The 576,716-nt window shown below is 36.8% G+C and overlaps 1 protein-coding gene and 2 long non-coding RNA genes across 4 annotated transcripts; 2 read left to right on the plus strand and 1 right to left on the minus strand.

Moving 5' to 3' along the window:
* Positions 1-35,134: 35,134 nt before the first annotated feature.
* Positions 35,135-278,719, plus strand: CNTNAP4 (contactin associated protein family member 4). Of its 2 annotated transcripts, none has more exons than XM_034410059.3 (24): positions 35,135-35,633; positions 95,127-95,237; positions 121,269-121,462; positions 199,981-200,128; positions 202,520-202,723; positions 202,851-203,035; positions 204,849-204,992; positions 206,951-207,212; positions 210,651-210,800; positions 213,085-213,256; positions 217,834-217,940; positions 220,538-220,657; positions 224,850-225,047; positions 232,339-232,495; positions 237,903-238,030; positions 240,199-240,369; positions 246,886-247,104; positions 261,122-261,361; positions 262,647-262,871; positions 264,392-264,525; positions 266,300-266,387; positions 274,248-274,469; positions 274,859-274,930; positions 278,381-278,719. In XM_034410059.3, exons 1-24 carry the CDS (start codon positions 35,549-35,551, stop codon positions 278,572-278,574), a joined length of 3,930 nt encoding a protein of 1,309 aa, XP_034265950.2. In that variant the 5' UTR covers positions 35,135-35,548; the 3' UTR covers positions 278,575-278,719. The 2 variants fall into 2 exon arrangements, with proteins under 2 accessions (XP_034265950.2, XP_034265951.2); XM_034410060.3 differs by having other exon boundaries at positions 274,251-274,469.
* Positions 278,720-452,720: 174,001 nt separating this feature from the next.
* LOC117661954 (uncharacterized) lies at positions 452,721-453,390 on the plus strand. The gene is made up of 2 exons (XR_004590180.1): positions 452,721-452,933; positions 453,200-453,390. It is a non-coding gene; the product is annotated as an uncharacterized LOC117661954 (long non-coding RNA).
* A 38,795-nt stretch (positions 453,391-492,185) lies between these two features.
* On the minus strand, positions 492,186-500,779 carry LOC117661955 (uncharacterized). Its single transcript, XR_004590181.3, has 2 exons — positions 500,685-500,779; positions 492,186-492,405 (listed from the first exon to the last, which is right to left on the minus strand). It is a non-coding gene; the product is annotated as an uncharacterized LOC117661955 (long non-coding RNA).
* Positions 500,780-576,716: the final 75,937 nt, after the last annotated feature.

Genomic DNA, 576,716 nt, shown 5'->3' on the forward strand with positions numbered 1-576,716 from the left:
CATAGATGGGGGTGGGGCCAGTCAGAGGTGGTATTTGCCGGTTTTCCAAACTACTCAAAATTTCCACTACCAATTCTCCAGAACTGGTCAAAACCTGCTGAATATCACCTCTGATATGGGGAATATTGCTTAATTTTATTCCCTCAACGACTGATATAGGTATGAATTAATGACTAGCCATACCCAACCTCTGAGTTCCATTATTGAATGGGGACTTGAACAGGTGTCTCTTGAGTCATTTTGTATGACAAAAAAAGTGATTCAGAACACACATAAACATTACTATAATGTCTCTTTAATGTAGTCTGGTATTTTTAATGCTTTCCTATTTGGAAAAAACTGCTATTGTATTTATGAGTTGACTTAATAAGACTCATTAAGACAGCCCGGTCTTTTTTCAGGCTTATGTGAAATTTTGAAAAATATCTAACTGCTATAAAGAGATGTTGCCCTTGGACTCCCATGCATTGTGGATCACCTCTTTCAAATAATTTTTGAAGCATGCACAATCTTGTTAATTGCTATGCTGTAAAGTTGCCATAGGTAACTTCCCTGTCAGTGTAACTTATCTTGCTGTACATTGTCCATAGTTACCTGGATAAATGTCCCTTGGCTTTTAATATAGGAAAGGTACTGCTAAATTTTCATTGTTTTTCTTTCATTCTACTAACTATGGTAGGCTGCCTATTCTAATCCAAATCAACAAATTTTCTCTCAAGTGATGGAAAAGAGATTGTAGACTGCTGAAGAATCATTCTATGAATCAACAAGATTAGTCTAGAGAAACATTATGATCCTAAATGACACGGTTTTAGTGTGCCTGTGAGTTTAATGTGTAAAGTCTTTGTGCAATGTCCTTAAGAGATTTTATCTAAATTGTACATCTCTTCCATATCACCAGAATCTAAACGAAAATGTTATTCCTGACACATCTAATTTAAAAATCATTTAAACATTCCTTCTTAAAATGAACAATAGATGTTCTAGCAAATCGTGAACAATTTTAACATTTAACTGTACCGTGCTAAAATGTGGAACAGATAATTCTATATAATTTAATTAACCTCTTCCTCATTTTCTTAAAGCAACCAGTATTATTGTTCTCTTTCTTAAACAAAAGAAACCCTAATTTGACTTAACTCAAATATGATCACTACAATTAAACTTTTTTTTATCATGACTCTGCAGCTTTGTTTTCTTTAGATATGTCTATTTAACTCTAATTAATGTTAATTGGAGTTACAGGCATGCAATCGGATATAACCATTAACAATTTTTGCCTTGCCAATGCACATTAAATAACTCAGGTAGAAAAGTTCCCTTTGTCTAAAATAACATTTTAGTCAGTGACTTTAAAGAAAAAAAGAGTTTTCAGGAAAGGGAGATAATCCATTGATTCATTGGTTAGTCATTCACTACAGTAGCGATGGGTGCCCCATTAGAAGACCAGAAAGGCCAGTTAGGAACAGATTGTCAAGGAAGAAATCTACCCTGTTTTCCCCAAAATAAGACATCCCCTGATAATAAGCCCAATCAGGCTTTTGACCACATTGCTGTTCTGTCCCCGTCTCACACACGCACACCAGCAGTCGACCAAGAGTTAAAATAAACCAGCAGACAAGAATTTCCTTTGATAACAGAATTGGCAGCAACCCAGTGGCTGCTTGCCAAAAGTTTTTACTTACAAAGGGAGGTTTATCTCCTCCGAAAACATCAAAGTAAGTCCACAAAAGCCAAAGAATAGTCAAGTCCAGTCCAAGAATCAATCCAAGCAGAGCATATAACAAAGTTCCAGAAATGCAGAATGACTTACTAGCTTTCAGTTTTGTCCATCACAAAGCCTGAATGGCCACCACACCCCCTTTTATCCCCTGTGGGGTGTGGTCCAGTGACTCAGCTTAATCTCTGGCATGCCTCCTTCTCTGCTATGCGCGCTTGTCTTTCCGATGCTGTCGGGGATCCAGCCAAGACTTATCTCTGTCACTGTCTAACTGCAGCTGCTCGGAAGTGCCTGGCTCCTGGCCTATCTATTCTCCTTCGGAAGACACCTGAGGCATTGCCAGAGAGGAGGGTCCTGGAGAGGGAGGCCTTGCCAACTCCTCTCCTTCACTTTCGGAGTCTTCTCCTTCCGATAAGACGGGCTCAGGGGTTGGAGTCACAACAATTGCAATAAGGTCAAGCGCTTATTTCAGGGTTCAAAAAAATATAAAACAGGGTCTTATTTTCGGGGGGAAACGGTAGCCGGTCTCTAAAAGCTAACACTGACTTTATGGCAAACAATTAATCACATCAATTTCTACTTATATATGTGTAATGGGTATGCGTGCATGTATGTAGATAGAGAAAGAGAGATAATTAAATTCTAGGCTTACCATAATTAGTAGGAAAGATGTATAAATGCGCTTGCTAGAATTTAATATCATATGGCTTGCTCTATTCTGCAATTTTCTTTGTATTAAAAAAGGATTTTTATGCTAATATGTCTCTGAGGTTTCTAGGAAAGCCACTCTCTATACATCAATATGTATGCACCCTTCTGGCTTTTGCAACAATGCTGGAAATCTGAGGATGCACACTAATACGTGTCGCCTCCACTTTTGCACCAACCTAATCTATACACATGCTTTTTTTTGTGTGGAAATGTTCTGAAATTCACATAACTGAAGAATCAAGCAGAACTTGACAGAGAAACCTAGAGAGGATTTTTCTCTCCTGAGAGAAAGAAAAGAGAGAGAGAAAGGGAGGGAGGGAGAGAGAGAGAAAAAGAGAGAGAAATACACAGTTTAATTGTAGACAAACTATTTAAGCAGGTTGACGTTTGTGAGGTTACTATGGTAAGATAGAAGTACAACTGGCACATATTTCTTTTCTTAAGACTTTTTGACAAGCTCTCCATTTGTTCACCTTTTGTATTAGTACTTAAGCCCATTCTTCAGGCACCAAAACTGGAAGCTGAATCATGGAAGACAATCACAACTACAATGTTTTAAAGCTACCGGTAGTTTTGCTCCATTGTGATTGCAGTAAGAAGAACTACACTTCTTTGTCCCAAGCTCTCTTCCATGTGGAGTTACACCCAGGGTGATACAACATACTGTGCTTACAGTAGCCTGTAGCTTAGTTAAAACTTTATGCTATCATAACGAGGTTGTTAGTTTATAACATTGCTTCTTCTGCAAGAGACTAATTTAGTTACCACCTGGAATATTAATTTATGTATGAATATGAATGGGAAAAAGTATTCTGTAGTCTTGATATGCAAAGCCCAGGAATCAAAAGCAATGTAATGTCATTTGTTCAGTACATATCATAAGTGGCCATGCGGTTAGCACTTTTACCTGTTGAGAAAAATAGTAATAGTGGCTTATTGCAGAGATCAAATCTATATGACCTTCTTTTCCTTCAAGTAGCTTCTACTTTTAGGCACCATTTGCTACCATTTTGTGCCTTTTGGCCTGTCCACTTTTCCAGTATGAAACCTTCTTCCTGTTTTCTGGTCTCAGACTTATTCTAAGCTTTCTTTTCAGTTTTGTGATGGATATTACTTCATATCCTCTAACTAGGCTGTGCCTGACCTTTTATTTCCTTCAGCCAACACTCCATCTAATCACAAATTACATCCGAGCAGATCAATAATCCATTCACCTATTGTTAAAGACTAATGTCTGGAGATAAGATTTCATTCCTGGACCTCTCAGTAATTGACCTTTGCTAACTTCCTTTTTATTTTCTCATCCAAGATAAAAACAGAAGGGTATGTAGGTACATTAATATGTTTAATTCCTTTCTTAATACTAATTTTCAGTCAGAAAAGATCCCAGAGTGGCTTACAATATTGAGTAATGATTATTCAGTCCAGATTTACCATTTACATGTTGTGACAGAAAAGGAAAGTGATTTGAGGGAGGAGGAACCAAGAAACCCAGACAACTCATTCTAAGCTATAAAGTACCCAAGGCAAGTTGAAACAAATAATTCAGACCTTTTAGAAAGAAGTAGCATTGGTTAAGATTAAAGTAGCATTGGTACCCAGCATTTCCTCTGAATGGTTGATGGTATTGCTTCTATTAGATGAGAGCTAATGGAGAAATATAGGGACGCTCTAGCTCAGTGGCTATGACACTGAGCTTGTCAATCGAAAGGTTGGCAGTTCAGCGGTTTGAATCCCTAGTGCCACGTAACGGGGTGAGCTCCTGTTACTTGTCCCAGCTTCTGGCAACCTAGCAGTTCGAAAGCACGTAAAAAATGAAAGTAGAAAAAATATGGACCACCTTTGGTGGGAAGATAACAGTGTTCTGTGCGCCTTTGACATTTAGTCATGCCGGCCACATGACCACGGAGATGTCTTCGGACAGTGCTGGCTCTTCGGCTTTGAAACAGAGATGAGCACCACCCCCTAGAGTCGGAAACGACTAGCACATATGTGCGAGTGGAACCTTTACCTTTACCTTAATGGAGAAAGATGACTTCTCAGCACTTCATGACTTGATTTGTTATCAGTCTTATATTATCTGTCTGCCCAGCCTGATGAAAAGAATAAAATAATAAACTACAATCTGTATTGCCTTCTATAAAATTCTGTTTTGTATCAGACTGACATTCATAAAACAACAATCTATCATAACTGAAAATCTCAATTTAAAATGAGCTATCAACCTTTTATCCTCATCATTTATGTATTTATTTAAATGTATTGGCTGTCTAACCCCAGTGGACTCCATACCTTAATTGATTCTCCATCACAGAAAATATTTCTTTTTATACATGGAAGATATTCTACATTTACCTCAAGGTTATCCTGATTATTGAGAGAATTTCTGGAACAATGTGAAATGGAATGTGATTCTTTGTCCAATAATTCAAAACTGGACAAAGATCAATCCATCAGGAAAAGGGACTTTTCTTACCTCCCTAGTCTGTAAACCTGTCTTTGATAGTTTTGTATCTGTTGAAGGAGATAAATCAAAACATCCTTTTCATGAATTTCATTCAATTCATCTGCTTTTTGAAGTATATATATTGAAATTAATGGGACTTAAAACTTTAAGAACGAAATAGAACTCATTTGTAAGGGATTCTTCATTGCCTGATTTAAATAAGTATGTCTCATGTAAAACTATTGGAATTGTAATAGATGTTGAAAAAAAATCTAAAGGAAGTAAAGAAAATTGTCTGTGGTACAACACATTGGGTGATCATTCTATTGAAGGATATATGGAATGTTTTATCCAGTTGTTGATAACTTGCTCCTTTAAAATTATATGGCTAAAAGCAAGGGTGAAATGCTTCCAGTTCGGACCAGATCCCCCGACCGGTAGCGATGGAGGCGGGTGGTTCAGAGAACCGGTAGCAAAAATCCCTGCCCTACCCCCATGCCCAGCTGAGCTGCGCAATCATCAGAGGCTTTTTTTTTTTATTTTTAAAAGCATTTTTTCTACAACCTCTTCGGCCAAAAAAATGCTTTTAAAAGTTAAAAAAAAAAGCCTCTGATGATAGCCAGCTCAGCTGGGATGGTCAGAGGCTTTTAAAAGCATTTTTTCTACAACCTCTTTGGCTGAAGAGGTTGTAGAAAAAATGCTTTTAAAAGCCTCTGACCATCCCAGCTGAGTTGCCTGATCGACAGAGGCTTTTTTTCTTTTAAAAGCCTCTGATGATCCCTGCTGAGTTGCCTGATCAGCAGAGGCTTTTAAAAGCATTATTTTTTACAACCTCTTCGGCTGAAGAGGTTGTAGAAAAAATGTTTTTAAAAGGAAAAAAAAGCCTCAGCTGGGATCATCAGAGGCTTTTAAAAGAAAAAAAGCCTCTGGTGATCAGACAACTCAGCTGGGATCATCAGAGGCTTTTAAAAGAATTTTTTTACAACCTCTTCAGTGAAAGAAGTTGTAAAAAAAATGCTTTTAAAAGTAAAAAAAAAAACAAAAAAAACTTGGCCATACCCACCCCGTCTCATTAGGCCCTCACCAAGCCACTCCCACAGAACCAGTAGTAACAAATTTTACATTTCACCACTGGCTAAAAGGCTTTATGATTTGGGAAAGCTCTAGTGATTTCATTTTCAGAGATGGCCTGTATCCTATGTAACTTTTGGGAACTTTTCTTCTTTTACTTGACATCTTTGTTTCTTAAGGAAGATCATACATTTAACCATGTAGAATTGGGTAGAGGTGGACAGCCTTATGAGATATTAATTAGAGACTGTAATAAGATTATATAATATTGAAATAAATTGTATCTTCAACTTCTTCATGCTCACCTTGGACGTGTTCTGAGTCCACATTCTTCTATTACATTCAAGAGGACAGATGTTTCCTTGGTGTAGCTTTTTTTTTGGCTTATTGTGCACTTTTTCAGGAGACAATCCTAGGTAAGCAATGAAGCTCTAAAAGAAAGACACATTCAACATCCAATAATTGGAAGTCCAGTCCAGGATTTACAGAATGTGTCCTTATTGATATTGATATTGATATTGAATTACTAATTCTTGATTGGTAGCTTCCTAGAGTTTTGTACAACATGGGTGACTATATAAATGTTAAATAAATAAAATCGAAATAATAAATGGGAGGTGAAGTGTTAGAGCACATTGCAGGATTTTAAAGGGCTTCACCAAAGAATCATCTCTTGCCAATGTTGCAATCTGGATGGGTTATATATGATAAGGATGAGTAAAATTTTATTAATGGTACATAACATGTTCTGAAGACACTAATGTTGTTGTTGTTGTCAGGAGTTGTATTTTCCAATCTCTCTCTCCCATCCTCGTACTGGGAAAAATGGAACAGTTGAATTTTGTTGGAACTCTTTTGGGTGTTATTCATGAAAAAGTTTCTTGTGCATGATCATCCTTACAGTAACTATAGCAGATAACTGCATTTAGGGTGAGAGTTGCTTTCTTTCTGGTACACATCTTTAGGATTTCAGCAAAACGCAAATTCACTTAGCTGTGCTCTAACAGAGCACAACTCACAGCCATCATGAAAACCACACTTTGCTCAGTTTTTATCCCTTGTCTTCAGCATGGACTCCCTTGACTGCTAGCTTAGAAAAGAGAAGAGGGAGCAGAAAACAAAAGGCTCATTGCCTGGCACCTTCTAGTTTTGTTGGTTTGGGAACATTAATCTCACAGTCTAGTACTTAAAGCGCTGCTGCTCCCAACACATCTGCTGCTGTTGGACTTAGCGCCACAAAGGTACAGTAAAAGTGAGCATAAATGGTATTCCTAAGGAAAGAAGCAAAGTGTCAGCACTGAGATGAATGTGTGAATATGTATAGGTGGGGAGGGAGAAGGAAGGAGAGGTTAAAACTTCCCAAAGCAGCACATTTTGACTCTATCAAACCCATTCCTACTTGTAGCAAGTTGTCAAATTATTTAATAAGCCAACAATACATGACTGAATCATTTGCATTTCTTACATATAGAGAGGTCTATACAGAAAGTTCGATTCAGATCTTATATCAAACAAGAGTACAGTAATCTTTTTAGGAAGCACAGATAGTGCTGTTTTCCATATCCATGTTCTGAGGTGAGCCGATCCTGCCTGTAAATTCCAGATTTGTTGAAAGAGGGGACTAAAGAAACCATTCTCTCATATTTGTGTGAATTCATGAAACATCCAGACAACCAGCAATCCTGCTTTACTAAGGTCTCTGATTATCCTGATAATCCTTATCAGGTAAGGATTACACCTGGAAGCTTCTGGGAACATCCACTGGCATGAATATGATGTTCTGAACATATGAATTACGGGATGGAAAAATATGTTCTCAGGTAGGGTTCTTTTAAAAAATACATTTCATCTTCTAAATTGTTCAGAAACCAGATGTAACAAAACTCATGCTTTTCACAATTTTTCAAGGGATCTTGAAATTCAAAAGTCTTCACAAAATGCCTTACTGTATACAGAAAGTGCAGTATAGAAAAAGAACATATTAAAAGTTGAATATTAATAAAAATGGGTCAACAAAGGCATATAAAAAAGAAAAAATAGTATTCACTGCTAAATGTTCTAAATGATGAAAATCTGAATAAAACCAAAAACTCACCCATCTCTATGGACTTTATAAACATATTAAGGTTATTACTTTTCAAGAAACTCAGGTAATGTGGCATGTCACAGTTATATCACTGACTTATTTGATGTTAATTTCATATAATTTGATTCACTAATTTTTGATACATTCTAAACAATTACACTCAGTAAAACTTATCCTGAAACAAGGCACATAGACTTTCCATTGCGAATAAGTCTGATTTATAAATATGGTATTTTGTTTGTCTAAAATAGTTTAAATGTATTTGTAAATCCATTTGTAAAATACTAAGTACTTAGCTGGACAATGGAGGAAGCGAAAGATTTCCATGCATAACAAAGTCTCAAAAGAATGAGCAGAATGATTTTTCAATATTAACTGTTTTGTTTTATAATGTCTACTTTTGTTCATCTGGGTATTCCTAAGAGTTGCACCAAAGGGAAAAAAAAGTGTTTTCTTCCTGTTTTTTTTCTATTTAAAACACTATTTTAAAAAGCTCTCTAATTCTGTTTGGTTAGTTGACTGGTGGTTGAAAATGTAATCAGCTTTGTTTTAATAACCTTATACCTCCCTAGAAACCTCCAATCACTGAGAAATTTAGCAGAATACAAATTCCACAAAAGATTACAGATACTGCCAAGCTGAAATGTGTTATTAAAATGTTGCAAACAAACAAACAAACAATTTAGGTAAAAATCCCTAAAAAAAACCTATACCACAAATCTAGATGATACTAAGAAACCCTTAGAATGGATAGTTAAATACTAAAACAGCTAAATTAAGGCTGCAGTTATGGAGTCACACATTTCTGAATGTTCACATTTTCATCTTCAATCAATGTCAAGCTTCTTTCAAAACATATGTTCAAATTAGCATTTTTAAGGTCCAGGGAAACATATGCTAATATTCATGTCCGTTTTATCTAACATACACATTGCAAACTTGTTTTCCCTGATATTACATAGTTTTGCACAGTATTTTATGAAGATATTATTTTTGTGTGTGTGCTTTTATCAAATGTATGTTTATTGCTTTTTTAAAAAATGAACAATTGCAAAATCTGATCAAAAACACTACCGGCGTCATTCTTTTGTATTAGTTTTAAGAAGTGTAATTTGATACACTTCTGAATTAACCAAATTTCCATCCCTAATAGTGATCCTATTAAATGTATTTCATAATGAATGAAATTTCACAGCTATGATGAAAGTCACATTATATATTCCAGTTTGAAATGCTGCTTATTATTTCTAGAGCCTTAAAATTTAAGCTTTACCCATATCAACATGTTTGACTCTGAATGATCTGGATCAGAAGTCTTCCTTCCTTGCCTTCTTCTGAAGGAAGTTTTCTAACCTGGATCCACATTTGGAATGCCTTTTAATCTCAGTGCCATTGCTGGCAAGTTTTAAAGATCAATTAATTAATTCAAGCATCAGTCATTCTTTCTGAAGCCACAGTTAGAACTGGAATTGTTTTTACTATGATGGAAAGTTGGCTTAACTTTTGTGTGAATTCTCTTTTACAGATGTCTATGGAGATTCTGGATCATCCAGATCATGGTTGTCCCAAAGGGTCTTTGTCAAAAGGCAAGTGGACTTTGTTTTTCCTTGAACATGTTTTGCTTCTTATCCAAGGAACTTCTTCAGTTCTACTGAATGGTGGAGGATGAAAGGATAATGACTGAAAGGATGACTGAAAGGAATATAAATCCTTCCATCTTCCAAACATTTAGTCAGAACTGAAAAAGTTCCTTCGGTGAGAAGCGAAATGTTTTCAAGGAAAAACAAAGTACAGTTGCCTTTTGAAAAACCACATTTAGGACAATTTCTTTTACAGAGATACATCTCCTGGTCAAACTGTCCCTTTGAACGTGTTTATTGCAGAGAATAACTGCAATAATAGTAGCAACAAAACTGGGTTTTTATAAAGTAACGTTATGATCTGAATTCTACGATCTGATTCAAATGATCTTGTTTTCATTCTGAATCAGTGTAGGCATTTTTATAGAAAGCTGAGTGAACATTAGAGCATGAAGCCATATTTTATATGGATGAAATTCCTTCTATCAGCACAATGATCACCATTTCCTTTACAGCCTCATGTGTATCTCACAAGAAATACCAAAGAAGGCAAAACGATTGAACAAGAGGAAAATCCACCATAAAAACAAAGTTGCTAATTTCACCCAGTTATTATTCAAATGATCATTTGAATGCATTAGATTAGTCAAGTCAAATAAAAAAAACTTTACTATGGCCAAAGACCATAGTGAAATGGAAACAACACATGAATACAAAAAAGTTAGGCAAATAATTAATATAGGAGGTATTGAATTGATTGATTGATTTATATGTCCACCCATCTTTCAGATATGACTCTCAGTGTCTAGTAACACATTAAAAAAAGAGAGCAATCAGTATCAGTACAACCAGAAACCCTACAATGGTTGTTGATAATCAGTCCAAGAAACATTTAGCAAAAAAATATCTCATCTCATCTAATCTCTCAATTTAGACTTCAGAATCTGCCACATTCTGGAAGCTAGGTGATAGAAGTTTGTGTTGTTATAAGTCAGGGGTGTCAAACTTGTGGCCTGCAGGCCAGATGTGTCATGTGCTGGCTCTGCCCCTGCCCGGTTTAGCCAAGGGGGGAAAAGTCCCGATATGTCACATGATGCCACCGTGATGACGCGAGTTTGACATCCCTGTTATAAGTGAAGGTTCTTGTTGTTAGACAGAATAACCCTCTGACTGCAGCAACTGACTGCAGTTTTGTGATATCATCCCTGAAATAGTAGACATAATGCTACATTTACATCTTCACTTCGTAAGATAATGCTGTACTTTTTAAATGCACATTTACAGAATTTCAGTGTTTGCTGCAGAAAAGGGGAAAGAACATTTAGTTTATAAAGAACACCTGATACTTAAAAAGTCTGAAGTGAATACAAATTCAGAAATTAGTTGGCACCCAAATGAGATTTTGAGCTCCAATGCTGATTGGCTCTGCCATAAACATCCAGTGTAATTTTTGTGTGCATTCACTAAGAGCAAATATTTTCATTTATCTACATGGAATTAAAAACAGTGTGGGTTTACAACCACATTTTTGAACAAAGTCACATATTTTAATTATCCCTATTCTTCTTGTAGATTAAATAAGAAATAAAATACACTGTAATTATTTTTATTTATGTGTTATATGATGAAAGTGCATTTCAACATGATGCAAAATGTTTTGAAATGACCTCCCAATTATTAAGGCTAAAGATGCATATAAAAATACAAAAGTTAAGGCAAAATTGTTGAATGCATTGGGCAATAGGTCCTTGAATTAATTGTCACAAAAGTTATGATGTAATACAATATTATTGGCAAATATTTGTTTTGTTTTATTTTGTTTTATATATATATAACAAAATGTAGGGTATTGTACGTTCTAAAATAGAGAGTGCTTATTTGCTCATTTAGCTGGGTGTTGTGCCTTGTGATTCTTGATGAGTGTATCTTGTCTTTTTATGTACACTGAGAGCATTTGCACCAAAGACAAATTCCTTGTGTGTCCAATCACACTTTGCCAATAAAGAATTCTATTCTATTCTATTTATGAATTTATAAACCACTTGAATTAAGGTGACTCTAAAAAGTGTACAGATACAATACATATGGTGTGTGTAATTCTAGCAATAAAGTGTAATAATATATAATAAAATACAGTATAAAACAATATTTAAAAAATAAAAATAGGATTAATATGATATTCCTGGTAACAGAGCATTTCAGTTATTATCAATTTCTTCTAGATAGCCATGAAATAGGCTCTTGCTCTGAGAAACAAGGAATGCCAGCTCCTGTTGCATCTCTCAGTAGGTAGGGACCTTCAGAAAGCATTCCCTGTGTTGTTAGATTAGTTAGGCATAATATATGGGTAAATGGTCTCAGAGTTACCGATTCCATAAACTATATAAATCTGTACAGATGATAATCATTAGCATGATTTGCACTCCCAACCATACTGGTAGTCAGTACAGTTCACACAACAGTGGAGTTACAGGTAATAATAAGACAATGCAATTAGCAAACAATCTGTCAAATTTTGTACTTAGTGAAATTTCTGGTTTTTTTGAAGGATGTCCCCATATAAAATAAATTAGTCATCTGCACAGATGTTGCAAGGGTGGAACTGGCCATCTTCAGAATCACTGTTTTTAAACAAAGTCACCCACAACTGGCTCAATACTAAAGCTGGGCAAAGGCCCTCCTTGTCATGCTTCCATCCGCAGTTCTAGCATATGCCAAAAGAGTGCCAGATTCCTGGCCATTGGGAGGTCTCCATGGGGAAGCACCATCCACGAAGGAGTGCCATCTTTAAGAGTCAAAAATGGTAGAATCTCAGAATCAATGGGGTTCAAAAGGAATAGCCACTCTGCCTTTTTTGTATTGAATCTGAGCCTATTCTTTCGCATCCAAACCTAATAGTCTTCAAATACTGGGACAGGGCTTCTACTGTGTCTCCTATTAGGTTCAGGATAGATACAACCATCCATGTGTAGTTTACACACTGGTACACATTGATGATCTACTCTCTTATTTTGATCATCTCTAAGATATGTGGAAACCTTTACAGATGCGGAGCCACAGTATATGTGTGTGTGTGAAGAAATAATCTTAAACCCACCCACCCCCATGACCCATTTCTACCATTATAGATTCTCAGAAGGCCATATATTAAACTTCAGGGGAAAAAAACTAAGCACAAGCCATTCAAGCCTCGCCCACCTACTGCAAACAGGTCAAACCAAGCAAACCACCTCAGGATCTCCTGTGATTATATAACTCAGACATGTAAGCAACTCTTTGCATATTCTTTGGCTTCTTTCCTTGAATGATGCCCATAGATACTGATCCCTGGCTGTCTTTCAATCAGCATATATCTCTAAACCCTTCCCTTATCTTTGTTTACATTGATGTTCGACTAGGCTCTGTAGCTAGTCTGTGATTTGTCTGTCTGTCTTTGTCTCTCTGTCTCTCTCTGTCTCTGTCTCTCTCATCTATCTATCTATCTATCTATCTATCTATCTATCTATCTATCTATTTATCTATCTATCTATCTATCTATCTATCTATCAATCATCATCATCTATCTAATTTATTGTCATTCTAAGTCTTGCCTACCATCACTTACTGCTGAATCCCTAGCTCAGAACTAAGAAAGAGCCCAATAATGCAGGCATGTTAATATACCTTTACGGCAATGATAGAAAGAAGGACTCTGCCACTTGACCTTCCCCTGATTGCTGATCCCAGTCTGTGACCTTGGTTAGTTCATTTGAGATGCACTCATGCTGATATTGCCAGCAGCCTAAATTTTCCGATTAAGCACTATGAAAGGATAGAATAACCACCATGAAAATGAATAATCCCTAGTGCATTTCCTCAGGCTATGGCCATAATTTCTAAATACACCGGTAGACCTGCTACATAATTCTGAACAAAATGTTACATCAATAATATAATCGATAGAAGTCGAATGATGAAATTCAATACTGCACTAGTCTGTTGCCCAGAGGATAGCATTTTAACAGGAACTGAATGTACAAATGTTGTCTGGAAGCAAAAGTGTCCTGCAGGATAAATAAGGTTATGAAATGGCACGCTCCCTTTAGGTCCACCAAAAGTATGTTTTCAAGAAAAAAGGCAAGAAACGGTCCTGTCTAGAGTAATATTTATTTTAACCTGACAGAGTAAGAAACATTTTCCACTGTATTTACTTTGTAGACTGCGGGAACAGATTTACCTGGCAAAATTAATGTAAAATCAATGGAAAGCTGGTTGCCTTTTCATATATCCCCGTATATAGAATGCTGGTCATGGACATTTACCCTTCAAATTGCAGATGGTGACATGGTATGCTTTTTCTATTCATACTTGGCTTTTCCTACGCCCTGACACACATAAATTACCTCTTTCCTTCTACGCTTCTGGTGGTCACCATCTTCATAAGGCAAGCTGTAACTATACCTATAATATGCTACTATTATAATACAGTTGGTGGGCTTTTGGATTTTCATACGTTATTCATCTTTCATTTGAATATTCAACTATGGAGGTGAGAGCAATCTGACTGCCAGATCTGTCACCTCATTAATTGGCAGGATGTATTCTGCTGATCTGGATGATGTGGTTGATTTCTTTTCTTTCTTCACTGCTTCTGTGTGTGTTCTCCTGAAGCTGCATCCCCAATGGAAGAGAACTATCAAAACAGATGGAAGGAATGTACAGATCTTCAGTATTAGACACTAGTTACCTCTGCTCGAACTTCCAAACAACAAATACCTTCTTCTTTGGGTCAGTACTTTCTTTCACCAGTTTACAGAAAGATTTAATACTCTACAACCATATAATTTTTGCATTAGATATGGATTTTCCCAACATACAGAACCCCTCCTGTTTGCACTGTGGGCCACATTGTGTGTGTGAGTGTGTGTGTGTCCTGATTTCTACTTCTAGAAGAGGGTCACCATATATCAATCTAATAACTCATCCATTTTTTTTAGACCTGTGATTTTTTTAAAAAAAGACGAGAACAGACACAAATCTTGATTACCTTCTACGATATATGCTATTAGACGTAGGTCAATTCTATGTAAACATTGTAAAGCATTTATACTGAAATAAAAGCAGAATACAGAATTTTACTTGGAAGTGGATTTTATGATTTTCCTATTCATGTCATGTCCTGCTTTTTAATTTACTTTTTTTAAAAAATCTCCATCTGAAGATACAGAACTGAAACATTCTGAGACAAAACACTTGGTTTAACTGTTTGCTAAGCAATTAGAAGTAAATGATAACAGAAAATGCAGCTCATCCATTTTCTTAATGTGATCCCTCATCTCACTTTGAGCCTTGTCAAGCACTTAATGAAACTGATGTTTCAACTGCAGACCAGTATGCTCAACATTAGTGGTTGATATACTCAGCTAAAATATCTGATATGGCTATTATTTATTTATAAGTAATTCATCCATCACTTTTAATTATCCAAAATGATTAGTTATTGACCTTGACAATAACTGGAGGTAGACAATCCTGTGGGGCTTGGTTATTTTGGTTCCCAACTGAGAGACAGAGAAGCTGATCAAAACTGATCAGAGAGATGTACCTTCTGCTATAATTTCTGCTTTTACGTCTTTCTCCTTGACTTCAGAATCATTGACCTCTGCATGATTAAAGCTTCTTAGCATTTTCATTGTGGGGATAGGTAGTAAAATGTGGTTTTTAGATGTAGAACATAGGACAATAGGGTTCAAAGGGATGTTGGAAGCCTTCTAATCCAACCCCTTGTTTAAGCAAGGAGACCCCATAGTATTTCAGACAAATGGCTGCCAGTCTCCTCTTGAAAACCTCCAGAGATGAAGCACCCACAACTTCTGCAGATAAGACATTCCACTGATTAACAGTTCTTACTGTCAGTAATTTCTCATTGGCTCTAGATTGTCTGCCCTCAGCTTGTCTCTGTGACAGCCCCTCAAGTACTTGGACTGCTATTATATCACCCCTAGTACCGTATTTTTTGGAGTATAAGATGCATCAGAGTATAAGACATTGCTTAGTGTCTTATGGAGGAAAATAAGACCAAAAAAATCTGCCTACCAGGTATTCATCTGGCTAGCGTCCTTAGTTTGGTCAGCTTCAGTGCATTAGTTTGCTGGTTTTTTATCCCCTGCTTGGGGATAAAAAACAGCTTCTAAGGCACAGCTGAGAAGAAGCAGCAATGAGAAAAGCAGGCAAAGCACAGGGCTGGGGGAGATAGCTTCACTTGGCTTGTGCCTAGTTAGGTCTGGAAAAAAGCTTCTAAAGAACAGCTGAGAGTCAGAGCAAAGCATGGAGATCGCTTCACTCGCTAGCGCCTCGTTAAAGCACAGCGGAGAGTCGAGGGAGCAGGCAAAGCTGGGAAGATTGCTTCACTCGCTAGTGCCTCATTAGGGCTGAAAAAAAAGCTTAGGAAAAGCTACATTCGAGTATAAGACGCACCCAAATTTTCAGCCTCTTTTAGGGGGAAAAAAGTATGTTTTATACTCCCAAAAATATGGTACTTCCCTTTGTTAGCCTGGACATAACTAGTTCTCTGTTATATTAAGCTGTTTAGCCCTAGCTAGTACAGTTAATTGCAAGAAATGATTCATGCTGCAGATCAACAACATTTAGATGGCTAAATGTTACTAAATCTTTATAGTTTTCAGTAATCTGATCTTTTACAGTTTCTTTACTACTTCTTAGCCCTCTTTCTGAATTCCCTTATTGTATTTCACCCCACAAATCATTTCTGGAATCTCGTTAATTCCTTTGGTGTATAAACTGGAGCGTTTGCGCTCCCTGGTTAAGGCTTTCCATTTTTTTCAATGTAAGTTATTTTTCTTGAAAATTATTTTATTCTATACTGAAGACTTCCAACTTTAATCATTTTTTTTCCCTTTAAGGACTTTAAAGGCTGTAAGAGATGCTTTTTCTGGATAATATAACCTATGTAGTAATCCTAAAACAAATGTAGCATATATTACAACATTTGCCAATTTAAATATTCTTTCATACAATAACTGATACTTCTTTTTTTATCGGCATACTGATTTACTTTGCATTGTGACTGGGAAAGATGAGGGTTGGAAGTTAAATGCATTATTTCAATATCACGTAAGCTCTTCCAGGGAGATGGCAAAAATAATGGAATTGAAACAATCTTGTCTTGCCCTGTAATATTTTTATGTTAAATATGAATTGTGTTGCTTGCAATAAGCCAGCTTATTCACTGGTAGATACTATCCTTCAAGGATTTGCAGATCTTTAGAAAGTCAATCTGTGTTTTGTTCCAAGCTTTGAGACCAAGATAAGTGTTCTGAGAAGCAATACATTTTCAATTGTGTGGTCTGAAGATATGTTCCTGCAGAATGAGATATATGCTGAAACCACAGAAAATTTACATGGACAAATCCATTTTTTAAATAAATAATATTTTCTAAAATATCTCCCTATCCACAAATATATAACCTGGGTTAAAAAAATGTGCTTGGTATATTGTTTTGTTTCTAATAAGGAAAATACTTTCCCCCTCTGTAAATTGCATTCAGTGATGTATTTCTTCTGAACATACAGGCAGGATATTACTCTTACGATCAATAGCCATTGGCAAGACAACGTAGGGCTGTTGTTGGCAGAGACCAAAGTTTCTTGCAGTTCTGCTACTTTAGAATGGAAGATAGGAAATAGGAAGAAACCACATTTGCTCTCTTCTCAATAGTTAATCAGATAATGAGTTATTTATTTATTCTTTCATTCATTGCATTTCTATAATGGCAATCTCACCTAAATGACTATTTTGTTTAGTTTAGTTGTTTAGCTTAATGAACATTCATGTGAATGATCAGCTCTCACACTCTTTTCCCCTAACCTACATCGTGAATCCATTTAGAGCTTTCTGAGATCAGGACTTTTCAGTCTAGGAGATACTTGGGGGGAAAGATGGGTTCACAATGCAGTAGTGGGTTTCACTTACCTTTGCTACTGGTTCAGAACTGTGAGTGCGTGCTTGGGCATGGTGCTTCTGCACATGCGCAAAACCTTCTGTGCATGCACAGAGCATCCGTGATGACGTCCGGGCAGGTGGGCAGAGCCTCCCACCGCCGCCGCTGCTACCGGTTCATGGATGAACCAGTAGAAACCAACCCCTGGCACAATGTCAAATTTCTCCAGCAACATCACAACCCAAGTTCCTACAAAAAGCCTGAATGGATTCTATCTTTGGATAAATCTGTATATGTATTGTTACATTCCACTGAGATTTTTGAGATATTTAATTCTTTTGAAAGCCATTATTGGTCACACTTCTTACCAGTGAGAATAATATCAATGTGTATTTTGTCAAAATACACATACACAAAAGTGTAAATTAACTTTTGCCTATTTTCTGCCTGCATATATTGTTAATCAATTTCATCCGAAAGGCGGGCACCACCAATAACACAGCCACCTTGGAGAATAAAATTTGCCAGAAATGTGACATTGGAGAATATCTCTCTATGGGGAAGGTAGTCAGGAGTTGAAAAGTTATTTAACTGACAGGGTGTTCATTTCTGCATCTAAATTGCAAATGAAGCTGTGCTCAATCATATTTCTCTCTCTCTCTCTCTCTCTCTCTCTCTTTTTTTTTTTTTTAGAAGTCATGTTCCCTGCTTGGCTTCTAAACAAGCTATCACATTTAACATTTTCTTGCAGATGAAGTCCAGCTCTTTGATAAGCTTGATTGTGCTTTCCTTCTTGGCTTCTAAGATGTCAAGAGCACACATTGATAATCTGTTAATGGCAGCATAATTGTACCATCTGAAGCGATTGGGCAAACATTCTGGTTGATCTTTGTGAAATAGATCAAGAACTGAATAATAAGAATAGCAATAGCACTTAGACTTATATACCGCTTTACAGTCAGTGGTGCCATTCAAATTTTTTCCCTACCAATTCTGTGGGTATGGCTTCATGTGTGGGGGTGTCCTGTGACTGAGTAGACATGGCCAATTCGATGTCACTCAGGCCATGCCCACTCAACCACATGATCCTTCACCAAAACACGCCCACAGAACCCAGTAGGAAAAAATGTGTGTATGAGCATGAGAAGGGCTCATAGTGAACGCTATGGCAGAGAAAAGCTGAACTTTTCTCCCTCCATTCACAGCAGAGCTGCTGCTCCATTTATGGTCTCTCCCTGGCCCCCTCTCTCCTGAGGACTACCATAAAGGGACAGGCTGCAGCAGCTCTGCTGTGAATGGAGGAAGAAAAGTTCAGATTCTCTCTGCTGCGTTTAACATTGAATTCTGTGGAATATCGAGCAGCTGGAAAGGCTGAGTGAGCAGCCAGAAGAAATGAGCAGCAACCGGGTGACTGGGCAACTGGGTGGGCATGGGCGGGGCCAACCAGGGGTGTTTTTTATCGGTTTGGTGAATTGATTCAAATTGTCCCTACCGGTTCGCCTGAGCCGGTCCGATCCGGTCGAATTTCATCTCGTTTACAGTGTTTTACAGCCCTCTCTAAGTGGTTTACAGAGTCAGCATATTGCCCCCAACAATTTGGGCCCTCATTTTATCCACCTCGGAAGGATGGATGGCTGAGTCAACCTTGAGCCTGGTGCGATTTGAAGTACCAAATTGCAGGCAGCCGGTAGGCAGCAGAAGTAGCTTGTAGTACTACACTTTAACCACTGTCCAACTGTGGCTCATAATAATGATTCTAAAAGACCCTCCATATCTTGAAATAAGGACAGATCTTCTGAAATAAGACACAAGTTTTAAACTGAATAAATAATATGGGAAGAGTGTGACACATTCAGCTTCAGGAGACTCCAATTACAGAAAACCTGCTTGCAACAGACAAGAATAAAATTTGATATTAATTAAATTTTATGATTAGAATGATATTAATAACATGAAAATAGATTCCTAATACTTTCTAACAGCAAGTATGTGCTTTCTTATCTTCTCTGATGTGAAGCATTAATTATGCTAGCAGATGAACAACTGAACAACTCTGCCCCTGCTGGCCAAAACTCTATCATATTACTTTTATTACTGTTTTTAAACAAAGTGGTCAGCATCCTACATTTTGTAAGTTTTACAGTCTGTTGTATGTCTGCAGAATAAGCCTTGTGAACCTACCAGACCAGAGCCATAATTTTATTTTGCCTAGGGCAATTCTGTGGCAATTCTTTGGTCAATAGAATGTCTTATTACTTCCTACAACTAAGCACTGCTTTAAAGTGGCTTTTAAAAAAGAAAATCCAGGTTTCTTTCTACTTTCAGTGACAGTGATTTCCTGGTATTTCAGAGCTGAAACAAATCCATTTTCAGGGAAACATATAAATGAATTCAGCATGCACTTTCAGACTAATATGCTTTAAAGAAGAATCTGTAAGAGAACAAAAGTAGTTATAAGCATCGGCAGCTGAAAAACAACAACACCTTGCAGAGAAAGAAAAACCAGACAATAATATGATAGCAACATAAAATTTCATTCTATGAAAAAAAAAAAAAAGGAGAGGGGATATATCTATCTCTCAAGTTAATTGCTGGAAGATTACAGGATTGGGCATGTGGTGCCTCTTTACTGGATCCCTGTATACCCAAGTAGGGAGAAAGCTGTAATTGGGGATATTCGTGCCACACGAAACCCAAAATGTAACATGGTATTTGAAGTGAAGAGTAGGAACAAAGATGAAGTACCTATCGGCTAGGCCAGGGGTCAGCAACCTGTGGCTCTGGAGCTGCATGTGGCTCTTTCATCCCTCTACTGCAGCTCCCTGTCGCTAGTCAGCTCCACAATTGATAGGGCTTTCGGTTAGGATAAGTAGATGAAAAAGGACACTGTGCTAGGAGGAAACTCTATGGTGGGGGAACTGGACTTCCAGCTGGCTACAGAATTGAATGGGGGGCTTCTGGTTAGGGCCTTTGTGGCTCTTTGAGTGTTTAAATTTGCCAACCCCAGGGCTAGGCAATCTTCTGCTAGGGAGCCAGTTTGATGTCGTGGTTAATGCACAGAGCTAGAAACCTGGAGACCATGAGTGACTGGGCTTGGGTCACTCTCTCTGAGCCCTAGGAAGGAAGCTATGGTAAGCTGCTTCTGAAAGTTTGCCAAGAAAATTGTAGGGCCAGGAGTCAAAAACTGATTCAAAGGCAAAACAAACGAAGAAACAAACAAAACCCACTCTTCTTGCTAGCTAGTGAATATGGAAAAGGAGATTATGAAGGTTGCAGTGTGAATGGCAGTGATGCCTTGTAACTTTGGGGAAAGCTCTGCTTTTTAAAACTAGCTAAGCCTATACTATTTTATGAGTGCTACTGTTTTCATGTGCTTCCTGCATTGGCATTCCTGTAGAAGAACCTCTCTCTGGTACACAAAGTTTTACAGTTTATGCGCTTTGTTGTTTTTTTCCCAAAACCTACCTCTTTACATTTGCTTTTCCTACCTATTAACTTAGTAATAAGTTTCAATTTATTGAAGGTTTAAATAAGATACCTCTCAGGAAGGGAGATTGATTTAGGAGATACAAAGCTATTTCAGTTCACTTCAAAGTAGATAGTAAGAGCATCTTGGTCACAGATTTACAGCCACAGAGCTTTCAACATGTGTTCACTGATCCTTTGGACAGTATTTCTCTAATTACTAGAATAAAATGTCTTCCCCATCCTGATGTCTTGTGATCAATTCTCTATTTTGTGCTTGTTTTTCCTGTTAAGTATTTTTAAATCCAATAACACTTTGCAAAGATGAAGATCTCCTTTCACCACACAGCTGTATGAATTTACTGAAGTCTGTTTCAAATGCCACATTTTTTTGATGCGCTTCTCTAAAATGTTGGCAGAGACTTTATGTTAAAACAGTTTAATTTGTGCATTAACTTTCTTGTAGGAGGAAAACTGCTCTATCCCATGGTGGCAAAAAACCAGGAGTCTGGTAGGACATTTTGGGGTGGGGGGAAGGGGGTAACACATGTTATCAAAAGGCACCAAGTCTTATGCCATTTAATAACATATGTTAGTAAGAAAACTTGCTACCAGACTCCTGATTTTTACATTAACCTTATTTAGAAGCTTACAAAGAAAATGATGTAGCACTGAGATATGCCAATGGGTCAAGCTTATTTAGCAAGAGAGGATCAGTGGAATGATGTGCTGGGATTTGTGCTAATTAAAATGTGGCATATTAAGAGAAGCAAATGAATACATTGCCATTCTCTATGGTACATGAAAAAGGAAATACTAGGAGCAAAGTTGCAAAACTGGTCTGCACATTATAGCACTTCCCATTCTTCACTACAGGGAATGGAAGTGAATAATGATGCCTATATTTAGAGTATCTTCATTTAAAATATATATATTGCTTTAATTCTAGTTGCATTAAAAGGATTTCTTCTTTGGCTAATAGCTGTCACTACGTATGTCATGTTAAGGATTGTATATCTGTTCAGGAAGCGAACAAAACCCATTCAGTTGAAGTAGTGGCAATTCATTTGTTATGCTATTCCAATGGCTTGGAAGGAATTTATGGTCAAAGGACATTTTTGAAAGAGGAATAAATGACCTGTCAGATGTAAATGCCTTATTCCCTAATGTGTAAATAATGTATATATGGGATATCAGGGGTTAACTTATTCTTTGTTTCCTAATGTATTCATAATTCACCACTCCTACTCTTGGCTCCACCCTTTGTATATATAAGGAGCCACCTTCGCCATTTTCCTTGCTTCTATCTGTGAATATTCAGTGAATATAGAATGCCTACTATAATTAAAGAGAAATATATTTGAATCTCTAACTCAAAATATTATTATTGAGTCTGATCCTAAAAATATTGCAACAAACTGGTAGCAGAGGATGGTTAATTGACTCAATAAATAACTAAAAATGTCTAAGAAAGACAGGCCCAACACCAGGGCCTACAGCAAAGAAATAGAAACTGAACAAGAAATAATCAACGAATTCACAAACGCGATTTCGAGAGAATCCGAAGAATATACCACTGAAGAAGAAGAACTAATAAATGAAAATGATGGCCAGGAAGAAATCGAAATAGAAAACAACGAACTCAGGTCAGAGATACTAAAGATTTTAAAAAGCCAGAAGAATGATGAAAGCCTCATCGCGAACCTCCAAGAAATGCTGAAGAACAGCGGAGCAGCGAGAGAGAAAAACATCGCTAAAGAGAAACCCAAAGACCAAAAAACTGTGAGTGATGTGACTACAGAGAAAGTCGTTATGAAAAAGAAAAGATGTGATCCCGCGCGAAATTTTGAATGGCAGCCATCTTGGTTTCAACAAGCCTCCAAAGTGAGCGAAGCAGAGCCAATCAAAATGATCAGTTCAAAATTTCTGGCGCCAAAAACGTTATCAGACAACGAAAGTGAAAAGGAGGATTCAAATTCCTCGGAAGAGCCAGAATCAGAAAATGAGAACGACTTAACGAAATCCCAAGTAAAGTCAGCAATGAAGACGCTTTTTGCCGCATTCGGACCAAAATTAAAAATTTCCAAAGCGCCAACAAAGAAGCAAGCGAACAAGCCGATGCTTCAAGACCTGCACGCTCCCATCCTGACTTCAAGAACGACGACGCCCGAGCCCAGAGAGCCATGTCGATTCCGCCCTACACCGCAGACCGAAGCAAGTGCCAACGCACCCAAAAGAAAGAAAAGAACAGCCGCCGCCATCAGAACTCCTAAGACCGAGCCAGAGACCGACTCGTCTGAAGAGGAACGAAGCGAGCGAGCTGCAATGGAGAGAACCTTCCACGACGACGTCAAAGAAGAAATGAACAACGCGCATGTGCGAAACTACGTAGACGGTCCGGAAAGACTTGAACTGGCCAGAGAACCGCGCAGACTCGTTGCGAGCATTCCCATGCCGTTTTGCAATTTTCTACACTTGCGAGACCACGGACTGCCTCAGGTTGTAAGTAATGGACAAAATAATGTGGGTAACTTACCCAATGACTTCCCAAAACTTAGAGTTGATGGCATTAATTTACAAGAATGGTATCAACAGCTTCAGGTTGTCTTTATGAAAGAAAATTTACTATTCTTTATCACTAGTCCCCCAAGAAGACCTTGGACTTTAAAAATAGATTGTTTACACCATAAGGCATTTTTCTTAATAATATCTAGCGTGTCTCCTGCAATGTATCATAGCATCAAACCAAACCTAACTGTCTCAGAAATAATTCAATGCATGTTTAATTTGTTTCACAGCGATAGTGTAGCAACCACCACAAGAATGTCTAAGGACTTCTTTTCTTCCAGAGTAAAACCAGGGGTTTCCATAAGTGAGCATTTAATATCTTTAAACAAAATAAGAGCTGAGCTGCATTTGAGGGGGGAAGTGATTTCAGATCAAACAATGAAAAGTGTTATTATCAACTCACTTGATTCATCATGGGATAGTTTTATGTCACACTTAGACACCATCAATCTAGGATATTTGTCAATAGAAAGTCTATCTAACAAATTGATAGCAGAAGACAATTCAAGAAAAAATCGTTATAGCAATCACACAGAACACAAACCTTTTAGGAAGGTAGCTTTTCAAGAAAAATATAATGAAAACTTTAAATGCCACAATTGTGGATCCAGAGAACATAATAGAAGAGATTGCCCCAAAGTCTCAAAAGAAAGACATAGGTCAGAATATAGGAATAAATACAATTATAAACAGTCTTCCACAGACAGACATAAATATAGAAGCCCACCAAATTACAGAGAAAATAGAGGGGGCAGAGAAAATTCAAAAGAGAGAAAATCTGGTTCACTGAATGGACTAAATAAACAAGATAGCACCAAAACGCAACCAAATGAGAACAATAATTGGCTTATTGATTCTGGAGCAACTAATCACACCACTAATAACAAAAATATATTGTCTTCATTTACAGAAGATAGGTTTGTAATAAAAGTAGCTAACCAAGAAAAAGTTCAAGTACTAGGCAGAGGGAATGTGACCTTGCCTGGTCTAGGAAAAATAGAGGGGGTATTGTTAATACCAGAAATACCTCATAACATACTAAGTGTCATAAAATTAAGCAGAGATTCTGACATCAATATAGTTTTCTCAAAGGGAAAAGCAACTTTAGAGAAGAATAAAACTAATGTAGGCACTGTGATGATTAAAGGAGGCCTACCCTATCTGATAACAAAAGAAAGATGGTTACATAATATTGATTCAAATATGGAAGATTGTATTGAGGCAGATGATGAAAATATTAGTAACAGTGACAATGATGAATGCAAAATATCTCATGATCACACAGATACACACAATGAGAAAAAACCAAAAATAGGTAAACCAATACATGACGAGTGTGCTCATATCTTACATAGGAAGTTAGGACATGCAAGTTTTCCTGTAGTACAAAAAATGATTGAACACGCAGAAGGTGTCAAAATAAAAAATTGTGAAAATTATTTGGAATGCTCAGTATGTAAATCTACTAAATTAAAAACTAGTCCCAGGCCGAAAAAATCCACCAGATCTACTAACAAAATTTTTGACTTAGTACACATGGACTTAGTTGGTCCATTAACTCCATCAGTCACTTATAGAAAACGTTACTTCCTAACAATAGTAGACGATTATAGTCGCTATGGTTTTGTTTACACATTAAAACACAAGGATGAAACCTTTCAAAAATTTAAGGAATTTTATAAACGCATAGAAACACAACATAATATCAGAATAAAACAAATCATGACAGATAGGGGATGTGAATTCATGTCTAAGGAATTCTCCCAATGGCTAAAGGATAGAGGGATGTTACATTACACATCTAGTCCATTTTCTGCGTTCCAAAACGGGATTGCAGAGAGAAAAAATTCCACACTACAAACCATGATTAGATGCACATTAGAGGATGCTGGTTTAGGCAAACAATTTTGGTCAGAAGCTCTACATTATTCAAATTACACTCAAAATAGAACCTGGTCCAGTATTGTGAATAAGACACCATATGAGGTGATGTATAATAGGAAACCAAAATTAGCACACATGCACATATTTGGGGTCACTGCAGACGTACACATACCCAAACAATTGAGGAGAAAGGGAGAAAACGTATCCAGAAGATTAAGATTTATGGGATATGAAACTGGCACCAAAGGGTACAGATTCATTGATAATAATAATAAATTTATAGTTTCCAGAACAGCTGTGTTCCATGAACAGGCCAACTGGTCTAAATTACATCTTAATGAAATATTTCCGAACAAATGCAAGGATATCAAATCTAGTGAGGAAGGGACGATAAAAAATCAAAATATTAACAGGAGCAAAACCAAAACCAAAACATGGACAAATAGTAAACACAAAATAAAGACAGACACATTAACAAAAAAGGAAGCAAGATATTTGCATGACTACCATAGCAAACCAGAAAGAACTATTAGGAACAACAGAAATCAAATACCAAATAAATACAAAGATTACATAATGCATATGGATGGTGAACAAATAACACCTAATACATATGAGGAAGTATTAAAACTACCTCGTGAGGAAAAAGAAAAATGGGAACTAGCTATGAAAAAGGAGATGGAGAGCTTACAAGGATTAAATGTATTCACACCTGCGATTGCACCCAAAGATAAAACAATTATTGGTACCAGGTGGATTTATAAAATTAAGAATCTAGAAGGAGGCAATACCTTATACAAAGCTAGATTGGTTGCACAAGGTTATGCACAAAAATATCCGGAGGACTATACTGACACATATTCCCCCACAGTAAGAACAGAGAGTGTTAAAACAGCTCTAGTAGTAGCATCCACACTCAATCTTGATGTATTCCAATATGACATACAGACTGCGTACCTACACGCAAAACTAGATAAGGAGATATACGTAAGAGCACCTCACAGTCAATACACTAATAAAAATGAAATTTGGCTATTGAACAAGAGCTTATACGGATTAAAGCAATCTGGCAAAAGATGGTACGATTGCTTGGTAAAAGTACTTAAAACCATGGATTTCAAAGCTACCACTGCTGATAACTGTTTCTTTGTCAAAAAGAGTGATGATCACGTTGAGTTTGTATTGATTTACGTAGATGATATTTTATATATAGGAAAACACAGAGAGAGAAGAGAAATCTTTGTAAACAAGTTAAATGAACATTTCTCGTTGAAATCTCTAGGTAAAATAAACAAATACCTTGGTGTACAAATTAACAAAACTAGAAAGGGTTTCAAACTTACTCAGAAAGATAAGATTATTGAACTTCTAAACAAATGTAATTTAAACAATGCCAAACCCTGCGACACTCCTATGCAAACTGATTTCCTTAGAAATACTATTGAATCTTCCCCTGAATTCAAGGATAATACATTCTATAGATCAGTAATAGGTTCACTTCTTTATATATCTAATTGGACCAGACCAGATATTGCATTACCACTCAATTTATTATCAAGGCACGTTAGTAAACCAACAATGTATCACTGGGAAGCTGTCAAAAGAATTTTAAGATATCTGAAAAGTACATTGGACTTTTGTCTAGTATTAGAACCTAGTGATAACAAAGAACCAAGACTTACATGTTACGCAGATGCGGATTGGGCTGGAGATACATCATGCAGAAAAAGTACCTCTGGTTATATTTTTCTGTTAAATGACTGTCCAGTTTACTGGTACACTGGTAAACAAGAATTGGTAGCCACTTCAACCACAGAAGCGGAGTATGTCTGTTTATCTAAGACTGCAAATAACCTTGTATGGTTTAATGATTTAATTTCAGATGTTTGGAAAAAACCTGCTTTGCCTTTTGTTATGCATGAAGATAATAAAGCGGCCATTGAAATATCTAGATCCGATGCCATTGGACAAAGATCCAGGCATATAGATATAAAATTTAAGCATGTGAGACAACTGTCCCAAGATGGATTTATCAAAGCAGTACATTGCGATACCTCTGAACAATTGGCTGACATATTGACGAAGCCTTTACCTTCTAAACAGCACAAATATTTAACTTCCAGATTGTATGTATTATATTGTCCTGAATCTGAATGTAATTGGTGTTGTATAGCGAACCGGCATTTAGAGGGGGATTTGTCAGATGTAAATGCCTTATTCCCTAATGTGTAAATAATGTATATATGGGATATCAGGGGTTAACTTATTCTTTGTTTCCTAATGTATTCATAATTCACCACTCCTACTCTTGGCTCCACCCTTTGTATATATAAGGAGCCACCTTCGCCATTTTCCTTGCTTCTATCTGTGAATATTCAGTGAATATAGAATGCCTACTATAATTAAAGAGAAATATATTTGAATCTCTAACTCAAAATATTATTATTGAGTCTGATCCTAAAAATATTGCAACATGACCCCTGTCATATTGTGTGTGTATGTGTGTGTGTGCTGTGTGTATGTGTATGTGTATGTGTGTGTGTGTGTGTGTGTTTTGTTTAATCCCTGCTGCTCTGCTATTGTTGTCCTACCCTCAGTCTCTAAAACTACATTCTGAACTGCTTGAAAATATTTTCGGAATTGTACACTTTCTATTTTACAAGTGAGAATGCAGCCTTTTTTCAATAATTGCCAGTCATTAATCTGAATTTAGATAATGATGGAGGTGGACATTTAGCAGAAAGTGTGATTCTATTTTATAAATGACTGTGCATCCATTGTCATGTTCTGTTTCCTTTGATTCCAAAGAAAGAATACAGGAGAAAGAAATTATAATACCTGAGTACTCACCTGATGGTATGAAGTGCTCAAACGAGAGAGAGAAAGAGGCAAATGTCAATGTACCGGTAATCAATGTATAAAAGATAAAAGAATAAAGGAAAGATATGAAAACATACTATATATGCGAAAAATAACAAATAACAAATAAAAAGGTCAAACAAGACATAGGTTCAGAGCTGTTTATTCATGCTATCCTAGCTTTATCCCAAAGAGGTAAATTATTCCACCTTTCCATGCCTCTCTCCAGCTTCTAAGCCTTCAAGCTTCAATATGAGCATGGCTGTAGTGATCTGGAACTCTGTTTGGATTAGATGAACAATCAGAATCACTTAAATACAACTTCTCTTCAGACCTTCTGACTGCATGCATGGAGTTTAGAAAAAGGGCTCTGTGTACAATACAATTCTTATCACAGTTTCCCCTGATTCCACATTAAGTCAATGTATTCTTAATAAATAGGTTCTTCTCTAGCAGGGATGCATGGATCACCTCATGAGCAATGGCTGTTCAGCGTGTCTGTGAAGAGGTGTGAAGTGGTGGCTTAGTGGAAGCTGGAAGCTATTAATGAAGCTGGAAATAGTTTCAACTCTGGCAGTTCGACCCCAGGGACAGTGTGGCAGGGTGAGCTCCTATGATTCACCTCTGCTTCTGTCCACCTAACATGGAAAGCATGTTCTATGCAAGTAGATAGATACCACTTTGGTGAGGAGATGAACCATGCTCTGTGCAGGCAGTCAGATTCCTGATGGCTCTGAAACTTCCCAATTGCGGCAACCACTTGTGAAGCAGCTCCAGAAAGGGGCATTGAGTGATGCTGCAGGAAGAGCCGCTCATCTATCTCTTTGGTGCAAAGCAGGTTCCGGTAGCGGAAATTTTGAGTAGTTTGGAGAACCGGTAGTAAAAATTCTGACTGGCCCAATTTATTCTCTGTCAGCTGATTGGGGGAAATGGAGATTTTGCAGTGTCCTTCCCCCCGGAGTGGGGTGGGAATGGAGATTTTACAATATCCTTCCCTTGGAGTGGGGTGGAAATGGAGATTTTACAGTATCCTTCCCTGCCACGCCCACCAAGCCATATTCACCAAGTCATGCCACACCCACCAAGCCACATCCACAGAACCGGTAGTAAAAATTCTGACTGGCCCAATTTATTCTCTGTCAGCTGATTGGGGGAAATGGAGATTTTGCAGTGTCCTTCCCCCTGGGAGTGGGGTGGGAATGGAGATTTTACAATATCCTTCCCTTGGAGTGGGGTGGAAATGGAGATTTTACAGTATCCTTCCCTGCCACGCCCACCAAGCCATATTCACCAAGTCATGCCACACCCACCAAGCCACATCCACAGAACCGGTAGTAAAAATTCTGACTGGCCCAATTTATTCTCTGTCAGCTGATTGGGGGAAATGGAGATTTTGCAGTGTCCTTCCCCCTGGAGTGGGGTGGGAATGGAGATTTTACAATATCCTTCCCTTGGAGTGGGGTGGAAATGGAGATTTTACAGTATCCTTCCCTGCCACGCCCACCAAGCCATATTCACCAAGTCATGCCACACCCACCAAGCCACATCCACAGAACCAGTAGTAAAAATTTTTGAAACCCACCACTGGTGCAAAGCCAGACTATCCTCCTGTGGTATACCTTGGGAAGTGCGCAAGCATGTCCTATTGGTACCTTGGCAAACCAAACTATCATGCTGCACTAGCATTGTGGTCTAACTACTGTAACAGTGCCATAAGTTAATAATAATCACATCTGCAGACTCAGAATTGGATTTTCCCATTATTTTGTCTGCAGGATACCGAAGAAATTTTTGCCTTTGTTAAAGAGAGACACACAGACACATATAGATAGAGAAGTTTATAGAGAGAGGCTACATAAAGAACTTCTGATGTTTATATTGTCCCTGGAAGTCATTGATTAACATTGGAAATTTAGAAGCTGAAAGTGATATTGAAGAAAGGGATTATTTGCTTTTTCCTGTAAAATAGGTCAACACAAGTTCCATGCTTGGAATTTCCTGTAGAATAGGATGAATCAGCAAGGTCAGCCAATCCTTATAATATGAAGCATTGTGTGACTAAGCATTTCTACAGGACATGAGCCATAAACGATGTCTTCTTGATTGCTTTGTCATAAGCCATGACATTTCTTTGATATATGGTGAGAAAACAGTATTATATACCACAATTGCAAAAAAACACATACTGTAAGTAGATTTCTGTGGTAGCAGTACCTACAATAACAATGATGACGACATCACCAAAATGGTACATGTGACTAACAGCAACCCAGCAGGATTTATTTCTCTATAGTTTCCAATCATGTTACTCTGGTAATGTGTCAACAAGACCCGATTATAGTCCTTCCAAATAGAAATGTTACCAGGAAATACACATTGACATGGAAAGGCAATTGATTCAGGAGGCAGCCTTTTCTGTCATGGTTCCTGCCCTCTGGAACTTCATTTCCACAGAGATCGGACTTATTGTACCCTGCTGGCCTGTTGTAAGGCCTTAAAAAGCTAGTTTTGTTGTTGAGCCTGGGGCTTGGGGTGTGTGGGTGAGCCTGTATCAAGGCTGTATTAATTGTTGTTTGGGATTTCTTTAGCCTTGGCTGCTGTATATTATTTAGGATTTAGTTGTCTTGTTTTTATCTTGTTATTAAGTATTACTAACATGAGCCAAGAGTTATGTATTTGAGGTAGGCAGCCATGTAAATTAAATAAATACTCGTGCTTCTCTATTAACAACCCTAATTGGGATCAGTAAATCCATTGCTAAGTGAAATAGTCATGAAGCAAATCATCACATGACCACACTGTCTTATGATGGCAGTTCAGGCAGTCCCATAAGAGCTTGTAAAGTGAACCCCTCTGGGTCATTAAGCATGATATCAAATGACCACGACTTGTGGTCAACTATTACTACAGATGTACTGCCTGCAAATCCTTTAAAGTTTTTGGAACTTGTTTAAGTAATACCAAATGTTATTATCACACAAGTTAAGAAAGGTCTCGATATTATTTTTCTTGAGTGCCATTAGGATGGTTGCAAATTCCTCTTGTTTTTGTTTATTTATTTATTTATTTATTTTTGATAATACCACCGGAAAGGGGAAAAAAAAAAACACTGCAAAATTCTTTGAAGGAAGATTGTTTCCTTGCCTTTCCTCCCCTGCTTTCTTTCTCTTACTATAGAAGAATCTCGTGAGGGGAAAGGCCATAGTAATGAAATGAAATGAAATGACATAATTATCAATGTCCATGATTCAGGGGAAAAAAAAGCTGTAGGAAGAACTTTTAATAAGGGAAGAAAAGAAACAGGATTTTTGCAGAGCTGTAGAGGGGAATGATGAGACCTTCATGAGAACACATTTAATTTAAAAAAGATCTTTGAAAGGGAAAGATAAATAGTTTTTGAGCAATGACCACGGGGGCATGTTTTAAGTGTTTTTATTTCTCTCTTGTTCTGTCTGTAGCTTGCAAATCGAAGTTTACGATGGTCAAGGTGGGTCAAATATTATTTGCCATTATCAGCTAGCCTTCATTTTATGGGCCACAGCGTATGTGAAAGAGAATTATAATGGTGCACCACAGAGTGCCAGATATACCTGTGTTTTCATATCTATGGCTGAGACTCTGTGGATAAAATAGTTCTGTTTCCCATTGTACTAAAAAGAAATGATTTCTGGCAGCCATAAAAGAAAGACAGATGACTGTATTGATTGGTTGTTCATCCAGATGGAAATCTGGGATTTCTTTCTTTCGAACATTTGTTTGGATTGATCTCTGTCATTTTACAAGAAAAATATTTGCTTACAGTGTCACTCACAATCACTATTTCCATGGAATAATAATGCATATAATATTGGAATCCATTCAGTTCCTTAGGTGAAATATTAAAAAATATAATTCCCTAGTGAATGCTTGCCATGGATTTTCAACTTTACCTATTTTTCGATTTGAGATGACTAATGTACCCTGGATATTCTTGGGAAAGTGAAGATAACGACTACCGTAACTTGTAAAAAAATGGAAATCATTGCTTTCTGGTGGCTGATTCAGAACAGCTGATTCTTGGGTAAACATTGTTTCCAAGACTTAACATTGAATTTTGGAACGTCAGTTAAAGTTCCATATTTGTTAAGAATGTTGACCAGGGAACTTTGTTAAGAAGGAACAATAATGGGTGGCAATAATGTTTGGCATAAGATAATGGGAAAATGCAGGCCGTTTTCCAGTTAAAGAAATTGCTCAGCGTGATGACTTTTAACAAGCCTATTTATTGGTTGGGGATGACTGTTGAAGTCAACCGAATTTGAAGTCTATCCTATTTAGGATTTAAAACAGTGATGCTTCTATGCATATTAATCTGCTTCCATCTGGTGATAGATTTTTGCTTCTTTTGCTGATGATCCAATCTCTCTAACAAGCACTGAATGGTGGTCTTCCGGGTGCGATTCAAGGTGTTGGTTGCCACCTTTAAAGCGCTCCATGGTATGGGCCCTGGGTATCTACGAGACTGCCTTCTGCCACCAATAGCCTTCCATCGACTGGTACGCTCCCACAGAGAGGGGCTCCTCCAGGTGCCATCAGCTAGACAATGTCGGCTGACGACCCCCAGGGGGAGAGCATTCTCTGTGGGGGCCCCCACCCTCTGGAATGAGCTGCCCCCGGAGATTCGTAGGATTCCAGACTTGCGTACCCTTCGTCGCGCCCTAAAAACATTACAACAAGCAGGGCTGGCCTAAATAATAATAATATTTTTACTATTTTAATGGATTGTTTTATTAGAATTTTCGGCCAATTGATTTAATTGTTTTAAATTGTTTTTAATTTTTATACTGTCATGGTTTTATTTCTGGCTGTACACCGCCCTGAGTCCTTCGGGAGAAGGGCGGTATAGAAATTTAATAAAATAAAATAAATAAAAATAAAACGAATACAGACAATTCTACCTTTAATCTCCCCTCAAATTTGGATATAGGTTCAGCTGAGAGAATGATTGCTTCAAGGTCAGTTACTCAGTGAATACCTGTATAGCTGACTTAATGGGGCACTGATTCTTTGAATAAGCCCTGAACATAATATATTTGCCATTGTTAGAATCTTTGAATCTAAAATAACAACAAGCAGATTTATGGCCTTTGAATAGCAACTATAAATTTTGGGGACATATGGGAGACACTCAGTTATTGTTGTCTACTGTTTTATAAGGAAAACAGTTAAAAGAACATTCCAGTTGATGCAGGGTCATCATATTCTCTTAAGTTTATCCATATAAATCAAGTTTAACTTTAGTTAGTGAAGCAGGATGGATCCCAGATTCCCAGTGTGTGCTTTCTTTAAATAGTGCATTTTATGAGACTGGCCAGTTACACACATACTCATTCCCATAGTATTACAGTTTTTTAAGGCTAAAGAATTATGAACATTATGCATGCACATACATAAATCCATTTTGTGGCATAATTCATATGCATACACATTTGCACAGATATTACATGAAATGGACTCATATCTAGCAGGCTCTCACTTGGCTTACTTGATATTTGACCTTGTAAAGTTTTCTTTCTTAGAATCAATTAAATCTTGAGAATATTCTACAAATTATATTTGTAAAAAGTTAGATACCATATTTTCATCTGGCAACAGTTCTTGAATAACAGCAACTGTACACATAAAAACTTTTTCAGTCTTTGAAGACTTATGGATGAAATTTACTTAATATTCTTCTTTCTAGAATGTTTAATTTGTTGTTGATAATAATAATAATAATAATAATAATAATAATAATAATAATAATAATAATAATAATAATAATAATATAAACTTCATAAACCACTGGCATAAAGTGATTTACTTTGAAATTATCCTATTAAATGTCCAAGTTAGAAACTGCTCTATGGATTCAGAAGGCATATTATATCTGGAACAGACTTCATTGAAATTTGCCAAACATTGTTGAATACAAATCACAATTTAAAGGTGGGCATTTAAACTCTGCAATGTTTATTTCTTTATTATTCTACTTTATTATCTTTTTAAATGTAAAGCTGTTTTACATATTGGAGTAAGAGATGCAACCTGATCTACCTTATCCAACAGAATATTTTGATGATTGATTGCAAGATGTTATGGTTCCCGATTAATGGGTTTAATAACCAACTTTGTGTTATATGTTGTTGTATTTATCAGATAGTTATGGTTAAGTTTTATTTGGGAAAACTTTCTTTCAAAATGAAGACCAGAAAACCTATGCCATTTCTTTTCAGCACGTTGGCATTTTATCATTCATTATTCCAGTTTAAGGCCTTCCAGCTTCCTCTTTTATACTTGGGATTATTTTCTGAATGTGACAAATAAATGTCAACCTTAAGGTTCTTTGAATGTCTAAAGTAGCACATTACATGTTTGTAGGATTTCAGTTTCTTAGAACTTTAGCCATTCTGTGTCTCATTAAAGATACTGTCTCAAGGGAACCTCCTGAAGTATCTATTCAAAATCAAAGGTCTTGCACCGAATGAAAAATTTAATGCATGTATGGAGTAAATATTGGATTTCATGGCAACCATTCCTGGTATAAAATTGGAATGTTCTCTTCTCTTCTTGCAAATTATGTAGCTGCTGAAAGTTACCTTTAAATGCAGAATGAGGGAGAGGAAGCTTCCGATAGCAACAAATATACAGCTTTGTTCTGCCTTCTGCCCTTTTTCTCACTCGTTTCCCTTTGTATGGCATTGCCCATAAAGAATTGGGTACAGTCACCATCCAACAGGAAGACTGCTCTTGGCACACATGTGCAGGCTGTTCTCTTTATTGTCTGGCTTTCATCATAGAGTCACATTTCCTACCTGTCACCACAAGGGGTATCCGGGACACATCATGAACGGGAAGCTTCAGTAACCAAACTGTACAGGGCAGCCTGGCAGTTTAGCTCTGAGTGATTCTGTGAAATTAGAGATCCGTGCAGTAGAATCCTCTCTGGGGATTGCTGCTGTTAGGAGAAAAAAAGCAGATCTTGTGAGCTGCGTGTGTGGCTGCCTGTGTATGAAAGAGAGAAAAGACGCAGAGTGCATCTGACTGAACCATTTGGCTACTGGGAAGCCCTAAAACACAGAGAGAGAGAGAGAAGGAAGAAAGGAAAACAGAAGAAGCCGGAGCACAACTGAAGTGCAGAGCAGCTGTGTTTGTCTCCTGATACTCTTGACACTTTGGGGTGCCTCATTCAAGGAGACCATGGATTCTTCTATGGAAATCTTCTTCAGGCTGTTATTTCTGGTCCCTCTTCATCCTTGGAATATATTAGCAGCTGGAGAGATCTGTGAGTATCACCAATGGATATTAAACTTAGACCAGACTGTTCTGCAAAACTTAGGACTTATTGTAATGAAATCAGGACTTTAGAAAGGGAGTTTTCCGAATAAATCAAGGCAGCTGCAATCGGAACTACAAATAGATGGGATGAAAAGATTTCAGATGCTGAAAGTGTGTCACGTCCTTGTGTTTTTCATTTACTGATTTGACCAGACTCTGATCAGAGCAGTTTAGGGTACAATAGCCTCTGGGGAATTCACATTTCGCTATTAACTGCATGCTCTGCTATATTACTTTCCCTCCTCGCCCCCCCCCAACCTGTCTTTTATTCTCTCCCCCTCCCCTCATGCCCTTTTAAATGTTTACTATAGAGCAGCACAATATTTAGCAAGGAGTTAAGTCTTTCCTGGGAGACTGCTGGCATGCTGATACTCTCTGCTGCATCAGCTTTGCATTTAGCAATGTGCAGTTTTATGGACAAGGATGCTTTGCTTGAGTGAAGGCAGTGTAGCTCTCTCTATCGTAACACAGCACAGCCAACGCAAAGGACAAGATTTTAGGGTATGTTCATTGATTAGGAGGAGAGTAATGTTCATGTGTGACCAGGCAGTAGAAGGTTAGTGGCAGTGTGAAAATGGTGTTCCTCTTTTCATTTTTGAAAAGACAATAATTTGTAAAGGAAAGCTCCGTGTAACTCTCGAACTTAAGAGAGTCACTAACTTAGTAATCGGTATTTCTTGTAGATATGGGATAAATAAGTCCCAAAGCTGACTCAGACCAAATTTTATGTACAAAGTATATTATAGGCAAATATATGAGAGCAACTCATTTTTCTATTCATGATGACTGATCTTATTAAATGCCTCGGTTAATAAAAAGCTTAAGTTTGCATTAAACATCTTAACTGGGGTTCCTGTCCATGTATTCTGATTTTCAGTTCATTGATGGAAGTTTATATGATGAGGAGATGGGGGGAAGGAAGGAAGCAAGGAATAGGGACTTGAGTTAGAGGAACTGGGAGTAGAAAAGATCCATAAATAACACAGTCACACCATTGAAAAGAAAGCTGCCAAGAACAGTGAAGAAATAGATCAGGAAAGTGGAATAATTTCCCTGGATCCCATGCTTTAAAGAATGAAATACAATCATTAAGAAGCCCATTCTCTGCAGTGGAGAACTGCCTGTGTGTGTGTTTCTCTCTCTCTCTCTCTCTCTTTCTCTCTCTCTCTCTCTCTCTCTCTCTCTCTCTCTCTCTCTCTCTCTCTCTCTCTCTCTGTGTGTGTGTCTGTGTGTGTGTCTGTGTGTCTGTGTGTCTGTGTGTCATTCATTCATGTTACTTCATTTGACATTCAAGTGCACGGAATAAGTTTTCTCTGTCAACTCCCTGCTGCAATGTATTTAGATGCAGTTTCTAAATTCATCATTGTTCCATTTTTTTCATTTCATGATTTCATCCCTTTGTCAGAAGAATATTGAAACTGAATTGCACTATTTAGTAGATGCCTCTTCAATCTATAGCAAAATAGGACTTCAGGAACTATATCAGAGCAGCAAAGCACTAGAGGTCACTCTTACAATTTAGGAAGCAAGGCTGGGAGTAAATTATAGCAAACATCTTTTTGTTCTCCACAGAATTATGATGAATAAAAACATCAAATATCACTGCAGTGATTCTTGCCTTTAATGTATGACACATTTTTGAATTATACATCTCTTAGGGGATATAAAGGCATTCTTTTTTTGGTTCCGTAGTTAATTTGGTGAGAACCAATAATTAAAATACCTTGGCAATCTAATGAATTCTGTAGCCATTTTGAGATGTTACAGATGATGAATATAAAATCCAAAGATCTTGCAGAATTTAAAATAGTTTTCAATATTGATATAAACCAATTTATGTATGCTTCCATCTCTATCCAACGTAGCATAGCATAGCATTACTTTGATTTCTGTCTTATTTTTAATGGCATTAGTTTTTTATTCAGATTTAGTCACTCTTACCCACTGATATTGATGGGACTTAAGATACCAGTTGCTAACTTATCCAATTGACTTTGGTGAGACTGATGCCTATTTAAATTAAACTGGATCCATCCAAATTTTTCCTAAAATTTCAATTATGCATTCATCTTTCATATTTAATGTCATATCATATGATTAAAAGTGGGTTCATCCCATTGATCAAATTTGTCAGGAAATTTTGTTTTTTATTAGTGTATCACTATTTTTATCATTTTGCCTTGAGTGTCTGTATACGTTCATCTACTGCCTATACAGTGACATCAGTAGACACTAACAGTATCATTCCAAATGTTTTCATATTTTTATACTCCTATTTCAATCATCTTATGCAAATATAATCTTCACTATACACAGTAATGTTTCCTACAGAGTCAATAGGCATAGGATCTCATAAAATTAGGATATAGTTCTTCTTACCGGTTCTTACAATTCTTACTTATCTTTTCACATAAATGCATATGTGAAAGTATGTAAATGGTGACAACTAAATCCTAAAGCTCTCAAGTTCAATCTATTTCCTTAGTTCTTCTAATTTTTTTTTTTCATTGGGGATTCTAATGCTAGATCTTCAAGTCCTATTTAACCTTTTCCATAATCTCAATCCTTGCTTGGGACAATATGTGTGAGAAATTAGAGCTCTCTCAAGAGTTGATTTATACATTACTCCATCTATGTTTTGCTACTTACTCTGAGCAACTTATTTACAGAGTTGACTACATGAGCCAGAGATAAGAACTTCTAAAGTTCTTATTCAAGTTATTTGAAACAAGCAAGCCTTATCAGGTGAACAATTTAGCGGAATTCATACATTATTACTGTTCGTTCTAAATGAGTATTGCTACATGTTTTCCATAGATGCAATTGGTTTCCCTTGGAAAATTTTCATTCTGAACAGTGCAGACAATTCAAAGCTGACTCTTCCTAAAGAATTAAAACTTCTGAAGCAATTGGAAGATCTATGCAGCCATAGATATAAAACAATGAAACATCATCACAAAGCCTTAAAGGACAACTGAAATCTTTAAAAGTATACAGATACGTTTTAAATGTAGGTTTTGTGGTTTAAACTTCTTGACTATTTTGAAGATAGTTCCGTGACTAGTAATGTTTTCCTAGTCAACTGTCAGGAATGGAGATTTGACAATGTTGTCTATACGACACTACCTTTCAAACTTTGTGGGAAAGAGATGCTGCAGAAATCATAATTAAACTTCGTATACATTTCACTGCTTTAAAGTAGTAACAATAATTAATCAAGGTGTAGGATAAAGTCCTGCAAATTAGTTCTCAAAACATTTTGTTTGTTCGTTTCAGCAAAAGAAAACTTAGAGTTAAGCACATTTTCAAACTTTAAATCTTCACATCAACAAATCTAATTGAAGATAGCTAATCAGCCATCACTAGTACCATTTCGTAGGATAGGTATTTGGGCTGGCTGTTAATTGTGGCATGGAGATTTTGAAAAAGAAAATTAATTTAGTAGAGGTAAAATGTAATGTAATCCTGTATATAGGTGCTCAGAAGTAATCCCTCTTAAATTCAATGGGACTGATTCAAATGGATTTAAGCTTACTCCTGGACTTTTTGTTGTTTCAGTACAACATAAAAGGTCTTAAAACATTTTAGAAGATGATAACAGATATGTTAGCATAGTTTTATATTCATCTACCTAGAAGAAAGTTTAGTGACTGTCGAGAAACTGAGTATAGAGTTCCAGTTATATCATAGGAGCAAATCCTATTAAGGTCACTAAGAGTTTAGATTGTATGCTGAAAAGTTTTGTATGTTCAATTGCCTTTAATCCTATCAATATCTACAGAGCTGCAGCAATGAAATTACATGTGTATCATTCCAAGATCTGACAAAGACTAGTATTAAAATATATGACGACTAATCATAATCTTTCCAGGAAGTTAGCTTCTGTTGGAAGGGAAAGGTCATATAATATTTTCTATACCTTGACAGCTGGTATTTTAAAAATAGAATTATCAGTTTACAAACTACTTTCACTACTCTCACTTCATCTGACCTGAAATAATTCTATTTGTGAAAATAAAATCAACTCAATTTATTACTGATTAAGCAATTATTATGACAGCTTTATTATTAATAGATGATATGTATGCTTCAGAACATATCATAATTAGAATCAAACAAAAAAGCAGAAATTAAAAAAAAACACTCCAATCTAAATTCGCAAGTCTAAGAGACACTCTATGGAAGAAGGGAGAGGTAACCAATACAGGAAAAGAATGGAGAAGGTAAGGAATTAACCTAAATTAATATGAACTTTAAATTTGTTTGAAGAAAGAGGTAACAAATCATTGTCGTTCTTATGATGTATTGGAACTACAGTACCCAGTATTCACTGCTAGTGATTTCAGTTGCACCATATTAGTGGAGTATGTCAGATTGCAGAAGGGAATTTAGAAAATGCTTCACGGAAAGAAATGAAAAAAATAATATCATTACTATTGTCCCAAAGATGCTTTTTCAAAAGGCAACTTGGCTTTCTCTGTTTTTTTCTCTTGAAGATATTTTGCTTCTCATCCAAAAAGCATCTTCAGTTCAGAAGATGCTTCTTGGATGAGAAATGAAACATCTTCAAGAGAAAAAACACAAAAAGTCCAGTTGCCTTTTGAAAAAATACCTTGGGTCAACCATGACCTGGATGACTGAGAATACCCATAGACAAGTGTTACTATCACTAATCAAACATAGGGCAAGAAAATACCCTGTTTCCCCGAAAATAAGATATCCTCTGCTAATAAACCCAATCAGGCTTTTGAGTGCATAAACTAAAATAATCCTCCACTTGAAAATAAGCCCTCTCTGAAAATATTTAAACACAGAGCTGGAAATCAGATAAGACAGCAAGAGGAGCCCCATCTTGCTCCATGCACCCCAAAATAATAAGACCTCCCCGAAAATAAAGCCAAACGCTTATTTCAGGGTTCAAAAAAATATAAGACAGGGTCTTATTTTTGGGGAAACACTGTAACATGGAAAAAATGGTGTTATTAAAGGTTAGCAATCATAGAATTAAAAAGAAGGAATAAAGGCTTAGTTTCAGTGGTGAGTTTCAAATTTTTTCACTACCAGTTCTGTGGGTGTGGCTTGGTGGGCATGGCTCGGTGGGCATGGCAGGGGAAGGATACTGCAAAATCCCCATTTCCTCCCAATCAGCTGGGACTGGGGAGGCAGAGAATAGAAGGGGTGGGGCCTGTCAGAGGTGGTTTTTATCGGTTCTTCGAACTACTCAAAATTTCTGCTACCGGTTCTCCAGAACTGATCAGAACCTGCTGAAATCCACCTCTGCTTAGTGTAATATAAAATGGATTGACTGTTCTTGTCTAACCTATAAATCAAGGAAGGAATTTACAACTAATGATCCTGCCTATAGAATTATTTATTTAGAATTTGCCTTTAATACTTGTAATTTAGAACCTTATTCCACTTTTAATTACTATTATTAATATTCTCACTTCATGTATTATACTCAAGAGGCAGAAGTTATGATATTAGAGGTGAAACTTTTAAAGGAATCTCATGATCCTAATTGTCATGTCCATATCACTTCTCTGTGTGTTTGTGTGTGTGCATCTAAGCCTGCTGAAAATGTGAAAACATATTGTTAGCCATGATCTATCTATCTATCTATCTATCTATCTATCTATCTATCTATCTATCTATCTATCTATCTTCTATCTATTCTATATCATATATATCTCTCTCCCCCTCCCCCGTCTCACTCTTCTTTGGAATTATCATTATTTCTTCATAAATTTACATTTTTAGAATAATCTGGGATTTTAAAGACACAAAATATTTTTACTTATTTATATTTCCTATTTCTAAACCACCCATCTCCCTCAGATATCTACAATAATAATAAGAAATTGTTTCTGTTACTGCTGTTGTTGTCATTAATGCATCCGTTGCTCAATCAGTAATAAATTAGCTATTAGATAATTACACAATATTATCGATGCTTCAGAGTATAGCAGCAAGCAATTCTGAAAGAAAAGCAATCTCTGAATAAATAAACAAATTAAGAAGAATATTTTTGGGTCTCCTATATCTTGTTTCTGTCTACTAATGTGTTGCTTTATATGTTATGGGTATGAATGCATTAACTTCTGTTTGCAAGCATCCCACACATTGTAGCCAATCTTTTTAATTTGGGAAATATAGTATTTGTCATAGATTTTAACAGCCTGTTTCTGATCTTGCATATATGGCTATCTTGGAGTCACTATTTGTGCTGACCAAATTAATACTCATATGTATAAGAACATAAGAAAAACCCAGCTATAAGGCCAAGGACCCACAGAGTCTAGAACAGGAATATCCAACTTAGCAACTTTAAGACCTGTAGACTTCAACTCCCAGAATTCCCCAGCCAGCAGTCCGCAGGCTTTGAAGTTGCCAAGGCCGAACACTCCTGGTCCAGAATTCTTTATTACACTGTAGCCAAAATAGACAAGTAGAAAATTTTTTATGATAACTTATACTACCCATTTCCAAACTTTTTAAATGTTCTGTAGTATTAAAAAATGAGAAATGTGTTTCTGAAAAAGTCTTTTTTGAAATGTGTTTTGAGAGGAAAATGGGTTTTAATATACATATTCAAAATCACAAATTATTGTTAGAATGGGGTGGATTACAATTATGAATGAACATATGTGAGTGAATTAAAAAAACCACATTCCATATCGGAAAATTGATATATCTAACAAAGAAAGAAGGAGAGTGAATTTGCAAATTACCAAGAAAATGTGTTCTATAAATAATAATTCTATAGACTCCACTGGAGTCTGATTTACATAGAAGCAGGAGGAGGTTCAAAGGACTACATATTGCTGCTAGTGAATTTTCTTTCTCTTCACTAATAAAAAAGAAACATAGACTAAAGTGTAAAAATGATATTGTTGATATTCCAGTTAATGAATACCTTCAGTGCAATAATTCGAAAGGTGACTGAAACTTATATAATATGACATTTTAAGTAATGTTATATTAATAACTACAGAATTATGAATTAAATGCCATATCTATAACAGTCCATCATGGTTTAAATGATGGTCCTGAAAGGTTTAAATCATAAGAGATTAAAAAGAAGTAGTAGTTTATCCATCTGGTAAGTGGATCTAATAATTACTTTTTTAAATTAATCATATCTTATTACTTTGTATAGTTCAGGAATAAGATATGGTGCATTTCTAACTGCTTAACAGCTTGTTAACATATAAACATATTCAACGAATATTTTTGTAATTAAAACATTAACATATGTGGTTTTGAGAAATAATTACAATAGATATGATAGGTGAACAGATACGAAAGGTTAGATTTAGTAATTAGTATTTGTTCTGAGTACAGTATATCCTTTACTTTTGGACATGACAATAGACACAGAATTAAGAGAATGATAATTTTTATAAGCCTTTAATTATTATAATTGTTTTAGATTTTAGTTGGCTTGTAATTGCCTTGAAAAATTTGCTAAAACTGCACCAAAAGACTGCTGCTTGCAACCATTGTAAACATCATAACTTTCTAAGAGTCCTAAGTTATTGCTCAGGCTGATCTCTTCAATCATTCTACAACACAGTATTTTTGAAAAACAGACCCATCTTCTTCCAAACCACATCTCATGTTATACAAAACTAGCAAGAAGAAGATTAGCAAATTAAATGCACAGATCTGAACAGATTGAACAGATCTCATTCTGGCAAGGTAAAAATAATTGTTTTCAAAAACATTTGAAAAATAGTAATAGTTTCTTTAAAATTAAACATCAGTTCAAGCTGTCATTCATATTGTCATTTACATTGGATTTTGGATTGACCATTGTTTTGAAGTCAGTGGCCATCCCCACAGACTTCCCTGCTCTGTAGTTAGCCTACCAGCCATGCTTATAGCTCCAGCTAGTCTCTTTCAGTGAGTATAATAAATAAGACTGAGAACAGTATAGGTGTAAGAAAGTGAGAACTGAGTATTTCCTTCCACTACTTCCATTCTACTGATGACAACAGTTGAATTTTTTCTGAGCCATCAAAGGAAGGCAGCACCACCATTTTAGCAAAGCAAAGAGCCTATTTGAACTTTCCTAATTATCCTATCATCATCTCAACAGCCTTTTAATGTCCCTTTTACTCTCTCTTAGAAAATTAAAATAATTGCAATCACTTGTTTATACATAAGTCTAACCCTTCTTTACTATTTAGTCTGCATTATATAAATTCAGTTTTTGTTTAAGAGCTTAATCAATGCAAAATTGTTTAACAGCAACTTTAAAACGCTGGGGGTTCATTTGGTCTGAAGTGGCAAGACTTCTTATAAGTTTATGAATAATTTAAAATCTTGCCATCAAGCCCCACCCTCCAATGATACTTAGAGGTACTGGGGTTACCAGTATCTTAATTGTAGGAGTAGGTGTACCATAGTACCTTAATTGTAGGAGTAGGTGTTATATTGCATGTGTCCTCTTCTGGGGTGGGTGGGTGCTAGATTAACAATATTTTATTTAACAATAACATTGTATAAACAAATATAGGATACAAGTGGGTTTTCTTTAATAAGATACATTCTTTCTTTAACAAAATATTATTTCTGCATGATCTTTAATAGGATCAATTTGTTACAAAGTTGAGCTTTCCTTTCCTTCCTCTTCCCCTTCCCCTTTCCAGTGTCACCAGCTACCTTTTTTCCCCCTCATACTCTTCTCATCCCTCCATCCCGCCATTTATAAAGAAATGGCCAAATAGCCCTTAATTGTAATTCTAATACAGTAGCAGACTCTTATTTAATCACCATTGCCATAAGATTTCACTTGTTTCATATCACAGGACACCTGATGATAAAAGCCATTATAAAATAATGAGCAATACTGGAAAAAAAAAAATTCTGTAATTTTCTCTGTCTCTGTTTATATAACAATTTCAATGTGAGTGTCAAGAAATGGTCAGTTTGTAATTATGGTAGCATTCCACAGATATTTATGGGAAAATGAGCTCCTGCGTATTGTTAACATTGTCCACCAAATAAAGGAACGGTTACATTGGACAATTTCTCTAAATTTCTTCATTATGGAAGGGGAAAAATATTAAACATGTTCTTGAAAGCTGCATTTACTCTGAGCAGTGGCAATAAGCCCAAGTACTGACAAAGCCCATTGAGATGATTGATTTTTAATATATTTTTCTTAGAATTTTATGGAAATTTTGGGATCTAGGAAGAATGCAGAATGCTGAGAGGAGATCATGCAATAAAGACAGAATAAAGACAAGACATATCCCTTAGATTCGTATTGGTTAAAACCTGCAAAACCGCATTCCATCCACAATATTTTGAATCATCCCTTTTGAAAGAATGTTTAAACCAAAAGTTCTTCCATCAGATTGAATGAACAAATTGGTAGGGGGAGGGAGGGTTAGATTTTCCATATCTGGTATTAATACCCTGTTTCCCCCAAAATAAGACATCCCCTGATAATAAGCCCAATCGGGCTTTTGAGTGCATGGCAATAAGGCCAAGCACTTATTTCAGGGTTCAAAAAAATATAAGACAGGTTTTTATTTTTGGGAAAACAAGGTACTTAACCTATTGTAAACTTGTAATTCTTTCTTTTTTTTCTCTGTTTCATATGTTATACCTATGCTTTTAGGCTGAGTAACATGGCAGCATTAATCAATACTTTCTTTTTTCCCTCCAGCTGTCTATCTGGAATCAAATGTTTAAGAAGGACAGGATGAAAATGGCCATCTGTGAATTGAAGCATTCTATTCTGAATGTCTGATAAAGCAGAGATTATCTTGATGCAATTAGGGTTTTTTTTCTCCCTAAGCCTTCTCTATATTCAGTGCTTAATGGCAGTGTAATAGCAAATGTGTCATATGGGTTGAAATCCTGACATTTTTCCAGCTAGCAAATTGTTACAATCACTAGAGCTTTCTTCAGTTATCTATGGAGGGATTTCTATCTAATTTTTAAAGAGGAAAGATTTTAAAGAGCAGCTGCCTTCTCTTTGATGATCCTCTTGTGTTTTATAGAAATTGTATGATAGTTACCTTCTTCATAAAACTCACATTCCACCACAACCATGTCAGAAGTGATCACATTTCAGTATTCTAACAGATAAAGATGATGGCCAATCTGAAGAAGACTGAGATGTTTCAATTTGCTCACTCTAAATATTGTGTCCATATTTTTGAGGAGAATCATGTAATCACTATTGCTTCAGAGAATAGATTATGGACATTTTGTGTTGTCAAAGAAAATGAAGAAAAGTAGATTGTACTCAACTGGTTATGGCATGATAAAATTTAATAAATCGTCATAGGAAGTTTTTTTAAAGAGTTTGTTCTTATTAGTTGGTACACTCTTTTCTTGAAAACAGCCAATTAGGTCAAGCATTCCTTTAACTTACATTGTGAATATAATAAATGACTTTAAAAAACTTTTTTAGAGAATAAGAAAGGAAATGTTTGTATGGGAACATTATAATTTTGTTATACAAAATAACAGAATAGCAAATTTGGAAGGAATCTTGGAGGTCTTCTAGTCCAACCCCCTGCTCAGGCAGGAAACCCTATCCCAGACGTGTCAAACATGCAGCCATGGGTTGGATCCATCCCGCAATAGACCCAGAGTTGTCTCACAGAGCCATCCCAGAGACAGCAAGGGATCTGTCCATGCCACCCCAGCCCATCCCAGCCATGCCCACCCAGTTGTCTGCAATGACCAGGCCATCCCCACCCCAGCCAGATAAATTGAAAAAAATAAAATAAAGGCAGGTCCATCATTTCACTGAAAACACCATTTACTACACAACAACAGACAAATTGGGGATACAGGCAAGAGATTGTGCATTCCTGACCTTAAGAAATGTCCAGGGACCCATACCTATGCTGGGCTAAGTTATATGGATCAATTGTCTTATCTCCTAAACTCCTAAAACCTAGATTTTGACTATGGTTAAGAGAGTAGAGCATGGTATATTAGGGATTGATTGGACACACCAAATCAGTTCTTCCAGAAATGGAATAACTGCCTTAGCCACTTCACATTCTTTAAGGTAGTTTGAATTTTATCCTCTTTTCGGGGGGGGGGGGATATTTTCAATACTTTCAATAGTTTGAAATATTCAGTTTGAATTTTGTGAAAAATCTCAAAGTCAGAATTAAGTGTCATCAAAATTATGCTGTTTATTTAGAGTACGGATGCTGGATCAGAAGATGAATTATATATGCAAAAATGTAGAAGTGCATTATTTATTAACTACATAAATAAAGTGTGGATGATACCTTTGTCATCTTATGTTTGTAAAATGGCATTTTGGGAAGAATTCCTATGTGTGGGTAAATTCTGCAGAAGGAATTAATCAGCCACATTTTTGAAAGCCATTTTCTGACTATAGGAAGGTGGTAGTCACTCTGCTACACCTTATAAATGTTCCCTGTTAAAAAAATAAAAGAAAGAAAAGTTATTTTTGCTTTTTCCTGCTGATGCTAGATGAGATGTTAATTGCATAAAGTAAGCATGCTATTTTAAAGACTTAGCAGCTGTAGGGAAGAATGACTAAATTCATTTTCCTTTTATAACACAGCTGATAACATTGTCTTGTGGTGCTCCTCCTTTAATTTTTTTGAAAAGGCATCATTAGTACCACAGGTTTATGTGTTATATGCTGGGTTTGTGCAAAGATTTGAATTGGAGATACAATTACAAGGTGATTTGATTGAATCTCTGAATCAAATTGATTTTCCAAGCCTAATCAATTATTTAGAAAGGCTTTTCAGCATATGCAAAAGCTGTTTTTTTTTCTCTCTCTCTTGAATCAGTTCAGCAACTTGAATTGAATTAATCTGATTCAATGATTCAAAATCAAACTGATCTCTGAACCAAATTGAATTAAGATTCAATCAACAGTTAAAATTAGATTAGCACCCACCATCCATCACTATTTACATTAATAAAACTCTTGGCATTAATGTGGACTTTACCAGCATACAAGGCTTAAACCGTCTTGCGAGAACAGACTAAGAGTGCTAATACATGATAGTTACTATATGTCTGTTGCATAGATTTTGTAGCAGATTCTCAAGATGTAATACCATGAAATCAGCAGCCACTTCTCTTTCTATAAAGACTATCTCTTTTGTTTGCAATAGATATGTAGGAGTGCTGCTTATGTCAATGAAAGCTCAGAGAAATTGGATTCAATAGTGTGCTTGCTAGTTTGGATGCCTCTTGGCTAATTTATTCATTCTTATGTAGTAAATACTGCAACAAAAAAATAAAAGAAAAAGCATGTATTTTTTTTTCTTTTTCCATATTTGGAACATTATTTAGAAGGTATGGTCACTGCTGAGTTGAATTTTTCAGTTGTTATTATGTATTGTATTCGTGTTAAGCTCAGTGAAGGAAAATCAAAAGTCTAGTGAGAATATTAAGTAATTTTGTTAGCAAGCAGATATTTAATTTTGTGTACTTCATGTGCAATAGCCAGTAGATGTCCGAATGTATATCGTTCCTGACAAGTCTGCAGAGGTTTTTTTTAGTAAAATCAATTTGCTGTGTTATCAAGCATTATGGCAGTGGAAGATCTGTGATTTAGAAACTATAGCCTAGAGATATATATGACAATGAAAAAGCTTTTAAAACAGTAATCAAACATGTCCGGATTATAGCATCTGTGGGATATTTTAATACTGCCCCAAACCATTTATTCTTCCAAAGCAATTCTATTTATAATTCCAAGATTCTGCCTAGAATTAGGGTTGCAAATTCTGTGAAAGTTAAAGAAAACTTTTTTAAAATATCTATTTATAAAAGTCCACTGCATATTTAATTAGGAAAGTTCATATAAGCTTATTTATATTATTATGATTAGATGTTTAGAGTGGAGTTCACATTTTTATTCTCCTATCGAGTCCCCCTTCCCAAGGACCTGGGATAGGCAGATGTTTGGTGATGTTAAAGCAGGGGTGAAATGCTCCCGGTTCGGACCAGCTCGGGCGAGTAGGTAGCAATGGTGGCGGGCAGTTCAGAGAACCAGTAGCAAAAATCCCTGTTCCCGCCCCCATGCCCACCTGAGCTGCACAATCATCAGAGGCTTTTTTTCTTTTAAATGCCTCTGCCGAGCCAAGCTCTGACTATCCAAGCTCTGACGATCCCAGCTGAGTTGCCTGATTGGCAGAGGGTTTTTTAAAAACCCTCTGACGATCAGGCAACTCAGCTGGGATCGTCAGAGCCTTTTGAAATCATTTTTTTTTACATGGTTTTACATGTAAAAAATGGTTTTAAAAGTAAAAAATAATTGGCCATGCCCACCCAGTCACATTACCCCCCCCCCACCAAGCCACACTCACAAGAAGCAGTAGTAACAAATTTTAGATTTCACCACCGTGTTAAAGGTATTGTTTGTAGGATGTGAGCTGTTCCAAGTAAAGCTGCCCTTTACAATTGGCTGATGGTGATTTTGTCAATGCCGATGGTGTTCAAGTGTTCACTATCCAGATTTTTTTTTTTTTGGTCTCTCTTATAGACAGTTGTTGAATCTGGGATGTAGCAAGTGCTTATCTGTTTGAATTCCCAGAGCATTTTAACATCTTCATTTTTTTTTATCACTTTGACTATTTTGTAGTACCCTCAGCTCTTGCTTGCAGGCAAATGGTATTTCCTGAAAATCTTCCAATGCACTATTGTTGCTACTTTGTCATTCCGTTGTTTGTGGTCAGTCCGTACAATCTTGTTGCAGGTACTAACTAGGTGGCCCACTTGCTGTCTTTTCATTTCTGGCTTTCTTTCTTTCTTTCTTTCATTTCTGGCTTCTTAAAAGTTGCTGTTGTACAGCTAGAATTAACCTTCTCTTTCTTCAATTTTCTTGATCTCAATCATTGCCACATCTTTTTATCTGTTTGGTTTGCTAGGTTTTTTTTTTTTTTTTAAGTATACTTACTGGCCATTTAATATTTCATGGTATACTAGCTTCCGTCTTCTTCATCTTTATCTTCTTCACTATCCTTCAAATATTCTTCCAATGCCTCCCCCTTTTTTTTTAACTCTTCAGCTGTCTGGCATACATGTAACATTCCAAATCCCACCTATTTTCTTTAGTAATTAGAATTTGTCTATGTTGCTGCATGGATGAAGGACAGGATTCATTGTCATTATTTTTCTGGTCTCCCTATTCAAGGTTTTTAGTTATGCTTGAGAGCAGTCCAGTATTCCAGGTGTTCATTGTCTTGATGGCTGTCTCCACTGAGTTTGGACTTTAAGATCTTCACTCTCATGATGTATTCATCCTTCTTTTTGACTTCAGTGTACTTGATGTTGTCAGTTTGAAGGATGTCCAGGTATTTTTAATGATCGTCATCATCCAGATGCTGGATATCTATTTCAGATAGTGTTTTTCCACATAGCTTCATCAGTTCATTTGTGTAAAGGTGGTGAGTTAGCCTGGCAGATGTTTCTGATGTTTGATAGTCATGAGCTCACTTGTTCAGTAATGTCACAGGAATCAGTGCAATGATAAACAGTAATGGTGACAGTGAGTCTCCTTGAAAGCCTCCTCTCTTGGTTCTATTATTATTTCCTGAATCACACAGAAAGCCCCTCCCAAAGATGTATACTTTATGAAGCATCTGTTTTGGTGTATTTATATATATTGATTTATAGACCTACAGCAAAATGTTTTATAATAGATTGTAAATGTTTGCTTATGATCAGCTTAAACGTTGGCATTCCCAGTGCTCCCCAGAGTAGACAATTTAACTTCAAAGATTTGATCTTAGAATATTTACAGGAAAAGCAACTGTGGGTGACATGCCATTTAATAGTATGATGTGTCCAATTAATTTTGTGCGATAATTAGTGTTCATATGGTCACCAAAACATGGATAAGACTAACAGAAGCAAGTCAATTGAATTGACTTCAATTGTGACTATAGAAATTAAAGAGACTATAGAAATTAAATAAATTTGGAAACCTAGAAAATGTAAATGTATTATACCAGCAGCTGTAGAATAAAATTATTCCAAAATATTTTGAACATAGCTACTGATAATTATCAGGCCATTCCTGCAAAAGAATTCAAATTTTAAAATATGTAATTTGTAAAATTATATTAATATTAAACTATAACTATTATTTTAGTCTTTCCAGAAACTTATTTCATACTCCTTGCATGTGAAGCAATTGATGATTTCAAACTTCACAGTAAAAACTTTTAAATTGTCTATTCAGAAAAAAATAGCATTGTTTTCATTAGAGTTCACCCATAGAAAAATATGGTAAAGTAAAATACAGTAAAGATAACTGCAGCTTTAATCATTTGGGGGTCCAAACAGTGAACTCAAAATTTGATGTCAAGTTTATAATTATTGTTTTGATTTTTAAAGATATTAAAATGACTCCATATGCCACGTTTTACAGTTGAATATGCTAGTTCATTTTTAAAAATTTAAAAATTATTTATACTTAACAGCTATAAACTGGTGCAGGCCACCTTATGGGTCACAAACTGCACTGAACGTCAGCCATTTTCTTATTACATTTTAATATTTAATTATGGTAGTTGTGGACTAATGTTGAGTTTTTAAGGGTAGTACAAACTGCTCGCTTTCATACCTACCTTTACAAAAAAAACAAAATCTGTACCAAAACTCAACCAAAACCTTCTTGTGACATCACCATGCTTCTGGGGATGTGACTTGTGACCTATCAAAAAAAAAAAAAACTTTTGTACAAGCTTCCAAAACAACATGTTTGTTTATTCAGATTTTGCCTTTGACTCTGATTTACAAAAATCATGTTGGAGCATGGGAATAGCAATATTAATCTCTATTCTCATCTAGAAAATTCAATCAAGTATATGCCTTGTCACATGTATCATTCTTGGTGGTCTGGTCTGGATCAGTTAAATGAAGAAAATGCTTCTTGCCGGTGCTTTTTTCTTCTCAAATAACTAGGAAATTTGCTCAATAGCAATAGCTGTAAGGAGGGTTGGATCTTATGCTGAACTGTTAACTTATAATTTCTATTTCTGCCTGATCAGGTATTGTTATATAGGCTACAATAATGTTAGTGTTGCTTGATGTTTATCCTAACCATGTAATGAAGGAGGAAGGAAGGAAGGAATCCATGCTTTCCATGACACACATATCAAACATGGAATTTAAAGCAGCTCTTGTTTAAACATGTTCATAACACAAATATTGATCAAAATGCTTATTTGCCTTATCTATGCTTCTCTTGAGTTGTAGTTGTTACACAACAATCATTACTGGGAATTGAGATAGCTGTAATTCTTGTTCAATAAAGGTAAAAGGTAAAGGAGTCCCTGCAGACTCTGCTAATCATTGCCAATTATAGAGAGTGGTGCTGATATCCATTTTAAGGCCATTGAGCAGTGGTGGGTTGTCCCCGGTTCTGTCCGGTCTTGCGAACCGGTAGTAAAAGCAGCGGGAGGCTCCGCCCACCCACCCGGATGTCATAATGGATGATCTGCGCATGCACGCGCTCCTCTTATGAACTGGTAGTAAAGGTAAGTAGAACCCATCCCTGCCATTGAGCTAGCACTTTCCAAAGACATTTCCATGATCAAGTACCCAGCATGATGTCACAGAGCACTGTTAACTTCCCACCAAAGTGGTACCTATTTATCTACTCACATTTGCATGCTTTCGAACTGCTAGATTGACAGGAGCTGGGGCAAGGACGGGAGGTCACCCCATCAAGTAGCACTTGAGTCTTGAGCCTGGGCTGCTGGCTTTCCAGCTGACCAGAGTTAGCACCTTAACTGCTGAGCAATTACATTGCCTTGTTCAATTTTTAAATGAACAAAATTGTGTTATCCTTCACCTTTCAATTCCAGTATATCCAATCCATTCTTAGCCCTTGAGATATATAAAAACATGAATTTGTAACTGCACATCTAGAAATGTATATTTTGAGATGTGCAATTACGAATGTACATATTGTGAGAAATAGCTTTGAAAAACGAAGTGAATAAATTTGTCCAGTGCAAGTGCAAGTTTTCCATTTTTTTTTCAATCTTAAATTTAGTTTCTACTATTTCTTCATCTTTTGAGGTGATACTTTATTTAAATATCATAAAAGTTGACTTAAACATTTTGTTCATTTTTGGTCTGGTTGTTTGATTTTTCACTAGATAAAGTTGGCATGCAAATGTAATATGTATACTTATATACTATATTATTTGTATAGTATTTCCACTAATTTCTTATTTTCTTTAGGTTTCCTTAATATTTAGTAAGCAATTCTTCTTATTTTCATCCTGTTCTGGTCCAAAATGAACTTATTGCAGGTTTCTAACTGAATCTTCCCACCTCTAAATTTTAAATCTGAATCTAGGCTGAATTATAGTTATGTAGAGAATGACTGCATTTCTTTTAACCCTCTCTCAAAATTCATGAGCATACAAAACTAAGATGGAAACATCTTATTAAAATATGAAAATTTACATAACCTGAAATAGGCTGAATATCCTATCTCCATGAGAGAATACGAATCTGCAATCTAGCAATCTGAAAAACATTTTTCAAAGATATGTTTATGCTCAATGCATTAATAAAAGCAATTACATAGTTTTTTTAAAAAAGAAATGATGCTTAACAGCTTTGCAAATTGTATAATTGGTTTTATCTTTCAGCTATTTCAGAACTGAAATTCTTTTATATTTGATGATTATCTTGCATCAGAAGCATGAGAACCTTCTGATGGACAGTTCCAACATTATGGACCACAAGACACCGAGGATGGATGGATAAATTGAAGGATGGGAGGGCAGGGGAGGTGAGAGGGAAGAGAAGGGGTTTTGTGATGTGATGCATTGGGATAGGACAGGATGGATATGGTGGATGGGTGGAGATGATGGATGGATGGATGGATGGATGGATGGATGGATGGATGAATGGATGGAGAAAGAAGCTATATATGGAAGCTAAATTCATTCTCTTCTACCCAAATCCAGCTCTGAGACAGGGACGCTGCCATAAAATTTAGCAAAGAATTACCATATTGTAATGGGAAAGTTTTCACATTATTCAGACCTATAGTAATACTATGACTGTTTACTGAATGTGCTTGGTAATTACATCAAATAATACTGATTTGATTAATAGCTAATGGATCCAAATATATGAAAGGAAAAAAATGGTAATGTTGTTTAAATGGAATGAAATTAAGGCTAAATTGCCTTCACTTGTTATATTTAATGCCTATAAAATGCAGGTGTGACAGCAAGGTGCAGTATTAAATGTGAGATCTGGTTCAAGTGAGTGCACTAATCTCCTTGTGTCCTTAGCTATTATCTGTGTTAATGCATCAGTTCTGAAAGAAAAGCATCAACCTGATAAATGAACACATTAATTAAGATACTTGAAGGTAGCAAAAAAGGCAAGATTCCAAACACAGCTATATTATCACAATTTATCTATTCTTCATGGGACATTACAACTCCTGCAATTAAATAGAGGAGTTATGCTCTACTTGGATTTTACTATCTTATTTACAGCCTTATAGACTGTCATAGCATTTTGAGGCTATGTCATACATTGTGACTATCCAGAATAATAGCAAGGGATCTCTCTATTTATTAAATTTTAGAATATTCCAGTTTGTTGCTAAGTGATACAAAATATTCTAGAACTGCACATAAATTGTCCTTCAAAATTCCTCACCAAATTTGCCGGCAAAGGAATCGAGTGATTTCTGCAAAAGTTTTCAACAGAAAGGAAAATTCACAAGCTGTTCTTAAGCATGACTTCTCCATGCGTGATCACTGTTGCAATTTTATTGAGAAAGCCTAATGAGCAGAGGCTCACAATATAGAGTCCCTTGCCATAGCATCAGGGAAGTTGGAGAGGCTGCAATTCACCAGACAGATAATTGTAATTGTACAGTATTTTTTTAAGTGAGGCATTCTGTACCCTGTACTTTAGTAATCTAAGAATATCACAGTCCATCTGAAATTTTCATCTCCTGTGGAAGAATATTTAAAGCAAATACTCTTCAATTAAACTGAACAAGTCCTAGTAACAGAAAATATAGGATGATTTTTCTTCTAACTACCTGAAAAGTGACAAAAGTTAACATTTTTGTGTGTGTGATAAGTTTCATAATCAAGAATGGAAAATCTAGAGATAAAAGTATGGATGAAGTATGATGAAATTTCAAGAATACCCTAGAAAAAACCAATGGCAAACCACTTCAATTCGATTGCCCACAAAATAATACAGAGATGCCCATGAAATCATAAGGAACCAGGCTCAAACTTGGTGAAAGTTAATGTTTATTTTACAGTTGTGAAGTGGTCACTCAGAATTGGTTGTATTGTTAAATGATACTTAAATGGATGGAAACTAATCAAGGAGAGAAGCAACCAAGAACTAAGGAGAAATTTCCTGACAGTTAGAATAATTAGCCAGTGGAACAACTTGCCTACAAAAGATGTGAATTCTCCAAAACTGGAGGTTTTTAAGAAGAGATTGGATAACCATTTGTCTGAAATTATATAGGGTTTCCTGCCTGAGCAGGGGGTTGGACTAGAAGACTTCTAAGGTACCTTCCAACTATGTTATTCTATTCCAAATTTATCTGGTAATTATAGGAGACCAATTAATTCTCTCTCTCTCTCTCTCTCTCCCTCCCTCCCTCCCTCCCTCATCATTTATTCCATTCTGATGATTTCAAAATTTTAGACCTAAAGTAAACTTTGGATGGGTTTATTATGGACAGTTAAATTTGTATTTTGAACATTGGCCCCCATTATTGTATCATACCCAGAATAAACAACAATATTTTTTCATGTTTAACCAGTTTGCATCTGTCTTTATGCTCAGCCAGCCATAAGGTGGCTTATGGTATAAAGCAAAACAAAAACATTAAGATCCAATAAAACTGAAAGGGCTTAGCTAGACAGACAAGCCTTGACTCCTTTCCTAAAAGCATCAGTGATTGCTGATCATAATTCAAAAGGAACATCTTTCTATAGCTTAGAAAACAGAAGGCTAATTTTATTTCTCTTTATTTTTGTGCAGTAAAATATCATTGGCAATCAAAGTTGTTTTGATCTGTTCCATGTTACGAGGCTTCAAATAGTTTTAGAAGAAAAGGTGAGACATGAAAAAAATGGCACATTATCATCTGTAATCAAAGCTACAATAAATAAATTGATTGTTGACCTATTCATGGAAGGATTCTATAATCAGGAGTATCTTCTACTCTGGCTACTCTTTAAAAATATTGGTATATGAAGGTTATAAACATTTCAGTGGCATTCCTTTTGTCAGAAAAATATTTTGTTATAGACTATATAATATGGCAAACTTTTTTTATTTCTTCTAACATGAAAGAGTTGTCCAATTTCATAAGGGGGAAGCTGTCTTGATTTACTTTAATATTTGTAGTTGACTTTACCCTTCCCTGTTAGAGTTTTACAAATAAATAATTCCTAGGGAAAGGAAGCTACTTTAGGCTGAAGCTAAATTATTTAATGACACACAACTGTCAAGTTTTACTAACTTCAGCAGTTTGGATCTGTTTGATGGGCTGTTTGATTTTCTAGGCCCCTTGCCAAGCAAAAGGCCAAGTGAACATACTTTCATTTTTGACTAGCGCAGTGATTCCACTAGAACCTGAGACCCCAGGCAAGGGAACCATTTGAGGCTCTATAAAAGAATGAAGGATTTCAGGATTAAAAAAAAAAGGAAGAAAAGATCACAGCTTTTCACACAAAGCTGCAAAGGAAATATGGATGAATGTGTGGAAAAACATTATTATGGCTAATTTGTAATGTGACTCAGATGGAAAGTGCTATATTATGTTAACTAGAATAGAATAGAATAGAATAGAATAGAATAGAATAGAATAGAATAGAATAGAATAGAATAGAATAGAATTTTTTATTGGCCAAGTGTGATTGGACACACAAGGAATTTGTCTTGGTGCATATGCTCTCAGTGTACATAAAGGAAAAGATACGTTCATCAAGAATCATAAGGTACAACACTTAGTGATAGGGTACAAATAAGCAATCAGGAAACAATATCAATATAAATCTTAAGGATACAAGCAACAAAGTTACAGTCATACAGTCATAAGTGGAAGGAGATGGGTGATGGGAATGAGAAGATTAATAGTAATGCAGACTTAGTAAATAGTTTGACAGTGTTGAGGGAATTATTTGTTTAGCAGAGTGATGGCATTCGGGAAAAAACTGTTCTTGTGTCTAGTTGTTCTGGTGAGCAGTGCTCTATAGCATCGTTTTGAGGGTAGGAGTTGAAACAATTTATGTCCAGAATGCGAGGGATCTGTAAATATTTTCACAGCCCTCTTTTTGACTTGTGCAGTATATAGGTCCTCAATGGAAGGCAGGTTGGTAGCAATTGTTTTTTCTGCAGTTCTAATTATCCTCAATTAAACTAAATTCTCAATGTTTGGTGCCTTCAAAGCGGCAGTCTCAAAAGAACCACCTGTGTTGTCTAGTGGTGAAGATGTTGGATTAGGACTGGGGAGATCTTGGCTCTATTCGACATTCAGTCACCACGGCTCATTGTTTGACTTTGAGTCAGTCAGTCAGTCCTTCTCTACTAACCTACCTCACAAAGTTGATTGCTGTGAAAAAAACATAGCAGAAGGCAGTGCTATGGACATCACCTTCAGTACCTATTTCAAACATAGATAATAAGGACAAGCATAGTAATAAAACAAATAATTACATGCAAATGAGATGCACCCCCTATATAATATTTTTATATTCAAGATGTATTCATTCAGCACCTACTCATTTTCCCCCCTATCTCTTTTAGATTTACTACATATTCTTTTTATATAACCTATTCAGCTGTATAAAACTTTTATGTTTTTCCTAACTATCTAGCTCTCATATTATACAATAAAGGACAAAGAAGCATGCTTTTATACATAACCACTTTTGCTTCTTTCAACAAATGTTCATTCTTTGCAAGAAATCACATGTTATCCATTACATTTCACCAGCCTTTCTGTAGCTTCCTCTATCCTTTATTTCCTTACTTTACTAAGCTTTGTAGCAATGTGTACAGATTCATTATCTTGTTCCAGTTTTTTGCCCTTTATATATACATGTATAAATGAATGCAACAGTTCATTATATTTTCACCTTCAAATGCAACTACTGCCAGGGGGAGGAGGGCGCTATGACAGTGTCCCTTCACAATAGTACCAATTTCTCATGTGGCTCTTGGGTAATTGCCACCCGTTCTACTGTAAATTTCTTTTTCACCCATTTCCAAAACAATGTTTGTTTTTATTAAAATCACTTTCTTTTTTCTCTATCTTTTTAAATCTTAACTGGTCCTTGGACTCTTTGATGACATTCATTCCCTCTGTCTCCCTCCCTCCCTCCCTCCCTCTCTCTTTCTCTCTCCATACATTACATATATTTACCTATAACCATTGAATAAAAAATAATATTTCCAATGTTATATAAGATCAACAGAATGCACTAATACACACAAAAAAAGTTTGATATGTCATTTCAGTTTTCAAAAAGCTGCTGCAAGAAAAAGTTCTGTTGCTATTGTTTGTGAAATGGAAGTCTGTAGTATTTGCCAGGGTGCCTTTGGCAGTGTGCTCTGATTGTATTTCGACTCCTGAAGAAATCCCGCCCCCAAAGGAAAGACACTGTCAAATAGAAGTTGTTTATAGGGATTGTGTTGACACATGTTTTTCTGGGCTGTGTGTGTGTGTCAGTGGTGGGTTGCCCCCGGTTCAGACCAGTGTGAGGCCCTGCCCAATGCCCCGGATGTTGTCATCAGCGATCTGCTCATGTGATCCCATTGTGAACCGGTAGTACAGGTAAGTAGAACCCACCCCTGATATGTGTGTGTGTGTGTATAAAGATGATGAATTAGGAAGAATTGGTTGTGTGATCAAGCACAAAATTGAGGGCCAGTGACACAACCAAGTTTTACATGAGAAAGGTCAATGAACTGATTAAAGATAATTGACAGATCTTCTAAAAGAAATAGTTGCCATGTTTCATATTTCATAGAAAGGTGAGGATCACACTATTGATATTGTCAATATGTGAAATTTTGAGCAAGATTACTTCCTTGCATGCTGACAGAAGAGGTGAATGCTTCAAAAGTTGAAGTTTGCCAGCAGCAGTTGACATGCTATGAGAATATTGGACGAATTTCTTGACAGTATCATGGGAAACATGATTTAAACATAATATTTGCTTATTTAATTAATTAAATTTATATGCCACTGATCTCACTATCCAGAGTGATAATATCGCAGAAATGCATAAAGATTCCCTGCTTAAGAGGGAATCCATGAAAACTCATGGTTACAATTTTAGGAGGGTCAGGTGTCATTACTCATATGAATTTCCTTGAACCCAGTACTGCTTTCAACTTAGACCACTTCAGTGCAACCCTCAATATTTTGAAACAACAATGAAGCTGAATTTGGAAACACAAACAATATTTGTTTTCTGCAACTGAAAATGCACCCAAGAAGAACACATGAAACTAGATTTCACCATCTTACCCCATCCAACAGACAGTACAGATAGACTTGGCAACATGGACTTTGGAGTACTCATTTCTAAAGGTCTAAGTTTCAAAGCCCACTGTAATAACATTGCCAAAAAGGCATTAAGAATTGTTAACCTAATCTTGCATAGCTTCTTGTCTGGTAATATTGTACTACTAACTAGAGCATACAAAACATTTCCTAGACCAATTCTTGAATACAGCTCATCTATCTGGAACCCGCACTGCATATCGGACATAAAAACAATTGAGAGAGTCCAGAGATATTTTACGAGAAGAGTCCTCCATTCCTCTACCCGCAATAAAATACCTTATGCCACCAGACTTCAAATTTTGGGCTTAGACAACTTAGAATTACGCCGACTTTGGTCCGACCTAAGTGTAATACATAAAATTATCCACCACAATGTCCTTCTTGTCAATGACTACTTCAGCTTCAACCACAACAATACACAAGCAAATAATAGATACAAACTCAAGGTAAACCGCTCCAAACCCGATTGCAGAAAATATGACTTCAGTAACAAGAGTGGTCAATGCCTGGAATGCACTATCTGACTCTGTGGTTTCTTCCCCAAACCCCCAAAACTTTAATCTTAAATTGTCTGCTGTTAACCTCACTCCATTCCTAAGAGGTCTGTACAGGGCATGTATAAGTGCACCAGCGTGCTTACCGTCCCCATCCTAATATTCCTTTTTACCCTTACTCTTTTCATGTATTCAAACTATGTTTATACTTTTACCTGTTATCTTATATATGCTTGACAAATAAATAACTAAAAATAAAATAAATAAATAAATGTGTCTTCCACCTTTCTACAAAATTGAGGGAAAGCATACCCTGTTTCCCCCAAAATAAGACATCCCCTGATAATAAGCCCAATCGAGCTTTTGAGCGCATGGCAATAAGGCCAAGTGTTTATTTCAGGGTTCAAAAAAAATATAAGATAGGGTCTTATTTTCGGGGAAAAACTGTATATTAAACTCAGATGAAAAGGTGGAAAAGATGATCAAGATATGGTTGAAAAGACAAAGTAGGAAGCTCTTTCATTTGCATAATTATTTTCCTGTTTCTTGATAGGACAGGAAAAAAAGAGATAGAAAGAGATGAGCAACTCTTTTTTTGCAAAATTGGCAAAATATATTAAAATATTTGATACATCACAGTGTATCACAAAGTCAAATTAGTCTGATATGAATGCAAGGGACACTGGAATACTGCTAATCATGATTTTCTGTTTTAAATTGGTTATGGGTGAGTTTTATAAATTTGTATTTTGTATTTAACTAATTTTTATTGGATTTCTTTTACCTTTTGTGAGCTACCCAGAGTACCTTGGATGACATGGGTGGGCATACAAACTGAAAAATGAAGAATCAAATGTTTCAAACACATTACTAATCTGTAAAGCTGAAAAGTTAAATAATGAGCCAAGATTTATTGTATCTGCAATAGGTACATGGAATTGATTTTTTTAAAAAAAGAAAATAATTAGTTTTTACACTGTATATATGTATGTATCAGTGGTGGGTTGCCCCCGGTTCAGACCGGTTCACAAGAACCGGTAGTAAAACCAGCGGGAGACCCCGCTCACTACCCCAGTTGTTGTCATGGGCACGCGCAGATCCCGTTGCGAACCAGTAGTAAAGGTAAGTAGAACCCACCCCTGGTATGTATGTGTGTGTGTGTATTGTTTGTTTGTTTGTTTGTTTGTTTTCAGATTTGTAATGTTGCATTACTAAACTATTTTGACAGTTGGAGAAAGAAAGCAATGTGTTTTTGACCCTATGTTAGCTAGAGACAAAGTAGAGATGCTAAAACTACAGAGGTAAATATTAACCTCCACCAAAGTTTGAATATAGATGCAAGTATTCTAAAATCAGTTTGGATATGGCATATTGGCTATGAATGAAACCAATTCTATTTATTGCAGCAGGAATTTTAATGAAGTCAAAATAAAAATATATTGTAATTCCAGTTTTGCAAAGTCGACAGCGGTGAATGTTTTGCTGAAAATTATTACTAGATTAACTACATTCTCCAATGCATAAATACAATATATATTTTCTTTGGATGAAATAGTGAGAAGGAAACGGAAGTCCCACTTGTCCTTGTGTTGAGTAGAACTGATTTAGGATTTGATTGCTTTTTTTGTTATGCGGCATAGTATATGGGCGTTGAGTTCAGCTAATTCCACTTTGAGTTCCTGCAGGTAATTTTTCATATAAAATCTCATCAACTTTTAAATTCTGAATGTTGACATGTCATCAGCACTGAAAAAAGTAACCAGCTGGAATTATTTAGCTAGTTTATAGTCATTTATTTACTGAGAGACCTGTGAAAACCTTGTTTTACTTGGATGCAATCTAATTTTGCATTTCCCTTGTTATATATAAACCTTCTTTAAATGATTAAATTTTCCAGCATTGTAACAGTAATGGCCTCTAATTTTGAATAAACATGAGCAGTTAAATGGAATGATTGTTTTATGGAAATTATTTTGGCTCACATCCATCTTTTAAGGCACTTTATCATTTAAATTAAATAACTTTTAGCAAACAATTATATTAAACAACATAAATACTGCAAAAAGAATTTTATTGAATTAAAGTAGAACTCATTGCCAGTGAATTTCTTTTTAAAAAAACTTGGAATCATCTCATTCTTGGTCTCATAAGATGATGTTATCCTAATTTAGAATGCATATTGATCAATATATTGATCTGTCATCAATATACACCATTATTATGATATAAGGGCCATTCTTAAGTTAAATGAAGACAGATAACCTAAAGAAAAAGAGCAACATTTCTTGTCTACAGCAACAAATCAAGGGATATATGAGGGAAATGTATGTCTATTTGGGTAGTTTTACACTATTACAAAGAAGGCAGTAGAAACTGGAAGCAGAAGAAGATATGATAACGAGCTGTGCAGGCTATGTAGGAGAAGGGGAATTTGGTGCAGACTCCCATTTCTGTTCCATTTTCTGCTCAGGACTCTGGAGTTGCTGGAGAACTAGGTCTCACATAGCTAATGATAAATGCCAGACTTGGAATAAATCGTTTCTATGCAAGATAGGTGGACTGACAAGTGTTATTCAACTTGAATGTAGCTTTGCTGAAGATCTGATCTCCCAGGTTCAAAGTCAGAGGTGAAATCCAGCAGGTTCTGACAGTTCTGGACAACCAGTAGCGGAAATTTTGAGCAGTTTGGAGAACTGGCAGCAGAAATTTTGAGTAGTTCGGAGAACCAGCAAATACCACCTCTGGCTGGCCCCAGAGTGGGGTGGGATTGGAGATTTTGCAATATCCTTCCCCCAGGAGTGGGGAGGGAATGGGGATTTTGCGGTATCTTTCCCCTAGAGTGGGAATAGAGATTTTGCAGTATCCTTCCCCTGCCACGCCCATCAAGCCATGCTCACAAGCCACGGGCACAGAATCGGTAGTAAAAAAAATTGGATTTCACCACTGTTCTAAGTCCTACAGCAGCCTAGATACCAAGATTGTGAGATGATTGACTTTGATCATTTATGACCTTTTGTATGACAATGCACCCATAACTATTTTTCCAATGGTTTCGAAAACCTATGGTTACAAATACATGTTTCAAATCAAATATTGCTCCAGTGGTACCTATGTCTTTATATGAGATGATCAATACCAGGGGTGTCAAGCTTGCGGCCTATGGGCCAAATGTGTCATGCACTGGCCACGCCCATGCCCAGTTTAGCAAAGGGGAAAAAAACTCGATACTTCACGTGATGATACCATGATGACACGAGTTTGACACCCCTGTTCTATAGCGACAAGCTAGGATGACTGATAGTATATTGTTTAATCTATTGTGCAGCAGTAGGTTAGAAACCAGGATACAATTCTGCCTTAGGCATGAAAGCCAGCTGGATGACTTTAGTCACTCTATTTCAGACTAACTCACCTACCAGGGTTGTTGTGGAGGAAAGAATGAAATATTAGGTGTGTTTGACTCCTTGAGTGATTTATAAAAATAATAAAGGCAGAATAAAAAGAAAACCTTTTAAAAAGCATAAACTAACTTCTTTTTGGTATTCTTTGGCTTTTTTTCAATTTAGCATGCATCAACAATGTCTTTTCTCTTTTCATATTCATCTTTAAATTCGTTCCCTAATCCCTTGGTTCTTTTATCAGTGAAGTTCAGGATTTCAAATCTATTCCTGATGTCCTCCTTGAAACGGTTAGGTATATGTTTAAGATGCTATCATGGACTGGGCTTTCTTCTTTTTTTGCTTAATTTGGAGCTTGTACTTGAGTAGGTTGTGATCTATGCTACAGTTAGCAGCTGGTTATTTCTTTGATGTTATAATTGAGCTCCTTGGCCTCTTTTTAGCAGCAATATAGTCAATTTGATTTCTATATACTCCATTTGGTTATTTCCATGTATAGAGGAGTTATTTTGGTTGTTTGAAAACAATGCTAGCTATAAAGAAATCATTGGAATGGCAAAAAAATTGGTAAATTGGTCTCCTGCTTAATTTCAATTTATAAACCGTATAATCCAACTACATCCCCCTCTTTCATGTTTCATTGTTGGCATTCCAGTCTCCGATATTGAGCAATACATCTTGTTTTCATGTTCTGCTGATTTCAAATAGAACTTGTTCATAAAACTCACAACATCCTTTTCATCATTGGTAGTTGAAGCATAGCTTGAATGCTCATCATTCAAAATTGCTGACCACAAAGTCTAGCTATATTATTCTCTCATTGATTGCACTTTAGTCATGAACTGTTAGCTGAGGATGGATAGGAACCAAATGAACACCATCGTGGCTGCTGTAAGCTCCAGGATGAGCATCTCCTATGCTTTGCCATAGTGGGTAGTTCAGAATTTGGTCATGGGCTAAATAGATGGGTTTATGGAATGGTGTTAGACCATGGCCTATCCTTAGCAGTAACTCAGCTCCCCTATTTGTCCTGGTTTGGCAATTAAAACAAGACACATATATCAGTGGTGGGTTTCAAAAATTTTTCCTACTGGTTTTGTGGGTGTGGCTTGGTGGGCGTGGCAGGGGAAGGATACTGTAAAATCTCCATTCCCATCCCACTCCAGGGGAAGGTTATTGCAAAATTCCCGTTTCCTCCCTATCAGCTGGGACTCAGGAGGCAGAGAATAGATGGGGGGGGGGCAGTCAGAGGTGGTATTTACCAGTTCTCCGAACTACTCAAAATTTCCGCTACCGGTTCTCCAGAACTGGTCAGAACCTGCTAAAACCCACCTCTGACATATATGCAGTGCATTATATATGATAGGATGTTTCAAACCAGAAGCACTGTCACACAAAGGGTGGCAGAAAAAATGTTTTTCACTTCATAAGAAGACAATACAAGATCAAATCATCTCAAATTACTGTAAAGTATATTTAGGCTGAATATTAAGCGATAACATTAAGAGGATTTTGACATAATAAACCTATCAACCCCTTCCTTCCTTCCTTCCTTCCTTCCTTCCTTCCTTCCTTCCTTCCTTCCTTCCTTCCTTCCTTCCTTTCCTTATAGAAGAAACATTGTATCAAAAACAAAAGACTTCTTAGTTGGAGAGGTGACATAGAATTATAGGTCTTCCATGAGATAATTAGCGCTGTGGCAAAAACAAACAGATCGTGGCTGACAAGTCTTCTTTGTGTAAGTGAGAGGAGCTCATTTGCAGCTCAAGCCTGAATGAATGCAGAGAGCAATGCCTGATGACTTGATACAAAAGAAGGCCTGTCCTCGGTACACTTAAATGAGTCAGTGGAAACTGGAAAGATCACTGCCTTTTCTGACGCATCACCAGCAATCTTCCTAGAGTGTCCTATATTGTTTGAATGTCAGTCTTGATGTCAGGAGAAGGGTGAACAACTAAAGATAATGTTAGGGTCCATCAGCAGGGAGTTAAAATAAACTTTTGAGGTACCTTCAGGTTGGGGTAAACAGAAAACAAGGATGAGCTGTAAGCCATTCTGTAATATAAGGAGACTTTCTGGACTTTGCAAAATCAATAATCCAAAGTGGTCAAAGAAAAAAAAAACTTTACTTTTGTTCTCACACCCCTCTAACATCCCAAAAGAAGGTTATTCTCTTGCTATCACATTATGACTGCTTTGGAAATGAAGTTAGATTCTGTTGACAGCTTTTAATTTTTTGGGGAGGTAGTTAAATGTATTACATTTAACCCATCAAAAGTTGCACTAGGGATGTACAACGGGGGTGTGTGTGGGGGGGTGAGCAAATGTTTCCCTTATTGCCATAATTATATATGAATATGTAAGGGGAATGTCTCAATAAGCCTTTGATCTGTTGCTTTATGCAAATGGGCTATCCTTTTTTTAGACATCCATGCTCAAAATGTTGACATTGGGAAGCAAGTGATGTGAAGTTCAGGCTCCTTTAGCTCAAAGAAAACCTGACTGTGTATAAAAGATGAAAGAAGGCCGTGCTAGGTGGTTGGAAGAATCGCTCCTGGACAAAAAAGAAACACTTGGTGGCTAGTCTCTGGCCTTTAGATGCTGTTACACCACAGCTCATAGCAACCACAATCCGCACGGCCAATTGTGAAGGATATCAAGAGGATATTAAAATTCATCAAAAGCTGCAGGGCCGCAAGCACCTCAATTCTGACAGTGGCTTCATAGGGATAGAACTCAATCAGCAGGAGGCCTCTTCAGCATTGCATAATCTTTCTAAAATTGAGAACTAGTTCAAAGTTTATGGCCCTTTTGTGCATGTTGATGAAAAACTCTTCTACATGATGGCACTTATGTGAAAGCCGGAATAAAAGGCAAGGGCCTTTCAAAGGCACAGAAAAGTTATTGCTCTGCACATTGCAGCTGATTTTTCCTCCCCTTGTGGCTGATTGTTTAGGCTTTTCTTTGAAAGAACAGAATCTTCTTTTCCTCCTCGTCTTCCAGTTAATTTTATTTTGATATGGTGTGAAAGATAGTTCTTCTTTCCTTTTTCAAAAAGCAACACAGAGTTACTCCTGAGGAAATATTTTAATGCAGCGAGCACTGGAAAATAAATTATTCTGCGTGTACTGGTAAGATCCCCTGTGCCATCCATTTCTGAATTTAATGTCTTGTGGGTTTCTCTCCCCTTGAATTCAGTCCATGGCTTTGTAAATCATCTATCGTGTAAAATGGTGTCCATGGCACCATTTCACAAATGAAATAGTAACAACAATTATAGTGACATAACAGAGCTTTAGGTGAATGAGTCAAGAAGTGGTATCTCTATTTTGGTCCCCAAGAACAACTCAATTCTTATCACACAGAGGTACAATCTGTATTAACAAGTAGCTGTCGATGGTAACTACACAAATGCAACTCTGCAGTTTGCATAATTATAATGCCCCCTGCCTTTTTCTGAATTATAATTCTTCTAATTTGTAATTGAGAAGCAGTGTGAGTAACAGAGTGACAAGATAAGACTGTGGGAATCCAGGATCAAATAATTTTTCAGCCCTGGAGCTCCCTTGTGAACTTGGTTAAAAACTGGAGAGAGGAAAATCACAATGAACATCTTGCTGGAAATAGGTTTTAAATATGCAAAAGAAGGCATGTGCTCAGCATTTTCACAGTATACCAGCCAAATGATCGTCGCATAGAAGCTTGAAACTGATTTCATGGGAGTGATGAGTTTATGGACTGGCTCTTTTGCAGAGGCCCATTATTGCATCAAAATGAATTTACAGAAATCTAATAAAATTTCTTAATGTGTGAAATTATAGTAGATATGTAGATATCCATTGCTTTAAAAAAAACCTGGATGGCTATGTATTCTTCTGTGTTGGGTTCAGTTTCCAACTGACACCATTTGCCATTGTTACACACTTCTGTAAATTTTTGTAAAAGACATGGATCAAATCTATATAATTTTGATTGACATTTCTTCATTAGTAGTTATTGAAATGGAACTGTTTTCGCTTCCTTTAAGCACTGTATATAATGTTGGTATGTATTAAAATGCTTGTATGCACATGTATGCAACATGCACACACATACACATATTTAGAGTATTTCTGCTTTCCTGGTTTCGCAGCTATTTAAAACACATGATTCCAGCCCAATGATTTATTTATATCTTTGGCTGTTTGGTCAATTAATTATATTAGAAAATTGCAGTACCCAGGGGACATGGAAAAAATTGATTTGCATTTGTTCCTTTACACTTGGTTCATATAGATGTTTGATTTTTTTTAAAAATAAAAGCTTATCTGATTTTTAGTTGAAAGCAGTATGCTATTGTGAATAAGTTGGGAAGACCTTTTCCCCCACATTTTTTCCCCTCCTAGAGCAGCCTGCCATATAGCATAAAATGCTGACAAGAATACCACCACATTTTTTCTTTTCAGGTTCAGTATCAGCAGAAAAGAGGGTTGGGAAAATGCCGGAGACTATCTAAGGGGCAAATCATTTCGCATTTACCAAGTGGATTCTTGTTTTATTTATTTATTTATTCCTTCTAGCATTAGGAAAAATTCTAAGTAGCTGGAGGAATAATAAGAGGAACCTCAGTACTCAGTTCTGTTTCATACTGCGCATGTATTTGTGGGAAAAGAATTCTTGGCATCGCCATTACAGTGTGAATCCCATTCTAGGAGAGTGGGGCATATTACTGTAGTCTGACAAGGGTTCTTCTTCTTTCTTTGTGGCCAATTCCAGTCAGTGTTGATGTAGTGGAAGAGGTCATGCCCACTACCCATTATTTAAAGAGTGTCTCAGGCTTGCTGAGTGATCAAAGAGTGAGTAGGGCTTGCGGCAATTGTGGAAGGTCGTATGTCAGTTTGGGGCAAGATGTCATAGTACACTAATGTGTACTATGTGACATCTTGCCCCACTAATCAACACATAGAGGATTAACTCTAGTAAGACCAAGTGACCATGGCATTTCGGTCCTTCCAATTCTGGAGACTTTCTACCCTGTATGGCCGTGTATACATAGTATGGCCCAGTATACATAGTCCTGTTCAGACCTTGTGCACAATCTGAGGGTCTTCCTAGGGGTGTCAAACTGGATTTCTTTGAGGGCCAGATCAGCACTGTTGTTCTCCACTGGAGGTGGGAGAGAAGGAACGAATGGCTCCTGCAGCACTCTGCCAGCCAAAATGGGCTGCGGGGACCACGCACAGCCCCCTGTGTCCCGTTTTGGCTGCCAGAGGCAACACAGGCTGATCCTTTGCTATTTCCAGGTTGGCCCCATGGGCCAGATTTAAGCACCCGTTTGCTATTATCATCCCAGATCTGGTTCATGGGCCTTGAGTTTGACACCCCTGTCCTAGACCATCAATTCCTGCTTGAGGAGCAGGTAGCAGTTTATGCCCAGGAAGGCTTTTGTTACAGGTTCAGTTTTTGCACCCATTGTCCTCACTCCTGGATTAAGAGCTCCTCCTCACGATCACTCACTAGTGGACTATTGCAATGTATTGTATAGAGTAGAGTCCATGATGACAATCTGGAAACTGTAGCTGATCTACAGTATGAATAGAAGTATGAATAGTAATGGGCAAGCCTCACTATGCCCATATAAAACTGTTTTATGAGATGCACTAGTTGCCAGTTGGATTCTAGGTACAATTCAGGGAGTTAATCATCACCTATAAAGTCATATTTTTGCAATCACCTGTTGCTTAAACAGCCTGTCTAACCTGTTCACTTCACCGGAGCCAGTTTGCTTTGGGTCAGATGACTGCAGTGATTTTACATCAGGGGTGGGTTCTACTTACCTTTACTACCAGTGTGCATGCTTGCTTTGCTTATGAGCACATGCGCTCTTCTGCGCCTGCGCAGAAGCATTTTGGTGACATCGGGGTCGGTGGGTGGAGCCTCCCGCCGGTTTTACTACCAGTTCTATAGAACCGGTGCGAACCGGGGGGCAAACCACCACTGTTTTACATAATATAATGTGTTCATGTTTTACATATTGCAGCCTGGAGTTGCTGTGGAAATGAGTGTCTGAGAAATTTGGCAAATAAATGTATAAAATTGGGAAGCCAATTCAAAGTCATAAAAATGCTTCAGAGGACATGAGAACATGCCTACAGCATGTTTGTGTCTCCATGCCCAAATGGGTCTTGGGATCATATTGTGCCTGCAGAGGATAACCGTATGATGTTTAAGAAGTTTTAGACAATTATTACAATCTTTAGCCGTGGAGGCACACTGGCTAGAATGCAGTAATGCAGGCTAATTCTGCAAACTGCCAGAAGTTTGATAATGACCAGCTCAAAGTTGACTCAACCTGCCATCTTTCCAACATCGGTAAAATGAGCACCCAGATTGTTGGGAGCAATATGCTGACTCGCTTTAAAACACTGTGACATAGTATATAAGTCTAAGTGGTAAGCCGTGGTGGCACAGTGGTTAGAGTGCAGTATTGCAGAGTAATCTGCTCACTGCTGACTGTCAACAGTTTGGCAGTTCAATTCTCACCGGTTCATGGTTGACTCAGCTTTCCATCCTTTTGAAGTTGTAAAATGAGAATCCAAATTGTTGGGGGCAATATGCTGACTCTGTAAAGTGTTTAGAGAGGGCTGTAAAGTACAGTATATAAGTCTAAGTGCTATTGCTATTGCTATCAAAAAATCATACGGGATGGGCCTACGTACATCTAGAGTGGCTTTCTGCCTTTGAATTTGATAGTGCTGCATTATATAAACAGTCTGTGTGATTATGCAAAAGATATGGACAATGGGGAATAAGAGGTCTAGGAGACCTCCTAGAAAATCAGGACTCACAAAGTTATGTAGCAAAATTAATAAGCAACAACACAAAACTGTACCAGATGAGAAAAATGACTTTTATCCCCTCTATTATTTTGAAATGCAGATTGGCAACAACCACCCCATCCCATTCCATGCATTGAATACAAAAATAAAAAGATTTATAGAAAGATGACACAACTTATGCATAGACATCAGTCCTTTGAGGTAGACAAGGTCAAGAGACATGCATGGTAGAGTTAGAGGAATGCTTTTTATTTTTGCAAATTAGACCTTGAAAGCCTATCAAGGTTTCTCTCTGCCTCATCTTCTACTCAACAAAATCAAGGCAGAGTTACTTTAAGCTGCTTTGTCATGCTTTCCACTTTCTCAGAACTGTATAATATTTTTCCCTGAATATCCCTTCTTAATGGTGTGCTTATTCTTTCCTCATGCCAAAATCTAAATTCCTTTAAAAAAAATGGACAGAAGGTCTGAATTCTTACACAGCTCTTTTTATAAATTGAACACTTCTGCTCTGCATTTTTTTGTAGTTGGTTACTGTACGTAAGTCTATAAAATCTGGATTGTAAAACTCTAGACAGTAGGAATGACAGACAGAAAATTGAATTCTTGTAGCGAAGATGTGTAAATCTAAATATATGGGTTTTTGTTTTGTTTTTTTTAAAAAAAGTCCTTTTCAAGAAAAACAAACAAGGATGGACATGGGAAGAAATCTTGCCAGTTCCCAGTATCTCTAGTAAAAAAAAATTGTCAAAGATTCTTCTGTAATAACTTTTAAACCACTTGCAAAAGACAATAATATTTTAGAAATGTATACACACAGAGTCCACTGGGTGTAGAGATTTTTTTTACATGCCCTCATATTTTGTTTCTTAAATTTATTTATTTATTTATGAAATCAATTTATATGGCTGCCCATCTTGCAGTTGCAACTGAGTGTCTCACAATGCATCAGAATCAATAAAAATTAAACTTCAAGACTTTACATTGCATGCAGGAAAATAATCCCAAAACAGTAAACAGAATTTCCTCTTTACCTCATGCTCTGGAGCACATCTGGCACTCCACTGCTTTGCGAAATGTTCTGCTAGAATTTTTTTCCATAAGGCAATATGGATTAGCTGGTTGTATGTGATCCAGATGTGGGCAAATAAGAACAGCAACTTATCTGTACAGGAAAACTCTCATCAATCAAGAGGGATGATGCATTTAAACCATATTTTTGTTGTGTTTTGGGTATTGTAGACATGAATCAGTATTATAGACAATCAGTACTGTAGACAATAATCAACATTATTGATCTGTGTTTAATTCAAAATATTCAAGGTGGGGAAAAGGAAATCAAATACAGAAAGAAATCAACAGTCAATTTTATATGTATGAAGTAGACATGATCAGGATTGTCTGCACAGATGTTCATCAAAATGACAAAAGCAGCAATCCATTGTGTTACCTCAATGAACTCCACCACTATTATGTTTGTGTGTAATGCCATACTGTCTGCAGAAAAAGGGGAGCGTTTGTGTTGTGGCAGTGTGATGGCATGGTTGTTGTTTGTTCACCTGACAGCCCCAATGGACACCACTGGATGACCACTGTCTCTGTGTCACCCTTTGCATTTGCTCTGGTCTGCAAAGAATCTAGGGAAACCTATCAGCCTGATCAACAAACTCATGATAAAGGAATAGGTAAAGGTAAAGGCTAAAGGAAGAGGTCACTCTCTTTGTCATTCTGCTTTCAGGAGATAGCTTGAATGAAACAGTGGTTTTGAATGGATTTTGCATTCTTATAGATGTCCCTGTAGCTCAGAGGTCTTCAAACTTGGCAGCTTTAAGGCTTGTGGACTTCAACTCCCATAATTCTCCAGCCAGCATAGCTGGCTGGAGAATTCTGGGAGTTGAAGTCCACAAGTCTTAAAGCTGCCAAGTTTGAAGACCTCTGCTGTAGCTTGTAGGAAAAAAAAATCAAACCCATGCTTTGTTTATGTGTCTTAACAAGAAAGATTTTTTTTTATTAGAAGGCACTTGCTGGGAGAGGGGGGTGGCAAATAAACATGCCAACTCCCCAAATTTAATAATGTACAAATATTCAACAAATTCAATGCAGTAGTTATAAGGGTTAAAATTTAGGTAGCCAGCGACAAACCCTGAACTTTTGATCTTTTGTAAGCATCCACCCTCCCTCTTCATCAGTTCACAAAGAAGTTTTGATTTCTTTCCATGTTTTTCATAACTTGCCAATGTCATCCACATTACATTATACAAGAAATTCAGACAACTGAAAATGTCTTAAGAAGACAAAAAAACAAACAAACAAACAAAAAAACAGATAGTCTGGGGTTGGGTGTTTTTTTTACAAATTATTTCTACCACTCTTTTCCACAGGGTTTAAATGACCTCGCTGCAGACTTAGGTAAGATAGCAAATGCAAGTGGTGTTGAGTGTTAAAGTCAGAAATACCTGAAAATCTACAGGTTGTGCAATGTATATATTTCAATGTGAAGATATATTTATTATTTTTTGTAACAAGAGAAACTAAAAGCAAAATGTCTTGATATGTCTTCTCAGTAAACAAACTGAGATCCCAGTTTGAGGGATAGAGACCTTGTTTTATTGTTTTTCTACTGAACTATTTGATTTATATTATTAAAAGTCAAAACCTGTTCTTGAACAATACCATTACTTCCCGATGGTAAGAAATTTAGAACTATCTCAAAATTATATTTGTAGTTCCCTTCAAAACTTTGGAAAAGGTGAAAACAATTCTGATCTTTTGTCTTTTCTCCCAGGCCTCCGTCATTCATTTTTTAAACATGAGGAAAATCAATAGAAAGAATGAGAAAATAGTTTTATAGAATTAGAGATTTAATTATAGATGGCAATCCTACAATGCCTGAATATATTTAGCTAAAGGAATGAATAAAGTATCAGCCTAGTTTTCGATAAGTCAAATTAAGTAATTCCTTAGGTGATATTAATACTACTTTGAGAATATCTAATTTACTGAATAGGAAAACCATCTCATTAGTAATATAGAAAGCTGTTTGAGTGAATATAGCAGTTTTTCTTGAAAGTTTTAAAAACTTTGAGAAGATTCTTTAGCTTTTGAATAGAACTGTAAAAGAATGACTTGATTTGTTGAAGTTTCAATCTAATGACCCATTGGAAGTGGATTGTGCAAACTGAAGTAAGGAGCTTCTTCTTCCAAAAAAAAATCAGATCAACTTTGAAATATTTCGTAGCCTTTGTAAGTGCTTGGCAGATTCAGTGGTTTTGCCCTTGCTATAGGAATTGTTAGAAAACAAACCATGTTGTAATGCCATTTCCATATATACAGATTGGTGTGTAGGACTACACACTCTTATGAACAGCTCAAGGAGTTAACCAACTCATTAAACCTTTCTGTTGATCAGAGAGTTTTTTTAAAAACGAAGGTTAATATTGACTGATTTATTATGTGCCATCAAATTGCTGTTGACTCTTAGTAAATACAAAAATAGGCATCTGCAGGATGATCTGACCAGTGGTGGGTTTCTACTGGTTCTCCCTGGTTCGGGTAAACTGGTAGTGGCGGCTGTGGGAGGCTCCACCTACCTGTCTAGACATCATCATGGACGCTCTGTGCATGTGCAGAAGTGCTGCATGCAAGCGAAGTGAGAGCACATGTGCGCTCACAGTTCCAAACTGGTAGCGAAGGTAAGTGGAACCCGCTACTGGATCTGACCCTACTTGGCCCATCAGGTTTCCCAACAGTGCACCTATTGCTATTCTAATGAAATATATCCATATATGCTGCTGGTCACCCTCTTATCTTTCACCTTTCCCAAGCACTTCCCAAGGGAATTAAATCTTTGTACAATGTGACCAAACTATGATTAGAAGGTTGACAGTTTGAGACCCAAGTACCACATGATGGAATGATCTTCCGTTCCTGCCCCAGCTCCTGCCAACCTAGCAGTTCAAAAGCATGCAAATGTCAATAGATAAATAGGTACACTTCAGTGAGAAAGTAACAGCATTCCATGCACTTTGGCATATAGTCATGCTGGCCACATGACTATGGAGGTGTCTTCAAACAATGCTGACTTCCTTCAGCTAGGAAATGGAGATAAGCACTGCCTCCTAGGGCCAGACACAACTGGACAGAGGAAACCTTTGCCTTTATTTGTATCTTGAATGATATTTCTTGATTAATATGTTCTATGACATATTTGCTTGTCGTCTTGGCTAACAGTGGTATTTGCAAGACCCTTCTTGTATACCAAAATTCAAAATGCCAACATTTTGTAAATATACAGCAGTATATTTCTATACTGCTTCTCCAAAGTTCAACTTTCACTTTCATAGAGTTTCATTGGGGGAAAAAAATGGCTGCACAATTCCAATTAATATTGGATTATATAAATATTGTTTTAATGTAACTTTTGGCATACAGGTAAATCCTGGCATCCTAATATCTTTTCCAAAGCCTTTATTGCTACTCTAGCAAAATTTAGTCTATGGCATATTTCTAGACTGCTGCTAGTCGTTGGTCTTAAAAGTCAGAAGCTATCCATCATTTCTGTGTCTTCATTGTCAGTTCTAACGCTGGCTGCTGTACCTATTGTCATTAGTTTAGTTTCCTTTATATTTAATCATAGTCCTATTTTGTCACCTTGCTGCTTGACTTTCATTACTACAACTTGCAGATCATTTGCATTTCATATATCAGGCTTGTGTTATCAGCATAGCACAGGTTACTGGCTTTTCTTCCTGCAATTTTAAAGCCACATTCATTTTTTTAAATCCAACCTCCTTAGGTCGAAGTGAAAAGGAAATACTGCTAGGTTTTCAAGATAATAGCCTATATCAATTAAGCAGAGTATTAGTTTTTCTGATGCTGGTGTAGTCCTGCCTTAGACATAAAGCCATCAGGTGACTAAGAAGTGCTGAGCTCTGCCCTAGGAAGAAGGCAATGGAAAACCACTTCCAAAAATGCTACAAAGATAACCATGGTCAGAAGTCATAAAGTTAGGATCTTCAGAGCACGACGGAATGCACGGATGTTGGGGATTCTTCGTATGTCCGGGGGCAGTTCATTCCATAGGGCCGGGGCCCCCACAGAGAAGGCTCTCCCCCTGGGGTCACCAGCCTATACTGTTTGGCTGATGGCACCCTAAGGAGGCCCTCTCTGTGAGAGCGTATTGGTCGGTGGGACGCAATCGGTGGCAGAATGTGGTTGTTTTAAAATCCAGAATTATGTTTCTGAGATGTAATTATTACATCTATTGTAATTATTATCAAGTAATAAATACATGCAGTGGCTAGGAATGAATAACATGGAATAAGAGAATAACAGAGTTGAAAGGGACCTTGAAGCAATGATGAAATCCAATTATTTTACTAAAGGTTTTGTGGGCGTGGCTTGGTGGGCTTGGCTTGGTGGGCATGGCAGGGGAAGAATACTGCAAAATCCCCATTCCCATTCCACTCTGGGGTCAGCCAGAGGTGGTATTTGCCGGTTCTCCAAGCTACTCAAAATTTCCACTACCAGTTCTCCAGAACCTGTCAGAACCTGCTGGATTTCACCCCTGCCTTGAAGGTCGTCTAGTCCAGTCCCCCTGCTAATACCATTTCAAACAACTGGTTGTCCAATCTCTTCTTAAACACTTCCAGCGTTGGAGCACTCACAACTTCTGGAAGCAAGTTGTTCCACTGATTAATTGTTCTAACTGTGAGGGAATTTTCCCTTACAGTTACAATAAGTAAATAAATCAATAAAACAGCAGAACATTTAGCATCATATAGAGCATGAATAAATGTGAATCGTTTATTTTATTGGCTAATCGGTTTTTAAATTAATTGCATATATCTTTCTTTGAAGTAAGGAAAATGATTGTAAAGAACAATAGTACTATGCATTTCACAGCAGGACCACTTTAGAAGATGGAAGGTTTAGTATAAGAGTAGACACCCCTTCCAAGATAATGCTGGGCACTGGAATTTTTAATGTTATATTATATAAAAAATCATCTTGCTTTATTACCCTTGAGCAGCGTTTCCCAATCTCAGCATCTTTAAGATGTGTGGACTTCAACTCTCAGAATTCTGCAGCCAGCATTCTGACTGGGTAATTCTAGGAATTAAAATCCACTTATCTTAAAGTTGTTAAGGTGTGGAAACACTGCTCTTAACTGTCTTTTTGATATCCGATAATGTTTTTGTTTCATTAATCTAACAAATGAATTGTTCCATTTTGCAGACTTAATTAATTCATTTGCTTACAGTGAATGATTTTACCCTCAATCACGACATCTGTTTATTGCAGAAATGTATAAACACTGCAAGTGAGAGAAGAAACTGTCATTAACTTGAAATGGAGAATGTCCCTGTGCAAAGAGACAAGCAGGAATTTTGAAAGCATTCAAATGGCTATTCCTACTTGATTGAAAGTGGGGGGGAAATCCATTATTCTGAACAGAGTTTACAATAAATATATCTACAAGTTAGAGCTACATCAATTCATCCTAACTCTATTATTATGCACATTCCTATCCAAGACTTTGGGCAGTTCACTGAGTCCTATTTGGAGAAGGGCGGTATAGAAATGGAAACAAATAAATAAATAAAATAAATAAAATCCTTATGATTGCTACCGGTATAATTAGCAGTACCTCTGCAATTAGTTTATGAATTAGTTATGAAAATTTAGGATTTCCATCACAAACACATCAAAATTTTATATAAAATAAATTGGTATATTTTCATTTATTATTTAATTTAGACTAACGTTTTGCCCAATTTTTCTAATCTAGTTGTATCCTGCAGGATGGCTTTTTGAGTGCATTTTCATAAATCTCTTTATATTCTTTGCTTAAAGACAGATTAGGATTATGCAGGTGAATTCATTCCAAATGTTTCTAACTTTTCCAAGAAGCATAGCCAATGCCTACCTATCCTTAGAAGAGATTCATGATTTATGATAAAGAATAGATGTATTAAAAAAAAAGCTTCGCAGTTCCATTATCTTTCGTTTTTCTGTTAGATATTCTGTAATTACTTTTCAGTTGCATTGTGCAGGGTTTTTTTTAACAGCATCTAACCCAGTGGCAAAATGTATAATATATAAATCATAAACGGTTGTGGATTCCCCACAATTCATTTAAGCATATTATAATGAGCCAAAACACTGTTTTTCCATCTCAAGGCTATAGTTATTTGGAGTTTTTCTTAACTTTAGAGGGCTTCTCTGCAGGGGATATAATATTGATAAATTTAATATGAAATGCTCATAAATTTTAGAAACATATTATTGAACTGTATGGTTTTCTTAAAATGAAAAACAGCAATGAAAAATTAGTGTAGCCAATGAAATCTATGCCATTCTCTCACAGCCTCCAAAAGATATTGAATTCAATTCTGTTCATGTAGCTCAAGTTTCATTTAAATAGACAATTTTTTTTCCCAAGTGAAAGTAAAATCTAATGGTGCTTGCCAGGTTTATATGCTGAAGTATGATTGTCCTTATTACCTTGAAGAAACATTTAAAATTTTAATCTGTAATGTGCCTCAAGTACCAATCTATGAAAAAGTTAAAGTATGCTTTACATTACATTATATTAGCAGAAGTGAAATATAATTTGACAAAATTGCTGGAGCATATTCATAACAAGAAATAAATTTTCAATATTGGTTCTAATCTGGTTGCCTAGGGATACTAAGAGAAAAAAAAATATTGAAATGGTTTCAGATTTGCTTTGGAAGCATAAGCAAAAGATTAAAATAATTTTCATAAGGATGCTGCAACTTCTTCAAAAAAAATTTAAATTGTTATTCTGAACATGTCCAAGCCCAGATACTACTGTATACACATCTTTACATGATAGCGTGTTTGAAATGTTAACTTGAAAATCTCTTTTCCACCAGAAAAAGGAAGAATAATGACTCTTAAAAGCTCATGCATCATGATTTAACTTCCCATCATCTTATGTTCTCAGTGCCATTCACATTGCATCTCATGCTCTGTCACTTCCTAACTATGTTCTGGAGAAGAGAGTAGCCATATTTCAGCTTATAAGAAGAAGTGAAGGTTTATCAGATCAAATAACTGAAGCATTACAAATGAAGCTGACAGGTCTCTCAAGACTACTAGCAGTTATTCCTTCCTATTCATTTACATGGATTGTGATGCTAAAAGCAGCTACAGTAATGTCACCATGAACTAAGCAAGAATTTCAGGATTGAGTGAATGTTCCCATCTATTGTTCTTGTCTATGTCATAGATGCAAATGACTAATTGCCTTTACATCAAGGAAGCTGTTTGGTGTCTGCGAACATTGGTTGAGTCATCAAAATGCTAGAATAAGATGGGCTGCACCTCTCAAGGATTGAATCAAATGCTTTTGGTGGTTCTTTCTCTTTCTTGCACTTCTCTCTCTCTCGCTCTCATTTTTTTATTTCAATTTTTTTCTTCCTTCCTGTATGTTAGTTTTATATTAGCTTTATCTTTCACATTTTAATAAAATTATATTGTTTAAAAACATGTCTTTAGCAGCAAAGATGCATGAAGGAACTGAAAAAGTTTACACAGGTAATCCGCAAGTTACAACAGTTTAGTGAAAGTTCAAAGTTACAACGGCATTGAAAAAAGTGACTTATGACAGTTTTTCAGACTTATGACGGTTGCAGCATCCTTATGGAGATGTGATCAAAATTCGGATGCTTGGCAACTGGTTCATATTTAGGATGGTTGCAGTATTCTGGAGTCATGTGATCACCTTTTGTGACCTTCTGACAAAGTCAATGAAGAAGCCAGATTCATTTAACAACATGTTATTAACTTAACAACTGCAGTGATTCACTTAACAACTGTGACAAGAAATATCGTAAAATGGGGCAAAACTCACTTAACAAAGGTTTCATTTAGCAAAATAGGTTTTGGGCTTAATTGTGGTCATAAGTCTAGGATTACCTGTATATCCAATTATTTTTGGAAAATTCTACCAGGCTTGGCTCTTCCAGGAAATTCCAGACTTCCTTGCTGATAGCTATACAGAAGCAGAAAAAAAATTGATTTATTATTGTAAGCTACCCAGAGTCAACCTATCAGTGAGATGGGTAGAATATAAATTTAATAAATAAATAAATAAATAAAAATAAAGCAGCCAATTTGGATTTGTTATTAACCAATAGGAAAGACATAGTTAAGGAAATAGTGGAAGTGGGGGAATATGGAATCTATGAAATAACACTGGAATATTTGATTTTAAGGAAAATTAAACCTAAGCTAAATCAAATATGGGCCTTTGATTTTAAGAAATACTATCTTAATCATTCAAATGAATAATAAAAGAACTTAGTAGCAGGAGAAGCTAATGAGCAAAAAGCTCAAGATGGACTGGAATTAAAAGCACAGTTGCAAACAATTCTAATGAGGAAAAAAGTATTTAGCAGCCGGAAAAAAACAATGTATCTGCACGAGAAATCTCAGTGAATATTTGAAAAAGACAAATAAAGAAAATGAATATACATGAGATGGAAAGAGAGCCAAGTCACCAAAGAATTGATCAGACAGCTAGACAGGAAATGGTACTGTAAAAGGACCATCAATAACATGAGGTTAGTGTGGGATGCTAAGAACAAAACGAAGAGTTAGATACATTCAAAATTTATTTATTTATCAATGTTATTTGCTGCCCATCTCACAGTTCAGGCAATTAACTCGCTATCTTCCATCATTTAGAATGCAGTTTCAGTGGCAAGCCAGGATAAATGACAGATGGTGGAAATCAGCAAAAGAGCAGAAAAGGGAGGAAGCCATTGATAGCATGCTGACTGGGACACAGCTAGTTGTAGGAAGTAGGTTCAACATCAGGAGTACCAATACAGAGAGTTGCAGTTTTTCAGGTGTATGAGTTCCAGAGAGGAGTCTACATGCAGTCATGAATAAAATAGTAACTAAGTAACATCTTGGAATCCTGACAAAAACAAGCATGGGACATAGATATGCATACAGGTAGTCCTCAACTTACAACCGTTCATTTAGTGATGGTTCAAAGTTACAATGGCACTGAAAAAAGTGACTTATGACATTTTTTCACAATTGCAACTTTTGTACCATCTCCATGATCATGTGATCAAAATTCAGATGCTTGGCAACTGGTTCATACTTATGACCGTTGCAGTATCCCAGGGTCATGTGATCCCTTTTGCAACCTTCTGACAAGCAAAGTCAATGGGGAAGCCAGATTCACTTAACAACCAGTGATTCTAACTTATCAACTGCAGTGATTCACTTAACAACTGTGGCAAGAAATGTTGTAAAAGGGGGCAAAACTCACTGAACAAATTCTCACTTAACAACAGAAATGTTGGGCTCAATTGTGGCTGTATGTACTATAATAACTACCTGCATTATTTGTGGGAAATATGTAGTATTTTGTTTTTATCTTATCTGGAAGATGATATCTCATCTTTATGTCTGGAAGATGAAAGGTAAAAATTGCTAGGTCTTTTCTAGCATTTTAATAAAAAAGGAAGGTTACAAATAATGAAAAACAATCTATAAATAGGAGGATAAGCAGGTCACCAAAAAAGCTGTCACACGGCAGCCATCTTGCCTCCCCAACAATCAATTTAAAGTGTCCCCATACACTCTAGAAAGAGTACAGATAAGAGCAAGAAAGATGATTAGGGGATTGGAGGCTAGAACATACAGTATGAAGAACGGTTGCAGGAACTGGTATGTCTAGTTTGATGAAAAGAAGGACTAGGGGTGACATGATAGCAGTGTCCCAATATTTGTGGGATTGCCACAGAGAAGAGCGGAGTCAACCAATTTTCCTATTTTCCAAAGTACCAGAAGGCAGGAAAAGAAGCAATGAATGGAAACTAATCAAGGAGAAAAGTGATCTAAAACTAAAGAAATATTTCCTGACATTAATCAGTGAACACCCTGCCTCCAAAAGTTGTGGATGCTCCAACATGGAGCTTTTTAAAGAAGAGATTGGACAATAATTTGTTTGAAATAGTATAGCGTTTCCTGCCTGAGCAGGGGGTTGGACTGGAAGACCTCCAATGTCCCTTCCAACTCTATTATTCTGTTATTCTGAATTCAAAGTTACCCATATTTACAGCAGAATGATTGAAACCAATTGTTGTTTTAAACAAAATATTGGAATCTTAAATTATTCCTTACATTGGCAGATTTTTAAAAAATTATTTTCTTGATATGGGTTTTTCTAGGAAAAGAAAAATAACTCTGTTTTGTTGGCCCACTTAAACTTTTCATTTCTAAAGGAGGCACGTTCAATAGACTTTTTTTTTTAATCTTCCAGTTTTCTTTATAGGGGAAAAATCTTTTTCTCAGCATTTCATGTATATCTAATTTTCAAATGTATTTTCAATACACAGTTGAAGACTAGAAAATGTAAGAGCCAGAGCTTGCTTAAACACACATACACATACACATATAGGGAGACACCACATAGAGTCACAGACCCTCTTCAACTGCATAATTATTACAGCAAATTCTTTCCCTAAAGACAAGAAGAGCCTCAAACCACTAGGAAGGTTTTCTATATAAGGATAATTTCAATGAATTTATCAATGAATCTATCTAGTATTTTTGAATGAGCCCTATTCCATTCAGTAGCGATTCCTGGGAAACAGGGGCAATCATCATTAGCCATTTGTAAAATAAGACTTCTTGCTGTAATTATAAAGGATGAGTTAATTTCAAAACTGGAAAATGAATAGCTGCAAAAAACATATCACAGTTTGTCATAGAATCTGAGAAGGTGGAGTCACTAATCAGAAATTAGATATAAAGTCACAGAGTTCTTGGAGAAGCGAATGATTTTCTTATAGTTAATTCCTTGCCTGATATTACCATTATCATTATTGACCACTAGTTTTTTTCCATGGACATTTACAGGATAGGCATTGGAGGATGGAAATAGTTCTGGCTGAAAGTATATTCATCCGAGGCAGGGATGTTCACGAAGGTCATGACTGAAGTCAAGAACATTGCCCATTCGTATGATGTGATCAAAATGACCTTCATCACAAATACCTATGGAACTTTCTTCTTGAGTTTATCTATTTATTTACTTTTCCTTTAAATGCAAATTGGTACCATGAAATGCCATAATTTTATGTCGCTTTCCACAAATTTCAGGGCCATAATGTACCATACCGTGTGGTGGCACAGTGGTTAGAATACAGTATTGCCGAGTAATTCTACCCACTGTCAGAAGTTTGATTCTCACTGGCTCAAGGTTGACTCAGACCTCTTCTGAGGTCTGTAAAATGAGGACCCAGATTGTTGGGGGCAATATGCTGATGCTGAAAACCACTTAGAGGGGGCTCTAATGCATTGTGAAGTGGTATATAAGTCTAAGTCCTATTGCTATTTCTATAATTAGTACCATAATGTCATTGCTGTAAAATTTTCCAATATATATGTATCTCAGTACAAATACAGATATTTCATATTTAATTTTAATAACAGACTAGAAAGAGAGAGAACCTGTGATGTTCTTTAGCTCTGCTATATATAGTAGGAGACATAAAGCAAGTAATATTCATAAGTGGAAAGAATAAGGGACAAGTTCATTCTATCCTTCACTGTTGCACAACTTATGTTTATGTGCTACAATCTACAGTATATATTCAGAATAATTCAAACAGAATAGTCCTGCAAGGTAGGTCAATATTATTATTTAACCAAATAAATAAATGAAACATTCTAAACTAGATATAGAACACTGTGTCCTAATAATCTTACTGCTGGTGTGGCCAGCATTTCTTTAGCAGCCAGTAAGATTTCCCCATGCAGATTCTTATATGTGATATGTTGTAAAAAGCTTTAGAAACCTCTGCCTTTTTTCTCCAGAATGCATGGAGCATGTGCTGAGGCTATACAGATGTCCATGGACAGCCATGTCCCCATCCCTGTCCCCCGAATGACAGCTTCAGCCACTTTATCCCCTTTTTATTTTTTTATTTTTTTTATATGTACCGTGTTTCCCTGAAAATAAGACCCTATCCTATATTTTTTTGAACCCTGAAATAAGTGCTTGGCCTTATTGCCATGTGCTCAAAACTCTGATTAGGTTTATTATCAGGGGATGTCTTATTTTGGGGGAAACAGGGTATGTAAAAAAAAAAAAGGAGCACAGATTTGATTTGTGCAATCATGGTCAGCATTTCCACATTTTTGACCTGCCCTGTAGAAGAGATGTTTATGCTGAATAATTCTTTACATGCCAAAACACCTTCATCCTAAAATAATTTGAGATTAGGAGAGGTTTTGATCAGAGCAACATAATCTCCCCATATCTAAGTAGAAGTCATGCTACCTTGTTTTGGGTTGTTTCAAGACTCTTCCACCTCATCAGCTACCGGAAGTGGAGGAGGAAGAAGTATGGAGAAAGGAAAAATGCTTTAGCAAAATATAGTGCTACCTCTAAGCCTTGATGAGCAAATGACCTTCGTTCATACATCCCACTAAATCTAAAGCACAGAGAGAGACAGGAGGGTAAAGATTTGCTATCAATAATGTATTTGTTTTATTTGGGGAATGGTACAAATAGAGTTTGCTTGAATTCTGGACAGTTGTAGAAAACAATTGATGGGAAATGTATATGATTGAATTTACACAGATGATGGATGAATAAAATATGATCTTGTGTGTGGATGGATGGCTGGATGGATGGCTGGATGAATAGAATGCTACAAGCTGTACAGAATTCTGTCACTGATGATTCATTGGATTTGGGAAGAAGCTTGAAAGCCCATGAAATACATTCTGTGTCTCCACCATCAGCAGTTCAATATGACATTGAGCGTATAAAGAGCATTTCCAGACTCTTTCCACTGTCAAAGTTAGCTAATAGCTGAGCATTGAAACTGCTCGCTGCAAATCACTATTTACTCCCCTGCCAGAACTTCACCAAGGGACCACTTTAGCAAGCTTTGTGAGCTGTTTTAGCCAGCAAATCTTGTAAACAACACACTGATCCATTTCCCCCCCCCCATCAAGCTGAAACGTGAAACGGAGGTGGGGAGTGGACGTAGCTCAGCAGATACCCATAAACACAGGATGACTTCACTTTTCTGCTTCTGAAACGGGAGAGGAAAATCATTCTAACTGTAGAAAGAGAACAAGGGAGCAGATTTTTTTTTACAGACTCTTGTCATTAGAATACGTTAGAAAATATTAGAAACATTAGAAAATATTACAAATCTGAGAATGAAAAAAAAGACAATGAATGTGGCAATACCATGACTGAGATAAAAATTTAGAAAAAGAATAAATTAAAATGTTGAAAATGGATGATTTATTAGCTGTTTCTAGCCTGTAGTGAATATGAGTAATTCAAAGAAGGTAGCAGAAAGTTTGTTCAGTTTTGTTTTGATGAGGTGAATTTGCATGCAGTGCAGTAGAAGGAGCGACCTTGAAAGCCACAAGAGAGCAATGAGATATATTCTTTTCTTCTTAACATTTTACGGTGGTCCTTCTGCCTTGAAGTATTGTAGTTCTATGCATGTTTAGCCAAATCTTCAGACTGAATTTGGCATTATCTGTCTGCCTATTGAGTCCTTTCCAAAGACCTGGGATAGGCAAATATGGATGTTTGATGGTGTTAGAGGTATTGATGCAGGATGTAAGCTATTCCAAATAAAGCTACCTTTTGCAATTGACGGATGATGAACTTGTCAATAGTGTTCAAGTGGTGCTCCCTTTGTTCTGTGATGGCACCCAAGATGCCTATGACAATTGCTTTCTGTTATTATTATTATTTTAATTAATATTTTTATAGCGTTTTTACAAGTAAACAAATCTTATGCCTCAGGGTCATCTGAATCAAAGGTGTAGAATCTTCTTGGAACAGCTAACGTATATGGCCTCTTTTACCCCTCTTTCGAACCAATGGTCTTCTCTATCTAAAATATGAACTTTGCAGTCTTCAAAAGAGAGACCCTTATCTTTCAAATGCCAACGAACCACTGAATCCTGGCCTAGGTTTAGCCAAATTCTCCACAAATATTAGTCCATATTTTGTTTGTCACTTCTTTAAGAGTCGTTTATTTATGTAACTTTTTTTAGTTTATAAACCACTTCATAAAATTCTGGGAAGTATGGCCTTCTGTTACCGCTAGCATGTTGCTATGTTTGCAAACCCTGATATTCATATCTTTGTATTGTATTTTTTAAAAAAACAGACCTAATGGATTGAATTTCTCATTTCAAAAGAATGAAAGTGATTTTGTGTGCCAACCTCAATCTAAATCTCAGCTGAAATGGGTCCAGAGAAGCCTTTTCATCTATTCACTTTGTTTGTAAGTGATTGATAGCACTGATAGTAAAATAGGCAGTGGATAAAATCCCATTTTGAGCATCTGTAATTATGTCTTTACAATGATTTGAAATTTCAGATGAAAGGGCTGATTCAAATTTCAGGAACAGTTTAATCATTTAGCCTGCTCTGTTTACCAGATGGAAATAATAATAATAAAATGGCTAAGAGCTGGAAAATTTAAAAAAGAGACAGAGCAGCTCATTCAAGCTTCATAGGACCAAAGAAAGCCAGAATTAAAATAGGAATAGACAGCAACTGCCCTCTCTGCAAAGAAGCTGAAGAAACAGTGGACCACCTACTTAGCTGCTGCAAGAAGATTGCACATAATGACTACAAATAATGGTATGACAAAGTAGCAACAATGGTGCATTGGAATAGCTGCAAGAAATACCATTTGCCCATGAGCAAGAACTGATGGGACCACCAAATAGAGAATATAATAGAAAATGAAGAAGCCAAAGTGCTACGGGATTTTAGAATTCAGAATTTTAGGAACTGGGAGAAAGGTGCTAGAAATAAAATGGAGGCTGATTTGAAAGAAGGACTCTGTTTATTGATGGGCATAACCAACAACAGCATGTAGTTCTGGGACAGCTGACAAAATGGGGTTGGGATAGGGGGGCTTTTATGCATTCTTTGGGGTTTTGTGTTTGAAATGCTCCAGGGGGTTGTGCAATGCAGTGAGCTTTTGCTATTCTAATGGTGGTGGGTTAATCCTATTATGTCCTAAAAGTCCTGTCCTGTCCTGTCTTTCTTAAGCCCATCAACTGGAGTTGAAGGTGTTTTGTTTGGGAATAGATTGGCCCAATCTTTCTTAATAGGCACAAAATATCCATCTCTAAAGACTTCAAGTATCTGCTGGAGGCTGTTGGGTGTGCTTTCTGCCTTTGTTAAGATTTTTCCTCCATTTCTCCTTTGGGAAAATATAATATTCTACCTCTTTTAATTTTCCCCAAAATACTTCATTCTCTGGGTGGGGGATGACTTCCTACAGTACCAATAATAATAGTGCAATCCCAGTACAAATGGAGCACCACTTGACCACTTGAACACTATCAAGCATTGACAAAATCACCATCAGTCAATGGCAAAAAGCATCTTTATATTCTGCAGTGACACCTTTAACTCTATGAAACAACAACAGCTGTCTACTCTAGAGCATGGATATCATGCTCGCGGCCTGTGTGCTGGATGTGTCATGCACTGGCCATGCCCATGCCCAGTTTAACAAAGGGAAAAAAAGTCACAATAAGTCACATGACGACGATGTGATGATGTGAGCTTGACACCCCTGTTCTAAAGGTACTTGGGAAGAACTTGATAGGTGGATAAAAATGGCAAATCCAGTCTAAATATCTGGCTGACGGTGCAATGAGCTATAATTGAATTTATCAGACTTGAACACTCTAATTTTAACCAAAAGGCACCCTGCTTGGAATTGCCTATGTTTTTAGATGCTACTTTAATCATTCTTAGGTCCTTTGTTACAACTTGAATTATTAAGTTTCCAGACTTCAACTATGAATCTAACTGTAGTTTATCCACACATAAAGCAATTTGGTGCAAGAAAACCAGTGGTGAAATGCAGCTGGCTCTATCCAGATTGCATGATCCAGTAGTGCCAGCTGTGGGAGGCTCTGCCCATCCACCCAGATGTCATCATTTTTGACCCTCTGTGTATGTGCAGAAGGCTCCATGCATGTGTGGAGGAGGCGCGCACGCTCACATTCACGAACTGGTAGCGAAGGTAAGTGAATACCACCCCTGAAGCAAAGTATTTTGAAGCAGTCACTTTCTCCAGAAGATTTGGTATAGATGCTTTGAGTGATTCCCAAACCTACAAAAATTAGGAGGAAATTTTAATAGCCAGGAAAGAATAGAATAGAATAGAATAGAATAGAATAGAATAGAATAGAATAGAATAGAATAGAATAGAATAGAATAGAATAGAATAGAATTCTTTATTGGCCAAGTGTGATTGGATACACAAGGAATTTGTCTTGGTGCATACACTCTCATATACATAAAAGAAAAAATACATTCGTCAAGAATCATAAGGTACAACACTTAATGATAGTCATAGGGAAACAGTCAATGTAAATCTTAAGGATACCAGCAACAAGGTTACAATCATACAGTCATAAGTGGGAGGAGATGGGTGATAGGAATGATGAGAAAATTAATAGTAATGGAGACTTAGTAACTAGCTTGACAGTGTTGAGGGAATTATTTGTTTAGTAAAGTGATTAACAAACTATTCTTAGGCAGCATTTACCATTGCGATTAAACTGCAGTTTAACATTGTGTCTTTAAATAACTGCTTAAACAGGTCTTAACTTGCCATTTTTGCTCAGCATTACAGGGAACTGAACGCTGAGAAAATTGTTTCCTTTTGGAATGTGTGGGAAGATAAACCCTTCTGACACTTTGCCAATAGATATCATGCTATAAAGTTGGCCTTGCAACAAATTTTTACACTTATCTACAAATAAATATTGCATTGTAACCTTTTGCTCAGCGGTGCATTTTCTCTTATGAATCACTGATTAAGCCAGAGACTTCGGGTGTTCTTTTTGAATAAAACAGGATTAGTTGGCTAAAAGAATTTAAATGGTGGCAATAGAAAAATAAAATAAAATGACAGAGACCTTTTGGCTATGGGGGGAAAAGGATTGAATATTCTCATGAGGATCAGAAAAAGGTAACATCAAATTATTTTCTTCATGAATTTTGAGGTAGTGTTGCTTATTAACTTAGATTAATAATGATTTCTGTAGTCTATGTTGTTCTCTAAGTTATTCATTTTACGTTCCTGAAATGCATATTTGATCCAATGTAAAAAAGAGTTTGTAAATAAACCTGGATTTCTATAATTCAGTTCATATGCTTGACCTTTTTTTAGAGAAACTGCTTTGCAGTAGCATCACATAAAAGTGTCTCAGATGAAACACTTTGGATGTTTTATTACCTCTCCATCTGTACATATTTCTCTTCTTCCTTTTAAAATGGAGAGGGAGTATCTTATTAGCAGGCTCAGGGGAAGGAAGAGGAGTAATCTCTAATAGTTTGCACCCGGCCATTATGGTTATAAACTGTGATGTATGACTTAAATATGATATGTGAAAGTAGTAAATCATGGCTTAATCAATAGACCATGATTAAGCAATCCATGTCTGTGCAATCCAGATCAGGGTGAAACTATAAATATAGAGGCTGCCAAACAATAAGGCAAGATATTTCCACTGTTGATTTGCCATTTATGTACAGCTTTAAAATCATAAATCAGGTCTCTTCTGGGAAATGACACTGCTTGAGCCATGGCATCACATCTGATCCAACAAACCATTTGATGGATAATCAAATCGTTTGATTAGGCCATCTTGAAATCCAAGAGCAATTGTTTCAAATTCTTCTCACATTGTAATACTCATTCTGGAGGCTATTGAGTTCCTTTAAAACCAATGACATTTTGTCATTAGCTTTTAGGCAAAAGAACCTGCACTCTGTAGATCATGGGTGTCGAACTTGCAATGTCATGTTGTTGTCATGTAACTTATGACTTTCCCCCCCTTCGCTAAACTGGGGGTGGGGGTGGCCAGGTGTGATGCATCCGATCCATGGGCCAGGAGTTTTACAACCCTGCTGTAGGTATTCCTATTACTTGCATGTGAATTGATTTCATATTTTCATTTAAGACTAAAAATTAAAAAAAAAAATTTAGGGATGCGGTGGCTAAGACGCTGAGCTTGTTGATTGAAAGGTTGGCAGTTTAGTGGTTTGAATCCCTAGTGCAGCATAATGGGGTGAGCTCCCGTTACTTGTCCCAGCTTCTGCTAACCTAGCAGTTTGAAAGCATGTAAAAAATGCAAGTAGAAAAATAGGGGCCACCTTTGGTGGGAAGGTAACAGCATTCCGTGCGCCTTTGGCATTTAGTCATGCAGGCCACATGACCACGGAGATGTCTTCAGACAGCACTGGCTCTTCGGCTTTGAAACAGAGTGAGCACTGCCCCCTAGAGTCGGGAATGACTAGCACATATGTGCGAGGGGACCCTTTACCTTTACCTTATCCCAAAGAATAAATGTTATTCATACTTTATCTAAATTAGTTGGTGGGACCTCCCCTGCATGTTTTAATGCAGTGCTTCTCAACCTTAACAACTTTTAAGATGTGTGGACTTCAGTTACCAGAATTTTCCAGCCAGCAGGCTGACTGAAGAATTCTGGAACTTGAAGTCCACTTATCTTAAAGTTGCCAAGTTTAAGAACCACTGATTTAGTGCGATAATGAATATCTGATGAGAATTGCTTTGCGCTAATCAACAATCAGTTGATTGTTGATTAACAACAATCAACTGTTTATTTAATTTGTCATACTATATTCTTTGTTCATTGACAGCATATCACAAAACTTCCATCTAAAAAACAGCAACAACAATCTTGTTCTTTTTCTGTGAGCATCCAAATCCATAACAAGAGGAAGGAAAAATTAATTAACTAATTAATTATTAATTGTTAACATTCCTTTGCTGTGCTTTTTTTTTTTAAGAAAAAGAGAAGGATACCATGAGCTTTGCCATTATAAACTTTATGATTCTGCTGTATTCACTACTTCCTGAATGCAGTAATTTGCATTTGAGAAGGACTTCAGATGTTAAAAGTAAAATTCTTCCAAGTTAAGCGTGCATAGGATTGCTGGCTGAATGGCTTGCTCTGCAGAGATGAATGGGATTATTCTGGAGTACATGAAGTGCTAAGAATGTGCTTATGATTGAAGCTTTATAGCATGGTTCAGAATCCACCATTTGGAAAAGAATGGAATTCTGGGTGTAAATAGACTTCATTTTATCTGAAAGCTACAGATGTCAAATCTCTCAAGAATCATCATCCTTTTGTATTCCAAAAGGGGAAAAGAACTAAACCTCTTTCATTTTCTCATATGCATCCTTTGCTACCATGCTGCTGGGAAAATATATTCTTTCTCTTTTTAAATCGGCACTACAAGATATTGTAGAATATGGCTTTAGGTAAATTCTGTAGGGCTCGAATGTGATGATGGGCCAATATTTATGGATAGGTTGATCCACTCCTTCCTGCGTTTTGTATTTTATCTCTCCCTGACCTTTCATTTTAATTGCATTTCTGCCTCCCCTGCTTCTCATCCCCTGCTAGACAATGTTCTCTCTCCATTTTTCTATTTTGGCTTACTCTGCTCATTTTCAGACATATGGTTTTTAAGCTGCTACTATTATAAGTAACGTCAATATACATCAGCCTCTGGCTCCACTGGTACCGCTAGTAAATGCCTCTCTCTCTCTCGCGCGCCTGCATTTTTCCTTCCTTCCTTCTTTTTTTCTCCTTCTCCCTGAAGACTGCTTGACTTAACCCTCCAACCTGTTCAGACTTTCGGCCTGCAGTCTAAAAATCGGAAAATCTGCTTTACTTTTCCCACTAGCTCTTGCAGATTAACGTCCTAGTAATTTTGTGAAATACATATAGGCCCTTTCTCTGAATCTTATTGAGTGCTGTTATGTGCTTGCTGACAATGCTAGTGCTATCTTTAGAAGTAACTGACAAAGAAAACTGAAGTGCAGCAAGGAATTCAACTGGTTGGTACTGATCAATTATTGGTCAATCTTGCTTACCTATCCTGCCCTCACCAATAAGCAACTGTCCTCTTAACCTACCTTTTCACCTCCTGCCTTGCCTGAATACTCAATGGCCTGAAAAAGCAACAGGTGATTGCAATAATGAGCTTTGAAGTAATAAAATTGCAGTTGAGAATTATAACATTTGTCTACGTACGCATGAATCTATGAACACAGTGTAACTTCTGAACTGCTCCAAGTGTGGGGTGATATTCAGCAGGTTCTGACAGGTTCTGGAGAACCGGTAGCGGAAATTTTGAGTAGTTCGGGGAACCGGCAAATACCACCTATGACTGGCTCCAGAGTGGAGTGGGAATGGAGATTTTGCAGTATCCTCCCCCCTGCCATGCCCACCAAGCCACACCCACCAAGCCACGCCCACAGAACTCATAGCAAAAAAAATTGAATTTCACCACTGCCCAAGTGCATGACTCTGATCAGGGAACAACAAGATCAATAAAACAATAAAAAAAATGGCTATCCTCCTTCTCCACTAGTTCTTAAAAGCATCAAAGGCCTGTATAAAGGCATAGTTTTTCAAAACCTTAAAAGCTGGATGGGGAAGCCCAACCATACAGTATATATATAGGGTTAGCATGTTTCAGGGTGTTGGGGCACAGATTCTGATTCATGCCTCTAACTCCTGGGGAGTACCCAAATCAAAGTCTAATAAGTGTTTGCTTCTGTTCTATTAGTGACTTTGCTAGTTTTCCTATTACTTAAAATGAATTTTGCCCAGGGAACCATTGTAAAATAATGTTCCCTTGCTGAAATACTAAGCATAATGCAACTTATTATTTTCTCCTTTTTTATCTTAAAACCGGTGTTTCCATTTCAAAAATATCCAGAGATGCATTTTGCAAATTATACAAATGGTTATATGTGTTTTGCTTAATTTTTATATAGGCAATCAATCTCGCTTTATATCATACCTTTTAATTTTATTTTCAGGAACCTGGATTTAATTTCTAACAGAAAGGATAATATTAATAAACAATTAAAAAAAAAAGGCTGATAGTAATTATAAGAGTAACAAATTCACTACTATAGAAGCTTTTGTGGATCATAGCCCACCTCCTCAAATCCATGGAATATAATCATATGGAGAGAATATTGCACAGAATTTGTAGGGAGGTGAATAGCAAAGCATAAAAGTCGATCTTCCTAATTGAAAAACTGCATAGTAAAATTTGCACCTTACAAAGGACAACCATTGATATTGGTTTAGATAATGTCACATTAGAATGTGAATTTTAGAGATCAATCTCCATCTCTAGATACTGTATTATGCATTCTAAAGTGGGATGTTTGTATCCAAATATCTCTTTCATTTGTTAAAAATGGCTTATTTTCAGCAGAAGAAACCTGAAATGGTTAAGCTGCATCTCTTCAGACATATGAGTTACTTCATCATTCATCTCTAGATATTATGCATTCTAAAGTGGTACAACATTCCTTCATTTATACCCAAACATCTCTTGCTTGGTGTACTAAAAGCTTATTGCTGGTTAGAATTAGAACAGAATTAGAATAATAAAGTTGAAAGGGACTTTAGAGGTCTTCTAGTCCAACCCCCTGCTCAGGCAGGAAACCCTATACCATTTTAGACAAATGGTTGTCCAATCTCTTTTTAAAAACTTCCAGTGTTGGAGCACCCACAACTTCTGGAATCAAGTTGTTCCACTGATTAATTGTTTTAACTGTCATCTAGTATCTAGGCTTTCTGTGTTACTACGGTACTGCCTTTACAACTACAACTATTCTAGAAGTCATAGCATGGGTAAAATCCAGTAGGTTCTGACAGGTTCTGGAGAACCGGTAGCGGAAATTTTGAGCAGTTCAGAGAACCGGCAAATACCACCTCTGGCTGGCCCCAGAGTGGAGTGGGAATGGAGATTTTGCAATATCCTTCCCTCAGGAGTGGGGAGGGAATGGGGATTTTGCAGTTTCCTTCCCTGGAATGGGATGGGAATGGAGATTTTGCAGTATCCTTTCCCTGCCATGCCCATCAAGCCATGCCCACCAAGCCACACCCCGCCTACCAAGCCATACCCACAGAACCGGTAGTAAAAAAAATTTGGATTTCACCACTGAGTCATACATATTACTTATCAATACTGCTCATTCTAATCTGAAAATTATTGGCTAATAGTGGAGGCTATTCCAGGGTCTATGGCTATTAATCACCAATTCTTATATTCATGCTTCCTGTACATAGAAGAATATGTCCATAGTCTCTGTATTCTTGGCAAAATAATCCTAAAGTAAAATTTGGATATTAGTCAGTTTCTATGAACATAACCTTCTTAGAGATCAGGTAATATTTTAAACTTCATACAGGTATTGACACTAATGCTTCTGGTTATACTATAATTATGATTTCTATAAATGGTACGGTGACCCAATGATTAATTCATTTAAAAATAGGTGTAATATTGCAATTACTTCTAGCTTCTTGTAATTTAACTGTGTAAAAGGAAATATAGTCTTCCGTTCATCATTGTTGGACTATCTACTGCTCTTGAATCTACTGGTAATTTTTATAAATGATAATGTTTTCACATATCTGTCTTTATTAAACAAAACAAAAATATGTGCAATGTTTTCATTTCCTCCCCTTTTTGTTAATTTGTTATTTCATTCAATCTTTTTTTTCACCCCAAACTGCAGTAGGTATTGATTTGCCAGGTTTTTTGTTGTTGTTGTTGTTGTTTTGTTGTTGTAAATATATATACAGAAGGAAGTTGGAGAAGGATTTAATATCACGTATTGATTGAAATCTGTTTACAAATGTTTCTTTGATTGTGAAGTATTGCAAAATCCACTTTTGTGAAATACCATGGCTTCTTTGTATTTAAACAAATCTGGAATTTACCTATTAGTAATTATTCAGTAATGATTTCATGTCTGTTTTATATTTCAAGCAAGCAAAAACATGGGCAGAACAAAAAAGCCCCACTTAAAGAATTATTGTGTCTGTTCTTAATGTGGGCATCTTTTTATCAAAACAATTACCTAGAACAACACCAAATGCACTCACATGCATATAATGTGTGTGCAGTGATTGAAGGTAGTGTTGACTCTTAGCAGCCATATAGATAGATTTTCTTCATGTCAAACTGTTCCTAGCCTGACTTAACAGATCTTTTAACAGCACACCCATTGCTACTGTAACTGAGTCCATCTGCCTTGTTGCTGGTCATCTTGTTCTTTTTCCTTTTGTCTTTCCCAGGAGTAAAGTCTTCTACAGAGAACTAAGTCTTCAAATAATATGTCTAAAGTAGAGTAATTTGACCCTGATCATTTGTAGTTCAAGTGACAGCTCATGGTTGATTTGTTCAACGATTTTACAGTATCTGTTTTGCAGGATCCAATCTCTTTTGGTCACCCAAATCCAAGGTTTAGTCTTTCAAGCTTTTGGACTCAGGATGGAGCCCATTCTCAGGGAACTTCTCTCCAGAATGTGTTCTGGTGAGAGAGAATTTCTATGAGGATGGGCTCCAGCCTGAGTCTGACAGTTCAAAAGACTAAACCTCTGTTCCAGGGGTGGTTGCCCCCGGTTTGGACTGGTTCACAAGAACCAGTAGTAAAACCAGCGGGCGGCTCCGCCCACTGACCTGGACATCATTATAGGTGATCTGCACATGCGCAGAAGTGGGCACAATGTGAACCGGTAGTAAAGGTGAGTAGAACCCACTCCTGCTCTGATCCCAGTGACAACCAGGATTGGATCCTGCAACTTTATTGTCGGGCACGTATATTTGCCTTCATTCATGAATATTTGTTTTCTTGGATGATTCTGTGTGTATGTGTATGCATGTTGTTGGTTAAAGTTAAAACTTTATGGGAAGATAACTGTTGTTCTTGCCATAAACAGTAGCTAGTAACCTCTCAGACATGTATGAAATCTTTCTTCAAAGTTAGTTTAGAAAAAGGAGCATAGGAAGAGTCAGAAAATCCAATAAATTGCACCATGGTAATCTAATGTAACTGACAAATCGAAAAATCCAGCTCAGTAAAGGCAATTGTAATAGACTCAAAACAAACAATGTGAGACGTGATCAGAGAAAGATAAATTCAATTCTAGTGTTTGCAATGTTCTGTTTTAGTTATTGTTTTTAGAAGTCCTTCTTTTAAATGTAGAAGCCTGAAGCGTGATGTTTTTTCCCAACAGATAATTGTGATGATCAGCTAGTGTCAGCCTTGTCTCAGTCATCATTCAGCAGCTCATCAGAACTGTCCAGTAGTCACAGTCCAGGATTTGCAAGGCTTAATCGAAGAGATGGTAAGTGTTCCCTTGGTTATTCTTCTTAATTTCAGAAAGTTTACAAAAGAGATTTATGAAATCAAGTGAATTGCATGTTAAATTAAAATGCCAAAATAGAAGCAAGCCTTTATCAATACTGTGATATATTAGGTGGAATTTAAAAGCCCTCAGAAGCCATAACCAACTCGCCTAAACTCAGATGGGGGATAATCTGCATTCTCTATTTCAAATTTTACTGGAAATACTTCATTATCACAGATTTAGAGTCTCAGTTTGCAGTCAACGTTATCTAATCTGGTTCACTGAGCTGTGTGCAATGAGAAGCAGTGGTAAAAGGCAAAATGTTTTCGCTCTGACAAGTGAGCACCAGAAAAGGGAAATCAAGGGAAACCAAGGGTTATGAAGGACACAGAGTGAGAAAAGGCAGGCTGTTTGAGTCTCTCTTAGATTATTTCAAGGAGATATCCCTGCAAGGCATCTTCTTTTCTATCAAGTACGAGGATTTCCTGACCACTCAACCTTTTAAGATGTTTGTTAATACATGTAATTTGTTATGCACACAAATTAAATTGCAATGAAGTCTGGTAAATATCAGTAGCTGACTATCCCTCGTAGTTCTCTAGCCAATCAGAATGGAAAAATCATGCAGTCAGCAGTCATCCCTCCTTCGGGGGGTGGGGGTGGGGGCTTTGGCGATATTTACAATATGTAAATTTTGCACCTTTTGCTTCAGATCTTGCTTTTCTTTCATTGCTATCATTTCAAACTCAGTAAAAGGACCTCTTCTCTACAAACATGGAGTCGGGGGTTTTCTTTCTTGGGTTTTGAACGGAGGCACACCTGACAGCTGCCCTTGAAGCTGAGTTGGAAGCTACCAGTGGTTCAAAATGCAGCACCTGCTTGCTGATGGATGAGAGTTGTTATAGCAGGATAACAGCGTGCTGAGGAGGCATGTTGGCTGTGGAACCACCTAGCAGATATGCCTTCCAGCCTATTTGCCACATTCATTAGAATAACATGGAGTACTTTGTGAAATGCTTTGCCGAAGTTAAGTTCCCATAATCTATTCAGAAAATTATTCAGTCAAAAAAAAAGGAAAGAAAATGAGGTTAGTCTGAGAAATTTTTCTCAGGTTTCAATTTGGCTCCTTCATTCTGCTCTTGACAACTGTTGGTGGAATACCTATCCTCTTCTCAGAGAAGACTTGAGCCGATAAGAGCTTTGCTGATATTTTATGTAAGTGTCGCTCTCAGCAAAAAAAGATTGATTTCATTTAAAACAGGAGTTTTGCTATTCAGATGGCTGGTCAACAACAGGCTTAGATTTAATAGGCTTTTAAATTAATCTGTGAGATATGAAAAAATCTTGAACCAGCAAAAATTGATGCTTTTTTTTTTTTTTAACAAATCAAAGACCTTTGCAAATTCTCTCATGTACTATGACAGGTATCACATACTTTTGAGAATTGAGAAATGCTAAGAAGATTTATAACGTATCTGGCTAGTTAGACTAGTGGGGGGGGAAGCTGATAAGGTAAAGCAGAGGCAGACTGATGACAAAATATGGCACTGTGACTGCAGGTACTGAATTTCAAAGCCTCTCAAAAGAGAGAGAAAGGATTTCAAAAAAAGACTGAGAACTGGGGGACCATGAAATGAAAGCAACTCATCCTAATTTCTAACTCATTAGAAAAGTGTCCAATTTTATACATCAATTAAAGTATTGTTTCCAAATTATGGAAAGCAATTGTTCTACGTTATTCTAAATTAAACAGGCCCCACTTTGAGTTCTATGTTTAGGGAGTTCCAGTTTGGGAATAAGTCAATGTAGGTGATCCAGGAAGAGAAATGAGGGCTAGGAAGAGAGGTTAAAATTGTTGGATAGGTTTTGTTTTCAGAAAAGATGACTAAGCCAATTGTGGGAGAATTGTTCATATTTCTGGAAAGATGTCACACTGAAGAAAATCAAGGTCTTTGTCTATTATCCCTGAGTACAGAATACATTAAAAATGGTCGTACATCTCAGAAAGGAAGGTTCTCATTGAATGTTTGTGGGTGAAGGCGGTGAACTTCCTTAAAGCAGAAGCAGTTACCAAGGAAAGTGCTGATTTCCCTTTCAGGGTTGGATGTGAAGACTGGGGCACTTTTCTGTTAAGGATCTTTGAATTTGGATTCCTGAGCAGTGGTTTGGATCCAAGGGCTCCTTCCGGTCATATGATGATGATTCAATTCTTTTACATAAACAAGAATTATGGAAATGGATCCTTATAGTTTGTTTCCAAGATAAGCCCATTCACCAAGGGAAAAACCATACAGTTCAACACAAATCTTTATTAGGGACTGGTTGTTTTTTGTTGTTGTTGTTGTTTTTTAATATCCTGACATGACTCTCTCTCCTGACATGGATAATCAGTCATTCTTGTGCACAATGCTTATTGATTATTAATATTTATAAATATGTTTGCATATTCTATATTTAAGTTTATGTTTTATATTGATTAAATTTTACTAGAATTGTGTATTTGTGACTGGATAGTTTCTGACAGTTCTAATTATTCCTATTTATTCACATCCTGTTCTATGTGTACTGAGCAGGTAAATAGCATAATTATCTGAGGATCCTTCCCAACTTGCATTGAATCATAGTACAAATATACCCTGGTACCCACCTTTTCCTGCCATATCCCAATGCCATTATCTTTATCTTGTTCTAATCCTGTACAGGCAATTAAACTTGTCCTTCGTAGTTGTCGCATTAACACCCTCATCAGTCATCAAACTGATCATGTATGCAATCTGACATTTTCCACTGACCATTCTGATAGTAGTTATATCAGGAGACTGTCCACTTTATAATGGTCTGATTCTGCCCCCCAATCTTCTGGTTCCTGAACAATGTCTTCCAATGTAAGAGCTAGTTCCAGACAGATGCAAGATTCACGAGAGCTGAACCATACACAGACCTCCCTGTCATCAGTTAAAAGACCTGTCTCCTGTTCAGTGCATAATAAAACTCAGGAGATATCTGTCCTTAGCTAGATTGAGATGTATTGGGTTTAAAGGGAAAACAATTTTCTTGTTAGAATTTTTTATATCATACCTATTTAGTCTTAATTAAGAGATTGCTAAAGAGAACTCTGCTTAGGAAGTCATGATTGGAGAAAGAATAACTTTGGGTTCAGGCAGATTCAAAAGATTTGGTAGTTATTCTGGTTGAGCAGTAGGAAAGTCTGGTTCTTTCAAATTAGGGTCTACTCCTATACTCAAAATCAAGATATAAGAATAATTCCAATTCTGCTTGGAACTACAGTAATATTTGTAATCAGTGGCAGAAACTACTAATGGGTGAAGCCATGGCTTAGTTTGCCCAAATTTTACATGTTCTCTCAAAACTAGAGTATTTCACTAGTGTATCAGCACACAAACCCAGAATCTCCACCCAGAACTGAATATTGTTGGACATATCAAGGTGTCGGTATTAATCATGAAATTGTTTTTCATACTATTCCAGATGACATGCTAATATTCCTATCAATTGTGAAGAACAGGTTTTGGAGGGTGATTTTACAAAGGGACCATACTGAACCCATAGATTAACAAAATAGGATTGATGTGAAGAGAAAAAAAAAATATTTTATCAAGCATTCATAATCAAGATGCTTGTGATATTATTCCATAAAGATGGTTTCATTTAAGATATAGTAGTTGTTAAAACTTGACTCAGGGAAGAATAGAAGCTTATGTCAATAGATCAAAAAACAGGTGCTGGTATGCCAGTTAATTTAAGTCTAGACAAATCTATACATTTTATTGCAAATGTTACTGGCTATCCAGATAATCTATTGTGGTAACATAAAATAAAATAAATGAAAGGATTATAGAAAGATGGAACATACTATCTTGCATACAAATTGATTTAGGTGAGTTGCTTAGGACAAAGCAATTTGTCATGTTAACATAAGATTTAAAACCATGATCAAATTGCAGATTTTTTCTTTATTATTAGTTGTAGTTTAACAATTGAAATATTTGGTTTTAATTTTGTACATTTTGAATGAATGAGAAAAATCACAATAAAGCAGTTCTTTAATTTTCATAGCAATCTTTATGGAAGTGATCATAAAATATATGTAATTTGTAATTATTCTAGATAGTACATTAAGATGAGAAATATGAAAATTGGTAGCTCCTTTTTCCATAACAATATTACATCTGCTAAGGCCTCCCCTCAATAAAGTTTGTTTTCTTTGTTAATTCATCATATTACTTTTCATACTGTACTCTGTGGTCAATTCTCACAAAACAGTTTCATCCTCAATTTTGGAAGAAAATATCTGAGAAAACATTCAAGCAATTTAAGCATTCCCATGAAAAAAAGTAAAAACTACAAAGTAGAAAATCATAGACTGGATCTAGACTCAGTCATTTAAAGTAGGTCTTCTTGGATGTAAGAAAATTGCTACTGAGCCTTTAAGTACTACCTACAAAAACTACCCTGTATTTACTGTAACTTATTGATTCTTTCACTTCTTCACAGTTTCAAGTAGGAAACAAACAACTTTCATTTCTGACCAACTTTTCAAGCAGGTGAGAAGTGCAAACTTAAGCTTTAAACATAAAACAAAGTGAAGGGGCCATAAAGAAAAAAAAATATGTGCTGTTAAGTGAAAATTGGATCTATTTTCTCTATACCCAAGTCAAGAACTGTCAGTTTAACTTTGTTCAGGAAAAAGCAATATTAAAAAATAAGACTGAGAAGTCCCAGAAAGAGAGTTCTGCAAGATGCAATTAATTTATTGGATAAAGTTTGCTGGACCACAAACTTATCCCAAAAGTTTGTCTCAATCAAACTTTCAGACAAGTTTCACAAGTCCTAGAGTTATATTTAGCATACAACAGGAAATTGAATTGTTTTCATTGAAAGACTTCAAAGTACAAATGAAATAATACAAGGTGGCCAATAAATTTAAATCAAGGAAATAAATAAATAAACCCAAAGTTTAATGACATAAAATTGCAGACTTAACAGAAACCTCGGAACTGTGCAATCCCTGTTGTAAATCAGTTCAAACCTCAATTTAGTACATAGGTATACAGAGAAAGCAATGTGCAATATCTCAGTTAAAAATGTCTAGACTGCCAAAGTCACAAAATTCTGTCTGACATTCAAATGTAATTTTAAACAGAAATAGCTAATGTAAAATTGAATTTGGATCAGTCACTGGGACTAGAGATTTACTCTTCCAAGCTTTCAGACTTATGTTGGAGCCCATCTTAAGCAAATTTCTCTACTAGCATATATGGGCTGTTCTGTGAGTTGTGTTTATGTGGTAGCTTCCCATTGGCTGTTTGGTGCGTTGATGGCTAGCAATTGGCAGTTGTTTCCTTGTGCTTCCAAGCCCTCAGCTCTTAAGTATTTGATCGGCTGATGGTAATTCAGCGCTCCTGATAACTGATAATCCATTTCCCAGATTTCAATCACTTCCTGGCTATCTTTGTGCCTGCATGGCCAATGATCTTAATTGCTGTGAAATTAAATGTGTGTCCTTGTTCATAGCAATGTGAGGTTACCAATGAATTTGGGTCTCCTCTATTTTTTACTTTGTTTAATGTGCATATTTATATTTTCATTTTTCTCTTTAAAGTTATATCAGGATTTCTTTTTTCTATCAGCTACCCTTTCTAACCTTCAAACCTATAAATCACAAATTCATGTTTCTCTTTTTCTCAGCAAAAAGTCCATAAGGGGTTTCCAGTCACTAAAAACTGTAATTGTCGACCTTTCTCTAATCAAACAATTTAATTCTTCCATCTCTGCTACTCCTGTCATCATTACCAACCAATCCTCCACTGTGGGTATTTCAGAGTCTTTCCATTTTTTTAGTCATATAATAGTCCAATGTTTTTCAACCTTGGCAACTTGAAGATTAGCTGGCTGGCTGGGGAATTCTGAGAGTTAAAGTCTGGACATCTTCAAGTTGCCAAGGTTAAGAAACACTGTAATAGTCTGTTAATAGTAATCTTCCATGTCACTTTTCTGGAATCATATACCAACAGTTCATTGTTTTCTAAAAAAAATATCTTTTAAGTTATAATGTAATATAAATTTCAATCCTTTTAATCATATATTTTTCCATTGTTCCATCAATGTATTATGTCCAAAGTTCTTAGCTCATTTTATAGTCTTTCAATTGTTCTTCCATTTCAAGTCTCAGTGAAATTGTATTGCAAGATAGGTTCATCATTTCTACATACTTTAACTTTGAAGTTATGTCTTCTACCATTCAATTCCAATTCTAAATGTTCTATTATCCACATTAAATCTTTCTCTTAATTGTGCATATGAAAACCTTTGAAAACTAAATCTCTTTGCAGCCTGTTGCTCTCTTGATTTCATCTTACATTCCCCATGTTCCTGTTGCATCAACTCACAGTAATTTAACCATTTTTCCTTACAGTTTCTTTCCTGTAAAATATTTCTTGTGATGAGATCCATAAAAGCATTTTGAGCACAGTTTGGGTTTATATCTATTCCATAGTCTCAATATCTCACTTTTAATATAATGATTCTTAAAATCTATATTAATTTAATAGAAGACCATGCCACCCAAGCCTCAGATCATGCCCTTCTAATTCTAAAATTCTTTTCCAGCAATCATTTAGTTTAATAATGAAAGATTATATGTTAAAGAAACAGAAGGATCATAGAGAAAAAAGAAGCTGGAACATCTGAAAGAATTGTTAAAAATACAGTACTTGCTTGTAGTTATGATTTTAACATAAAGCCTCTGAGATCTCTTCTGCATTGAAAAGTTATTTTTCCATTAGGGTCTTTGCTTCTTAAAGCAAGCAAAAAGTATTTGATTCCCAAATTGTAGTAAAGAAAAGAATGGAGAAAACCAAAGGAACCACCTGCCACAGCCTTGCATAGCATTGTAATCTTTATTTATTTGTTTATTTATTTATTTATTTATTGGTTTGATTTATATGCCGCCCTTCTCCAGAGACTAAGGGTGGCTTACAATGCGTTAAGCAATAGCCTTCATACTTTTGTATATACCTGCTTAGTAGGGCTTTTGGCCCCTCCTAAGCGGTGTTCTTTTTTATACAAAGTCAGCTTATTGCCCCCACAATCCGGATCCTCATTTTACCTACCTCAGAAGGATGGAAGGCTGAGTCAACCTTGAGCCTGGTGAGATTTGAACTTGCAGTAATTGCAGGCAGCTGGCATCTAAGTGCTACTTTAACAGCACTTTAGTCCGCTGCACCACCAAGGCTCTTATCTAATATCTTTATGCAGAGTTTCTACATTTGTGTTCTTAGCTAATTCAGCTGGTAAAAATATCACTGATATAAAAAGTCCCCCTGAAATGTTATGAAGAGATCCATGGCTAGGTCTCATGGTTATGTTTTTCATTTTTCAACTGTTAATAGCTGTCAAGAAACTAGCGATTCAGGATTAGGAAAAGGGTGGATTCAGCAACCTATTTGGGGCTTAGTCATACTGAAACCTCTACAATCCCATGTAAGTGTATTTTCCTTCAAAATATGGAGTTTCAAACATGGGCAACTGGAAGAGTTTAGAATGTCAGTGAGATATTTCTGTGACTTTAATTTGCCACAGGTTCTAATTTTTCAAAAACCACACATAGAGCTAATCAAGGACTACCCCATTTTCATAGCTCAATAGAGAATTTAAGCATATTTCAATGGAAAAGAGTTCAAAAAGCTTATTTCTATAAAAATATAGTATAAGGAGATTAATTATATTTATACAGAGAGTTTTTCCTCCTTCTGTACATAAGAATAGAATTTTACATATTTATGTGTGAGTAAGGTAGAGACTGAGTTGCATGCAATGTTCTTTAGTTTAATTGTCTCTGTGGAATGAATAGTTGTTTTGAATGTTTTTGTAGTAAACAAATCTCACATTAAAATTAGGTAAAAATTTATGGGAAAAAAGGATTTTCAGAGACGTACAGGCAGTTTGTAACCTGTTGAACTTCTGTGGAATGAGAACATTTCAGAATTTGACCATATTTTCTGGTAAGGTTTCAGATTGGTCAGTTTATGTTAATTTTGTGAGTGGCTTCTGTTTGGTAAAAATGGTAATCAGGAAAACATTTACCTATTATCTAGGCACTGCATAGTTTGTTCGTTCCCAAAACAAAGACCAATTTATTTCATTTGAAACAAGGTAAAGAAGAACATATTATGAATTTTAAGTACAGGGTATCTGAGGAGGTGCCTCTCCCCAATGGGACAAGCCCATCTCACTTGTTCCAGTGGCAGAGGCCTGCTACAGATCCCATCTGTATGAGCCAAGGTGGCATAGTGGTTAGAGTGCAGTACTGCAGCTACTTCAGCTGACTGTTAGTTCAGCAGATCAGCAGATCAAATCTCCCAGGCTCAAGATTGACTCAGCCTTCCATCCTTCTGAGGTGGGTAAATGAGGACCCAGATTGTTGTGGGGCAATATGCTAATGCTAAAGCAATATGCTAATATGCAATATGTTATATGCTAACTTTGTAAACCACTTAGAGATGGCTGTAAAACACTATGAAGCAGTATAGAAGTCTAAATAAAATAAAATAAAATAAAAAATAAAATCTGCTAAGATATTGAAGGAGGCAGGATCAAGGAGAAGAGCCTTTTCTGCTGTGGCCCCATCCCTGTGGAATATCCTTCCATCCAAGGTGAGAACTGTCCCCTCCATTTGGCTTTCTGAAAGGTATCAGACCTGGCTTTCCAGGTGGCCTGGGGCCTTAAGGGAGGCACTCACCACTGGAGGTGGGGAGAAGATCTCATCTGCATCCCATCCACTCTTGGCACTTGAAGGCATGGTTTTAGCACAGTTTTTAATAATATTTTAATGTGGACTCATTTTAATCTTTGAATTATTTTTCACTTTTCTATAATTTGTAGGCCACCAGAGTCACCTTGTAGGGCAATGGGCAGCATAGAAAATTAATAAATAAATTTAGTGCTGTTTGGATCCTTTTCCTTTAGTGTATGTATTATTTTAAGAACAAAGATATATTGGATAATAAACAAAGATCACTACAAAATATCATCATGACCAAGCTTTGACAGGCTCAAAACCCTGTCATCTTCAGGCTCTTGTTTCATTTAAAAGCAATGGGATCTCTGTTGAGAGGTCGGAGCTGTCGCTTATCTATATTTGCTATATTTTATCTTCGGGTGCATGTTTCTAGCACACTTGAATAACATGCGCCCGAAGATAAAGTTCACTATGGAAATGGAGAATGAAAATCAACTCCCATTCCTAGATGTACTAATATATAAGAGAACTGATGGCACCCTAGGACACAGTGTTTACCAAAAGAAGACACATACAAATCGTTACCTGAACGCACACTCACACCATCATCCCTCACAAATAAGTTCAGTGGCAAAAACTTTAATCACTAGAACTAAACATCTAGCAGATGAGGCACATGTACAAACAGAGCTTAAGACCCTCACAGAAGTATTAATGGAAAATGGGTTCCACAAAAATAGAATTAGAACTATAGTCCAGCAAGGGACAGTAGGACAGAGCAAAACCCAAGGTGAAGAACAGAATATGGGAACTGCCATCTTCCCCTATATAAAAGGGACCACCGACAAAATTAGTAAGATATTACAGAAATAAAAAATAAAAACAGTGTTCCATACAGATAGAAAAATATTGATGATGGTGAGAAACCCTAAGGATAAAATTGAGTTGGAAAACCAGGGGATATACCAAGTGACATGTGCCTCCTGTCAGTCATCTTATATTGGACAGACAAATAGACAAATAAGTGTGCATCTAGAAGAACACAAAAATGCATTAAGGAAAGAAGAGCAAACTTCTTCTTTGGTACAACACATGAAAGCCACGGGACACAATATTGATTTTAATAAAACCAGAACAGTGGCGAAAGAGGAACATCTCAACAAAAGAATAATCAGGGAGGCCATCGAAATTGAAAAGAGGCCACAGAATATGAACAGACGAGATGACGCCTCTAGGTTATCAAGTATTTGGGGACCTGCACTGAGAGAAACTCGAGTGTTAACATCAGAAGAGAGGCAGAGATTCCAACAAGCAACCAGTGGTGTTGCAAGGCCTGCCAGAATTCTTCCCGCTCTGCAGAGGGTAGCTAGAAATAAGGAGACAGAGAGGATCGAGCCAGAAGACAGGCTGAGATCTCAACTAACAATCAAGGGTGCTGTGATGCCTACCAGAATCCTTTCCCCTCTACAGCAGACAGATAATAATAGAGAATCTGAGAAAGCTGGGCCGGTAACATTTAGCCAAACACCCAAGATTTTAATTTTTTGCATATATATATATATATATACGTTTATATGCCGCCCTTCTCCGGAGACTTAGGGCGGCTTACAATGCGTTAAGCAATTTCTTCTTGTTATAGATAAAATTGTTGTGATAATTTTCTCTTAGTTAGACTCAGAATTTTTATTATTAATAATAATAAAGTTTGCCCTTTCTAAGGTACTGAGGGACATGAACACTGAACCTTTAATAATATAAGCCCTATGCCAGTTGACTGATCAACTCTGGGATGATTTATTATACTGTCTCATTAAGAGAAAGCAGCTGCTCCTATTGCTTTGATATTAAGCCTTAAGGAAATATTAGGTGGTGGCAATTTCATAAACTTGAAGTGCACGTTGTACTTCTGAGATGAAATGGTCAGAAGCCTTAGGAACACTTCAACACTGCTCTCTAAATTCGACCTTGAAAAAAGAGGCAGTTTTTTGAAGATAAATGTGTAAAAGAAATTTAAAAATATCTGAGAAAATAAATGGTACAGGGATTCCTTCTTTTCATGGCCCTGTTTACTATTCTTCTTAAAATGATTGACTTGCTTACATAAAGGACAGTTTTGTTTCTAGGAGGACAGTATCTGTGTGCTAGACAGATTCCCTCAAGCAACTTGACAGAGAATCATGGAAGGAATAGTTGGAACCATGAATGCTCCTAGATTAGGAAGGGCTGACAAAATAAATGTTCGTGTTTATTTGTTTTTGAACTACATAATTGCCACTTCCTTTAGAAAATAATATGGTTGACCTTGAGTTTTTCAGTTCAGTTGTCTGCCACATGATTTCAACTATTACTCTGTACTTCCCAGGCACTGATTTTAATTATTCTCTCAAAAACTATGCAAGTGTATAGTAGTACTATTGCAACTGATATTGAACATATTTTGAACATATTATACACCTCATGACCCGGTCTCGTCCATCAGATGACTTTTTGATGTTGTCAAGCTGTAACATAGATTCAAGTTAAAACAAAAAGATTCAATAATAAAGAGCAGGACACTGAATCTTTTTATGATTTTTTTTTTGTAGAAGTCTTTTACCTAAAACTTCATTTTTAAAAACTTGACCATGATGACTCTCTACGTTTGAAATGGTAGGTGGGAATGACCTTGGAGACAGGAAGAAGAGCCAGGCCTAGACAATATCTGACAAATAAAATCTAGATCCAAAGGAGGGATGGTGATGAGGGTGATGAAAATATCTCAGAAGAATCCCTAATTTTGAGTGAGTAAAATTAAGGGACCAGAAGATACTTTCAGATTTGTAAGATTCTGTCACTGTAACCTTACAATAAAGGTAGCATTAGTACTCACGGTTGATGCTTCTTTTCTGGATTGTCTTGAAGGGCTGACAGTGTCAGATCAGAACTGCATGATATGCCTTTGGATAGTAACATTAATTTTTACAATTTTTCATTTTTACATAACATCAGGAATTGATAGCATTCCATTTTTATTTTTATTTTTTGCTTTTTGGTAAATAAGATCTGCAGAAATATGAATTTGCAGTAAATGATTTTTTAACAGTATGTTTTGCAATTTCAGTCATGCTAAATGCTGTCCATTAAAAGAATCTCCTTAAACTAAGGGGCTATAATGATCTGTGAAAAATTACTTACATATACAGTACATAAGCTTATATGGTTTTCAAATGTAAAACAGTGAAACATAGTTTGATTGTTAGCATTAAAACTAATGATACATAACACAGATATAGATCCTAAAAAAAAAAAATCATTTGGTTTTTAAGTTGGCGGATTTAACTTTATATACATAATACGTTGGGAAATTTTTAAATAGGAGGTTGTACAAGTAACCTGCAATATGAGAAAGCAATTTATTGGGGCTAGGAGGTGGGAAAGGTGGTTTACTATGCAAGAAGCAATGTCATTTTATTTTCTGGTGGTTTTTGGTTTGTTTTTTTACTACTTCTGGAAAGTTCAGTGAAATAGTGGGGAATTAAGAAAAAACATTTCTCTTTTTTTCTCCAGTATGTACATATATGAAAAATGTAACTCCTAAAAATAGAAACCTTCCTGACTGGGAAAATCAAGATAATTATGACCGTGCTTACAAGCACCAATCTTACATAAGTTTGGCACAATTGCATTTTCTGTTATACTTTTAATATGATCCATCAATACAGTGACTCCAACAAAATTCACATTATTGCCAGTGGCCATCTAAAATTGGTTGCCCAGAAGTACATTCTATTTATCCCATTTCTCATCTCTTGGGCTTCTTGCTTTAATGCCTTTCCTTAGCCAGGAGGGTTCCTTTATTAATACCATTGTAATGTGCTATATCAACTAGAATCCATGAATTCTGATCCATGGGGCATCCAACAAGGTTGCAGTAGTTCCTCTGGGTTTGAAGGGAAATTTATGATCTATGTTAAAACTTGGTGGCATAATGGGAATTTTGAAATATGTCATTGCTCATGCCCAAAATATACAATGTAAAGTCAGAGATACCTTCATTTAACTGGAAGCTTTTCACATTTATAAGATGATTCCAAATGATTGTATAGGAATATAGCCTAAAATGAAATAAAGTCTAAATAGTTTGATAATTTTAGAGGCAAGATGACAAATCAGTGGAATTAAACACAAGTAGTTCCTTATTATGAGTTGATATATTTGATTTTCCTGACAGAACAAGAGGAGTTGTGTACAGGTATTACAACAGTTCATTTAGTGATTGTACAACATACGAAGGCACTGGATTTATGACCATTTTGCACAGGTCATAGCCTTCTGCACATGCTCATATGGTCAAAACTGGGATGTGATGACGTCCCAGTTTGGGAGGGGTGGAGCCTTTGTCCACCAGTGCTACCGGTTGTCTGAACTACCCGCCACCGGCACTAAAGGCTCCTGCGAGCCGGATAGAGCCAGCAGTATTTCACCCCTGATTTTGCACACTTATGACCATTGTAGCATGCCCCCATCATGGTCACATGATCAAAATTCAAACACTTGGCAATTGACTCATATTTATGGAAATTGCAATGTCTCAGGATCATGTGATCACCTTTTCTGACCTTCTGCTAAGAAAATCAATGGGAAAACCAGATTCACTTAATGACTGTGGCACGAAAGGTCATAAAATGGGGCAAAATTCATTTAATAACTGTCTCACTTAGCAACAGAAGCACAGGTTCATTTGTGGTCATAAGATGAGGACTACCTATAATTATCATGTAGTTGTCATATTTATCAATGTGTTTTAGGTGATTTAGATCTAGCTGTGTTATGAGCTCATAGTAGCCAAAAGAATCTTATATTTGACCCTTTTTTGCTATTGTTATTCGTTTGAGCAAATAAATACATATTTTCAGCTATTAAATTCCAACAAAGTTTCTGTTTTGAAATTATCCTTCAAATGGGAAATGTTCAGTTTGCAATAAAAATAATAAAATAGCAGAATATAGTGGCTTTGGTGTGGTTCCTAACTCCCACCCAACTCAATATTGAACAAGGCAAACATACATATTGTCAGAATGTAAAGGATTGGGAATGGTAGCATTTCATAGCGTTTATGTTTAAACAAATAGGAGCTGTCATTATGTTCCATGTAACACTCCATTACAATAATAGCTGTTTCATGGTAATGTTATCATCTGGAAATATTAGTCAATTCCATCTGTGAAATTGGCATCCACAGAGCTTTGATACAGACAGCCAAACACCAAAATAGTAGACAAAAATGACTGGATTCTACCAGAATAATACCCAGAATTTGGAAAGATTATTATTCTCTTTTTAATCTTTTTCTAGATTTGGGATGAAATGTGTAATATAGTATAGTATATATATTTCATACTCACCATCCTGAAAAGGTTATAAAGAAGGAAAAATAAAAGACAGGTTTAAAAAAAGGGCAGATAAAAATAACATCAAGAGTACAGTAAATATGGGGTCTAAAATATAATGGGGATTACAGTTTTATAAAACATTAATTACTTATGAATTATATTGTATTGCTTTTTTTAAAAGAAAAACTGAGAATTGCTATTGAGGTCTAGACAAAAAATACATATTAGCAATCATGGTTAACATTGTATTAATCACTGTCAAAATTTATAATGTATAATAAATTGAATCAATACTTTGAATCTATTCTTGGTAGAATATCCCAGAAGTTAAAATAGACTGCAGTCAGAAAAAATTCGAAGTTTGGATGATATATAAATCCATATTAAATTATAATGAAGACATTGTTTCTAGCTGGAATTGAATTCTACACCAGATTTGCTTTTGAGATGAAAAGTTTGGATATTAAAAACGATATTCCTACAACCTGGTTAATCAACTCTACCAAAGAAGGAGCAAAACAGCCTGTCTAGTAAACAATAAAATCCTTGCTGCAGTTAATTTATGCAAACCTAATTCAGTATATACTTTGAAAGGAGATGTGGTTTGGTTTATTAAAAAAAAATATGTTCTCTTGTAAATTTTAATCCATGTAAAAATTCTTTTGAAAAATGTAATAAGTACATTTGTTAGTGATTGGAAACCCTTTATGGACTTTTGCTGAAAACAGGGAAAAGTTGAACTTGGATTTATGGGATTGATTATTAGAAAGGAATAAATTGAAAGAACGGAGCCAGGATGTAATTTTAGAAAGAGAAGATAAATGGCAAATTCATTGATGACTGTTATAAAGAAGTTTGGAAGCTACTTCTTTGAATCTTTTTTTTCTTTTTCTTTTTCTTTTTCTTTTTCTTTTTCTTTTTCTTTTTCTTTTTCTTTTTTCCTTTTCCTTTTTCTTATTCTTATTCTCTCTCCCCCCCTCCTCTCTCTCTCTTGCAGTTTTGATTTTTTTACATTTACTCTTCACCTGAACTGGCTGAATACCACTTCTGGATAGCATGTAAAGATATTTGCATTCAGTTATTTTTTTTTTTTCAAAAAAGGTGATTTCCAAGATCTTTGAAGTATAGTATGTAGCCAGTTTATCTAGACGTCAAGCTAGACAGTGGGAGACTGTGAGTTCTAGTCCCAGTTTAGCCATGAAAGTCAGCTGTGTAAAACCTTGGGCCAGTTACTCTCTCTCAGTCTCATAGGATTGCTGTTGTGGAGAAAATAGTAGGAGAAAGGTATATTGGATATGTTTGCTGCTTTGAGTTGTTTGTAAAAGAAATAAAGGTGGGAAATAATAAACAAACAAACAAACAATTCTGGATTTGATGAATTGAGGTGTTATCTCCAAGCTTCAAATATGCTAGAGGGAAAATAGTATTGCATCACTATGCTATGAACCAAGTTTAGATTCAAACATTTGGCCAGAGAAATTCTACATAGAACTCATGTCAGTGTTCCAACCTTGAGATAATAGATTATGGTAGTCAGATCCTTTTCTTAATGAAAAAGGATTACAGTCTTCTCACCAGATGGTACATGTTGTTGCCAAAGCCATGTTTAAGCCATCCATTCTGCAGCAGAAGACAATTTCAGTAGTGGAGTGAAATATGAATAGGGTTCATTCAGCTCTTTCTAAATCAGAACGCTTAGCTCCTAATTCATTCTACTTTATTGTGCTCTTCTGATAGAAAACCTGCCCAATTCACAATAGTTTTTATTGCTCTTTGTAATGTTTCCGGAGTTCTGCTCTTTTTATGTACTCTGTCAGCCATTGTTTCATATAGATCCGATTACAATATAGTTACACAATTCTTGTTTGAGTGGGAAAGTCTTTAGGAGTAAAAAGAAAAAGAAAAAAAAGATGGTTTATTACTGTCTCAATTATTCTGTGCACACAAGTAGGACAAGTGTTCGCGTACTGGATCAGGCATGTATAGGTTACATTTTTATTACTTTGACTATTAAGATGAAGCAAATAGTGTGGTGTTTTTCAATTGAATGAAGGTTATTCAATAATGCTCTTCTAGATATGGAAATATGATATTTAAAGAAGGTTAGATCTGACTTTGTGATATATTGTCTGCAAATTATGACACCAAATCTGGATATAACAAGATTGCACTGTTTGATATATTAAATATACTCGTAAGGACAATTGGAATCTTTATGCAAAAAAAAAAAAAAAACCCACCCAAAAATCTTGAAATAACATGAAGCTACGGTTCTCCAAACTTTGGGCAAACTTCAATAACCAATACAGGTAGTCCTCAATTTACGACCACAATTGAGCCCCAAATTGATGTTACTAAATGGGACATTTGTTAAGTGAATTTTGCCCCCATTTTATGACCTTTATTGCCACAGTTGTTAAATGAATCATTGAAGTTGTTAAGTGAATCTGGCTTCCCCATTGACTTTGCTTGTTAGAAGGTCACAAAAGGTGATCACATGATGCCAGGACACTGTAACTGTCACTGCAACTGTCAATATGAATCAGTTGCCAACTGTCTGAATTTCAATCACATCACCATAGGGATGCTGCAGTGGTTATAAGTGTGAAAAATGGTTGTAAGTCACTTTCTTCAGTGATGTTGTATCTTCGAACAATCACTAGATGAGGACTAGTAAGCTGAGGACTACCTGTAGTGTAATAAGAAATAATTTAACCAATATTTTTAAAATCCTTGTAATATTACTCTTCTAACAAAGTAGACATACAAAGAATTTTCAACACATCAGCAACCCACTCAGCTTAGTACTATCAAATAATCACATAATCAGTGGAACTTTGACTACTACTATTTATTCAGGATGGCAATATTGAAAGCACACACAGATTCAACATGTAATCCATGGTTGTTACTTTTCCTGATCAACTAGCTCCTTTTCAGCTCTTGCATTCTGTTTAGATTTGTGCAACCAACTCAAGTCAATTACAACTAGAAATACTTGTATGAACAATGCTAACAATTGCAACTAATATTCTCAGCATTAGTCACAATAGTCAGTGATCAAGTAGTTATTTTGTGTAAATGTTTTGATTTTAGCCGATCAAATGGCTAGTTAAAGAACAAGACATCCCAGTTGGGAAAGTCCTGTGATTAAGATCAGAGTGAGATTCTGGTAGATACAGGAAATGAAAAATAATCATAGTCATGTTAGTCTATGGAACTATCTAGGGAATATGACCAGTGCAAGCAATAGAAAAGCATGCAGAATGTCAAATTTACCAGAATTTTAAATCAAGTAAGTGTCCGCCAGCAGCCTGAGGAACTGGCAGAAGAGTCGAACAGTGAGGAGGCTGGGGACAGTGAGGCGGCTGACATGGGCCAGTCCTGGAGTCTGGGGAAGGCCCAGACAAGGGCTCTGCGTCGGAGGCAGAAATGGGGCCAGGGCCATCTGGGAGTGAACCCACAGAGTCAGACAGCAGAGAGGCAGAGGAACAGGAGGAGCCTGTTCCTAGTGCACGCATGCGCAGAACTGCCAGAAGACAAGAGCAGCTAAAGCAAAAGGAATGACTCGGGAGTAAGGCCAGGAGATGATTGGCCCGTCCCATAAGGCTTAAAAGAGAAACAAAGGCACTTGGGCCTTTTTGCAGGAAAATAACATTGCTAACTCAGTTTCCAGTCGGCATCTCTTGTTTGTTTCTGAACTTTGTGGGGTTTCGCCAAGTAAGGCCTTTGGCAGGGTGTCAAAGAAGATAAAAGTTGATGATTATCCGGAAGGACGTTTTCTGAAGAACTTGTTTTGCAACTAATTGAGACTCAGCTGGGAATGAACGTAATTCTCAGCTGTTACAATAAAATAGGTTTATTTGGGAGTAATTGTGTCTTGTAATGACTCAGCAAGCGTAGGTCACAACAGTAATGCAGTGTTTCTCAAACTTGGCAAACTGAAGATGAGTGGACTCAGGGGTGGGCTGCTGCCGGTTGTAACAACCAGTTTGGCCGGAACCGAAAAAGTGAGTGCAAGCCTTCCATGCATGTGCGTGGCATTGAAAAACCAGTGATTATATATGGCATGATAGCACCAGGGCGGGTGGGCAGGGCCAGCCCTGGTTGGAACTACCAGTTTGCCGAAACTGGTCTGAACCGGCAGCAGCCCACCACTGAGTGGACTCCTAGAATTCCTCAGGAGTACATCTGGGAATTAGAACCAGAGTTCAACAGTTTAAAGAATCTTGAGACAGAATTAGTGGACTCAATGTAAAATCAATATTAACTATTGTTGATATGGGATTATATTTAATCTTTAGAGACAACATAAATGATTATTTCCTCCAACTTTGGAAATGTAGAAACTTAGCCTGTGCAGGATTTTGGATTTAATTCAGAAGTGCTTTGGAATATATGGGAATGCAACTGCAGTCTTAAAGCAATCATACCAATTAAAATGGACTGTTCAAATGAGTCAAAGCTAGATGCTTCATTTGTGCTTCCACACATTTTTGAAACATTTGATTCAGCCTCATTGAAACAAAACTGAAATAATGTACCCCCTTTAGTTAGCCTGATTAATGTTTTGACAAGATATTATTGGCAGGAATAAAACTTTGTATATTAGGTATGGATGCACACAATTTAGCCAAGTGGCAAACATATAACTGATCTTCTCATTGGATTTCTTTAAATTCTGAGTGGTAAAAATTTTAACACTGGAAGGTAAGAAATTAAGACCACTGAAGTAAAATATACCGTGTTTTTCCCAAAATAAGATCCTGTTTTATATTTTTTTTTTGAATTTTTTTTAAAAATTTTTTTGAATTTTTTAAAACATAAACATAAAATACATTTTTTCAAAATGAAGCATTGATCCGCTCATAAATTGGTACAATTACTAACAAATCTTAATTTTCAAATAACACAATTTAATCTTTAACTCAATTTCCCTAAATTCTATCTATTTAACAATGCTTTTATCCCAAAAACCCGTTACTTAAATCTTTAAATCCTAACCAAATATCATTTTATTTTTATTTTTATTTTTGCTTAGATGAATATATTTTGAAAATAGAAATCATTACAATTATTATAAGCATTTAAACAATATTTTAGCTATTGCTCCCGATATAATAATCTTCATTGCTGATCTTATTTTAACCGCTAATCCCAGCACAAACATCTTTAACTATTTATCCCAGCACATCATCTTCATTTTAATCATCATCTTTTACTGTTAATCCCAGCATAATCATCTTTGTTTTTACTGTTAAACCCAGCATAATCATTTCATTTTTACTGTTAATCCCAGCATAATCCTCCTTGTTTTTGCTGTCATACTCAGCATAATCATTTTTGTTTTTTGCTGTTAATCCCAGCATAATCATCTTAATTTTACTGTTAATACCAGCATAATCATTTTATTTTTACTGTTGATCCCAGCATAATCATCTTTGTTTTTACTGTTAAACCCAGCATAATCATTTTTTGCTGATACTCCCAGCATAATCATCTTAATTTTGCTGTTAATCCCAGCATAATCATCTTTCTGTTGTTACCATCCATCTATACTTTATTTATTCACATTTAATCATATTATCATTATCTTTTTATGACAATTTAACATTGAGACATAGTTCTTATTTCAAACACATCTTTATTTGCATTTATAAATTCCTTTTAACATAATATATTTCTCTTATATTCTAATTTCCATCGTATTTCAGTTTTATATATCTTCTTCTCATATATTATTATTATTCTCATATATTTATATTACTCTTCTCATATTGCTATTCATCCATATTTATCTATAAAAATCTCCTTTTTATTATTACTATCCATTTATACATTGTTTTTTCATTTTTAATCACATTGTTTTAATCTTATTTTTCTTTTTCCAGCCGTGTATACCTTATTTCTTCATATTCTCGCCTGCTGACATATATTTCATTTCATTTTCAATATCTTCAAATTCTGTCCTCCATGTATCATTTTAAATATTTTTCTTATTTCTATGCCAAATAAAATGCATCAAGTTCCCTTCTCTTGTTCCTGCGCCATTTCTTTCTCTTGTTCCTGCGCCAGTTTTTAACTTATTATTATACCAATTATAAGAGTTCCGTTATAGTTTCCCTTTCTTTTCACCAAAGTCAGGCTGTCTGCAGACAAGAAGAAAAAAAAACCTCCTCCACAAAGTCCCACAGCTATTATCTGTAGAATTCACAATTCTCCAAAACAAAAAGCAAGTTACAATGTTCCTTTTTAACTGTCTTATATTTTTTTGAGCCCTGAAATAAGCGCTTGGCCTTATTTTTGGGGAGATTTTATTATTTTGTGGCGTGTGGAGGAAACCAGAGAAAATGGCTGGGACCGGCTGTGCATGCATTTAAATATTTTCAGGAAGGCTTATTTTCGGGGGGGGGGGGGGTTATTTTAGTGCGTTTGCTCAAAACCCGATTGGGTTTATTATCAGGAGATGTCTTATTTTAGGGAAACAGGGTATCTGTCTGATACAATCAATGGTAGGACTTTATCTCTTTCACATGATGTATGAGACATAATATTGTACTTAAATAGTAATCGGTTTAGGTATAGTAAACAAAGTGGCTGTTGAGGATCTGATACATAATTGTGATAATGTAATATTATTGTGTATTGGGTAAGATTTAACTCCTTTATAATACCTATTTATGTTTTCTTTTATTTACCCATATTATTTATCAGTTTCTTGTCTTAGTTGCAAGATTATTTGATTTTATAGTTAATTTAATTGATTTTATAGGTGAAAAAAAAATCTGGAAAACCAATATAGATAATCAAATATTTTTGAAAAGATTTGCATAAAAATATATCAATGATATTGAAACAGTTAAAAGAAAATCCAATGATGGCCATTGCAATGAAGTTAGCAAGTCTTCTATAGATATCCAGTGACCTGCCAGCAAAAAGGACTGGGACAATGTTTTTAGATCATTCTCATTATCTAGTTTGCCATTGATTGATTTTGTTTTTGATAAAATTTGTGGAATACTTTGGATTTAGAAAAACTAAGTACAGAGATATACAATATGTATAATGCAGTAGGGGAAGATTTAGTACATTTTACAGTGGGAAAGAAAGTTCCCTTATGTATTCTGCATCTTTTATTTAAGCACCTGCATATTGATTTTAATCTATTTGCACATTGGCAAAAATTTTAGTCTTCGGGGAAAACAAATAAACAACTCCAAGATTTTTAATAGCTGATTCACATAATATTTCAAACATTGGATGAACACAAAACTGTATGCTATCCCTAAGGGTGTATTTTTATTTTTTTTAGTTTCAAAAGTTTTCAAAAACTTTTGAAGCATTTATATTTTCTGGATTGGAATGAAATCATTTTATTGTGAGTTGTTCTAAATTTAAAGATTGCCATTTATAGTGAAATATAAAAAAACTGAAATAATTATTGATTTTGCTGTCATCTGACTTTGCAAGACTACTTTTAATCTTTCCTGTAATCCATGGATATATTTCAGTGGTGATGAAGTGCAAAAAAAAAAAAAAATCTGTTTTAATTTTCTGACATTTTTATTAAAATATATATTTGGATGGGAAACTTGATTGAGGTATGGCGAACTGAACTATAAATGAAAGGCTGAGAAAATGGTTTAGAAATGGATCCATTTACAAAAGAAACTGGATGAAGTTTTAAAAATTAAAGAAGAAATATAAATGACAAACCAGGTGAATGACTTGGGAGGAGGGGCTTTAAGGCTATTAAAGCTTTGAAGAAATCTGTGTGATGGGTTAAAAGAATTGAAGAGAAATAAAGTTCTATTAAAATATTGGATTTCAATATGTATTAAAACCCCATCAAAGCTGGCAACAGCCAGAGCATTGTGCAAGATTGGACTATGTGGAAAGACCTGGCCCATAGAATTGCTAAAGTCAGACAGGACTGAATGGATAACATTATCACCATCACATATTAAGAAGTAAAAGGAAGGAATATAAATTTAGTTTATTTAATCATGGTTAAAATAAGACAATTTGTTGCAGCATTCTGGCAAACTTTTACAGACTTCTTCAATCTGAAAAGGATTGAAAAGTTGAGGTTTTATGGATTTTCTTACAGATAAAGGATAGGATATGGGATGAATATCTCTTTTATCTTATAAGGGTTAGGAGTTATTAAATTTGTTTACGCTTGTTCTAATCAAGGTTAAAAGTTACTTCTTTATTTTTTTATTATATTCTCTCTTCTTTCTCTAATGAATATAACATGACAAGCCAGATTCCCCACTGTATCTTTCCTTCTACATTCTCTTTCCCCCCCCTTCTGTAGTGTTTTTCTTGTTCATAAAAACGTATGTTTTTATGAACAAATATTTTCCTATGTAGAAATTGGTTTGTTTGTTTTTTTACTGCCTAATCTTGTCTAAAAAGCTCAGCCATGATAACTTTGTATCAGTCTTTCATTTTCAGTCTTTGTATCAGTCTTTCATTTTCAAACTAAAACATAGGTTGTTTGGAGGGGTGGGTGGTAGAGAGAATGAATCTGTGATTCCTGAACTTAACCTCCCAGTGGCTCCCAGTGGTCTTCTGGGTGCGCTTCAAGGTATTGGTCACCACCTTTAGAGCGCTGCATGGCTTAGGACCTGGGTATTTATGAGACCACCTTCTGCCATCGATAGCCTCCCACCGACCAGTATGCTCCCACAGAGAGGGGCTCCTCAGAGTGCCGTCGGTCAAACAATGTCAACTGGCAGATCCTGGATCTTTGCACCTTTCGCCGTTCCCTAAAGAAGTTTTTATTCCAGCAAGCCGGGCTGGCCTAACTCTTTTAAATTGTTTTAATTTTCAAATTGTTTAATTATGGGTTTTAATACAAGGGTGTTTTTAATTAATTTAATTGGATTTTAATACTGTTTTTAAATTTTGTATTTCTTGTGTTTTATCTGTTGGCTGTTCACTGCCCCAAGTCCTTCGGGAGAAGGGCGGTATAAAAATAAATAAATAAACCTGGGGAAGGAAGAATAAGATAAAGATATTGCGAATATTTAAATTGCATAGTGTGATTTCATTTTTCCAAGTTGCTTATTGAAGCTAAATAACTTTAAGAAGTAAATTATGGGCATGTCATTTATAAACATCTGGCTTGGAGGTATATTGATTGTTATATGAAGGCTATTCATTGTTTAGACTGTGTTTATTGACTAAACAATTATTTAAGTATCCACACATCTTTTATTAATTTTTGTACAGCTGAATCACTGATTCTGCCACTGTTGTCTGAAATGTGATTGCCTGCTATGAATGGTGAATGAACATCTGGTATTATTTCAGCCTGTCTGCTTAGGAGTTTTTGAGTTATTTCCATAAAATCTGACACTTGAAAGACACTGTTTATGCCATGTTTCCAATGCCTTTATTCATGCAAGAATCCAAATTAAAATATACGCAATACTGTTAATGCGTATTTTCCTGGTCCAATATTTTCAGCAAAGGTGATCTCACCTCTGAGTAACTGATTCTGCTGTAAAACTAGAGTCAGTGTTTTTTTTCCTCCAAACATTCAACCAGAATTTCCATTACACTCTTCCATTAATTTAAATCTATAATTTCAGGTCATGTGTCAATTTGTAGACTACCAAATGTATAATATATTTATTTTTGATAAATGTACAATGTACACAGCAGTGCAAATGATACATACAAATATATAAGTATTTGTGAACATAAGAAACTTTCCAGGCATCCCCCTACCCCCACTCCCCTCACACAGGGACAGGGAAAGGGAGAGGAAAGGGGGAGAAAGGGAGAGGGGGAGGGAGAGAGGCAGACTGGGGAAGAGGGAGAGGAAGGGAGAGGGAGGTGAGAGGGAGAGGGGGAGGGAGAGAGAGGGAGGGAGAGAGAGAGGGAGAGAGATTTCAAGGAGCCACAATCTTTTTGTTGATTTTACTGCAGCAGTCTGACAATTTTGTGTAAATCCTAGAAATTGTGTGGTTCTATGCATTATGTCAAACAGAAATAAGGCACTACATGCATCCTATTCAAATATCCTTTTTAATGCTTATTCGGTTCCTCTGTGTTCTCATTCTATCATGTAAGTCAGGGGTGTCAAACTCAATTTTATTGAGGGCCGCATCAGGGTTGTGTTTGATCTCGGATGTGGGGGGGCTGGGAAGGACGTGTCCAGCTCGACATCACTCATGTCGGGGGCACTTGTGGTGGCCAAGTGATAAGGCAGACTTCCCCCAGACCCTCCCTCACTCTCATTATAATCTCTTTGTCCTTCCTTCCTTCCTTCCTTCCTTCCTTCCTTCCTTCCTTCCTTCCTTCCTTCCTTCCTTCCTTCCTTTTTTCTTTTTCCTTCCCTCTTCTCCTTTCTTCTTCCTTCCCCTTTCCTTATTTTTCCTTCCTTGCTCTCTTCCCATCTTTCCTTCTTTTTCTTTTTCTTTTTCTTTTTCTTTGTCTTCCTCTTTCCCTTTCTCCTTTCCTGTCCCTTCTTGGATGCTCAAATGGAAAAGGGGAAACATTTCTCCTTTTGTTTTGTTTTTAGTTTGTTTTGATAGCGCTCTGCCAGTGAAAACGGAGCGGGGGGGAGCATGTGCGGTCCCACCAGGCCCTGTTTTCAGCCACGATGGCCTTCTGCAGCCCTCTGCCAGCGAAAATGGGACCCATTTTCGCTAGCAGAGGCACTGTGGGCTGGTTGTTTGCTGTTTCCAGGGCAGCCCCATGGGCCAGATCTAAGCACCCTATGCACCAGATCGGGCCTGTGGGCCTTGAGTTTGACACCCGTGATGTAAGTGATTCCAACATATAATTCTAAAAGTTTAGTGCTAAGAGTTTCAAAAACATAATATTCTTGGAGACAGAGTATCATCAGTTACCTTCAGTTTAAAGAATAATTATTTTGAATCAATTTGTCATGTTTCTTCATTTTTAAGTAGCCATCTCTCTTTTAAACTGGTTTTTGTCCTTAGACAAAGTATCACATAGGAAATTTGTTATATGGATAAAATTAAGTAAGATTGCTTAATATCAGGGCTAAATCAGGCCAAGGAAACAATTCATTGGTGATATTCTGCTTCAAAATGAACTGAGCTAAACCATAGTGAATCAACCATTTCAAGAACCCAAAAATTCATTCTGGCAATATAACTCTTTTCTCCTGCATAATATATCTTTTGAGAGACCTTCTCTAGAGCTTGTTTTAATGCTTTCTCCCTAGCAATTCTGGAAGGCAGGTTTAACAGCATTCCATTGTCACAGAAGTTAAGCATACATAAGCCAGGTGAAACTGATTTTCAAGGGAACATTTTTTTTTTCAGTCTGACACAAATGTTTTCTCATTTCTCATTTTGCAAATGTGTGCAATAGAGGAGAGAATTTTATGTAAATTAGCAGCTATGGATGTCAGTGACACCTATTTAATTGCCAAATTTTGTTACTTTGCCACAAGGACACATCCTTAAAAATATTACTATTATAGGACAAGGTAATTAAACTGTACATTTGATTGTTTTTGAGGTATACATAAGAAAATAATACGTCATGCTTTGTCTGTATTTTTATTTGATTCTGGTTCATGATGAAGTTTGAACCTAGAAAGAACTTCCTCATACACTTTGAGCTCCAGAGAAAAGTTAGACTAAAAACAAAATAACAGATAGTTTCAATGATTCTTACTGGCCTAATGGAGACACAAATTTTCTGTTCACTACTAATCTATTGCCTAATCTATTTCCTTCTTAGTTAACATTTTCAGATTTCTGTAGAAGTGAGTGATATGCATTTTCCAGGAATTTATGCATGGTTCAGCTACAATGTCAATTTAATATCGTTGCTCACATCTCCATGCTTTTGCTGCAAACTGATTCTTCTTTTCATTTTCTCTTCTTATTTTTACCACTAAAGGCGCTGGTGGTTGGACTCCACTTGCATCAAATAAGTACCAATGGCTCCAGATTGATCTTGGTGAAAGGACTGAAATTACTGCTGTTGCTACGCAAGGTGGATATGGGAGCTCAAACTGGGTAACCAGTTACCTCCTAATGTTTAGTGATAGTGGAAGGAACTGGAAGCAGTATCGTCAGGAGGAAAGCATTTGGGTATGTTTATTTAATGGTCATTTTTTCAGTCAACCAAAATTACAGTTGGATGCATTTCTGTAATATATTTGATCAAGAAAGAAAATGATCCAGTGGGGTCAGTTTTAAGTTTAGACACAAATTAGATACCAATATGGACATTTTTAAACACAAGCCAACATTATATAAAACCTGATGCATGTAACATTCAGTGCTGATGGAAATCATTATGGTACTAGTGCAGGAGAGTCAAACTGGTGGCTCGCTGGCTGGATGCGTCACATGTAGACCACTCCCATCCAAGCTCTGCAAAGGCAAAAAACATTGTAATACGTCACGATACGTCACATGACGTGATCAAGTTTGACACCCGTGTGAAACAATGTGAAACCTGTGTGAAACTAGTGAAACAGAGACCTAAAACATAATAATATAGACATTTTATAAAAATAAAGAGGAAAAGTCTTATTTTTTCTGTGAATTTGAATTATCCGAATATTTACAATATCACTCTAATTCTAAATATTAGGATCCTTAACATACCTAGATATTTTTCTCTGTTATATTATTATTATATTATTATTATTATTATAATTTTATTTCTATACCGCCCTTCTCCCGGAGGACTCAGAGCAGTGTACAGCCTATTAAAAGCACAAAGACAAACATCAATTAAAAATAATTAAAATTATTTAAATAGTTTCAGCTCAAATTTAAAGCCCCCAAAATTTTAAACACCTAATTTAAAATCATTACATTGATACCCCAGCCTGGCGGAGCAGCAGGGTCTTGAGGGCACAGCGAAATACACGGAGGTCAGAGATCTTATGCATTTCCGGGGGCAGTTCATTCCACAGGGCAGGGGCTCCCACAGAGAAGGCCCTCCCCCTGGGTGTCTCCAGCGGACATAACTTGGCTGATGGCACCCTGAGGAGACTCTCTCTGTGGGAACGGACTGGCCGGTGGGAGGCTATTGGTAGCAGAAGTCGGTCTCGAAGGTTGTTGTATATGCAATACTACTCATCTTAGTAGTTTTTATCTGTGTTTGTTCACCATATATTTTAAAATGCCTTGCTGCAGTAGAAAGTCTACCATATCATTTGAGAGATATTGTGTGTATTTGTTTTCCTGCTTGCTCTTTTTAGGAACCATCCGATTAGTTTCATCTTATTGGAAGATTTTCAGTTATAGTTCACACATTGACTTTGTTGTAGCAGTTTTAATTGTCTATGTGAAAGTAGGGAACTTTTAAATAGTCTGGGTTGAATCCAGACACAACTGGATTTGTCACAACTACCTTGCCCCATTAGTTTCAAATGACTACGTCTGAATTCACTGGAATGTATTAGTGTATAATTTCATTTTTTAAAAAAAAATCTGTAAAGTTCAATGATTGAATAATTTAGCTTAACAATTTACTACTGTGATATTTTTCAATTAGTTTCATTTGGAATTCTGAACAAAATACATCAGCCCCGAGGCCTAGAATAAGCTAACTATTTCTTCTATAAGCTCTTGTGCGTAATTAATAGCTGATAATGTAATGTATAAACGCCTTAAAGATGTATACATTCACTCACTGAATACAACAATTTATAATTGAATAAGTTATTACATAATTTAAGTATGGAAATTGCAACCAATTTTTAGAAGAAGCTTCAGAGTAACCTTTTCTTATTTGGATAATGGATCCAAAATGTTAAAAGAATTACTGTATAAAACAGCAAATTAAAGTTATTACAATGAAAACTTTGTTGCAATATTTTCAGGATCAGACTCAATAAAGATAATAGGAGTTAGAGCTTTAAATATATTTCTTTTTAATTATGATAGGCATTCTATATTCACTGAATATTCAAGGTAGAAGCGACGAGAATGGTGAGGGTGGCTCCTTATATATACAAGGGGTGGAGCTATGAATGGGAGTGGTAAGTTATGAATACATTAAAGTCCAAAGAATAAGTTAACCTCTGATGTTCCATATATACATTATTTACACATTGGAGAATAAGGCATTTACATCTGACAAATCCCCCTCTAAATGCCGGTTCGTTACACAACACCAATTACATTCTGATTCAGGACAATATAATACATATAATTTAGAAGTTAAATATTTGTGTTGTTTAGAAGGTAAGGGTTTTGTTAATATGTCAGCTAATTGTTCAGAAGTATCGCAATGTATTGCTTTAATGAATCCGTCTTGAGACAGTTGTCTCACATGCTTAAACTTTATATCAATATGCCTGGACCTTTGTCCAATTGCATCGGATCTGGATATTTCAATGGCCGCTTTATTGTCTTCATGCATAATAAATGGTAAGGTGGGTTTCTTCCAAACATCAGTGATCAGATCATTGAACCATACAAGGTTATTTGCAGCTTTGGACAAACAAACATATTCCGCTTCTGTAGTAGAAGTGGCTACTAGTTCTTGTTTACCAGTATACCAGTAAACTGGACAATCATTCAATAGAAAAACATAACCAGAAGTACTCTTTCTGCATGATGTATCACCAGCCCAATCTGCATCAGCATAACAAGTAATTTTTGGTTCTCTGTCATTATTGGGTTCCAACATTAAACAAAAATCTAATGTACCCTTCAGATATCTTAGAATTCTTTTGACAGCTTCCCAATGATACAAGGTTGGTTTACTAACATATCTTGACAATAGATTGAGAGGTAATGCAATATCTGGCCTAGTCCAATTAGATATATAAAGGAGTGAACCTATAACTGATCTGTAAAATGTGTTGTCTTTAAACTCAGGGGAAGATTCATCAGTGTTTCTAAGAAAATCAGTTTGCATAGGGGTGTCACAGGTTTTAGCATTATTTAAGTTACATTTGTTTAGGAGTTCGATGATTTTATCTTTCTGTGTAAGTTTGAATCCCCTTTTAGTTTTGTTAATTTGCACACCAAGGTATTTATTCACTTTACCCAGAGATTTCAGTGAGAAGTGTTCATTTAACTTATTTACAAAGATTTCCCTGCTCTCTTTATGCTTTCCAATGTATAAAATATCGTCCACGTAAATTAATACAAATTCAATATGATCATTACTCTTTTTTACAAAGAAACAGTTATCAGCAGTGGTGGCGTTGAAATCCATGGTCTTAAGTACTTTTACCAAGCAATCGTACCATCTTTTGCCGGATTGCTTTAATCCGTACAGACTCTTATTTAATAACCAAATTTCGTTCTTATTAGTGTATTGACTGTGTGGTGCTCTTACATATATTTCCTTATCTAATTTTGCATGTAAGTATGCGGTCTGTATGTCATATTGGAATACGTCCAGATTGAGTGCAGATGCTACTACAAGGGCTGTTTTGACACTCTCTGTTCTCACTGTGGGTGAATATGTATCAGTATAGTCTTCTGGATATTTTTGTGCATAGCCTTGTGCAACTAGTCTAGCCTTGTATAAGGTATTGCCTCCTTCTAAGTTCTTAATTTTATAAATCCACCTGGTACCTATAATTGTTTTATCCTTAGGTGCGATCGCAGGTGTGAATACATTTAATCCTTGTAAACTTTCCATCTCTCTTTCCATAGCTAGTTCCCATTTTTCTCTTTCTTCATGTGGAAGTTTCAATACTTCTTCATATGTATTAGGTGTTATTTGTTCTCCATTCATATGCATTATGTAATCTTTGTATTTATTTGGTATTTGGTTTCTATTGTTTCTAATAGTTCTTTCAGGCTTGCTATGGTTATCATGCAAATATCTAGCTTCCTTTTTTGTTAATGTGTCTGTCTTTATTTTATGCTGACTATTAGTCCAAGTTTTGGTTTTGTTCTTACTTTTGTTAATATTTTGATTTTCTGTTGTTCCTTCCTCGCAAGATATCGTATCTTTACATTTATTAGGAAATATTTCATTAAGGTGCAATTTTGACCAATTGGCCTGTTCATGGAACACAGCTGTTCTGGATACTATAAATTTGTTATTACTATCAATAAATCTGTACCCTTTGGTTCCAGTTTCGTATCCCATGAATCTTAATCTCCTGGATACGTTTTCTCCCTTTCTCCTCAATTGTTTAGGTATGTGTACGTCTGCAGTGACTCCAAATATGTGCATGTGTGATAATTTGGGTTTTCTATTGTACATCACCTCATATGGTGTCTTATTCACAATACTGGACCAGGTTCTATTTTGAGTGTAATTCGAATAATGTAATGCCTCTGACCAAAATTGTTTGCCTAAACCAGCATCCTCTAATGTGCACCTAATCATGGTTTGTAGTGTGGAATTTTTCCTCTCTGCAACTCCATTTTGAAATGCGGAAAAAGGATTGGACGTGAAATGTAACATTCCTCTATCCTTTAACCATTGGGAGAATTCTTTAGACATGAACTCACATCCCCTATCTGTCATAATTTGCTTTATTCTGATATTATGTTGTGTTTCTATACGTTTGTAGAATTCCTTAAATTTCTGAAATGTTTCATCCTTGTGCTTTAATGTGTAAACAAAACCATATCGGCTGTAGTCATCCACTATTGTTAGGAAGTAACGTTTTCTATAGGTAATTGAGGGACTTAATGGACCAACTAAGTCCATATGTACCAAATCAAAAATATTGTTAGTTGATCTGTTAGATTTTTTTGGTCTGGGACTGGTTTTTAGTTTGGTGGACTTACATACTGAGCATTCCAAATAATTTTCACAATTTTTTATTTTGACACCTTCTGCGTGTTCAGTCATTTTTTGTACTACAGGAAAGCTTGCATGTCCTAACTTCCTGTGTAAGATGTGAGCACACTCATCATGAATTGGTTTACCTATTTTTGGTTTCTTTTCCTTGTATGTATTTTTGTGATCATGAGTTATTCTACACTCATCATTGTCACTGTTACTGACATTTTCATCATCTGCTTCAATACAATCTTCCATATTTGAATCAATGTTATGTAAACATCTTTCTTTAGTTATCAGATAGGGTAGACCTCCTTTTATCATTACAGTACCTACATTTGTTTTGTTCTTTTCTATAGTTGCTTTCCCCTTTGAGAAAACTATATTGATATCAGATTCTCTGCTTAATTTTATGGCACTTAGTATGTTGTGAGGTATTTCTGGGATTAATAATACCCCCTCTATTTTCCCTAGACCAGGCAAGGTCACATTTCCTTTGCCTAGTACTTGAACCTTTTCTTGATTAGCTACCTTTATCACAAACTTATCTTCTATAAATGAAGATAATATACTTTTGTTGTTGGTGGTGTGATTTGTTGCACCAGAATCAATAAGCCAATTGTTATCTTCATCCTGCTGTGTTCTGGTGCTGTCTTGTTTATTTAGCCCATTCAGTGACCCAGATTTCCTCTCTTTTGAATTTTCTCTACTCCCTCTACCTTCTTTGTAATTTGGTGGGCTTCTATATTTGTGTCTATCTGTGGAAGATTGTCTATAATTATATTTGCTCCTATATTCTGGTCTATGTCTCTCTCTTGAGACTTTGGGGTAGTCTCTTCTACTATGTTCCCTGGATCCACAATTGTAGCATCTAAAGGCCTCATTATGTTTATCTTGAAAGACTACTTTCCTAAAAGGTTTGTGGTCTGTTTGGTTACTGGATCGATTTTTTCTTGAATTGTCTTCTGCTATCAATTTGTTAGATAGACTTTCTATGGATAAATATCCCAAATTAATGGTATCTAAGTGTGACATAAAGCTATCCCATGATGGATCAAGTGAATTGATAATAACACTTTTCATTGTTTGATCTGAAATCACTTCCCCCCTCAATTGTAGCTCAGCTCTTATTTTGTTTAGATTTATCAAATGCTCACTTATAGAAACCCCTGGTTTTACTCTAGAGGAAAAGAAATCCTTAGACATTCTTGTGGTTGTAGCTACGCTATCGCTGTGAAATAGATTAAACATGCATTGAATTATTTCTGATACAGTTAGGTTTGGTTTGATGCTATGATACATTGCAGAAGACACGCTAGATATTATTATGAAAAATGCTCTATGATGTAAACAATCTATTTTTAAAGTCCAAGGTCTTCTTGGAGGGCTAGTTATAAAGAATAGTAAATTTTCTTTCATGAAAATAACCTGAAGCTGTTGATACCACTCTTGTAAATTAATGCCATCAATTCTAAGTTTTGGGAAGTCACTGGGTAAGTTACCTATATTATTCTGTCCATTACTTACAACCTGGGGCAGTCCGTGATCTCTCAAGTGCAGGAAATTACAGAACGGCATTGGGATGCTTGCAATGAGTCTGCGCGGTTCTCTGGCCAGTTCAAGTCCTTCTGGGTCGTCTACGTAGTTTCGCACATGCGCGTTGCTCATTTCTTCTTTGGTGGCGTCGTGGAAGGTTCTCTCCCTTTCAGCTCTCTCGATCCGCTCCTCCTCAGATGAGTCGGTCTCTGGCTCGGTTTTTGGGGTTCTGGTGGTGGTGACGGTTCTTTTCTTCTTTTTGTGTGCGTTGGTATTCGATTTTGTCTGTGGTGTAGGGCGAAATCGGCATGGCTCTCTGGGCTCGGGCGTCGTCGCTTTCGAAGTCAGGATGGGAGCGTGCAGGTCTTGAGTCGCCGGTTTGATTTCTTGCTTCTTCGTAGATGTCTTGGTAATTTTCAGTCTTGGCCCAAAAGCAGCAAAAAGCGTTTTCATTGCTGATTTTACTTGAGATTTTGTTAAATCGTCTTCACTTTCTGATTTTGGATCATCTGAAGAGTTTGAGACTTCTTTCTCACTTTCTTCGTCTGATAGTGTTTTTCGCGCCAGAAATTTTGAACTGAGCGTTTTGATTGGCTCTGCTCCATTCTCTTTTGAAGTTCGTTGAAACCAAGATGGCTGCCATTCAAAATTTCACGCGGGATCACATCTTTTCTTTTTAACAACTATTTTCTCAGTAGTCATCTCACTTACGATTTTTTGATCTTTGGGTTTTTCTTTAATGACGTTTTTCTCTCTCGCTGCTCCGCTGTTCTTCAGCATCTCCTGGAGGTCCGCGATGAGACTTTCATCATTCTTTTGGCTTTTTAGTATCTTTAATATCTCTGACCTGAGTTCGTTATTTTCTATTTCGATTTCTTTCTGGTCATTATTTTCACTCATTAGTTCTTCTTCTTCAGTGGTGTATTCTTCGGATTCTCTCGAAATCGCATTGGTGGATTCGTTGATCATCTCTTGATCAGTTTCTATTTCTTTGCTGTAGGCCCTGGTGTTGGGCCTATCTTTCTTGGACATTTTTAATTACTTATTGAGTCAATTAACCATCCTCTGCTACCAGCTTGTTGCAATATTTTCAGGATCAGACTCAATAAAGATAATAGGAGTTAGAGCTTTAAATATATTTCTTTTTAATTATGATAGGCATTCTATATTCACTGAATATTCAAGGTAGAAGCGACGAGAATGGTGAGGGTGGCTCCTTATATATACAAGGGGTGGAGCTATGAATGGGAGTGGTAAGTTATGAATACATTAAAGTCCAAAGAATAAGTTAACCTCTGATGTTCCATATATACATTATTTACACATTGGAGAATAAGGCATTTACATCTGACAAACTTAAATGCAACTAAATGGTATTGCAGAAATAGAAGAATATGAATGGTTAGAAAAGGATTAGCAAATCAATTATTTTAATCTCTTTTCATGGCCAAAACAGGATACCTGTAGATAAGAGAGAGATTGTGTTTTTTATTGGGAAGATACATCTACAACTGTTGACTGTTTTCTCCTGTATGTATAGTTTCTCCCCAGTGAAACATTGGGGATAATGAAAGCAATGAAGCTGCTTCTGATCTCTGTTCCAAAAGCTATATATATAGTCATTTTTCATTAATCCCTTCTTCTTTCTACAGCTCCCCAAAACAAGAAGAATAAAGGGGGTGGGAGAGAGAGCAAATGTCATCCTGAGTTCCTTCAACAGGAGTTTTCTCTGAAGATGAGGCTTGTCACAAACTCAAACACTTTGTTAACAGATGACCCAAACCAGCATTAATACATTAATAACATGCATTAATTAATAATTATGCATTAATAACAAATACCAACACTTTGCAGAGAACTTGTAGCTGATAGTTAAAAGGGATCTGAGATTATTTCAACCAATCCCTTTCCTTAATGCAGGAATCTATTAAACTATCATATCCAGAGTTCATTTTAAAATCCTTAGTAAGAAGGTGGCATCATTTTAATATTCTCCTTCTAATTTCAAGCTGTCTTGCCCCTTGTTTCAACACAAGCACAGAATTACTCCCTTTTGTGTGTGATTTCCTTTAGATGTTCTTAGATTGTGACACAGAGAATTTTGTAATTTGGGGCAGGATCATTTCTACATGTTATTGATGTGTGAACAAGGTGAAGGCATGGTTGTGTGAACTCATTTTTTATTGGTTGCTGTCATGTAGGAAAAGGAGCTTAAAATTTTATGTGAATTATGTGAGTTATGTGAATCAGATTACACAAGTAACTAACAGGAATACTTTGTCATATTCTGTATGGACACTGCATGAAGATAATTTATATTCATCTGGGCATTATTAACATGAAATTATTATTCTTCGTGTGGACTTTATTAAAAAAGGAAATATTTGTACCCGATATTGGATTAAATCTAATAAATTCTAGGCTTCACTACCTTTTGTTAATCAATTTTCTGAGATACTCAGAGGCAAAAAATAAACAATTCTAAGTGCATACTTGATTGTTTTTATTAATATAAATCCCAAAGTCAATATATACTTTTCTCTTTACTATGTTTCACTAACTTCAATGGGGACATTTAAAACAGTTTTATTCTTAGTTTTATTTTGTTAATCATCCTAGACTGGATTCACTATCATCTAAACTGTCTAGAGCAATACACGTCCCTTGAAGTATTATTAACAAAAATGGGAAATAATTTGCCGGTGTAAAATTATTGGGACTTTCTCTGTAACTTTTTATTTTTAGAACACTTTTGACTATGCTACAGTTTTCTGATGAAGCAGCTGTGATTACTGATAAAATACACTTTTCGAGGAAACATCTTGGCCTTTCTAAAGATAATTGCTTTTATATTTGATTAAATTCAGTTCAAATTAATTGCATATATTCTCTCACTTAATTTCTTTCAAGTGGCATTGGCTTAAAAGTTGAGATTAATATCACTTGGAATTCAAGGCTCTGTGATATTAGCACTTATGGTCTGGTAGCATCTTGAGAGTTTCAGAATGAGAGAAACATTTCTTGATCCCCTCTACTGTTCCTTGGGTTGAGCACTAATATATGAGTAGCTATACTCATACTTCTTGGTAGCATGCCCTATTCTGAAGCTTTGTATAAAGCATACCCAAAATTGAGGAGGGAAGCAGCATTAACCATGGAGTCTCTTGCTCCCCTCAAAACAAGTAGGGACCCTACTGACAGATGTCAGATTCTTTACAATTAATTAGAAATAGTTCATCCATGGAATACAAACTCAGGAGAGTATTGTTAAGTATATGTTAAGTATAAGTATTTATAGAGAATATGGTTAAGTATACATAGCTCAGATTGATGATATTTATTAGAAGGACAGATAAAGCTGTCACACTAATATTCTACTAAGTGTCATCTTTCAAATGAGACACCTATGAAGTTTTAGGAAGGCAAAACTCTTGGCTAGTTCTATGCAGCGTATGAACACTCCCTCTTTGGGGATGGAAAACCACTTTACATATTGTCATTTTTGATGACACTTGATAATAATACCCCTTTTAGCAGTGTAAGAAATAACTCTCACAATAGAAAGTGTGATGCCTGATGGAATCATCATCCTTCCATCACTCTCTTTACTCTACTAGGAGGATGTGATAGGCTGGCTTTTTGAAAATCTGCACAACTGCCTGCTTTTCTACCTTATCACAGAAGAGTGTAATTGCTGATTAGTAGGCAAATTGAACTGGTTTGCTCCTCTCTGGCAGCTATTAGATGGTATTTCTGCTTGAAATGCTTTTAATAAAAGTATCATTATTATAAAGAGGAGAACTTCCTTTATTCCTCTAAATGAATTTGGCCTTTATTTCCCCTTGTTTATGTATCTCATATTGAGAGTCTGTTCATTCATATGACACTGTTTCTCTAATCTAGTATGTTTATGTGCGTGTGTGTGTGTGTGTGTGTGTGTGTGTGTGTGTGAGAGAGAGAGAGAGAGAGAGAGAGAGAGAGAGAGAGAGAGAGAGAGAGAGAGAGATGGAGAAAGAGAGAGAGAGCACTTAACACATTTTTTAAAAAAATATTATTTTATTCGTTATATGATATCCATTACTTTGCTTACAAATTATTCAATGGAATTTAGATCTTCAAGTAGAGCTATTAAGGGTTACAAATGAGTATAGACTTTCTTCTTTCAGAGAAACATCTACTTCCAGAAGTAAGTTAACTGGAAAAGTTCACTTTTTTGTAGCAATTGAAATGTCTACTATAGTAAGGACAAAAAGTTGTTAAGAATCAGTCAGGGAAATATTTGATTCTATTTTGTCAAAGCATCTTCTTTCCACTCAGGTTTTAATAGAATTTCTTTTCCCATTTGAGTCAACTAATCTTATGTGGAGTAGAGAGGAGAAAAGTATAATTGATAATAAATATGAGTGAGGAATAAACCATCTATCACTGAAATGGAATCACCCCACTTCAATAGGAATGTTTTATTATTTATTACCTATAAAAGCTGCTATTCTTACAAAAGTAGCTTAAAGAGAAAGACCAAAACTTAAGGGAAAAGTTTACATTTTCATTATAAGAAATGTAATTGAGTACAATGATTTCAGATAGTACTTCTGCAACCAGTTCCTTTGTTTTATAATTATTTTTCTTTTTCAAAAAATGCAGTAGTAAGTCAGTCTGAACAATGCTGTATGACTAATTGTGTATTTTTAGAAAAATCTAGTAATTTTAGTAGCTTCAAAAAAGTTGATATGGATCATTTTTCAAACAATGTCTTCTCCATTCATTTTATAACAGAATATAGATTGTTATCATTTATAGTTATGGAATTATAATTTTAACAACAAAGATTATAATATGAATTTAAATCTATCTTGTTCCAGAGTTTATGGAGCCACATGCTTTACAGGAATTAAAAGTTCACAGATCAAATATATCAGTAATTTCTTTCCTGGACACAATTGCATAACTGTCAAGCTGATAAAGAGTATTGGAAATGAAATCCACTTCTTGATGAATGGCAAGATCAGTGATATAGTTGACAATATTGTCTATTTTGGAAATAAGCTTAAAGGTTGTGATCCAAAGCTATATGGGAGATGACTCTACAAGGATCTATTTTCTTGCTCATTAAATCACGATTTTGCTGGTAATTTATCATTATCCATAGGAATAACTGTAATATGCAAGTATGTTCCAGAGGTGTTTTTTTTTTTTCAAGAGGCAACTGGACTTTCTTTGTTTTCCCTTGAAGATGTTTCACTTCTTATCCAAGAAGCTTCTTCAAAACTTGGATGAGAAGCAAAATGTCTTCAAGGAAAAACAAAGAAAGCCCAATTGACTCTTTAAAAAAGTACCTTTGGGACAACCATGATCTGGATGACTGAGAATCTCCACAGACATGCAATCATATTGCTTATGGTCCTACCACCCAAATATTTGCTAATATTCTTTTCGTGTTCTGAAACATCTGAAACCCACTAACAATAACCTTTCTCTAAGTATATTACAGCAAATTAGGGGGTCTAGCATTTTTAATCTGAGACAGATTCCTCTATGAAGGCCTGGAGAATCATTGCAAGCCAGAGTACTGAACTAAACAGATTAGTGGGCAGAGGTGAGTCAGCCACTCATTGATGCACAGGGAGTTTCAAACTGGGCACAGCAGAACTGGCCAACGTTGTAATCTCATAAACTATTTATCTTGTGAGATTTTACCCATCTCCCAGTTATTGCTCTGTTTATTTTTGGCAGATATGTTACCATAAAAACTTCATGGTGCCTAGCACCTGAAAACAGTCACCCATGTAGCTGAACATCTTAAAACATTTAGAGAACTTCCCTCAAGTTAACAGAAATACTACTTTACTTAAAACCGCTGGCTAAATGCATGGAGATCGCGGATCAAGCAGCAGCCAGCAAGGCATATGTGTATCTGGTTTTCATCCAGTTTAAAGCTGTCCACATATTGAACTAAGTGCCTGAGGAGATCTCCTTTAGAAAGTAATTTATATCTATATTTCCCTATAGGTGAAACCATTTATCTTTGAGTAGTAGTAAAAGAATATCAATAGATATATTGATATTGGCATTTCACATAAATTGTCTCAGTACCCCAAACAGCAGTATAAAGAGAGTTGAATCCATATCTGTTTTTCCCAGTTATATTCATTGATGTGAGAATTCCTTCTTTCTTATACTATATACTAAGCTGGCTGTTTATCTCTAAAAAGCAGAACCTTGAGCTGTGAGGACTTCTGCCTGAGAATCTTCCTCGGTCATCAATTAGCAACAAAGTAGTTAAAATTTTCTAATCTGACAGCTCAGAATCTTAGCTTGTCAATTGCTATGCTTTCTCTTCTTAGAAGTTGCTGCTGGTAGTTTAGAAGATTGGCCATTCTTCATAATTGCATTTATAAGCACACATTAAAAGAATCTATGACTGTCACTGATAAACTGATCAAAAGAAGTTGATAACTTCAGAACATTCTGAAGTTCAAGGCTGGAGAAATTGTAGCCTTCCAGATCTTGCAGTATAACACAGCCAGCATGTTGAGAGGGATTTTTGAACAGTATCTGAAGTGGCATGAATTTCTCACTGCTGGGCAAAGGAAAAATTTAAATCTTAATCCTCACAAGTATAAATTTCTTATTGATCTTAGATCATTATCCTTTACCATCATTATCAAGTATTGCCATAATAATTATTTTCAGGCATAAACCAGGAAGTGGGTAGAATAGAATAGAATAGAATAGAATAGAATAGAATAGAATAGAATAGAATAGAATAGAATAGAATAGAATTCTTTATTGGCCAAGTGTGATTGGACACACAAGGAATTTGTCTTTGGTGCATACGCTATCAGTGTACATAAAAGGAGAAAAAAGAAAAAAAGAAAGAATATATTCATCAATAATCATAATTGATGTTGTGGCGAGAACAGCTTGGAAAATAGTGGGCTCTGCCAAGCCCTGTGAAATCCAGCTGGTAACTGCTGTTGGGAGGCCCTATGGGGTCAAAGCCACTTTGTAGGGGTGGTGAAAAAAGGAGAGGCACTTCGTGGCTCACAATTTTCTCATTAGGTTCGAAGCAAGCTTTCCCGAATGGCAGCAGGGACAACAGCCATTTTTGGTAGTCACAAGTTGGGACAACTGGGACCATAAGATTTGTGCTGGAACGGTCCATGGACAGAGCATTGAAACTGAGTGAGATAACTTCCAACTCTTACTCCAAAGATTTAATTTAAGTACAAGAATTTTAAAGGATAATCTCCAAGTGTTAAGGAAGCAGCGATTAGAAACATGGAGAAGATTAAAGACTGAACATTAAGAGGCAAAAGAATAGCCCAAGGGAAGCTTTAAAATACAGAAAGCCTGGAAAAAAGCTTAAACAATTTGAAAGCTGATTTTTGGGAGAAACTGTCTTGCTTATTTGTATTTTCAAACCCTGAGGACTTATTGGATAATCAGCTGTTTTTGACACCCTGTTTAATGTTGGACTTGGGAGCAGGAGAGCCATCTACTGGAAGAAGAGGAGCACTACAGCACTACAATGTCAATACTCTTAGTGAAAGTGAGGTCCAATACACATAAATTCTAATACACAAAATAGAAGAAAGTAAATAACACCTGGAAGGCAGCCTAACCTTGACTCTATTCTAGAAGACAGTTTGGATGTTTTGAAAATACCTACTAAGTTTCTTTTTCCTCTTGAAGATTTCTAAGATGAACTAAATTGCAATAACTGAACTTTATTGAAACTAACTATTGGATTATGGATTTGAAAGATTGGAGAAACCTAGTGGATTAATTTGGATTTGGATTATTAAGGCTATTTGACAGAACATTCTATGAGGCAAAAGAAGAAAGGTGATAGAAGAAAAGAGAAAAGAAGAAAAGTTAAATAAGACTTTAAAATTTGGACAATTGGGGAAATATGTAATTGGAAAATCACAAGGCTGTAAACCACTAAAGAATTTTTAAGGTTATAAATTTAGGAGATTTGGAAGCATAACTATGGGATTGAATTTTATTAAGTTGGAGTTTTTAAATATTGAGATGTTGGAACCAAAGAAGTATACTGAGTAATTTTTATTAAATTGTTACAAAATGGATCTACAGGGGATAATAGAGGCAAATGAAGAAATAATTTTGATGTATACATCTTGGGGATAGATAGAACTATGGATAATACATTGATATAAGTATCAATGAATCCAACACTTAATTGACCATATTTTGACACAGAAAAAGTCTGAGTTCTCATTTCTAGTTATATATTTTTAAAAAAACAAATATGGCAAACATGTTGCCATTAATACACTGTTGAAAATACCAACTCACTTCTACTCAGCAAGATGAATAGGATTTCAGCCTTCATAAATTGATTATCCCTGTTCTCTAGCAAATTGAATTAAAACTTTTTGGATTTCTAGTATCTGCTGGTGCATGGGTTATTTTGTGGGTATGCTAGGGAAACAGTACTTTGAAATGTATTACTTTAGGACATGAGTATTATTAACCGTAGGTGTGGGAGATCATCATTAGAATGTGTAACACACAGCAGACTCTGAGTGCTCCCACCAGTTTGGAAAGATTACCATATTTTTTGGAGTATAAAACAAACTTCCCCCCCTAAAAGAGGGTGAAAATTTGGGTACGTCTTATACACCGAATGTAGCCCCGCTCAACCACTGCTCCCCACCCTTTGGCCTCTGCCTCCCAGCAATTTACCTCCTTGCAGCAAACAGCAAACAGCCCATTTCAGCTTTAGCACAGCCTGATTAGCACAAGCAGCTGATTGTCATTTGGATCAGCCTCCTGACCCTCAGCTGTTTCATGCTGCAGGGATTGCCATTGCCTATTGCCACAAGGGCCTACACTGTTTACTGCAAGGAGGCAAATTGCTGGGAGGCAGATTTTTTTTTCTTGTGTTAATCAGGATGTGCTGAAAATGAAAATTAAACTAAAGCAGGCTATTTGCTGTTTGCTGCAATGAGGCAAATTGCTGGGAGGCAGAGGCAGATTTTTTTTCTTGTTTTCCTCCCCCAAAAAGGTAGGTGTGTCTTATAGCCTGGAGCATCTTATACTCCAAAAAATATGGTACCTAACAATGAATAGGGAGGCTCCCACTCTTTTGTCCTTATGGGAGAGCCTCAAAATCTGGCTCTGCCAGTTGGCCTGGAGCCCTGATAGGGGAGCCCTGGTTGGTGGGATAAGACAAAAGATCCCATTCCTGTGCTGCATGACCTCTTGGCTTTTGGTTTCTATTTAATCCATGTTAATTTTAATTGTTTCCATATTTCACTTTTTTATCATTTTGTAAGCCACTCAAAATCATTTCAATAGTGAGTTGGTTAGCATATGAATTTAATAAATAAATAAAGACATGTTTCCCTCTAAGATGGTTGTACCATGTAAAATATATTAGAAGTATTATGATTTGTATAAGGTTATATAATATATTCTGGGTTCACGATTTCCTTAAATATTCAATTTGTAACTCAGACCATGGGAATCCCAAAATAATCTGACATCTTTTAAGTATATGTTGTTTGAAGTTAATAGTACAGCTTGACCAAATATCTTTTAGACATGGCTTAGTTCTGCTATATTTCAACTTTTGCATAGTAATTAGCAGCATTTTAATTAATGGAATAAAGTAATTTTATTTCCTTTCAACATTTACCATAGTTTGCCTTAAAGCCTGTGACCTTGAGATTATGCATATTGCATATAGAGCAATTCTCATTATCTTCTACAAAATATGCAACAAGAATGATATTTTCTTTGCAGTTCTAATGCTCACAAGTGATGGCTCTGTATTTACTACAGTAGCCTGGAATGGAGCAGTCAAGTCGTGTTGCTTCTCTGTGGCTTTTATTTTCAATTTTTGAAAATAAAAATTTCAATTGCGTTCTTCAATTGCCGTCTCCAATTTCTGAAAATCCTAAACTGATTGTCTCTCTGCTTGTGCAGAATGGATCTTCTGTATCTTCCATTTGATATCCTGCAGATAATCCAGGATTGGCATCATGCCTCAATACACAGGTTTAATATCCATCAATAATATTTTCAGGTGGTATTGATCTGTTTACAATCCATCCTAAAACTAGACCCTGTGTGCTGCACTTCATTTGATTTATAGTTTGGGGGGAAATAAGATACTTGCAACTTCAGCATTCTAGATCAGATTCAACTAATGTTGACGACTGATTTAATTGACAGTCATTCTTTTAAAGTCTGTGAATCCCCATGAAACATTCAGCATGCAGCATAATTAGTTACACCTATCATTTTTTAGCCCTATAATTTTTTGTGGTTTTGTCCTCTTTAAGGTTCAATGGAAGTGCAAAAGCTAATTTAGTACTTCTATCTGTACAGAGAAATGAATTGACATTCAGACCAAGTCCAGCATTCTAGCTTAATTGAAGGGGTAGAACTTGAGGTTTATTGTAGTTAGTGCTATTTTCAAATGTATAATTCTAATGTATCAGAACTATGCAATTTTGATATAATTAAAATTGTAAAACTGTCCTTAATAAATAAGGATTCAGAGGTGCTTTTTTTTTTAAAAAAAAGGCTGCTCTTATTACCTATGATTATCATTCAGTAAGAAGAGAAAAAAAGTGAAATTCTCAAGAATAGAGCATAGGGATCATTTCCTTACCCTAGATACAAAATGACAAAATAGATGTGAGAAAATAGATAATCACCTCTCCAGTGGGCTGCAGGCTTTCTGGCTTCTCATCTTATAATTAGAGAAATATACCAGAAAGGAACTCTTCCCTTGTTGTTGTTGTTGTTGTAAGCATTGAAGGATACTTCAAAATGATGGAAAGATGTTCAACAGAAAAACAGCAGCAGCACATTGCAGAACTTCACAACCAACAAATATAGTCCAGGACAGCACTAACACAATTTCAGATACATCCTGAGATTTAGTACCTTTAGCAAAAAAAGCTTACAGGAATTGTATAACCAGAAAAACTTGGTATCTAGCTAGCTACATCCAATCAGGAAGGGGTTCCAAGGGAGACTAGCAGTGGTGGTATTCAGCTGGTTTCGGGAGAACCGGTAGCAGAGATCGCGGGTGGGCCCGGCCACTTGCCCAGGCATAAAAACATCCTATTTAGCCATGTTTTCAAGACCTGGTGCATGCGGGGAAGGCACACGTGCGCATGAAGTGAGCATGTGTGCGTGGGGCAAACCGGTGGTAAGAATATGTGAAACCCATTGCTGGGGGCTAGAAAGGAAGGTTGTGAAATCAGCAATTGTATAAACAAAGAGCAGGCAGAATAAGAGTTCAGTAAGGTATAGAGAAGAAATCTCTAGTTCTCTTTGTATACTTTTTTGCACCTTATGATGAATAGGTCATGAGGTGCTGAGGTCACTGAGAAAGTTCTCTTTACAAGAGGAAGGAGTAGACTAGGAAATGTGGACACAGGTTCATAACATATACCCTGTTTCCACAAAAATAAGACATCCCCTAATAATAAGGTCAATTGGGCTTTTGAACGCATGCCCCCCACCTCCCCCCACCGAAAATAAGCCATCCCCCAAAATATTTAAACGCAGAGCTGGAAATCAGATAAGATGGCAAGAGAAGACCCATCTTGCTCCACACACCCCAAAATAATAAGACCTTCTCAAAAATAAGGCGAAGCGCTTATTTTGGGCTTCAAAAAAATATAAGACAGGGTCTTATTTTGGGGGAAACACAGTACCTATGTTTAAAATACATAGAGGCAGTCCTTGACTTACAACCATTCATTAGTACCGTTTGAAGTTACAATGGCACTGAAAAAAGTGGCTTATGACCATTTTTCACACTTACCACTATTGCAGCATTCCCATGATCATGTGATCAAAATTTGGATGCTTGGCATCTGGTTCATATTTATGATAGTTGCAATGTCCTGAGGTCATGTGATCGATCATCTTTTGTGACCTTCTGACAAGCAAAGTCAATGGGGAAGCCAGATTCACTTAATAACAGTGTTACTAATTTAACAACAGTAATATTCACTTAACAACTGTGGGAAGAAAGCAGTGGTGGAATTCAATTTTTTATACTACTAGTTCTGTGGGTGTGGCTTGGTGGGCATGGTGTGGCTTGGTGGGCGTGGCATGGAAAGGATACTGCAAAATCTCCATTCCCTCCCCACTCCAGGAGATGGATACTGCAAAATCTTCATTCCCTCCCCACTCCTGGGTGAAGGATACTGCAAAATCCTCATTCTCTCCCCACTCCTGGGACCAGCCAGAGGTGGTATTTGCTGGTTCTCCAAACTACTCAAAATTTCCACTACCGGTTCTCCAGAACCTGTCAGAACCTGCTGAATTTCACCCCTTGAAGAAAGGTCATGAAATGGGACAAAACCCACTTAACAACTGTTTCACTTAGCCATAGAAATTTTGGGTTCAATTCTGGTCATAAATCAAGAACTACCTGTATTTTTCATATCATGAGCAATTCCGTAAGCGGTGTTTCTTCAATGTAATGCTTTTTAGGGATTTTGTTTTTGTCAAATATATATACCTTTTATGCACTTTACTTACTGTGCATATTTTTGAGTTTTAAATCAGCAAACCCAAATCCCAAGTTTTACCTCTTTTAGAAAATAGTTTTCTTTTGTAAATAGGCTCAGGGTGTTCAATTATCTTTCATTTAGATCAATGAGATTTATTTCTAGTAAGAAAGCATAATGTAAGAAAATACAGGATTATGGCCTAAACTTGCAATTATAATCACACATGCCTTGGCATTAGTTATATTGAACACAAATAGTATTTATGTCAGGGAATACATGTATATTATTATAATTCATGTGCTATATAAATCTAGTTTAAAGATGACTGAGAAAGACAGAGAACTAGCATATTAATGATTTTTCTCTTCTTGGTATTCATCAAGTGATATCAGAAAACAGTTTCCTGTAATCCAATAGAAAACAGATTTGAAAGTGGTCCCTTTTTCTCTTGCTCTTTCTCTGTTAATATGAGATTCTACAGATGATTTTTGGAGGGCATAAATGTTGCTGAGGAAGCAGAATTTAATAACAAAACTCAGGAGAATTTAAGAATGAGCAAGTGAAAGAATGAACAAACAAATGAACAAACAGATGAATGAATACTGTGCACACACAAAAAAATAACCATAGAAAAATGCAAATATTAGTTGAGTTCTGACTTGCTATAGATTTGATTTGCACTGAAGCATGTTTCTATTTTTTATATGTCATAGTTATTTCAAGTGATTTTTGAGGTCCAATACTTTCCGTTTTCCTTAGCTTGTGTCTATATAAAGTAATTGGCAGTTCCTACGCTCAGGGAAATCTTTTTGTCATTTGATTTTCCCCCCATTTTTAAAATGTTTATTAAAAAAAGAATAGAATGGAAACCAATGGATAGTTATGAATAAATGTTATTATAGCCTGTTGGTTCAACTGAAAAAATGACTGTTTTCTGGAACATATCCCACATTTATTTTTCCTAATAACACTAAATGTTAATATCTGAAACTCAGTTTACACATTCTCACTAAAGCATAGACTCATTACTTCTTAATAATCAAATAGAACTCCCAGATGTTTTTGAAGCTTACCATAAATGCTTGCATGTAAATTTAACTGTGGATAAGCTGACATGCAAATCTTTAACCAAGAAAAATATGCCACCCACAGATAAGCCAATCCTCAAAAATGTCTTGTGTTTTAATTTTCATAGTTGGGCTCATCCATGGCTTATCCATTTTTCACAGCGTTTTTGTTAAAAATGCAAGAGTCAGCTTATCTCTGGATGGGTTTATATGCATGTATATATGGGATATATGGGACTTTTAAAAAGGACTACCATATCTACTCATGGATGCATCCATTTGTAGACAGGCTGAACCCATTTTGGGTGCATTTTAACACATTCACAACAGTGGTGGGATTCTGCCGGTTCTAGGCGGTTCGGCCGAACCGTTTGTTAAATTGCTGGCTCGCCCCGCCCCTCGCCCCGCCCCTCTGCACCACTATTTATTGCCAATAAATAGTGGTGGGCGAGGGGCGGGCAAGCCATCAATTTAACAAATGGTTCGGTATATTTTTGTAATTTTATTGGCTCGCGGAGCTTCAGCATAGGCTAATTAGCCCGTTGATTAGATCGGCCTCCCGACTCTCAGCTGATTTGCTCTCAGCTGTTTTGCTGAGGGCTCTGCTGCTTGCTTGCAAAGAGTACTGAAGCAGATATTTTTCCCCCTAGCTATGCTGAAAAACGAAACTGAAAGTAAAGCAGGCTGTTGGCTTTGCTGTTTGCTGCAATATTGGAAAATTAGGCAGGCAGATTTCTTTTCTTTTTCCTCACCAAAAAAGGTAGGTGCAAACAATGGGAAATTTAGGGAAAAAGAGGGGAGTTCAAGATTTTAAAACACAAAAGAAAAAAAGCTCTATTTAACTAGGGAATTATAATAATTGAGATACTATTAATTGTATATTGTGTTGAAAGCAGAAATGGTTAAGTTGTGGTTTGGAGGAATATATGGGGGAAATTTTTGGTTTATTATTATTGGTAAATATAATTAATTGATTTGTAAGAAATTGGATTGCATGGAAATAATTGGAATATTCATGTTCATATTGATTAATATACAAAAAAGATAGTTATATAACTAATTGATTTATATTAAAATGTTGAATTTATATTAAACAACTATAATATTACATAATTAACCAATGTGAGGATGGATATAAAAATAGATGACAATGGAAAGGGGTATAATATAGAATAGAAGGGAAAAATTGAATTTGATAAAGATTAGTGATGAGGATGAAGGGTAATATTGGTTTTTTTTTAAAAAAATAGATAAAGAATAAATATGGCAAAAAGGAAATATAGAAATTGTAAATTTAATTGAAATGACTAAACACTGTTTAAATTTATGAACTGGCCAAATACTCTGTTCAAAGAAAATAAATTGTATGTTTGTATGTGTGTTTCTAATTATTGCTATTTATTCATATTTGTTCTCTTTTATTCTTTAAAGTTTAACAATTGATTCTTTATCTTAATATCTTTATATTTGTTTGGGGTTGCCTTTCTTCCATTTCATCTTTTTTACTGTACAGCAATCTTTCTCCTCAAACCTACCATCTCTCTCTTTTCTTTCCTTCTTACTTTCTTCCCCCCACCGCTTCTTCTCCTCCCTACTTCCTCTTCCTTTCTCCTTCTCCTCCTCTCTTCCTCCCTCTTTAACCCTCACTCCTACTCTAATTTCCCTTCCCTTCCTTCCTCCCTTCTCTTCCTTCCCTCTCTCTCCTTCTTTCTTCCATCTCTCTTATCCTTCCTTCATCCCTCTCTATTGCTGTATCCTTTTGTGCATATGGATTACTCAGAGAGCTGAAAAGTTCTCTGTTATTTTTGACTCGCACTTTTGACCATTCCTCGAACTTACGACTGTCCTCACATTTTACGTTTTGCGCCCTATCTTGTCGCCGTGGTGAAGACAAGTAGTGGTGAAATGACTGACACAGTTGTTAAGAACGCCATAATGGGCATAAATGTGAGGAAGGTCATAAGTGCGAGGACCAGTCAAAAATGTGAGGACTAGTGGGAAATGACTTTTTTCAGCCCTCTGAATAGTCCCTATGTGCATATGGACTAGTCAGAAGGCTGAAAAAGTTATTTTTGACCGGTCGCACTTTTGACCAGTCCTTGAACTTACGACTGTCCTCACATTTTACATTTTGTGCCCTATCTTGTCATTGTGGTGAAGAGAAGTAGTGGTGAAATGACTGACACAGTTGTTAAGAATGCCGCAATGGGCATAAATGTGAGGATGGTCGTAAGTGCAAGGACCAGTCAGAAATGACTTTTTTCAGCCCTCTGAGTAGTCCCTATGCACATAGCCATGTCCACCCAGTCACATGACCAGCTAGCCACACCCACCCAGTCACATGACCACCAAGCCACACCCCCAACTAAGCACACCAACAGAACCGGTTGTTAAAAAAATTGAATCCCACCACTGATTCACAAGTATATATATAGTAATAAGAGACTCATTTTCCCCCATGGCCTACTTTGCAGGTATAATGTCATTGTCTACCAGTTACAGCCCTACCCGGAAGCCCTTTGGATTGTCACCCATGCTTTTTGCTCACTTCATGTGTGAGTTTTTGAAATGCATACTATATGGAGCTTTTCTTCAAAACCACTTGGAAAGTGGAAATGGTCTATATTGCAGCAACAGTTAATATTTCAGTTGAACATCTATTCACATATACACCATCTATTATTTAGAATAGAATAACAGAGTTGGAAAGGACCTTGGAGGTCTTCTAGTACAACTCCCTGCTAAGGCAGGAAACCCTACCATTTCAGATATCCCCCTACCTCTTATTTCCAATTACTTCCAAGAAATCTAAGTTGGCACAGATATATTTTCAGGAGTGCAAATGAAAGATGGACTGAGACTCATTTAAAAATCATTAACAAATCAAACTGTTAATTAAAATAAACTAAAATTTTGCACTCAACTTTTTGTTACTGAGCAGACTAAAATAATCAGCTTATTTGAAACCTTCTGCATTTCTTATCCTCTTCTCAGGATGTAGCAGGGGCGGGTTTCAAAACCCATCACTACTGGTTTGCTCGTGGGTGCATGGGCACTTGTGTGTGCGCTTGTGGTCAATGCTTCTGTGCATGCATAGAAGCGTCCGGGCAGGTGGGCGGAGCCTCCCTGCCCAGTGATTAGTTTCAAAATTTTTTACTACAGTTTCTGTGGGTGTGGCTTGGTGGGCTTGGCTTGGTGGGTGTGGCAGGGAAAGGATACTGTAAAATTTCTATTCCTCCCCAATCCAGGGGAAGGTTACTGCAAAATCCCCATTTCCTCCCGATCAGCTGGTACTTGGGAGGCAAAGAATAGATGGGGGCATGGCCAGTCAGAATTTTTACTACCGGTTCTCCGAACTACTCAAAATTTCCGCTACTAATTCTCCAGAACTGGTCAGAACCTGCTGAAATCTACCTCTGCTCCCACTGCCACTGCTACCAGTTCACATGATCCAGGGTGAACCGGTAGCAATCCACCACTGGGATGTAGCCAGGGTCAGAATAATTGCCTTTGGTTGACAGCTATGTGGATAGAGGCCTGAGCCGAGAATGAACAAACCAGGACATGAAGTCTATGCAAATGGTGAAGGGGCTTCATTGTTAAGTGTATGAAGGGCAAATTGCATCCAACACATTAGGCCTTTCAATCTATAAATGGTTCATCAAATAGGAAGTTATCACCAAGTATTTCTTCCTTCAGTTGCTGGTAGTAGATCTTCATTCAGGCAAAATGGTGAAGTGGATTCTTCCAAAAGACAGACTGATTAGCCCCTTGTTTTATGGCAGATGGCAGTATGTCACAATGGGGAAAAAAAATCTTCAAACAACTCTAATCCTGGTAAATGTCTTCTGCAAGTGAGAGTCAAAGTGACTTGGGATGTGATTCAGGTTCCACTGCTCCCCAATCTCATTTTGAAGTGTTTGATGGCAATGCATTTTTCCTTTGTATTAAATATAAATTGGCATTAAAAAGACATGGACTTTTTAAGTGTGTTTGCTGTATTTCTATCCCTGATGCTGGATGTCTGAAGTGGAACACAAGTGTCTCCCCATGGAGACATGTGCAAGTCATCTGCACATCTGGAGCTCATGTTTCTTATACCATGGGAAAATGCAGTTCTGCTTCAGTGATACATGAAATGGAAGAGATTTGTACTACTTTTAAGACGAACCTAAACTATTTGTCCTGAACTTCTAATCTAAAATTGCTTTAAAATGAGATAAAATAAATTCCTAAATTATATGTCTAATTCCTATTGGTCACAATGTTTATGGATTAGAAATATATCTCTACCAATTTATAAAATATTTAATATATATTTAATATAGTGTTAATATTTAATCTATGAACCACTAAAACTAAATGTGTTTTAATTCTAAAACTAAATTCCAGGACCCATTATTTCTGTGAAATTCAGATTTCCACAATGTTTAGAATTAAACATTGGAATTAAACATAAACATGGGAATTAAAACAGCTGAGACACAGCAATCCGCTCTGCCACGCTAATCAGCTGCGAAGATAAAGGTGAGTAAAGTGCAGGGGCGGGCGGGTGGACAGGCCCCAGCTGATCATCAGAGCAAATCGGTTTGCTCCCAGCTGATCGTCAGAGCTACCGGTTCACCCAAACTGGTCTGAACCGGTAGAATCCCACCCCTTTTCGAGATGCTTCCTGCCAGTTTCTCACCAAAAAATTCATTGGGGAAGCCAGCAGGCAGTTCTAAATCACTCCTACATCCACTGCTTTTTTTGCCTGTCCTTGATCTTTCAGTGGATGTTTAGGTAAGTGAATAATGGCTTATTATTGAGGTTCATTTGCCATGATAGTTATTTTTCTATTTATAATATATAATTCTTTTTTTTAAAAAAATATTTTAAAATATTTTTTAAATTTAATTTAATTTTTAATTAAAAAACAAACAAAAACAGATATTTACATATTATAATATATAATTTATAATTCTTTTTAAATGATCACAGAACTGTCTAGCACTGAAATAAAAAAAAAATGTGATCAGCCTAAAATTTAGTATTCATTCTGGTCACATCAGACTGTACTACCTTTCTCTCAGAGGATGACTCAGCAGGCCAAAGGATTGTCTAGTATACTATAAAATAATAATAATAATAATAATAATAATAATAATAATAATAATAATAATAATAATAATAATAATATATAAACAATACAAAAAGAGAGTATAGAATAAGTAAGCGCACATCCAAACCTATTTTATGTTTACTCAGAAGCATAGTGAAGTGATGTTGGCTGTTTTACACCACAGTCTCCAGCTCTGTGTCTCCTATGTGTAAATCAGCCTAAAAGTTCTATTTCCATATTTTAACTCCCTCCATGACTTTGATCGCAGAGACCCCCAGGTGACAGCAGCAAAGCAAATGTCTTGGGGACTGGTATTGGGGAAAAGACAATTTTACAAGTGTTTCTGTCCTTGGGACTGAAAGGGAAAACTGGCAGAACTCTAGTCAATTCTCTTAGATGAAAAAAATAATAAAAATAAAAAATAAAAATGGCCAGTGTTTTGGCCTCTCATTGTTAACTGTCCAGAAGCCTAGTACAAAATGGCTGCTGAAGACAGAGACTGTTAACTGAGGGTGAAACCCCACCAGAGCACACATGCCTTGTGTATGTGCAAAATAAAATGTAGCAGATAGTTCAGACTGATCCCCTTTTTTTCCAGTAAGTGTGGGGATTCATTTTTGATGGAAAACCCAAAAAACTAGGATAAGAAATGCTTTTCCAGAAGACTGTAATTGGAATGAGGACATTATCCATTCCTGCTTAACTGAAGTGTTACATAGCCTCTTTCCATGCTGAGTGAAGCAGACAATATGGATTAGCCCTTAATCTATACCATCCACTACTGCTTGATTCAGACAAAGTATTGCCTCATTCCACAAATCAAAATGAACTCTGACAGATCCTTTTGAGTAGACAATTTTCTTGAGCATTTTTACACTTTCATTTTATTGCTTTAATATGCAAAAAGTAAAAAGGAGGGAAAAACAAAGAGAAGGGAAAACAAAAAAATATGTATTACTTAAATCATAATCCTTCAGCCTAATTGTTAAACACATCATTAATCCTTGGCAACAGGGAACAATATTGATCCATATTTCCTGGTGTATTGAAAAGCCCTTAAGACTTGGCTTTGCTCTACTTGTAATGGTATTCTTTTATCATAACTTAAATTGTTTAAAAACTGGTTTGACTTTACCATGGTTTTTCCTTATTATTAGGCTCCTTATCTGAGACCACAATAGCATGCCTTCCTATAAGTAGAAAGTAAGTGTCTCTCTAATGCAGTAATGGCTTACCTTTTCGCCATCGTGTGCCAAAAGCATGGGGAGCATGGGGGGATCACACCCATGTGTGCCTACACCTATAATTCTATGTGCCCTGCTCCTGCACATGCGTGCGTGACCCCCTCCCCGCGTTCACCCTCTGCTTTTGGCACGTGATGGCACAGTGGGCCCAGTAGTCCTGTTTTTTGCTCTCCCCAGGAGAAAGCCTGGGGAAAGGCTTTCTCCCCTAGGAGAAAGGCTCTCCTAGAAAGAGCCTTTCTAGGCGCCTGGGGAGATTGAAAACAGCCTTCCCCACTCCCCCGGAGGCCCTTCAGAGGCCAGAAATGGTGGGACCGGAAGTTGGCAAACAGGCTGTTTCCAGCCTCTGAAGGGCCTCCGGGGGGGAGGCTGTTTTCACCCTCCCCAGGCTCCTAGAAAGGCTCTGGAGCCTGGGGAGAGCAAAAAACAGGTCTTCTGGTCCCACCAGAAGTCAGCAAATGGGCTGTTTCTGGCCTCCGGAGGGCATCCAGGGGGTGGGAAAGGCCGTTTTTGCCCTCCCCAGTTTCCTAGAAAAGCTCTGGAGCCTGGCGATAGAGAAAAACAGGCCTCCCCCCACTCAAGACCCTGTTTCCCTACTTCTGGTGGGCCCAGAAGGCCCCAAAATCAGCTGGCTGGCATGTGCATACGTGCCATGGGTTCACCATCACAGCTCTAGTGTGTCTAATAACAGACTGGGATGAATAAGTGTTTTGAAAGGATGAAAAAGCAAGCAAGACTCATCAGTCAGATGCTGCTACAAGATGCTCCTATTAGATGTTTGGCGTGTTGAGTAGGTGTCAGAAGAGTTGCCATATTGCTGGCTCCCTGGGGCTTTTGACTTTTATATGCTGTAATTTAGGAAGTCAATTATATTTGACATTTGAGTCAATGCTGCCAGGTTTTGGCCATATCAGCACAGGGAAAGTTAATATATCTGGTTGTGAAGCATCAGGGAGATATAGGGGGAGGGTATTGAGTTGATCTTCTAGGGCAGGGTTCCCCAAAATTTTCTATACCATGTACCCTTGGAATGCTTCTGATATATTCTCTCACTCCTTACAAAAGTAAATAATTCTATGCATATAATTATGCATATACACTATAATTTTGAAACTTCTAAATCCAAGTTTTTGTACCCCCTGGAATATTGTCTCACACCCCCGGGAGGTGCGAGCATCCCTGGTTGGGAACCCCTGTTCAAGGGGAAGAGAGACATCTTGTAGAAAGTTGCTTCTTACAGCAACTTTATCATTGCTGGAATGCTAGTGACAGATGTTGATGAATTATCTGATTAATATCAGATAATTCATGAGCTAAAAGTTGAGCCTAAACTGTGGTAATCAGGGTGGCAAAGTGCACTATTTTCTTCCTTGGGAGGTGGAAACAGGCTGTGACCAATTAGAATAACATTTTGCTGATAAGATTGCTCAAATTTATCAAAGTTTTGGTTTTTCATGGGCTGGTCCATTGTGATACTAGGACCAATGTAATAGGGGTCCTAAAAAGTAATAGGATGCCTCGTGTTTGTGGCACAGTGGTTAGAATGCAGTACTGCAGGCTCTGCTGACTGCTGGCTGACAGCAATTTGGCAGTTCGATTCTCACTGCTCAAAGTTGACTCAACTTTCCATCCTTCTGAGTCGGTAAAATGAGGACCCAGATTGTTGAGGGCATTATGCTGACACTGTAAACCACTTAGAGAGGGTTGTAAAGCACTGTGAAATGGTATATAAGTCTAACTGTTATTACTACTACTATTGGCTACTACTATTTGGCTTCTTAAAAAGGCTGGCGAGGCATGACAAACAAAGTGATCAGTGTTTTTCTTGGAAGGGAGCAGTGTTGGGATCTTGGATCCATCTGTTTTTAACAACTATAACATTGTTGTAAGGAATTTCATATATTGGCTATGGAGATTTTCAGTCTTCCAGGTCATGGTTTTCCCAAAGGTGCTTTTTTCAAAAGGCAATAGGACTTTGTTTGCAAAACAAGCACCTCTGGGACTTCATATTTGGGCTCTCCAGATTTCAATAGAGCAATAGTGAGATTTTATGTATATGTTTTGTTCCATGTATTCTAATAATTCTAAGTGTGAATTGTCTTACAATATTTATAGTCTGTGAGCTTGAGGTGGGGTAAAAACTGGAGATTTTCTGAATCAATTAATTAGTGGTTGCAAAAGCATCTCTATTTTGATCGATCTTTCTTGTATGCCTGCTGTGTGGTAGATCATATCCAGCTCCATTGATCAGTTGATGGCTCATTTATTTGAATATAGGCTCCTAAAAGTAGTTTGGCATTGTTGCTATTTATGTGATCTCTTGTTTCTGTGTTCTCCTAATCAAGTCCAAGCTTTGCATTGAGAGTATAGATGGTTGGCAAGTATTTGTAATCTGTGTCCTTTATTGAAATTAAATATGGCTCAGTTCTTTGATATTGATGTTCTGTTTGTCCTATACTGTATAATACAAGTTGCAGTGTCAACTTTTAGTTTTGTAGACACTGTTAGTTCTGTCGTGGGATGTGTGCAGTCTTTTGGTTTACCAAAATTATTTATAGAGTTTTTGTAGGTTTTCAAGCAACTATAACGCCTAGCGGTTGGAGTAGTCTGATCGTGTATTTGAACAGATTTCTTTCTTACATATGGGAGTGATATTGTAGTGGTTCTTGGAGTGTCTTTCTCTCCTTTTTTTAAAAAAATGTAATCTCATAACACAATCCAGATACAGCCAGCAGCTATTGCCCTGTAGAAGTCTCGCTGTGATCTGGATAAAAATGTCTACATAAACCCTTATTAATATACTTCCTAAAGCTCAAATAATGTGACTTCCACATATTTACAATAAATCTGGGCTACATCTATTCCAAGAAATCCATGTTAAACTTGCCAAATTTGAAAACTATGGATCTATATCTATTTATCACTATATCAAAAGACACAGAATTTTCCAGAGCCACTGCAAACAATCATCATCATCATTTAATGATCCCATAATCCCTTGTGGGGTGGAGTCTGGGCAACTGGACCAGGCAATGGAGCTAGCAGAGTATTTAATGGCCGTATACCCTTCCTGCCACCGATGCATAGCTTTGTTCAGCAGATATATTCTCATTGTGCCCAGAGAAAGCCACTGCAAACAATACTGTGCATAATTAGCAAAGACAGTCCCGTAGGCAGTAGTTATTGGTTGTTCTAGCTTTAACCCTTTTATGTATATAACAGCCACAGAATAGGGCACTAGGTGATCCCTCCTGTAGTCTCCACCATGAAGAAAGCCATTTGGTGGACAGAAATGATGCCTCCATATTGGCTAGAAAAGCCACATTACAATTGATTACTGATTTTCTGCAAGCGATGTAGCCTCACAGCACAGAGTAGCCCATACATCCTGATAATTTTTGCAATCAGAACAGGCCACTGTAACCAGAGGTAGTATTCAGCCGGTTTAGACCGGTTCGCCCGAACTTGTAGCTGAAATCACCCACCCACCCACCCCAGCTCCAAGTCATGCTATTTAGGCCCATTTTTGAGGCAAGGCACATTCATGGAAGGTGTGCATGACAGCAAAGCTCATGCATGGAAGGCTGGGTGCATGCATGGATGGGGCGCTCTCACATTTGAGAAAGTAAGTGAATACCTCCCCTGACTGTAACCCTGTTTCAAAGTGCAGAAAAGAATGCAGAGAAGAGCAACAAGAATAGGTAGGGGCTGGAAGCTAAGACTGATGAAAAACAGTTGTAGGAATTGGGTATGTCTAGTCTAGTGAAAAGAAGGATTAGGGGAGATATGACAGCAGTGTTCCAATATTTGAGAGGCTGCCACAAAGATGAGGGGGTCAAATTATTTTTCAAATCACCAGAAGGCAAGATAATAAAGAATGGATGAAAACTAATCAAGGAGAAAAGCAACCTAGAACTAAGGGGAAATTTCCTAACAGTGAGAACAATTAACCAGTGGAATGCCTTGCTTCAGAGATTGTGGGAATCCCAACATTGGAGGCTTTTAAGAAGAGGTTGGACATCCACTTGTCTGAAATGGTGTAAGGTTTCCTGCTCAAGTAGGGGGTTGGACTAGAAGTCCTCCAAGGTCTTTCCAACTCTCTTACTCTACGTTCTATGTTCTTCTATGTTCAAATGTCTCAGATTATTCAAGTGGTACAAAATTACCATTTGAATAATCACTTGTTTTGAAATGCCTTCAGTTCACATTTTTATACAAAAGGGCAAATGCATTAAATGCGTTAAAAATGTAAAATTTATCTCCTATCCCTAAGAGAGAACAGTATACTTTGGCAAAAGATGTGCAGGCTCTCAAGGCCAGATCCTCCAGCTCAGCTACATTTTAATGCTGAAATGCCAGATATTAAATCTGGGAGCTGTTGTATGCTTCTGAACTATGATCCTTCCCTTCTCATGATTCCCATTCAGTTTAAAATTAACTGCAGTCACTTTTTAATTAAAAGAAAAGTTTGGCAAGCAGTTGGGTTAAAGCCATTTACTATATTTTCCACTTTTGAAACAATTCATTTACTTGATATTCACTGTGACAACTGGGAGCTGTATTTTAATTTCATGTTAGCAATTTTGAGAATAAAATTAACTGCCTCCAGATTAATTAATCCCTCTTCCCTCAAAATTAAAGAATACAACCCAACTAGATAACCTGATATATACAGATGTTTGGAGCACAATCTCCATAATCTGTTGCTGTTTTCCATGTCCTGTTATATTTATGAAAATTGCAGTTCAAAACATCTGTCCTATCCTGAACTAGGGTTAGGGTTATTGCAAGCTACTTCTGTAAACCAGCTTTTATAACTAAAACAACCAGTTTGAAAATCCAGTCAATCTGTACATGACACTTTGATTAATTCTATTGAATTTGGTGACAATATTTTTACTTTACAGAATCAGTTGCTCATGCTGATTAAATAAATACATTAGGATTAAGCTTATAATTCACACTGATTAAATAAACAAATTAGGATATTAAGAAAGAAGAGGAGCAGTTCTCATGATTAATACTACCTGAGGACCAATTTTATAGGTGGTAGGAAAATGACTCTTAACTCTTGGTTACTTATTTATAATGATATGCGATATGTTGTTTAAGTGGCTAGCAATATTTTTAAGGTAAAATTCAAATAAGAATCATGCCAAATTAATGTGTTTTGCTGAGAATCAGATGTTCTCAGTCAGGCATAAGTCTAATTAAGTTGAATGGGACTTATTCTACGACAAGTGAACATAAAATTGCACTTAAAATTCTGCTTTCTGGTTGGAAGATAATCCTGAGAATAAATTATGCTTGCATTAAAATTCATGAGCAAAAACTAGAAAATATATATAACATCTAGCTTCCAATCTAACATTATTATGTCTGAATTATATAGTTCAGGTATTTGAGATTCAGACAAAGTGTAACAGTTTCTTTGCTAAAAGTTCTGCTTCAAATTAATTGTGATATAAGAAATCCCAAGTGTAAGCTTCAAATGAGAAGTCATTTTAGAAGAAGAAAATTGTGAACTGCATTTGGGTCCTAGAATGCCTATCTCTGCCTATTCCAACATGATCTGAACATTGAGTTGGCCTTGAAATCTACATTGTTGAAATCCATTACTCAATTATAGCAAAACAGAAGAGAAATTGCTAAAAATAAGGCATAACTGTAATAAACTCACATCTTGAGACATGATGATCATTTTATGTCTTACATTTAATTGTTTATCCAGCTGTAGATGACTATGAAAGATAAATTATTGAAACTTAAAAATAAGAAGAAAAACAAAATTCATTTATTGCTACAATCAACATGGAGCTACTGAGTACAGTAACTTTTGGGAAATATGTTATTCTACTCAAGTAGACTTTCTAAAAGAAAAAGAAAAACATGGCAACATTACATCTAGCAATTTATACAATATTAAATCAACATTAACCATTAGGAGAAACCCCCTCCCCCCCACACACACTATGGATTGGCAGCATAAATTATTCTTAAGGCTACATTGATTAAATTACAAATAAAAATCACTTTGGTTCATTATTAATTCTATATTTTATCATGTTTTGATTTTTATTTATTTATTTTTTAAGTTTGTATGCCACCCATCTTACCATAGACAACTGTAGGCAGTTTACAGACACTCAGTTAAAACTAACCAGGATAGAGATGGAAGAAGCAAAGTGAACACAGGAAAGAGGTGGGATATTATCTACTCCGTTTTCTACCTCCAAAGTACCCCACTCAATTTGGGGCACCAGGGTAGGTGGCACAGCCATCTCAAAGGCCTTTTTGAAGGCCAAAAAGATGGATGCAGATCTCATCTTGGAGGGTGTGATGTACTTTGGAGTGTATGTGTACATGGATATCATCTTATACATGTATGCATACAAAAATTATATATTTTTTTGCTTTTATTGTTATTTTTTAATGTGATGCAATTAACTCTTATTTCAATGATGAAATATGGTTTATTATAATAGTTATCTTTGAGTGAAATAAGCATTATTCATTATTCATTCTAAGTGAGTCTTCAATTCACACAAGAAAGATTGATATTCACCAAACCTACCTTCAGTAGAGCGTTGTTTTTCAAATGCATGCAACCTGGGGAATTTTAGGACCTTAAGTTCAGACATCATAAAGCTGCCAAGTTTGAAAAACACTGAATTAAAAGATATCCTATCTTCCAATGTATAATTTCAACTACATAGTGCAGAATGTAAAAATGTCTGCTGTATCCTGTATTCGAACAATGAAATTCGAATTTATAACTCATTCTTGTAATGAGTTGAAAAAAGCTGAAAATCTGAAAAATGAGATACATTTTTCTCTTTCAGATATTGCCATGTAGCATTGTCAAAAAAACCAAAAACCCAACACAATATTAAAATTCAGTTCCCCATAATGACTGCAGTGTTTCTAGAAATGCCAAAAATGCTTTTTGTAAAGTACAGAGTCAGGATTAAAATTGGTCCAAGTGTACACTTTTTTGCAGAAGACAAAAAAGAATTGAAATTCTTTGGAAGAAAAGTTCTTACACTTAAACTTTCTATAAATAAATGTAAAATTGGAGATTAGGATGTGTTTTTGATTCAATGCTACAGGAACAAAGAGGTATACTTAAAGGTAGCTGCTTTTATTACACAATAGAACTAGGATTGTTGTTGTTGATAGAGTCCCACTATTTATTTTACTAGTTTCCACCTCCATTGTAACATTAGAAATGGTGCTTCCAAGCAGTTTTATAAGTATGCTAAAACTGAAAGATTATTCAAAAGAGCACCCAAGAACAAGAACAAATTTACTTATCTGTCTCTCTGCAGAAGCAATATTAAAAACTCATTAGATAAATATTGTCTTTAGAACAAATCGTACAGTTTTTTTTTCCCATCGGTACGGAGAAATTGGAAAGCAAATTGCAGATTCGAAATGAAAGGTTTAGTTCAAAATATCCCATGAATAAACGGAAAATTATTTTTACTTGGGAATATGTGTGAGAAAGAGAAAGCAAGGCCCCTTTTCTAACTTTAATGCAAGGGTGAAATCCAGCAGGTTCTGACCGGTTCTGGAGAACTGGTAGCAGAAATTTTGAATAGTTTGGAGAACCGGCAAATACCACCTCTGGCTGGCCTCAGAGTGGGGTGGGAATGGAGATTTTGCAGTATCCTTCCCTGCCATGCCCACCAAGTCATGCCCACCAAGCCATGCCCACAGAACTGGTAGTAAAAAAAATAGATTTCACCACTGCTTTAATGTGATACCTAATTATTAATATCTGAAAGATAGCTTCCCTAGCCAAATTCTCAAGAACCTTTTGTGCTAAAAAATGCAAATGAAAATATAAAATCCACCTGACTTCTTCAACACTACAGGCTGGAAAAATAATAGATTAGTCATAATAATGGATTTGCTAACTGCAAATATCTTGCCAGGTGGAAAGTTCTCCATAAAGCAACCATCTGTGGTTTGGTTATTATTCCATTAGGTTCAATATGGTTACTTGATCTAAGATAAATTTCATTAGGAATGAAAGGGAAGGAAACAATTAGCCATGCTCTGGTCACATCATGGCTTGAGTACTGTAATGTATTCTTTATCAGGCTGCCCTTGATGACTACCCAGAAGTGTCAGCTGGTCCAGAATGCAGCAGTACAAGTAGTGATGGACATGTCTCAATATGCCCATGTATCACCTCTGCTTCACAAACTGCACTGGCTACCAGTTTACCTACATGACTTAAGGCCTGGTTACTTGATGCCTGTCTCTAGGTTTAGTTTTGGCAGGCTTGCCATGCATAAACCAAGATTTTATATGTTTAAATTTTGAAATCTCACAATATTTTAAGCAGTTCATTCTTAACTATTATTTTCAATTACATGTTGCCACCAGTTCTTCATTACTGGTACAATCTTTCTGCATCAATTTATATAATATCTGCTGTTTCTTCTGCTTCTTTGTGCAATATGCACTTTGAATCATTTGATTATTATTTTTTTCCCAATTCTGGCCTTGATTGCATTAGTCCAAATCACTCATGCTTGAGCAGCCAAAATCAAGACTTTAGTTTCTTTTTTAAAATGTTGTAGTTGTAAGCCATTGTCAGGTTTTATTTTTATCTACTTTCCCTTGATCTTTTGTAGAAATTGACTACATAATGCTTTTCCTTGCCAGCATTCTTTTGTTGTTTTTATACATTATTTCAATGTACATGTTTTGTTTCTGGTAGATTTAGTAAGTTTTTAACTTGCATCAATGCTCCTTCTTGGCAGTCTTTTACTTAATCAACCTAATACTTTTCTTCTTTGACAGTTTGTTTGACTTGAAGTAAAACTCTGCCTCCATTTCTGTGGGGCAGCCATAATATGTCACTATCACTACAGGGATGTAATGCATAGTGAATAGTCATGAGCTTTCTTGGTTTTTTTTTGATTCAGTTCAGCTTATGTCCAGGTAATAATTCCAGCATATATTATATCAAAGGTATGCCTCAGGTATTGAGGGCTTTGGTAGCGTTTCCATTGTTCAATTTGTATGTAGCCATTTTCTCACTCTTATTATTATCATGGTTGGTCACACAGTCATCCAGATGTTTAGACTGCATTTGGCATTTTTATCCACCTATCACATCATTTTCAAGGAGCTGAGATAGGCAAATGTTGTTGTCTGGTGGTGTTAAAGATATGGTTACAGGATGTAAACTGTTTCAAATAAAGCTGCCATTTGCAATTGACTGATTTTATTAATGCTGATGTGCAAGTGGAATGTCAGATTAATTGATTTATGTATTTGCTAGAATATTACAGTAAGAAATGTTATTTACCCAACCTGTGTGATTTAACATAAGAGCTAAATTATACAATTTTCGTTTATGTATTATTTGGGGAAAAAACCCTATTCTATTTATGGCCTAAGTATTGTTTTTAATTCAGTATCGCCTTTTACTTAAGAGTTCTACCGGCTTAAAGAGAACTATATCGAAATAGGGATTATGGTTTTTTTGCAGATGTTTTACCTTGCATTCCAACATGTCTTCCTTAGCACAATGATTCAGAAGTGGGGATTATTTTCACAGTCTATGTGGAATGTTATTTTTGTGAGGTTGGCTGGTAATTGAATGCTTCTAGAGAATATCAATTGCCTGGTGGTTGGGAAAGGTGTTAATTTTGATCCTGATTGGTCCACACTGTCAATTTGTTCTGTATGGCTTGAATTAAGAGTTCAGCTGAGTAATAGATTGATGACACTATGTTCTTCAGTAGCGATCAGTCTAAGCTTGGAAAACCTCAACTAAAAGTATGTATGCAATTCATTTTATTTATATTTTACATTTTTGAATCACCCTGACCCACCCTCAGAGAGAAACTTTGGGTGGTGAACAAAAATGTATAATGAACCCAGATTACCATTGTCCCAAGTAATCCTTATTTTCCTTCATTTTAAATGTGTTAGTACTTATACACATTGACAACTACTTGACAGTAAGCTTAAGTGATAAAGGGACTTTTCAATCAAGCTCAATTCCTAATGACTTTATGACATATCCCTGCAATTGTCCTGATAGTAATACAAACATGATTGGCCATTGCTTTTGTCTTAGTTCCCAAGTCTAGCTCATAAATTTGGTAGTCTCCCATTTAAATACTAATCAGGCATAACTGCTTTGCCTTTCAAGAACCACAAAAGTTGACTAGGTCTGCCACTCATCTAGATGAGTATAATCTGGAAGCAAAGTAGAATTTTCATGTTGACCGTCTCAAGTTGTTACATTTCATTGATTGCAAATGCAGTAAGACAAATGACTTTACTTCATTTGATATTAATAGCTTTCAGAAATAATTGGTAATGGAAAGGAAAGTTGTAATACTTTACATGATACTTGTAGAGTTTAACTTTATATTGTTCCTTAATTCTCTTTGGGGAAAAATTACACAGTAAAAACTATGTTTTTCAAGTATTTTGAAAAAGAAAGTTTCCCATTTATATGATAATGTGACTTATTAATACTGAGCTTTCATCTCTCTTTTTATATTATTAATTAATGATATAGATGTCATTCAAAGCTCTGTAATCATTGAGCAGCACACATTTTTAGACAAAAAAAAAAAAAAAGCAACATTCTGTACTTATAGCTGGTAACATTTTAAGCATGTTTAAAATGTGAATGCCACTATTTGCTTTCTATTGTATTGTAACATAGTCATTGCATTGTAACATAGTACTAATGAAAGGCTCCAGCATAGAAACGGAGAGATTTTGAGTTTAGGTCCTGCTTTAAATACAAAAGCAGAAGGATGACCATAAGCAATAATGCTCTCTCAGCCCAGCAAAGAAGGCAAAGGCAAAGAACTTCCAAAAAATCTTGCCAAGAAAATCTGATATAGTGACTACATAGATATATTTTATCCATGACACACACTATCCTTAACCTCATATTTCAGTGGTGTGCTCATTACTATAGTAATTGAGGCATCTCTAGAAACCCATGTCTTTATAATGTGTCCAAAATAGGATAATTTGAGCTTGGTCATTTATGGCTTCAATTAGAACTCTGGGTTCAGGGGTGAAATCCAGCAGGTTCTGACAGATTCTGGAGAACTGGCAGTGGAAATTTTGAGTAGTTTGGAAAACTGGCAAATACCACCTCTGGCTGGCATCAGAGTGGGGTGGGAATGGAGATTTTGCAATATCTTTCCCCCAGGAGTGGGGAGGGAATGGGGATTTTGCAGTATTCTTCCCCTGGAGTGGGGTGGGAATGGAGATTTTGCAGTATCTTTCCCCTGCCACACCCACCAAGCCAGGCCCACAGAACCAGTAGTAAAAAAAAAAATTGCATTTCACCACTGTCTGGGTTCATTTGTTTTATCAGCCATTCATTTGTTTTACTGGTGTCTCATGGTACTCTGATGAGTCTTCCCAACACCAAAGTTCAAAAGCATCATATCTTCATCATACTCTTCATATCCTGTGTTTTCAAAGTCCAACTTCCACTTCCATGGAGAATCACGGAGTACCAGATGCTGGTCTGCAGTGCATTTCTTGACTGCTGGTTCTTTTACTACTTGATGCTAAAGGCAGAATCTATCCACCACTTCAATATCTTATGTATATCACCTTATCATATCTTCATTCATTAACTCATTACAATGAATATTGTCTATAAATTCTGGAACAGTGAGTCATATTTAAGCCAGTTTTGCATCTATTCTTGATATTCTCCATTTCCAACTTCCAAAACAAAATTTTAGGACAAGAAGGAAACTGTAACAAGGAATTAACCCAGTATATAAACTGACAACCAGAAATTATCCAATATACATGAGGAATCTCTAATTCCTTTATTCTTTCTTCAACTCATTCCCAAAACTTTTCAGTTAAGTAACATTTGATGAAATTTATTTTCTCATTGTTGTCTAGTTTGGCATTTTCACTTTGATGGCAATATTAATTCTTATTTAGCAATTTGTTTAAATTCAATAGGTGGTATGATGGCTCAGTGATTAAAGACACTGAGCTTTTCAGCTGAAAAGCTGGAAACCCAGGTTTAAGACTTGAGCACTGCGCAACCAAGTGAGCTCCTGTTCCTGCCCCAGCTCCTGCCCACCTATCAGTTCAAAAGCATGCAAATGCAAATAGATAAATAGGTACCACTTCAGTGGGAAGGTAATATAGCAATGCTGACCACATGACCATGGAAAACGTCTTCAAACAATGCTGGCTCTCTCAGCCAAGGAATAGAGATGAGCACTGTGCCCTGGAGTTGGACATGACTGGACAAGGAAACTTTTACCTTCACCTTATAAAATTTAATAATTCAATAATTGCCATGAGGGCATTTACTATTTTGCAAGTCTTAAATATGTCAGCCGGTCTATTTATTTTAGCTAATGCCTGAAAATATTTCAAAACATTGCCATTATTCATGGAGGTTTTCAAAACCATTTATCTTGAAATGATTAAAGGATGGGAGGACTTGAATAAAATATGTTTACAATTCACTTGTAACCTAGAAAAGGAATGTCCAGGAGTATGCAGACTAATCAATTTGGTTTAAATCCAAACTAAACTTCTTGAAGTCTTGGAATGATGGGTTTTCTGTAGTGGTTCTATAGTGGTTGGAATTAGTGGTTCTATTTAATTTCATGCCTAGATCTAGAGAAGCATTTGGGGGGGAAAGTCTAGTCTACCTAAGAAATTGACTAACATTTTCACAGGAGAAAAGTGTGATTGAGACATACTAATCATACGGTTTATGTAACACCATCTTGCTAGTATTTCAGAATTGTTTAAAATTTTGGGGTGGTTTTAGGGATACCAGTATGGATATTGTCTCCTTCCTTCCTTTCCTTCTTTCCCATTCCCCCTCAACCTACCTTGATTTCAAATGTATGTCACCCAGAATCACTCTGGAGTCAGTAGCCTCTAACGTGACTAATTAAATGATACATTCTGTTGTAACACTTTTTCTCCATTTTTGAGAAAGTTTTGTTTCTCAGCTTTTAAATTACAAGTAATGACTATTATGGCTTTAAAAAGAATGTTTTGTTGTTGCTTCAGTTCATCTGTTTGCCAGCAAGGGCATTAGATTCCTGCAGTGTTATTGGTTTCATAATTATTATTTTTTTTTGCCATGCCTTTTCTCAAAAATATTCGGGTTATATGGTTTTCCCCTTATTCTTTGCCTTTTCTGTTTATTTCTCCCAGACACAGAGAAATGCACACAATTTTATTGTCTCCTAGAATTAGATTCTCCTTTGCATTTGCAAGGAGAAAGGTTTGCTTTCTTCATGAAAAGGTTTGCTAATCAAAGGGGAATCATGCTGGTAGAAAAATAAGGACAACTTTTAACAAATCCCCTGAACCTTTATACCCTACCCTAATCCAGATTAAATGTTAACAAGCCATATGAACCTGCAGGAAAAAAAAGAAGCTGATGAAAGTTGGCCCACACATAGTAACTTGGCAATGTGTTAAGCCACTAACATTAAAGCCAGTTTGGACTAGTGAACTACTGGTTAAGGTACCAGGTTATAATGCAGGGTAACATGAGTTTAAGATCCACCTTAGCTATGAAAGCCAGATGGGTAACTTTGGGCCAGCCACACTCTCTCAGTCCAACCCACCTCACAGGGTTGTTATGGGAAAAACTGGAGAAAAAAAGTGGGTTGGATATGTTAATTGCCTTGCATTTATTTATAAAACTAATAAAGGAAGGATATAAATAAAATAATAAAAAGTCCAAAAAAAGGACATAGAGAAATCTAATCAAGTCCAATCCTTTAGTTCCTTATTCCTAATAGACAGAATTTTGCTAAAACTTTAGGTATAACCTAGTAGGTATTCCCTGAGAGATTCTAAGGTGTGGGTAGCCTTAACCTCTTCCTCCCTTCCCCATCTAGCTCAGTCTCCACAATCTGGGCCTCCCTGATGAGATTTAGTGCCTCCCCCCTGGGAAAAATCTGTGTTGTCAAAACCCCTCTCCATGGATTCTCCAAGTGCACCTTCCATCACGCAATGATAATGAGTATGTGGCACTCATGTGTACCACGTATACCACGTGTACCTTCCAGTCAGTGTTGACTCCTGGTAATTTTTTGGATGAGTCCATGCAGTTTCCCCGGCAAGGTTTGTTGGGAATAGTTTCCTTCTTCCTAGGCTGATGGAGAGAAATTGGCCCAAGGTCACCGAGCTGGCTTCATGCCAAAGGTGGAATTAGAACTTCCAGCTTATCAGTTTCTAGTTCAGTGCTTTGACCTCTACACCATATTGATTATCTGGGATAAACATGATTGAGGAGTAAAAACTTAATGCTTTCCTATCCTAGCTACCATGGCCCTACTAAATTTTAAACCCTGTGCTTATTTCTAAGTAAAAAAAAAAACAGAAAGGGAACATTTGTATTAGTAAGATCAGAAACAGTGGTGAAATTCAATTTTTTTTACTACTAGTTCTGTAGGCATGGCTTGATGGGTGTGGTGTGCTTGGTGGGCGTGGAAGGGGAAGGATACTGCAAAATCTCCATTCCCTCCCCACTCTGGGGCTATCCAGAGCTGGTATTTGCCAGTTCTCCGAACTACTCAAAATTTCCACTACCAGTTTTCCAGAACCTGTCAGAACCTGCTGGATTTCACCCCTGATCAGAAAGATCTTTTTCCTGGTTATAAGGTGTGCTTACACCTGGAAGACCTGTCAAGAAAGATAATCTCTTTGCAAATATGCATTAAAAACCAGGTAAGAAGCAAAACGCACATTGTATGTATGGACGTTTTCAAGAGCATATTTCAATACATTTTGAGATTTGTTAAAAACATTATCAGATTAATGCAAATACCGGGATGCAACAGAATTCTTAAGTGAGTCATATTTTTGTTCTTCACAGTTCCATTGCAATTCTTACAATAAAAAGAACACAATTCTATTGGAGCTCTCCCCTCCCCCCTTTCTTTTATGGCGGACTAATGACAGAATAGGCTGGCTCATTAGGCAGAGATTGGTTTGGACTAAAAGATTAAACTGTTTATCTGGTGGCAGAGGTGCTGTTAGGATTTCTTCCAAAAGTTATAATTTTGAATGAATTCTAACAAAGTTAAGACAAGGAAGCTAATTAAGACTAATAGAGCAGCCTAATCTACTGCCTAATGGTAATATAGTGGAGTCCTTCTAAAATCTATAAGCTATCCAGTCAATTTATAAAAACTAAAATAAAATATGTGGTGTAGAAAAGATAATTTATTTTCTCAGGAAAATAAAAAAATATAATATGTCAGCTTTCCTGCAATTTCCAGAATTCCTATTGGGAACATATCTTTGAGAATTTTGAGAGTTGAAGCCCCTGAATCTAAACATAATGCCAATTTGGGGATGCTGTTCAATATACTGTAAATAGGTAGTCTGGAGCAGGGGTCACCAACCTTTTGGACCTCAGGGACCTCTAAATTCATAATTTTAAATCCCCCGGACCACTAATATGACCTGCCTAATGACTGGCTAGGTGGGCATGTGACTGGGTGGGCATGGCCAACTCAATGTCACTCATGTTGTGGGGTGCCTCCCTGGCCTCTACTTGCCCCTCCCCTCCCAGCCATTCCTCACCTGCCCCTTAGGGCCCCAACAGGAAGCAGTTGTTGGAGCTAAGCAGCCACCATGAGAAAGAGTTGGCAAAACAGCTGACTCAGTTCAAATTGGATCTGGCCGAGAAGGAGGCTCAGCAGAAGCAGCTCACTGAGGATTACGAGCATAGGCTTTCCAAAAAAGGGAAGTCCCTTAGGAGTGCAAGGCCAGGTACCGGTGCCTGGAGGCTCAGCAGGCTGAGATGGTCAGCCAGTTCCAGGCCATGATGCAGTCCCAGTGGAACAAGGTCCTCTGGCTCTTTGCCACCAGTGGCACTTCCCTCCAGCCTCCAGCCTCCAGCCTTTGCCCAAAGCCAGGAGGCTGAAGCAGACCCCAAGTCAGAATTTCTGCCCCCCTCTGACCCACACAAAAAGAACCCAAAGGGGGAGACTCTCTGCAGCACATAAATGTTCATTGCACATATACGGCCTAGGGGCTGTAGTTTGAGGACCCCTGATTTAGTGCAATATATAAAAATAATTTTTCTATGGACCACCAAAATGTTCTCGTGGACCACCAGTGGTCCACGGACAACCAGTTGGTGACCACTGGTCTGGAATATTGTTTATCAACCTTGGAAATTTTAAGATGTCTAGATTTCAGTCCCTAGAATTCGCCAGCCAACATGTTGGGGACCTGGTCTGGAGGTAGAAAGAGTGCATAATTGTTACAGTTAAAATATAGATAGATGTCAGTATCAAAGAGCATGATAGTTCTGAACTGAAACAGTTGTCTCCATTTTTGTCATATCTTGAATATGACAAAAGAGATCATTCAATTCAATGGAATGGCCTTTAAAAAAATCAATTAACACAAATATATGTCTGACCTGTCTTTAGAAATATAACAAGAGATTTACAATGTTTTTTTTTAAATACAAAATAATGGAAAAAAATCTATATTAAGTAAAATAAATATTAAATCAATACCATCAACACCACATTTATTTTGAAGAGTGCTTTCCTTAACATAAAAATATGAACTCCTCCCTGTCCTTTATACATGAAATAAATTAATTTCTTTTGTTTCCTACTGAAAGAACAATATTTGCTTCAATTCAATGCATATGATAATCTGTGAGCTACCATAACAGAAACAACACTATAATTTATGGCAGAGAGAATATGGCATAAATAATAATTTATTTTTTCATCTGACACACTTACCAATATTTATTACCACTGGCATTGTTCACTGTCGTAATTGCATTAATTAAAATAAATATAAACCATTTCCACCTCAAATAGTTGCTTTCTGTACTGCTAAAACTAAAAAAACAATGATATGTTATCAATCTGATTAAGTACATCATGATATAACAATAATTCCACTTCTGACATTAGTTCCTCCAGAAAAATCAAGTTCTAAAGAAGGCATGGACCAGGAAGTATTCTCCAGCTTCTGAAAAGCCCTGACGATGGGAGCTATTCACTCTTTTCAGATTTAAACCTTATAACACGGACATCTGATCCTTACATTAGAGACACTTTAATGGAAACTGTAAATTATTAAATTAAATTATTTATGCTGTGTTACAAAAAAGGGAGAAATTTCAGTATTAATACATATGGCATTCTATTGAAAATGATCTGCAAAGGCTCAGTTCTGTGAAACCATTTCAGCCCTCAAAAGATATTCATTATAAGTGAATGGCACTGAAATAAGAAAGGCATATGGAAGTTTTGCCATAAGCAAGTTTTCACTCCTCCGGAGTATTATGAGCTACTAAAATTTCTTTTTGATCAGATTAACTTTTAAGTTGTATTTATTACTTTTATTACAGCCCCAAGTCAAGCAGACCAGAGAATGCCGTATTTCTACACTTACATCCTCACATAAACCAAGTCCAATATTATTAAATTCTGAAACTCACCAATGGAGGGGAAAAAAAGAAAAAGAAAACTAGAACAGCAGATATTTCAAAATAAAGAATGTGAGCAAGTATTGCAAGTGGTGAATTACACTACTGCATCGCATCCACCGATCAGTTTCTGCCAGTGGCTGTCTCTGCTAAGAAACAGCACCTGATTTATTTATATGACCCAAGATGCTGAGCGAGTATTCATGTTTGGTTTTGTGATCCATTTTTCCATCTGCCCTCCGCACTTCTCCTCACTGCATATAAACATAAGAAGTTACCTTATGCTGAGTCAGACATTTGTCTTTTCTAGTGTAATACTGTCTGGCTGGTGCTGAGTGGCAGCTGCTATACAAGATGTTCCATACATTTATACCTTACTTGGAGATGCCAGAATTTGCAAAAACAAAATGTGCATTGTTACAAAAATCCCCCAAATTAGAACAGCTGAATTCGGATGTCACACCGCTAGAACAATTGGAAGACAATATTACTGCTGCTATCCAGGACTTCATCATCTTTTGGTGCACTGACATATTTAATGACATTTTTTTTAAAAAAATCCCATCACTAAATAAAATATTCATGTTTAATAGTAGGCATTTTATGCAATGTGTTTTAGAAATTTTAGGAAAAGAGTATAAGAAAGTTTTGCATATCTAGGATTTTCATTATTTTTGTGCTAAAAATAATCCCACCTAGCTTTAGAGACACAGGTGTAGCCTCTGGCTGGGAAACTCGCATTTCTGTTCATAAATTGTGCATCTTCATATAGAACTTAGAGAGTGCCAGCGTTTAGCCAGGCCAAAATAATGTGGCTTACATATTGTACAGGTAGCCTTCGAGTTACGACCACAACTGATCACAAAATTTATGTTGCTAAATGAGACATTTATTTAGTGAGTTTTTGTCCCATTTTATAGTCCTTCTTGCCCCAGTTGTTAATTCAATTCAAATATTTATTGTCAGTGCACAACATATGTACAATGGGATTGGTTGAGCTCCCTCAGTGCACCCCCCCAACACAATACAACTCACAGTGAAGACAGAAAATCCCTAACCCAATAAATCATATTAACAAAACACCCAGTCCTATTGCACCAGTGTGAACATGTTACACATTGCGCCGGCCCTGCAGTCCATCATACTATGTAGTTATGATGTTATTTCTCATTCAGGAGTCTGACAGCCCACGGATAAAAACTGTTCTTCAGCTGTTTGTGTGGCTATACTTCTATATCTCCTTCCCAATGGTAGGAAGGTAAAGAAGTGATAACCAGGGTGATAGTTGTGTTAAGTGAATCATCCCAATTGTTAAGTTAATAACATGGTTGTTAAGTGAAACTGGCTTCCCCATTGACTTTGCTTGTCAGAAGGTTGCAAAAGGGGATCAAATTACCCCGGGACACTGCAACCGTCATAAATATGAATCAACTGCCGAACATTCGAATTTTGATCAAGTGACCGTGGGGATACTGCAATGCTCGTAAACGTGAAAAATAATCACAAGTTCCTTTTTTTAGTGCTGTTGTAACTTTGAATGGTCACTAAACGAACTGTTATAAGTCAAAGACTGCCTGTACAAAGATGAAGGAACTGAAAAGTTTTCTGCTATTTCAACAGAGTACAATTTTCTTTCCTTAAACCTAATGTGATACTGGGGATAGACAGCAGGGGTCGCTGAATAAATAAGGGTGAAATTGGGAGGTAGGGAGAAATATTTTGGGATTGGGGGGGGGGGTTAAGAAATCAAGAGCCTTGGTAGTACTAGGGTTTAAGGCACCCTGTTATTAAGCTGCTTAAGACCAGCTGCCTGCAATTACTGCAGGGTTCGAATCTCGCCAAGGCTCAAGGTTGACTCAGCCTTCCATCCTTTCTAAGGTAGGTGAAATGAGGACCCAGTTTGTGGGGGCAATAAGCTGACTTTGTATAAATATACAAAAGGATGAAGGCTATTGCTGAGCACATTGTAAGCCGCCCTGAGTCTTCGGAGAAGGGCGGCATATAAATCAAATTAAAAAAAAAAAAAAAAAAAGATGGCAATCATGGATCAATACAAAACATTTACATATTTTACAAGCAAAAGTCTATAAGCATGCTATTTCTCTCTTATCCTTTATCTCTGATGACATAAAGTTTCAGATTAAAGATTAAAAAAGGAAAACAAAATAACATGGAAATAAGACTAATAAAAATATTCATCAAATACCCAACTTTCAGAATCATCCAGTGTTTGGTCATTATTATAACCAAAATTTATGATGAAATTCCTTCATCACCTAAATGCTGCTATTTAACTATAGGGGTCTCCCTTACATGGATTTAGAGATGACTTAATATACTTGTCTTGTGTTTATTATTGTAAGATTTACATGAGGTTAATGAGATTACACTGTAGCAGCTGTCAACCCTTGTAACCAGGCTCAGCTGTGCATCAGCACTGAGGTATGCTGCAAGGATAATTTGAATATATCCAGCCCATCTTCACAGTTTTTGTATGTGTCGTTGAAGGCAAAGGATTAGTTTCAGTATGAAAGGGGTTTCCCACTGTTATTGGGATTTTTAAATATATATATTTTGTCCCTTTCCAATGATTTGATGGCTCCCATAATTATTGGGAGACATTTTATTAAAGGCATTCTGGAATAGTTACTGTTCTTAAGCATTTTGTCTGTGAACCATCTAACAGGGCTGAAAAGAGTTGTGGAGAAATTGAGTAATTATAATATGATTTATTATTTATTTATTTATTTATCAAGAACATCTTAGGTAATAAGTATAAACATGGATTGTCTATATAAAATAGATACAAATAGAGGAAATATTAGAACAGGGACGGTAGGCACGCTGGTGCTCTTATGCATGCCCCTTACAGACCTCTTAGGGATGGGGTGAGATCAACAGTAGGTTAAAATTTTGGGGGTTTTGGGATGAAACCACAGAGCCAGGTATTGCATTCCAGGCATTGACCACTCTGTTGCTGAAGTCGTATTTTCTTCAATTGAGTTTGGAGTGGTTTACCTTGAGTGTGTATCTATTATTTGCTCATGTATTGTTGTGGTTGAAGCTGAAGTAGTCATTGACAGGTAGGACATTGTAGCAGATAATTTTATGAGCTACGCTTAGGTCATACTGAAGGCGGTATAACCTAATGCAGTATGACCTAATGTGGTATTGTCTAGCTGACTTTCTCTGTGCTTAGAAATATGACTGTTTATATTGCTGGAATTAAATAGGAATGCTATCACCTATAATGTATAAATGCATTATTTTTCTCATCACCTCAGACCCTTGCAAGACAGAATAAGATCTATGATAATTTGCTATTGCTTCTGTTTAATAAAAACAGAACAAAACCTTGAAGCTGTTTTATCCTTGCATTGCCAGTTGTTTTATTTAAAGTCATAGCCCACAGTAATTTGAGTAATAAACCAACTCGGCCAATTACCATTCTTCTTATGATTTACAATTCATTATAATCAGGGGTGGGTTCTACTTACCTTTACTACTGGTTCGCAATGGGATCGCTGATGATGACATCCAGGGCGGTGGGTGGGGCCTCCCACCGGTTTTACTATCGGATCTTGCGAACTGGTCTGAACCGGGGGCAACTCACCACTGATTATAATTTATTTCATAAACATACAGTTGATTTTCACTTTGAAGTTGATGACATCATTGTGAAACCTAAATACAGCTCAGCTAAGCTCCTCCCAACTTAATACTTCCTTTCTGTATGTTGAGATTGCATTGACCAATATTCCAAGCTAGGATGGCATTCTACTAGCTGAGAAAAAGTTGTATATCAAGGAGTTTGGGAAAGTTGGATTAGCATATTTAGGTAATCATCTTGCCTATTCATCTGTCTCTTGCAAAGATGCAGTTCCATGGCTGAGATAAGTGAATAAAGATTTAAATGTAGATCTCTTTGGCTGACAGTGAATATATACTGGTGAGACTTAACTGACCATTAACTACAGTATACATATGAAAATTATCTTATATCTCTGGATTGTTTCCAAGAACCTCTTGTGATTTTACTTATTTTATACTTTAGATTTTATTTACTCTTTTTATGATTCTCATTCCCTTAATTGTTTCTCTTGAAATCAGTACAACTGCTGAGCACTACTTCACTAATTTTCAGCAGTTGCACTACAGGTGGAATGTGAATATTACAAGATGTCACAGCAGTGGCTCTAGTTTGGGTGATGATTTTATTATAGTCCTCCATTCAATAATCACAATATTTTTGTAAGGAGTTCTGTTAGAGTAACTCAGTGAATACTGAAAGAAAAAAAAATCATAGACAAAAACTTCACATTAGCTAAAGAAAGGAATCTGGCACATTTATTATCATCTTTACAAAAGAATAACCTTGAAAGTGTTTGACTTTCCACAGAAAATGTTGTGATTTTAATTTTGAAATCATTTGCATACTTAAATAAAGAAAATGTATCAAATTTAGATATTACAAATATGCAACATATTTAGACATTTACTAAAGATTTTGATTGCCCAGCTTAACAGAAATGTCCAGTGGTGGGATACAGCCAGTTCTCTCCAGACCGTGCAAACCGATAGTGGTGACTGTAGGAGGCTCCGTCCACCCACCTGGACATAATGCGCGACTAATGCGCATGCACAGAAGGCCGTGTGAATGTGTAGATCGCGCATCAGAGGTGGTATTTAGCAGGTTCTGATCAGTTCTGGAGAACTGGTAGGGGAAATTTTGAGTACTTTGGAGAACTGGCAAATACCACCTCTGACTGGCCCCATCCCCATCTATTCTCTGCCTCCTGAGTCCCAGCTGATCAGGAGGAAATGGGGATTTTGCAGTAACCTTCCCCTGGAGTGGGGAGGGAATGGGGATTTTACCGTATCCTTCCCCTGGAGTAGGATGGAAATGGAGATTTTACAGTATCGTTTCCCTGCCACACCCACCAAGCCACGCCCACCAAGGCATGCCATGCCCAGCAAGCCACGCCCACAGAACCGGTAGCAAAAAAATTTGAAACCCACCAGTGCCACACGCACGCTCACATTTGTGAACCGGTAGGGAAAGTAAATGAATCCGATATCTATGTCCATAGTGGGAATGGGAATTGAAAAAGTCAACATAGTGTCTATGTCTGTGGAAAGGAACTTTTTTTATCTGTAAGCTTGAATGTGTGTGTGCCATGACCATCTTAATAATAATAATAAACATTTATTTAAATTTGTAATATCAACGAGGCTTCTGGGAAAGAAATAGTGAGCTGAAGATTACTGCTGTGGAATGAAGAGCCAGTAAGTACTGGATCTTTATAATTTCTCTTTGCACTAGGAGAGGACCTATAATTGCTCACAAATATTCCATATAGTTTCTCCTCATGAGGAAACTGCAAGACAGTGGACCCCAGCAGATTTAAAGTTGTTGGAGACTGATTTGCATATATCCTTTTTTAATCACTTTTGAAAACTGCTTTTTAACTATTAGGAACCTTTTGGTTTGACAAATTTTTCAGCACTGCATGAATTTCTTTCAATCCTTAGCAAAAAAAAGCTTTAAATAAGATTTTTTTTTTCCTGAAAATTTTCCAATTCAGATGGATTTAAAATAAAATTTTGGAATTAAGCATAAGAATTTTTCTTGTGCTTTTCTTTGTGCTTTTTCAAATGCTTTTTTTTTTGAATTCCTTTTTAAAGAATGATACTGAGTTTGAAGAAACCAGAAGGAGTTAAAGATTACAATTAAAGGATAATTTGATTTAATAATACAAAAGTAGCAAGATATTTTAACGTTGCACATATGGCGGATTATTTTTGAACAAACAGTTAATTTTAAAAGTGTTAGCTTCTATAGTTAAACTGTGTTTAAAAGATGTTATTAAGGAGGTTCAAGTTTTACTTGACAATATTGAAACTGATCTGAAAGTGGATTTAAAAATGATAGGCTACAAGGGACAAGGGGAAAAAATGAAAACAAGTAAAGTCCTAGGACATTATTTGAAGGAATTAAAGATTGAGAGTATTAAAATAAAAGGAAGGAATAAAAAGTTGTTTTATTTGATCAGGTTTAAAACAGATATGCTATCTCTGATATTCTTTTCTGGACTTCTCTGATCAGATTTAAAATAATGAGGCTTTAATGGGTTTAAAATTAGACATGGGATATGGGAAGAAGAAATCATTTGTTATATTTTAACAGAAGATAAATTATTAAATTAATATTATGAAGTACAATTTTAATAATTTATCACCCCTTAAAGTTTGTTACCATGTAGGGGGAGGTTATTTTTTAAATATTTCTTATATTTTCCTTTACTATATTCTTATTCCTTAGATAATAACTTTTTCTATTTTTTTTCTTTCTATTTTTGTTTTCTGCTTTTTCTTTAGTTTATTAGCATTTGTCTTTTTAATTGTAAGTTTTAATAAAATCACTATGAACAAATAAATTTGCAACATCAATATATTTAAACTCGCTCTGCATTACTTTCTTATGTATAAACCGGAATCTGAAAAAGCCTCTGAATAAAGATATGGGTTCCAGTGAGGAGCCTGAAAATTTTTAAGTCAGAAGAAACATAGATAAAAAACAAAGTAATATTAGCATTTTTTCCAAATACTCTTCAAGTAGTAGAGAAGCAGTACATAAATAAAATAGAAAAGTCCAGCTCAAACATCAAACTGTCTCTTCCTGCTTTCTATGCAACATCAATACAGAATTCTACATTAAGTAGGTCAGCCACTTTGGTGACTCTTGCTATTATGTACTTTTAAGCCTTCGAGGAAAAAGTTCTTAGCTCACCTCCTTCAGATTTGATTTTCTGCCATCGTTATCCAGACAGCTACCAATGCTGGAAATCCAGATTCTGATGCTGTTCAGTTCTTACATTAAGTGATTATAGTTCATTGAGTTAAAAAAAAAAAGAACAGGTGAACTTTATTCCATTTATAACATGATAATGGACTTGATTGCACTTTTTTTAAAAAAAAAATTAAGAATTATCTTTCATTTTCTCTGACATTGCTTCATCAGAATATGATCGTTAATACTTTTTTTTTTTTTACCATATTCTCTATGCTTTGGTGTTTCTATGGACAGGACATCCGTTTTCTTTTAAAAATTGAAATTAAAATAGGCAGTAATTCAGTCATTAAATAAACATTTTCTGGAATAATTTGCCTAACAGAATCCTGAATTCAATTAGTTCTTAAGTTAGCGTTTAAATATTATGCTACAGTAGTGAAATCAATTTGACCTGGTGAGTCTTGAATTAAAGGACAGATTATAAATTGTTTTTTTTTCTATATTATTTAGCATATTCTGATATTTATATATATAAATGAAATGGATTTTTAGTTGGATTTCACATTTTTTCCTATTTTCTGCCTATTTATGGGGAGAAATGGATTGGGCAAAACTTTCTTTGCACTTTGGGAGAAAGGAGATAAGAGCAACAAATGTGCTGCTTATGGACTGCATGTTTTTGGATATATATATATATATATATATATATATATATATATATATATATATATATATATATATATATATATATATATATATATATATAAGAGAAACACTCTCAAGGATGGCCTAATGGAGTTTTTTTTTGCCTGAGCAAAGGATACAGTATCTCTTTTCCACCTTGTCATTGGAGATTTGTGAGATGCATGATGGAGCAGTAAATAGTCACAGGACAGTTCTCAAATACTTCATGGCTACACACTCTACCACAACCTGAGGTAACTACATTAGTCTCTCTGCTGGCATATCTGACCATTAAGAAAAGAATGGCATGAATCATTTGTATTGTTGTCAGGGGAATCAAAAAAATCAAAACCTTTATTATGGCCTTTGTAGTACAATGATATTACAATAAAAATACATAACCTACAATTATTAATATTTTTTTTTAAAAATAGATAAAATGCAATAAAATTACACAAACTCACTAAAGTAGTAACAACAATACAGATAATGGCACAATCACATTCATTTGTACAAATCTTCAGATGTAGGTAGGGTGAATAGAAAAAAATGCCCCCAAATCGGGTGTCAGGGGATTCAAAATAATTCAAGATGGTGGCTGTGTTCATGAATAGGTAGCCCTCAGTTAGCAGCAACTATCACTGTGATAGTTGTAAATATGAAGACTGGGTGCAGAACTGGGTTTTTTTTTTACCAGTGGTGGGATTCAAATATTTTTACTACCGGTTCTGTGGGCGTGGCAGGAGAAGGATACTGTAAAATCTCCATTCCCACCCCACTCCAAGGGAAGGTTACTGCAAAATCCCCATTTCCTCCTGATCAGCTGGGACTCAGGAGGCAGAGAATAGATATGGGTGGGACCAGTCAGAAGTGGTATTTACCGGTTCTCTTAACTACTCAAAATTTCTGCTACCGATTCTCCAGAACCAGTCAGAACCTGCTAAATACCACCTCTGTTTTTTCCACTGTTGTAAAAATGGTCACTAAATGAGACTATTGATAAATGTGGACTAGTTGTAATTAAAACGTTTTCTTTTTATAAGTGTCATGTGGTCCACAGAAAAAGATTTGGGGCTTTAATTGTTTGATTACTATTGCCATCTTGGCTTTTTTTGACCATCCTTCTCTACAGGCTCCATAACTGTTGCCAAGCAATTGACTTGGATGTGTTACCAGGAAGTTACCAGGAGCTCAGCTTGATTCAAATGAGTTTTGAACTTTATCATAAAACTTCCCTACAGTTCAATTCCAGTGAGCCTAACATTTGTGCAACTGAAAAACACAGAAATAGGACTATGTAATTTTAGAAGCGGTATTTCTAAACTATAAACAGAAAAAAAAGTGAGAATGGCATGCTGTTTTCTTCCTTCTGTTGTTATTATTTTCCCCCTGAGTTTGGATACTTTCCTTCAACTTACAGCTTTAGCTATCACATCTGATAGATCCCTATGAATATAACATGGAAATGATGATGAATATTGTAATTGAAAAAATATTTATGTAACAGAGTATATGAAAATTGTAAACCCTATATTTCTTTCTTAAGGCTATATTTTTAAATCTTATATTAAACAATAAGTCCTATTTTTTTTTTTAAAAAAATCTGAATCACATGTTTGTTTTTTCTGGATCAATGGTTTGTTCAATAGTTTACCAAGCACTGTATTAATGTAGTTATATATTCATCAATCACATGAAGACTCCCCTGTAATTAGTTCCCACATTATTTGTATTTTTATTGTTATCAAAGGCTGTCTAAGAATGCAAGTACACAGCAGTATGCACACTTGAATACACTTCATGTCATGTAAAATCATATAAAAATGTTTTGCAAAATATCCACTTCTGGGATATATCCCAATATGGATTCATTTTCTTCATACAAAATGTATTTATTTATTTATTTGATCAATTTATATCCTTACTCTTCTCACATAAGTGACTGTGAAGTCTTTTCTTCGCCAACCTGCTTATTCTGTTAGTCTGCTCATATCAGCATTAGTCCTTCCTTCCTTCCTTCCTTCCTTCCTTCTTTCCTTCCTTCCTTCCTTCCTTCCTTCCTTCCTTCCTTCCTTCTGTCCTTCCTTCCTTCCTTCCTTCCTTCCTTCCTTCCTTCCATCCATCCATTAAAATCTGTCTAATAGAACTGGCACTGTTTGTGGCAGATACATTGCCATTGCTATATTCCTATTACAATTGCCATTTAAAATAAAAACAAGTTAATTTAAGAATCTATTACTGATCTTTACACCTTTCCGTATAATAGCACTGAAATGTTGGTTTAATATTCTTCTTCTGCTAGCATAGATAAAGATATCACATGGGTGGCATAAAACATTTCAAATGCATGATATATTTTGTCCCATACAACATAGTAGGGGAGTAGAAAAATTTGGTTGTCTTCTGGATCCAAAGGGAAAAATATTCTTCCCTTCACTAATTATCATTCCCTTAAGTCTTTCATTGCCACACTTACCTTTTCAGTGCTTTTTGAGCTGGGGGAATTCTCTTTAATCTCGCAAATTTAAAACTATTTGCATGTCTGAAAGTATTTTTCTTTCCCCATCCTGCACCACCCTATTCTCAGAGATTTTCCAGATGGTTTTCCAGACATTAAAAAGAGAGGAGGTAAAGGAAGAAAAATACTTCCAAACTTGCACAATTATCTTAAATATAACCTTACAATAAAGCTTGTGCTGATGTTCCTTCTTTGTGCTTCTTCTGAAATACTTATCAGACCATTGCCTAAGTTGTGGATCTTCCTCCTGTCTCCTAAGGTCATTTTCACATACCATCACAGCAGGGGTAGGTTCTACTTACCTTTACTACCGGTTCTCAATGGGATCACACAGCTTCTGCGCATGCGCAGATCACCGATGATGACATCTGGGGTGGTGGGCGGGGCCTCCCACTAGTTTTACTACCAGTTCTTGAGAACCAGTCCGAACCAGGGGCAACCGACCACTGCATCACAGGCAGGAGAGGCATGATTCAGGTATTGTTAATTAAAGAATGTCACTTTGCAAGATCCAGAAAGTGGCCCTTTTTCTATTATAATGCCTGCCCTTTTGCACATCACAGATATTCCCCAACCTTACTGGACTTTCATAAAAAGCCACTGAAGACTGGATGTCCTCCCAGGTCAGGGTTTTTTGATTGGGTAGCTAGAGACTATGGGGCAGTTTTTATTTATTAGATCTGTTTTATATTTGCAGTTGTGATATGTTTTATATGTTGGTGTTTTCTGATTTTTGTTTAGTCTTAGGGTGTTCCTTATCTGTTACCAGGTACCCAGAGCTTCTGTTGTGAGATGGCATTCATATAACTCTTAATATATGAATAAAATTCCAAGAAAACTCTTAATATACCCTTTTTCTTAATCTTCATAATGGGGTTGGATACTCGAGAACAAGATGGAATTCCATCCAGACCAAATGGAGATGCAATGGGCAAAGTAAAAGCTAGGCTCTGGGTTGAATTTCAGTTTGCTTAAGATGGACTTGGAGAAGGAATTGTTTGCAGTTTGGAAGGACCTCTTGAGCACCAGCTGTCACAGGATTTACAAGTAGCATCTGTAGGGTATTTGCATAATTATAGATAATGCGTTAATTGCACCCCTTCTTAAAATAACCAGAGCTAGCATCAATCCTCCATCCCTTGGTTTTAGTGATTATTACAATATGCTGTAATGTAGAACCACTCTTGGAAACATCAGGAGATCAAAATGGGTGCAAAATAGGGTAGGTAGGTGATTGCTGCAAGACCCAGAAATTATATGTGTATGGTGACAGATTTTCACTTGCTTCAGTTGCATGGCAGGTATAATTCAAAGTGGTGCTATTGATCTTGAAGTCTGCTGTACCAGCTCACTGCCTATGGTTCTCTTCCAATTATTTAGATCCCCCTTTCTGATGGGTTCTGACCATCTGGTATGTTGGGAAGGGCATTCAAAGGTATGGGACATGCTTTGGTCTCCTATTTCCAGATTTCAAGAATATGATAGTGAATTAATTTCCTTATTTGATTTTAATTTATATTTTAACTGTTTTTTTAAATCATTATTAGCCATCTTGACTATTAAAGGGAAAAAAAGGCAAGCTGTAAATCAAATAAGTAAACCTAACATCTACGGTAAAGATATTTTTTAAAAAAATCTTCTGTATTGATCATGCAAAATGTGTGTGATATTTTGGATTTAGCATTAAGAGTAAACAGAGGCAAAAGTTACAGTATACAAACAGAGATAAAGCACAAGAAAAGCTTTAACCTATTACAGAGTTAATAAAAATTACATTCCAAGTCAACCTACTAGCTTTGTTCAAGAACAGTTTTACTTGAGAAAGTTGTTTATCCTTGATATAAACAAATTATCTCCTGTCTCATGCACTCAGTTGCTACCTTTTACAACAAATTAAAACTATAGACTCACTATGAGCTTTAAGGAATAACTTTTCAGTTATTCTATATTCAGTTATTCAGATATTCAACTATTATGATTTAACTGAAAAAAATCTGGATGTCCAGGAGTTATCGCATCCCAATTTTTATTTTGGTAATAAAGGAATGTATCAATATGGAGTCATATATTATCCAGCAAGCTATGTTGATAAATGTGTCACACAAAAGAGATGCTGAAAGCTACAGAAGATAGAAACATTTATGTTATGGCCAATTTATGTGGCTTTCATTTTCCTTCATAAAGACTATTGCTGTAATAAAAGCCTACCCACAGAAAGTCCAGGCTGAGTAAATAAACATGTGAGAATTTGCAGTTTTATTACAAACAACTTTCAGAAGGCTTTGTCTATGAGGAGTTCATTTTAAGGGAGTGAAGAGAAGCTTTTTAGAACTTCATGTTTTTGTGTTTCAAGACTATCTTCCCCTCAGTTCATTGATTGGTTTTATAAAATAATGGTTACATTTGATTGAGGCGAGTTTGATTTCAGAGTAATTATATTTTTCAGCGTCATGGAATCGTAGCACTGGCAATGATATAGCCACAACTACAAGGTGCAGATTGTTGTAATCATATTTAAAAGCTATGCATGCCAGAGTCAAAATGGACTTTGAAAATGATGACCAAAGACTCCTCAGAGGCCAGGAATTGAATTTTACTGAGAGAGAACACAAAGAAGCAGAAGAAATGGCATTGAGGGGAGAGCAGCAATCTCTGGGGAAATAGCATTTGGTGGAGGAAAAAGCCTTTAAAAGGATAAACAGTTTTGAGGGAATAGCAATGAAGACATGGAAAGCATTCACAAAGCTCTCACTTGGGGAAGTAACCATCAGTGAGAAATAGCAATGAAGGGGAAAGTAGCATTTGTTGGCGAAATGGCATTTAAAACAATAAGCAGAGTTAAGGGAACAATAGGGAGCCATTCCTAATGTTGGAACACAATATACAATGTAGAAAGGTTTTTGTACAGCTTTTTTTGCCTTATTGGATTGGGGAGAACACAGAGGGCATACAGCATATGTAAGTTTTGAAGAAGCAGGAAAATGGAGAGGTGCCTTAGCACTGGGGTCAGGAATTAAGAATGACAAAAGGGTAGAGTGAGAAGATCTAATATAGATAGATAAGGAGGAGGGAAAAAGCAAAAGAAAAATTATGATGAGTTGTTGTTTAAAAAATGTCAGTATAATATGGAAGCTGTGGCAGTGTGAACAAAGCTCCACCTGTTTTTGGGGTGTGTAGGAAGAATTTTGATTGCAGTTTGACCCATTGACCCATTGTTAATGTTGCTTCATCATGAAGTATTCAGATTTTCTCGAAAAGAACACCACAGAGCAGGAATCATTGCTCGTTAAATGTTAAGTGAAAAAACTGGTGCGAGCAGGAATGTCCCGTCACATATAACATTGATGTCAATGTGTAAGCTGTATGTCAGTTGAATCTTTAAATATCTTGGTACTTTTTCAAAGAGATAATAAAGAATGACTTTGTTGATGTTCTTTTTAATCAAGGCTGTCAAACTCGCAGCCCGTAGGGAAGATGTGTTACGCACTGCCCACAAGCACGCCCATGCCCAGTTTAGCGAAGGGGAAAAATTCATGATATATTACGTGACATCACCATGATGATGTGAGTTTGAAAGCCTGCTTTAAAAGGTTATGTTTTTCTCCAAAAATTAGACAAAACCACTTTGGAATATGGTTTTGCAATGTGTGAACATTGGTTGCAATGGTGAATTTATGTCACAACTCTATTTGCTTGCAATGAAGCAATGACATCACTGCTTCATTGTATTCACTTCCAAAGATACGTCAATAAAAACAACAACACCTTCCACTATTCTGATCATTATGTTCTGATATTGAGGATCTCCTTCACTGACAGAGACACTTTATTTTATAACCTGACATAGTTCTTCATACCTTAGTGGGACTGTATAATCAGTAGCTCTTCATCATTTTTGTAATGGATTTATAGCTTATCATTATGCAAATGAATATAAGTCTGTGATACAGAAGAGATTTAGAAAAGCAAGCCCCATTCCTCCTATAGCTTTACACTTGGGGGAGGGGGTCCTCTTAATCATAGCTTAATCATTAAGCCTTCAAAGGAGGAGACCAACAGCTTGTGGGCATCTTTCCTTTACCAGGGTTACCAACTATATTAGTATCAAATCTCCTTGGTGAATTTGTTGTTTAAGAAATGCACATCTTAGCAGCATCTGGATTATGCTACTAAAATGCATTTAAGACTCAGAAATTATTTGTCAGGAATTTGTTCCTATTTGTGTCTATGAACTTTGAAACTCTAAAGTCGTTTGATTGAGATTACAAGCTAAAATTGAGGTGCAATGCCAGGTCCCCCCATAAACGTCAGTCTCTCCACTTTTCTGCTTTTTGATATTTTGATATAGGCCACCCTACATGCTTTAGTTTTTCAGGCTTTTGCATCTTGGCAGGGTTCTCAATGTACACCTTTGACAGACATCTTGACTTTTATAAACCTATCAAGGAAATTCCTGCAACTTTGCATGTCTGCAGGTGATTGAAAATAGATACAAGAATCTTTTTAAAAACTTTCTATGTCTATGTGTAGCTATGTTACTACTTGGTATATTTTACTCCTGGGGGGGAGCATTGAATTTTGAAGCATGAGAAATAACACTGAGAAGGATGAAAGCAATGAACTTTTTGAGCTTTTTCATTTTATGTAATTTCTCAGCTGAAGTGGGGCAGACTTGGGAAAACTAATCCATTTCTAATCAAAACTCATTATCTTTTGGTGGCACTTAAACACTGCAATCATTTGTACTCTTATTTGGGAATAAAACTCATTGACTGCTGTAGAGTGTAATGACTCTTAATTGTAATTGAATGTCTTTTCTATACATTCCATGAGTCTGTATCTTAAAAATATATGATGCGGTGATAATATTGAATTATTAATTATGTAATTATATATTATTAATAATAATAATACAGTATACATAAATGAAACCAGAAGGCTATATTTCTATATCTCTTTTCATACAGTCTTTACAACTGTGAATTAAAACTACCTATAGTTATATTAATAACTATATTCATTTTAATATGAATATTGTTAATAAAGTTAATAGTAATGTTAATTTATATTTTTAGCATTTAATAATAACACCAAATATACCTAGTTAGCCTTCTAATAAACGTGGTTCCATGTTGCTTACTATTTAGTTACTTTAAATGTTCTTCAGATCACTTTCTTTTTCCTCGAACAAAATTCAGTAGCATGGTTCGAATTTATTTTGGATAGTTAGTGCCAATGTTCAGATGTAAAGTGTTCCTCGAAGGAAGAATTAACTTTTCACAAGTTTGAAGCCATTTGCTTTTTGTAGATCCATTAATTTTACAGAAGTTTCCTTCTTTCATACCACAAATAATATGCAATTCTTAATTTTTTCAAGGAAGCCTGTTTTCTGAGGAGCTAAGAATGAAATATTATGCGATAGTATATTTGGTTAGAATTCCCTTATTCTATGCTGTTTGGGGATGATTGGAGCCACATAACACAGAGCTGAAGAGCGCTGATTGACGGAAGTTTTCTCTCTTCTGGTTGATTATCATGTCATGGAATCTGTGTTCTTTCTTCCTTTACTTTGTGAATTATGCATCTTCTGAAGAGGTTATGGCAGGTTGCCATATCCTTCTTGATATACAGCCAGTGGTGCCTTGACATTATTGAATATAATGTGCTGAGTGACTTAGTTTCCTGACCCTGGGCAGAGTGTTAAGTATGCTTCTTCCTCTACCACGCTTTCAACTTTAATATGTGTTGTCCCCCAGCACATATATACTAGGTATACATGTATTTTTAATGATCTGGGGACATTCTGAAGTTAACTGGATTGCTGCATGTGAAGGTTTTCCAATTATTCCACTTCATTTGTTTCGTCTGTTCTCAAGAAAATAAAATTCCAGGAGAGAAATAGCAGGGATTTTAGTAAACCCAAGGGGTGTTATTATTTTTTCCCCCATTGGACTTAATCTCATGTGCCGGGCAGAAGGGAGAAAACAAGGCTTCTGCTTATCTATTAGAATGACTTGCAATGTCTTTACCTCCTTCTTTCCATTTCTAATGTGATATTTTCTGTGTATAATGGGGAAGAGGAAAAGATTAATCCAGCTGTGTGATTCAAGGATATAAGGTAAATCAAATAGGGCTCTGCTATCAGGAGGTTAAACCACCACAATTCTGATCTAAAAAAAAAAAAAATCAAGCAGAGTGTTTATTTCATTAATCACTCTGTTTCAGTTGTTTAATGCACTTCTACTTTAGGAGCACAATTAGAGTTGGAGGTTGCTTAGAGTTCATCTGGTATATCTCTTTGCCCAGATTTGAAGTGTAGAATGCTGCTGCAGAATTAAGCCGGCTCTACTTAAAGATCTCCATCTCACCATTTCCATAGATAGTTTGTTCCATTCCTTAGCAGTATTCAAACTTTTTAGTTAAATGCTTAGCTATATTTGCTTATGCCCTGAATCAAATTTGGTACAAATTCTTATAACCAAGGAAACAAAAAGAAATAGAATTCTTTATTGGTCAAGTGTGATTGGACACACACAACTGCAAAAAACTGTTCTACTCGGAACATCGTACATTTTAAGAAAATACTTGGTTGATACCTAGGATGCTGGCAGCAACCCATATCAACCATCAATGCCAGTCAATGATATTTGTGATACATTTTTAAATGTTCAGTTACTGAGTTTCATGTTTAATGAAATAATAATAATAATAACAACAACAACAACAACAACAACAATATAATATCACAATAACAATAACAAAATACAGATCATCATTTGGAACACAACTTGCCAGATATCACGGTTGTCGAGGGCCGAAGCATACAGTTTATTGATATCGCTGTACCAGGAGATGCCAGAGTCAAAGAAAAAGAACTGGAAAAATCACAAAATATCGCGACCTGGCCATCAAAACTACACGGTTATGGATGAAACATGTCACAGTGATACCCATTGTCATTTGGGCACTTGGTACCATGTCCAAGAATTTTACAAAACACATCAAGAAATTGCAGCTTCCTGCAATAACACCAGCGGAATTGCAAAAAAACTGTGCTACTCGGAACATCATATATTTTAAGAAGATACTTGGTTGATACCTAGGACACTGGCAGCAACCCATATCAACCATTAGCACCAGTATTTGTGACATATTTTTAAATGTTCAGTTGACTGAGTCTCATGTTTAATGAATAAAAGAGATAATAATGAATAATGAATAAATAAAAGAATTTAGCATTCTGGAAAGCAAACTGGCAGCCATCAGAATCCTCTTTCATTCTAAGAATGTACCTCTGCCCAACATTGGCTCCATAAGCATGGTGATCGCAAAATGGTGTTCTGTTTAGAATTGTGTACAGCTACTTTTTTTTTTTTTAAATGAAGCTAAACAGAACCAGTAGGGATGCTCCTGAAGAAGAAGCAATTACAATCAGGGAGCACTTTTGAAAATAGCTGCTTTGTCTTTTCATGTCATCTGTGGCATCTATTTTATGACAGGGCAAGCAATTCTTCAAGAATGTCCTCAAAATGCTTTCAAATTTCTGAATAAGCCCATCAACTCAAGAGACTGGACAATCTGCCCTAGATAAATTTAAAATTTAAACTTCATTCAAGATGGTATCTAATTAAAGACGTGCGTGGGCTATTTGATCATTAAACTAATTAGCAGATCCATTACAATGTGGGGGTTTACAAGTCCCAAGATCAAAGCAGGCACTGTAGCATTTAAAAAAACTCAAATGTGTAGCACCTTTTTTCTCGCAATATTTTCTATAAGTTGTTATGTAAATGTTTAATTATAATAGAATTAGTCCTAAAGTGAACTCAGTTTATCCAAACTCAGTTCATGTTTTCTTAGTTGTCATTCCAACTGCTTTATTTAGCCCAGCTTTCTAGGGAATCAAAGCATAAATTGGCTTTTATTCACTAGAAGATGAGGCTTAGAAGTAATTATGCCTGCAACCTGAGGCATCTCCATGTTCCAAAGAGTAACTAGAGCATCAAGACCATATTAAGTCATGGCAACCTAAGTGTGCAATTGGATGAGAGCTACTTTCATCTGCACTTGCTTTAGTGATATGAACATATCAAAGAAATTAATACTAAATCTCTATTCTTTCCTCTTTTCCTGCTTAAGCATTCCAGACTTGGCATTTGATCTGTCAGGCACATTGAATCAATACTATTATGAATATTAGCCTGGTTGCCATGATATTTATAAAATGTTGAGCAATTCATATCAAAATAACCTTGTCATACATGTTAAATTTTGTAAAAATCACCAGCCTTGCAATTTCCAAGCCAACTCCATGATTTTATCTGTTGTTGTTTGTCAAATGAGTTTTGCAGTTTATGAAAACTAAATAGGCAATTCTTATAGACTACATACCAGTTCCTTCCAAATTATCTAAGGGAATTGTTAAACAGAAAAAGCTGGGACAAGTTAACTTTTGCATTGTGTGCCTTTTATGCAAGTATGTTTAGAATCCGATTTTTGCTACATCAGTATATTGACCCAAACATAGTTGTAGTACATATTGAGAACATAGTTTAGGAGGTTGATACTGCCTACAAAGACACTTGCATACAAAGCAAATGCAATAGAGAAACAAAATCAATTTTTGAAGAAGGAAGTGAAGGCTATTGTTCAAAAAGACTGCTCTCCAAAGTTTAAGATTCTGCATTAGAGAGACCACTGCTTGTAGGGTTCAAACACACAGACAAATCTTTTTTATAGCCAATTAATTCACTATGCATCCTTGCCCAATTCTTAAACCTACTGCAAATGCAAAATACAGTTATGATTACTATTAATATTCTGAGTACTACAACATTGCAGGTTCAGCATAATGAATTAATTACAAAAAGATTCACACACTGCTGTTTGTAGGGAAGCTGAAGGTTTACATTTATGAATGCTAGGCTAGAGCTATAAATTGAATATGAAACCTTTTTATTGCACTATTTTATTGCCTGTGACCCTCTGGATGTAAGAGTTACAAACCATTTCCATCACAATTTTTTGTGTTGCAGTTAATGAGTTTCTTTCTCTCTGGTCATTTAATTCCATTTTCAAATGAAGAGTGAAACTTACTGCATAACAAATGTATTCCTGTAATTTCCACTAATTCCTTTATATTCTTATCAAGAAATAAACATCCTAGTCATTATTTGCTGATGTGATAGGCATTTTGTTAGCCTTACATCATTTAAAAAAAAGGTATTTGTAACTTTCTTAAATGAATGCATTAGTTCTTTTTGTCTGCAGTGCGTGAAGTATACTACAGAAGAAGAAACACCACAAATAGATCAAATATATTATTTCCTGAATTATGAAAAAATCACCGTCCTCATTAAAAAAAAGACAAAACAAGAAGGAAGGTTATAATAGCATAAAATAAAGTGTTTCTCAGAAACATCAAGAAAACAGAATTCATACGCTACAGCTAGAAACAATACAATTCTCTTCAGATCATGAATCATAATTTATTGAAAGAGGAAATGCCATGCATATAAGATATATGTTTCCAGTAGGACTTATTTGCCTGTAAATATTTCCCTTGCCATCCATCCAAATTTCTGCCATTGGACCACAACTATTCCTTGCTCTTAGTATACATGGTTATTTTAAAGTTTATATCTAGAGAGAAAATATTCTTATCTTGGGAAAAAGTGTTTGAAAGCCATTCATAATGGGGACGAAATATTGAGAGGATATCGAACACACTGCTGTAGCTTGGGAAAAACTGATAATGTGAGCAGTTGTAAGCTAGATGAAATAGTTCAACTCAGAATAATGAAGTTTGTTACATTTATATAAGGTATCACAATAATTTCATTAAATATTAGTATGTCAAATGTATTAGTATGTCTTACACAAAGCTGTTTATCTTATCCTACGATATAGAAGACTGCAGTTCAGTTTACATTAACTGAATTAGAGAATCATTTAAATATTTATAACTCCTTAAATATTCTCACTTAAAATAAAACACAGAAAGTACAGTTTAATGCACTAGCCTCAAACTAAAGTGGTCCTCTTGATTTACTTACAGGGATGTATTTGAGTCAGTGTTTGTTTTTTGCAACACAGACCTGAAATACTTAGATGCAGAAAAAGTAAAAGAACCAGGGTTCCTCTAGCCCACTCCTGTCCTGATCCCACTGGCCACTCCTCACTAGCTTTATGGGTAATCTGGGATGGATTTGAAGTAAGGGAGCCATCAAAATCAGAATAAAGCCGGAAGGGACCTTGGAGATCTTCTAGTCCAGCCACCAGCTCAAGCAGGAGATCCTATATCATTTCAGACAAGTGACTATCTATCTTAAAAACCTCCAGTGATAGAATAGAATAACAGAGTTGGAAGGGACCTTGGAGGTCTTCTAGTCCAACCCCTACTTAGGCAGGAAACCCCAAGGAAACCATTTCAGATAAATGGCTATCCAATCTCTTTTTAAAAACTTCCAGTGTTGGAGCATTTACAACTTTGGAAGGCAAGTTGTTCCACTGATTAATTGTTCTAACTGTCAGGAAATTTCTCCTTAGTTCTAGGTTGCTTCTCTCCTTGACTAGTTTCCATCCATTGCTTCTTGTCCTGTCTTCAGATGTTACTGGAGAATAGCTTGACTTCCTCTTCTTTGTGGCTGCCCCTGAGATATTGGAACACTGCTATCATGTCACTCCAAGTCCTTCTTTTCATCAAACTAGACATACCCAGTTCCAGCAACCATTCTTTATATCAATCATGTTAAGAGGGGAAAAACAAGCTGGGGAGAGAACAAGACAGAATCTTTATGTTTATTTTCAAAACTCCTTTCCACTACTTCTGAATAGAAAATGGCTGTTGGGTGTTTTAATTAATAGAACTGGGTAATCTCAGAAGAAAGGCTGTGAAATCCATGGTTATGAAATGGTTAAGGTGTTGAATTAGGATGGGGATATACAAACTCAAGTCTACACTTAGCCATGAAACTCACTGGGTGATGTTGGGTTAGCCACTCTCTCTCTGCTCAACCTACAGCACAGGGTGTTGTTGGAATAAATATTTAATTCTCATTTAAGCCTTCCTGAGATAGAGAGGGAAAGTGTGATGGAAATCTAACTGAGAAACAACAATTAATTAAATGGAGATAAGGAGGGCTCTTCATCTTTAGTCCTCTGATTTCTTGTTCATTCTGACAAAAGGTTAACACCTGCATGATATCTTCTCAAAAATATTCCTTATAAAAATACTAAAAAGTTTTGTTTGTTCTCTTCTTCAAGAGGCCCACCTCAAAGAGCAGAAGATCTTATGCTTTTTGCCTTGGAAACCAAAATATTGTTATATCCCAAATTCATATAGCTCATCTTTGGAAGTGAGCCTTCTTAAAATAATCTGCCCCAGTCTAGTACCTTCACAATTTCCATCACTGGACTAGTGGTAAATCCAATGTGGAATGGTGTATATGGAGGGAAAAATATCATAATTTGTGAAGAAAAAGCATGCATCAATACCAGAATAACCTCTAATAGTTGTAAATCATCTTATTTTACCCTACTTTCTTGATTTGGTAAGGGTGCGGAATGAATATTTTCAATAAATGTTCATATCATTTGACTCAAGTATTGTAATTTCTTACACTTTCTTTTTTAAAAAATGCAGTCCTTATAGGAGTGTAGGAACTGAGAACTTCAAGAGTAGGAACTGAGGGCTCTAAGTTTCCAAACTCCAAGTTCTGGAAATAGAATTGGAACTGGAATTGGTTTCTACTGAGTCTCATCAAATTTGGAGTTCAATAGGATATCACTTTATCTGCTAATTTTTTAACCTGTGTATAAAGCTTCAGATAATTAGTTGATACCACCCTATTTACAAAATTCTCTCTCCAGAGACACTCAGTTGGCATCATTTTAGTGCCAGGTGAAAGTCTTTTATTTTCCCATGCTGTTTAATTGTATTTCGATTCTTTGTTTTGAATGACTGGCATACTGCTACTTATCTTATATGGTCTTTTTTTATTTTATATGATTTTACAATATCCATTTTTACCCAGTTTAGTATGCTTTACTATAAGTTTACCCAAAGAGCTTTGGCTATTGGGCAGTTCAAAAGTTTGAATGGATAAGTGGATAGATACAAATGAAATGTCACTAATTTGCGATTTATATCAACTTTTTTCTCTGTGAAATCAGAATTAGATGAGGATGGGAATGTGTCAACTAGATGGTAATTGTCTGGAAAGACCAGCCATTCAACTGAACAGAATCCTGATAATCTGGAAAAAGCATAGGTAGCTGTTTCTCAGGACCGAAGCATTTTCTCACTCTTTAAAACGGGCAAATTTCATACATATTGTGAAGATTCAGACTTGTCACTAAAAGCCCAGATGGCCTTGCTGTCATGGAAAACATTTGCCAACTTCAGCTACTTTGGCAACCTCAATCATTTCCAGAGAGTCTGTCAACAATTATTCTCATTATGGAAAACTCCTAACTATATTATTACAACACAACCGTATTTGGGATTGTGTTTTTAACACAAGTTTCACGTTTCAATTCATGCAGGAGAAAGCTTCAAACCATGTACATATAGGGAGAAATATGTGCATTTTAGGTGAAGTTTGAAATAATTGCATTGACTCCTAATTCTTGAAGTTTCCAATTCACATTTGGCATTTAAATGTTAGCACTCTGAATAACTTATAAATCAAATAAGACAAATAATATCTCTCCCTACATTAATTTACCTTAGTGTTAAGATCTTCTATCAAGTTCGTTTTCCAAATGCATTTTGGGGGTGATATTATCAAACATTAAACCTGTTTTATTGAACATACTTCAATAAAAACTAAAGCAAAGGAAAAATGAATAAAAAGATAAAATAGAAAGTGAAGAAAAGAAAAAAGGAGGAAAAATACAAAAGAAGGAAAAAAGAATATAGAAAAAGAAAAGAGCTAGATAAAGAAATTACTTTCCCTTTATCACATTATTTTGTGAAAGTCTTGAAATTTATATTTAAAATGATTTTCAAGAATTAAAAGAAACCCTCTTGGTAGTGTAAAACCTGTCAATCTAACGATTCCCAATAGTTGAAAAGCAGTTAACAAATAATTTCTAAATATAATTAGGAAAAAAAATATGCAACTTAATGTCCTTTCAAAGATACCTACCGGGTTTTCAGCAAGATGGTTCTTCTGTCATCTCCAAGAGCTCTAAACCCTCTGGTCAATGCTGGAAAATTTTGAGACAGCCATTGGTCTGGTAGCTAAATACGCCAGACTAGTAACTAGAAAACTGAACTTTCTAGCCTAATTTTAGCACAAAGGATTTATTTCCTTTTCTTTGGAATGGGTGAGGTCGACATCCTTATAAATATTTCCTATAAAGCAAAGGTCAGAATTCATAAATGTCCTTAAGATGTAATTAAATTCATCTCAGCGAAATGATTACTTGAATCAGAAATTATATCAATAAGATAATAATAAAGCACGAAGTCACAAAGAATAAACTTTATACTGTGTTTTCCCGAAAATAAGACCCTGTCTTATATTTTTTTTGAACCTTGAAATAAGTGCTTGGCCTTATTGACAGGTGCTCAAAAGCCCAATTGGGCTTATTATCAGGGAATGTCTTATTTTGGGGAAACAGGGTAGATGAAAGTGGCCATACAGTCACATGGAGTCTGTCTACATTTTTCATCTTTCTACAGTTTAAAATTGGATACCCAAACTGACTGGGAATAGTATGATATCAAAATTAATCACTTTTTCAGGATAAGCATGTCTTTAGCTTATTGACTGTGAAGTAATGAATTATCTTGGCATACAGTGCAAAGTTCTATAGGTAAAAAATTATTCCTACCAGTTTCCTCTTCTCTTCTGCAACATGTTTTGATGGATGCATGTCATAAAAATCAGAACTTGCAGATGTCTCCTGAGAAATATTGCCGGTCTAACCAAAGGTTTAGTGTTCTACAGAAATATGTCTGTTAATATCTTGAAAATTTCACATGAAAAGTAAAAGAGGATTCCATTTTCTGTCTAATTCTCAAAGCCACAGATTAGTAAGAGCTTTGTTCAGCTTGTTATTATTTTCGGAAGAACATACCAAGATGATTTTGCAAGATGATTGCAAATATCACACAATATTTACAACGAGCAAAAGAAACTACTAAAACACAAAAATGTATTCACAAACCAAATAGAAAAAAGTTTTAAAATTATTATTTGAAGCAAATTAAATTAAAATATCTAGGTGAAAGACTTGAAGTGCTTAAAAATCTGGTTTTGCTCTCTTATATGATGGTGCTGAATTATGATTACTACCTTTTTCATCATAGGCTTATAGCAAGCTACTCTAATATAAAATTTTTCACACTGCCAAACAGTACTGATGTATCCAGCAAAAGCAAATTGGTCAGAATGTAGATGATAAACAAACCTGAAAAATATTTTTCCACAACCTGTGCAAAAGCATCCCTACCTTTTTACCCGTAATGGACCTTTAAAGTTATTTTTCCAAACATCATGTAAATTACTGATTTATATTTCACCAAACTCCTATTAAAGAAAAGTTACTGGTGAAGGAACAACTGATAATTCCTCTAGAACCTGTACTCACTATGGAGCATTAGAAGTATCAAATGCTGCTGGATCAAAAGTGCATTTGTTGAACATACTGCCAAGAAGCAGTCTAAGAAAAAAAAAAAAAGATATATTTTGCCAAACATTTTTAAAAAATTTCCTCAGAAGTGAGTGGTTTCAAAATACAGGCAGTCCTTGACTTACAACAGTAGTGACCATTCAAAGTTACAAAGGCACTGAAGAAAATGACTTATAACCATTTTGTCACAGTTACAACTGTTACAGCATCTCCATGGTCATGTGATTTACATTCAGATGCTTGACAACTGACTCATATTTATGACAGTTGTAGTGTCCCGGGGTCATGTGATCATCTTTTATGACCTTCTGACAAGCAAAGTGAATGGGGAAGCAGATTTGCTTAACAACTGCGTTACTAATTTAACAACTGTGGTGATTCACTTAACAAATGTAGCAAGAAAAGTCGTAAAATGGGCAAACTCACTTAACAAATTTCTCATTTAGCAACATATATTCTGGTTATGTTGTGGTCATAATATGAGTTGCGGTCATAAGTTAAGGACTACCTCTAATAATATTATTTGAGAGGCTCAGGTTAATCAAAAGAGATGTTGCTATTTTTAAAAAATTGAGATTTTTCTTAATGTAAAGCTTTTCAAGTTAGATTTGCCACCCAATGTTTTCTCTATTTATCTTCCAGCTTACCAAGATTTCAATGCTATGACATAATAAATTTAAAGGCTAGAACAAAGCAGAGCTAAATTTTAATATTCCTTATTAATAACCAAGCTAGGATAAATGTTCAATGATAAATCTAAAAGCGTGGAAGGTTAGACTAACTTTTATGAGTTCACACAATAGAAATCTAGCAGGATTTCCTTGCCAAAGAAAGGTAATCCATATTTATAAATTGTATAAAACAATGTGATGGAATAAATATAACCTGCCTACAAAGGAATCATCATAAGGGACCTAAATGCTCATATCGAGACAAGGCAAGTGAACATGAAAAAAAATTCACATAAGCGAAATGAAAATGGTAAATAACTAGGAAATTTTGCCAATTTACAAAAAAAAAGAGTATGTGATGAACATCTGCTTTGAAAAGCTAGCAAGGAAGTTCTGCTCTTGGGAAACCAAGACTGAGATCAATCACACATTGTGTAATAAGGAGCAATTCATCACAAATATTGAAGTTTTGCATGAGTCAACATTAGCAGTGACCACAGGATAATCCAAACAAACTTCAAACCCCCTCTCATTAACAAGTCTCAAACAATATGGCAACAATAAATATATTTCTGCTTGAAAGATATACAGGTAATCCTCAAGTTATGACAGTTTACTTAGTGACCATTTGAAGTTATGTAATAACTCCCCCCAGGTATTTACGACATAGTCCTGAAATTATTATATTGCAACACCACGGCAGTCATTCACTCTTATGAACGACTGCAGAGTCACTGCAAAATTCACCCTGCCTATTTCCCCCCTCCCCACAATTGCTTCCCTCCTCCCATCTTGCTGTGCCAGACTCACTTTCCTTGTGAAGATTTGTCTTCTCTCTGCCACAGTTTCTTTGACAGTGGGACGATTTCACTTCCAGAATTCTATCGGCTTGCAGATGCTTTTCGCATGCCGAGGATGAAAAGTTCTGGGCATTGTGACCTCGTGGGACTTCAGGCCACAAGATCAAAGTACCCAGAACATTTCATTCTTGACGCAAAACATTTGCCAGCCAACAGGACACTTTGATGTAGTGATATCGCAATTAGTGAAGGTGTGGGTGAAAGCAGGGAGTTTTCACATTCATTTCACATTCACATTCACTAAACAAATAATTAACTTAACGCTGTCAAACTAGTTACTAAGTCTGCATTACTATTAATCTTCTCATCGTTCCTATCACCCATCTCCTCCCATTTATGAATGTATAACTGTAACCTTGTTGCTGGTATCCTTACGATTTATATTGACTGTTTCCCTATGACTATCGTTAAGTGTTGTACCTTATGTTTCTTGACAAATGCATCTTTTCTTTTATGTACTCCAAGAGCATATGAACCAAGACAAATTCCTTGTGTGTCCAATCACACTTGGCCAATAAAGAATTCTATTCTATTCTATTCTATTCTATTCTATTCTATTCTATTCTATTCTATTCTATTCTATTCTACTCTACTCTACTCTACTCTACTCTACTCTACTCTACTCTACTCTACGTGACTCACTCCAATGAATCCTCAGGTTACGAATGTAATTGGCAGGCTCCATTACATTCGTAACCCAAGGACTATCTGTATCTTGAAACAAGGTTGGGCTTGTAACAAAGACATCATTCATTCAACAATCTGAACAGCTCATAAAAAAATGTAAAAAAAGGAGTCACAACAGCAAAAGTTTGAAAAAAAAATAATTGAACAAAGCTGTCACATTAGCAAAAACAACTCTTAGTAAAGAGCTCAAAGCAGAAATTATGTTCAACAGCATTGCTCTGCAACATAAAGTGGCGGCCAAAAGTTGACGATAAACTTACTAAACTCTTGAAAACAACAGAGGTATAAAGTGCTGGAAAGAAATTAAACAGAAAATGGGGCTTTTTGAAAACTTTTTCGAGAAGAATGAGAACATCGCTACATCTGACTAATAGGAAGTTGAAGAATCATGTCAGTGTTTTCATATTGATCTTTTCGCCTCAAAATAGCCATGAAAAACTTCATCATTCACATGAGTTTTCAGTGATATCCAAAACTGAACTAGAAGAGATTCTCCATGCAATTTAACAGCCAAAATCAAGAAGAGTCCTAGGGCCAGATGGTATTGCCGTAAAAGTCCACAAAGCAGTCATGGTAAAACAGGATTGCAATTGGTGCTTTATTTAGATAATATTCCTAAAACCTGAAAAACAGAGTTCTAGTATTCAAAACAGATAAACCAAAAAAAGCTATCAGGTCTGCCTTTTTTCTCTTCTGTCTACAAGCTTTTCACTTAATTTTTAGTGAACAGAATAGAGAAACATTTAAAAAAACACCACTCACCAGATCTAGCTGGCTTTGTCACCAGCAACCACTGACCGCTCCACATTGTCAGCCATCTGGTGGAACAAGCAGAAGTCCATATGACATTATGAGTTTGTTGACAATGAAAATAATTTCTGAACACAGAAATGAGCTCGGTAGTGAACATCTTAAGAAATCAAAGCATTAATAAGAAATATATTTGCTTGATTAAATTAATAAATGAGTGTTGCTCAACTGACAATATTCTCTTTTACTGCCTAATCAATATACCAGTATGTCGTAATGTCCAGGATGGTAACATAATCTTTTCCAAGTTCTTTATAGTGCCTTTGAAATATTTTTCAGAAGTGCAGCTACTACAATACACTCAATTCAAGCTGCATTTATTCAGGGTCATTAAACTTGTGTCAGTGTCAGATTATTAACTTCTGTTGTTGCTCTAACTCTAAAGAGATAAGAGGTTGCAGTTATAATTTCTTGAATACTGATATGACTTCTCACTTCTTTTTGAAGTGGATCTTAAGTTAAATGGGATTTCTTGTGCTACTAAACTTCTTTTTAGTGCTGTTGGATTTCCTGAGAAAAATCGGGGATAAATACTTCTTCTTTGCCACCCACACACAAAGAACATATGATATTTAAACTTTCAGACCTTACAGCACAATTGGTATGTCCAGAATTTATCAAGATACACGAAAAAAAGAAGTTGAAACATTTGTAGACTTCCAGCTAACACTTCCCAAATCATGAAGTAAATAAATCAAGCTGGATGTTCCTTCTCAGCTCCTTTTGGAAATCCAGTGAACATAATCACAGTTAGATAAGGATGAAATTACAGAAACACTGTTATATCCTTAGCCATCTTTAGTTGATCAAGTATAGATGTTTCCAGTTACTTCCCATAATGTACAAGCTGAGATATCCCATTCTCAGCCAGTACTATTCTAGAACTACTAAAATTGCCTTTAACGATTTTTACATATTCTCTAAACATGACTATAATAGACATCTTTCTCAGTAGCAGGTAATCCTCCAGATTTGGTAGTGAAAAGGAATGGTAGAATTATCTTGAGTGCCATCTAAGGAGAAAATGAACTAACATAATAATAATAATAATAATCAGAAAACTGAATTTGAAAGATTATAGCATTAGCCAACCATGGTTGTCCTAGTGGTTACTGGCACACTGGTGCAATACCAAAAATCTTGGATGGCACATAGAAAATCTATGCATTGAAAACATCTGTCAATTACAAAAGCCCACAATGCATAGGTCTGCATACAGTATATGTATACTACACCAATACAGCACAATATCCTAGGTTCTTGTGAAAAACCTGATGTATATGAAGGCCAACATGAGCTAAAGAACTGGCAACTGTGCTTTCACATTTTTGTGTATATAACATTTGCCTGTCCCAGGTCCTTAGAAAGGACTTGATAAATGGACAAAAATGCCAAATCCAGTCAAGCATAAGACAGACTATGTAACCAACCATAGTAATATACTGTGACTATCTATTTTTTATTCTAAAGATAGCTGTTAATATAACAAAACAAATTATGATCAAAATTTACATTGTAGTGGGGACAACAGAGATTATTCATACTCATGTAATTAGAGTTCTACTTTGACAGGATCCAACAAATTTGAGATTCAAAAACTCAAGGTAAATAGTTAAAAATTATGAAATGGATGGGGGTAAAATTTCTTTAGAACATCCTTTGATGATTGTAGCCACTATGTTTTAGTCTTCCTATATGATGTTCACTTACTTTCCAGACTATCAAGGACTTTATTTGTCCTTCAGATTTAAGGCTATTGCTTAACACATTGTAAGCCGCCCTGAGTCTTCGGAGAAGGGTGGCATATAAATCAAATTAAAAAAAAAAAAAGGCAGCCTTACACAACCAAAATTTCTCCAGATTTGCCTTAAATCATCTAGGTTTTAAAAAAAACATTTATGTCATGATTCTAGTAATGAATCATATAGTGTGTCTTGTAGTAATGAGTCATATACTGTGCCAAAGTGATATATTTAACTTTTAATGGTCTTGTAATAAATCTATAAATATGGTATTTCTAAATGGAAATGTTGAATAGATTGTTGGCTTTACAAATTAATAGCATTAGAGATATGTCTTGAAATAGAACAAATTATTTTAAAATTAGTTAGGAGAGAATATTCATTATGATTTCCCACTTAACATTTAACTATCTGTGCATTCATATATAATCTAAATGACTACAAGAAAAGAAAACGAATCAAAACATTAACAGAACATTTCAACATATCCGCCATTACTTCTGAATACCTGAATATCTATCTTCTGATTTAGTTGACAAATTAATGTCAACTAATGTTGATGATATAAGTAGCATATATGTGTGCAGTAAGCTATATATGTGTGTGTTTTGGTCTGTCTTATAGCAATAACATGATCAATCTTGGCATTTAACATGTCATTCTACCTTTGAAAATCTAAAATTGTGGGACCTAGCAACTTTATTATTGTGACTGACAGATTGTAAGTTAATTATGATTTTCAATACATTGAAAGAAGTATGGATTGCATGTGGTCTTATCAGGCTTTTACAGCATTTTCTATATAGATGCTTAGCTGTTCGTGTTAGCATAATGTAATTCAGTTCTCTGCATAATAAAGATTGAATGAAGAAGAAAATGCAAGCATTCTAGTCATTAGCTAAATATATCTTTGCTTTCCCCAAGCACACCAAATCCATCGTGTGCTGTCTACTTGACCTTGATTTCATATAAAATCATGTACTCTATATTGTCTTTCAATTATGTTTTTCAATTTATTTCAGAAAAAAAGATGCATTCTAAATATGTAAAGCAACTGCAGCTGGAATGTAATGTCAGAATATTGAACTGTTCTTTGTTATGATGATCTTGATGGATAGATGGCAAAATTGGAATATTTTGCTGCCACTGTTATTGAAAGTGTATTAATGTCAGAGAGACCCAATTTATTTTTTAATACTGAAAAGGAACACATTGAAAAATAGAAATTGTTTGTATGGGAAAGGTGGGGATGCTTTGGAACTAGAGTTTCCCAGGGCAAGGAAGTCAATTACGTCAATAAGCAACCGCCTTCAAGCACTAAGCTTCAAAAATACAAAATAAAGGAAAAAGATAAGGAAAAGTGCCTGATCTAAATTGCAATGAAAGAACTATACCTCCATAGCGACAGAGTAAAAGCAGGTGCTTTGAGTTGTTTTATTAAGTTGCAGTAGTTTCTTATTTGACCATGCTATAGCAAGGATCTGGGTAGCTGTTGCCGAATTCAATGTAGAATGCCTGATGGCAGGGATAGGATAGAATAACAATATAGCAAAACTTACAGTCAACTTTATAGAGACATCACAATTACGAAACAGGCTTTCGAAAAGAAGTGAATTTAGCACCAACCTCTGTAACATTTCTGGTGCCAGATGGAGAAGCTCCCCTTCATTCTACGCTTTTAAATAGGGGTCTAAATTTTAAAATACAGTAGAAGGGAGGAAATACAGTTTTAAAAACTGCTTTAAATTGATACAGGGTTGCCGAGAGCTGATCTGACTTTTGAATTTATGTATATTTTACAAAAGTATTTTTTTTAAAAAAATATTTCTCCTTGTAATAGGTTATTTGACATTACTTTTTTCTGAATTTATGATAAGAAGGGAATATAAGCCTCTTGGAATCCTGAAGAATTAGAATGACATGTAAATCCCAGTGAAAAAAAATAAAAAGAAAGACTAAATACTGTATGCCCCAAATCTGGGCCAAGATATATAGACAATTTCAGCACACAATGTTTTATTCCATAGGTATTCCTATGAAAAGCCAAAATAACATATCCCATTGAGGTGACTGTGCATTCCAAAGCTCCCATGCTTTGAAGATCTTCAAAGGATTGTGACACTTTAATTAAATATTGAAGGAGCACTCTCCTGAAAGTGCTTTGCAAAGCAACATACTCCATCCCATTACTACCAGCAAAGTAGTCACATCGCTTATTTTGATGACAAAAGGTGCCCTTTCAATCAGCTACCAGAAGTTAATAGAAGACACTTTTGCGAATCTGCAACACGTGCTCCGAAATAGAACTGCTGCACGAATCATTTTATTTATTTTATGTGCAATGTTTTTATTTCTGGAATTCACAGAACGATATTTTTAACATTACCGTGATTTACAACATGGCCACAGTTAACCGTATCTTCAACAGTTTCAGTGTAATGGAATGTGGAATGACCTTGGGAGACAGGAGGGGGAGCCACAGACTGGACAACCAGTATGTACATTTGTGTCTTAGATCACAAATGGGTGTATGTGTGAGACATGGTACCTTCCTGGTTTTCCAGAGAGTAAAAGGAAAGTGAAAGAAAAATACTTTCAGTCTTGCAAGATTCTTTTCAAGAAATATTACAATAAACTAGAGCTATCACTCCCGGTTATGCTTCTTATCTGCACTGTTTTACAATTGCACTATAGATGCAATTAAATCATTCTTCTCCCCGCCCCCTTCCTTAATGCAATTATGTGTTCACATCTAATTCTGTCTGCAGAGAAATATGATCCCCTTAAATGCCTTTTCTCTGTGCATCTATTGTTCAGCTAATCCCTCCATGCATAGCTACTCCTCTTTTCCCTTATCCTCTGTGAACAATTAACGCTAAAGGAAAAATAGGCATAGAGACAAAAATGGAGGAAAGTTTGTGTCATTCTCAGTATTTAATTCTAATTAACATTTTTTCCCCCCATTTTCTAGGGGAGTTTTAGTATTTACAATATTCCATGCCTGGTTTGTAGTGCATGGCTTATTTGACCTGATGCATATAACAGGATGCTCAGCTAGAATCTGAAAGTACATTTCAGTGCATTATTTTAACCTCTGACATTTAGGCAGCATATAGGCATCCATGTTATCTCTACCTGTAATTGATACTTTACAATGAACATGTAAATAACACGTCAACTGCTATTATCTGAGGCCCTAATTATTATAACTATCTATTGTAAACTGGCAGAAGTAACAATATATGTACATAAATGTTTATATTTAAGCAAGAATGGTTGCCATGTAAGCATGACAAAGATAATCACTTACAGTTTGGCTTCTAAGGGAGCCAATGTCATTAATGTCTATAATTTGACAAATTAGCAGGTGTACAAAAAGGGGAAAGTAAAAACTTGTTTCTTGTTAGCTTGTTTCTTTATTATTTTATTTTTGTTAAACTGGTTTTGGTTATCTTACATATTTTTCCTTTCATTATCCAACGGACACTTCAGTACTAAATAAGTAGCTCAAGATTGAAAACTTAATTGTACAACAAATACTTTGATGTAATCTGAAGCAGTTTCTTTTTTTCTAATGTGACAGTTTCATAGGAAAACGTCAAACTGTTTGCAATGTTGATATTCCAAATTGTAATTATTAAACCGATGAAGAGCCAGTTAGGGTGGTAGTTAAACTAGAAACTGGGATACTGTGAATTCTAGTCCCTCATTTGGCACAGAACCAGTAGATGACCTTCAGCCAGCCACTCTCTCTCAGACCTCAGAAGGAGGCAATGGCAAACCACGCCAGTGGTGACTTGCCCCCGGTTTGCACCAGTTCTATAGAACCGGTAGTAAAACCGGCGGGAGACTCTACCCACCAACCCCAACATCATTAAAATGCTTCTGCGCATGCGCAGAAGAGCCTGTGGCTCTGCTGCGAACTGGTAGTAAAGGTAAGTAGAACTCACCCCTGAACCACGCCCATGAAATCTTGCAAAGAAAGCTACAGGGAGGCAGTAATCAAAAATCAATACTGAGGCAACCAATAATAATACTGATTGAATATTTATTTTTTTGCTTTTAATACTCTTAAATTATATAAAACATAAAAATATCAATAATTTTAACTAATACTCTGCAAATATTGTATCAAAACAATATAATGTATTAAAATCTACAACATAATAAAATGGAATCCAAACTTTTCATAATTTCCCATTCATATAGTTTAGCATTGCAGCCTTAGGCTGAACTCATGTTCAGAAGTAACATGATGGGCTCATGACTCTTAAAGAAAAATAAATAATTTACTAAGAATTAGAAAGATAATAATTTGACATCCATTAAGATTAATATTTTTTTAAAAAAAAATAATGCAGTGAACATAGTCAGAATAAAACTATGTCAAAATCTGTTTTAGTTATGTAAGCTGTGATGTGGTTTCCAGGCTTGTATGCACTTTATTTCATTCATAGGCTTCTGCGTTGAGAAGAACAAATTGCAATTATCATTATATCTAAAAAAAGAAACAGTGGAATCTTTAAATCAGTTTAATCCAGAAGCAAATTGTGCTCTCTGGTCCCAGTTTCTTGAACACTGGCTGGTATAAGTCCACTAATTTAATTTAATTTAATTTAATTTAATTTAATTTAATTAATTCAATTTATATGCCGTTCCTCTCCGAAGACTCAGGGCGGCTCACAATACATTTTAAAAAATCATTATAAAAAACATTTAAAAATTAAAAACATTAAAACATTAAAATTCACGCCATTCATGGCTGGATCTCACCAGACCACAAGAGCGAGATCAATGGCCCCAGGCCTGCGGGAAAAGCCAGGTCTTCATCGCTTTTCGGAAGGCCAATAGGGTGAGGATGGTCCAGACCTCAGGAGGTAACTGGTTCCAGAGAGCTGGGGCAGCCACAGAGAAGGTCCTCCCCCGCAGGCCCACCAGCCAGCATTGTTTAGCTGATGGGACCCGGAGGAGATCAACTCTGTGGGATCTTACCAGTTGCTGGGAGCTATGCGGCAGAAGGCGGTCTCGTAGATAACCTGGCCCTAAGCAATGTAGGGCTTTAAAGGTAATAACCAACACCTTGAATTGTGACCGGAGACCAATAGAGAGCCAGTGCAGCTCGTGGAGAATTGGTGTAATATGGGTGTACTTAGGTGCTCCCACGACAGCTCACGCAGCTGCATTCTGGACCAACTGTAGTCTCTGAATACTTTTCAAGGGTAGCCCCATGTAGAGCGCGTTGCAATAATCTAACCATGAGGTGACAAGGGCATGAATGACTAAGTTGAGATGGCACGTGGAACAAAACATTAACATTTTTATTTCTCATCAACTCATATGAAAAGAATGCAAAATTGCTGAAGTCTGAGGTTCTAATTGCATACTAACTGTATATGATTGCATGGTCATGCTTATTAGGAATTAAAGGAGCTGAAATCCAACACTGATTTGTACCTTCATGCCAATCAAGTTTAAATCTAAAATTATATGTGCTCCGTGAAACATATTACAAGAATGCAGATCAAAAGCTCATTTTCATGTTGTTATTCACAGGCTTTTTCAGGAAACACCAATGCAGACAGTGTGGTATATTACAAGCTTGAGCATTCCATCAAAGCAAGGTTTCTACGATTTGTCCCTTTAGATTGGAACCAGAATGGCAGGATTGGGATGCGGATTGAAGTCTATGGATGTGCTTATAGTAAGTTATGTCTTTTCCTTTAATGAGAAGAATGACACAAATCTGCAATATATTTCAAAACTGCAAATGAAATACCGCTTAATTAGGCTTTGCTATAGTAAAGGCTTTTGGGGTAGGGATATCAATATTGCATGTTAATCAGAGGAGGGTTTCAGCAGGTTCTGACCAGTTCTGGAGAACCAGTAGCAGAAATTTTGAGTAGTTCGGAAAACCGGTAAATACCACCTCTGACTGGCCCCACCCCCATCTATTTTCTGCCTCACGAGTCTCAGCTGATTGGGAGGAAATGGGAATTTTGCACTACCCTTGCCCTGGATTGGGGATGGAATGGAGATTTTACAGTATCCTACCCCTGGAGTGGAGTGGGAATGGAGATTTTACAGTATCCTTCCCCTGCCACACCCACCAAGCCATGCCATGCCCACCAAGCCACACCCACAGAACCGGTAGTAAAAAAAATTGAAATTCACCACTGATGTTAACACTTTATTATCCTTTTTTTAATCTTGACTTTTTGCATACTGAGATCAATAACATGTAAAGTTGGAATTTATCTACATAATTCTGAATTCCATTTGTAGAAAGTTTTTTTCCCCTTTATGGAGATTGCTTTAAGCAAACTAGGATGGCAAATACTATGTTTTTCATGAGTCATTGGACATTATGTGCCTGAATGTTTCAATTTATTGATCTGTCCACTTTTTGGAGATTGGAAAAGAAAGGGAAAAAAAATCAATAAACCCCATGTTCAGAAATACAGATGCACCATTAAAGTGCATCATTAAGGTTCAATGTTAAAGGATAGTAAAAATAAAACCAGAAAGAGCATAGGGATTATGTCCAACTATTACATCTGATGGATTTGTTGACTGATAGTTGTAGTTGATAGATTACAACATATTGAAAAGACTGAACATTTAGCATGTTGTTCACTGGGTTCCCTGGTTTTAATGGACTTATCTTTCCCAGTGGAAAGGCAGTGATTAAAAATAAAACAAAAGGGAAAGACAGTCTCAGACAGTTGAGTATGTTTCAGTGAAGTTTATTTACAGAGAGGTTGTATAGAGTTGCAAGCAGATTTATTAATTTTACAGGAAAGATATAGAAAACTGAAAAAAAAAAACAATTGGGGGAACTCAAAAGAAGTCAAAGGTATTAACAGGATCTTTTAAAATACTGCAGCTACCCCTTCAGCAGAGATAATGGATTCTTTAATGGGGCTCACAAGGATGAATTTTCAAAAGCTTATGCCCAAAATAAAGCCTAATATAGCAAGTGTTTTGTCAAGTGACATAATATGAAATAGGAGCTTTCCATTGATTTGGAAGACGACAGTCAATTGAAAAATAACCTACGGGAAGTCTGATATATCTTCATTTACTTCACAAAAGTAGCTTTCAAGAACTATTGCCTCTTTTGTCTTCTTTACTTAGGCTGTGTGAATGTTGTTTGTGACTTATTAAATCACCCTTACTTACAGATTATGATAAATACTGGGTTATGTTAATGTCTAATATCCTATTGAAAGTGCACATCCATGAAAATGGCAAATTCAAATGCAAGGCCATAAGCAGAAGGGACAAAATCGCAAAGCATGTTTTGTGGTGTCGCAACACAAGCTTTCCCCTTTACATATTCATACCATTAGCAAGATTTTCAAAGGGTAGAGATTTCCCTGTGATGTTGCAACTCAGGTTTCATTTATTTTGGTATCATCATAGTTAGCTACAGATGCCTCTGCTAACATATAATGAGACAAAAGTGTGTTATCAATGGCGAAATGTGTATAACTTTGGGGAAAGAATGCCTATTATATATGAAAATTGTGCCGTGTTTTCCCAAAAATAAGACCCTGTCTTATATTTTTTTGAACCCCAAAATAAGTTCTTGGCCTTATCTTCAGGGAGATCTTATTATTTTCAAGTGTGTGGTGCAAGATGGAGCTCCCTTTGCTGTCTTACCTGATTTCCAACTCTGTCTCCCTAACCCTAACCAGAGGAAATGGCAGGGACCAGCTGCGCATGCGTTTAAATATTTTTGGGGAGGGCTTATTTTCAGGAGTGGTGGTGGCTTATTTTAGAGCATGCGCTCAAAAGACCGATTAGGCTTATTATCAGGGGATGTCTTATTTTAGAAGAAACGGGTAGAAAATGGAAAATTGTTCTATTTCTCTCTTATATTTCAGAATTTGTCAAATGCTCTTGTAATATTTTTGTAACTTAGAACAACACAAATCCTCCTTAAATCTCCTCTTAAATCTCCATTGTTTCCCCACGTTATTCATGACAACATTTCTCACATTTGTGTTTTAGGTATCGTGTGAGCAATATATTATCATATTCTTATGACTGTTTTATAAGAAAACTGTTTGTTTGGTTTTTTTAATTCCAGGATCTGATGTAGCAGATTTTGATGGAAGGAGTTTCCTGCTTTACAGATTTAAACCCAAATCCACAACAGCCCTAAAAGATGTAATTTCTCTGAAGTTTAAAACCAGCCAAAGGGATGGGATTTTGCTACACAGAGAAGGACAGAATGGCGATCACATCACATTGGTTTTAGCTAATGGGAAGCTTTCCTTATTCATCAATATAGGTACCAAATACACAGTCATATTGTCCCTCTTTTAATAACATAACAAAAGAAATCTGAACTCTCATATCTTTGCCATCTCTGTTGTTTATTATAGCAGACTTAACAATTTGTTTTTCTCCTCTTGAAGGTGATGCTAAAATGTATTCTGCTGATGCCCAGATTAATATCACTCTGGGTAGCCTTTTGGATGATCAGCATTGGCATTCAGTCCTCATTGAACATTTCAATAATCAAGTGAACTTTACAGTTGATAAACACACTCACCATTTTCATGCAAAGGGAGAATTCAATTATTTGGACCTTGATTATGAGGTGTGAAAATTATCTTTCATTTATTAGAGTTATTATCGTTGTGCTGTAAATGAGATTATGCGATTCAAGGATACTGTGAGATGCATAGTTGAGACTTCTCTGCTTCTCTGCTTTCTGTAGAATTAACCAAATTTGATTTTGTTATGAAACATGGTTCAGAAATCATTGCTATGCAGGATTTAAAGCATGGACAATGAGAAAGTACAACATTAGCAGGGAATTCAGCTTTATATTGGTGTTCAGTTGGGGATGCTAATTTCTCCCCTGTTGAGTAAATTTGAAGGTGTTTACTCCTTCAAATGGAGGAGTTGGTGGCAATGCAACTTCACCAGCCAGCTCTTATATCCCTTCATTATTTGCTAATAAATGTGCAGTGTTAATCATTCAAGCAGGCATGGAAAGCATAAGAAAAGCTAAGGAAGGAATGGTCAAGAAATATTTTGCTGTGTTTTTTTTAAAAAAAAACTTATTTTAGGTGAAGTTGCAGTGACCAGGGAAATAAACTTTGAATCTAGGTCTCTATTTATTAAAATCATCCTAATATCAAAACCCTTATTGCAAGAAATCAGTTCAAGCCTCTAGTAAGAAAAATATTGGCTGTTTCCTGCTGCAATAGCCTAAAAGAGAAGAAGACAATCATCAGAGTAAAAAAGAAAGTTCCACTTACTATGTGCTTCAATCGAGCCTACTAAGTAGCCACAAACATATTACTCCAGTATCCTATAGAAAAAGTTGCCCAATCTTTCTCTAGACCAGTGGAAGAAGGTAACTGATCACTTTGTCATTGCTCTAAGACATTTATCCTTTATCTTATCATCTCTCATCTCTGTGTAATGGTTTATAGAATCATATAGGAAATAAAACAAATGTATTTGAGCATGAGGTAGTGATAAGTATGCAGAGTTCATGTGAATTATTCAAAAGACTGAGCAGCTTTCTATGTAAAATAAAACTACTCATTGCTCAGGAACGTTCATGGCTATAACATCTGTGTGTACAGCACAGTGCAGGAATTGCAACTCTATAAATCTTCAAATATTGCTGAAATATAACTCCCAACAGCCATTATGTATCATGGCCAAGAGTACTACAGCAACAGTATGGCAACATCTGGAAGATCACAAGTTCTTCATCATTGGTTCAGAGCATGAATTATAACATGAAGAACAGGATGCCATGTATATCTTTAGTAAAAAAAAAAATAACAATAACAATACACATATTTGTAAAACATACATAGGGGTAGTTTCATTGGACTGAAACATCACAGTACAATTTCAGGTAGGCAGTTACAATGACCACATGAAAACAGAATCTTTGCACAGTACAAAACATTGATAAAAATTAGGTCATCACTATATACATGTAGATGTATAATATATTTGCATGTATGCTGAATGTATCTATATCTTTATAGTGTGTGTATATGTGTGTTTGTGTTTGTTCTGAATTGATATTTATCAGTAGGCATTGTTCAGTTAGAAATGAGAAACACATTTTATTCTCTTAAAATTACCATTGAATAAATCTTCCCCATTTCAAGAATGAGAACATGTTTATTTAGAGTATTTTTCATTGTCTTATTACCTATGGAACTATACTTAAGGTCTGCATTTTAACCTGCAATTTATGTTAATGCATTTGCTAATTTGGAAAGAGCTTTCAAATAAATAAAAAAATAAATTGATGCTTAATTTGTCTAAAATGGAAAGTGGTGTTTTTATTCTACTGTTAGTGTTTTTGTCATCATAGTTGCAAGCAGATTGTCAGAAAATAATTTAATACTGTTATTGATTTTTATTCTCTTTCTAAGCTCAGCTTTGGAGGGATTCCAATGCCTGGAAAATCAGGGATATTACCATGGAAAAACTTTCATGGATGTTTTGAAAATATTTATTACAATGGTGTGAATATTATTGATTTGGCCAAGAGATATAAACCTCAGATCAACATAATGGTAAGAAATATTTATATGTGTTCTCTCTCTCTCTCTCTCCCCCCTCCCCCCCTTTCCTTCCCCCTCCCCCCCCTCTTCACATACACATACATTCTTTTTCCCTTTGGGCCTTACTTAATAGTAATATTCAAATTGCAATCTAAGGTTGTAATGTATTTAATTCTAAAAAGATAATTTAAGTACACTATTGGAAATAGTTTTCTCTTCCCTGCTTCCTTCCATTTAACTGTGCCCATGAAAAATCTTTCTGGTTGACATAACATAATAACAGAATACGGTGCCATGGGGGAATGAAAAGGAATATCTTTAGTGTGATTAAATTAAGACACTATGGTACAAGCCTAATGTCTCCTTCTAACAGCTACCTCTATTCATCTCATATTGTTCAGAAGGCCCCTTAGTTCTTGGTTTATTTTTTTCTGAGGTTATAGAGGCTTGTGTGGCAAAGGAAATAATACAGCACTGATGATGTCACCTAGTTTGATAATAAAACGTATGCAAAAAAAAAAAAAACCCAACAAAACCCCAAAGCACCAAAAATCCCATAATTTCAACATTGAGCTACAAATATTCTCTTCTATCAGAAACAATACATTTCAATCAATTTTTAAAAGTGAAGTTACCATAGGATGCATTGTATACCTTAACATTTTGGCTTGATTAATTTCAGTTCATTGTAACTGGCTTAAATTGACAATATCACTTAATATATTTGTAAAAACTGCAGTTCCAATTGTTAAATGTGTGAACACAGGACCAGATTAAGGCCAAGAGCCTAAGCATAGCCCCAAAATTTTTAGAGGAGAATATGGAATAGGTAATAAGTGTCAAAATATTGAAAAATACTTGTTTCCATGTTACACAGTTATATATTTTCGTCATGTATGTAAAACAGTATGTTCATGTGCATGGTCAATAAACTACCAAAAAGAATAACAAATAGAGAAAGAATGAAAAGAAATGCCATTGGAAAATCTAGTTATGCATATTTAAAGTTTAAACTGAAAAATAAAGAATCATTTGAAACTTTTTTTTTAATTTCTAGGAATGGGAGATAAACAGAATATATCCAGTTCTCATTTTAACATGACTTTATGCAATTAAACTTTCCTGAACTTTTCTGCAAACTAGAACAGTTATATGCCAAAACCAGCACTTTTCCTGAGACTGTGATGCAATTTACAACATATGATATATACAAAAATGTACATATTAAATTAAAGGGAGTACAGCTATTCATATATACATGGAAAGGGTGATAAAATTGCTTGGGGGGGAAGTATGTTTAATGAGAAAAATACAAACTTAGAGATGTATATTGGGAAAATGATACCTAAACATATAGCTACAATTATCTCTGTACCTATATGTAGTTCAAAAGTTCAGTCCTCTGTTTTTGTAAAGAATATAGGTTATCAACATCATCTTCACATACCTAATATACACACAGGGGACTCTCCACATTATTTAAACTAATCATGTATTGACTAGCAACCTTGGGTAGATGCTTCTAGTTCTGTATTTTTATCAGTACAGACCAGTGGTTAAATTCAGGCAGATTTATCCAGCTTGCGCGATCCGGTAGGCCTGGCGGCGGGAGGCTCCTCCCACCCACCCAGACATCATCACATCCCATTTTTGACCCTCTGCACATGCAGAGGCTCTGTGCATGTGTGGAGGCAGTGTGTGCTTGCTATGCTTGCGCACGCATGCACTCACATTTGCGATCCGGTAGCGAAGATAAGTGCATTTCACTCCTGGTACAGACTGACAGCTCTCAAATGGATGACATTATCTATTTAAAATGCTACTTTTCATCACCATCTTTTCCTGAAGCAGCTGAACAATATAAAACTGCTATCCATAATTTCTGACCATAGTAACAGACAAACTAATCTTGGCTAATCCTCTCCATTTCTACATTGGCCTAATGTTTATCTTGTTTCCTTTGTTTCCAGGGCAATATATCATTTTCCTGTTCTGAGCCTCCAATTATTCCTGTCACCTTTTTGAACCCCAACAGCTATTTAGCATTGCCTGGAACAGCAGGACTAGATGAGATTTCAGTCAGTTTTCATTTCCGCACCTGGAACAACGAAGGACTGTTGCTATCAAATAAACTATATCAGACTTCAGGTGGCCTCCTTATGTATCTAAGTGATGGGAAAGTTAAGCTGAGCTTCTATAAACCCGGAAAGGCACAGAGTGACATCACTGCAGGTGAAGCAAAAAGAAGCAATTTCTAAAATAAATGCCTGGACTTAAGCATCAGAATTCTGATGACAGCATTTTGTGTGTTTATTTTTGAAGTGAGAAAAATATGCTTTATTCATACCAGTGTTCTCCATTGGGGATACAAATACCAGAATTTCCCAGTTAGCATGGCAGTAGATGAGAATCCTGGCACTCTGACCTTAAACATCTGAAATTGGAAGAACACCAAAGTTGCCTAACATGGGAAATATTTGTTACAGGGCCTCCTACAGAGCTCAACTTCATATGTTGTTCAGCTGAAATAATTTGAATAAATGAATATATGATATACTGAGCAGAGGTGGGTTGCAGCAGGTTCCAACCAGTTCTGGAGAACCGGTAGCAGAAATTTTGAATAGTTCGGAGAACTGGTAGTAAAAATTCTGACTGGCCACGCCCCCATCTATTTTCTGCCTCCCAAGTCCCAGCTGATAATGGGGATTTTGCAGTAACCTTCCCCTGGATTGGGGAGGCAATGGAGTTTTTACAGTATCCTTCCCCTGACACCCCCACCAAGCCACCCCCATCAAGCCATGCCATGCCCATCAAGCCACACCCACAGAACCGTTAGTAAAAATTTTTGAAACCCACCACTGATACTGAGTACATGGAGAGTTTACTGCCCAATACAGAATATTTATTACAAAGTGCTTGTCTGGTTCTCTGGAAGATAGAATTCTGGACCCGATAAAAACTTACATAAGGAAAGACTGTATAGACATCCTTTCTTTTATCGCAAATATAAACCTCTGTGCCTAAATATATGAATTACAGAATCTGTATGATAGCAGAGATTGATAGCAGTAATTTGGGTATAGTTCTAAGTAATTCTTAGAGGTGCCTTAAGATTATATTTGGGATCGGGTTATGGTTTGCTTTCCAGATAAAATGGTACAAGTTGCATCACTGTTAACTTTCATGGCCATTGAAGGTCATTCCAATAAAAAAAAAATCAGATTAATTTACACATGGCACTGGATAGAAATATTCCTTGAACTTGCATAATGAATATCCATTTGTGAGGTCATTAGACTATAACACAGGAACAGCCACACTCATTTAGTCCAGCATTCTGCGTCCACAATGGCACAGTTTACAATCCAATGTTTTGTTTCCAATAGTGGACAACCAGAAGTACTGGGAAAAATAAAAATACCTTATGTCATATACGTATAAAAGTCCAGTCTTGTATATGAAATGTCAGCAAGGTTAATTACCTGAGAGCTACCAGATCTGGCCTTTAAAAATCTGGATGACCAATACATTGAAACAGATACATTAAAAAAAAAAAAAACCCTTCCAACTATTTTAGCATTTACTTGGATTTACTGGGTCATTTCCGGTAGTTCTATTATTCACAAGCCATATATTTAGAGCCAGATATTTAAACCCTAAAGCAAATACCCTAAGCATTATTCTAATATTGCTTTTAAATTGAATGTTGTGGTCTTTATCACATATCTGGTTTATAGAAGCGTTGATAAAACAGGAGTTTAACAGGTTTTCCCCTTGCAGCATTTATTTGCATCTCTCCCTTTGAGTGAGTGGTAAGGTAACTGAAATATAACAGCTGGGATAATTGAATGATTGCCAGTAGCAATTCAGTATCATGGTGGTGATTTATACAAAGCATTCATCCTAGAAATGAAGTTCTGACATTGGGTTTAGTAGCAGCACAACCAATTGCAATGTCCGCTAACACTCCCCAATTCAGATTAAATAACGCAGAAAGTGTGTCAATTTGTGGCTTTCTGATGGGCTCACCCTCAGAAAATGTTAATTCTACAGCAAGAATGTCACTGATGTGCCGTTTACTGTGATATATCTGGCTTCCCTAAAGCAGTTTAAATCACCCAATTACATGCATGTTAATGACACAATCGTAGTTGACTGCCTGTTTTAAGTGATTTCTGCCATGCCCTGTAATGTCTAACTGACTTCCTGACATGCGTTTCTGACAGACTACTAAACGGCAGGCACAAATCAAACTCTCTATAAAATATTTGTCCACAACCTGAAACTTCGCACAATGAAAAGTCAAAAACTATGTTAGAATAGAATTTATCTCACTGTACAATGCGACTAAGACAAAATTCCTGAGGAGTTATAAATGAAAGTTTTCGTTTGCTTATGCAGCTATAAAATACCATGTGTCTTTTTTTTTTTAAAAAAAGGTCCTTGCTTCCTCAGCAGAAAGTTATCTAACAACAGCACACTGTGAACTTTTTTTTTCCTCTTGCTAGTAAGTTTGAAATGTTTATTGTAGCCATTGGAGCAAATCAAGTCTGCAAGTAGAGATTGAGTAATTAAATTATGAATGGTTGGACAGGTTTCTTCCCCTACAGGCAGACTTATGACCTGGCTTTCACACAGACAATATGTGATAATTAAATTGGAGCATATTACTTTGAGCACAGCTCTGAGACTTCATTACCAGAGATATATAAAGATTTTTTTTTTGTTTCCCACATAAAACAGAGAACAATGGCACATATTAATTTATGAATGATTAACTGACAATAAACCAAGACTTCCTATTGCAGAATGGTCTTTATATAATGCTCCCGATGCAATTTCTTTTGCTAGTTGTTCAGCATCTATTTAGGAAGATGGAAGTTTTGAAATAAGAAATTAGGATATTTTTACTGCTAGGGTTGATATTATGCAGACTATTGCATCACTTTGTGAGCTAGCTTCAAGCCATAATTCAACTGAGTCACCATCAAATTACTCCATCAAACCTTGTTTAGTGACTGTTCAAAGTTACAACAGCACTGAAAAAGGTGATTTATGACCGTTTTTCACACGACTATTGCAACATTCCCAGTCACATCATCAAAATTTGGATGCTTGGCAACTGACTCAATTTATGATGGTTAGAGTGTCTTATGATCACTTTTTTCGACCTTCTGATGAGCAAAGTCAATGGGGAAGCCAGATTCACTGAACAACTGTGTTACTAATTTAACACCTGCAGTGATTCACTTAACAACTTTGGCAAGAGAGGTTGTAAAATGGGGCAAAACTCACTTAACAAATGTCTTGCTTAACGACATAAATTTTGGGCTCAATACAACTCTAATTTTATCACACACACAAACCTGAATAGGCATTTGACTGGAGGTCATGATAAAAGACATTACAAATTACACCAAAGTATTAGAAATATTTACTTGTGATAATTGGGATCTTGCATTTAAATACTATAGTCTATCTCTTGGTATTATAAGGGCAGGAAGTCAGTAAAGAGAGAAAGAAAGCAAATATACAGCAATTCACAGAAGCTGGAATTAAAGTGTCATTTTCATTTTTTCAGAAGTACTAAAGATTATGAAGTGCTTATCAGATATTATATGAATAAGTTCTCTTGATCTCAACGTTTCTTGCCATTTTTTTCCCTTTTAGGTGCTGGATTACATAATGGGCAGTGGCATTCTATATATTTGTCAACTAAAAAGAATCGTGTAACCTTAATGGTAGATAATGAAGCAATGTCAACATCTCATATGTTAGTACCTATGCATATATTTTCAGGAGACACCTATTATTTTGGAGGTGAGATACATTTTATTTTCTTGTTAAAGCATAGAAATCTGAGTTTTAAAAAAACAGGAATGAAACTTAGTTTCATATGGAGCACAATATTTATTGTAGATTTCAGTTGAACATCTCTGGATTTAGCACCAAACTAAGAAAATTACTCTATTTTCAAAGTTGACTTTGATGAGATATACAGATTCTTCATGCTTGTTTGTTGTTGTTGTTTTTTGAAGAGGATTCATCTGATTTTAACATATAAAGCAATTTCTTAATATAGTGCTGTAAAAACTAATATTAAATCTTGCTCACTGTCTTTCCTTGAATATGATCTTAACTAAAGTATGATTGTAAAATTATCAAAGCTATCAGGCTAAATACACATAAAACTAGTGTACTATTCCCCTAAAAATTACAATATTGGCAAAACTGTATACCACAAATATACATGTACAACAATAGTAATCTCTAAAAGGACTTTCAACATTCTAAAACAGAATTTAAAACTGCAGGAGAGTTGAACAAGGAAGTTTTCCCTGCTTATACTACAAATGTTTGGGAATATCTGAAATTAAGTCCCATTTTCGTTGATAAAAGATACATATACACAATGATGCCTCATCACACATTTTTTTTTCCCTGAAGGCAGAGGAGTACATTCAGCTCTGAAATGAAAAAAAAGCAGATTTCATTCAGTATGTGTGTATGTGTGTTAACACGTGCTCTCAAGATTCATTTGTTCTCAATTATTTTATTTTATTATTTTTCTGCTACTCCTTTTGGGTATTTATTGGGGGAATGAAGAGTGATTAAGAGAGAGATTTAAGAGAGAAAGAACTTAAACTTCTTTCATATCTCTACATGTGCCTTTTGCCCTAACTTGACATAGTCCTCAAGCTAATGTAAACATATGTTCTGTGTATGTTTTGTTGATAATCTTTACAGGCATAACTGAAACCTAAATTTGCTCACTGGATAATTTTGAACATCTGAGCAATTATATATAGTATATCACCACAGAACTATAGCACTATAATATCATATTAAACCGATGGTTTCAGTCCTATACATGTTTACCTAATGGCAAAGCCATTTTGTGCAGAAAATATGCATACATAGGTCATATGAATGAGAGATGGTATTCAGCAGGTTCTGACCAGTTGTGGACAACTGGTAGCGGAAATTTTGAGTAGTTCGGAAAACAGGTAAATACCATCTCTGACTGGCCCCTCCCCCATCTATTCTCTGCCAGCTGATTGGGAGGAAATGGGGATTTTGCAGTAACCTTCCCCTGGCGTGGTGGGGGGAAATGGAGATTTTCCTTCCCCTGCCATGCCCACCAAGTCACACCCACAGAACTGGTAGTAAAAAAAATTGAATCCCACCACTGATATAACTCCATATATAATTTAAAAGAACATTTTCCTATTCCTAATTTTTATATAAAATTTCTTCCAACAAAATGTCTGAATGTTCAGCTCCCAGAGTTATAGCAGACTGTCTGGATAAAGCAAAGTTTGCTTCTCTATTGCTACTATTGCTTCTCATAATTTAACTTTAAATCAGCATTTTCTTTCTTAAGATATAAACAGGCTTCATTATGAACTCTGTTAGTTATTGAATATTATTAGTCAAGAAGGACTAATAAGACTTAGAAGGTAATATATTTGGATTAATATCAATGAAGGGTTTGGGTGCATTAATCGTAAGGCACCACTGCCACACTAGAAAAACAAGTCACTAATGGAAATGGTGTCATTTGTCATGTTCCGTAGCCTGTTGGCATTCAAATTTTAAACTGATGACTATTCAAAGGACTTTTGTCACTGGAAGGGGAATTACTGAGAATATGAAAACTTACAAATTTGCATATCCTTCTCTTTATGATGTCATTGATGTATTTTCTTTTCGGCTAGCATCGTGGTAGCATTACATTTCTCTCTGCTTATTTCCATTTTTACTTTTGTTGATAGATTGACAGTGTGCTAATCTTAAAAATAAGGAGCACCCTTCCTATTTTTTTATAATAATTTTAATTATTTTAAAAATAAATGTATTCATTGTAGCTTTCATCTATGGGTAAAGCTAATCAGGTATTTCTTAGAACTTTGCATAAATCACATAAAAGAACTGCATTTTTTCAAGTCATTGTTTATTGTGTTCTGGAATTATAGAAATATGTATGAATTAAGTTGGAATCTTGGATTATACTTACCAGTACATGGTACATCTATCAGTAGGACATTACATTGTAAATTTAATTATTTTCCCCAATTAATCACTTTCATATTTTAACTTCCAGGATGCCCGATTAATGTCAACAACTCAGAATGTAAGAACCCCTACAGTAGCTTCCTTGGATGTATGAAACAAATTTCTATTGATGGCAAACCTATAGATTTAATTTCAGTTCAACAAAATTCAATGGGACATTTCAGTGACCTTCAGATAGATTTGTGTGGCATCATAGATAGGTAAGAGATTATATTTCAGTGAAAAATACTGATTTTTGATTGCTGCTGAGGTTAAAACATTTAATTATTTTAACCAATGCTTTTCTTTCTGGTCCTTATATAACTTGGAGATATTTAAAGACAAAATGACAACTGTTTTCCCCTAACCTTTTAGTTATTTGAAGAAGGGATGGCAAATTTCTTTTCTTTTTTCTTTTTTTACCAATACTGTTACTACTTGTGTCCTAGAATTTCAATTGCCCTGCAATTCAAAGTTTCTCGATCTATATTTATGGCTGTTTTCTCTGGCTTGGTGGCACTTAGCAAACTATCCTCAACATTATTTTAAGGCCACATTGGCAATAAAATGCCTTGTGAAAATGTATCTGAGTCATAGATAATAAATGCACTTGCTATAATTTGCTTGGTTTGATGTGTATAGATTAACTATATCTATTTAATGTTTTATCAGACCAGATCACACAATTTATTCAGGGAAGGCACAGGGACAGTCAGATGAAAAGATTATAATGAATATTAAAATTCAGCATTGTTGCACACATTTGCCAAACCCAATAAGCAGATCTGTTGTCTTCCTTTCCTAAGGCATAAACAAAATAATTCTATATATATTCTTATATAACAACAATAGTAAAATATTGGCCATAATAAATGTAGCAGTTTTAGGATCTAAAGGATCTTTTTTCCTTCAAAAGAATTTTTCATGTAACCCACACTTTTCTATAGACTAGAATTGTATGTCCAACAATTTGTGTTGTTTCTTTTTACCAACTGCTTCTTGGTACATGAAAACTGTATGACACAAAATTTTACACACTGTCTTTGAGCCCTTGAAAAAGAACAGCATAATCAAAAGTACTCTATGCAAATAGAAAGATAGATATTTGTAACAGAACATATTTTCCAGAGCTAGATTGCTTGTTGTTTTGCCTCCCTTAAGAAGTATTCATGTGGCAATATGAATTAATAATAAAATATTTCGGAGTATGGAGTTATGGTTAGGATGAGGGTGAGGATCTACTGAAATAACGTAGTGTAGAAAATGCTGTTTCTCATTATGGCTACAATGGGTCAATAACATTCTCACATTCATGAGGGAATGCAATGCTTTCATGTGAGCCTGAAAAAAGTTGTGTCTTCTTTAAAGTTAATGTGACTCTTAACAGCAGCCACAACATCTCTCGAGACTCATCCAGAAGCTGTTTTAATGAATAGTAGAAAGGCTGTTGTGCAAAAGGACTTGTTCAGAATAAATTTCAGAGAGTGCCCAGTTACAGCCATGATTCTGAAAGATGCAAATGAGACTCAGCAGACACTGCTCTGTGGCCATTAATAACTGATCAAAAATTTGTATTTTATTTTTATTGCTTTTAAAATAATATCAGAAAAAAGGAACCAAACAAAAATACAGTACCTTTTTGCTGCTGTAACAAGATATTATTCATTACATTCTTGGCTTTTCTTTTCTTTTATGTCATTCAGACCTAGAGATTTTTAAAATATTTTCCATGGTGTTTTTGATTACGTCTACAAAACTCTCAGTGCCTATTTTTTCTTTCTGATCTATGGTAACCATGAGCATGTCTGCCCTCTGAAGAATTATTAGAATGATCCTACTTCTTACAAAATACAAAAAGTCTTTGATCTTTTTTTCCTATATAGGCTATAACTACAGCTTATTTAGGGATAAGTCTTACTTTCCATTAACCTTCTTTATCCTACATCAGAAGATTTTTGTAAACAATTTCCTGAATGCTTTAGGACTTCAAATGTCCTTTGCTTTGAATATGATAAAGATATAAAGGCTGCAAAAACTATGTCTTTGCACAGCTGTTTTGTCAGTTGCGCCTGTGTGGTTCTGCCCATATCCCAGAATGGCTGAGATGTACATGAATGTGGAAAAATTACACAATGGAGCATCTCTTTCCCATCTTTGGTCCTACTTCCACATGTTGCAAAGCATCTATTTCACAGATGTAAATGCAACCAGTGCTCTACATCAGGGGTCTCCAACCTTGGCAACTTTACGACTTTATGACTCCGAGAATTCTCGGAGTTGAAGTCCACAAGTCGTAAAGTTGCCAAGGTTGGAGACCCCTACTCTATATAATGCCAACTGGTCTCTGCAGCTATTACAAAGTAATAGCTGCAGAGACCAGCTATTTGGATTGTATGGCAGAGGGCAGAGGGACTGCTTTGAACTGAGGGTCATTTTTTCTAGGCTAGCACATTCAGGAGAGACCACCCCAGTGCTATCCCATGTCTCAAGTAACCTATGATGTTTTTGCCTGGAGACAACCACAAAGCATTCACAAACACAAACTCCAGAAAGTTTCTTTCTCCAACTCAGCAGGTTAATTTAGCTGTTAATCTACAACAGTTTATAAAGGATCAACAACTATTTCTTAATCTCATCTCATCTCATCAGGAGATGATTTTTTAAAGAAAAGCATTTGAAATAGCATAGTCCTTTCCTGTCTAATAACCTTTCCTTCCATCCCAACTCCTCAAAGCAGATTCTTCCATTGGCTTGTATTAATATTAATATTTTTAACGTGATTGCAGAGTGAGTCTGAATTTGCAAATACAGGCACCATACTGGGGACCAGTGAATAAATTTTGTATTTTCCTTCCTTTTCCACCCACTATAGGGCTTTAAATATTGTTTTAATGGCAGGTGGTTTAAAGTCTTGTAATAGAAAAAAAAAATCTGTCTAGTCAGAAGCTAACAGAGCATTAATTTTCTTTGGCTGGAGAAAAGAAGACCAGTGTTGAAAATACATGGATCTCATCCTTGTAAAATCAGCATTCTATTCATTTGCGGAAATGATATGCAGCATCTAGAGGTTTTCTTGAGTAAATGGATGCTGTCTGATCAGTGAGGCCCATTATTGTGGCTATTTTAGGAAGAGACAGATCCCCTGTGGCAGCCATTTTGTGGTTCTGGCCACCCCAGGCACTCCCAGATGTATCTCTAGTCCAAAACTCATTTGTATAAATTTTCAGTGAGGAATCAGTAATTGATGGATTGTTTTTTAAAACAGAAAAAAAGTATAACTTTTTGGTTTCCTTTAATCCATTAGATCTTTTTTCTAAAATAAAACTAAAGAATACATTCAATGGCTCTCTAAACTGAAATATTATGAAACTGAATAAAACTAATATCAGAAAAAAAATCTATCCATAGTTCTCACTTCATTTGTTATAAGGTCTACTAAACAGTTATTAACTTATAACAGAATAGCTGGCCTCAACAAGGTATTGACATGACAATGTTGCTCTTTTAAACCAAGTCCATTTCATGTCATCCCAGAAAGGTCTATATTATGAAACTAATCAGTATCTGTAATCCAGTAGCAGGATAATAGACATTTCTTCCTTTGATTTAAGAGTTCAGGATTTTTTTTCTTTTACTTCCTTTTTTGGGGGGGAAACTTGACTGTCTTACTCATGTTCTTCTTTCTTCATTTGCACAGCCAACGGAGCCATATATTACTAAATATTTATTTTTAATTTATGATATTTTAAATCTGTGCAATCAGGGCATTCAGTTCCATGGGGCAATGTGAGTTCAGACAACCAAACACAGACTGTTAAAGGATGGATAGATAGATAGATAGATAGATAGATAGATAGATAGATAGATAGATAGACAGACCAACAGACAGATGGACTGATGAATGGACAGACAGATAATAGATGATAGATAGATAGACAGACAGATAGATGAAGACAGACATAAATTGGATACATTAATACTCCATTCTCTTAACACATTCTAGCATTTGAATTCCAGAAGAGAGTTTATCTGGTCATTTTAACCAGCATCTCTGGAAAAATTGATTCAGATAAAATTAATGGTTTTCCATGCATTATATAATTTACTTTATTTTATGTTCACTAATTCTAAGTGCCTAGCAGATAAGAGGATTATAAAATAGAATTTCAGACTTTTTAAAATGATAATATTTCAATTATTTATTTCTTATGCTTCCAATAAAAATTGGTCAGTTTGCAACTGGAGCATGTATTTGACATATTTTAGACAGCTAAAATGGATCAGATCTAAGACACCAAGAAATGTATGTTGGTAGGCTAAACTATCAAGTTAAAATAAAAATCTCAGAAGGTAGCAGTAGGAAACCCCTTCCATGTTACTGCTAAGAAAATTACATATAGGTGCTCATTAAATCTCCGGGAATTGAGCTCAACTTGAAGAAATGTCTATCTTTTTATTGGGTAGGATAAAAGATGATGGCTGTTTTGATTAGGGTATAAATTAAGATAACATTTGCTAAAAAGAACCCACATTATTAATGTCATATATTATTATAAGAATACAATATTCCAGAGTGCTGATGACTCTCACCAGTATGTGAGTTTTCACTCAGTTCACAAACACCTGAATTCATATTGAATCCTTTTCACTTATTTTTATATAATTATTTTCTCATTTCTTTAATATATTGATGAAATGATTATTCGCAACTCATGTTACAAATAAATAGATGCAATAAAATCAATAGTGTACCTGAATGCTATTCTAAAATATTGTTATATTTATTTTGACTGTGTAGATGCCTGCCCAATTATTGTGAACATGGTGGTGAATGCTCACAGTCCTGGAACAGTTTTTATTGCAATTGTGCAAACACAGGCTATTCGGGTGCTACATGTCATTATTGTAAGTCTTAATCTACTTAATAATAATTTAAACATTGAATTTCAGACCACAGTAGTATTTGTTTATTGAATGATTTTTTTCAGTTTTTTTTTTAAATGCATAGTGCTCTTCTATTTTATGCAATCATCAGAATTATCGATGTAGCACTTTCCTGATTTTTCATTCAAAGCTGAATATTATACTTGCAAGATTGCCAGCATTCAACCCTATAAATATTAAGCTTTTACAAGAGTCCTCACATTACAAGTGGGAACGGGAACTCTGTCACTGTGCTGTCCTGCTTACACACAGAGAGACACGTTTAGTGGGTTTATTAATATTCCCCCACAATTTCCTTCACCAAAAATCCAGAATTGTCACAATTAAGTCCAGTCACAAGCAGACCAATGCTAGTCCACAAAGCAATGACCAATGAGTCCACAAGGCACTTGAAAGTTTCTCAATCAAAATAAACCCACCAGGCAAAATTAAATCCATAATACAAGAGTTCTTGTACACAGTTCACGAGGCAAGAAAAATTCAGAGTTCACAAGGCACAATCCAAGTCAAGGCATAGTGTCAACCCAAAGAAGGCAAGAATCACAATCACACAGCTAGATAATGAACACATTGTTCCCAGCATCACTTCTATCTGTGTGCTATGCTAAATAGCCAGCTTCTGATGCAGCCCATCAATAAGGGTGAGGAGTAACCTGGCTGACCTTCTGTGCTCCTGCCTTTTCTCTGTCCTACATGTTCTTGGATTAGGAGCAGAAGACAATTCCTGTTCCACATCACTGACTGGCTGCAGCTGCATGCTTTCCCTATCTTAAATTTCAGAGGGCTGTCCTGCTGGAGCTCTGCGTCAACCAAATCCCTCTCAGATGACTGCTTGGAGCTATTGACCAACCCCTCCAGATATGCCTGGAACTGGTTCATCCTCCTCCAAGCTGACATCTGGAGAGGTATCTGACGAAGCATCCAGGAGAGTCATCACAGTCACTATGCAACACAGTTGTAAAACACAATGTCACTTAGCAATGACAACTCTGACAGTATCAATTGCCATCATTACATGAGGATGCTGCAAGAACCTCACTTGATCATGATTTCTTGCTAGCTTCCCCACTGATTTTTTTTTTTTTTTTTGTGGGAAGCTGGCAGAGAACATCAGATATTGCTATCACATGATGTTGTGGATACTACCAAAAATTCCACAAAGGTATCATAAGTGTGTCTCATTCAGCACTGTAAGAACTTTGAACAAATGGTCATAACCCAAGAACTACTTGTAATATTATACTGCAAGCAGCTCATCCACACAGCCTGCTTCCTGAATTGTATTTACTTTTTCTGTGGACATGTCTTGATCTTGTAGACATGGCCTTAGAAGGCAATCTAAGGTGTTTAAGTGTGGAACTCATGCTTTTCCTGGAAAACAAAAGGCAGCTTCTCATCTGAACAAGCCAAAGCATTTTGAGGAGGTTATATGAGGAGATATAAGCAGTGGTGTGTTTGCCTGCAATTTGTTCAGTGAGGTATTCTGAGGACTTCTTCCTACCACCCAGGCCCTGGGCTTGGTGTTCTTGCTATTTCAATGCAAGAGAGAACCTCAGCTTTAGGAGGACTTCCTGCCCATCCCCAACACTTTGATACAAATGTTTCTCAACTATAGAAACTTTAAGATGTGTGCACTGATCTAGGCAATGCATAGCCCTGAAATTGACAAAACTGTCATTGAATAAATGCATAGAATTGAAAACATAATTTAAAGGACTCTATTCTAGAATTTCTGGAGCCTTCTAGGTTATTCCCTTCCCAATGGCCCCTGCTATCAAGAAAGTCTGTTTTCTTTGTTTCTCTCTTCACCAAACATTCTTTGAAAAGCTCTTTCATTCATAGGAAGTAACCAGTTGCGGGTATGGCTTGAACATACAGTAATTTCTGTCTGTCTGTCCTACCTTATTAAAGGTCAGATCATTAATAATATTTAACATTTTATATATGGATAAGTCTTTACCCTTCTGCCAACCTAGCAGTTCGAAAGCATGTAAAAAAAATGCAAATAGAAAAATAGGGAACACCTTTGGTGGGAAGGTAATAGTGTTCCGTGCGCCTTTGGCATTCAGTCATGCCGGCCACATGACCATGGAGACGTCTTCAGACAGCGCTGGCTCTTTGGCTTTGAAATGGAGAAGAGCACCACCCCCCGGAGTCGGGAATGATTAGCACAAGGGGAACCTTTACCTTTAAGTCTTTACAATATAGGTAACTTACAATGTTAGCTCTCCATGTCAGTGTTTTCTTCATAATTGCATCTTTGATTTGGCTTTCTCTGACTGAGTTGTCAGCCACTAACTCCTACCATTTCTCATCTGAATGCTACTGCTTAGAAAGTAAAGAGAAACACCTTCCCAGCTATTTTTCTTTTGATAGGTATAAATGTTGTTTACTGATGCCAAATGTTGAGGGAACTCTTATTGCATTATTTTCTCCTTATTTGCTCGAGCATTGAAGGTCTGCTGAAGATTTCAGCTCCGTCTTCTCAATTGCTCATTCGTTCAAGTAAAGTTCAAAATGATGCTCTTACATTTGTAATGGGAGATGTTCTTTTGCAGCTATATATGAGCAATCATGTGAAGCTTATAAGCACAGAGGGAACATTTCAGCCTTTTACTACATTGATTCAGATGGGAGTGGTCCCCTAGGGCCATTTCTTGTATACTGCAATATGACAGGTAAGGTGATGCATTCTTTTTACTCACAGTTATATACTCATTATATTGAAATCTAACAAACATGAAGTGTTCCTATTTTAAAGCGTGTGAGTTGAAAATGCAAAGAGAGTGAAGGTGACTTCTCAGTTCAGAATATTGGAAACGAATTAGACAGGAAATTACAATAACAATAGGTTCAGACTAAGGATGCAGAAACCTGCCTGGGTTGCTTTTTGTAACACTGCCTTTTTTTTTCAAGCATGAGTTTTTTCCACCTATTTCTATAACAATTTGCATTTTAATTTTTTTTTTATGCCAAGTAAATCTGTGTGGGAATGCTTGCCTAGACATTTTTGTGCATCAGAGCTGACATACATTTTTATACATATTTTCTCTTATTTTGTACATTTTTCTCACTGACGTATGCATTTGTGTAGGCAATTTTCCATAAAATATGCATTCTGATGATGCATTATATATACTCTATTTATTGTAGGAGTAGCAACATATAATTCAAAAAAGTGAAAAAGCTGAAAGACAATTAAAATGTAGTGTATATATTAGATTAGGAAATTCGGGTAGTTCACTTGATAATAACAAGTCAACCAAATAAATGTCCTCTCATTGTTAGATCCATCTGTGAAGTTTTTATATTTTGTAATGTTAGAAAACCATTTTTAAGGTTGATTTAGAAACTGGTTTAACATTTGGAGAATAAAATATGTATATTGGCCACTCCTTTTTGCAGGGTATGGGCAGTAGATTATTTTACTTTTTGTTAAATTGATTGCTTTTTGTGTACTTCTCTTTCTGCCCCCCCCTCTCCATTTTGCTATACGACTTGTTAAGATAAATAAATATGACAAAAGATTTAATATTGCTGGATGGTAACTCAGAGACAGGGGTGAAATCTACTTACTTTCCCTACCAGTTCGGAAGTGTGCATGCCGTGTGTGTGCGCCACGTGCAATTTTGGACTCTGCACATGCGCAAAGCCTTCTGTGCATGCACAGATGGTAAAAAACAGGCACATCTGGGTGGGTGGGTGGAGCCTTGTGCTGCCGCCACTACCGGTTCTCCGAACCACCCACCATCACCGATACCGGTTCGCCCGAACCAGTGTGAACCAGTAGCATTCCACCCCTGCTCAGAGACCTTAACGCTGATTTAACAGAGGCTGTTTCTTATTTTTCTTTCTCTTGCCAAAATTATATTATTGCATTCCTTAATTATAAGAAAACTGGGTTTTGATTATAATGTAAAGGTGTGAAATAGCATATAGGAACAGTGCAGAAACTTTTAGATTGCTATGGTATACGTATTGTGCATGTACCAAGGATAAAAGAGAGAACTGTATCATTTACTTGTTTTATTTCTGAAAAGCTTTGCTCTATCATTTCCTTCATTTAAATATGATAGGCAAACAAGTTATAGTATCTCATTAACTTAGTACAGAATTGAAAAAATAAATCTTCCAAAACACATATAAAGAATTAATCAAGGGTTTTCTTTTCTTGTGGTCTTTATTCAGGCAGAAAGCTATGAAGCAATCCTCCAATGCGAGTACCAGATAAAGGATCAACAGCTCTCTTATTTGCTTTGCTTCTCATTCTTTCCTAAGCACCTTAATTCACTCCATTAGAGTACCGCAGAAGTAGACCATAGCAGTGCAGTCAAGGACAATATCATAATAACAATGCACATTTTTTACAGCATGCATTTACTGAGCAGTAAAGTTGTCAGAATGAATAGCTTATACTACAATCCTTCAAAATTATGTCATGCTTTTTTCCCTCTTGATGTAGGCTCAGGGTGACACCATATTTGGTGAATGCCCAATATCTCCACGTTGGCCAATTAGATGCCACTAAGAGTCCCTGAACAGCCCTCTTTCCAATCCAAATATAATTGTAAATTCTTTCCAGATAGTGTCAGCCTTCCTCCCTGCATTACTATTGAAGCAATTGGTGCAGTCATATCAACATGGCCTTTAGATAAACTTCAAGAACAGAGATTGTAAGTGGTAGTTGATAATATGAATTGGAAGAAGCATAATGTTGGAGGGCATCAAGAGCTGCACCTCATCTTCCTCTACTTACACAAAAAGCATGATGTAGATAATAAGGATTGAACACAAATTGCTTTCTGATTTTGCTGATTTGATGCTGGCATTATATAGAGTTTGGAATAGGATGCAACATCTCAAATCACCACGTACTGTCAATATACAATTACATAATTTTTCAATTTGCTTTGCTCTCTTGCAGAATTTCAGTCAACCTGTGAAATACAAATTCTTGTGTTGCTTCTTGGCTTCCATTTCTTAGGATTCCTTATTTGGAGTAATGCAGCAATAATAAAAAGCACAGTTGGCAAATATTTCCCACACTATGACTAGGAGTAAAAGGAAGGGGGGCAACTTGGTGGTGACCATAAAGTTCAGATTAAAATAGTGAAACATGCATTGCTTTTCTGGGGATTTTTAAAAACAGGTTACATATACAATTTATATAGAAAACTTTTTATTATGTAATGGCCATCTGCAAGTTTTAAGTTACCATTCCCAACTAGGATAGGTTGATGCCTATGCAATTTTAGGAATTCTGAAAAATACCTTTCAACAAATCTAGAAAGAACTTGACCAAGTAATGTTGTTGGCAAGGAAAATACAGCTCACCATGTTCAGAATCCAGGCATATTAATGCAATGCTAATATTGAAAGCCATTCATTCAATTGTAATGAATGATTGGAACTATTGGCATACCTCTTATAGGGAAATAGAAGCCCAACTGCTCATTAATTTTTTGGTCAAATCAAAGACCGGAAAAGGTTTTAATTTAAACACTTCAAGGATCAAACAGCTGAAGTGAAGTGCAATTTGAGTCATCTGTGTATAGGAACAGCTGCCACTGTTCTCTTCAGTCACTCCTTATTCAATATGTTAAACAAATCCCATTGATCAGTTCCCCACCAAGAAATGCTATCTGACAGGATGAATCTTCCGTTTTTGTTTTCTTCCTGTTTCCTCACAGCCCTCCTTCCCTTTTCCCATTGGGGCAATGCAGACAGATGTCCATATTTTTTTGACGCTGCTCCCTTGTCATAGATATTCATGTAGCTTTTCTTCTCAGGCAGTTGCAAGGGGAGGTCTCATTATCCTCTGGTATTCAGAGAAATCATTTTCAATATCATAAGCCTCAGGCCCAAAGCTTCCAATCCAATGTCAACCCTTGCATGGAAAGCATTGTTCTTATGCCCCAGTTTGCTTGTGGATAGAATCATAAAAGCTTCTCCGTTTTCGATCTCATTCTTTAAAAGAGCCGAACCTTTATGTAAAGAATAATGTAATTTTAAACATGTTTATATAACTTTCCCAGCTATCTTCAGCTGAGCTGACTTTTAGAATAAACTTAAATGTGCCAAATGATTATCAGGCTTCTTTGGGGTTATAGGGGTTACTTAAGTTGTATGTACATAATCAGCTTTAGAATATTGACCCAATGTATAAACTACCAGATAACCAAATAAAGCACTGTTTATTATTGATATGAATCACCTCATCATATATTCTTGCTGATTAACATGTCTTTAATAATGTTTATTTGCTGCCAAACATTCCTAAATTTTCATAAATGAAAAAGCTGAAGCCAAGGTGCCCCTCTTAAAAACAGTAAAAGACTTAATTGTAGGATATCAATTTGAATTCCTTCAGAAAAACAACACCTATACATAAATGGGCTGATCTAGTTGATAGTACCAAGTTGGAAGCCACAATGGACAAAAAAGGATCAACAACAACAACAAAAAATTGGATACAACACATCCTAAAACTAAAGGACATTTTGTATTTTCTACAATGCATTGTGCTGCTGCATTGTGTGTAGGTAACATGTCGAAATCACCTTCGGCTACCAATTCTTGACTAAGATGGCAGCAAAGAGATGCAGAAAATGTAAGCCTGCTGCCAACAAGTGGCTGTCTGGCTTTTCACAGGCTAGATATGGCAATCCTAAAATATATTTATGAATAAGAGAGAAAGAAAAAACAGGAAGCAGCTATCTCAAACAGTACAGAAGATGGTTGATACATTTTTACAAAATGCTTCTTCCCCCCCCCCTACAAGATGGGATTAGGGTTTTTTACATAACTATTGGCTCACTTCCATTGAGTGTATGCCTGATTTACAATGTGCTTCTTCATTTGTCTTTCAAGATACCACTTGGACAATTATACAGCACAACAACACGGAGTTAACCAGAGTCAAAACTGCTAATCGAGAGAACCCTCACAGTGTGTTTTTCAAATATGCTGCCAGCCTAGAACAGCTCCAGGCTACAATTAACCATGCAGAACAATGTGAACAGGAGGTTGCTTACCACTGCAAAAAGTCACGTCTTTCTAACAAGCAAAGTAAGTAATAGAGATAAATCTTATTATGCTACATAATGCATTGTCCTTAACAAAAAAAATCACAATCCTAGATGTTGAATAGTGTCAAGGTTAGGGCATCTTGCCATTATATCTTTCATTTATTTATTTAAATGTTTTGGAAGATTTATTGAGAAGGTCCCTAACCAAAAAGTTTTTCAATAGCACCAAGGTCAGTGTGTAATTATGCTCAAAAACATTAACTAATTTCTAACTCAATTTCTTGCCTAATCCTACTGTTTAGCAAAACTTACACAAACTGTCCTTCTTGGTCTACACCTGAAAGACATACAATAAATAGCAAGAACTAAAGAATAAATCTAAATACTAAATCAGGTAAAGCAGTATTTCTCAACGTTGGAAGCTTTCAGTTGGGTGGACTGCAACTCCCAATAATCCTCCAGCCATTATGCTGGCTGAGGAATCATCGGAGTTGAAATCTTAAAGCAGCCAAGGTTGCAAAAGCAGTGAGGTAAAGGATTCCATGACAGATTAAAACCATACCTACTTCATATACTGTAACATTTTTTTTAATCTAGTACAGAAAGTAATTTAGGAAAACAAAATCATACATGCACAAAATTTAAAGAAATTTGAAAAATATATCCAGAGAGAAATAGCCATTATGGAAATACAATTGCATGATGTAGGAATTTAGTCCTTCTGCAGCTGAAGCTTTTTTGTTTTGGGCTCCATCAATTATGTTAAAAAACACACAGAGAGATTTGCTTTGTGAAAATCTGTGTTTGTTTTTCCACATATGCAAGTAGGCACGCACACATACCCTTAGGTGCTGGTACTGTTTGTATTCAGCAGTTACTCTTGTAAATAAGCAATTATCTAGTTTTCTCTACTATAACAGGCATTTATTCTGCAAACCTGACCTCCCCAATGTGCATACCATTCACTAAATGTATTGACAGATGCAATATTCAATTACTGTAATAACTATAAGTCTATAGCGTTAAACTTCATTCTGTTTCTACAGAAAAAAGAATTCATTGCACTCGACTCCTATATGAAAAGTATGTAAACAAGCATTCAGACTTCACAAGGTCATGTTTTGCATCCGTCTGATTAGGAACATTCATAGATAAAGTACCACCCTTCACTAATTGTTGCTTAGCGACAATCCTTTAATAGCATTACCAAACTCAATCAATACACAGCTTTATGAATTCAGCTAAACTATGCCAAGATCATTTGTGCAGAACTACCATATACAAATATGTTACCACCCACCTGCCACAGGTCTCTTAATTGATGTCCATATAAAGAAGAGGTGAAGGAGCCTTGGTGGTGCAGCGGACTAAGTGCTGTTATGTAGCACTTAGTTGCCAGCTGCCTGCAACTACTGCGAGTTCAAATCTCACCAGGCTCAAGGTTGACTCAGCCTTCCATCCTTCTGAGGTAGGTAAATTGAGGACCCGGATTGTGGGGGCAATAAGCTGACTTTGTAGAAACACTGCTTATGGAGGGCCAAAAGCCCTAATAAGCAGGTATATACAAAAGAATGAAGGCTATTGCTATAAGTGCATTGTAAGCCACCCTGAGTCTTCAGAGAAGGGCGGCATATAAATTGAAATAATAATAATAATAATAATCATCATCATCATCATCATCATCATCATCATCATCATCATCATCATCTCTGAGAATGCTCAGGTTTGTCATGCCACCTTTCTTGACTGCTTTATATTTAACCTAATATGGTTATAGACCAAACAACACATAGAGTTTATAGGATAGTTAAAACTAGCATCCCACAACTTACAATATTATGGTGTCTGTCTTAGATGAGTGTAGACTTTTTTTTTTCTTCTTCAATTCAATCATGTCGAATTCTGGACAAGTCCCTGCAGTTTTCTTGGAAAAGGTTCCCCCCCCACACTAAAAAGTAGTGCCTTAACAACTACACCAAACTGGCTGTCATGTAGACTTACTTGATGTTAAATCCAGGATGCCAGATTACAAAACTTCAGTTAGCCACAATATAGAACAGGGGTGTCAAACTCGATTTCATTGAAGGCTGCATCAGGGTTGTTTTTGATCTGGAGTGCTGGAGTGCATGTGGCCACAATGGGCATGGACAGCTCAATATCACTCATGTCAGGGAGGCCTGTGGTGACCCGAGCACTCTGCCAGCGAAAACAGGCTCCCGAGCTCCGTTTTCGGCTGCAATGGCCTCCTGCAACCCTCTGCCAGCAAAAACAGAGCTCAGGAAGGCTGCATGTGGCCCTCCTGAGCTCCATTTTTGCTGGCAGAAGTACTGCAGGCCAGTCCTTTGTTGTTTCCAGGGCAGCCCTGTGGGCCAGATCTAAGCACCCCATGGGCCACACCCAGCCCCTGGACCTTGAGTTTGATACCCCTGATATAGAAGAAAACATTAGACCTACACACAAACACACCACAAGGTTTTGAAGTCTTTATTGAAGATTCACCAACTCTGAATAGTATTCCCCAGGATTCACCTCACATAGGAACCAGCACAAAACCCAATGAGTCCAATCTTCAAGTCCGAAAACACATTGCAAGTCCATAAAGTCACCCACCAGGTTCAGAGTTCCAAGACATGTCCATGGTCTGACCACAAATCATGAAACTAAAATCCAGTCCAAAGTCCAAGAAGAAAAGTCCAAATTCCAGAGTCAAAGAGTCAAGAGTCAAGATGACAACAGATGCATGGCAAGAAACGGATGAGTTGTTTCTAGTGTTGCTTTACTCCACATGCTGGGCAAATAGCTGCTGGCTAATGCAGCTCATTAGGAACAGTGAGGCTACCTCTTCATGATTTGACTCACTGACCTCCATTGCACCTCTCTCCTCTTGGTCCTGCATGCCCTGGGATAAGCAAAGGAGTCAGTTCCTCCTCATCTGGCTGCAACTATTGGCTGCCCACTGTTTCTGGATGGTTTTCTGAGCCTCCTGGCTGCATCTACATCTCTATCCTGTGTTTATTAGCCAGATGCTTATCCAGTCACTCCTTCAGCCCTTTCTGAGGGGATTCTCCTCCTCCTCTTAACCAACCCTGCCTGGTTCAGGATCCTTTGCATCTTCAAGATGCTCCTCCATGCCCTCCTCCAAAGCTCCTGAAGCTGACTCTTCCTTATGATCTGAGCCAGCTTCTGGGGCATCCACTACAATATGCTACTTTATTCCTGTTTCTGTTTGATTGTAGCTTTAAATCTGGTGAAATGGTTCATGATAGAGAAACAACTAATGAACAAATGAGCTAAGGAATAGAAAGCATCTAAACTCAAGGAACCATTACTCCTGTGGGATTGAAATTTGTGGCCACTTCAGTGATTCTGTGTCACATTGCTGTGACTGGCTGAGGTCACACGATTATGACATTTTTCTGCCTATCTCTGGCCTCTGCAGCCGGTTGGCGGTCAACAAAGCTTGATGGGTGAGCAGCAATTGGCTGCTTTGGAACTGAGGCTGAAGTTTGAAACCTTTTAATGGTGGTAGAGAGTGAAGGAAGGATGAGGGAGTGACTCAGATACCTGCTGGACAGGTAGGACTGGCTGAGGGTTGCCACAATAAGAGCCCTCTTTCTCCCTAAAAGGAGGTGGCCCCTGGGAATATGCCAGAATGGAGAGTGGCAGTGCAATTTTCTTCAGTGTGTAGCTTCCTTGGTTCCTCCTCCTCCCAAAAAGTGGCAGGCCCTTTTGTGGATCAGCCAAGGAAGAGGAGGAGGCTTCACTGGGGTTCACCTGAGGGTCATGAGAGGAGGGGAAATGGCACCAGTTTATATGTGGAAAAAAAGAATATTCCGTGCCAGCTTCCCACAAGTCAATGGGGAAACCAACAAGAAGTGTGAACTCTTCTGAGGTGATGATGGCATGGTATACCTTAGGGTTTGAAATTTGGCAGAGATGTGACCAGGATCCATAACTTCAATGGGATTAAAATTTCACAAACTCATTTCAAATGTTCCCTGCCCACTTCCCATAGACAAAGTCAATGGGCAAGCCATCAAAAAGTTGTAAGTTGCTCCTGCATCTACTGCTTTTTTGCCAGCCTGTGGACATTCTGTTTCTCTGTTTAGGTAAGGAAATACCTCTGTAATAGTGACCCAATAGGTCATGGGTTCTCTAGTCAAAAAATTAAAGCTGGTTAAAAAAAATCATAGCAGACTTGCATTACTTCACAATGTGAGTAGCTCAGTTTTAAGCTAGGGAATTTAGTATATTTGCCTTGTTTATTCCAAGCAGTCTATGAACATGCAAACTGAATTGTATTTTGGAGATTTGGCTAATTTATTCTCTAACAGCCTTCTTTGTTTGTTGTTATTTGCACCATCACTTGTTGCTTTTTATTTTCATTTTGCTGAATGAAATGTGTCACAAAATGCAAAGCTCCATAGCTTTTTTAAATTACATGCAAGAAACAAATGTATGAAGAGTTGGGTTTATATTCTTTTTCTGCTCAGACTGTTCAGGTGTATGAAAATAAAAAGAAAATGCTTCAGGATACTTATATGTTCCATTATCTTTAGCACACCTGCCATATATGGAAGGCATGAAAACATGTCATAAATCTCACTTTGCCATTAGTGCAGAGTTGATTTTAAAGGGACTTGAAATTCAAAGTTATAGGATCGGGTAAATATATTAAGCACTTGTTCTAGTTCTTCAAAACTTTCTCCCAGCACAAACAAGAAAAGTTAGATGAGAAATACTAGTTTGTGATGGACAGACTGATAGGCAAGCAAAATGTTCCATAATCTGGTTATCTTTCTAGGATGAATAGCAAAGTCTGCCAAATTTACACAACATTCATATAATTACATGTTTTCTTTCCTTTTCTGGATCTATGAGTCCTTTTTTAAAGCCTTGCAGGCCAGGTTGTTGCACAGCATGGGAACAAATAAATGAATTAGAGACTAGGAGATCATAGAGAACCTGAAAACCATGAGCTTCAGTCACAGTTTTCTGCATCCCCTAGTTAGTTAGTTTTTGTTTTTTTTTAAACAAAGTGGGAAGAAACAAATTCCATATTTTCAAAATGCAGCCGGAGCTCTTATGGATAATTGACTATTCTTAAATCAGGATCCACATACACAGCATCATGTATTTTAATATTACTACACACTGCTTTCTTCCGTCTTTTGCATTCATCATAAAGTTCACCTTTCTTTCTTCTTTACAATGGATTATCTTCATGCTTCAGATCCATTAGTAATTACCCTTTTCTGTATATTTTGTGCATTTACTGCTCTATTTAGCCAGCAGCAACTCTTCTTTAATGTACCATATTGGAGAATTAAAACTGGAGATTTTTTTTTATTCTTGTTGTAAATTGTGCTGAGGAAAGAGTTGTATGTGAACAATTCTTTTGTGGTATTGGATACATTAAACCAGATTATACTAATAAAATTACATAAAAGATTTCTATTTTTTTAAAAAAACTTTGATTCAAAATAAATTTCTTGAGGTAATTCTTTCCTTAACAAAAGGGAAAAACTACATTAACAGAATTATAAAATGCCCAAGAATATATGTCTCTATCATGGCCATAGAATCATGGTCATCCTGGAAGGAGGGTCCTAACTCAAAGCAGAGGTCAAACATCTCATGAACCAGGGACTCACAGTACAGATACAACAGTACTTGATTCAGTATGTAAGACTTGTCAAACCAAGAGCAGTCAGCTGAGGATCCAGAAGGTAGAGAAAGAAAGATACGGGGGCAGTGGTGAAATCCAATTGTTTTACTACCGGTTCTGTGGGCGTGGCTTGGTGGACATAGTGTGGCTTGGTGGGTGTAGCTTGGTGGACGTAGCAGGGGAAGGATACTGCAAAAACTCCATTCCCACCCCACTCCAGGGGAAGGATACTGCAAAATCCCCATTCCCTCCCCACTCCTGGGGGAAGGATATTGCAAAATCTCCACTCCCACTCCACTCTGGGGCCAGCCAGAGGTGGTATTTGCCGGTTCTTCGAACTGCTCAAAATTTCTGCTACCGGTTCTCCAGAACCTGTCAGAACCTGCTGGATTTAGCCCTGTACAGGGGATTAATAAGTTTTTTCTGACTACCCTCCATTAGTAAGCAGCAACTGGACCTGGGTGTCAGCTCTGCAGGAATCATCACAAAGCCTTCAGTTACAACAAAATTAGCTTTGCAATAATGTCTTTATCTTCACTGCTATTCTATTGTTCTATCGTGCTTGCTCAGTTCCTGACCTAAATCCTTGGGTTTTTAAAAAAACTATTCTTCTTCTGCCAAGGCCTAAAACCACTCACTTAATCATTGTGCTTTTTTTCACTGAGTATCAGGCTATCTCTTTGGACTTCTGTATGTAACACAAGATGAGGTTGCTATTACAATAATCCAGTTTCTAACTGATCTTTATTAGATCTGCTAAAGCTTAGAACAGGATGCTTCTATAATTGTTCCAGCAGTATTCCATGTCCCTAGCTTCCCACACAGCATTGAAATCCCATAACAAAGCTTTTCCCATCAGATTTTGTCAGACTAGGAGGTATAAACATTCAGATGGTGATGGGGAGATTTGTAAAAGAAAAGAAAATAGCCATAGCACTTTCCTGAAGGAAAAGAAAACAGGAACAACTGAAAAACATCATCTTAATAAATTCTAAAACATTGTTGGGTATGGAAAAATAGAAGTATGGTTTTGCAGGAAAATAAGATTTTGGAGAAATTGGAAGATAGATTTTGGCACAATGTTACTTGTAATATATGACAATCATTAACACATCTTCAATGATAGTTAAGTAGTTTGTCGTATGATCAATAACATTCCCAGTTGATCCTACATAAAACTATTCCAGCTGTTTAGTACATGATTAGTACTTTTGTAATTCTTATCACAACTTTTTTTTAACCAAGTTGAAGCTTTTTAGATAATGTTTACTCTTCTAATCTTCTCACAGTAGTGTATCGATCTTTTATTGATCTCCACAAAATGAATTACCTGAATGTTTTGGGAAGGAGGACTTCCTTCTTTTCATAAAGAAAATTTCTGAAGTGTCCTGTTAAAGATAAATGTTTCTAATATCATGCCTGACCGATTCAGGGATTACCGGTTCCCTGTTTCAAGTCATGTTGTAAGCAGAAACCTTCACAGTATGTTACTCATGGTAATGAAACATTAAAATGAAAAATCTTTTAGTGTTTTATCATAGTGGGATAATTTTATTTCTTTTTTTTTTAAATGCTTAAGTTATTTGGTTTCCTTGAGCTGAAGCTATCACTGACAGCATTGTCACACTCCAAAAACACTAACTTGTTCTAACTTGCCTTATAGATGGCATTCCATTCAGCTGGTGGATTGGAAAAATCAATGAGACACAGACATACTGGGGTGGTTCCACTCCTGATGTGCAGAAATGTGCTTGTGGAATAGAAGGAAGTTGCATTGACTCCCAACATGACTGTAACTGTGATGCTGACAGAAATGAATGGTAATTGTTTTCCCTCTCATTTCTTTTGTTGTCAAGGCTGAATGTTTTTGTATGTTTCTGACTCTCTTCTCTAATAGACTCTAATAGAGCCGCCCTTAGTGTTCCTCCACTATAATTTCTTAAAATGCTTCATCCCTGCATGCTCGCTCAAATCCAAAATTGTCCAATATTTTCTTAGGTCTGATCCAAATGTTCCTTAGCAGGCATTTTCAGGACATTCCTAGATGAGACAGAATGGGCAAAAGGTTTGGATAAAACATAGTTTTGAAGAAAGTTTGAACCTTTCCTTTCCTTTCCTTTCCTTTCCTTTCCTCTCCTCTCCTCTCCTCTCCTCTCCTCTCCTCTCCCCTTTCCCTTTCCCTTTCCCTTTCCCTTTCCCTTTCCTTGTTGTAATTCAACAGTCAAACATAGGGACTTGTACATGCTTATTAAATACCAGTTTTCTTCTAAGCAAAAGCATATTGTTCTGGTAATCAGTTGCTAGAGTAACAAACAGCATGCTGTTGATAATTTGAGAAAACCTGAAGGAATACAAACCTAATTCCTTTATAATTGACAGACCAAGAAGATATGGATAAGAAATGAAAGGGTTTTGACCAAGATTTTTGATTTTTGTGATAATGGAAATGATGGGTTCATATTGGTCATAATCATATTTTGATATTTCATTATGCCAGTAATATTCTATGTATGGCCAAAGAAATATCATTTTAGGACAGTGAAAGATGTTCAAAAAGCAGGAATTTATGTAACCTTGTGCTTGAACAATTGGTCTATAGTTTCATGGAATGAGATATTCTTGCCTACACAGCTTCTGGGCCACTAATATAATAGCATAGAGGTATTACTGTATATATGCTGTATGTATATATTTTGCATGAGAAAATAAAGGAATCTAGATGCAAAACTATCAGCAAACCAGTATTATAAATTTGGAAGACCACAGATTATTGTCAACATAAAAAGCTCATAAACTTGGATAAATGTTAGCAAATTATCTTTTTTTATTCTCACAAAAGGATTACTTCTCTGGGGAGCAAATAATCACTGATTGGCTGGCAGGATTCTGTGCTCAGGTATTCAACAAAAAAGGGAAAACTTTGCTTGCTAGTTCCCTGTGAGTTCTAGATTCACAAACAAGTAGACCTGCTGTGCCCACAGCATTCTGAGTAGATCTCTATTTATCTTAAGGCTATTTTAAGATGGATTGTAAAAGCTCAGGAAACAAAAGAACGGTCCTTAGAAAGAGTTCCTTCAAGAATAGAAAAACCTTTGTAAATGACACATGATCTTTTGTGTGTTGGAAAAAATATCACATACTCTGGATATGGGGTGGGAAAGATGTTAATAATATGAAAACAAAATCTACTTTCAAAATTGCAGGGAATGTTTATCGTAGAATCTGTCATATTTCTTCATTCTATTTAGTATAGTAGATTAGTTTCTCTGTAAAATGGTAGGATAGTGTGGAATAGAGGAAGAGGAAATATTGGAGACTTACAGGTTTGTTTTTAAGAAACAGAAAAGAAGGTAACACTTTTCATTATGCAGAGAACAGTTTGCCTGGGATACACTAAAGAGAAGATCGCTAAATGGCTGCTGTCATACATTCATGCAAGAATATAATAAAGATGAAAGATTTTATAAAGCATTACCAAGTCAAAACATTTGTCATAAACATTCAGTTTAGGAATCAAATCCAAATCCAAATACTTGCTTAAAATAATGATGCTTTGATTAAAACATTAATGTAGTTTAATATTACATATGAAGTTTTCATCAATGCTGCCTGTCAAAATGCAAGGAAGGAATGTTATTATTTTTAACCATCTTTTAATTTTTAAAGCCTAATATGGCTGTGTGTGTGTGTGTGGCTCAGTGGCTAAGACACTGAACTTGTCGATCAGAAGGTTGGCAGTTTAGCGGTTTGAATCCCTAGTGCTGCATAATGGGGTGAGCTCCTGTTACTTGTCCCAGCTTCTGCCAACCTAGCAATTTGAAAGCACATAAAAAATGCAAGTAGAAAAATAGGGACCACCTTTAGTGGGAAGGTAACAGCGTTCTGTGCGCCTTTGGCATTTAGCCATACTGGTTACATGACCACGGAGATGTCTTCGGACATGGGTCTTTGGCTTTGAAACAGAGATGAGCACTGTCCCCTAGAGTCAGGGAACGACTAGCACATATGTGCGAGGGGAACCTTTATCTTATCTTTATGGCTGTAATATGCCATCTAATTTTATCACAATACTGATAAATGCCAATTGCTTTAATTGGGAAAAAATCTCTTCATTTGTTCTTCTGTAATTGTGACAACTTTATCCCTTCATAATCATCTAATATTTTTGCAAAGTTCTGCTAAAAAACCCAATCAATTTGCATTTTCCTCAGAAATAAATCTGATTTTTACTTGTTAAAAGTAAAATTTTAAAGCTAAATATATAGTTTGGAAATATACAGCAAATATACAGTTTGGAAAGCAAGCATATTTGGTGCTGGACTGCTGAACTTTGTTAAATTTCTAAAACACACCTATGAAACATTGCATCATTACTTCAATATTTAAAAATAGGAAAACTTTAATTTGAAAACTTTACTTTGAAATCCTGAAAATGTGGCTGAGAAAGGGTGTATCCCTGATTTTTTATTCCCTGCCCAGAAAAAGAAAGACTTCTAGACATTTTGCATTGGATATTTTCCTTCTGTCTCACCCCATAGATTCAAGGTGTTGTAGAATATGTTTTTTTTTAAAAAAAAATCATCTCACTGATCTACTTTGCTACTAATGATAATCTCTGAACAAAGTCTTATTTTTGGCTCGTCATTGATATTACACAACCTCCACTCCGTGCACTGCTTCTCTTTTTTTATTTTCTGAAATATCCAGGACTCTTGAAACACCTTTTCTAACTAACAAAAATTATTAAAGGCCATAAACTTTTGTGACCTTCAGTTCACTTCATCAGATCAAATCTTATGTCAGCCCCCAGGGATGAGTGGGATTCTCTTGTTAGGCAGCGGTGGCTTCAAAGCAGCATTAATGTTCTGGGAAAGGTGGCAGGAAAGATTGCAAATGGCAATCACAGGATCAGTAGTGGGTTTCAATTTAGTTTGCTACTGCATGAGCTCACGCACGCGATGCTTCTGATCATGCACAGAGGTGTCTGGGTGGGTGGGCGGAGCCTCCCACCACTGCTGGTTCACCCAATCTGGGGCAAACCGGTAACAACCCACCACTGCACAGGATCCCGGAGCTCTTGACAACCTGTTGTAAGTTGCCAAGCACTAAGATTGTAATCATGTCCCCATGGGGCTGCTGCAGTGGCTGTAACATCAGGGACTAGTCTTAAATCCTTTCATTCAGCACAATCATGACTTTGAATGGTCGCTGAATGAATCACAGTAATCAAGAATTATCTGTAATTTAACTCAAGGCCTAAGTTTTAAAAAAATGGTATCCCATTGATTGTTGTAAGAAAGTTAAATTTTAACTTTTTTTAGAAAATGGAAAAACAGTTATAACACCGTGGGCAATTCTCACGAGATTAAGTTTGCCAAATGTGAAAAGAAGCACAGGAACTTTGAAACTGGATCTCTCTGAAAACCTCTAATTATCACACCCTATGAATATTTAATAAATATTGAAAATAAATATTAAATATACTAAATTGATTTGGAGCATTTTCATAAATTGCTTTGAACCAATTTGATAAATTGAATCAATAGTTTAGTTTATCATATCCAGGAAATACATCCAGATCAATTTTGATGGATTCATTTAAATGAACTTAATGCATCCTAACTGATTTCATTGGATTCAGATGCTGTCTAGATATGCATGTATGAATTTTAATAGTGCAAATCTAAATCAATTTGGATTTAGATCAGTCCAACTCATATCTACTTTTAATGCACTTTGAATGTTCAGATGAAAACCGTTACATTTTCTCAATTAATTGGAATGTTTACACAATCCTAGTAACTTGATTTTCAACATACTTTTTTAAGATTTACAAGGAATTGTTGCCTGTTCTGTGGACATAGAATATCTAACTTTGGAGGTAATTGACTAATAAAATAAGTCTTTGCAAATTTTGATTAGCAAAACAAAAAACAAAACCAAAAAAACACATTAATCCTGTTACTTTTTTTTTTATAAATTCCACAGATTTTCTTCAAAAAATATGTCCTCAAACACCCAGAAAAAGTTAAGATTCTCCCATCCTTACTGTAGTGAAAGAAACCTAAACATTGGATATTCTTTGTTGGAAAACATGAACAAAGTAAGAGTTACATGTTACCCTGCAGCAATTAGACTTCAAAAACCATGATAACCATTTGGTCCCAAATCATTGATTTGCCACAGAAACAGATCATGGTTCAGGTTTGTAGCTCCCTGTCAGAACATGTGCTTTGTATTGGCACCCTTCCATATTCAGTGCCTTGGAAGTGTCCGCCAATCAGAGTCAGAAAATGTCTGCCAATAGGTGATAACATTGCTGAGCTGACCAATATTCTGACTCAGTACAGGTGGTCCTTGTTTAAGAACCATTTTTTTCCACAGACCACTCAAATTTAGGGCACCAAATTAATAATGCTTACAACCAGTTCTCATACAGTGGTTGCAGCATCCCTAAAGTCATGTGATCACAATTCGGCTATTTTAATGATTGGCTTGCAATTATCACACTGCGATATCTCACAGTCATATTTGTAACTTTCACTACCTGCTTCTGACAAGCCAAGGCAATGGGGAAGCAAGCATGATGTTGCAAGTAGCAACCACAGGATGTCATACTTACTGACTGCGTGGGATTCACTTAAATATAGCAGTTTTCCACCATGGTGTTTAGCAATGGAAAGTCCAGTCCTAATTACCCTAATTAAATGAGGACTACTAATAAACAATTAGTCCAAAAAAACATAATTAGTTCAAAATTCCCTCTGTATAAGAATATGTGTGTTTTTCAGCACTTATGCTGTATTTAATAAGTTCAGTGCTGAGTCTAAGGAATTAAAACCATTCAATAAGATGAAATATTTTCTGCTGTTTATCTTTATTTTCTTTCTTGCTAAGCTACATAGGGCTCTGTTTCTTAAAGACGTGGACATGTTATGAATAGATTGCCTATTTAAGAGGTCAATTAGTTTCTTAATAGAGCAGGAAAAGTTGTGGCTGCATAAAGTTAGGCTCTGTGTAGCTGTAATGGTTTCATTCTACATACATGGCATATCAGTTTTTACTGCTAAAAACGCTGTAATGTTCCATGATGTCATGACTATCTTATCCATGTATCCAAGCAGTTGTTGTTTGTTCACACATTTATAAATGTAGTAGTATTTTTCCATAGGTCTGAGGATAGTCATGAACATTTGTTCTGAAACTGTATTTCTTTATTTGTGGCAGGACAAATGACACAGGACTTCTGTCCTACAAAGACCATTTGCCAGTAACAGAACTTGTCATCACAGATACAGGCCGTCCAAATTCTGAAGCAGCTTATAAACTTGGACCTTTACTCTGCCAGGGTGATAGTAAGTAAATAAATTGTGTGATTATATATAAAATAATCTCTCTCTCTCTGTCTCTCTGTCTCTCTCTCTCTGTGTCTCTCTCTGTCTCTCTCCCCACTCCCTCATTCCCTCTCCCTCCCTTCCTCCCTGTCTCCCCCTCTCTCCTTCCCTCTCTCTCTCTCTCCCCCTCTCTCCCTCTCCCTCCCTCTCTCTCCCTCTCTCCCTCCCTCCCTTTCTCTCTCTTCATGCATACAGTTCATAGGACTTTCAGGTTAAATTTGAATCCATTTTTTTTTTTTGCACAGTAGCTGATCATTGAACAGGGAAGGAGCTGCATTCTTCTTATCAATGTTGTGAATATAAAATTCAAATTGACTAACTGTTTATAGTGTACATTTGATTTAGAAATCTAGAGTAAGTCTTAACCTTCTGAAAATGACAAAGGCTACTTTTGCATCTAAGTCTATGCACGTTTGCGGAGACACTGAGTGATACTTATTTGAAAATAAAAGTGCAGATTGAATATCATGCTAATACTTGAACTATAAACTTAAAGCGGCAAGATAATAAAGCAAATGCAGCTCTTGTATCTGTAAAAGCTGATGAAATGTAATTTAGATTAGAACATTCAGGACTGCAATAAAATGGTTTTGAGTAAGCTCTTACATTAAGTTTGCTTTCAATAACTTTGGAAGCATTTGAAGCTCACATCTGCTCTATCTATTTTCTGCATCACTATGAAACATTTTGGGCATACAATTTTTTTATATTTCTCCTACGGAATTTTTTTTTTTTTTTGCCTTAAAGAAAAATGCATAAAGCAAAGATAAAAGTACAAACAATATACATTTTAGAAACATTTCCCCATGGTATATTGTATGGCATTTATTTGTCCTAATGTATTTGAGAATAAATGAGTGGTGTGGGGGGGGGTTGTGGGGGTGTATAAAATAACACTGCAGAATTTGAAAAAGATCAGCCATTAATAAATCAACACATGCTGAAACACTGTGAAATTAGACAGAAAGTGCTATATATTTATATCCTGCCTATCTGACCAGAAAATTCCCTCAAGGTGGTTTATAAAATTAAAACTTTTAAGCAAGAAGTTTAAAAACTAATATAAAGTAAGGGGGGGGAGAATGTATTGAGTATAACTGAAACATGAGGTTTAAAACTCATTTATAATTTATCTATCATATTTTTTTGAAAATGACATTTCTAAAAAAGAAAAAAGATCATGAAACTAACCAGAGAAAATATATTTAGCTTTCACGGGCTGATAGTGCCTGATTTAATTCACCAAGTAGTATACAGCTTATGAAATAAATAAATACATAGACAAGGATATAGCAGAATGGTATGAAGAGATTTAAATATGTGGTATAGTGGCAAACAAAGTAACTTTAGAATGTAACTTCCTTGAAAATTGATAAAGATCAGTGTTCCCTTACATGCTCATGGACGGCATAGTAACTGGTTATTTCATGTAAGATTGCTAAAAACTCTTAGAATTAGTACAATAGATTTGTTCTAATCTTTGGATTAGAAGCAATGCAAATGAAACTGTAGTATAATTTTCATTAACTAAGATTTAACTATTAACTAGAAAACATGCATATGCAAATACGTGCATTTTAACTTTCCTTCCTTCCTTTCATCTAATATTGATAATCTAGTGGTTGATCTTGAAACAGAACCCCAAAGTGGCTAACAGCCAAAGATGAAAATAAGAAGTCTGTTGGTAGAGTAGACAACAAGACAAGAACAATGAAAAGTTCATAAGAAAACAAGTAGCAACAGAAATAAACATTAGGGAGGTGTCATTCAGATTCATGATGATGGGATTGCTTTCATCAGCCTCAAAGGCCATCTAAGAGGGCCCAGCATGAGTCATTTCCTAGTTGCCAAAATATCATATCATTAAGAAAGCAACTGAGAAGGTTCTTTGGTATCACCAATTTGATTTTTTAGATAATATGATTTGGAATTAAACCTTTGTAGATTATATGGAAAAATGCAGGCTTTTCCATATAAGTGAATTAAGTGGCACTTACGAATTGAGCTTTTGTTTCAAAGAAAGGCATTTAGTGAAATCTTTGGGGATAATTAATATATTAATTACCAATTCATTAGCTACAGCTGTGTATGTAATAGATTTTTTTCCACCGTCTTTGTTCTATATTTAGGAGAGTTTTGGAATGCAGCCTCCTTCAACACTGAGGCCTCCTACCTCCATTTCCCCACTTTTCATGGAGAACTAAGTGCAGACATGTCCTTTTTCTTCAAAACTACAGCTTCTTCTGGTGTGTTTTTAGAGAATCTGGGAATCAGAGACTTCATAAGGATAGAACTGCACTGTGAGTCATATTTATTTAAATATGGATTATTTCCATGCTCTTCTTTTGGATATTTATCTTACATATTTTGACCATGCCTTGATTGCTAAAGCTGTCTGAAAATTTGAGAGGTGGCTTTACTAAAAGCTAAAGATGGAGTTATAGATTAGTGCTTATAAGCATTGTATTATTATACGTAGCTGCTCTTTTAATTTCAAGATTTCAGTAAAATCCTGCTTGTTCTCATGGTTCTTATGGGAACATAGGGCAAATGACTGTTATTCAGATAGTACAGGTAGTCCTTGACTTACAACCACAATTGAGCCCAACATTTCTGTTGCTAAATGAAACATTTGTTAAGTGAATTTTGCTCCATTTTATGATCTTTCTTGTCACTGTTGCTAAGTGAATCACTGCAACTGTTAAGTTTCTAACATGGTTGTTAAGTGAATCTGGATTCCCCATTGACTTTGCTTGTCAGAAGGTCACAAAAGGGGATCTCATCACCCTGGGACAACTACAACTGTCATAAATATGAGGCAGTCGCCAAGTGTCTGAATTTTGTTCACATGAACATGGGGATGCTGCAACGGTCGTAAGTGCAAAAAACAGTCATATTTTTTCCAGTTGTCACTAAATGAACTGTTGTTAAGTCGAGGACTACCTGTAGTATATCGTATTTGTAATATTATGCAGTTTGCATGAATAACATTTTGTGTTAAATGAAGTCATCTCTTCCTAGAACTGATATAATCAGTTCAAATGATGCCTGTGGCCAACCATGTGTCTTAACTAGGGAGGAAAAAAACCCATGCATAATAATTTCATTTTTTAAGTATAAAGATTCCTACATTGTATGAAAACTATATTATTATTTTAAGAGTAGTTGGAAAAGAATTTATTCTCTACATTTATTTTTGTTTGTTTTTAAAAAACAGAATAATATGAAATATCCAAGTGAGCCCTGCTTTGGAGCTCTTTCTTCATATTATAGGCTTCAGAGGCCAAACTCTTAACAGTCACTTCGCATTGTGCAACTGTTTTCTTTCTTTTTCATGTTTTGAAATACATTCATATATAACATTTATTCTGCTTTTCTGATAAGATGTAGTTTCAGACCATACCAGGGAAATATTTGAAAAGTTGAAGAGAAAGACAGCACATCAACTTAGAAAACAGACTTCATTATTGAAATTTGCTGACTGGCAGGGACTAGCATTGGGTATCTGTTCCACATAGTTACTGTCAAGGCTTTGAAAATGGAAAGCAGTCTGCCAATGCCACAGATTCAAGGTGTGTTTTTTTAGCTTCCAAACAGTAAAAGAAAGCAAAGATGGAGAATTTGCATAGATCAGAGCAGCTGAATTAGTCTAATGTATGGTTAAAGTGTTTAACTAGAACCAGGGTGATCCAGATATGATTGCACCTTCACTAACCTTAGATGTTGTTATACAGATACTTTTGAAAAGAGTGTGTTGCATGCCAATTTGAGATGGAATATATGCAGGAGTGGGCTTCAAAAATTTTAGCAAGGGGTTCTCTGCCCAGTTGTTGGGTGGGCATGGCCATGGTGGGCATGGCCTAGTTTAGGCCTCCTGCACCATGGAGGGGGGACTCCTGCACCATGGAGGGGGGGCCTCCTGCACCATGGAGGGGGGGGCTCCATGTTCGAGCCTCCAGGAGGGCGAAAACAGCCTCCCCAAGCTCCAGGGGGCCTCCAGAGGCTGGAAATGGCTCATTTCCTGAACTTCCTGTAGGCCTGTTTTTTGCCCTCCCCAAGCCTCTGCATGCATCCTGTGCTTACCTGCATCCAAAACAAGCCACGTGGGGACTCCTGGGGCAGGGTGAGGTGGGTGGGACGGGGCCAGCCAAGAGTGGGATTTGGGGGTTTTCCGAACTGCACAGAATCTTAACTAGAGATTCTCCTGAACCCCTGCGAACCCACTCCTGAATATATGATCTAGAGAGAAACCAGATAGAACCCATGAAGGAACAAATGTATTCTCTATACTTTACAATAGAAGTTTTGGTTTTCGGGGGAGTGGGGAGATGGAGAAGATTTGACAAAATATAATAATTTTACTTCAAAAAGAGCTTCTATTCAATTATTCAGATACTTACTGTGGAATATGATAGCTGACGGACTTTAGATCAAAGTGTCCTCACAATGTAGTAGGATAGAGGACACAAATTTGCTCTTTTTCTGATGTTTTGTTATATTAAATAACAATATAATTGCCTTGCCATCTACTACACTGATGGAAAGTGCTATAATATACAGTGATGCAGTAGCCTCAGCGAATCATTAAACCAGGATATACAGTAACAGTGTATTGAGTTTCACACAGTCGAGCTGGAATCTTAAGAATTATGTATGGACCATTGGTGGACCAAACTGAAGATGACCACATAGCACAGAAATGGTGGTATTTCTTTCATCAAGTGCTAGAATGCACACAGTGCACAATGCATGACCTGTCTGATGCTTTATTAACTTAGCCAACAAGTACAGTAGTTCACTTATATTCCTGCACACACCAAAACGTAACAATGTTCCTTCTCCTGTTCTGGTGGCATCTCAAATCAGACTGCATCTGCAGAAGTTTTGAGTGCATTTTTGTTAGGATTCCTGTTTTGTTGCAACGGACAAAAAAAAATCGGCTATTTTTTTTTTTTTTAAAAAAAAGAAGATTCCTTTTCTAATAATGCCTGTTAAAATGTTTTGGTATTCAGAGGCATGGATCTTAAGGATCTATAAATCAGCCAAGATCTAATTTGAATTATGCTTCAGTTTAAATGCATAATTCAAGGAGTTAAATTCAATATGATTTTGACTCAATTTCATGATTATATTCAAAGATATATTTTGTGGGGTAATCTGCTTGCCTTTGAATTTTGTCTTTGAATTAACACATATTCTGCCAGTGATTATGAATCTTCTTAAAGTAAATAGCCTGATGGTAGAATTTCCTCTCTGCTAAGATATGAAGGGTGTAGAGGATTGTAAACTTCCAATGTCAAGGTAAAGAAAACTATTTCTTCAGGTTTGTAGTTGAATTTTATGTTGCTACTCTCTTTACCCATAATATCTATCAATTAACTCCTCATTTGAATCACAATTAGTACCTAAAGGAGCTTGACCTGTTTTTAACCTTTCTGATTGGCTTTCATTATTTTGATATGTTGAGCCACACTGCCATTTTCAGTTGTATTCATAAAGGATACATACAAAATAATAATAATAATAGGGGCGATTCCTATGCAGTGTTCAAAGTTATAGTTACAGTATCTTCTCCAAATACTGAGCCAAGAAAAAAGAAAAGGAAGCAGAAGAGAGCAATAGATATCAGCAGTAGGTTCAGACAGTTGCTAAAAGTGCCAGAAAGCTTATAGGAAATTGCAAGCCTTACTGTACATTGTTCAGGTATATTTACATATTGATATATTTTATCTTCCAGGCATTTTAAAATCATTACTTTACTGGATGTTTTCAGAGAGTGTTCAATTTTAGAAAAGGTTTTAAAAAATGCTAATTATCTGGGGTTTTTTTTTTCTTTCATTCTTTAATTTAAGAAATGGATTATTTCATTGAGCCAGGAATATATATTAGATATGTAATTGACTATTTCCATGAGAATCTTGTCTGAAGGTTTGTATGCTTGTAGTCTCTTGCTAATTTATCAAACCTCCCATATAGATCCTTGCTCATTGGGAGTCCTGTCTTCAGTTATTGATGGCCCAACGTATTTAATTTTATTATTTTGTTATCCCAAAGCTGTTTTGTTTGAAGCACCAAACAGCCCACTGATTTTTATGCAGAGTCAATAACTGATTTCAGGAAAGAACTCTGCTTCCAAAATGATTGGAAAATAGGTTCCCTTAATTGTGACACAGGAGCAAAATTCAATTGACTGGTTCTCATCAATGTAGTAAAATTTGAATATAAATGACTTTACTACTCCGTGCTAATTATTCATTTCAATTATATTCGTCAGGTATATGTGCAGCACTTGAAATATATAAAATCTTCTACTTAACATCATTCATTCATTCATTCGTTCATTCATTCATTTTAGAAGTATATTTTCACAAAACCTATTATTTAAAAACAAATGTATTTTGATTACCTCTTAGGAGTATCTTTTTCAGTATAATACCACTCAAAAATGAGAAGAATTAACACTCTACACAGTGAGTGGTTCCATTGAGTAGAAAAGTATATTTGTGTTGAGAAAGTCAACTATGTGACTAAATCTGATTATATTTAAACTCATGTCCTGTCTTCCTAACTGGAAGCCCTTGAGGCAACTAACATCTTTTGCCTCAAAAGCAATACAGCAGATTCAAATATGTAGCTGGCATCCAAATGTTAGACTGTCATAGTTTTAATGTCTATAATAGCCAATAAATGGTCTGGAGAGAGTCCATTTACAAATGTATGTTTAATTAAACAAATGATTTTTCACATAAATTTACACTAGAATTTAACTTTCAGTTAACTCCTGTTTCAGACAATATTTGCACAATTTCTTTTAGCTGAGAGATAAATCACTGGGTTTTTTTTAGCATAAACTTACATGTTTGCCAGCCAAAAAATTGTAATCAATAAACCTGCATTTTTTAGGTTGTATTATTGAGGTTCAGCTTCAACATATCAGAACTGACATTTTTTCAAACTTTTGCCTAATGTGGACAAAATATGAAAGAGGCTGAATTTAATGGTCGCACAGTTCCTAGGCGACTGAACTACTACAACGGCAGAACATAATATTACATAACAGGGGTATAATTCCCTTATCACTTTGCCTGCTATGGGTACTGATTCCATGACCTTCGTTAGAGTGTTTCTGATGGCACCACTAGTGGTGAGAGGGTGAAAAGGGAGAAATTCCAGCACATAGAGATACAAAATGGATTCTTTGAGATCCAAGTAAAGTTATGACTCTGATGATAAACATTTCCAAAACAACCTATTATAAGGCTAGGGGTGAAATGCTCCCGGTTCGGACCAGATCGCCCGATCTGGTAGCAATGGTGGCGGGTGTTTTGGAGAACCGGTAGCAAAAATCCCTGCGCACCTGCACCCCTCATGCGCAGCTGAGCTGCGCGATCTTCAGAGGCTGTTTTTTTAATTTTTAAAAGCATTTTTTCTACAACCTCTTCAGCCAAAAAAATGGTTTTAAAAGAAAAAAAAAGCCTCTGATGATCGCGCAGCTCAGCTGGGATCATCAGAGGCTTTTAAAAGCATTCCTTTTTTGTGGCCGAAGAGGTTGTAGGAAAAAAAATGCTTTTAAAAGTCTCTGGCAATCCCAGCTGAGTTGCCTGATCATCAGAGGCTTTTAAAAGTAAAGGGAAAAAATGTTGGCCACACCCACCCAGTCACATTACCCCTCACCACCAAGCCACGCCCACAGAACCGGTAGTAACAAATTTTATTTCATCACTGTATAAGACATTTGTATGGGAGAGAAAAACATATCCAAACATCACACACACACACACACACACACACACACACACACACACACACACACACACACTTTCTGATAGAAGAGAATATTTGTAGCTCAGGGATGAACCTTGGGTTCCTTGGTGCTCTCTAAACTTGGTGGTGTTCTTTCAGACATTTCATCACCAAACTAGGTAGCATCATCAGTGCACCAAATATATAAGAAGTCCCTGCCCTTCTTGTAAATAGATGTATTTCTTCTAAAAAATAGGATTGTATTGACAAGACTTCCAAGAGACATGGGAGTGATGTAGTGATTTTCCCAGCCATATCTAATTTTAAAAATGGTTGTAATTGAATATGAAATATTTGCTGAGTTATAGAAATTTTGTATGACAACATCTACAGTGAGTTTGTAGATGTGACAAGTTGTTGGATTGTCTGTTTTAAGTGATGTGAAATTTCATTTTTGGTTTAGTTCAGATCTATTTGGGGAATTGAAAAAGTTCAGGTTTTACGGGTAGATAAGAACCTTTTCCAAAACAATATTGAACTAGATAATTTATGGCAATTGTTATTTTTAAATTGGAAGCATTTATGACCAAATATGAAAATATTTGGCATCTATAGTTAATATTTAAATTATACTCCATGTTCTTGAAATAATTACAGATGGGTTGAAATTGTTATTAAAACTATGAAGCAGAAAGTAAGTTTAATGCCAGTCCAATATAATATTTCAGCTAAATATACTATTCTATTTGCAGCAAGTCAAATCACTGTACATATTTGTACTTCAGAAAACAAATTATAGTTAGCTGATAAATATTCATGTGCATTATTTCTTCTGTAATTTTACACCTAAATGATTTCTTCAGTTTTAACGAAGTATTATTTTTAGCATCTATCCAATAAGAACATAAAAATAGATGTTTAAAGTCACCTTTCCAACAAACTACATTGATCTTGTCTTTCATTTATAATAAAAAAGAGGGATATTTTCAGTATTATTTTTAAACTTTTGTGATTTTTTGGGGGGGATGTGCTTGCCATTCTAAAGTGTCTTAGTTATTTTTTAACTTTCATAGCACCCCTTGAAGTGACATTTTCATTTGATGTGGGAAATGGGCCTAATGAAATCACAGTGCAGTCACCTATTTCCTTAAATGACAACCAGTGGCACTATGTGAAGGCTGAAAGAAACATCAAAGAGGCGTCTCTGCAAGTAGACCAGCTTCCACAAAGGACTTACTCAGCTCCATCGGATGGGCATATCCGTTTGCAGCTCAACAGCCAGCTCTTTGTTGGTAAGTCTATCTTTACAGAATAATTTTAGGTGTTCACATGGATATAATCCATAGCTATTGACTTTTTAAAGGAAAAAATAGATTAATGTGTTTTTAGGCCATATAAGACAACTTACATAAAGCATGCAGATATGTCATAATTGAAAGTGGTTTCTATTATAAGATGAAATGAATGGAATGGAAAGTAGTTCCATAAACAGGTGAAATGTCAATTATACTTCATGGATTTAATTCATATTTTAGTAGCTATATGGAAATATGCCATTCCAAAACAGTAGAGGTTTAATAAAGGAGAATACTTGTAGCTCAGAGTTGATATGAAGGGTCCTTGATGCCCTCTGAGCTTGCTTGTTTTCTTGCAGATGTTTCATTACTCAAACTGATGATGTTACCTAGTTTGGGTAATGAAATGTCTGTAAGAAAACAAGCAAGCTCAGAGAGTACCAAGGACCCCTCATTTCAACCCTGAACTACTAATATTCTTCTTTATTACAGAAATCTGATTTAGCTGAATTTTGGAAGTAGACAAGGTACTACTGCCTGTTTAGACAAAAATGATCCCAAATGAAAGGCACAAGAGTCCTTTTCTCTGAAAATGAGACTTTATTTTGTAACCAATGTATAAGGAAATAAGTATAAAATGATTTTATTGAAATATTTCTGAGGACACCCATTGTGTGCAAAATGTATTACCCAAACAAATGGTGTTAATTCTGTAAGGAATAAATGAACTATGTAAAGTAATACAAACATTTATCAACCAAACTGACAAAATTCCCTTTATGATATAATGCAATATTTGGTCCAAGATCTTTAGTTCAATCTGACAATAAAGGCAGCTTTTTGATATGTAGTATTTTTCACTTCTTGCTTTTAACAGAAGGTCCTGCTCCTTTGTCGCATTCTCTACTGTTTGGAAAGAATTGAAACATTAGTCTGTTGGCAGTTCCTCAAATATCTTCAAATGTCCATGCAATTATTCTTTGAGAAGCTTGATGAGAAGCCTTGGTGAGGCAGAAAAAAAGAGCCTCTGTTGTAATTATAAAAGCTCTGTGCTTATACAGATAGGGCTTCGTGGGTCATAAAATACACCTTGAACTGGGAACTGTTAACCAATGAAAATGTAACAAACTTGCACTCACCTATAACCAGCTTTAATTAATATTTTGCTGCAGTATTTTGGCTTAGATGAAACTGATAAATATATTTCAAGAACAAACCCAAATCTTTAGGAATTGTACATTTGCTTTATTTGCATAAGGAAAATTGACAATACACTAAAGGCAATGCCCTTGCATTTAGAACAAAACTTAAAAATGTACCAATGGTGCATTTGGAACTTGAACCATGAAAGGTAAAGTTATTATCCAAAAGATTTGAACATCCATTTTCTGAAATCCCTTTTGATTTTAAAGAATACCTTTGCCTTTGGATTAATCTTCTAATTTTTCTCTTTGTATACTTGCTAAAATTACAAAAATAGCCTACCCTGTCAATTTGGGTTGGTGAGATCTTTGGTGCATAATTTATGGATTTCTTAAAGAATGAGAGATACACAAGTGCAATAAAGAAGCAAGTTTGCAAGTTCTTAACAACTACCCGTCCGTCAATATACATCCCACCTTTCAATATGAGAACAGAAATAATAGATCACACAAACAGCAGGAAAATCAAACATTCAAAATTCTGAGCCATCAACAGATCAGATTAGTGGAAGTAGATATGATCTACTACCCAATCAGGCCATGCATAGCAAGCAAGAGAAATCAAAATAAAGGCAATTTCATTTCTAGCCACCAATTAAGCGATACTTTTCAATAAATTTCCAATCCTCTCTAACTTAAAATCCTAGACTATAAATGTTGCGAGCCAATCATCATTTTTGAACTGTTGTGCTGAGGAAGCCTGACTCCAATATAGCGTTAAGACTCTATAGAAAAATCTATTAATATTCAGTATTGATCTCCCAAAGTCCAATCCCCATCCCTGACTATGATGTAGAAGAACTTGTTAACCCACAGAAATTAGTATTAAATAAGTGCACTGGGTTTTTGAGTGTGGTACCAAGTAGAAAATGGCAAACTGTATTGGTGTTGGTATTATGGTGTGAAGCTTTCATCACACTGAAAGCTTTGAGAAAAGAAGTGTTTTGTCACAATAAAAAAAAATAAACAATAAAAAAAATGGAAGCAGAAAAAATAAGTAAAGAAGAAAGTCAATGTTCCAAACCTAGGGAAAGCAGGTTTTTCTCCCGCATCAAGGAGTCTGCTGTCATTTGAAGGGCATGTCAAGACCCCTTTCTGGCAAGATTACCTAATGCATACAGTACCTTATACCAGGGGTCCCCAAACTTGGCAGCTTTAAGACTGGTGGACTTCAACTCACAGAATTCTCCAGCATAGCTGGCTGGAGAATTTTGTGAGTTGAAGTCCACCAGTCTTAAAGCTGCCAAGTTTGAAGACCTCTACCTTATACCCTTTTGCTATACCTGTCTCTTTTTCTTTTACCAAAACCCAGCTGTCAGAATGTTAATGGGAAGAGTTGAAGGGAATGTCAATATAATCTTAGTTTGAAAAGATACCTTGACTCTTTTAAATATTTTTATTTTATTTATTTTTTATTCCGTATTACTGCACACAGGGGAATCCTGGAAAGTATTATTGAAGGCATATTTTTTTTTCAGTTGGGTATGCCAGCCAGGCTGTTTTTAATATATGAGGACACGAAGTTCATTTTTTAATAATTCCCATTTTTTAATGGGAATTATTCCCTTCAATCAACCTGTTGATCTGTTTGCTTAACCACAGTATTGATCTAACTTTGAAGCAAATTGGGTGTAAGTTTAGAAGGGAAGAGCAAATCATATAATATCACTTTCAGCAAACTGATTTCTCATTTTTTGCAATACACAAATTGCAAAACAGAACCATTCAGAAGCATAATCCACTCCAGAGATCTCAATGTCTTTCCTAGTGATCATGATCCTGGCAGGTACAGGATCATGATTTCCCATTTACCCATTGAAAGAAAGGAGCATACACAAAATAAATGTTGAGAGAGAGAGAGATGTGTGACCACTTGGCAAAGAGGAAATATTTCTCTGTTGCTGCCCATCTATTCAAAATGAGAAAGTGGAAAAGAATTGACAAGATGGGCAAGGAAAATAGTATCACTTTCTGCAAATATTGAATTGAAAATCTGAATTTTAATTAAGACCATTTACACAGGGTGGCAGAAGTAGTCACCCTGGTCTTCCCTGTTTCAATCAGGCCTCACTTGGAGTATTGTGTTCTGTTATGCATACCACTGTTTAAGAAGGGCATTGATAAACTGAAGCAGGTTGCTGAAAGGATGCAAAACTCCTGCAAGGAACAGTTAACAGACCTACTGTAGGTATTTTGGTTTTCAGAAAAGAAGGTTGAATTGTGGGGGGGGGACTGAGAGTGGTCTTCAAATCTCTGAAGGGCTGTTACATTGTAGATAGTTCAGATTTATTCTCACTAACTCCAGAGGGTGAGACTAGAAATAATGGGATGAAACTTCAAAAATGTAGATACAGATAAAACATTATGAAGACCTTCTTGACAGTAAGAGCTGTCAATCAGTGGAATAGGTTATTGCATGAAGTAGTTTCTTTCCCTTTACTGAAGTTTTTGAAACAAGATAGTCATCTATCAAGGATGATATAGAGAACGGGGTTGGATCTGATGATTTCTTAGGTCCCTTCCAACTTATAATGTAAAGAATAAAGGGGTAGAGACTGGAATAGGTCTATTGTTGACTTAGGAAATGGCTTTCGCAGAGTGAATGAGCCTCTCCTATGCATACATATGTATGCATAGTATAAGATAGCTATACATAGAGGTGGATCTCCCACATTGTTTATCATAAGCACACATGGCAGAACAAGTACATATTCTTCTGTTTGGGTATGCATGTAATTTTTCTGAGTGAAAGTGCTTGGGAGAAAGATAAATGGCAAGAGGGAAACATAAATCACAAGTAAGATGGGTACATGATTTGGAATGCAGGCTGTGTTCTTGCTGGCTATACTATGATCTTCAGTGAGAATGTTGTCTCTGTGTTTGATGATCAATAAGAGTCAGAAAAATAACTAACTAAATAAATAGCTGTAGAAGGAAAACCAGGCAATGAGTTTACAAGGAAAACTATTTTTGTCCTGAAAGTTAGAAATGTTTCCTATATTTTGTAATTTTTTTTCTGTTTCAACCACTAAGTCACTGAAATGTAGTAGAAACTTTCAAAGATCCCTGAGGACATCATTCTTTGGAAAAGCTCAGGAAACTTGTACCTAGCAGACTACTGTGTTTCCCTGAAAATAAGACTCAACCGGAAAATATGTATGCTTGTAATATAAGCCCTACCCCAAAATAAGGCCCAGTTAAGATTGTCAGCCAGACAGTTGCATTTAGTACCGCACTTCCCTGAAAAAAAAGACCTAACTGGAAAATAAGCCATAATATGTCTTTTGGAGCAAAAATTAATATAAGACCCAGTCTTATTTTTGAGGAAACACGGTATTGAACCAATGCTGTAAGAAGTTCTGTTTGCATCTAGTCAAGTCCTCATTTTTATGATTTTGTATAGTGCTACCATAATGAAATAGACAAGTCTGGTTTATTCCGAAATATTAGTTTTAATGTCTTGACTGATTACCATTGAGGCAAAGCCTAATTTAGCAACATCATACATGGAGTAATTTGGGAATATGGTTTAATCATAATCAAATCAAAAGGAAAAGAGCTTTTGTGTTTATGGTGTCCTCTAAAAACAGCTGGGTATATATTTCTGTGTGCTCTTAATTACAGAAATAACTATTACTATAGGAATATGATTTTGATAATAAGAACATCTAGATATTAAATGGACTATTTTGGGTGACATTCAACTTTGTGTTTTCATGTGATTTTTTTAATAAGTTCAGCATTGAGAAATAAGTCTAGTTTTCTTTCATAGGCCAAACTGCTATCAAGAAAATGCTTTGTTCATGTTTTTTCCTTGAATTTTACTATTTTTGGTAACTCTTCAAACCTTAATTCATTTTTTAAAAATTCCACTGAAGTTTCTTGCCTATGAGTGAAGAGTGATAGTAATACTGCACTGGAATGTAAGTTTATTAAGTAGTAACACAAAATGAATGCAGTGCGGTCTCTACATGGGCATAAGGCTTACATCAATGCATAATGTAAAAGTAATTGAAAAATTAGAAATGTTATGTAATAATTACAACTGCAATTATTTGTGGATGTATTAATTATTTGTAACTGAATGGAAGCAAATATTAATGGTTATTTACCAGGTACATACCTTGTTCATGTACATTGATTTTTTAAAAATCAATGATTTCCTGTTGCTAATCTTTCCCAATCCGAGACGATTATTTAGGGTTCGATAGTTAGCTTCCAGTAACTTAAATTAATAATTAGACTTTTTCTGATCTTGACAACTAGGTAGAAGGATCTCTTTGTTTATTTATTTATTGTCTTACCTTTCACCTCTTGTAGCCAGCTTCCTGAAACTGGATTTTGAAACTGCTGTTTCCTGGAAGAGCCAGAATAGTATAAATATTTATTTTCTTGAAGCTCATGAGAGCATCAATTGTTTCAAAGAAGTGATGTAAAGCAAGCAGGAGATATGATAAACATTAAGGTGAATGTGTCAATATAATGAATTAGAAAGTCCATCATGTTTCCCATGGGTGAACCAGGTGTCATGATGATGGGTCTAAAATGCTTGTGCATAGTCAAAATATATTTCCTTGGGTGTTTTTTTTCCCCCCTCACTGCACAGTTTACTCCTTAGCATGTTTATAAAAAGTAAGATTGGAAAGCCGTCTGGGTGACCTTGGGCTACTCATTCTCTCTTAGCTCAAGTCAACTGATAGGATTGTTTTTGTGAGGAAAATTGGAGGAGGAAGGAGTGTTAAGCATGTTTGTCATCTTGAATTATTTATAAAAAGAATAAAGGCAAGATAAAAATCTTTAAAATGAGGGTGATATCAAGGTAATTGTCCTGATAAAATTTGGTCGAAACTTGAAATATAGTTATTCCTTTTTGCTATCATCAGTTATGTTGTATCATCATTTTTTTTTCACTCCTTTCTAATCTATTTTGTATTACCAATTCTTAGGTAACAATATTGCTTATTAGCATTTTCCATTCCATTTTATTTTTATACATGCTTAATTATTTCAGTGGTGATGTTTTTTTACATTGGAATAAAAATGTTTGTTTTCTTTTTTGATACTTTCCATAAAATACTGAATATGTCATTGATCTGTATTACTTATCTATTGAGGATGTCCCGAGGGACTGGTGGAATTTTGTGAAACTGATTTCTGGAAAATATAGGAAGGTCAGGAAACAGTAGTAAGACTCAAGCTTCCATTGAATGAACATAGATACCATTAAATAAAGCCCACTGTATTCTTTTATTTTGAGAAATATTATTTGTTTCTTTCTATGCCATTTTCTTAATGCTTTGTTAAGAGGTATGGTGGCTCAGTGGCTTAATCAGGTCCGGCAGTTCAAATCCAAGCACTATGTAGCAGGGTGAGCTCCTGTTACTTACCTCAGCTTCTGTGCACTTCACAGTTCGAAAGAATGATCTATGCAAGTAGATAGATAGGTACCACTTTGGTAGGGAAATGAGCTGATGCTTTTTGAAATAAGTCAGATTCCTGACAGCTTTGAACCTTCCCAGTTGCCCTGCCTGTTTGTGGGGCAGCTCTGGGAAGGGAGGAGGCCTTGGGTGTAGGAAGAGCCACTTATCTTTCTCTCTGATGAAAAGTCAGCTCGTCCTCCTGTGGGACGAAGTACACAAGTGTATCCTAAGGTAATTTGGCAAGCCAAACTGCTATTCTGCAATAGCATTGTGGTCTCCTGGTTACTGTAACCATGCAATACAATTATAACAATAACAATAACAACAATAATTTATATTGCAATATCAGGTGATGCACAAATTAAAGAGAAACAGCTAGGAAAAATAACAAAATATTGTGATTTGCAAATTGAAGTTGGGCAATTGTGGAGGAAGAAATCAATGATTGTATCAATAGTAATAGGGGCCCTTGGAGCAATGCCCAGAGCTGTGGTGGCACGGTGGTTAAAATGCAGTATTGCAGGTTAATTCTGCTGATCGCCAGAGGTTCGGTCCTCACTGGTTCAAGGTTGAGTCAGCCTTCCATCCTTCCAAGGTTGGTAAAATGAGGACCCAGATTGTTGGAGGCAATATGCTGAATCTGAAAACCACTTAGAGAGAGATGTAAAGCACTGTGAAGCGGTACATAAGTCCATGTGCAATTACTATTGGAGCAATACCCAAAGGACTGCCCAGATACATGGAAATTTTGAACCTATTAGACATGAGTTTGAAAAAAGCCCCACCTAACTCAGAACTGCCTTTATACTCAGATGTTATCTTAACAGCTCTTAGGTCCTTGGTTAGGACATGAACAATCAAGTTTTTACCAGCCACAGACTGTGAATCGAATTGAAGATTAAATCAACAACAACAACAACAACAACAACAACAACAACAACAACAACAATAATAATTGTCAGATGTAAATGCCTTATTCCCTAATGTGTAAATAATGTATATATGGGATATCAGGGGTTAACTTATTCTTTGACTCTTAATGTATTCATAATTCACCACTCCCACTCTTGGCTCCACCCTTTGTATATATAAGGAGCCACCTTCACCATTTTCTTTGCTTCTATCTGTGAATATTCAGTGAATATAGAATGCCTATTATAATTAAAGAGAAATATATTTAAACCTCTAACTCTTATTATTATTATTGAGTCTGATCCTGAAAATATTGCAACAAGCTGGTAGCAGAGGATGGTTAATTGACTCAATAAATACCTAAAAATGTCTAAGAAAGATAGGCCCAACACCAGGGCCTACAGCAAAGAAATAGAAACTGAACAAGAAATAATCAACGAATCCACAAACGCGATTTCGAGAGAATCCGAAGAATACACCACTGAAGAAGAAGAATTAATAAATGAAAATGATGGCCAGGAGGAAATCGAAATAGAAAATAACGAACTCAGGTCAGAGATATTGAAGTTATTAAAAAGCCAGAAGAATGATGAAAGCCTCATCGCGAACCTCCAAGAAATGCTGAAGAACAGCGGAGCAGCGAGAGAGAAAAACATCGCTAAAGAGAAACCCAAAGACCAAAAAACTGTGAGTGATATGACTACAGAGAAAGTCGTTATGAAAAAGAAAAAATGTGATCCCGCGCGAAATTTTGAATGGCAGCCATCTTGGTTTCAACAAGCCTCCAAAGTGAGCGAAGCAGAGCCAATCAAAATGCTCAGTTCAAAATTTCTGGCGCGAAAAACGTTATCAGACTACGAAAGTAAAAAGGAGGATTCAAACTCTTCGGAAGAGCCAGAATCAGAAAGTGAAGACGACTTAACGAAATCCCAAGTAAAGTCAGCAATGAAGACGCTTTTTGCTGCATTTGGGCCAAAATTAAAAATTTCCAAAGCGCCAACGAAGAAGCAAGCGAACAAGCCGATACTTCAAGACCTGCACGCTCCCATCCTGACTTCGAGAGCGACGATGCCCGAGCCCAGAGAGCCATGTCGATTCCGCCCTACACCGCAGACCGAAACAAGTGCCAACGCACCCAAAAGAAAGAGAAGAACAGTCGCCGCCATCAGAACTCCTAAGACCGAGCCAGAGACCGACTCGTCTGAAGAGGAGCGGAGCGAGCGAGCTACAATGGAGAGAACCTTCCACGACGACGCCAAAGAAGAAATGAACAACGCGCATGTGCGAAACTACGTAGACGGTCCGGAAAGACTTGAACTGGCCAGAGAACCGCGCAGACTCGTTGCGAGCATCCCTATGCCGTTTTGCAATTTCCTACACTTGCGAGACCACGGACTACCTCAGGTTGTAAGTAATGGACAAAATAATGTGGGTAACTTACCCAGTGACTTCCCAAAACTTAGGGTTGATGGCATTAATTTGCAAGAATGGTATCAACAGCTCCAGGTTGTCTTTATGAAAGAAAATTTACTATTTTTTATCACTAGTCCCCCAAGAAGACCTTGGACTTTAAAAATAGATTGTTTACACCATAAGGCATTTTTCTTAATAATATCTAGCGTGTCTCCTGCAATGTATCATAGCATCAAACCAAATCTAACTGTTTCAGAAATAATTCAATGCATGTTTAATTTGTTTCACAGCGATAGTGTAGCTACCACCACAAGAATGTCTAAGGACTTCTTTTCTTCCAGAGTAAAACCAGGGGTTTCCATAAGTGAGCATTTAATATCTTTAAACAAAATAAGAGCTGAGCTGCATTTGAGGGGGGAAGTGATTTCAGATCAAACAATGAAAAGTGTTATTATCAACTCACTTGATTCATCATGGGATAGTTTTATGTCACACTTAGACACCATCAATCTAGGATATTTATCAATAGAAAGTCTATCTAACAAATTGATAGCAGAAGACAATTCAAGAAAAAATCGTTATAGCAATCACACAGAACACAAATCTTTTAGGAAGATAGCTTTCCAAGAAAAATATAATGAAACTTTTAAATGCCACAATTGTGGGTCCAGGGAACACAATAGAAGAGATTGTCCCAAAATTTCAAAGGAAAGACATAGGTCAGAATATAGGAATAAATACAATTATAGACAGTCTTCAACAGATAGACATAAATATAGAAGCCCACCAAATTACAGAGAAAGTAGAGGGGGCAGAGAAAATTCAAAAGAGAGAAAATCTGGTTCACTGAATGGACTAAATAAACAAGACAGCACTAAAACGCAACAAAATGAGAACAATAATTGGCTTATTGATTCTGGGGCAACTAATCACACCACTAATAACAAAAATATATTGTCTTCATTTACAGAAGATAAGTTTGTAATAAAGGTAGCTAATCAAGAAAAAGTTCAAGTATTAGGCAGAGGGAATGTGACCTTGCCTGGTCTAGGAAAAATAGAGGGGGTATTGTTAATACCAGAAATACCTCATAACATACTAAGTGCCATAAAACTAAGCAGAGATTCTGACATCAATATAGTTTTCTCAAAGGGAAAAGCAACTTTAGAGAAGAATAAAACAAATGTAGGCACTGTGATGATTAAAGGAGGCCTACCCTATCTGATAACAAAAGAAAGATGGTTACATAACATTGATTCAAATATGGAAGATTGTATTGAGGCAGATGATGAAAATATTAGTAACAGTGACAATGATGAATGTAAAATATCTCATGATCACACAGATACACACAATGAGAAGAAACCAAAAATAGGTAAACCAATTCATGACGAGTGTGCTCACATCTTACATAGGAAGTTAGGACATGCAAGTTTTCCTGTAGTACAAAAAATGACTGAACACGCAGAAGGTGTCAAAATTAAAAATTGTGAAAATTATTTGGAATGCTCAGTATGTAAATCTACTAAACTAAAAACTAGTCCCAGGCCAAAAAAATCCACCAGATCAACTAACAAAATTTTTGACTTAGTACACATGGACTTAGTTGGCCCATTAACTCCATCAATCACTTATAGAAAACGTTACTTCCTAACAATAGTAGACGATTACAGTCGCTATGGTTTTGTTTACACATTAAAACACAAGGATGAAACCTTTCAAAAATTTAAGGAATTTTACAAACGCATAGAAACACAACATAATATCAGAATAAAACAAATTATGACAGATAGGGGATGTGAATTCATGTCTAAAGAATTCTCCCAATGGTTAAAGGATAGAGGAATGCTACATTACACGTCTAGTCCATTTTCTGCGTTCCAGAACGGGATTGTAGAGAGAAAGAATTCCACATTACAAACCATGATTAGGTGCACATTAGAGGATGCTGGTTTAGGCAAACAATTTTGGTCAGAAGCCTTACATTATTCAAATTACACTCAAAATAGAACCTGGTCCAGTATTGTGAATAAGACACCATATGAGGTGATGTATAATAGGAAACCAAAATTAGCACACATGCACATATTTGGGGTCACTGCAGACGTACACATACCTAAACAGTTGAGAAGAAAGGGAGAAAACGTATCCAGAAGACTAAGATTTATGGGATATGAAACTGGCACCAAAGGGTACAGATTCATTGATAATAATAACAAATTTATAGTTTCCAGAACAGCTGTGTTCCATGAACAGGCCAACTGGTCTAAATTACATCTTAATGAAATATTTCCAAATAAATGCAAAGATACAAAATCTCGTGAGGAAGGGACAATAGAAAATCAAAATATCAACAAAAATAAAAACAAAACCAAAACATGGACAAATAGTCAACACAAAATAAAGACAGACACATTAACAAAAAAGGAAGCAAGATATTTGCATGACTACCATAGCAAACCTGAAAGAGCTATTAGGAACAACAGAAATCAAATACCAAATAAATACAGAGATTACATAATGCATATGGATGGTGAACAAATAACACCTAATACATATGAGGAAGTATTAAAACTCCCTCGTGAAGAAAAGGAAAAATGGGAACTAGCTATGAAAAAAGAGATGGAAAGTTTGCAAGGATTAAATGTATTCACACCTGCGATTGCACCTAAAGATAAAACAATTATTGGTACCAGGTGGATTTATAAAATTAAGAACCTAGAAGGAGGCAATACCCTATACAAAGCTAGATTGGTTGCACAAGGTTATGCACAAAAATATCCGGAGGACTATACTGACACGTACTCCCCCACAGTAAGAACAGAGAGTGTTAAAACAGCTCTAGTAGTAGCATCCGCACTCAATCTTGATGTATTTCAATATGACATACAGACTGCGTATCTACACGCAAAACTAGATAAGGAAATATATGTAAGAGCACCTCACAGTCAATACACTAATAAAAATGAAATTTGGCTATTGAACAAGAGTCTATACGGATTAAAGCAATCTGGCAAAAGATGGTACGATTGCTTGGTAAAAGTACTTAAGACCATGGATTTCAACGCTACCACTGCTGATAACTGTTTCTTTGTCAAAAAGAGTGATGATTACATTGAATTTGTATTGATTTATGTAGATGATATTTTATATATAGGAAAACACAAAGAGAGAAGAGAAATCTTTGTAAACAAGCTAAATGAACATTTCTCGTTGAAATCTCTAGGTAAAGTAAACAAATACCTTGGTGTACAAATTAACAAAACTAGAAGGGGATTCAAACTTACTCAGAAAGATAAGATTATTGAACTTCTAAACAAATGCAATTTAAACAATGCCAAACCCTGTGACACTCCTATGCAAACTGATTTCCTTAGAAATACTGATGAATCTTCCCCTGAATTCAAGGATAATACATTTTATAGATCAGTCATAGGTTCACTTCTTTATATATCTAATTGGACCAGGCCAGATATTGCATTACCACTCAATTTATTATCAAGGCACGTTAGCAAACCAACAATGTATCACTGGGAAGCTGTCAAAAGAATTTTAAGATATCTGAAAAGTACATTAGACTTTTGCCTAGTATTAGAACCTAGTGATAATAAAGAACCAAAACTTACATGTTACGCAGATGCGGATTGGGCTGGAGATATATCATGCAGAAAAAGTACTTCTGGTTATATTTTTCTGTTAAATGACTGTCCAGTTTACTGGTACACTGGTAAACAAGAACTGGTAGCCACTTCAACCACAGAAGCGGAATATGTTTGTTTATCCAAAGCTGCAAATAACCTTGTATGGTTTAATGATTTAATTTCAGATGTTTGGAAAAAACCTGCTTTGCCTTTTGTTATGCATGAAGACAATAAAGCAGCCATTGAAATATCTAGATCCGATGCCATTGGACAAAGATCCAGGCATATAGATATAAAATTTAAGCATGTGAGACAATTGTCTCAAGATGGATTTATCAAAGCAGTGCATTGTGATACCTCTGAACAATTAGCTGACATATTGACGAAGCCTTTACCTTCTAAACAGCACAAATACTTAACTTCCAAATTGTATGTCTTATATTGTCCTGAATCTGAATGTAATTGGTGTTGTATAGCGAACCGGCATTTAGAGGGGGATTTGTCAGATGTAAATGCCTTATTCCCTAATGTGTAAATAATGTATATATGGGATATCAGGGGTTAACTTATTCTTTGACTCTTAATGTATTCATAATTCACCACTCCCACTCTTGGCTCCACCCTTTGTATATATAAGGAGCCACCTTCACCATTTTCTTTGCTTCTATCTGTGAATATTCAGTGAATATAGAATGCCTATTATAATTAAAGAGAAATATATTTAAACCTCTAACTCTTATTATTATTATTGAGTCTGATCCTGAAAATATTGCAACAACAACAACAACAACAACAATAATAATAATAATAATAATAATAATAATAATAATAATAATAATAAAAAGGACTACCCCGCTATTTAGAAATCCTAAATTTGCCGGACTTGAACATTTTGACTCTACAAAAAAACCACCTTACTCGGAACAGCTTACATCCTCCGACGATACCTTAACAGTTCCTAGGTCCTTGGTTAGGACTCGAGCTGCTGAGCTATTAACCAGCCTCAAAGGCTGTGAATCTCACTAAAGATTAAATAATAATAATAATAATAATAATAATAATAATAATAATAATAATAATAATAATAAATACTTTGCTCAATTCAGGTGTGTGATCATTTATGTTTTTGTCAAAATGTTAATGTATAAAGGCTAATGACAAAAATACAGAACAACCATAAATAAAATGTTCTTGTTTTTTGTTGCTATATTTTCCTTTATCCTGATATAATATAAATATATGTTTTATATTCCTTCCTGCTGCTTTATAAAAATCTTGCCTGTCATAAATAACATACTGTAATTATTTATAAGACAAAAAGGGTCAACATTTGTACGTATTTTGTGACTTGTGAAAATTTCCAGGTGTTCTTACATGCAAAGGTATTGTGGTTCTTAAAATTTATATACATTTATATTTATTGCAGGTGGGACAGCATCAAGACAGAAAGGATTTTTGGGATGCATTCGTTTTTTACAGTTAAATGGAAGAGCTATTGATTTGGAAGAAAGAGCCAAAGTAACCCCTGGTGTAAAGCCAGGTTGTCCTGGACATTGTAGCAGCTATGGTAACTTATGTCACAATGGAGGAAAATGCAAAGAAAAATATAATGGATTCTCTTGTGATTGCACTTTTTCTGCATACGCAGGGCCATTCTGTAAGAAAGGCAAGCATAAACTGTAAATTTATTTTATATACAATATCAAAGGAAAACATTGTTTATGTGTTACATTTTTTTTAAGGATGTCCACTTGGGATTTTACAGTTCTGTCTCTCTGACATTATATTTGGAAAGCCAGATGTTGATAAAAAATTTTTCTCCTTATGTGACAGGCTCGAGTAGTGGTTTTTACCAATGTCCCAAAAGTGCTTTTTTCAAGAGGCAGCTGGACTTTCTGGTTTTTCTTTGAAGACATTTCACTTCTTATGTAAGAAGCTTCTTCAGATCTGACTCTCCCCACCATCCAGTCAGAGCTGAAGAAGCTTCTTGGATGAGAAGTGAAACATCTTCAAAGAAAAACCAGAAAGTCCAGTTGCCTCTTGGAAAAAAAAAAAAGCACATTTGGGACAACCATGACCTGGATGACTGAGAATCTCCATAGACTTTTTACCAATGTGTAGGTCCAAAACCGTCCTGCTTTCTCAAATGCTGACAAATTAGTATGTAGTTTATGTCTTGTTGTTTTTGTTAAATAATATATAATTTAATAAAGAATACTGGAAGTAGATAAAGAATACAAACACTATCTTCCAGACTTTTGTCCTAACATTACACCAGCAATCAAGAGGCAAACAATACCCCAATCAAAAAACTACCAACTCAGACAGAACAGAATGGAATAACAGAGTTGGAAGGGACCTTGGAGGTCATTGAGTCTAACCCCCTGCTCAAGGAGTAAACTATAGCCCAAGGAACCACCAAGGTCATTTTCACCAACACTGACAGGGAAAGCCATTAGAATAGAAAATGAGCAAACCCCCCACTCCCTATTGGCATTGATAGTGTTACCTAGTTTGGTAAGGAAATATATGCAACAAAACAACCAAGCTCAGAGAGCACCAAGAACCTCACTATTATAAAAGAAATTAAAGTGAAATAATCAAACCAATTACTTTGGAATGATAGAAAATGAAAACATAGTTGTCATTCAATTATGCGTTCTACAAAAACACAAGTAAAAGAGGAAAACAGTTCGCCTAACTAATCTATTTATAACTGGAAACTTACTTTCCTTAAATTCTTGCTCCAAAGCATGCTGACAATTATTGTTAATGTTCTTAAATAGAATGTGTGGGTTTTATGTTCTTATTTCTTAATGCTTAAATAATAATGATTATGTTATTATTTCTTTCTTTTGGAAAACATTCTTTTGGGAACATTGTTACAATAAATGGCATACTTTATTTCAAGTTTATATTAAAAAACAAAACAAAAATGCATGTTGTTTCAGAGATATCTGCATATTTTGGAGCTGGTTCATCAGTAACATATAACTTTCAAGAATCCTACAATGTTGCCAAGAACTCCAGTTCACATGCTGCTTCTTTTCATCCTGATATGACGCTAACCAGAGAAGTGATCACACTGAACTTTCGAACAACACGGATTCCAAGCTTACTTCTTTACGTAAACTCATTCTACAAGGAGTACCTTTCAATTATTCTTGCCAAAAATGGTATGTACTCTTAATAGGGATAGCAAAGCTACCATTAGTTTTACTTTGGATATTAAGTGTTTAACATAGAATAGAATAACAGAGTTGGAAGGGACCTTGGAGGTCTTCTAGTCCAACCCCCTGTTTAGGCAGGAAACCCTACACCACTTCAGACAAATGGGTATCCAACATCTTCTTAAAAACTTCCAGTGTTGGAACATTTACAACTTCTGGATGCAAGTTATTCCACTGAATAATTGGTCTAACTGTCAGGAAATTTCTCCTTAGTTCTAGGTTGCTTCTCTCCTTGATTAGTTTCCACTCATTGCTTCTTGTTCTACCCTCAGGTGCTTTGGAGAATAGCTTGACTCCCTCTTCTTTGTGGTACCCCTGAGATATTGGAACACTAATATCATGTCTCCCCTAGTCCTTCTTTTCATTAAACTAGACATACCCAGTTCCTGCAACTGTTCTTCATATGTTTTAGCCTCCAGTCCCCTAATCATCTTTGTTGCTTTTCTCTGCACTCTTTCTAGAGTCTCAACATCTTTTTTACATCATGGCGACCAAAACTGAATGGAGTATTCCAAGTGTAGCCTTACCAAGGCATTATAATATGGTATTAACACTTCACGTGATCTTGATTCTATCCCGCTGTTTATGCAGCCCAGAACTGTGTTGGCTTTTTTGGCAGCTGTTGCACACTGCTGGCTCATATTTAACTGGTTGTCCACTAGGACTGCAAGATCCCTCTCACAGTTACATGATAGCTTCTCCATGAGATACTTAACTTTACTACCCTGATTATAATGTTACCCTATTAAAGCTTTATGTTTGGTGGCAGGAAATATATAAATCACTCTAATATATAGTAAGATCATATATGATAAATGATAGGTCAGTTTTAATAGAAATCATCCGTTCCTTTAAGAATGTCAATACTATTAGCTACTAATTTTGTTTAGAAAGAACAATGCTGTGGTTTTTTTTCAAGAAATAATAAAATAATTAGTACCAAAATGTTGTTATTGCATGTAACTGCTCTTTTTATTTTCTGTACTTTGAAGAATTGCTGTGGCCATTTATCAAAAACATTGAAAAATTAATGTGCAATGTATGAAATGTTATAATATTAAAACATGTAATTGTCAGTACTGCAAATTACTGCATGTTCAATATGAATGTTAGACTACTGGCATCAGTTCTGAAATTATTACATGAACAAAATATAATTAACAGAGATTTTTCCAGCTAAGCACTTTTAAACCGAACTGGCTGCCTGATACAATAATAATTTTTCAGCTGTCACTCACTCTTTATTTCCTTTGATGAAATAAATGATGTTGTCTCCTAATGTATTACATATTTTTCACGTCTACTTTTGCAGTTCAGTTTTATTATCTAGCCGATATTCAAACTATATTGTTTTCGGGGCAGGGGGGAACCTTTTTTTTCGTGTGTGTGTGTGTGTGTGTGTGTGTGTGTGTGTGTGTGTGTGTTTGTGTATCATCATGAAACTAATGTATTCTCTATTCCCTTAGGAAGTTTACAGATCAGATATAAGCTAGATAGCCATCGAGATCCTGATATCTTTAGTATCAATTTCAAAAGTATGGCTGATGGGCAGCTTCATCGTGTAAAGATTAAAAGAGAGGAAGAAAAACTATTTGTGGAGGTAATGACAGAAAGAATGAAGGACCTGGATGTTACTAAAGAGGGAAAACATAAAAAATAATTAAATGTATTGATTTAATAAATTCATGTAGCATGTGCTCTTGCGTGAATTGTAGAATTCTGCAGAATTTTGCTATTTACCTACAGTATACGCTCTATTTATTTGCAAAGAATACATTATGTTAATTCTTACAAAGCATTTGGAAATATGTAATTTAATGGGTGGAAGCAAATGTGGAATCTTTTAATCTCCACTTACCATTTTCCCCCATTAGTCAAAATGCAACTGTATCTTGGATTAAATCTTGAGGGTTTGAGGTGCAAGTACCTTTGATACCTGTCTCCTTGGCAAATGCCAGCTTGACTTTTAAGATTTTTAGAGGCTGTATTTATTTGCCTAGGAGCAATGCTTGGAAATCAGAACTTAAAGCTTTTGCAGCTGTATCATTGTATGCAGTGGTGGGATTCAAGGAATTTAACAACCGGTTCTCTCCCCTAATGATTTCTTCCAACAACCTGTTTGCCAAACTGCTCAGCAAGTTAACAACTGGTTCTCCCGAAGTGGTACAAACTGGCTGAATCTCACCACTGATTGTATGTCTTCTATAATTCAGCTACAATTGCTTAAATCATCCTTCCTTATCAAGACCTTAATTTTTTTTTAGAAATGGTTTAATCTTCTGTTCTGGTAAAAAAAGGATATATATTGTACAATTTTTATCTTGTCATTTGTTTGATTTGTTCATTTGAATGCTTAATTGAATTCTTTATTAATATTTGTTTTATTCTATTTTCATATGTAAATCATTTTGTGATTTGTTATGAAGAACAATATAACATTTAAATAAAAATAACTAAACCAATAGATATAGCCCTAGTGGTATAGTGGTTAAGGCATCAGGCTAGAAACCAGGAGATGGTAATTTCTAGTTTTAGAAATTTCTAGCCTTAGGTACAAAGCCAGTACCTAAAATGGCCTTTAACCAGACACTTTCTCTAAATCTAGAAAAGAGGCAACAGCAAACCATCTCTGAAAAACCCTATCAATGAAATTGCAGGGACTAGTAGTCAGAAATTTTTATACCCCAATATGAGAGGGAGCATACTGTTTTCCTTTCACCTTTCAGCTCCAATCCAGGAGCCCTCAAGCAATCACATTCACAACAAACCATTTTATACCAAATTTATATTTGCTGATAAAGAAATAAAGGGAGACTAGTTTAGATCTATTTCAAGCTATTTAGCTCTCAGCAGCTAGCCATACCCTTACTCGGATTTGAAGTTGGGCTGCCTGCATATTAAGCAGTTGTATTAACCTCTGAGCCACAAGTTCTCCTCCCTTTATCAGCTTGAGCCAGGGGAGAGCCAGGGAAGCAGTATGCTCCCTCCCATATTGGGGTAGACCAGGTGCTTTGACAGAAAAACACTTAATCTCTCCCCTGGCTTTATCAGCAAATATAAATTTGAGGTACACACACACACACACACACACACACACACACACAGATAAGTAAGAACTTTATATTTGGAAGGGAAACTGTGTCAATTATACTGAACTTAACAATGGATAAAAAGCAGCTACCAAAATGGATTAATTTAAAAAGGTGTTAGGAAGATGAATGCAACATTGTGTAGGAAATTATCACCTTCATTTTAATGAATGACACAATATTATGGCTTTTTTCCCTTAAATGTTCTGACATCAGTAACAGGCTTTCCTTTCTTTTCTTTTTTTTCTTTTCCTTCCCATAATTGTATGTGGGACCATACTGAAGGTTAACCAGCATGAAAGGATGAAATTCTTTCTGTCTTCAGATATTCAGTTCAATACAATCAAGTCTCTCTTTCTGGGAAAGATACTTGGTAAGTATAGCGCAAAAGATAAAATGTAATCTGATATGTATATAGAGATAGATATAGATATAAAATAATAACCTTAATCTTGTTGAGAAACATTTCTTTTTCACATTTGATTAGGCAGAGAGTGACAATCAAGGTGGAAGCTTCATTCTTGTCACAGTGCATATATAATCACTGGTAAGTGCTTCTAGCAAGATGAGCAAGTGGATTCCATTAAAAATAATTTCATACTTATCTTTTCCATTTTGCAATCAGACATAATGAAACATGGCATTTTTAGTACAATCTAGGAAAGAAAAAAGCTAAATCACATTCAAATTATAGGGAAAGACAATGAATGGGTTGCTCCAACTCCAAGAATTCTTTCTTTTTGAACAATATGCTCTAGTACGGTCTTTTTCAACCTTGGTAACTTAAGGAGTATGGACTTCAACTCCCAGAATTCCACAGTCAGTAAGGTTGAGTAACAATGCTCAGTGGAGAAAGTCAGAAAAGTTTTGTTTCTAACTGGATTAACTCATAGAGAGTGATCAAGAGATATCAGGGGTCAAATCCAGCAGGTTCTAACAGGTTCTGGAGAATCAGTAGTGGAAATTTTGAGTAGTTCAGAGAACTGGCAAATACCACCTCTGGCTGGCCCCAGAATGGGGTGGGAATGGAAATTTTGCAATATCTTTCCCCCAGGAGGGAGGGAATGGAGATTTTGCAGTATCCTTCCCCTGGAGTGGAGTGGGAATGGAGATTTTGCAATATCCTTCCCCTGCCACGCCCACCAAGCCCCGCCCACAGAACTGGTAGGGAAAAATTTTGGATTTCATCCCTGAGAAATATGTGATACTGAAAGGCACATGATGAAATCACAGTTATGGCACCCAAGTGTGTGGCAATCTATTCAGCCCAACCATCAATCATCTTTATTTGATGTCAGGAAGACGATATGAGACTGCAGAAGAATGCAAACAATTAAGAAAAAAAATAAACCTAGTCTTGTACATTTACTTGCTGCATGAAACATATCTAACCATACCTACAAGAGTATTAGTTATGTTCACTGCTTTGAGTTGATCAAATATTTAAAAAAATGAGGACAAGATAAAAATAAATCTAATAATAATAATAATACCTGTTAACTTCTTAATCTGCATTTTAAAGCTTAATGTATTTCAGTAAAACACATCAAACATGAACAACAAATAAAATCTCAGCTGACTTGTAAAACCAGACAATAAAATTAATGTTATGGAAATACTCAGGATTGGATAATTTTATTGTTTTTGTTTTGTTGTTTTGGAATGAAGACATAAAAAGACAGATTTTAAAACTTCTTTTCCTTCTCTCCTTGATATCAAATCTCCTGTTTTTCTTTTTTTTCAAAAAGTATGTGAAATATTGGCTTTGATCTAAAGATCAGTTGGTTAGTACAGTTCGTGCAGGCAAGAAGTGATTTCTCCATCCCTCTCTTTTTATTTACTCCTCTGAAAAGCTGCTTCTGCAGTTCTGAATAAAACCTCTTCTTGAAGCAGAGAAGAGTAATGACAAAAATTAATGCAAGCAATTTCTGGGAGCTGCCTTCCCATTTAAAGACGATCAATATGGCTGATTTTTTATTTTTACTTTTTTGAAATTTTCAAAGAGTGAACATGTAAAACAAACAAACAAACAAAACACTTGCCTTGTCCGTCATTGTTTCATGGGAAAAAAAGGCATCTGTATTCAGTAAGCTTAATTATTTGTGCACCTTTCTGATCCCATCTGCTTACTTGCTTTCAGAGTTTTTATTGTCTCAAACTTTCATTTTTATTTCAATACGTCCATTGTTTTAAATAGTATTGCTTTATCACTAAAGAAGTGTGAGTAGAATTTTTGATCAAGTAGTGCTGATGATCAAGGGCGTGTAACTAAGAATGTGTATGCGTGTAAGTGGTGCATAGTAAAGTGGTGGTTGAGCCAAGATAGTAATATTCCTCTACTACTAGGAGCAAAATGCTTTCTTATAAGTACCTAATGCAGAGGTACCCAACCTTGACAACTTTAAGACTTGTGGAATTCAGCCCACAGAATTCCTCAGCCAGCCATGCTTAAAGTTGCAAAGATTTGACACCTCTGACCTGAAGCATGTTTGAGAAACATCATATAAGCTTGTTGTGATTTCTTGGTAGCCACTTTATCCTTTGGAATAGTGCTCCTATCCAAAATCCACGTTGATCCTGTTGTTATTTAGCTTTTAAAAATGGTTCTTTCACCAGCTTTTCAGTAAAAAAATGTGTGCACCCATATTGATATTAGTGTTTTATTCAATGGTTATATATGGTTGTATCTTCACTAATATTATAATATAGATTAATATTAATTAATTAATAATTAAAAGTAATTAATTAATAAAAATAATATAGATATGGCCATTACTGTGTTTTCCATCTGTGTAATGTTTAATGCTGAAGATTATTTAAAGTTCTACATAATACAATAATACAATAATTCAAAGTTCATTTTTATTAGTCAGTCAAGAACCCAGGGGGGATTTTAACAAGTAGATTGATGGGAATCTGGATTCTGCTGGAAAAATCCAGCAGCTGCCCTGAGTCTTCGGAGAGGGCGGCATATAAATTAAATTAAATTAAATTAAATTAAATTAAATTAAATTAAATTAAATTAAATTAAATTAAATTAAATTAAATTAAATTAAATTAAATTAAATTAAATTAAATTAAATTAAATAATTAAATTAAATTAAATTAAATTAAATTAAATTAAATTAAATTAAATTAAATTAAATTAAATTAAATTAAATTAAATTAAATTAAATTAAATTAAATTAAATTAAATTAAATTAAATCCTTTAAATGTACAGTCCCCAATCTTCCCAGCTCTACGGACTGGCAGGAGTGTTGGCAACTGGGAGGAGGGAATGGTTTTGAACATGCACCCATCAATTGTACAAATGGAGCTTTGTGTGCTCCCCCACCACTTGTGTGGCCTGGTTCACAATGGGCCGCAGATCAGCACTGGTCCATTGACCGGGGGTTGGGGACCCCTCCTTTAAATGAAGAAGGAATCAAATCACAATAGTCAGCTCAGAACAGAAACAGTATAGCACTGTTAAAAGTATAGTGATCAATGGAATGGAATAGAATGGAATGGAATGGAATGAGAAGGGAAGGGAAGGGAAGGGAAGGGAAGGGAAGGGAAGGGAAGGGAAGGGAAGGAAAGGAAAGGAAAGGAAAGGAAAGGAAAGGAAAGGAAAGGAAAGGAAAGGAAAGGAAAGGAAAGGAAAGGAAAGGAAAGGAAAGGTCAAACATTTCATGACCTTATGCTGTAATGAAAACAAACAAACAAAAAAAATCTAGTCCTTTTGTAGGTCCATCCCATGTAGAATTGGTCAAGCAATCCAGGATGGAATGATCAAGGGGTTATCCAGACTACAGCACACAGTAACCAATTGAAAAGGAAATATTTTCATTCAATGAAATACAGCACATCACTCTTTTGCTTTAGAAGTCAGAACACATTATGGGTAGAGGTTAATTCATTGTGAATAGAAGCAGGTTTTGAGGATGACACCCTTCACTCATCTCCTTTTCAAGAAATGAGTTCTATTAATTCCAGGGCAAGAAAGACATGTTCAATTAGTCAGGAGAGGTTTCAGCATTGTTGAGGTATCCTTATGTGGACTTAATGTGCAAACATATCAGGCATTTCTTGACAATGTTACTCAAAATCTATAATAGTGAATTAAATAACATACAGTGGTACCTCAGTATTTGACTGCTTGAAAACTCATCACATTTGGTACTCAACACATTTTGATGCAAAAATATTATCCTGGTACTTGACGTGATACAAAAGGAAGTGGGGGGAAAGCTGCAGAAGGAAGACAGGAAATTGGCCATGGTCTGAAAGTTGCTGGCATAGGAAAAGGGAGAGATAAGAAGTCCTTCCTGGCCAAAACAAAGGTCATGTGTAAGTCACATGGTTTGTTTGGGACTCATCCTTTTGAGAACTCATCACATCTCCTGGAATCAATTAAGGACAAGTACCCAGGTACCACTGTACTCATAATGTCTTCCCCTTTGCAGATATGTACATTTAGGGTACTCAGGTTGCTATGATATCCATTATAATAAAACTGGTGAGGACAGGAGGAATAGCCAAGTGCTTAACCTGTGAGCTTGAATCAATTACTGGAGGCATTAATCTGATGCAAAGGGATTCTTTTCTAGGTCATGAAAATCTCTGGTAATTGAAGAACTAAACATAGACCTCCCTCTTCTTTATATATCTAATGATTGGAAGGCGTATGGATAGAGCAGACTTCTTTTAATATCAGAAGGAATGTGACTAGAAAGGGCAGGAAAGTTAGCATGTTGCTTTCTGATATGGGGCATTGACTTCAATTGATTGGGCTAGGAAAACATATGGCTGATTCCACTATAGAAAGAGTTCACATTCAGATTGAGTCAGTCACTGTTGAGCATGAAAATTAATAGCTGTGGTCCTAATTAATTCAGCAACAAGTGTCTTGCCTCTTTCCCTCTAAGCCAGTGTTTCTCAACCTTGGAAGCTTGAAGATGGGTGGACTTCAACTCCCAGAAACCCCCAGCCAGTGCTGCTGGCTGGGGGATTCTGGGAGTTGAAGTCCACCCATCTTCAAGTTTCCAAGGTTGAGAAACACTGCTCTAAGCATTCTTAGAGAACCTTCTGTTCTAATTAGCAGATCTTACTGACTTGTTAGCTGCTGTGGGAACTTGTACAATTTACTTCTATTAAATCCAAATGGATAATGCTTGGCATAATTTAACTTGATTTCAGTTATATAGAAGCAGCATATTTTATATTCCTAGTAGCATAGTTCATAAAAAAAAAACAATGCTACTTAAAATAAAAATATAATATTTGAGTTAAGAATTTGTTATGTAAAACTCAAAGGTAAAACAAAAGAAAATATTACATTAAGTACACCGCATCTTGTTAAGTACATTAATTTACAGTTAAGTAACATTCTTGCAGGTAACAAGATTGAATAGATTGCTACTACTGAATAGATATCAACTATGACAAATGTTCTTGTCATGAACAAGTTCAGCAGCTGGGTAAAAGATCATGCAAACAAAATGAGTCAATGTAAAATGCATACTTTATAGAAACATCTAAAATCAAATTTATGAATTTACCAGCCAACAATCTAACCTAATTTTCATAATAAGTTGTTCTATTGAATATTCTGTTATGTGTTATGAATATGTTAACCTCTGATAAAGAAATGACTATTGGTTCCCTGTTAAGGTCACTAAGTAGAATGAGTGTGTCTTCATTTTCTAAATATCTTAAGTACAAATAAACTATCATAAAGATCAAGTCAAAGTTATAGGATTCCTATAGATTAAAGTTTTAATTTGTTATTCTTTCCACATTTCATTTCATACATTTATACAGAGAGAGAGAGAGAGAGACACACACAGAGAGAAAGACAGAGAGAGAGAGAGAGAGAGAGAGACAGAGAGACAGAGACAGAGTCAGACAGACAGACAGATAGACAGACAGACAGAGACAGAGAGAAAGACAGAGAGAGAGAGAGAGATTGTGTATCCTGTTATTTATTAAATTTTTGGATTAAAAACAAAAATAATTTTCCCTTTTAGTTTTTTTTATGCATATGTATATTTAAATCAACATGCTTAAATAGCATCCAGAATTGATAAAGCTAAAAAAAAATATTTGAAAGTGATTCACATGGATTGCATTTAATTAGAACTTCCTTCTAGAAAGTTTTCATTTTCATGTCTAATTTTATAGATTTGTATGTGTACGTCTTCACATGTACGCACATATGCACATGCAATAATGATTTGTTTCAATCAATTCTCTCATTTCAAGGATGAGGCTGGGATGAAAAGAATAAAGCTCCTTACAAATTAGTAAAATATAGTAACTATAATCCATCCCATAAAATGAAGCCGTTATGCTTAGAACTGCAATCTTCAAAGGCAATACCATCCTGTGTGCCATTTATTTCACACATCAGTTTCATTGTAGAAAGATATCTAGGGTGGTAAACTCATGCTCAAGGTTCTACAGAAAGGCACATTGAACAATCTTTTGCAAGATATATGGGCAGGCTCCAGAGTTGCAGAAGGCTTCCTGCTATGGTCAGTCACCTTCAACATATGAGGATGGTATTGGGTCAGAGAAAGCTAGTTTGTTTTTGCTTTGTACCGCAAACTGTATATTCGACCTTTTCTAAAGTGCTAAAAAGGTCAATTCTCAATATCTGCTAAGTCATGAAAGAACATATCTAAGTAGATAAGTATCTATGAAAATAGAGTTGATTATAAAAATGTCCAGAATCTCACTGGCTAAGTGTTTTGGTTTTTTTTTTAAATTTGATTTATATGCCGCCCTTCTCCGAAGACTCAGGGTGGCTTACAATGCGCTAAGCAATAGCCTTCATTCCTTTGTATATTTATACAAAGTCAGCTTATTGCCCCCACAACTGGGTCCTCAATTTACCTACCTTAGAAAGGATGGAAGGCTGAGTCAACCTTGAGCCTTGGTGACATTCGAACCTGCAGTAATTGCAGGCAGCTGGTCTTAATAACCAGCTTAATAACAGGGTGCCTTAGACCACTGTACTACCAAGGCTCTTAAACTTGCACTGCCAATTTTATTCTCAAAACAATAATTCTATCATGTGGCATGGACTGATGGAGAACAACAAACAAATCATCATCTATTTAAGGTTCGATGGCTGAAAAATCTGGATTTTTCCCAATCCTAACCCAAAACCTAATTATTATTCCATGAATATTGAAATAGTATTGAAATTGATGTTCAACAATCTGGTATCCTCCAGATGTGTTGGACTAAATTCTTAGAACTGCTACCTGGTATAAAGTTCCTTGCTTCATTCATCCATTTGGAATGTTTTTCTTCAGCTTTCTATTATTATACAAAGATTTGATTTAATCATGCAAAGAATGCTCTAATAAAGACGTTATCTGACATGCTGCCACAACTTAATGTAATCTTCACTTGGCATGTTAAAATGGAACTCTGCATACATTAGCCTATAGATAGAAAAAAATTAGCATACAGGTGTATACCAAAACAATAGCAGTGATTACCCTCATCAAAAGGCTTTGTTTAAAATAAACCTACAATATTTGCAAAAAATTTGACTTGTAATAGATTACAGAACATTCAACGGATTTGATTTTTTTATGCAACAATGTTTGGCATTAGCATGCAAGAAAATGTGTGCTTAGCAGGATTATATTTTCTCCAGTGAATGTTATCCAAGTCAGAATGTATTAGAATAGCTTTATTCATATGACTTTTTCACTATTCAAACTGAGAATAAGGTAATTTGAAAATAATTCTCATGCAAGTAAACCTTTAGTCAAACTATTCTATTTGTGCAGAAGATGTTATTGAAGCAAAAAAAATGAAAACAGAATGTTCACAACACTTAAAAAGTATTTGCAATTTGTAAAATTTAAAAGTATTTTGACTTGAATATTGAAAGGCTTTCCACAGCTGTGTGTACAAATATGTAGTAGATACTGATTCCTACAAATGTATTTGGGAGGCAGGAAAATTTATTTCACCACATGAACAGAATTTCTTATTTATGCTTAGAAACTTGCTATGTATCTTTTCTAGCAAACCAACTCAGTTTTTTAAAAAGTGTGGAATGTATTTCTTGTGTTTTGGTTAAAGCAGACAAAAATAAAATAGGTAAATTTGCCTCTGCTGTCACTGCACGCAGAAATGTTGAGAGATAAAGGTTAATTATTCAATTATTTGTCTGTCCCTTTGTTCTGTGTGTTTCACAATGATTAATTGTATTCTGTTTCTTTTTATTAGCAGAGACTAGTGATGTAGACCTAGATACTCTAAAGGCAAACTCTCAGGGATTTATTGGATGCCTCTCTTCAGTGCAGTTCAATCATGTTGCTCCTTTGAAGGCTGCAGTCCACTATCCCAGTTCAGCTCCAGTCATTGTTAAAGGCCATTTCATGGAATCCAACTGTGGGACATTAACAGGAGCTGATACAACATCAAGTGAAACAACCCATTCATTTGCAGGTACCAAGCATAAGGCTTTCATTAATTTTATTCTCTGAAAAAGAATACTTGAACTTGTTTCAGAAAGTCAGTCATTTTTTTTATGTGCCAAAAGTGCATATATGGTAAGCTTTTCTACAAATCCTCAATTTTTGTCATTTCTTATCTTGTATGCATATGAATGTATGTTTTTCAAATATACCATGTAGTTTCCAAGCCAATCATTCATTCCTTGTTAATAGCTTTGTAGTAATCTTTTAATGTGTGTGTTCCTATTTTATAATTCTATGTTATAGCTAACACCTACAGTAATAGATATAGTAGCCTTTGTTGGATATGTGGATTTAAATGCAGATATATTGAGATTCCTGTTCTCTGTCTCTGTATTTTTCTTTTTGTTTCTGGCACAGATCACTCAGGACCAAGGGATGAAGGAGAACCATTAGCTAATGTAATAAGGAGTGATTCTGCAATTATTGGGGGTAAGAGCAACTGTAATTGCATTGTATGTACCATTTTAAATATTTAAATCTAAGTGCTAAAGCTGAGCACCCAAATAACAGAATAAGTTTCTGCATTGTTAACTTGTTTAACATTGTATACATGTTTTAGAAGCTGATGGAATTAGATTGGATAGTCACAAATGGTTATATGTCTTCAGACATGTGTTCAAGCTGCAGTGGAAATATAGATCCAATTTTTCCTCAAAGTCTCTCAATGGTTCACAGTATTGATTTAAAAAGAAATGCTTTATAAGTGCTTCATTTTCTTCAAACGTTTAAGTACATGTTTGTTTATTTTTAAAATCATCCTTCTAGTAATCCTATATTTGCAATAGTGGTTTGAGTTTTTGTTGGAAACACTGACTCACTGAGAATATGTCTGTTACAATCAACCCCCAAAATCTGTCTACTAAATGTATATATACAGTAGATGCATACCCAAACAATTCCAAAGACCTTTATGGGACTTGGGACTTTGCAATATAATTTTTATTTTTTGCAGCAGCAATGTCAGATAGTGCTTTTGCTATCTTTCAGATTGTTTGAAATTGTATCATCTTATTTACTGTATGTACTGATTTTCTATGTAAAACCATACTGATGGCATTTCAATACAGTATCGGAAGACTAGAATATATTATGTAGCAACACTTCAAGATTCTTATTCTTGTTTCTTTATATTTGGCTAAAACACTTAAGATGGTATACTTTGGCAGCTTTCCCTTCAGTTGCCCTTTAGGTACAACCTAAGATTGAATTATTTGGAGTTTAATACATCCCTAACTCTGCAAAACTATAAGAAAGGCTGAGCGCCAAAGAATTGAGGCCTTTGAACTATGGTGCTGGAGAAGACTCCTGTGATTCCCTTGGTCTGCAAGGCAAACAAACAAGTCAGTGCTAGAGGAGATCAACCCTGACTGCTCTGTAGAAGGCCAGATCCTGAGTTGAAACTCAAATACTTTGGCCACCTAATGAGAAGGAAGGACTCACTAGAGAAGAGCCTAATGCTGGGAACGATTGAGGGCAAAAGAAGAAAGGGACGACAGAGAACGTGGTAGCTGGATGGAGTCACCTCCATGATGGTGGCTGGATGAAGCAGGCATGAGCTTAAATGGACTCCAGAGGATGGTAGAGGACAGGAAGGCCTGGAGGAACATTGTCCATGGGGTCACAATGGGTCAGACACAACTTCGCAAGTAACAACAAACTCTGCAAGCTTTTAGTAAGGCAAATACTCAAAATATAACTTCAAAAAGCTTTATTTATACAAGATTGCAACCTTCAACTCCCAATTACAAAAAGAACAAGACAGTAAGTTCATAATGCACAGGAATTTTCCATTCGAAAAGGATTCAATTTTAGAAGAATGTCACCTGAAGACTAGAGATGGACTGTATTTGTTATTCATATCATCTATTGCTAGCAGTTTTGTCGAATAAGTATCCTATTAGTAGGCATACTTCAGGAAATATGCACTAGTGGAAAAAAGACAAAAGTAGGTCATGAAGACTCTTTAGAGTGAAGATAATAACTCATGGAGTATTACTGGATTATGTTGGTGATACTCCTTTGTAACATTATCTCAGTGCCAGATGCTATTATGGTAAGGTTAGTGGGTTATATAATTCATACAATACATTTCTACAATGACATTATTGTGCTAGTGAAAAGATTTTTTTCCTGTAGTTACAATAAGATGTAATTAAGCCTTAGTGATATCTGTTTATGCTAAATGAAGATTCTACCGTGCCCAGAAAGCTTTTATCACCAATGTTCATAAAGCTGCCACCTGTCCTGTTTTCTCTTCTAGTATAAGCTGGGGTACAACTATACACATGTCCAATTAAAGAATAAACAATAGTAATTGTACTCCAGCTGTACTCACTTCTATGTCCACGTATTGATGATTTCAATATTAATTGATTACTTGTTCATTCTCATTATGGCGTTTGCCTCCAACACACATACATAAATCAGTAGGTTCTGAAATAATGAAAGTTTGTCCATCTATAATTTAATAACAGCAAGAACAAAGAAACATAATCAATTTTAGACCGTAAGTATATTATGTAATATAAAAGCATAAGTTGCTAATGGGCACTATAAAATGTTAATTCATAACATTTTTAATTATGTCATAGTAATGAGATTGGTACCTGTATAAATTTAATAAATCTATATCTTACCAGAACTCTCATTATCCTGACTTTTAACTGGGTGAAACACTGCATCAAAGGGAAATGATTTTTGAAACTAAGTACTTTGAATGGGCTAACCTACTGAATGTGTGAAAAATCCAAGACCCATGACTTCCAAAGAAATGAAAGTTGGGGAAGTTGTGGCTATTTCAGTGCTACTGGTTGCTGCTGTGCTGCTTTTATGGTCATGAGATCTTTATTTTCAACATTCTGTGACAATTTCCAAGTCAATCTTGCAATCCTTTGCTACCTCTCCCACTCAGAAACAACCATTTATGTACCTACTGGAAAGGGGAGGGGAGTGAAAGGAAGGGAAGGGAAGGGGGAAGAAAGGGAGGAAGGCAATTTCTGATACTCCCTGCCAGCTTCTCAAAATGAAACTCAATGGGGGAAGCTGGTAGCTCCTGCTCCCACTGTTCTCCCTATGTCATTCTGCTTCTCTGTTTATGTAAGGAAATATCTTTTAAATGATGAACCAATGGGGAAGAGGTTTTCTAGTAAGTACAGTAAATAAAATCTACAGAAAATCTGGATCAATTCTTATCATATGGTTAAACATATTTTCTTCTAATATCCATATTATAATAAGTTCCTGCACAGTTTCCTCCATATAAATCTCATATTTAAATGGTTTGCAGTTCCAACATAACTTAGCCCAATGGTTTGTAGTTGCATTATAACTTAATCCAAATGTGGAATAAATATTGTTTGGAAACTTCCCTGATTAATGCTGATATTTACTCAATGTTCCCAAATACATAGTTTTAATGAATTCTTTTTGGTGGAGTCAAGTAGATGGCAATGGATTTCATTTTGATGTGTTTTACAGTAAAGGAAATCTACAACAGATTTCTTTTAGATAACTACCTAAAAGAAGCTTTAAAAAATTACACATACATAAATGTGACCTTAAAATGATGTTTGTGTTTTGCTATGGAAACTTTTGCTCTTCTGAATAGAAGATAATATTTGTAGCTCAGGCTTGAACTATGGAGTCCTTGGTGCTCTCTGAGCTGGTTTTTTTTTTCTTTCTTGCAAACATTGCATTACCAAACTAGATAACATCATCAGTGCCAACATCATCATTAGTCTTGCAATGTATTCTAGGATATTCTTACATGAAGATAGCAACACATTCTCTAGTGTAAAGGGCTATAAGGATCATTATAATTATGCCAGGTTTTTTGATATGTTACAAAATATACTTTGTTATTTTCTTTTCTCTCTCCAGGTGTGATCGCTGTAGTGATATTCATTCCACTTTGCATTGTGGCCATTGCTGTACGGATTTATAAAAAGAAAAATGTATATAAAAAGAAGGAGGTGAAGGGATCAGAAAATGAGGATAGTGCAGAGACTGTCCTGAAAAATGAGATCAACGTGCAAAATACAATCAATGAAAATCAAAAGGAGTATTTCTTCTGATTTGCTTTTCTGGTCTAGTTTAATAAGAATAAAAGACAGTCTGACTTATTTGCTAATCAAGTTCTCAACTGGAAGAAAGAAACTGTTGCATTCAAAAGAACATGCAAAATAGATTGGAAATCTATTAAACGGCATATGTTCAGTCTTGGTGTTTGCTATGGCAAGCCTCTTTAAATGACATGCATTCCTTAGCTATTATAACATAGATGCATTTTATGTAAGAGTGAATTAGATATTGTAACCAAACCCGTTGTTGATAGTTTTCAGCCCTTCTGCTGTGACTTTCTAAACTGGAACTTGATACGTATCATGAGTTTTGAATGGGGAAAAAAGGTCATTTGTTTTCTTCCTTTCAGTCCATCCTTCCAAGAGATTTATTTTTAAAGCAATTTTATTTAAATATTCTACAGTATTTTCTTTGATACCATTGGGCTGTTTTCCAAACCAGAGGTATGCATGCTTAAGAATTAAGTGGCTTAAGAGTGCAGACTTCCAAATTGAAGTGTTTGTGCTTCTTTCCTTATCTTCTTTTTAAAAAAAAAAAAAAAAAAAACAACAACACACACCATACATCATTATCTTCATCAACAATTTCTCTCCTGCTTCACCCAGCCAATCTATTACAGTCTGGTGATAAAGAACTCACTATTACTTTAAAAGCTTGTTTGTATGAAAAACGAAGTGTGAATGAAAATCTGGTTGTCATACACAGTGGTCAAAACGAATAACAGGATTGTCACCTAAGGAATCCAAACCTTAAACTCTCCACAAATTATGGATGAATATCTTTCTGTCTTTGTGACATGTTACTACAGCCTGAATGTATAGCAGATTACCAGATTACTCTTGAGATGGGAGGTGCATACACACAAACACACACACACTCACAAACACACACAAAAACTCCCAAGCACTCATATATGTGAACGGGGGCATAGAAAATGATTCAGAAGAAGTGCTTTAGACTTACATCAGGATGGCTTATCTGTACTACAGGTAGTCCTCACTTAACCGCCAGTTGTTTAATGACTGTTTGAAGTTACAACAGATAAAACAAATTATGTACATCTCATCCTCAGTTATAATGTCTGCACACACCTTGTGGTCACATGATTGCATTTCAGACACTTAGAAACCAGCTCAAATTTACTAGCAGTTGCAGCATCCAACAATCATGTGACAATGATTTTTCTTTTGTCGGTTTTCAGTTTTTTATTGATTTCCAACAAAAAACACCCATTCGGGAGAAATGGATAAAAATCATATGATTTGCTTAGCATCCATGGTGACCTGCTTAATGACTATTGTAAAAATGACCTTAATGACCACAATGATTTAGGATCAAAATTCCATGCTCAGTTATGGTTGTTAAGTGAAGTCTATCTGTATCCCTAAAAGTCATATTGTATTTTTTTTGTTGTTCTTGTTGTTATGCTGCCATTCTTGAACTACCCACAAAGTTAATTTGGTTCATAAAGCCGTAGAACATAATGTGGCCTTAAAAAGAAACTATAGTTTCATTTATAGAAGAAATTATGATTGTAAATGATCAAGACCACTTCTGAATAAGTTTTGATGTCGTTAGGCTTTTTGAGGATCGAAGCCCCCCATATTTCAATATTCTGGTTTCAGCATTTGAAAAGAGATCAATGGCAGTGTCCCAATGCGCTGAACTATATGCTTGAATACCAAATTCATATAGGCAGGGGGAAAAAATGCTAGCTCTTGATCAGTGTTACGACATAACACCCAATATCTTACAGCTAAATATCTGCAAGCTAACTCCAAGAATACAGACTGAAAATTCAAAAAGATTGTTAGCTCATACTAGTGACAGGAAATAGAGTTAGATCTAGTTCTGGAACTAGCAGAGCAAATCATCATAGAGTATACAGGGAGCCTTCAATTTGCAACCATCATTTTAGTGACTTTTTGATGTTACAATGGCACTGAAAAAAAGTGACTTTTGACTGTTTTTCACATGACAGCATCCCCATGGTCACATGATCTAAATTCAAACTCACTTAACTGTCTTCTTTAGCAGTTGACATTATGGACTCAATTATGGCTGTAAATCAAGGACTACTTCTGCTGCAATTCAAGGTATAAGTTGCTGAGACTAAGGATGCTCATCAGCAACTCTTGGTCATGGGTGTCAAACTCACAACCCATGGGCCGCATGCGTTACATGCTGGCCATGCCCATCCCCATTTTAGCAAAGAAGGAAAAAGTTGCAATATGTCACGTGGTGATGTGTCATCACGAGTTTGACATCCCTGCTCTAGGTTCTCAGAGCCAACAAGGGTTCTATTTGTGTGAATGAAACATGGTCTATCGCTAGCTGTTGCATGGTTAGCCCAGTAATTCAACAAAAATAAGATTGTAATATGTTCATTGTGACAGGTGTTGTTGAAATATACAGCAGCTGTATATTTGAAATATTGGCCTGAATATAATTGCTAGAATCCTAACTTCAAGTTCCTTATATTCAGCCTTTGGGATTTCTGTCATAGTCAACAGACATTGGGTAGTAAGGGCCTATATAATTGTCTCCCTCTGTTAGATCTGAGGATTATAGGGGATTGTGTGGATGGATCTTTGGCTTCAATACATTTACAGTAAATAAGAACTCCTAAGTCACAATAACTAGTTTCACATGAGGCTTAATGATGTCCAAGCTATTATGTGGTGTTTTGTCATCATTATTATTTAAAGTGCATTGTCCTAATCTAGGTAATATATAAATAATACCATTTTTAATCAAATGAGACTTTGGGATGCAGAAATGCTGGGGGGAAAAAACCCTTAGATATGTTTTTCTTTTTCTTAGTATTAAGAAAATACTAATACTATTACTAAAAGATGGTATTTCTTTTTACTTATGTACCATTATCTAATTTTGGAATTAATGTATGCCAATATTTGTGTAAGATTTGTCCAATTAGTTGGAATAAATATATGAGATATTGATCTTCCATCCCCAGCTTTCTCCAGACTTCTCTAAAGTCTTGTCAACTAGTACACTTTCCCCACCTCTTTGTTTCCAGGGGAATTTTTAGGGGCTCTCAAAAATGTCAAGAGGGCAGCTACAATCATTCAATTCAAGGCCTGGCCTTTTTAAAATGTGCATTGCACAGACAATTCATATAAACAAGGAGTAGTTCCTCAGCAGACTGTTGCAGCTGCCATTTTGATTCTCCCCCTTCCCCCATCACCAGGGATGACCTTATTTCAGTGGTGTCCAACCTTGGCCACTTTAAAACGTGTGGACTTCAACTCCTAGAATTCTCCTTAAATCTGTATATTGTTCAGACAACTACTGTTTGTCGTTTCCTCCATTTGCTCTCATTTCAAATCATCATGATTTTCTGCTCCATTTTCAATCTTTCCACTTTTTGCACTTAACTCAGCTTATACCTCCTTCTTATTATGAGCAGCTACTTAAGATTTTCTTTTGCTCAAACAGAATTTACCCTCCTTTCTTAGAAGCTGCTGTTGTGAATTTCAACTTTACCCACAAAATATAAATTATTTTGTAGTAATAGGAGAGAAGATAATGATACGTTGATATCATTTTCACATCATTAAAAATGATATGAACATACCATGAAAATGTGTTTTTTCTCTCTTTTATTAACTTTATTGTATATTTCTTGTTCTTAAGAATTGTTTTTATATGTTTATTTGGGAATAAATAATGTATGTTATATTACTTATTCCCAAATATTATCCCAAAATAATATATTTAAGAAGCTAAAACAAGTGGCAAAGTGAAGGTAATATACACACTCTTGTGGGCCAAAATCTGCTTCCTTACAAGAACTTCTGCCACATCTATTTGTTACTTTAAAATGGTCATAGTACTTTTTTGTATATGTTGCAATGCACATAACTAACCTTATGTAAAATTCTTAATGCAAGCTATTTGGAGAATAATATCTACAGCCATCCCTTGTGCTCTGCGGAGTAGTTAAATCTTTCTAAATTGTAATTATTACTTTCATGTTCCTTTAGCTTTGTTCCATTTTACAGGGTCATTTCATCATTCAAAGGTCTTTGATTCTTAAATCTACTCTCTTGTTATTCTGTCAGAAGCAGTCACACTGAAACTGCAGTGCCAGATCTAGCCCATTTATTTCAGACAATGAGCTTGGAGTATCCGATGCTAATTTTATTGCTATTATAGGGATATATTACCAAAAAAATAAAGAGGGGGGGAATCGCATTTTGTTACTTATTTAAAGATCTTAAATCACTTAAATCAGTCATTGCTTTGTTATCAACTTTCAAACCATTTATTACACACTTATAAATATATAGATGTGCAAGTGTGAATTAGGGCAAACTGAGAGTTTATAATGCTGTGTAATTATCTATGAATTACCAGTTATTTTTCCACTGTTTATTTATGTGTAGAGAGCTTTATCTTTTAAGTATTTTAAAACATTTTAAGTGTTAAGGAGTGATTATGTAAGTACAGTTTGTTTAAAATTTCATTAAGGAAATGTTCACAAAAACATTCCTTCAATTCCATATACATAAGTACAGAATGGAAAAATGTGGAAGGATTTTCAAATTGCGGAGAGTAAAAATTCTTTTTAAAAAAAGGAATTTACAGTAATATTGTTTGAATGATTTTTTTGTCTATAGCTGTATAGTGTAAAATAGTTGAATTTCTTACAGGCAGCTAATGCCAATGAATATTTTGGAAGACAGAATTCACAAGCAAAAATGTATGCATAGGTAAGGCATATATTATAATTCTGAACACACATTTAAATGGGCCCAGTCTAATCTAGAAGTGCCTGTTTTCTTTGAGCATATGTTAATGCAAAGACTGTAAATAATGTAATTCTAGATTGGCCTGAGGAAACCCACAACATGTGGACAGGGCCCTCCTATAAATATTTTGTCAAACTCTCAAGTCTATCATTATAATTGTGTTCTTTACTTTTTTTGCCCTTGCCTTGGTTTGTTTGCTTGATTTTTTAGGCTATAGTCATTTCTATAAATGTCCAGTGTTGAAAGATGGATTCAAGGTTCAGCATTTGTCTCAAAGATATCTACAAATTCCGAAGCATAGAAGCTACAATAGCCAACTTTTGAAGTTTCTTTAATAGCAGTGTGGCCTTCCAAATAAATAAAATATAATTTCCAGTTACATTGGTTGAGGTTGAAAGGAATTGGAGTTCAGTAGTATCTACAGATCCACAAATTCCAGAGGCACCAAATTCTTGCTTAATTCTCACTGTCTTTGTAAACATATTGTCAGTTTAAATGTCTGTTGAGATTCTCAGTCATCCAAGTCATAGTTGTCTCAAAGGCACCTTTTCAAAAAGGCAACTGGACTGTTTTTTCCTTGAGGTAAAAGAAGAAAATGTTTCACTTCTCATCCAAGAAGCATCTCATCCAAGAAGCGCCCATCAGAACTGATGGAGCTTCTTGGATGAGAAGCAAAATGTTTTCTTCTTCCTCAAAGACAAAAACAGCCCAGTTGCCTTTTGAAAATACACCTTTGAGATATCTTCAGGTTCCATCATGTTATACTGATATTGAAACATACATAGTTAAGAGTTCCATCTCTAGAACCAAAATTTGTGAAAAGCTGTCATCCTACAACAGTCACTGTGGCCCCAATGGACCATCATGGATTAGCTTTTCTAGAAGATTTTAAAATGATGTTTTGATAAAACCTGTGGAATATTTAAATAGCAGATTTCATCCCAGAAAAGACTTTCTGTCAATCCCAGGAAGACCTGTGAAAACCTTTCATTGTTTAAAAAGAAGAAAAGAAAGAAGGGGTTGACAAGAGGGCACCTTTCCATATCACCTCTAAAATTCAAAACATAACTTGAATGAGAGATTGTTTCTAATCTAGTTTTATCCATAAAGAGCTGCTTTTGTATGCGTGAACAAAGTTTTTTTAAAGAACCATTAAAAAGAAAGAGAACGGGTACACCTTGTGCACTGCAACCTACAACCTAAGACATTTTGAAAAGCCACACTGTGAACTAAGCCTATAAAATGACAAGATATTAAATTGCACTGATACATCATAGACCACTGCTGACCTTTTTGAAATATTTTTGCTCCAGTTTGTAACTGAATGCCTCTCTGTGAATAAACAATCGTTTTTTTTAAAAAAAATAAAATAAAGTGAGGATTTTTTTTCAAGCATTACAGCATTGAGGACAATATGATTCTTTTAAAAAAGGTTTAAAAATGGAACTGAACTTGACATATTGGTGAATGTGGTCTTTTATATATGTTTAACTGAAAATCAGTAAGGTAAGGTGCTTTTAATTTTACATGCAGAGCAGGGGTTGTTCTACTTACCTTTACTACCGGTTCGCAATGGGGCCGCACGCATGCGCAGAAGGTTTTTATGATGTCAGGGTCAGTGGGCGGAGCCTCCTGCCAGTTTTACTACTGGTTCTATAGAACCGTGCGTACCAGGGGCAACCCACCACTGATGCAGAGTCACATCATCCAATACATAATTTCTGTGAAATACGAGAGATTGACTGATTTTTATATCACTGTTACAATTGTTGTTATTTCTTCCTGCTCCTCCTCCTCCTCCTCTCCTCGTAGAATACAATCTATGAATGACATAGATTGGCTCATTGGACAATTATTTATTTATATCCTACTTTATTATGTTTAAAAATAATTGAAGGCCAACAATACTCCTTCCTCTTCCTATTTTTCCCATATGTTGTGGCCTGCCAGCGGCCTACGTGGGTTGTGGCTGATCCCGATGACGAGGAGGCTGGTGTGGTGTCGTGCCAGCAGCCTGCGCAGCCAGCGCTCGCGTTGGACAGCGAGGAGGCTGAAGAGAATGTGGTGCCAGAGGCAGAGACTCAGCCAGGGCCTTCAGAACCTCCAGAGGCTCCTTCAAGTGGAGAGAGCGAAGTGGAGGAGCCTCTTCTCAATGCTCGAGCATGCAGGGCTGCCAAAAGGCAGGAGTGGCTACTCAGGAGGAGGAGGTCTCCTTGAGAGTAAGGCTTGAGGATAATTGGCCACTCCCTTAGCCTATTTAAGTCACACGCTGTTAGTAAGTTTCTTGCTAGAAACAACTCGCATTTATTATCAGAGTATTTTGGTTTATCATATCTTGTTTTCTGGGCTGGTTGCCAACCTTTGCCGGTCTTGTTTATTCTTGCTACTTAATAAATTTAATAAGGACCGTTGGTGTGTGTCAACATCCTTGGAAATCCAGAGCTGGGGCAGAACACCATAATAACAAGAGCAACCCTGTGAGATGGGTTGGGCTGAGCGAGAGTGACTGGATCAAGGTCAGCCAACTGGCTTTCATGGCTTAGGCGGAACTTGAACTCACTATCTCCTGCTTTCTAGCCTGGTGCCTTAATCACTAGACCAAACTGGCTCTTTTTAATTAAGTAGAAGCATGTGACCAATGATTTTATTTATAAATTATTTGAAAATGATTAGTGTGGCACACATACACATGTTCAGTAAATCCCACACACGGATTGGGCTAACATATCTTCCACTTCATAATGCTGAGTATTAACTATTATGTAAAATTTGTGAGCAAATATGTGGCCTTATGATAATGTACAGAGATATGCGGTTTTTAAAAAAAAATGCAAATTAGAATTGAGCAAACTAGAGCTCTTTTTGTAGGCCAAGTCATTCATTTAAGGGCAGAATATATAAACCACAAAAACATATATACTGAAATTAATTAATTTGTCTTCCTCATTATAACCAAAGAAATTATTTTTCCCAGAATTCCCTTATGTCCTTAGTAAGGATGCTGGGGAAACTCTTTTGAAAAAGTTCTGAAAGTTTGGGAACTCAAACTAGGCAGAGAACTTTCTGATCATCCTATATCAAGTCATTAAGGCTTTAAAGTTAACGCCAACAACTTTGTCTTGGAAATATACTAAGACAATCGGAAATGTAATATTCTTATTCAGTGCATAATTAATATAGATATAAATATTAATTAACTTGAGAGGTGCCTGAGGAAAGCTGTGGGGAAAAAGTGCAATTTGTTAAGTGCCTGATGATAAGACTTCTCAAAATGCAATCTATTGAACTACAGGAACTTGTACACAAATGCAAAAGTATTTGTGGTGTTTATATGTAACACTCAAGAAGTCTGCCAATCAGCAAAAAATACATTCAAAAGGTGGCCATGATCAGAAAGTTGAATGCTACTTACTCGCTGAATAACTATTTTCTGAATCATTTCTATGTATTTATTCCTTTATATATATATTTTAAAAAACAACTTTTTGGACCACACCCATTGGAAGAGTGGATATTTTCCATCATCATCCTCATCATTATCACCATCATCCCAGATTAACTTCCCTCACAAAAAGCCCTTGATATAGGACATAGAATAAAGTATATGGAGCATTAATAAAACCAACAGCAAAATAATAGAAAGAGTTTGAAGTCAAAATCTTCAGATGATTCCCTTTTGAAAGTGTAGCAGAAAGTTGAAGTAGGAGAGCCAGGTGGTGTCATGTTTAAGGCATCAGGCTATAAACTAGAGACTGTGAGTTCTAGTCCCTCTCTGAGCCAGTCACTTTCTTTCAGCTCTAGGAAGGAGGCAATGGTAAACCACTTTCCAAACCTTCCAAGATAATTTCAGGTACTGGTCCAGGCAATCATCAGGTCTCAAAAACCTATTCAAAGGCGCAATCCAAATTGAACTCATAAGATGTCATCTGATCCATAGGAGCAATTGTTCAATGAGAACACCGGGGTTTTATTATCCCTGATCAGAAAATATTGACTTTTCAAAATTTCCAAACTTGATGATGATAGAAACTTTCCTAAAATCTGTTTCCCCATTGATTATATGGCATTATATAGATGGTTTTCTTAGTGAAACCGCACCCCCCAACCAATCCTTCAAAAGCCTAGTCAAAAACTGAAGTAAAATTAATACTTTTTCTGCAGTGTGTGTGTGTTGGGGAAAATACTATTTGATTAAAATCATACCTCATCCTCTCTGGAGTGCTATATTAGAGTGTAAAAACTCCCATTTAATTGAATGATTCCATTTTTGTTTTATTAAAAAAGAATCCAGAGTTTTGCAGCACAAAGCACAAATGAATCCCCAGTGTTTCTGATGATTTGATGAGATCAGATATAAAGTTAAAGGAGAGAAAAATGAGAAAATGTCAGAAATTAGTATTAAAAGGATAAATGGTATGATGACTCTGCAGACCTCTACAAGTCTCTATCTCGTTTTGTCTGCTATTTTAGATATATGATTTAACAAAACTAATAACAGGGAGGGAAGGAGATAGTGTAAATAAGTCAAATACCTATTCTTTCATTCTTTCTTAAGACATTTAGTTGTTCAGTATTGGATATCATTTTCATACACAATTTTTTTGGGGGGTGGGACGACCCAAAGCACAAGATGTGAAATGTTCCTAAAGATGAGCGAGGGTATTAAATCAAACTACTTTTCAGTGAGAAACATGTCAGATTAAGGTTTCCTTTTTTAAATAATGTACTACCTAACTATTTTTCCTGAGGGTCTATTCAGAATTTACCCTTTGCATTGGATGCTGGAAGATAAGCAACAGAAATTCAATAGGGATAGATATCAAGCAGCAGGAACTAGAGAGCAGAGAAATCAATTGTGAATGTATTAATCTGGCTGGGTCAATTTTTCTCCTAATAAACTAATTTTGTTCCTCCAGTTGCAGAGGTACAGGCTACAATTAAACACAATAGACTGTATATTCAGTACAACTTCAGCTTACTAATGGGAATTACACTTTGAATATTTTTTTCATATCAGGTAACTGCCAGTCTACAGAAATAGAAATGTGGTTAGAATTTAAATACTTTTATGTTTCTAATTGCAAGGTTTACATGAACATATATGAACAAATAATTAAAAAAAATACTCCATTTGTAATAGTTAAGGTACATGTGAGCTCTACAAACTCATACATCCAATTCATATTTATATAGAGAATTGATCTTAAGCGTTAACATCAGAAATGAAATTATTTTGTTGAGTACAAGAAAGCTTAAGGCTGGGACTGCAGCTGTAGGTAAACACAGTGAGATTTGACTTGTTGGAAAGAAACTTTTTGGTTATCATATTGATGTATTATCATTGTGGTCTTTTTTATTGTTTCTTTTATTATTCTATTATTTTACGATTTTACTTTTTTCATTTCTTCTTTTTATTGTTGTAAGCCACCTAGAATAGTCCCACAGTGAGATAGGCAGCAAATAAATTAAAAAAACAAATAAACATATATAAATAGACATACCTAAACCTCGTTGTGTGGGAATTTACAGATTATCCAGCATCCAGATTTATTATTTGACTAGTTAGCATAACAACAGTACACATCTGCATTTTTCCCATTAACTTTCATCACCATAGCATGAAATGGAAGGCAAGGTGATCTTGGATGAAGTTATAGCTTGACTTCAGTGGTGAAATCCAATTTTTTTTTTACTTCTGGTTCTGTAGGCATGGCTTGGTGGGCATGGTGTGACTTGGTGAGCATGGCTTGGGGGGCGTGGCAGGGGAAGGATACTGCAAAATCCCCATTCCTTCCCTACTTCTGGGGGAAAGGTATTGCAAAATTTCCATTCCCACCCCACTCTGGGGCCAGCCAGAATGGTATTTGCCAGTTCTCCAAACTACTCAAAATTTCCACTACTGGTTCTCCAGAACCTGTCAGAACCTGCTGGATTTCACCCCTGCTTGACTTCCATGAGGCATATGATTTCATAACAAAAGGAAATATTATCCAAAATAAAAAGCCCTCAACAATTTATTAAGTAACTTTCAAAATACTTTAACATTTGAACTTTTTTTAAAAATGTCTGAAACTGTTGTGTGTTGGGAGAGAAATGGATTATGGTTGTATTCACATATCCACAGTAAATTTCACTAAGATAAGATTAAAACGTTTACATGGAGGAAAAGAGTTATGAAAAAAGTTCTTTCATAAATATGATAGAGCTGATTATTGGCAATCTTAGTTCTTCAGAAAACTAGGAAGGGTCCCTGCTGAAATGTTGACTTTTCAGGACTGAGGACAATGTGCAGGTTGTCCACTTCATGGCTCTTCTTCCACATTCCATTACTGTGGGATCGATATAAAATTCCATGGTCCTTAGTTTTTATGTATATTTGCACACTGTTCTTCAGCGAGGACAGCTCCCAGTTCTTCCTTGCCTTTGGAGAATGCACAAAGCATTCCTAAAGGACCGAAGAGACATTGCCTGTGCAATTTGATCCAGCAAATTGAGCAAGCTGCAGATCCCATCAATCAAATAATGTTGACTGGTGAGAACTAGAAAACTGACCTTTTCTGCCTTAGCCAGTGCTTTGTGGAATATTCTCATCTCAGAGATTAGCATGACCCCAACAGTTAAGAGTCCCATTTCTTGGCCTTACTGTTAGTTGGTTAACTATCTCATCCACTGTATGTATTTGATTTTTGAAAGTTTTTTATTGTTTTATTATTTTTTAACTGTTTTATAATTTTAGAATTGTTAGCCACCCAGAGTCACTTGGCTGAGATGGGCAGTTAGAAACTGAATAAATAAAGAAATTTTTTAGAAAAGGGTAAGAGAAAGGATAAAAATTAAAGATTCTAGCACTAGTATTAAGCAATGCAAAACTGGGATAGTTTACTTTCCTATCTTTTGCATATTCCTTAGGAGATGAGAATAAAGTATACACTCATACCTTTGTTCTGGCATATAAAATTCAAGAAATACCTTTTTTTTTACCTAATTATATCATCTGAGTGAAAAACTACTTCAATCTTTTTTGTAGATTGTAGGATATTATAAGGTTATGCCTAATTGTAAGAACTGAAAGTATTGGTACTTAATCCTGCTCATTCCAGCAGCTATCTCAGGGTTGAGAGTAATCAAAGCAGAAAGCATCCAGAATATTGATGCTGAGGCAAGAAAAGTTAGTTATGAATATGAACTTCAAGTCAACCATTGAGCTTTGACAAAATAATTTTTCCAAGTACTTTAAATAATTACTGTGACTTTTACCATTTCTGAAGCACACTTTGTACTTGATAATTTTATGTTGCTGATGTCATCTCTATTGCAGCCTTGATAAAACCATTAACCTTTCCTCTGTACTCTGTCTGATCTCCTATAATGATATGAAGGATAATAGCTGTGATTTATGAAGCTTAATGAATTATTGTTTGTAGAATTCTTTGAAGATAAAAGGCTATATAGCTACGCAGCAAGTTACCATAGCACAGAGAATCAGACTTTTGATTTCAAACTATATTCTTATGAATATGTATAAGCTGAGAATCATGCTAAACCTAATGGTTTACCAGGAAACTTCCTTGCTGCAATGAGTCATTGTTAGAAGATTGGAAAGGGATTTAATGGTTACTATCTGTTAAGTCCTATATGAGATCACCTGTTCCTGAGTGAACAGGGAATGGCTGTTGAAGGTCCTCACTTCTATCAGAGGCCAGGTGGTTTGAGGGTTCTGTACAGGATCTTAGCTATTCTTATCATACATTCTTCTGGACAGAGAACTGTGATGTGATTCCTGAGATCTGTTGTAGCCCAATCCCAGTTTAGGAGTCACAGCCCGAAGTACTCCTATTACCAATGAACTACTTTAGCCTTTATTTTCCACATTATCTTCAGTTCCTTCTTTAGGCCCCTGGTACTTCTCCAACTTCTCATGCTCCTTCTTCATGAAGGCTGACATTTGGTGCCACTACATCTATCACCATTGCTGGCTAGTACCTGTCTAACTGGATCTGGAATCCATCAAGATCTTAACCCTGTTATTCTCCTATATTATCTATTCTCAACCCTTCCAAGACTGAGTGGCTGTGGTTCCCGGCATCCCGATATGGTCAGTTGACTCCATCACTGACTATTGGGGGCGAGTCTTTGGCCCCCACAGAGAGGGCTCGCAATCTGGGAGTCCTCCTGGATACGCAGCTGTCCTTGGAGGAACATCTGACGGCTGTAACCAGGGGGACCTTTTATCAGGTTCGCCTGATCCGCCAGTTGCGGCCCTTTCTTGATCGGGATTCCTTGTGCACAGTCACTCATGCCCTCGTAACCTCTCGCCTTGATTACTGCAATGCTCTCTACATGGGGCTCCCCTTGAAGAGCACCCGGAGGCTCCAACTGGTCCAGAACGCAGCAGCGCGGGTAGTGATGGGAGCAGTGTGGCGCTCCCATGTAACACCGCTCCTGCGTGAACTGCACTGGCTCCCGGTGGTCTTCTGGGTGCGCTTCAAGGTGTTGGTTATCACCTTTAAAGCGCTCCATGGCATAGGGCCTAGCTATCTTCGAGACCGCCTACTGCCACCGACGACCTCCCACCGACCCGTGCGCTCCCACAAAGAGGGCCTCCTCGGGGTGCCATCAGCCAAACAATGCAGGCTGGTGACCCCCAGGGGGAGGGCCTTCTCTGTGGGGGCACCCACCCTCTGGAATCAGTTGCCCCCTGAGATAAGGAGAATCCATGACCTCAGTGCCTTCCGCCGTGCCCTTAAAACTTTCTTTTTTCAACAAGCCGGGCTGGCTTAATTTCTTTTTAAGGGTTTTTTAATTGTTTTGTTTTGTTTATCGTTTTAATTAATGGGGCCAAATCTATATATATATTTTAAATGTGTTTTAATATTTGTATTTGATGTTTTTATTTGGCTGTTCACCGCCCTGAGTCCTCAGGGAGAAGGGCGGTATACAAATTCAAAAATAAAATAAATAAAATAAAATAAATAAAATATTCTAGCCTATATACTGTGCAGATGTTTCGGTACACAATATGGTTGTACCATTCAGTGTATGCTGTTCTTGCCTCCACAACATTGTTGTGGTCTGATCTCAGATCCTATAGTTACAGGTGTTACATGTCTTCTCTTTCTCCCATATATTCTTACAGTGGTCCAGTTTCTGCCATTGGTGGCTCTACTGTTATTATGTTCTTGCACTGCAATTGGTAGTACATCTTGGATAGTTCTTTGGAAAACAGAGCATTTATCTTCTTGGCCTCTGTTTCTCTAGTGTGTCATCTTAGCCTGGTAGCCAGTGCTGTGAGTGTTTAGCAGTTTCTTGTTCTTCAGATGGTATATTTTTCAGTAGGTGAGTATTACTCTTAATCCTTACACCTTTAATTCCACCAGCTGACTAACCTCTGTCCAAGTTACTTTGATCTTAGCGTCTAAATTCATTTTCCAGGGAGGTATGTACTGCTGTTCTTTTTTAATCATGTAGCCAAACATCTCCAGGATTACAATGACCATAAGCATATACTAGTTCATTGGTTTAAATTATGATGGTCCTAGGGATTGTGGGAAGGCTCTACTGATAATTCTTAGTGTACTATCTGAAGGTACTTCTCCACTGAGCATTGGTAACTAATCTCGAGTGTTGACTGTAGTTTATACATAATCTTAAACTTCATATCAGCTGCTGTAATGAATGCCAGTGACATTCCCGCTTCAGAAATTAGCTGCACATCTAGTTGTTCTTCTGGATCTTCTTGAGTCTAGGATGTAATGAATAGTTGGTCTATCTCAAGTTGTGAGAGCAGCTTCCTTAGCACTATGTTGAAGCATTGGGTTTCTCAGCTGTTTCTCAATCGAAGATGAAAATCTTCTGCCTATCCATAGTTCACTCAAATGTCTCCTTTCATTAGGTCGATTGTTGTAGTAGTAGCATTCATCAGTTCCAGGTTCTCTTGTCCATGTACAGTTTGGTCCAGTAGCCCTGACCTATTGTCAGATTGTCCTGGTTCCCCAACATCTGATGCAAATGGTTAATCTGATATGTGAGCCAGCATGATTCTCCTAACTCATGCCAGTTTCATATTCTTATATTTGAGGTAGGCAAGTGAAGTCTTAGTGGGTTCTTGCCACTAAGGACCCCTACTGCATTTGTACAGTATTATACTTGTACTATACTTGTAATGTATATAATATACAGTAATACAATGTAATGCTAGACAGGTATCTAGCCTGTTATTCAAACATATTATTCTTTTCATTGGCTTGTTGTTAGTGTCATTGGGGTGCCACTTACAGTCTTTTAAAGATTGCAGTGCCTTTAGATGTTTTATAAATAAATAAAAATGCATTTGATCACTTATATGAAAGAAATTATGAGCTGCCTCCATATCTATCTTTTTTCCCCCTCCTTAGCACTGCTTTTCATCTTTTCATCCCAAATCTCCAAGAACTGTAAATGGAGGTCTAGATTCAGTTTCTAGGCTTTCAATGGAAGATAGGATGACCTCTGCATTGTCCATTAGCTTTCTGACCCATGTTCTTTGTGCTATGAATTCTAGGGCAATACAAAATTTCCAAAGCATGTTTCAATTCAGTGAAGCTTTGAGTGAAGCTTCTCTTCTACACTGCTATCTGAAATGAATAGAGCAAAAAGACTGCTTTATGTAGCTCTAACATCCCGCTCTGTTTTTTTCACTGAAGCAAACTGGGTCATTGCTGCGTTTGAAATGATGTCACACTCCTTAGGAATGTGAACTTTCTTTCCAGACAAGATACAGCTAGCTACCTTGCACAGGCCTAAATACTTGTCAGCTATTTTGAGTTTCCTTTTAATGGCCATAAAGCAAAGCCAAACAAAATGTCTTTGTGTTAGAACTTCATCATGGGAACTTAAATGCTCCTTACTGAGCATTGCATGGCTTAAACAATGCATTGAAAATGAGAAATGAGATGCACAATAGCAATAACATCACACTGCAGATTTGAGGATTGCTTATGCAGTACTGTCTTTTGTTGATTAACATTCTGTTCTCTTTTGTTCTATCTCACAATAATCTTTTGTATTGTTTATATTATAGTAGTGAACCAGTAGCTACTAATAAATATAAAATGTAAGATAGATTTTTCTTTTATTTTTCCTCCTTTCTTCCTTTTTTAAAATTGTTTTCTTTTTCTTTAAGATTAAAAATTGTCTTATTGTGTATGTCTGCATTCGATTTAAAATATTAAAGAAAACAACAATCTCATTTGAATTGACTGAGTCGTTGGCTTCTTTTTTATGTGTAAATTCGTGTAAATAAGGGAGGGGGGAAATCTCAATTAAGATACTGGAAGGAAGTCCTCCTGGTTAAGTGGTCCACAGGAAAGCAAGCCACAAACCTTATATTATGTTGTTGTGTGTCAATAAAGGAATGATATAATCTTGCTCAGAAAATATGGTCATTCCAAATCCAGTTTCTGTTTGGGTAGGAAAGTCTGCCTATGTGTTTGTTTGCTTATTGGATTTATCTGCCGCGCCCATCTCATAGCAAATGACTCTGGGTGACTATTAGTTTGAATCGGATGTCCTATGTAAAAGAAATCACAGCATTTTGAATCTTTTGACATTTTAAGAATAACTAAAAGAAAAGTGTGTTCTTTGATTAACCCTTATAATTTGTAAGATCAAGAAGGATTGCATTTTATGAATGTGTTCTGTCCCCCTTCCCCACATAGGTAAACACACAACCAGGCACGCCTGCCAAGTTTTTATTAATCAATCAGACTAGAAACCCTTGCAGATAAGAGTTTTGGCAATAAACTGCGTAATGCCTGCCAAGTCAGTTTTCACTCACAGTAAGCAAGAGAGAGTTTATCCTCAGTCCGTTCCAGTAGCAAAAAGTAATCCACGAAGCAAGAGTTAGCCAAGGTCCAATCCCAATATGTACAAGCCAGATTCCAGGTAACGCGATGTGACTCTCAGGTTTTTAACTTTGACTGTCACAAAGCCTGAAGAGCAATCACACCCACTTTTATTCCTTGTGGGGTGTGGCTCAGTGACTCAGCTCAATCTCTCCCATGCCTCCCATGCCTCTTTCGTTGCTGCACACGCTTCTCCCTCTGATGCTGCCTGGGATCAAGCCAGGATTCATCATCCTCGCTCCCTATATGTTGCTATTCCGATATGCTTTCCTCCTGGCATATCCCAGGCTGTTCCTCTTGGCCTTCGGATGAAACCTGAGGCATTGCCAGAGAGGAGGGTCCTGGAGAGGGAGGCCTTGTCAGTTCCTCCCATCACCTTCTGAGTCCTCTTCCTCTGTCAGGACAGGCTCAGGAGTCGGGGTCACAACAGGATGAACAGAGAAAAGAATTCTAGGAAATGTAATTGAAAGACATGATGGATAAACGAACTGAAACAAAGTAGGCAGTGTTTCAAACACATCAATCTAATAAAAAATATTAGTCTTATTTTCATTTGCAATATACATATAATTGTATATATATGCAATTATATGCATATATTTAGGGTAAACGCAAATTTCTATAATCTAAAGAGAAACATTAATACTGTGTGTGTGTGTGTGTGTGTGTGTGTGTGTGTGTGTGTCTGTGTATTACAAACTATTCTAAAAATACGAGTTCCAGGTATATTAGTAAAGAAAGAAGCAGACATACTGCGAACTCCGGAACTTAAGATTTTAAAATTTTTAAAGAATTAAAATTTTATTATACTAAGCTTCCGTCAGCCATCTGCTGACATCGTCAGAGTATTAAACTACCATACAGAGATCTCTGCCTTTATATGCCATTAATCAATTTGGCCCTTGCGCATGTAATAGGCCCTTCCAGCCGTCTCCCACTTGTAATCAGCTGTGTTGTTTTTGCTGTTGTCATGCTGGATGATGGAGGCTTGATTCCTACTGTTTCCTCCCTCCTAGCTTGCTTATCAATGAGGGTTGATGTTAGCCTGTCAGCCATTGCAATTTGCTGCCTTGTCTGTGACCTCGTGGTCAGCCAGGTTTGTTTCTCATTAATCCTATCTGTTGCAGTTTGAGACAGCCCTGCTGGGTTGCTCTGTGTTTGGTCAGGACTAACTGTGCCTTCACAGGCTGAGTCTGCATGCCCAGAGGTGGGGAGTGGGTGCCTTTGGTCTCCCTCACTGATGGAAAGCCATCTCTGCTCCTCCTGCATGGTCTTTCCTGGTGTCTCAAAGCCTGGTAGGCCATGGCAGTTCGATATGCCTGTTGATGGAATTGTTATTGGAGAACCAGACTTTTTTTAGTAAGTGTCCTCCTTTAGTCTTATCATGGCCAATAACCTCAGCCTCTTGAAAATCAAATGTGTGGCTGTGCTCCTTCATATGCATCCAGATCTGGGAGCGCTGTTCCTTGCTCGGACAGCCAGTTCGTGTTCGTGTACTCTGGTCTGTAACAGCTTGGCCGTTTCCCCTACGTAATTGCTTGCACAATTACTACAGTTGATGCGGTAAACTATTGAAGATGCCTCCTCCTTGAATAATGCTTCCTTTAGGCACATCACTCTCATTCTCAGTGTTTGGTCTGGCTTATGCGCCACTTTGACTCCATGTGCCAAGAGGATGCGTGCATATATATATAGAATGCATACACACACACACACACTCTCACACACGTATCTTTTCTTTTATGTACACTGAGAGCATATGCACCAAGACAAATTCCTTGTGTGTCCAATCACACTTGGCCAATAAAGAATTCTATTCTATTCTATTCTATTCTATTCTATTCTATTCTATTCTATTCTATTCTATTCTATTCTATTCTATTCTATTCTATTCTATTCTATATATACAGTATGTATGTATGTATGTATAATATTTATATATATATATGTACACACATATATGTATACAGCATTAATGTTTCTCTTCAAATTATAGAAATTTGCCTTTACCCTAAGTTTTATATGCATAATTAAAGGTGTTTTTATTTATTTATTGTTTATTTATTTATTAAACATATGTGCCACCCATCGCACTGTCAGGCAACTCTCTAATGAAATCCATTACTGCAGTTGTCCCCAACCTTTTTAGACATAGGAGACTGGTTCTGTGGGAAACAATTTTTCCATGGACTGGGGAGCGGGGAGCATAGTTTAGTGCGCTACTTAGATCCCGGCATGCACAGATGAAGCTTTGCTCACTTGCATGGCCTGGTTCCTAATGAGCAGTGGGCTGGTACAGGGCCATGGACCTAGGGTTGCTTGGGGACCCCTGCATTACTGAAAAACCTGAAAAATTAATTAGAGAAAAAGTGCTGGACCATCACTGTACATAAAGTTTGGAATAGTCCACATGGTTTTAACTATTTGGCAGTGGTTGTTTGGCCTTAGTACAGTGACAGTCATATTCTTACAAAGTTATAATCATATGCATTATTTATGAATGGCACTCCCAGGACCTTCCACATAAGCCTTTAGAACATGGGTAAGAAAAGGAATCTCCTGGGGCACACCCTTGGACTCTTAAGGAGGCTATCACCACTATTAATTTCTGTTCATTAGTTCAATAAATTATCTTCTTGATGTGGATGCAATTAAATATAGCATTGGCACATACTGGCCATTTCAGGCAGACCAAATTGACATGTAATCCTCAATTTTGTTCACCATAAATAAACTATATTATAGAATGTCATTTCTTGCTACACATAAAGTCTTGCTGGACAAAGGTCCACTTTTTCTGTCTCTGAACAAAGTCTCATATTTATGCAGGTGCCTAGATGTCCCATGCATGCAAAGCAAAACCAACTCAACTTTCCATAGTTTCTTTGCAATGGTTTGCAACCCTACTGCTTTCTGAATTAAATGTATAGATGGATTAGAAGAAGAAAAGATTTACCAAGGAGAAATCCCATAAACTAGAACTGAGTGTAATAAAAGTGTTCTTTTGGTGCATTTTACTAACTCAAATGTAAGTCTTACTGAGTTTTATGGGAATGTTCCAAAATAATTGCGTATATAATTGAACATTTTGCTATTTAATTTCAGAAATCATACCTTTGGCTTATTTCTGCAACAATTAGTATAAAAAGAAGTTGCTACTAATTTGTGATGTTTTATTTATTCCTTAAATTTGAATATAAATATGGTAATCAACAATGGTTTATTTACAAGAATTTATCCTCATTTGCATATGTATCCTGATTGGATTTACATCCCCCCCATGTGTGTGTGTGTGTGTGTGTGTGTGTGTGTGTGTGTGTGTGTGTGTGTGTTTCAGTCACTTTGGAAGGGTTGTGAAGGGTTCCCAAAATGCTGCTTGTTAACATTTCCCTTCCTTAATTTCCTCAATCCAAATGCAATGTAACACTTTTCTTTCAGATCCAAGATCTGAAATGTTTATGGAAATATTTAAACCAGCACCATGCTGTCACGTTGCAAGGTCCACCTCTTTGAAAATTGGCCATGATGTTTCCCACATGGACAAAATAGGTGAAATTTTGAGGACCCAGTTGTGGGGGCAATAAGCTGACTTTGTATAAAATATACAAAAGGATGAAGGCTATTGCTGAGCACATTGTAAACCGCCCTGAGTCTTCGGAGAAGGGCGGCATATAAATCAAATTAAAAAAAATAAATAAAAAAAATGGCAATAATATTGACTAGAAGCCTTGGTGGCGCAGCAGACTAAAGCACTGTTAAGTAACACCAGCTGCCTGCAATTACTGCAAGTTCAAATCTCACCAGGCTCAAGGTTGACTCAGCCTTCCATCCTTTTGAGGTAGGTAAAATGAGGACCCGGATTGTGGGGGCAATAAACTGACTTTGTATATAAAAGAACACTGCTTATGGGGGGGGGCGAAAGCCCTACTAAGCAGGTATATACAAAAGTACGAAGGTTATTGCGTAATGCATTGTAAGCCACCCTGAGTCTCCGGAGAAGGGCGGCATATAAATCGAACCAATAAATAAATAAATAAATATAAAAATATGAAGGCTATTGCTTAACACATTGTAAGCCGCCCTGAATCTCCGGAAAAGGGCGGCATATAAATCGAACCAATAGATAGATAGATAGATAGATAGATAGATAGATAGATAGATGTATTGACCATCAGGTGGAAAATCCAATTCATTTGCTGTTATGTGGCATTAAGTCTTCAATCCAGCAGTTCATTCCTTGTAAAACGAAGAGAATTTTAAAAGAGAATATTTGTAGCTCAGAGTTGAAATGAAGGGTCTTAGGTGTTTTTTGAGCTTGTTTGTTTGTTTGTTTGTTTGTTTTGCAGACATTTCATTACCCAAACTTGGTAACATCATTAGAGCACTGATGATGTTATCTAGTTTGGGTAATGAAATGCCTACAGAAAACAACCAAGCTCAGAGAGCTTCAAGCACCTGAGATAATTTTTGAGGTACAGTCTTTTAGCACTCTTTAAACAAAACGGCCTTCTGGGATTTTCTAATTCAGCACAAGGCTAAGAAAAGAGCAGCATAGAATGTATTGCTGGGAGCCGGTGAGTGTTCAGACAGTGATTTATGGTATGAAAATTGGGTCATTAGAGACATATGCCTATTTCCCCCCCTGTGAAACTGTCAAGATCCTGTCAGGGTTCATCACCCCAGCTGCCTCTCCTCCATACCTTGATGAGAAGGCTGATAAATGCTGGCAGTTTGTGTGTCCTCCACAATCAATCCTACCTCATTGTGTTCTCCATTTGGCCTCAAGTCGGAAACATCACACCACAGCAGGCAAGCAAAAATTGTACTGGGATAGGCTGGGATTCAGTCTATTTGAAGCTAACAAAGTAGTAGGTAAAAAGACAACAGGAAAGGATGGACAAATTCAACATAAGAAACTTATAAGAAACTTCCCACAGTTTGAGGAAGAGGAAAGAGAAGCCAAGAGGAATGAGAAGGAAAAATACATTATTTGATAAAAGAATATATTAGAATTTCTCTGGGGTGTAAGCATGATTGGCCTGGGAGCAACAAAAATTCCTTTTGGTTGGCAACTCAGTTTAAAATATGGTCACAAAGCAGTTGTGAAGTTTTATTTTATTTTATTTCATTTCATTCATTCATTCATTCATTCATTCATTCATTCATTCATTCATAATTTTATTATATATATGCATGTATGTATGTTTTATAATGGAAATGAAGATGATCCCTGAATTAGAGTGGTATCAATTTTGAGGTTCTTTTCCCATAGAAGAAAATTCTATGAGATACTAAGAGAGAGGTACTAAGAAAAATATTTGCCAGCTAGGTTAGGATGATATGTTTCTCTACAGATGCAAGGATAGATTAATAAATTACTGTGATTATTACTTCCCAACTTTAAAGACGATAGCTAGATAGATAAGTAGATAGTTAGCTAGAGATGATAGCTAGTTAGGTAGCTAGCTAGAATGTAGATAGATAGATAGATAGATAGATAGATAGATAGATAGATAGATAGATAGATAGATATACAGCATTTTAAATTAACAGTTTGGTGTCATGGTTAAGACTAAGATGTCAGTTCTAATCCCGATTTAAGCACAATGTCAGTTGAATAATCTTGAATCAGTCATTATCTCTTACCCCTACAAAGGAGGAAATGGCAAACCACAAAATTGCCAAGAAAAGTGCAGCAACTTGTTCAGGCAGCTTCCAGAAGTCAAGACTGACTTAAAGCCCCTCCACATAAAAACTCTGGAGGATGAGAAATCTCCACTAGCCACTTTTCTTTTTTTGAAAAGGCACCCAGAGACCTCCTTGTTAGTAGAAATGCTGATTCTGTTCATAACGATGCTTCGTTCTGAGAAGAGAGTTTGGATGCTGCAGACAAAATGCAATTGTCCACTGAGTAGGCCTTGTAATGGTGATGCTTTTGTTTCCATAAAAAACAAGAGCCAGGGATTCACACAGCATCTTTTTTTTGTAGCCCTGCCTTCTGAACAAATGGGAACAAAGTATGTTTTGTTTTTCATTTTTAAATAGAAATAGAATAACAGAGTTGGAAGGGACCTTGGAGGTCTTCTAGTCCAACCCCCTGCCCAGGCAGAAAACCCTACTCCGCTTCAGACAAATGGTTATCCAACATCTTCTTAAAAATTTCCAGTGTTGGAGCATTCACAACTTCTGCAGGCAAGTTGTTCCACTTATTAATTGTTCTAACAGTCAGGAAATTTCTCCTTATTTCTAAGTTGCTTCTCTCCTTGATTAATTTCCACCCATTACTTCTTGTCCTACCTTCAGGTGCTTTGGAGAATAGTTTGACTCCTTCTTTGTGGCAATCCCTGAGATATTGGAACACTGCTATCATGTGTCCCCTAGTCCTTCTTTTCATTAAACTAGACATACCCAGTTCCTGCAACTGTTTTTCATATGTTTTAACCTCCAGTCCCCTAATCATCTTCATTGCTCTTCTCTACACTCTTTCTAGATTTTGGGAGGAAAAGGTCAATAAAAATGCCTTAAATCTTGAAGCTACCTTCCATTTGTTGCCTTACAACTTTTGAAACCTCTTTTCAAACTACATCATTCTTAAATTCCCTATAATGAATACTCTGTATGTGACAAAAGCATTTCCTGATATATGAATTTAGAGGAGTAACTCAATAGATATTTACTGGAATTATAAATAAAGTTCAATTAAGGCATAGATTTTAAAGAGACTATGAAAACAATTTTAGTTGTATTGAAGAAAGGTAAAATGAAAAAACAAAAACAAAACCATCGCTAGTGGAGTTCTTGCAATTCTCCATTGAAGGTATGGAATGAGCCACCTTGAGGAAGGACATTTTGAGAATTCAGCCAAGGCTTACTCAGTAAACACCCAGCACATGGCTTCCACACTAAATTTGTGTTGCCTTGTATAAACAAAGTAAAACAGTGAGCTCAGATTGAATCCTAACAATAATCCTGCTTTACATGCAGAATCCATCATGCTTGCATTGGCTAAGCTGGAACCTTGTCATATGTTGCTTCAACTCTATCTGGACAAGAGGGCTGATGGTTTATCCAAATGGAAACGAAAGCCTATCTTGGAGCTCCTGTTTTGATAGGCTAGACTGATGGCAGTTGTAGCCAAAGACGGATAATGTCAGAATTCATTCCAATTCTTCCCAGGCAAGTCAGGATTTTCTATAATTGTTCTAACCAAGCAAATATCAGTCCAAAATAAATATGCACAAAGAAATGAAAGAGCTTTTTCAAAACCCTGCTTTTGGGAATTATACAAAATTAAGCAGGTTTATCTTTCCTATGGAAAATATGGTGTGTGATTTTTTTAAAAAGTCAAAATACTGATTATGTATTACTTTATTGATCATTTGATTGCTTATTTCTAATGAAAAGGTTTCATTGATAAAGCTCTAAGATGGAGAGATAAATATTTGATAGAGGGAAGGAGGGAGGGAAGGAGGAAAGAGAGAGAGAGAGAGAGAGATGGCTGGCTGGCTGACTGGTTGGCTGGCTGGCTGGCTGGATTGAATGATGGATGGACAGACAGATGATAGATAGATAGATAGATAGATAGATAGATAGATAGATAGATAGATAGATAGAAGATGAATAATGGATAGGCAGACAGATGGATATAACCATTTCATTATTACAGGCAAATTGTGCATTTATCTTTGGTTCAAATTCAACCTTTAATTTTATTTTGGGAGGGTGGGGAGTTTCAGCACTACAGAGTTACTTTTGTATAATATTTTGTGAGTGAATTCCTCTTGAATATGAATACACACCTTGAATATGAGTACACACCTTTGGCTGCTAAATCTATGACTATCCTTTTGATACAACATAAAACAGCTTCTTGCATCCAGAATAATCCAGGTAATCAAAGTTTCTTGTTATCTCAGTCTGTCCTCATCTATCCTGGGTTGTTTCTGAGAGAATCAGGAAAATAACTGATTCTGAAGGTGAAAGGATTGGAACAAAAGATTACAGAAATATAGTACATCTTAAAATTCTATACAAATTCTTTAAAAATCCTTTAATAGTTATTGAATGTTCTCCCAAAATATTTCCACCATATCTGATGATTGTTGTGTTCCAAAACTAGAATAGTTCCATGACTTCAGGCTTAAAGCTTGCTGATTAACCAGTAAGCCTCACTGAATTTTGTCCATCTAGCTTTCAATTAAGTATGGATACATTTTGCTTCCTCTCTTCTGCAGTATTTTTACTTTGTAAATCATCCTGATAGCAATACTAAAATAGTCAATTTCCCACTTTTTAAATAAATGTTTATAGCTTTGTAAAATAATAATGGAAAAGAAAAGAACAAAATATACAAAATACAAAATTAAAAAAAATAGATAACAAGTGCTTAAAAATAACAGAAAAATATAAAGTATGATATGTTGTTACAATGAACACTATATAATTATCTAATTTTACAAGGGGGGAGAGAGAGGGATGGGACATTTATACAAAATACAATAGGTTAAAAAAACATGATAGTTATAGGAGTGTATTAGAAATGAATTGAGTTGACTGAAAAATGGGTGGCTATATAAAAATTTTAAATAAATAAATAAAAATAAATTCATTACATAGCAAAAGAAACCTCTTTATATATTTTATTTATTTACAATAAATAAAATAATGTTGTAATATATTTACAACATATTACATGTTGTAACAAAGTTATATCTTCTGATATACACATACCTAAATATTTAATGGATTCAGTACAAATATGGAATTGATATTCCTTAAATGGATAGCTAGCCAAATTTTCACCTACAGTATTGGCATCAATTCTGATTTGGACCAGTTGATAGAATATCTAGCTATTTTACTAAAGGCATCTATCATTTGCATCAACAGGAATACTAATGTGAGGTTTAGCTACAAACAGAAGAGTGTCATCTGCAAATAAAACCATTTTATGTTCAGATGAATTGTGTACTAATCCATCAATTCCCCATATTGCCTATTAGCAGAAGCCAATATCAAAAAGTAAAGGTGAAAGTGGACATCCTTGTCTAGGTCCTCTAAATAATGGCTGCTTATTGTTTGCCTAGCTTTTATAAACCCTGCTTGATCATTCTTCAGAATGAATGGCAACATGTGCTGTAATCTGTTTGCTAGTACTCCTGTTAAGATCTTTGAGTCAACATTAATCAATGAGATTGAATGTTAATTAGCATATTAAGTATGATCTTTAACTGATTTTAGTATTATTGTAATATAAGCCTGATTAAATACCTCTGATAATATTCCTTTATGAAGTATCTCATTATAAAATCAACAAAGTTTTAGCACCCAGAGATTATACCGTTCTATAGAGAATCCATCTAATACTGTTATTCTATTACTTTCAATTTTCAAAATTATTGATTTGATCTCTGCCTCAAATAGTGGGGCAAATAAAATTTGTTTTTGTGTTCATATAAGTGTGGTGAGTTTACATTATTTATAAATGCCTTTATATTCTCATATGATATATTCTTTGGTTTACCATATGGTCTACATAGAATTTTTTTAAAAATGATGTAGTGCTACCTTGAGCAGTTTCTGAAACACATAATTGAAAATAATTGCATTATGGTCTGATAGATAACGAACATCAAAATTACATTCTTGAATTTTATAATGTGTAGTCAATGATATTACAAAATAATCTAGGCTAAAATATTTTGATCCATACTTGAATAGAATGCATATTCTTTTGTAGTTGGCTATATTGAACATTAAGATCTATCGGTTCATTTCTTCTATATAGATCTTAAATGTTTCGTATGCTAATAATTTTGTTTTGTTACTGGTGTGTTTCTATCCAGCTCAAGATCCAATATTTTATTAAAAACTGTCCTATTACCATTTTATAATAAATGCATTCATTCAATTTGTGAAAACATTGATAAAATGTAATAGGAGAATCTAAATTAAGTCCATAAATATTATCCATTGCTATTATGGTCGCTGCTATTTTAGCACATAAACACCCATTTTTATCAATAATGTGTTATACATCAATTGGGAATCATTTCTGAACCAAAGTAGCCACACCCTTTAACAGTTGTATCTGTGAAGTAAACCTGTCCCAACCAATCTTTCCTTAATAGCAATTTATCTTGTTCCATTAAATGAGGTAGATAAGCAATAATGGTCCTTAATAATCTAAAATATGATAACATTATATTTTGGTGTGTTGTTCCCCCCCCATGTCCCCCTCCCTTCTCAGAGCTCTCTTATTTTAGTAGTAACTTCATCCATTGATCTGGACTACTTTCAACATTTTCCCAATACCAAATCATTTTTCTAATATTGCTTACAGACAAAACTTCCATAGGAACTCAAATTAATATTCAAATAGCATTATTGACAGAGAGACAGAGAGACAGACAGAGACAGACAGACAGACAGACAGACAAAGAGAAAGAGAGAGAGAGAGAGAGAGAGAGAGAGAGAGACAGAGACAGAGACAGAGACAGAGACAGAGACAGAGACAGGAAAAGAGAGAGACAGAGAGAGAGACAGAGAGAGAGAAAATCTATACTTAAAGGAATAACAAGAAATGTTGATTATATATCAGAAAACAAATAAGAAAACCAGTAACATTTTTATTAAAAACTGAAATCTAAAAAGAAAAGAAAAGAAAAAGGAAAGGAAAGGAAACAGAAAGAAATGCATTAGTTTTTCAGAGAGATAGCATTGTAGTTCATCTGGCTCATTACAAGTAAGTCACAAAACAGTTTCAGAACCATTATTTAAACTTAGATGGTAAGGAAAAAGATAAGGATTTAGCTTGACAATATACTCAGACTCATTATCAACAATATAGAGACAGGAAAAAAAATACTTTTTACATTGAGGCTTTCTCCCACCCTTGGGCAAACTCAAAATTCTCCCTGAACAATTGCTATGAAATGAAACAGAATCAAGATTATCCATCAACTGATTTCAACAATAAGATAAGAACAATAAGAATTTGATCTTTATGGTTAATGTAGAACAGGAGTCTCCAAAGTTGGCAACTTTAAGACTTGTGACTTTAACTCCCAGAATTCCCCAGATAGCAATGGAGTTGAAGTCCCCAAATCTTAAAGTTGCCTATTTTGGAGACTCCTGATGTGGAATATAGCTGGGAAACACGTAAAATATTGTAGTTGTTCAGATCTAGGAAGAATTCAAGCTTTTGTAAACAATCGTCTTTTTACTGAGACTTCTTTGGTGAAACCAGGTTTGAAATCTTTTTTGGCTCAGACCCCACGTCAATGGAGTCTTTACTGACCCCTATAAAATATATGGAAAAAAAATTATCACTTTAATTTTAAACACATGTTCAATCTCAACTGGAATGTCTGTTCCCAAAGCTGTTTTTTAAAAAAGTCCTGCATCCATAAATGCAGCCAGGTTTGTTTGATTAGTCAGATTTCCTATTCCAATCACAAATAGATATTTTTTCTGCGGTTGCTATTCTAAGAAAGTAATTCACTTATCCAAAATATTATGACTGGCTGAGTTATGTTCTCATGAGCTTATAATCTATCTTCCTACTCAGCCAATTTTTCTTGCATCTTTTTAAAATCGCTCTTAAGCTCAGCCAGATCTTGTTGGATCAGCTTCAAAACTTGTACTTGAGCCAGGATCTCTTTTAACAAATTAATAGAAGAATCCTCCTTCACCATCTTTCATGGCTTAGCAGATAGTGACACAGTTGGAATTAAGCTAGCTGTTGACTGTTTGGGTCTAACTGCCATGCCAATAGCTTGTTAAAACAAGATTATAGTAAAAAAAAAATAATTATCACATGATCAAAGTCATTATTTACTGAGTCTGATAACACAGGAGTTAGAAAACCCTTTAATCAAGAGAGATGTATGAAATGGACCTATACTCACATCACCAACTGAAAGTTGTCGATTTTCTTATTCAAAAGTGTGTTGTTCTTTTTAAAAAGGGTGTTGTTCTTGTTGGGTATGGGAGAGCAATTTTGGAAATTATTTATTTGTGGGTTGTTGTTGTTGTTTTTAAAAAAGCCTGCTTCTTTCAGAGCAAAAATGAAAATATCACTTTCATTGCAATCTAGAAGGCCTTGACATCTTCAGACATTTACCCAGGGGTGAAATCTACTTACCTTCCTTACCGGTTGGAAGCGTATGTGCCGCTTGCGTCATATGTGCATGCAAGGCTTTTGCGCATGCACAAAACCTTCTGCACATGTGCAGGAGGTTTTAAAAAAAAGCTTCCTGGTTAAAACCAGGAAGTAATGACACCCAGGCGGTGATCGCTATTGGATCGCTGAACCACAGGGAAAAAATTGCTACCGGATCAGGCAATCCGTTCCGATCCGGGAGCATTTCACCCCTGCATTTACCTCAGACTGGGTTGAATTGAACTGTAATTGTTTCTTGAAGTTGCCTCCTCACTCTACTTGGTTTGCCTTTCAAACCAACAATTCCTACTCTAAAGGGAGATTTGTGGAAATCATGTTCAGTAGGCTTCATGTATTTCCCACACATTGCTACTTCTTTGCTTTGCTTACTAGCACAACTTTTTAGCTCTTCTTTCTTTTTTGCTATTTCAGAATATTACATCACTAACTAATGTTTTAGGGTAATTTTCTGTTTAATAACAGGACCATGTCTCAGCAATTCTAGATGGTGGTGAACTCCAATTAGAGGGCATGATAATCACTCCCATCATTTGATGTGACTTCTAGTGATTTTGTGATAAATCTTAACATACTCTTATGTCTGTTGCATTAATGGGAAGGTGAAGACAATTTAAACCAAACATTTCTTTTTCATAAATTGACATCAATTAAAGAGAACAACCCCATGAATCCACAAAGTTGAAGCTTCTTTCAGGTACCACCTATGTTCCTATGCAAAATCTGAATCACATTTTATTCTTTGAATCCAGTTCTCAGCAGACATTCAAAAAGAAAATGCCAGAAGACGGAAGGGATCCATTGAAACTGGGGAAGTAGATTTAGATAGTCTTACTGGCTAGCAAGCAAGCACTAATTGGCTAATTATTCTGTGTAGATATTGTACAAGAAGAGCAAGTGCTAATTAGCTACAGATTCTTTGTGAATTCTATAAATTCACAAGTATACCCATGATCGTAGCATCTCAGATGTCTACAAACAGTCAAAATAGCCAGGATGATCTCAGTTTTATCTTAAGAAAAGTAGAAAAGTTGAGAAAAAAGTTACTTTCTGTCTGATAAAGCTTTGTTTGTTTCCATTAATTGCCTGGCTCTGTTTGTTTGCCAGCTGGGTGCTAGGATAGAGAAGTAGAACTTGCTAAGCATAGGAGCTCTGGCAATCATGGACTTTAGTTTCTACTCTTAGTCATACTTCTTCCTTCCTCTCCTCTGGGTCTTTCACTCCTCTGATTCTTGAAGCCAGAGCATCCAACAGCTGATGTTCTCATTTTAAGGAGCAAATAACTCAGCCAGCCAGCCAGACTCCAGTGGGCACTCAGACAACAACAGCTGGTGGTATTTTTTTTCATACTGATACATCAAATAAATGAGTGCTGTACAAATGCTCTTGCTAGCTTCAATAACTTCAGTGGAATTGATTTCAAAGGTAGGGGATTTTTTTTTTAAGAAGTAGGAAAGGAATACTTTATAATTGGGAGTGAATTCATTATAATAGACACACCACACACACACAAATAGCAAAGGAGAAATGAATTGAGGTTCCGTATGGGTGTGGAGTTGTTGGGGTTTTGTTTGTTTAAGGATTTTAAATGAAGTTATCATCAATGATTTTTATAAGGGTAACTAATCAAAAGATTCAAAAGTTTAAAGCAACAAAGGAATGCATAACTATAGACATACTAGCTCACTGGGGAACTATATTAATAAGACAATTCTGATCCCCAATATATCAACCAAGTCCTGCTTGAAAAAGCCAGTTTTTTAAAGCTTTCTAGAAGGCAGGAGGAACAGAACCAATTAAGGGTGGAAGAAATGGTATTCTATTGGCAAATCCCCCACCTTTTTTTTTTTTTTTTGGCAACCCTTAGTATATCCCAGAAATCTAATTACAGCTTTGATTTGGAAAAGTTTGTACACCCTTGGCCTAAGACATGTTTATAGCTGGCATTAATTGCTACCTTGTTCTAACTTTAATTATGGCAGCTGTTTGTTCTAAGCTTATTGTATCAGAATGCCTGGATTTTTGTTTGATTTTTTTTTTTAAATTTGATTTATATGCCGCCCTTCTCTGGAGACTCAGGGCGGCTTACAATGCGTTAAGCAATAGCCTTCATACTTTTGTATATTTATACAAAGTCAGCTTATTGCCCCCACAAACTGGGTCCTCATTTAACCTACCTTAGCAAGGATGGAAGGCTGAGTCAACCTTGAGCCTGGTAAGATTCGAACCTGCAGAAATTGCAGGCAGCTGTGTTAATAACAGGGTGCATTAAACCACTGTACTACCAAGGCCCTTATTTTATATAGTGATGCTTCTAAAATTATGTTATAAATGAAAAGTGCTTTCCTGCCCATATCTTAATTATTACTCTCATATGGCTTTGTCACTATGGTCAATATGCATCATTTGTCTTTATGAAGGCAGTGCATAAATCACAAACTATTCTAGATTGAATTTTGTGTTGTTGAATGGATCTAAATATTACTATAGTTGATCTGGGTCCAGAGATAGTCTGGAAGTCTGGAAGTCATTTTTTTTTTTGTATACTAGCATAACTCTCTCTACTTAATTATAAAGTAGAATTAGTTGGATATGTCCCTTTTAGACACTCTTGGGCCATTAATAATACAAGGAATTAGTTTCAAATTACTGATCTGCAAAATGTCAAAGAGGAGAAAAAGATATAAGCTGTTTCCTAGAGTTTTATATATATTTTTCAACTCTAAACCCCAAAGCTAGAGAAACATGCTGCAATACAAGACAAGTGGCAGAGGATCGGTGCAATGGTTCTCCCATTCTTGTCGTTCCTTGTTAATACTTAATATTTTTATAAATTTTTACAAATGCAGTATTGTTTGCTGTCTCAAATGGCTATGAATGTAGATCCTACAATTGTTTCGGGAATAAAAGTAAATGTAAAGGTTTCCCCATCTAGTTGTGTCCAATTCTAAGGGGTGGTGGTCATTTCCATTTCTTAGCTAAGGGAGCCACCATTCTCCAAAGACATTTCTGTAGTTATGTGGCCAGCATGACTATGTGCCGGGTTGCACAGAACCCTGCTATTGCTACCAAAGGAGTAGCAATAGCAATAGCAATAGCACTTAGACTTATATACTGCTTCACAATGCTTTATAGCCCTTTCTAAGCGATTTACAGAGTCAGCATATTGCCCCCAACAATCCACCTCCTCATTTTACTAACCTCAGAAGGATGCCAGCCTTGAATCAACCTTGAGCCGGTGAGAATCAAATTGCTGGCAGTCAGCAGAATTAGCCTTTAATACTGCATTCTAACCACTGCGTGACCACGACTCCTATTTATCTACTCACATTTGCATGGTTTTGAACCACTAGGTGGGCAGGAGTTGGGTCAAGTAATGGGCGCTCACCCTGTTGTGCAACACTTGGGTCTTGAACATGGTTTGTCAGCTTCTAACTGACAAGCTCAGCATCTTTAATCACTTAGCCTTGCTTGAAGAATAAAGGAATAGAAATAAAAGTATATTATAGTAGCTATTTAAAATCGGAACAGAGTTTGATTATATCAAGTCATGGAGGTTGTTAATGACTCTGTACCAGTACTTGACATTTAAACTAAAATATGTACTAAATCTTTCAGTTTTGCTAGAACTCTCTCTTGCCATTTACTGATGATAGGACTGATGTTGAACATAAAGAGTTCTCCCAACCAGTCTTCACAAGTCAGTTGTCTGGTTTCCCAGACTTCAACTAACATGATTATGGCTTTTTTTGCCTATTGTTTTGTTGCTAATATTTTCATTATTAAAATAACCGAGGTATTTGTAGTCTCTGATGGGTAAGGAATAAAACCAGAAGCATCATATACAATATTACATGAGCAGCCTAAAGAAAATAGATTCTTCCATGACTACAATGTTGTGTATAATTATGTGGAGCTCCTAAAGAGAGGGGGGAGGGAAAGAGGGAGGGAGGGAGAGAGGGAGAAAGAGAGCTTTCTACTGTATTGTAATACTCATTGTTGCCTTAGATAAATTCTTTCTTTGTCCCCAAGGAATAAAAAGAAGAAGGAAATTAAGAATGTAAGAAAGCTTCAATGATGGGAAAACTAGGAGACACGATTCTATGCATGTTGGTGCAGAATTTTCTACATCATCCTCTGCCAACCTGAAACCCTCTATGATTTTGGATTACAACTCCTATCAACTTGCATCCCACCTCAGCTATACTGACTGGAGTTAACAGGAATGGTTGGGCAAAATATATAGGAAGCTCCATGCTGGAGAAGCCTACTTTATGTATATTTTAAAATATATTATTAATTCTGCTTTTAAAGCCAGAGGCTTTTATAACAGGACAACCATATTCAAATGACCTCTATTATGAAAAACACATTTCTTCCCACATTACTGTGATTTACTGCCATTGTATATATTAATATGTAGTAGCGAACGTTGTACGAAGTTGAAGGAATCAATATGAGCATTTGAAACTTCCTTGTTGCATGGCTCAGCTATTTAATGCTTTTGAATGTAGGTTCTGAACATTTCTCAAGATGCTTAATTTGCTTTAAAATGGCAATTCCTAAACCTTTCATTGATGTCAGAGGACATGAATAAAGATCAAACTGGGGGAAAAAAATAATGTTTTGGCTTAAGAAAGACTATGTTTAGGTAGATCTAATAAATTTAACAGAAGCAGAATATTGTTGATTTGGGGTTAGATTTACATTTTACTCTGAATAAATTGTGAATATGTATATCATTTTTGACTTTATAATGCAAAACTTAATCCTTACCGCTTTACAATAAAAGAAGAAAAAGAGACATTTGCAAATTCATATTTTTTTTCCCTTCTAGTTTAATTTTGTTTTATGTTGATATTGTATTTAACTGTTCTGCAGATTTACTATTATCTACTGTTTCATGTCTAAGAATTTATATTTGTACAAAATACTCAAAAGTAGCTTACAATGTCTTCATGTTTTACTTATTGAAATATTTTTACTTTGTGAATTTACAAATACCGGTAGTCCTTGACTTACAACCACAACTGAGATCAGAATTTCTGTTGCTAAGCAAGGCTGTTGTTAAGAGTGTTTACCTTTTATTGGCATGGTTGTTAAGTGAATCACTGCAGTTGTTAATCACCTGGTAATTAAAAGAATCCATTGTAGGATTCTTTTAATTCTCCTACTGCAGGGGTGGGCGACTGTGGCCCTTTTACAACCTATGGACTTCAACTCCCAGAATTCCTGAGCCAGCTAAGCTGTTAAATTGCAACTTTGAATAGTCACTACACAAATGGTTGTAAGCTGAGAACTACCTGTAGTTATAACAAATCCCCATCCACTGTCTGGTGTGGCTTTATTTGGAAATAAATCAGTAATGGCAATAATGGAGCAGGGCATTGGATTTCAAGGAGTCAAAAGCCAATAAGTATCTAAATAGAAGAGGCAAAGTCTCTTATCGAAGTAAAATGATTTTATTTCCAGGATCATTGTTTACTCCCTATCAAAATATTCTCTACATTAGACTAGCCTTCTCCAATATGGGCACCCTCCAAATGAGTGAACACCTCCAATATTCTCCCTCATGACTGTTAAAAGTTCTAAGAGTTAGAGCAGAATGGGGAAGGAGAGGGAGGGTGGAAAAGCTTAATAAAAATAATAATCAAGGAATTATTGTGTACATAAATAAATAAATTTAAGGTAGTCTTTCAGAGGGGGGATGCTATGATATCTTAGCGCAGAACTGAATACAGGAAGAGTGGCCTCATTAACATATGGGTCCTGAACTGGGTATTTCACAGGGGAGAAATAAGGTACAGAGGCTGAAATTGATAATTTTTTCCTTCCATATATACAGCAACTGCATAGTGAATCTAACAAGCAAAGGGCTTGTGTAACTCTCTAAAGGAAGAGATTTACGCAAGAGAGAGAAGATAGGAAATCTGTCTCTATCTATCTATCATCTATCTATCTATCTATCTATCATCTATCTATCTATCTATCTATCATCTATCATATCTCTTCCATCTATCTCTTCTGACTCTCTCTTTCTCTCTCTATCTGATGCATAGCCATCTTTCTACTTATATAAGCATTTAAGAAAGTAAATAATTAAAAAGTACATAGATTAAAATAAAAATCAATGATTTTAAAAAAAGCTGTTTTCCCATATCTTCAAAATACTCAAATGCATTTCTTTAGAGAGATCATTCCATTGACCTGTACAAGAGAAGGCCTTCTCCCACATATCAGAAAAGCTTGTGGATTTTTGCAAAGTTCAGCTTTACTAAGTAGCTTGTGGGGGGGGGGGGTTTCTGGTATTTTGTTCCTTTTCATATCAAATGGTAAATACACCAAAAAAAAAAAACCCACCTTTTTTTCCTAAAATATGTCATTTCTGTATAGTTCATATTTAAGTAGATATGGTTGGGTACAAGGTAGAAGACACACTTAGTGACTGCTTGTTGATTTTTTTGTTGATTGACAAGGGATGTTATTTTAACTCCTCTTATACACCTTTCTTCTGGCAAAGATTTTTTTTTTAATTTACACAAGCCTTTGAAGCATAAGAGGGTTTGGGTTGCTGAGATGAGGATTTTTTCTTTTAATTGTTGGAGTCTTAATTAACTTTTAATTGAGTTTAATTAAATTGTTTGTATTTTTCTTCTTAACCAATTATCTTGAGTGCTATTTGTCAGAAGAACAATGGGATAGAAATTCATAAAATAAAACAAATTATATTTTCCTGATATAATGAGTTCCAGTATATATTTACTCCTAATAGGTACATTTTTATTTACAATTTTTTTAAAAAAAATGCTTCTCACACTTATTATATGTGTCTTCCTCAATTTTGGGTCTTCTATGAGAGACCTGAGACTTTGAGGATTCTACATAGGATCTTAGCCATTCCTAGCACTGCATTCTTCTTGATAGAAAGCTCTGATGTTGTTCATGAAATCTGTTAAGTCACTCTCCAATTTAGGAGTCATAACCCCATATTCTCCTATCACTACTGGGGCTACTTTGGCTTTTACTTTCCACATCCTTTCCAGTTTCTCTTTCAGGCCCCTATTATTTCTCCAGCTTTTCATACTACCACCTCCTAATGTTGCTGTCATCCTAATGTTACTGTCACCAGAGTCATGTTGATGCAGTGGTTAAAATGTAGTCCTGCAGGCTACTTCTGCTGACTGCCAGCTGCCAGCAGTTTGACAGTTTGAATCTCATAGGGTCAAGGTTGATAGAAGCCTTCCATCCTTCTGAGGTCAGTAAAATGAGGATCCAGATTGTTGGGGGCAATATGCTGACTCTGTAAACTGCTTAGAGAGGACTGTAAAGCATATAAGTGTAAGTGCTATTTGACATTGCTTGTCTATCACCCCTGCTGTCTTCTGATCCTTGTCTACTACCACACAGCCTGGTTTATTGGCTAGTACCTGCCTGTCTATCTGGCTCTGGAAGCCCCACAAAATTTAACTTTTCTTATTTTCCACAACTTTCTATGGGATCTCCCAACTGGACTTGGGAAAGTCAAGCCTATATTCTGTGCAGATGTTCTTGTGCACAATGTCAGCTACTTGGTTGTGCCATTCTTGCATGCAAGCAAAGTCAGGAGATGCAAATCAGATATTTTTTTTTAACGGACAACATTTTTAAAAACTATTTCCTAATACCTTTTAGGTCTTTCTCTTATATTGTTTGGTTTTTAAAATATTGTTTGCTTATAAAGCATTTAACACATTCAAGAAAAGGGCTGTAATTAATCAAAAGCTTTTAAATGTATCATTTAATCTTTGTATAAACAGTTTCAAAGGAAAGTATTCAATAAGCGGTGAAATAGTAATTGAACACCTGTTGGTTGCAAGGAGTATATACTTAGACTTGCTGATTGGCCATGTTTGATAATTGAGTGACTGCTCCTGATGAGAAGGCAGAGACTGCAGAAGGAAGATAAGACAGCCAAGGAGAAGCTAACTAAGCAGATGAACGGAGGGAGATAACAGGAGTTTTCCACAGCCGTTAGACAGGGGAATTCTAAACAAATTTTCCCTTTAAGTTAAAGATATGTGATATGGGAAAAACAAGCATTTTTTAAAAAAAGAAATAAAAGTGAAGATGAAGGGACAGGTGTCTGCAATCATGATCTGGAATGGTTGTACTCTGTTTCCACTCATCCCTGAGAATGGTCTGGTATATGTTTGCAAAGTCTGTTGAAGTTTTTTAAAAACAAAAAAATCAGAGCACTGAGGAAATGCATGGGCATATTTCAGCTCTCAAGAAATGGTAGAGATTTATCAGAGTCAAAAAATGGAATTGCAAAATGAACAGACAGTGTAAGTAAATATAGATGTTGGGAAGTGCCCGGTCAGGCAGGGACGAAGAATCAAGCAGGGAGTTAGACTTGAATCAGTTGCAAGAAAGCCAGGACTCATCTCCCCACCCCAAGCTCTGTGAAACTTTATTTATCTGTGCCTAAGGGAAGACAAACAGTTTAGAGAAATTTGTGTACTATAGGTAGAATTGCAGTAAAGTAGTCATCTGGAACCCTTCCTGTGTTGATCTATTGCTTGGACCTGACAATAGAAGAGAATCAAACTAACAAGTCAAGCAGACAAAAGTGACAGCTAAAATCAAAATATGTAGACAATATTTTGCACTGTTAGAAATGAGAACAAAAAACTCTTAAGAGACTACGGAAGACTATGGAATAGAATAGCAAATTTATGTTGCAAACAAGGAAAATTAGTGTGATGGAAATATGCTTGAATTGCTACATAAGCAAAGAGAGCTGAAACTTTCTTTAAGCCCTGGAAAGCAAGATAGTAGTTGGAAGCAATTCACACAGACTCCTGCCTGTTTCACTGGAGTATAAATGGAGAAGAGCTAAAGCAAAATCAGTATTTTGGGTTTCAATAAAGTCTATATAGTTCTGCTTTTCTTGTGGAATTCATTTTCTGGTCTGGTTAATCTACTGGACTAACAGTTCCTGAAGGTCAACAGACAGGCAGAGGCATCCTGTAGGAAGACCAAAACAAACAAACAAACAAAATCAAAGTTCATTACTTACTAAGACTGACTATATCCATCACTTAAAAGGAATAAAGTTAATGAGGTAGAATCTAGCAATTCTCAAGCTGTAAAGAATGATGTATCTGGGGGAGATGGGCTGCATATAAAAATGACAAAGAAATATCAGTATAGAAAAGGTGTTTCCCTAGGCCATAAGTCAGCAAGGAATCTGCTGAGTTGAAAAGGTGGAGGAAAAAATAAAGAATTAAAATTATATATCATAGATCTACAGCATATAAAACTTTTATTTTAATTGATACTTCTGATTCTATGGTTTGATGTACCTTTTAAAATTTTAAAGTTTTAAAAAACATTCTCTACATTCTCTAATAATGCTGACATTATTTTAATTAGTTAAATAATTAAATTTATTAACTAATAATAAATTAGTTATTTAATTAATTAGTTTCATATTTTCATTTTTTCCTTGTTAGATATCAAGAACATCTGTTTATAATGGAATCCATTCCCACCCAGTCTCAGTTTTCTTCAGGTATTATATTTCATAATTTTCATAGTGCTGCAGGAGTGAGCAAAATTATGTGAGCTGAAATCTCTTTTCCCAACTTGTAAAGGAAAAGAAGAAGAAAATGCACTTTTGCATGTATTCATCCTTCCTGAGGGGAATCAGAGTTCTCTGCAAATACAAACAGGACTTTAAAGAAACTGATTTAAGAGTGGGGCATAAACCAAGGGAATTCTCAGCCCATAGCAACAGTTCTGATTTCTGGAGTTTCAGAAGTGTGCATTTAGCCTATTCAGACATAACTAGCAACAATGAGTAGTACTTGACTGTAGAACGTCAAGTGCCATTTTCTGATTGTATGGTATACTAGAAGTGGATGAGAATGGAAGTGAAGAGTCTTTAATTCTGATTCCTAAATTTTGATCATGACAATTACAGTAGTGTAAATGTGTAATTGTCTTCTGTTTCAAATCTTCCATAATTTTTTGTTAACCAAAGAAAACTAGGTTTTAAATTCTCTAAATATGTTCATTTTGCCCTTGGGCACTTTTGGTTTATAGATTCTGTATCCAATCATTTTGCAGTTTTCTTCATTTTTATTGCCCTCACACACTGTCCCGTGTGATAACTAGAAAATAGATTAATCTTCTCTTGATTTAAATACATCAGAGATAGTTTCCTTCTGCAGTCCTTAAAAACATTAAGACAGCTCATCGACTAGCCTGCCACTCTCTTGGTATCTTCAGGAAAGATCTGAAGATCTGAATATAATTGGTACTTGGTGAACAATATTGAACAGCGACACCACATCTGGTTCTTTTTTTAACAGTAACTCCTCTTTTTAATATTAACTCCTATCCTAGCTCAGTTAAAAGATTTGCAGAATCAAACTTTGACAAGATACATAACCTACTTTCAATTTAGATCTAGAATTCTGTACAAAGGGAAAAAGACTTGGAAACTCATATACTGTACTCAAAAAAGTCTACCATTCTTATGAAAATGTCCTGCTAAAGATGGTGGAATGCAACATTTAGCAGGGCATAAGGTTATATCAATAATAAAATATTTGTTTTGTAGACGTGGCTGTGGATTGAAAAAGAATCAATAGTAATGATATCTGGAATATTTGAAAATTATTGTCAACAAATGTAGACTACTTTTGTGTAGATATGAAGCAGGGATATATATAGATATATATTTAAATAGTATTTTCAGGAGATAGGACTGTTGGTGTGTTAGATGTTGTAATGCTTCCAGCATAGCTGGAAGAGGCGGAGCTGAAATCTGAAATCCATTGTTTTCCATTGAGAACAGGGTGTGTGGTTAACATCTAGCAGAGGCTAAAAGCATCTGATGCTTGTTTTTAAAAACAGGTAGGCAAGAAGTCATGCAGTTAAAAACTGATGATTTGTTACTGAACATAGATGGTGCCAGCGGTGGGTTTCACATTTTGTTACCACCAGTTTGGGTGTGCCTTCCGTGCATGCACTTTGCTCATGTGTGCACTTCCATGCATGCGCCCAGCCTCAAAAGCATGCCTAGATAGGATGGCATAGAGCTGGGGCAGGTGTGCAGGCCCACCCATGATTTCTGCTACCAGTTCGCCCATACCGGTCTGAAGTGACTCAGGTTCTAGATCCATCCTCTGGATGGTGCATACTAGGAGGGTTGTAGAAACAGGTGTTTCTTAAGCCACAGGTGATGGATTCCCACCCAAGATATCAGTTATTTCCTATGATTCATAAACAAGGAAAATTCTCATTGTTTTAATTGTAATTTAGATGGATCTAGGAAAAGAATTGCAAGATAAAACATAATAGAGAAAGACTGAATACAGGAAATGCAAAAAACTTTAGACTGTTCATGCATATCCCTGTAGGACAGAAATATGACTCTGACTTTTTCCTTTATGGACATTTCATGCCAGAAGAAACACAGTTTCAAAAGAATTAAGTTTTTAAATTTCTTGCTTTCTGGATAGGTGCAAGTGACCAAACTTCTTATAATGCAGGGTCAAGATAGCTACTGAACTAAAATTGTGAGTTACTTTTAAGTAAACTTTACATAAAGTATATGTATCAGTCTGAATCTTCATCTCTATATTAATAATATTCATACCTGTCTCTGTATCTGTTTCACGATCATCTAGTAATTTGTATCATCCTTTGGTAAATCTTCATCAACAAAAATCTAGGAAAATACTTTTTCCTAGAATTTAAATAGCTCAAAGAGAAGATGCTGGGAACAGACTTCAGAACTGAGGAAGACATACTAATAAGCAATGAAAGCTGTAATGAAAGCTGATTTCTCTTGTAGAAACCTGAACTTTGAAGTTTCATTGATCACTCCATGATAATTTTGACTTATCATGGCAGTAAGCTTTTCATCATTTTTGCAGTTAGAATCCACTTTCATCATAAACATACAGAATAAGCAGATGAATTCCACATTTAACCTGGTAAATGTGAACCAGAACCTTATTCTGGTTAACCACATTTAACCAGAATAAGTTAATGTTATCTCAAAGAAGGAAGGACTATTAGGAAGAAGAATACAGATAAATTCTTCTTTAGATTTCATTTTCATTTAACACGGCATTCTACTAACCACACAGTCCATGGAAATTGGTGGCTATAATGCATTGTTATGTTGGTTGCACAGTCAGCCAGATATTTAGATTGGGTTTGTCATCTTTATTCACCTGTCAAGTTCTTTCAAATACATTAAAAAAAGACAATCAAAAAGCCAAAAGGAAACGAAAACAACTCCTCACTAGCTATCAGATGAGCAAAGATTGACATCATGTTTAACAATAGATCAACAATCAAGTAAACAATGCTCAAGTAAAGGAACAACTCAGACAAACAGTAACTGTTTGTAACAACTCAAGCTAACAATAAACAAAACTCTTATAAAGAAACCAACAAGAACACTCCTACCAACGCTGATAGGATGAGCCACTGGTATATAAATAGAGAGCAAACCCCACTCCATTCTAGCACTGATAATGTTACCTAGTTTGGTAATAAAATGTCTGCAAGAAAACAACCAAGCTCAGAGAGCACCAAAGACCCCACATTTTTCTGTTAGCAAGCTGATTTTTAGCACACAGCTTTCTCCAATATAAACATATATCATCAAGTTTGAAAAGGTATGAAACCACTGCTAGATTTGTCAGATCCCCTCTCAAAAAAGGCTGAATCTCTTCCTATTCCAATATGAATACATTACCAGAATAAATTATTAAGCATCTTATTGTGTTAATTGCTATTTGATATTTATGAATTTAATAATATATAAACAAAAAATCTAACTCAATCACTAATTACCACAAGGATACACAGTATATCTAGCCAATATAAACTGAAGACAAAGAGAAGTTTGTCAACTAAGCATGATGAACTGTTTATTACTGGACACAGTGATAACCGTTTCATCACTTATCAACTAGAATAGCTTTGCCTGACCATTTCAAGACAGGCTGGGTAAGAACTAGGTTTTCTGTCTTTATGTCTATCCATTTTCCTTATCATCACTTTTTTCCCCCCTTTCTCTTGCACATCAATTGGAGGTTTTAGAGTGGTAATACCAGGATGCCTGTGGCAAATCAATTCTCTGCTCTTGAACCTATATTTGGTCCAGGTTTCCTATGACTAATTTAAGGAGGAGGAGGAGGAGGAGGAGGAGGAGGAGGAGGAGGAGGAGGAGGAGGAGGAGGAGGAGGAGTTAGAAGAAGAAGAAGAAGAAGAAGAAGAAGAAGAAGAAGAAGAAGAAGAAGAAAAAGAAAGAAGAAGAAGAAAAAGAAAGAAGAAGAAGAAGAAGAAGAAGAAGAAGAAGAAGAAGAAGAAGAAGAAGAAGAAGAAGAAGAAGAAGAAGAAGAAGAGGAGGAGGAGGAGGCACCCATTATCCCATTAGAACTAGCCCATTGAACCCTTTCAGATGATGAAACTATTATCATTGTATTCATTGGTTCATATTCAGTATGTAGACCTTCCAAAGATCAGTTTTCAAGTATTCTGTTTCTGACAATAGCTCATAAATTGCTTCCAGGAAGCTGAAAGTCAGCTTATTCCCTCTGGTAATTATTGCATCATATGGGGCATAGGCTGTCAGAAAAAGCTTCTTTAGATAGGAAGGATATAAAAGAATGATCATTTTGCCTATCCTGTATAGAATTATTTAACACCCTCAGAAACAGCAGGTTTCATTTTCATGATAACTAACAAGGAAACCTCTACAGAACTGCTGCTAGTAAACAAACAAGCAAACAATACCGCCAAATAGCTAGAAACATAATCTTTGTCAAGTTAAAGAGGATTGACAGCAGTTTTTATTTTAATCTCCACTTTTTGGGAATAATTATTAAGGACATGTGATGGGAAAGCTGAGAATGGTTTCAAGTATAAAATTCACTTTTGGCTGAGTTTATTTCTTAGAGATAATGAGGTAGCTAAGACCTATTTAAGAAAAGTCATGAAATTAGATTCAGAGAGAACGTCTTATTTCTGTTAAGTATTTGTAAACTAGTTCACAATCTTGATTTTATCCTGCTTATCAAATTATTTGTTCTGTTTTCATTTTGTTCCTCAGTAGTATTCTTTTATCTATTGTGTCTGGGTAATCAACAATTAAATTCATAGCGTAAGACTGATGGTAATTCAAGTTCTAATCAGACACCTAAGAATTATTAAGGTAGTAACTACAAATATAGGCAGTTGCAAGCAGGATGATTGTTTTGTAAATTTATGGCAATAAAGTCAATATTTCCAGATATCAAGGAAGTCCTTTATATATCAGTCTGTGGGTTCCATTTATAATTGATATAACAGTGGATTTCTTTTTCCATAAGCAGTCAACTTTGATGTGCAAGTCCCAGTATTTCACATTTTCCCCCAGTTGGTTTTCCTCAATTCTACTATCATCCAGAATAGCAACACCAATAACAGCATTGCAGAAGAAGATGGATTAACAGAATAACAGAGTTAGAAGGGACCTTGGAGGTCTTCTATTCCAATCTCCTGATCAAACAGGAACCCTTCAGAAACCCTTCAGAGAAATGGTTGTCCAATCTCTTCTTAAAAACCTCCAGTGATGGAGCACCCACAGCTTCTGAAGGCAACCCATTCCACTGATTAATTGTTCTAATTGCTTAGCTCTAAATTGCCTCTCTCCTTGATTAGTTTCCATCCATTGCTTCCGGTGCATTAGGACTCATTCAGTATTGAATCTAAGTCTTCTTTCATGGTTTCATCCCATTTGGGAAGAAATGTTTTTTTAAAAGGCAATGGTGCTGATTTGGAAGGCTACAGGAATCATGTATTGGCCAAAAAAACTGGGTTCATGCTTCAGAACTGATTGAGGATTTGAATCTAAATTTCCAACCCTTGGAGAAAAGTTGGCACAACTTTTCTGTGAGAGAAGGCAGCTGGGCTGTGAATGCTGCTACTTGTAGAGAGAAAATAAATGCTGAAATCTGAATGAATAGTAATGTTTGCCACCTCACATGGCAGGATGCAGAGTGACCAAAAGTGCATAGATGGATTTGTGTGGGGGAGATAGGAGAGTTGTAGCTTCCCTGCGGTTCTAAGAATGGATGGGCTGCCAAGCCCCAAATATGTGCTACAACAGCTGGACTTTGGGCACTTAAAAATCCATTTAAATCCATTTTTTTCAGCACTGTCATGATTTTGAACCGTCACTGAGTGAATGGTTACAAGTCAAGGACTGCCTGCAGCTTTGTGGAATTAGAATTGAGCTGAGGTGGCGCAATGGTTAGAGTGCAGTACTGCAGCTACTTCAGCTGACTGCTAGTTCAGCAGATCAGCGGATAAAATCTCACTGGCTCAAGGTTGACTCAGCCTTCCATCCTTCCGAGGTGGGTAAAATGAGGATCCAGATTGTTAGGGGGCAATATGCTATTTAGTATACTGTCTTTGGTGTAAACTGCCCAGAGTCCTCGGAGAGTGGGCGGCATAGAAATATGACTAATAAAGAAAGAAAGAAAGAGATTACAGAATCATAGCTATAAGTATGTGCTCGACCGCTCAAAGTTTGAGATTCAGCTTAATCTAATTTAGCCCAATAAAAATAGCTTGGAATTAATTAATTTCACGTCCTTGAGTTCTTATTGCTCCCAAAGCTATGAAAATCGAAGCTAAATATGTACAAATATCTACAAAACAATACACAAATATGATAAAGGTGGGCCACTGAAAGTGCTTTTTAGTATTGAAATGTCATTTATGGATGATATTTCCATTAACCTTTTTAAAATCAGTTTCACACTATAGAGTTCATCATTATTCCTCTGGGAAAAATTCAGGCAGTGAATAATTTCAAGAGTACAAAGAAATTTAAAAATGGTGAAATGTCTTTAATAAATGCATTGTACAAACTTTAGTTACTAATTGGAATGCTAAATGGCTTTTTACAGGAAGAGGATGTTGTGATAATGGCCCTAAATTAAAGAAGCTTATAGAAGCTGTAAATTACTTACAGAGATTGTTGTTACCTGTATAAAGATCAAAGTGATGGACTAAGGCTCCTTTGGTTGGTCTGGTCTATTCTGTTATATATTCCATTAACGATAAAAGCATCAGGAAAGCAACAATCCCCTATACTGTATATTTTATCTTTACATTCATTTAACATTTTTTCTTCAATATGTGATATGGACAATTACATTTATTTAGTTATTTACCAATTTGTTTTTTTTTTTATTGGATTCTTTTGGGCAAAGAATCCGATTTCAAAATAATCAGCATGAAAATATTCATGAACATGTTTGTTTATATTAGCATGTCTTTCTAAGTGCAGGTTTGCCTTCCACGTGATTAACAACAAAATAAAGCACAACCTCACTACAAAATATCAAACAAAATTATCTGAAAGTGTGTCTACCACAGGCAGCAATTTCGCTAATGTGATAGGTCACTGCATTTTGGGAAGGTTTTAAAGCCACATGTTAAAACATATTTTTCTTCAAGATATGAAGAAAAATTATTGAAATTGTTACTTTCTAAAGACTTTCAGTTTTATGCGCTGAGGGAACGCTATTCAAATATGCAAGAAGGGTGGAAACTGCTGAGTTGTTTTCTTATTCATATATTAGATGGGAACAGAACAATTTGTATCAACCTTCACAACTCATGTATTTTTCTGACTTGTAAAAAAGGGAATTTAAAATAATTATCTGATCATGAGATTCTTACAGAAGCCTGTTCTTAGCCACAACACCATAGCTTAATATTAAAATGTTAACACAGATGTGGTTGTACATGGATGCAGATAGCAGTAAATTACACTATACAGATAGTCTTTGACTTGTGACTGTGATTGACTCTGGAATTACTGTCATAAGTTGTGGCACTTGTTAACTGAGTCACCATGTGACTATGCACTATTTTACAATCTGTTTTGTGATGGTTGCTAAGCAAACACAATGACCACTAAGCAAACAATGTGGTGGATAAATGAATGAGACTTTTGTGGTGTGCTCTCTGTTCAATTTCTACTAAGTGCAGCTATGTTCATGATTCAAGTTTTTCCCCTGATAGTTTGATGTGTTGGCCAGCAATTGAACCTGGGTTGTAAGAATGGGAATCTTGCATGATACTAAATATCCAAAATGTAATCAGGTTACAATAGGTAGTAAGGGTGACTAGGTAAAGGTAAAGGTTCCCCTCGCGCATATGTGCTAGTCGTTCCCAACTCTAGGGGGCAGTGCTCATCTCCGTTTCAAAGCCGAAGAGCCAGCGCTGTCCAAAGACATCTCCATGGTCATGTGGCCGGCATGACTAAACGCCAAAGGCACACGGAATGCTGTTACTTTCCCACCAAAGGTGGTCCCTATTTTTCTACTTGCATTTTTTATGTGCTTTCAAACTGCTAGGTTGGCAGAAGCTGGGACAAGTAGCAGGAAGCTCACCCCATTATGTGACACTAGGGATTCGAACTGCTGAACTGCTGACCTTTTGATCGACAAGCTCAGCATCTTAGCCACTGAGCCACCATGTCCCTCATGACTACAGCCTTTGGAATTCTGGAACCGGATTGTAATTACCTTTTTGGGAGTATGTTGTAGCTTGAATTGGTCATTAAGCGAAGACTACTTGTTATTTCAGACTAATACTTCATGTCCCACATAGATTATGAGTGGTTAAGTACAAAATTTGGAAGAGTTTATCTATTGTTGATGTTAAGTGACTTCCAACTCTTTACGACCTGATAAACTTCATTTTGCCAGGGTTGTCCACAATTGATTGCTTCTCTGGGGCCTCATTTTTATGCCATGGGTGATAGTATCTAGCCACCTTGTAAGTCAGCCTCTCTCTCTCTGTCTATAAGTGAAAGCATATTCAGTGAAAGCAAAATATATATTTACAGTCCCCAAGAGGCATTCACAAAGGTTTGATATATTCTACATACCAAAGCAGTATGATTTCATTAAGTTAAGAAATTGTCAAACAACTTTCTATCAGAGGAAAACTGAAAAGAACTATGGTTCTTATTTTCTTTGGAGGGTTAACTTTGATCTTTTCAGCTGCTGAGAAAATATCTTTTACAGCATTGAAAGATTCCTTTTATGAGCTTCCTTGAAGTATATTTACTTATAAAAGAGCTTAGAGAAACAAGTACTTGTTTTCTTTTTCTGGAAATGCTGTTAGGAAAAGGAAGGCATCTCTTGAAATGACCTCTTGAAATCTTTTTTTACACTGTTTAAATGCCATGCAATTAATATTTCCTCCTCCATGCAATTACTTCGGCTGTAGATGAAAGATTTATTTATTTACTAGCTCATTTATTTATTTATATAGCTCAAGGCAATATACACAGCACTGCTTCTCCAGATTTCGCCCAACAACCCTGTATAGGAGGTTGCTCTAGGTGAGAGTAACTGGTTCCAACTCATCCACAAGATTCCTTGGCAAAGGATGGATTTGAACCAGGTTCAATACCTTAATTAATATCTTAATCATGCTCTGGATCTCACTACTTGCTAGTATCCACAGTTGCAGCATAATTGGTCAATAGAATTTGATTTTATGTAGGAGTATAGGGCATGGGGGGACAAGGAACAGCTGTGCATATATCTATGTTCAAATATCCATGTCCATTTCTTGAATTTTTCACATCTATAGGATTTTATATTTTGAATGATTCAGTCCTGTTCCAAACAGACAGAATAACTGAAGGTACTTTTTTCTCTCCAAATGAACTTATCTGCTAATTGAATTCTTCAATGGTTCTTCTGGTGATGGCCCTGAATTAAGAGAAGGTGATATCCAACTTGCTGTCTCACCCAGATATTATTATTATTATTATTATTATTATTATTATTATTATTATTATTATTATTATTATTATTTATTGGTTAATCTTTAGTGAGATTCACAGCCTTTGAGGCTGGTTAATAGCTCAGCAGCTCGAGTCCTAACCAAGGACCTAGGAACTGTTAAGGTATCGTCGGAGGATGTAAGCTGTTCCGAGTAAGGTGGTTTTTTGTAGAGTCAAAATGTTCAAGTCCGGCAAATTTAGAATTTCTAAATAGCGGGGTAGCCCTTTGGGTATTGCTCCGAGGGCTCCAATTACAATCGGGACAACACACGATTTCTTTTTCCACAGTCGCTCAACTTCAATTTGTAAGTCCCGGTACTTTGTGATTTTTTCTTGCTGCTTATCTTCAATCCGTGCATCACCAGGTATTGCAATGTCAATGAACCATACTTTTTTCTTTTCAACTATTGTTATGCCAGGTGTGTTGTGGACCAAGTGCCTGTCAGTCTGAATCCTAAAGTCCCACAAGATCTTGAGTTGTTTTTTTTTTTTATTATTATTATTATTATTATTATTATTATTATTATTATTATTATTATTAATTATTATTTTGGTTTGATTTATATGCCACCCTTCTCCGGAGACTCAGGGCGGCTTACAATGCATTAAGCAATAGCCTTCATACTTTTGTATATTTATACAAAGTCATCTTATTGCCCCCACAGTCTGGGTCCTCATTTTACCTACCTTAGAAAGGATGGAAGGCTGAGTCAACCTTGAGCCTGGTGAGATTTGAACTTGCAGTAATTGCAGGCAGCTGATGTTAATAACAGTGTTTTAGTCTGCTGTGCCACCAGGGCTCTGGTGTTTTTTGTATGATTTTCTATGGAGGCTAATAAGCACAATCCAAATGTAGTCCTACAAATGGATATAACTGATGCTACAGATTAATCGTTTGCTGTGTTATTTAAGGTTTTTTTTTAACCCATTTCTGTGTATATAGCAAGATTTGCCAGTAGAGCCAAAGTTTCTTGAAACTAAGTTATGGTTGATGAGTTCTTACCACAGGTAAGTGTATGATAGAAGAATTGTTAAATTTAAGGAAGGAAGAAAATGGTTGTGCACTTAGACAGTAAATTTATTTTGATTTCCCTGGGGAAAAAGAACTTGATTGGCAAGGAATTGATTATGAAAAGAAGTGTCTGAGAAAAAAAATTATTCCACATTGAAGAAAGAGAAAGTACAAACTAGAGTGCATGAGGACAATCAGACTAAATGATTACTTACCAAATGTGAATTTGTCTTCAGGCCATAGTTCTGTTGTTTTTGTTTTTATTTCTTTATGATTTCACATAAGGAGAAGGTAATGATGCTCATTATAGATGCTAATGATTTGAGAACTAATCATTGGAGGATAAAATAATGTTGCAATTTACTAGATCAGTATGTAGTTTAGCCTTTGGGTGGGGAAAACAGAAATAGGGGAAAATGAAATGAATAACTAAATTTGCTTGATGTAGGATGCTGTCCTTACAGAAAATGGCTCTTGTAATGATGGCCTTTATTTTAATGGTCCAAAACATAGAAATATATGTCCTGTTGGCTACAAGAAAGGACTGGCTCCAGTTCTGCAGGATTATGTACATAATAATATTCATTAACTGATGCAAAAGTTATATTGCTTTTATGATTTTATCTCTCTTATCATGGCTTGTGAAAATCATTATGATCAGGCTTGAATATCTAGATTTGGAAGGTTGAAAAATAAATGTTCCTTGAAATGTGTACGCATGTTATTGAAGAGAGGGTTGGTTGTGCAGAATCGGGAAGAGATACTTTGATGAAATTTCAGACAAAGTACTCCCTTGAAGTTGCTTTGTGAGGCAAACTTTGCCCTCTCATGAAGCAAAATGACCTTCTTGCTTTATCAGAGTTCCATTCAGCTGCTCCAGCAGAACTTATTGTACCTGAAAATGGCTGTGAACAATTCTCAGGAGAAGCTGGAGAAGAAATAATCCAAGCTGGAAAGCTTGGATTATGTTTGATATGGATACAAATGTTTCTACTACCTGTTCTCTGCCTACCTGCCTGCCTGCCTGCTATCTCTATCTGTCTGTCTGTCTGTCCGTCCGTCTATCAATTTCTCTCTCTGATATCTATCTATCTATCTATCTATCTATCTATCTATCTATCTATCTATCTATCTATCTATCTATCATCTACCTACCTACCTACCTACCTACCTACTTATCTACCTACCTATCTACCTATCATATCTATCTATCTATCTATCTATCTATCTATCTATCTATCTATCTATCTATCATCTATCTATCATCTCAATTACAATAGCCATTGTTGTAAACTGTTTTCCTCATATCATACTCCAATGATTTATATCAAAATATCTAGAAATATTTTATGTATGGATGACTACATTTATAACCCTATTTTTTTTCCAACAGGGAATTCAAGGCAGTATCTCTTATCCAGGCAATGATCAGACCCAAGCTTGATGAGCTCCTGCAATTGTATGCCACTCAGATGATATATATTGAATGAATTTGATTAAAACCAAAATTCCAAACTGTAGCGAACTGTGTCAGGCATAATGGAACAAGATCTCCAAATCACTCCAGAATGGATCTAGGTCTTTACAAAACTGGATCTTTCAATGATTTAATGGACAGAGATCCAGAAACAGTGGGCAGGTGTGATCACCAAAGTAAGTTCTATCTGTATTAAACTGTAGTTATCAATCCTAATAATGCATAATCTGATTTTTCAGCAAATAAATAGTGGGCTTGTCCTCAAACCATGAATCTTTATGGATCTAAATCTCATGTATGGAGCTCAGATTCTTTCCATGTTGAAATAAGATAAGCTTTTTATTTCTGAAAGACTTCTGCTCTAATTGAAGACACATAAAGCTTTATGCTTGCACTGAGCAGCCACTGAGTTAGTAATACAATCCCACAACAAACACTGCTATAAATTACCTTTAAAGTTTTTCTCAAATTAAATTCCTCTTGATGGATGAGTAGATTAATAGAATATAAGAAATGGTATGTTTGTCTATATACTGTGTGCATGATTAAACTGACTAATTTTGAAGGATTTAGGAAAGGAAGACAACTGGAAAATAACTTAATAGCAAAAACAAGGTTTTCTTAATCTTATATTAGAATAAAACAGGTCATTATAATATCAATCTATTTGTTTTATTTGGTACAATTCAAGCTTCCATATTACTTTAATATTTCTTATAGAAATTATTATTAATACATCACTATTATTGGGATATGAGAATATATTTCTTAGATGTATCTTTTGCAATGTGGGACCAATAGTTATGCCCAGGGGTGAAATTCAGTAGGTTCTGACAGGTTCTGGAGAACCGGTAGCGGAAATTTTGAGTAGTTTGGAGAACTGGCAAATACCACCTCTGGCTGGCCCCAGGGTTGGGTGGGAATGGAGATTTTGCAATATCCTTCCACCAGGAGTGGGGAGGGAATGGGCATTTTGCAGTATCCTTCCCCTGGAGTGGGGTGGGAATGGAGATTTTGCAGTATCCTTCCCCTGGAATGGGGTGGGAATGGAGATTTTGCAGTATCCTTCCCCTGGAATGGGGTGGGAATGGAGATTTTGCAGTATCCTTCCGCTGCCACGCCCACCAAGCCATGCCCACCAAGCTACACCATGCCCACCAAGCCACGCCCACAGAACCAGTAGTAAAAAATATTTGAATTTCACCACTGGTTATGTCTACAATTACCAGTACCAAAAGCTTATATGTTTTAATTCTTTAAAACAGAGTACATAGATATAAATGATACCTTAAAGATCTATAATGTGCAAGCCTTAAATTTGCAGATTCTTGCATCTTGTCCCTGGAATCCATTGGCCCCTTCAAGGTTGAAATGCTTAACATTTCAGTGACCTTAATGATTTTAGTAAAGTAAGACATAAAATCCAAACTCTGAAACAGTTGGTAGAAATTTTCATGAGGTTAAATTTAAGGATTTAGTGTAGGGATTAGGGAATTATGGTGAAAACTCCATAATCCCTGCATCAAACCCTTGATTTTATCCTCCTTAATTTTTAAGTGTGTCTTTTCTGAAACAAGTTCTATATTCAATTCCCAAGCAACTTTGCATCTCTGCTCCAGAAATAAAGCAAAATAACAGAGGATAGTAATACAGCCTTTCTCAGATTTTTAATGTTAAAAACTGCCTTTGCATACACACTCATATGCCCATATGTACTCACTTGAATGGATTTGTATAAGGAGATCACAAACTACTTAGAATGTGTAACAATGGCTGCAAATTTCAGCCAATTCTGAAGTTACTGTTTTTTTTAAAGATTTGTAACTTCATTTCTGATTGCATGTGAAGTAATTATGCATCTATTTGTGTGACATCTGACATGTGTAACACTTCCAAGAAGATTCTACAAGGCCTAAATATTTAATGTACTTCAATCAAAAGGGGGGAAAATGTAACTGTTGATTTCTCATTAAAAATCAGCGGGGAGGAAAAAAGCATCAGAGAGCCAAATTCTGAGTTACTTAGCTTTTAAAGAAAAACATTTTCCCCTGAACTACTAAAGCTGCATCCAAGCCCAATTTTGCACTTCAAATATATATTTGTTTGGGAATATTCCTACTCAAATCTTTCAGCTTTCTAGCTGATATTTACATTACATATTCATGTTATCTCTTCTAAAGTAAATAACTCTACATTTGCACAGAACCAGCTCTTAAGATGTAAAAATTGAGGCGACTGCTTCTTTCTGAAGTATCCGCCAGATTAATCTCCTTGGATTTTTCTCTAACCTTGTTGTAGATTTGGTTGATGATTAGTTACTAATTTACTCTTTCCCTGTGAAGTCATTTTGCTTACTTTCATATTTTGTTACTGGGAATCATGTTTATCTACTCAAATATCTTTCATGTTTGCTTTCTTGGCTTGTCTGAAGTAGAAGATCCTGATCCTGTCTTAGACTTCTTCAGGAGTTTGAAACCTTGATATAAAATTTTGCTACTCTCATGTTATATTAACTGCTAAGTAAGTTTCTGAAGATATGAACACATGAAATCTTGCAAAGTCATCAGCAAATCTCAGAGATGTTTTAAAGCATTCAGCTATGACATTAGCAATTTGTGATTCAATTAAAATTTGAGCCAAATAGAGTTCATACATCACTACATTTAAGAGCGATCACAATAAATACAGAATTTTCCAGTAAATTTATTTATAGCTCTGTGACATAGTGGTTAATCAACTGAATTGTGATCAGGGAATGCTTTGGTTGAAATTACACCTATCAAGAAATTCTATCCCTAGATTAGTAAGGCCCACTTATCTAACATAAGACTGTAATATTTTCTATCTTTCTGAAATATTGACATTCTTAATAAAAAATTTTTTTAAAAAAACACCATGGAATATTAAAGTTAAAATCTCACTTCATTATAGATGTGTGTCATTATACACTCTGAGTTATGATAATACTTGCAACATGATCAACTTGTGGCTGAATATATCAATCTTCACAACACTATGTAAATGTATGTCTATAAATTTTGGGAGCTGGTGAGCTCCTTCTGAATTCTGAAAATATGCTGTAGACATTCTCAGAAAATGGTACGGCTAAAATCTTTTTTGGGGCCATTCCAAAAAAAAAAAAATACATTTTCTTACCCAAGTGACAGAGTTGCTCTAAAACACTATCTGTAGTTATATATACAATTCTCTTCAATCCTGATTAGTTTTAATTCCTTTCTTTTTTTTTCTTTTCTTATTTGTAGGTGGAAAATGCAATACTTCCACACAAAACAGAGGATTGCCTGCATCCATCATTTTTATTTTCTGCTTAATTACTATCGGTCTTTTAATTTAAAGAATCTAATTATTATCCAATTCTTCTTCTTCTAATTAAAATGGTAAAAAATAAATCCAGGTAGGCCAAAAGGCTTGGTGAATCCCAAGAGAGATGTTAACAAGGTTATTGGTATTTATGGGCATCTCTCCCAGAGCAAAATAATGAAAAGAAATAAAATGATGCATAGCAGTGTAAGGGACCTGAATTACTTGCCATTTAGGAGCCATTCATACAGGAACTGGCCAGAGATGAAGTTGTGAGTCAAGAATTGGGAGTCAAGTGCTTCTTCCTTCTCTTTTTTCCCTCCTACTTCTTCCTATTATTAGTTGATATTTACCAATGCCAAAGCCTCATTTCTTGTTTTAAAAAAACAAGGTGGCTTCCATAATATTAACATTCAAAATAGAACCAGAACATGCAAGTTAAGATACTCACTGATTAATTAAAATCAATCAGCTAAATTCAGCCTCTCCATTTCCAACCTTCCTTTTAGCAGAGATTTTAAAAAATGTGATTGAGGAACATGTTTTTTCCATACACCTGTTGCAAAACATTCTACAGTGTCCCCTTCCCGTATTTCTCGTAATAAAAGCAGGCTAAATGTATTTAATTTAGGTAAAGATTTTGTGCATCATTGACTTTCAAACATGTCAGTGCTTTGGATTTTGGTCCTCACTGTTAGAAAACTGAGAATGCCAAAAGAAATGGAAAACTAATTCCTATTTTTATTCAAGTACCTACTGGGGCACATAGGTATCATATTAACATCTTTCTATTAACCTCCACCTTGACCCAGAGACTACTCTCTGTAGTCAGCATAGCTTAATTACAGGCCTTCAATAAATAAACCCAATGGAAAATGGTGTCAAGGTGCAGATACTTTTATTACAAAATAGCCCCCAGCATAGTTACTGAAAGTAGATTACTTCATTTTCGACCTCTTATTAAGTTGCAATGCAATCACTACATTGCCACAATAGAAATTTAAGAAACCCACATTTTATCAACTATTTTCATATTCTATACATTACTTCTCTCTTTGTCTCTCAGTTTCCCATTTAAAAAGCAAAACAAAACTGTTTCACTATGAACAGATACAGGTAACTTATTTTAGGTCTAATAGTAACACTTCGAGAAACTTTGTAAAACCACATACCTAGATAGCTAATTATTGTTTACAGCTCATTGGGGAATAATATAATTCAGGGAACTGCTCAAGTGGAAATATTTATGCTAATTACTTTCTATTTTCACACGCCTTTGGAATTTGACATGCTTTGTTCCAGAAATCTATGAACACTGAGATTTGGACAGCAAAAATTTGGATAACCTTTGGCTGGCAGTTGGTTTCCTGAATCTGTTTGCTGCAACTAATGATGATCTATATACTTGCAGTCCAGATGTGATATTTATTAGAAACATGTCAACATGTTTTCTTTAATGTGATTTAGCAAATGACAAAAGAAGGAACATTGGAAAAATAGAGGCCACCCATTGGTTCTGAATGTAAAATATAACCTAACATCTACAACTAGAGGAACTATTCATTTAACTCACAACTTCCATCTCAAGATAGTCCTGTTGGCTGAAAAATTGGGGATGTTTTCCTTATCTTCCCACCTTCTTCTGTGGTTAATATCTTGTTTGATGAAGAATTCTGTAGAGCCTCAAAGCTTTCAATTTTTTGAGACAGTCTGGTTGTTGTTAACAAAAAGGTTACCTACAAATTACTTGCCCTCCCCTGCTTAAAGTTTTCAGACAAATTCTCAGACACTTGGGACAATATCTAAGTACCAGGAGTAACCACTGTTTTAAAACAGTCTGTTTTTCGGCAAGGAGTGACCAAGTCCTAGGCCCTGAAATATCTTCCCTCTTTAACATCTACATGAAACTTCTGGGTAAGGTCACCCAACAACATGATATATTGTATCATCTTTATGTTGATTTACATATTTACCTTTGGCCACACAGGTGGTGTTGTTATGCTGTCCAAGTACTTGGAGGGTGTAAGGGTCTGGATGGGGAGAAACATCAGCTCATCCCTGATCCTGGAAAGATGGTGTGGGGTTTTGCACTCCCCCCAGGGTCTGGTGACTTACCATTTTTTTAGTCTGGACAGGGTTGCATTCCCCTAGAACAAGCTGGTGTGTAATTAACCCTGTGCCTAAGGGACTTTTGCACAGAACAGATTCTGTTAATGTAGCTTTATAATAAAGTTGAACAAGGTTATCTGGATGGGTTTTCTGTCTGGTCTACCCAGGAAGGCTAGCATCAAACTTAAAAGTCTGAAAGTACAATTCTCCTGCCATTTCCTCTGCAGCTTGAAAAACTAGGTAGGGTCCCTTCTTGTTCCACCCATTATCCAGCTGTGGGTTATGCCCACTCTTATTTGGCCCTTCCCTGGACAGCATTGCTTCATCCTATCTCACAAGACAGCTAAGAAGAACTTAGAAATTTATTATCACATAACCTGTTTGGAAAACCCCTCCTAGTTTATTGTGTGGTCTTACTGTGGCCCTTGGTTTTCCCCCAAATATGCTCTGGGTTAGGGGGAAAAATGACCAGCTCAAAAATGGAAAATGGAAATGAATAGGAGAGAATGGGACAGGTTTGTAGTTAATAGTATGCATTCTAAATGTATGTAACAGAACCCATAGACACAGAAATCAATTTTATATAGTCAGAATGTATTTATAAACAGAAAAATTGCATGGACCCTTTTTCTGAATTTTTCAAAGGCAACCCTCACACTTCTCCATTAGCAATGAGACTAGCAACACTATTAAAGCTCAGTGTAAAGAGTTCTTGAAGGTCTACCTCTGGAATTTAATTGAAAGATGAGAAGGCAGGAGACATGGTTGTACAATAAAATGATTGTTCAAGGAAAAATATTTGCTCTGGGAAAAGAGAGCTTGGAAAGGAAGCTAGTTTATGATTCACAGGCAATCGTGATAAATAAATGAAATAATCTATTTTGAAGACATAATTCACTTCTGGAAATGCATCACACTTACTGAATATAGCAAAGTTCACCATAGAGACTTCTTGCACACCTTGGCAAAGACTTGAGTAGCTGCAGTGATGAAGATCACCAGCCATCATAAAGAGGACCTTTCAAAAATAGCTTCATTCGTACATTCATTCATCCCCAGAGATTCAACTATTTTGGATTTCTCCGGATGCTTTGAGGTTTATTCTGCAGGTTTACCAACATATTTGTTCTTCGTATGTTTTTTTCTGATAAGCAGTCTATCTTAATTCCTAGCAATGAGAGGATTTAATTTAATCTCTATGAAGATTACTTAATGAGTTTGTTTAGAAACCATGAACACATTAATATTAACAACATTTCCAAAAAGCAAGTACAATTCATGTTGCATTTTTCAATATCCCAATTGTCAAAAAATATAATTAAAATCTTTTGATCATGTACTATTCCACCATATACCTGATGTGTGGATGACTCCTGTGAAATGCTCCCGGTTCAGACCGGATCACTCACTCCGGTAGTGATGTCGGCGGGTGGTTCGGAGAACCGGTAGCAAAAATCCCTGTTTCCCCCCCCTCCCATGCCCAGCTGAGCCGCACGATCATCAGATGCTTTTTTTTTTACTTTTAAAAGCATTTTTTTCTACAACCTCTTCCGCAGAAAAAATGCTTTTAAAAGTACAAAAAAAAAAAGCCTCTGATGATTGCGCAGTTCAGCTGGTATGGTCAGAGGCTTTTCAAAGCATTTTTTTAAAAGCCTCTCTGACGATCCAGCTGAGTTGCCTGATCATCAGAGAGGCTTTTCAAAGCATTTTTTTCTGCAACTTCTTTGGCCGAAGAGGTGGTAAAAAAAATACTTTGAAAAGCCTCTGACCATACCAGCTGTGTTGCCTGATCAGCAGAGAGGCTTTTCAAAGCATTTTTTTAAAAAAAGTTGGCCACACCCATCCAGTCACATTACCTCCCCACCAAGCCACGCCCACAGAACTGGTAGTAACAAATTTTACATTTCACCCCTGCTGTGATCTATATCCACGACATGAAATCTGTGAGTAAAAACCATAAAGAAATTTGAAGCCTTCCACAGGGCTTGGAACCCCCAGTTCATCACTGGGAAGCTCTGATGCATGCCATTTATTTCAAAATTCCTCAACCCCTGCCAATATTTGTTCTCTAATGACAGACATGGTTACTCGGAGGATGAGATGTTGGGGCTAAGGCTGTAGAAACCCATCCTTGGATATTATTAAATTGTTAGGACAACAATTGTTTTATTGTGTACTTAATGTTTGTAAGGCAGCCAGAGTCATATCTTATGAGATGGGTGGCACATAAATTTAATAAATAAATAAACAAATGAGTAAATTATTGATTGGGTATAAGCTGGGTTCTATCTATCTTAAAATTATTAAAATAAATGCATACCAAGCATCATACAACAACAGGCATTGCATATTTACACTAGTATCATAGTAGGAAATGAAATCACAGCAATATACCGGTAACCCAAGATAATCTTAACATTCATTGGTATTTTAATCTTATCAGAGTCAACCATACCAATTAAGTATACTGAAGGAAGCAATGGAGGAACAGAGACAAATCCAACCTACCAAATCTTTTATTCAGTTTGGTCTAATAGTTAAGGTCCTGGCCTAGAAACCAAGAGACGGTGAGTTCTAGTACTACCTTAGACAGATGAGTGACTTTGGGAGAGTCACTTTCTCTCATCCCAATCCACCTCCAAAGGTTGTTGTTGTGGGAAAATTATTAGGAAGGAATATTAGGTATGTCACTATGGGATTAAAAAGAATCTAAAAAATAAATATGCATTTACCATTCTAAATTTTTCTGAATTTTGTAAATTTTGCTTTCAAATTTAGGAATGAAAAGACTACAAAAATCCATGATATGAATCTTTACTGGGTGTGGATGCTTGGGTGGTTTAGGGGTGGGAAATTGTGGTTGGTAGAAATGTGTTTGGGGATTGTTATGTGTGTTGGATCTGGTGTTAAGTGAATTTCGTTGTATGGGTATACTGTGTATACACATACAATGACAAAGTTATTATTTATTTATTTATTTATTATTAATTGAAGTCAAGCGCCACCGAACACTGATGGAAAAAATGAGTGGGGTTACAGAATAACACCTACAATAACATTGGATTTTCAGTGCTTCCATTGTGTATGACTCTGCACTTCTAGACAGATACTGCAGATCCATCCTTGTGTCCACAGTTGAAGTGTGGGGGTTTTTTTGAACCCAAAGGACTGTCATATCCACTAGGGAAAATTCCTGCAAAAAATCAATGCATAAGAAAAGAATACATGGAAGATTGTACACTTTAGGAGAAACACACATGAAAAGATGTATAAATTTCCTTGCAGGTTTTTGTTGCATTTTTTTTAAAAAATGAGAAACTTAAGGGTATTACACTTGATTTTCCCTATAGTTGATAAAATTGCTATTAGTATTGTGCTTTGTTTGATCTTTTCTTGAAATGTTCACATTTGACATTGAATAGAAACAGTGCTGAAGAGTGTTGACTGACTTAGGAATCACCAGAAAGTTTGGCTCAAGTTTAAAATAATTCCTAACCATACACAACTTATTTATTTACTCTTCAAATTTGTTTAAAGACTGAACTTCCAACCCAATTTTCTTGATTCATTAGCATGACGCTGCCCAACTAAATAATATATGATCGCATTCTGTTCCCAACTGCATGCCTCATTGAAGTCAATGTCTGTGGGAATATAAAACTGAAAACAAGTTTAAGACATATATTTATCTCATGTATATTTTATAAGAAAAAAAGGATCCTATTAGTTTAACTCCAATGAAATAAAACTGCTTACTTCACAGGTCATACTCTCCAAATCTATAGCTTCTCAAAAAGGGAAGGGGAAAGAGGAAAATGGTTATGCTCAGTGGCGGTTTGTCCCCGGTTCGCACTAGTTCTATAACCGGTAGTAAAACCGGTGGGAGGCTCCGCCCACCGACCCTGATGTCATCAAAATGCTTCTGTGCATGCACAGAAGAGCATGCACGTGGCCCTGCTGCAAACCGGTAATAAAGGTAAGTAGAACCTACCCCTGGTTATGCTAAACCAGGGTATCCAGCCTTGGCAATTTTAAGACCTATGGACTTCAACTCCCAGAATTTCCCAATCAGCCATGGAAGTTGAAGTCCATAAGTCTTAAATTTACCAAAACTGGACACCCCTTCTCTGAACTGTATAAATGACAATAGATTGATAAATGTCGGTAATGAATACAAGGCCACTGTGATGCATTAAATACACTAAACATGTGAGTTTATCTGTGAATGGTGCAGGTGAACTTATTTATGCAGGGCTGTCAAACACACGGCCCGTAAGCCGAATGCATCACACGCTGGCAACGCCCATGTCCGGTTTAGCAAAGGGGGAAAAAGTCATGATACGTCACATGACACGAGTTTTACACCTCTCTATTAATGGAATACTGTAAATTCACTAACTGATATTTGTTTATTCTGATAGTTCAGAACAGCACCCTGAACAAATCTGACTTATATTAATGGGGACCAATGGGAATAATTTCCTAGGCAACAAAAACAATTCTGAACTGCTCCTGGCTAATGTAAAATGCCAACAGTTATTTGGATCCGAAACAAAGCCTATGACCTTATAAAGTTTCTGGCTAGAAAAACAGAATCTTCTCAAAGGTCATTAGACAGCCAATGTTCTCATCCATTGCCTCAATCTGTCTGTTTAGATGACAGTGCCACCTAATTTCCTAATTTGTTGCCAATCTAACTTGTACCAACAAGCAATTTGAAGCAACCGCTATGACACACTTTCAGTAAGGAACTAGGCAACACTGTTGGAGCTGTAACTCCACTGCAATCAATCAAGCAGAAAACAAAACCAATTCCCAAAGCTGTTTTCCTTCATTATCATTTTCTAACTGCTGCATTTATAGTTTTCAAATTTTACAGGTACTTACTTAAAGGGAATCTTTACTATCTTATTTTACCAATTGCCAAGAAAAAAACAGACACACACACACACACACAAACGAAAAGAAAACACATCATTTTTGTCTTGCCCAATCTTTCGAGATGCAAAAATAGCTGCATTAATCTATTTGTGTATTTGTTTGTGTGTGGTTCTTTTCTGATATTTAATTCCAGGATAGTTGCCTTTTTTTTTCTTAACAGATTGTCCCTGTACAAACACAAAAGGATAACTGAGCCTCTTTTCTAGGCTAAAAACAAACAACCCCAACCCAGGAACAAAACCAGTCAATATTATTCAAAGACATTAACCCCAAATGTCCCTATCTAAAATTTATCACATTTATCCAATATCACATTAAATAAATTCTATCTATTTCTAATTAGATGTGATATAAACCTCAAGTTCGCCACATCATTTGGGTTTATATGGATACATTGCTGCAATTTTATTGACAACAGTGTAAAAGTAATTTGACATTTTTGCTTCTTTTCTTTTTGTTGCAATTTTCCTACCCTAGTCTATGCACCTCATATTTCTTGGTGGAGTCCCAACTAATGACTAGCCAGGTCTGAACCTCCTGAGATTTTGAGCTCTGACAAAGACAGATAAGAATTGCCATCCTAATTTATGTGATTCTTTAAAAAAAATAATAACATGGAATTTCAGTTTTCCAAAATGAGATACTGTTAGCACACTGAATCACTTAATCTTTTAAGTGCTCTAGACTGAAGTAGTTTTGCTTATGAAATCACCCAAATGGGATTAAAATTGAACCTTCTGGTTGGTGAACACTTTATTTTTATTTATCATATTCTCCCTTTTTCTGTAGATTTAGGACCCTTAGGGATTGGGCTCACTCTCTTCTTCCTTCTAATTGCTCTTATCCATCTGAGTGTTTTTGGACAGGATGATATCAAAAGAAAGGATTAAATGACACTTGATCTGCAGCTCCCCACTTATTTATTTATGTATTTTAAAAGCTATATAAAACGCAGTTTCATTTCACCTTGAGGAGAAGTTCTGTAAATTGACCTTTCTCAGCTGATGTTCCTAGAATAACTCAGCTGGACATCTTGATTTTGTACGCACTTAGACATGAAATGGGAATTACAAATAGCATATGTGCTACAGAAAACCAAATTGTTTTTTTTAAAAAAACACCTTCATCGAAGAGTTTATTGCATAGTGACAAATCAATAATTCTAAAATATCCATTTGCAAGGTTCGATTCACAACAGTTTTCATTATGCTTTTACCCTTGGCAAAGATAGCCTAGCAGACAATGATTCATTCATCTCTGTTTAAATCATGCACCTACAGCCTTTATAACATGTTATTCTTAAATAAATGAGGACAGCCACAATGAAGCTATATGTGTTATTATAAGGTAATAGGAATAGTCTGTGGAAAGATGAGGGACCAGTTTTTGTTTTTAGAACTGTAGGAGTTTATGCATGAGGCAGTAAATAATCTTAAGAGGTCAAACTTTGTACTCTTTTTGAGGAATGGTATACTTTCAGAAAAATCTGGCACTTAATACTTATGGCTTAATACTATGGCTTAATATTGAAGGATCCATATCCATTTCAATTCTGGGATAAGGTGTATGAGCCTATTCAGATTATTTAAACTCATTTATCTGAAGCAGGCATGTCTCCTCCCAGGCTACTTTATTGAGGCTGCAAAATCTGGATGAAGATTAGATCTCTGTGAATTTCTCTAACTTTCCAAAAATGGGTCTCCTTGTGCTCTGGAGAAAAACTGAGAGCACAGCAAGAAGGGAGAGTCTGGCAGCAAAGAGGAATAAACCATTTTATTAGCTAAGGCCTTCCTTTTAGATATGCACAGCAGCCTACAAGCAAGTAAATGTGTCATTTTTTCCCCTCCTGATAATTTCCTAAAATAAAGTTTCTTTTTTTAGTATCAGTTATTTATTTATTAGTCATATTTCTATGCCGCCCACTCTCCGAGGACTCTGGGTGGCTTACACCAAAGACAGTATACTAAATAGCATATTGCCCCCAACAATCTGGGTCCTCATTTTACCCACTTCGGAAGGATGGAAGGCTGAGTCAACGTTGAGCCGGTGAGATTCGATCCGCTGATCTGCTGAACTAGCAATCAGCTGAAGTAGCTGCAGTACTGCACTCTAACCACTGTGCCACCTCAGCTAGTTTTAATGACCTTGGTGTCAAAGAATTTTGTCTTGAGCATAATTATATATTCTTCTATTGCTGGCTGTTGGGTGAACATGTTCCCTTGGGAAAATTAATGGAGACCATGATTAAAAGAATAGGGGGAGGCACTAGGACACTCTGGCCATGGGAAAGAAGAGAAAATTCTGAGAATCCAGCAAGGAGGATTAGTCACCTCTTAAATACATGACTTGAGAACCTGGGTCAGACATTGTATGGAGTAACTAAGTAATTGCAGTATTTGTGTGATGATACCATCCACATACATATTGCTATTTTGACACAACTGCAGTTTATTACGGATGTTCTTGTCCCCATTTGCTCAGATGATCTGGATCAAACTCTCCTCTTTTTTAAAATAAGGACAGATTTACATCTGGTACTGAGTTCCGTTTTAATAGTCACTGCATCTGAATTGCTGCAAATCATGGGAAGCCAAATCGAAAATGCTCTGTATTCCCATTATTTTTTAAAGCTCCTTTCCTGATCAGGAATTCACAATCCCATTACAGACTAAAGAAAAAGATCTGTTGTGTCTGCTTGCAATAGAAAACCCTACAACTACCCTATATCTCCTATTCTAAATAGAATAGAAAACCCTATAGAAAACCCTATACCTGTGATGGCAAACCTATGGCACACGTGCCCAAAGTGGCACGCGGAGCCATTTCACCTGGCATGCATGGTGTTGCCCGTTCCTCTTCTGGATTTCTGGCACACATGCGCATGTGACAATCAGCTGGCCTTTGAGCATGTGCACCGGAAAGCTGATTGGTGCATGTGCATGCACCGCAGTAACCGGAAGACTTGTTTGCCAGCCTGCATGCGCGCACCGGAAACTGGAAGTACTTTATCTGGCATGCGCATGCCCCCTGGGCAGCTCTTATTCCTGGTTGCAGCCCTGATGAGCATGCACGTGCAAAATGCTCCCTTTTCGGCACTTGGTGAAAAGGTTTGCCATCACGGCCCTATACCTACCATTCCAAAGAAAAAGTGCTTTTTGACATATTTTTAGGAGTAACAGCAGAGAAGACTTTTCAAGAATGGGTAAAAAGCTATGCAAGTCACAGGGAAGTGGGGATACAAATGGAATGTTGGACATACAGTAGATCTGTGCAGAATAGTGAAGGATTTCAAAGGACCATTTATGGCTACTTTGAATAATCAATTATATTACATTCCATTCTTAATTTAAAAAATATAAATAATTGTAACAATTGTAACTAGACCACCAAATCTACAGCTTCTATTTTGAAAAAAAAGGGTGGGGCTTTTAAAATAATTGCTCTTGAGTCTATGTTTTTATTTCGCAGAAGTGTTATTCATAACTTTTCAGTTCCTTGTTCAAAGAGTTTTTACTCACTTAAATAGCAAAACAGTTTGCAAACAAACACAACAGACCTTTTTCTTTAATCTGTAATGGAATTGTAGACTCCTGATCAGGAAAGGGGCTTTAAAAATTGATGGGAATACAGAGCATTTTCAGTTTGGCTTCCCATGATTTACCGCAATTCAGATGCAGTGACTATTAAAATGGAACTCAGTACCAGATGTAAATCTGTGTTTCTTATTTTAAAAAAAGAGGAGAGTTTGATCCAGATCATCTGAGCAAGGGGGGACAAGAATATCCGTAATAAACTGCAGTTATGTCAAAATAGCAATACGTATGTGGATGGCATCATCACACAAATACCATAATTACTTAGTTACTCTATACAATGTCTGACCCAAGTTCTCAAGTCATCTATTTAAGAGGTGCAGTGGTGGGTTTCAAAAAATTTTACTACCAGTTCTGTGGGTGTGGCTTGGTGGGCATGGCAGGGGAAGGATACTGTAAAATTTCCATTTCCTCCTGATCAGCTGGGACTCAGGAGGCCAAGAATAGATGGGGGCAGGGTCAGTCAGAGGTGGTATTTACCGGTTCTCCAAACTACTCAAAATTTCTGCTACTGGTTCTCCAGAACTGGTCAGAATCTGCTGAAACCCATCTCTGAAGAGGTGACATGTTTGCCCTGCCACAACCACTAACCGCTCCATGGCTCAGGACCAGGGTACTTACGAGACCGCCTCCTGCCACCAATAGCTTCTCACCGACCAGTTCGCTCCCATAGAGAGGGACTCATCAGGGTGCCGTCGGCCAAACAATGTCGACTGACGGCCCCCAGGGGGAGAGCCTTTTCTGTGGGGGCACCTACCATCTGGAACGGGCTTCCCCCGGAGTTACGAAACATCCAAGACTTACGCATATTCCGCCGTGCCCTGAAAACATTTCTATTCCAACAAGCTGGTCTTGCCTAACTCTTCCTTTTTAATTGGCTTTTAAACTGGCTTTTAAATTGGGTTTTAAACCTCTTTAGATAAATTTGGATGTTTTTAATCTTTGAGCCTAAATTACTTAATCTGTTTCTTAATAGTTTTTAACTTCTATATGTATTTGTATTTATTATGGCTGTTCACCGCCCTGAGTCCTTTGGGAGTAGGGCGGAATACAAATATGAAAAATAAATAAATAAATAAATAATGCCAACAGGCAGGGGGTCTTCACCTTTTTTTGCTCTGGGATGTTCTCTCAAAGTAGATCTTATCCCAAAGATGTTATTTGTTCCCAAATATGTCCTTTGAAGGAAACAACCAATCTCAATAGTGATATACTAGATTGCCTTTACAATGTGCTGACTTTGCTTATAATTTCAAAATCCGAATATGTCCTCCTGCTTCTTGAATTTATTAGCTGGATAATTCTCATAAGGATTGAAATTACTTGTTTGGTGGTCTGAGACAAGCAGTTTTCAAGGACAGAAACATTCATCACAAATTAAGAACTCCGTTCATAATTTATGAAGTAATAGTGGCTTCCTGGATATGCAACTGGAAGATAAATCACCTGTTCCTAGGAAACCAGGGACTTTTGTAATCTTGATTGTTTAACATTTGCAAAGCTGTTCCAGTGTCACATTCATTTGCCTAAAGGTGAACTATGGGTAGCATATTTAATGGCCTATTGAAGAAAAGGCTGTCCCTCACAAAAACAAAAAAAGTTTCAAGACTTGCTAAATACCTTGCATTTTTTAAGAGGAAAGAGTGATGTTAGAAGCAGTAAAACATGTGAGAGCCTTATTAACGAAATGAAAGGATAATGGTCTCTTGGCACTAACAATTCATGAGGTCAGGCCTTGCAAACGAAGAGGACATTCATCCAAAGATAGGCACAATGAATTGCAATGATTTTGGTTGTCTATGGAGATTCTCAGTCACCCAGGCCATAATTGTCCCAAAGGACAACAATTATCCTAGGACTGATAAAGGAAGCTATAATTATTTCATTAAACAGGTGAAGTTGAATTATGGTTTAGGGCAGAGTAACGTTCACCTAATAGTGGAACTAAGCACAGATGGAGGGAAAGAAAGAAGTGTCCACTTTTATGATCTTTTAGTTTATAGGGGAAATTACTCACCCTCTTTAAAGTAGCACTAGAAAGCAGATTAACTTTCTCGCTGCTGATACGTGCAGTAAAACTTTCCTTCCCTTTCGGCCTGAACATATTCTTGTGAGATGTGTTACAATATGTGGTGTTGAATCATACCACAGAAGCTGCAAATTAAAGAATCTGTCCTAGGGCTGTCCAACACTTAGAAAGAGAAGATGCTATACATAGCAACAGTGCCTCCCTCACTTCTAAGATGAAGTCAAATCACCAAGTTATTTTTATTTGTCCTTTAGAGCTCTTTCAGCTTTCTTTCTCAGAACATGATCCACAAAAGAAAGCTTTTCTTTCTGTATAACCTGAGGCAAGGGTGGGTTCCACTTACCTTTGCTACCTGTTCGCAACGGGAGCGTGTACGTCATCCATGATGACGTCCGGGTGGCTGGGCGGAGCCTCCCGCCACCATTACTATTGGTTCGCAAGAACCAGACCGAACTGGGAACAATCCACCACTGACCTGAAGGCTCTTCCAGACTCCATCACAGATTTCAGAGAATACCGTAGCCCATTCAAAGAGGTGCAAAGTCTCAAGATCCTACATAGACGGGTGTCAACAGCATGGTGACTCAGCTCTCTCCTGTGCCATATAGGTCGAGCCACTGAGCTTTCTTGGTTTGATGAGGAAGTTTTGCAAGAGACAGAATGCAATGAAGAAGTTTTGCAATATCAGACTATGGAATTCTTCAGCATTGGCAAGAATAGGACAAAAACCTTTGGCACCACCTGCTACCCTATTTCTCACCCCTCAGTATACGTTATTGACTCTCTTTGGAGAATTGTTATGGCACTGGGAGTGGAAAAGTTTTTGAACACATATCCACCTTCCTACTAATAACTGTTGATAAGTCGTCTTTGTCAGAGTTTGTTGCAGAAATCACATCCAGAAAGCACGCACAGATAACTGATCCAGCAGGATTCATTAACTTCTCTTTATATACATAATAACACATGCAAGACCAACAGCAGATTCTTCCAATGTGGTAGAGAGTTACAGGCAAAAAACACAGGAAGAGGAGAGAACAGTTTTCTGTTTCATTTCAGCAGATTAGTTTGTGCAGCTTCAGAGCTCAGAGCTTAATACAGAGCCACACCCAGGTTCCTTCCAGTTTCAGTTTCCAGACAGTCCTCATTGGCTGACTTATTTGCTATGCCTATTCATTGGCTGACCTTGTTACCAGTTCATGAATATTCTGACAGTCTTGCATGCTTTTTAGGCCAGACCTGGCATGGACAAAGAGGCAGAATTCCAATTTTCTCTGACTGTCACATTTATTCGATCAAACAAAGAGGGGTCTTCCCATAAGGCTGGGAAGGGACCCCGTACAGTGGTTCAACCAGAATTTATGCTTTATTGATTATATACGTAAGGAAATACAAAGTAATTACGAAAGAAACACATTTTGCTTGTGAAATAAAGTTATAAAGACATTACTAAAATATCCTTATCATTTCCACAGTTGACTTTCTGACAGTATTGCAGAAGAAGGTGGAGGGAAACTTCTAGATGGGGTGGTTTTGGCAAATGCTGCAAAAATCCTAAACTATCCAGTCTGGAAGTATTTCAACCCAAACTGATAAGAAACTGAAAGAGACTTTGTCCCACAATACAGGTTCAAAGTAATTGGAGTTTATTCAAATCCTCTTATGAAGTCAAATCGGGCAGCCTCACAGAAATGAGTCAGGCAGTTCCAATACAACCCAACCTGCTTTGCCAAAGAAAACCTATTTTGCTTTATCCAGGCTTATTAATTTTCCTTTAGTATTGTCTACATCCATTCACCAAATTATGTCTTTCATGTGGGAGCCTATTTTTCATTACCGCTCTGTGATTTCAATGTAGATAAAAGGGTTCAAGCGGGAATAAATAAATAAAGGCCAACCTCCTTTTTAATGCATAGTAACGTTTATGGTGGCTCTGGGACATTCTGTGCTTTTGAATATAGGTAGATATATAGATATTGTTGCCTGTTGTTTATATGTGGGCACAGCTGCTTTTGCCTTCTTTTTGTCTCATTTTGCCAGATAAGTGGTTTTGATGTTTGCTAATATTTACTAAATAAACATCTTTTGGAAAGGGGGGCTGTGGTGAACTGTGGCGTGTATGGTTAGTCTGATCCAGATAAAGCACGGGTGTCAAACTCGCCGCATCATGTTGTTGTCATGTAATGTATCTTGATGTTTTTTCCCTTTGTGGAGCTGGGGTGGGCGTGGCATGTGCATGACGCATCGGCGTGTGGGCCACCAGTTTGACACCCCTGAAGGGACTGAGTGGAAGTGTGCTGAATGTAAACTGAAATTACTCAAAATAGTTTTACAACACTTTAAATAGTTTATCTTAAGTGCTTAAATGCACCAGTGTGCCTATTGTCCCTGTCCTAATGTTTCCTTTTATTTAAATCCATTTCATGTATTTACACTTGTATCTGTTATTAAATATATGCTTGGTGAAATAAATAAAAAAAATAAAAAAAATAAAAACCCTTTTCTCTAAAACAGTTTCCCATCCAATCAGCAAGTAAAATTCTCAGACGATCTGATAAAGATCATAAAGCTATTGATTCATTAATTTATAACACTATCAATTCCATTTATTTTAGAGGAGCTACTAATCAATACCAACTTTGTCAAAATGATTTTTTTTCCAAATGGTTAGTCTACTCTCCAACCACCTGAAGTATAACTACCATTAGCCTGGCAGGCTCCTACTTAGACTGATCATTGCAGTAGTTGCTCCTTATACTTGTTGTTTTAGATTGCTTCCGTATTCCCCATACAGCAGTGGTGAAATTCAATTTTTTTTATTACCGGTTCTGTGGGCATGGCTTGGTGGGGGTGGCTGGGAAAGGATACTGCAAAATCCCCATTCCCTCCCCATTCCTGGGGGAAGGATATTGCAAAATCTCCATTCCCACCCCACTCTGGGGCTAGCCAGAGGTGGTATTTGCTGGTTCTCCGAACTGCTTAAAATTTCCGCTACCATTCTCCACAACCTGTCAGAACCTGCTGGATTTCACCCCTGCCATACAGTCTTTTCATATGGATATTTGTTGTTGTTTTAATTAAGCACACATTTAATAGTTTCCAAAATTCCTTGATTTATATCCTGGAGCTCCTTAGTGCTCACAACTTTTCTTAATTTACCATAATGTATCAATTGAATTACTCCTGTTCCAAGCAGTAATGAAGATATAGGACAGGAAGCAAGCTGATATTCTGTATAACCTAATAATTAATCTCTTCAATGTATCATTTTATTATTTTGCTTTTGTACAGTTTTGCATCATTTTCTTTGGTCATTTGCAGCCCGTGTATCAATCATGACAGGGCAAAAAATGTACCTGCATGCTTTCAAGTGAAACAGCTAATTTACCAAACCAGCCAATTAGTTCCTGATACCTATAGGTAGGTAGAGCACATATCTCAAACAAAGCCAGATCTTTGTTTGCAAAAATCTATGGTGTGCTCTCTTGCTCTCTCTCCCCCTCCCTCCTTCCCTCTCCCTCTCTCTCTCTCTCTCCCTCCCTCTCTCTCTCTCCTCCCTCTCTTTCTCTCTCCTCCCTCTCTCCTCCTTCCCTCCTTCTCCCTCCTCCCTCCCCCTCTCCGTCTCCTCCCTCCCTCTTCCTCTCCCTCTCCCTCTCTCCAAAAGAACCGATCTAATCAAATTCCAGAAGAACAATGAGACATAAACAGCAACAATATGTCCTTCAGCCACTAATATGAGGCAGAATTTGCAGACCTGATAAAATTATTCAATTACTTATGTCAGTATCGGACAGTCCATCCTCAGGACTGTCAATACATAAAAGAAAAGATGAAACAAAGTTTTGAGTCTTGGGGGGGAATAAAAAAGAAAAATATTAAATCTTTGAATCTCATTGGACACTCTCAGAAGCAATTCAAAGATTCCTGATTGGAAATGATGTCTCTAATCATTCTGAACTTTCAGTTTGAAGATTCAGTCTAAAAAGTTATTCATTGAAATTCAATCAAATTGGATTACCCTTTTGATGTTTTACAGAGTTCAGCAGTGTGGCAAATTAGGACTGTACACTAATTTCTTAAATACTTATTTTATACTTGCATCATCTCTACCGTCCTACTATGACAAACGTCCCCCAGAGTTTTGTTTGGAACCCTGTCAAAGACGTACAGGGATCTGTTTTATAATCATACCATATTACCAACAGTTATACAGTACCTGAAGGAGTAATTGATGAAGACAATACATCAATATAAAACAGGAATATTCTTGATTTCATAGGGGAAAAAATGCAAATCTTGTTCTCTGCTCCCCAATACCATAATTTATTCTTGATGACAGCTTTTTGCCTTTGCCACTCTTGGCAGTTTGCATTATGTGAAAAACTACTTTCTCTTTAAATGCTAAACATTTTTGCTTCTTTCTGGCAATCAGTGTTATTTTCATTTTCATTACCTAGTAAAAGACTTTATTAAAGACAGAACATTTTCATGAGTTTAGCTCAAGAATAGGAAACATATGTGACTCTGGGCACCAGAAGCTGACAGATACCACCCTGGGCATCAACCAGTTTCCCTGGCTTACTTTTAATTTGTTTTTAATTAAAAGACTCTAAAACAAGAGGCAACTAGGAAACTGCATGCTTCAAAAAGCTAGACTTGAGTATACTCTTTATTTCCAGTAAAGATATGTTTAAGATTCCCTATTTTCCAAAAAGCCTCCCCATAGAAAATAATTTAGAATGTTTTTTTCCTTTTCCATTCAATCATGTCAGATTCTCGGAGGCTGCCTGGACAAGTCCCTGCAATTTTCTTGAGAGGATTTTTCAGAAGTGGTTTGCCATTACCTCTTTTCTTGGGCTCAGAGAAAATGACTGGCCTGGGATCACCAAGCTGGCTTTGTCCCCATGGCAGTTATAGAAATCACACACTCTCGGTTTTAAGTCTGATGCTTTACCCACTGCATTTATCTTTAATAATTAAAGTAAATAAATATTTTTAAAGAAAAAAAATGGGCAATTATCCCCCAATATATGGAAAATTTGTTGGAAGTAAATTGATGGAATTGGATGGTAAGTGTGAAAGAGCAGCGACTTTAGTATATTATCTTGTTGGAGAATGAAATAAAGTGGAAGAATAGTGAAGTGCATGTGTGGAAGTTGATTGGGCTGGGAAGATTTGCACAACTTTGGACTGGAGTGTTAGATGGATCTGAATGGCAGAGGACATTGTTGGCATGTGATGACATGCTGGAATCAATCCAGGCAACAGGACTGGCATTGATAATTTTAGATAGAGTGTTATTTCTTTCACAAATGCTACAGCTGCTGTGGCTGAGTATATCCACCAGAGCCACCAACTGACTATCTACAAACTTGAAGCAATTATCAGTACCATTCAAGTGAGACGATCAGTTTGTGGCTAGAGACTGGTTTTCGAGAAGCACTGGAGGCTTTACCTGGGATATTCAGAGATATGACTTTTAGAACAAACTTAAGGAGAAGGTGCATATCTAAACTTCAGTAAGATGAGAGGACTGACATACAGGATGAAAAAATGGGAGCCTTTGTGCAACATAAAGGCCTGATCAATTACTAAGAGGCTGCTAAATATTGGGACCCAAACTTTTAAGTTGTAAATTGTATACACACACACACACACTCCCACACCAATAGGAAACTGATTTGTCAGCATTCTATTATTCTATTATGCTTATAAATAACAATAGTTAGATGTCTGGTAGAAAATAAAAATAATCCATGATGTTCTTCATGAGGATTTCAAGTGCCAGGGAAATCAGTAGATTCAGGCAGTTCAAATGGTTTATTGCAAGCTTCAGTTTACTACAAGAATCTGACCAACTAACAGTCAAGGGAAATGAGTGGAAGAAAGGCAGTAATACAAAGTGGGCTGGACTTAGATCTCTTGCATGTGCACAGGGATTTGTGACTTACGATGCATTTGACTCCTCCCTCAGTCTCAGTCTGGTCATTGCCTACAAAGCGTTTCTCTCTTACTGAGAGTGAATTGCAGGATCAAGGACTTGGAAATGGAACTTGTGAAAGGTCATTTAGCCTGAAAACATCTATCAAACCTTCATTACAATGACCACTTAACCTTTTCATTTAGATTATTTACTTTGTTCATAAAAATCTGCTTTCTACAAAAAAATCCAAAGCTCTAAAGACCCTAAAAAGCTACAGCATACCTAGAGAGCTTGGTATAGTGGGTCTGGCATTCATGCAGAGATTATAATATCTTGGTCTACTTTTATTTTATTCAACATTGAAGAATACACTTTATCATGTACATATGTTCTTGAATAGGGAAGTATATGAGGTTTGATAGTAGATGTTTTCAGGCTAAATGACCTTTCACAAGTTCCATTTCACATCATTTACACAGCTCTCAGAAGATTTATTTCTTATCCTTTTGTTAAAAACTCCCGCATCTAAAGCCAAGAGATTCTATCAGTCTAATTACATTTTTCTTGTCCTATGTAATGGGCCTTGAAATTAAAACATATATACATTGTACAATATAATAAACAATCCAATTTATAGATAGCAATGGTGATGATGTAAACCTCATAATTGAGCAAAGCTTGGTGAAAAGTTATGACTGTGTACTAAGAAAATTTGTAGATTCAAAGTTATAATATTCATATGTCTTAAGAGGAGTGCCTTTTAAAAGCAACACTTTTTGCCACAAAAAGCAACAATATTTTTTCTCAAATCATAATCACATGAAGCTAACACCTAGGAAACATCACTGCAGTTCTAGCTTTCATGCCAGTGTTTGAGAACACATATATGGCATATATCATATATTCAATCAGACATTTGAGGCAGAGGTGGGTTTCAGCAGGTTCTGACCAGTTCTGGAGAACCGGTGGCAGAAATTTTGAGTAGTTTGAAGAACCAGTAGTAAAAATTCTGACTGGTCCCACCCCCATCTATTCTCTGCCTCCCAAGTCACAGCTGATCAGGAGGAAATAGGAATTTTACAGTATCCTTCCCCTGGAGTGGGGTGGGAATGGAGATTTTACAGAATCCTTCCCTTGCCACCCCTACCAAGCCACACCCACCAAGCCATTCCATGCCCACCAAGCTACACCCACAGAACCGGGAGTAAAAATTTTTGAAACCCGCCACTGATTTGAGGGTTTGGAATGATTCCATATGTGATGCTTAAGTTTAATTATAAATAGGGGTGGGGTTTTTTTGAGATTGTCAATTGAAGTGAAATGAATGTATATGCAGCAGGAATACATAGAGGAATTACATGTGTTCACTGAAATTTATGTAGCATGCCTACAAAGTATCGTTTCCACTGAGTTGACTTTCAATTCCTACAGGTCTCTTTTCCCCCCAACTTCCTAGTTCAGCTTATAGCCTAGTCTAGGTTATAGTCTTCTGGTCTAAGTATTAACCAGCTTATACCTTGCTATGTTCCAGAGTCCAGAAATAATCAACCTGTCAGTACAAAGAATCAGTACTATACATTAAGTTACAGTCAAGAAGATTTATTGCTCAAGCCCATAAGAGTCTAGTCATCTAATGTTCAATGCTAAATTGGTGGTAGAAAGGGGCAACAGAATTAAGAGGGGCTGGTGTTCTACCATTTGTAGGTATGTAACAACTCTAGGATGATAAGTTACTTAACTCCACCTCTGCCTTTCTTCTCTTACACAAGTTAGATATACAGTGTTAAAAATTAAAATATTAAATGCAAAGCTTATGGCTGCAGTGCTGCCCAGTCCAACCAAGCAATATTTTTAACCTACTGAATGTTCATAAGGACCTGTTATTCATTCCTAAAATTACATTAAAAAAAAACCAAAAACCCACCACACTTAAAATAACCTGCCTGAAAGTAACAAAATATCCACTCGGTGGATGTTTCTTTTCATTTCTTAGGAATGAACTTTCTGCAAAAATGAGGGATGCTTGGGTCATCTTCTATTCATTATAAACCTGGGAACATTCATGACTTATTATATATATATATATATATATATATATACATTATTCTTGGCTTTGTTGAAAAAGCAATTTTTATAGAAGTTTAATTCTGCACAGCAATTAGGGTGCAATGCAGTCAATATTCCCTTCACAGTTTTCTCCACATGATGAATTATCTTCTCTGTAATTGTGTCCCTAAGTGTTTCCTCTTGCTTGTGGTTTCCAAGACTGTCAATCAGTTTTCCAGAAAGCAAATAATCACATGAATGGATGCATACAAATTGTCAGAGAGATTAAATAACACACTGTGGATCCACTTGCGTAAACTAGTCCTATCTTTAACCTCTAGTTGTGAGAGAAATAATCAGAACTGATCATTAATAAATATCACTGAAACAAATTAAGTATAGTGTAGTGATAAAATACCTTAGCAAAAGTAATAGTTTATGGAAGAAGTTACTTTAGTTTAGCAATTAAGCTAATATTATAGTAGTCAAAGAGGGAAAAGCAGCAGTATAATTTAATCAAGTTTGCTTCCCTAGTAATAAAAAGTTTTCCCCGTTACCCATTACTTTCCCCATAATGTAAGATAAATCATGATCCTTTTTTTAACCTGAGTTGTTCCAGTAAATAGAAAATACCTGCAAACTTTTACCTACACTTATAAATCTTCTGATTTGAAACTAAGTACTCCACTTGTATATTTAACAAGTAAACTTTTTTAAATGCTTTCTTTAACTTTTAATGGAATCGCTAAACCATGCTATTTTTTATACATGCATGATATTCACACATTTTAAAAAGATAGAAAACAACATACCCTTTTGTAACTCAACTTACTGTTTGCCTTTTAAAGACAGTATCATAGAGTGTGATTTTACTGTAATGTCAGATCTATGTAAATGGAATATAATTAATTATAGATGATTGAAAATTGGGGGTAGGGTGTTTCCTTTTTAAAAGAAAAATGTGGAATAAGCAATAGGATTGACTCGCACGAACTATCATTATTTGTATTTCTCAAGCTAGACCTACAATAACAGATTGGAACATTTTGCAGGAAATTTCAGTTTTTTAAATGCATACCTTCTATTCATCTCGTATCTCTACCTATCTTCATTCAAGTCATTAATGAACATATTGGAATGTATAGGACTCAGGATAAACCATCTACCCTGTTTTCCCAAAATAAGACCCAACTGGAAAATAGGCCCTAGCATGATTTTCAGGATGCTTGTAATTTAAACCCTACCCCAAAAATAAGCCCCAGTTAAGATTGTCAATCAGGCGGATGCATCTAGTACCATATTTTCCTGTAAATAAGTCCAAACCAGAAAATAAGTCCTAATGCATTTTTTGGAGCAAAAATTAATATAAGACCTGGTCTTATTTTCAGGGAAACATAGGTAATACCAACTCAGTATTTAGAATGGCTGAGGAACCATTAATGAGGAAGCAAACCACTTGTTTTTATTATATATGGTTAGTATATAAACTCAATAAATAAAATAAATGATGAGGACTTCATGAACTTATTTCATTGTTACCATTCATCCAATTCTTATGTGTTTTGTCAATCAGGGTGACCCTGTATAGTTTAGCAAATCCTTTGTTGTAATCAAGATATATCAAGTATATAGCATTCCCACAATCTATAATATAAATTAGTATATTAAAATGAGGTAGAAATAACATGGCTTCTGGGATTTCCAATCCCTCAATACTAAGTCTTTCAATTTGTATTGGGTTTCTCTGCAGTTCACCCCCAGTTCTGGCTCATTTTTGAGCTTGGTTTTACTTTTACCAGCTTCCTTTGCGATACCAAATTTGGTCCTTTTCTTTCTAATTTTCAGAGAGTTATTCTGCTGACAGATAGATAGAAGAACAGAGAGATGATCATGTAGAGTGTCCCAAGTCCCTTTACATTTTTTTCCCTATCAATTTACAAAGATGAACCAGAAGGCTGGTTCCAAGGTTCATGTTTGACTCTTGAACTACTTTTTTTTTTTTGTTAGTTCAAGTCAGTATGGCTTTGAAACAGTTGCCTGGACTAGTCCCTGCAGTTTTCATGGAAGATTTTTTTAAAAAGTGGTTTGCCATTGCCTACTTCCAAGGGTTAAGCGAGAGTGACTGCCCCAAGGTTACCCAACTTTGTGCCTAAGACAGAACAAAACTCATAGTCTCCTGATGACACCAAATTAGATCTCAGAACTTGTTTACCTGGATTAATAAAAATAGTTAAGCTTGGCCTTTTGCAAAACTAATGTTAAAAAAAGCTGAAATTAAATTGAATTAAAAGCTGAATTCAATTCAATTCGATTGAAACCAAAATGTTTTCTCTGCTTGTCATGTAGCAAGCTAGACAAGAAAAGAGGGGGGGGGAAGAGCATACAATCTTTTGTTCATTGTGTAAATCTGGTAGATGGCAATGTTGAGGGCAGATATTTTCCCTACTGAAATAAATTCAATTGCCATGTTAGAGAAAAATTGTTGACTAAAGCTGAACTGGACAAAATACACTAATCAAATAAAAAGGAACAGGAAGACATTTTTACTTATGGATCCCTGAGAGGGAAAAAGTAATAATTTCCCAGAGGCTCCCTAATTTAATTGATTTATTTTTCCCTTGATCCAATTTTAAAATATACCTGTGACACTTTTATGGATAATTTGTAGTCATAATATTAATCCAAACAGAATTAAAAGATATTTTTCCTTTTCCCCGTGGTTCAAATAGAAATGGATTTTATCAGCACTTCAAATGAAAATGAGCTCGGTCCCAAACTGGTGAAATATATCAGAAATTTGTATTTGCACCATTTTCATCCTGCAGAAATAAAAAATACCTAACTTTCTTCCTATTTGATATTCCCCAATACTTCCCCAAAGTATGTTTGTATGATGTCACAACTCTGAAAGTGTCACCTCTTTAGGGACAAAAATAAATTAATTAAATTTCATAAACATACATGTACTCAAAATTAAATAAATGAAGTGCTATGTGCATTTTATGCCAAATTTTATGAATTTCATTATTATACATTCTGCTAATATTTTTCCTTCCTTCTTTCTTTTTTTCGGGGGTGGGGAGAGCGGGGTGAAATCCAGCAAATTCTGACAGGTTCTGGAGAACCAGTAGCAGAAATTTTGAGCAGTTCAGAGAACCGGTAGCGGAAATTTTGAGTAGCTTGGAGAACTGGCAAATACCACCTCTGGCTGGCCCCAGAGTGGGCAGGGAATGGAGATTTTGCAATATCCTTCCCCTGGAGTGGGGTGGAAATGGAGGTTTTGCAATATTCTTCCCCTGCCATGCCCACCAAGCAATGCCCACCAAGCCACACCACACCCATCAAACCACGCCCACAGAACCGGTAGTTTAAAAAAAATGGATTTCACCACTGGGGGAGAGAATGGTAAGAAGATATCTTCTTAATTGAGAGATGGGTGAAGATCACAAAAGAACACATTTAATTTATATATTTTGGTCCAACAATCAGGACTCTTCAAATATAAGATAACTCAAACTGTTTTCTAAAATTTGTAACAAATGAGAAAAAAGCTTGCCTAGAACTCCAGTTTACCATGGGGCAAAAAGGCATAGTGAGTTTTGTACAGAACTTGAAGTCTGCAAAATCAAAGATATTCCAAATAAAACCTTAGTGATTTTAGAGACATGTCAATATAGATTTTGACAATGATGTAGAATTTTTTTCCCATTGTCTATTTCCAGGATGTTTTTTTTATTATTATTTATTTATTTTCTATAGCTTAGTCTATGGCCCTGGTTATTCCTTGGTGATCTGCCACACAAATATAAACCTAGTTTGAATTTAGTTTACCTTTCATCTAGAATAGAAGGGAGGCTATTGGCAATATAACCCATTTACAAAACCCTAGAAATGTTGAACAAAAGAACTGCTACATTTTAATCTACAATAATTACTTGCTGTATATTTCCCTTTTTAAATCCTATTGAGCTCCAAAGATCCATTACTGCTGTTTTGGAAGTGAGCATTAATATGACCACTTATTTTCCAGGATCAATTACATGGAACTGAAAATGTTGATCTGTAAATGATTTTAAAATATCCACAACAGAAACTCGAATGATGAAACACTAGGTGATGCCGGCTAAAATTAGAAATCTAGAAGAGTCATAAAATAACACAAAATACAAGTTCACTGCCTTTGGTGATATGAGGAGAGCCCATAGTATTAAGTTATGAAAAGATCTAACTAAATTGGCAATTACTAAGATGTTGGCAAGCAGAAACGGAAGGGATGGACAAAGCATAGCAATTATATTTTTTTATAATTTCCACAAAATCTTTATAATAATGGCAGCTGAAAGGTTTATTGTATAACATACAATCTCTGTCTTAAAACTTGGTACCATGTCTCTAACTCTTGTTCAAGGATTTTTACCTGTAGCTTCTCTCCCACCTGCAGAAATGTCAAACTTCGAGGCTAAGGGAATCCAACCACTTGTAAAAGTAAGTCCTTCAAAACACACTTCAAAAACTTTAAGAAGTTAAACGCATGACAAAGAATTGTACCTACCACATTTCTTCTTGTCCTTTTACTTGGGTATATTAAACATTCCATCTTCTATCGATTCAGCCCACACATTCACCTACCCATTTTTCATAACATTGTTTGATTATATTAAATTCTTGATTTCTTATACTACCTTCTAAAGATGCAATCCACAATTGTACCATTGTTCCATTTAGAAATATTTATATCAGTTTTAAAACAATCAACATGCTCATGAATATTCTTGTTTGCATCTTGCTTAATTTTCCATTTATTGTAGACTTTTTCCTCTATATGATTTACAGTATTTAAAGAACCCATCTTATCCCTACATTCCTCAGTATTAAAAATCCTTCTGGTTCTTTGCTAAATCTTGTGATGGGACCACAATGGACTTTATATGTTGGATATAAATTATCAACAGAATGGGAAGTAGGGAATGAGAAAATTGTTTGTATCCATGGAGGATCTGATATACCGACACAAATGCTCACTGCATATTCCCAGGTAAAGGGAATAATATATGTTTAAGAAGAACATGCATTTCTTATCATTTTACACTGAATGAATGCCAAAGAGGGACAACAACTTTAAATTGTAATGGTTTTGGAAAATGCCACGTGTATTTTTTTTAAATGAAGCTGCTCCAATGTAATGTCTCATCTACATCTCAAATAATGAAAATAATATATTCGTGCTCTTCCTGCAAAGATTAAAAAGTGAAGAGCAATATTTTAGTTGAATGTTAACTGAATAAAAACTGAAGTTATGGCAAACCTGAAATTGCATATAACACTTGAATTATTAGCTAAATAACTTTAGCAGCTTTCTTTCAGGATGCTGTAACATGTAAATTCTGAATGCAAGATTTATCAAGGAAGATATCAAATTCCCTAACCATTTTGAAAGATGAACAAAACCATGCCTAATCCTATGCCTTTTGAGAGCTAAGTCTCAGTGAGAACAATGCACTTATTTCCAAATGCAGATCTGTGAATTAACAGTGCAGCTGATTCAGAACCTACTTTTTTAAAAAAGAAAAAAAGGTGAAACAACAATGAAGGCTGGAATAAAAACATGGCAGCAGCGATTACCATTGAGGAGCAGATTTATACAAAATGTGCACAATCTGAATTCTTAGACCCCTGTGGCTCTTGAGCATAGCTTCAAAGAATATATTTAAAATATATTCAGTGAGTATAGAGAGAAATATAACAATTCAAAAACAAAGCACCAAACTGTAAGTTTAAATATGAGCTTTGAGCTTCATAAATAATAGCTCTGAGAGTTCAAAATAAATTTAGTTTGAAATGACACACTTTGTAGATTCACAATGGTTTTTTTTAACTTTATATTACCATAATTATAAACACCATGTACACATCTTTGAAGACGAAAACAATAACTCATGAAACTCATAAAATAGAGAAAAGTATTTTCAGAAGTAAAATATTCTTAGAATAAGAAAGCTGCCATTCCCACTCTTTAGTTATTTCTTTATGAGTCTGAAATTATGTTAGGCAAGAAAATTCATTTATCAAGCAACCACAATCAAAGTAATTCCAATCATAAAACAAGCAAAATATAAATTATAGGTTTGCAAGTGATATAGGCAAATTATGATTGGTTGTACAGTCAGATGTTTAGCTTGGATTTGGCATTTTTATGTACCTGTCAAGTCCTTCCCAAAGACCTGGGATAAGCAGACGTTACTGTTAAAGGTATCATCTCAGGATGTAAGCTGTTCCAAGTAAAGCTGCCTTTTGCAATCGACTGGTGGTGATTCTGTCAATGCCATCAGTGTTCAAATGGTGTCCAGTTATTTTGGGATTGCATTCAATTGGCACTATCTTTGCTGTCTTTTGCTACAGTCATTCTATTTATAGAGTTTTGAATGTTGTGATTTTCTGCAATACTTTCTCTCCTATTTTGCTGTCTCTGAATACTGCAAAGTACACTATCCAAACTTTTTATTTTTGTATTTCTTACCAACAATTGTTAAGTCTGGGATATTATGTGACTGGTGCTTGGTTGTTTGAATTCTAAAGTCCCAAAGCGCTTCTTCATTTTCTATTACTTTTTATATTTTGTGTTTCCCCCAGTTCTTGCTTATAGGCAAATGTGATTTCAAATGCACAATTGTTGCTGCTTTATCATGTTGTTGTCTGTAGTCTGTGGGACCATATTTTTGCAGCAACTAGTGAAGTGGTCCACTGTTTCTCCATTTCTTTGCAGGATGGCATTTTCTGTCTGCTGCTGTCTTCTCATTTCTGGATTTGTATACCTTATTTCTTACAGCCTGTTCTTATGCAGCCAAACTTAGTTCCTCTGTTTCTTTCTTCAACTTTTCTGGTCTTAGCCTTTGCCAGGTCTTGCTGTTATCTGCAATGCTGTTAGGTGTTTTTTAAAATGTGCTGGTTATGTAATACTTTTTCTCTTTTCTATTCTTCATTTGGTCTGCATCTCCTTGCAGTATGTTGTTAAAGTGCTTGGCAATAAGTGAGTGTAGACCTGTCAGATATTTCAACTACAAGGTGAGGAAATTACTCTGAGTATACCTCTTGCACAACAGGGGAACAAGCAAAAAAAAAAAAAAGCTACCCAAAGAATCAAGGATACAGAACAGTGGTGGGTTTCAAAAAAGTTTTATTACCAGTTCTGTGGACATGGCATGGCTCGGTAGGTGTGGCTTGGTGGGCATGGCAGGGAAAGGATACTGTAAAATTTCTATTCCCTTCCCACTCCAGGGGAAGGTTACTGCAAAAATCCCCATTTCCTCCCAATCAACTAGGAAATAAAATTTCCGCTATCGGTTCTCCAGAACTGGTCAGAACCTGCTGGAACCCACCTCTGATACAGAAGCACAAAATGATATCGCTATCCTTAGTAAGGTTGGTAATTTGAAATGGCTGAGCAAATACAAACATACTTTTCAAATAGAACACCTATTTAAAGTTACAGCTGCCAAAACATCTTAGGGAGATATTTACACGAGCAAGATTTGAACAGCTTGACACAATGGTCAGATATGGGAGATTCCATTATGTACCCTATAATGGACATCTCTGCATTGCAGAACAGCAGAGGTAGACCACCTGGCTCACATTCTATTTGATTGTTGCCTTTATAAGAGGATGAGAGACAGGTACCTTGGCAGGGGTGGGTTCTAAATTTTTAATACCGGTTCTGTGGGCGTGGCTTATTTTGTGGGTGTGGCTTGGAGGTCATGTGACTAGGTGGGCGTGGCTAGCTGGTCAGAGTTATTTCTGGAAGGTCCTCACACTTACAACCAGTCCTCGCACTTATGACCCAACACATTTGTTTGCTTTTAACACTGATCAGCTGTAGGATGGCCCTTTGAAGCCCCGCGGCAAGAGTTTAAACAGTTTTTTTCCCTCTAGTCATCAGCTGAGACTCAGGAGGCAGCAATAGATTGAGGGTGGGACCAAATAAAAGGTAAGAATAACGTGGGTGGGGGGAGGGCAGGGGGGAGAACCGGTTCGATGACATAATATCGTCACCACTACCGGCTCGGCCAAACCGGACCAAACCGGGAGGAACCCACCACTGTACCTTGGTCTATATACTAAACGAATGATCCATTCGGAATCCATATCAAAACAACTAGGGGTGGATTCTACTTACCTTTATACTGGTTTGCAATGGGAGCTTCTGCGCATGCGCAGATCATCCATGATGATGTTGTGCTGGGTGGGTGGAATCTCCTGCCAGTTTTACTACCGGTTCTATTGAACCAAACTGAACAAGGAGCAACCCACCACTGAAAATAACTTGCAGCCATATTTGCAGCCAGAATTTGAAAACAATATTTAATACAACACAGTACTTGAGCAAAATGATTCAGTTGAGATCAGCATATGTGGGGCTGATTGGGGTAGACTGTAGTGGTGACACTGAAATACAATTTTATCATATTTTATTTATCCATATGTTAAATTATTGTATTTTATTCCAATTTCATTTTACTTGTATTTTATTCCAATTCTATTTTAAATGGTTTTTATCAGATTTTAGTAATAATTTGTGTTTGGAACTCTGCACTTTGATATGGCCTATGGACTAATCAATAAAGTAAACTAACTAACTGAGTATGCAGTTTTTAAAAAAGTTGCCAGGCATGAAAGTCAGTGGCTAGTCATTCAGTCCTAAACTGAGGAGTCTGAAAACTTTCTGGAATAAAACACTGAAAAACCATTTCTGAAAATTTTGCCAATAAAATTGTCCTTGAAGTCACCGGAAATCAGGACTGCATCAGCACAAAACAAATTAAATAATGAAAATTATTCAGTTCAGTGATCAGTTTTACCCCTTCCTTTTTAATTAATAATGATGCAAAATTGGTATAGAAGTATGTTGCATTAAAGACTGGAATCCTGATGGGAAGCAAGTAATGAAATCAAGATTTGCACATTTCTGAGCCAAATCATATTTCTTGTCTTAATTCAAAGTGGGCATTAAAGGGTTACTAATATAAATTCTATTTAAGTTTGTTCTGTTGTTTAATTAACCACGTTTGAAAACTGTGTTACACTGATGTTTCAAATCTGTTTAAATAGAAGTCCTGATTAAATCATAAACATTATAAATATCAGTGCCAAATATAATATTTACTTGTATTAGTTTTAGTGGCTAGGAAAGGAATCTGTTGCCAGTCAGAAAAACTGGGTCCTGATCTCTTAAATGAAATGTTTAATTAGCACTGATATTATAATAACAATAGTCCAAATTCTATTTAGGATTATCAAAATTTGCAACAATCTCATTAATTATTATACATACAGAACATAAGAGTAGGACTGTTGTCAATCACGGCTTGAACTACAAGAATAAATCCTTTGTTTAAATTCTTCTCATCTTTCTTCCTTCTTCCTGCCAATTCTCTTCTAATTTTTAGTAGCTAACCATAGTTTTATATTACACATAAGATAAGCACAATAGAACTCTGGCCACAAATCAGCTGGGCAAACTCAGATCAAATCAAGAGTCCCATCATATCATGATAAATGTTTATTATCTGGAATGGCTATTAAACAAATTAAAGAGTTAAATAGTATAGTTAAAAAACTACTAATAGAGTGATAAACAAAACTCTGAACACTAGCTGATTCATGAATCCTTCCAATATAAAGACAAGTGCCATCTATGTCTCTGCCAATTGCCAGCAAATGTATCAGGCTCAATTTGAATTTGGAGTATGAGCAAAGGTGGGTTTCAGCAGGTTCTGAACAGTTCTGGAGAACCGGTAACAGAAATTTTGAGTAGTTAGGAGAACCAGTAAATGCCACCTCTGACTGGCCCCACCCCAATCTATTCTCTGCCTCCCAAGTCCCAGGTGATCGGGAGGAAATGGAGATTTTGCAGTAACCTTCCCCTGGAGGTTACTGCATTCCCTGGGGAGGGAATGGATATTTACAGTATCTTTCCCCTGGAGTGGGGTGGGAATGGATATTTTACAGTATATTTCCCCTGCTATGCCCACCAAGCCATGCCCACCAAGCCATCCACAGAACCGGTAATAAAATTTTTTGAATCCCACCACTGACTTTGAGCCTCAGGCAGATGATTAGGGATTTTTTACTGATTCCATAATACTCAACTAAATTATTAGTAGTAGAAGAGAGGAAAATCTATGGGCTCAATTGTATCTGTATATCTTTTCCTATAGCAAAAGCACTTAGATTTACATATTACTTTATAGTGCTTTACAGCCCTCTCTAAGTGGTTTACAGAATCAGCATATTGCCTCCAACAATATGGGTACTCCTTTTACCAACCGCAGAAAGATGGAAGGCTGAGTCAACCTTGAGCCAGTCAGGATCAAACTCCTGGCAGTTGCCAGAATTAGCCTGCAATACTGCATTCCAATCACTGTGCCACCATGAAAGAGTGGGAGGGATGGAGGGAGGGAGGGAGGGAGGGAGGGAGGGAGGAAGGAAGGAAGGAAGGAAGGAAGGAAGGAAGGAAGGAAGGAAGGAAGGAAGGAAGGAAGGAAGGAAGGATTTGAACTGTTAGATGAGATCATACAATAAATCCATCTCATGCCAAATTACATCTTAAAAGTATCTATAGAGAAACAATATGGTGATATACAGTCACAAGGACCTTTTAGGTAATTATTTAAAAATACATTCCAGTTATTTCTCTGTCTCACTTTCTCTTCTCTGATGGTGAGTCATACTGAGCAGGGTCCCTGAAAATGCAGTTTGGTAGTCTATAGAAAATGTTTTCCTAAATGCCACTTTAGTTGCCACTGATCAGACCACGGAATTTGATTATTTTTAAAAAAATAAGATGAAGGGAAGTAGTGGAGCAGATTTTGGGAGACTGGAAGTATAGCACAAATGGTTAGATAATGGGTGGAAATTGTGAATAACTTATTGAAAGTTCTCCTTCCATGTAGAAGTTTATCCAAATAGAAAATATTAGTGGTTACCAGACATTACCAATCTCTGAAGTAAGCTTTCTGATCATATCCCAAAAGTTTTCTGCAAAATTTGCCTTTGGGGAACATTATTGCCATTGCTATGCAGCATAGATTGTGGTACGTTGTTGGAGTGAAGGAAAACCTTTATTTGTATTTATTGCTTTATATGGTCATTTAATGGTTCAGAATTGTGAGCCACCATATTGGCTCACAATATTGCAAAATGTTCCATGAAACCTCAAAGCAGCTATGTCCTCCTGATATGCTGGTGTATTCATATGCTTTTGCCAGTCACTTCTCAGTATGCACCCTTCGTGTGATCTGCACAATATCTTTATTTTGTTTATCTCTTACTTTTATTCATCTCTCTTTTTCTCTCTTTCCCTGAAGTAAAAGAAATAACAATGGAGCTGACACATGTCACCAAACTATTCCAACTCATTTTGTAAGGATTTATTTTATTTTGATGTACCATTAATTATTAATAATTTCAATAATAACTGCCTGAGCCTTAGGAACTACTCAACTTTTCCAATGTGCTGAAATAAAGTAATATGTTGACTTTGCCTGCTTTTTAAAAAATAGGTCTGCTTTGTAGAACAAATAATTTTGTGAGACCACATATTAAGAGAGGTAAGAAAAAAGGCATTCTAGCTTAATACAAGCCCTCAGGCTAAACTAAAATAGTTTTTCAATCCAAGCTCCCAATAAGAGGAAGATAGATCTCAGTGATGGAAAATAGGAATATTATTGTATTCTATTTACCTCCTTTATTTGTATACATAAACTAAAGGAAAGGTTTGTTATTTTCCCTTACAGGCAAATAGAAAGTGAATGACATTGTCACAAATTGATATGCTGAAAGCTTGGGACTAAGCGAATTTTACTGTAGAGCCTCCACAACTACGCTATATTGTCTAAAATTGTGAAATGCTGTATTGGCAACTGTAGTAAAATCGGAACACAGCTGCATTTGGCTATAATTTTTGGCACTGGAAGCCTACAATATGACAAAGGATACAAGTCATAATTCCCAATTCCCAGCTATCTTTTCTGTTTAGCTAATGCCACTAAGTACATGTAATATCCTGGCCTGGGTAGATAAGAGTCAACTACTGTTACGAGGTATTCCTTTAATTAGCGTTGTGTGGAGTTTTTACAATAAAGCAAAATTAACGAGAGAGAAGTTTTCCATTAATAGAAATAATGTAATTTTTCTACAGTGGCGGATTGTTGCCCAGCAACGCCGATGGCTTGTCCAATTTAGCCAGTCACTTCTGTGAAATGGAGAAGGCAGCTGCAATATTGAATTCACACAAAGATATAAATCAGGATATTCCTTGACAGCTTGGGTGTGATATGGTCCATGGAACTACCACAAACGTGAAACAGAAGCTTTAGAATCTTCTGTCCGTGTGTATGCAGTATATATATTGTGGCTTCATGTCAGTGTTGACATGTTCTGGTGACAGCCTGGACAAATCTTTGCTGTTTTCTTGGCAAGGTTTTTGGAAGTGATTGGCCTAGAGCTAAGAGAGTCTAGTGAAAAGAAGGACCAGGGGACACCTGATAGCAGTCTTCCAATATTTGAGGGGCTGCCACAGAGAGGAAGAGGTCAAGCTATTTTCTAAAGCACCTGTAGGCCAGACAAGGAATAATGGATGGAAACTGAACAAGGAGAGATTCAACCTGGAAATAAGGAAACATTTTTTGACAGTGAGAACAATCAACCCAATGGAACAATTTGTCTTCAGAAGTTGTGGGAGCTTCATCACTGGAAGCTTTCAAGAAGAAACTGGATTGCGGTCAAAAATGGTGTAGGGTCTTGCTTGGGCAGGGGGTTGGACTAGATGACCTACAAGGTCCCTTCCAACTCTGTTAATCTGTAATCTAGCCCAAGGTCATCCAGTTGGTTTCATGCCTAAAGTGGGATTGAAATTCACAGTCACTCAGTTTTTTAGCCTGGTGCCTTAACCTCTGTACCAAAGTGGCTCCCTTCTACTCATGCATTTTATGTTGAAAGGTTCAGTAATTGTTCTAATCAAAAGAAAATTTAGTAATCTACTATCCTCAATATAAGAGCAAAATTTTAGAAATGATGCAATGGGTCCATAGACATTGAGTCCTGTTTTTTTAAAAAACAAAATCAGTAAATGGGGAAAAGAATCTTGTATAATTTAGTGACAGGGTGCTTAAAAATTGCTTTACTGCAAAATTGGGGAAAATACAGTATTGCAGTACTGAGAAACAAGCATTGGATGGATGTATTATGACAAATAATACCACAATAATTTTCTTCATCAAAGAAGAGTGTTTCAAGATCATCCAGAAGTTGACATGAAGAACTTAGAATACAAGTAGACTGTATTTTATTCATGCATTTTACTGCTGTATTATTAACACATTTTATTATTATTAAGAATTTGTTGATTCAGCAACTGCTGGGAGTGAACTGTTACATGATAGTAATGCATATTATTAGAACGTAACATAACATAATAACATATATGTAACATGACCTGTAATGTGTAACGTAACATGTCACATGACATGTGACATGATAGCAGTGTTAGAATAATTGAATAATAATTGAACGGCTGTCACAAAGAAGAGGAGGTCCACCTATTTTCCAAAGCACCAGAGGACAGGAGAAGAAACAATGAATGGAAGCTAAGCAAGGAGAGAACCAGCCTAGAATTAAGGAGAAATTTCCTTACAGTGAAAATAATTAACCAGTGGAAAGGCTTGCCTTCAGAAATTATGGGTGCTTTTAAGAAGACACTGGACAGTCACTTGTCTGAAATGGTGTAGGGTTGCCTGCTTGAGCATGGGGTTGGACTAGAAGACCTCCAAGTTCCCTTCCAACTCTGTTATTCAGTTATTCTGTCCTTGTAGTCCTCAATTACTGAGCATTGTCCTCATTCTAAATTGGCTTTCATTATCCTTAAGTAGTCTCTCATCTCTCATAAACTATTGAATCATAATTTTTTGAATAAACAGATTAGCTGCCTTCTATAAATACTGAACATAGATAGTAGTGGCTACAAACTGTGAACCAAATCAGATGTACAATATGTTATACTCAATGTTGCATAATAGATTTTATTTTTAACAATACCCGTAATATATCTTTCTACACATCTTTCCCAAAAGACAGCTTTAATTCTCTTTTGTATCTAATTCAGTACATTACTATAATCCAGGCTGTCGCAGAGCCAATACTGACTTATTATGCTCTGTCATTCTTAGAGAGAGATCTGTTCCTAAGAGCTTTCAGATGAGGAAGAAATAAAAGTGATGCAGCAGTTGACTGAGGGAAAACCAGAACAATGGGAGAAAAAGGAAGGTGAAGAAGAAGAGAATGTTCTGGCATTTAAGGAGCTTGAGGACTTCTAACGATCTAGAAGATAGGCTCAAGATCCAGATGGATCTTTACAGACTTGAACCCTGGGCCCTATCTAACAAAATGAAATTCAATGTAGAGAAAAGTGAAGTCTTACACTTAGGTAAGAAAAACCAAAAGCACACATATAAACTGGGGGAAACCAGGCTTAATAGCAGTGACTGTGAGAGGGATCTTGGAGTCTTAGTGGACGATCAGCTAAATATGAACCAGCAGTGTGTAGCGGCAGCTAAAAAAGCCAATGCAATTCTAAATTGCATTAACAGAGTGTTAAATGCAGGAAACCAGCATTACCTTTTAAGGAATAAAACAGAGACAATGAACAAGCCAAAAACAGTTTATTACAAACTTTTGCAAAAGAGTTCCCTCCTGGAGGAGAGAGAACAATTCAGCACTGTGCGTACATGGTTTAAATACAGTTTTCAGGATACAGAAGTCCAATACAACAGGATACAAATGGTTCCCCAGAGCATTAGTTTCAGATCTTATATTGATCTGTCCCCGTCCCGTCCACACACACACACAAACACAGCCAGCCGAGGGTTAAGGAAACACTTTGGCACACACCCAGGTCTTTATCTCCAACTTGGCAGCAATTTACACACCGTCTGCCAAGTGCATTTATTTCCACAAAACAGAAAGATAAGATACTTAGCGTACAAAAGTCCAATCAGAATAATATTCCTCTCAGCAGTTTCCGGATGAGGCTTTAGTGACTATCCAAGGTTTACTTTTGTTCGTCACAGGGATCGCTGGCCACCACTATTATATACTCTCTGGGGTGTGGTCCAGTGACTCAGTTCTAATCCCTAGCACGCCTCCTGAGCTGCTGCAATCGTTTATCACGCCTTCGGAGGCGTGCGTCCAGGAATGATGTCTCTCCCTCGCTCTCATCCAAGCCACCTGTCTCCCTGCTAATCTCCTCTCCCTCGGCCGGCACCTGAGACAGTGCCAGAGGGGAGGGGCCTGGAGAGGGAGGCCTGGCTGACTCCTCTTCCTCATACTCGGAGCTTTCTTCCTCCAACGGGACAGGCTCAGAGGGTGGGGCCACAACATATATAACATATTTGGCACATGTTCCGCCCTGGAAATTCCCCTAATTCCTGTTAGAAATACCCTACAAAAATACCCCTTATGCACTTGGTATCATTATTTGTGGACTTCCCCTTCTGGAATGGGCAGGCCCCAAACAGGCCCATTCGGAATTTACCAGAACATCCATTTCCTCAAAAATATGCATCATATATCCTGCAAAACAAGCATCATAGAAGCAAAACAATTCGTCTTCTCATGTTCTTATTGCTCAGTTATATAATCAGGTTATACAAGGTAAAATAAGGTACTTAAAATGGCGTAGCTCAGAGTATACTCTTTACAGGAACAATCCATATTTCTCTCACAGAGGGATACAATCAAGATCAAGTGAGGTACTAATACCACTCTATAAAGCCCTAGTAAGACCACACCTAGAGTACTGCATCCAGTTTTGGTCACCACACCACAAGATGTTGACACTCTAGAAAAAGTGCAGAGGAGAGCAACCAGGATGATTATGGGACTGGAGACTAAAACATATGAAGAATGGTTACATGAACTGGGCATCACTACTCTAGTGAAGAGAAGGACCAGGGGAGACATGATAGCAGTGTTCCAATATTTGATGGGCTGCCACAGAAAGAAGGGGGTCAAGCTATTTTCCAATCTTACTGTTCTCTGACAGTCAGAACAATCAACCAATGGAACAGCTTGCCTTCGGAAGTTGTGGGAGCTTCATCACTTGAGATTTTCAAGAAAAGATTGGACTGCCATTTGGAATAAATGATATAGAGTCTCCTGCTTGAGCAGGGGGTTGGACTAGATGACCTATAAGGTCCCTTCCAACTCTGTTAATCTGTTAATCTGTTAACTACTGATGGATATGTATTTTCAAAGCTGGAGATTACTTGTTTCTTTTCGTTTTACCCAGCCAAGTGGAGCATTTACTCTAGAGTACCTGTAGGAAGGTATCCAAGCACTCAATTCATAAGCTTTATTTAGCTTAACCTAGGATGTTTATCTTTTCCAATAATAATTGTGATTAATATTATAATCATCAGTCTTATGGAGAACCTCTGTTCTCTGACATTTCGTGAGCACATATACTTATGCTTAGCTGTGGCTGTTTGCCATTTAGAGAGATTGCAGCTTTCTTTCCACAAGGCTTAGGCCCAGGGTATATGCAGGATCATCTCCTGCCATCCTCCCATCGTCTGGTGCGCTCTCACAGAGCAGGCCTCCTCAGGGTGCTGTCAGCCAGGCAATGTTGGCTGGCGGCCCGCAGGGGGAGAAAATTCTCTGTGGGAGCACCGACCCTCTGGAATGAGCTGCCCACCGGCCTCAGGACAGCACCTGACCTCCTCTCCTTCCGCCGTGAATTGAAGATGTGACTTTTTCACCAAATAGGCTGAATCTGTTGGGGTGATTTTTAATAATTTTAATTAAATTTTTAATTAATTTTAACTAATTTTAAATTGATTTGTTGTTTATGTAATTTTTTCTTCCTTCTTGTAAGCCACCCTGAGTCCTTCTGGAGAATGGCGGCATATAAATTGCATAAATAAATGAATAAATAAATAAATAAATAAATAAATAAATAAATAAATGTTGATTATTGTCTAAAGCATTTTTATATGTGGTTTTAAAAATTTATTAGAGGTAATTTTAAGAGGTCAAGTTAAGTTTGTTTATTTTGTTGCATAATTCCACATATTTTGCTCCCTCTGATAGGGTCCGCAACTTGGGTGTCCTTCTGGATTCTCAGCTGTCCTTAGATGACCATCTGACGGCCATAACCAGGGGGACCTTCACACAGGTGCGTCTTGTGCGCCAGTTGCGCCCTTTTCTAGACCGGGATCCCCTTGCCATGGTCACTCATGCCCTCGTTACCTCAAGGTTGGACTACTGTAACACCCTCTACATGGGGCTGCCCTTGGGATGCATCCGGAGGCTCCAGCTAGTCCAGAACACAGCCGTGCGGGCAATTACGGGGGTGTCTAGATACTACCGTGTAACACCTCTCCTGTGTGAGCTGCACTGGCTGCTGGTGGCGCTCCGGATACATTTCAAGGTGCTGATGCTTACCTATAAAGCCCTTCATGGCTTAGGCCCGGGGTAGTTGTAGGACCATCTTCAGCCGCTCTCCCATCGTCCTGTGCGCTCTCACAGAGTCGGCCTCCTCAGGGTGCCGTTGGCCAAACAATGTCGGCTGACGGCCCCCAGGAAGAGAGCGTTCTCTGTGGGAGCCCCGACCCTCTGGAATGGATTGCCCACCGAGCTCAGGAAAGCCCCCAACCTTCTTTCCTTCCATCGCAAGCTGACGACGTGGCTCTTCCATCAACTCAACTGATCCGTTTGGGGGTACACTGTCATAATTTTAAACTGTTTTAATAGGGTTGCTGATTTTAATTTTATTTCATTGTGATTTGTATTGGAATTTGTCATTTTGTAAGCCGCCTTGTGTCCCCAGGGAGAAAGGCGGCATATAAATCACAATAATAAATAATAAATAAATAATAAATTTTCCTTTCTCTGTGACGAAGTTGTGGATTTCCATTCCATTCTGTCCACAATTGTTAATGAAGACAAAATTGATTAACATTAGGGTATAACTGAAGCTTTACAAGAGAATAACAAAATAACAGAGTTGCAAGGGACCTTGGAGGTCTTCTAGTCCAACTCCAACCCCTGCACAAGAAGGACAACCTATACCATTCTGAACAAATGGATGTCCAATCTCTTCTTAAAAACCTCCAGTAATGGAGGACCCACAACTTCTGAAGGCAAGTCGTTCCACGGATTAATTTTTCTAACTGTTAGGAATTTTTTCCTTATTTCTAAGTTGGCTCTCTCCTTGCTTAGTTTCCATCCATTGTCTTACCTTCTGGTGCTTTGGAAAATAGGTTGACCTCTTCTTCTTTGTGGCAGGCCCTCAAATATTGAAATATTTTATGTTGTCCTTAGTCTTTCTTTTCACTAGACTAGACCTACCCAATTCCTGCAACCATTTCTTATATGTTTTAGCCTCCAGCCCCCTAATAATCTTTGTTGCTGTTCTCTGCACTATTTCCAGATCATTCTAATCAGACACATGCAATATTATAATACCTCCTTTTTTTTAATATAAAGTAAAGCTCTTCCAATATCTTTTATCAGTTCAAGTAGAAAAACAACAATGTCCATATGGTCTAAAACGGGGGTCTCCAACCTTGGCAACTTTAAGCTTGGAGGACTTCAACTCCCAGAATTCCCCAGCCAGCTTTGCTGGCTAGGGAATTCTGGGAGCTGAAGTCCTCCAGGCTTAAAGTTGCCAGATTGGAGACCCCTGGTCTAAAAGATTCCTCTCACATGCTAATTATTAGATAAAATATTTTCTTTAATTAAATAAAGACATTTATTTCTAACCTGTAAAAAAATCCAGACAGACATAGAATGATTCATGACCAGATAATGACACTAAACAGATTCATTCAATAAGAAAAAATTGTGGAGCATGTTAATTTAACATTTAGTGCAAAGTTTAGTTATCAAGATGTATCACATTCTGCTATGGGAACCTATTTTCATATCTGGTGGACCTGTCCCTGAGCAAGAAAATATTGGGCCAGAATTCAAAAATGGATTTTAGAAATCATAGGATGTAGGATAAAATTGAATCCGGAAACGTTTTTACTAGGCATGAAACCAGAGAACTTAAACAAATCTAATTGGTATCTTGCTCTCCACATCATAATTGCAGCCAGGATCTCGTTTGCGCAAGAATGGAAATCCAAAAATACCCCATCGGAGGCTACGTTAACTGCAAAGATCATGGACTGTGCAGAGGCAGACAAGCTTACCGGACTTTTGCGTGATAGACAAGAATCGGGGCTATATATGAGTTGGGACCGGTGGTATGCTTGGCTGAAAAAAAGAAATCTTAAGAAGAATGTAAAATAATAATCTTAGTGTGACTGTGGGTAAATATTTATAGGAATATTGCATGGCAGTTGAGAATCCTTTCTTCTGGATAATCTTTTCTTTTTTTGATGATTTGGTTTAATGGAGGTTTGTACTATTTCTAGGCGAAAATTGATGCTTTAAAACTCTATATGTATTATATTATTCTCTGCAATTCTATCCATTTTGCTATTTTTTTCTGTACTTTTTAATAATTTTCAATAATTTTTTTTTAAAAAAAAAGATTTATAACATTCTTTACTAAAACTGGCAAACAAATATCTAACCATTAAATGCTTTTAGGTTAAATCGTCTCTTGGAATTATTTGTGAGCTTCCATTTGAAAAAAGAGCAGGTTACAAATAGCAGATGAAAAGACATATTATCTCACATTAATGGAAGAGGAAACTATTGTGGCTAAGAAAAAAGAAACTCCAAAGAGAAGCTTTACTAAAAAGTAGTAAACAGAAGATCTTAACGATAAATGATACTTTAAAAATGCAGCCTACACTTGATTCTGTGCTGCTCTTTGAAATGTTAATTTTGATGCAATGCCCTTCATTAAGCAAAAGGCCTCTGGATTTTTCCTGCTTTCAAAAGTATGACAGTGTTTTCAAGGTTCTTCACTGCAACTTTGAGACATACTTTAAAAAAAAAAAAAAACTTTGGTATTATCCTAAGGAAACAAATGGAGGCAATGAAAATAAGCTGTAAAATCAAGCTACTGCACATTCTTTCCAATAAAGTGAAACATATACTGGCATCTGGGTAGAATTGTTGATTGAGATGCATTTTTGTTCTTGTTTATCTTCTCATATCTTTCTTTAATGTATGCAAGTGCACATGCATGAGAGTGCCTGAAATTAACAGAGATATCAAGGACCTTGACTTACTCTTTTTTGAGGCTACGAAAACTTACCTCCTGTTTTTAAAGTGCTGCAGAAGAAGTTACAATTTGGTTAAAACCATAAGAATAATGGAGTAGTTAGTTTGTACTGGTAGTCCTCACTTACTGACCACAATTGGGACTGACAAGCCTCGTTTCAGGCACTTGCAGCCCCTCTCATGCGAGTGTTGGCACAAATGATGCGGGCACTCGAGCACGCATTAATCCGCAGATGCGCCTGCCTTCTCACAACATTATCCCCTCGTTTCCCTCTCCCCCCACACTCCGGACTGGCAATGGGGAAAGGTTGGGAATTCTGCTATAGAGGATAACTGTTCCATTTGGCATGTTAAAACAAATGGGTCAAATTTCTTCCCAATTTTTTTGATCTGGAATTCTTTAAGGAATTTGTAATTGTTCTTCTCTTTTTCATAGCCAAAAGAGGAGAGTGTGACTTTCTTAGATGACATCCAAGGACATTGTAACTTCTGCTTAAAAAACTGTAGATGTTTCGTAATAGCTCTTCTCCCTCCCAGCTCTGCAGGCCCTACTGTTGTATTTCTATGAGGTGGAGATTTATTTATTTATTTTATTTTATTTAGGAGATTTATATTGCTGCCTATTCACGCATGGCGACTCAAGGTGGCTTACAAGAATATAAAAACATTATATAAAAACAATAAAACTAATAAAAGAGAGAATCATATAATAAATTAATAATATAATATAATATAATGAAATAGCCCCCATCCCCTGCCCCGGCGACAACACATCACACAAGCCATTTAATGGGCTCCATCCCTCTCTGCGTTCCCCAGGCCTGCTGGCAGAACCAAGTTTTTACCGCCTCCCTGAAGAGTGCTAGAGTACGTGCCATTCTAATCTCTGGGGGAATGAAAAGGAGCCACCATGGAGAAGGCCCTTCTTCTGGGTCCCACCAGATGTATCTCCCTAGGGCAATGATGGCTAACCTTTTTGCCATTGCGTGCCAGAAAGGGGGTGGGGTGGGGGGTTCGCACCTGCGTGTGCCCACACCCATAATTCTATACGCCCCAGCCTGCGCATGCGTGCGTGACCCTCCTCCCCTCCGCTTCTGGCACGTGATGGCTTGGTAGGGCCGTTTTTCTTTCTCACCTGGCTCCAGATCCTCTCTATGCATCTGGGGAGAGTGAAAACAGCCTTCCCCATCCTCTTGGATGTCCTCCAGAGGCAGAAAACAGCCTGTTTCCCTACTTCTGGTGGGCCCAGAAGGCACGAAAATCAGCTGGCCAGAGCTGGGCTGGCGTGCCAGGTGACATGGCTCTGTGTGCCACCTGTGGCACGGGTGCCATAGGTTCACCATCACAGCCCTAGGGATGGTGGTTTGGGTAGATGTGACCAGCAAGAGACAGTTCTTCAGATGATGTGTGCTGAAAATTTGCTGGCCACAACACACACATATACATGCATTCATAAAACATGGAGTCTCCCTGCTTTGGATTGTTTTACTCCTGAACTCATATTTCCTACTACATTTAGCGTAAAGGCCAATAAAAATAGATTACAAAATTGATTGGTTTCATTCATTGATCCAACTTATCTCCATATCTTCTTATGGAGAAATGGCATGTTTGAATGCATTGCAGAAAGTACAGAATAGAAAGGTAATATATAATCAATTGCAAGTTGGTTTGATAAAATGGAACGCTTAGACTATGCAGCTATTAATAACAGCAGCGTAATAAATCAGACCATTCTTCCTATCTCTGGAGAAAGCTTCCACACCTTGTGGTCAACTATGCCAAATCAGTCAATTGGATATTTATTACAACCATCAAAGAGATTGACCAAATTTCTACAAGGAGAATCGAGTAGCAAAAATGGAAGATTTATGAAACCTATTTGTACCATTTGCATTGGATTTAGTTGTTAAGATCACAACTTTTATAGGTCTTCTGTTGAAGGGCAAGTATTCAATGCCATAGAAATACTACTGAATGGAAGTGGTTGAGAGAGATTTAAATTCCTTATGTTAATAAAATTTTATTAATTCCTCTTTCTTTCTTTCTTTCTTTCTTTCTTTCTTTCTTTCTTTCTTTCTTAACTACATACTTAGTTTGTAATTTAACAACCAGACAACATCAATGGGTTCTTATTATGGCCAAAAACCCGATATTGCAGCTTTGAAAAGGCCCATGTCACTCAATGAATTAAAAACCTGATTTCACTTGCCATCTATGAGTGGATTGCATGCAAACTTTGTATGGGCAAAAATAATGAAATTTGGGGCTCACTTATAGAAAATACAGTATCTAAAATATGATAATCATATAAATGCATGTTTATGTACTTGAATAATTGCATTAAATGACTATATAGAATTGCAACTATTTACAGCTAAAATGATATATTACACTTTTTTGTTGTATTTTTTCAGTTTTATAAAAAACACATTTTCTATGTGTGTTTTTCCTTTTCTTTGACAATGCATACATTTATCTTTGTGGTTCTTTTTTGTTTTTCATAATTTTAAAAGCAATAAAAGAATAAATAAAAAAATAAATTCTTATTCCCATATAATAAACATGGTGAATCAAAGAAGTTAAATATGAAATAAATCTGTGCTTAAAATTATAATAGATCAAAGGCATTTTATACATTCATTCTAACTCTCTAATCATTTGAGAGTTGTTGTGAGTTGATGTGATAATAAATATCATGAGCCCCATGGAAAGACTGCAAGATGGCTGGATTTCCCATGTAGATTTCATGACAGCAAAATTCAACAAAATGATAGCCAAATTAACGAATGAGCTGGGAGAACAAACAAGAGTTTGCCAAGAGAGTCCAACCACAAGAAAATATAAGGAAGGGAACAAAGTGCTAAAATATATATACTCAGCTTGAACGATGAATAGCAGTTGATTTCAAGAGAGGTATTCTGAGAACTGCTGATTATCTAGTGTGAGTAATTTAGTAACTGTTTGGTATTTGTAAAGATTGTCATATATTTACAACAAATGAAAATTTGTAGCAGTGTAGTAAGGAAACATGAAGAATGGAGAAACAAGATTCCTCAGTCCATAGTAATTATAGGTAATCCTCAATTTATGACCATAATTGAGCCCAGAATTTATGTTGCTAACTGAGAAATTTGTTAAATGAACTTTGCCCCATCTTACGACTTTTCTTGCTACATTTGATAAGTGAATCACTACAGTTGTTAAATTAATAACATGATTCAAATCTGTAGAGATTCTCAGTCATCCAGGTCATGGTTGTCCCAAAAGTGCTTTTTTTGTTTTTCAGGAGGCAACTGGACTTTCTTGTTTTTTCTTTGAAGACGTTTCGCTTCTCATCCAAGAAGCTTCTTCACCTCTGACAGGACAGTGGGGAATGGAAGGATCTTTATTCCTTGCAGACAGCTAGTCATTTTCATTCTTTTTAGAGAGTCATTGAGACCACTTGGAGGTTTATCTGTGTCCTCAAGGTGACCTGAGTAGTGCTCCTGGTCCCTGTAGTCTGCAATTTTTTCTCTGGAAATCCATTCCTACTCCCACACCATTCAAAGGGTGTTCATCCCAAATTGTATAGCTAAGAAAGAAAGTCCAGTCGCCTCCTGGGAAAAAAAAAAAAGCATCTTTAGTAACATGGTTGTTAAGGGAATCTGGCTGCCCCATTGACTTTGCTTGTCAGGAGGTTGTAAAAGGTGATCATATGATCTGCAACCATCATAAATATGAACCAGTTGCCAAGTGTCCTAATGTAACGTGACCATGAGGATGCTGCAACGGTCATAAGTATGAAAAATGGACATAAATCACTTTTTTCAGTGCCGTTGTAACTTTGAAAGGTCCCTAAACAAACTGTTGTGACTCGAGGACTACAGTACTTGTAATGCTTTTCAAGAAAAAGTTGGGGGGGGAAACATATCCAGTATTGCTGTTCTGATTTTTGTTGTTTGAATTATATTATGGTGGCTATTTTGCATTAATATTTTTAATCTGTTATTTCAAATGGTCTACCCTCGAGTGTAACCAAATATTCTTTTGTGCAAAGTTCGCAGTGAAATTGGATGTTTGGTTTACAGACACAAAGGAAGTTCACTGCCTTGCCACAAATGTGCTTTTTGTGACCTTGAATTTCTATTGCTGTAGTTTAGAGCACAGTAAAGCTTTCGTTGTCACCACGTTCAGAGAAGAGGAAGGTTCTCTAATATCCCAGATAGAATTTATGTTACTTTCTGTAGGTCATTTGCTTGTCTGTCATACTAGCAGACATTGGTCAGGTATTCTGAACAGGACTTGAGGGGCTAAATGAAGCTGCATAATCTCTTTTCCAGTAGTTTCCTCCACAATACATCATACATTTGCTTTCTATCTTATGTACACATTCGTGCGCATTTTAGTTGTACAACTGCATTACAAGATTTGGAAACATATGAAGAACTCTGTGTGAAAGTTAGTAAAAGTTAATATGAAAATTGGAACCAACGTTGCCTTTATCAAAAGTGAACAATTGAATCACTTCACCAATTTATCAGTTTTTAATTCTTCTTCTTTCTCTTCCTCTTCTGCCCCCCCCCCATGGATTCAAAGCTTTCTAAAAGTCATGGCATATTTTAATGTATTTTAATACACCTATATATTGTTATAAGATAATTTTTTTAAGCTTATAATTAAGCTGTTATAAGCTTAATTTTTCCAGTGTTCCAGCCTTAGAAACAATAAGGAAGTAGACCTTGGGAACTAAATTTTGAGGATTAAACCACATTTAAAGTTAAGATCTCTGTCAGTGCCTATGTATGATTATAGAAAATGTAGAAAATTATAGTAAATGTCAGATGTAGTGGGATAAAAACTACAAAACCTGGAGGGATTTTGCTCTTTTTTTTGATAATCTCATAAAATCATAATCCTGCACTTTTAGTTTTAAAAAGAAAATTCCTTTTGGTTAAAACTATCCTTTTAATTCATTTCAGTCTCAACATAGCCACAAAATATGCCACTATTATTTAAAAGTAGCCTGGACTACTGCAACGCTCTCTACATGGGGCTCCCCTTGAGGAGCACCCGGAGGCTCCAACTGGTGCAGAGTGCGGCCGCGCGGGTGGTTATGGGAGCAACATGGCATTCCCATGCAACACCTCTCCTGCGCGAGCTGCACTGGCTCCTGGTGGTCTTCCGTGTGTGCTTCAAGGTTTTGGTTACCACCTTTAGAGCACTCCATGGCTTAGGACCTGGTTATCTATGGGACCGCCTGCTGCCACCAGTAGCCTCCCACCGGCCGGTACGCTCTCATAGAGAGGGGCTCCTCCTGGTGCCGTCAGCTAAAGAATGTCGACTGGCGGCCCCCAGGGGGATGGCCTTCTCTGTGGGGGCACCCACTATCTGGAACAAGCTCCCCCCAGAGATACGGAGGATCCCGGATCTACGCTCTTTCCGCTGTGCTCTTAAGATTCTTCTATTCCAGCAAGCCGGCCTGGCCTAATTTTCTCCCCTGTTTTAAAATTCTTTTACATCGAAATTTTAATTTGTTTTAAATTATTGGGATTTTTTAATTGTCTTGGGCTAAATTATTTAATCTGGTTTTAATTATATCTTTTAACTTTTGTATTTATGTATTTTATTTTGTGAAAGAAAGAAAAAAATAATAAAATCTGTGACATGCTTTCTGCTGATATGTTAGAATACTAACATGTCCAACCCTACTAGAAAAGACAAATGATCCTGAGTAGTATCTATATATGTATCATTTTATTACTCCATAAGTTTTATAACAGTTATTTGGTTTTTTGAGCTTTCAATTTCCATTTCCATAATTCAATAAGCAGTTTATTGCCAGGAAAAACATCTTGCATAGAATATTTTTAATCAATGTGTTTTATTATATTCCATTCTTTTACAATTCAATCACAGCACATACAGCACTTAATCAGTAAGAAAATAGACAAAATGTGTAAACTTCTGCTGACCTGTGTTTGAGTCTAAGAAGTGTTAATAATTCATAATGAAATGCAGGATATGTGCATCTTAATATTTCTAGCTCAACAGGAGATAACTGCTTTCAATTGCCTACAAACAACATCATTAATTTAAAGATGAGATTTCTGCAGGAAATAATGTAACATTTAATCTGTACAAAGAACCCCTATTAGAAATCTTAATTACAAGTACAATGAGGAAGACAGATCAAAATAATTTGCTTCGAGATAGAGCCTAATAATTTTACTAGCTTGCTCTCCTATGTAATTCAAAAAGAGAATCAGCACACCTAGTTTCAGGATTATGTCTGAATATAGTTATGCAATTTTAGTTACATGAATCCTCTCTCAGAAATCAGCACATCGACTGACTAGGTTAGTGTTTGTATTGACATTTAACAGGATTATTTTTCAGGATGAAATAAAGCACCAGGTACAAATACATCTCTAAAAACTATAAAAAGAGCCATGGTGGCACACCAGTTAGAATGTAGTATTGCAGGCTAATTCTGCCAACTGCCAGGAGTTCGATTCTCATCGGCTCAAAGTTGACTCAGTCTTTCATCCTTCTGAGGTCGGTAAAATGAGGATGCAGATAATTGGAGGCAATATGCTGACTATATAAATCGTTTAGGCAGGACTGTAAAGCATTGTGAAGCGGTATACAAGTCTAAGTGCTATTGCTATAATAATTGCAATAATAAAACAAAGCATTATTGAATTTATTTATTTATAGTATATGGTAATACATCAACAAAAACAAACTTAATAGTAAATTGCAATATGACTGGTGGAACAGTTCCAATGATCATTCTATTAAATCTAGCAAATTTTAGTGAGTCACTGGTTTCCTGTTGTTAAAAGCAAAGAATTTTGCCAGAGGTTGACTATATAGGAGTGTGGAGACTGAAGATGTATATTTGAGCTTGGGTAAAGAATTACTTTGCTATTGATAAAGCAGTACAGAAGGAGCCATAGATTTAAGGATCCCTATGTCTGGAAAGAGAACACTTTGCAAGGAACACTTTGCAATGCCACTTAGCTTTTGAAAAGTATGAATACCAGTCACACTGATTTCTACTCTAATGTTTTGACCCTGCATCCCACTTTGAAGGGAACAAGTGTAAATAAACTGTTTATCAGTATCTGTGAGAATGTTGCAAGGTGAACAAACAAGTCAGTCCTAGAGGAGATCAACCGTGACTGCTCTTTAGAAGGCCAGATCCTGAAGATAAAACTCAAATATTTTGGCCACCTAATGAGAAGGAAGGAGTCACTGGAGAAGAGCCTAATGCTTGGAAAGATTGAGGGCAAAAGAAGAAGGGAACGACAGAGAATGAGATGGCTGGATGGAGTCACTAAAGCAGTAGGCGTGATCTTAAATGGATTCCAGAGGATGGTAGAGGACAGAAAGGTCTGGAGGAACGTTGTCCATGGGGTTGCAATGGGTCGGACACGACTTCACAACTAACAACAACAACAACGTGAAATGTTGCAGTTTGTAGACATGTAGATGGGTTATTTATTAGATTTTTATCCCACCCTTATTACTTTGTGATCAAGTCAAGGTGATGAGCATACCTGATGCTCCTTCTTCCTTCTATCTTCCCATAACAGCCCCATGAAGTGGGTTGGGCTAAGAGAGACAGTGACTCCACCAAAATCAGGGGTTTTTTTTTATGCTTAAAGCTGTACTTGAACTGATACATCTTCTGATTTCTAGGCCAGCTCTTAACCGACCACAAGAAACTAGTTTGTCAAAACAAAGGTCATATATTGACTATAATTTCCAAATTTTCAAATATTAATGTAAGAAAAATGATAATTCCAGGATAATAATTCCTACAAGAAGTAGAAAAGATTTAGCACTTAAGATTACTGAGGTGTGAGATACTGTATTGACTTTTACTTTAAATAGGCAAGCAAAAATATTTGTAAATTATCAATGAGCCAGGTAAGAGATTGTAAGAAACATATAGAACAGTTAAAACAAAAACAAAAACCTTTCACAGTGATATCTTAACTACAGGTTTAAGAAATATGTGCATTTCTTCCCAGCCACTATTAATGTTATAAGTTTACTGATTTCATCTTTTCTCTTAAACAACATATTGCAATGATTAAGATAAAGAAGACCAAACACGAGTATCTGTTATGGAATATTAACATCTAAAATATTACAATAAATTATACTAATTTGTTTTACATTTTCCTTTAAACCTAATACATTGCCTAATAACTACAGTATATCTAAAGTGGTAACATTGGACAACAAATTTCTGGAAAAGTTTTGCTTCCTGAAAAACTTTTGGTGATTATGATAGACCCTTTCAAACTGAACACAAATATAATTTCAGAAGGACTGTATCACTTAGGAATGCTGAGAAATATGAAATTAACTTTTAATGACTATTGCATAATGTTTTCGGACACACTGCGCGTGAGTTTGACATTGCCAAAAGTGTTTTGCTGCTCATTTTCATTTGTACTTAGTATCCAAAACATCTCGCTCCAATGTGCAATGATAGATACTCAGCCAGCATTGATGGATTCCAGTTGTCCTGATACTGTTTTTACATTGTAGCAATGTCCTGGTGAAACCGTTCACCATTTTCATCAATGATTGCCCTTAGATTTTTGGGAAAGAAGTCCAAGTGTGAATGTTGAAAATGAATCTTCAATGACATGTTTCACTTCATGGTCTTTTTTCTCTAAGAATTATCAACCAGCTGAATGTAATTTGGTGCTCCTTAGTTGCCAAGAAAAAATTCAATGACATCCTTGAATGCTTTCCAAGTGATTTTCTCTGGCCCCACTAACAGATCTTTCAACCGCTTGTCATTGATGATGTATCTGATCTGTGAACAAAAATGCTTTCCTTAATCTTGGAAACATCTGTCTCAGATAATATAAACTTTCACCTTCCTTGGTCATCATTTTAACAATTTTTTTTATGAGTCTGAGTTTTATGTAAAGTGGAGTCAGAAATATATATTGGGTCAACAAGTGATTCGTGTGCCACGGTTTTTCTTTCCTGGAACCAAATTCTTTCAGAGTGGCCATTTCTTTTTAATTTAATGTGGTTCTCTTACATAGTTTTCCCATTTGCATATGTAAGATCAGTACTTGGTAATGATGTATCCAAACAGTATTCCAAGCAATGGAGTCACTACTTTCAGATCTCAACAGATATTCCAGTTATATTTGGTATACTGGATGTGCTTCACAACAGTCCCATGTTTATGTATCCTTCTTTCATACAAATGATGAAAGGTATACACTGCCATTGTGTAAAAATAGAAGATTTCTATAAAATGGTATGTGATAAATTAAATTACAGGCTATTTTCATAGCAGCCAAAAATCTATAATATACACCCAAGAATGTTCAGGAAGCAAAATCTTTATTGTCCAATGTAATTTAAATATTCTCCATAGTTAGTATTTATATTTAATATTTATATAGATATGTCTATTTAATATTTCTATATAGAATCAAGTCCATGTAGGAAACTGATTAACTCCATTCATCATCCTCTTTTAATGACCCCATAATTCTTTGCAAGGTGGAGTCTGGACAATTGAATGGAGCTGAGTGTTTACTGGTCAGATGCCCTTCCTGTCACCAATGTGAAGTTTTATTCAGCAGATATATCCTCAGTGTGCCCAGAGAAAGAAATATCTTCCTCTACTAGGATCAAACTCACAGCCTCCTGATTATGAGGTGAGAGCTCCATCTCTAGGCCACCGCAACATTCAACTGACTAACTCCACTAAGTGTAAAATATTACAACAGTTTTTGTTTTTTTAAATCATGCTTTGGAGTTTTAGCTATTTTTGGATGTGCATATTGTTATCCAAATGTCCAATGTAATTCTATTCTATAATTGTTTATGTTTACCCAGATTTTCTCCTGTCCCTATGTGTGAACTTCCGAAGTATATCTATTTGATCCCTTTATGATACAGAGTTCCAGACCAGATATGCCATTGATTTACCCAGCAAAGCTTTTTGATTTGTTTTTGTACACTGAACTTCAACTTATTTACATAGATGGGATTTAAATTTTATTGAATTAAGGTAGTTTATTTATGTACTCCCTAGTTGACAGATAACTGGCATATGTTAATCACAATCTGTAACCCTAGGGCCGTGATGGTGAATCTATGGCATATGTGCCAGAAGTGGCATGCAGAAACTGGAAGACGAGGTGACCGGTGCACATGTGCATGCCGGAAACCAGAAGCTCAGCTTCCCAGTGCGTGCATGCGTGTCAGGGATCTGCTCTTCCGGTTTCTGGAGCTCCTCCTCGCACGCACATTCCCGTTTCGGCACTCAGTGCCGAAAAAGTTCGCCAACACTGCCCTAGGGTACTTAATCAAATATCAATGAATGTTAATAAGCATTTATGTTTGTGATAGCTTGTGGATCTAGATACGGACTGAATGTTTCATCAGTTATACTTTGGTTATTTAGATGGTTCTCCACTCTAATATAACCTATATAACCTGCCCAATGTAGCATTTTTCAATCAGGATTTATTGTGCTGTGCTAGTTGAATGGTAGCACTTCTGCTTTTGTAGTCTGAAGCAAGCAGCAAAACCAGAAATTTCATAAAGTCACAGGTGGGCTGCCTTTAGCTCAGTGGGTCAGTGTGCAGGCCTACATTAAATACATAACAGCAGCAGGTAGCAAACCAGAAAGCCAGCAGGTCGGCAGGTAAAATATAGTTACTAAGTTTGTTTACTCAGAAAGTGTCCATTATTCACTCAAAAGTCTTTGATGCATTGCTATAATTTTGAAGGGAGAGTTTCCTCTTCTACAATCCATTCAGTGCAGGTAGCTGAAATGCCTTCTTCTTTCATAGTTATAAATAGCTTGGTACCATCCATAAGTTGAGAGGTTCTGCCCAACTGAACACCAGTATTACTAAACCTCATCTTGTTCTTGTCATATAGATCAATTTCTTAAAAGAAAGCGAACAGCACCAGACAAATAAACATTGAGTTCTGATCAGCTGGGTTCCCACAAAGTAATGAATGAGAAAAGCAAGGGAGGAAGGACTGAATAGCAAGAAAAAGAGGCTCAGAATGCAATGCTCCTTAGACAGAAGAAGGATGGTTGGGATAATTTGTGCTTTGATTTTTACTCACATCTGTTCTCCCCCACTCTCTCTCCCTCTCTCCCTCCCTCCCTCCCTCTACCCCCCTCCCTCTCCCTCTCCCTCTCCCTCCCTCCCTCCCCCCCCCTCTCTCTGTATTGTACTGGTAAACAAATCTGGAATCTGTCACAAAATAGTCCCACATTGAATAAGTCTGGTTTATATGATGAAAGCTGCAAATTGTAAGGAATGGGAGTTTATCCCGTTACATGAATCTTGGACCTCGAACCCCAGACTGTCAGCTAACAAGCTTAGCATCTTTCATTGCTGAGCCATCATGTGTCACAATTATGAAACAAGAAATAACAATTGGAACCTTTTTCCCCCCATAACAATTGGCAATTACTCTGAATGGGGTAGGTTCCTCACCTGTCACTGTTATATATTTATGGGCTCTGACTTTTATCCAGGTTCCATGAAAGCAGAAGCAAAGGATGCTGTTGTTACAAGAGTTATCTTACCTTTAATGCATGGAAGTCTTTCAGCAGTAACATCCTTTTTTCAGGTTGATCCATAAACCTGAACTGGGCTGGATTTCTTTAAAAAGAAACCAAGACGTATTGTGCTCATAAAAGATCCAGAGCACTTCTAAATTATACTCAAAATACAAAAAGCCCGCATATCTAATAATCCATTGACAGACTCATTGGAACACTTCAGTAATTAAAAAAAAAGGACATTGAATAGAGTGCTCTTTCCATAAAGGAAGGGATGTATAAGGCCTTCCATGTTACTAGTGCCAGTCTTTGGTTCAATGACAGATAATAAATTGAAGGCAGTATCAGAAAGTGTGCTGTGCAGTAAAATTTTCCAATAAAATTTTACTTGACAAACTATACTTTTCTCAGAACCTTTGGCAGGCATTTTAAAACATGTTTCATAGACATTTACCTTGTCCAATATTCAGAAAAGTTACCTGCTTCATATTTTGCACCCAGGAATATGCATTAAATGATGATATGTACGCAAATGTCCATCTCATGAAGCCTAAATGGTATGGACCCATAAAATTCATATTTCAAAATGATGGGAGCCGTGATGGCGCAGTGGTTAGAATGTAGTATTGCAGGCTAAGTCAGCTCACTATCAGGAATTTGATCCTCATTGGCTCAAAGTTGACTCAGGTTTCCATCCTTCCGGACCACCCCAATGATGCCCTTGAAGTGATGTCCTGGTGCCTGGAGGCCGTGCGGATCTGGATGGGGAGAAACAGACTCAGGCTCAACCCATCCAAGACCGAGTGGCTGTGGTTTCCAACATCCTGATATAGTCAGTTGGTGCCATCACTGACTATTGGGGGTGAATCGCTGGCCCCCATGGAGAGACCTCGCAACTTGGGCGTCCTCCTGGATTCACGGCTGTCTTTAGAAGAGCACTTGACGGCCATAACCGGGAGGATTTTTCATCAGGTTCGCCTGATTCACCAGTTGCGTCCCTTTCTGGATCAGGACTCCTTACACACAGTCACTCATGCCCTCGTCACTTCCTGCCTGAACTACTGTAACGCTCTCTACATGGGGCTCCCCTTGAGGAGCACCCGGAGGCTCCAACTGGTGCAGAGTGCGGCCGCGCGGGTGGTTATGGGAGCGACATGGCATTCCCATGCAACACCTCTCCTGCACGAGCTGCACTGGCTCCTAGTGGTCTTCTGTGTGTGCTTCAAGGTTTTGGTTACCACCTTTAGAGCACTCCATGGCTTAGGACCTGGTTATCTATGGGACCGCCTGCTGCCACCAGTAGCCTCCCACCGGCCAGTATGCTCTCATAGAGAGGGGCTCCTCTGAGTGCCATCGGCCAAACAATGTTAACTGGCGGCCCTCAGGGGGAGAGCCTTCTCTGTGGGGGCACCTACTATCTGGAATGAGCTCCCTCCGGAGATACGGAGGATCCCGGATCTGCGCACCTTCCGCCGTGCTCTCAAGACTTTTTATTCTATCAGGCTGGCCTGGCCTAACTTTCCCTTTTTCCCTTTTAAAATGTAAATTTTAAATCTGTTCTTAATTATTGGGGTATTTTAAATCTGTCTTGGGCCAAATTGTTTAATTCGGTTTTATTTTGCTTTTAAATTTTGTATTTATGTGTTTTATCTTGTGGCTGTTCACCACCCTGAGTCCTTCGGGAGTAGGGCGGTATATAAATCAAATAAAACCTAAAACCTAAACCTAAACCTTCCAAGGGCAGTAAAATGAGAACCCAGACTGTTGGGCGCAATATGCTGACTCTGTAAACTGCTTAGACGCAATATATAAGTCCAAGTACTAAGTGCTATTGGTATTCCTGAGCAAACATTATACAATAAGAAGTCCCTGTTGCCCGGGTGCAAACTGACATTTATTCTAAGATCTTGCTTCCAACAGATGCTGTTTATTTTATTTAAAATATTTGCCTACCCCAGTTAAAAAAAATATTGAGTTTATTCTAATCATAAAATCCATAAATGGATGAAGGAAGGCAAAAATCCTCTCTTTGCAGACTCTTAATTGGGGGTATACTGGCTGTGAATGCTGTGATTTAATATAGCTACAATGATCAATACCTAATGACAGACTTATCCTCCTTATAATGTTCTAGCCTCAGGAGCAACTATGCTTATCTGGTTTAAGGTTATAGTAAATTTGTCAGGCTTATCTCAGATAGTAAATTTAATCCAAGCTTCACAAACATACACAGAGGCACCAAGAAGACAACTTCTAAAGGAAGAGACCAATGAGAGTCCAAAGCCAAATCAAATCAAATTCTGCGGAAGGTCTGTATGTTTTAAGACAAGGACTTCACTAAGTCACAGAGAACTCCACAGAATAGCAGACTTTGTACTTTAAATACCAGCAGCTGGCTCTAACCAGCTTTAGCTTTTTCTTTCAGTAAGTTACTCCTGAGTAACCTTAGTTGCTCTTGCTATCCTTTTGCATTGCCAAACATGTCTGTGCTTCACTATCTTTTGAAGCTCAGATAGTGATATTCACAAAAGGTGACAGACTAGAAAAAGTTCTTCTAGTCCCGTGATGGCGAACCTATGGTACATGTGCCAAAGGTGGCACTCAGAGCCCTCTCTGCATGCACTTGCACTGCCACCCCAGGTCAAATCTCTGTGGCGTTTCTTTTGTGAGCTTCTGTTTCCCTGCAAACAATGAAACAGAAGCACATGAAAGAAAAAGATCTTATCTCTTGCCGCACTGCGGGTGTTGGGATGCCTTGCCTCCCGCCTGGTCTTCAGGTCTTGGCTGCACATGCGCACATGCCTATGCATGCACATGTGCCTGCCTATGCATGCAGATGTTTGTGCATGTCCATGCATGTGTATGTTTGTGCGCAAGTGCACCTTTCTGTTTGAGCATGCACGAGCGTGCAGTATGGGCACTCGGTGAGTCTGCTGTACAGCACAGGAACCATGTGTGACTCAACATCTTTGCTTTGGCCTGTGTCAGCTGCTTGATGTAGACCAGATCAGGAAATTGCTAGAAAAAAATGAATGCTTATTTGCAAAACAAGCCCCCTTACTTCCTATTGAGTCAGGGAAATGTCTTCCTTTATAATATTTTTAATTAATAACAAAAGAAATAAATAAATAAAGAGCGAAACACACAAAATAATAGTGATGGTGATATATACATTGACAAAGACTAGTCAATGATAAAGAAAGGAATGCTTCTGTCCTTTTTTCTGTATTCCATTCAAGGTCATCTCCATGGCTTTCTGTAGCTTGGGAGCACAGGGTCTGGTTCTTCTTTTCGTGAGATGGGCTCTTAAGAACTCCTTACATACTATGCAGAAAAATATTTCCTTTTGTCTCTCCTGAATCTGCAGCTGACCCATTTAAATGTGTAACTCCAACTTTTAATATCACGAGAACAGGGAAATTTTTTTTGTCAAAGTTGTGGACCTAGAAGGAACAAAAGAACTAACAAATTCTTTGCACAATGGATGGTTAACCTATGAAATTCATTAATGCAAGATATGGTAATGGGGATCGGACAATTTCATGGAAGTCAGATATATCAAGGGCAATTAAACTTGAAGCTTCATTGTTTCTTTCAGCTTGAGGCAGTACACCTCCAGTTTTAGATTAACAATGCCGGTAGAGGTATATCTCCATCTCTTGCTTGTGATTACTCCAGAGGCATATCGCTGTCTATGGGAGAAACAAAATGCTGAGCTAAGATGAGCCTTGTTCCAGATCCAGATGGGCTGTTCTTAAGTTCTATCATAAGCCTTCCACAGATGATCCGCTCTTACATTAAACAATGGCAAAAAGATGGCACATCTACCAGGCTAACAGATGGTCAGAATCCAGAAACCGAACAATTAGCCTGAGAGCTTCAGGAGTTGTCAAATAATATTACTATGTTATAGTGGGGTAAGCAGACTCTGCTATACTTAAAATATTTATAAAACAATTAATGTTCATAGTGCACTTACCATATTAACACGGCTGACTATGCCTACTGTTCTGACTGCACCTGACAAATGAATCTGCCTGTAGCATCTGTCAGATCAAGTCCTCTTTTGCAGCTAGTTTTTGCCCTGGATTACATTCAGCACAATTCTTATTCAGAGGGAAAGTTTAAGGATGGCCTGGCTATTCTTTGGTGGAATACATTTTTGTTGTTTGGCTGGGATAGAGTAATTCTTCAACAGCAGTGGCTGTGGTTTTAATCTCTTTAAGAGAAGGGATTAAAACCTTTCAATCATAATGTACTATGATTGCATTATTTGAAAACAGAATAACAGGGTTGAAAAGGAGCTTGGAGGTCTTCTAGTCTAACCCTCTGCTTAGGCAGGAAACCCTACACCACATTTAACTCTTTGCTCTAAGGTTCCAACTAGGTGGCTGGGAAGCAAAAAGAGGGGCATAGAAAATATTTTATGGTGCATATTATATTCTCTTGCCATCTTTGGAAAGAAATCAGAGCAAAAGTAAAAAAAAAAAAAAAAGTCAAATGGCAGCCACAATTGAAACCTCATCCCCTTTATATACATATCACATAATTAACGTAAAAAGGGAGTTGGCATTAAATGCAGAGTTGTGGCTACCATCTGAGCATTTTTTAAAACTTTGTGCAGATACCCCTGAAGGACATGCATGCATACAGGTACAGGCTGGTATTTTAGGGGATTTATTTGCAATGTCATACATCTTACTGAGAAAGGTACCCCACATGAATATAAGATCAGTAAAGAAAGACTGAGTGGGGATTTATTAAATTTTGCAATTCAGTTTTCTTAAACTGAAGTAAAGAATATGTTGTTTTTATCACTTTATGAATGTTTTTATTTGTTTATATTCCACCTTTACCACTTTTATAAATAATTCAAGGTGATGAATATATTTAATATTACTTCCTCATCCTATTTTCCCCACAGCAGCAACTCTGTGAGGTGAGATGGGCTGAGAGAGAGTGATTGGCCTGAAGTCAAGCAGCTGGCTTTCATAGCTAAGGCGGGACTTGAATTCATGGTCTCTTGCTTTCTAGCCTGATGCCTTAATAAATATATATTTTAAAGTATTCTTTATAAATTGATAAAGAAAAATAGAACTAAATATGCGCTAAAAATAGGATAGGAAAAAAACTTATCTGAAGTTTTTTAAGAAAGAAAAACTGTGAACGAAAGCAGCAGTAGGAACAAAGAATGGATATTCTGGAATGACACATAGCATGGCTTTTCACTGTAATGAAAATATTCATAGATCTTTTCTCTCCCTCCTCCCTCCAACTCTAATAATATAGTTTACAAATGCCACTGTATTGTCATTAAAAATCTCATTGTTGCAATTCTACTTCTGTGGTATTTCATATGTACAATTCATCATAATGCAAAATGTGTCTGAGGCATAAACAGTATTGATGGTGGTTCAATAGCAATAACTTTGGTAATAATTACCAGGTAATTTGATTGCCAGCAAAAGTTCTTTGTTTTCAACATCAGATCTGATCTTCAATCATTAAAGTCCTGATACACTGTTGCTGACTTTTTAAAGCACCTAATTAAAGACACTTCTTGAATTATTCATGTTTATGGTATTTCATGAATAATTTATTTCCTGGTTTCATTGGTAAAACTTAATTTTGAACCTCGATGAAACTTTGAAGTTCAATATACCTTCCAAGGTCTTTAGAAATAATTTCTTTATGACTTTTTATAAGCAGTAGTTATTTATTAATGTTTTGGGAGAAAAATTGAGATAGCCAGGGATGACTGACTTTTCTTGTTTTTCTAGCTGGTGCTATCATGCTAAATAAGTAAATAAGTAAGCAAGCAAGCAAGCAAAAACTAAATTATATGCTTGCTGGTTTGGTGTAGTGGCTAAAATATTAAGCTAGAAACAAGGAGAGTATAACTTTAGTCCTTGCTTAACCATGAAACCAACTGGACTACTATGGACCAGTCATTCTCTCTTACTGTTAAGAACAAGACAAACACAAGCCATTTCCAAAAATCTTGTCAAAAAACTTCAGGAACTTGTCCAAGCATTCTTCAGAGTTAAGGCTGATTCAAAGGCATAATTCAAACTTCATCAAAACTGTGAAATATAAGCATTTTAACAGAGCTACATGTTTCATTGACATTGTTAGTGAAACTTTTTTTTTTGAAAAAGCAGACTGAATCCAATATAGTAAGGATCTGGCAAAAGTTTCCTTGCATAAGTACATCTAAAGTAACAGAAGAGCTTTTAAATAATATTTTCTGTAGAACATCAGCAAAATGTTATAGACAAGAGGGGGAAAAAAGCACACTTTGTAGAAGAGAAAATCTTTGTTAAAGACAAAGCTTTTTTTGGTCCACCTGATATTTGACAATCTGTATGCAGAGCAACTAATCAAGATGGTAATTTGGATTAGTCTTTCCATTTTTAAGCCTAAAGAAGTATTACTTAGTCTGTTGTATTCTCAAAGTGTTATCTTTGCTATTACTTTACCAACATTATTCATATCAATTCTTTAAATAAGAAATTTTACTGAGGATTTTCATAGTTGAATATCTTAAAAACAATTGAACAAAACATCCCAACATTCACATAAATGTTTCAACCTAATAGTCATTGTATATAGTTTGAAGATTGTATAAATAGTCAGAACCTCTTGTTTGTTCTATAGGTTTCCATGTTCTGGTAAACACCTGATTTTGTCCAGAATATTAAAAAAAAAATATTGAAACCTCTAGAAACAGTGCAGAGAAAAGCAACAAAGATGATAAGGGGACTGGAAGTTAAAACATATGAAAAACAGTTGCAGGAATTGGGTATGTTTAGATTAATGAAAAGAAGGACTAGGGATGACATGATAGCAGTGTTCCAATATCTAAGGGGCTGCCACAAAGAAGAGGGAGTCAACCTATTTTCCAAAGTATCTGAACAAGAAGCAATGGATGGAAACTAATCAAGAAGAGAAGCAACTTAGAACTAAGGAAAAATTTCCTGACAGTTAGAACAATTAATCAGTGGAACAATTTGCCTCCAGAAGTTGTGAATGCTCCAGCACTGGAAGTTTTTAAGAAGAGATTGGACAACCATTTGTCTGCAGTGGTGTAGGGTTTCCTGCTTGAGCAGGGGTTTGGACTAAAAGATCTCAAAAGTCCTTTCCAACTTTATTATTTTGTTGTTCTATTTCTTTGATTCAGACTGACGTGCATTTCCTGTTTGCCCCAACATAATGTGAATCCATCTATCATTTTAAGAAGCCCAGTATGGATTACATTGACCTAGGGATGTATCATTTTGGAGGTGGTTAGTGGACCCCATCTCCTCCCCTGTACATCCTTCTCTCTTTTTTCCTGTCATTTTAAATTCAATTTTAGTGTTAACATTTATTGTTGTGATGTTGTAATATTTTTATCTTGCTGTTTTTATTGATTGTAAACTGCCTAAAGATGGGCAGTCTAAGACAGACAGACAGACGGACGGATAAAATTGTCCTCAAGCTGGATCTTGTTAATGGGGAGCTAGCCTCCACTTGAGCTTTTTTTTGTTCAACATCAAATGTGTTTTTCCCTTTTAATGTCCAGGAATGACATCTTTAGGAAAATTATTATAGCTAATTTCCATTTTTACTTTCACCTAGTATACTCCCAGTTAAATCACTATATCCACATCAGAGCAAATATATACACACGCACGCATCATTCAGCTCAGCTAGCAAAATTGTAACTAGCAGACACTAAAAAAAATAAAAAATAAAAACACCAAGACTATTAATAGGCGAAACAAGATAAAACAGACAAAATTAGAGAAAAAGGGACATGAACAACAGGCTGGATATTAAAAAGGTCACAAAAAATTACTGTAAGAGCAACAATCTACATAATATTTAAAATGGGTGATTTCAAGGAATCATTCCTGATTTCACTGAATTATAATTGACCTAAAACTTCAAATCAAGAACCAAAACTTGGAACAGAATTTTTGGAGACGTTAAGTCTTACTGAGTTTTGATAATTAATCTTTACTTGCAATGTTGTATGTGTATCAAAAGCATTCATTGTCAGAAAATACAGAGTTAGGAGGGGGTTCAGTAATTAATTCTTCAAATTTCCTTTCACACACCAAAACAAAATTTAATGCTACCTAAAACAAATTACCTCCTTACTTATTCTTCTGTGTTTTGACAGATTCCTTAATGAAGAATGCCTCATCACTCTTCAAGAAACTGCCATGCCTAACAATAAAAGAATTAGGAAATCATTTTTCATTTCATTTTTGTTTGCTCATTTACTTATTTATTCGTTTATTTGGTTTATACACATCTCACATTTGTGACCCTGAGTTTTGGGTTGTTGGACTGATAACTTCAATGGATAAGTTACAGTGGAAGACCTAACCTATTTTGATGGAAGAGACAATGAAGAAAACTGTAATTCTGTGTATCAAATGTATATTCTATCCCTGGGCTTTTAGGAATCTTAGAAAGACTGTTTATATATAGCCACTATTCCATGCAGTCAGCTCTCTATGTTGCCTCATTTTAAACATGGCAGAGATATGTTAAGTATTCAAAACTCAATCTTTGTTATTAATTCTAGTGGAGCCTTACAGAATGACATCCATCTTTTTTAGCAAGTTTAAATTGTTCTAATTGTAACTTCTGCATATGAATTGTTAAATGGCATTTACTGTGTTATTAATAAAAAAATAAAAGAAAGAAATGGTTTCCAACAACTAGGAAGATGCAGATAATTAACTCTAGGTATTAATGTGCTAGTTGATTAATAAGAACCCTCAGTTAAAAATGGATGAGTATAGCCTAAAATGCATTCCCATTCTGGTTCAGCTATGATTCATTAATCAAAAGGAGCAGATCTGGGTGGTTTTTTGGGGGGAAAAATACCATATTGGGTTACAATGTGACTTATTACTGTAGAAGTATAGTCACTGCAATTTTTTTTTTTTAAAAAAAAAATAGGTTTGGACTGCTAACAAGTCTGTCAAGCTTATGGAATAGTGTTAAAAACAATGTAAGAGAGCAGCCAAATTCATATAAGGCAAACCATTTTTCACCTAATGCAGTTTGGACATAAGTTAATCTTAAAGTTGTATATCACAGGGTTGACAGGCAAACAGAAGAATAGCAATTTGATGTATTGGAATCTTATCCACACAGATCAAAAAATACTCATCATTATTTCACAAAAGTTAGAGTAGGTGGAACTGCAGTCCAATATAAAGAATGTCCCCAGAGAGAAAAATGATAAAACAGAAACAGCCACACAAATATATCCAGTTCACTTTTCAATCAAGTAAAAAAGTAATCAAATCTACCTGTCAAAATCCTATCTTAAATTACATGTTTTAAATTTGAATGAATTCAATATTGCCAAGAAATATTCCCACCAAGGAGAGACACCCAATATTGTAGGGATCCCAAATTATTAAGAAGGATCTTATCAATTTTCAGCAATCTGTGATAAATGAAATCATTAGAATTCCAGGAGAGCTTCAAATATACACATGGAAGATCTGTTATTTCTTTAAGTAAAGGTAGTTCAGGTGAACCATTGACAGTATAGGTGTCTATAGTAACGTATAGTTAAGTTAACCCTATGTTGTCATCAGCGATGCAGGTAATCTTTGACTTATGACCACAATTGTCCCCAAAATTTCTGTTGCTAAACAAGACAGTTAAGTGAGTTTTGCCCCATTTTACAACCTTTCTTGCCATAGTTGCTAAGTGAATTACTATAGTTATTAAGTTAGTAACACTGTTGTAAAATGAACCTGTTTCCCCATTGACTTTGCTTGTCAGAAGGTCACAAAAGGGAATCGTATGACCCCGGGACACTGCAACTGTCATAAATATGAATCAGTTGCCAAGCATCTGAATTTTGATCTCATGACTGTGGGGATGTTGCAACAATCATAAGTGTGAAAAATGATTATAAGCCACTTTTTTCAGTGCTGTTGTAACTTCAAATAATTACTAAATGAAAGGTTGTGAGTTGAGGATTACCTGTATATAAATTTTGTTGTAAACTAAGTATTGCAGAAATAAATAACTTCTGCAGTTTATTGTTTATTCCTTTTTACCCTCTAATAGAATAAACATTTCTATTTATTCACCTTAACGCTATTTACTTGAAGGGTTTTTTTTTTTGTTCCTCCACCAAAGTTGGACAATATTTGGACAAAAGCAAAACAGCATCAATTAAGACATAGGCTCAATTGTGATAAATACAAACAGAGGAAAATAATGATTGTCAGACACATAGAGATGCAAATATTTTTCATTAGTTAATAAAAAGGTAAATGTTGTGGCCTCTTGGCCGCCAGCCCCTCCAGCAGCTGAATCAGATGAGGAAGTGGCGTGAGAGTCAGGGCCAGCATCAAGGCAACCTAAGAGCTCCGAGAGAGAAGAGGAAATGGAGCTGTCAGAGATAGAGACAGAGGCGGAGCCTGGGTCATTCATCATCCTTCAGATGAAGAATCAACAGCCCCCAGTACTGGAGGTGGCTGATGAGGAAGAGGAGGAACAGCTAGGTCCAGTACCTGATGCGCTGATGCGCAGAGGGCAGAAGAGAGGAGAGCAGTGGAAGTCTATGGGCCAATCCTTGGGACAGAAGAGCCACTGCTGCTAGCAGACAACTATTCATCTCCCTGCCGGACAGACTTATTAGCCTGCTATGAGAAAGAGAGAGAAACTTTTTGTCAGGGCTGCTGGTGCTCCTAATAAATGAATAATTGATTTAACTACAGAGGGTTTGGGAGCTGGGTCAAAACAGTAAAGGAGTCCAGGTGAATTTTATTCATCTAGTCATTGCCACTCTAGTGCTCATCTCTGTTTCATGGCCATTGAGCAGTGCTGTCTGAAGACATTTCTTTGGCCAGCATGACATCACAAAACCCTGTTACCTTCTCACTGAAGTGGTATCTATTTATCTACTCATATTGGCATTCTTTCAAACAGTTAGGTGGGCAGGAACTGGGGCGAGGACAGGAATTCACCCCATTGCATGGCACTCAGCTCTTGAATTTAGACTGCCAGCTTTCCAATTGATAAACTGAGCATCTTAATCCCTGAGCCACCACACCGCCCTAGTAAAAGAAAACCTGATCTGAAATAAACCCATCTACAGCCTGGTTAATATTACTCAAAAGGCATCCAAATTATAAAATGCTTTTTTTTTGCTTAAAAAAAAAGTCAGCTAAACTTCTTAAATAACCATTAAATGTATCGAATGATACTCTCTTGAGTTTTGCTTTGTTTAGAAATCAATTTTTTTTTTAAAAAAAAATTGTCTTTGGCGTTTCCCATTTCTAATTCTCTATTTTTAAGGCTTTGCAAATATGACTGCAGGGCATTCTATGTGCAGCTGTCTAGATAGAGGTTGGCAATGCTCTGGTGGCTAAGAGCAAACAACCATCTGCAGAAGCAATTTTGATCATATCCATTAGCTCCTCCATCCTGAAAACCTGATTCTTTAGAAGAAATAATACGTTTTCCAAAAATATCTTGAGCTCTCTGGGAGCTGAATCTCGATCAGCTAAATTATAGCATTTCTGTTTGTCTGAATGCACCGAATTGATTTGCCTACTTCCAGTTCATTATAAAGTCCAGGCTAGAGTTTTAATTCTAATGATCTTCCCTCTAATTGTTATGGAGGGAACAGAGTTAAATATCCAACATATGGAGTGACACTGCATTGCAAAATCCCAATTGGGGGTTTGTTTTAAAGACTTTGAGGAACAGAATGGACAAGTTTGACTGGTTCCATTAAAATTAGTGTCTCCTAATCCAGAATTGGATGGTAAATGCAGGATTCCATTCTCAAAGCTTCTGAAATTTACTGAAAGATCTAAAAAGCAAGACAACTAAAATGGTTTCAATCCAAAAAAAAAAAATTAGCAGGTTGATAAATCATTCTAAAATGAAATGGGTCCTTCTCTCCCTCTCCTTTCTTCTAAAATAGTACAAAGTTATGATACATTCTGAAAAGTTGAATACATTCCACTTCTATAGCATTATGAATTTTATGAAAAGCAAACAATATGTCCAGGTATCTACAATGAAAGAGATCTATGTGGCCAAATGAATCTGTTGCTTAAGGCAAGTTATCACTCCTCCCAGTTTTGTCCCAAACACATATAATGCAATAGGACAAAAGACAACTCAGAAAGTAGAATTATTCAGAAACAGGGAGGAGAATGAGCTACTCTTAAGGTGTCAAAAAATAAAACAAAACGGAAATCAAATGATCCATGCAAGTTAATAAATGATTATAAGCAATGGAGCTTACATTGTAAGCAATGGAGCTTATATACATGAAAATTATATATTTCCCTAACATTATGCGTTACAAATGGCTGCCTGCTATTTCTGTCACTCTCAAGGACCAGTCAACTATGGGTTATTTTTAGCATCTTTTGCTGAGATGTAGTGTATCCTAAGGAAAGTACCAGGTGTGCCCCATACCGTGCTTAAATTGGGTAGAATTTGGTGTTCAGTCCATCATATAAGCTATCTAGCCCTGAAAATAACAGACGTCAGCATTTTCCTTCACCTCTGTTGGTTCTAAGGTTTTATGCAAACAAGAAATAAAAATGCTTGGAGGCTTTTGTTTCTTCTCAAGGATGAAAATGCCTTGGTCATTTTTAATGTGTAGTCTGATTGCTATTACATTCGTATGATTTTATTTATTTTTTTGCTTACATTGCATTTTCCTCCAATCTATGTTAAGTTCAGGCAATCTGTATGTGTTGCCAACTAAGCACAAATTGGAATGTAGCCTTATTAATAGAGAATTTAATGAGAGCAGCAACACAGAATGTTTTCCTGGAATAAGCTGAGATCTAAGCAAATCTAGAACTGAGGTTTATGGCTGCTTCCTGCAATGATAGCCAAATTTTGTTTATGTATATTCTGTGACTTGGAGCCAAATATAAAGCTGCTATTTACTGTTTGAAAATGATAGCTTTTATATCCATAATATCATATAAACCCAAATAGTTTGTTCATGTTTGCTTATAATCTGTGCGGGGGGGGGGGGGGAAGAGAGTTTTCTGGCTTGAACAGAAAGTTAAGTGCCAGCACTGCATTTAATTGATCACTAAGCATTTGGTCTTAAAGCCAGGGGGCATTGTGTGCATATTGGGGAGGGTGAATAAAATATGACTGCTATGATTTCATTGTAATGGTGATCATTTTGTTGTCAATAAAACACTCACAATTTCTGGGTCATTGGGTGGGAAAACCATTGTGACTACCGTATAAAGTTAGTGTTGTAACTTAAGATCATAAAACAGCTTGGAACAGTGTCTTCTAAAATTGGATCTAGCTTAAATGTGTAACTATCACTACAAAAACGGTATAATAAATTCTGCAAATAACATTAATGGAGTCCTAAATCTATAACTTAGGCAATGGCTAAAAGATCTAGCAGGTACATTTTTTCCCTAAATTTAAAAGACACCATAGTAAAAATGACCCCTATATAGTTTTCATGGAAGATTTTATCTGCAAGAAGATAAGACGTTCAGAGTCAGAGCCCATACATTTTTCAATAATGTAGCCTGATTTTTTTAATCTTATTGCCTAAGGAGAATGCAAGATGTAACAGTTAATGTTCTCTCTTGCAACAAAGCAAAGGTATTGTTCAATAGGAACTTTGTGGAATCTGCCTTTGAGATACACGGAAGGCTTGCTTTGAAAATGTAACCTAGTTAATGGTCTCCTTAAAGAACATGAGTATGAATAAATGGATTCTAAGAACTATATTTATTTTTAGTTGAATGCCGCAAGGAAAATGTTGAGCATTGAAACAAACCAAGCACTGATTTGTGGCTGAGAGATGATGTAAGAGGGCTCGAAGGCAAGTGCTTTCCACAAATTGCCTGATTATGATTTTCTAAGTGATTTTACAGTTCTGTTCTGTAGTGCTGAGCTACAGCTCTCATAACTGGATTGCAAAACTATCAATGACCACAGACTAGCAGCCAAGAGATTCAGAAAATACCTGGACTTTTCGGCCATCTAGTGGTAATCTAGACTTTTGTAGCCCAAATATGTCAGCTCTGTCTTGGGCCATTAGATATTGGACAAAGAATGGAAAATAAGTGGCCTTCCATATGTTGCTGCTGTCAGGTTTCACCCAACAGGCATAAGTAGAAAAACATAGGCAAAGATATCCAAGAACATACGTCTACAAGATTTATTAAAGAAATTTAGGAAGCCATAAGGAAAAAATTTTTTAGCATCTGCTAGAGAAACAATATTAATTTATTTTCTTTCCTAATCTATGTAACAGTCTATTTGCTCCCCTCTCCAGGTCCGTCCAATCTTATCTGAGCTGTTTCTATCTATTCTGTGATTTTCCAATTCTCAGATTTGCTCTTCTCTAGATTTCACTGCTACCTTAAGAACCAGCTGTCACTGAATTATGACTCAATTCATCGCTCATAATTGGACATGCTTAGCTAGGACTGATGGGTGGTTGTAACCCAATAATATTGCAAAATTCTGCCTTAAAGGAATATTGTGGGACAAAGTAGCACAAAAATAGCTTGTCCCAAGTCCTGACCCAAAGGTGCTTTTCCAAGAAGCAATTGGACTTTCTTGGGTTTTTTTCTTTGAAAATATTTCACTTATCATCCAAGAAGCTTCTTCAATTCTGAATTGAAGAAATTCAGAACTTCTTTTCCAGTTAGAAAAGCTCCTTTGGATCAATCATGACCTGGATAAATGACAATTTCCATAGACACCCCCCTGCAGTGGTGGGTTGCCCCTGGTTCGGACCGGTTCACAAGAACCAGTAGTAAAACTGGCGGGAGGCCCCGCCCACCACCCCGGATGTCACCATCGGCAATCTGTGCATGCACAGAAGCTTCTGCACATGTGCAGAAGCAAAGCGCACACGTGATCCAGTTGCGAACCAGTAGTAAAGGTAAGTAGAACCCACCCCTGCCCCCCGGGCTTTGAATTATTTAGAGCAGTTTCTCAAGCTTAGTGGCATTAAGATGTGTGGACGTTTTTTAAAAAATTTGATTTATATGCCGCCCTTCTCCGGAGACTCAGGGCGGCTTACAATGAGCTAAGCAATAGCCTTCATTCTTTTGTATATTTATACAAAGTCAGCTTATTGCCCCCACAACTGGGTCCTCAATTTACCTACCTTAGAAAGGATGGAAGGCTGAGTCAACCTTGAGCCTTGGCAACATTTGAACCTGCAGTAATTGCAGGCAGCTGGTCTTAATAACAGGGTGCCTTAGACCACTGTACTACCAAGACTTCATTTCTCATTATTCCCTATGTTCACAAACACAAAAATACCATTCAGTTTATCTAGAAAAATGATAGGAAACATTTTTAAAAAATGATTAACAGGCAAAAGTGACAAAACTGAGATGGAATGCAGTGAGGAGGTGTCACACAAAGGTGTTTTTTCAAGAGGCAACTGGACTGTCTGGTTTTTCTTTAAGACATTTAGCTTTTCATCCAAGAAGCTTTGTCAGCTTCTGTTATTCTATTCTCTGAATAGAATAACAGAGTTGGAAGGGACCTTGGAGGTCTTCTAGTCCAACCCTCGCTTAGGCAGGAAACCCTACACCACTTTAGACAAATGGTTATCCAACATCTTCTTAAAAACTTCCAGTGTTCCAGTGACTGGATGGTGAGGAAACAAAACTTCTTCAAAGAAAAAACAGAAAGTCCAGTGGCCTCTTTGGGACAATCTGGATGACTAAGAATTTCCATAGATGTTTAGTGAGGAGATGGATTCCCCCGAGGGAGAAGTTGCATATCAGAGGAGTAAAAGGCAACCTAATACAGATATTATGTGTCAGAGAAAGAGGGTGAAGACAGCCCCTCCCTAATAGATCAAGACTATTTTGTAGCTGCAAGTAATAGAGTGCTCCTTCTGGAAATATTTTGTCTATAGAACTCAGCTTGGAAGAATTGCCATCTGTCTTTCTTGGTTTTGGGCCTGACAAAATAGAATAAGGTAGGGAAAAAGAGACATGAACAACAGGTTGGACCTAAAAAGGGCAAAAAACGTATTGTAATAATAACAGGCTACATAAGGATTTAAAGGATTGGTTTCAGTGAATTGTTCCTGCTTTCACTGAATGTGAAGGTAAAGGTTCCCCTCGCACATATGTGCTAGCCGTTCCTGACTCTAGGGGGAGGTGCTCATCTCCGTTTCAAAGCCGAAGAGCCAGTGCTTCCAAAGATGTCTCCGTGGTCATGTGGCTGGCATGACTAAATGCCAAAGGCGCATGGAACGCTATTACCTTCCCACCAAAGGTGGTCCCTATTTTTCTACTTGCATTTTTTTATGTGCTTTTGAACTGCTAGGTTGGCAGAAGCTGGGACAAGTAACAGGAGCTCACCCTCTTACGTGGCACTAGGGACTTGAACCACTGAACTGCCGACCTTTTGATCGACAAGCTCGACGTGGGGCCACCACGTCCCTGAATTATAATTGAATCAAAACTTCAAATCAAGACCTGAAACAGAATTTGGTAGCTTTAAGGTGTGTGTACTTCAAGTGTACTTCAAGTGCCATAATTCATGCTGGCTGGGGAATTCTGGGAATTGAAATACCTTTCTTAAATTTGCCTACATTGAGAAACACTGAGTTATGGGCAGCTGTTTAGTAACAGAACATTTATTTCCTAGGGGAAATTTGTAATGCAAATGGAACATAAAGGAAAAAGATACCATTAAGAATGTAGTTTTACATTCAAGGTAAATGTTAAGAAACATATGAAATAAGTAACATTAAGCCACAAGCAATCAATTCTACTGAGGGAGAAGATAATAAATACAAGGAGACTTTTGAACTCACTTATTTTCAAAAACTACAGTGAGCATTTGAAGATTTGTATTCAGAAGCAATCTAATCACACTTTGCTGCTCACACCAAAAAGAAAGTACCACAGAGATATCTAACACCATCCTTTCTGCATATATGGATTGTGTCAGCAGCAACCATTATAATTAGGGATTTAAAAATATGCACAGCTTCATTCTGTAAAGAGCTAGTTTGGTGTAGCGATTAAGATACCAGTCTAGAAACTGGGAGACTGTGAATTCTAGTCCTGCATTAATGATGAAGCCAGCTGGATGACCTTGAGCCAGTCACTCCAACTCAACCCTAAGAAACAGGGAATAGCAAGTGACTTCTGAAAAATCTTGCCAAGAGAATTACAAGGACTTGTCCAAGAAGTTGCCAGGAGTCCAACTGACTCAAAGGCATACATTTTGTGACAATACTTTTTTGTAGGTATCTGTCACTGCTTAGTAATAATGTTATCCAGATTCTTTGGTTTTAATTTTTTAAATGACTGAATTGCTCCCTTTTGAAAACTGCTTTTTTTAAAAAAAAATCTCAAATATCCTCCAACCACAAATGCTGGAAATAAGTTCCATTGTCTGCCGTTTTGAGGCAAGAAAAATGCAGTAAGAATTGTGCAAGAACTAACCCAACATAAGATATCACTAAAAACCTTGCCCTACTCTATGGCTATGACACAGTGCATCTAAACACTTGTAGGAATGAAAAGAGCCTTAAGGACTTTGAATTATAAATGGCAACTAGGTAAGACAGTTTTAATTCGAGCATGACAATAATTTAGGAATTACTTTCCATGCAACAAAATATTGGTGGGACCCAAAACAGTGTTATGGACATTGCACAAAGAAATGCATGAACTATTCCCAATTTTTCCAAAAAAAGGGTAACATATCCAAGTGGCATCACAGTTTTTGAGGTTAAAGATAGATCAACTCCTGTACATTTCTCTGGTCTATTCTTACAATGGTTTTATTAAATTGGAAATAATCCCATTAAAATTCCTGCAGGTAATCTTTCCCTTTGTATCCAATGCATTACAGCAAGTGAAAGTGGAACTGATCAAAGTTGAAGCAAGATTTTGACTTCTATTGATCATGTAGTGGCTTAAACTAAATTTCTTCACAGTAGGATTATAATCTCTTACTTTCTTAGACAATTATCTTTCCAACACACTTAATATAGATTTTTACCCCAATGCTTATTATCTCCACTTTTGGAAAAAGCCAAACTTTTAGACAAAGAATATTTAATTGTGACTACTAATTGGATTCCCTAAACTAAAAATTATCATTTTACCTGGTGGATTTTTGCAACCTTTCCATTGGATCAGATATCTAACTGTTTTAACAATTCTCAGGAAGTGAGAAGTATCACCTTGCCTTAATATTCACATTCACTCTTAATAAACCCTAATATTCTTTTATCCTTCGATGCAGGGGAAGTCGAAACTTTAACAGATGTTTTATTGCACTGTTTGACTGAGCCAGTCACTCTCTCTCAGCCTTAGGAAACAGGCAATGGTCAGGAAATTACCAAGAATCAACAGTTTCTCAAATAGAAAACATCTTGCTCCCAGGTACTAACACAGTGATAGCTAACCTTTTTGCCGTCATGTGCAAAAAGTGGGAGCGCAGGGGGGTCATGCATGTGTGTGCCCACACCCATAATTCAATGTGCCACACCATCCGTGCACACACGCATGACCCCCCTTGCTCCACATGCTTTTGGTACACGATGGCATGGTGGGCCTGATAGGCCTGTGCCTTCCACATCCCCCAGAGATCCTCTGGAGGCCAGAAATGGTTTCCTGACTTCTGATGGGATGGAAGGCCCATTTTTCACCCTCCCCAGGTTCCAGAGGCTTTCTTGGAGGCTAGGGAGGGTGAAAATGGCCTTTCCCACCCCCCCAGAGCCCCACCAGAGGCCGGAAACAACCCGTTTCCCAACTTCCAGTGGGACAGGAAGGCCCAAAAATCAGCTGGCCAGCGCATGCATGCGTGCTAGAGCTGAGCTAGGGCAAGCTTGTGTGCCCACAGATATGGATCCGCGTGCCACCTGTGTAAGGTGACCAGACGTCCCGCTTTTGGCGGGACAGTCCCGATTTTTAGCAATTTGTCCCGCGTCCCGCGGTGTTTCAAAAAAGTCCCGATTTTTCATTCTGCCTCCTGAGTCCCGCTGCCTCTTAAGCCCCAGCTGATGGCTAGAAGAAAAAAAAACTGTTTAAACTCTTGCCCGGGGCTTCAAAGGGCCGCCCTACAGGCAATCAGTGTAAAGAGTTCCTGAAGCAGTTTTTTTTTCCCCTAGCTAAGCTGCAGAAACGAAACCGAAACCAGGATCTTTGGTGCAACCTGACAAAATGAGGCAGAGAGAGATTTATTTTTATTTTTATTTTTCCTCCCCAAAAAAGGTAGGTGAAAAACTGCAAACAATGGGAAATTTAGGAGGAGAGTTCAAGATTTTAAAACACAAAAGAAAAAAAAGCTGTATTTAACTAGGAAATTGTAATAATTGAGATACTATTAATTGTATATTGTGTTGAAAGCAGAAATGGTTAAGTTGTGGTTCAGAGGAATATATGGGGGAAATTATTTGGTTTATTATTATTGGTAAATATAATTAATTGATTTGTAAGAAATTGGATTGCATGGAAATAATTGGAATATTATGTTCATATTGATTAATATACAAAAAAGATAGTTTTATAACTAATTGATTTATATTAAAATGTTGAATTTGTATTAAACAACTGTATTACATAATTACATAATTAAACAATGTGAGAATGGATATAAAAATAGATGACAATGGGAAGGGGTATAATATAGAATAGAAGGGAAAAATTGAATTTGATTAAGATTAGAGATGAGGATGAAGGATAATATTGGTTTTTTTTAAAAAATAGATGAGGAATAAATATGGCAAAAAGGAAATATAGAAATTGTAAATTTAATTGAAGTGACTAAACACTGTTTAAATTTGTGAACCGGCCAAATACTCTGTTCAAAGAAAATACATTGTATGTTTGTATGTGTATTTCTAATTATTGTTATTTATTCATATTTGTTCTTTTTTATTCTTTAAAGTTTAACAATTCATTCTTTATCTTAATATCTTTATATTTGTTTGGGGTTGGCTTTCTTCCCTTTCATCTTTTTTATTGTACAGCAATCTTTCTCCTCAAACCTACCACCTCTCTCTTTTCTTTCCTTCTTACTTTCTCTTCCTCCCCTTCTTCTTCTCCTCCCTACTTCCTCTTCCTTTCTCCTTCTCCTCCTCTCTTCCTCCCCCTCTTACCTTCACTCCTACTCTAATTTCCCTTCCCTTCCTTCATCCCTCTCTATTGCTGTATCCTTTTATGCATATGGACTACTCAGATGGCTGAAAAAGTTATTTTTGACTGGTCCTCGCACTTTTGACCAATCCTCAAACTTACAACTGTCTTCACATTTTACTTTTTTTGCCCTATCTTATCACCATGGTGAAGAGAAGCAGTTGTGAAATGAGTGACATGGTTGTTAAGGATGCTGCATGGGCATAAATGTGAGGATGGTCATAAGTGTGAGGACCAGTCGAAAGTGCGAGGACCTGTCAGAAATGACTTTTTTCAGCCCTCTGGTTAGTCCTTTTGTGCATATGGACTACTCAGAGGGCTGAAAAAGTTATTTTTGACTGGTCCTCACACTTTTGACCAGTCCTCGAACTTACGACTGTCCTCACATTTTACATTTTTGCCCTATCTTGTCACCATGGTGAAGAGAAGCAGTTGTGAAATGAGTGACATGGTTGTTAAGAATACTGCATGGGCATAAATGTGAGGATGGTCATAAGTGTGAGGACCAGTCAAAAGTGTGAGGACCTGTCAGAAATGACTTTTCAGCCCTCTGAGTAGTCCCTATACACATAGCCATGGCCACCCGGTCACATGACCAGCTAGCCACGCCCACCCAGTCACATGGCCTCCAAGCCACGCCCACACAATAAGTCACGCCCACAATGGTGTCCTTCTTACCAATGTTAAAATCTGTTCACCTTACCCTATACACATAGCCATGGCCACCCGGTCACATGACCAGCTAGCCACGCCCACCCAGTCACATGACCAGCTAGCCACGCCCACCCAGTCACATGACCAGCTAGCCACGCCCACAATGTCCCTCTTTACCAATGTTAAAATCTGGTCACCTTACACCTGTGGCATGCGTGTCATAGGTTCACTATCATGGTATTAACATATTTATCTCTTTTGGAAGGTGGAAGGGATATATATTCAGCTCACATTTTTAATGTGACCACATTGCATGATAAGGTTTTTATGGGCTATCAAATTATTACTTTGGCCCAGTGATGAACTAATTGGGCCTACAGCTTTATGTGGGGAAGGTGAATATAATTTCTTCTTGTTATGTCTGTATTCTGATATGTGTCATGGCTCAACTTTGAAATTTGCTGAAAAGAAGCACCCAGAACCTGAGTCCTACTGAGCATGCAAAAATACTATTACATTAAGGAAGGGGGACTGGGGTGTTGGGAGGATACATTGTGCTCTGCATTTGATAAGCCAGCAGTATATTTTATTATCATTATTCTTATTCAGCAATATAACAGAGGCATTCATTTATCTGCATTCCATAGCTGGACTAAAAAAAAAAATCTGGAGAAATTACAGCAAAATACTAGAGTTTATCTATGAGCTAGTTGCCATCCAGATTTTCATAGCCACAAAGTAGAAATTCTGTCATCATTTTCCCAATTTGTTATATCACACTATTGGATTTGTCATTTTTCAGTAACTGCAGCATTCACAATAAGAAAACAAGAAAATCTTTTTTTGTTTTGTTTTTTTATAAAGTGCATAGCAAGGGAAGAGGTGGGAAGACAAGACTGTTTATTTGGTGGTGTCTTGGAGTCATGCTGAAAATAGGAAGATGAACCAGACCAAAAATTGAGCAGGATGAAAGAGGGGGAAAAAAAGAGAGTAGCTAATGTTATGCTTAATGTTCAATAAATTATATATATATATATATATATATACATACATACATACATACATACATACATACATACATACATATATATATATATATATATATATATATATATATATGTATAACAAAATATTATATAAATATTATATAAATATATATAAATAAATATAATAAATATTTTGTTTCTGTCAGTAGCTTGCCAAAAGTTTTCAAGCGAGCTAAAACAAAAACAAAAACCTGCATGAAAACATTAGCAAGGATGATAGCACTCATAAAAAGGTTGGCTCAGTTTTAAAACTGTTCAAGACTTTCTCAAGACTCAGCCTCTTTGGCCATTCAGTATGACATTGTCAAAAGTTGCACTTTAAAGCTTTAAGAGATTATTTTTTAAAAAAAATATATATGAAATTCAGGTTTTCTATAATTTATTTATAAATCTCAGTTGCAGGATATTTTTCACTTGACAGGTTCTTTTTCTACTATTTCTTTTCTTTTCTTTCCTTCTATTCAACAAGTGACTCTGGGCAGTGAACAAAATTCACAACAAAACCATTACAACAATGCAAAAATTAAAATGTACAGCAGCCGAGAAAAATGCATGTCATACCATGAGAAACATTTCATACTAAACATCACTAATGTTAAATATTTCAAATAACAGGTCTGAAACATTGTAGACCTGCTGCCTAAAACCTACCAGTTCTGTTTGCTGTGGTTGTAAAAGTGCAATAGTGCATTTATTTATTTATTTTTTTGGTGACAACTGAGAAAGTTGTTCTGAAAGGTGCCTGTATAAGGTCTTAAAGAGTTTTAAAAGTCCCTGAAGAATTGTGTGATATCATTAACCTACTGTAAGCAACTAACATCGTTATTGTGCAGAAAGGAAATCTGTTGCAGCAGAGAAGGTGGAGAACTTGTTCACTTCATAAATGTATTAAACATTTAAATGTTTTCATCTTGAAAAAAAGTATTCCTTTGCCTAACCCATTACAGAAAAAATGATGAGAAGTTATACCCAGGGGTGGGCTCCTGGGGGTTCAGCAGGGTTTGAGCGATCCTCTAGCCAAGGATCTCCAGGGTTTGGTGAACCCACAAATGTCACCCGTGGCTGGCCACACCCACCCCACCCTGCCCCTCCCAGGAGTCTCCACACAGCCCATTCATCAATCCAGGTAAGTGCAGGGGCTGTACAGAGGTCTGGGACGGCCAAAAACAGACCTACCTGAGGTTCTGGAAGTTCCAAAATGGGCCTGTTTCCAATCTCCGGAGGGCCCCCGAACCCCGGGGGAAGCTGTTTTCGCCCTTCTGGAGGCTTGAGGAAAGCCTCTGAAAAAGCCACCACCACCATGGTGCAGGCAGCCAACTAGGCCATGCCGACCATGGCCACACTCACCCACCAACAGGGCAGCAAACCTGTTGCTAAAGGATCTGAAGTCCACCCCTGGTTATACCTCTTAATAAAAGGATTCCCTGCAGCTGGAGATTATAATTGTTCATATTCTTCCTTCTGATTCAGTATCTCATCTGAATTGTCCTGTTGTCCAGAATAGACAAGCAATTGTTTCTAGAGATTAATGATGGACAACTTCACCCTCTATTAATCCCTCCCTCACTTTCAAAGTAACTGGAAGGACTGCTTTTCACTTCCACTTCCAAAGTACCCTTTTCCCTCGAATGTTGTCTCGAGTGTTTCTGTCTGTTTCAGATTGTGCACTTCAGTTTGTTGCAAGCTAACCCCAGCAGTTAATTAAGTTCTTTGCAGAGAAAGGAGAACACTTCAACTGAGTGTTTCTCCTGCTTTCTAAATCCCCTTAAAGCTGCCTTTTACTAGAATATAACATGCTATTTTATTCTGTAATAGGACCATGGGGATAGCTCTTGCATTGAGAATAGAAGGTGGCTGGTTCCAAGCCTAAACACTATTTATTTAATTATTTTTCTCCCCACTCCCGGACCTTATTACTTTTTTCTTGTGATTGGTAGGTGTGGTTTCTTCATTTTTCCAGTCACTTGGGGTAAAGATGTTTCATCCCGAGCTCTTGAACTGGAGAAATAGGAAATGACTGGAAAAGAAAAAAAAATAAGAAGAGGGAGGTGGGGGAAATCTAATTAAAGATATCTTTCTGCTGGATTTTAAGGTGACAATTTTTATTTACAAAGCACTATTGAGCTGCTACAGGTAAAAGTAACTTTAGAAGATACTACAATGGAATCAAGCTTTGTTTTGAAAGCCTCTTATATGCCTATGTTGATGCTTTGAATTTGGGAATGGAATGGCCATTACTAAGTGACATAGGCATATAGAGTAATATCATGTGACTGCACTATTTAGCAACAGCAATTCCAGCATTCCTAGTTGCCATTGTTAAGCAAATCACCAACAGTTGTTAAGCAAAGAGGTCACAGGGTCACCCTTGCAATGTTCTGCCAGCTTCCCCATTGACTTTGCTTGTCAGAAGCTAACAATTTGGAAATTTGGAAATGGTAAAAATCTGACTGAAGGATATTGTGACATCATAATCGCAAGCCAGGCAGTAAGCACCAGGATCACAATCACATAACTGTGGGGATGCTACAACAACTGGAACTTTGATGAGTGATCATAAGAACCAGTTGTTCAAACCACAAGTTTGAACAGTCACCGAACAAGTAGTCATTAAGTGAGGACTATGTGTATGTAAATTGAATTTAACTTGAGTCTCTATGAACCAAATGTGTGTGTGTGTGTATTATGTGTAAGTGAATTTATACGTATCAGTAAGTTGTATGTGAAAAAAAACCCCATAGTCCTGCATACATATTAAAATGTATCTATCCAGAAAAATGCATACACAGGTAGGGAAGTAACTGGCCATTGGTTCATTCTTTCTTGCACCAAAAAATTAGAAGGACACAGAAGGAGGGGAAGTGTTTAATGAAGTGTTTAACGCAGTGGCCTTCAGTCTGTTGCCAAAGTATCTCAATTTGTAAAGGACTTTTTAAAAACTATATAGAATTACATCAGCATGAGCACAGAACAAGAACATTTCCATGAGTAAATTGCAAGGTTTATCTTTAGTCTCCGATAATCCTAATTTAAAAAAAATAAATAAGAACCAGTCAGATACTGTTTCCTGTACACTAAGCTAAGATAGCAAAGGATAACAAAAACAAAAATCTTATTTAATAGCATGGTTCTTTACCTTGAGGCTTACTTCATGTCCATGTCAAAAACCTTTAAACAGGAGGAACATATTTAAGACAATTATGTGGTTAAATAACTAAAGGATATTTGATTTGTTTTCATGGTTGATTGGTTTTATCACACATATTACCAAACATTTTGTCCCTAAAGCAACTTTTAATAGCAAATTAAGGTTGTGTGCACTTATCTTGAAGGTAAACCTCATGGAATTTGATGAGACTTATTTTAAGTGCACATGTCTGGGATTGTTCTATTGATCTTAATGCCTGAAAACACAGCAAGAGACAGATTGATGAGCTTCTCAGGGGCAAAATGTAATTGTTTAATGGGGGGAGGAGACTTCTTAACATTAGGAGCATTTTGATAATAGAGCCAAATATCTAGGGAAGTAGAAAATATCCCCTTATTGGATATCTTCAAGTAGAGTTTGAACAATTACAGAACAGGAATCCAGTTTGGATTGTACATTGAATGGAGGATGGATCTGAAGGCCTAATTTAGCTCCTCCCAATTTCAAACAACTTTGCTTTAACAGTTGCTTTATGAGGTAATTTTTTCATTAGGCAAATAAATGACATCCGGTTTGCAAATACTTAGTAAGGTTGTATACCAGTTTGGCATGACTCACATATCCAGAACTGGGTAGAATGGAAACAATTTTTATAATATAGTGAGGAGTCCTTGGTGCTCTCTGAGCTTGCTTGTTTTCTTGCAGACATTTCATTACCCTAACTAGGTAACACCATCAGTGCTAATGCTTTATTATATAGTTCCCAAAGTTCCTCTGCAAAGGGGATGGTTGTTTTTTAAATATGATAAATAAATAAAGTAAATTCAAGATAATTTTTTACCTAGCCAGAGGGGAGGGAGTTATTTGGTCCTATCCATAACCAAAAATGCTCCCTGAAATTCGACATTCAATATATATATAGTTGAAGAACGCTGCTGTTTCCCCCCCCCCCAAAAAAAATGGAGATGGGAGAGGACCTTATGTTTCTTTCATATCTTGGTGGGACAGAGAAATTTTATATTCAAAGTATGGCAAGTCTACCCTCAAGATAGACTGATGCTGTTACCATCTTTTGTACATCTCAGCAGTTGGGAGGGGGGAGGATAGAGCAAAGAGATAACTTGATAGAGATTTTTCTCATTTGATCCTCTAACTGTTCCCCATATCTCATCCACAGAAGTATTAAGACGTTTTATATTTTATCTATTTGACTGGCTTAAGAACTGCATTTGTTTGAAGTGAAAGGTAAGTTACACAATCTCTTACACAACTTCACTTTCTTTCAAATCCAGGCAGTCAGCTACATCACATTTAGTTAGATGCCTCCGTTTTGACAAAAAAACAACAACATCCATCTGTTTGCTTAAATGTTGCAGAAATAGTCCTCAGTCTACTATTCAGATTGTCCACAAATTTGTGTACATAATGTCTTAAAATCATTTTATCCGAACCATAGACACTTTTTAATGTCATAATTTAAGAGAATGCAGTAGAAAATCCGCAGTGTTATTATTTATTTATTTTTTAAAATAGACACCTTTTATTTTAATAGATTTTTACTTTTAATTTGATTTTAATTTTCCTATAAATTTCATCCTGCTATAGTGCAAAATAATAAAAAAAAATCACTGGTTATAAATAACCCCTGCACCAATTTGTATATATGAATAATGGCATATATCCTTCTTCTCTCCATTATAGCATACAGGTGTTTTCTAAATTTTATACTATCTTGAACAAAAGGAAAGTATAGTGATTGACATTATGTAATATGGTAGCATGTATAAGGTATTATGTGTTTTTGGGGTGCATTTATTTATTTTTTTATTTCCTGTAAAATTAGGCAGACTTTGTTTCAAAGGTGCTTTTTTCAAAAGGCAACTGGACTGTGTTATTTTCTTAAGGAAAAAAGAAGTTTTGCTTCTCTTTCAAGAGAAAGCTCTTTCATCAGTTCTGACAGGATAGAGGGATGGAAAGATCATATTTCTTTTGCAGTCATTAGAACTCTCTCTGAGAGCTATTGAGGCCACTTGGGGGTTTATCTGTGCCCACAGGGTCACCTAAATCAGAGTGCAAATGGGTGTGGTATCTTCTTGGAACTGCTGAAAGGACTGCATTGTAGCCAGGGGATAGATTGTGTCTTATGTCGCCCCTTGCTCAATTTTAACATACTGTAGATGGACTCTTTTACTCCTCTTTCAAATTAATGGTTCTCTCTATCCAGAATGTAGACTTTCTTCAGAGACAAATCTCCAATTGACCTTAGCAGCTCTGCCAAGTGAAGCTTCTTGGAAGTGAAACATTTTCTTCAAGAAAAAAAAAATTCTTCCTCAAGAAAAATATATAATCTAGTTGTCTTTTGAAAAAACAAAAACAAAACACCTTTGAGACAAACATGACCTGAAAATCTCCATAGTCATTTAAGCAGACTTTGGAATATCCCCTGATGAATCCACCACAAATTGTAATATTTTGTTTTGTTTTTATTTTTATTTTAAAGTGGTTTTATATGCAATTCTGGTCAGTGACCATAATAAAAAAATATTGAATGCCTTATATATTTGGAATTATTGATCTTGCAATTAGAATAGCCTTAAAAATTTTGGTATATAGTACAGATCTAGGTATGTTTAATTGACAAAATCTCTATATATTAAAGCAGGGAGAAACAAAAGATCTTTTGACTAACTTCTTTCCATTGTAAAAATACCTATTTCACTGGAATCTTGGAGATAATGAGGTTTTAATGGTAATTCACCTGATCTAAATTATTTTTCTATGGCTTGTACCTAAGATTTATTCCAGCTGAACAGCAACATTGTGCATCTTCTTACATTTTATGAATTAAACATTCAGGTAATGAGATTTTTCCCTAATAAGGATTTTTAGTGCATGATGTTTGGTCAAGGCCATGTATGCTTGCAAAGCATATTGTTCTTGATTAATGTTTCATTTAGAAAAACAATATTTTTATATTATGAGTTTGTAAAATAGAGAGAAAAGTTTATTTTTTTTCTCTTCTTCATAGTTCAATATTAGGAAGAGAATGCTTTCGGGATATTGTTTTTGTTACTAATTTTAGCAATAGTCAGTACTAGAAAGAAACTATTGGAAGAAATGTCCATCTGGGTTCAGTTCCAAGTGGGGAAAAAGACACTGGAAACATGGAGACTGCTTGGAAAGATGGTTTAATGGTAGACAGGAATCACATGGCTTGAGTTCCTGAACAGAAAAGGGGCAAGATGCTGAGAGTTCCTGGGTTTTATGCCGTCTCTGGGCTTTGAACTTCCTGGGGCACAGGAAGAGTATCCTGATTGGTTGTCAAACTCCCAGGGGGTGGGGGGTCTTAGCTAGCCTTGCTGGCTGATGTAATTTTCCCAGGTGCCATGTGGTGAGTTTCTGTTGCTATATGGGTCCTTTGTGTTGCAGATGGGATGTTGAAGCCTTAATTGCCCATTGACAAAGGTGGCGGGAATGAGTTTCTGCTTCTCTGAGTTCCTACTTCTCTTTTAGGGGAAATATTCTGCATTTTTAGTATATCCTAAAATATTTCATTTTTCTAGGAGAGGAGTGGGGTTTAATTTCCAATAAAACCATAGCAAGAATAGATGGCTAGATGTTAGCTGAATTGGACAATAAAATATGGGACTACATTTTGAAGAAATATCTCAATATTAACAGGTTAGATAATTGATGAGGTAACCAAATCAATTTCAACATATATTTTCAAATATTTGGGATATTATATTTTGCTTTATTACTTCGAATGGAATGGAATATTTATTATAATGTAGAATAAGCAGGCTAATATAAAATATTTTGAATAGTATGGGGGAAATCCCATGCATATCTGTGAACCATAAATCTGTACATACATAGGAATTCATAGGAATTCAGGAAAAATGAAATATTTTTGTTATTTGATAGGAACTCAACATTGGGAAAAAGAAGCTATTTGATTCTTGACAGGCTGTAATATATGATTAGTGACTCATGCTCAGATCACAAATTGCAATATTAATTCTATCTGCTCTACTAGAAAGATAATATAGAGCATAATTTAACAATTAAAACATATTGTGGGGTTCTTGGTGCCTTCTGAGCTTGTTTTCCTGCAGATTGTTTTCCTACCTTTCCAAACTTTATGATATAACTTTGTATAGAAAGTTGTGTGCTAAACATCAGTTTGTCAATACAAAAATCCTTGGTGCTCTTTGAGCTTGGCTGTTTTCTTGCAGACATTTCATTACCAAACTAGGTAACATCATCAAAACTAGAAGGGAGTGAGGTTTGATTGTAGATGTATTTATATACTTGTGGCTTGCTCTGTCAGTGTTGATGGGAGTGTTCTCAGTGGTTTCTTGATTGGACTGTTGTTTACTGTTTAATTGTTTATCTTAGTTTCTTGATTGGATTATTGCTTACTTATTGATTGTTGGTATAGTATCAATCTTGATGTTAATCTCTGCCTATCTGGGTTTTGGTGGAAGTGTTTTTGTCTTTTTATTTCCATTTTGGCTTTTTTGAGTGTCTCTTTTGAATGGCATGTAGATGTTGTTTATCTGTATGTGCCTACCAATAGCTGTTTATCAGAGTGACAGACTTTCAATAATTCTCTGGTGTTTTGGGACTTGGCTTGGTTCTAGGCTGCTCAAGGTTTCTCAGTTGAAACTGTAAATGAAGTCTGTCCTTGTTTTGTGCAATTCAGAATAGCTTTTAACTGCTACTTGGTGTTCATGGATGTGCTTTGTAGTTAATTAGAAAGTACTTTACAAATTTATTTATTGATGAATCTTTGCTAAATCCCATTATGAGCTGGTTTTCTGAAGTATGTCACTCTAAAATGATAGTTGCATGTATCTCCAGTCAAATATACTGAACTTGAAGTTACTATTCCCATGTGCTTTATCAAATCTTCCTTATTCTGGATCATTCAGATTTTAAGTGCCAGCAGAACATTGTATCGTCAATCAATCATTACAACAGTTTTCACAGATCTTGAACAAAGGGTTTATAGACTGAATATATATTGCAGATTATACATTTTTTACAAAACAAGCAGAACACAGGGTGTTATTTTATACTGAATCAGATTATTGTTCATCTGTTCATGCAACTTTGTTATGCAAAGCAACTTTAATGGAACTATGAACTTCTATTAAAAATATTGTGAAGGTGAAATAGGACAATATATATTGCAGTCCAGTATCTTTTGCAGGCTTAATGAGTTCCCACATTTAAACTAATGTAACATGCCGCTAATTAAATTACATTAAATAGCATTAATAATATATTCTAAAAACTGCAGGAGGTTGCCAGAGGTAAACATTGACTTGAAGACACAAACATCCCCAAAAAGTAAATTTTAAAAACTGTGAGAGAGGTAAAATGGCTCACCCCTTCCAGACAGATGTTTCTGGTCTTTATAGGTTGAAATACACCTTTATACAGCCACTATTTAAATTAGCAAAGGCTATTTAAAGTAAGAAAAACATGACAGTATTTGCACTAGTCTTAGAAAAGTCATCCTCAGTGAGATTAAAAAAACAAGTCAAAATGGTGTCTGCATCTCTACGAACAAAGGCCTACTCCTTTTCTCTTATTTTGCATATACAACAGGGGTGTGCAACTGGTGGTCCATGGGCCGGATGCATCACCCGGATGCATGCACCCCAGCTCCGCAAAGGCAAAAAACATCATGATACATCACATGACATCACGTGACACAATTAGATTTGACAGCCATGATATACAACATCTATAAAAAGAAGCAGAATGTCAATCACAGGGTTATGGCTACCATCCTGACTTTTTGATTTCCTCCTTTGGATGCCCCTGAATGTTAGCTAGATGAAGATTTTGTTTGTGGAGCTCCATAGAGGTTCATTGAGGCTTTGATCACCAGGTTTTTGGACAGAATCAGCTGATGTAAGCTAGTTCTGCTGCTGCGGTGCACCAAGGACAGGCAAGCAAGAACCAAACAAAATGAACTAGCAATTTAGGCTGTCAGGACTGCATTGTGAATAGAATTTGTAGATTTCCCAGACTCTGTATGCCATACGCTGATGGATGGATGGATGGATGGATGGATGGATGGATGGATGGATGGATGCAACCCAGTTCTCCCAAATACAGTCAGGTACAGAAATATTGGGACATCGACACAATTCTAACATCTTTGGCTCTACACACCACCACAATGGAGTTGGAATGAAACAAACACAATGTGCTTTAACTGCAGACTGTCAGCTTTAATTTAAGGGTATGTACATCCAACTCAGGTGAATGGTGTAGGACTTACAGCAGTTTGCATATGTGCCTCCCACTTGTTAAGGGACCAAAAGTAATGGGACAGAATAATAATCATAAATCAAACTTTCCCTTCTTAATACTTGGTTGCAAATCCTTTGCAGTCAATCACAGCCTGAAGTCTGGAACACAGAGACATTACCAGACGCTGGGTTTCATCCCTGGTGATGCTCTGCCAGGCCTCTACTGCAACTGTCTTCAGTTCCTCCTTGTTCTTGGGGCATTTTCTCTTCAGGTTTGTCTTCAGCAAGTGAAATGCATGCTCAATGGGATTCAGGTCAGGTGATTGACTTGGCCATTGCATAACATTCCACTTCTGTCCGTTCAAAAACTCTTTGGTTGCTTTTGCAGTATGCTTTGGGTCATTGTCCATCTGCACTGTGAAGCGCTGTCCAATGAGTTCTGCAGCATTTGGCTAATGTGAGCAGATAATATTGCCCAAAACACTTCAGAATTCATCCTGGTGCCTTTGTCAGCAGTCACATCATCAATAAATACAAGAGAACCAGTTCCATTGGCAGCTATACATGCCCACGCCATGACACTACCACCACCATGCTTCACTGATGAGGTGGTATGCTTAGGATCATGAGCAGTTCCTTTCCTTCTCCATACTCTTCTCTTCCCATCACTCTGGTACAAGTTGATCTTGGTCTCATCTGTCCATAGGATCTTGTTCCAGAACTGTGAAGGCTTTGTTAGATGTTGTTTGGCAAACTCTAATCTGGCCTTCCTGTTTTTGAGGCTCACCAATGGTTTACATCTTGTGGTGAACCCTCTGTATTCACTCTGGTGAAGTCTTCTCTTGATTGTTGACTTTGACACACATACACCTACCTCCTGGAAAGTGTTCTTGATCTGGCCAACTGTTGTGAAGGGTGTTTTCTTCACCAGGGAAAGAATTCTTCGGTCATCCACCACACTTGTTTTCCGTGGTCTCCCGGGTCTTTTGGTGTTGCTGAGCTCACGGTGCATTCCTTCTTTTTGAGAACGTTTCCAACAGTTGTTTTGGCCATGCCTAATGTTCTTGCTATCTCTCTGATGGGTTTGTTTTGTTTCTTCAGCCTAATGATGGCTTGCTTCACTGATAGTGACAGCTCTTTGGATCTCATCTTGAGAGTTGACAGCAACAGATTCCAAATGCAAATAGCACACTTGAAATGAACTCTGGGCCTTTTATCTGCACATTGTAATTGGGGTAATGAGGGAATATCACACACCTGGCCATGGAACTGCTGAGAAGCCAATTGTCCCATTACTTTTGGTCCCTTAACAAGTGGGAGGCACATATACACACTGCTGTAAATCCTGCACCGTTCACCTGACTTGGATGTACATACCCTCAAATTAAAGCTGACAGTCTGCAGTTAATGCACATTGTGTTTGTTTCATTCCAACTCCATTATGGTGGTGTATAGAGCCAAAGATGTTAGAATTGTGTCGATGTCCCAATATTTCTGGACCTGACTGTATATGCTATCCACCATTTTTTGCCAGAAAAGCATATGTAGGACCTGATATTCAGGATTACTTAGTAGATTTTATGAGACTCTCTGGGATGAAGCCAAAGTGACTACATTTCTTGCTTTATTGAAAGATGTCAATATCTTCATTAGTGACATGAAATAGTACTTTTATCATGTTGTTGTGGTGAAAAGCTGCAGGCATCGTTTAAGACAATAATCTATAACAGCTAAACAAAATGAAGGAGGAATTAAAAACAAATGTATTGAAATGAAGGATAGCAACTTTAATATGTATCACAGTAAACTGCTATTTTTTTGAACGGCTGCAATGTGCCTTGGGACACTTTCCATTCTTTTCTTTTTCTGAATGACTACATTAATGCAAGCCATTATTTTCCCATTTCATTCTAGAAAGGAATGGTTTTCTACTGATAGATTGCATATTTGGTATAAGGCAGTTATTCTTAATTCTCATGTAAAGCCAGGATATAAATGTTGGTTCAGGCATGCATATACTTGGCAGCAACTGAATTAAACTAATAGGATGTGAGGTTCTAGGAGCATAATTGCTACAAGAAAATCACGCATGCAGAGGGCAAAGCAAATTGTTTCAGGCAGCACCATTAAGTATGTATATGTCAGGAGAAGTGCATAGTTAGAATTGGAATGAAATGTTAGTTGTACAGGAAAACTTTAGAATGTATAGGTCATGAAAAGTACCACATTTGTCTTTTAGTCATTGTAACTTCTTGACTACCATACATGCTAAGTAATGGATACAAAAATTGTAAATCTATGTTTTAGGAATGCAAATATAGGCAGTGGATGAAAAACATTGCATTCTATGTGATATTGTATTACGAAAACTCCATAATATTAATGACAGAGCTCTATGTACTAAGACTACTGTTTTGACCAGTTATTTTACTAGGAATGGGCTCTACATCTTTCATATTTTTGTAAGAGAAAAAGCTTCCATTGAAACCTAATATCTGTCTATTATTAAGTAAACCCTTATTGGATTTAATGGATAACTATGATTCTGATTTTATGACAGCTTGCAAAAAAGAATGTGACTCATAAATTGATACTTGGAACAACTACAAATACAAAGTTTGCTGTTTTCAGAAGGGAAGGATTCCCTTAACTTTTACAGTGAAAAAGCTCACCATAAATAATATTTTAAAATTATTTATTTAAAACATTTATATAGCTGCCCTGTTTCATGAAGAGACCCTGGGAGTCTCCCGATCAATAATTAAAACAACATCAGTAAAAACAACATAATATAAATCTATTAAAATCACAAACATTAAAAACCAAACATCAAAATTAACCTTCCAACATCCTCATTAAATTCTTTCATCCTGTTCACCCTAACTCAGTGCTGGGTATTCAAGTGTTTTAGAGAAGGCAAGGGGGATACAGAAGAATGTTCCAAAAACAGGGGCTGCCCGGAAAAAGGCAAATAATTAATGTTTTCTGTTCTCTTCTTTTCTTTCCTCAAACAATTAACTCTACCCAGAAACAAGAGTCAGGGTGAAAATGCAGTAGCCAATATAGATATAGCAATATAGCAAAATGAGAATCATTACAATATTTTCTGACTTGTTCACTAAACACCACCGATCCTTATTCTGATGTCTAAGAGATCTGGTAATTCATTACTCACAGTGAGCTAGCTACCGGTATTTACTTCCCATCTTTTACCTAGACTTTAACTCATAACAGTAACTCATAACTTCTGTTATTTCAGTTATTGCTAGGTTTTTCTCATAACTTTTGAAACACTTCATCAGGCATCCTTAGAAGTTTAAGAAAATTAAAACAGCATGTTTTACTGTCATATATTTCTTGACCATCTTAACTTTTTCCAAGCTTTCAAAGTACCCACAGCATTTTATAGCCAGACAACAGTCAGAATATGCTTTACAAAATGAACGACCACCAATGACAGTTAACTGGGGGTTATCTTGAACTCACAGGTCCTACCCAAATAGCAGAGAGTAAGTAATAATTGTGGCCAAGAAAGCCTTTGCACAGGTACATCTGGTATGCTAGTTAGGCCTTCTCTCTTGAGCAGGAGGCTCTTCGGACAAAATATCATGCCTTAGATATCACAGTTATTATTGAAGGTCACCTGAGCCTGACTGCAGGGACACAGACCGGGTGGGTTCTACTTACCTTTTCTACCAGTTTGAAATGGGGCCGCGCGCGCACGCTCGCTTTGCTCGTGCACATGCGTGCTCTTCTGCACATGTGCAGAAGCATTTTGATGATGTTGGGGTCAGTGGGCGGAGCCTCCCATCAGTTTTACTACCAGTTCTATAGAACCGGTTCGAACCGGGGGCAACCCACCACTGAGACAGACAATGACTGGCATGCCTTATTATTCCTGCATGATCCCACCACACCATAACTGCATGGACTACTTGTTTGTTTGTTTTTTGTTCAAAGTGCAATTCAAGATACTGGCTATTACCTATAAAGCCCTTCATGTTATTTCAGTATCCAGTGAAATGGGGCAGGGTAGACAATTAAACAAAGTCATCTATTGGATCTAAGGAAACATTCCTCCTCTGCTGTGGTCTTTGCCCTCCTGAATGAGTTTCCCCCAAGAGATTTGGACCTTGATGACATTCAGAAAGTTGACTATTCTTCTAGGCTTTGGGGTAGGTTGATAGCTGAGTCCCTGTTGGATGGGATTTGTTTTATTGTTCTTACTTTTTATATTTCAAGCTACCAGAGTCATCAAGAGTTGGGCAGCCTCTAAATAGCATGAAGAAAATAAAACTGTAAATGTCCATGGCACATCAAATATACATAGGATGACAAAAAATATATAGTTGGTACTGTTCTCAAAAATCAGTAAAGTCACTTTCAAGGTTACAAATACCAGTAATTACTTGGTAAGATGTAGGCTACTTGGAAGGAAATTTTAGTTGTTCCAAAATTTATGAACTAAACTGAGCACAATAAATTCCAAAATAAAGGTATTGAAAGAGCTCTTTTACCAAATATATATGAGAGATATGAACTTGGGTTGATAGGTAAAATTCTAGAAGGTTCTGGGTACTAAAAGGAAACCTGGAAATTATGGCAAAAAGATGTCTATGTATTTTGCACATGTATCATCAATTAATTTTCTATGATTTGGAATTTCCAAATCAGATTGGTTTTTTCCCCCAAAACTACAGCTAAAGGCTATAGACAATCATGTCCCTTTATTGATAAATAAGTTGAAATGTTTTAAATTCATATCCGTGTCCTAGTTCTACAAAGGCTTTTATGTCAAATTTGTTGTATGCTGTGAAAAATAAAGATTGAACTCATATTACCCTCAAGCAGGGGTGAAATCCAGCAGGTTCTGACAGGTTCTGGAGAACCAGTAGCAGAAATTTTGAGAAGTTCGGAGAACCAGCAGTGGAAATTTTGAGTAGTTTGGAGACCTGGCAAATACCACCTCTGGCTGGCCCCAGAGTTGGGTGGGAATAGAGATTTTGCAATATCCTTCCCCTGGAGTGGGATGGGAATGGAGGTTTTGCAGTATCCTTCCCCTGACATGCCCACCAAGCCACACCATGGCCACCAAGCCATGCCCACATAACCGGTAGTAAAAAAAATTGGATTTCACCACTGCCCTCAAGTAACCTTGAGAGTTAATTTCAAGATCAGATATCATCAAGAAGAAAAGGCAGGGTAAAAATTATTACTGTTCCAAAAGCAAATAGTTAATTTGGTTAGATGTGGTAATATATGAATGACACAAAGGCAAGAAATTTTCATGGAAATAAAATGCAATGGTTGGTATTTTTTCTCATGTAGATAGTACAGAAATTGCTCATGTCAGTTGCTTTTGGGATGAGAATTGTTGCATGATATTTATAGGCTACAACCTATTCATAACCTTTCAACTTTCTTAAAAGCATGATGTTATGATTGGCTAACAATTTGAGTTTTAATTGCATTAATTCTAAAAGTCTCCCTTTTAAGTTAATTATTATTTATGAACATACTTTAAATCTAATTAATGCAGAAGAACAGTAATGCAATCTATGCTACTGATATCAGCAAAATTTAGGGCTTCATTTAATTCTGGATCATGGGCCATTTTATTGCAATTTCCAGTTCAATTGTATCACATTAATCACTGTGAATAATTCAAATAACTATTAAACACTTTAAACATCCCTTTTTTGCTGATTCCAGAAAGCTCCTTTGAAGAATGTGCTTTATGTCTATCAATTTTCTAATTGGTATCTTTGTGAATTCTAAATAATAATGGATATGATTTAAAGATAAATGACTGGTCTGTGTTTATGTACTTTAATGTAAAATGTCTAATTCAACTCTTCCAGAATTCAGGCACTAATCTTTTGTAATAGCATGTTTGCAGTGGCAATGAACCTATTACTCTTCTTCATTGCTTGCTGATGAAAGAAACTTTTGAGAAGTATGTAGTGATGAGAAAAGTAAATTATCCAAGAGACTGTATCCAGCTGCATGGTGCAAACTATCCTATCAAAAATATATATATATTGCTGGATCTTCAAACAGTATACCACCTTCTTGTCAAAACATTTTCTAACTGTGTGTCAAAGAACTAGATATATAGCTAACTGAAAATTCTGATGAATTTCTATGGGCATCAGACAACACAAAAAGCTTAATAGCAGAGCAATAATGGTGATTTTCTTTTTAATGGCCTTAAGAAAAACTGCACGAAATTCTGTTTTGAGGGGAAGAAGCATTTATATTTGGGGAGATGATAGCAGCATTGGGATCGTGTATATGGAGGATTAGTTGCCATTAAACTAAGATGCTGGGCAAGTATAAGCTTTAAAGTCATATAAGACGGGCATACACATACATTTACTAAATAAATCAAAGTGGCATTGTTTATTGGGTTGTCTGTGAAAAGCTTAAAAAGATTAGGAAAATGGAAGAACCAGGAAAATGGAAGAACTGGTTCAGATCTGATCGCCCGATCCAGTAGCAATGGCGGCGGGTGGTTCGGAGAACCGGTAGCAAAAATCCCTGGGCCCCCCATGCCCAGTTGAGCCGTGTGATCATCAGAGGCTTTTTTTTTAATTTTTAAAAGCATTTTTTTCTACAACCTCTTTGGCTGAAAAAATGCTTTTAAAAGTAAAAAAAAAAGCCTCTGATGATCGCGCGGCTCAGCTGGGATCGTCAGAGGCTTTTAAAAGCATTTTTTTTTCTACAACCTCTTGTCGAAGAGGTTGTAGAAAAAATGCTTTTAAAAGTTAAAAAAAAAAGTTGGCCACGCCCACTCAGTCACATTACCCCACCACCACCAAGCCACGCCCACAGAACCGGTAGTAACAAATTTTACATTTCACCACTGGGAAGAACCATATACAGTATATATATGTTTTTGCCTATATTTAAACTTCTTCTCATTCCTTGCCTACCAGACTACTTATTAGAACCAAGTCTTGTTTATTTTTCTTCTACTTGGGATGTCTTATAATCAAGATAAGGACCAGGAGCTTTTCATTTATGATATAAAGAAGATAGTCAGAAGTAACACTAGCTCATTTGGGTGACTGCTGAATGTTACTTTCATTAAAAGGACATACTCATCCAATTAAATTGTCAGTCCTTTCCCAAATAAACAAATATTCAAATAAATATTGTTCAGACTGAAAAGCAAATGTATTCTGATATAATTCATAACATCAGATAGACATAGACTTTTGGCATGATAAATGTATACTTGCCATACTGATAGGAGCTATCTTAGCTGAAATGAACCCAATATCCTTAGAATTTTGTCCAGTAGTACTCATAATCTGTTTTGGGCAATTTATCTAACATAAGATCAGCAACTGATCATCCACATAATTAATTCTCAAATATCAAAGTCCTCAGAGCTGATGAGTTTGGACAGGGAATTTGTTGTTTAATGCCTGCTTGATTAATTGTTAAGTTTGCACCTGTCTAGGTTTATGACACTAGCCAAAGAAGAAATAATTCTGAATTTGAAAAGTTGGAACATATAAGATTTTGCTGGTCCAAAATAATCCCAGTTTAGCAAAATAATGAGATCTACCCTGGTATCCTTAACTTTCAGTCCTAAAAAGGCAATTGCACAACTAGCATAGGTTGTTTAAAGACACATATTTCCATTTCCATCCAAAAATCAGAGAATATTTTTTTTTAAATGTTTTAATTTGATTTATATGCCGCCCTTGTCCGGAGACTCAGGGCAGCTTACAATGCGTTAAGCAATAGCCTTCATTCTTTTGTATATTTTATACAAAGTCAGCTTATTGCTGACTGGGTCCTCATTTCACCTACCTTAGAAAGGATGGAAGGCTGAGTCAACCTTGAGCCTTGGAGAGATTCGAACCAGCAGAAATTGCAGGCAGCTGTGTTAATAACAGGGTGCACTAAACCACTGTACTATCAAGGCTCTAATATAACCCATGTATTTTAATACTGACTGGGTGCAAATCCACAGCAGTTCTTCATGATTTATGACCTTTAAAATTTTAAAATAGAATTTATTTTACAACCTTCCAGAGACACCACCCCATAATTTATTATTCCAGAAATGGTATCATTTTGGTGTGCTCTCTTCACTGAAGTTAGATGGACACTGATGATTCTTTGCACTTCATTGTGATACTTGTGTTGCAAATGCAGAATCTCCACTGAGTAATCAAGTTGTGGAAATAAAAAGGCAGATAAATAGGTTTCTTGTACCTAAGCAAGATATTTTAAAGATACAATTCAGTTATCCCAAAATATTTCTCATGAGCCTTGCTGAAAACAACATGGAAATGATTTTATTCATTATTTTATTTCTCAGACACTTAAGGAAAAAAAGATTTTCCAAACTTCAGCTCCAGGTTGTTTTTAAATTGGGTCCTTTCAGAAGGATAATCCTAAAAGTGATATGGGCAAGAAACACCATTCATGCTGAAAATATACCTTTAGTGGAAGAATATGGCGTCCTGTTCTTTGAAAATGAATAGGCTGAGTAGAAAAGCTCAGCATATGATGAAGTGTGAAATGAAGTTTTGACAAGCTGCATACTTTAGCTGCAATCAATTGCTGTAAAACTGCATAATCTTCAGAATGTTGCTGCGGATGCTGAAATTAATTAGTCACATCCATAATGAAGTATGTCTTTAAGTACATACTGAGCAAAATGGAACTACTGGAAACAAAATGACTTCATTGTTGCAAGATTCTTTTTTTTCCCCTTGAAATGATCTGAAATAACACAGAACAGGCCCTGAAGCTCCATTGAATTTACAAGGTGAGTACAAAATACAGAGGATGAAGATAGAGAGTTAGAAATTGGCCTACTAGACAATTCTCCTGAATAGACTAATAAATTCAAATAAAAAGATGCAATGCAATTGTTTATTAATATTTTATCTTGCATTCCCATTGTTACAAAGCGGAAATAATAGCAAACAATTTGCAATCGCTTTTAAAAAGCAATTAAAAGGCACTAATCAAGTCTGGTAAAAATTGCTGAGGATAAGTTTGGAAGGAATATATAAGCGCACAGTAGTGGATCTATTTTCTTTATGATTCCAATCCTAAATCTCTAGGTTTTTCCCCAGGGATTTGTCTCAAAAGAAAAAAAAAATTCCCTGCAGGTATTAATCACATTTCATATTTCAGGGGACTCTTTGTCTCACCTTAACAATGCTTGGTGCTCTATCCCTCATTTAATGCATGAATTAAGAAAAATAGAGAAGGGAAAAGGCATTAAATTATCCAATATTTGCTTTTTAATAAATAGAGCTTTGACATTAGACTCTTGGTAGTATGAAATGAAATAAGAGATTTGGACCTGTACCTGAAAAACAAGAGACAATAAAGAACATAATACAGAATGGGGGAAAATATCAGCAAATGTTTATGCTTGCATTTTTTTAAAAGTACGATGCAGCAGAAAAAAATTGTCAAGCTATTATAGAGGATGTATTACTCACTTTCTTTATCCCACTGAATGTTTCAGTATTCTATATTGAGATCTTAGGGTAATTATCATAACTCCTTTTGATGACAGATTCCTTTCTATGTCCAGATTTATCATGTCTGCAAAGAGAACATCTACCATTCTCTCTGACTGATTATTGTTTTCCAAAATATCTTCATAATTGAGTGCTACTTGACTTTGGCTGCATAATAGATATTATTTCACTTCTCTTGTTCTCCTTTTGGGCCATGAAAAAGTTATTTGGGCATTTAAAGAATGGAATCTGAGTTTCTTTTCCTTTTCCTCCCTCCCCTCCATCTTCCTTTGTGTCGGCACTGTCTAGATTGTTTTAATTAATGCCTCCAGGCAAAAAAGGCATGTTATTATTATAAGTATTCAAAATTGCTTTTTGATTTGGAACTTATGATAATAAGCAAAAGTGGTAGATGTGCAGCCAGCAATGAAGCATATTCAATTTTTCGTGGAATTAGAATTCATACAAATTAGCTGCTGTACTCTGCAGATATATCTGGGAATATTTATTATACTTCAAGTAAGAAAAGAGCCAAATCCAGAGAAGAAATATAAAATGCTGTGTAGAATTACAAGATGCTGGTGGATTGTTTTTTTTTTCCTTATCCCAAGTTTTCCCTTTACACAACAACCTCATTAGCAATTATTTTCCTGGGTATAATTACCACAGAGGCCAAAGATGATAAAGGAGAGTGGGGGGGAAAAGAGAATATTTCGTGCCCTTACACATGGGGTGTACAATCTATACCTCCTGATTCCAGTTCAGTAAAGTAAAATTAAAATGAACTGCACACTACATATGCGATGTAACACATAACTAAAAAAAAAAATTAACAGGATTTATTATTCAGGACACATATCTAGGAGTTAGTTCTCAACATTCTAACCTAGGAAATATTTCAATCACTATTGTCTATCAAAATCAGGAACGCTTAAATCTCATATCTACCTACCTGAAAACAAACCTAAAATAAATGGCTGTATAAAGATCTTGATTTACATAGGAAAAACCTGGCTGAGAGAAAAATACACATAAAGACCTATGAAAAGAGAATAAAATAAATATTTGACCTTTACAGGGAGGAGACATGAGATGAGGGTGTGGCTAACTGAAGAAGACAAACTAATCAGAAATAGATCTATCTTAGTCTCCCTTAAGTCTCACAACAGACAGCAAAATGCTGGTTTGATGTCTGTTAAAGTCTAGAAACTAGTGAATGAGATTTCACTGAACTATGGCTGTATAAAGATCTTGATTTACGTAGGAAAAACCTGGCTGAGAGAAAAATACACATAAAGACCTACAAAAAGAGAATAATATATATATATTATTCTCTTTTCGTTGGTCTTTATGAAGCGAAACATCTTCAAAGAAAAAACAAGAAAGTCCAGTTGCTTCCTGAAAAAAGCACTTTTGGGACAACATGACAGAGTTGCATACAGAAAGTCTCTGGGGTTTTCCTGAAATGGTCTCAAAGGACACTATTTCACAATATGTCACACTGTCTGCTTTGGAGCATCAATTTATTAATGCAAAAGTATTAGGTAATATTATCCTGTATATCTTCCTCTTTTTTCAGAAATCCTGTTTTAAAATGTAGTTCCTGATGGGTTCAAAGTTGACTCACCTTACCATCCTTCTGAAGTCAGTAAGATGAGAACCCAGGTTGTTGGGGGCCATATGTGACATTGTAAACTGCCCAGAGAGTTCTGTCAAGCACTATGGGGCAGTATATAAGTCTTAGCAATAACACTTAGTTCCTAAAATGTGTGGGCAGTCAATATTTGAGATAAAACACTAATTTATGTAATACTACCACAGTCACAGAAAGATGCAATTTCAATGGTGAAGTTTCCTGCTATACTTAAAGGAACTCTGTCCAATATTCAGTATTAAACCTGGTTTTTATTAATTTAATATATATATATACAGAACACTTTATTTTCTATGAATGATTTATTAATAATTGCCAAAACCATATGGGAATGTTAAATGGATAATTTGTTAAAAAGAAAGCAGATTCTGAAATTAAAAAGAAGGCTCAGTGAGGTGGAGATACCTTGAATAATATGGTAAGATATGAAGAAGCTATAATTGTTTCAGCTGCCAGTTTAGGGCTGAAGTCATTTCCAAGGAGGAAAAAAAAGTTTTCCAGGATATTTTCATAGCTCTAAACTGGAGAAAATAAATTGGAGCAAGAAAATTGTTGGATTAGATTTAACTAGTAAAATTAAGGTCACTTTTTTATAGGACGATATCTATATTCTTATGGGGGAACGTACTGTTATAAATGTTTATGTTTTGAGAAGAATGGATGGACAGACAGACAGATGTGATAGATTCTAAAATAAGCATTTATCCCATTCCCAATTATTTTCTTTAATTTTCATAAAACCTCTACCAAAAAACAACTACATGTTCAGAACTTGTTGCAACTTTTCCATAACTTTACAGTTGACTACACCTTGACCTGGAGATACCATAGAAAGATGGTGTCAAATGTCTTGAATATTTTGATTTGTTCTTAGAAATGATCCAATGAATGACAATGAATAATTGTTCATCATTTCTTTGAAGTTCCCTTCTGGGATTCTTATGATTCCTTCTCATATAATACTAACTGGCTATCATTACTGGATTTGTTTTGTTATTTGATATACTTTTAAGTAATTTTTAGGTACCTTTAGATGAGTTTATGACACAGCTCATGGTATATGTTTTGTGACATTAGGACAGGGTAACAATAATTAGCTTTATTTTATTTTTATTGACCTGGTATTTTTTAAGATGTTCTTCTGTACCTGTTTAGGGTTAACAATTGGCAAAATGGAAATGCAGTACTTTGCAATGATATTAGTGAGAGAAAAAGTCAGACTTAAGGTCACAGTAACTTATGGATTAATTGTCAAATAACAGATCTTCAATGTACCACATACACACCTTGTGGCTTTCAGGGTAAATATTGAAACTGATCTACAAGCAAATAACACACTCAATAATTGCTAGGATTGTAATGGTGTGATATAATAGCTTTCAGGTTAAAGAGCAGAATTCTGCACTCCTTATTTTAGCCAATGACTACAGCTAAAATAAAACATAATCATAAAGCTAAATATGTGTAAAACTCAATCTTTCCCAATGGTCCGCTGTAGTTTCTGTAGTGAAAATCTTGAGGAAGAGCTGTTTAATATCTTATATATTCCTTAAAACAAAAAGAAGGAATAAAAACAGGATGGCCACTAAAAATACCAATCAATCTTGATGTTACATTCACAATAACTATTAAAATTGTAGCATTCACCTTTGTCAAAAAAAGGTCAACAATTGGGACAGATAGTAAAGTTCTTATCTTACTTAGGAAGGTCTGAAACATATGTGTAAGGAATTAAAAGGAAGGAGTCTGCTTGAAGAAGCATCAGTGTCATAATTTCTTGAAAAGGAAGAAAAATTACTAATTTTATCTTGTGATAGCTGAGTTGGGTTGAAAGCATCTGTCTCACTATCTGCAGATAAGAGATAAGAACCAATATAACTTGAAATACCATTATATGTATTAAAAAAACATGATCCATGGGGTCATTGTTTCAAAGATATTTCCCTACCTAAACTAAGGTGACCAGACGTCCCACTTTTGGCGGGACAGTCCCGCTTTTGAGCAATTTGTCCCGCGTCCCGCGGCGTTTTAAAAAAGTCCCGATTTTTCATTCTGCCTCCTGGTTCCCGGCTGCCTCCTGAATCCCCGCTGATGGCTAGAGGGAAAAAACCTGTTTAAACTCTTTGGGGCTTCAAAGGGCCGCCCTACGTTAATTAGCTCGGCTTCCCCCCCTCAGCTGATTTGCACAGGGCTCTGCTCTTGCTAAATTGCTCAGTTTTTTTTCCTCTTTGTGCAAACCAAGCTCAAAACGAAACTGAAAGTAAAACAGGCTGTTGGCTTTGCGGTTTGCTTGCAACGTTGGAAAATTAGGCAGCAGATTTATTTTCCTTTTCCTCACCAAAAAAGGTAAGTGCAAACAATGGAAAATTATTTAGGGCAAAAGAGGAGAGTTCAAGATTTTAAAACACAAAAGAAAAAAAAGCTCTTTTTAACTAGGGAATTGTAATAATTGAGATATTATTAATTGTATACTGTGTTGAAAGCAGAAATGGTTAAGTTGTGGTTTGGAGGAATATATGGGGGAAATTATTTGGTTTATTATTATTGGTAAGTATAATTAATTGATTTGTAAGAAATTGGATTGCATGGAAATAATTGGAATATTCATGTTCATATTGATTAATATACAAAAAAGATAGTTATATAACTAATTGATTTATATTAAAATGTTGAATTTGTATTAAACAACTGTATTACATAATTACATAATTAACCAATGTGAGGATGGATATAAAAATAGATGACAATGGGAAGGGGTGTAAAATAGAATAGAAGGGAAAAATTGAATTTGATTAAGATTAGAGATGAGGATGAAGGGTAATATTGTTTTTTTAAAAAAATAGATGAGGAATAAATATGGCAAAAAGGAAATATAGAAATTGTAAATTTAATTGAAATGACTAAACACTGTTTAAATTTGTGAACCAGCCAAATATTCTGTTCAAAGAAAATACATTGTATGTATGTATGTTTCTAATTATTGCTATTTATTCATATTTGTTCTCTTTTATTCTTTAAAGTTTAACAATTCATTCTTTATCTTAATATCTTTATATTTGTTTGGGGTTGGCTTTCTTCCCTTTCATCTTTTTTATTGTACAGCAATCTTTCTCCTCAAACCTACCACCTCTCTTTTCTTTCCTTCTTACTTTCTCTTCCCCCCACCCTCTTTTTCTCCTCCCTACTTCCTCTTCCTTTCTCCTTCTCCTCCTCTCTTCCTCCCTCTCTTAACCGTCACTCCTACTCTAATTTCCCTTCCCTTCCTTCATCCCTCTCAATTACTGTATCCTTTTATGCATATGGACTACTCAGAGGGCTGAAAAAGTTATTTTTGACTGGTCCTCGCACTTTTGACCAGTCCTCGAACTTACGACTGTCTTCACATTTTACGTTTTTTTCCCTATCTTATCACCATGGTGAAGAGAAGCAGTTGTGAAATGAGTGACATGGTTGTTAAGAATGCTGCATGGGCATAAATATGAGGATGGTCATAAGTGTGAGGACCAGTCAAAAATGCGAGGACCTGTCAGAAATGACTTTTTTCAGCCCTCTGGTTAGTCCTTTTGTGCATATGGACTACTCAGAGGGCTGAAAAAGTTATTTTTGACTGGTCCTCGCACTTTTGACCAGTCCTCGAACTTACGACTGTCCTCACATTTTACATTTTTGCCCTATCTTGTCATCATGGTGAAGAGAAGCAGTTGTGAAATGAGTGACATGGTTGTTAAGAATGCTGCATGGGCATAAATATGAGGATGGTCATAAGTGTGAGGACCAGTCAAAAGTGCGAGGACCTGTCAGAAATGACTTTTCAGCCCTCTGAGTAGTCCCTATACACATAGCCATGGCCACCCGGTCACATGACCAGCTAGCCATGCCCACCCAGTCACATGGCCTCCAAGCCACGCCCACACAATAAGCCACGCCCACAATGGTGTCCCTCTTACCAATGTTAAAATCTGTTCACCTTACCCTATACACATAGCCATGGCCACCCGGTCACATGACCAGCTAGCCACGCCCACCCAGTCACATGACCAGCTAGCCACGCCCACAAAATGAGCCACGCCCACAATGTCCCTCTTTACCAATGTTAAAATCTGGTCACCTTAACCTAAACAGAGAAACAGAATCACCACAAGCAGATTTTAAAAAGCAGTGGGAGTGGGAATGGGAGTGACTTTTGACTTCCTGCCAGCTTTCCCATTGACTTTCTTCATGGGAAGCTGGCAGGGAGCATTGAAAAAGGATGATCACTTCTCTGCAGCTGACTGTGGCTATTCTGCAGCATGGCAGAACTGAAATAGCTACAACTTTGCCAAATTTCAATTCCACAAGAGAAATTAGTCCTGGATTTAGGTCACATCCTTTAAGTTAGCCCTTTTAAGGTATGATAATTCACTAGTTATTGCTTTATGATGCACTATTTTCCCCAATTGACATGTTGGAAGTAAAAATCTGGTCTGGTCCTTATTCCAAGGGAGAAGAATGCAGGAGACATGAATTAGAGGGCAAGTTGCAGTTGGAAAGGAGGTCTCCATTTATTTTGTAGTCAGAAACAACAGTGACAACAGCTTGTTTCTGGAGTGGCTGACAAATTGGGGTTGAGTAGATGGGCTTTTATACAATTTTGGTGTCTTTGTGATTGAGATGCCTATTCCTGTGCAAGAATATGTCCTTTAATATTTTAATGGCTGTTGCCAGATTTCTATGGGGTCACGTAAGGGTCATGACTGACTCTACAAGCAAAGGGGGAAATGCAAATCCTAGATGTTTTGTTTGTCTGAGCTAATCTTGTCAGTTTCAGCTGCTGCTTTTTTGGAAATGCTGGCTGCCTTTTGTTTATGAATAGAATGGCCTGGCTTTATGAATGGATATAAAATATCCATTCATAAAGCCTAGCCGCTTCATGCTTTGGCTTGAGGTTGTTTTACTATAGGAGAAAGACTGAGTCTGCTTTCTGCCTTTGTTAAGGACATTTTTCTCCTCTTCTCCTTTAGGGGAAATATTTTATTTTGCCTCTTTTAATCTTCTGTAGAATATTTTATTCTGGGGAGGGGGGCCGTTTCACAGAAGGTTAAAAACAGACAAACAGAAGAATTGCAGTGATATATAGATTTAAAAAGATGTAGATTGATCTCATTCAATATATACTTTCTCATACATATCACAAATAGAAGCTGTAATATTATTGCTTAATTCTAAAAGCCAATAAGTTACTTAACCTGTCTCTCCTTTTCCAGTAATGTTGCCTGGTAAAATATAATAAAATCTACTACAAATGTTTTTGTAGTGTTCTAGTTGCTAGCATCATATTTAAGAGGGACCAAATATCAATACTATTTAGGAGATGGACATTCCACATAAAAATGCTTTAACATTCTTGCCTGAGGTTTCAAATAGACTAATAAGCTATCTTTTTATGCAAAATGAATGCAGTAACATAATTTCTAATAAATGTGTTGCTGTAGCCCATATAAAAGACAGTGCTGGTATTTTGTAACTGTTGTTACAAAATAAATGCTACCATCTCCTGTTGATCTTTTTAATCAAGTAATTAACACTTGATACATTCAAAAACCATTTGAAAAAAGAAATAGAGGCAAATGATTGCCAACTGTGTGTTAATTTATAGGCGTGTGGTCTTTTCTTCTGAAGCACCAAGGAAAAAATACCTTTGTAGCCCACTGCAAATCTGTTGTGCCTCTGAAGTTTATGTACCAAGCTTTTAATTATCAGAAAGTGCCTTGTGGCAAATTGCAAAAGTAATGCTTTACCATAGAAATAAAGTACAAATAAAGTAATGCTTCTAACTTGATTTATCAATTCTCACTTTGTTACTTTGATAACAGATTGCAGCAGGTTATGGTAAAAGTGGCTATGGATAAACTTTTATTAGTTTCAGCAAACATGGCAGAGCACAAAAAGCTTTGTTAATTCTCCATGTTTAAGCATTGTCTAGCTGCAATTGAAAATGATGTATATCTAAACTTTTTGACCTCTTTAAAAACCTCACATGCCAGGCCACGACTTTATTTTCAATCATGAGCAAGCTGCATGATTAATTAATAGTGCCTTGATCAGGTTTCAGATATATGAATATGTATTCTCGAATGTTGTCCACATTATAAAACTCATCTCCTAGATATGGAGATGGATTAAGATAAGCCTTATGCTTCAGACTACAAGAAAATTTGCCAAAGAAAAGCTGTGGGATTTTCATTGGATTTTAAAACCACATGCACACAGGAATAGAAACATTAAGTTTAGATATACATGATTAAAATTCTGCAAGAAAATGAAAGGAATTACCCAAAATTATCTAACTGTAATGATAGTTAAGTTTATACAGAAGAAAAGTATGATTTAAAACCCTTTGTACTGAGGAAATATAGATAGCAATGAACAAAAGCCAAGAACTGCCAATTAGAAAGGGAGGATTCTAGCAATTTATGTTAGCAACTATATTAATTAGGAGAAAATGTGTGCAAAGGATTAGCATATTCGAAGACATTGTGAAATAAACAGTTACGAGATTTTTTTTTAACAGATTGAAGAAGATCTGTACAAAGTCTTCCAAGTTGGAACATTGCCTTACTAATACAGTGAACTAAGAATGGATTTTTATTCCTTCATCATTATTAGAGAACTAATAGCTAATTGTTGTTTTAGGCACAATATGAAAAGAAGATGAATGAACACTTGGGAAACTGTTCAATTTAATATATTATCTAGCTTGGGACTTTTAATTTCCTGAATGAAAAGAAGATTGAAGATTAAGTCCAATTCAGATTTTGACAGTTTATATATCTAGAACTGCTAGATGTACAGTAGAAGCTTGATTTTTTTTTAAAAAAGGCAGAGGGACTCTTAGAATTGCTGACTTCTGATGGATAATGGAAAAGATATGGAAATTCCCCAAAAGATATATATATCTATGTTATTGCTTAGACACAAGCTTATAACTGTGACAACAAATTGTGGACAGTGCTTCCTCTCTGCAGATTGAAGAATTTGTTTGATGTTGCTAAAGGAAAGCAGGAGTTATTTGGCTGGTCTGTTCAGGAGGCAAAGTAGAAAAAGGATAGATGAAAAAACAGACACCATCAAGAGGAAAGATGGAAGTCTTATTTCTCCTTTTCTGTGTATTACCGCTCATTCTTTTCATACAGTTCTTTTTATACTTTCCATATAAGCATAATTCTTAACTTCTTCATTTTCTCTTTTTGCACAAGCACATTCTCCTAGCAAGTATTTGTGGTCAGCTATTTGTTTCCTGCTTTAACTAAGTAAATAATAGATTCCATTTTTTCTTCACTGTAATATCAAAACTGTCAATGTTTCACAAAAATGAAAGAAAAATAAAACACCCATGGCACACATTTTAAAAAAACCCTAAAAACTCCCATAAACTCATTAAAAGACAGTTATAGTTACAAACTTCTTGGACATCATAAATCACAACAGGCTCTCGAGCACAACTCCATTGTCAATCATTTCCTGAAGACCAACATTTTGAGTATGAAGAGAGTATTCCAAAGAGTAAGCACAAAAATTGTATGTGTCTTCATGATATTGTAAAGAAATTCAGAGTTGAGCTTAGAGATACTGAAGAAATAAGCAAGGGGCCTGCAGTAGAGATTGTATGATTCTGAGAAAGAGTGAACAATAAGGGGAGGTGGAGACCCCTTTCAAAATAACCCCTTCTTGAACAGAGACTGAAAGGCTTTCTGCTTTCTGTTATTCTATTTTATAATAATAAAAATATTCCTGGAAAATCGGTTATGCCTTGGTTTCTTGACCTGGCATACCTGAAGAGTTGTTAGGTATAGCTCTTTCAAAAATGATGGGGATCATCAGTAGCAGTGGTGGGATTCAATTTTTTTTCCTACCAGTTCTGTGGATGTGGCTAGGTGGGGCAGGTATCATGTGCTAAGTGGGCATGGCCAACTTGATATCACTATGCCTCATGACCCCCTCAGTCACATGACCCCCCCCACCAAGCCACGGTCACACAGAAAAAGGTAGGAAAAAATGTGAATTTCTACCTATCTACCTATTTTCTGCCCAGGCCTGGCCTAATCTTTCTTCAGGCTGCTTACCTTCCCCCCATGGCGACTGGTCCCGCCTCTGGAAGGCAAGCTGACCTCTGGTAATTTTTGGTGGCCTCCAGCCAGCCGCCGCTGCCGGGAAGTGGCTGGCAAAGAGGTGGCAGCCTGGAGGCTTCTTGCAGTTACATTGAAAAAGCAAAGTCTCTTTTTCGATGTAACTGCAAGAAGCTCCCAGCTGCCGCCTCTTTGCCAGTCACTTCCCAGCTGACTGGAGGCCGCTGAAAACTACCAGAGGTCAGCATGTCTTCTGGAGTCCAGACCAGCTGCCATGGGAGGAAAGTAAGCAGCCTGAAGAAAGAGGCAGTGGTGGGGTAAGAAGCAGGGCTAGGGCCAGGGCCATTAAAGGAAGGGAAATGGGGTGACGCATGCGACTGGTGAAGGGAGAGCAGATGGCGAGCAGGCGGTAGCTCCGGGGCAAGGCCAGAGCCAGGGAGTGGTGTATTCCCTGACCCAGCCAAGGTGGGCAGCAGCTCCAGGGCCTCAGGGAATGGTCCATCCCTGGGGCCCCGGCCCCTGACCCAAGGCGAAGAGCGAGCAGGCAGCATGCTTACTTACCTTTGGTGATCTGAGCAGAATGGGCGAGGCATGGAGGCTACTGGCAAGGTGCGTAGACTAGTGAAGCGAAGGCAATATAAATAGGACTGAGATGGGTAAGGCGAGTGAGCATTGAGCAGGAGGGTGGGAGGGCAGCGCAAGAGAGCTGTAGGTGGGTGGGGCGATGGGCAGCGAGTGGGGAGGGCCAGTGAGTGGCAACCAAGCGACCAGTTCGGGGGTGTGGCCAGCCAGCGGTTGCTACTGGTTCAGTGACCCAGACCAAATTTCAGCTACCGGTTCGCACAAATCGGTGCAAACCGGCTGAATACCACCTCTGATCAGTAATTCCTCTTGGGATGATCACATTGAGTACCTTAATTCAGATTGAGGAAGTATTTTGGTGCCAAGTCATACAATTTATTGTAATTACTTACTATCTAGCTAGATTCTTGCAAAATAGAAAGAAGGCAAGGGGGAAATAAAATAGATCAGGGAACCATACATTTTACAACAACAACAACAACAGAAACCCTTTGGCAAAATATTTTCAAAGCAGAACAAGAATCTGTGGTTCTGACATCTTTTTTTTTTTTAACTACACCATAGTTAAATATTGACCCTTAATTATTTAAATCATATGGAAAATTTGACATAATAAATGCTGGACTAAAAATAGAAAGTAGAAAAATAGAAAGTAGAATATTGCTAGAAGAAACATCAACCATTTAAGATTTGCTGACAATATCACTGGTGTTATGAATAACATTTAAAGAATCTCTCGATAAAGATGAATCAAGTGCAAAAGTCAGTTTGCTACTCAATATTTTTAAAAACCTCCACAAGATTACATCCATGTGTGAAACCAATTCAAATCAAATAGGATGAAGAAAAAACCTTGATCTTGATCTTGATCTTGATCTTGATCTTGATCTTGATCTTGATCTTGATCTTGATCTTGATCTTGATCTTGATCTTAATCTTAATCTTAATCTTATTTTATTTCTATACCGCCCTTCTCCTGAAGGACTCAGGACGGTGTACAGCCTATTAAAAGCACAAGACAAACATCAATTAAAATAATTTAAAATTATTAAATAATTCAGCTCAATTTAAAATCCCAGAAATTTAAAACACCCAATTTAAAATTATTATGTTGATAGCCCGGCCTGGCGGAACAACAGGATCTTGAGTGCACAGCGAAATACCCGGAGGTCGGAGATCTTACGCATTTCTGGGGGCAGTTCATTCCACAGGGCTGGGGCTCCCACAGAGAAGGCTCTCCCCCTGGGTGTCGCCAACCGACATAACTTGGCCGATGGCACCCTGAGGAGACCCTCTCTGTGGGAGCGAACTGGCCGGTGGGAGGCTATTGGTAGCAGAAGTTGGTCTCAAAGGTACCCGGGTCCTTATATAAATGTGTGTGTGTGTGTGTGTGTGTGTGTGTGTGTGTGTGTGTTATCAAGGCCATGACTGTAACACATGACTTTGAAATTAGGAATGTTATAATAGCTGAATAAAGGAAAAAGGATGCCTGCATATTATGATAGTGACTGTGATAAAATTGTAGATAATACTTTGAATCAGTTGAAGAATAAATAAATAAAGAGCCTTGGTGGCACAGCAGACTAAAGTGCTATTAAGTAGCACCAGCTGTCTGCAATTACTGCAAGTTCAAATCTCACCAGGCTCAAGGTTGACTCAGCCTTCCATCCTTCCGAGGTAGGTAAAATGAGGACCCAGATTGTGGGTGCAATAAGCTGACTTTGTATAAAAAAGAACACCACTTGGCGGAGGGGCGAAAGCCCTACTAAGCAGGTATATACAAAAGTATGAAGGCTATTGCTTAATGCATTGTAAGCCACCCTGAATCTCCGGAGAAGGGCGGCATATAAATCGAACCAATAAATAAATAAATAAATAAATTTAATATTGTATTCATCAGATCATAAAATGTCAAAGGCAACAGAACACCAACCACAATAAAACAATGATGATTTCAGTCAGATCACAGAAAAGTATACATGGAAGTAGCATTATTTAATCCAGTACCCCTGTAAGAGTACAAGATTGAGGAAGGCGGATGTCATTGCCAGTTTACATATTTTTAGAAATGTATGATATTCTCAATGGATTCTGTCTAAAGAGAGTTTCACAATCTCAAGATTTTTCTAGGTTCTTAAAAAATAAACTCTTGTTCCTAAAACCTAACAATTATTCCAACAGAATAATTCTTGTAATTCTTGGTACATTGCATTTTATTGTAAGTAAAATTAGAAATGATACAAATTGAATAAAATAAATAAATAAAATAAATAATACAGTTCTCATCACCATGACAAAATTTCTCAATTTATCTGTAAACCTCCTTTATAATGAAAGAATCACATCTGAGTCTCATAAATCCTCAAATACGTACGCTCTCTCTCTCTCTGTGTATTTGTGTAAAAAAAATCAACCTAGTCTTGAAAGTTCATCATTAATATAGTGTGAAAAAAAGAGAAAACAGTAATCACTATTCTATGAAATAGAGAGTAGAATATACTAGATTTAAAAATGTAAAAATAAACACATCTAATTGCTGGACTCCCCTCCAAGTTTCTTAATAATACCTTTTCAAACACTGTTACATGGGTAGCCAAATATAGTACTCTTGGAAATAGATTTAATTTTTTTTCTAATATTATTAATTATTTTCTTAAACACATCATCTTCATCACCTTCATCATCCTAGTGTTTTTCTCACAGATGCAGGTTCCACTTTTTGGGTTCACAAGTGCCATTTTGCATGATTAAATGCAGCAATTTTGGGTCCAACTGGGCATTTTTCATGTCCATATTTATTGTATCTTGCCGTCTTCGCCTCAGCCTTTCAGGGGTGTTTGCTATCTATATTAAAGTGGAAGGTGATGCAGGCAATGGGATGGGATGTTGGTTGTAGAAAATGGTTGTACCACTGTAGGTATTTCTATATATCTTCTCTGATATTTTGCTTCTGAATTGTGTCTTTCTGACATGGTCAATAAAACAAACACCTAAGGACCAATGAAGCGTATCTCCATGATGTGTAAAATATATTCAATGCATTCATATAGGGCTGCTGGGTGCCCCATTGTTTTATACACCTTCAATTTTAAATCAGTTGGCATGCATCGATCACAGAAGCACACCAGTGATCTCTTTGCACTATAAAACATGCTTTGTTCACTCTTGCTCATGCTTTGTCTTTGATGCTGACATCACTTTGGGATCCTAAGTAACAGAAAGAGTTAGTCTTCACTAGATCTTCACTGACTTGTATGGTGATAATGCTCAGGCTGGTCTCTGTATATTCATTTTTTTTAATATTGAGGCTCAGGCCAAGTTGGCAAAGGTAGTTGTTCCATATCTGCACATACTAATGCAGTTCTTCTCTGGTGGTAGCTGTGAGCATGACATCATTGGTATAGAGCAAGGTCCAGGGATGTCATATTGCAGTTTTTTCATAATTGTTGTGGCCCGTCAGTGGCCTCTGTGGATTGTAGCTGATTCTGACAATGAGGAGGCTGGTGTGGTGTTGCGCCAGCAGCCTGTGCAGCTGACACTCGAGTCAGACAATGAGGAGCCTGGAGAAGATGTGGTGCCAGAGGCAGGGATTCAGCCAGGGCCTTCAGAAACTCTAGAAACTCCTTTAAGTGAAGAGGAGGAAGAGGAGGAACCTCTTCTCGATGCACTGGCGCGCAGAGCAGCCAAAAGGCAGGAGTGGCTTCTCAGGAAGAGATCTCCTTGAGAGTAAGGCTTGGGGCTAATTGGCCACTCCCTTAGCCTATTTAAGGAAGAATGCCGACTGAAGCAATTTGTAGGGAACAACTTTAGTTCACTCTACTTCGCGTCTGGATTCTCTGCAAATTGCTTCTGGGCTTTTGGCCAACCTTAGTAACATTGTGATTACTTTATCTTTGGTTTCTTGTAGGCTGTTAAGGAAGTTTATTAACAGCCTTTGTTTTGAAAAAGACTGAGTTATTTTAGTAAATTAAGTTTTGTACAAACTTTGTGTGTGCTGTGTTCTTTGGGTCCGTAGCTGGGGCAGAACAATAATAGTATCCATGACAAGAATGAACAGCAAAGGTGATAATGCTGAACCTTGATGAACACCAACGTTCACAGGAAAGCTGTCACATCTCACTCAAGTGCTGGTATTTGTATACAGCATTTGGACCCTTGTTATGAGTTGCTTAGTCACGGAACACGTACCAAATTAACTGATGCAGAACACAGTGAAAAGCTTTTTCAAGGTCGAGGGAAGCTAAATGTTAATAGCTTCTCCTTTTTCAGTGTTTTTGCATATGCATGTCAACTGCAAAAATGGTGTCAGTAGTATTAGAGCCTTTGACAAAGTTGCCTTGACTGGTATTGAATTTTACAGTGTCATGTAGATGTTAGTCAATGCCCTGCTCATACATTTTCATTGCGTACAATAGGAGGCAAATTCATTCATAGTTTGAACAATCTGCTGGATCACCTTTATTCTTGAAGAGGCACTGTGATGCTTGTGGCCCAGTTGGTAGGCACGTAGCGACAATAGCACTGAAGAAATTTGTTAGCCAGTTGGCTGTTTTGCCATTAAGTTCCTCCAGCTTCCAAATGTCTACTGGTAGGTCATCTGGTATTTCCTTAACCACATACTTGAGGCAACACTGATACACACACACACACACACACACACACACACACACACACACACACTTAATATATTTCACAATACTTCTGAACTTTAGACTTGAAATGATCTAAAGATTCAACATATTGGAGAGGTTGCAGTATGGGCAATAAATCCACAAGGCTGTAATATAAGTCCAGCTCAGTGGAGATACCTAAATTTCAGCTGATTTCCTGGTTCTGCTGGTGGGCCTAGTCTGTTAAAAAGACCTAACTTCAGAAGGCTCAAAATGCTTTCCTGGAATAAGTAAAGACTTTTCAGAAAGAGAAAACTTCAGAGCAGGCTTTTTCTTTCTTTCTTTTTTTTTTTTTTAAAAAAAGACATTTCAGTAAGGACTAAAGAGAAAAAAAAGCACAGAATGGATGCGTAGATGTCCCTTGAGTCACTTTAACTGGAGATGAGAGATTTGAAAATGTTCTTTTTCTGGCTGGCTAAAAATGTCGGTTTACTGCATCTTTCCAGAGTGGGTTGAGGGCTGCTGAGTCATCATCCCACTGAGAGATGAGTACACAAAAGGCTTCTCAGTTCAGACTTACAAAAGTACTATCAGCACTTACACTTAGTGATCACCGATGAGGACATTTATAATCCAATCAACCTGTCAACAGGATGCCAATGTGCTTGCTGCTCTACCAAGAATGAAAGATTGATTTCTATTTCATCGTGACCAAAAGTGAGCATTGGCATTACACTTGAGGAAAAGGTCCCATAAGGACATGGTGGTGGAGAAAAAGAGGAGAAGGTTTGTGGGGTCCTTGTTGCTCTCTGAGCTTCGTTGTTTTCTTGCAGACATTTCGTTACCTAACTAGGTAACAATATCAATGACTGATTTCACTGATGATGTTACCTAGTTTGGTAACAAAACATCTGCAAAAACAACCAAGCTTAGAGAGCAGCACAGTTCAACCCTGAGCTACAAACATTCTCTTTTTTATGAAAAAGTTTCCTTTGAAAGTTTCCATTGTCTGGCAGAAGCTCTGTGTGTCCTTCAATACTTGCCATACTGTGAAGGTTTGTATAAACCTAATGTGATATAATATTGAGATGTCAGAGAAGACAGTCTTCATTCTACTAGACATAGATCTGTTTTAAAGAAAGGGTTAATATAAGAAAAGAGAAATAAGACTGTGAGAATAATGATATATTAAGGCCCATCAATTACTGCCACAAAAACACATGGTTGTTCCGAATTAGTATGTCTCTCTAAATTGAAAAATTCTGACATCAACATATTTTCAAATAACCAAGGTCTGTATATGCATGTCACCGAGGACCAGCTGTGTAACTGTTATATCATTTTGCCTTTCCATGGATGTTCCTAGTAAATGCTCATGCTCAACCTAGTTGAATTGTTTTAGGAAAGAATTTTACTTTTTAAAATGTTATTTAAGAACTCATATTTTGCTGCAATAGTAGCCTTGTTGCTATTTTTTGGATTTCTCCCTGGTCCATCAATATCAGTTTCCACTAAATTTTCATCTTTGTTGGTGTTGTTTTTACCAAGCATACACTTACCATCTGAAAAATTCTGAAACATTACTTTCTAGCAACAGATGGTAGATTTGGTAGTCTGAATGAACAAGGAAAGTTCATGTTGGTGTTAGAATGAATCATACCCATTATTAATTAATGAACGAGCACCTGATGAGAAGTTCAGGGCTACTCACAACACTGAGAAAGAGAAAACCATTAAAATCTGAATGCCAAGTAACCAGATGGGAGGCTAGCACCCGAAGATCTTAATTACTTCTTTTCTTTTTTCTTCTTCCCAAAGCAATTACACAAAGGCGGATCTTTAGTAGATTCTCATATTCAGTTGCATTGTGGAGACTTACTCATTATTGCATAGCTATAATATTAAAAAAAAAAGAAATCGAAAAGAATTACAACTTTTTTATTAACTTGTTTAAAAGGATCCCCGCAAATAGCTAAACACTATTGCTACTTTACTCTTTACTTTTGAGGATGCATATTTTGATACAAGCTTAAGAGTTTGGGGGGAGGGAGAAAGAAAGGGTGGGGAAGAGATAGAGAATGAATTTGCTATATGGTAGTCCTTCAGTTTCAAAGATGATACACTGTTGTGTAATTCATTTGTGGACATGGAGGTGGCTTTGCAATCCCATTCTGGACTAAGTGCGCAGCAGGAATATTTTATACACACTGTCAATATAGCCAGACATTTTATACCCACTCTATAAAATGAGGATGTATCTCCATTATATAGAGGTGAATATTTATTTATTGAAGCTTATATTGCTGCCCATCTTAAATATATGACTCTGGGCAACTCACAACAATTGAAACTATATAAAAGCAAATAAAAATACAAAAACACTGTATGTCTGATTATAAGGTTTTTGCATATTTTGTTCACACACACATGTTGTATATCATACACAACACAATTATAGGCAAGGTATACCAAGAACTGCCAACCACAATCCACATAGACACTATACAGGCTCCATCACACATTCAGTTCTTCAGGTCTAGTAGCAAAACCAATTTTTTAAGGCATTGTGAAAAGCCAGTAGAGTTAGAGCCAATCTAATCTCTGGGGAGATGATCTTTAAAAAGGTCAGGTCCCATGACAGAAACAGATCTCTTTCTGGGCCTTGCCAGATGGTGCTCCATAGCAGATGGGACCTGGAACATGCCTTTCCTACTAATGGGTGGGTAGATGTAATTAGGATAGATGTAATTAAGGGAAAAGCGGTGCCACAAATAACCTGATCCCAATGTGGTAGCATCTTGTAGTGATCTCAGAGGACTGTATGGAAATGCATCATGTGGTATGGTTTTTAATATAGTAGTAGGATGGTCTGTAACTCAATGTGAGTTTCTTCAAAAAGGACACTATGCTTCATTGTTTTTATCTCCAAATGCTTTGGTTTTATTTTCAATGAGCATTTTCCTCACAACACACATTATAATACAAATAATAGTCCATACTGCTGAGACTTGCAATGTTTCTTAGTATGTCTGAGAGACAAAGTCCCATCTAAGCATTTGCTAGTGTCTACATTCATATCTTTACTTGTAAAGTTCAGGTTACTCTCTTTGATGGGAACAGTTCATCCTCTAACTTAATTCACTGTAAATAAAGGTGAAAAATTCCTTTTATTATTGCCAAGATTCTGAATTTACAAAGTAGCATTAAAGAGAGTTTACTGCAATCAGTATAGGGTTTTTTTTTCTTCCTTGATACTTTCCAGTTGATTGGACCCTGATAGGGACTCTGTCAAATTATTTTTCAGAAGTCTTCTTTTAACCTAGGTTGTTCTCTTTCATTTCCGCCTAATTTGTTATTCTGCCATCTCTATACTTTTTTGTTCCTATTTTTATTGCAGTTTTTTCATGTTTAAATCAATTGTAAACTGCCCAAAGTTGCTGAGAGTCTGGGCAGTATATAGATTAAATAAATAAAATAACTTGGATCAAAAGCCAGGGAAAATATTAAAAATGCTCTCTGAGTTTTACACTTAAACCAGCATAAAGCTACTGTACTACATAAAAAGGGGAAACGGAAGATGGATGCTCTAGATGGCCTCTTGAAAAGAGGGAAGAAATAAAATGATGAAGGCTTAGAAGACTTCTACTCCATTCCTTTGAGTCAACTTTCACAGATCAGTTGTACTTGCCAATCTCCTAATATCCATTTTCAATTGGGTTTTATCTCACAACTCTACTTCTCAACATAGCTGATGCCTATAGGATTCCTCAGAGGTCATATCTCTAGGGACAGCTTAAGCAGCTTAAGTTTTACTCTTCTTGGAAAGTCTATAAGAGTGTACAAAAGTAAACATAGATGGAAATTATCGGTGCAAGAAATGCAGAGCAAATTAAGAGAGGATGTTGGGCTTAGCTTAAAATAACTGGGTTTTTTTCTTTTTTGGGGAGGGTGGGACATGGTGGCCTAGCAGTTAAGACACTGAGCTTGTTGACTGGAACATTGGCCGTTCAAGACACAAGTACTATGTGATGGGGTGAGTTCCAGTGGTGGATTGCTACTGGTTTGCCCCGGATCCGGTGTACCGGTAGTAGTGGTGGCAGGAGGCTCCACCCACCCACCCAGATGCTTCTGAACATGCGCAGAAGCTTCTGTGCATGTGCAGAAGTGTTGTACATGCGCACAAGCATGCACACCATGACTGAACTGGTAGCGATGGGTTTTGAATCCCGCCCCTGGTGAGTTCCCATTCTTGCTTCAGTTCCTGCCCATCTAGCAGTTTTAAACATGCAAATGCAAGTAGATAAATAGGTACCACTTTGAGGGGAAGGTAATGGTGTTCCATGTGTCTCTGAGTGTAGTTATGCTGGGCACATGATCACACTCCCTTGGTTAGGAAACCAAGATCAGCAGTGCCCCCTAGTGTCAGATATGACTGGACAGGGCAACCTTTATCTTTACTCTCTTTTTTTTTTACATTGAGGAAGCAAATTTTGGAATTATCTGCACCTTAATTTAACATCATTGGTCTTACTGCTAAAGTATGAGTAAATGCAGTGATACCTATTTCCCTTACCTTGTTGTTATATAAAACAAACACATTGAAGATCATTTTACTCAGCTGAGAACCTCACGGCACACAGCTATTTCAGAAAGCAATCTGAGGAGCAGTAAGAGGCAAGCAAAAAACTTTTTAAATGAATCTTTATACTATTCCAATTCAAATGTATCTTTACTTGCTGCCACAAATTGTATTTTGTGTTGAAAACATTATTGACATGATTACTGCAATTGAATTGCAGAATAACTATCAGACTCAATAAACAGTCCACATGAAGTTTTGGGGCTGTCAATCATTACCTGCAGTAGCTGAACAAATGGAATTGAACAAAAGGAATTTTAAAATAGTTTTGTATGTGCACACACAAGGACACAGACTTTGACAAGTTCCTCTGCATGCAAGATGTACTTGATTAAAACACAATTCCCTGCTGATAGAGTTTATAGAAAACCTTTGATCAGATGACAAAGAGCATTTTACAGTAGGCCTGTTGAGATAGTACTTTTGTATGTGGATTTGAAAAAGAAATAAATATGGTTCCCACTCACATGGAAGGCATTGTGTTTTCATGAAAACTCACTGCGGAAAAAGATCAAGATACGGTATATCTTTGTGGAGACCAGGGTTCAGTGATGTTCCTATCTCTGGTGGGATTTAAAGAAGGTGGAAGTGGCTCAGATTTTATCAGTGAGTTGAGATCTATATTGAAGAATGAGTAGAGTAGCCTCCTCTACGGATCATGTTGGAATAGGAAATGACATTCATGGTAAATTATTCCCTGTGAAGGACAGAATTCCTTTAATACAATTTATGGTTTCTATTTATGAAGCATCTTTCAAGATCTTTAGCACTTGAGAACTCATAAAATAGAAGGGTTGAAAGGATGCAGATCAGCTAGACCAACCTCTTTCCCAGTTCCTAGTTTGATGAGGAACAGAGGCATCTGTGAGTAACTAAAAAAAATTGAGATAGCAGACTTGGTTAAGCAATTGTGCAAGTCCTTTTATATGTTTGATATGTGCAGCACATATAAAAGAGGATTTTGCTTGTATGCTTTCACCTGCCTTTTTGACTTTTGAACTTCCATACAGACGATGCTCAATGAAGAATCATTGTTGAGAATTTGTATGTAGTTTTAAAGGCAGAGCCACTTAACTGCCATGTTATTCAACCAGTTAATAAGCAGCTTGCTAATCAAATTGTCATGTAATGTTTGACAAAAGTTTTGTCTCAATCAAGACAGATTTCCATAATTTACTAAAAAAATTATGTGACCAAAGTTTTTGACATGTATTCCTGGATATCTGATCTCATTTAAGGTACACAAATATTCTATGACAAGCTCTCTGTCAACTGTAAAATGAAGTGTAACCTTTTCAATCTGCAGATACCTGTGACATAGGCTAAACCAGACTAGGATCCTGAGCTGTGGTGTCTTTTTCATGGATTCATCAGTATTTCAACCTTGTCATTAAAAGTGGGCAAACTATTCGTTTTATTTATTTATTATATTTATATGTTTCCCATTTTTTGTCATGTGACTCTAAGTGGTTTGCAAGCCAATAAATACTGTAAAAGATCAAAAGAATAAAAGAATAAATATAACAATCTAAAATTAACAAAGAAATAGCTAAAATAGCTGGAGTATACAGTGATGATAAAATGAGATCATCTCTTTAATCCATTAACCACCTCCAGAATGACACACACCAAGCCAGGCCCCAGGCCAATCAGCAGAACCAGGTTGTAAGGCCCTTCTGGAAAGCAAGGAGGGTGGAGGCAGATCTCATCTCTAGGGATATGTTCCTGTCAGCCATTTTCTTTCTAATCTGACATTTAAAAAACCTTTTTGTTTGTTTCTTTTAGCTGTTCATGTCTAGCATTCAAAGGAATTGAAAGGGAAATGGGAATTCAGAGTCTGCAATTCCTTAAAGAATCTGTGTTGCCCTCCATACCTGCAAAACAATTTCAGGAAAATATATTTTTATGTTAAGGAAGTGCAAAGAAGTGCTAGGTGCAGGCTTCTGTGTGTCTTGGAAATATCTTTTCATTTAGGCTGCCCCCCCTCCCCCAAAAAAACAAACCAAAAAAAAAACCTCTGATCACCCTTCATTGCTTAGCACATTAGCCACATTAGAAGCTTAAACCTTCTCTGTACTTTTCTGTAATTCTTCTTGGTTGACCTACCTATTCTTCCATTCCTGATAGCAGTCTTTAAAAAGATCATTGCTATGGTTTTTGTGGGTGGATTTCATCCATTCAACCATCCATTTTGTGGATAGTTTTTGTACATGGATTTCTTCCTTCCATGTTCCCTCTTGGAATTGTTTGCTATTGCAATTTTAGTTATCTCCTTGCCAACCTTTCTGACCTTTTCCTATTTTAAAAGAATGAGGTCACACAATCTCTTTAGAGACAACATTCTGTTTGTTTCCACACCTGGGCTGCTAAAGAGTCACAGAGGGATCTTCATTCCTGTCCTTAGGAAGTGATTTAATTCCTGACTTCCAAATCACAGGAGGCAGAACCAAGATTGGTGTTGACCTACTGGCCATAAGAGAAGGAACATTTAAAAAAAAAAAAGCACTGCTCCTTTTTCTATAAATGTCAAGCTCAGTTGGAAAGCACGTGTACTGAAGCAGCAGAGAAAAATCAAATAAAGGAGGAATTGTGTGTAGTTTATTGGAGACTGAAATATTTCAAAGCTGCTTACCAGTGCAGGATTTGACTGCTATAGATATGGAGCACCAGCTAAGTTGTGTGTTATTTTGAGAGCAAACAAGAAAGCAACAGATTGTTGGCTTTGAAGTATAACAAAGTGATAACTCCCTTTCCCCTCATTTTGAATTTTGAGGTTAAAAAATAGAGAGAGGAGAGAGACAGGTGGGGGGGGGGAAATCTTGGAAAACTAAGGAGTGCCATTATTTTCTGTACTTAAAAGCAGAAGAAACTGTTTGTGGAAATCGCCATCCACCCAAAAGTTATAAAACTCACATTGCACAAAAAAAGTTTCCAAAATTCTCTTATCAGTTTCTGTAAGAGTCTGTCTTCAATCAAAAATAACTTATTCATTTAAGCTAATTTATTTATTTCAATGTAAAAGCTACAGGCACATGAGCACAGGGACATGTTTGTACTGTTATGCAAAAAAGAAAAAAGTATGCAGCAAAACCAAATTGCCTGTGTGTGAAAAATAAACCTGTTCTCTCTTTGACCATAGCTATATTCTTCGGAAGGTCAGGCTGCTGTTAGCCCAACAGAGCTGTTTAGTAAGTAGTCCATTGACCAAACTATTCCAGAGGGCAGGTGCTGCTTCAAAGAAAGTGCACTACTGAAATCCTAATAGGTGACATTGTTTAACTGAAGGAATCTTGAGTGAACACACCCTACCAGATTGAATTGGGAGTGGGAGACAGGCAAGTATCCCTCAAGTATCTAAAGCCTATTCCATGTATATACAGGACTACTATATATGGCCTGCAAAGGTCTGAATAACCACTACTTTGCAGCAATGAAAACCCAATACCTTCCTTCAGAATATGGGTCTTATTTATTTTTAAAAAAACCAAGGAACTTTAATGACTTTTTAAAAATTACAGATGTTTAAATTAGAATATACCCAATATACATAATCAGCAAAAACAATATAATTTCATTCTCCTAATAATCACTGTTATCTTATGCAAGAATATGTCTCCCAGCTGTGGAGCAAAAGTTAATAGTGGTACCATTTTTATTTTATGGCACCCACTTCGTTTGATGCTATTTTTGCACAGAAAAACTGCCATCTGCACACATCCATAGACATACATTTCCTATGAATATTCTAAAAATGGTGGCAGAATACGGATTGGATATACAATCTATTATTTTTAGTACCTAATTCCACTCATCTTGCTCTGTAAGTACATATCAGTCATGCCAGATGGTATAATGATGTGAGTTAGATGCAGGATAATCAGGCCAGATGTATATTAAAAAGGCCACAAATCACTACAGATGTGTGGTGAACTGTAGTCCTGTTTGCTCTTCTATTGGCTTCAGAAAATTGAGTTTGGAAACTAGTTAGACTGTTAGAGGTTGTTTGAGGGGCAATTTCCAAAACGGAAAGTTTCAAACAAGAAAGTTTTATTTTCTTAGTTTTCATGTGGTTAACTATTCTTAAAATGTAGCCTACATTATTTAAAATTGTTACTAAATCATATATCCCCTTTGGGAAAGTTTGCCTATATTGCTAGGCTTCATAATCGTTTCCTCGTTTGGAATATTAATTTTTAGTGCTGTGCAAATCTTGAAAGGGGTGTTTCACTTTGAGATGTTTGCAGCAAAACACGCCCTCACAGCTGCTTCTTGAAGAAACAAGACTACATTTCTAGTGTGAAGGTTCTGCTTCCCTTGGCAAAACATTTCTCTAGCAGCACTAGCCAAACTTCAGGAGTTCTGCTTGCCTTTTCTGTACTACTCCCTAAACTCCTTAAAAAGTTAAAAACTCTAAAAGCAATCTGAAGGAAGTTTGCAGCACTGTCTTCGAAATAGTTTTTATTTATTATTAAATTTTTATGCCGCCCATACAAGGTGACTGGGTGGCTTGCCCAATTTTGGTAAACCATGCCAGAATATCACTTGGCCACTTCTAATATTTTCTCTTTTCTTTTTCATTTGAATGAAGAGAATAAAATTGCCTCCATGTTGCAAATCTCTTTATTAAAAATCAGATATGCCTGCAGACTTTGTTTTTTTTTTAAAAAAAATCAGAATAGCAGCTACAAGAGTGCAAGCAAAACTCGATCCTTTAATGTGTGATGCACATTAAAAAAAACAGTGGAGCTTTGATCACACTATTGTAGCTGCCAGTGTTAGATCGTGGGAGGCAATGAAGAGCAGGAGGACAGACACTAACTTCAGCTCTTTATTTAAGTAAGTGACTTCTGCTAAGGCTAAGCCGGCAGCACTCCCTTTTAAAGGGAGCAGTCCCACCGATTCAGCCACTGACAATGCTTTACATTTCCCTCCGTTTGAATCCACCAATCAGTGACGGGCCCTGTTTGAATCCACCAATCAGTGGTGGGCATGCAAATGTCCAGCTAAACCCAGACCTGAGTGAAGACTACATCCCTGGCTTCAATTGCTATTTACATATGTAATACCCCTCCCCTCTCCAATAGTCTTACCCAATCATCGGTGTCTACAACACATAGTCACGTAAGTAGGCGGGGCGTTGATGGTTCCTACCTGACTTGCGCGGTTCATTCGAGTTAGCGGCAGTGGCCTGGGTAGTCAGGCCTGCTGCTGCTCCCACTCCCTGGTATGGAATTTCCTGGAGACTTTCAGTGGGTGTGGCGGACCCAGCCTGGCTTACTTCCCCAGAGTCTCGTTGCTGGCTGCTTGGCCCTACAGGTGGGTGTGCAGTTTCCCTCGGGCTTGAGAGTAGGTCCCCTGTGTCTGGGTAAAGTAGGCCGCAAGCTATGTTTGTTTTGTATCCTGCTTGGGGCAGGACACTGTCTATTCCTATGGTTTTTTCACATTTGGTTTGGAATGATTATTTTTGAACTGTCTTAGGCTCGAGTTCCCTATTCGTCCCTGGAGTTGGTCTATGTGCCTTCTCCAAACTTTTCCATCCTATAGTTCTACCTGGTATGACTTGGAACCCGTAATGTTAATTATTTTTGCCTTTAACCAAGCAGGAGTCCCTGCATAATTGTGAGCATATACTAGATCCCCTACCTGGAAACTCCTGACCTTATTGGTAGAATCGATGGGGGTGTCTGTGCTATAATTGGGGTGCAGTCTGTCTAACAGGATCTTAGCTTTCTTCCCATGAGTAGCTCAACTGGACTCCTATTCATGGTCATGCTAGGGGTTATATGTTGCATTAATAGGAATTTGTCTATTTTGGTTTGCCAATCCCCAGGGCCCATTCTTGCTAGTGTTTCTTTGGTCACTCTAACCATTTGTTCAGCCTGCCCATTACTGGCTGGTGAATATGGTGCGACCAATGCATGCTGTATGCCCTGTTCAGCTAAAAATACCTCGAATTGTCTGGTGGTGGATTGTGCCCCATTATCTGATACCAAGACACTGGGTAACCTGTGAGTGGAAAATACCTTCCTCAACACCCTAATTACTGCCTCAGCCGTTATGCTGGGCATCAAATTGACTTCTAACCATTTCGAGTATGCATCTACAATGATCAAGAATGTTTGGCCTTGGACTGATCCTGCTAGATCTATGTGCAATCTAGACCATGGGCCCCTTGGTTTGTCCCACTCTCTTACGGGTGCCCGGGGTGGCGCTGGTCTAGATTCCTGACAGGGGGTGCATGTTGCCACCCACTCCATAACATCCCTATCCATGTTGGGCCACCACATGTAACTCCTAGCCAGAGCCTTCATGCGTACTATCCCAGGGTGACCCACATGCAGCGCTTCTAACACCTGTTCCCTTAGTTTTTGTGGAATTACCACCCTGTCTCCCCACAATAGGCACCCCTTCTGTACCAACAATTCCCATTTCTTATTTACAAATAGTTTATATTCCTCCCCCCATGGTTCCTCTGGCCAACCTTTCAACACCCAGTTCAAAACCCTTGACAGGATTCTGTCTTTAGTTGACTGACCCGCTATGTCCGTTGCTGTCAGTGGGATGTCTGTGGAGTCCTCAATGAGTAGAACGGGTGCTAGTGGTGCTGGGTCTTCAATGAGGTCTGGAAGGGGGCACCGGCTGAGGGCATCTGCATGTCCGATGTCCTTGCCCGGTCAATGTATTAACTGGTAATTGTAAGCTGCTAAGAAAATTGTCCACCTTGTCATCATCAGTAGTGTCATCAGTTTCCCAGTGCTCCTGGTTCACAATGGTGGTTTTCGGCTGCCCGTTGGTTCTTCCCTTCTTCTGGATTGCCGCTGCCATTCGATCTATAGCTTCAGCTGGCCACGCTTCTTCTAAAGTGATTTTGAATGTGAGGGTCAGCCTGGATAGTAATCGCCTTTGCAATTGCAGGTCTCTGAGTTCAAAAACCAATCTATACATCATGGCCTCCTCTATGTTGCTGAATTCACAGCGCGTCACAGTCTTCCTTAGGGCTGTAACATATTGATTGATGGTCTCACTGTCCTCTTGGTTCCGATGGTAAAACTCATGCTTGTAAACCATCGGAGAGGGTATGGGAGCATAGTGAACCCGGAGTGCTTCTTGCAGTGTCAGCCACGGTACGGTCTGCAGGTCAGCGGGTTCTGAAACAGCTTCCGCCATGTCGAGGACTTTGGGTCCACAGTAGCTCAGGAAAAGTGCCCTTTTTCGGTTGTCCGAGTGTCCTAGCAGGTCATTGGCTTCCAGGAAACAATGGAATCGAAGCATGTATTTCTTCCATGTTTCCTTAACTGGATTGAATGGAGCTGGTGGAACGTAAGACGTCATCCTGGAATTGATGCAGTGGTTCAGCTGCTGGATAATGGTGGATGCCACATGTTGCTCCTTCTGTTCAGCCTGAGTCCTTCATCCTCTTTGATTCCACCTTTGTCGCCAGTGTTAGATCGTGGGAGGCAATGAAGAGGCAGGAGGACAGACAGTAACTTCAGCTCTTTATTTAAGTAAGTGACTTCTGCTAAGGCTGAGCCGGCAACACTCCCTTTTAAAGGGAGCAGTCCCACTGATTCAGCCACTGACAACGCTTTACATTTGCCTCCGTTTGAATCCACTAATTAGTGGCGGGCCCTGTTTGAATCCACCAATCAGTGGTGGGCATGCAAATGTCCAGCTAAATCCGGACCTGAGTGAAGACTACATCCCTGGCTTCACTTGCTATTTACATATGTAACAGCCATCTTGGTTGTTTTGACCTGCTGTCATCCCAGGGTTAAAATGAATTCTTTCACAGGGCCACTATTTTTCTCTGCTCTAAAGTATATAAACATTGTAGAGTAGGCCATTCAAAGATACTGAAGAAAAATAGCTTCACTCCCACACAAGAACTTACTTGCTGATTGCAGAAATGGAAGGAAATGAATGGCCATACTCCGTATACCTGAAATCTTAAGAAAAGCTATTTTCTCTGAGATCTTGGCCTCTGGATATCTGGCAAAAATCTGTCTTTCCAAGCAGAAAAGGGTAGGTGTATTAGCACCCACACAACTTTCTTGTAGCAACATTAGTAGCTGTCACCACTGCTGATGATAACTACCACTGTTGCCAGTTTTTATATATATATATATATTATTTGATTTATATGCCGCCCTTCTCCCGAGACTCAGGGCGGCTTACAATGCGTTAAGCAATAAGCAATAAGATATAACTTTGGGGAAAAGAATGTGGAACTTGAGGTATAGCCAATTGGAAATTTTCTGAGGAAAAGTTTTGTTCTTTTTCTTTACTAGAATTTATAAAGACCCCCAATTGAGAAGGACTTTTGAAATACCATCTTTATTCAGCTATTATCCATGGTTTCCTCATAACTTGCACAATCCTTCTGGCTATAGAAGAAGAAAACTATGGGAATTGAGATAACAGCATTTTGGCCTTTTTTACACCCAGTCATTTCACTACAATAAAAAATTGCTGAGAGAGAGATGAATGCTTGGGGCTGTGGTTTACTAAACTCTTTCTTTAAAATCAGGAATAGTGTAACAGAATGGGAGAAATATATTAATAAGAAAAGAACTGGAGGAATGAAAAGAAGTGATTGAATAAATATTTCAATTAGTGATCAGAATTACTTTTGCTTGCCTGGTCCTTGTCAGTCACTAGTTCTACTGCATTTGACAAATGTTCTCTGAGAGCAGAGGGCTAGGTTACAATTCTTTAGTGTCTTTGGGAAGACATAGTGGTTTTTGTTATTCAGTTACAGCTGCCTCTTCTGTCTCTTTCTTCTCTCTGATCTACCACTCTTCTCAGAAACTCCTTGAGCAACTTTGGAGTAATTCCCAAAGTATTCTATTCCAACATTCTGCACCAAATTACAGCAGGCAGAATTTCTCGGAGAAGAAGGAATATATACCAAAACCTATCTGAAAGCATTTGCTGATAGGTAGAGAGAGAGAGAGAGAGGGAGGGAGGGAGGGAGGGAGAGAAAGAAAGAAAGAAAGAAAGAAAGAAAGAAAGAAAGAAAGAAAGAAAGAAAGAAAGAAAGAAAGAGAGAGAGAGAGAGAGAGAGAGAGAGGGTGGTGGTGGTGGATATAGATGGATGGATGGATGGATAGACTGATAGACAGATAGATAGACATAAACATATATGCAATATTTTTTCAAAGCAAGATAAAATATTATACTAAGTAATATAAAGTAAGAAAATGTTCCATTACTTTCTATAGTTCCAATTCTCAACAAACATATTTAAGACTACTTGCTGTCTCAATCCAGTCTTCTGTTGTGTTTATTTCTCCAACTTCACACTGTTGCCACAAGGCACAGTGTTAAGTTCTAGGAAAAGAAATTGCTGCAGCATGATGTCCTCTTGTGTTGTTGCAAAACTCCATTGTTTGGCCTTAAAGCTTCTGATATGGGAGATTAAATTAAAATTGGGCTTCAAATCATACCTTTTATATTCATTAAGTCATTCATGTTTAACTGAAATGAGAATCTGCCATCTGGCAGTTGCTGATTTGGCTACAATATCATGTCTATCTCCATAGAATATGATGGGGGGGGGAAGAATGGTACCCTGTGTTTCTCTCCAACCTGATGTTCAGAGCTCAAATGTTTTCTAATTTCATTCTTGGAAGTTGGGATACATGTAATGCTCAGCAGGGATGTTACAAATGTTACTGAGCCATCATATCAGGAGGACTGTACTCAGAGATAAAGACTGTTTGAGGAGAGGAGGAAAAAAATCTGTCACAAAAATATGCTGAGGCAGGAGGAGAAATAAGCACTTTTTTTTTGCTGTTGCCTAACAGAACAAGACTCACATCAGTACATTCTGAACATGATATAATATCAGAACAAAAGCTGCTGCAGATGTTTGACCTATAAGCATTCCTTTCTGTAGGATGGAAATGTTGCATTCTGCTTTCTGTTTTAAAACCTTGAAATGCTTGCTGCTTGCCAACAAATGCTTACCTAGCACTTGATTGTGCCAAAATGGGAGAAATTATATTCAGAATAATACACCTCCAGCATTTTGAGATAATAAAATCAGTTAATATAATGTGCTTCAAGATGATAAACGAAGGTGGCCATTGTTTTTAATTTCAATGCTGACAATTTAAATATTTAAAATAGGGAGAGGGTTTTTTTTTTCCCTTAAGGAACCCCAAGCAAGTAAAGAATTACACACATAGACATATGCACAAACGAAAGAACAGAAACAGAACTGAAAAAAGGTCTTACTGTCATATGTATTATAAAGAAACAATTTGAACAACTTCAGCAAGCCTATGTTAGCTAACTGACTGTCTAGTCTATGGAAAATACAGCAAAATGGCATTGTGTAAGAAGGCAACTTATAATTGCACATATATACGTCCGATAGAACTTGGAAAGAGAAGCTCTTCTATTTGCTATCAACCTCAATGCTCTCTTTGACTTGGGAAAAAACTAATACTTATTACTATTATGGTTGGTTACACAGTCAGCCAGATGTTTAGACTAGATTTAGTAGTTTTATCTACCTATTGAGTACTTCCCAGGGTGTGGGAAGGCAGATGTTGTTTAATAATTTAGAAGGTTTTGTCACAGAATGTAAGCTGTTCTAAGTAAAGCTGTGTTTTTCAATTGACTGATGATCAAGTCAAGTGGTATTCAAGTAGTACTCCACGTTTTGTAATTACACCCAAGAAGCCTATTACTATAGATATTATCCTTTCTTTCTTCCTTTCTTTCTTTCTTTCTTTCTTTCTTTCTTTCTTTCTTTCTTTCTTTCTTTCTTTCTTTCTCTCTCTCTCTCTCTCTTTTTTCTTCCTTCCTTCCTTCCTTTTTTTCTTCTTTCTTTCTCATCATGCTATTTAATTTGCAAGTTTTTATATTTTGTGATTGTCTGGAATAACACTGCTTTCATCTGCAAATATACTATACCCTCATATATTTGATACATATAAAAATTAATACCAGTTATAGAAATGGCAGTTATGGTTTCATATTGTTGTGTATATAATAATATATTACATTTATATGCTGTTATTGAGAAACTTTTCTTTATTGATTGTTGTTAACATTTGTGCCACTGAGGTACAATTTTCAATGAAGCTTCCCAGAGATGCAACACAGCTATAATTATTATCTTCGTTATAAATAAACAAATGGAAAGCACTACAGTTGACAATCACTTAAGTTTGATTTCATAACTTTGGTTTCCTTTGTGTTACAATCCAGTGTTATCTTTCTAGGTATTTCCCTTTCTATGATGTTCATTTGGCCTTTTCCTTTCCTACACTTGCTCAGACATGACAGCTGTTTATATTCTCTGCATTTTTGCTGTGGGACAATGATGGTGACATAAAAAATGTACTTGAGGACACAAGGGAGCATTAAGATAATTAAAACTAAAGTGTGCAAATATCCATGGGGAAACAAGTAACAAAATGTGCATCACAACACTGTGTTTGTAAATTCCTCTATTTACTTGGATATGAAATTGCAACATAACTGTAAGAGAAAGCCTATGAACCAGGGTGAAATCCAGCAGGTTCTGACAGGTTCTGAAGAACCGTTAGTGGAAATTTTGAGTAGTTTGGAGAACTGGTAAATACCACCTGTGGCTGGCCCCAGAGTGGGGTGGGAATGAAGATTTTGCAGTATCCTTCCCCTGGAGTGGAATGGGAATGAAGATTTTGCAGTATTCTTCTCCTGCCCTGCCCACCAAAGCATGCCCACCAAGCCACACCACGCCCACAGAACCGTTAGTAAAAAAAATTGGATTTCACCACTTCTATGAGCATATTCTGTAATTTTGCCATCATTGTGGCAAATTGTGGGTGCCTACAGAAAAACAGAGAAAAAGAGAGAATGAAGAGTTAAAAAGCAGGTATATCTACTCTATATTACTCTATCTGGTATGAAGGAAGGAAGGAAGGACATCATAATATTCTAGATGGCACATTTATTATGGTCTCATAATAAATAATAGTTTGCAATAATGCCAACTCCTGCCCTTTTTCCACTGATATTAAATTAAACAATATGATTGCACTTTCATTTTCATATCATACTTTTCTCAGCAAAGTTACATATGGGAACAAATAGAGTGCAGATAATTTTTTTTAAAAAAATTAATTAACCACTGTGGAATCAGTAATCAGAAATATAGAAAAAACTTGTTATACAGTATTAGAAGTCCCTGGATAAGCACATAGAATAGTCTTCTGTATTTTAAGATTATAAATTTCTGACTCTATCAATCTAATCTACTTTCTAAGACCTTTCTCTGTTCTGCTTATTTTAAAATGTTAGTAATGGTCTAGTCTAGACTGCAGCCATGTAATATTTGTCCAGACAAATTATTGTTTTCTTCAAATGGATGTATAAGCATTGACCAGCTGGAAGCCTGGCATTAGCCTGGCATCAGTTGCAGTGATATGATATTGCCTTGAGCAATTGGATCTGTTCCAAGCATAAGATGGGATCCTGACTGATGAAAAGGTATTTGTACAATTAAACTAACCATCCCCACTGGTTACAATTAAGACAATATGCCGTATGTGATGTAGGAAATAGAAGTTGGATTTTTCTCTTTCGAATCTGTGTTGTAACTTTGAGGCTGAAAGGTTTAAATAGAAGTCATTTTGACCTATAAATAGGAATTGTTATATTTAATTTGTCAGAGTCTCTGTAATTTGTAATAGATTTCCTTCCTTCCTTCCTTCCTTCCTTCCTTCCTTCCTTCCTTCCTTCCTTCCTTCCTTCCTTCCTTCTTCTTTCCATGGTTATTAGATAAATTTCAATTCCTCCACATAATATTAAAACATATAAACAAAAAATATTCATAAGCTGAATCCTCATCAGCCCGCTTATTATCACACTGTCACTTGATATCATTGGCTTGGAAGAAACAATCAACATTCCTTCTCTCTTCATAGGCCCCCTAGAAATTCTTATTAACAGTTTGGGTTTAACTATCAAGAGGAGAGAGGAGGGATGGAAGTCTTTAAGGATCAAGGTCAGTTAAATGCTTTGATCAGCATTAGCAATTCTAGCAATTTTGTTTTTAATGGATTTCTTACTGGCTGTGAATATTATTTTCCTGGCAGCAGAATGCATATATCCCCTTGTGTAGTTTACAGCCTCCTCAGTCCACATTACACCAACTCAGAAAAAAAAACTGTTCTTTTTAAAAATAGAGGCAGAACAGCAGAGAAGCTGTGGATTGAGGCAGAGAAGCTGTGGATTGAGGCTTAACATCTTCTCTAATTCAGATCTGGAATTTCCAATTAGTTGGAAATCCAGAAAAAAATTTAAAATGTTATTTCTAATTGATTTATTGATCAATACAGTGAAAGTCTAATGTTCTTATATCTCTGTGCAAATTATGAAAATCTTTAACCAAAGCTTTTTATGAACGCTATATGATGCCAACTTTTCTCTGGAACATTCTTGAAATCTGTAATTAATTAGTGGTATGAATGTTAGGTACTCAGCTGTACATCTCCACCCCAGACCACTCCAACGATGCCCTTGATGTGATGTCTCGCTGCCTGGAGGCCGTGCGGGTCTGGATGGGGAGGAACAGGCTCAGACTCAACCCCTCCAAGACCGAGTGGCTGTGGCTTCCGGCGCCCCGATATAGTCAGCAGGTGCCATCGCTGACTATTGGGGGTGAATCTTTGCCCCCCACGGAGAGGGCTTGCAATCTGGGTGTCCTCCTGGACGTGCGGATGTCTTTAGAAGAGCATATGACAGCCGTGGCCAGGGGGGCCTTTTATCAGGTTCGCCTGATTCGCCAGTTGCAGCCCTTTCTGGATCGGGATGCCCTGCGCACGGTCACTCATGCCCTTGTTACTTCCCGGTTGGACTATTGTAATGCTCTCTACATGGGGCTCCCCTTGAAGAGCACTCGGAGGCTCCAACTGGTCCAGAATACGGCCACGCGGGTGGTTATGGGCGCAACCCGTTGTGCCCATGTGACACCCCTCCTGCGCGATCTGCACTGGCTCCCAGTGGTCTTCCGGGTGTGATTCAAGGTGTTGGTTACCACCTTTAAAGCGCTCCATGGCATAGGACCCGGGTACCTCCGAGACCGTCTTCTGCCACCAATAGCCTCCCACCGACCAGTTCGCTCCCACAGAGAGGGTCTCCTCAGGGTGCCTTCGGCCAAGTTATGTCGGCTGGTGACACCCAGGGGGAGGGCCTTCTCTGTGGGAGCCCCAGCCCTGTGGAACGAACTGCCCCCGGAAATTCGTAAGATCTCTGACCTCCGGGTGTTTCGCTGCGCACTGAAGACCCTGTTGTTCCGCCAGGCCAGACTATCAACACAATAGTTTTAAATTGGGGTATTTAAATTTTTTGGGGTTTTAAATTTGAGCCAATTTATTTAATTATTTTAAATTTTACATTGTTGTTTTGTCTGTGTTTTTAAATAGGCTGTACACCGCCCTGAGTCCTTCGGGAGAAGGGCAGTCTAGAAATAAAATAATTATTATGATTATGATTATGATTATGATTAAGTTTAGTCCCCTTCTTTATAAGACTTTGGGGGAAAAGAATGAGCTGTCAGATTATATCAGATCAGTATTATCATAAAAGGTTAGGGTTAGATTGTTTTTTGGTCCCAGTGTGGTGGCAGTAATGTTCCTAATATCACTATTAGGATATATTCCTTATGCTTATTTCCTTGTATTGTTGTGTTCCTCTGTTTGCTCTCCCAAGCCACAGTTTGTGAAATGGGGAACTATATAAATTGAGATAATAAATAAATACATGAATTTAGTTCATGAAACCTTTGCTTTTGACTGATTGTAAGCACTATGTACACTAAGGCATGCTATTGAAATATTATTACACAATCGTTCTAATGAAACTTTCCCTAAGAAGAGTTAATATTATTAGAGGTGTTCAAATAAGTCCTTTATGATTATTCCAGTAGATCAATCTTCAGGGTTGTGCCACTGATTTACCTGGGGCTGCTGTGTATAGCGGCAATAGAGAAGGCCGCACAACAGGAAACTTTTGTGTAGTAAAAATACCTCCTAATTTAGTTTTTCCAACCACTCAAGACTATACAAAATCAATAGTTCTACTGAGTGCCTATTCTAAAGGAACAATGAAGGTACATTTTCCAGGGTTACCAGTTAAAATGGGTCTTTTTCATTGAATGGAAGATCATCCTTCTCACCTTGCAGTATATAGCAGTGGGGAGGTGAGGATTAAATGTGCCAAATTGACTAGAAACTGAAAGAACAAATTCAAAGTCACAAATCATAATTAGTTCCTATTAACCTTGCGAAGTTCTTCAAAACAGAAAGAGAAAGCAAAACGAAGGAGAAAGTCCTCCCCAAGCACATATAATATTTCTTTTCCTCCTGAGGCTTACTCACAAGTGTAATAAGGAGGTTGCCTTTTGTGACAGATTTCAGATATAAGTAAGGGAATATCTCTTAGTGTATGGAAGTTCCTGCTATTCTTAATATTGCTATGGCAGCACTATGCAACAGGAGATGTTGAGCCTTAAATTAAATGTCAATTTATAATATAGCCCCAGAAACATTACATATCTAACAAATTTTAAAGAAAACAGTTTGACAGTCCAGGGAGTTATTACAGATCAAAATGTTCTAAGATGAGGACAGGTTATTTGAGTAGAGATTTTTAAAAGATATACTTATTTTTGAATTGCATTACTCAAACAGTTGCTAGTTCACTGTTCAGATTCTCTAAAATCAAGAATTTCTAATTCTGGAGCATGAGTTTGGAAACCATTTAGCCAGCTCTGAACTTATATTTTATCAAAGCACTGAGTAATTTTTTTAATGTATTTTTCTGCGTTACAGAAAATGCAATATCAAATCTATGAGGAAGGATTCAATTTTTGAATCTGGAACTATATCATTACGCTTACTTATTGTCAAGTATTAGTGTTAATTTTCCAATTTGAGTAACTTTAGAATTCATATATGTAGCAATATATATGGAGGGACAATATTAGGATCTAAATATACTAAAATTGTTTTTATATACATGTTTTCCTTGTGCACACTTCCAAAATTAGATATTGTTGCATTCCAATTCCTGTGCATTACAAATTTAGTGAAATGTTAAGAGAGAAATCCCATGAATTTATTAAAATTATAGATTTATTCGTACCATGAAGATTTTTTTTTTTTTTGCAGGCCACAAATTTTCTTAGAAAAGACATAAAGTCTACCTTATTCCTTCTGCTAGGCACAAAAGAAGAATAATTGCTTTGCAGGATATACGGTATTTACAGATTTATTTTGCAGATTAGTGGATAGCACTCTACAGTCTATTTCAGGACTGCAGATGAGAAGTAACAATCATCTTCGTGCTGCTCATAATAAGCACAGTGGAATACTTCGGTCACTTTTTTAAATGTTAATGGTTAAAGATGAAAGAAGGAACATAAATTGTTAAATGTTAATACTTGCCTTGAGAAATACACTATCTCTGTTTAATCCCTTAAAGGAAGAATGAAGTGGTTTTAGTGGGAAAAGGAGCACTAAGTCCATTTTAATGTCAAAGTTAGTAATTATATACTTCAGTGCCTGAGTAGCTGTTCTTACAGTAATTAGAAGGGTGGGTGGACATTGATTCAAATTCCGCACAAGTCATCTTTAGGTGGTGGAACTGAAAATAGGCATACACAAGGAAGGCCATACCTTTTGAGACAAAAGATAGAATATTTTCTAAATCTGAATCAGTAGATTACTGTCATCAGCGTGATCTCTTCAGAAACCTTTCAAATGACAAGTTTGATTGCACTTCTTTTACTGCAAGCTGCAATTCTTTTGGACATGCCTAGAGTCACAATGTACATATAAAAGGAGTGGAACGTGTGTCACAATGGCACAATGCAGTTTTTATTGTTCTGTTTCTCCTATGATCCTCCTGTGTGTGCCAGTGGTTACTGGAGTGAGGATTCCCTCATCAGATAAAATATTTTAACTCCTTTGATGAATAATTTGATGAAAGGCCATAGTCTCTTCTAGGTTTATTTTGGATGTGGCACCATCTCAAAGTCATAAATTTAAAGTTCTGACACTGCCAACTTATTAGGGTTTTTTCCCCAGTTTTGTTCATAGACACCATAGTAACAAGAGATTATGATATTCTGTTTCTCCATGTAATGGGCAAAAGGAATAACTATAAGAACATGAGGAAGAAGTACAATAAGACAATAGGCAGGTGGAAGAAATCCAAATCTGGGCCAGAATTGTAACCTTGGAAAATTTCTCAAGTTAAGACCCTCTCTAGTTCTCACAAAAATAAAGAGAGAGACGAGAAAAGCACATTTCTTCTGATTATAGAAAATTATGTTATTGTAACCTTATAATAAAAGTAGTATTAGCATGACTTTGGTTTCCTGGTCTGCTCTACCTTGAAGGACTACACTCACTTACTTCAAGGTCCAGTAGATTATACTTTATTAAAGTTCATTTCACAGTAACATTGCATTAATGGATATTTTAGCACAGTGATCCCCAATTTTTATCTCTGTGGCCTGCCAGTTGCAGCAGTGACGCCCAGGGGTGGGGGAGATGGTTTCATGTATGTATTGGCTGCTTGCACAAATGGAGCTTTGCACACTCATCTACCGCTTGCGCTGCCCAATTCCCAATGGGCCATGGACTGGACTACAGACCGGAGGTTGCATATTGGTTCTTTCCTTTTAAACAGATAAACATCTCAACAAAGCTAGTTTGTGCTTGTTTACAGAATGATGATTTAGTTAGTTATAATAGAAATTAGTGCTTCTTTTTAGTTTTTCCTATGTTGTTTCTCTCTGTTTTCATTGTTGTTGTTTTTTACTTTTACATTCAGCAGATAACTCTGTTCTCCTACCCCCTTCTAAATTTTTATTACTTTTACTTATAATAAAGGGACAGTTAACCTTATATTTGTATTCTGCTAAAGAACTGAGCTATCATTTTCTTTTCACTCCTAAATGGAAGAAATTGTTTCCATCTCTAAATTAATCCTGGAACCAATATTACAGGTATGTGGTCATCTTTGCATTTATCACATTATTCCTTACTCATCCATCTCATGCCATATTCACCATAGTAAGAAATTGTTTTTGATATAACTTTCTTCCAGTGAGCACTTCCATTGTTGGATATTTGATCACCATGAATCTGATGTTAATCATCAGCTGTCATATTTCTAAATAGCTTGAAAATAGCTGGGTAGAGTGATATGAGCTGGAGGATATTGGCTTAATATCTCAGTAATAACAAAATACTTAAAAGACAAACTGCTAAATCAATCAGGACTCAAGAAAAAATAAAGAGCACGACCTAGAATTATTATACAGAGATCATAAACAAACAGGTATGATATTGAGACACCATTTTCTATATTATAATCTCTTTTATTCATTAAACATGAAACTCAGTCAACTGAGCATGTAAAAATGTGTCACAAATACAAGTGACTGATGCTAATGGTTGATACAGGTTGCTGCCAGCGTCCTAGGTATCAACCAAATATCTTCTTAAAATATATGATGTTCTGAGTAGCTCAGTTTTTTGCAGTTCCACTGGTATTATTGCAGGAAGCTGCAATTTCTTGATGTGTTTTATAAAATTCTTGGACATGGTACCAAGTGCCCCAACGACAATGGGAATCACTGTGACATGTTTCAGCCATAGCTGTGTAGTTTTGATGGCTAGGTTGTGATATTTCATGATTTTTCACAGTTCTTTTTCTTCGACTCTGGCATCTCCCGGTACAACAATATCAATAAACTGTATGCTTCCGCCCTCAACAACCGTGATATTTGGCGTGTTATGTTCCAAATGACAATCTGTCTGTATTATTACTATTACTATTACTATTAAATTATTATTATTAATGTCCTGGACTAGCTCCTTAACTTTGTGGCAGTGGTGAAATGTAAAATGTATTACTACTGGTTCTGTGGGTGTGGCTTGGTGGGGGGGCGGTAATGTGACTAGGTGGGCATGGCCAACTTTTTTTTTAACTTTTAAAAACATTTTTTTCTACCACCTCTACGGCTGAAGAGGTTGCAGAAAAAAGTGCTTTTAAAAGCCTCTGACGATCCCAGCTGAGCCGCGGGATCATCAGAGGCTTTTTTTTTTACTTTTGAAAGCATTTTTTCGGCCAAAGAGGTTGTAGAAAAAATGCTTTTAAAAGTAAAAAAAAAAAAAAAAGCCTCTGATGATCGCATGGCTCAGCTGGGCATGGGGGGGTTGCAGGGATTTTTGCTACCGGTTCTCCGAACCACCCGCCACCATCGCTACCGGATCGGACGATCCAGTCCAAACCGGGAACATTTCACCCCTGCTCTGTGGATCTATGGAAAGTTATCCAGGGACTTCACTTTTCTTGCCATTCAATAAAGGAAACAGAATTTCACCATGTAAACTTTTATTCAACGCTTTAAGATCTGGTAAAACTGTAAAAAGTAAGCAACAGTATATGATTACAACACAAATAACAACTAGTAGCCATGCTCCACAAAAGGGACCATGTACTCCTAGCTATCACGTGGCCTACTTTCTGACTAGGCAAAAATATAACTGTCCCTTCAACCCCCAGGGCCTAATCTGCCTAAAGCAGGGGTGTCAAATTCATGTTGCCACGGTGGTATCACATGATTTTTCCCCTTTGCTGAACAGGATGGGGGCGTGGCCAGCGCATGATGCATCCAGCCCACGAGCTGGGAGTTTGACAGCTCTGGCCTAAAGTATAGGGATAGGGATACACTGCTCACCTACGATACCTCCAGATGGGTTAAGATTGCAGCTGAAAAACTGTGAATGGCTTCTCTAAATGGAAGATGGAGACTGGAATTGTCTCATTTCCCTTCTCTTTCCCATCAATACTTATAACAAGAAGTGATGAGACAGGAAAGGGGAGGTAAGTAATAATCCCTGAACGCTTCCTTATGAAGGGAACATGCTGCACCCACTTTGGCCAACAAGGTCAGGATTGCCAAACTTATATATAAACTAGCTAAACAGAAAGAAATTAACCCTGTCCTGCCAGAGTAACAAATGCTGGGGGAACAGAACAAATAAATTTGTATGTCTTCCATCTCAGTACTAGAGCAACTCTAGTTAATAGTATGTTATCTATGTATATTATCTATGTATAAGATAATATACATAGATATTTCCTCCATTTCATTTCTCAGAATATCCAACAAAGGTTGCTGGTGTGAAAGAGACAATAATTGCTTCTAAATTATCCAACACAGTAGCAATGTCTGAGAAAGGATTTTAATTTGGTCCCATTCCATAAGACTGCAGGTAAGGGCATCTTAATCACTCCTAAGATACTGTCTTACATCAGTAATACTTTATCTCTTATGAAAAGGTTAGAAAAAGTTGCTGAGGCCGGTAGTTATTTATATGGTGCTGTAGAAGTTCATTGTCAATTAGCCCACTGTTCATGAGGCTTAAGGACGCCATCATTTCTGCTCTGCCAAGGCACCAGATAGCCACTATTACTTCACAGCAACCTTTTTTTAAAAGGCAGTGCTTGTGCTAAAGTAGAAGAAATGCTTTATTTTTCATGGACCAAGCCAGAATCATTGCCAAGCATATGTACAGTCTCCCTCACCCACGCATGCTAAAACACTCGCTACAAATTGTGAGAAACTGACAAGCTGGCATTTGATCCAATTTGCTCTTGCATTACAATTAATCTAATTTTGCCTGTAACCAGGATAATGCCTTATGTTAAACAATGTAAATGCCAGCCTCATCTAAAAGAAACACCCTGTGACTTCTAAAATGAAGCTTTCAAAATGACTTGGCTCTCACTGACACCTAATTCAACAAGGTGCAACAAGTCAGATTAGTACCTTTTGCTTTTAAAGGATCAGCTGACATGCATCTTTTTTTGTCCTCCTCCCCTATGACCTGTGTCATTTTCATGGAGTGAAGGGCATACCAGGCTTTGGCAGAGATGCCTGTCTAGCTGACATTCTTTAATTTGATTTATGTCACTTCCTGCACTGAGACTGAAAGCTGGCATTATTTGCAATAAAGCAAAATACCATTTGTTTTAGAGACTCATGGAGCAATGGTGTATTAATGAAGATGGCAATAAATATGAGGCCTCTTCTGATGTGTGGTCATAATCAGATTCCTTGGCTCTGTTGCACTTTGTCAACACTCAAAGGTTAGGTCTCCATTTCCACAGAGCGTTAAACCTTTCTAAAACTAATGACACTCAAAATACAAACACTGGAAAAATGAATGTTTTTCAAAAGAATGTTTCAGTAAGGTTATTTCTCTTCCCTATACTTATGTGCAACTTTAGTATAAAATTTAAGATTAGATAATTATAGCATCATGTTCTCCATGCTGTTAAAAGCATTCTATGAAACCTACTATTACAGACATAATTTGTAATAATCAGATTATAACATGGTAATATTTTACACTAAGCATTAGTAGTACAATTGGGTTTTTCCTGATTTTGAGATAAGCAATATATTGGGCTCAATGGGACACTTTCCCTAGCTTTTTTGTTTAAAAAAATCATTTTGATTGATCATTTCATCAACATGGGACCATACTCTACCTTTATTGATTCCTGCATTAAAAAAAACCCCACATTTGTTGTAGTCTAGTACTATGATTTGAAATCATAGCTTTTAACAGATCTGTGGTCATAAGTGATCAATAGGATTATTTCAGTGACAATGTGTTCATATAAAGCTAGCCAAATTCAACCATTTATAATAAATCTAAAGGTGCTTTTTCAAGAGGCAACTGGATTTTCTGGTATTTCTTTGAAGATGTTTTGCTTCTCATTCAAGAAGCTTCTTCACTGTATGGTGATGGAATGAAAGGATTTATGCTCCTTGTAGACAGGTGATCATTTGCATTCTTTTAGCAAGTCAGTAAGGTCACCCAGAGGTTTATCTATTTCATCAGAGTCACCTGAGTGATGCAAATGGATGTGTGAGCCTTTTTTGGAACTGTTGAAAGGACTGTTTTGTAGACTGGAGATAGATGATGTCATATCCCTCCCCTCTGTTGAGAGAGGGCTGTTCAATTTTGACATAGATGGATTCTTTGACCCCTCTTTCAAACCAGAAATCCTCTCTGTCCAAAATGTGGACTTTGCTGTCTTCAAAAGAATGTCCTTTGTCTTTTAAATGCAGATGGACTGCTGAATCTTAAGTCCTGATGGGTTTGTTCTCCTATGTTGTGCCATGCATTTATGAAAAAAGCTCCCACACCCATTTGCACCACTCAGGTGACCCTGATGAAACAGATAAACCTCCAGGTGACCTTAATGACTTGCTTAAAAAAATGCAAATGATCAGTTGTCTGCAAGGAATATAATATGTACCCGGAGGCTCCAGCTGGTCCAGAATGCGGCCGTGCGGGGGATTATGGGAGCAACGGGGCGCTCCCATGTGACACCTCTCCTGCACGAGCTGCACTGGCTCCCGGTGGTCTTCTGGGTGCGCTTCAAGGTGTTGGTGACCACCTTTAAAGCACTCCATGGCTTAGGGCCGGGGTATCTACGAGACCGCCTTCTGCTACCAATAGCCTCCCACCGGCCAGTACGCTTGCACAGAGAGGGCCTCCTCAGGGTGCTGTCCACCAGACAATGTCGGCTGGCGACCCGCAGGGGGAGACCCTTCTCTGTGGCAGCACCCGCCCTCTGGAACAACCTCCCCCCAGAGATACGTACAATATCAGACCTCCAGACTTTTCATCGGGCCCTGAAAAGTTATTGATTTCACCTAGCCGGGCTGGCTTGATCCCACTGTTTCGGTTAAATTGAATTGATTTTAATTGGGTTGTTTTAAATTGTGGCCAAAAATATTTAATTATTTTTTAAACTGTTTTTAAATTTTGTATGTTCTGTTTTATTCTGGCTGTTCACCGCCCTGAGTCATGTTGGAGAAGGGCGGTATATAAATTAAAACAAATAAAAATAAATAAATAAATCCTACGATTCCCCACCAACCAGTCAGAGCTGAAGAAGCTTCTTGGGTGAGAAGCAAAATGCCTCAAAGAAAAACCAGAAAGTCCAGTTGCCTCTTGAAAAACCATCTTTGGGACATCCATGACCTGGATGACTGAGAATCTCCATAGACATTTACAATAAATCTAGTGATTTAATTTTAGAAGCTTGCATCTCTGTCTTAATCAAAATAAGCAGAAAGATGATGAACAGGTGTGATCAGTCCAGTTCTCTAAATATGTGAGGCTATGTTTGAGTTCACTGAGTTATGGAATATTTTTTTCCTTTGGAAAATATTAAAGCATTTGTTCCTTTAAAGCTGATTTTTTTTTTATTTTGGTAACAATTGAAGGAAACTCATTCAGTGCTCCAAAGCACGTCAGTCCAAAGGTTCCTGATAGCTGCAAAGCAGTTAACAACCACTTTCCAAAAATGAATAGAAAACAAAGTATGTCAACTTAGTGTTCAAAGGCATCAACCATGGTTTGAGCAAGATGGTTATTTCTTTGTCTCTCAGAGTTTTAAGTCCACCAGAAGACGGCTATCTCTAGTCTCCTACTGAGACTAACTAGAACACTAGTGCACAGCCTCAATTTCTGGAAAATTCTCCTTGTCTGGAAAGAAATTATTAATGAGACAGTCTACTCAATGGCTTCATTCTGTCCTGATTCAAAGGTTCGAATGAACAAGCAAGCAGTTAATAAGTTGAGGAACCTGATAGCAAAGTAACAGAGAGCTATCACCAACTGATCTGTGAAGTGTGCAGCTCGCCTTATATAGAGGTAGCATGACCCAGATTTGTTCCTTTGATTGGGTTGGGTTCTTTCTGGCCAATAGTCTTACTGAATACCTTTGTTCAGCCTTCCTCTCCATGTGGTAATCTCTTACATTTAGGGAAGGTGTTAGCTCCACCTTTTTTAATTTCTAAGGCTTTTGATTGCTAGGTAACCTGAATCTCCCCAGGCTGATAATGCTCATCATCTTCCAAATCTGATCTAGCCATAACAGGCCCTTCATTCCATTGCAGTCATTGGATCCACTTTTCAGAGTTGTTGTCAGTCTGCCATTGTCAGAAGTCCTAAAATAATCAGGCCTTCACTCAGAAACTGTAATGTGTATGGTATATTTATTGACATAGCCTAACAGCAAGGAAGAAGCCTGATTCAGTGCTCATTGAAAAAGCTGCTTCCATTCACCCAGTGAGTTTCTCTGAAAACTGGCATTTATCTTAGAAACGGTGTTGACATACAGTTTCCATGTTATTAATTGATTATGTGCCATTAGGTTGGTGCTGATTCTTAGTGTGATATCTTATCAAAGGTACTTCATCAAAGGTACTTTCTTCAAGGTACTTGGTCTTTCAGATCTTCTAATGGGGTACCCACTGCATGGCACATTATATTGCTACCAAAATGCAAGGGGGGAGGTACTCAATTTTGTAATGAGGTTAGCAATTTAACAAAGCAAGAGTTCACTGCAAGTGAATGCCAATTTCACCAACCAAAAAGTACTGTCATTTGCCAAAAAAAATCACAAGGGTCAGCTGAGTTACCACTGGCCCATTCAATCCATGTCATTTCGATTGCTTATGAAATGGTCTTTTAAAAAAAATCTATCTTTGACAGTGGCCAGATGTCCTGATTTAATGCTGTCCTAGCCAAAGGTATGCCTTTTATAACTTATCAGGATCTCTCCATTAAAAATGTGCAGAGCTTCAAGGGCACTTTCCTTTGACAAGGCTTTGATTGATGTGCCCCCAGAAAGTCTAGTCAGACTCTGTTACAGAGCACTAGGCTGATAGAGCCAGGTCATTCTGATCTGACTGTCAAGTCAGGAGGTCAGTTAAGCTATACAGTAGTGTCACCTGGTGCCATGCTTCATTAATACAGAACAATCTACCTCATCAAACTAGGTCATTGTTGAACTAGACACCCTAATCTCTCTATATAAATATACACATTGATTGAAATATGTATATAATGAATAACTACAAGGGGGACCATTAAACAAAGACAAAGATTCAGTGCAAGACACAAATCCCTGTTTTTTTCCTTCTGAATAGAAGTTTCCATTTAATTCCAAAGGTGCGGATCAAATTGTTTTTTTTTTAATTAATTTATTTTCAAACCTTGGATTAAAATCTATAAAATCTGGTTTAATAAGAGCTAAGGAAAGAATGCATTGACCTTTTAAAAATTGCAGCATTGAATCGAAACATAAGTCATCCAAAAAATATTTTTTTAAAAAAATGTCTTTTAAAAAAAGTTTTGTATGCAGCAGCAGTAAATTGTTTTAAATGTTGAGGCTTTTTCTCTAGCACTTCTGAGACTGACCATATGATTGTTATATGATCACATAATCCTCCTCCTAAAAAACAGGAGAAAAGCTTCTGGTTTTTAAACAGTCTACTCTATTGAAAATGTGATAATTTAAAAAAAAATATTAAAAAGAAAACTCCTTCCCACATTATAGAATCTAGAAACTAAAGAAAACTTTTGTTTCATCCCAAGTCTGCTCTCTCTCTATTTATTACAATTTTACTTAACATTACAATTCAAAAGAGGACTAATACAAGTTTTAAAAAAAACAAGAAGGAAAAATAAAAGTTGCTGCTCTGTCAAATTAACAACAACAATAGCAATAGCACTTAGACTTATATACCACTTCACAGTGCTTTACAGTCCTCTCTAAGTGGTTTTAAAGAGTCAGCATATGGCCCCCAACAATCTTGGTCCTTATTTTACCAATCTTTATTTTATCAACCGCAACAATACACAAGCACACAATAGATACAAACTTAAGGTAAACAGCTCCAAACTCGATTGCAGAAAATACGACTTCAGCAACAGAGTGGTCAATGCCTGGAATGCACTACCTGACTCTGTGTTTTCATTCCCAAACCCCCATAACTTTAACCTTAGACTGTCTACTGTTGACCTCACCCCATTCCTAAGAGGTCTGTAAAGGGCATGCATAAGTGCACCAAGGTGCCTACAATTCCTGTCCTACTGTCCCCATTTATTAGTATCTATTTCCTGTATTCATAATCATGTTTATATTTATATCTGTTATCTTATACATATTTGATAAATAAATAAAATAAATAAAAATAAATAAAAACTTTGGAAGGATGGAAGGCTGAGTCAATCTTGAGCCGGTGAGACTCAAACTGCCAAACTATTGGCTGCTGGAAGTCAGCAGAATTAGCCTGCAGTACTGCATTCTAAGCACTTCGCCATTGTGGCTCTAACAACAACAATTGTTGCTAAGAAATGCAAAAAAAAAAAAATCTGGATTGTGGATTGTGGCACTGTCTGGAGGAAGCAGAATAGAAGAGAAAGAACTGGAGAAAATCACAAAATACAAAGACCTACATACAAAATACAAATAGAAGTACAACAACTGTGGCAAAAGAAAGCAAGATAGTACCAACAGTGATAAGGTGCCTGAGATGCAATTTCAGCACCATTTGAACACCATCAGCACTGACAAAATTACCATCAGCCATTTGCAAAAGGCAGCTTTACTTGGAACAGCTTATATCCTATGATGATACCTTTAAACAACAACTTCTGTCTATCCCAGATTCTTGGGACAGACTCAATAGGTGGATGCTCAATTTAATCTTAAGCATCTGGCTGATTATGTGACCAACCATAATATAGAACGAAACTTGCCAAATATGGAATGTCTCCTCTCAAAACGATGTTTAACTGGAACGTATGAGTCAAGTCTGCTAATATCTGTTACAAAGACTGGATATTTATTACTACTCTATAGTAATGCTAAAATTTGGTTACAAATATACATTGAACAATTTACAACAGATTGATAAATCTTATCCCCATCACAATTAGAAGAACTTTGATGCGACAAATGAAATAAATGTTTTTCAACATAAAAGAGGATATCATTAGCTCCAGGTTCCAATGGATGAATCCTGAGATTTAAAACAGCGAGAAAAATGTCTGAGGTAAACAGTAAAAATTGAAAAACTAAAATACCTCTAATTCTGCTAGATGATGTAAGAGAATTTGTTAGATTTTTGTTAGAATTTGTTAGACTTCAAATTTGCATGGATGTTTCAGAGTACAATTTTTTTTAATGGATAAAACAATCATTTATTCTTAATTTACCGTATCATTTCTATCTAAGCTTCAGGTGAAAGGCTGATTTAAGATCTACAACTGCTATAAATAGCTGCTTTTTGGCAGAAACAATATTTTTACTCCAGAGGTGCTAAAAGAAAACATATACTTAATATCAAAAGTAAGGTCTATAATTTTCCAATGAGAGACAGCAGGCTCTTCACCTATAATTAGAAGATTCAGATGTACATCTCAGTTAATGAGTAGGGGAAAGTACAGCTTGATGCCAAATTTCAGGTGCAAGGCCATTTTTATTAATAAAAGTGAAAAGAACAGATATATGTGGGCCTCCAACTCCAGCTGCTTCTCAGAGAATAAAATCAGCAGTGCTTTCCAGATTTCAAATATCAGTCTGTTTTCCTAATTTCCTACTATTAGTTAAAACCCTGTTTGTGTCCTTGAAATTCTTACAAAAATATTAGTAGTTAGGAATTTTAGACTCAAAAGGATAATTTAACCCTTTTCACTATCTTTGTTATAAACAGCCATCTAGTCTGTACTTGATCAGTTGAAACACAATGAGCATACTAATTCTGTTCCCCATCTTCCATTATTTTTCTGTCTACCTGCATCAATAGAGAATTGTCTAGTTGAATACCTGTTCCATCTGGACAGAAGAAGCAAAATATCAATAGTCTTGATATTAATAGCTAAAACATATGAAGAATGGTTGAAGGAACTGGGTATATCTAGTTTAATGAGAAGAAGGACTAGGGGAGATGTGATAGCAGTGTTCCAATATCTCAGGGGTTGCCACCAAGAAGAGGGAGTCAAGCTATTCTCCAAAGCACCTGAAGGCAGGACAAGAAGCAATGAGTGGAAAGTAATCAAGAAGAGAAGCAATCTAGAACCAAGGAGAAATTTCCTGACAGTTAGAACAATTAATCAGTGGAACAACTTGCCTCCAGAAGTTGTGAATGCTCCAACACTGGAAGTTTTTAAGAAGAAGTTGGATAACCATTTGTCTGAAATGGTGAGGGGTTTCCTGCCTAAGCAGGGGGTTGGTCTAGAATACCTCCAAGATCCCTTCCAACTCTATTATTCTATTCTGTCTTCAGGTTGCAAATAGATTGGTGTGATATTATTATCCAAATACTTATTTCACACACACACACACACACACACACACACACACACACACACACACACACTCTTCTCTCCCATCCCCCTCCTCAACAATCCCCACATTATGTGTTACCATTTTTCCAGTTATCACATTTTCTCTCCATGCTGTTTATCTTTCTATCATTTATCTTTCTCCTCTCCTTTTCCTAACATTTCTCTTCCTTCCCAGCCCATCTTCCCCATATTTTCATTTGCTGCCACTCTCTCACTTTTTCTATTGTCACTGGAATGTTTTTAATGTTGCTCATTTCAGCATTGGTGGTCAATAAAATATGAAGCAAAGGAAATTAAAAAAAAAAAAAGATAGGGCCGGGAGTCCAACTTTAGCCTTCTTTGGATTTGACCTTTATCTTTCTATACAAAGTGCAATGTGACATCATGCATAATTAGAAGCCATAAATTAAACACTACAAGGCTGTTGAGACTTTGCCTAGAATAGAATGTCTCTATGTGTATTATAAGAAGCATTAAACATGTTCTAAAATACTATACTGTTAGATTACATTATTTAGCCAATGAAGGTTGCATTCAGTGAGATGGAGACACAGGGTATTTCTATATTTTCCACATATTATTATATAGAAAGAATAGCTTTTATTTTTCCAATGAATAATTCAACACAAAGTCCTTTTCCTTTGCTTTAGTTTCTCAATTGGCAACATCCAAGGAAGAATATTCAGCTCAGAGAATCACTTTGAATTACTGACAGCTGATGTCAAATATATTGTTAATCCCCCCCCTCTTGGTGCATTATGAAAAATATAGGTTTTTGGGGGGAGGGGGTTAGATAGCAGACAATTTTATTATGTTGTTTTGAAAAACAGTAGCTCTGCAAAGTCTATATATAGATTACATCTTTGAGATTTTCCCCCCTCTTTCTTTGATTTAAAAAACAGAACTCTGCAGAACTGTTTAGAGTCTCTATCCTTAATGTAAGAGGATTTTCATTAAAGAGCTTTCTTTTTTTCCCTAAAGGGCAAAGAGCAGATATTGATTTGAATTGCAGCACTCTATTCCTTCTGAAAGAAAAAAAAATATGAAGGAAAGGAAAGAGATTAGAGACAGCAATGTAGGCAAAGATAGAAAAATCCACGGATTCTTTCATTTAAAATATCTTGGTAAATTGAAGCCAAGACAAATTTACACTTGATAATCAGTTTGAACTGAGAATATGGGCATCTTACATTGAACATGCCATTCAAAAGCATTCGATTTTCCCTTTCATATTTGGGGAGATAGAGAATCAGACCAATATTAATATCAAAATTCTGTACTGCAGAACCCAAGTCCTTGACACCAGGGACAGCCTAAGGCTCATGGTAAAATGTATGCTTAAGCATGAAAGGGGCGTTGGTCCTACCTGATACGCCCCTTCTCGTTGAGTGGAGACAGCAGCCAGACGTGGGTTGTGCTCATTGGTCAGAGGTTGGACTGAGCCTGAAATGTTCTTAAATCTGCCCCCTGTTGCTAGGGCACTCCGCTTTTGTCGAAGGAGGAACAGACTCGGTGTGTGGAAAGAGAAAAAACAGAAAACAACAATTAGATACCCAAAAACAGTAAAGCCCAGACTGATGAGCAGGGTGGGGCTGGCTGCTGTCTCCACTCAACGAGAAGGGGCGTATCAGGTAGGACCAACGCCCCTTCTCCCTTGAGGGTGGAGACAGCAGCCAGACGTGGGACATACCAAAGATCACTGTCCCATATCACGGGCGGGAATAGTCTGGGCAGAAGACCCCTCCTGGGTAACAACACCCTCTAACACTCTCCTTCCAAAGTCAGCCTCCGCAGAGGCGAATTTATCTAACTTATAGTGTCTAATAAAGGGGGAAGGAGATGTCCAAGTCGCCGCCCTGCAGATGTCGACCAAGGAAGCTTTCGAAGCCCAAGCAGCCATGGTAGCAGCGCTCCTGGTAGAATGAGCCGTGACTGTAGAGGGCGGAGGCAATGATCGAAGTTCGTATGCAGTTGTAATCGTTGATCGGATCCAACGCCCCACCGTGGAAGAGGTCACCTTTTGTCCTAAGGAAGATGGCAAAAAAGAGACAAACAGTGATTCCGTACGCCGAATAGCAGCAGTTCTCTGAATGTAGAGTTTAAGCGCCCGGCGGACATCCAGCATGTGTAAGCGGCTCTCCAAGGGATTGGAAGGACAGGGGTAGAAATCTGGTAGCACCAGTTCCTGTAAACGATGAAATGGAGAGTTAATTTTGGTCACGAATGTAGGGTCCAATCTGAGGACCACCCGGTCTCCATGAAACACACATAAATCATCCCTAATGGATAATGCTGCTAACTCAGAAATTCGACACGCTGATGTGGTCGCAACCAGGTGGCCACCTTGCCAGACAGCAGACGCAAGCTGACCGAATCAAGCGGTTCGTACGGTGACCCCATAAGAGAGTCCAGCACGAGGGGAAGGTCCCAAGAGGGATACCAATGTAGAACCGGCGGGCAGATATTAGTTGCACCTCGGAGAAACCGCCGAATCAGAGGTTGCTGAGACAAAGAATGTATAGAGTTATACGTCAGTATGGAAGAAATTGCTGCGACTTGTCTCCTGAGGGTGTTAGGAGACAGCCCTTTGTCCAAGCTGGACTGTAGGAATCGAAGGACTTGCAAGATTGAAGCTCGAAGTGGAGAGACTCCTTGTGATGCACACCATGAGGAAAAGGACCACCGAGTAGCTGAATAGATACGTTCCGTTGATGCTCGCCGGGAGGCTAGGATGGTATGAATCACGTCAGAAGGGACGTGGTCCCACTGCAGGGCTTCCCACTCAACCGCCAAGCGGTCAGCTGAAGCCACTGAGGCTCCGGATGTACCATTGTCCCTTGGCTGAGGCAATCCGGGGTGCACGGGATCCACCAAGGAGGAGACACTGACAGATGTATGAGGTCTGCGAACCATGATCTCCTCGGCCAATGTGGTGCCACTAGAATTATTTCCGCCTGTTCCAGTAATAATTTCCGAATCACCCTCGGAAGGAGGGGAATCGGAGGAAAGGCATACAGCAGGTCTTGCGGCCTAGGGGAGTGCAGAGCATCTGCAGCTTCCGCCTGATGGGAAGGGAAGCGGGAGAAGAAGTGAGGCAACTTGTTGTTCTGAGGAGAAGCAAACAGGTCTACTTTCGGACTTCTGAAATGAGCCGCTATCCTCCGGAATAGGAGCGGGTGAAGACTCCATTCTCCATGGTCTAAATGTTGGCGGCTCAGCCAGTCTGCCATCATGTTCGAGACCCCCAATATATGGTCTGCCTTCAAGGAGGCCAGATGCCTCTCTGCCCAAAGGCCTAATCTCTTTGCCTCCCGCATCAACGATGTGGACCTGGTACCACCCTGATGGTTGACATGCGCTTTGGCGGAAGTGTTGTCGGTGAGCACCAACACATGTTCGCCGGCCACCTGCCGCTGAAAGGCCCGAAGCGCCAGATGAATGGCCCGCAGCTCCAGCCAATTGATGCTGCGGGTGGATTCCATGGGCGACCAAGTGCCCTGAGCGACCCGAGCCCCGCAGTGAGCTCCCCAGCCGAACTTGCTGGCGTCGGTGGTCACAGTCACCCACCGGGGTTCCAGAAACAGACAGCCCTTGGAGATTGCAGGAGATTGCCACCAGCGAAGGGACGTGAGCACCTCCCGTGGGACTGCTACCTTGCTCCGAGAGGATCCCTTGCCCGTCCTCTGTAACGGCAAGAGAAACCATTGGAGGTCTCTAAGGTGTAACCTGGCCCAAGGAACAATAGAGATGGCCGAAACCATCTTGCCTAACAATTTTGAGAGAAATAAGGGGGAAACTCTCTTGTCCCGCATGACTTTAGCTACCATGGACCTCAACCCGGCCTGACGCTCCGGGGAGAGGAAGACCTTTTCTTGTACCGAATCAATGATAGCCCCCAAATACAGGATCCTAGTCGAGGGTACTAGATGGCTTTTCTCCACATTAACAGAGAAGCCGTGCGCCGCTAATGTCTGAATCGTAAGGCGGAGATCAGACATGGCCTGTTGATGAGAAGATGACATAATAAGGATGTCATCCAGATAGCACTGGAGACGAATGGCCTGAAGCCGGAGGTAAGCTGCTAAGGTAGCCAAAATCTTGGTGAAACTACGGGGAGCAGAAGAAAGGCCAAAGGGTAAGGCCCTATATTGGTAGTGGACCCCAGCAAAACAAAAATGAAGGAACTTCCTATGAGAAGGGCGAATGGGGATGTGGAGGTAAGCCTCCGTGAGATCTATTGAGCAGAGGAGATCGCCCCTCCGTATGCCATCTAGGATCGAACGTAAGGATTGCATTTTGAACCTTCTATAGATAACAAATTGGTTCAATCTTTTAAGGTCCAGAATAGGTCTCCACCCACCCGATGACTTAGGGACTAAGAAGACCCTAGAATAGAAGCCCTGTCCTACCTCATCACAAGGTACCCGTTGAATAGCATTAATGGCTAGCAGATGGTTGACAGCCGACTTCATGAGGAACCGACGTTCTGCTATCAGGGACAGGGGACAGCGGATAAAAGACAAAGGGGGGGTGGAAACAAATTCAATGGCCAGCCCAGCTGAAATGGAGGCCCGGACCCAGCAATCTGAAGTAGTACCCTCCCAAAGTCTTGGCAAAGAGGCCCAATCTTCCGCCAATGGGAGATACTCTGGTACCACTAACGACGGTGATGGATGGAACGACCCCCTCCCCCTCGAAAGGGCCACCGGGAACCAAAACCCCTACCCCTGGCTGTCATTCCTGAAAGTTCCTCTGCCTAGGATTGAAAACCCCTAGGTAGAAATTACCCGTATTGCGGAAAGGGCCCATCCCCCCTTCCGTCGGACGAAGATGAGGGCGAGGTGGATAAGGGAAAACCCGAGGTTCCCCTCTGCGGAACATAGCCAGCAGGACATTCCGTTTATCCTTGGTCTCGACAAGGAACTTATCCAAAGGATCACCAAACAGCTTTGAGCCAGAAAAGGGCACTGACGCCAGACGCCACTTATGCCTGGCGTCGGCTTGCCAATGTCGGAGCCACACTAAGCGGCGGGCTGTGATGGAAGAGGCCAAGGACTTAGCAGCAAACCACGTGGCATGTAGAGTGGCGTCTGCAGAAAACTGAACTGCCGCCACAATCTTATTCAAGTCCTGTCTCAGCCTAGAGTCCTCTGAGGACATCTTTTCCTGTAATTGTTTGAGCCACAGGAGCGTTGTCCGATTAAAAAAGGAAGCGGTGGTTGCTGCTTTAATGGCCCATGCCGCTGCTATGTGAGCTCTCTGAAGGACTTGTTCCGACCTGCGCTCATCAGGACGAAGACCTTCCTCAGGTTCTCCCGGAATGGAAGACGAAGAGAGCAGTGCCGCCACAGGGGAGTCAATAGAGGGCACCTGAAGCAGGGACTCCAGGTCCGAAGAGACAATGAAGTTTCTTTTATCAGTGGAAGATGGTACTGGAACAGAAGAAGGAGCTGACCACTGTTTCTGAATGACCTCTAGGAAAAGTGGGGGAGTAGGAATGGTCGTTATTGCCTTAGGCTGTTCAGCAAATAAGGGATTCAAGGAGCCAGCAGTAGGTAATGGTTCCGGCAGAGTAGCAGGCCCTAGCTGAGCAGTGTTAACCGCTTTAAAAAGAAGTGATTTAAAGAGGGCTTGGGGAAACAGACCCGTGAAGGGCGGCTGGTCCGGAGGCAACCCCTCATCCTCTGAAAGGTCTGGTTCCTGGGGTTCCATGTCCACCTCCTTGGAGTGAACACTGACCCCAGAGACGGATGGGGAATCCGAACCTGCCAGGGAAATGGCATCGTCCATCTCGAACCTGGTCAGAGATTCAGCCGGTTCGGAAATGACTGACCGAGTGGGGGCTGGCCCCTGGGCAGGATGGAAATGATTAGACAACGATTGATGCACCGCTACGGCAATCATTCGTTGAATGTCCTCTGGTTGCCAATTAACCTGCGATAGACCTGGAGCCGGGACGGCTTACGTAGAGGCTCGGCCCGGAACAGAATAAGTGGGTGGAAGATCCACCACGAGTCCGGGAGCGCTAGACTCCCCAGTCGAACAAGCTCCCACTAAGGGATTAGAACCCCAAATTTCAGATGAAGTGATTGCTATAGGACAATCCTGTAAGGACCTTTGATCAGGAGTTAGCGAAATCTCTCGCACAGTGCCAATTAGTTTATTAGAGCCCACGTTTGCAGAATTTGCCTGAACTTTAGGTACAGAGGTACCGGGTGAGTGGTGCTTAGAGGAAGTGACAGGAGGAAGCACCTCTTTGCCTGCTGCCTGGGTTTGTGTTTCCTGGACGGAAGCCCTTGATTGGGCCCGGACAGTGGCCTTCCAGCCATGTTTAGTCTTGGTCTGAGCTTTAGGCATGGCGGGGAGAACAGCCCCCAGACCAGGAAGGCCAAATGTATAGGAACAAGACAGGCAATATATGCATAAATCCACTCAAGGATGGAGTAAGACAATGCCAAGGAAAATTGCCCAGATATAGTCAGCAATGTGTGGCAAAATGTTTACCAGCTAACCTGGCCTTACACTCAGTGTTCCCAATTACTGGGAAGGGAGGAGGAACAGCGCCTGTATGCAAGCCCAGACTAAACGGCTGGAGGCTCGAGTGATAGTCAGGCGGCACAGAGACCGCTTCAAAATGACGCCCGGGCCACTGCCGAGTGAGCGCGAAACTTTAATCAGGGCCCAGAGCTTTGGCGCCAAACGCAGAGCGTAGGAGCTAGAAACTACGCTCCCAGAGTCCAACAACACCAGGATAGGAACCACCCGACCTCTAAGCCAAAAGCCGACAAGCGGCAAGGGCAGGGAGTGCTCCGCTCCGCTTCAAATCCTCGCGCCGAGCAGCTGAGGCCAGGAGATAAGAAATCGCCGCAGCTCCGCTCTAAAGGCAAGGCGCCGAGCCGCGGAAGGAGGGCGAGCCGTCAATCAGCGCTAGTCAGCTGAGACGGCGAACAATGGCAAGAGGGGTCGAAATGCAGTCTCGCAGCCCCTTAATTGCAAGGAGCCGACAAGTGGCCAGCGCAGGGAGACGAAAAATCTCTCTTTGAGCCCAGGGAGTTTGAATCCACAAAATGGCTGAACGGAACAAGCAGGAGTGCAAGACTCCACCGTAATTAACTCAGGAAATTTTAAACTGAATCAACTTAAAATACGGTAACCTCCCACCCCCCAAAGGGAGCGAAAAGCTCCACAAGTGTGTGAATCTCAAACAGATCACACAAGGTTGACAGGGGTAGAAAGAGGAAAGAAAACAAAAAAAGACGGTCCCAGCAGTTCTAGGGAACAGCTGAGGAGAAATATTACCCAATTCCAATCCAGAAGGCAAGAGAGTAGTCAGTAACAAGAACCAAAGTCAAAGCCGACGTCTTAGAAGGGGAATATCACTCTAAAGCAGTAGCAATTAGAGCACACTTTCCACACAACTGTCCAGTCTGACGACTGAGCAAAAAAGCGGAGTGCCCTAGCAACAGGGGGCAGATTTAAGAACATTTCAGGCTCAGTCCAACCTCTGACCAATGAGCACAACCCACGTCTGGCTGCTGTCTCCACCCTCAAGGGAGAAGTGGTCCAACGTGGTATATCCAGTTCATGTGTGTAGGAGTGAGATAGACTGCAGGAAACTTAGAGCTCTGCTATTAATCCATTACAATAGGTTCAGTGCTTAATGGCCAGTGTAAGATCTCCTATACAGTTTAAGGTGCCTCCGAGTCCAATAACAACAGTGTGAAAGACATTTTGGTGGCAGGGACCAAACTGTACCATCTGGGGAAAAAAATAATTCCAGATTTGTGTTAAAAGCAGCATGTTCTTAGAAAATGGGTAGACAGTTAATGATTCAGTGGTTAGCAGCTTCTTCTTGGTTTTGTTGAATCTCTAGTAAGAACATTCCTGTGGATGTTTTCTGCTTTACTCTGTAATATCTTTGTTGGGTTTTGCCTGCAGCCTACTGATACGTAACATATTCCGAACCTACTGCATCTATCAGTAGTTTCTGAAATCTCCATCCAGTGACCACTAATGAGATTGCTCTTTGAGTTGTTTGCTATAAAACTCCCAAGTGCTTATAACCTTCCATCTCGAGTACAATGACACCCTATTGCAAATCTCCAAAGTGCTTAAAATCTCCCATATTCAATGCGCTAACTCCTCCACAATGGGCAAAGCTGTAATTTGAGTGAGCTTATCTTTACCACATTCTTAAACACAAATTAAACTGTACCCTGTTTCAAACATTCTAACCCAACTCCCACTCCTGTATTCAATTAGGTAAATATAGTGAGACTTCTTCAACAACTATTTATGGTGCAAGATTAAAAAAAAAAAAATCCCAGCACAAGTTTGATATAAATTCCAGCTCTTCTATAATGAATAGCAACCTCTCCATTAATTCCAATGGGCTTAGAATGTGCCCCTACCAGATAAATGGACCTTGGAGTCGGGTGCAATTAGAAATTTGTATTTGTGAATTAACAGAAGGTCCTGTATACAGTAAATACTATGGGTAGCAAGTACTGCCAGAAAAGAACAAAAGAAACTAACTTTGATTATAGGATATAAAGCTATTCTTCTCCAAGATAGACTCATTTGGGCTAATAAATAACAGTTATACGAGACCTGGGCTCAAGTATGAAAAATATCCAAATCATACCTTCCTTTCTATTACTTTTTCTCAAACCAACACAATTTGAAAGCATTTATGAATGAATTGTTCAGCTCCATCCCTTTCATGGTTTGGATTGCTTTATACTTTCTTATTTTGTTTCATATCTTTGGAAACCAGGGCGGTATATAGAATTTACAGATGCGAACACCAATCCAGCACTGGTAAGTAATCTTTTAAATATAAAGTTAAATGCATTGGCCTCATGTATCAGTACAAGTTGCGGACATGTAGAATTTAGAAAATTCTAGATACTAACATTTCAGATTTGTAATTAAGCTGCTTGAGACTTTCACAGCTGATGCAGAAACGTAAAATAGGCTCAACCTTTCTGCATTATACTGAAGAACTATGAATGGGTAATTTTTTGCTGGTTGACATTATGCCTTTAAAGCAGGGGTGTCAAAACTCGCATCGTCATGGCAGCGTCACATGACATATCACAAATTTTTCCCCGTTCACTAAACCAGGCATGGGCGTGGCCAGTGCACGACGCATCCAGCCCAAGGGCCATGAGTTTGACAGCTCTCTCACACTTCCTCAGCATTTGTTTGAACCTGATTTTCAATCATCTCTATAGATATGAATCTTGCAGAGATGGATGCACAAAGCCAATAATGATTTTCCCAACCCTAGTGGCAGCAAAAGAAAAAAATGAAAGAAAAAAAAATGAAAATCCCTCCTCTACTCTGCAGAAGAGGCTAGTAATATTGATAATATTACTCTCCTACCTCCATTATGTACATTGGCATGGTCTCAGTAAAAACAAAAAAGAAGTGGTTAACTTGTGAGTCCCTCAATACACTTCCACCCCCCCCCCTCCAAAGGATTATCAGAACAGATGAAGTCCTTGAGCAGGGAGGTAACAGTGAGTTAGAAGATTCCTTCAGTGGGGAAACAAACTCACTACAAACTCTGTGGACTAGGAAAGTTTCAAAATGTAGAACAAGAAATGCTCACTTTGCAGCAGTTTAAATACACTAGAGCTGAGCTGGATGTATCAGTTTAGTTTTCCAATATTGCTAGCTCTATGTAATCAGAAAAACCTGGATAAGTTTTCATTACTGATGCAGAATTCCCCTATGGATGTAACTGTAAAAACCATTTAAGATTGAAAGGAGAGGTAAGAACCAAAATAGAATAAGCTAGGGTTGATCTTCCTAGGATTTACAGGGAAAGGAGGTAATCCATCTTATCCAAAATATTCCTTATTAAATATTACTGAGAAGCAAATAACCATGAGATACCTTCATGTAGTGTCTATTGCTAGTAATTTCAATAGAAGTAGGAATAACAAGAGTTGAGTTAACAACAACCACCAAGTGTAAAGCTGTGTCTAACAATGGGGAGGTATTTATTTTCCAAAAAGCTTACTGACAAGAGATGCCCAGGTGAAACAAACTTACATATGGAAGTAAAGATTATGTTGCTACCAGTGCATGTCTGGAGATTCTCAGATTAAGTTTCCTTCAAAAGTTCAAAAAAGCTTGCAATAATATCAAATGAGTTATGAGATATTACAAAAGAGCCTCATGCCATCCCTAGCTATCTCAGACATGTACTGTAGAATAATCTAAAGTTATTTAGCCTTAAAATAGTAAGTGGTATTTAAATTTTCAGTTCAGCGTCTGATTCTACACATAATTAACATAGATCAGTAAACTGTGGCAATGTTTAAAGATTGCTTCCCATTTAGCGCCTGGCCAAATTATTGATTTAAACGTTTTATGTTCACTAATGCAACTTCACTTGCTGAACCGCTTAATTGGACTGCAGAGTATTTTCTCACAATTTACCATTATAGACAGCTGTATAGCACTCCTTATAGGCAAAAACATCTTTAGACATACTGGTCATTCTTTAGATAAATAATAACTTACAAAATGTTTTGCAGTAATTATTTTCACAACCACCATAAAATTTCTTTAGGGAAAATAATGAGAAGTCTTTTTTTTTAACATAAAGTTAACTCTTAAAAACTTTATGGACATGTCCAGTGGTGGGATTCAGCCAGTTCGCACCACTTCGGGAGAACCGGTTGTTAACTTTCTGAGCTATTTGGCAAACTGGTTGTTGGAAGAAATCATTAGGTCAGAGAACCAGTTGTTAAATTACTTGAATCCCACCACTGGACATGTCCATATAATTTTCTTGGTACTGAGGTGGAACTGGCTTGCCACTGTATGTTTCTGGGATGTTTCTAGACTTTCTGATCTAGATTGCAGCCCTGATGTTCTCTAGATGAATTCCATTATAAGTGTAACCATGCCCAACTGATAAGCTGCTGCTGAATGTACACAAAACTAAATGTCCTCCCACCTGCTGTGACAATGAAAATAATGAAAATTGTTACAGATAGAAAATTGTGCCCTCACTTGGTTGACACTCTTCAAGGCATCTCTGACTAAGCAGGACTGTGTCACCATATTATGGGTTTTTTTTCCCTCTTTCGTGTTTCACATTCTATCTACCAAGCTACATTGACTGCAAATGTGCAAAACTATTTTTCCTGGCTTTTAAGGAAGTTTCCTTTCCTGTTAAGAAAGCTGTAAGGAAAGTATAAGAGTGCAGATTCCGATGATATTCCCATTGATGATAGAGAAGACACCACACTGCCTCTGGAAATCAATGGATCAAGCTTTGTGAATTCTGGATTTTCCTTTTTCACCTTCTGAAAGGCAAAGGAATTTAAAGTAATTTACTTCTAATGAAGTAAATTCTAATTTACTTCAATTTTTTCTTTGACCATCAGAGATTCTGTAGGCCATCTTCCAGTTATCAGAAGTACATTATTTTTCTTTAGTTGCACTGAAGCGTTTCTATGCCTTCTTAACTTTGCTGATGGTGATTTGTGCACTACCTTCCTCAACAAACAGGTTGTAGGTGTCTTATTTTTTTAAAATCCATCTTTAAATGGGTGATATTAGATAGATATTACATATTTGTGTCTTCAAATCAATTTTTGACTTATGGCAACTGCCTGAACTAGTGCCTTTGACTAGTGCAGTTTTCTTGGCAAGATTTTTCAGGTTATTGTGTTTTTTAAAACATTCTCTCCTTTCTGGGGCTAGCTTTGTGCCTAAGGCAGGACTATAGTTCACAGTCTCCTGATTTCTAGCCTGATGACACCAAACTGGCTCTCTATTCCCTAAGTTAGAATGTCACAAAAACAATAATCAGTTAATCAATTAATGCAATAATGTGCAAATTTCTAGCCTGGAGCCTGAAATTTGTGGAAGGTATGTAACCTGAGCTTACAGTGTAGGGAAGGTTTGCTCCCTGATAATCTCCAACAGATTTTTTCCAGGGCTCTGCAGATGTTGTTTGAAGCTGGATACTTACAACCGGGTGAAGATCCTTACGAGAGATCTAGGGATTCTACATCCCCTGCACAAGATATCCAGAATGATCAGCTTACCTGCATGGAATAGGTGTTGTCACCCCTCTCACACGAATCTCGCCCGGCTAACCTTGACGAGTTTGACCACCCGGAACCGGATCTATCTGAGGATGAGGGTCTCGAGCCAGAACAACCGGCCTTTACCGGCCTTTTCCTGCTGGCTGTATTTAAGTCCTTACTCTTTAAAGCATCTCAAGCATCTCAAGCGGTGCAACTAAGCCCACCAGCTACTGGAGTGGATACTCCTATGCCCCAAAAATCGTTTAATCCTCTTTTCTCTGAGCCAACTAAACCTGTCAATTCTATTCCAGCTCCTCCACTCTTCCTAGATGTTATTCAGCGCCAGTGGACATCACCTGGATCTGCCCCGGCTCCTTCTTCCCTGGACAAGCGTTTCTTTAATGTAGCTCCCAACATGGCTTCCTTGCTCCAGATTCCCACGATTGATGCCCCTATTGCAGCATTACTACCTCACACTGCCATCTTGGGCGAACCTGATGAGGGTCTTCGCTCTGAGGAATGCTGTTCCAATCAGACTCTTCAACGGGCTCACTTAGGAGCTGCTTGGGCAATTAAATCTGCCACCACAGCCTCCTTCTTCAACAGAGCGACATTACTCTGGTTGAGTCAGCCTCAAGGCAAATTGCCCCCGGAGAACTCCAGACTGCAGCAAGATCTAAATAAAATCATTGCAGAAGTCCAGTTTTCTGCAGATGCCACCCTGAACTCTGCCTGTTTCGCTTCAAAGTCACTGGCTTCAATGGTGGCGGCTCACCGACGTTGGCGTTGGCAGGCAGATGCCTGCCACAAGTGGCGCCTGGTGTCTTCCCCCTTTACGGGGGGCAATTTGTTTGGCCCTTCTTTGGACCCATTCCTCATAGAGTTGAAAGACAAACACAAGATATTGCCTTCTTCACTATGAAAATCTGATTCTTGATTCTCTCCCTTTTTCCGCAGGCCTCCTGTGAGGGGATTCAACTGGGGTGTTGGAACTTCTCTTTCTCAGGGGTCCTTCGTACCTAGACAGAGGGGGACCCAAGACAGGCCGTACAGAGGTAGAACTCACCCTGGCAAGCGGCCCTTTCGAGGGGGAGGAAGCCATCCTTTCCGCCGCCAATGATAGCTGCATGTCTGACGGCCCATCGGTGGCAGGTTAGCTCTATTCGCTGACCGATGGGATATTCTCATCCCATGTCAAGACTCTTGGGTCAGGGATACAGTAAGATCTGGTCTATCCCTGGAATTTTTCTGTACCCCTCCGAGTTTCTTCACTCGCTGCCCTGTCTCTAAAGACAGGCACAAAAAGGCCCTCATGGATTTGGCCGTGAAACACCTACTGGATATTCAGGCCATCGAGAAGGTGCCAGGGGATCAGTTGGGTCAAGGGTTTTATTTCCTGCTCTTTCTGGTCCCCAAATCCTCGGGTGGGTGGAGACCTATTCTGGACCTTAAAAGACTAAACCATTATGTGGTTTATAAATGGTTTAAAATGCAGTCCCTTCAATCTATCTTGGCTGGCATCAGGAAGGGCAACTTCGTCACTTCAATTGACCTCACTGAGGCTTATTTACATATCCCCATCTTTTCCCCACATCGCAAATATCTGCGGTTTTATTATGCCGGTACTCATTATCAGTACAGTGCTTTATCATTTGGGTTGTCTTCTGCTCCCCATGCCTTTACTAGCTGCCTTGGCGGCTCATCTTCGAGCCATCCCTGTTCGGGTCCAATGTTACTTGGATAACATTTTAATTCAGTCCTCTTCTGAACAGCGTTCCTTAGAGGATCTCCAAGTAACTATACATTGTCTTCAACAGCACGGCTTTTCTATTAATATAGCAAAGAGTCAAATGGTCCTGTCGACATGTATTCTGCATTTGGGGGCAGTGATAGATTCCCTAGAGGGTCAGGTCTATCTTTCACAGGAGTGACAGGTTAGCCTTAAAGCAAGTCAAAGTTCAGAAGGAGTTTAAGGTTCCCCTGGCCTTACTGTCTACCTTACTGGGTAAGATGGTTTCGGCCATCCACATTACCCCATGGGCTCGCCTTCATGCGAGGGACCTTCAATGGTTTCTCTTGCCCTTTCAGAAGGCAGGCAAAGACAATTCCCAAGCCAGGGTCCAGGTTCCCCGCAGCATCAGACGGTCCCTAACCTGGTGGAGGTCTCCAGCCATTTCCAAAGGGCGGCTCTTCCATGAGCTTCACTGTCTCGTATTGACGATGGACACCAGCCTTTCCGGTTGGGGGGCCCATCTTCAGACGCAGGTCAGTCAGGGATTGTGGTCAGCCCACAATCAATGCAGGAACATCAATTGGCTAGAACTGCGTGCAGTCTATTTGGCCCTCAGACACTTCAGCCAACTGGTGACAGACCAACATGTGTTGGTGCTCACTGACAATGTGGCTGCAAAGGCCCACATAAACCACCAGGGGGGCACCAGATCCAAGGGCCTCATGTTGGAGGCTTCCAGACTGGGTCTATGGGCGGAGCAACATCTGCGATCTTTGATGGACTTTTTGAGTGGACTTTCTTCACTGTCATTGGCTGAATGACTTCTTTATGCCTTTCCCCCATTGCCACTCATTCCATGAGTGGTACAGAAGATACTGGAGGAGAGTGCATAGCACCTCACTGGCCCCGGTGGTCTTGGTTTGCCAATCTCAAAGTGTTGTCTGTGCCTCCCCCCCCCAGAAGGTCCCTCAGTCTGTGAATTTGCTCAGCCAGGGGGCATTGCTCCACCCGGACCTTCAGTGGCTACAACTGACCGCCTGGCACTTGAGCGGTGCACTATGAGTAAGGACAACATTCCCTCCAGGGTTAACTGGACTATCCAAGTGTCCCAGAGGCCATCCATGGACCGCATTTATTCGGCCACTTGGAGGGCCTTTTCTGCTTGGTGTGAGCATATGGGGGTTTCTGTCCTTCAGGCCTCAATTGTTCACATCCTGATTTTCCTCCAGGATGGGCTCGAGAGGGGACTTTTGCCCAATACTCTACGGAGACAGGTGACGGCTATCTCTGTGGTCCTCACTTGTGGATCCCTTACCTCCTTGTCTCAGCACCCTCTCATACATAGGTTCCTACGGGGGGCCACTAATTTATGTCCCCCCATAGTGCACAGATATTCCACTTGGGATCTAACCATTGTTTTGAACTCCCTTATGGGAGCCCTTTATGAGCCCTTAAAGACTGCCAGCCTCCGGCTGTTTTCATGAAAGGTCGCCTTTTTGGTGGCAATTACCTCCGCCAGGAGGATTTCAGAAATTGCCGCCCTTTCTGTACGTAGTGACCTTTGCATTTTTCATTCTGACCACGTGGTCCTTCGTATGGACCCCACCTTTCTCCCAAAGCTCAATACGACTTTCCATTGCATGCAGGACCTGGTTCTTCCAAATTTTTGCCCGCATCCAGCGTACCCTTTAGAACAACGCTGGCATATGTTGGACGTACAGAGGGCCCTTTGTATTTATCTCAAGAGGACTGCGGCCATCCACAGGACAGAGTCCTTGTTTGTTTCTTTTATTCCAGGGTCTTTAGGTGCCAAGGTCTGTTCCTCCACCATTGGCAGATGGATTCGACAGGTGATCGCCAAGGAGTACGAACTGCATTCCTTGCCACGGCCTTCCCGTCTGATGGTGCATTCCACGTGCAGTGCAGCTACTTCTGCGGCCTGGGCCATGCAGGCATCCTTGAATGAAATCTGCAGGGTGGCGACTTGGATGTCTTCTTCATCCTTTGTGAGGCACTATAAACTGGACCAGTTTGCATCGGCGGAGGTGGCATTTGGCTGCAGGGTTCTACAGCAGGTTCATTATGATCTAGACACATAGAACCAGACTGGGACCCGCCTGTAGTTGGGACACGAAGCTTTGGTATGTCCCATTCCTGGCTGCTGTCTCCCACAATGGAGAAGGGGCATTGGTCCTACCTGATAAGCACCTTCTCGTTGGGTGGAGACAGCAGCCAGCCCCACCCTTGGACTGTCTGGTCTTCTTTCTAACTTTTCTTTCTTCTCCCGAGACGTCGAGGCTATTGTTCATCTTCGTAAAAACTGGAGATCCCTAGCAACAAGGGAGGAGCTTAACTTTTGCAACAGTCTCAGTCCTTCAAACTGAACAGGCGAGAACCACCCATTCCTGGCTGCTGTCTCCACCCAACGAGAAGGTACGTATCAGGTAGGACCAACGCCCCTTTCCAGCACCACTAGGAAAAGCCAATGGGAAAAGAGGGGGAGAGAAATATCATCACATCCCATTCTACCCTATATGTATGACATAGACTAAACCATTTTGCCCTGGAAAATCTATGGTTTACTTCCATTCCTCTCAAATATATGAACTGAAAAGGTTGCTAAACCTTGATAATGTGTATGCAATATAAAGAAATATAATAATGTTAAATTTTGAATATAGCTATTATAAAAGTCTAGAATGAAAGTGAAAAAGGACAGCTTTAAAAGGAGAAATGGGAACATTAGGTGTTGAGATCTAGTTCAAAAACTAAACTAGTGAATAGGGAATATTTCACGAAGAAATGGTTGTTTCAGAGGATTTGTAAGATAGTTGCACATTTCTGCTCAGGAAAAGAGACCAGAATTGCATGAAAAACATAAAAGTAGAAGGTGAAAGTAGACATTCAGCAAGGTGAAGAAGGTCTGTGAAGCTCTTAATTACATGGGAAGAGTGATGAGAATTCATATCCAGAATCCCAGAACATATTGAAGAACAAAAAGCTTTGAATGTCTGCTTACTGGGGAAGCCCCTTTGAGGGCGTCTAAATGAGCCCAGTGAAATCTTCAATTAATTTATCATCCAGCTGGTCTATGCATGCCTGCATGCAGCTCTTCCTGGGAACTTCTCAACTGTCTTGGAGCTTTGACCATGTTAATGTGTGGTTTGATTTTTTTTCCTCATTTTTTTTAATGAAAAGGTAGGACAAAAATGATGGGGAATTAAGTGTCTACAGGTTAGAATTGTATCCATGATGTAAAACAGGGGTGTCAAACTCAAGGCCTGTGGGCCGGATCCAGCCTGTGGGGTGCTTAGATCTGGCCTGCAGGGCCACCCTGGAAACAGTGAAGGACCAGCCCATGGTGTCTCCTCCAGCAAAAACAGAACCCAGGAGGGCCGCACATGACCTTGCCAGGCTCCATTTTCACCTGTGATGGCCTCCTGTAGCCCACTGCCAGAAAAAAAAAACACACACACATAGCCTCCCTGAGCTCCATTTTCACTGGCAGAGGATTGCAGGAGGCCATCTGCAACAGGCGGCTGAAAACGGAGCCGCAACGAGTGATGTCGAGCTGACCATGCCCACCCAGTCACATCCACCCCCAGCCCTTCAACGTCAAACACAACCCTGATGCGGCCCTCAATGAAATCGAGTTTGACACCCCTGATGTACAACATGGAAATCTGCTCATCCCAATAAATTAAACATTCCCACTTTGCTAAAATCACTGTGTTTGATTTTTCTCGAAAGATCACAAAGAATAGGGGCAGTCTCTTTTAGCAATCTTGAAGAATCCAGCATTTCATTAGGGATAAAAGAAAGGAAAGTAGAAGTGAAATGTATGCAGAAGCTAATTGTTAAGAGGGAGAAAGTAAAATGATAATTGTTAATCCAAGTGTTTAGTAAATGCATCCCATAACTGGACAAAACAATGACTATTGGGTTTACTCAGCATATTTTATGAACCCAGCTACCATAATTAAATAATTTAACCTGTGGCTAAATTTGTTTAATGAATGCAGGCAACTGTAATTTATTTAGTAAACCATGTTTAAACAAATAATTGTTGGGCAGTATACAAATCAGAGTTTCGTACAGTGCCAAGACGCTATTTCACATACACTTTGTAGTTCAAACATTATTCAGTTTTCATAGTAATGTTGGCAATGTTCCTCTTTCAAGAAAGTTTAAACAATTTGTAGGCATAGCATTTCTTACCCAGTGTATGAATTGATTTTTAAAAAAACAATCAATATCATATTACCTTCCTTTTAGAATTGCTTTTAAATCAACTCTTTAAACAAAGTTTTTGAGTTGCATACTTTATAGAAAAAGAGCCTCTTGAAAATGCCTTCTCAACTTTGGAGTTTGATACAGAAATGTTTGGTATCTTAAACAAAGCAGATGTGAAATTGGAAAGTGCTTTATTATTTTAGTAGCTATATCCTAGCATTAGGATGCATCTAAAAATTGACCACACCCTGATTAAGACAAAACATCTGGTGTTTCTAATTTCATCTACTGTATGTGCCGAAAAGCAAGTAAATGCCTACTTAAATTCCATTTGTACAAAGGTGAGGTACAACTACAACCTCATCAGCAAGAACTTTCAAGATGCAAATGTACATAGTTACATGCCCCTAAGGGTCTAGTCATCTAGGAAAAATGTTTAAAGTTCCTCTGGTTCTATAGAAAAAAGGATCAAATATGTGAAAATAACACTGTTCATTGTAGTCTATGCATGATATCAGTTTTTGGAAAGTATAGGCATATTGCATCACATTATATACATTATTAAAATTTGAGCAAAACAAAGTTTACAAGAATAATTCCACTCTAGAATGGAAACAGAACAGCTGAAGCATGTTATTAAATGAGTTTACATTTCATACTTTGATATTGTGGAAGTTTATTTCCCCCTCCACTAAATCACATCTACTTTTCAAAAAGTAATTTATTCTTAGCAAAACCACCAACTATTAACAAAAGAAAATTCAATAATTGGAACACATTTCTCATGTCTTTCTCATAAAGTACGTGAGAAATTAATTGATTAGCAAACGATCAGGTACAAATGGATTTTAAAAGTTTTCTATCATAAAAACCATTAAGCTTCTGTTATATCAAAGGATGAAAAATGGGGAAAAGGCTTATGAACTTTGTTATATTTTTAAAAATCCTTGAAGATCTTTTTGGAGGAAATTAAAAAACAACAAGAAACTATAAATAAAGTGTAGTTTACATATTTTAAACAGTGAAACATTATGAACAATGCTTTTATTTTTTTAACAAAAGAATTATATGGATGAGAAATTAAAATACATTATTCTTCTTGTCACACAACCTCATTAATGTTTCATTATAATCCTTTTAAGCCTTCTTGTTCCTCTGAACTGTTCCAGGATCTGAATCACTGAGAAATTGGGGGGAGAGAAGTCTCATTGCTATATTTCTTGGTATTTTTTCTGTAGTGGAAAAAAATATATATTGTTCCTTAATGGACAGATATTATAATTTCAGGCCAATCTCTAGCATAAATGTTCCTGTGGACCAACACATGGATGAGAATTGGGAAATATTCTCATCCTATAGATCCAGAAATACTGATGAAAACAACTAAATAATAGGACTATGTAAGGATCATCTAATTGGTTTGAAAGCCAATTTAGATTCTGAAAGTAGTTCAGCCCACTTTATGCCAGTCCAGAGTAGAGGAGGAGAAGGACAAACTGTCCTTTTTCCACCCCACCTCTTCAGATATAGATAACGGAACAAAAATTAAAATATGGGAAATGTGCCTTTATAAAAAGGAAAATAAACATGTCAAGCCTGAAGCTGACCTGGCTGTGGTTCATCCCTTCTTGTTGGGGCATTTGTTTCTATCGGGGTTTATTCTCACATGGTTTCAGGTTGACACAGTTTGGAGTTGAAAGGGGAGAGTAGAGATAGATGGAATTTTGCAGCCAAAACAACATAGCTCTCTTATGAGTCAAAGACATTCCAATGGCTGATAGGCAGAGGAGGAGGAGAGAAGTCACCAAGCAACCAGCCAGTATCCCGATTGGAAAATATGATTTGTTGTTTTGAGAAAATAAGAAACTTTTACTTTTAATGTGGTGGAAAGCGCGGGAACCTTCAGTACTGGCTTTCCACCAGTACTGACTTGGGCCAAGATGATGTATCTGAATAAACCTATTCTTTGATTGCCTTGGAGTTCTGATTGTGATAGGTACATTACTTGGAATCTGACAATCGAATGCAGACACTAATTGGTTAAAAGTGCCTGAAAAGATATGTGAAATGGGGTTATTAAGAGTATCAATGAGTAAAATTTAGAAGGGTTTTATGTCCAGAGGACAATGACTGGGATCAACATGTTTTCCAACAGATTTTTATTCTTCAGTAAAAGAGAAAAGAGAAATGTATGAACCAATGAAAGAAATCTTATTGTAAATTTGATGTATTTTAGAAAATGCATGAAAAAGTAGGCTTAAAATTATGGGTGCTTTGCACAAATAAGGAATTGAAGATTGACTGCTGAATGCAATAAGTATAATGGAGTAAAAAACCTATGCATATGAAAGAAATACTTAGAAAACACTGAACAAACAGTAAATTAAGGAAATTTTTTTTGCTTCTATATGATATTTTTAGTGTGCCTATGGATAAATTAATAAAGAATAGTTCAATTTACTAGCAGAAAATATGAGATATATAATATGAGGCAACAAGAAGTATGGGGCAGAAAATTCATGTATCAAAGACCAAGATGCTTATACTTAAAGCATCCGTGTATGTGTCAATGTACATTAAAAAAATAATAAATTCACCTTATATTATTAATACTTATTGTATGTATTTTCTCTTTTTAATTAATTAAAGTTCTGTCAAGTTAGGCAACAATTCTAGAAATCTCAAGTTGGAAATCAAAATATCTTAAGATAAGTAATTGAGTACTTTTAGCCAAAGACTATTGTAAACAGGTATGAATGTGATTTCCAGGAATTATATGTTAATCATCAGGGGCTTTCCCCCCAAAAAAGTGGATTAATGAAATGTATTCCATGAGTGATATTAATAGCCTGTCTCTAAAGCATAAGAAGCAAAATATTTAATGAATCTCCAATAAGCTATAGCACTACTAGATCAATGAAACCAGAATTTTTATTTATGTGTTTCGACTAGTATTAACATAGTTTATTATGTGCTTAAAATGATAGTGAGACAAATATAGCCAGCATTTCTTACAGAAGGCTATAATCCATGAATTACTTGAATGAAAATGACCTTGTAAGGTGATAATGCATAAAGTTGCTGTGTCCACAAGAAATATGGTTCACTTCTATTGTGTTGTTTCCTTACATAGTTGACTAACCCTGATGGACAAAGAAGTTGTTAACATTTTGTGCAATTTGTGTTTATGGCATTCAGGGCATGTTTATTGCTCTTAACATGGTCTGTTGCCATTTATAGTTATAATAGTTATTAAATATGTAAACTGACATTTGAAAGGCTACATTTGGGTGTCTATTATTATACCTAGGCCTATAAATCTCTTAACCTTCTAAAATGTTTATAAAAAGAGTTTGGACATATAAAAGGTATTTGATTACTATCTGCCCAGCTAATAAGATTTCAACAAAACTGAACACATGTACAGGTTCCAAAAAAATAAATAAATAATAATAGCCATGTTAATTTATTGAAGGGTAGAGAATCCATGGGCCGCATGCCACTTTGACTCTTTTTTAAGAGGCTCTAAATACTGCATCACTGAAATTCAATGGCTGATTACCAATTGATTCAGTGCAATATTTTTCATAGTGAAATCTCTGTTTTAAATATCTATAATACTAACCTATCTAGAAAGTAAATAATTCAGGGAAAGAGGTTCCCCCAAAGATTGCCCTTCCCTAATGGCATCACATTATGGTTTCCTGCTATGGCTCTACCTGACTTCCAGCTCCTGTTGAAGTTTCCTAGAAGAGCCTTCAATTGTTTCAGTTGTTCTCCTGATAAAGAACTTCTTAGGAAGACAGTCTAGAGCATCTCAGAGATCAGTCTGGGTATAATATGGGCAGCAACTACTCAGGTCCTATTGGCTTAGCAAGACCCCTCTAGGAATGTCTCCTTCTCCATTCATTGCTGGACATTGCAACCTTGTAAGTAGAGATAATGTTCTCATACAGAGAAAACATAAATATTCCAAAGAGAAACATATGGCCAGATCTTTGTTGGTGTTTATTTTAATGATCTACAAAACCCCAATGTCAGAATTTGCTGACTACTCTTGTCTCATATATTGCTCTGTGGAAATATTTTATGTATAAATGATAGTGTGAGAAGAGTGTAACCAATTTTCTGCCCAGCCATTTCCTCTTGGAGTTCATCCAAACAAAGAAGTCAGAATTAATATGAAGTGTAAATGTCAAGTTTAAACTGTAAAATGGAATATTTTCCTTGAAAAATGGCTATTTTGCCTCTTGCCAAAGAAGTATGTATCAGACATCAGCAGTCGATTAGTTGAATTAAAATTATTTAAGGTTCCAAATTTTATTCTGTATTTTAGAAGATTACTATAGAAGATTTCTATAGAAGATTCTATAGAACCAGTAGTAAAACCGGCGGGAGGCTCCGCCCACAGACCCTGATGTCACCAGAAGCAATCTGTGCATGCGCAGAAGCAAGGCTCTTGCGCACAAGCAAGGCGCATGCCCAAGCGAAGCAAGCATGCACGCGCAATCCCATTGCGAACTGGTAGTAAAGGTAAGTAGAACCAAGCCCTGATACATACATATGTACATACACACTGTGTGTATGGATGTATGTGTATACACACACACACACACATATACACACACAACCATATACAGTATACCTACATACATATATGTATGTATATATACTTCCTTCCTTCCTTCCTTCCTTTCTTTCTCTCTCTCTCTCTCTCTCTCTCTCTCTCTCTCTCTCTCTCTCTCTCTCTCTCTCTCTCTCTCTCTCTCTCTCTTTCTTTTTCATATTTCTATGCCACCCACTCTCCCAGGACACTGGGTGGCTTACACCAAAGACAGTATACTAGATAGCATATTGCCCCCAACAATCTGGGTCCTTATTTTACCCACCTCAGAAGGATGGAAGGCTGGGTCAACCTTGAGCTGGTGAGATTTGATCTGCTGATCTGCTGAACTAGCAGTCAACTGAAGTAGCTGCAGTACTGCACTCTAATCACTGCGCCACCTCAGCTCTGTGTACATATATATATACACACACGTGTGTGTACACACACACACACACTCATTCATATATATATATATATATATATATATATATATATATATATATATATATACATACACATACATACATACATACATACATACATACATACATATATACACATACACACTGTATACACACATACACAGACGTGTGTGTTTTTGTATGTGTGTGTGTTTCCTTCCTCAATAATTTACTTGGACTTCAATAAAGCATTTGATAAAGTAGACCATAACCTACTACTTGATAAAATAAAAAAATGTGAGTTAGACAGCATCACTACCAGATGGATTCGTAACTGGCTGACCAACAGCACTCAACGTGTAGTTCTCAATGGAACTGCATCTACATAGATGGAGGTATGCAGTGGGGTACCCCAGAGCTCTGTTTTAGGCCCAGTAGTGTTCAACATATTCATCAATGATTTGGACGAGGGGATAGATGGGGAACTCATCAAATTTGCAGACAACACCAAAATAGCAGGAATAGTCAACATTCTGGAAGATAGGCTTAAGATACAGAAGGATCTTGACAGACTTGAACATTGGGTGCTATCTAACAAAATGAAATTCAATGGTGAAAAAAGTAAAGCTCTATATTTAGGCAAGAAAAACAAAATGCACAGGTACATTATATGTGGTACCTTGCTCAATAGTGGTGACTATGAGAGGGATCTTGGAGTCCTAGTGGACAATCACTTAAATATGAGCCTGCAGTGTGCGACAGCTGCCAAAAAAGCAAACACAGTTCTAGGCTGCATAAACAAAGGGATAGAATCAAGATAATGTGAAGTGTTAATACCACTTTATAATGCCACACTTGGAATACTGCATCCAATTTTGGTCGCCATGATGTAAAAAAGATGTTGAGACTCTAAAAAGAATGCAGAGAAGAGCAACAAAGATGATTAGGGGACTCAAGGATAAAACATATAAAGAACTGTTGTTGGAACTGGATATGTCTAGTCTTATGAAAAGAAGGACTAGGGGTGACATAATGGCAGTGTTCCAATATCTCAGGGGTTGCCACAAAGAAGAGGGAGTCAAGCTATTCTCCAACGCACCTGAGGGTAGAACAAGAAGAAATGGGTGGAAACTAATCAAGGAGAGAAGCAACTTAGAACTAAGGAGAAATTTCCTGACAGTTAGAACAATTAATCAGTGGAACAACTTGCCTCCAGAAGTTGTGAATGCTCCAACACTGAAAGTTTTTAAGCAGATGTTGGATAGCCATTTGTCTGAAGTGGTGTAGGGTTTCCTGCCTAAGCGGGGGGTTGGACTAGAAGACCTCTAAGGTCCCTTCCAACTATTCTATTCTATTCTATTCTATTCTATTCTATTCTATTCTATTCTATTCATGTCTACCTTTATAATTAAGAAAGCACTAAGAAATTTGCTTAATGGAAACACAAGAATCTGTTTAGAATATAATATTTTTATTATTAACAAGATCTTTAAACTCTTCGCTGTACAGTATTCTTCCCCACTCATTTGGTTCTAAAGTAGTATACTGACAAGAAAATTATGCTAACAAGAAAAAATATGGAGAAATTTGTTGAATTTCAAGATCTCATAATATTGCATATTTACTGGGCACAATTTATAATCTATTAATAAAATATGACTCAGAACTTGAACATGTCAAAGACTGCATTCTTAAATGGATGCAAAATCTAAATACAGTTTTAAAGATGGAAGAGTGGGGATCTCAATTGAAAAGAATATTAAATTTACCCCAGGCATCATACTTAGAGAGAACTGGTATGTTTTATTGCTGGTACATTACTCCACTTGTGATTGCTAAAATTAGTAACTCCCTTTCCGTGAAATGCTGGAAATGCAATGAACAGATGGACTCTTTCTGCTACATGTGATGGCAATGTTGCAAAATTAAACAATATTGGAAATTAATTATTCATAGTAAGGAACACATTTTGAAAGTCATAATTCCATTTCAAACTGAGATATTTTTTATTAAGCTTCACCACACATTTCTTCAAAATACACTGAACTGGCATTTTATATAATAATAACTACAAGGATTTTATATGCTTTTTATTGGATAAGATCTCTGGTCCCTCATATAGAAAAATATTAATTAAATGATGAGAATATATTTTGATGTCCAGAATCACTTCATATAAAAAAACTAAGTCGTTGTACAATTTAATCTTATTTGAAAATCATTTCTGGACTATAATTTATATGTAGAATTGTGCTACAGTCCAAATTTGGATTCTAGAATTATATGTCTTGATTACAAATTGGGTATGAAATGTCTATAATATTTTAAGTAATTAATAGTGCATTAGAATGTTGGTTTGTTGGTTGTTCAATGTATTTTGCTACTTATATTGTTTCTATTTTTGATTTTATTTTATATATTCTTTTAAATCTATTTGTATTAGCATTATTTCTTTTTCTATTTCTTTGAAATTATAATTGAGATAGATAGATGATAGATAGATAGATAGATAGATAGATAGATAGATAGATGAATGATAGATAGATAGATGATAGATAGATAGACAGATAGATGATAGATAGATAGATAGATAGATAGAGAGAGAGAGAGAGAGAGAGAGAGAGAGATAGATAGATGATAGATAGATGATAAGAAAAATAAAAATAAACTGACCAAAGTAAAAAGAGAAGAAAAATAACACATGAATTAACAGGAGAAAAAAAGAATTTTCAATTTATTACAATGCCAAATCCACACATAAATATTTATATATTTTTTTCTTATTATTACCTTTTTCTTTGAAATTGCACTTTCTGTTGAATTGATTTCCTTTTTAAATCATAAGAAACATATCTTACGTTTAACACCTTTGTTAACACCATTGTTTTTCTAAATATGCATCTTCAATTATTTATTCCACCATTCAGAAATGTAATTAATGCTAACTTTCATTTCATTTTTTTTACAATTCTGAATAAAATTGAATTCCTGGTTTCCATGATAGCACTTCATCTCTTAAGGAAGGTGCCTGCAGTCTGTTAGGGCATCCATGATATGCAATTTAATGGGCACATATTTTAAATGTAATATTTCAAAGTGAATGTTGGAGGCAAGTAATGTTCAAGATCATATGTTCAAAGAACAGAGAATCTCTCAAAATCTCCAAAACAACCATTGGGAACCAACTGATTTATCAACGGAATCCCTTGTTTAATTCAAGTTTTCCCATAAAATATTTTTTCCTGCTCTTTTCAAATTTAATTCATTCCATGCTGTCAATTTAACATTTGATTCAAGATCAAAATGAAATAATTTATGTATTATTTAATTTATGTATTAATGAACTCATCTGCCTGGCAGCTTTCAATGTTGGAAACAAAGACCTGTGTTTAATATACCTGCCAAGACTTCAGAGTTGTTAAACACTCACTCTCCAAATAGGCCCAAAGGGGGGAATATTCATAAAAGGTCTCAGCCAAAAGAATACAGATGTTAAACCAAACCTAATTATATACTTGAAAATCTGGTAGAAAACCCTGATCATCATCATAGGGTAACCTTCGTTTGGCCAAAAATATTCAAAGGGGTTTAACCTGCCATAAACATTATCGTTAACTGATCTAATATACTTTAGTCTTCATATAATAATCAGTTTAATAGTGTTAATCTAGCTCTAAAGCTTTAATGGAAGTTTTAATCATCAAGTTTTATCAACTGAAATTGCATTTTATAGCTGTTTCTCTAATCTATATTCAGCAAATTATCAATACATAATTTGTGTTGAGATTTCAATTTAATTTAAGACTCATAAATAGAAGCACAGACGTTTATATTTTTTTTCAAAAAAACATCTGTGTATCTATCTACCTATCTATCTCCATACATACACAGGTGTGTGTGTGCTTAGGTTTAGGTTTAGGTTTATTTGATTTGTATACCGCCCTACTCCCGAAGGACTCAGGGCGGTTAACAGCCAACAATAAAATACATAAATACAAAAAATTTAAAAACCAGATAAAATCAAATTAAATCATTTTGGCCCAGACAGATTAAAACACCCCAATAATTTAAAAACAGATTAAAATTTACATATTTAAAAGGGGAAGAAATTAGGCCAAGCCCGCCTGATGGAATAAAACATTATGCTTGTGTATGTATGTGTATGTGAAGGTTTGTTCTCTGAGCCTGTGGGTTGGTTTCCATACATTTCATTACCAGGCTAGGTAATGTCTTCAGTGGAGTTTAGGGGATGTCAGTGTTCTTCGACTGACCACACGAAAACCTTATAAACAGAGGAACATTGACACTGACATCTCCTAAACTCTGCTGAAGATGTTACCTAGCCTGGTCACAAAACATTCGGAAACCAAATATTTATTTCTTTATTTCATGAATTTATAGGATCATTGAACTTAAACAATGTGATGTTGGGTGGGTACAGCAAAACTAAACAATAAAAAGGAAAAGAAATATAAGCATAAAAAAAGAATACCCCAATACATACATTCCAAAATGATGACCAAATGGATAATTAAATGGTAACCAAAAGGAGACTCCACTAAATTAGATCCAAACACATGGGAAAAAAAGCTGGGTATCTTTTAAAAGTTAACTGATTTGTGGCCTGTCATTTGTGGAACATTCTAGAGCACAAGGGTAGCCAATTAAGAGACATGCTTCTTACGTCCAATCAGATTTTTGGCATTTTTTAAAATCCAAAACATAAATAATTCTTTTTTTCATAGGAACATTAAAATTCTTTCATGTCAGTATCTTAAAAATGTATTTATTTACTTTTCATTGGTGGGTAAAGATGGGCCAGTTAGAATATAGAACCAGTTTGGTCTAGTGGTTAAAGCACCAGGCCAAAAACCAGGAGAATGTAAGTTATAGTCCTGCCGTAGGCATGGAATTTGGCTGGTGATCTTGGGCTAGTCACTCTCTCTTCAGTTCAATCTATTTCACAGGATTGCTTTTCTGGAGAAAATAGGACATATTATTAGAGGTGTGGTGGCACAGTGGTTAGAATGCAGTATTGCAGACTAACTCTGCCCACTGCCAGGACTTTGTTCCTGATTGCTCAAGGTTGACTTAGCCTCCCATCCTTCTGAGGTTGGCAAAATGAGGACCCAGATTCTTGGGAGCAATATGCTGACTCTGTAAACTGCTTAGAGAGGGCTATAAAGCACTGTGAAGCAGTATGTAAGTCTAAGTGCTATTGTTATTGCCATTTATGTCCGTCGCCTTCAGTTATTTATGAAAATAAAAAAGGTAGGATAAAAATCTAATAAATGTGATTATGGATTCTTCAATAGATTTCATTGCAATCTTAAATGATACTTTAATAATCTACAGGTCTGGAGGCATATAGCAGGAGAGATCAACTTGAAATGGGAGATTGACCTGTGATACAGGACAGGATTCAATCATGCCTTTTAAGTCAGACTACCTCTAGAAAGAACTATCTGGGAACAATTGTTTTGCTAGTAGGGTAATATAACAGACTTTTGAATGCTTGACAAGGCTGTTCTCCAGACCTACTTAGCAAAATTAGAGTTATTCTGAGTTTCTCATTCTTCCCTCCTACACTGGACTAAGGAATCTTTTCAATAACAATTCTCCTCCAACCTGCAATGGTCCTATTCCCCCTGCTGTATTTCCAGGCAATGTTAGATAGTCAGAGTCTGTCTGCCAACAAACTCCTCTCTAAATCCATTTAGCTTATGCTACATCCAGTTTGGGCCAGAATCAGCCTTAGCCCTGGGTTTCATTTCTTGGCCTTCGAAGAAGGGACAAATGTCTCCATTGCTGATAGGCTTGAGAGTTTTGCAAAGATGCCAGTGATCAGTCACCTACTGAGAAGATGACTTGTTAGGAGTGTCCAGCAGTGTGGGAACAAGGGGTATGAGCAAGGATTGTGCTTATCATGACATAGGATGCCAGGCACAAACTGGAAGAATGTTTGGTTGAAGAATTAGCAGCAATAGGGCAAGACAGAGTATGGGTATAGGTAGGTGGGACAGGCAAAAGCAGAAATGGTATTAGGGAAATATTTGAAAATATGCTTATGGAAGACAGCTTACTTGTGGTTGAGGATGAGATGCAAAGCCCAATCAGTCTGTCTGTAATTTGAAAAGAGGAGGAGGAGGAGGAGGAGGAGGAGGAGGAGGAGGAGGAAGAAGAAGAAGAAGAAGAAGAAGAAGAAGAAGAAGAAGAAGAAGAAGAAGAAGAAGAAGAAGAAGAAGAAGAAGAAGAAGAAGAAGAAGAAGAGGAAAAGAAGGAGGAAGAGGAGGAAGAGGAAGAAAATGGTATCTTGAAAGTGCTTAGAGACAAGAAAGCATGAAACACAGTGTCTGTATCTGGATGCTAAAGTTGTTTCCAGCAATGGAAGACAGTCCCTTTATGGTTTTAATCCACAACCATTGAGCAGAAACTTTGATCAGTTAAACATCTCTCCCTATAGGGAATCATGGAGATGGCCTTTCTTTAGCTTTATATTAAGAAGAGATTTGGGCCGGCTTTCAGACTGACAATCAATGGGTTAGTACAAATGAGAGAAGGCAAAATATTGGCAGACTTGCAAGATTCTATTACATAGCCTTTTCAATAAAGCATTGCTCTAATCTTCCAATGAAGTTTGTTTCCTGATTTGACCTCCCTTGCAGAACTGACAGATTCCCAGCTTCTCATCACCTGTATTTGTCAAAGAAGTACTGGCTGAGGAAGAACCAGAAGAGATTTTTGTATTGATAAAGGAAGGGCCTGCCATCAATAAATCTGCTGACTTAATGCCTGGTGGGGCCTGCTCGATTTGTGTCTTGGGACCTGATTCTAAGGCTATGATACTGGGTCAGCTTCAAATCTTGGCTTGTAACCATCTTCAAATGCATCCAACCAAGTTACCCTATTTGGTACAACCTTCTGCTTTGAGAAACATGAACTTAATGTTAAAAATTAAAGTTAATAAATACATCGTAAGGGTTGTGCCCCCAATCTTGCCTTTCTATATGCCGTTAGTTGATGCTATGTTAGAGGGGAAAATAGCAGGACAGTAACATGATCCACCCTTCTTTCTGAAGTGCATTAATGATAAATTGCATTTTACGCAAACATACTTTCCTCCGAATTTAAATGTGTTTGTTTTAGGGAAAATAAACATGTTAATAGCTGAATAGATGAGCCCTCTTTTAATCTGGTAAAAGTCACCCCCAGAATAGAGTATTACTTCATCAAAATGCAGAAATCCAAATTTTAATGAGGTCAGTCTGAAATTCTTCTTCAACATTAAGATTTTACCCTTTCTTCTTCTTCTAGCGAAGGATTAACATGATATTCAGACAGGTTCGCCTATACCACAGAATGAGAGAGTGTCATTATGTTTTACCTAATGTCTAGTCTGGTTTATTCCGGGCTTGAGGCCAACCCTGGGGTTCTCTGAAATTTCATTCTAACCCCATCTCCAGGATGCAATGGGCCAAACTAATTATTGAAAGCACCTTCCTGCCAGGAGAGAAGCCAGAAAACTGACACATCACATTACTCTCCCGCTCGATGACAGAAGACTGGTTTAACTTTATTTTCCCTTCAGGTTTAACATTTTTTCCCCCTCCATTGTGTATTTTCGCCTTTCTGGCTTTCCAAACTGCAGCTGAACTGCAGTGATCAAAGACTAAATATTCAAAGAGGGCAAAAAGTTGGAGAATCAATGAAATATTTTTGCCAAGTTTCATTTTCTAAGAGGAAAAAATATCATTCAAATTAACAAAGTGACATTTTCAACAAATGTTTGAGATATCTGTGTCAAAAATGTTTTCTAAAACTAGTGTAGTCTCATATTTCCTAAAAAGATCAGATTATACACATTGCTATATGACAAAGATCCATAATAAACCCTTTTGCAGCTCTGAAGGATCTTGTATGTTTGGAAAGAGACTCTGCTCTTTCAAATTTTGTATTAAAATAAATCCATATTAAAATGTTGGCACATTGCAGACAGAACAAATTGAATATTTCATTTCATTATACTGTAGATGTTCTGTAGTTTAGGGTGATATAATTTCTAAGATAAGGCAGTGCTATGCACTGGTTTGCTATAAATGACTTTTCTCAAAGGTCAAATTCAGATTAAATCAAGTCCTCCTTAGCATTGATGCAGAAGATATTTTTAAAATTGAAAAACCATCATAGTAACAGTGGTTGGTTCTTTAAGTACATCTTCATGGATCAAATTATGATTTGCATAGCGAGAACACTTCTTTGCTTAGATCTACAAAATATAGAAATAAACTGTTGTATTTCATGTCTGAGCATTAGTTCACTTTAAGACAACGATTCTGTCTAGCCAGGATATCATTTTTTTTTCTTCTTAGGCTTGGGTTATTATTGAAGATTCTGTCCTTGAACATTATTTTTCTCCAGTGGTGGGATTCAAATAACTTAACAACCGGTTAAGGTTCTCTGCCTTAATGACTGGCTGGGTACGTGGTCATGTGACTGGGTGGGTGTGGCCAACTCAACATTACTTATGTTGAGGGTTGCCTCACTACGCCTGGACCCACCTCGCCCCTCCCCTCCCAGCCACTCCTTGTCATGCTGAGCTGTTCACTTTGCTGGAGTGAGTTTAGTTTTCAAATAAAAAGAATGTTCTCCTTCAGAAAATAAATAAATGCAACATCTTGATGCATCTTGCAAAGTATTACTGCTCATTCTAATCTGCTTTCTTATTACCACAAGGATGTCAAACTCAAGGCCCACAGGCTGGATCCAATCCTCAGGGTGCTTAAATCAGGCCCACAGGGCTGGTCTGGAAATAGCAGAGGACTGGCCCATGGTCCCTCTGACAGTCAAAATGGGGCACAGAGGAGCCAAACACGGTCCCAGAACCCCATTTTCAGGCTGGATGGCCTCCTGCAGCACTCTATCATCCAAAACGGGGCATGGGGAGCACACAAGGCCTGGATGGCCTTCTGCAATACTCTGCCAGCCAAAATGGGGTGTGGAGAGACAGCGCAAGGCCCCGTGCCACATTTTGGGGCTTGGGCGGCCTTCTGCAGCACTCTGCCTGCCAAAACGGGCTGCAGGGGTGTGTGAGGCCCCCACATCCTGTTCTGGGACCTGGACAGCCTCCTACAGCACTCTGCCGGCCAAAACGTGGCACAGGGGGGCCTCCCTTGTCCTGGTTTGGCCAGCAAAGTGCTGCAGGTGGCTGTCCAGGCTGAAAATGGGTCACAGGGGGTCCTCGTGCAGCTTCCACCTGCCCCATTTTGGCTGGCAAAGTGCTGCAGGAGGTGTCCATCATGTCTCCACCACCATCTCCAGCTGACCCACGAATACTACGATGCTGATCCAGATCTCGAAGATATCCAGTTTGACACCCCTGTACTAACAGGTCCATCTCAGATTGTAATTTACTACAACCTCTCTTGTCTTTTGCATCATTCTATGGGAGATTATTCTGAAATGTTATCTGTGATGTTTACAGATTTGCAGGTTTGTTTCTTCCAACCCTGTTTTCGTTTCCAATTCTTACAAGTTATTTCGACATTCCTTCCTCCTTTTTAAACAAAGTAGTGGTTAAGGTGCTGGCCTAGAAATCAAGAGACTCCGAGTTCTAGTCCCATTTTGGGGACATTTGAAAAAACGGTTGAGTGACCAGTCATTCTCTCCTAGCCCACTTCTTAGATTGTGATTGTGGGGAAACTAAGAGGAGGAAGGAATATTAGATAAGTTCTCCACCTTGAGTTCCTTATAAAGTAATAAAGACAGTATAAACATCTAATAAAATAAATAAATCATTAATGAGAATGATGTCCTTCTAAAGGAGAACGGGTGCTGATTGCCTTGTCACATGCCTTTATTTCTGCATTTATTTCATTTTTATCCACTTTATTTTTCTCTACTTTTTGGTTTATTCTTCAATGATGGCCTAGCCTGTGAAATTCTTACCTGTCTCAGATGCCAGGGTTGTGTGGGAAAACATCAGGTAAACACATGCATGTGACTGACAGGCAATAGCAGCAGACATCACTAAGCAGCTAAGACAGAAAGGTAAAGGCACCAGGGTGCAAAAAGCAGAGGATCTCAGAAAAAAGACAGCTGAAACATCCACCTTGCAAATTCAACCATGCCCATTTTTTTCCATTTTTTCCAAACATCTCCCAACTCACAACAAAATAGCACTGTTCCAATATTTGAGGGCTCCAACAAAAATGAGGGGGTCAATCTATTTTCCAAAGCACCAAAAGGCACGACAAGAAACAATGGATGGAAACTAACTAAAGAGAGAAGCAACCTAGGACTAAGGAGAAATTTCCTAAGGGTGAGACCAATGGAATAACTTGCCTTCAGAAGTTGTGGGTGCTCCATCACTCCATCACTACAGTCTTTCAAAAAGAGATGGGACAACTATTTGTCTGAAATGATATAGGGTCTCCTGCTCCAGCAGGAGACTAGAAGACCACTGAGGTCCCTTCCAATTTTATTATTCTATGTTCTCTATGTTCTTAATTGGGTACTTCAGAGCCAAAGCAATACAGCTGGCTGGACCACACATGCATTAAATTCACGACCTTTATGATCAAGTTGCATCATTGTCCCATCCCATATCTTTTCCCCCCAGGAAGAAACAAGAAATAGCCAACACTGCAGCAGCTATAAAAGGTCTTGGGGAACTCCAGGGAGTATCAGCTGGTCACAGAAGTGTTACTTAAGTGAATACCCTTTATAATGAAAATGTTTGTAATCTTGTCCTTCTTCCTGAAGGGAAGAGGTTAATCCCATCCTAGATGGGTGATTGATGGGTTTCCTGGGTGTTTCCCTGCCCTAATCCTGTCAGTTTCTATTGTTTATTGACTTTATTCAAGGCTGTGTATGCTGTTTTCCTGTGGTTTCAACTAAGTAGTCTGTTAAGTGGTTCTTGGCTGTCTGCCTGGAGCTATTAACTGACAGGGGAGAGAAGGAAAAAAATTCTCTAGCCTTTATTTTCAGCCGGTTCTCCAAACTGCACAAGCAGTTAACTAACAGTTTGGGCAAACCTGTGCAAACTGGCTGAATCCCACCACTGTTTCTCTCACTCTGGCTACATTTTGCCGTGTTTTTGAACTCATTACCAAAATCAAAGAAAAAATATATATGACACTTATATCTCTCCATTCAGATATATCACTGGAATGGACTTTCTAAAGAATTTCATTTGCGATGGCAATCTAAGGAGCTTCACAGTGAATTGTGGGAACTTTTCATTGTATTGTAAATGTAAATTAAAACTTCCATAAGTGAACTGGCAGTTTTCTTGGTTCCTGCTGACAAGAAATGAATATTGATCCAGTAAGAGTGAATTTCCCAAAGCATCATATTTGTCAGACAAAGGCAAGTACTTTTTGAAATAATGGTTCCATAAATGAATAGACAAACCTTTCTTGGCTTCAGTTGATGAGAAATGTAAATTGACTAAAGGAGAGTGAGATTCCTGAGACATCATTTTGTCCTTAAGCAGCTTAACAGCCTTTAGTAAATCAATTATAGATATATCTACTGACTTTGACAGTCTTCCAGTTGACAGATTCTATTCTCAGCTGTATCCAAGATGGCATTTATAGGATTCACAGTATCCTTAATAGCTTTAATATTCTCACTCATATTAAGGCCAATATCCATCACATCTTTCTCAGTAGTTGCCAACACTGTTGTGTTGGCAGGATAAAATGCTGGTCAAACTTTCTTGGGCACTATCCAAACAGATAACAATGAAGGGCTATCTGATAATCATAAAACAGAATAATCATCTGCTTCTGAGTGTAGTAATATCAGTTAGCATAGCAAGTAAATAATTATCAGGATGGAAGCAGCAGCAGATGCCAAAAAATGTTGATATCCATTTGAACACTGTGTCATCTTGGTTATAACCATTACTGGTTTTGTTTATTATTATAATACACTGTTTCCCCCAAAATAAGACATCCCCTGATAATAAGCCCAATTGGGCTTTTGAGTGCATGGCAATAAGGCCAAGAGCTTATTTCAGGGTTCAAAAAAATATAAGACAGGATCTTATTTTCAGGGAAACATGGTATGAGGTGGAAAACTTTGGAAACCACAACATGTTTTAACTTGGTGGCAAGATGTTGTTGGTTGTTTTTTTTAAGCCACCAGGTAACAGGTCTATAGAGATTCTCAGTCATCCAGGTTCATGGTACTCCCAAAGCTGCTTTTTACAACAGGCAACTAGACTTTGTTTTTCCTTGAAGATGTTTTGCTTCTCATTCAAGAAGCTTCTTCAGTTCTGAATGAATGATGGAAGAACTGAAGAAGCTTCTTGGATGAAAAGCAAAACATGTTCAAAAACAAAGTCCAGTTGCCTTTTGAAAAAGCATCTTTGGAACACCAGGTAACCGAGTAACCTTAAATCTGAAATTTCTTGTTCCTTTTGTTCTCTTTTCTTGTTTCGGTTCCTCCTCTTGTTGAGGGGAAAAATTACCCAAACTTGGCTGCCAACTCTTATACTATTAAAAGACTGCAGATATGATTCTAAATATTATTCCTGCAGTAGTTTGTAAACAACATTGCAATGAGATCCACCTTCATTTTGGTCAAGCTTGCAGGAAACACATATTGAATATTACCTATTCAGATAAGCAATCTGAGAAACCTAGTAGATTAGAAAAATATTACATAGCCCAACATTTATTGCCAGGTAGTCTGAGAGGATTCAAATATGCCAAGCTTTATATCCCAAATTCTTTAGCCAGAAAGTGAATCAAAAATCTAATCGTCACAAAATGCCTATTTGACAGGTAGGTCATTTTGTTCAGCATTGTCCTATCCGAATGAGTTGTGTTTTGCAAAGAGGCAGACAAGTATATGAAGTGGCCAATGTTCCTTCCAAGATGAAACAAGCCTTCAGAGATGCAATGGTAGTCCAGTATTTAAATCAAGCCAGATAACACAAATCCCAGGCCTAAGAGTCAAAATTAAAAACAAAATTAAACACAAACTAAGTCAGAGTGAACAGTCAGCCCTTCCCTCACAGTCTAATGATTTTTTGCCATTTGTTCATCTGATTCTTGCCCCAACAGCACTTGCAAACAGCCTTTACAGACTTGAAAGTTGTCTTGATGAATGTGGAACCAGAGTAGGTAATGTATTAATATGGGATATATTATCCCAGTTTGTCACTTCTTGGTATCTTACTCCATTAGCTTTACTCTTGTTTGTGGCCTCTAAGGCTTTACCAGGTTTCTTCTTAACCTGTGAAGACTCATACTACAAATGAGTCTACTACATACAATTTCCAAAGAAAACCATCACTTGCTCTACCCCAGATTCCTGTGCTTCTTTTCTGCATTTAAATTAATAAAAAATATGGTCTAGTCCAATGAGTCTCAAACTTGGTAACGTTAAGATGAGTGGGCTTCAGTTTACAGAATTCTGCATTTAGAATAGTTGGAAAATTCTGGGTCCTAGAGTTCACCCATTTAAAATTATCAAGGTTGAGAAATACTAATCTATTTCATTTATAATATAGTCTTCTTCTGTGGGGTAATTTGCTACCAAAACATTTTAGTTGGAAACAGTAGGAATTGAAGCTAGTACCTTCTGGCTGAAAAATTGTCCTTTACTACTGAGCTCTAATCCTTCAATAGAGTACTGTAAAAAAAAAAAAAGATGTTTCACTGTACTCATGTTAAAAATAAAAAATAGAGTACAGATGTGCTGTCAAGGAAACAACCATAGAAAATCTAGGAGTGTACTGAAATCGTGGTCCTCATGAGTGCATCAAACCATCTGTCTACATATTGCAGTACATTCACTATAAAATTACAGAGAAAAATGTCCTGACATTGAGACAACATTATTTCACCTTAAAAAAAAAAAACACCTCATATTTTCAACTTTAGTTTCTTCTACAATTGAATGTGTTTTGGTGGAAGACAGTCATGCTAGTTTATATAAGAAAATGAATTTGGGCTAGAACAAATTTAAGTTTATCAATTCTGTATTGCCTTCCATAATCCTATTCCATAGGCTGCATTATATAAAATTAGGAATCTTATAATACATGACCACATGATCACGGAGAAGTCTTCAGACAGCGCTGGCTCTTCGGCTTTGAAACGAGATGAACACTGTCTCCTAGAGCCGAGAATGACTGGCACATATGTGCAAGGGGAACCTTTACCTTTTTAATACATTTATATGTTTAAACCAAAAGTTATTTATTAATTACAAATCCATTGTCATTTACAAGAAACATGATATTAACTAAAACACATCAAGGACACCGTCAGAACTTATGGCTATCCCAATTGGGCAGGGGTGAAATGTAAAATCTATTACTACCAGTTCTCTAGGCCTGGCTTGGTGGGGGTGTAATGAGACTGGGTGGGGGTGGCCAACTTTTTTTTAAAAAAAAAAACTTTTCAGAGCATGTTTTCTAATGCTTTGAAAAGCCTCTCTGCCAATCAGGAACTCAGCTGGGATCGTCAGAGAGGCTCTTTAAAAAATGCCTCTCTACAGATCAAGGAACTCAGCTGGGATCATCAGAGACTTTTCAAAGCATTTTTTATCACTTCTTCAGCCAAGAGGTTACAGAAAAAAATGCTTTGAAAAGCCTTTGATGATCCCAGCTGAGCCGCGTGATCATCAGAGGCTTTTTTTTTTAACTTTTAAAAGCATTTTTTCATCGGAAGAGGTTGTAGAAAAAATGCTTTTAAAAGTAAAAAAAAAAAAAAGCCTCTGATGATCATGCTGCTCAGCTGGGCATGGGGGGGGTGTGCAGAGATTTTTGCTACTGGTTCTCCAAACCACCCTCTGCCATCGCTACCAGATCAGGCGATCCTGTCCGAACCAGGAGCATTTCACCCTTGCAACTGGACCTTCATCAAATTCCCCCCCCAAAAAAATAAAGACCCAGCAGGAGCTCCTGAATAACAAACAGGGTAAAGAACAACAAATGAAGCAACTCTGTCATTCTGTTGCATGGATATCTGAAAAACTCAGGACGATTTTCCACCAACACAACATACACACACACTTTAAACCCAAGAATACACTCAGGCAAAAACTTGCTCACCCTAAGGATAAAATGCCCAGACACAAACTGAGCCATGTGATATATGTAGTACAATGCAGTGACACAAGTACAGATCTGTACTGTTGCAATATTTTTAGGATCAGACTCAATAACAATATTTAGAGTTAGAGATTCAAATATATTTCTCTTTAATTATAGTAGGCATTCTATATTCACTGAATATTCACAGATAGAAGCAAGGAAAATGGCGAAGGTGGCTCCTTATATATACAAAGGGTGGAGCCAAGAGTAGGAGTGGTGAATTATGAATACATTAGGAAACAAAGAATAAGTTAACCCCTGATATCCCATATATACATTATTTACACATTAGGGAATAAGGCATTTACATCTGACAAATCCCCCTCTAAATGCCGGTTCGCTATACAACACCAATTACATTCAGATTCAGGACAATATAATACATACATTCTGGAAGTTAAGTATTTGTGCTGTTTAGAAGGTAAAGGCTTCGTCAATATGTCAGCCAATTGTTCAGAGGTATCGCAATGTACTGCTTTGATAAATCCATCTTGGGACAGTTGTCTCACATGTTTAAATTTTATATCTATATGCCTGGATCTTTGTCCAATGGCATTGGATCTAGATATTTCAATGGCCGCTTTATTATCTTCATGTATAACAAAAGGCAAAGCAGGTTTTTTCCAAACATCTGAAATTAAATCATTAAACCATACAAGGTTATTTGCAGCTTTAGATAAACAGACATACTCCGCTTCTGTGGTTGAAGTGGCTACCAATTCTTGTTTACCAGTGTACCAGTAAACTGGACAGTCATTTAACAGGAAAATATAACCAGAGGTACTTTTTCTGCATGATGTATCTCCAGCCCAATCCGCATCTGCGTAACATGTAAGTCTTGGTTCTTTGTTATCACTAGGTTCTAATACTAGACAAAAGTCCAATGTACTTTTACCAAGCAATCGTACCATCTTTTGCCAGATTGCTTTAATCCGTATAAGCTCTTGTTCAATAGCCAAATTTCATTTTTATTAGTGTATTGACTGTGAGGTGCTCTTACGTATATCTCCTTATCTAGTTTTGCGTGTAGGTACGCAGTCTGTATGTCATATTGGAATACATCAAGATTGAGTGTGGATGCTACTACTAGAGCTGTTTTAACACTCTCTGTTCTTACTGTGGGGGAGTATGTGTCAGTATAGTCCTCCGGATATTTTTGTGCATAACCTTGTGCAACCAATCTAGCTTTGTATAAGGTATTGCCTCCTTCTAGATTCTTAATTTTATAAATCCACCTGGTACCAATAATTGTTTTATCTTTAGGTGCAATCGCAGGTGTGAATACATTTAATCCTTGTAAGCTCTCCATCTCCTTTTTCATAGCTAGTTCCCATTTTTCTTTTTCCTCACGAGGTAGTTTTAATACTTCCTCATATGTATTAGGTGTTATTTGTTCACCATCCATATGCATTATGTAATCTTTGTATTTATTTGGCATTTGATTTCTGTTGTTCCTAATAGTTCTTTCTGGTTTGCTATGGTAGTCATGCAAATATCTTGCTTCCTTATTTGTTAATGTGTCTGTCTTTATTTTGTGTTTGCTATTTGTCCATGTTCTGGTTTTGTTTTTGCTCCTGTCAATATTTTGACTTTTTATCGTCCCTTCCTCACTAGATTTGACATCCTTGCATTTGTTTGGAAATATTTCATTAAGGTGTAATTTAGACCAGTTGGCCTGTTCATGGAACACAGCTGTTCTGGAAACTATAAATTTATTATTATTATCAATGAATCTGTACCCTTTGGTGCCAGTTTCATATCCCATAAATCTTAATCTTCTGGATACGTTTTCTCCCTTTCTCCTCAATTGTTTGGGTATGTGTACGTCTGCAGTGACCCCAAATATGTGCATGTGTGCTAATTTTGGTTTCCTATTATACATCACCTCATATGGTGTCTTATTCACAATACTGGACCAGGTTCTATTTTGAGTGTAATTTGAATAATGTAGGGCTTCTGACCAAAATTGTTTGCCTAAACCAGCATCCTCTAATGTGCATCTAATCATGGTTTGTAGTGTGGAATTTTTTCTCTCTGCAATCCCGTTTTGGAACGCAGAAAATGGACTAGATGTGTAATGTAACATCCCTCTATCCTTTAGCCATTGGGAGAATTCCTTAGACATGAATTCACATCCCCTATCTGTCATGATTTGTTTTATTCTGATATTATGTTGTGTTTCTATGCGTTTATAAAATTCCTTAAATTTTTGAAAGGTTTCATCCTTGTGTTTTAATGTGTAAACAAAACCATAGCGACTATAATCGTCTACTATTGTTAGGAAGTAACGTTTTCTATAAGTGACTGATGGAGTTAATGGACCAACTAAGTCCATGTGTACTAAGTCAAAAATTTTGTTAGTAGATCTGGTGGATTTTTTTGGCCTGGGACTAGTTTTTAATTTAGTAGATTTACATACTGAGCATTCCAAATAATTTTCACAATTTTTTATTTTGACACCTTCTGCGTGTTCAATCATTTTTTGTACTACAGGAAAACTTGCATGTCCTAACTTCCTATGTAAGATATGAGCACACTCGTCATGTATTGGTTTACCTATTTTTGGTTTTTTCTCATTGTGTGTATCTATGTGATCATGAGATATTTTGCATTCATCATTGTCACTGTTACTAATATTTTCATCATCTGCCTCAATGCAATCTTCCATATTTGAATCAATATTATGTAACCATCTTTCTTTTGTTATCAGATAGGGTAGGCCTCCTTTAATCATCACAGTGCCTACATTAGTTTTATTCTTCTCTAAAGTTGCTTTTCCCTTTGAGAAAACTATATTGATGTCAGAATCTCTGCTTAATTTTATGACACTTAGTATGTTATGAGGTATTTCTGGTATTAACAATACCCCCTCTATTTTTCCTAGACCAGGCAAGGTCACATTCCCTCTGCCTAGTACTTGAACTTTTTCTTGGTTAGCTACTTTTATTACAAACTTATCTTCTGTAAATGAAGACAATATATTTTTGTTATTAGTAGTGTGATTAGTTGCTCCAGAATCAATAAGCCAATTATTGTTCTCATTTGGTTGCGTTTTGGTGCTATCTTGTTTATTTAGTCCATTCAGTGAACCAGATTTTCTCTCTTTTGAATTTTCTCTGCCCCCTCTATTTTCTCTGTAGTTTGGTGGGCTTCTATATTTATGTCTGTCTGTGGAAGACTGTCTATAATTGTATTTATTCCTATATTCTGACCTATGTCTTTCTTTTGAGATTTTGGGGCAATCTCTTCTATTGTGTTCTCTGGATCCACAATTGTGGCATTTAAAGTTTTCATTATATTTTTCTTGAAAAGCTACCTTCCTAAAAGGTTTGTGTTCTGTGTGATTGCTATAACGATTTTTCCTTGAATTGTCTTCTGCTATCAATTTGTTAGATAGACTTTCTATTGACAAATATCCTAGATTGATGGTGTCTAAGTGTGACATAAAACTATCCCATGATGAATCAAGTGAGTTGATAATAACACTTTTCATTGTTTGATCTGAAATCACTTCCCCCCTCAAATGCAGCTCAGCTCTTATTTTGTTTAAAGATATTAAATGCTCACTTATGGAAACCCCTGGTTTTACTCTGGAAGAAAAGAAGTCCTTAGACATTCTTGTGGTGGTTGCTACACTATCGCTGTGAAACAAATTAAACATGCATTGAATTATTTCTGAGACAGTTAGGTTTGGTTTGATGCTATGATACATTGCAGGAGATACGCTAGATATTATTAAGAAAAATGCCTTATGGTGTAAACAATCTATTTTTAAAGTCCAAGGTCTTCTTGGGGGACTAGTGATAAAGAATAGTAAATTTTCTTTCATAAAGACAACCTGAAGCTGTTGATACCATTCTTGTAAATTAATGCCATCAACTCTAAGTTTTGGGAAGTCATTGGGTAAGTTTCCCACATTATTTTGTCCATTACTTACAACCTGAGGCAGTCCGTGGTCTCGTAAGTGTAGAAAATTGCAAAACGGCATGGGAATGCTCGCAACGAGTCTGCGCGGTTCTCTGACCAGTTCAAGTCTTTCCGGACCGTCTACGTAGTTTCGCACATGCGCGTTGTTCATTTCTTCTTTGACGTCGTCGTGGAAGGTTCTCTCCATTGCAGCTCGCTCGCTTCGTTCCTCTTCAGACGAGTCGGTCTCTGGCTCGGTCTTAGGAGTTCTGATGGCGGCGGCTGTTCTTTTCTTTCTTTTGGGTGCGTTGGCACTTGCTTCGGTCTGCGGTGTAGGGCGGAATCGACATGGCTCTCTGGGCTCGGGCGTCGTCGTTCTTGAAGTCAGGATGGGAGCGTGCAGGTCTTGAAGCATCGGCTTGTTCGCTTGCTTCTTTGTTGGCGCTTTGGAAATTTTTAATTTTGGCCCGAATGCGGCAAAAAGCGTCTTCATTGCTGACTTTACTTGGGATTTCGTTAAGTCGTTCTCATTTTCTGATTCTGGCTCTTCCGAGGAATTTGAATCCTCCTTTTCACTTTCGTTGTCTGATAACGTTTTTGGCGCCAGAAATTTTGAACTGAGCATTTTGATTGGCTCTGCTTCGCTCACTTTGGAGGCTTGTTGAAACCAAGATGGCTGCCATTCAAAATTTCGCGCGGGATCACATCTTTTCTTTTTCATAACGACTCTCTCTGTAGTCACATCACTCACAGTTTTTTGGTCTTTGGGTTTCTCTTTAGCGATGTTTTTCTCTCTCGCTGCTCCGCTGTTCTTCAGCATTTCTTGGAGGTTCGCGATGAGGCTTTCATCATTCTTCTGGCTTTTTAAAATCTTTAGTATCTCTGACCTGAGTTCGTTGTTTTCTATTTCGATTTCTTCCTGGCCATCATTTTCATTTATTAGTTCTTCTTCTTCAGTGGTATATTCTTCGGATTCTCTCGAAATCGCGTTTGTGGATTCGTTGATTATTTCTTGTTCAGTTTCTATTTCTTTGCTGTAGGCCCTGGTGTTGGGCCTATCTTTCTTAGACATTTTTAGGTATTTATTGAGTCAATTAACCATCCTCTGCTACCAGTTTGTTGCAATATTTTTAGGATCAGACTCAATAACAATATTTAGAGTTAGAGATTCAAATATATTTCTCTTTAATTATAGTAGGCATTCTATATTCACTGAATATTCACAGATAGAAGCAAGGAAAATGGCGAAGGTGGCTCCTTATATATACAAAGGGTGGAGCCAAGAGTAGGAGTGGTGAATTATGAATACATTAGGAAACAAAGAATAAGTTAACCCCTGATATCCCATATATACATTATTTACACATTAGGGAATAAGGCATTTACATCTGACATGTACATTGGAGAAACAAAACAACTGCTTCACAAATGCATGGCACAACATAGGAGAACAAACCCATCAGGATAAGATTCAGCAGTTTATCTTCATTTGAAAGACAAAGGCTACTCATTTGAAGACAGCAAAGAGGACTGCTGGTTTTAAAGAGGGGTCAAAGAAGCCATCTATGTTAAGATTGAACAGTCCTTTCTCCCACTATCTCCTGTTTACAACACAGTCCTTTCAGTATTTCCAAGAAGGTTCCGCATCCATTTGCACTATTCAGGTGACCCTGAGAACAAACCTCCAAGTGCTCCCAATGACTCTGAGAGAGTGCTAATGACCACATGGTTGAAAGGAATATAAATCCTGCCATTCTCCACCTGAACTGAACTGAAGAAGCTTCTTGGATGAGAAATGAAATGTCTTCAAGGAAAAAACAAAGAAAGTCAAGTTGCCTTTTGAAAAAGCACTTTTGGGACAACCATGACCTGGATGACTGAATGGTGGAGAATGGAAGGATTTATATTCTCCATAGACATATTTGTTTGTTTATTTGTTTGTTTCTTTATTAGTTTGTCAAACATGTACAAGATAGCAGGTATGAATATGAACATGGACATGAATGTTGGAAATGAATACAAATAAATGGGGGCAGTAGAACAGGGACGGTAGGCACACCGGTGCACTTATGCACACCCCCTTTAATTTCCATTTTAAGAGAAGGTGATAAGTTACTAATTTTTTTTATATTTGTCATGATGAAGTTGGGAAATTATTTCTTCTGTTTCTTTTCTTTTTGTTTACTACATTCTTACTTTTTTATTTCTCCTTATTTTTTTCCTTTTTTCTTTTTGCACCTTCTATTCTCTCTTTATTCTTCTCTCTTTCTTTTAGTTTGTTTTAATATTTGCTATTATAATTTTAATCTTTAATGAAGTTACTATTAAAAAAAGGAAATAATCTTCATGGATTCTTTAACTCTGGTTATCTGTTTGTCTGTTTGCTTGTTAAACAAACTTAACACACACTCACACATGGTGAATCCATGTGATACCAGCTATTTTCTACCCCAGATTTTGTGACCCTTTCCAAGATTAGGTCCTCCTACAGCATGTCGCCATAGTCAAGATAAGGTATAAGAAAGCTATGTATAATACTAATTGCAGAACAAATAATAATGAAAAGAACATGGTAGGCTGCACCAAGAAATGCAATATACAAGATAATCAACTGGGAAATTGTAAACCTGATACTAAGGTCCACATTTTCATTTCTTGCATTAACCATAGCTACATTTAAAATGCCCTCCGTAATCATAAGTTTAATTGTTCTAAGAAACAGCTACTATGCTAGGCTTACAACAATTCCCCATAACAATATTTTTTCACACTAACTAGTAATGTTTCTGCAGTGCTATATTTTCCATCTTCACTACTAGAGTTCATTCTTTTTTTTAATCTCCTCTAAATATTTTGTTTCTAGTGCTGCTGCTACTACAACAGTTTCTGGCCATTTCTACAATGAATTCCTATTGATCTAATGTCTAAAGTGGCCAATAATTGCAGTTATCTGTGTGATTACATACGTACATACATACATACATACATACATACATACAATAAAAAAATAGAATGATCATAAAATCAGCAGCAGCAATGTTAATAAAATGCCCCAGTAAATAAAAACACACACAGTTAAAATTTAAGTAGTACTTTTTATATAAAATAAAAAGAGCTCTTTTTATTTAAAAAAAATATTTTTAAATATTATTTACTTTACTTATCTTTTAAACAAGTACTTTTTTAAAAATAAAAAGTACTCTTTTATCTTGGTTGAAGAGGAACTTATTTTTCAAGAGTTAGCCTGAAGGGCAATAAGATCCTCCAGACTAAATGGACAAGAGCACTTGTGGTAACAAGATAAAGAGAGTACTTTTTATTTTTAAAAAGTATTTTTTAAAAGATAAGTAAAGTAAATAACATTAAAAATATTTAAATGAGTAAAACATCATTTTAGTATATTTTGGTCTCTAATACTTTTATTTTAACAGCAGTGTTGAGATAGGAAGGTGGTTATGCCTTTTGCTCGTTATAGAAAAGTCTGCTTATTGAAAATTGAACAGAAGTGGCCAGGAACCTTAGCTGAGCATTGATGAAATGAGCAGTGATGGTGTTACCCAGTTTGGGAATTAAATGTCTGCAAACACACACACACACACAAACACACACACATACCAAACTCAGAAAGCACCAAGGAGCCCACTTAATAGAACAACAACAACAACAAAACCTCTACTATTTTTCTTTTCCCAAGCTATCATATTTTCTACTGGGCTTGTCTTTTCTTTATACAACAAGCCCTAGAGTACACTATTTATTGTTTCTCTGATTTTTTTTTCTAGTTATATCTCAGTCCCTGACTCTCTTCCAAAAGTGAATATAGATTTCATATTGAAATAATAAAATCACACCATTTGACTAAGGTTGAACAATATAAACTTCAACAGTAAATACAGTCTCCCTAATCTCTTGGGTAAACCTCCCTCACACACCTGTCATTCCAAAAGGTATAGTAATATTAATTAAATGTGTCTTTTTCCCATCCAATTTTGTCCCAGAGCACAATTCAAAAGCCAAGTACAGCCTTCAGCATTAAAAAGATGCCTTCTCTGGTGTCAGATAGTTTGCTATTTTTACTAGTTAAAGTTTCCCACTTGTTCTCCAAATACATTATTCATCCAAAGTCTAAACTACCTAACCATTTGGAGCAACCTGTTTTGTTTCCAAGGAGCACCTTGCTTGAGTATCTGTACCAAAATGATGTTCTTTTTAGCTGTTTGGGGTTTTTTCCTCTCTCTCCCTTCCTTCTCTCTAATTTAAGCAGCAAAATAATAGCAAGAAAAAAAACACAAAAACACTGTTTTTAGAATAATTCGGGTTTTTTAAAAAAGTAAACTTTTTGAATCAAATTCAACTCAAGGTTACTACATGGATATCTTCACATCTTTTTTGTTGTTACTGACTTCTTCCATAACATTTTTTCAACTTCCCAGTCCAGTTTAAAAAAAAAAATGAATTTCTTAGTGGGCTTTATTCAAATAACAATCAAATTTGACTCTATTTACCTTTTCAAGGTCAGCCAAGCTCAGCAAGGTTACTATCAAGATTTGGGTATGGCTAGTCTAGAGAAAAGAAGGACTAGAAGTGACATGATAGCAGTATTCCAGCATTTGAGGGGCTGCCACAAAGAAGAGGAGGTCCACTTATTTTCCAAAGTACTGGAGGGCAGGACAAAAAAAATGGATGGAAACTAATAAAAGTGAGAAGCAACCTGGAATTAAGGAGAAACTTCCTAACAGTGAAAACAATTAACCAGTAGAACAGCTTGCCTTCAGAAGTTGTGAAAGCTTCATGTTGTGGGAAGTTTTTAAGAAGACTGGACAACCACTTATCTAAAATGGTATAGGGACTCCTGCTTATGCAGGGATTGGATAAGAAGACCTCCAAGGTCCCTTCCAACTCTATTCTGAATCTACCACTTGTTATAGCTTCAACCTTAACAAAATAATATTGAAGAAGTGGTCTCCAGGGTGTATAGCACTTTTATGTTCTTTTTTAAGGGCAAAAAGCTCTCTCTGAAAAATGATTTTAAGATACATCACCATGGGACTAACATGGCCTTTGCAGCCCTTGGAGGATTAAATTATTGGGGGAGGGAAGTGTGACCTCTGGTCTAGAAATGTTGCTATTTTTTCTTTTAGCATTATGTACAATTCCAGCCAAAGTTTCTGAACAGGCAGTAAAAAAGTCAGAATTCATGTGTATGGATGAGAAATAGGGAGAAAGACAAAAAAAGAATTTATTTATTTACTATCTTTACTTTTTAACAACAACCCCCAAAAAAATTTATCTTATGGAAAAAAAGAAAATTAAAACAAATTAAAATAGAAACTAAATGTACAAACTAAGAAGGAAAAAAATATTTTATACTCATCAATCGTGATTGGTTTGGTGAATTCACTACTATAATATAAATAAGGTACTATGGTAAGATATCACAAAATCTTTGCCTTAACCTTTACCATAATGCTACATTCTGTGATTGGTAAAAAATGTTGCCTTTTCCAAAACAGATAGATAATACTTTTATGACAACCGTTCCTTAACATCTACAATAATACCTGTTTTCCACTTTCATAGTATAATTCTTTCTATCATCCTCATGCTTGATTGAATCACAATTGTGAATTAAGTAGTCTCTCTTATATATCCTTCTTTGCAGCAAACTAATTTTGCTGTCCTTAAAGACACACTCCTAAAGTAAAACAGCTGACAGACTTGCAAATATTCTTGTGTTTGATGCTAGGAAAGATGTTTTGTCAAGAATGTTTCCGTCCAGGTTTAGCCAGCTATGGTCATGCTGATCAGGAATTTTAAATGCAGAAGCCTGCCAGCACGTAATGAGAGCAGCAGTTGCTGAGATCTGGTTAACAAAAACCTCTTCCAGATTGATATTTATGTACCGTAATACCATATTAACGGGAAAAGTGATGCAGTGTAGTTGCTCAAGTCTCTCACTCATATTACACTGTGGGGATAGAACATCTGAATGTAAATAATAATAAAAAAAAATAGTAAGAATCACAATAAAAGACTTGCATAAAACATGCAAAAGAGCTTAATAGTGCTTTGAAATATGCAACCTTGCCTTTTTCTCCCGAGTCCTTGTATTTTTCAAAACCTGCATTTTATTGCCTTCATAAAATATCCTCATTCTCTAGTCAGAAATGGACTGAATAGTAATAAAGGGAAATAACTCATCAAAATAATTCAGTGCCATGACCAATATGTGAGCTGTTTAGTTGGCATTCCTGAAAAGAGAGGTGGGGGGGGAGGAGGGGAAATCTATAAAAGGCATATCAGAAAAGACATAGAGATAACATTAATGAAAATTGTACAATCTGTTTATAAAGCCAGGAAGCTTTCTAACCCGAACATCTGAAAAAAAGCATTTATGCTCTTTATAGCAGTTTCTTAAAAAAAAAAAAAAAAGCAAGGGAACTAATGATTTTAATCAATTTTTAATTGTACTCATCCTCATTTTCATAACTCCTCACTCTAAAATTAGTCATCTGTCATTCCATCAGCACCTGGGAACTTCTCCAGACAGAGGAGATGGCTTTTGTGACTTGAAGGAAAATCTGTAGGGGCTACTGGTCTCGGTCTTGCTGTACCTGATAACATTCCACCAAGTTATCAGTGGAGATTCTCCATTGCCACCTCCACCATACATTCTACTTCACCCACCATCCATACATTCTGTCCCCCCACCATCTGGTCAGAACTTATACTTCCATTCCCCTCCCACACACACACCATCCAGTGTCAACTCTCAGCACCTATCCTTCCATTCTCCCCACTTATCACAACTTATGAAGTTTCTTGGATGAGAAACAAAATGTTTTGTTCTTCTTCCTCAAGGAAAAAAAAAACAGTTTGGTTGCCTTTTGAAAAAACCCTTTTGGGATTCCACCAAGTTCCATACAGTCTCCAATCATAATGCTAGCTTTTCACTGGTCTGCTGAGAAGAGTAGAACTCAGGTCAGTTTAGGAAGTCAGTTTCTGGTAAAATAATATAGTTCTAGCTTCCTTTTCCTGTTTCAGAATCTATATGGGATTCTGTCGTGTACATAACCAGTTTCTTTGGTGTCTGATTTTTATGTGGCTTTTTTCAAAATGAGGCCATTACTGCTTTGAAGCACGATGGCTCAAAAATAACTTGGTCTTTTTGTCAAGCTAAAAAGTCAGTCACCCTGAGAATGAGTAAACTGTCCTTGTCATTAAAAGGATGAAAGACCAATTTTTTCACAGCCTAATTATGAAAGTGTGACAACTTGTTAGGGACAATTGAACAATTGTAGTATCTGGGAAGTCAATTGAAAAATGATGTAACTGAACCATAACCCTTGAAAAGGTCCCTTATCACAAAGGGGAAAATTTGGAACTCTGTAGAAGCCTTTGATTGTGTGGATCACAACAAATTGTGGCAAGTTCTTAAAGAGATGGGAGTACCAGACCATCTTATTTGTCTCTTCAGAAACCTATATGCAGGTCAAGAAGCAATAGTGAGAACTAGACACGGAACCACTGATTAATTCAAAATTGAGAAAGGAGTCCGCCAAGACTGTATACTGTCGCCCTGCCTATTTAACTTATATGCAGAGCACATCATGAGAAAGGCGGGGCTAGATAAATCACAAATTGGAACTAAGATTGCCGGGAGAAATATTAACAACCTCAGATATGCAGATGGTACCACTCTGATAGCAGAAAGTGAACAGGAACTAAAGAGCCTCTTGATGCAGATGAAGAAGGAGAGTGCAAAAATTGGCTTGAAACTCAACATTAAGAAAACTAAAATCATATCATCTAGCCCTCTCAATTCCTGGCAAATAGATGGAGAAGAAATGGAGGTAGTGACAGATTTTATCTTCCTGGGCTTCAAGATCACTGCAGATGGGGACAACAGCCAAGAAATTAAAAGATGCTTGCTCCTGGGGAGGAAAGCTATGGCAAATCTAGACAGCATACTAAAAAGCAGAGACATCACCCTGCCAACAAAAGTCCGTATAGTCAAGGCTATGGTTTTCCCAGTTGCAATGTATGGCTGTGAAAGTTGGACCCTAAAGAAGGCTGAGCGCCAAAGAATTGAGGCCTTTGAACTATGGTGGAGAAGACTCCTGGACTCCCTTGGACTGCAAGGTGATCAAACTGGTCAGTCCTAGAGGAGATCAACCCTGATTGGTTTTTACAAGGCCAGATCCTGAAGATGAAACTCAAATACTTTGGCCACCTAATGAGAAGGAAGGACTCACTGGAGAAGAGCCTAATGCTGGGAAAGATTGAGGGCAAAAGAAGAAGGGGATGACAGAGAACGAGGTGGCTGGATGGAGTCACTGAAGCAGTCATTGTGAGCTTAAATGGACTTTGGGGGATGGTAAAGGAGAGGAATGCCTGGAGAAACGTTGTCCATGGGGTCGCGATGGGTTGGACACGACTTCGCAACTAAGAACAACAAAGAAGCATTCTCATTGATTTGATTATCATTCATTTCATAATGCAGCTATTGCTTGTTGCATAGGATTAAGGATGGGCTATCATGAGAAACATCATAATGTTCAATGGCCAGCTTCAAAGCAGAGAATTCATAGATTGAAAAGATCTTAAATGAACTACAATCAAAGTTTACTTATTTATTTTTATTATTCATATTTCTATGCCGCCCACTCTCCAAGGACTCTGGGCGGCTTACACTAAAGACAGTATACTAAATAGCATATTGCCCCCAACAATCTGGGTCCTCATTTTACCCACCACGGAAGGATGGAAGGCTGAGTCAACCTTGAGCCGGTGAGATTTGATCCGCTGATCTGCTGAACTAGCAGTCAACTGAAGTGTAGCTGCAATACTGCACCCTAACCACTGCGCCACCTTGGCTCTTAAGTTCTAATAATAAGTTCTAACTTCACTTGTTAAGTTTTCAAAATGACACAGTAATACATACTGAGGATAAATACCCATTTTCCATTTCCTATCAATGGGTATATTAGTAAACATAAAGTTGAACCATTAGTCAAAGGGACAGTTGAATGATTTAGTTCTCAATAAAAGTTTGTGTGTGATTATTCTGGATGATTGGATTTCAAGTTCCTGCTTCCATGCAGAAGAAATCACATATAGAACCTGAGAAAATAAGCACATAGTTTATTCTTCCGGTTTTCTCTGCCCTGAATGCCAATAAAGTCAGAATAAGAAAATATGAACCTTGATGCATGTGGTCCCAAGATAAAGCTTCATTATATATAGACTATTCCTATATGTCAAATGCAATTTGGATTTATTATTCCCTTTGGTCACCAATTTTCTTCCCAACTGCCTGTTTTGAATAGCTTGATTTTCATTATGTATAAGATCAATTATTCAAGAGCTACATTGTTATATGGATATTGCAAATTAGCATGGTGTATAAGTTCTAGCTCTTAGAACAACCATATCTGAGCAATAATGGACTTCTAACATGACTTCTGTGACTTTTAAGATATGAGGGATACAAAATCTTCATGTTTCACTAAACATTTGAGATAATGTTTCTGCAGTCTTTTGAAAATGTTTAACACAACTGTTTCAGTTTGTAGAAATTAACATGCTTACATGTTCATAAAAGAATGTACACACCAGGAAAACAGAGTATTTTCAAAAATGATGTCTATTTGCAAGGATTAGTAAGGAAATACAAGTGTGTCCTGTGAATGCATTAGAAACGTTAGCAAGAAGGCAAGAAGAGCAAGTAAAGAATACATGATAAGATGTAAATAAAATATTTTACTCTGAACATGGATAGTCCATTTTGCTAAATATATTGTCAACAACACTTTTTAAAATGCTTTTGTGCAAACAATACATTGCTACAATAGTATGAAATGCACTAAAAAAATACTGTATTTTTTGGAGTATAAGATGCACCAGAGTATAAGACGCAGCTTAGTTTTTGGGGAGGAAAATAGGGGGGAAAATATCTGCCTACCAGGTATTTATCTGGCTACCATCCTTAGTCTGGTCAGCTTCAGCACATTAGTTTGCTGGTTTTTTATCCCCTGGTTGGGGATAAAAAACAGCTTCTAAGGCACAGCTGAGAGGAAGCAGCAATGAGAAAAGCAGGCAAAGCACAGGGGGAAATCGCTTCACTTGGCTAGCGCCTAGTTAGGGCTGAAAAAAAACTTCTAAAGAACAGCTGAGAGTCGGAGCAAAGCATGGAGCTAGCGCCTCGTTAAAGTACAGCGGAGAGTAGAGGGAGCAGGCAAAGCTGGGAAGATCACTTACCATTGCCTCGTTAGCGCCTCGTTAGGGCTGAAAAAAAGCTTTGAAAAAGCTACATTCGGAGTATAAGACACACCCAAATTTTCAGACTCTTTTATGGGAGAAAAAGGTGCATCTTATACTCCTAAAAATACGGAAACTTGTTTTTACACAATGCTCCCACCAAAAGAGTTCAAAGCCCTAGAGGATTTTTAAAATTCAATATATGTGTTGCATTGTAGCTACTGAAAGGTTTTAACTGTTAGCTATTAAAAAATAATTTTGCATTGGCCTGGCTGGGCCTATTTGACAGAACGCTTGATTTTTCTCTCTATGTTTCAGTCACTGGAACTGGTCAGATAAGTTTCCATTGAAGGATATAAGTCTTCTTTACAGAATGAATCAGAGCTGACTAGATGTTTCCTACAGAATTCCTGATTTTAAGAAGCGGTTAAGAAGTCTTTGAAGAGAGATGAAGTCTCAATTCTACCATCCATGCATCCAAAAGTTGTACAGGTTGCTCAGAGAAGTAGGGTAGGGAGATACTCAACTTCAAGGCAGGCCTTTCTGAAATAACAATTTTACTAAGGAGTAAGGACTTTTTGTAAGGAGCAGTCTTTATCAGGTACTCTTCAATCACTCATAGATGGCCTTTAAAGGCAGGAGCCTAAAATAGGTCTACAGGTTTGGGTTGCAAAATTTAAGATGATAGGAGTTAAAAAAAAAATACATAAAAAAATAAAACATTTGCTGCCATCTACTGTTTATAGATGTTTTTGCAGTCCAGATCTGATAGCCCTGCTTGATAGCCTTTAGTGTGGAATAGACTAATCTTCAGAGTATGTTTGCTATTATCCATGCATTTTGCAGTTAAATTTTGGTTTTACTAAAGTCCAGGTCTTTGGGCTTACATTTGCATTACCTAGTTGATTTCCCTTGCTGCTGACCATTGTTTATCTCCTGATTTAACCTGTTGTAACCTCAGCTGTTTGATAGATTGATAAAGGCTCTGTAAAGTGATGGCTGTGTTAATTCAAATCTCATGATTGAATTAACCCATTGTCTGAGTTCGTGCAACACATTCAACTGCAAACTAACCAATTTATAAAGCATGCTAAACAGCAAAAATCATCAAGATTTATACTAACTATCTGCTAGATCCTTAGTTTGATTAAGCACACAGTATGAACACTATCTGTACACATACTCATGAATGAAGGCAAATATACATGTTCCAGGATAATGTTGCAGAATCCAATCTGAGTTGGTCAGCAGGACCAGCGGTTTTGTTTTCCGAGCTTTTCAGACTCGTACTGGAGCCCATCTTCAGGGAACTTTTCTCTAGCAGAGTGTGTCTGGTGACCAATCCAGATTGGGCCCTGTATACATACTGTTCTTTGTTAGTGTTTCTTTGTAGGCAAAACTTCAGTTAAAACAGTGGGAACTTCATGCAATGCAGTGTTTCTCAACCTTGGTAGCTTGACGATGGGTGGACTTCAACTCCCAGAATCCCCCAGCCAGCAGCGCTGGCTGGGGGATTCTGGGAGTTGAAGTCCACCCATCTTCAAGCTTCCAAGGTTAAGAAACACTGATGTAATGCGTTACAATGGGTTTAATAGTCTATGCTTCCCTATTAGTCTTAGATTGAATTATTGATTGATTTTAGAAAAAGGCAGTCCCTGTCTCGGTGTATGTATGTTGTATGTATAAGTATATATATGTATGTATATTTTAATAACCACTCAAGTAAATTTGCTTTTTTGTGCTTGCACCAGATCTGTCATCTAGAAATTACAGTCTAGTATTCCTTATCATATGAAAAGTTCCTTGCAACTTTGTTTAAAACGTAAAGTGAAGAATTGGTGTATGGAAGCATACTTCCAAAAACACTCTAAATCCTCTGGTAATCTATGGGATTTCAAGCTATGTTATTTCATTAGTTCCTTATCTGGTCTGTGTAACACTGGGTACCACTAGTGGTTGATCTAATGTTAACTAACAAGGTCAGGTCTTGAATAGTTAAGATTTGAAGAGCATGAACCAGACCTAACTCATCCAAGAGAGCCTGCTGGAAAAGTGAGGTTGGATACTCTAACTTGCAAAGATCCATCCAGACATATCTCTAGTTTCTACATCGGGGTGTCCAACCTTGGCAGCTTTAAGACTTGTGGATTTCAACTCCCATGCTAGTTGCAGAATTCTGGGAGTTGAAGTCCATACGTCTTAAAATTGCCAAAGTTGGATAACTGTGCTCTACATGATGAGTAGGTGGCTTCTTTCTGGTGAAAAATTCTTTGCTGTGTCTCACCTTTTTTTGTTTAGCAATTGTTTGCCAACATTAGATATTTGTAGATAGTTTGGCAGGGTTTTACTCACTAAATCAGAAAGGTAGGTGTTCTCCCAGTTCTTGCCATGGTGACTCTGAAGCTCTTTTTCTGTCAATTCTGATAAAATTGGCATTTGGAGCATTGTTTCATTCTCAAAACATTATTGATCCATTAGTTTTAAGGCACCACACAATTTTAAATTATAGAACATTAAGTAAATTGCTATTTTACTCTGGCACCCTTGAATCTGAATGAAATGGATGGGCATTAATTAATACAAATATATGAAATCAAGCCAGTTTCAGAATTGAGGCATCCGTCTCATTTTTTATAAGAATAAAGTATAGAAAGTTATTCCAAAGGACAGGCTGAACAAGAACTGGAGTCTACCCAGTCCCAGTTTTTATTAGAAGCTAGTGTCTCTGCTATGCAATTGAATATCAGCTAAACTTTATTCTTATTTTAAAAAGTATGATTTTATTTAATACAGCCAGAAACTCTGTGAACTAATAAAACAAGAACCCAAGTAGTATAGCTCTTCAGTTCACTCCCACACAGCCACCACTTTTTCAGGGCAGAAGAAATGTCATCTTCCAATTTGGACAGATCATTCATTCAGAACAACTCTTGTTCAAAACAAATATTTCTCTTCTCAGATTAAGCAGCAGGAAATCAAAAAAGTGAAAGAAAGGAAAGGAAAGGAAAGGAAAGGAAAGGAAAGGAAAGGAAAGGAAAGGAAAGGAAAGGAAAGGAAAGGAGTGTTTTCTATTACAGCTATAGTTCCACAAGGAAAAACAATTCAGCATAAATAAGGCATAAATTACAACACACTTCTACAAAGCAAATGAATCAGGCCTTGCAGTGAACTACATGTTTTATTTCCTCATTAGGCTGACCCAGTCCCTGACCTGTAGCTTTGTTTTACTCCAAAACTAATGAGGAATGCAAAAGTCATCTTACCTCACGAAAATAAAATGTGTTTGAAAACCCCAAGGTGCAATGGAATTTCGTCTTTCTAGACATCTTTCTCCAATTTGGTTTCATCCCGCTCTCTTTCCCAGCCCTGCAGGTGGAGGCAGGATATTGAAAAATAGAATGAAAATTTCTTCCAGTACAAATTAGCAAGGAAGAACACACACATACACACACATACACATACACACACACACACACACACAAAAAAAACCAAAATGCATTTGCCAGAGGGTTTGTCATCTTGAATGTTCACACCATCTGGCTTTGAAGAAGCATGAAGTGGATTTACTGCCCAATTCAGAGTTTTTCAGTACATCAGTTTCTATTGTTCCAACTCACTATGAACGTTATAACAATCACACTAGAATAAAAGAATAAAAGTGCCTCAACAATATTTTAAAACACTCTGTAACTTATATTGATTTCAGTTTGATGGCCTCAGTGTGATGCATAGAAAAATATCAATGAAGCTCAACAATTTTAAAGAAATGCTTTTCCTTTTCCTTTTTTTCCAATTTCTCCTCTTATACTTAGGATGCTTTTAAAAAATGTGTTCCATATTTTTTTCTATTTTTGCAGTCTTCAGATGGATCGAACATGGTAGGCTTTTCTTGATATTGGGAATCTCCTTCCAATCTTTCCCCCTAGGATAAATTGTGGTTTTTTTTCCCCCCTTCTTTAATCAGAATCCATTTTTTAAAAATGGATCCTATTTCCAGTGAATACCTACTTACCTATACTATAATAAAAGGGAGTTTACACTCTCTCACATGGCTGTATTTAAGGCTGATGCACTAGTCAATACACAATACCATTGGTTGAGTTCAAAGAACCAGATGATAGTTCTGATTTCCTTTCATGGAAAGCAACGCTATTTGTATGCTAAAACATCATCAGCTTTGATGAAAATGAAATTGCTGTTCTTTCGTGGATGCCTGAAGTCATAATGGAATATTTTAGAGTTATCATACCTCATTTACACATTTAGAAAGTTTGTGAACCACTGGTTGTACACCATAGATTTAGTGAGAAGCAAATAAAAGAAGAAAAGCTACAGCTAGTAGAATAAACTGTGTAGTAGACTGTTGTTGTTTATAACCAGTTTATGTAATCTTCCTGCACAACCTGTATGGTCTACTGTTTCTTCTACTTCTTTGCATAATCTGCATTTTGAATCATTTTTTTTCCAGTTCTGGACATGATTGTATTAATTCATATAGCTTGTTCTTATTATCATTCATCACACAGTCAGCCAGATGTTCATACTGGATTTGGCATTTTTGTCCGCGTATCAAGTTCTTCCCAAGAACCTGGGATAGACAGAGATCTATGTTTTATAATGTTACAGTTATAATTTCAGGATTATTAATTTTAAGTTGTTCTAAGTAAAGCTGCCTATTGCAATTTACTGATGGTGAAATTGTCAACTAATAGCGTTCGCGTGGTGCTCAATTGTTTTGGAATTGCTCCCAAGGCGCCTATTACTATTGGTACCACCTTTGTTTCCTTTTGCCACAGTCATTCTATTTTTATTTGCAGGTCCTTTTATTTTGTTATCTTCTCCAGTTCTTTCTCTTCTGTTCTGCTGTCTCTAGTTACTGCTATGTCCACTATCCAGACTTTTATGTCTTTTTTATTGACCCCAATGTGTTATGTAGCAGGTGCCTGTTGTTTGAATTCTAAAATCCTACAGCACTTTAGCTTCTTCTTCATTATTATTATGGTTTGTCACACTGTTATCAAGATTTATTGTAGACTGGATTTGGCATTTTCATCCACCTATTCAATCCTTCCAATAAGCTTGGGATAAGCAGATATCATTGTTTGATGCTGTTACTGGTGTTTTTTTAGGCCATTCCAAGTAAAGTTGCCTTTTGCAATTTATTGATGAGGATTGTGTCAATGTGGATGGCATTCAAATGACGCTTCAAATGTTTTATTATTATTATAATGCTAAGCTTATAATTTCTCTTATATCTTTTTTACAGATTGAAACTTCATCAAGAAGGATTAAACCTAGTAACAAACACTAAAGATTTCCCTGTCTGGTCATGTCTGAATTTAGGGGGTGATATTCATATCTGTTTCTTAGCTGAGGGAGCCAGCGTTGTTCAAATACATTTTCCATGGTCATGTGGCTAGCATGACTATACACCGAGGCACACGAATGCTGTTAAATTCCCACCAAAGTGGTACCTATTTATCTACTTGTATTTGTATGCTTTCAAACTGCTAGGTGGGTAGGAGCTAGGACAAGGAACCGAAGCTCACTCTCTAGCACGGCACTTGGATCTTGAACCCAGGCTGTCCGCTTTCCAGTTGACAAGCTCAGCATCTTTAACTGCTAAGCCATCACACCCCAAATACAATGTATATATACGTGTGTGTGTGTGTGTGTGTGTGTGTGTGTGTGTGTGTGTGTGTGAAATAAAAAAAATAAAGACTAAAAATATCTCTTCAGATCAAACATTCTCCTTCTATGAAGACCAACTCATTAAGACTATTGGCAACAAACACAGACATTGATGTGTGTTTCTTTACTTAAAGCTCTATCTAAAAAAAGCTTTCCAGAACAGTTTACAAAAAGAAGCTTTTTCCTGTAGATTCTTCCTGTCTTTAAGTTTACAGTTCCTAATATGGCAGACAAATTGAAAGGAAAATGGATTGGGAGGGAAGAGAAAAAACAATATGCCCTGTTTCGCCCAAAATAAGGCATCCCCTGATAATAAGTCCAATCGGCTTTTGAGGGCATGGCAATAAAGCCAAGCGCTTATTTCAGGGTTCAAAAAATATAAGACAGGGTCTTATTTTCAGGGAAACACGGTACAAGTATTAGTTTTCAAGTACAAAAAATTATTCCAACAATAATTATGTGCAAGTTCACATAACTGAGTTTTGCTTTTCAGACAGAACAAAACCAAAGCATCTTGCAGCCAGTCATGCTGTAGGTCAAGTTCATCTGCTCACAGCTGGCAAATAATGAAGTGAGCATAAAATGAATTGCTTGTGATAAATTGATCAATCCTGCAAATGGAGCAATCAGCTGACCTTTTCTGTATATGGCCACTTATCAAACATTTGGAGTTCAATAACAATTCAGACTTATAAATTTATAAACCTCCAATTTGTAAATAACTAAGAATAAAGAGATTAGCAAAATAATATCTGTAGTCCTTAGAAAATCTGTAATAGATTTATTCATTTAATTTTTAGGCCACCCACTCATCCATGCTATACAATTTGTTTCACAATATATCAACTCAATAATTTTTATTGTTTTCAAAGGTCTGTTCTGAAAGAAATTGGGTTGGGCTAAACCAATAAAATTTGACATATAGCATTGTGTATTTGTGGGTATAAAATATTAGAAGGATCCTATACACAAAGCATAATATGCAAAGCAATGAATTTTGACAAAAAGAATAAATGTAAATGCAATTATAACCTCTTAAAAAATAATTTGCCACACATAAATAAATTGCAAACCTTTTAAAAAGTTATTTGCCAGACCCATTTTCCCTTTCTTAATTCATTTTTGATAGTATTCATTTACCATTTTTGTTTATTTGCTCAAAGTGTTTGCTTATTATACACAGTAGAATTAAGTATTGACTACTCTGAGGAATCACTGAATATCCATTTTAAAAATATATGTTTTTAGATATCATAAAACCGTGTCTTATGCAGTACAAATTTGGGTTTGCAGGAGGAGACATGAATAGGATTGTTCTGTAAGACCAAGAGGAAAAGGCACCACCCATTTGCATACATAATGTTCCAAGTTAAACATGTCAAGTTAAATGGACCAAGCAGCAGTTCCTGTGAAAACTTTATTCTACTTGAGACTCTGAAAAAATCAGATACAAATAAATAACTAGTCCAATTACCTAATTTAATATGTGCATCCTCACATATTCATAGAAAGGCCCACTTTCTACTACCAGCTGTCTAAGCAGTCAAGCCTAGTCTTTTTCCATGATATCAATCAAAGTACCTCTGGACAGCCAGAAGTCAAGAAAATTGAAGTCTTCAAAAGAATGTCCCAAGCCAGAAATCCAATTTTAAATGGACAAAATTTATCTTTTCCCCTAAGGCCATTTAATCTAGGGTTCAGGAAATCATGGTTCTGAAAACAGAAGTTAAGATAGGGTAACATATTGCAGAAATGAAGAAATTTGTTTCCCTAAACATCCATGTATTGTTCAATTGACTTAGGTTGGAGTGATAAACTATTCTATGTTACAAAAAAAACCTTAATTGGCAAAAATAACCATATTTAGTGTCCGAAAACTGCCATAAGAGTGATTGCCAGCCTGACTTATTAGATCAACCAGGGAGAAACTGATACAAATATGACACTTTCAGGTTTTGGGGGAAGGGGTTGAAGCAAGGACTGTGGGACCCTTGGGGCTCTGTGAGCTTGGTGGTTTTCTTGTAGACGTTTCATTACCAAACTAGATAACATCATCAGTGTTCTGTTCAGCCCTGAAGTACCAATATTCTCTTCTATGGGAATCAAGGAATTCATTGCTACTTCTTCGTGAGAATGTCAATGCTGTGGAACAGTTTTCCTGTGGAAATCCAGTTTGTTTTCTCTTTGCTGATTTTTTTTTGGGGGGGGAAGCTGACTTGTTCTAGAGAGCTTTTTCCTGATTTGATGGTGCCATCTGTATTTTCCTTTTCCTTTTTATGACTCCTATTGTTTTATTGTGTTGCTTTATTGTTTGTTATATGATTCCTGAATTTTAAGATTGTATCATGGTCTTTTAAACTGCACAATTTTTTTTCTATGTAAGCTGTAAGAATGTTAGACTGCATTGGCATAGAAATATGTTTAATAAACAAGTAAATAAATACATTACAATTGTGTGCATTCTGCACTGACAATACATGTGAAGCACGTTTTTTTTTTTAAAAAAAAAAATAGAGATTATGATTATTCAGCATCCGGCATCATATTCAAATCATATTATTTGGAGTTGCAGTAACAACGGGGCAAGAAAATATTGCTTTCAAGATGCCACAAAAACTGTTCCCCATCAGCAGTTCAATCACTTCTTTATATAAACATCCATGATTAGAAGGGTTGCATTAGTTTGGATTTTATATATAGAACCATTTTCGCTTATTATCTCTTTGCAAAATTCTATTTTTGTATATCCTTAAGAAACCTACCTAAAGCGGCGGGAGGAACATGATTATGAAAATTATGCATTCATGAAGAGCCAATCTTTAAAGCTAATACAAAAAGTAAAAGGGTTTCTAGTGGGTAAATAAATTTATAATTCCCAGGATTAGTGAAATCCATTAAGATCAGACAAATTTTATTTTCATTTTAATACCATCCATTTATTGCAGAAAGCTGCATATTTTTCACTTTTATTTTATACTAAAATAGTCCTTAAAGGTGTTATGCCTGAAATTGAACTAATAATAAATAGTTGATAGGAATGAAAAAAATGACTAATCATACAATTACTTTATTTATCTGTTGCAGAACTACATTAATTCATTTGTTTATTTGTTTACTTTAGTTACTTTTAGTGAAAAGCCTGTATCATCATTTGTTTGATTAGGATTTCGGCAATATCTTAAGACCAAACTTTTAATGATGGAACATATATAAATATTGTGATGCATGTAAAAGATATGCCCTAATCTAACCCTCTAACAACCCTTCCCTTCCCTTGTGAATTCCACAGCCTATTTGTGCTGTTGTATTGCTATCCAGGTGTGATTTCCCTGTTTCCATCTGGAATTTCTTTCTTCCCTTCCCCTTAGGTGGCATTAGGTTCCTTGCACATCTGTCCTACAAATTTAGTCACATAGCTGCTAGTCCCATCTTTACATTGCCTGTGCAATTATTATTTTTTTTCCTTTTTTTAAAAAAAATAAATTGTATAGTATTTTTTATAAATTATGTCTTGATTTCAATTTCAGCTTTGGTGCACTATGGCTTTGTTAAACATTATTGGTATGTGCACAGTTAAATGTGGAGACAAAGATGCAGAGTAACACAATACCTAGGAAAACATAAGTTCATGCAATCATGTCCTGCAGATCTATAAACGTAAACAAAAATGATTGGAAAATGGAATCTAACTAGGAGCTAAAGTCATTTTGAGCCCGCTAAAATGTAAAAGAAATTTAATTCATTCTATTCAGGTTGCAATGCAACATTGTCATTTCCCCTAAAGTATTTTTTTTCCCCATAATGCTACCTCATTCTTTAAAAGTTGGGTTGTATTCAGATTTTTTTTTTTTAAAGGAAAAAAATAAAACCTTGACCAACCTCCCAAAGGCTGTTGCTTGTGAGGAATCAGGAAACAGAGAGGCAAACCTTAGTTATTATCACACACAAACAGCAATCAGATACTATTTTGTCTGGTGTTAGAGTTCTTACAGGTAGATGTTTAAAGGTAATACGGAGAAAGGCTTGATTCTATTTGCATGTCCATTGGGAAGAGAAGGGAAAGTTCATCTTCTTCTGAATCCATCATTAGCAATCATGATGGATTTTCACTTTTCTCGTACTGTCACCTCACCTCCTCAAAAGGTACACAGAAAACACAGCTGGCATTTTAAAGACACTTTGCAAAGTTCCATCAGGGGAAAAAGAAATGGCTTTTCAGGAGCAAATTGCAAAATGCATATAGCTGTCCACACATTTCAAGGAATTACTAGCTTCCAGCAGTTATTTCTAGATTTGTGTCATCAACCAGATACCCAAGTTCCTAATGCATGAATTCCCAATTGACTGCAGTGGGCTGTTCCACTGGCCAGTGATGGAATGACTAATGTGCATATAAATAAATTAAACACTTTAAGGAATGTACAAATTTATAATACCCACCCAGAGAGATCTCATTTCTCTCAGGATGTGTGCTGAACTTGTGACAGGATAGCTATTATTTATTGGTCAACCTCTCAAACAGATGCCCATTTCAGGCTTGGAAATAAAGGACATATTAAATCATTTGGAGCATGGCCAAAACTTGTGGATTGCCTAACATTGTAAAATGGCAATATAACCAATTGCATCTCTTAATTAAACAGTTCAGCCCAGATGTTTCAGCAGCTCAGAACTCTCAAATGATTATCAGTGTTGCAATGTGTTTTCCCTGATTCTAGAGCTATTTAGAATCAATGTTTCTTTTAATAAACAAATTATTATCACTAAGGTAGGCATTATTTGCAAGAACTCTGGAATAAAGAGTATGCCACATTAAGAAATCAATTGACTTAAAATATATCAAGTATGCCGCTTATTATCTTGACATTAACTGTATACTGTACCATTTTTCACATTTATTGGACCCCATCGGATGTTTAAAATAGCTGGATAATCACTCCATTAAGCTGGAAGTGCAAAACACTTTACTATGCGGGGAATGTACAGAAAAACACTCAGATGATATCAGCTGATCCTTCTGAAGCCCCATTTTAGTTTAATATATATTTTGCTTTTCTATATGAAGCATTTCCTTGTTTTTTCCTATAGTAACACAATTAAAATTAGTTATGTGTGTCAAATTTTAATGCAAGTAAAATGAACATTTTTTTTTCAGTGATCTGTTCTTCACCGTCCTGAGCAATTCAGATTCTAAAAACAGGCTTGCTGGTCAACATAGATGTACTACATATCCGAAGAGTGTACATATCCGTGTAATACACATAACTGTGTATTACAGTTATTTGCAATAACAGGAAACACAGTGACATCCTATAGATATTTATTGTACTGCAAGTTAGAGGAAGGTGTGTGTATACACTCACAATCAGAGACACGCTCACAAACATAGTACACAAATTTCCATTTTAAAAAGGTGAGTTTAGATGATCTAAAGCTCTTCTGCAGGGAAGGCAAATTATTCACTCAGCTAACTGGAAACTCAATTTGCCTTGAAAATCATATTTATTTATCTGTTTTTAACAAAAAGCCTAAATCAGAGAAATAAGTGCTAGTGCTATTGCTATCTGATTTTTGATCACATGATTTATTTATTTATTTATTTATTTATTTATTTATTTATTTATTTATTTATTTATTTATTTAATTTAATTTAATTTAATTTAATTTAATTTATATACTGCCCTTCTCCCAGAAGGGACTCAGGGCGGTGAACAGCCAAAATTAAAATACATACAATACAAAAGTTAAGATAATTAAAAGAAATTAAATCAATCAGCCTCCCAATTTAAAACCCCAAATCTATAAAATTTAAAAATTTAAAAATTTAGGCTAGGGATCATGGGAATGCTGCAATGCAGGGGTGAAATGCTCCCGGTTCGGACCGGATCACCTGATCTAGTAGCGATGGAGGTGGGTGGTTCGGACAACCAATAGCAAAAATCCCTGCCCCCGCCCCTTTGCCCAGCTGAGCCGCGCAATCATCAGAGGCTTTTTTTAATTATTATTTTTAAAAGCATTTTTTCTACAACCTCTTCGGCCAAAGAAGTTATAGAAAAAATGTTTTTAAAAAGAAAAAAAGCCTCTGCCGATCAGGCAAGTCAGCTGGGAACATCAGAGCCTTTTAAAAGCATTTTTTTTACAACCTCTTCAGCCGAAGAGGTGCAGAAAAAATGGTTTTAAAAGTAAAAAAAAAAAAAGTTTGCCACGCCCACTCAGTCATATTACCTCCCCCACCAAACCACACCCATAGAATCAGTAGTAACAAATTTTACATTTCACCACTGCTGCAAAGGTCATAACTATGAAAGATGGTCATATGTCACATTTTTCAATGCTATTGTAACTTTGAATGGTCACTAAATGAAATGTTGTAAGTCAAGGACTACCTGTATTATAGTGACTCTTTAATGTAAAGTGCTAAAGTGTAAAGGGAAGTATTGCATGTAGCTGATGTGAGCAGCTCTCAGATATATTTAAGCCATTTTAAAACAAGATTCGTTTGCACTTGAACTTAAAATCATACAAACCGTATTTTTCGCTCCATAAGACATACTATTTTTCCTCTCAAAAGTGGGTGGAAATGTCTGTGCATCTTAGGGAGTGAATATGGGCAACAGACAGCAGTTGCAAATGGTGGCAACGATCCCTTCCGCCTGGAACAGCTGATTGGCAGTATTATGGGAGGCCGATCCAACCTCCTATCAGCTGCTAGGAGGCGAAGGCTCCGGCGTTCCCCGGTGGAAGCAGCAAACATGGAGGAGGCAGGCCGTTTGCTGCAAGGATGCTAGGCAGATGAATACCGGATGGACGCTGGGAGACAGAGGCAGATTATTATTTTTTATTTTCCTCCTCTAAATTTAGGTGCATCTTATGGTCAGGAGTGTCTTATGGAGCGAAAAATACAGTAATTCCAGAGGAAGGGCCACCTAATAATATTATCTAAATTCAACATTAAGCATACCTACATGAAAGAGTATATTTTGAACTTTGGGTCTGTGACATGAGGTCTTATAGATTTTTTTGGGAAATAGCTGGGACGTATCAATGTGAAGGCTGTGCTCAGCTTTCTATTCTGCGGGCATACAAAATAATAACTGCCACTGAAGTTTACCTTTGCAATAAAAGATCTTGAGTTGGGAAAGCAAAGGAAAGAATTATGTTGGTGGGTTGTCCACAACTGACCCTCCCTGACTCTCAGTTAATATAAAAATAAGAAATAAAAGTTCACAGCTGTCAGAAAAGAGGGATTGCGTTCTAACAATTGAATTTTTTCTCCCAAATTGAATCTAGAGTTTGTGAAAGATGGGAGATTGACAACCTTGGAGACTTAAAATGTTTTCTTCAGAGGTGTGATGTTAACTTTTACAGCATACCGTAGTCATAACATAGACCAGCCACTAAAATTGACATGATAGTTAAGTTTTGGTAGTAAATTACACCGCAGCTTTTGCTGTGCCGATTAAAATGATTTGCTAAAATGTCAATTGGTGCAAATCATCTTAATAGTTTCTGGTTTATGATACCTGTTTTGGAAGGAAGTAATATATGTAATTCTGGATAATGTGAGTGACTTCACAGCCATAATTTTGATTAATATGGTTAAAACTCAATCAATTTTCTTGTAACTTTTGTGGCTTTAATACCCTTTCTGAGTTCTAAACATAATCACACTCACTAGCAGTTCATGTGTCAGATATGTACCATGGCACGATGAAATAGAAAGTAAGCATTATATTAAGCCTTGGCCTATATAGCCACAATTTGGCAAATAAATTTTAATCAGTTAGCTAGATACAGGTAGCCCTCAAGTTACGACTGCTCATTTAGCAACCCTTTGATTACAACGGGGCTACTTATGATTCAGATTCAAAGTTATGATGGTCACACTTTCCCCCATGGTTATGTCATTGCACTTCAGTCACATGGCATTTACAGATGTTTGCAGCATCATGCAGTCACAAGACAATGGGTTTACTGAAAACCAGAATTTGCTTCAGGTGTTCAGCAAAACCACACAACAGCAAAACCATTCGTTTACTTAATAATCATTGTAACTACTCTGCTACTGCTTCCTTTGTTTATTAACTGCCAAAAAAGGCCACAAAATCAGATCAGGCACGTGACTGATCCATTTAATGACCGTCATGACTTACGACCATGATGGCTAGGCTCCATTACAGTTATGACTCAAGGACTACTTGCACATGGAAGACAATTCCAAAGATCCCCAAACCCCCAAAACTTTAACCTAAGACTGTCTACTGTAGACCTCACCCCCCAAAATCATGCTGACTGGGAAATACTGGAAGTTGAAATCCATGGTTCTAAAAAATGTCTAGTTTGGGAAACTTGGCCGTTACTAAATCATAGTCTCCACAGTACAATAAGCTAAAACTAAGCAATATACTGTATTTTACTGCAATGTAAACGTCAGCATATGCAGTACGTGAAGGTTTGTCTAGTCATATTGATTGCTCAGATTCTTTTCGTCTGAAGAACTCTATGGTATATTTATTTATTTATTTATTTATTTATTTATTAAATTTATATACCGCCCTATTCCTAAGGGACTCAGGGCGGTGAACAGCGAATGATAAAAATACATGTAATACAAACGTTAATAATAAAAAACCAATTAAAATATACTAAACATTCTGGTCCTAGATAATTCAAGACATCCCAGTTTAAAATAAAATCAAAAAGCAATATAAAGGGAAAGTTAGGCCAGGCCGGCCTGCTGAAACAGGAATGTTTTGAGGGCACGGCGGAAAGTGCGCAGATCCGGAATCTTCTGTATCTCTGGGGGGAGCTCGTTCCAGATGGTGGGTGCCCCCACAGAAAAGACTCTCCCCCTGGGGGCCGCCAGTCGACATTGTTTGGCTGACGGCACCCTGAGAAGCCCCTCTCTATGGGAGCGTACTGGGCGGTGAGAGGCTATTGGTGGCAGAAGGCGGTCTCGTAAGTACCCCGGTCCTAAGCCATGGAGTGCTCTAAAGGTGGTAACTAAGACCTTGAAGCGCACCCGGAAGACCACAGGGAGCCAGTGCAGCTCGCGCAGGAGGGGAGCCACATGGGAGCGCCATGCTGCTCCCATAACTACCCGCGCGGCCGCATTCTGGACCAGCTGGAGCCTCCGGGTGCTCTTCAAGGGGAGCCCCATGTAGAGAGCATTACAGTAGTCCAGGCGTGAAGTGATGAGGGCATGAGTGACCGTTTTTAATGAGTCCCAATCCAGAAAGGGACGCAACTGGCGAATCAGGCGAACCTGATAAAAAGACCTCCCGGCCACAGCTGTCAAGTGTTCTTCTAAAGACAGCCGTGAGTCCAAGAGGACGCCTAAGTTGCGAACCCTCTCCGTGGGGGGCAATGACTCATCCCCAATAGTCAGTGATGGCACCAATTGACTATATCGGGACGTCGGAAACCACAGCCACTCGGTCTTGGATGGGTTGAGCCTGAGTCTGTTCCTCCCCATCCAGATCCGTACAGCCTCCAGGCACTGGGACATCACTTTAAGGGCATCATTGGGGTGGTCTGGGGTGGAGATGTATAGCTGAGTATCATCAGCATACTGATGATACTTCACCCCAAAACCACGGATGATCTCACCCAGCGGCTTCACATAAATGTTGAACAGAAGGGGTGAGAGAACCGACCCCTGTGGCACCCCACATACAAGGGGCCTCGGGGTCGACCTCTGCCCCCCTGTCAACACAGACTGTGACCGATCAGATAGAAAGGAGGAGAACCACCGCAACACGGTGCCTCCCACCCCTAACTCTTCCAACCGGTGCAGCATGATACCATGGTCGATGGTATCAAAAGCTGCTGAGAGGTCTAATAGGACCAGGATAGAGGAGCAACCCCTGTCCCGGGCCCTCCAGAGATCATCTACCAATGCAACCAATGCCGTTTCCGTGCTGTATCCAGGCCTGAAGCCCGACTGGAACGGATCTAGATAAGCCGATTCATCCAAGTACTGAGGAAGCTGTCGCGCTACCACACTCTCAACAACCTTCGCAATGAAGCGAAGGTTGGAGACTGGACGGTAATTAGCCAACACTGCTGGGTCCAGAGAAGGCTTCTTGAGGAGAGGCCTCACCACCACCTCCTTCAAGGCAGCAGGGAAGACACCCTCTCTCAAGGAAGCATTTATAATCCCCTGGAGCCAGCCTCGTGTAACCTCCCGAGAGGCCAGCACCAGCCAGGAGGGACACGGGTCCAATAAACATGTGGCCGCGCTTAGTTTGCCCAAAGACTTTGTACCAAAGTAAAGCCATCTTCACCCTGATATCATATGCCGGGTTGTTGTGTTTCAACATGGCAGAGAAATAATTAATAAATTAATAAATAATAATTAATAAATCCACTTCCCTACATATATTTGGTTATTTGAATATCACCCTTATTTGTCCTCCTGTCTCTATAACAATGAAAAAAACTTTACGATGTGAGTCATCTTCTTAGGTTTGACTTATTTCCCTTTTTTATTATCACTAATAATATGGAGAAATGTTAATGTGATAACATAATGTCACACATTTATTTTTACATTTTGCTAAGGGTTACATCTTCCAGCAAATAATAATAAAATAAAATAATAAAATAAAATAAAATAAAATAAAATAATAAAATAAAATAAAATAAAATAAAATAAAATAAAATAAAATAAAATAAAATAAAATAAAATAATAAAATAAAATATGGCCATTCACTAAATTACATTGCCTATTATGCTAATAAATCTTTTAAAATATATTCATCATTTATGCAACCTACTTTTAGTTGAAACCCTTAAATATTTTACAGGTTAGGAAAACTGATTGTTAAAGAAATGCATTCTACAGCCTATTTTAGAAAGTTTTTTTTTTAGTTCATGCTATTATGAACTAGCTATCATCCTAAATATTGCTTGTCCGATGCCATTTTCCAGGAGTTAATTTCTCAAGTGAATCACACTAACATAAACAGAAGGATTTTTAGAAGTGAGTTGGATTAGTCTGTAGCATTTGAAGAGAAAGATCAATTTTTCTTTCTTTCAAAATATAAGTTTGAAATTTTGTTGTTTCTCCACCAAACAAGACTTCTAAAAACCATCATTCTTTATCTTTTATAAAACATAGTTTTCTTTATTTCTTTTCACTAAAAATAATGAAAAGGAAAATAGATTTCATTAATATTTTGTTTAAATCACTATATTTATACAGATTTCCTTGTTTCCTTGTTTTGATTATTTAAATTACATGTGCATATTCCAAATGTGGACATTTGTAATAAATAACAGCATGAGTGATTTGTCTCTCACATTACCTTTGGAAGTTATTTTGATATCTTGATTTATGAATTCTTCCCTTGAAAATCAGCTGAGAGTTGAGAAGTGCTTGATTTTAAATGTAGCATAATACCGTATTGGTTGCAAACAATGTCGTAGGCTATATTTTACATCCTAATCACTGTCACCATCCCTGTTTTCTGGATTTCTTTTGTAGGTTTTCTGATACAATAAGACACTTCAATATGTCCTATGTTCTGTTTCTGAACCCTGTGCAAACGTTTAATTAGGTTCAAATGTGATTTGATTGAATTTTTGAATTGAAGTGAATTCAACTGATGATTAGAAAAATGTTGGAAGGTTGAAAAGCTGAACTGAATTAACTGTTCTGAATAAAAGTATCTCAGATCATAAAATCAGTGTCAGAGATCAAGTACAATTGAATTGTCAAATGAGGTTGAATTTTGATTCAGAGCAAATCATCATTTGGCTCTCAGCACTTCTAACATTTTAGCTCTGTTCAGGATTTACAAAAGGTCTGAACATTTACTAATTGAGTAATATCAAACAGTTCCATCATGATCATATCAAGCTTGCAAAATCAGTTTAAAAGAAGTCAAATTAACCTCTTTGATTAGATAAAAAACAATATCTACATCTATGGTTGATTGGAAACCCCTTATCAACATTTTGCATGAAACAGAAGCAAAAAAAAAAGTATTTACGATGCAGTTTGGATGATTAGAAAAAAAATGGTTAATAGACAAGGATGAGGCAATTAGGGTTTCTTTGTAATCATAGTGTAAAGAGAGAATTTTGTAAATGTACTTAGGTTTGCTGCAAAGGAAATTGGAAGCTTCTTTTTATTTTCTTCTTTTTTCTTTCTTTACTCCTTCTGCAATTTTTTTAAATTTATTTATTTGTCAAACATGTATGAGATAACAGGTATAAGTATAAACATGGGCATGAACATAGGAAATGAGTGCAAATAAATGGGGACAGTAGGACAGGGACGGTAGGTACGCTGGTGCACTTATACACTCCACCTTTATGGACCTCTTAGGAATGGGGTGAGGTCCACGGTAGACAGTTTAAGGTTGAAGCTGTGGGGGTTTGAGGATGTAACAGTGGAGTCAGGTAGAGCATTCCAGGCATTCCACTCTGTTGCTGAAGTCGTATTTTCTGTACTCAAGTTTGGAGTGGTTTACCTTGAGTTTGTATTTATTGTTTGCCTGAGTATTATTGAGGTTGAAGCTGAAGTAGTCACTGACAGGTAGGATGTTGTAGAAGACAATTTTGTGTAGTATGCTTAGGTCAGACCGTAGGTGGAATAGTTCCAGGTTGTCCAGGCCCAAAATTTTGAGCCTCACAGCACAGAGTTTTATAATAAATGAAACTAGCATTTTAGTCTTCTATGATGCAGACTTTTTGCAAAGTACATACATATGAATATCTTTTAACATGTCACAGGCACAATTTATGGCTTCTGACCCCCTGCTCATGTAGTAAGCTTTATGACTACCATATTTTTTGGAGTATAAGATGCAACTTTTTACCCCCCAAAAGGGGGTGAAAATTTAGGTGCGTCTTATGCACCAAATGTAGCCCAGCCCACCCACTGGCCCCCACCCTTTGGCCTGTGCCTCGCAGCAGTTACCTTCTTGCAAGCAAACAACAAGAAAAAACAGCCCCTTTCAGCTTCAGCATAGGTTAATTAGCACAAGTTGATTAGATCAGCCTCCCAACTCTCAGCTGATTTACTCTCAGCTGTTTTGCTCAGGGCTCTCCTGCTTGCTGCAAAAAGTGCTGGAGCAGATTTTTTTCCCCCTAATTATGCTGAAAAAACGAAACTGAAAGTAAAGCAGGTTCTTTGCTGCAACATGACAAAATGAGGCAGAGAGAGATTTCTTTTTCTTTTTTTCTCACCAAAAAAGGTAGGTGCAAACAATGGGAAATTTAGGGCAAAAGAGGAGAGTTCAAGATTTTAAAACACAAAAGAAAAAAAGCTCTATTTAACTAGGGAATTGTAATAATTGAGATACTATTAATTGTATATTGTGTTGAAAGCAGAAATGGTTAAGTTGTAGTTTGGAGGAATATATGGGGGAAATTATTTGGTTTATTATTATTGGTAAATATAATTAATTGATTTGTAAGAAATTGGATTGCATGGAAATAATTGGAATATCCATGTTCATATTTATTAATATAGAAAAAACATAGTTATAACTAATTGATTTATATAAAAATGTTGAATTTGTATTAAACAATTAAAATATTAAATAATTAACCAATGTGAGGATGGATATAAAAATAGATGACAATGGGAAGGGGTATAATATAGAATAGAAGGGAAAAATTGAATTTGATTAAGATTAGAGATGAGAATGAAGGGTAATACTGGTTTTTTAAAAAAAATAGATGAGGAATAAATATGGCAAAAAGGAAATATAGAAATTGTAAATTTAATTGAAATGACTAAACACTGTTTAAATTTGTGAACCGGCCAAATACTCTGTTCAAAGAAAATACATTGTATGTTTGTATGTGTGTTTGTCTAAAAAACTTTTTTTTTTATTTTTATTTTTTTAAAAAACAACCAAAAACGGTAGGTGCATCTTATATGCCGGTGCGTTTTATACTCTGAAAAATACGGTATTTATAATGCTTGAGTATCTTTGTCATTCTTTGAGACACAGGATAAGTAATACTTTGATAACATATTGGCACACAACTGTCCAACATAAACTGTCCATATAAAATATTTGCCCAATCAGTTTCATTTTCTGTGCTAAATCCGTATCAGTTATATATTAGCACACATATAGCCACTGATGCTATACTGTATCACGCAAATCAAATGACATTGATTTGCAATTTTTATGCATTTGTTTTACATTAATTAGGTTGTTTTTAATCTTAAAGTTATGTAATGCTTCAGATTTTATTCCAAAAAAGGCCCTTCAGAATACACAGAGGATACAAAAATAATATTTGTCTGCAACTCTTTAAAGCAACTATATATTTTCCTACAATCATATTGTAATTTGTATTGTATTGTATTTTATACAATACAATTGTTGTATTGTATTATATTGTATTGTAATGCATAGTGTAATTCCAGGAACATGTGTCTATTACAAAAAAACCCTGCCAAATAATACTACATTTACCCTCCTACAAATTTCAAAATACCATTATTGAATTATTTCCAAACTACATACAAAGTATGCTATTGCTATAACTTTTGGGATCAAATCCCTTAATTTTACCCCAAAACTCTGAAATTGCCCATACATTTCGATCTCCCCTCCAACAGATTTGTGTTGCTTCCCTTAGAGCGACTGAAAATCATCATCATCATCATAAAAAAGCACAGCCCTAGAATTCAATATACATGCACAATATACTTTGTGCATGGCCAAAGTATGTTCTTATCATGATTATATGTCATTCTCAAAATGGTAGAAACAGATAACATGTGTAGCCTATCAACTACAACTATTATGCAATCTTTAGTGCAATCTCTACCCTAGAGAATGACTTCCATGCCTAGATCTCATTTGTGATAACATCGTTTAGTTTGCTGTTGATATATGCTTGTCTTAGTTCATGACTACTAGAACTGGGAAATCATTTTTAAGAGCAAGTCATCTAAGAACAGTAGAACATAAAGAACAGCAGTGTTTATGGCATGCAGGTTGGGGAAAATTACTTTAAATTGCCACATCAACTCAAATATGAATTCAATTATTTTTTATCCCACCTATTGTATGGTGAGTGTTCTCCTATGAAGCAGCAAAGAGATCCTATTTGTTTTTGTTTTTAAGATACACAAAATACGTTCCAGCCTCAACAGAAGAATAATGTGCATTCAACTGTCTACTGATAAAGGATGTGCATAATAAGACTATCCTCAGTCCCTGGCATCATTAAATGTTTGGGATGTATGACATACCAGGACACTGAAGCTCTAGTGGCATTTTCATTTTACTAGAGCTAGTAATTGGCATTACATTTCCTTCTAAGCACAAGAAACATTTGTTAGGTGCCCGAATCTTGTTTACATGACCATGGGGATGCTCTGAGGGCCAGAACTTTAAAAACAGCCATTTCCCACCCACCCCCCACCCCCCAGCCATCACTGTAACTTTGAACCCTTGCTCAACCGTGAAGCTGAGAATTAACTTTATGGGGGGAAACAAGCCACAAATAATTAAAAGACAAGAAAGGGAAGATTTTTTTAAAAAAATAAGCATAGGGAAAGTCATGAATTTATATTATGTTGCAGACATCAAGCTGTCCTTCTTATGGAACTCAGGGAAACTGCTACATAGGAAGATAATGTTCAATGAAAATTGTAGTTTTCAGAATTGTTCTGCGGAAATTGGAAAACCGGTTTAAAATCAGTGTCAATGCTACATTGTAGAAAGGCCTGTGCATAATATATAGAATTCATTTATTTTCTTTCTCATATCTTGTGAGAAGATGTAAGAAATTGCATTGCACTTGGACCTCCCTCTTGCAACCTATCACAACTGAACTTTCTGATTTTTAATAGTTTGCTTCCTTTATCCCTACCGAAATGTTTCAAAATGTCACATTATGCTACTGTAAACAATTCTGCGCCTCTTAATTGTTGTTTTGAAAAGGGGCACAAAGGTTAATAGACAAGTCTTTTATATAAATTTCATTAAAGTGCTTCTAAAAAAAGAGGCAATTAATTATTCCAAAATCACTGAAAGAAATAAATTTGTATATTTTAAGAAGCAAGAGATGGACAAGTGAATCCCAGTAAAAGCTACCAGAGGTAGTAATACAAAATAAGTCTCTGTGTTTGTGGCATTAATTGAGAAGATATAACAGAACATGAGGTTCAGAAGAGCTTCTTAATTGATTCAGTATCTGCTGTTAAAACTAAAGCTAACAAAGCATTTGTAAGCTAGTCAAAATTGCTGATTAATTATGCATGTAATTACATATCAAACATATACCCCATGCTCTTCATTATAAATCTTGCATGATCTTCACCTTTTATGTAAGACTTGGATAGGAAAAGTATTGATTGAAAGTTAAGTATCTAAGAGTTACATTTTAAAAGGTCTGTGGAATTTCTAAAAGCTGCTTTAGAACTGCTTTAGAATGTTTAAAGCTATTTTTATATTTTATAAGAATTATACGAACCAACTCTTTGTCTGAATTCTATTTTTATTTCTCTCTTTGTTATAGATCTTTGTTTTATTTTTCTTTCTTTTTTTAATTGTGTATTATACTGCAATTAAATGTAGAAAGCTGGACAAATTTGAAACTTCTAGTAATTTCTTTATATTTCAAAAGGCAGCAAATTATCACCTTTGTTGTTTACAAAAAGATTGAACAAATAGAAATATTGCTTTTTTAAAAAATGTATTTACTCAGGTTATCAAACTCTATTCAAATTTTGCCTTGTCTGAATCAGAGCACATAGAAGCAAGTATAGTAAGCCTTTGTGCATTTGATTGAGTTAAAGGCATATCATAAGGATATTTAAGGCAGAGCGATGCCTCTTTATTTCAGATAAAGTCTCTTCATGTTCACACCTTTTCTCTGAAGCGTTGGCAAATAGTCAATGCTTTCATTCTTTATGTAAGACATGGGAAGGAAGAATTCACCCATAATTGCTCATACTCCTACATTATTGATGGTATCAAAATGACTGAGACATAAAGGAAGTCAGGCTAGATTCACTAACTCTATACTGTTCCTGCCAGAAGTTACCTACGAGTGTGATTAATGCAGTTTGGGCTGCATCCAAGCTAAAACATTGGGATCCAAATTATCTGCTGCCTCCAGGGTTCTCGGAAGCTGTTGTGTGACTAGCTTCCTCCACAATCTTTCCTAAAAAGGGAAAATTGGAGACAGGATGAAAATTGTTTGGTGGGTTCTAGTTTCTTGAAAAATGGGTGGATCACCACATTAAGTATCAGTGGGACCTGGCCATCACTCAGGTATGGATTTTCCAGTACCAGAACCCAGTACCAATAGGATATACTGGTGCCCTGGGAAGTCTTAATCTCAGCAAGATAGAGTCTAAGGCTTTATAAACCATCTGACTTGGAGTGATAACCATCTTTGGTTTTGGACACAGCTGATTTGGATTTATCATGATAATATTGTTATCCATTCAGTCAGGTCTGACTCTTGGTGATTCTATAGGCCAAGTGTCTCCACATCTTTCGATCTTGCACTACTTTGAATTTTTCTGTTTTCTGGCTTGTGTCAGCTTTGATGGTGCTCAGCTACCATGTTTTTCAGCAGCCTAGTTCCCCTTTTATTCATAGCTGTAGTTTATTGAGGGCCATCCAGTTCCATTTTATGAACTAATTGTGAACGCCTCCTGAATGGGGGACTTTATTCACTTTTTTTTTTTTTTTGATGAGATTATCGCAAAGAACTCTACAGGGGGCTGCTTTTGAATTCATAGTTTCAGCTGATCTAGAATACAGCGGCTCAAGTAGATATAAGCATCTTCTGCTCAAGAGTGCTGGGATTACCAGTTGACTTCTGAATGCAGTTCAAATGCTGACTTCACCTTAAAGCCTTTCATGGCTCAGATCCTGAACGTGTTAAAGCCACTTTCTCACTAATATCTAACTGTCCAATATGATCTGCAGTGCAGGCTCACTTTTGATTCCTTCTCTCAAGGACTGTCATTGCAGGGACTTTTCATTCCCACATATCTGGAATATTTTGCTCCTGAAAATCAGAATGGTCTTTTCCCTCCTGGCTTTATATCAGCTCCATCAGGCCAGTAGGTGTTAAGAAGAATGTAATGATTGCTCTCTTTCATGAGGAATCATTTTTAATTTTTTGGTCTATTAAAAAAACTCCTGTTTGTTTTTTTTGGGGGGGGGGTTGTATTGATTTTTCCATTATTCAATTCAGTATGCTTAATTGTTTTTAATTTGGGTTCACAAAGATGGAAAATTTTATGCACTCACTGGCTTTTATACCCTGAATAATAAGATAACAAATGGATTGTTGATATGTCATTTTTTTTCAACAATTGAGATAGTCCTTTTTTTTTTGTCAAAGAAGATGATTTTCTAGTAATATGGTCAAAGTTTGTTTTATAACATAATTTTCAGTCTTTTTCTTTTATTTCTTAATTTGGGGGTTGTCTGCCTTTAATTCAGTTATATACAATTGTACATGTTGTCATATATTTGTGTAATAAAATTAAAAATTTCTACTTTCCTACTAATTTATCTCTTCTCCCTAAAAGTTACAGGCACTTTTAAAATCAGATAGTGAAGCAATGTTTTTAAAACTCTTATTCTATCCCCTGCACCAGTTTCTACTAAAATGAAAATATATTTCACTTATCCTTTTCTTGGAGAAGGAAATAAAATATACAGCCATTTAGAATTTTTCCAATCTAGACAAATGGTTGAAACTTTTCTGATCCAGGGATTCAATCAGATCAACAGTCTCTCAAAATGGACTATATTATTTATGGAGCTGAGGATACAGCTCTTGAAGAGAAACAAGGTCAGCAAACATTGCTAGAACAAAAAAGAGCTTCAGGAAAAAGATCGATTTGATTTATTTTGATTTTTTTCTGATTTGCTGTGAGAGAACAGGTCATTGTTTTACTAATAGGAAAAAATCCTGTATTCTTTCCAGATTATATTAAGACAATCCATCAATATAGAAAGGCATTAATTACAGCACATTTCTACATCTTATTGGTATCCCATTATTTATGTCCTAAAATCTTTGGGCAAAGTCTAGCCATCCTTCACAATTCAGCAGAAGCTATTACCCCTGAAAATTAAAAAGAATCACAAATTCAAATTCAAATTTTTATTGTCAGTGCACAACATATGCACTGGTTGAGATTGGTTGAGCTCCCTCAGTGCAACCCCCCAACACAATACAATCATCTTAAATTCCTGTTGAAATTCAGAGTACTAAAATATTTATTCTTTCTTTTTTTCTCTGTCTTTCTCTTTTTGTACCTACTATTACCAACTTCAGGCACCAGCTGATGAACTTCTAATTAGGCATTCAGCTACCAATTAAGAATTCATTTATTCTATGTAGTTGACCTTGGTTAATGGGAAAACATGATAAAATGAAGTTTCTTTTAGAACTGTGATTAGCCTATTTTTCTCTCATTGCCGCCCACAACATTCACTTGGTTTTTTTCCCCCCCTCTATTTAGATTTATTGAAGGCATACATTATATTTAGGAGCAAGAGACATTTCTATTTCTCTTTCTGTCTTTTATTTCTTCCTGTCCATTCCTGCAGCATTAATGCCATTCCTAATTAGGGCTTTGTGAAACTTCAGAAAGATGGGATGCTTCCACCAAGTTTTGCATAATGCACTCCCTTGAAGCTGCTTGAGGAAAAAATATGGTCAGTTTACTTCTGTCTGCAGACTATTCAACATGGAGAAGATGGAGAGAAGGCTTCACCTGCAATGCTGGCTAAAAGCCATTCAAGCTTGTGACCCTGGCATTGTCTGTAGATTATGAGGATAATAGACTATAAAAATCTATGTTGTGCATGGCAATTTTAGAATGTTTAAAGGATGTTGGATATAATCATGTCACTGCTGGAGATGCAAAATAGAAATTGAAACATTAGCTCAAAGAGTTTGGACCAAACTTTCAGCCAGATATGAATATAAAAAAGTGCAGCTCCTTTGGTATACAACTATGGATGAAAGTGGTGAAATCAAAAATTTGTTACTACTGGTTCTGTGGGAGTGGCTTGGTGGTGGGGGTAATGTGACTGGGTGGGCGTGGCCAATTTTTTTTTATTTTTAAAACCATTTTTTACATGTAAAACCATGTAAAAAAATGCTTTCAAAAGGGTCTGACGATCCAGCTGAGTTGCCTGATCGTCAGAGGGCTTTCAACTCAGCTGGGATCATTAGAGCTTGGCTCATCAGAGGCATTTAAAAGAAAAAAAGCCTCTGATGATCGCGTGGCTCAGCTGGGCATGGGGGGCAGGGGCAGGGATTTTTGCTTCCGGTTCTCCGAACTGCCTGCCGCCATCACTACCTACTTGCCTGAGCCGGTCCGAACCAGGAGCATTTCACCCTGCTATGGATGCAATGTGGATCTGTGCTTCTTCTAAGGAGGCAATAGCTTTGATAGATAGCACAATTGATTATCAGTTGAAAAGTGTTCAAGGGAGCAGTTATGACACTAGAACAGGGGTGTCAAATTCAAGGCCCATGGGGTGCTTAAATCTGGCCTGTGGTGCTGGCCTGGAAATAGCAAAGGACCGGCCTGCAATGCTTCTGGCAGCTAAAATGGAGTGCAGAGGGGCCACGCACACTCCTGTGTCCCATTTTGCAGGTCAAAGTGCTGCAGGTGGCCATCCAGGCAAATAATGGGGCATGGGGGGGCTGCACACATCCCCCCCATGTCCCATTTTGGCTGGAAGGGTGCTGCAGGAGACCATCCAGGCCAAAAATGGGACAGGGGAGCATGCACGCCCCCCCCCCCAACATCCCATTTTGGCTGGCAGAGTGCTGCTGGAGGCATCTGTCCTGTCTTCCCCTCCCGGCCAGCCCGCGGAGGAGAATGTTCCAATGTTAATTTGGCCCTGGAAGAAAGTATCATCAGAATCAAGCTAAGAACTGCTTATTATGCTGCAATTGATAGGCAAAAGGTTTTTAAAATATGTATTCAACATTGACGTATGTGAAAGAACATATGAAAGAATACAGAAATATCCAAAAGAACTGGAATGTCATGAAAACAGAATGAAAGTGTTGGAGGAGACAGATATACCACACAAAAAAAAAGAAAAAGAAAAAGTGGGCAGCCTGTCATAACAAGCTGGCTCAAGTCCAAGGTCAGGTCTAGAAATGTCTTTGCACTTTATGAATGAAGTAGATAAATAACCATTAGTGACTGTCATGGAGCAACATTGAACAAGAGCTTTTTAATCAGAATGATAGAAAATATTTGCATACCAGAAAGCTGCATATCAAAGAAAATTCAGATTTAAATCATATTGTACTCTCAACCCTGTTGGCATGTCTTCATAGGTTTTATAATGATAACCTTCTGCAGCAATCCTGTCAAGCAATTGCCTTTGAATGTGCTAAAAAAATCATTTTTTTTCCAGCTCTAACTTCTGGGCTGTAAAAACGGAATAATGTAGAATAATGTAGAATATGCATATTCTTTCTAGCCAGGTTTTACCTACGTAAGCTAAGATGTTCTTCAGCCCTAGTTCTGTGAAATCTCATTCACAAGTTTCTGGGCTTTTTGTATTTGCTGACAAGCAGCTTATGTAGGTAAAACCTGGCTAGAAAGAATATGCACATAAAAGCCTACGAAAAAGAAATATATATATTTATATATATATATATGCAAAAAATTAAAATCTCAGGTGTTTTCCCGCGTCATGTTAAATAAGTTAATTAAAATGTTTAAAATTCTGGTTAAAATCTTAGCTTAAAATCTTCTAAAAATCCTTACAGAGCACTCTGCAAGGTCCTTTAAAACCTTAGCTAAAGTCCTACCAGAACCTTAAAAGTTTTTCTTTATAGCAATGTTTCGACAGGCTCAGAACCCTGTCATCTTCAGGCTCTTATCTAGTTTAGAAGCTGTGGGTGTATTGCGAGGTCAGAGCTGTCACTTTTCTATGTTTGCTACTGCTGACGTATGCTGGTTAGCCTGTAACTCTATGTAGTGATTGGAGGACAGCAGTTTTTCTTCCTGCTTCCTCATCCTGGCTGTTTGGCCTAACTTTCTCAGGTTCTCTATTATTATCTGTCTGCTGTAGAAGAGAAAGGATTCTGGTAGGCATCCCAGCACCCTTGATTGTTAGTTGAGATCTCAGCCTGTCTTCTGGCTCGATCCTCTCTCTCTCCCTATTGCTAGCCACCCTCTGCAAAGAAGGAAGAATTCTGGCAGGCCTTACAACACCACTGGTTGTTTGTTGGAATCTCTGCCTCTCTTCTGATGTTAACACTCGAGTTTCTCTCAGTGCAGGTCCCCAAATACTTGATAACCTAGAGGCGTCGCGCCGTCTGTTCATAATCTGCGGCCTCTTTTCAATTTCGATGGCCTCCCTGATTATTCTTTTGTTGAAATGTTTCTCTTTCGCCACTGTTCTGGTTTTATTAAAATCAATATTGTGTCCCGTGGCCTTCATGTGTTGTACCAAAGAAGAAGTTTGCTCTTCTTTCTTCACTGCATTTTTATGTTCTTCTAAACATACACTTATTTGTCTATTTGTCTGTCCAATATAAGATGACTGACAGGAGGCACATGGCACTTCGTATATCCCCTGGTTTTCCAACTCAATTTTATCCTTAGGGTTTCTCACCATCATCAATATTTTTCTATCTGTACGGAACACTGTTTTTATTTTCTGTTTCCGTAATATCTTACTAATTTTATTGGTGGTCCCTTTTATATAGGGCAGGATGGCAGTTCCCATATTCTGTTCTTCTTCTTGGGTTTTGCTCTGTCCTACTGTCCCTTGCTGGATTATAGTTCTAATTCTATTTTCGTGGAACCCATTTTCCATTAATACTTCTGTGAGGATCTTAAACTCTGTTTGTACATGTGCCTCATATGCTAGACGTTTAGTTCTAGTGATTAAAGTTTTTGCCACTGAACTTATTTGTGAGGGATGATGGTGTGAGTGTGCGTTCAGGTAACAATTTGTATGTGTCTTCTTTTGGTAAACACTGTGTCCTAGGGTGCCATCAGTTCTCTTATATATTAGTACATCTAGGAATGGGAGTTGATTTTCCTTCTCCATTTCCATAGTAAACTTTATCTTCGGGTGCATGTTATTCAAGTGTGCTAGAAAATTGTCTAGCTTGTCTTTTCCATGAGGCCTGATGACAAATGTATCATCTACATATCTGAGCCATAATTTTGGTTTATAGATAGTTTGTTCCAACACTTTAATTTCAAATCCTTCCATGAACAGATTAGCAATAACTGGGGAGAGTGGTGACCCCATTGGTGCCCCTTGCATTTGTTTATATCTTTGCCCTCCGTACATGAAGTAGGTGTTAGATAGGCAATGCTCTGCAAATTCTATGATGTGGTTTGGTTTTTGATCATTGCTAGAGCTTCTGTAACGGGTACATGGGTGAACAATGAAATGATTTTTGGAAGATTTTAAGCTAGGATTTTAACCAGAATTTTAAACATTTTAACTAACTTATTTAACATGACGTGGGAAAACACCCGAGATTTTAATTTTTTGCATATACACACCCGCGAAAACTTAATATATATATATTCTGTCGAAACGTCGCTTCTACCCTTTTAGGGATATGTTCACAATTACACGGGAAGAAACCTGAAATATTAACTGTACACACACACACACACACACACACACACACACGTGTGTGTGTGTGTGTGTGTGTGTATGTGTGTACAGTTAATATTTCGGGTTTCTTCCCGTGTAATTGTGAACATATCCCTAAAAGGATAGAAGCGACGTTTCGACAGAATCTCATCTGCCATCATCAGGCTTATGTGAAGGGTCTTTTACTGTAACTGCCGTTACTATTTCAAATCTGGTGCTGGTAGTCTGGGATGGCTCCACCTTTTCATCCCAGACTACCAGCACCAGATTTGAAATAGTAACGGCAGTTACAGCAAAAGACCCTTCACATAAGCCTGATGATGGCAGATGAGATTCTGTTGAAATGTCGCTTCTACCTTTTTAGGGATATGTTCACAATTACATGGGAAGAAACCCAAAATATTAACTGTACACACATATATACCCGTGAAAACTTACATAGACAAATATATATACATATATATACATATATACATATACATATACATATACATATACATATACATATACATATACATATACATATACATATACATATACATATACATATACATATACATATACATATACATATATATATATATATATATATATATATATATATGTTTTCTGAGGTTTTCGCGGGTGTTTGTATGTAGGTCTTTGGTTATTCGGGTTTTCTCTCGTGTAAAATTGGAGGTTTCTTGGCAACGTTTCGACGAAGTCTCATTCATCATCTTCAGGCTGGTGTTCTCGCCTTCGTGCTTCTAGGAGCAATGTGTGTGATCGCAGCTGTTTCTTCCTTTTAACTGCCAGTGGGGGTGTGAACTGATTGGGTGGGAGCTTGGCTGTGTTCTGATTGGGTGGAGGTGTGTTCTGATTGGTTGGGGGTTTGGCTGTGCTCTGATTGGAAGGGGGGTTGGCTGTGCTCTGATTGGCTGGGTGTGTGTTCTGTTTAGGTGGGGGCTTGGTTTTGCTCGGGTTAGTCTGAGTAGCAGGGGGATTTGAGCTGGTGAGCTGTGTTGCTGTTGTTTGGCTTCATGTTCGTGGCCGTGCTACCTCTTCATGGTGGGTGTCAGTCTGCTTCATGTATGAATTGGAGGGGTTTAAAGTGGCTAATGATGCAGCTGTGGTTTGGCTTCTGGTCCGGGGTCATGCCTCATCATCAGTGTGGGTTTGAGTCTGCTTTCTGCGTGGATGTGTGCTGGTTACATCCTGTGTGGCTCTCGTGAGTATGGGTCTGGTGTCATTCTTTGTGTTAGGAACTCGTTTGTCAATAAGGGCGGGTTTCCAAATGGCTGGTAGGCGAACACCAGCCTGAAGATGATGAATGAGACTTCATTGAAACGTTGCCAAGACACCTCCAATTTTATGCGGGAGAAAACCCGAATAACCAAAGACCTACATACAAACACCTGCGAAAACCTCAGAAAACAAATATCGTACCTCTACGGGGAGGATATCCACCATCTGACCAGGACCTATGAAAAACTTGAAGTCCAAAGAGCTTCCATTTTATGTGACCTTGCATTCCTACGCAACTGCCGTGATCAAAATTTAATCCCCACATGCTTCCAATTGAAATACCACTCCAACTCTGCAGCCACCAAACGCATCATGAAAAGAACAGAATTGGCCCTAATCAGAAATGAAGTTCACACAAAAAGACCAAATCAACAAAGATCTCCTCACACTTCACCTCAAACTCAGCAACAAGATCCACCCCGCACTTTGGGACAAATCTAAACAACTCGCTGTCTGGAGAGCTGAAACACAGACCACCCTCAAGACAGACACACACACTAACAAACTCCGAAGACTACAAGAATGCCAGAAACAAACCCCTCCCCCCTCACAGCCACACATGAAACAAACAGTGCATAACATCTCAGATAGGATCCTCACCAAAGTCGAAACCAATGTCCTTTCCAAAGGATTCAACTTTGCAGTCGCTCCCAAACACATCCCCACTGAAACCATTCTATGCGGAGTTGAAACCAGCCTGACCAAAGTCAACCCCGACGACGCTAACAGAATCAGACTCGAAATCACCAACATCCTCTGCACCAGCAAGCCACCCAAAAGCAATTTACCCAAAGAGGAACAGACAGCACTACTTAACCTGAAAGAAGACACTAGCATAATAATCCTACCAGCAGACAAGGGAAATGCCACGGTGGTTATGAACACATCTGACTACCAAACCAAATTAACCAACCTACTCCAAGACTCCACATACAAACCCCTAAACACAGATCCCACCACCTACCTGGAAAAAACCACTAGATCCAAAATAAAAGCCTCCCCTATCAGCGAAGAGATCCAGCAAAGAATCATTCCCAGACAGAAATCATCCAGATGCCCTAAGCTCTATGGTCTCCCCAAGATACACAAAGAAGGAACCCCACTTAGACCCATAGTCAGCTCCATAGGCTCACCTCTACAAAACCTAGCCAAATTTCTCGCCAAACAACTACAGCCCTATGCAAAATCCATCAACTCACATGTAAAAAACTCATTCCAGTTCATAGAGATCATAAAGAAACAAAACTTACAGCCCAATGACCTACTCATGAGTTTCAATGTCATATCCCTCTTCACCCAAGTGCCAATCAAAGAAGCCTTGACAGCTATCCAAAACAAATATAGCCCCTCCCCAAGCACATCCTTGATCTGACCAACCACTGCCTATCCAACACATACTTCATCTATAATGGACAAAAATACAAACAAATAGAAGGAGCACCCATGGGATCACCCCTCTCACCTGTCATTGCTAACCTCTACATGGAACACTTTGAAACTCAAGCTCTAGAAAAATCTGATCACAAACCCAAACTCTGGCTCAGATACGTAGACGACACCTTCACAATCTGGCCACATGGGAAAGAAAAACTGGACAACTTCCTCACACACCTCAACAGCCTACACCCCAAAATACAGTTCACCATGGAAACAGAAGCGAACAACCAACTTCCCTTCCTGGATGTCTTAGTCTACAAAAAATCCAATGGCTCCCTAGGACACACCATCTACCAGAAGAAAACACACACAAACTGCTATCTGCACGCACTCTCACACCACCACCCAGCACAGATCAACTCCGTAGCCAAGACACTCATCTCCAGAACAAAACGCTTAGCTGACGGGTGTTTTCCCACATCATTAAAAGTCTGTTAGTTAAAATGCTTAAAATCCTGGCTAAGATCCCAGTTCAAAATCCTCTAAAATCCCAACAAAACATTTTGTAAGGTCTTTTAAAACTCTGGCTAAAATCTTAACCAACACTTTAAAGGTTTGGCAATGTTTTGACAAGCTCTCTACCTTGTCATCTTCGGGCCTTTACTATGAGTTTAGAAGCTGTGGGTCCTGCTTCATTATCCTAGCTGCAGCATGACTATGTGTTAACGGCCCAGCTTTCTCTGGTTCCCTATTACTAACTGTCAACTGCAAAGAGGTAAAGATTCTAGTAGGCATCACAGCACCACTGGTTGCCTGTTGAGATCTCAGCATATCTTCTGGCTTGGTTCTCTCTCTCTCTCTCCCTATTGCTAGCTATCATCTGCAAAGAGGAAAGGATTCTGGCAGGCATTACAACACCACTGGTTGCCTGTTGGGATCTCTGCCTATCCTCTGATGTTAAAACTCAAGTTTCCCTCAGTGCAGGTCTCCAAATACTTGATAACCTAGAGGTGTTATCTCGTCTATTCATATTCTGCGGCCTCTTTTCAATTTTGATAGCCTCCCTAATTATTCTCTTATTAAGATGTTCCTCTTTTACCACTGTTCTAGTATTGTTGAAATCAATATCATGTGTTGTACCAAAGAAGAAGTTTGCTCTTCCTTTTTCACTGCATTTTTGTGTTCTTCTAAACGCACACTTATTCGTCTATTTGTCTGTCTAATATAAGATGACTGACAGGAGGTACATGGTACTTCGTATACCCCTTGATTTTCCAGCTCAATTTTATCCTTGGGGTTTCTCAACATCATTGATATTTTCTTATTTTTTGTAGGTTTTATGTGTGTTTTTCTTTTAGCCAGGTTTTTCCTATGTAACCAAGATTTTTCTACAGCCCTAGGTCAGTGGAGTCACATCCACTTGATTCTGGGCTTTTTTCTTCTGGCAGCCAGTCTCTCACTAGGCAGCATAGGGCAGTATACGGCCTGCTGGCTGCCAGAAGAAAAAAGCCCAGAATCGAGTGGATGTGACTCCACTGAGGTAGGGCTGTAGAAAAAATCTTGGTTACATAGGAAAAACCTGGCTAAAAGACACACACACACACACACACACACACACACACACACACATATATACACTTCAATTTTCTGCCCATTATTGTGTTGGAGAAAGATCTAGAACTATTGTTAGTCATTTAAAAATAAGGTCTGAAAATGCAATTGTTTGTTTGGTACAACAGAGCGCCCACTCTCACACACAGACAGTGTTCTGGAGAGGATTCTTTTTGCTTTTCCTTTATATTCAACAATGAATTAGAAGATGTATTGGATGGGACGATTTCAACAATGAAGTAGGTTAGACTCTTAGTATGAGAGAAGAAAGGCAATGTTAAGTCTGCAACATATCTCCACTGAAAGCCCTTCAGGAAATATTGTGTTGTTCCTATTGTTAATATCAACAGTCATGACTTTTCTTTATTTTCTTTGTCTTTTATTTACTCTGACATTTTTTTCCAATTATTATCAATGTCATTATTGTCATTGTGAATTTCAATACACTCAACTATTATGCCTTCATTCTTCTTTAAATTAGTTATTTTGATAAATAAGAACAAATATTTGCTTTTTTTCTGAATCTCACATTGTCTTTCTTTGGTTTGGAATCATATTGATTCTTTCCAATATAAAAGTACATCTCTGTAACTTCCTGCCTCAATAATAAAATTATTGTTTGCATTGTAGAAGGCTGAAGGGCCTGAGAGGTATCTCTATTTTTTGAAGACATGTAAGGTAGGGTGAATTTGTTTTGCAGGAAATTCACATTCTCCCTGATAAGGAAGAAAAAACATTTACTTATAAGTAATTAGATTGATAACAGTTAGATTAGTAGAAATTCAAAAATGGCCAGAAGAGTGTCTATATTAATTTATGCAAGATTTTATGAAACGGTACCAGCTTCTGATAATATCAGACTATTGGTAAATATCTAGCAACATAATTAGATACTCCATAATGAGTTGGTTATTGTGGTAAAAATCTTTCATATGGTACAAATTAAATTTTTGGATCAAGTTAAATATACCATTTAATTTTATTTTTCAAGTGAAAAGTGATGATTGTAGTCATTCTGCTCAAGGACAGATGGTAGGAAATGAACACATGTTGTTATTATATGCATACTGAGCTCTTTTAGTGAATATTAACATTTTCTACACAGCTTTATGGAACCTGTAGGACAATATGTAAATAAATATAAAAGAACTGATACTAATTTTCAGATTTTTCCAATAAGAAATACTTGATAATAATTGTTGCAAGAAAAGTATATTTATTTATAGACCAGAGTAGGTCATATATTATAATGCAGGTTAATGGTGACATTAATAGATAGTTCAACATTCCCAATGGAGTCAATGGAGAAGAAGAAATGTAGTAAAAATTAATGTGTCAAGACTGTGATATATGTTTGTGTGTTTATTTAAGAAGCATGTTTGTGTGTTAAGGTATCTAATAGGAATTTCAATTAAATATTTTAAACATATCAATGTTATAATTGTTTTTTGTGGAATGGTAAAAATCCAAGTATATTCCTTTCAAAATTATAACAATTTGATATTGTCAAGGTTAAATTTATTGTTTAAAATGTAATTTATATCAAATATTATGCAATTAATTTCAAATCTATCTATCTATCTATCTATCTATCTATCTATCTATCTATCTATCTATCTGCACACAGTTTTGTATTAATTGTATTCACATGCTTTATTTCCCTTTTGTAGTTATATATTAAAATAAATAATAAAAAATATTTAGATTTATCCTATTGTCACAGTTTGAGCAGAGAATATTATTAACATGACATTTACTAAATCATTGCTAGTAATTATTATAATTAGAATTATTATTCAACCTTGACAGGTGAAATACATCTGGATTGTAGATAGCAGTGATCTGTTAATATTTGAATTTGTTTATTTTCAAAATTAGAGAAAGGAAGACATTTTGACAGGCAATGTTGCAAGTAATTTTAATTTCCAGGCCCTCTGTCATTTTTGGAATATGGTGGTGTAAATTTTGACAACATATAAATTATAATTATACCATTTTGTGAATTTATGTTTCTTCTAAATTATTTTTTAGAATCAATACTTTAATTATTGACATATCAGTGGGACTTGGAACAGTTAAAAACAGAAGCAAGTCAAATATAAACAAAGTTAAGATAAACAGATTTCTTCCTGATTTATTATAATCAATATTTTGAAATTTACTTCTATGGTATTCAAGATAAAGAACAAAAAGTAAATACACTTTATCTCATGAAATATCTTGTACTTTTTTATTGCACAAACCAAATCAGAGTTGCATAGCCTCAAAAATAGGAGTTAATTTCACAAAGACGAGCACATGTTTTTTATCAGAAGATAAGAAAATTATTTTTGGAACTTCTCCAGTTATATTATTTTGCTTTAAGTCTCTTTCAGATTGAAGAATTTTACTGAATATCAGATGAACTTTAAAATATTAGCTAAATGGCAATAAATCCTCATTTAGATTAGTACCTGCCTAATTAGACTTCAATATTTTAAATTAGCAATACTCTTCATTAAAAAAAATCTAATTAAAACTTAATTCTTCTTAACCAGATATTTCTGATATCTGAAAATAAGCAGTTTTTAAAAAGTTTAAAGAAAGGAAGAAGGGAAGAAGGGAAGGATGATTTAGTTTAGATTCATTTGGGATGTATACATAGGGGAAAATATATATTATTATAAAAGTAAGACCGAGCTGCTTAAGCTAACTTAATTAGATATTAAAAATGTTGCCATTTCAAAGATTCCAGGAAAAGAAAAGATAGGTTGGCAGGCTTTATTAGCAGATACTATTAAAATTTGGCCCTCTGATACTCTGATATATCACTAGATGCAAAACAATCAGAGATCAAATGGTTTCTCAGCTATTAAGGGACAATTTCCATAATGAGCCAAGGAAAAAGAAAGTGTTAAAGTTCAAACAGCTACCTCTGGAACCACAGTAAACACACACACACACACACACACACACACACACACACACACACACACACACATGTATGTGTATATATTCATAACGCTCTGTCATTCTATTTGAACTACTACTTCACCTCAGCACTCCTTTCATCATCTGATACTACCAGCACAAAAGAGTATTCATATCTGTTTATTTCCAATCAGTTTACACCTCATTCCACCATTCCAATAGCTCAGTATAGGTGGTCCTCACGTAACGACCACTAGTTCAGTGACATTTGAACTTATGAAAGCACTGAATGAGTGGTATTTACAATTGGTCCTTGAAGTTCTTGCCATCACAGGTCTCGTCATCACATGCTCACCATTTGCAATGTTCACTGTCAATTTCTGACAAACTGTGGAGAAGCTGAAAGGAAGTTGGAAATGGCAATCACATGATGTGTTTAACAATAGTGTGGGATTCACTTAAAAAAACACATTTTAGTGGTGGAAATTCCAGTTCTAATTACTATTGTTAACTGACGACTACTTATTTGCAGTGGTGGGATTCAAAAAATTTTACTACCGTTTCTATGGATGTGGCTTGGTGGGGGTGGCATGGCTTGGTGGGCATGGCAGGGGAAGGATACTGTAAAATCTCCATTCCCACCCCACTCCAGGGGAAGGATACTGTAAAATCTCCATTCCCTCCCCACTCCAGGGGAAGGTTACTGCAAAATCCCCATTTCCTCCCGATCAGCTGGGACTTGGGAGGCAGAGAATAGATGGGGGCGGGGCCAGTCAGAGTTGGTATTTACCAGTTCTCCAAACTATTCAAAATTTCTGTTACCAGTTCTCCAGAACTGGTCAGAACTTGCTAAATATCACCACTGTTTATATGTGATAACCAGACACCATAGACTAAATAACTTTTGGAATCATCCATCTGTAATGTCCTTTTCTCCCCCTGGCACAGAGATTAGGTACTGTATTTCTCATCAGAAATATCAACCAGAGCTTCAGATGCTGGCATTATACCATAATGGTATTTGGCACATATCTACATCCCCTAAAAGTAAATTAAACTTCCCCAAATCTCTGCAATATTAGAACCTTTGAAGGAAAAAAAAAATCTTGATTCCACACCACAAATCTTATGAAAATGCAAGATCGATTGATGAACTCGTTCTATTTTGAGAAGGCAGTTCTAGAAAAACCCTTGGCACCAAACTTATACATTTTGAATTGTATACAGAAGACAATTGCTGTCAGGTGCAAAAAATCAGATCTATACATGAAGATCCAATTAAATGTATTGCCAATTATGTCCATGCAGATACTCAACTAATGGTTAATACCTGCCTGTATTTAAATAAGGGTCCTCAGGTTCAAGAAAGGTCAGACTTATTTTGCTTGTTGCTATGTAGAGATTCTAGGCTGATCCTTCTTTTAACTCCACCCTCCAGGTTCTGCCATTCTTTCTTCAACAATTGGCAAGCTAAGAAAGCCCTCACACTCAGTGTTCCTAAGCCTACCTACAAGTGCCACAATACAACCTTTTCTAAAATTGTAGTTTTAGGGTGGTCTTTAAATGTACCCAAGGTATATCACATTGCAATCTAAATGTGTGGTGATGAGGGTTACTTAAGTGATGTCCCGGTGCCTGGAGGCTGTGCGGATCTGGATGGGGAGACACAGGCTCAAGCTCAACCCTTCCAAGACTGAGTGGCTGTGGTTCCCGGCATTCCGATATAGTCAGTTGACTCCATCACTGACTATTGGGGGCGGGTCTTTGGCCCCCTTGGAGAGGGCTTGCAATCTGGGAGTCCTCCTGGATACGCAGCTGTCCTTGGAGGAACATCTGACGGCTGTTGCCAGGGGGACTTTTGGTCAGGTTCGCCTGATCCACCAGTTGCGGCCCTTTCTTGATCGGGATTCCCTGTGCACAGTCACTCATGCCCTTGACACCTCTTCCCTGGACTACTGCAATGCTCTCTACATGGGGCTCCCCTTGAAGAGCACCTGGAGGCTCCAACTGGTCCAGAATGCGGCCGCGCAGGTAGTCACGGGAGCCGCATGGTGCTCCCATACAACACCTCTCCTGCGTGAGCTGCATTGGCTCCAAGTGGTCTTCCGGGTGTGCTTCAAGGTGTTGGTTATCACCTTTAAAGCACTCCATGGCATAGGACCTAGTTATCTTCGAGACCGCCTGCTGCTACCGACGGCCTCCCATTGACCTGTGCGCTCCCACAGAGAGGGCCTTCTCGGGGTGCCATCAGCCAAACAATGTAGGCTGGTGACCCCCAGGGGGAGGGCCTTCTCTGTGGGGGCACCTACCCTCTGGAATCAGCTGCCCCCAGAGATAAGGAGAATTCAAGACCTCAGTGCCTTCCGTCGTGTCCTTAAAACCTTCTTTTTCCAGCAAGCCGGGCTGGCCTAACACTTTTTAAAATGTTTTTAATTGTTTGTTATTGTTTTTAATCATGGGGCCAAATTTATATATGTCTTTTTAATTGTATTTTAATGTTTGTAGTTTATGTTTTTATTTGGCTGTACACCGCCCTGAGTCCTCAGGGAGAAGGGCGGTATACAAATTTAAAAATAAATAAATAAATAAAATGTTGTAACTTATTCCTATTCTCCAAAGCACCTGAGGGTAGGAGAAGAAGCAATGGGTGGAAACTAATCAAGGAGAAAAGCAATTTAGAACTAAGGAAAAATTTCCTGACAGTTAGAACAATTAATCAGTGGAACAACTTGCCTCCAGAAGTTGTGACTGCTCTAACACTGGAAGTTTTTAAGATGATGTTGGATAACCAGAATCTGAAACCTATAAATTATGATCTGCCAAGTACCCCTTTACTGAGCCCCCAATTGCAGCAGCAGCAGCACAGTTAGGAGTGTGAATTTGAAAAGATCAAATGACAGTTGCATATACAACAACCAGTAAAAAAGAGGCAGGTATCATTGCCAACATCTTGACTTTTTGACCCTTCGTGCAGAAGCCCAGTTCTTACATTAGATTACAGAACTGTACTGCAATTTTCCATTTATTACTTCCCAATGCATCAGTAAAACCAGTAAATCTATGATTATGCTATGAATCATGGGTTAATTTCTTCAACCCATTTTATTTCCCCCCTCCTTAGGTTTGATCACAAGTGATTATTCCAACTAGTCAGAGTTTCTGTTTCCAACCAGTGCTCAGATGTAACTGAGCAAATTATATAATTACTTATTGGAGTACGATATGGCAGAGGAAGTAGTTAAAGAACCGATGTTAGCATGGGCCAAAAATATCGGACAGAATATAAATCTGAACGAATGGGATTCAATATGGAATAATAATCTTAAAATGACAAAGGCAACGGCTTATAAGGAAAACCAATACAAGCTGTTTTATAGATGGCATATGGCCCCAGCTAGGATAGCAAAGATCTACCCCAATTCGAGCCCTAAATGTTGGAAATGTGACCATCAGCAGGGTACTTTCTATCACTGCTGGTGGACTTGTAATCAGGCACAAAAATTCTGGAGGATGATATGGATGTGGATTAGAGAAATAATAAAAGAAAATTTTGATTTCGAACCAAAAGCCTTTCTCCTGGGAATTTTGAAAATTGAATATGCAAAAAAGAAAAAGTACTTAATTATACATATTCTGACAGCCGCTAGAATTTCCTTTGCCCAGTATTGGAAAGAAAAACAAATACCACCTCAAGAACATGTTATTGGGAAAATTCTGGAATGCGCCGAAATGAACAAATTGACTTCAGAAATTAATGACAGAGAAGATTCGGAATGTTATAGCGTGTGGGACATGTGGTACGAATGGATGGGGGAAAGATATAAAGAAGGAAATAGAGTATAGAGATTAGAGTATAGAGTATAGAGATTAATTAATCAACAAAATCAATGGAGAAATGAACAGTATTATATTTAGTCTTAGAGATTTGAGCACTATTATCTTTAAATGTTTTGAAATTAAATTTAGCTTTAAGAAACAATATCAAATAAAAGACAAGTAATAATGCATGTAGATGTATATATGTATATATTTGCACCAATGAACCGAAAATGTATTGGGAAAAAAAAAAAAGTAACTGCCATTAATGTAAATTTTTGAAGAAAAAAAAATCAGCATATCTTAAATGGGTCAGATATCATTTGCCAAAAATGCTTTTCTCAGCACTCTTTGATGCATATTCACCTATCATCCCTGACAGCAATAAAAATGATATAAGGTAGAATGGAAAGAAAAATATTGGAATATTATAAAGGAATTAATTGCTAGGATGAAAACCAGCATTTAAAAAAGAAACCTGACTGATTTTACAGGGCTCATATACAGGCTGATTCTCAGAGCACTGATAATTTGTTTTCCATAACTCATAATTCCAATAGCCTGGAGGTCATTTACATAATTAGCCTTAGTTGGTGGGATTAGCTGAATTCATCTTCAGCTGAAAACTCAGCTGAATTTTTCTGCTGAATCTCACTCATGGGTGTATTTGTTATTGCAACAGAAACTTCAACTGTCAGGCATATTTTTGAATGTAAAATCCACAAGTCTTAAGGTTGCCAAGGCTGGACAACCCTGAGTTAAAGTCCACAAGTGTTACGGTTGCCAAGATTGGACACCCCTGCTTTAGCCCTTTTTTGGGGGGGACAGGGGTAGAACTGAGGGTAGAATTGCCATCAGTTTAATTTAAAAAGCCATCCCTATTACGCAGACACCATCCAACACGAACCAGTATGCAAACAAGATTTGGTAACCAGAAGGAATTTAGAAACTAAGAAAGAGATATGAATCTAAACATGGCAACACACACCCTCAGGAAAAGAAGTTACACACACAGAGAGAAGAAAGGCACAGCAAGATAACAAATGTAAAAGTAATTAAAGAAATAGCATGACCCAAAAAAAATCTATGGCTTCCTGAAGCTATAGTTTTTCCAGGGCAGGGAATTTAGATGAAATTAAAAAAACAGACACATATATACTTTTAATGTTCAGAGGGTAGACACAGGTATACTTTGATCTGGACCAGTTTGATCAAGCAAAGATAACTGACTCTTTCGGCTTATGACTCCCAACTCCTCAGAAGTTTTCCTAGAATTTGGGAAATCTCCGCTTCTCAGATCTAAGGAAGCAATTAACTGGAACGATTCAATTCAACATCTGGAAGGTCCTGCAACCTTCTTGATGCTGAAGTTTTAACTTCATCTTAATGGAGGACTTTAAATAGCTGCTATCTGCTTCATGATCACATTGCCAATTGACCATTGGCTTAGGTCAAATCCATTTAAAAAGCTGTCTTCAGACATTAGACGATGCCTGGAACAAATGAAGACTTGCAAAGAGTAGGGAAACTCAAAGCTGACTACCCATTAGCTACAGAAAAATCAGATATGAAGCCAATAGTATTGGAGGAGAAGGACTTGTTTAGACTGCCATTGCAACATGAGTAACCAATCTCTTATCCTGAGATTGGTTCACTTTGGCAAGTGAAATGGGAGGTCTTAAATTGTCATCACTGTGGTGACATCAGGCTACCTAAAGTTTTTGGATGGACTGCAGTGCCTATTCAAAAGTTTTACCTATGTCCTATTTGCAATATGGTTCGATATTATTTTTTCCTACTCAGTGTAATTATTTAAGCCATGATTTGCTGGAGTGCCATAATAAAATTTAGCAATAAATTACAAAAAAAGAAAAGAGAGCTGAACATGAAAATAAAGGACAACTGTTAAAAAGACATAGAAATAATTTTCTTATTAACTGATTGAAAAAGCAACATTCTGTCTTTGCATTCACTGAGCATGTATTTCATTTGGCAAATGTTTTCAAATAATATGGTGACATGGTTGTTAAGGAACTGGACTGGATAGCTCATAGAATGACTAAATAGTTATACCTTCATAACCCAATCTACATAACATGGGTATTGTGGTACAGAAAAATGGGAGGAGGGAGTTCTCTATATATTGCTTTAAGCTCCTGAATAAAGGGTGGGATAAAATCTAATAAATAAACACATGTTTTGCAGTGTCGCTCAAGCTGAAATCTTCCAGATACTCAAGACTACAATATCTATAGCTAGTATGAAATGTATTCAATCACAGCTGGAAAACACAATGATGATAACATCATCAACCTTATACAGGAGGATCTGATGACTTCTGATGATACAAACATAACCAAATTTACATTGTGATGTCATAATGCAAACTTTTTTACTTCCATCTTCTAATTCATTGCTAGTATATAAGTCATGTGGTCTGCATAGCAAAATACACTTTTATCATTTATCCCCCCAATTTCCTTCCTAAGGGCTCTATGTCCTTATTTGTTACATTTTTATCCAGGAATATACCTAGTAGGCAAGCACAGAATTCTCCACCATTTCTAAGTGCAACCCAATTCTTTTCAACTTCTTTACAAGCTTGAAAAAGAGATATTGCTATTCTAAAGAGTCCACTCATTACAGTTTGTGCATTTCTTAAATCAGCTAAAAGTTTCCTCAGGCTGGAGGAAAAGCTGAAAAAAGTCAAAATACTTTAATGACTAGTAGGCAAGTGTTGTACTTCAGCTCACATTACATCCAAAGCACTGTTTTTCAAATCATTTTCGAAGCACGTATAGCTGAATATCTAGGTAAAAATCTTAATTGGATTTGGAAAGTTTTAAATAACTTTCTTTTTCAAAAAGAAAAAAAAATGATGAGCTTTCTAGTCTCTAATGTTTAATAATTCAGGTGATTTGAAAATGTTCCATTTGTCCAGTGAACAATACGTGTTGCCTACTGGTTTGTGAAATGCAGTTTAAATTGCACTAACACGTATACTAATACAATATGATGTTAAAAGAACAAACTTAAAACTGCAGTACCCATCCCTGTTCCTGTAAAGTCATCCTATTAAATTCATTGGCACAAACTTGGAGATTTTCGCTATATCTTCTGCTATTAATTTCTTACTTCTCTGTTTGAACTTCTCAGAAATGCAATTGCAAGAAATAATCTGGAGTTAAAGTGTTGACATAATACTTTTAATCATGCTGTGCTCAGCCAGGAATATATAACTAGCACTATGATTTGAAGATGATAAAATCCTTAGTTTTATGATTTTGAATCCTCACCCAAGAAATACTTTAAAGCATTGCTATTTTTGAAGGAAAAAATAGAAAATAAAGAAAATAAAAGGAATCCTTTTGTTGTCTGAACTAAGTAGCTATTATAGATGCTCTCTAGTCATGCTGGAATAGCTAAATTTCCAGTATGGTTAGTACTATTGTGTTAAAATATAAGAGATGGCTAAAAAGTTATGTGTAAATTTAGAATGTAATCAATAGTGAAAAAGATAGAATCACCTATATCTCAACTTGAGCTCTTAAGTGAGGATCTTATCTTAAGTGAGCTCTGGTGGCTCAGCAGACTAATTAACATCCACTTACATCTGCTGCCTGCAATTACTGCAAGTTCAAATCTCAAGGTTTGTCAACCCAGGCTCAAGGTTGACTCAGCCTTCCATCCTTTCTAAGGTAGGTAAAATGAGGACCCGGATTATGGGGGCAATAAGCTGACTTTGTATAAATATACAAAAGTATGAAAGCTATTGTTTAACGCATTGTAAGCCACCCTGGCCTCCGGAGAAGGGCGGCATATAAATCAAATTAAAAAAAAACAACTTTATATCATAGAAAAGGCTGGCATGATACCATCAAACATGTTTGTACTGTACAAAGTCACATTGAATATTAATAAAAGAAGTATATGATTACAAAATAGTAAGACAAATTATCATAGCAAGCTATATACCAATTTTCATATATCGGACAAAACAATTTGATTATCTGAAAGCTAATTAGACATTACTGCTTTATTTAACAATGTGTCCTAAGCTATGTTCAAGATAGCAAAAACAGTTAAGCCAAATACTGAATCTCGGACTGGGAAGAACGACCCTAACTTTCTCAAAGTTTAATGCTTATACAACAACTGCCTCGGAAGAAATTTTACAGATATTCGATCAGAACAAAGATTTTGTCTCTGGAGTGAAGTATTATTGAAGTATTGTGCTTTGTTTTATTGCCCTTATTATGAAGATGTCTGTTACAGCTAATAACTTTCTATCCAGTAACATTTCCAGCACAAGTGAATTCATTGTATCCAATAACTTTATCCAATCAACATTTTTTAAAAAAATATCTGTCAATGTGGCAGCAAGATGCATAAACTCAGCTACAGTACAAATGCACCACTGGAATAGTTAAAGGAACAATTTAGGGAAAAATTGGGTCATAGAGAAAATGTATCTATGTGGTGGGTAAGAGTGGGCAACAACATGACGGCACACAATCAATCATTTGTAAAATATATAGAAAATCAATATTATACTTATTTTCTTTTATTGTTATCCGCATTCACTGTTTCAGAATTTGTCTTGTTCCTTCCCTTCTGAATTGGTCAATGGTCAATTAAAGTTGATTGATTTATATTACATAGTATTGTGTTCAAAACGCTGCTACATTTTCTCAAGTGTTCTCATTAAGTTTGGTGAGAAAGAAACTGCTTTTGATTTTGTTTTCCCTTAAAGGAGATCGGTGAGAAAAAGAAGAATATTTATTTACTTATTTTTATTCTGCCAAATAATAATAACAATAACAATAATAATAACAACAACAACAGGAGCCTTGGTAGTACAGTGGTCTAAAGCACCCTGTTATTAAGAACAGCTGCTTGCAATTACTGCAGGTTCGAATCTCGCCAAGGCTAAAGGTTGACTCAGCCTTCCATCCTTTCTAAGGTAGGTAAATTGAGGACCCAGTTGTGGGGGCAATAAGCTGACTTTGTATAAATATACAAAAGAATGAAGGCTATTGCTTAGCACATTGTAAGCCACCCTGAGTCTCCGGAGAAGGGCGGCATATAAATCAAATTAAAAACAACAACAACAACAACAACAATAATAATTTACTTTATTCATTAAACATGAAACTCAGTCAACTGAACATTCAAAAATGCATCACAAATACCATTGACTGGTGCTAATGGTTGATACGGGTTGCTGCCAGCGTCCTAGGTATCAACCAAGTACCTTATTAAGATGTACGATGTTCCAAGTAGTGCAGTTTTTTGCAGTTGCACTGGTGTTATTGCAGGAAGCTGCAATTTGTTAATGCATCTTATAAAATTCTTGGACATGGTACCAAGTGCCCCAATGACAGTTGGATCACTGTTACATGTTTCATCCATAGTCATGTAGTTTTGATGGCCAAGTCATGCTATTTCATGATTTTTTTCCAGTTCTTTTTCTTCAACTGGCATCTCCTGTTACTGCGATGTCAATAAATTGAACAACTGTTGTTGTTGTTGTTGTTGTTGTTGTTGTTCTTGTTGTTAATAATAATAATAATAATAATAATAATAATAATAATAATAATAATATTCAAGGTGGAAAACACATTCAATACTCCTACCCTCCTATCTTTCTCACAACAAACAACCCTGTGAGGTGTGTTGGGCCAAAATGGCTGGCCCAAAATCTCCCAGCTGGCTTTGTGGCTAAGGCAGAGCCAGAACTCATGGCCTATTGGTTTCTAATATGGTGCCTTAAAGTACTGATAAAACTGACTGCCCCACTGACACACACACATACACACACACCCGTTGTTTCAAGGAGACTAAAGGGTATATGAGTGTGTCTTATAGTACAACCATTCCATCAAAAGTCTTCAGCCTCCCTTGTTTCATACAGAATCATTAAATCCTAAGGAAAGGCATAATAAGGAATTGGCATTTCTTTATATTAAAATGAATGGGTGCCAGGAGAGCTGTGAAAAGAGTGCTGTATAATAGAAAGCAGCAATAATACCCTTTATCACCTTGTGCATATTCAGAAACTCAATCAAAAGAATTGCAAAGCAAAAGTCTTAGTAAAGAAAGCAAAACCGTATTTGAGTCAAATGATTTCTTGTTATTTTATATGCATGAATCCTCAGACTTACAGGGCCTGCCTTCTATATATTCATCAGTTTAAAAGCTTTTTAGTTTTTTAAAATTAGTCTGGTTTGGCTAATTGCTCTCATATAACCTGGCTTTATATTCTTAAGCACCTGAACAAATGTGAAGAAAAAAAAATACAAACACTTCTTTTGCTGAAGAGAAAAAGATTTGAGTAATTGGAGAGTGATTTCAGCACAACGTTTTTATTTTTACTTGACTTCAGCCGAGCTTGGGGAAATTTTCCCCACAATATACTTGTTGATAAACTGGTAAAATATAGGTGAAATGTTGCAGTTGTTAGGTAGAGTTATGGCCAGATGAAGGACATTACACAAAATTGCTCCTTAGTGTCTCACTATAACTTAGAAAGATAACAAAAAAGCCATAAGATCTTATTAATGACTGAGATCAAGGGGGGGGGGAGGGAAAGCTCACCAACTTTGAAGACAAAAGGTAGTTAATAAATCAGAACACAGAAACAGGATTTCAAAATTATATGTATTTGTTAGAGAACTGACCAAAACTGACAAACTAAATTCCAACAAGATAACCTGCACTTAGAAAACACATAGATCTATGATAAAATAATTCCAAGTTTTAGACTAATGATTTAGACTAAAAGAATGTTGATGTTATAGTACATTACAAAAAAAAAAAAGGATTTACAGCTTGTAAGAGATCACATAATACAATTTTGACCTAGAATAACAATGTTATTCAGATTGGACAATACTGTTCTGTTCTAGCTTTATCAATCTTAACTGAGGCCACTGTGATTAATTCTGGGTTCTAAAGTTTAAGGAGAACTTCAATAAACTAAAGAAGAACAGCACATACAAAAATGTTCCTGTAGGAAAAGGTGAGAGATTAGTATATTATCAATAGTCCTGATTTACAATGTACTACCATGTTTTCCCGAAAATAGGACCTATCCCAAAAATAAGCCCTAGCCTGATTTTAAGTGTGTGCCTAATATAAGCCCTATCACAAAAATAAGCCCTAATGAAGGGGGATGGATGTAGCCAGCATAGGAGGTGATGAGTCCACGATGGTGTCCAGTAGCAGTAGCAGCAGCAGCAGCCCATGCAGTGCAAGTGAGTTGATTACCTGTCCAAGCAGCAACTGGAGGCAGAAGCAGGGCAAAGGCATGCAATCTGGACACAGCACACGGGTCACAGGAAAGTCGAGAGTCAATGGGTCAGAGCAGGCAGCTGGCTGCGGGAGGCTCGTCTTCCCATTTCTCAACTTGCCTGCAGTCTGTGTGAAGCATCGGGATCACCTGACTTCCATTCCATGCCTCTGTCTCCGTCTTCTGCCAGTGCCGCTGAGTGAAGATGACTTTCAACTTTCCCATGGCCAGCGCGGTACATCCAGATCACCTGCCTCCCCTCCCATGCCTCTCCTCCATCTGCTGCTTGGACAGGGGATCAACTCACCTGAGCTACACAGGCTGTACAGCCCCATAGTGCTCAGACCAAGGGACTGGCAGGCTGCAGCTGCTTCCGGATACCATCGGTCCCAATATGCTTGCTGCCTCTTGTACATGCACCAAGGGAAGGGGTGCCCAGCTGGGAGGATCACCCTGAAATCATGTTTCCCTGAAAATAACCCCTAGGGCTTATTTTGGAGCCCGCAAAAAATAAGACCAGGTCTTATTTTCAGGGAAACATGGTATTAGGAAAATGAAGCTCAGAATTTGCTGAAGTTAGTTAATGAATTTAAGAATGATAAAAAGACCTTCAAAATAAAAATAAGAGCGGAAAAATCAATTTAGTAGAGATAAGAAAAGAGTAAAAAAAAAACTAAACATAAGTCAGAATTATTTAACTTCTATTTGGGCCCTGTATTTTCAGAGAAAAACGGTATGTGTTCACCAGGGAACTGTGAAGACCTATTTGAAAGAGCAAGCTTGACAGAAAAATAATCAGGGAATATCAACTGACTTTGAATGAGTTCAAACCTTCAGGGCCTGATGAATTTCATCCTAAAGTATTAAAGGAATTTGCTGATTGACCAGCCAAATCTTTATCTATCATATTTGAGAACTCCTGAAGAATGGGTGAAGTGCCAAATGTCTGGAAGAAAATTAATTTCCATATTTTAAAAGAAGGAAGCAAAGAATACTGAAGGGACTGTAGGCCAACCAGTCTGCATTGATACTTGAGGGTGGGGGGGGGGTATCCATTTAAGATACAAATAATGGATTTAAGTTACAGAAAGGCAGATTCCAACTGAATGCTAAACTGCCAAAACCCAAGACTTTGAATGAGTTGGATTTGATGGGTATTGGACTATAGTCTTCCAAATATATAAATTAGATTGTAAAATAAGATGATGATAAGTTGATATAAAAGACATCTTTAAATATTGGAAAGACTTCAAAAATTTACATCAAACTAATCTTATTAAATATGGAAGCTCACTCAAACTTGCTATCTTCAAAGTATTTCATAAATATATCCTTATTTTTTTATCAAATATTTATTGAAACCTGATCTGCTTAATATGCCCTCTTTTAGGGTGTTACATGAACCCTGGGTATTAGTTTTACTGATGATAAAATAGAATTATTTTTGTGGGCTTCTGGCTGCTTGAATTAGAGAATTTAAACCTTCCCTTACTGATTTCCATATATTGTCATTTCTATATCAGATTTGTTTCCATTTATTTACTTTCATAAAACTGACTAGTTTAATCAATGTAAAGTTTAGTGGAAGTTGCTGAGCATTTATGATGTATATCACACTGGAAGATGAGCTGATGTAGTATGAATTGTTGATATTATTATTATTTAAGTTCTTGGCTCTTCTTAAAATCAATTCCAATTCCTGTTATCCTTCTTATATCCAATTTAGTTCTTCACTTGGAAGACAAAAACTAGTCACATTGATCTAGGACCATACTGGAAGGATTCAAATTGAAGCATGTATCTTATCTACTTAAGTTTAGCAGCAAATGTGAAGAGTTTAGATGCCAGAAATATCAGCTGGCATCTAATATTTGGGAATAAAGAATCCAGATAAAGCTGCTGGTGTAAGAATGAATGTCTTTCATCATGGTCAATAAGTTTTTGTTTTAAAAGAAGTCAATTTTTTCCCCATAAGAGCAACTGGACTTTGGCCTATGGAGACACACTGAGGTATGTAATATATAGTTACAACCAATATATAGGACACAAACCATGAAAGTAAACATGGCCCTTTTGGGTGAGGAAAGTTTTTTCTCACCCAAAAAGTGAAAGTTTTTCATCTACAGTATGAAAGTTTTTCATCTACAGTATCTGAGATGTACTATCATTTTGACAGGCTTGGTACAGTTTCCCTGATATCTTCTTCCTAATTAAATACTTTTAAGTTTAGGACACTGTAAAGCAGTTACTTTGGTTATCTATTCAATATTCCCATGCTTTTAATCCTGATAGGTTCCAGACAGAGCTTGGGCCAATTCCTGAAGATCTGGCACACGACTCGGCTGAGGACCTGGTAGCTGCCTGGGATCGGGCGGCTGGTGGGGCCTTGGATCGAGTCGTGCCTTTGCGGCCTCTGACCCGGTGTCGATCCCTCGCAGCTCCTTGGTTCACCGAGGAGCTGAGGAAGATGAAACGCCGGAAAAGATGCCTAGAGAGCGGTTGGTCAGTCTTGCTGAATCTGACCAAACAATGGTAAGGTTGCATATTAAGACCTACCTAGTGGCGATAAAGATGGCAAAGTTTAATTACTTTTCTGCCTCTATTGCATCATCAGGAAATTGTCCAGCCGCCCTGTTCAGGGTAACCCGCTCCCTGCTCCATCCGGGAGAGCGGGATGATCCCTTGGAAGGCAGGGCAGAGGATTTCGGACAATACCTGTATGACAAAATCGCTCAGATCCGGGGGGATTTGGACTCTGACTGGGTAGATCAGGGCAGGGTGACGAGAAATAGTCTTGAGAATGTACCTGGGAGGAGTTTGATGCTGTGACTCCCGATGATGTGGACAGGATTTTGGGGAGACTTAGTGCGGCCACATGTTTACTGGACCCGTGTCCCTCCTGGTTGGTACTGGCCTCCCGGGAGGTTACACGAGGCTGGCTCCAGGGTGTTATCAACGCTTCATTGAGTGAGGGTTACTTCCCCGCGGCCTTGAAAGAGGCGGTGGTGAGGCCTCTCCTCAAGAAGCCATCCCTGGATCCGGCAATATTGGCCAACTACCGTCCTGTCTCCAACCTTCGCTTCATGGCGAAGGATGTTGAGAGTGTGGTCGCGCGACAGTTTCCGCAATTCCTGGAGGAAACATCCTATCTAGATCTGTTCCAGTCGGGTTTCAGGCCTGGGCACAGCACGGAAATGGCATTGGTCGCATTGGTTGATGATCTCTGGAGGGCTCGGGACAGGGGTTGCTCCTCTGTTCTGGTCCTGTTAGACCTCTCAGCAGCTTTTGATACTATCGACCATGGTATCATGCTGTACCGGTTGGAAGAGTCGGGGATGGGGGGCACCGTGTTACGGTGGTTCTCCTCCTTTCTTTCAGACTGGTCACGGTTCGTGTTGGCAGGGAGGCAGAGGTCGACCTCGAGGCCTCTCATTTGTGGAGTGCCTCAGGGGTTGGTCCTCTCGCCCCTCCTGTTCAACATTTATGTGAAGCCGCTGGGTGAGATCATCCGTGGCTTTGGGGTGAGATACCACCAGTATGCTGATGACACCCAGCTGTACATCTCCATCCCAGGCCACCCCAACGATGCCCTTGAAGTGATGTCCCAGTGCCTGGAGGCTGTGTGGATCTGGATGGGGAGGAACAGGCTCAAGCTCAACCCT

Source organism: Pantherophis guttatus, chromosome 2 (genome assembly GCF_059756535.1).
Source record: "Pantherophis guttatus breed Tessera chromosome 2, ASM5975653v1, whole genome shotgun sequence".
Taxonomy (NCBI): Eukaryota; Metazoa; Chordata; class Lepidosauria; order Squamata; family Colubridae; genus Pantherophis; species Pantherophis guttatus.

Excerpts from the sequence above, each read along its gene's own strand:
- CNTNAP4 (XM_034410059.3), top strand. The coding sequence starts at position 35,549 with ATGGATTCTTCTATGGAAATCTTCTTCAGGCTGTTATTTCTGGTCCCT. Across the intron at positions 217,941-220,537 it reads GGGTGCTACATGTCATTATT|CTATATATGAGCAATCATGT; the intron begins GTAAGTCTTAAT and ends GTTCTTTTGCAG. Across the intron at positions 274,931-278,380 it reads TGATTCTGCAATTATTGGGG|GTGTGATCGCTGTAGTGATA; the intron begins GTAAGAGCAACT and ends TTCTCTCTCCAG.